General features: G+C 36.4%; 7 protein-coding genes and 1 pseudogene across 24 annotated transcripts; 4 read left to right on the forward strand and 4 right to left on the reverse strand.

Moving 5' to 3' along the window:
• The first annotated feature begins 867 nt into the window (after positions 1-867).
• FAM117B (family with sequence similarity 117 member B) lies at positions 868-106230 on the forward strand. Its single transcript, XM_053918949.1, has 8 exons — positions 868-1655; positions 31072-31223; positions 83726-83818; positions 84986-85099; positions 91803-91946; positions 93158-93383; positions 95642-95762; positions 102126-106230. The coding sequence occupies exons 1-8, from the start codon at positions 878-880 to the stop codon at positions 102442-102444; spliced, it is 1947 nt and encodes a 648-aa protein (XP_053774924.1). The 5' UTR covers positions 868-877; the 3' UTR covers positions 102445-106230.
• Positions 48975-52274, reverse strand: LOC112307990 (T-cell surface glycoprotein CD1a). 3 transcript variants are annotated; one of them, XM_053918951.2, is made up of 7 exons: positions 52050-52274; positions 51323-51586; positions 50601-50879; positions 50326-50384; positions 50106-50199; positions 49674-49767; positions 48975-49513 (listed from the first exon to the last, which is right to left on the reverse strand). In XM_053918951.2, exons 1-7 carry the CDS (start codon positions 52108-52110, stop codon positions 49471-49473), a joined length of 894 nt encoding a protein of 297 aa, XP_053774926.1. In that variant the 5' UTR covers positions 52111-52274; the 3' UTR covers positions 48975-49470. The 3 variants fall into 3 exon arrangements, with proteins under 3 accessions (XP_053774926.1, XP_053774925.1, XP_024419952.3); XM_053918950.2 differs by having other exon boundaries at positions 49674-49731; positions 50106-50384; XM_024564184.4 differs by having other exon boundaries at positions 50106-50384.
• A 5931-nt stretch (positions 106231-112161) lies between the features above and the next one.
• ICA1L (islet cell autoantigen 1 like) lies at positions 112162-158615 on the reverse strand. 2 transcript variants are annotated; one of them, XM_024564219.3, is made up of 13 exons: positions 158532-158615; positions 149252-149402; positions 143260-143428; positions 140160-140232; positions 135138-135261; positions 133831-134029; positions 133038-133163; positions 131564-131662; positions 130007-130092; positions 128286-128329; positions 121488-121742; positions 118326-118415; positions 112162-114843 (listed from the first exon to the last, which is right to left on the reverse strand). In XM_024564219.3, the coding sequence occupies exons 2-13, from the start codon at positions 149275-149277 to the stop codon at positions 114728-114730; spliced, it is 1407 nt and encodes a 468-aa protein (XP_024419987.2). In that variant the 5' UTR covers positions 149278-149402; positions 158532-158615; the 3' UTR covers positions 112162-114727. The 2 variants fall into 2 exon arrangements, with proteins under 2 accessions (XP_024419987.2, XP_045054228.2); XM_045198293.2 differs by having other exon boundaries at positions 143260-143442.
• Positions 158616-161285: 2670 nt separating this feature from the next.
• On the reverse strand, positions 161286-181596 carry WDR12 (WD repeat domain 12). 3 transcript variants are annotated; one of them, XM_045198207.3, is made up of 14 exons: positions 181163-181596; positions 179945-180060; positions 177351-177445; positions 174800-174894; positions 173441-173547; positions 172448-172563; positions 171700-171854; positions 170382-170427; positions 168820-168905; positions 164469-164609; positions 164245-164350; positions 163730-163862; positions 162570-162642; positions 161286-161727 (listed from the first exon to the last, which is right to left on the reverse strand). In XM_045198207.3, exons 2-14 carry the CDS (start codon positions 179983-179985, stop codon positions 161650-161652), a joined length of 1272 nt encoding a protein of 423 aa, XP_045054142.1. In that variant the 5' UTR covers positions 179986-180060; positions 181163-181596; the 3' UTR covers positions 161286-161649. The 3 variants fall into 3 exon arrangements, with proteins under 3 accessions (XP_045054142.1, XP_045054141.1, XP_024419637.1); XM_045198206.3 differs by lacking the exon at positions 181163-181596 and adding an exon at positions 180746-181032; XM_024563869.4 differs by lacking the exon at positions 181163-181596 and adding an exon at positions 180625-180694 and having other exon boundaries at positions 161287-161727.
• CARF (calcium responsive transcription factor) lies at positions 180774-231771 on the forward strand. Of its 5 annotated transcripts, XR_011650900.1 has the most exons (19): positions 180774-180856; positions 182448-182549; positions 185534-185700; positions 194560-194671; positions 195084-195311; positions 200383-200503; positions 201951-202080; positions 203228-203312; positions 207654-207843; positions 211243-211363; positions 214192-214335; positions 215918-216151; positions 218968-219130; positions 220268-220331; positions 223348-223478; positions 223843-224209; positions 226424-226602; positions 228690-228726; positions 230346-231771. XR_011650900.1 is itself a non-coding variant. In XM_071220687.1 (17 exons), the coding sequence occupies exons 4-17, from the start codon at positions 194603-194605 to the stop codon at positions 226528-226530; spliced, it is 2154 nt and encodes a 717-aa protein (XP_071076788.1). In that variant the 5' UTR covers positions 180774-180856; positions 182448-182549; positions 185534-185700; positions 194560-194602; the 3' UTR covers positions 226531-226890. The 5 variants fall into 5 exon arrangements, 2 of the variants coding, with proteins under 2 accessions (XP_071076788.1, XP_071076789.1); XR_011650899.1 differs by lacking the exon at positions 230346-231771 and having other exon boundaries at positions 227470-229890; XR_011650901.1 differs by lacking the exons at positions 228690-228726; positions 230346-231771 and having other exon boundaries at positions 224060-224209; positions 226424-226890.
• An 18164-nt stretch (positions 231772-249935) lies between these two features.
• On the forward strand, positions 249936-409143 carry NBEAL1 (neurobeachin like 1). 8 transcript variants are annotated; one of them, XM_045197990.3, is made up of 56 exons: positions 249936-250003; positions 251120-251393; positions 275638-275729; positions 280688-280849; positions 290669-290750; positions 291309-291436; positions 296694-296776; positions 297115-297200; positions 300898-301204; positions 302888-302994; positions 309684-309770; positions 311814-311897; positions 314728-314826; positions 314913-315493; positions 316296-316428; positions 317250-317369; positions 318351-318654; positions 321189-321274; positions 326640-326729; positions 328573-328741; positions 329166-329299; positions 329731-329890; positions 329979-330081; positions 330650-330806; positions 332349-332507; positions 334372-334531; positions 336968-337056; positions 339684-340259; positions 340606-340781; positions 341578-341731; positions 342240-342368; positions 348365-348670; positions 348759-348908; positions 350812-350969; positions 356828-356952; positions 358077-358203; positions 360932-361080; positions 361671-361804; positions 363689-363790; positions 365334-365429; positions 365832-365956; positions 368267-368407; positions 371364-371494; positions 375160-375269; positions 378525-378642; positions 379698-379795; positions 382296-382412; positions 386209-386298; positions 387705-387814; positions 389188-389360; positions 391139-391233; positions 393693-393809; positions 394426-394587; positions 395261-395409; positions 399152-399287; positions 402122-409143. In XM_045197990.3, the coding sequence occupies exons 2-56, from the start codon at positions 251343-251345 to the stop codon at positions 402221-402223; spliced, it is 8169 nt and encodes a 2722-aa protein (XP_045053925.2). In that variant the 5' UTR covers positions 249936-250003; positions 251120-251342; the 3' UTR covers positions 402224-409143. The 8 variants fall into 8 exon arrangements, with proteins under 8 accessions (XP_045053925.2, XP_071076790.1, XP_024419446.2 ...); XM_071220689.1 differs by lacking the exon at positions 249936-250003 and adding an exon at positions 250175-250227; XM_024563678.3 differs by lacking the exon at positions 249936-250003 and adding an exon at positions 250178-250297.
• LOC112307625 (transcription factor BTF3 pseudogene) lies at positions 278443-279280 on the reverse strand (annotated as a pseudogene). Its single transcript, XR_011650840.1, has one exon. The product of XR_011650840.1 is annotated as a transcription factor BTF3 pseudogene (transcript).
• Positions 409144-415691: 6548 nt separating the features above from the next.
• On the forward strand, positions 415692-478538 carry CYP20A1 (cytochrome P450 family 20 subfamily A member 1). Its single transcript, XM_024563971.4, has 13 exons — positions 415692-415883; positions 428586-428635; positions 429247-429413; positions 432345-432487; positions 439510-439677; positions 445996-446074; positions 449183-449298; positions 450114-450168; positions 456477-456597; positions 462447-462558; positions 467688-467752; positions 476582-476671; positions 476802-478538. The coding sequence occupies exons 1-13, from the start codon at positions 415812-415814 to the stop codon at positions 476950-476952; spliced, it is 1389 nt and encodes a 462-aa protein (XP_024419739.2). The 5' UTR covers positions 415692-415811; the 3' UTR covers positions 476953-478538.
• The last annotated feature ends 15051 nt before the right edge of the window (positions 478539-493589 follow it).

Raw genomic sequence — 493589 nt, forward strand, 5'->3', positions numbered from 1 at the left:
CTGTCTGCCTGAGTTCTTGCCCATAATAGAGACTTGTTTCCTCTGCTAGATAAATATATGAATGACTGATCCAGTTCTGTCTCAAATAATGACTGTGAAGATCAAATAAGGCCCTTCGTAAACCAGGGGTCTTCACAAACTTGTAGGGTAGCAAACATCTTACCAAGGGATCAGGGAACTGTGAAGTAGCTGATTAAAACGAATTCTTGATTACTTGAGATACAGGAGGGAAGTAATAGCATTTGATAATTTACAATAGAAAACAATTCTAACAAGCAATTTTAATCTGAGATTTGGCTCTTTGTAGACCTTTAAAAAAAAAGAGATGAGGTGTAAAATGCCAGTAAGATTAATTAAATTTCTTCTTCTTTGAGCTCTGCCCAAACATTGATGGAATTAGGACAGAACAAAAAGATCAAGAAAAAAGCCATGTACAGGCCTCTGTCAGTGAGAGGAAAGGAAATGAGTTATGAGAAAAGGACTTCAGCCACCTTTGGGGGTGGCTTTGGTTTGGGACATTCTTTTTGGCAATATTCCAGAATCTGAGTGCCCAGGGCTCCCTTCAGTGGAAGAGAAAGCCGCGCGTGGCCAGGCACGCGCGTACACGTACTCACGTGTGTGTACACACACACACACACACACACACACACTACACAAACACAAGGCCGATTTCCTCCGCTCCCCCTCCCCCCGGGGGGGCGGGTCTCCTCTTTAAAGAGCAGAAGGTGTCCGCGCAAAACCAAGCGCTCTAGGCCCCGGGGATCCGGGGCCAAGCAGCTTGCAGCCAATGGGCGCGGTGGAGCGGCTTGAGCGTGGCTGACGCTGTACCAATGGGCGTTCGCAGGGGGCGGGGGCAGCGGAGGAGACACTATTGTTGATGAGGAGAAGCGGCGGCGGCGGCTGCACCACCTCGTTGCTGCCAGCCGCGGTCCAGGCGGCTCCCGCACCCCGGATTCCGGCTTCGTCACCCCGTCGCGGGGGCCTTTCCTTTGGCCTCGAGAATCTTTCCCCTTTAACCCGACAACCTCACCGCCCCCAGTCTCAGACGCCCATTCACCGGGGAGGGTGGATCATGTCTCAGCGAGTGAGGCGCAATGGGTCCCCCACACCGGCCGGCTCCCTCGGGGGTGGTGCGGTCGCCATGGCTGGGGGAGCCGGGAGCCGCCTGCAGCCCATGAGGGCGACGGTTCCGTTCCAGCTGAAGCAGCAGCAACAACATGGCAGCCCCACGCGGAGCAGCGGCGGCGGCGGCAACAACAACGGCGGCTGCTGTGGTGGCGCCTCAGGCCCCTCTGGCGGCGGGGGCCCGCGCACAGCCTCGCGCAGCACAAGCCCCACACGCGGCAGCGGGAGTGCGGCCGCGCGCACCAGCCCCACGGTGGCCACGCAGACGGGCGCGTCAGCGACCTCCACGCGAGGCACCAGCCCCACGCGCGGCGCGGCGCCCGGGGCTCGCGGGAGCCCCCCGAGGCCGCAGCCCCCGCCGCCCCTGCTGGGCACTGTGTCGTCGCCTTCCTCGTCGCCCACCCACCTGTGGACTGGCGAGGTGAGCGCAGCCCCACCCCCCGCCCGAGTCCGGCACCCGAGGAGGTCCCCGGAGCAGGGCCGTTGCTCCCCTGAGAAGAGAAGCCCGAGCGCCCCCGTTTGCAAAGCAGGTACGTTCTGGGGGGCGTCTAGCAAGGGGAAGGTGACGCCGGGAAGGGGTCCGGGGTGCGCATTGCTACCGCGCGGGGACTGGGGCGCTGCCGCGGAGCCGGGGTGATTGGGGGCGGGGCCCGAGTGGTGCGGCCCCGCCTGCCCCGGGTTTGTCCTGTGCCGGATCCCTAGCTCCCCGCCCCCGCCTCATTCATCCTCTGCAGCTCTACACTTGTCCCGGCCGGTGGAGATGCGGCGGCTAAGCTGTGCTTGATTTGTGTTCATGATAAACCTGCGATTCTGGCTGCCCGCTGGTTACTACTCGTCATCCTCTGGTGGTGAGGCTCGGAGTGGTTTGTCACTTCGTTTTAGTGACATGGTTAATGTTAGTATAGCACATGTCTGCTGCTAAGTATTTTTCACAAAAACGGTTCCAGATTTGGGGCTGAATATGTCAACATAGCAGATTTGGATCTCTGAAGAGACGTGAGGCTGGGAGCCTTGTTAGCGTTTCCTAAGTCTTTGTAAGTGGGTAGCAAAAAGTGAAGTAAATTAAGCAAGGTATCCTTGGAAGTTTTATGGGCTTTGTCTGAGGGTCTGGGCGTATTTCTGATATATTAATTATGTATTTAGGATGTAAAACCATTATTTGTTAAAAAAAAAACTTCAAAATCCAAAGTTTGTTATTACTTTAGGGATCTAAAAATTGTTTTTTTCTATACCCTGAGATTTTTTCCAGGGAAATGTCCTGCATGGAGTTCTTGGGTTCCACTGGAGTCATTCATAAAAAGTTATTCAATAGAGGAATTCAAATTATGGAAATAGAAAGGGATAAGCTTTATCATCTGATTGCTTTCCTGTTAGAATGTAGTGAAGAAATATATGGGTGTTTTTTAACATATGTGTTAATACTGTGTTTTCCTTATCTAGGGAATTTGTGTTAAAATCTTTCAGGCAGAATGCCTGGGAATTTCAGGAAGTTTAGTACAGTACTTCCTAACTAAATAAAACAGTTGACGTGATTTCAAAGGTTGGTTCAGAAATGCAGGGAGTAGGATGAATTTTCTTACTATTTATTTTATTGGAGATTTTAGACAATGGGTACTTTTTGGGGGGATAGAATTGCCCTAAAAAATGATTAATGGTGTTTTCTAATTAGCGTGAGAGTGCTGTCTTAAACTTTTTGAAAATGCAAAATGATTTTTTAAAACTGATTTGTTTAAAGTAGTAGGACTTCCTCCCCTTCAAATAGGTATCACTTTCCTGAGCTTCTACTATACGGTGGGCGATTTACCTACAAGTTCTCATTTTAATTTTCAGCGTAGGTTTTAGAGAGGTTAAGTAACAAGTGTTAGAGTTGATATTTGAACTCTGCTAGGTTGTACTCCAAAACTGTATCTTTTACATTATATCAAGGTAACTTTATGATGTGTTAGATAGAACCTAGGAAATATATAGCACAAAATTGCATGTGCTTAGTTTTTGAAGTAACTCTTAGAGCTATCTGGTGAACATAGTTGATTGCTTCAGTTCACTTTCAACCTTCTGGAGCTGCATAGTGTGCCAGGGAAAAGGGAAGGAGAGCTGCTTAAGTGGGCAGTAGAGATAGAGGTAAGAAGAGGTGGTGACTGAACTCTGGTAATAGACTCTGGTGACTCTCTTAACTATTTGACCTTTGAGGCAGAGCAGCAGTCTGAGGAGGGCTGAGTTCAATTAAATATTGGCAATGTGTGGAGAAAGTTGTTCTTCTGATCTCTAGAAGGGCGCAATTTCCTGTATCTCAGGCTCCTGATGTGCCTATTCTTCATGTTTCCCAAAGCTCATTTCCCTCAGATCTATCATTCCCTAGAGTATTCATGCTGTAACATTAACCTTTCTCATTACACCCCCTCAAAAAAAAAAAATCTATTTTTTCTAATGAAGCATTCTCAGGTATGAAAAGAGATACCTCCTGTTAGTAAGTTACAGCTGAAGTGGATGTCTGATAACCTCCTTTCCAGGAATATATTCTTGTTTCACTCTAGTAAACTTTCATGCAGAGCAGGACAAACAATTTTCAGATTTCAAGTCTTCATAACACAGACTAGACCATTTGCTTTTTTTTTTTTTTCCCCTCAGACAAAAACTGGAAAGAAAAGGTAAAAGGAGTCTTTTAAATTTTTATTGTTGATTTTTTTTTTTTTAGAGAGAAACATCGACTTGTTCCACTCATTTATACATTCATGGGTTGCCTCTTGCATATGCCCTTGAATGGAGATCAAAATCATAACTATGGTGCATGAGGACGACACTAACCAACTACTGAGGTACCTGGCCAGGGCAAAAGGAGAGTCTTTTAGAATAAAGGGAGATTACCCCCAGTTTATAGCCTCAGTGAAAGGTAGAAATCTTTACTGGTAGAGGGGGAGTGTCTTCCTTACATAGTTTTGTTTACCTCATGTGACTCAAATTCCAGAGGCCATCTAGATCAGGCTGCCACTTTCTGGGTGTCTGTCTGTCAGATGAACTGGATGCCATAGCCTTTGTTAGGGATCCAGTATCTGAAAGCCCCTAAATCGAAGGTCTCAGGAACATAGAGGGTTTTTCCGGTTCTGCTGGATTCCTACCCAGTTGCTTTATTCCTCCAGAGTTAGAGCTAATCACTGGCTCTTCCGGATTTCCCCTTTTATTGAGTATAAGGCAGCAATTTTCAACCAGTGTGCTGTAAGAATTTTTAAAACATTCAGTACCTATTTAGTCAGGGGCACTGACCTCTTTTCCTTAGATTTTCAAATAAAAAATTGACAACAGCCAGTACAAGCGCCATTGGTGTGAATGAGTCAAAATTATACCCATTTTTGTTGGTCACATTTGCAAAAAAGTATATTTTTTGGTGTGCTGCAGAATTTTAATAATTAATGTGTACCATGAGATGAAAAGGGTTGAAAATTGCTGCTAGAAGGTAATCCAAGCACCCATCCCTGAGAGAGAAATTTTTTTTCAATTACGTGCAGTATTATTCTGTATTAGTTTCTGATGTATAGCAAAGTGGTTTGAAAATCATGTCCCACTGCTTCAAGTACTCACCTGGCCCCATACATAATTATCACAATATTATTGACTATGCTGTAATGTGTATCTCTTTAACTGTTCTGTCACTGCCAGTGTGTAGAGCTTCACCTTTTTCACCCAGCTCCCCAGCCCCCTTCTCTTCTGACAGTTCTCAGTCTGTTCTCTGTATCTATGAGTCTGTTTCTATTTTGTTTGTTTTCTTCTTTAGATTCCACATATAAGAGAAATCATATGGTACTTGTCTTTCTCTGATTTATTTTACTTCGCATAATACCCTTTAGGCCCATCCATTCTGTCACAAAGGTCAGATTTCTTTTTTTTTTTTCTGATGGTCAAGTAGTATTCCATTGTGTATATGTAACACAGCCTTTTTATCCACTCGTCTATTAGTGAGCTCTTGAATTGCTTCCATGGCTTGGCTATTGTAAATAATGCTGCAATGAATATAGGGGTGCATATATTATTTCAAATTAGTGTTGTGAAATTCTTTGGATATATTCTTAGAAGTGGAATCTCTGGGTCATAGGCAATTCCATTTTTAATTTTTTGAGGAAACTCCACACTTTTCGTAGTGGTTGTACTAATCTGCATTCCTACCAACAGTGTACTAGGGTTCCCTTTTCTCTACTTCCTCACCAACATTCGTTATTTGTTGTTTCATTGATGATTGCCATTCTGACAGGTTTGAAGTGGTATTATTGTGGTTTTGATTTGCATTTCTCTGATGATTAGTGAACCTGAGCATCTTTTCATGCGTCTGTTGGCCATCTGTATGTCTTCCTTGCAGAAGTGTCTATTCAGGTCTTCTGCCTACTTTTTAATTGGGTTGTTTGTTTTTCTGGTTTTAAGTTTGAATTTTTAATAAATTTTGGATATTAATCTCTCATCAGATGTATCATTGGCAAATATCTGCATCAAATGGAAACATCAACAAAACGAAAAGCCTACTGAAGGGGAGAAGATATTTGCCAATGATACACCTGACAGATATTTTAAACTTCCCACCTTCAGTGCCTGCCATTTCCATGGCAGTGTGGTTTGTCATTAGCAACTGAGACATGCTTAGAGAAGGTAACTTAGGCAACAGTGTTAACTGTAGATAAAAAGGTGAAGAAGGTGAGGTTTGTTTTTGTGCCTTTCTTCTTTTTACCTGATTTTATCTAACTCAATAAACTGTCAAATATATTATAAATGGAGAAGTGGCATAACATGGAGGTTAGGAGCATAGGCTTTGGGTAGATAGTCTGGGTTTAACGCCTGCATTCTGCCACTTAGAAGCTATGTGATACGGGGTAGTGAATAACTTTCTGACCCTTAACTTTCTCATCTGTATAAAAGGTAATGATGATACCTATATCTACTTCATATGGTGGTAAGGATTACATGAAAGAAAATTTAAAAATACTCAGCACTATACTTCATCATAAAAGTTATCTATTGTATATCATATTAGTTTTAGTGGATACAACATAAATTGCCAGTGTAGGCTTAGTTTTCATGGTTGTATGAAATTCCAATTGGAGAGAACATTGCCTGTATTCCCAGAGTGTGGTCTGGTTATCTTTATCAGAATCACTTAGGATCTTTGTTAAAATTCAGGTCTGGGCCCTAGTACAGACTTCAAAACCCCATTTCCACCCCACTGTGATTTTGCTGTACTCTAAATTAAAAAAAAAAGTTACTGGAAACACCAAAGGAAAATCTTTTGAAAACTCCTCATTAGAGAAAATGGCATTAGTACAGTATGTGTATCAGTGTATCTGATATGTAGATAGCAAGTGGTGTTTTTGTTCATTTTTTCCCTTTGTTGTGTATGAATTCAGTTGTTGATTGAGGGTGGGAGAAGTGGCAAGAACAGCAACAAGAGATGGAGGTCTCTGGGCTAATAATCAGGAGGAAGTAGGGTACTAGAATTTAATATTTGCAGAATATTAGAGTTGTACTTTCTAGTTCTTTGTGACATACAGAGTTTTAAGAATTTAGTATTTCTCTGACATTTAAAGAACTGCTAATTTTACACCTTGTTCAAGGGAGTCTGGTTTGTAATGTCAGTATTTTATAGTTGAAGATGAGGTAAAGTAGAAGCTTACTGTTAGTTCAACATCTTGGCTAGAAGATTTTATTTAATTAAGTTCAATTCTGTAAGCTTTGGTTACTGTGTTAGTCACTGTGAAGTACAAAGATGTAAAAGAAACAAGAACTCCAGAGACTCACAAAGCAGCCATGTAAGACTGGTACATAATATATACTATAACATGATAAGTGCTCTGAACTCATAGAGAAATGAATAATTCGTTAGGGAATGGGTATAGAAGTTCTATCAGAAGAGATGGCTTTTGCCCTGGCTGCTGTGGCTCAGTTGGTTGGAAAGTCTTCCTGTAAACTAAAAGGTGATAGGTTCGATTCTAGGTCAGGGAACACGCCTGGGTTGCAGGTTTGGTCCTCAGTTGGGGCGTATAGGAGAGGCAACCAATTGATGTTTCCCCCCCTTTCTCTCTGTCCCTTCCCTTCTCTCTAAAATTAATAAGCCTGTCCTTAGGTAAGGATTAAAAAAAAAAAAAAAAAGGATTGATGGCTTTTGATTTGGGTTGGAAAGAAAGGAACAGAACTTTACAGTTGGATCATAGAGGTGTGAAAAGATACATATCATATTCAGACCTATATGCCTTAAAATATAGGGTATAGAATGTTGGGGAGAAGGGAGGGAACAATGGGAAAAGTGAGTAGAAAAGTAAGTTTTCAGAATGGCTTTAAATAAAATATATTGCATTGCTCATAACTCTGGAGCCAGACTGCCAGGGTTCAAATATCGACACCACTTACTTAGTGTCTGTTTCACTTCAGGTAAATTCACTGTAACAGTAGAAAGGAGATACTAATAGTACTTAACAACAGAAGATTGTTAAAAGGATAAAATCCTTGTAATCTCTGTGTCAGTATAGGAATCTTACAGTATTAGCTATTTTCGTGTTATCTTCATTATCCTCATTACCTAATTGTTTAGGTATTAAAAGTTAATTCGTTATTAGTAGTATTTACATTCTTAAGAATGCATAGAATTTATAAATATTTAGGATGAGTAGAGTATGAATTTGAAATAGGAGAGACTGTGGAAGAGTAATTTACACAGGCGTTGAACACTTGAATTTAGGTGCTGTGGTAGTGGGAATGACAAGGATAAAGGGATTGAGGAGACTTTGATATGGTAACCTGCCGGATATTGAGATTGAGAAAGGGAGAGTTGATAATAGTTTGGGTAGTGGTACATAAACAACATAGTAGGGGATGCAAGTTTAGGATGAGAAAATGAGCTCAGTTCTAGACAAATTTAGTTTGTGCTCTCCAGAAATCCAAGTAATTTTTTAGATTATGGCAAGTGCAGCTTTAGAACTCAGGTGCAGTTTGAACTGGGTACAAAAAGTTGGGACATTTATTTTAGTAAATATTCATTTAACATGTACTGTATGCTAGGTGTTTGTGTGTGGGCAATACTTGAAATGACTAATCACTAGAATGGTTAAGATGATGGGGGCTGAGAATAGAACTCTGGCAGAAAATAAGCAAGAAAACTAGCTTTCCTTCTGGTGGAAAGGAAAGCTAGTGAAGAAGCCTGAGGGTGTGATAGGAGGCTAAAAGGTTGAAAAGTGTTCCGAAAGCCAAAAGAGATCGGATTTCAAGGAGGAGAGGGTAAAGATTTTCAAATTCTGTGAAGAGAACAAGTAGGCTGAGCCTGGAGAATAGCCTTGTGAATTTGGCATTTTGACCACTTGATGATTTCTGAGACAGAATAGTTTGAGTAGCTTGTTGGCTGCACAAATCAGATTGAAATGATGAGTGAAGAAGCAGGGGTAATGATTCTGAATTACTCTTACAGAGTATAAATTACTCTTATGTAACTGAAAGGAAGAAAAGTGACAAAATAGGAATTGCTGAGCTAAAGTTTATTTTTTTATTTATAGGATAGGGAAAACTTAAGCATGTGTTATAGGTTTTGGGATTTACAGAATGAAAGATGGCAAGTTGAAGAGAGGACAGAAATAGGAGATGGAACGAGTTCATGGAAAATGTGAGAGGCAGTGGGATCCAGTGCATGGTAGAGTCTGGAAATCTCAGACTACTAAGTTCACTTCTTTTTCTGAGGATGGAAAGGAGATAAAGGTGGGTTAAGATGATAACTCAGCAATAGAGGGAAGGAAGTTGAAGAAGTCAACCACTTCTATCTCCAAACTCCTTGAAGAAAAAGGAGCATATTTGTTTTATTTTTATTTTTTAAAGATATTGTTTTATTTCTTTTTAGACAGGGGGAGGGGAAGGAGGGAAAGAAACATCAATGTGTGGTTGCCTCTCGTGTGCTTCCAACTGGGGACCTGGCTTGCACCCCAGGTACATGCTCTGACTGGGAATCGAACCAGCAACTCTTTGGTTCACAGGCCGGCACTCAGTCCTCTGGGCCACACCAGCCAGGGCTTATTTTTTAATTTAAAATTTATTTTTATCGAAGTACATGTACATAATTTAAGATGCTTAAGATAGCACTAAAATTATAATCAAATCAAATGTTCCTCCAATGGCACCGATTAGCACCAATAGGAATCCCCATTTGGGGTGTGCTGAAGAAGGAAACTACTCAGTGCAAAACAGCTCAGTTCTAATATTCTGATACTGCACAGCTCTGAGGCTTACCCTGGGGCTAGGCCCCTGTCTTTCTGGCCTGACAGCTCTGCTCTTTTTTGGTCTGCTTTGCATTGTAACGGGAAGTCTTAGGTGTCTCAGTTCAGCCAGGAAAATGCAGTCTTCAGTCTTGGTGGAAAAGGAAAGTGTGCTTTGGGAGCTAGCAAGGAACTGGTTTGTGGAGACAGAAGTCCCTACCCTTTGTGCCTGATTGGCTGGTTCTTATGCAGATCAGGACTCCAAATTCTTGCAGTTTGCTTGGTCCAGGAGGCACTGTACTAATTGGTCGGAATGGAGTCACTCTGATTGGTCGGTGAAAAAGCTGATGAGGATGTAGCTGGGCACTCTAGTTGGATGGGAAAAGCCTTAGTCTTTGGTTGAAATAGGATTCCAGAAACTTCTTGAAAAGGGCTGCCTCAGATGGTAGGAACAGTACAGGCTGGCTGTTAAGGGTGGAGGCAGACAGGTCAGTGCAAGCTTCTCCTTGAAGTGCAGTTTACCTGAGACACCACTGTGTGTAAATAGCTGCTAGGCTCTGTTTTATTTTATTTTGTTATTATTTTTTAATTTGATCCCAATTAAATCACCAGAACCCTTCTTGGGTGGGTATCTTCTTTCTCAGGGACCCCACCTGCCACATCTCTCTCCATTCCCAACTCCTGGCCTCTAGAGATAACCAGTTTCATCTCTTAGGGGTTTCCTCTGGTATTTACCTACGTATATCTAAATAACATGCTGACACTGCTCGTTCAGGATTTTGTTTCAATTTTATGTATTTTATAGTGACTTCTTATTGTGGAAAATGTAGACTTAGCTCTCTTATCTTAATTCTCCACAATCCTCCCGTTATAGTTAGAGCACTCTTGGTTAAATCATTATTAATGTTTAAATTATTATGGCTATGTAAATTCTGTTTACAGCAGAACCTTGTGGTATGCTAAATTACATTTCCTTTCTTTGTAACTTTTCATTCTCTTTGAAGTTAAAATTGCCTTGTTTTTTTGCTTCATTTTCTACATACCTACCACAAATCCATCCCCAAACTTTTGGTAACAGAAACTTGCTTTTAAATATTTTTAAAGCACATCAGGGTTTTTTTTTTTTTTTTTCAGTTTTATTTATTTTTCTTGGAGATATCCGTTCTGGAGTCTTCTATCCTCGTATTCTAAACTGGCTCATTAGTCTCTAGGTCTGTTGCATAGCTATTGTTTTGAAACTTGACTGGGAATTCCTTCACTTCTTTCCTGTTTTGGATGCCCTTATCTCTGGATCTTGCTTTGCTGGAATATATATATATATATATAATATATATATAGTGTGTGTCTATATAATATATAGTACATGGGAGATATACAAGTATGTGTGTGTGTATGTGTGTGTATTTATTTATTTAAAGCCTAGAATGTTTGCAGATCTGTCTTTGTAGTTGATGGATAGACTAGATACAGAATTTTAGGTTAGGAATAATTTTATTGGAGATGGAAAGGGCTTAATCTTTTAGCTTCTACAATTGCTGTTGAAATTTCAGTCTGAAATTTCAGTTTGATCTAATTCTCACTTCTTTATATGTAATGGAGTATGTGTGTGTATCTGTGTGTTGTTTTCTTTATGGAAGTGTTAACTACCATTCTGAAATGATGATAGCCTTGGTGTAGGGCTGGTTTTTTCCTTCTTCTTTTTTCATGTTTGGTTTTTTGCCTCCCCATTCACTGTGCTAGTTATTCTGGATTTTTTTTTCTTGTGTTTCATTTTTTTTTTTATTGTTGTTCAAGTATAGTTGTCTGCTTTTTCTCCCTGCCACTACCCTCCCCCTTCCCCAGCCATCCCCACATCCCTCCCCTGTCTCCACCCTCCTTGATTTTGTCCACATGTCTTTAATAGTTCCTGAAAACCCTTCACCCTTTTCCCCCCATTGTCCCCTTCCACCTCCCCTCTGGCTACTGTCAGTTTGTTCCTTATTTCAGTGTCTCTGCTTATATTTTGCTTGCTTGTTTGTTTTGTTGATTAGGTTCCAGTTAAAGGTGAGATCATACGGTATTTGTCTTTCACAGCCTGGCTTATTTCACTGAGCATAATGCTGTCCAGTTCCATCCATGCTGTTGCAAAAGGATAGGAGCTCCTTCTTTCTTTCTGCTGCATAGTATTCCATCATGTAAATGTACCATAGTATTTTCATCCATTCATTTACTGATGGGCATTTAGGTTGCTTTCAGCCCTTGGTTATTGTAAATTGTGCTGCTGTGAACATTGGGGTGCATAGGTTCTTTTGGATTAGTTTTCAGGGTTCTTAGGATATAATCCCAGCAGTGGAATTGCCGGCTCAAAAGGCAGTTCCATGTGTAGTTTTTTGAGGAAATTCCATACTGTTTTCCACAGTGGCCTCACCAGTCTGCATTGCCACCAACAGTGCACTAGGGTTCCTTTTTCTCCACATCCTCTCCAACACTTGTTTGTTGATTTGTTCATGATGGCCATTCTGACCAGTGTGAAGTGGTATCACATTGTGGTTTTAATTTTCATCTCTCTGATGGCGAGCATCTTTTCATGTCTCTGGACCCTTTGTATGTCCTCCTTGGAGAAGTGTCTGTTCAAGTCCTTTGCCCATTTTTTAATTGGGTTTTTTTGTCTTCCTAGAGTGGAGTCGTGTGAGTTCTTTATGTATTTTGGAGGTCAAACCCTTGTCTGAGGTATCATTGGCAAATATGTTTTCCCATATAATTGGTTCTTTTTTCATTTTGCAGATGTTTTCTTTAGCCATGCAGAAGGTTTTTATTTTGATGAGGTCCCATTTGTTTATTCTTTTCTTTATGTTCCTTGCTTTAGGGGACATGTCTGTGAAGATGTTGCTGCGTAGAATGGCTGAGATTTTCCTGCCTATGTTCTCCTAGGACTTTTATGGTGTTACGACTTATATTTAAGTTTTTTAACCACCTTGAATTTATTTTTGTGTATGGTATAAGTTGGTGATTGAGTTTCATTTTTTTTGCATGTAGCTGTCCAGATCTCCCAACACCATTTGTTAAAGAGGCTATTTTTGCTCCATTTTATGCTCCTGCCCCCTTTGTCAAATATTAATTGACTGTAGAGACTTGGATTTATTTCTGGGCTCTCTGTTGTGTTCCATTGGTCTATGTGCCTGTTTTTATGCCAGTACCAGGCTGTTTTGATGTCAGTTATTGTGATCCCTCCTGCTTTGTTCTTCTTTCTCAAAATTGCTGCAGCTATTTGGGGTCATTTATAGTTCCATATAAGTTTTTTTTTAATGTGACAGTTTTATTATTTTACAGTGTGAATTCAGGATTGGGCAACTTACACAGTCAAATACACGGAGTCTCCCCTATATAAAAGCCTCTCCAACATGATATATCTGTAACTTACTATGCAGTTTCTTTTTAAAAAAATATTTTTTATTGATTATGATATTCCAGTTGTCCCATTTCCCCCCCTTCACTCCACTCCACCCTGCAAACCCCCTCCCACATTACCCCCCTATAGTTCATGTCTGTGGGTCCTACATATGAGTTCTTTGGCTTCTACATTTCCTATACTATTCTTACTCTCCCCCTGTCTATTTTCTACCTACCATTTATGCTACTTATTCTCTGTACCTCTCCCCCCTCTCTCCTCCTCCCACTCCCCTGTTGATAACCCTCCATGTGATCTCCATTTCTGTGGTTCTGTTCCTGTTCTAGTTGTTTGCTTAGTTTGCTTTTGTTTTTGTTTTAGGTGTGGTTGTTAATAACTGAGTTTGCTGTCATTTTTACTGTTCATATTTTTTATTTTCTTTTTCTTAGACAAATCCCTTTAACATTTCATATAATAAAGGCTTGGTGATGATGAACTCCTTTAACTTGACCTTATCTGAGAAGCACTTTATCTGCCCTTCCATTCTAAATGAAAGCTTTGCATGGATACAGTAATCTTGGATGTAGGCCCTTGCCTTTCATGACTTTGAATACTTCTTGCCAGTCCCTTCTTGCCTGTAAGGTCTCTGTTGAGAAATCAGCTGACAGTCTTATGGGAACCCCTTTGTAGGTAACTGTGTCCTTTTCTCTTGCTGCTTCTAAGATTCTGTCATTCTGTGTAATCTTGGCTAATAGAATTATGATGTGCCTTGGTGTGTTCCTCCTTGGGTCCAGCTTCTTTGGGACTCTCTGAGCTTCCTGGACTTCCTGGAAGTCTATTTCCTTTGCCAGACTGGGGAAATTCTCCTTCATTATTTGTTCAAATACGTTTTCAATTTTTTGTTCTTCCTCTTCTCCTTCTGGCACCCTTATAATTCGGATGTTGGAACGTTTAAAGATGTCCTGGAGGTTCCTAAGCCTCTCCTCATTTTTTTGAATTCTTTCTTCATTCTTTTCTGGTTGGGTGTTTCCTTCTTCCTTTTGATCCACACCATTGATTTGAGTTCCAGTTTCCTTCGCATCACTATTGGTTCCCTGTACATTTTCCTTTGTCTCTCTTAGCATAGCCTTCATTTTTTCATCTAATTTGAGACCAAATTCAACCAATTCTGTGGGCTTCCTGATTACCAGTGTTTTGAATTGTGCATCTGATATGATAGGTTGGCTATCTTTTCGTCATTTAGTTGAATTATTTTTGGAGCTTTGATCTGTTCTTTCATTTGGGCCATTTTTTTTTGTCTTGGCACACCTGTTAAGACATAAAGGGGTGGAGCCTTAGGTCTTCACCAGGGCGGGGCAACCCACTTTGCTGTGTTGTGATGCTGTGTGTGGGGGAGGGGTCCGATATGGAGCAATGACGCTTGCTCCACTCTCTGCCAGCTTTCACTCACTCCCTCCAGTACCCACAACCAAATTGGGCCCTTCTGGTGCTGCTTCCTGAGTGGGTGGGTTTGTGTACGTCTAGGACCCTGTGGGTCTCTCCAGTGAACTCTCCTGTGAGGTTGGGAGTTTCTCCCACTGACCCCTCAACCCCCACAGGTGTTTTCAGTCAGAGGCCTGAGTCTTTATTTCTGCATGCTGGAGCCCTGGGTTGCGTGGTCTGTCACCCAGTCCACTAGCTGCTGCCTCGCTGGTCAGCTGTGTCTTTGCCCACGCTAGTCCACAATCTGCCACCTTGCTGTGTCCGCCAGTCGCCGCCTTGCCAAGAGTCCTTTCTGCCCAGCTGCCCATCTCCCCCTCTCCCACTGGTCTGGATGAATGTTTCTTCTTTATCTCCTTGGTTTTCATACTTCCATACAGTTCGATTTCCTGTCAGTTCTTGTTTTTTGTTTTTAAATTGTTGTTGTCCTTCTTTTGGTTGTGCAAGGAGTAACAACCAAAGTAGTGTGTCTACCTATGCCTCCATCTTGGCCAGAAGTCCCTAACAATGCCCCATATAAATTTTTGAAGTATTTGTTCTATATCTGTGAAATATGCCATTGGTACTTTAATAAGTATTGTATTGAATCTATAGATTGCTTTGGGTAGTATGGACATTTTGATTATGTTAATTCTTCCAATCCATTATCACAGTATATGCTTCCATTTGTTTGTGTCTTCCTTAATTTCTTTCTTCAGTGTGTGTAGTTTTCTGAATACAGGTCTTTTACCTCCTTAGTTAAGTTTATTACTAGGTACTTTTATTTTTCTTGTTGCTATATCAAATGGGATTTTTTTCATGATTTCTGTTTCTGATATTTCATTGTTGGCATACAAAAATGCCTTTGATTTCTGAATATTGATTTTGTATCCCACTGTTTTGCCAAATTCATTTATTAGGTCAAGCAGTTTTTTGGTGTAGTCTATAGGATTTTCTATGTACACTATCATGTCATCTGCAAACAATGACAGTTTTGCTTTCTGCTTTCCAATTTGGATGCCTTTTATTTTATTTTTTTTCTTGTCTGATTGCTGTGGCTAGGACTTCCAATACTATGTTGAATAGAAGTGGTGAAAGTTGACAACCTTGTCTTGTTCCTGATCTTAGTGGTAAGGCTTTTAGTTTTTGCCCATTGGATATGAGGTTGGCTGTAGGTCTCTCATATATAGGCTTTACTAGGTTGAGGAATGATCCCTCTATTTCCACTTTGCTGAGTGGCTGTATCATAAATTGGTGTTACACCTTATCAAATGCTTTTTCCACATCTATTGATATGATCATATGATTCTTATGTTTCCTTTTGTTTATGTGAGGTATTATGTTTATTGATTTGTGAAGAGTGTATCATTCTTGCATCTCTGGGATGAATCCCACTTGATCATGGTATATGGTCCTTTTAATGTATTACTGGATGTGGTTTGCCATTGTTTTGTTGAGGATTTTAGCATCTATGTTCATCAGCGATATCAGCCTGAAGTTTTCTTTCTTAGTTGTATCTATCTGGTTTTGGGATTAGGATGGTGCTGGCTTCATAAAAAGAGTTTGGGAGTTTTCTCTCTTCTTGGATTTTTGGAATAGTCTGAAGGATAGGGGTTAGCTCTTCCTTAAATGTTTTGTAAAAGTTTCCTGTGAAACTGTCTGGTCCAAAGCTTTTGTGTGCCAGGAGTTTTTGGTTATTGCTTTGATTTTGTCAACTGTTATTGGTCTGTTCATGCTTTCTGCTTCTTCATTCAGTTTTGGAAGATTATATTTTTCTAGAATTTTGTCCATTTCGCCTAGGTTTTCAAACTTCTTGGCATATAGTTCTTTGTGGTATTTTCTTACAATCCTTTGTATTTCTGTGGTATCAATTTTAATCTCACCTCTTTCATTTCTGATTGTCTTTATTTGGGTCCTCTCTTTTTTTTTCTTGATTAGTCTGCTTAAAGGCTTATTGATTTTTTTTATTTTTTCAAAGAATCAGCTCCTGGGTTTATTGATCCTTAGAATTGTTCTTTTAGTCTTTATGTCCTTTAATTCTGCTCTGATCTTGATTATTTCCTTCCTTCTGTTTGCTCTGAGCTGTCTTTCTTGTTGTTTCTCCAGTTCTTTTAGATGTAGGGTTAGGTTGTTCATTTGAAATCTATCTTTTTTAGATAGGCCTGTATTGCTACAGGACTGACTTCACTGTGTCCCATAAGTTTTGGACTGTTGTGAGTTCATTTTCATTTGTTTCCAGAACCTGCAATATCTGTTGATATTTTGTTTGGAAGATCTATGACAGTGGGGTGTTAAAATCCCCTATTATAATAGTGTTGTTTATGTCTTTCTTGAAGTCCTCCAAGATTTTCCTTGTATATTTGGTTGTTCCTGTGTTGGGTGCATATATGTTTATAATGTTTATGTCTTCTAGATGGATTCTTCTCTTGAGTATTATGAAGTGTCCTGCTGGGTCTCTTTTTATGGCTCTTTTTTTGAAGTCTGTTTTGTCTGATATGAGTATTGCTGCGTGGTTGCCCCTCACACGCCCCCAATTGGGGACTTGGCAACTCAGGCATATGCCCTGGCTGGGAATTGAACCAGTGACACTTTGGTTCACAGGCCTGTGCTCAGTCTTCTGAGCTACACCAGCTAGGTGCTACCTGTCTTTGTAGGGTGATCTTCTATGGTAGGAATTTTGTGGGATTCAGTGGTGTGGTCTCTTTGATCTCTTTGTCCAGATGCTCTAGGTTTGCCCTTTTTTCTGTTTGTGTGGGTTCTCTTGTTCTTGGGTTTTTACCTTTTGGTGGTTCCTTTGTTGGTGGATTCTCTCCTCCAGCAGGTACACTAATATTCACAGCTCCCACCTAGTCTTGTCTATGATCATTGGCAGGGGGTAGGCAAAATGGATTAAGACAGTGGGAGAGTGTTCTATTGGATTTCGAGTACCGACAAGTAGAGAAGAGATAGGAGATCCTTTGGGAAAGTATAGCAATGACCATGATATTTCACTCAACTAGCCACTTTTTATAAAAAGTGAAAAGGAGATAAGACTCTTGTTAGAGGGGAGGAGGATTGTGAGCTGAATCCAGAAAATAGAGCGCTCGTGAAAGTTAGATGATGAGTTATAGTGAGAGTAAAGGATAGAAAGTAGGCGTAGTGTGCGACAGAATAGAGTTAACCACAACAGTAATAAAGCTCAGGAATAAAGTGAAATGGGCTAAGATCAGGGAGGGGTTCCGTATAGTATTTACAATTTCATGGTTAAGTGTTTGAAAAAATTCTTTCTGAGCAGCATGATTTGTCTTAAATATATAGGTCTAACAGAATTATTGAACACATATGTTGATTTCTTGACCTCGTTTATAGACCTATACATAAAAAGTGATACTTTTAAAAATAAGTAGAAAATGTATCTTTTTAAGGGGAAGCATGTACTTGGGTTTTTGTTTGCTGTACGAACAGTCATTTCTCGGTTTTACTTGAAATGAGAACATTCACACTTCATTTTCAAATGAAATGAAACATTTTTCCTTGTTCTTGATGCTTGTTAAGAAACTTTATTCATATAAGAAGTTGAAAATGCAGCAAATTACTCATTGCTTTCCTGTGAATAGCAAGATACTTTTCCTTTCATAGAAATTTAGAACTTGTGTTGGGCAGATCAGGAAATCTTAAGTTGAACTTTATGATCAGACTGCAGCTAAATTACCACTTACATATCCGCTTCCAGAATTTCATTGTAACCTGTTTTCTGCTTTTGCCTCCTTTTCTGTCCAATTTCCTTGTTGGTTATACCTTTTTATCCCTTCAATATCATTTTAATAGGAAGTCTTTGACACTCTTTCTGATAAAGGCTAGCATGCAGTGAAATTACCTATAGTTTATCCCCCCAAATCTACATTTTTAATTGACTCATTCTCTTTCAGTTGACTTTTTAAAATTTATTTTCAGAGTGGGGAAGGGAGGAAGAAAGAGAGGGAGAGAAACATTAATGTGTGAGAGAAATATCAATTTGCTGCCTCTTGCACGTGTCCAACTAGGGATCTGGCCCATAACTCAGGCATGTGCCTGTTGGGCAATTTAACCTGCAACCTTTCACTTTGCAGGCTGGCGCTCAATCCACTGAGCCACACCAGCCAGGGCTGACTCATTCTTCTTTATGAGCTAATGTAAAATTCTTTGGGAAGTAAACCTAAAGTTTATTTTGGCATTCTTGCCCTCAAGGATTTGATTCTGTAATTATAGATTTTAGGTTGCCCACCAGTATATATTGTCTTTCCCTCCCTCCTCTTCTCTTCCCTTTTCCTACCTACCTTCTTTTCTTCCTGTTCTTTCTATGCAGGTAATATATGCACATTATAAAAATTAAAAATGATAAAAAGAAAAAATACAATAACGGGTATCCTCCATATACCTTTAAATTCTTCTCACAGAAATCCAGTTAGCTGTCTTTTTTGTATTATGCCAGAGTTATTTTATTCATATACAAATATATGCATATGGGACTGCGCATACAGATTTATTAGGGACCATATGTTATTTCATCAAGTTTCTTTTGAACCTTTAGATCATTTCTAGTCTTTTGCCGTTAAATGGTGCTGTGATGAAAAGTCTTATGCACTTATTATGAGTTTCGCTGTAGAATAAATTCTTAGAAATGAAATTTCTTAGTCAAAGATGTACATTTTTATTTCTATTGTCAAATATATTTTCAAACTCAATGATCAGTTCATATTTGAATTGGAAAATCCTATTTCTTTTTTCCTATCTTTGTTTGGATTATTATTTCTTACTCCATTTTATCTCCACTATTACTTATTACTTATACCTCTTTACTATGCTGTTAGTTGTTGTGCTAGAGCAGTGCTATTCAAGAGAACTTTCTGCAGTAATAGAAATGTTCTGTTGTCTAATTGTTCATGTTAGAACCTCATATTAATATATAACTTATGTGTCACTTAATGATGGGGATATGTTCTGAGAAATTTGTTAGACAGTTTTGTCATGTGAGCATCATAGTATGCACTTACACAAACTTAGATGGTATAGCCTTCTACGCACCTAGACTTATATGGTATTACCACTGTTGTAAATGCAGCCCATTGTAAACCAAAATGCTGTTGCGCAGCACATGACTGTACCTTCATTTCCTGCCTTCTATCCTTTGTGCTATTGTTTGTCATATATTTTGCATCTCTGTTATAAAATCCTACAATGCATTGTTACTGTTTTTACTTTAGGTGGTTAATTATTAATTATCTTTTAAGGCAATTAAAAATGAGAAAAAAAATTTCTATTTACCCTCATTTTTACCACTTTCAGCACTGTTAATTTCTTTGTGGAAATAGAGTAGTGCAAATGAAAAAGGGCTTATTTGAGAAGCAAAGAATTGACAGGACTTGTTAACTGGATTTGAGGTATGAGGGGGTGAGAGAGCAAAACGATGGCTGAAATTCTGAACCTACTTGAGTGGTTGAGTTATAATGTAGTCATTAACTGGTTTCATAAATGCTGTTACATTCTGTATTTGTACAGAGTAGGCCATAGACTTTTGGAGCATAATGCACTAAAATTTTTAACTTTTCAAAAAATATAATAATGTGGAAAATTTGTAAGGTAATGAAAAAGTCTTTTTTTATGTTCCCTTCCAAATTGCCATTCTTAAAATTTGTAATTGTTATTTTACTTGCAACTCTACTGGGATTTACTGAGATCTATATAGTAGTTCCTGGATAACCATTTTACTTTGTTTTCCCATTGTGCATGTATAGTGCTATTTGTAAAGATGAGGACAAGTGATGTCTGTTTTAGAGCTCATGCTCATTCTGTGCAGAGCAGCTTATAAGGTGTTGAAAAGACATTATGGACTTGAGAACTAAAGAGAGAGACAATATGGATTTTTGCAGTATCCAGCGGTTAACACTAAAAAGAAGAAAATATATAATACTAAGAAGAGTTACTTAATGACAAAAGCCTATGGGACTCTTAAGTCAGAGCACTTTGTGTGCAGTCAGGAATTGTTTTGGGAGACATTTTTCATTTCTCTAGAAAGCAGTTGCCATTAATGCTATCCTTAAGAATTCTTGGAAAGTGTACTCCTGGAAATTGATTTAGTGTCACAGGAGTGATCCTTTCCTACTTAGAGGTGTTATGTCTTAATTGTATAAGGAAGATTTAGGACCCAAACTTTTGGAGAGTCTCCCTACCAGTTACACTTAAAAAACTGTATGGCCCACCCAGTACATCTATTTTAATTTCTTTGTTCCTCTCCCCCTTGAATGGGGATAGGGCGAACTTTAAGATTTAAATGAGATCTTAAGAAATTTTGTTCAGATGTATGAATGGATGGCTTCCTATTTAAAAAATACATATATATGAGTGTGAAGACCTGGCCCCATCCTTTGTCTTTTGTCTGTTTGTTCCCTGTAGGTTTGGAGACCTTGGGTAGCACTGGATTTTGCCGGTTTTGAGTACTGTTTTCTTGTCTTTTAATTGAGCTTGTTTTTGAAGATTATATTGCTAACTCACTTTTGAATATAGTGTCCTCAATAATTCTTAGAAGTTCTGGTGAAAGTCTCTATAATACTGGAAAGTTGCATATTTCCAGTAATGGTGATAAGCTTGTGATTCATCTGCATACTCTTCTCCGATAGCTTTTTGATTAATAGTATACTTCTGACTGCTAAGTCAACCAGTGTGCTAAGTCAACCAGGAATTTTTAAAACATGTAATACCCTGACTGTTTAGTTAGGGGCACTGACTTCTTTCCTTTAGATTGTCAGGTAATAAAATTGCAAGAACCAGCACAACAATCAATAGCTGTCTGGTGTGAATGAATCAAAATTATACCTTTTTTTTTTGGTCAGATTGGCAAAAAAGTATATTTTTGGTGTGCTGCAGAAATGTAGTAATTAGTTTATGTGTACCATGAGATAAAAACAGTTGAAAATTGCTGTTGTAAGCACTTTTAAAAATACTTGAAAGCGAAATAAAATTTTTAATGAATCCGAACCCTCAAATAGGGGATAAGAAAGTAATAATTACGTTTTTATGCTATAATGAGGTTGAATACTGTATGAAATTTATGAGCTTTGGCTTAATAATTCTCCTATTTAGTGAACATTTGTTTTCCTCCTTATAAATTACTTTAGTAAAAATATCTTTGTAAATGTATGTGTATGGGGAGCTGATACGAGTGTGCATATTTATGTATCCACTTTAGGAAAAAAAAAAACCCCAGGATTGAGAATACTTACTTAAGTTTTATTGAATTTAATGCTATATAGCATTACTTTCCAAAAAAGGATTGAATCAATTTACCTTGTCAGCAGAAAGGAGTGTCTACCTGTTGCTGTGAAGGCTTGTTAGGATTAGACTTTGTGCCTTTTCTTTAGCTTTACTAACTCAGTGGGTGAGATAGAGTTAAGCACATCATAGTTTTCATTCGTATTTTCTTACATATTTTCTGGGGTTGTAGTGAGTGTTTGAAATAATATATAGTGATGGGCAGTGGTAGGTTTACAGTTGTAATATAAATTATATAATTAATAAATAATATAAGAATAAACTTTCATGTACTTATAACTATAAATCTATTTTTCCTTTTTTTAATTTAAGTCTTTTTATATTGTTATTCTATTACAGTTGTTCCAATTTTTCCCGTTTGCCCTCTTCCACCCATCCCACCGCCCTGCTCCCGCAGTTAATTCCCCCACTGTTGTCCATTTCCGTGGGCCATTCATACATGTTCTTCTGTCTAGTCTCTTCCACTTCTTTCCACCACTATCCCCCTCCCTGGTAAATCTGTTTTTGCTGACCTCTGTATTTAATCACCTCATATAGAAGCCACATAATGCCATTTAATAAAAAAAAATAGATGTTACTAATAATAGGATTGAATTTTCTTAAATGCTCATTCACTGTTTATATGAAGTCTGTTAACTTTGTTGACTGACCATTCATTGAGGATGTAGCTAACTTTTTTAGCTGTTAACTGTTTTTTAAAAGTTTGTCTCATTTGGACAGGTGTGTATGATGTTGTCAGGTTCATTGAGGTATAATTTACATACACTAAAAATCATCCTTTTGATATACTTGTCTGAATTTTGACAAAGAACACAGTTATGTAACCACAACAACAACAAAGGTATAGAACATTTCTATCACTGTAAAGTTTCCTCATGCCTTTTTTAAGTCGTTTCCCTTCCTTACCTCTAGGCCATAGCAACCAATGATTTCTCTTTGGTTACTATAGTTTTATGTTTTTCAGAATATTATATAAATGAGTTCTACAGTACCTAGCTTCTTGGGTCTGGCTTTATTTACTTAGCATAATGCATTTGAGATTCGTACATGTTGTTGAGTGTACCAGTAGTTGATTCCTTTTTATTTCTGAATTGTATCCCAATATAAGGTATACACCATTTTGTTTATTCATTCACCAGCTGAAGAATATTTCGGGGTTTTCATTCCTGATACTGCAACTTTGTGTCTTCTCATTTTTTTTCTCAGTCAGTATGGCTACAGGTTTATCTTTTTTTTTTTGTTAAGATCTTACAAAAGAACCAGCTGTTGGTTTCATTTACCTTGTTATTTTTCTGTTTCATTGATTTCTTCTTCTGTTTTTATTGTTATTATCATTTTTAAAGTATATTTTATTGATTATGCTATTACAGTTGTCTCAATTTTTCCCCCTTTGCCCCCCTCCACCCAGCACCACCCTGCCCTCCAGCAATACCCAATCCTTAATTCATGTCTGTGGCTTGTACATGTAAGTTCTTTGGCTTCTCCATTTCCTATACTATTCTTAACCTGACCCTGCCTATTTTATACCTACCAGTTGTGCTTCTTGATCCTTGTACCTTTCCCCCCATTCTCCTCCTTCCCCCTCCCAGCTGATAACCCTCCAAATGATCTCCATGTCTATGATTCTGTTCCTGTTCTAGTTGTTTGCTTAGTTGTTTTTGGTTTTTAGATTGAATTGTTGATAGTTGTAAGTTTGTTGTCATTTTAATATTCACAGTTTTGATCTTTTTCTTAAATAAATCCCTTTAACATTTCATGTAATACTGGCTTGGTGATGATGAACTCCTTTAGCTTTACCTTGTTTGGGAAGCACTTTATCTGCCTTTCCATTATAAATGATAGTTTTGCTGGATAGAGTAATCTTGGTTGTAAGTCCTTGCTTTTCATCACTTTGAATACTTCTTGCCAGTCCCTTCTTGCCTGCAAGGTTTCTTTTGAGAAATCAGCTGATAGTCTTATGGGAACTCTTTTGTAGGTAACTCCCTGCTTTTCTCTTGCTACTTTTAAGATTCTCTCTTTATCTTTAACCTTTGACATTTTAATTATGATGTGTTGGACCCAAAGAGGTCCACACCAAGACACATCATAATTAAAATGTTTTTATTACTTTCTTTGTTCCACTTGCTGTGGGTTTAATTTGCTCTTTTTGTATTTCTTCAGCTGGAAACTTAAATTATTGATGAGATCTTTTTTTCTAATCGAAGTATTTAATGCTATACATTTTTCCCTAAGCAGTTGTTTACTACATCCTGAAAAGTATTATTTTAATTCAGTTCAAATTTTTTTCTAGTTTCCCTGATGCTTCTTTTTTGGCTCATTGGTTATTTGGAAGGGTTTGTTAGATTTCTAAATATTAGAGGGTTTCCCAGATAGCTTTCTTTTATTTGATTTCCATGTCAGAGAATATTCTGTGATTTCATTTGTTCTTATTTGTTAAGGTTTATTTTATGTCCCTGGATAAGATCTACCTTGATGAACGTTTCATATGCCCTGTATTTTTTACTGTCGTTGGGTGAGGTGGAGTATACTGTAAATGTCAATTAGGTAACATTGACTGATAAGGGTTTTCATGTCTTCCATAATCTTGCTGATTTTCTGTCTACTTGTTTTATCAGTTACTGAGAGAGGAATGTTGAATTCTCCTAAGATAATAGTGGATTTTCCCCCATTTTTGTTAGGTTTTCATTCATACATTTTGAAGCTATATTTTTTAAATGCAGAAACATTTAGAATTATGTCTTTTTGGGATTGGGTTTTTTATAATTATTCATTTTCCTTTTTCTCTGATAATTTTAATTTTATAATTGTTCTGAAGTCTTCTATAGTATTTTTATGGTCTATTATTTCCATTTTTCCATCCTATCTATATTTATCGGAGGGGGATTTTTGTAGACAGTATATAGTTAGGTCTTGTTATTTTTTCTTTTTTTAAAATTTAGTCTGTTGGTGATTCTTTTAATAACTGTGCTCAGATCATTTATATTTAGTGAAATTATTATGTTTGGATATAGGTCTGCTTTTTTTTATTATTCTCTGTTTTCCCTTCTACTTTTTTTCCACTCTCTCTTCTTGTCTATCTTGTTTTGGATGTCTTGAATGTTTTTTAGTAATCCATTTAAATTTGTATGTTGGCTTTTGGACTTATCTCTTTATACAGATATTTTGTTGGTTGCTAGGAGAATTACAGTACACATACATAACTTTTCATATACTTGTGAAAAGTAGAAATCATTTGCCTCCTTTTATGTTCTAATGCTCATATATATTAAATCTTTATACGTTAAAAACTGATGATAAATTTATGCTTGATAAAATTTGATATAATCAAAAGAAACTTCTATCTTGAGTGTAAACTTCACATTAAAAGCAACAGAAACAGAAGATAATTATGTTAGTAAAATGAATGTAACATTGAAAAATTCAGAAATAGTTTACTTATGGTCCTTAATAAATTAATAAAAATATCAGTTGACTCATACAGTTTGCACTGGAAGAATACTTTGTTGGTAAAAATTTAATAAGCGCTACACAGCTACAAACACACAATATAACATACCATACATGCACGCGCGCTCGCACTCTCTCTCTCTCTCACTCTCTCACTCTCTCTCGCTCACTCGCTCTCTCTCTCTCTCACATAATTTCTGATGAGGATGGGAGGGACAGAAGACTAGAAGAGTCAGACAGGCTCAAACTGCCACATCGGTTTTTAAAATATTGTGGCATTTCGGTCAAGGCAGCATCATAGGTAAGTAAATGGCTTGCCTCCTTGCATAACCACATCAAAATTACAACTAAATTATAGAACAACCATCACTCAGAACCATCAGAAATTGAGTTGAATGGAAGTCTGACAACTATGGATTTAAAGAAACCACATCCATCCAGACTGGTAGAAGGGGTGGAGACATGGAATGGGCTAGTAGCCCATCCATGTGTGGTGGATAGAAATTCAGGAGGGATCCCTGGCTGGTGTAGCTCAGTGAATTGAACATGGGCCTATGAACCAAAGGGTTGCCAGTTTGATTCCCAGTCAGGACACATGCCTGGGTTGCTGGCCAGGTCCCCAGCAGGGGGCACACGAGAGACAACCATACATTGATGTTTCTCTCCCTCTCTTTTTCCTTCCCTTCCCCTCTCTCTAAAAATAAACAAATAAAATCTTCAGGAAGGATATCTCAGGAACGAGGAATCCCAGCCTCACACCCAGCAGCGTTCCAGTGCCAGGAAGATAAGTCCCCACAACTGCTGGCTTCAAAAACCAGTGAGGATTGAGTCAGTGGAAGAAACTTGTAGAGCCCCAAACATTTAGGATGTCCAATTAAAAAAAATTCTGTTCTATAGTTATAAAGAGAGATTAGTAATAACAGTTCTCTTTTGACATAAGTATTTTTAAAAGAACATTATCTGTATGATTTTACTTACATGTGGATTCTAATGAACAAAATTAACAAGCAAAATAGAAACAGACTCACAGCTTTCAGAGGGGTGGAGGTGAGAGGGCTGGGTGAAAAAGGTGAAAAAGGTGAAGGGATTAAGCAAAAAAACACACACAAAACTCAGACAACAGTATGGTCATTGCAAGAGGGGAATTGGGGTTGGAGGAGGCAGGAGATGGTTAAGGGGGCATAAAGAGTGATGGAAAGAGAAATGACGGGGTGGTGAACACACAATACAATATACAGATGATGTATTACAGAATTGTACACTTTAAACCTATGTAATTTTATTAACCAACGTAATGCAAATAAATTCAATAGAAAATAAAAAGAATAAAACAACATTAAGTGTTGTATAGAGCAGTGGATTTGGGGTCCATTTTCTTCATCAGCAGAGAAAGAGGGAGGAAAGGAATATTTGAATTCATGCCTCATACATTGGATGCATGTCTACAAATTAGACTGTATTTCTTCTCATTTATGAAATGAGATACTCAGGCTCAGAGAGGTAAGTAATTTACTATTTCAGAGAGTTGCTAAATGCACAGTTTCAACTCATGTCTACTTAATTTTGAGGCCTATGTTTTAAAAATCTTTTAAAGTATTATGTAGTATAATTTAGCCAAAATTGAATATCCATTAAAAATGGGTATCATACCAATAAGCTTGGATGGTTTGAAAGAACATAAAAATAAAACATAATTTATACTAGAAGTTTCCCCCTTCTTGTTTCTAAGCACCTCTAAGATTGTCAGCTATAAGATTATGTTTTAGTCTTAAGGGAAGCACAGAGAATATATACACTCATAAATGAATGGACTGAGTGCTATGGGAAAATTGGTAGAACAGATTGGAAAAGGGGCATCTAAAGTAGAAATATTTTTCTACCTTTTAAACCAACATCTTGATTTGGTAAATAAATACTATGCTATAATGTTAGAAAGTTCAAAGCATAATTTCAGAAATAACAAACCAGCAGTAATTCTAAGAGAAAAAAATGTAATTGTTAAGAAATACAGGCGGGGAACCAAGATGGCGGTGTAGGTAGACACACTGCGCCTCCTCGCACAACCAGAGCTGACAGAGAATCGAACAGCAAGGGGGACCAACACCGAGAAAATAGAAAATAAACATTCATCCAGACTGGTAGGAGGGGCGGAGACGGGGACCGGGGTGGAGAGGACTCGAGTGGCTGTGGCGGGACTGAGACTGGCGGAGTGTGGGACAAATGGAGCAGGCAGTCTGAGCACTAGCAGACCCTGCGGCCCCACATTTGCACAGATAAACCCAGAGGGCCGGACTCAGAGTGGCGGAGAGTGGGGCTGGCAGAGTGGCAGGTAGTACCCTGCGGCACCACATTCGCCCACAGATAAACCGGACAAACGGCGGGCAGCGAAGCAGACCAGCTCGGGGAAATAAAGCCTCAAACCTCTGATTGAAAGCGCCCCTGGGGGTTGGGGCAGCAGCAGGAGAGACTCCCAGCCTCACAGGAGAGGTTGTTGGAGAGACCCACAGGGGCCTAGAGTGTGCACAGGCCCACTTACTCGGGAACCAGCACCAGAGTGGCCCAGTTTGATTGTGGGTATCAGAGTGAAAGATTGAAATCCGGAGGAGAGTGAGGCAGGCGCCATTGCCCCCACTCGGCCCCTCCCCCACGTACAGCGTCACAGCACAGCAACCAGCGTTACCCCGCCCAGGTGAACACCTAAGGCTCCGCCCCTTAAAGTAACAGACACGCCAAGACAAACAAACAAACAAAAAAATGGCCCAAATGACAGAACACTTCAAAGCTCCAGAAAAAATACAACTAAGCGACGAAGAGATAGCCAACCTATCGGATGCACAGTTCAAAGCACTGGTTATCGATGTGCTCACAGACTTGGTTGAATCTGTTCGAAAAACAGATGAAAAAATGAAGCCTATGCTAAGAGAAACAAAGGAAAATGTACAGGGAACCAATAGTGATGCGAAGGAAACTGGGACTCAAATCAATGGTATGGACCAGAAGGAAGAAAGGAACATCCAACCAGAAAAGAATGAAGAAACAAGAACTTGGAAAAATGAGGAGAGGCTTAGGAACCTCCAGGACATCTTGAAACGTTCCAACATCCGAATTATAGGGGTGCCAGAAGGAGAAGAGGAAGAACAAAAAATTGAAAACTTATTTGAACAAATAATGGAGAACTTCCCCGATCTGGCAAAGGAAATAGACTTCCGGGAAGTCCAGGAAGCTCAGAGAGTCCCAAAGAAGCTGGACCCAAGGAGGAACACAACAAGGCACATCATAATTACATTACCCAAGATTAAACGCAAGGACCTACATCCAAGATTACTGTATCCAGCAAAGCAATCATTTAGAAAGGAAGGGAAGATAAAGTGCTTCTCAGATAAGGTCAAGTTAAAGAAGCTCATCATCACCAAGCCCTTATTATATGAAATGTTAAAGGGAGTTACCTAAGAAAAAGAAGATCAAAAATAGTAACAGTAAAAATGACAGCAAACTCACAGTTATTAACGACCACACATAAAACAAAAACGAGAGTAAACTAGGCAAACAAGTAGAACATGAGGGTTGTCAATAAGGGAGTGGGAGGGGGAGAGGGGGGTAAAGGAACAGAGAATAAGTAGCATAGATGATAGGTGGAAAATAGACAGGGGGAGGGTAAAAATAGTGTAGGAAATGTAGAAGCCAAAGAACTTATAAGTATGACCCATGGACATGAACTATGGGGGGGGAATGTGGGAGGGAGGGGTTGGGCAGGATGGAGTGGAGTGGGGGGGGTAAATGGGACAACTGTAATAGCATAATCAATAAATATATTTAAAAAACACACTGTTTTTAAAAATATATTTTATTGATTATGCTATTACAGTTGTCCCATTTTTTTCTCACCTTTATTCCCCTCCACCAGCATTATTACCCCCACCCCTTAGATCATGTCTATGGATCATACATATAAGTTCTTTGACGTCCACATTTCTTGTACTGTTCTTAAACTCTCTCTATTTTGTATCTACCATTTATGCTTCTTCTTCCCTGTAACTTTTTTCTTCATTCTTCCCTCATCCTCTTCCCACTGATAACCCTCCATGTGATTTCCATTTCTGTGATTCTGTTCCTGTTCTAGTTGTTTGCTTAGTTTGTTTACGGTTTTTTTTATTTGTTTGTTTTGTTTTGTTTAGGTTCAGTTGTTGATAGCTGTGAGTTTGTTGTCATTTTACTGTTCATAGTTTTGGTCATCTTTTTCTTAGATAAGTCCCTTTAACATTTCGTGTAATAAGGGCTTTGGTGATGATGAACTCCTTTAATTTGACCTTATCTGGGGAGCACTTTATCTGTCCATCAATTCTAAGTGATAGCTTTGCTGGTAGAGTAATCTTGGATGTAGGTCCTTGCCTTTCATCACTTTGAATACTTCTTTCCCACCCCTTCTTGCCTGCAAGGTTTCTTTGGAGAATTCGGCTGATAGTCTTATGGGCACTCCTTTGTAGGTGACTGTCTCCTTTTCTCTTACTGCTTCTAAGATTCTCTCCTTATTTTTAATCTTGGGTAATGTAATTATGATGTGCCTTGGTGTGTGCTTCCTTGGGCCCCACTTCTTTGGAACTCTCTGAGCTTCCTGAACTTCCTGGAAGTCTATTTCCTTTGCCAGATAGGGGAAGTTCTCCTTCATTATTTGTTTAAATAAGTTTTCAATTTGTTGCTCTTCCTCTTTTCCCTCTGGCACCTCTATGTCAGATGTTGGAACATTAAAAGTTGTCCCTGAGGTTCCTAAGCCTCTTGTCATTTTTTTGAATTCTTCTTTATTCATTCTGTTCTGGTTGAATGTTTCTTTCTTTCTTCTGGTCCAAATTGTTGATTTGAGTCCTGGTTTCCTTCCATTCACTGTTGGTTCCCTGTACATTTTTCTTTATTTCACTTATCATAGCCTTCACTTTGTCCTCTATTTTGTGACCATAGTCTATCTTTTCTGTGAGCATCCTGATTAGCAGTGTTTTGAACTGTGCATCTGGTAGGTTGGCTATCTTTTCGTTGCTTAGTTTTATTTTTTCTGGAGCTCTGATCTGTTCTTTCATTTGGGCCATATTTCTTTGTCTGGGCCCACCTGTTATGTTGTACGTGGTGTAGCCTTAGGTATTTGTCAGGATGGGGCAACCCACATAGCTGTGTTGTGGCACTGTGTGTGGGTTAGGGGTTTAAAAGGGAACAATGCTACTTGCTCAGCTCTCTGCAGGTTTTCAGTTACCTCCCCAGCTACTCACAAGCAAATTGTGCCCTTCTGGTGCTGATTCCCAGGTGGATGGGTTTGTGTATGTTCCTAGAACACTGTGACTCTCTCCAACAAACTCTTCTGTGAGGCAGGGAGTTTCTCCCGCTGCCACAACCCCCACAGACTTATAGTCAGAGGTTTTGAGGCTTTATTTCCCGGTGCTGGAACCCTCTGGGTTGCGTGGTCTGTTTCACTCCCTAGTTGTTCCTCCTGGTTCATCTGCAAGCAATTGTGGGACTGCCTGGTCCACCAGCTGCCTCCTTGCTATGTGACCTCTCTGCCTCAGCTGCCTATGTCCTATGCCCCTCCTACTGGTCTGGATTAATGTTTCTTCTTTAACTCCTTAGTCATCGGACTTCCATACAGTTTGATTTTCTGGCAGTTAGGGGTTTTTTTCATTTTTAAATTTGTTGTTGTCCTTCTTTTGGTTGTGTGAGGAGGCAAAGTGTAACTACCAATGCCTCCATGTTGTCCAGAAGTCACTTGTGTTTGGAATTGTTTACTGTTTACTCTTCTTTGTTTATATAGCAGCCACTTCAGTCAAGATACTGAATAGTTCCTTATCACAGGGTCCTGTGTGTTGCCCTTTTATAACACCTGGCTGTCTTCGAGCACTTTATTTTTCCTCTCCTATTTCTAATCCCTGGCAACCAGTAATCTTTCCTCCATTTCTAAGATTTTGTCATTTCAAAAATGCTATATAAATGAAAGCATACATTTGAGATGGACTGTTTTTACTCAGTATAATTCCTTTGAGATTCATCCAAGTTTGTTTGAATCAACAGCTTATATTTCCTTTTTATTATTTATTTTTTTACATTTGTTAGAAAACCCCTGTGTAGCTTAAAACTTAGTTTCTGTTTTGTTTTCTTGTCTATCTATTTTTAAAATAAATATATTTGTCTTAAATCTAGGTGACAAAACACGACCACCTTCCTCAAGCCCCTCTACAATTATTCGCCGCACTTCCTCTCTGGATACACTTGCTGCTCCGTATCTTGCAGGGCAGTGGCCTCGTGATAGTCATGGGCAAGCTGCTCCGTGCATGAGAGACAAAGCTACACAGGTAGGTGTATTAAAGGTTTTATCCTGAAATGTTTTACACTGAAACTATTCCTTCCTTCCTTCCTTCCTTCCTTTCTTCCTTCCTTCCTTCCTTCCTTCCTTCCTTCCTTTCCTTTCCTTTCCTTTCCTTTCTTTCTCTCATTTATTTTTAGAGAGAGGGAAAGAAACATCAATGTGTGGTTGCCTCTTGTGTACCCCCTACTGGGGACCTGACCTGCAACCCAGGTATGTGCCCTGACTGGGAATCAAACCAGCGACCCTTTGCTTTGCAGTCTGGTTCTCAATTTATTGAGCCACACCAGCCAGGGTTGAAACCATTTCTTATAATATTATTAATCTAGTCTGTGATCAAAATTCTTAAAACTTTAGTGTGTATTGGAATAACCTGAGAAACTTATCAAAAGTGTGGATTCATTCCCAGCCCTGACATCCAGATATTTTGTAGTAGATTTTGGTTGAGGCTTGGGAATGTGCACTTTAAAACAGTTCCCAAAGTAATTCCCGTTCATGGGCATAATTTATGGACATACTTCTCCTGCTTATTCTTTATAGTTTAGAATATCACCATATTTTAATATGGAATTTGGACTTAAAAATTTGTAAGAGTAAGAATTACTTTACTTTCCACCTAATTTTCTACATCAGGTCCTTTTAATACTGTCATTTCATTATGATGTTGATTAGATGTTGTAGAAACTTAATTCTTGTTTATATCAATTAAACTATGGTAAAATTGGTTTTGTTATACGTCATTTCACTTAAAGTCACAGAACCTGTATGACATTAAGTGAATATGTAACTGCATTTTTGTGCCAAAAATCTTTATGTGTTCTTAGATGGGGATTACATTACTTTGCTAAGACTATAGATGTGAATATCCTAACAAAGGGACTCTGGAAGCAAAGACTTTTAGATTTATAATTTTTTTTTTTACTAAAGGATCTTAAATTATTTAGATCTGGCTTCTGTTTTGAGGAAGTTTAGGTCCAACGTCATGAAGCCAGTTGATGACTACATCTTACTTTGGTATAGTTTCTTCCATAGCATCCATTATTATGATTAATTAAATATTTGTGTAATTATTTATTTAATGTATCTTATACTCATTAGATGGCAAACTCATTAAAGCAGGAACTCTGTCTGTCTTGTTTATTTCTATATTTTCATCCCTGCGACTTGGTACTGTACTTGACATAATAAACACTGAAGCAGTATTTGCAAAGGAATGGGTGAGCAGAAGAACAATTCAAGCTTTATTGCTAGTGAAGGATGAAAGTCACTTAAAGAATTAAAAAATTCTTTGTACTGGTTGTTAAAAATCAACTAAGGTACATCTCCTTTTAGACCTAAAATTTATACACTGATGGTTGCTTGATCCCAGCACTTTAATAGAGACTGACTGTTTCTGTTGATTCCCTCATATATGTGTGCTAGTTAATTGAGTCAGGTTTTTAAAATTTGAGAAAATATATGTAACAGAATTTGCCATTTTGACCATTTTGAAGTATACAATTTAGTGGCATTAATTACAGTTAGAACATTGTGCAACCATCACCACTGTCTACTTCCAAACTTCTTTATTCCCCCAAATAGAGACCCTGTAACTCCCTGTCCTTTCTCCAGCCTCTGGTATCCACTATTCAACTTTCTGTTTCTATGAATTTGCCTATTCTAGATATTTATACAATATATTTGCCCTTGTGTATCTGGATCATTTTGCTTAGCATAATGTTTCAAGGTTGATTCATGTTGTAGCGTGTATTAGAACTTTGTCGTTTTTCATGGCTGAGTAGTAGTCCATTGTATGGAAACACCACATATTGTTTATTCATCTACCTGTTAATTCACACGTGGGTTGTTTACAAATTCTGGCTATTGTGAATTATGCTGAAATGAACATTGGTATACAGGTATCTGTTTGCATCCCTGCTTTCAGTTCATTTTGGTAAGTACCTAGGCGTGAAATTGCTGGGTCATACGTTTAGCTTTCAGAGAAACTGCCAAATTATTTTCCACAGCAGATGCACCATTTTACTGGGAAGGTATTATCTATGGGGCAACCCATTATCCCAATCCCGTCTGTACTATAGAGCATTATTAAACATTCTCCAATTTTTTGTGTGTGGGTTTTGCCCTTGGAATCTAAAGTACACATTGTTGGGTTAATCTTCTCCATTTATGGGTCATGGAAGTTTGAACAAACTTCCTCTCTAAAATATGAATATTTATTTTATTTATTCCAATTTTCTTTTCTTCCCCACATTATAATGTGTGTTCAAGTGTTATTCTTCTGCTTCCATGTATTCTTAAAAAATGTGGTATTATTTGATATGTACAATGTTCATTTCAACAAAAGGTATTGTACTGTATAATTCATTAATTAACAATTTATTCAGCATTCTTTTAAAGACCTTCTAAATTACTCTGTGTTTATTCTGTTATTCTACCTACTGCATAGAATTCCATAGTTTGCATCTACCTCATTTTACTTAGGTGTTCCCATACGGATGAACATCCAGCGTGCTTTCAACACCTCACTACCATTCAAATGCTATGGAAAACACCTTTATATATGTTTCTCATGGATTTGGGTATATATTTTCTATTTTGCATATTCAGAAGTGGGATCATAGGGTGAACATGTACATCATTAGACAAAATATTGCTACAAACTCTCCAAAATTACTTCACCACTATCAGTGCATGGGGATTCCCATCTCTCCCACAGCCCTGCAAATACTGAGCAATACTGTAGGTTTCTGATGTTGCTAATTTGATGGTGTAAACAGAGATCTTATATTAATTTGCATTGGTCTAATTACCAGTGAGTTTAAGTACAACTTTAATTGAAAGAATAGGTATTTATATGTGTGCTTCATTTATTGATCTGTTTAACTCAGCATTTTTTAAAGACCATCACATATTACTCTTTATAAATGTATGAGATATAAAAATACATTTTATTTTTAGCATTCCAAGTACGTCCCTCGATTTTCCACACATTAATTTTTTAATATATTTTATTGATTATGCTGTTACAGTTGTCCCATTTCCCCCCCCTCTATTCCTCTCCACCCTGCACACCCCCTCCCACCTACATTCCCCCCTTTAGTTCATGTCCATGGATCATACAGGTAAGTTCTTTGGCTTCTCCACTTCCTATACTATTCTTAACCTTCCCCTGTCTATTTTCTACCTACCATTTATGCTACTTATTCTCTCTAACTTTTCCCACCCCTTTCCCTCCCACTCCCCCCACTGATAACCCTCCATGTGATTTCCATTTCTGTGATTCTGTTCCTGTTCTAGTTGTTTGCTTACTTTGTTTCTTTGTTTTTTTAAGTTCAGTTGTTAATAGCTGTGTCTTTGTTGCCATTTCACTGTTCATATTTTTGATCTTCTTTTCCTTAGATATTTCCCTTTAACATTTCATATAAGGGCTGGGCGATGATGAACTCCTTGAACTTAACTTTATCTGGGAAGCACTTTATCTGCCCTTCTATTATAAATGATAGCTTTGCTGGATAGAGTAATCTGGGATGTAAGTCCTTGCCTTTCATCACTTTGAATACTTCTTTCCCACCCCTTCTTGCCTGCAAGGTTTCTTTGGAGAAATTAGTTGTCTAATGAGAACTCCTTTGTAGGTAACTCTCTCCTTTCCTCTTACTGCTTTTAAGATTCTCTCCTTATCTTTAATCTTGGGTAATGTAATTATGATGTGGCTTGATGTGTTCCTCCTTGGGTCCCACTTCTTTGGGACTCTCTGAGCTTCCTGTACTTCCTGGAAGTCTATTTCCTTTCCCAGATTGGGGAAGTTCTCCTTCCTTATTTGTTCAAGAAAGTTTTCAATTTGTTGCTCTTCCTCTTCTCCTTCTGGTACTCCTATAATTTGGATGTTGGGACGTTTAAAGATGTCCTGGAGGTTCCTAAGCCTCTCCTCATTTTTTTTTTTTGAATTCTTGTTTCTTCATTCTTTTCTGGTTGAATGTTTCTTTCTTCCTTCTGGTCCACACCGTTGATTTGAGTCCCAGTTTCCTTCCCACCACTATTGGTTCCCTGTACATGTACATTTTCCTTTATTTCACTTAGCATAGCCTTCATTTTTTCATCTAATTTGCGACCAAATTCAGCCAATTCTGTGAGCATCCTGATTACCAGTGTTTTGAACTGTGCATCTGATAGGTTGGCAATCTCTTTGTTGCTTAGTTATATTTTTTCTGGAGCTTTGATCAGTTCTTTCATTGGGGCCTTTTTTTTTTTTTTTTTTTTTTTTATCTCAGCGGGCCTGTTATGTAGTAAGGTTCAGAGCCTTAGTTGATTACCAGGGCGGGACAACCCACTTTACTGCATTGTGACGCTGTATTTGGGGGAAGGGTCTAGAGGGAACAATGGCACTTGCTCAGCTCTCTGCTGGATTTCAGTTACTTCCCCTGCTACCTACAAGCAGAGTGGGCCCATCTGGTGCTGATTCCTGGGTGGGTGGGCTTGCTGCCGCCTCAACCCCCACAGGTGTTTTCAGTCGGTGGTTTGAGGCTTTATTTCCCTGCACTGGAGCCCTGGGTTGAATAGTGGGTTTCCCTCCCCAGTTGTTCCTCCCGTTTTATCCGCACGTGAATGTGGGACTACCGGCTCCACAAGCCGCTGCCTCTGTCAGCTGCGGCCTTGCCCACCTTGGTCCTCTAGCCACCGCCTTGCAGTGAGTCTTCACTGCTGGGCTGCCTGTCTCTGCCTCTCCTAATGGTCTGGATGAATGTATTGTCTTTATCTCCTTGGTTGTCAGACTTCCAAACAGTTCGATTTTCTGTCAGTTCTGGTTGGTTTTTGTTTTTAAATTGTTGTTCTCCTTGTTTTGGTTGTGTGATGAAAGCACAGTGTTTCTACCTACGCCTCCATCTTGGCCGGAAGTTTAATTTTTTTTCGTAGAAGAGAAAGCCTTAACTTTATGAAGTAAAATTCAACAATTTTCACTCTTAATTTTATTTTTAGTCCATCAATTGTATACAGTTTGTGGTACAGTAGCAACAATGTGCAAAAGAGTAGAACAGTAGTTTGTGCTGTCCACCTCCAACCTGGACATGCCCATTCCTATCCTCAAAGAGGTGGAAAAACCAGAATCCCTGTCTGGTAGTATTTGACTTAGTGACGGGCCCCAGGGAGGGGCATAAATACATTTAGGGCTTACTGGTTAACTGGAACAGGTTTGTGTGCATGGAGAATGGGGGAAGAACCCAGCATAGACCATTTCTAAGTAAGACTCTAGAATTCTACAATAATTTGGAAATTTAGTTTGAGAACTAATTCTTCACTAATAGGTCATAAAGATATCTGACTATATTATATTCTACCAACTTTGGAGTATTTTGCATTCAGGACTTGTGAATAAACCTTCACTTTTCTCTTTCAAAAAGGGTATAGATATTTGTAATCATTTATTGTACCATGTAATAGTAAAAAATAAGTTCACTAATTTTCTTTAAAAAATCCAGCTAAAATTTCACTAGAAATTTACAGGTTATAGAGTAATGTACAGAGACATGTTTTTATAATAATAACTCATCCCATGCCACTCCAGTTAATAGAGACACTTTTGTAATTTTTAAGAGTTTTTAGAATTTCACTGTAGAATTCCTGTATATTCTTTCTTTAGCTAATATTTAGCTATTTTGTAGATTGTGTTTCTAAAATGACACCATTCATAATATTTGTTTGTTGCTTGTATAAAAATGGGATGTTTGCGTGGCTGGTGTAGCTCAGTGGGATGAACACGGGCATGTGAACCAAAGGGTTGCCAGTTCAATTCCCAGTCAGGGCATGTGCCTGGGTTGCAGGCCAGGTCCCCAGTTGGGGACGCGGGAGGGCAAGTACACACTGATGTTTCTCTCCCTCTCTTTCTCCTTTCCTTTTCTTCTCTCTAAAAATAAAATCTTTTTTTAAAAGGGGGTGTTGTTGATATTTTTAATATTTATTTTCTGTTTAGATATTGTACCTCACTAAATTTTGGGGTTACCTCTAATGGTTTGCTTTTTATTCTGTCAGTTTTTAAGGTAGAGATCATATTATCTGAAAAAGAAATTGCCTGTTTCCTTTAAATCCTTATAATTTTTATTTATATATCGATACCTAGAAAAGTTTATGAGCTCTCATTATTCTCAATATTTTTTTATTTTTATTTTTTGTATACAATCATATAATCTACAAATAATTACAATTATTTCTTTAATTTTTATTTCTTTTTCTCTTATTTTTGCTTTACTGGATTAGCTAAGACTTGGATTATTTTATTAAACAGTGAAGAATATAGTAGTTAGACATATTGTTTTTGATTGTCACTGGAATGCTTTTAGTACTTCAAAATTAAATATATCATATGTAGGCTGTATGACAACATATTGGAAGTTTCCTTCAATTCTGAGTTGGTAGTGTTTTTATCAGAATGTATGTTAAAATATATTGAATGCTTTTTTCTGTACCTCTGGAGGTGATTATATAGTTTTATTTTCAATTTTTTAAATTGATTAAGCTATTACAGTTGCCCCAGTTTTCTCTTTGCACCCTTCCTCCCAGTACTCCCTACTCCCTCTGACAATGCCCCATCCTTAGTTCATGTCCATGGGTAATTCGTATAAGTTTCTTTGGTAACTCTATTTCCTATGCTCGCTCTTAACATCCCTCTGCCTATTCTCTAACTACCAATCTGTACTTCTTAATCCCTTCATCTTTTCCCACATTCCTACAGACTCCCTTTCCCACTGGCCACCATCCCAATGTTTTCCATATCTATGATTCTGTTTTCTGTTCTGCCTGTTTACTTAGTTTTTTTAGATTCAATTGTTGATAGTTATGTATTTCTTGACATTTTAATTTGCATAGTTTTGATCTTCTTTTACTAAGTCTCTCTAACATTTCATATAATAATGGTTTGGTGATGATGAACTCCTTTAGCTTTACCTTATCTGGGGAGCATTTTATCAGCCGTTTGATTCTAAATGATAGCTTCACTGGATAGAGTAATCTAGGTTGTAGGTCCTTCCTTTTCATCACTTTGGTTTGTTGTTGTTGTATATTTAATCATTACTGTATTTTTTTCCCCATTGCCATTTAGTCCCCTTATCTCCCCTTCTTCAAAGCAATCACCACACTGTTGTCCATGTCCATAAGTGCATTCTTTTTTTGCTCAATCCCTCTACTATATGGTATTTGTCTATCTCTTACTGGCTTATTTCACTTAGCATAATGTCCTCTAGGTCTATCCATACTGTTATAAAGGGTAAAATGTTTTCTTTTTACAGCTGAGTAGAATTCCATTGTGTAAATGTCCCAGAGTTGTTTTATTCACTCATCTATTGACCGATAACTTGGGCTGCTTCCATATCTGGGTGATTGTAAATAATGCTGCAGTGAATATGGGGTGCTTATATTCTTTCAAATTAGTGCTTTGGGTTCCTTCTGATACATTCCCAGAGGTGGGATTGCTGGGTCGAAAGGCACATCCACTTTTAATTTTTTTGAGGTATCTCCATACTGCTTTCTACAGTGGCTGCACAAATCTACATTTCCACCAACAATGCAAAAGGGTTCCCTTTCTCCACATCCTGGCCAGTGCTTGTTGTTTGTTGACTTATTGATGATGACCATTCTGACAGATGTGAGATGGTATATCATTGTAGTTTGAATTTGCATTTCTCTGATGATTAGTGACGTTGAGCATCTTTTCATGTGTCTATTGGCCATCTGTATATTCTCTTTGGAGAAGTGTTTATTCAGGTCCTTTGTCCATTTTTTAAACAGCAGTTACTGGCATAAAAACAGACACATAGATCAATGGAAGAGAATAGAGAGCCCAGAAATAGACTGACACCTTTATAGTCAATATTCAACAGAGAAAGCAAGCATATTCAGTGGGCTAAAGACAGTTTATTCAATTAATGTTGTTGGGAAGATTGGATAGATACATGCAGAAAAATAAAACTAGATTGCCTTCTTATACCACACATAAGAATAAATTCCAAATGGATCAAGGACTTAAATGTTAGACCCAAAACCATAAAAATCTTAGAAAAAAACATAAGCAGCAAAATCTTAGACATTGCTTGTAGCATTTTTTTTATCAGCTATATCTTCCCAGGCAAAGGAAACAAAAGAAAAAAATTAAAAATGAGACTACATCAAATTAAAAAGTTTTTGTACAGTAAAGGAACCCATAAACTAAATAAAAAGAAATCCCACTGAATGGGAAAACATAGTCATTGGTATTATTTTTTTCTTTCTTCTTCTTAAAGCGAGCCCTTTAAACATTTCTTGCAATACTGGTTTGGTGGTAATGAACTCCTTCAGCTTTTTTGTAAGGGAAGCTCTTTATTTTGCCTTAATTTTTGAATGATAGCCTTGTTGAATAGTAATCTCAGTTGCAAGTCCTTGCTTTTCATTACTCTGAATATTTCAAGCCAGTCCTTTCTGGCCTGAAGTGTTTCTGTTGAGGAATCAGCTGACAGCCTTATGGGAGCTCCTTTGTAGGTAACTAACTGCTTTTCTCTTGCTGTTTTAAAGACTCTGTCTTTGTCTTTAATCTTTGACATTTTAATTATGATGTGTCTTGATGTGGACCTCTTTGGATTCATCTTGGTTGTGACTCTGTGCTTCCTGAACGTGTGTGACTTTTTTCTTCACCAGGTTAGAGAAATTTTCAGCCATTATTCTTCAAACAGGTTCTCTATCCCTTGCTCACTCTCTCCTTCTAGTACTCCTGTGATGTGGATGTTTTTATGCTTGATATTTTTTCAGGTTGCCTGCAACTCACAGACACTTCCACAGGCTGCAAGCCCAGTAGGTCTGGGTATCTGGGGTTGAAAAGATGGGCATAATGGGTCCCCTACTTGGGAGTAATGCAGTCAGGCATTCACTGAGAGGAAAGTAGCCTGTACTCCATAGCCACCACTCAATTTCTGCCAGAGTCTTCTAGTTCTCCTAGAAGAGGCGTGCTGTGGGTTTAGGTTGGGTGTAGCTAGCTTTCCCTTCTGCAGAACCAGCTTAGCTTGGCAAAGCCACTGGGCTCTGGAGGACAGATCAAAATAGTCTACCACTGGGGAAAATGCTGACCCAGCCTGCATTAATGGGCTAAGCACTTTGTCCTGGTCCCAGACAATAGCCTCCAAGGGACTCACACTCTGAATATCTCAGCTCTGAGCAACAATCCCTTCCCCTGGTGGAACTGAGCTCATTAGGGTGGGGTATCTGGGACTTGGAAGGGCAGATCCAAACAGACTCGCCCTGTGGGTGTTACTCACAGGCCTGTACATTGGGGGGGCGGTGAGCACTTCTTCTCAGGGTAGCACGGGCTGAGCTCGCAGGGGAGAAGGACTGTCTCCCTTGCGATGTAGCCATACAACCCAGCACCCACTTGTTTGATTCCTGGACAAAAGCTTCCCCAGGAGACGTGTTCCAAAATTCCTAGCTCTGTACAGCACTCTGATTCCTCTGCGCAGCTGAACTCAGCAGGACGAGGCTATCCAAGTGATCCAACAGGTTGGGTCAGGGGGTGCTAAGTGTACACTTGAGGTGGGGGAGTTGATCCTTTTTCCAAAGCCACAGAGTTTAGTCACTGAGACTCTGCCAAGAGCCTCTCCAGATAAAGAAGGCCCAAAATGTCACTGATGGGTGCAGCCAATAGACCACTACTAGGAACCCTACCACAGCAGAGAGGCCTTGCCAGCAGTCAGGGACCCGGCAGCACTCCCTAGGCTGTAACAGTAGGTTGTTCTTCCCTGGGAAGGTGGCATCTGGCTCTGTAGCAGACTCATTCGTCTCCCAGGCAGACTGAATCCCCATGGATTTTCACCACCAGATGCTATGCAGGCTCCTCCTCTTGTCTCTGTTACTCTGCGTTGGGGGGATCCCTGCATGGGGTTGAGACCCCATGCTCCTGGGGGAATGAAGTGTTTTGGTTATGATCTCTTTATTGAAGTTCTCACTGAGATCATTGAGCATCCCTACTACCAGTGTTTTGAACTCTGCATCTGGTAGTTTGCTTGTCTCCATTTTGGTTAGTTCCTTTTTTGGCATTCTCTTCTTTCATTTGGGACAGATACGATTTTCTTGTCCCCTCATTTTGGCTGCCTCTCTGTTTCTATATATTAGGTAGGAATCCTTTATCTCCCAGTTTTGGTAGAGTGGCCTTACATAGCAGGTGTCCCGTGGGGCTAAGTGGCACATTCTTTCTGTTCACCTCAGGTGCTCAAGGTGTGTCCTGTGTGGATCATATGTGCCCTCCTGTTGTATTTGAGCCTTGTTTGCTGTTGGCATATCAATGGGAAGGAATTGACCCTCAGCCTGAATGGTTTTGAGGACCGCCATGACTATTATGGAGAAGGTATTGTTCAAAGGCCTATTACCCTGTGGAGCAGGATTCACTTTAGTGGGACTCTGGTGTCCACCCAGTCTGCTTTTGAGTGTGTCATTTGTGGAACTGGTGCTCTGGTATGTGTGAAGTTGGGTACTGGATATGTTGATTCTTGGGCCTCTTGGGAGGTGCAGGCTAAGGACAGCCACCGCCTGTGCCTTGCTTGGGGCCACTGGTATGACCTATAAAGAGATTTGTTGGTGGTTGCCCCTTGTACTTGGGCATGGTGGTGCCTGAGAGAGGCCAAGCTGTGAGTCCTGGCTGCCACTAGTACCAAGTCTGGGTCCACTTCACAAGTGGTGCAGGGCACGTTGAGGCCAAATTCTGTATGTTTGGGGTTTGTGAACATTTGAGAGATTTTAGGAAAGTCTGCTGCATGAGGCAAGACAGGACATTTGTATGGTAAAGCCACTGTTAGAGTCTTGGTTCTGCCTACAAGTTGAGTGGGGTGGGATCTTAGGGAATCACCAGGGTAGAGTGAATGGTGTTAGCCAGGAGATAGATATGGTGCCTACCTGCATCTGCAGGGGGAGAGCTCAGCAAAGGAACAGTGGCCTCTGCCAGCATTTCTAAGAGAAAGCTGCACCTCTAGCCTTTGATGTAAAGACGGCCAATTTAGTACATTCTCATATAACTCTGGTACCTTTCTAGCTGCCACCCTAGCTTAGGAGCTCACAAAGTGAGTGAGTCTATAGCAGGTAAGTTTGTGCAGACCCTTTAAGAGGTGTGCTTGGGACTCCAGAAGCCCTCTATCCCACTCAGCCACAACCTCTGCTGGTTTTCACAGCCAGAAATTATGGGAACTTCTCTTCCTGACACTGAAACCCTGGGCTGGAGGACCTGATGTGGGACTGGGCCCCCTTGCTCCTCAGGAGGGAATTCTGCAGCCAGGATATCCTCTCTTCTGATTTTTAACTGTCACATGTGGGTGTGGGACCGCCCATTCTTCATCTTTGCCTCTCTCACCAGTCTTGATGTGGTTTCTTCTATATATTAGTTATAGGACTTCCGTTCAACTAGACTTCAGGCGGTACTCAGTGACGAATGTTCTGTAATTTAGTTGTAACTTCGATGTGGTCATGGGAGGATGTGAATACAGCGACTCCACCACCTTGACCCACATTTATCAATTTTTGTTTTGCTTTTTATTTTAACTTTTAGCATTTTAAAATTAATTTTCTACCATCTAATTTTTTAATTAATTTTCTTTTTTATAGCTTCCTCAATTAAAATCTTAGCTCATATGTTTTTAATCTGTCTTACTTATAAATAAATGCTTTTAAAGCTGTAAAATCCCCTATATGTGTCACTTTAGAATTATTTATGACCCCCTAGAAAAAATTTGTGCTTACCTATGTAAAAACAACGCATGGTAGTAAGATTGCAAAAACTAATCTTTAGTGACCATTGTTTTAAAATCTCAGATTATTTAAAATTAAACAAAAGCAGAAAGCAGAAGTGTGTGAGTGCAGATATGTACTTTTTTCATAGTCTATATCTGCAACCCCCTTCAGATACTGAGGCTGCATGTACAGATCACCACAGAAGATTCTTGAGGAGGATCTCAGTAATGGAAATTACTATCCCCTCAACTTGAGCCTACTGTGGCTGAAATAGTGTTTGTTTAGGAAACCAATAGGAATGTGCGTTAGGAGATAGGAAAACTTTATATTTATCCTATGTGGAGGTTGATAAAGCCCACCAATGGGAGGAAAAGTAATTTTTATAGAGAATAACTTGGTAACCAAAAAAGCTGGGCAAGAAAGGCCTGAAAGTTTTCTGAAGTTTGACTGTAAGTGATTAAATATCAAAAAAGGAACAAGCTTAGAAGAAGACATTATTTCTTGTATTTTAAATACCTGGAGACACAGCTACTTCTCATATATTTAGAACTTTCAATGAATATATTTGTGATACAAATAGTAAAAGCTGAATATGTAAGGAATTGATGGATGAATGAATGAATGAATGAACAAAAGAAACAAACTTGCTGTTTTAGGAGAAACTCCATGATAAATGCCTTGCATTTTGATTATTTTTAACTGTCACTGTGGCATCATTTTATGAATTATTATATGCTGGTGCTAGATTGTTTTTCTCTTCTCTTTGAGAACACTGAAAGTATGTATTTTTCTCTCCATTTAACTAAAGAAGACAAGAAAGATCAGAGACTATTTCCAGAGTTACTCATTTACTTAGCAGCAGAACCAGCACTTTGATTCCTTATTAGTGGTTTGTTAGAAATACATGAAAGAGTTCAGGAAAGGGATCGTTCCAGATGACATAGATAAAAAGCAAGACAGTGTGAGAGTTTAACAGAATGAAGACATTAAAAAAAAAAAAAAAAAAAAGGGTAAGAAACCAATTTCAAAGAATAAAGGAAATGGAGACTTCCGGCTAAGATGGAGGGGTAGGTAGACACACTTTGCCTTCTCGCATAACCAAAATAAGGACAACACATTAAACAAAAAAACAACAAAAAACCAAGAACACAGAAAATCGAACTGTGTGGAAGTCTCACAACCAAGGAGTTAAAGAAGAAACATTCATCCAGACTGGCAGGAGGGGCAGAGACAGGCAGCTGGGCAGAGAGGACTCATGCCAAGGCAGCAGCTGGAGGACTGGGGCAGGCAAGGTAGCGACTGGTGGACTGGGCAGTCCCATATTCTCATGCAGATGAACCGGGAGGAACAGCTAGAGAGCCAGATACACCACACGACCCAGGGTTCCAGTATGGGGAAATAAAGCCTCAAAATCTCTGATTGAAAATGCCTGTGGGGGTTGAGGCAGCAGCGGGAGAAACTGCCAGCCTCACAGGAGAGTTTGTTGGAGAGACCCACAGGGTCCTAGAATGTACACACTGGAATTCGCCCACCTGGGAATCAGCACCAGAAGGGCCCAATTTACTTGTGGGTAGCAAGGAAAGTGACTGAAAACTGGCAGAGAGCAGAGTAAGCGGCACTGTTCCCTCTCGGACCCCTCCCCCACATACAGCATCACAACGCAGCTACGTGGGTTGCCCCGCCCTGGTAAATACCTAAGTTTCCTCCCTTACTACATGACAGGCACACCCAAACAATCAATCAAAAAAAATGGCCCAAATGAAAGAACAGATCAAAGCTCCAGGAAAAAAAAAAAATACAACTAAGCGACAAAGAGATAGCCAACCTATCAGATAGGTTGTTCAAAACACTGGTTATAGGATGCTCTAGGAACCAAGAGTGATGGAAGGAAACCAGGACTCAAATCAAGGGTTTGGAGCAGAAGGAAGAAATAAACATTCAACCAGAACAGAATGAAGAAGCAAGAATTCAAAAAAATGAGGAGAGGCTGAGGAACCTCCAGGACATCTTTAAATGTTCCAACATCCATACTCTGGTTTCTCTTCAGATCATATAAATCTTTTGCCTTTTTAAATGTTCCAACATCCAAATCATAGGGGTGCCAGAAGGAGAAGAGGAAGAGCAACAAATTGAAAACTTTCTTGAACAAATAAGGAAGGAGTACTTCCCCAGTCTGGGAAAGGAAATAGACTTCCCAGGAAGTACAGGAAGCTCAGAGAGTCCCAAAGAAGTGGGACCCAAGGAGTAACACATCAAGGCACATCATAATTACATTACCCAAGATTTAAAATAAGGAGAGAATCTTAAAAGCAGTAAGAGGAAAGGAGAGAGTTACCTACAAAGGAGTTCCCATTACACTATCAGCTGATTTCTCAAAAGAAACCTTGCAGGCAAGAAGGGGCTGGAAAGAAGTATTCAAAGTGATGAAAGGCAAGGACTTACATCCAAGATTACTCTATCCAGCAAAGCTTTCATTTATAATAGAAGGGCAGATAAAGTGCTTCCCAGATAAAGTTAAGTTCAAGGAGTGCATCATCACCTAGCCCTTATATGAAATGTTAAAGAGACTTATCTAGGGAAAATAAGACCAAAATATGAACAGTGAAATGGCAACAAAGACACAGCTATTAACAACTGAACTTAAAAAAACAAAGAAACAAAGTAAGCAAACAACTAGAACAGGAACAGAATCACAGAAATGGAAATCACATGGAGGGTTATCAGTGGGGGGAGTGGGAGGGAAAGGGGTGGGAAAAGTTAGAGAGAATAAGTAACATAAATGGTAGGTAGAAAATAGACAGGGGAAGGTTAAGAATAGTATAGGAAGTGGAGAAGCCAAAGAACTTACCTGTATGATCCATGGACATGAACTAAAGGGGGGAATGTAGGTGGGAGGGGGTGTGCAGGGCGGAGAGGAATAGAGGGGGGAAACTGGGACAACTAATAGCATAATCAATAAAATATATTTAAGAAAAAGAATAAAGGGAAGAGAGGAGTGAAGAGAAATGTTGTAAGAGTAACAATTAGCTAAATCCCTTGAGGTTCATGTACATCTGAGAGGTTGTTTCTGTCACAAAGAAAAGAAAGAATCCCATTTGCTTAGCTAAAAGGATAAAGGGAATTTTGTGCTGACCTAGCTGAGAAGTCAGGGTCACTCAGGCTTTAATTAGAATTGAACTTGGACATTTCTGTGGGTCTTTTGTCTCTGCCTTTTTTAAAAAACATTTTGTTTCTGTTGTTTTCAGCTTTATTGAGGTATAATTGACAAATGAAAATTTTATATATTTAAAGTCTACAACTCCATGTTTTGATTTTTGTATGTGCTATGAAATGATCATGAAATTAAGTTAATTAGCATGTATATTACCTCACATAGTTACTTGTTTTATTCTTTGTGTTGAGAACACTTAAGTTCTACCCTCTTAACAGATTTCAAGTATATAATTTCTCTGCCTTGCATGTATAAATTTATCCTCAGCTTGCTTCTTTGGTGTTGAAAAAATAGCTTTAATTGTTTCAAGCTTTATACCTCACACCGTAACATCCAGGACAAGAAGGAGCATCTCTTTTTCCTACAAGCCATCACAAGAATCAGGCTTCATATAAACTATACCACCTTAGAGCAGATACCTAGTCCTGAACCATCACTCTGAGCTAGGATAAGTGGTATCTAGATGATGATTTGGCTTAAATTATAGGTTATCAGTCCACCCTTTAGCCTATCATGTTGTCAAGGCTATGACATACTTGAAAAATTAATTCATATTACCTGTCATAAAAATTAGTATTAACCATTCTCACTTTGAAATTCATTTTCTGTGTGACTTTAATTTGGGGTTAGGGGCATGTATTGGTGAATGTGAAAATTGATGCCTTTTCATACTTGCCTTAGGCTGATCAGGTTCAGAGTACAGACGAGAGTGGAGTCAATCAACCCAGAAAGCACATGGCTGCTATGCATGGGTGACAAGGTAGATTGGAATCTAGAGAAGCAACCAACCAGCCTAATTCAGGTAGGAAGATTGCAGCAGTCCCACAGTGTACTCTCCCTCATTCTGTTATTTTTTTCTTTCCCCCCACTCCCATCTCACTTTATTTTACAAAAATTTCAATATATGTAGCTGCTTCCACCTGCATTAGGTTCATATGGATGTTCTCCTTGTCCTGGTCCCCCTCTCTCAGCTCTCTATACAAAGTATTCCCTTTCCCCTAGTTCAACCCAAATAAGTTGCTGTACTAAGAAAGTAAGATAGATGCAACAATGAAAACAGTAGACTTGTGGAATCAAATGAGAAAGGCAAAATTTTCAAGCTCAGAAGACAGTGATGATCTTTCTCTCCCTTACTACTTTATATTCAGTTTGTCCTTGCTGCATAGCAAGTGCTTAAGAATTATTTTTGGAATTTAATTAATGAATTCTGAAGTAATCGAAGTCCAGTTATGGATATCTCAACTTACACTGCCATTTGTGCTGAGGTCGAACAAGGCGATGCTGTCCTTGTTTCGGTTCCCGAACTATAAACAAGTGTTCCTTTCGTGGTGTATTTAGTGCTCCATTTTTCCACATTTTTGTGCTTTTTGTTTGTAATTTCAGTGTTTAAAATATCCTTGAAGTATAGTGCTAAGGAGCTCTCTAGTGTTCCTAAGCACAAATAGACTGTAGTTCGCCTTACAGAAGAAATGCATGTATAGATAAACTTTGTTCAGGCATGAGTTACAGTGTTGTTGGCCATGAGTTCACTGTTAATAAATAAGCAATGCATTAAATGCAGAAAAAAAGAAGAGGAATTTGCTGATCTATATGTGGAGCTGCTCACAACATGCTAAAATAACATCTATGATGCTCTAACGAAGCTAGGGGTAGATGGAGAAAGGAGCTAGATTTGTGAATTCACTATATAATGAACATTTTTGTTTATTTAAGCATAATAGCACAGCTGTGTGGCTAAAAGTCAAAAATACTTGTAATTGTATTACCCATGGTCAGGAAGATGTTAAACACTCTTGGCTGGTGTTTATTATTTAAAAAACACTACATATAGCTCTGTCCAGTGTGGTTCAGTTGGTTGGATGTCACTCCACACAGCAAAAGGTCACTAGTTCAATTCCCATTCAGGGCACATACCTGAGTTGGGGATTTGGTCCTGGCTGGGGCACATATGAGAGGCAACTGATTGATGTTTCTCTCCCTCTCTTTTTCCTTCCCTTCCCCTCTTTCTAAAAATTAAGTAAATAAAATCTTTAAAGAAATACTGCATATAATAAATAATTTGAAATTATGTATACATTAAAGAAGGTCTCTTTAAGCAGAAACACACATAAAACAGAGCTGTGTATTAGTTGACAAAAATGTCCTGACCAGAGATTCACAGGAACTCTGTATTTTCCCTAGGAGCAATGGATCAGCATTTATTAACTTAGTGTTCACTGTATCTTCACAACAGCCATAACTAGTAAGAATGTTCTGTGTGTACACTCCTTGCTTTGGTCTCACTGCAATCCTGACTATCAATCAGCACTCTGTTCTCTTTTCTTCACCATCTTCTTTTTAAAAGCTTCTGTGACACTCTTGCACTGCTACCTCTCAGACTGTACCTTTTTCAGTGCTTCTCAAATTTTAATGTACCTAATGAATCATTTGCTGATTTGCTAAAGTGCAGTTATGATTCAGTAATTCTGAGGTGTGAGGTCCAAGAATATAGATTTCTAACAAGCTCCAAGGTGGTAACTCTGCTGTTCGTCCCTAATCCACAGTAAATAATGAGGACTGTATCCTGCCTTTCTCTTTCTTGGAGCAAAAATTTCACATAAATAGGTCTCTACAAGAATGGTTAGAAGAATGGTTAGAGGCAAAATTGTGTTTCTCCTCAGGGACACAGAGTCACTGAGGAACTAGTAAAGTGTGAAGACTTTTAACAAAAAGAGCATAAAATGCCTCAACTTGTACAAACATGTCAGGAAGATAAATAATAAGAAAAGACTATATATTTGACATAAACTTAACACAGGCTTTTATTGAAAGCATACTACATACAGTTAATATACTTTGTAAGTGATACAAACTTTAAAAAGACATAGACTTTTCTCTCAAGAAACTTAAAAATTGGAAGGGGAAAAGGGACCTACATAGCTGCACCAAAAGGGTTGAAAGTGAGAAGTAAACTCAGCAAAGTATGCTGCAAAATGTGGTGGGAGGTTAGACACTGCTTCCAATTGTCAACCAGGGAAAGCCCACGGAAAGAAGTGACATCTGAAATGGGCCTGAGATTCATTTATTTTCCAATATGTAGAGGTTACTAGGATCTCATTTTATCCAGTTAAAATATGAGTTTTAAAATCTCAACTGGGCCAGAAAGCAAATCCTGCAAAATTACATTTAGCTTATATTACTAACTGATCATTAAACAGATATAAGTAAACACCACCAAAGGTTGTACAAAAGAGAGTTGGAAGGATATGATCACCATGCTGCATTTGAATATGTCCTGAGTCCCTGGGCTGCTGGAATCTCATTCCAAAGGAAGAAGAGTGGGAGGAGGTTCACAGTGTGTCCTAATAAGAACAGAGATAAAAGTTACTGTGCATGAGGTGGAGTTGAGAATTGAAGAGTAAAAGGAAAGGGACTGGGGAAAGAATTGAGAGAGAAAAAAAATACGGGAAGACAAGTAGGGAGTGGATAAAAGAAAAGGAAAGATGGGTAAAAAAAACTCACCAGCGCTTTTTAAGCCAAAATGCAAGACCTGTCAGAAGTAGCACCAGGGGGACCATCACTGCCAAGATGATTAAGCCCTTGGAGTTAGGATGGTCTGTGGGTTTGGGTGCACACAAGGGTGTCATTTCAAATCTGCCCCTTGTTTACTACATTTCCCTCGTCTGCTTTTTAAAATTTGAATGTTCACCTCATTAATCTTTCTTCTGAAATGAGATTAGTTTCTTCTGTCATCCCTCTTCAGAGATGGATCTTTCATCTAACACTCAGTATCTTCCTACATCTGCAGGTCTCTTATTTTCAACTCTTTCATTTATCAAATTACGTTCATTCTTTGGGTTTGGAGTCTATAAATTCCAAATTTTTTATTTGGCTCTTTTGCTCTGCTTGGGCCATCTACTCCTATTCCCAGTGTGGACCACAGTTTTTTCTTACCCATATAGAGGATGATGTCCTGGCCTTCTAGACTGCTGTGTCTCACCCGGCAAGATAGGCCAGATGTCTTGGTGGCTTCCACATCCAAGAAAATCTGAAGATACCATGTCCCATCAGCATTGGGCAAGATATCACTTTGTTGAGAGCCCTGTTGTGCCTCTTCGCTTCCCATCCACATAACCGAAATTGGCTTTGGGTAGAAGCCAGAGACATGACATACCAGCAACAGATGGTTAGGACCAGGATTGGGGCCAGTGGACAGCCAGGCCTCTGGTTTTACTGCAGAAGACAGGAAAAATACTCAGATAAGGACTCTTAACACAGACTTGGAGGTTCATATCTTCATATCAGTTTACACAGACACATCTGTCCCACTCTGGGAATTCATCACGCATTATCCCTCTCCCTCTTGAGTCCTTATCCTAAACTTAAAGGGATGGTAGGAAGGTATAATTTTAGAATAGAAAATTCTTAGAGGAAGGATATGGGACTGACCTTTTCTCTGGAGATCTGCCTTCCCTGCATCAAGGGCACTTAAGAGATAACGTGGGCAGGTGTCACTGAGGATCCTGAGCATCATGTGCTTGGTGACAGTGTAGTGATTGATGAGTGTGCACATCTGCTGAGCTCTAGTTCCACCCTCTGGAGATGGCAACCATGTGTTGTTCTGGAGGCTCAGGAGCTCTGATCCTTGATAAGCAAGTCGCCAAAAGTCTAGCTTGACTTCCCCAGAGTGCAGCTCACAGCCTACTGTTGCTTGTATCTCAAAGGGATCTGGAGAAGAGGGATTGTAAATTAGAGGAAAGAGGGAGTTAAAAAAGATGAAATAAGTGGAAGCAAAAAAAGGAAGTAGAAGAGAGAAGTTTGAGGGATTTGAAGTAATGGAACAAAGTTTGGTTTGCTCAGAAGTTCAGAGAAAACATAATTGATGGTACTTAAAGGTGAAAAAAATGAATGACTTTTTTTTTGGAAATGGAAAGGAGCAAATTGTTAAAAGAAAATGGCATAAATGTTGAGAGCAAGAGAATAAGGAAGAACTTAGTGTGAGAGAATTATGTTTATAATAACTAGGGTGAATGAAATGAATTAGGTACAATGAATGTACAGATAGAGATTGCTAAGGAGATTGAATGCGGGAAAAAATCGGAATAAAAAACTCATTGTGACCACATACCCCACCCTGCATTGCACCACCTCATTTTGGTAATGGAACTTACATTCAAACATCCATTGGCTGGCATGGTTGTGAAGTATATGCAGGCATTGAGCGTAGAACCTTTGTAATACCTCTTCCACTTCTGTTATCTCCTTGTTGCTGAAGTTGCCCTTGGACCAAGGCCGTAGGAAAATAAAACCACCAGAGTTGCTCTTCCAGCTATAAGTCTGCAACTCACCCAACCAACCAGAGGCCCAAGTTTGTGCCCAGGAATGGTTGTATGAGTACGAAATAGAGATGGCTCTGAAGATCTGGTCCTGGAAGGCTATTTGGGGGGGGAGAAAAATAGAATAAGGGGAAAAAAGGCATTGGGAAGGAAAGAGAATGAAGAAAGAAAGGTGCCAGAGAGGGAAATCTCAGAATCTGGAGATAAGGGAAGCCATAGTTACCTCAGCAGACATCCACCTTCCCAGGGCCCCATGCTTTATATAAAGGGTGGGGCATAAGTAGATTTACAGTTGTTTGAAGGAAAAACAGTACAATAATTAATAAATAATAACACAAGAATAAACTGTTTCATATGCTCACAACTGTAAACCTACTTTTCCCCCACTTTGTGCAACCTTCAGAAAGCACAGGGTCCTAAAGTGATACTGAAGGGATACTCAGAATGGAACTATGTTGACATTCTCACTCTCCAGGTGTGTTCGAAGGACACCACACAGACACACACAGATACACACGCACACACCTTTTACTTCCAACTGTGCAGTTGCTATAGTTCTTACCATCTTCATTGTCACCACCTCTGAGGAGAATTGCTAGCAATGGAATTTGCAACAAGAGCATTACTTCACAGATGTTACTTCTTTCTCTCAGAAAAGTTTGTCTTTGATTCTGTTTTAAATAAACCTACCCCACAATACTTCTGTCTGACTTCCTCCTTCAACCAACAGACAAACCAACCACCACCACCCACGCCCCAGTAAAAAAAAAAAAGAAAAGAAAGAAAAAACCAACATATTACTTCCCTAAACCCTAGTCATCAGTTAGCCTCTCATTTCTCCTCCAGTTCTGACTCTCCTCTCTGGCTTTCAGCATCTTCCCCTTGGTATCAGCCTTCATTCTGTTCATCTTTCTCTAATTCAGCCTCTATGGAATAAGTCTTACGTGGTATTGAAAATTCTTCTCATTCATACAATAAATGAATAAAACTAAATGGCTTTCCAATTCCCATCTAATGTTCTTATATCCCTGCCCTTTTCTGTCACTCTTTCCTTCTCTTGCCAAATTTAAATAAATATTCTCCAAATATTCTTTTCTGTCTCTGAGCCACCCCACCTCATTCATATCTCTGACTTCTCATTGGTTGCTTTACTGAGTTTCAGAATCTTCTGTGATTGCCTCTGTAATAGTGTAAACTACTACTCCATTATTCTTAGGGAAGAACCAGTAACCATCACAGAGACAATAGGAACTGTGAAACACATCAAGAAAAATCTCTATTTGACTTGTATTGATGTATATTCATTTACATGAGAGTCACTTAGTGCCTGCCTCGATACACTCATCTTGCAACACTAATGAATATACAGTTGTCTACAATGCACTCATTTTGTTCAAGGAGCTTTTATTCTACTTAAGAAGAAAACACAAAAACCAAGAACTATAAATCTTGGTGTGCTGGGGTTTGTTATAAATACAGACTCTAGACAAAAACAAGCCTTCTTGAAACAATATTTTGTAAAGTGGCAACTCTTTAACTATTGCCCACTCAGAATCTCGACTTGAGTGGTATGCTCAGGGTATTAGGTCTATCTACCACTGTTGAACTGGATCCCCAACATCTAATAGAATGCCTGTTAAAGGTGCTCAATGAATAATTTTGAATGATTGAGTAATTTGGTTCAGGAATCCAGTTATTTTTTAATTATTCAGATTTTAATATATTTTTTTAAGGCACCAAAAGTCATTATTTCTGCTTCTACTTGGTGAAATGGGAATGTTAAACAGTTTTGTTTAGGAGTAAAATATATGCTAATAAGCAGGAAGTTTACACAAAGGCTCATGCTACAAATCTGTTACTCATATTTTAAAGCTGTGTAGGTCATAGTCAAAAAAGTTACAGTGTAGGTTGCATGTATCCAAGAGATACATTGTTTACTAGTATGTGCTGAAATGTGAAAAAAAAATTTTAAAACTGCAAATTTGCATTTATTATATTTATAAAAATACATGTTTTTTATTTTCAGTTATAATATAGAAATTATTAAGCAAATAAATATAAAAACAAAGAATAAAAGTTTTTTTTTCAAATAACGGAAACATTGATATTGCTTTTTTAAAAAAACAACCAAAAATGTCTTTAACATTAATTACTCAGAATCTTCACTAGCAAAACTATTATGATAAGCGACTCATTTTGGATGCATAGCACCTAACACATCTTTTTTTTTTCTGCTTGTTAAGAGGGCCATATCTATGTTGTCGTTAGAATTTCCTTCAATTTATGTTTGAAATGGATGAAGTTTAAGGTGTAAAGGCCTATGCACAGCTGTAGCGATTCCTGAACACCTTTTTATGTGTTCTGACACTGACTGCATTATGAGATTTCTAATAAATATGTTGTGCCTTATTTTCACATTGCTGTTCAGCATGTGAATAGTCTAAGCATTTATTTCTACAATATTCAAAATTGGGTAGACTATAACTATAGGCCATCTTCCGGTGTTTCTGGCCACATTTATATGTACCTATCATTTGGTCCACAGTGTCAACTACTGACTTAGTTTGGTTGTAACATTCTGTTTTTTAATGTTTTCTGTTTATTTTTTAATTTATTTTTTGAGCTGGGAAGTGAGGAAGAAAGAGAGGGAGAGAAATACCAATGTGTGGTTGCTTCTCACATGCCCCCAGCCAGGGACTCAGTCCACAACCCAGGCATGTTCCCTGATTGGGAATCGAACTGGCTCACCCTTTGGCTCACAGGCTGGCCACTCAATCCACTGAGCCACACCAGCCAGGGCTGGCTCTAATATTCTATTATGTCAGGCTTTTGTGAATCTAAATTTATGGCATCATCGAAACACATACTTGAAATTAAAATTGTGTTTTTCCACTTTTGGATATATGAGATACAAGTGTGCAATCTGCACCAAAAGCGAATAAGTTGGATTTTTCGGGCCTGTTTTTAGAAGACACAAATTCAGGGGGTAGTTGGGGTTTATTCTTATGAACAGTACCTACATATGAAAACTGCTTGTTTTTCAGGTCAGAAGTAAGATTTATATTGGTTAACCAGTTATCTGCTGTAATATTACATCCTGATGAGTAAATGGGTTCTGCAAGTCTTTGGATTACATCTGCTGGTTAATTACTAATCAAGTAAGGACCTTTGGGCTGCTCACTGGTGTATATTTCAAGATTTCCTTTGTAAAACACTTTTGAATAAACCATAGCAAAAATTTATATACTGTATTTCCTGGGCTTGGCTAGAATATACACCCACATGCCTCTAAATCCAGGTAATATTTCATCTGTTGTTAAATTCTGTCCCATTGAGTAATAACATAATCTACTAATTTTCTGCAAATGCTAAAAAAATGTCTCTCACGGCCACTAATTTATCTACTTTCAGGCATTCTAATCAGTTAAGTTTGTCATCAAACCTGATACAATTAGGAGTACATCTAAATGGAGATAAAGATACCATGTCTAAAACATACAATCCCACTACCATCAGTGGCCCATAAATCCTGCAAATCTAGCCAATAGCTGTGATGTAAACCAGCTAGATATAACAGGCCTAAGGATGCTTTTGATTTGGTTTTGTCTATTCATTTAGCATCTCTTTCTCATGAAAACCAAGATAAAATTGATGGATTTATTGGTATATAGTAAGATTAGATAAGGACTTCCAGCCCAGATGGAGGCTTAGGTAGATACACTGCCTCCTCCCACAACCAAAAGGACACCAAATATGCAACAAAAAATATCCAGAACTGCCATAAAATCGAACTGTATGGAAGTCCAACAACCAAGGAGTTAAAGAAGAAACGTTCATTCAGACTGGTAGGAGGGGTGGGAATGGGCAGCCAGGACAGAGAGGACACGTGGTAAGGTGGGCAGCTGGAGGACCTGGTGGGCAAGGCAGTGGCTGGTGAACCAGACGGTCCGAAATTTGTGCAAGGATGAACTGGGAGGAACAACTGGGTAGTGAAACACATGGCACAACCCAGGGTTCCAGAGCCGAAAAATAAAGCTTCAAAACCACTGACTGAAAAAACCTGTGGGCATTGTGGTGATGGAAGAAACTCCCAGCCTCACAAGAGAGTCTGTTGGAGAGACCCACAGGGTCCTGGAAGGTACACAAATCCACCGACCTGGGAATCAGCACCAGAAGGGCCCAATTTGCTTGTGGATAGCAGGGAAAGTGACTGAAAGCCAGCAGAGAGCTGAGCAAGCCGCATTGTTCACTCTCTGACCGTCCCCCATATACAGCACCACAACCTGGCCAAGTGGTTTGACCCACCCTGGCAAATACTTAAGGCTCCAACCCTTACAACATTAACAGAGTGCAGAGACAAAAAAAATATGCCCAAATGAAAGAACAGATCAAAGCTCCAGAAAAAATAAAACTAAGCGACAAAGAGATATAACCAATCTATCAGATGCAGAGTTCAAAACACTGGTATTCAGGATGCTCAAAGAAATGGTTGAGTATGGTTGCAAAGTAGAGTAAACAGTGAAGGCTAGGCAAAGTGAAATAAAGAATAATATAGAGGGAATCAACAGTGAATGGAAGGAAACCAGGATTCAAATCAAATGGTTTGGAGCAGAATGAAGAAATAAACATTCAACCACAACAGAATGAATAAAGAAGAATTCATAAAAATGGGGAGAGGCTTAGGAACCTCCAGGACAACTTTAAATCTTCAACATCTGAATTGTAAGGGTACCAGAAGAAGAGGAAGAGCAAGGTATTGAAAACTTACTTGAAAACATAATGAAGGAGAAATTCCCTAATCTGGCAAAGGAAATAGACATCCAGGAAGTTCAGGAAGCTCAGAGAATCCCAAAGAAGTTGGACCCAAGGTAGTACACACCAAGGCACATCATCATTAAGTTACCCAAGATTAAAAATAAGGAGAGAATCTTAAAAGTAGCAAGAGGAAAGGAGACAGTTACCTACAAAGGAGCGCCCATAAGACTATCAGCTGATTTCTCCCAAGAAATCTTGCAGGCAAGAAGGGGTTGGAAAGAAGTATTCAAAGTGATGAAAGGCAAGGACCTACATCCCAGATTACTCTATACAGCAAAGCTATCACTTAGAATGGAAGGGCAGATAAAGTGCTTCCTAGATAAAGTAAAGTTAAAGGAGTTCATTATCACCAAGCCCTTATTACATGAAATGTTAAAGGGACTTAACTAAGAAAAAGATTATCAAAACTGTGAACAGTAAAATGACAACAAACACAACTATCAACAACTGAACCTAAAAAAACAAAAACAAACTAAGCAAAGAACTAGAACAGGAACAGAACCACAGAAATGGAGATCACATGGAGGGTTATCAGTGGGGAGGGGGTGGGGGGAGAGTTGGTGGAAAAGGTACAGGGAATAAGAAGCATAAATGGCAGGTACAAAATAAACAGGGGAGGTTAAGAATAGTATAGGAAATGTAGAAGCCAAAGAACTTACCTGTATGATCCATGGACATGAACTAATGGGGCGGGGGGGAATAATACTAGTGGGAGGGGGGTGCAGTGTGGAGGGGAATAAAGGGGAGAAAAAAGTGGGAAACTGTAATAGCATAATCAATAAAATATATTTTAAAAGAATGAAAGAAATGAAAAGGAAGGAATGCGGCAGGAGGAAAACTTGGAAAGAAAAGAGCAGTAATCCCTTCCACCCAGAACGTACTTTCTTCCAAGGAACCGCAGTTGTGGATGCGGTAGGCTTTTTACATGGGGACAAGTTCTTCCAGCATTTTTACCTGCATATTCCAAGACAGTTGGGCTCGTCAGTCCTTTCAGCAGAACCTGCCTTAGGCACTTAACCTTTCATGGCTCAGGCACCCCAAGACAAGAAAAAAATGGCCCAAATGAAAGAACAGATCAAAGCTCCAGAAAAAATACAACTAAGTAATGAAGAGATAGCCAACATATCAGATGCACAGTTCAAAACACTGGTAATCAGGAAGCTCTCAGAATTGGTTGAATTTGGTCTCAAATTAGATGAAAAAATGAAGGCTATGCTGAGTGAAATAAAGGAAAATGTACAGGGAACCAACAGTGACAGGAAGGAAACTGGGACTCAAATCAACAGTGTGGACCAGAAGGAGGAAAGAAACTCCAACCAGAAAAGAATGAAGAAAAGAATTCAAAAAAAATGAGAAGAGGCTTAGGAACCTCCAGGACATCTTTAAACGTTCCAACATCCGAATTATAGGGGTACCAGAAGGAGGAGAGGAAGAGCAACAAATTGAAAACTTATTTGAACAAATAATGAAGGAGAACTTTCCCAATCTGGCAAAAGAAATAGACATCCAGGAAGTCCAGGAAGCTCAGTGTGTCCCAAAGAAGCTTACTCAAGGAAGCACACACCAAGACACATCATAATTACATTACCCAAGATTAAAGACAAGGAGAGAATCTTAAAAGCCACAAGAGAAAAGGACTCAGTTACCTACAAAGGAGTTCCCATTACACTGTCAGCTGATTTCTCGAAAGAAACCTTGCAGGCATTTTTACCTGCATATTCCAAGACAGTCGGGCTCTTCCATCCTTTCAGCAGAACCTGCCTTAGGCACTTAAGAAGGGGCTGGAAATAAGTATTCCAAGCCATGAAAGGCAAGGACCTACATCCAAGATTACTCTATCCAGCAAAGTTATCATTTATAATAGAAGGGCAGATAAAGTGCTTCCCAGATAAGGTTAAGTTCAAGGAGTTCATCATCACCCAGCCCTTATATGAAATGTTAAAGGGACATATCTAAGGAAAAGAAGATCAAAAATATGAACAGTGAAATGGCAAAAAAGACACAGCTATTAACAACTGAAGTTAAAAAAAACGAACAAAGTAAGCAAACAACTAGAACAGGAATAGAATCACAGAAATGGAAATCACATGGAGGGTTATCAGTGGGGGGAGTGGGAGGGAAAGGGATGGGAAAAGGTAGAGAGAATAAGTAGCATAAATGGTAGGTAGAAAATAGACAGGGGAAGGTTAAGAATAGTATAGGAAGTGGAGAAGCCAAAGTACTTACCTGTATGATCCATGAACATGAAGTAAAGGGGGGAATGTAGGTGGGAGGGGGTGTGTAGGGCAGAGGGGAATAGAGGGGGGGAAATGGGACAATTAATAGCATAATTAATAAGATACATTATTTTTTTTAAAAAAAGAAATGAAAAGTAAGCCACATCCGGAGGGTGATGAAGTCCTCTCGGGTGTGTTTGAAGGCTTTTTTTCCCCCCTGAAATCTTATATCATATGAAATAGATATAAATTTGTTTTACTTATAGAGAATAAGATTAGATAAAATCATTTGTGACAAAGTTGTGCCAAGTTTCTGTGGCTCTTTTGTATTTTTTCTTACTGGATTTTTTCTCCATTTTGATTCTTTATCCTATCTAAGAAAATACTCTTCATTCACATCTAATTCAACTTCCCTTTCTTCACTAGAAGTATCTTGCTCAGTATCCAAATCTTCTGAACACACTTCCACATAATCTTCATCTTCTAAAGCATTTTCACTTTTACATTTGACTCTTACTTAACATTCTCATCATCACACTTGAGTAACATTTGCTGAAGTTCTTCAACATCTCTTGGATTATTTTAAATCAGTATTTTTCCACTCATTTTCAATAGTAAAAAAACCACACAACACTGATTTCAAAGTTCATGGTGTTGGTGGGGTGGGGAAACTATACCAATAATAACTTCAGACTTGGCGGTATCTCTCAGATACAGTTTATTATCAAATATCACACGCCGTTACGAAACACGTGTTATAACCAAACTGACAGCTTAAATCTTATGACTTACTATTTCATTAGTCATATACAATGTGCATCTAGTCATGACCTTGACCCATCACCCAATGTATATAACAATATTTAAGAAAAGAGTTTGCGACCTACTCAGGGTTTAAAAAAAAATAGTGATAATTTGTGGAAAATAAAATCAGTAGAGTATTCTGGAGTTATTTGTCCAAGATTTCCTTCTTAATTGGCCCTGCTTTATTGTCCATGCTTTTCTCATCATAAGCTGGTCTTTGCTGGGCATGCTGACTCCTCTTTCACGCTGTTTATAATGGTTAAAAGGGTCTTAAAATTCTATTTTTCTTTGTAACTTGTAGATAAATAAATGAGCTTTGGCTATTATTTTGTTATTTCTTCATACAGAGTAAACAGAAATTATAAAGGGCCAATTTAAGAAAGGAAATATTTTGGGAAAAAGTTAAAATTATCTTAACCTTAAAAAGCCAAAATGAGAGGCAATAAGGGTTTATTTGGAATCACAGAATTGCAATTCCAGAAACTTAAATAGTGTCCTGATTGCAGGGTGAGGGCAAGGGAATTTTATGAGAAAAGAATGGGATAATTGCATGAATACAAAAAAGACATTTCTGTTGGTGCTAACAAGCCAAATCGCTTTTTGTTATTGTAGGGTTTCAGAACAGGACTCCCCAAAATGTGTGACTTTAGCATTTGAATTATTTTTAGTGGAAGTCAATTAAGACTTTTCAGGCTTATTAGAAACTTTTGCCTCTCCCTCAAAGAATTTAAAATAGGGGTCTAGCCCATAATAAGCTATCACCAGAAATAACTTTTCTTAAACTAAACTTCTCATTGCCCTGTAGTGACCTTTGAAGCCCCTATGTACCTTATCGCATCTTTACCTCATAGTCTGCCTCATATACCTCATTTTAACTGTGGTCCTTTACCTTGAGACTTTTATCATTCTCTGGCAGGCAGGAATTTAGGGGAGGTCTCAGGAGGGTTTGAGTAGAATGTTCTTCAGTTTTCCAGGTGTGGCCTGTCAGGGTGATGGTCTCCACTAATTGGTTAGTGACAGGGCAAAGGGTAGTCATTGGAGTTGGTTCTGGTATCACTCATCTGGTTTTGCAGCTTTTCTGGGCCTGGAGCTAAAACACAAGTGAGGCCTAGATTTTACCTCTGGGGAGGTGACATTTTGTATTTGGCTGTAAATTGCTAAGCCAGTTTGTTCAGCTCTCTGTCTCAGTTTCCCTATTCTACTTGCCAAGGAATTTTCCTTGTTTCTTACTGTCCTTTCTCAGCTGGAAGGAAGGTGGTTATATGCCTTTGAAGAATCTTAAAAAAGTGTTATTACTCTGGTATTTCAAAGTACTTTTAACCTAGGTGCACAGGAACAGTAGACAGGACTTAGGGCAAACATAAACCTTTTACTAAAGAAGTTATGTGCCTGGCGCATAAACGCTGTTCATGATTGTGCAGTTAGGAATTGATCAGATCATCCTGTGATGTTACTTTCCTTTGAACCACATTTTTGTTCATATGTTTTTGTTACTTTTTACAGGTTGAAGTGGGGGGAGAGTTCAAAATAAAGGGAAAGGTTTTGTATTTTAGTACCTTTAAAAGTGGTTTTTCTGAATCTCAGATATTCAACATAGCAATACTTTCACTGATTTGTACCCTAAAGCAAGGGACATAAAGGAAAGAGTAAACAAATGGGATCTCATCAAAATAAAAAGCTTCTGCACAGCTAAAGAAAACAGCATTAAAATGAAAAGAGAACCAACCGTATGGGGAAACATTATTTGCCAATGATACCTCAGACAAGGGTTTGATTTCCAAAGTATATAAAGAACTCACACGACTCCACTCTAGGAAGACAAAAAACCCAATTAAAAAATGGACAAAGGACCTGAAGAGACACTTCTCCAAGGAGGACATACAAAGCGCCCAGAGACATATGAAAAGATGCTCAGCATCACTAGCCATCAGAGAGATGCAAATTAAAACCACAATGAGATACCACCTCACACTGGTCATCATAAACAAAGAATGACCATCATAAACAAAGCAACAAACAACAAGTGTTGGAGAAGTTGTGGAGAAAAGGGAACACTAGTGCACTGTTGGTGGGAATGCAGACTGGTGCAACCACTATGGAAAACAGTATGGAATTTCCTCAGAAAACTAAAAATGGAACTGCCTTTTGACCCAGTGATTCCACTTCTAGGATTATATCCTAAGAACCCTGAAACACCAATCCAAAAGAACTTATGCACCCATATGTTCATGGCAGCACTATTTACAATAGCCAAGTGCAGGAAACAACCTAAGTGCCCATCAGGAAATGAATGGATCAAAAAACTCTGGTACATTTACACAGTGGAATTCTACAGAGCACGAAAAAAGAAGGAGCTCCTACCCTTTACAACAAACAGCATGGATGGAACTGGAGAGTATTATGCTAAGTGAAATAAGCCAGGCAGTGAAGGACAAATACCATATGATCTCACCTTTAACTGGAACCTAGTCAAGAAAATGTACAAGCAAGCAAAATATAACCAGACACTGAAATTGAGAACAGGCTGACAGTGACTAGAGGGCAGAGTGGAGGGGATAATGGGGGAAAAGGGTGAATGATTGACAGGAACAATTATAAAGGACACATGGGCAATAACAAGGGGGGGTGGGAAGGGGGTGGGGGGAAAGGCAGAAAACTGTACTCAAACAAAAATGAAAAAAAAATTTTAAGTGCTTTTTCTGCTTTTTAAGTATGAATCCCCACATATACATTTTGCACTAACCCCCCTTCCCCTAAATTATGTAGCTGCCAGTGATTATATTGAGTGCTTGGTGGGGAAAGCAAAGAAAGGTAGATTTATTTTGAGTAGAAAGAATAGAGTTAACTAAATAAGAAATGAAGTTCTGGACCAAAGTGTTGGTTACTGGTCAGAGAAATAAAAGATGCAGGAGGAGGAAGTAGAAAAGAGGAAGAGGGAGAGGAGAGGGACAGGAGGAGGAGAAGAAGCTGAAAGAGTGGAGGAAGGCAGAGTGCTGCAGAACCTTAAGTTTCTTCAGCTCAGCTTTTTTTGGCAGAAGTGATCCTTATCATTCCATGAAGCAACTGGTACTTGAGTCATGGTTTCATTGGAGATTTTGAGCTTTCTCAGCCAGCTCTCCACTCCTGAGTGTGCTCTTGGCTGTGGTGGATAAAGAATAAGATACGAAGGAGAAAAAAAAGGGGCTATCAGGAACTAGCTGAGGAATACTGAAAACTGGGAGAGCAAAACTGGAAGACAATTAAGATACAAAACGGGTGATCGAAGGTGATGCGGATTCTGGCCAACAGGATCCTGTGTTGTGGCAGCAATAGATAAATACACACGGACTACAGAAATCCTGTGGAGAAAAAGGGAGGGCATGGCCATTCTCTAAGTGAGAGAGGTTGAGAGGGCTAGAGAGAGCCCAAGAGAGAGTGCTAACCCCTGCCTGGACAGGCTTTTATTGCTTTTCTGGGCACATTACATCAAGGATGGTCCTCATTTACTATGCACAGGTTCACTGTAGGTGATTACCTTTTACAGACAACAAAAGACAGAATACTGCTAATTACTTCAAAGAGAAAGATGTTGCAGCTCAAGGGGGAAAGTGGTTGAACTGGTTACACTCCATACTTGGGTGGTTTAGCACAGACTTTAGTAAGTTAAGGATACTCAGTAAACATTGGCTGCCTCAATTCAGGGTGAGGGAGTTTTAGGAAAATCAAGTCTCATAGCAGCCTAGGTACAATGCAGGCCTGATTCCCCATGGGAGAACCTGTCCATGGGCGTGGGTCCTGCCTGCCGAACCTCGCACCCACTTGCTTTTCGAAGTGGGAGCTGGGCTACATTTCCCACGCATGGAATAGTTCCCTATAGGAAGGAAACCAGAACCAGTAGAGAAGTTGTCTCTTCAGGTCACTAAGAATCATGTATTCCCCAAAAAACCCCGAGGAGAGAACTTAGATAAATGTGATATATCCTGATTAGAACTCAACCAGGCAGGGTAACCAGCTACCCTAGGGAAGTCCATCATTTCTGCTATGTCTTTAGAACTCCCTGGAGATCCCTCCTTCTGATCCATTGGTGTTCAGGCTGCAAGCATACTCATGTTCTTTCTAACAGTTGTCATGTGGTGTTTTCTAAAACATCATCAGAGCTTTTGAATTCTTCTCTCAGTAAAGCTCTTCAGAACCCAAATGTAAGCTCCCCTCCCACACAATCTCACATACTCACCTGAATTCCCACTCTACACAAGCAGTAACCTCAACTTCCCTGCTAGAGGAATCCACTGCCTCTTATAATCCTGTACCTTTTTACAGAGCTACTTCTCTTTGTAAAAACATTTTTATTATTTATTTTTTTAATATTTTATTTATTTTTAGAGAGAGGGGAAGAGAGGTCAAAAGAGGGGGAGAGAAACATCAATGTGTGGTTGCTTCTTGTGCATCCCTTACTGGGAATCCAGCTGGCAACCCTTTGGTTCATAGGTCAGTACTCAATCCACTGAGCCACACCAGCCAGAGCACAGAGCTGCTTTTTCATCCCACTTGACTTAAAGCTTTTCTGTTCTCTTTCTGGCATCCATCATCCATTTGTGCATCTGATATGAGTGCTTCTTGCCTTTCACAGCAAATCTCTTATACTGAAAGGATGTTAGTGTACTGGGAAGCCTGAGGTAACCATTTGCTACAGTGTGTAAGCATAATGGGAAGATTTGTGGGGAAGGAAAAAGATTTTTATCAGCAGGGTCCCAAATTTGAGGGGCCTGGGAGCCTGCTTCCTTCCAGCCCTCCTCTTCTGCAAAGCACAGAAATGCCCGTGCTCCCAAAAAAGGCTAAAAACCAAATCAATGACTAGAAGTTCACCATTATTGCTTATCTGTCCTTTTGGAGCTTGAGATGGCTAGACAAACAGGTTTCCATCCTCAGGCTCACTCTCTCTGGTGTGTGTACACTTGTGGGTTTCAGCAAAACCATCGCTTCCTGCAGCTCTCTCTCTCCTGGGGTATGGGGTGTGCTGCCAATTCACTTTGGACAGTTATGCAGGGGAAGCTCCATCCGTGGGGCCCTGGTGCTCAAGGCTGCCTGTGCCGCTGGGGCAGAGGAACTTCCCCAGCTTATGCCTCCATGTGCTGTTCCCAGCCTCCACACACTGCTCTCAGGGCTAGAGAACGTGGTCCAGGACCGGTGAGGTGCACTGCACAGGGTCACAGTGTCCCAAGGGCTAGCACCTGGGAAGGAACATATCCCACCCAGGCTCTATGAGCTGGCTTTTGACTGTGTGAGGCCTAAGCCCCAAACAGGCTCAGCATCTACTGGTCCTGCAAGTTGTCCGGTGCTCTACTCCAACCGCAGTAAGGGGAAAGCCAAAAAGACCAAGAGAGCAAGCTTCTCCCTGGCTTCTGTTTTTAAAGCCCGTGCCCAAAACTCCCTGGGCGGTGGAAGTGTCCAGCCTTGCAACCAATGTGGGCCGATGTCGGCCATGTTTGTCTTTGTACATCTTTTAGCCACTATGTTCACAAGGGGGTAAGATCTCCAGTCACATGTAGGAGTACCAGGTCTCAGCCCAGGGTGGGGTGTGTCCTGTGCCCTGCTATAGCTTGCTGACCTCCATCATACACATGTATTTTGACCGTTTTGGCCCTGTGCAGTCTCAGTACAAGCTTCCTCCAACTGGGTCACACACTGTTTACTGTCGCCTCGGCAGCAGCCTTCTCCTGCAGTCCCTCCCCTCTCCTGGAAGGCACCTGATTCCAGCAAGTTGCTGCTTTAATTTACATCCCTTAGCATTCCCCAGCTCTCTCCCTTTGGGGGTCCCTCTGTAGAAATGCAGGTTCTTCCATTAATTTGCAGATCGTCTCTGTCCCTCCTCCTGCTGGGTCTGCTGAGCTGTTGTTTGCACAGGGCTGCTTTACACTTGCCCAAGGCGGCCTACTCTTGCCAGCCTTTCTTTCCGGGAGGGTAGGCTCTCACCTGCTACTGTTTCAATCCATTGCCTTGGGGTCTCTCCAGGCCCCTGTCTTCTCGCAGGTACAGTTTCTGTGCTACATTGGGGTTCCCCCCAATTGGGATCTCTCCTGTTCCCTAGCTATGTGGCCTGACTTACCCAGTTACATTAGGATTGAGAATCAAGATAAATTACTGGATGAGACACCTGCTAACCGGATGCAGTACCTGCTATCCGGATGCAGTGAACTGAAAAAACATATCAGCATTCTGGCCTTAGTTTTCTTATCTGTAAAATAACTGAGTTGAAAGAAATAAATGTTTTCTGATACTGTCACCTTTGGCTCTAGAATTCTATATGTCTTACTGGGCTCCCCTTTTTCCCATCCATGTGTTTTCTTCTTCCCACTCTGCTTTTCTCTCCCTTTTTTAAACTTTACTTTTCAGTTACAGTTTACATTCAGTATTATTTAGTATTAGTTTTAGGTGTACAGCATAGTGGTTAGAAAATCGTATCTTTACAAAGTGTTCCCTCTAATATTTTCAGTACTCACCTGTCACCATACATAGTTACTACAATATTATTGACTATATTCCTTATGTTGTACTTTATATTCCGATGACTATTTTGTAACTATCAATTTATACTTCTTAATCTCTTCACTTATTTCACCCATTCCCCCATTTCCTGCCCAACCCCCTCAACCATCAGTCTCTTCTATAACTTTCTTTCAATTTTCTTTGTCTAGTTTGTTGTACAGATTCCAGGTATAAATGAAATCAGGTGATGTTTTTCTTTCTCTGACTGACTTTTTTCATTTAGCACAATACCTTCTAGATCTACCCATGATGTCACAAATGGTAAGATTTCATTGTTTTTTATGGCCAAGTAATATTCCATTGTATCTGTGTACCACAAAATTTATATCCACTTGTCTATCGATGAGCAGTTGAGTTGTTTCCATATCTTGGTGCCTCCATATTTCTCACTTTTCCATGTCTGAGCAGTCAGTCATTCTCCCATTTAGCCTCCAGCACAGCTCCTAACCTCCTTTCTATTTTCTCATACTCCCTATTCATTCAATACAATCTCAGTCTTCCCTGACTCACTTTAAAACCTAAAGCATTGTTTCATTACATGATTCTTACATTCCTGTATATAATGTGTAAAACACAGTTACGGATTTATTTCTGAAACGATGGCACACAACATTACCTGAAAAGACATTGAGAACCCTGAGAAAGAACATACCTACTAAGAAGGGATTCTGGTGGCCCAACTGGGCTTATATTTTAAAAATAAACAAAAACCGGGGCATAGCAGCTATTTCTAAATAAGGGCCTTTCATGCAAACTGCACTTAAGGGAGAAGACTGCATTAAGCTGCCTGTCTCCTGTACTGAACCAAAATTTTGCACTTTGTTTCAGTCCTCTGAGCTAGCTCTTACGAAGAAGCTTTTAGAATTTTGTTTCACCTAATAGGACTCTATGACTTTGCCCATCCAATTGGAGATGAACAGCTGTAGCCCCATCAATATCTTCACCAACCAATCAGAATAGCTTCATTCTGACTAGTCAGAATAGTGCCTTTTGAACCAGTCAGACTTCAAAGATTTTCATTAGGACAGAGCAGTCAGGAACCAGGGCAGGGACTTCTGTCTACATTAGTCAGCTCCCCTGTGGCTCAGAGGAGCACACTTTCCCTTGCCAATGAAGGCTGAAGAGCATGTCCCCATCTGGACCTGAAACACTAAAGACATCTTGATGGAACACAGCAGAGCAGAGCAAGCCAGAAAAGTGCAGGGTGGAGCACACTGGATCAGGTTGAGCAGACTAGAGCAGAGCAGAGCTGTCTAGCTGAAGAGGGTTCTTGACCCAGGGTCTCTTCGTAGCCATGCTGTTTATATAGCTGTGCTGTATTACAATTGAGTGGTTTTGCACTGAATAAAGTTTAATTATTCACCGCATCCGAAATCTAGAATTCCTGTTGGTATTGATTTGGCACCAACAACCATCAATTGACAACATATAATACAAAGTCTCAGGCATACAAGATAAAAAATATATTTTAATTATTTTTAAATGCAGAGCTGCTTTCACAGCGAAGTCAAGGAACAAAACAATAAAGGGGAATCAAGAATCAAACAGGACCTGATATTTAGGTGTTCGAGCATTGTATGGGTTCCCTTCGGTTTGACTGTTGTGGTCACTGGGATCAGGAGATAAGACCCTGATACCAGGTAAACAAGGTGAAAGTTGCAACTCACTCTTCTACTACACACTCATCTCAGTAACAAGATAAAAAGAAAAAAATTCACGTAATTACATAGGGGAGGAAGTTTTTCTATCTTTCTATATTCACTGACTGCTGGCTTTTTTTCTTTATTTCCTTCCCACCTTCCCTCACTCTCTCCCTCTTTCTCTCCCTCTGTCCTTAAGAATTACTAATTACAAGTCTGAGATTAGAGTCCGAAAATATTTTACATGTGTGATCCTGAAATAACAAAGTTAAGGAGCTGCTGAATATGTAAAACAGAAATTAAGAGGTATGAAGACTAAAAAGATGACATAAACTGAATAGAAATTTCCTTAGAATATATAACACATGGACTTCAGCCAAGATGGAGGTGTAGTTAGATATACTGTGCCGCCTCGTACAACAAAAAGAAGGAAAACAGCCAATTTAAAAACAAAAAACAACCAGAACTGCCAGAAAATTGAACTGTATGGAAGTCCAACGGCTAAGGCATGAAAGAAGAAACATTCATCCAGACAGATAGGAGGGGTGGAGATGGCCAGCTGGGGCAGAAAAGACTTGTGGCAAGATGGTGGCTGGGGGACCAGCGCAGGCAGTACCACATTTGCATGTGGATAAACCAGGAGGAACACCTGGGGAGTGAGACAGACTAAGCAACCCAGGGATCCAGCAAGGGGAAATAAAGCCTCAAAACCTCTGATTGTAAATCTGTGTGGGTTGCGGTTGGGGCAGAAACTCCCAGCCTCACAGAAGAGTCCATTGGAGAGACCGACAGGGTCCTAGAAGGTACGCAAACCCACCGACCTGGGAATCAGCACCAGAAGGGCCCAATTTTCTTGTGGGTATCAGGGGAAGTGACTGAAAGCCGGCAGAGAGCCCAGCAAGTGGCATTGTTCCCTCTCGGACCGCTCCCCCATGTACCGCATCACAATGTAGCAACATGGGTAGCCCTGCCCTAGTGAATACTTAAGGCTCTGCTCTTTACTACATAACAGGCACATCGAGACAAAAGGCCCAAATGAAAAAACAGATCAAAGCTGCAGAAAAAATATAACTAAGTGATGAAGAGATAACCAACCTATCAGATGCACAGTTCAAAACACTGGTAATCAGGATGTTCCCAGAGATGGTTGAGTGTGGTTGCAAAATAGAGGAAAGAGCGATGGCTATGAAAAGTTAATTAAGGGAAAATTCACAAGGAACCAACAGTGATGGGAAGGAGACCAGGACTGAAATCAACGGTTTAGACATGAAGGAAGAAATAAACATTCAACCGGAACAGAGTGAAGAGTCAAGAATTCAAATAAATGAGAAGAGGCTTCATCATCACCAAGCCCTTATTACATGAAATGTTAAAGGAACTTACCATATTTTTCGGACTATAGGACGCGCTGGACCATAAGACACACCTAGGTTTTAGGGGAGGAAAATAGGAAAAAAAAATTTTGAAGCAAAAAATGTGGTAAAATATTTTATAACATTCTTTAAAGCAGAAATCCTTTTCTGCTTTGACATCTTTCGACAGTTACGGTAGATTCAGCAGGAGACTACAGTACACTATCATATCTTTCTACCACAAAATACAATAATGACAGAACTATCAGCACTGTGTCCTTCATAGTTAATGGGGTCACTGTAGCTGAGAACATCAGTGGATGATGCATTATTATGGTGAGATCTGCTGGAGGGCCACAGGTTCAACAAAACTCTTGTATGGGGACAGCAGTTTTGCACAATCTGTGTGGGTCTTCAGCTGTTGCCAAATTACAGCTCCCATCATCCCAACCTGTCCAAGCATGATGGGAGTTGTAGTTTTGCAACAGCTGCAGGGCCATATTGACAGGTCACCCTGCAGTGGAATTTACCTATGTTAATGTTAATGGGGGACACACCAGTCACGTGATGGAGTTGTGTTTGGGTGCCGCAGGCTTTCTTCTCATAACCTGCCTGCACCTTATGTATCCTCCTCCATAGCACTATAGTATGCCACACTGGGGACTCTGCTCCTGCCTCCCTTGCTGCTCACCACCAGTACACCTCCTCCTCTCAGCTCAGGGCCCGCAGTGTGGCCCTACTCCTGCCACTGCCAGCTTCCTGCAGTGGCAACCCTGCTCCTGCTTCCTGTGACCCCGCTCCACTGCCACCCCCCACCCCCACCAGTGAGCCAGGTAAGCTACATTTGGACTATAAGACGCACTCCCATTTCCTCCCAAATGGGGGTGCGTGTTATAGTCTGAAAATATGATATCTAAGAAGAATATCAAAAATATGAACAGTAATATGATAACAAACTGACAACTATCAATGACTGAACCTAAAAAAACAAAAACAAACTAAACAAACAACTGGAACAGGAACAATTACAGAAATGGATATCACATGGAGGGTTATCAGTAGGGAAGGGGTCGGGGGAGAATGGAGGAATAGGTACAAGGAATAAGAAGCATAAATAGTAGGTACAAAATAGATACAGGGAGGTTATGAACAGTATGGGAAATGCAGAAACCAAAGAACTTTTATATACTACACTTGGACATGAACTAAGGTGTGATGGGTGGAGCAGGGTGGAGGGGAATAAAGGGAGGCAAAATGGGGGAGAAGTGTAATAGCACAATCAATAAAATATCTTTAAAGAAATAAATTAATTAAAAAATAAGGTGGATCCAGTAGAAATGTTATCAACTGAGATAACATCTGACTACCTTGGCATTAATAAAATTTGTTAAGTGTTAAATATTAAATGTAAAATGCAGTGAACAGCTCTAGCTGGTATGGCTCAATGAATTGTTTGCTGTCCTGTGAACAAAAGGGTACCAGTTTGATTCCCAGTGTAGGGCACATGCCTAGGTAGTAGGCCAGTTCCCCAGTTGGGGCACATGAGAAGCAACCACACATTGCTGTTTCTCTCCCACTCTTTCTCCCTCTCTACCCCTCTCTAAAAATAAATAAATAGAATCTTTAAAAAATACAGTGAACAAAAATAAATATTAAAATAATTTGTTATTAAAATCCTCCCAGAAAGAAAACTTGTGTGACTCACAAAGCTTGCTGAATTCATACATTTAAAAGAGGAAATACCAATCTTACATTAAAATCTTTCAGAAAACAGAGAAGATATTTCTAATTTACTTTATAAGATCATCATATTTCTACCACTAAAAACTTACAAAAAATTACAAGAAAATAAAACTGTATATCAATATTTCTTATAAACATACATGTAAAATTCTTAACAAAATTTAATAGAATCCAGCGGTATATAAAAGTGTTATTATATGGGCTTCCGGCCAAGATGGAGGTGTAGGTAGACACTACACCTCCTCGCACAACCAAAAGAAGGACAACAACAATTTAAAAACAAAAATCAACCAGAACTGACAGAAAATCGAACTGCATGGAAGTCCCAACAACCAAGGAGATAAAGAAGAAACATTCATCCAGACCGGTAGGAGGGGCGGAGATGGAGGAGACTGGCCGCCAGGGTGGAGAGGACTCGAGGCAACATGGCTGGCGGATCCGAGAGGTAGTGGAATGTGGAACGAACGGGGCAGGCAGTGGGACAGCTAGCAGACCCCGCCCTCGGCCCCACATTTGCACCTAGATAAACCGGGAGGAACTCGGGGGAGCAAAACAGAACGCGCAACCCAGGGCTCCAGCATGGGGAAATAAAGCCTCAAACCTCTGACTGAAAATAACCCTGGGGGTTGAGGCGGCAGCAGGAGAAACTCCCAGCCTCACAGGAGAGTTTGCTGGAGAGACCCACAGGGACCTAGAGCATGCACAGGCCCACCCACTCGGGAACCAGCACCAGAGGGGCCCAGTTTGATTGTGGGTGGTGGAGGGAGTGGCTGAAATCCGGCAGAGAGTGGAGCAGGCGCCATTGCTCCCTCTCGACCCCTCCCCCACATACAGCATCACAGTGCAGAGAGGAGCGGTACCCTACCCTGGTGAACACCTAAGGCTCCACCCCTTTATGTCTTAACAGGCACACCAAGACAAAAAAAATGGTCCAAATGAAAGAATAGATCAAAGCTCCAGAGACAATTCAAGTAAGCATCAACGACCCACCCTATCAGATGCACAGTTCAAAACACTGGTAATCAGGAAGCTCACAGAATTGGTTGAATTTGGTCACAAATTAGATGAAAAACTGAAGGCTATGCTAAGTGAAACAAAGGAAAATGTACAGGGAACCAATACTGATGCGAAGGAAACTGGGACTCAAACCAAAGGTGTGGATCAGAAGGAAGAAAGAAAGATTCAACAAGAAAAGAATAAAGAAACAAGAATTCAAAATGAGGGGAGGCTTAGGAACCTCCAGGACATCTTTAAACGTTCCAACATCCGACTTATAGGGGTGCCAGAAGGAGAAGAGGAAGACTAAGAAATTGAAAACTTATTTGAACAAATAATGAAGGAGAACTTCCCTAATCTGGAAAAGGAAATAGACTTCCAGGAAGTCCAGGAAGCTCAGAGTGTCCCAAAGAAGCTGGACTCAAGGAGGAACACACCAAGGCACGTCATAATTACCCAAGATGAAACAGAAGGAGAGAATCTTAGAACCAGCAAAAGAAAAGGACAGAGTTACCTACAAAGGAGTTCCCATAAGACTGTCAGCTGATTTCTCCAAAGAGACCTTACAGGCAAGAAGGGGCTGGCAAGAAGTATTCCAAATCATGAAAGGCAAGGACCTACATCCAAGACTGCTCTATCCAGCAAAGCTATCATTTAGAATGGAAGGGCAGATAAAGTGCTTCTCAGATAAGGTCAAGTTAAAGGAGTTCATCATCACCAAGCCCTTATTACAGGAAATGTTAAAGGGATTTATGTAAGAAAAAGAAGATAAAAAATAGGAACAGTAAAAATGACAGCAAACTCACAGTTATTAACAACCACACCTAAAAGCAAACTAAGCAAACAACTAGAACAGGAAAGAATTACAGAAATGGAGATCACATGAAGGGTTATCAACAGGGGAGGGGGAGAAGGGGAAGGTAGAGAAAATAAGTAGCATAAATGGTAGGCAGAAAATAAGGGGAGGGTAAGAATAGTATAGGAAATGTAGAAGCTAAAGAACTTATAAGTATGACCCATAGACATGAACTATAGGGGGGTAATGTGGGAGGGAGGTGGTGGGCAGGATGGAGTGGAGTGAAGGGGGGGGAATGGGACAACTGTAATAGCATAATCAATAAATATATTTCCAAAAAAGTTATTATATGATAACTATGCGGGTTTATCCCATATAAGGAAGATTTACTGAAAATTTTAAAAGCATTATAATTCACCATGGTGTAACAGAGTAACAGAATAATCACATTTTTTCTCAATAGATAGAAATAAAACATATGAAACATTCAGCACCTCTTCATGTCAAAACTTCCAATGGAAGGGCACCTTCTCAGTTTTATTAAGGGCATGAAAATATACAGCTAACATCTTACTAAATGTTGACACTGCTTTTCTTGGAAGGTTGGGGGCAAGGCAAGGATATCTGTGCTCACCATTTGTATTCATCATTGTAGTGAAGGTTCCAATCTTACTAACAATATCTCATACACACACACATAGACACACACACACACACTTAAAGCCATGTGGAGTAGTTAAGGCAAGATGTGTATTGTTTGGGGAATGTATTGTAATTCCTTATCTCCTTTTGGGAGCAGCTTCTTGTCCTGTGACTACTACTTGACCTTTTCCTTCTTCACTTGTGCACTGATATGATGTACCTCCAGATCATATGTAGGTTTGTACAACCTGGACATGTGCTGCCTTTGTCTGGGACCTTTTATAAGGAGTCTGAGACAGGAGGAGGTGCATTCTCTCACACCAACCTGTCACCATGGGTGGGCTCCCCTGTAATGTGAGTAATAAACAGCACGTCCACATCTGTTAGTCCACCGGGTAGTTTTTTTCAGAATATCACAAACACTTAAGCAGCTCCCAGGTTTGGAGCTCCTGTGCTACAAGTCAGAAGGATTTAAACCAAGAAACTTAACTATGTTTATTTGTAAAGGACATGATAGAATATATAATATAACATTTACTCCTATACTATATGCTTTTCTCAGTTCAGAGCCTGCACAGTTATTACACAGTTTGCAAAGTTTTTTTGAGAACTAAATTAGCAATATAACAAACTAATCCAAGTCAAAGGTCAATGAGCTAAACTATTCTTGCTTTATTTAAATTATAAAATAAATATAAATAGCAGTAAACCAAAACAAAATACTTAGAGGATACAACTGCATATAGTCACATTTAGATCTGTACAAGTTAATCAGAGAAAACTGCACTTTTGTAGAAATGATGGCTACAAAAGATGACCTCCAAAAGCAAAACATTTACTGGTAAAGTTCAATATTTGATGTGTCAGTTAGTTTTTACCATGTATAATTTTTATATGTAAAAGAATTGACCCATCTGAATATACTTTTAATAAAATATAATTAAAGTTATATAGATAGAAATTATGTGGCTGGTTTTAGAATAATGAAATTAAATTTGTATACTGGAATCTACTTGGTATAATTTCTTATACATACTTTAATTTGGAGAGTTAAGTAACAAAAACCGGAGACACTAAGATTTTTAGATTACAAACGCAATATAGAGACTTCATGTGAGGGTAACTGTAACTATGTGGAAAACATCTGGGGTAAATATCCCAGAGTAATTTCCCACATCAATATAGTTTACTTGCAACGTACCATACTGAGTTTGTCTCATCTTCTTAAAGTGGTGGGCTGAGATAACGGTCCTAACAGACGAATAGCTGTTAACTGCAAGTGAACAGCTGCACATCAGGCACTGGGTTTTTAATTCACAATAGAGAGAAGGTGAGCAACATAGAATTTAATAGGAATTTCTCTTTAGACATCATTAAAGAGCTTTAACTAGATGCTTGTGAATGTCTGTATTTGACTCGGTATTACTGGGAGTTACATAGTTACTGACCTGGCCTATCAAAGATTTCCTGTGGAAAAAATAATTGATTCTGTGTATATATCTTTTGTTTGCTGGTTAAAACCTACTTGTATCAGTCACTTCTTCTGTCCTGCCTAGTAGCTTCTCAGTACACTTCCCCCACAGCCATTGCAAGGCAGCAAAACGTAACTTTGGCTGCACTGCATGTCCTTTGCATTGCTGTACTAAGGCTTTAACATGATGTCAGGACACTTCTGAGAAGCTGATTATCATTTGTGGGTGCTTAAAACTGCAAATGTGGAGGGAATTAACACCCCATCGGACAATCCTTGACTTTGAGGAAGGTGGGTCATTGAACATTTTTGTGCATGTATTTTGATAACATAAACATTTATTTCTCATAACACTATACATAGAAACAGAATTGCTGAGTCACGTGTGGTGTATATTTTTTACATTTAATAGATCCTGGCAAATGGGTTTTTGTAGTGGTTTTACTAATCTACCTTTGATCTTCTGTACAAACTCACTCATATTTGATATTATTAACCCTTTAATTTTAGCCATTCTTGTATGGGTGTAATGCATCTAATTGTTGTGGTTTATATTTTCCTAATGGTACTTAACATATGCCTATTAGCCACTTAGATACAGTGTTTTGTGAAGTACCACTTTAAGTTTTTATCTATTTGTGTGTGTGTGTGTGTGTGTGTGTGATGAGGGGAGGATGTCAGCCTTTTTCTTACCGATTTCAAGTTCTTTATAATGTTTGTATACTGGTGTTTTGTTGAATACATGTATTGTGAATATTTTCTATCAGTCTCTGGTTTACTTTTTACTTTCTTAATGTTGTATTATGATGGAAAGTATTTTTTTAACAGGATACAATTAATTAATATTGTTCTTTATGATTAGTTATTTTTCCTGTAAATTCTTTACTCCTTCTCCAAGGTCATGAAATATTCTCCTTCATATGTGGTACTCAGACTTCAGTGGGCATCAGCAGCATCTAGGAATTAAAGAAACAAAACAAAACAGATTTTTTGGACATACCCCAGAGTTTTTAGTTTTTTAGGTCAGGAGAGAGGTCCAAGAATTTGCATTTTTTACGGCTTTCATATGATGCTGATTCTGGTGGTCTGAGGATCACACTTTGAAAGGCACTTTATCTTTGAGAAGTTTACCTTTTACATAGATATATTGGATTGGCCAAAAAGTCCAATTAGCTTTTTTCCATAAAATAAATGATACATTTTTCATTTTCATTAATAACTTTATTAATTTGGATATTTTGAGCATGTTGGCTGTCTCATGTTACTGGCTTCTAGTGGGCAAAAGGCAAGGAGTGCTGCTAAACATCTTGTTGTGCATAAGACAGCCCCACAGCAAAGATTTATTTGGCCAAAATGTCAGTAGTACCAAGATACTTCGCTAACCACTTTTTACGTGTTCAATCAGTCACAGTATCTTCACCATGCACAGCACAAATCTTTTTGTGTGTGTTATGGGGAACCGGTCTGAATGGCAATAGTGAATATAGATCAGCCCTGATTTAGAAAACCAACAGGCGCAAGGCAGCACACAGGAGGAGCCAGGCCCACAGACCAGCTTTCCCATGAGGAACCAGGCCTGCTTATATCTAGACTGCTTTGAGGCTTGCTTTTGCTAAAACTCCCTCACCCTGAGTTAAGGCAGCAAATATTTCATGCATAACTTTGAAGTAACTTCCTAAAGTCTATTCTAAACCTTCCAAGGATGGAGTGTAACCAGTTCATCCATATTTTCCCTTGATTTGCAACATCCTTTTCTTTGTTATCCGTAAAAAGTAATCACCTAAAGCAAATCTGGGGATAATCAATAAGAACCTTCGTTGATGTAATGCTCCCAGAAAGCAATAAAAGCCCGTCCAGGCAAGGGTTGGGGTGCTCCCTCACTCAGAGAGTGGCCATGCCATCCCTTTTCTCCACAGGACTTCTGCAGTTCGTATGAATTTGTTCATCCACAACACTGCGGACACTGCTGGTTGGAGTCTGCATCAGTGTGTGTTTCAGTTGTTTCTACCTCTCTTGAAATACTACCTTGAATTAGTAAAGTGTAATACACTGAAAATGTTGCGTATCTTCTAACATTTTCAATATTAAGATGGCTGCACAAAAATTCACCAATTTCAATGTTTTTTTAAATGCATGCTGATATGAGAGCTGTCACAATACAATCTAACAAAATTGTTTCCAGTAAAGTTCAAGACAACTAAGCACAACTAAAGCCACTGTATAGAAAAAAAGAAACCAACTTTTCAGCCTACCCAATACAATGTGCCTGGACTTGATTTTTTTGTGTGCTATGAAATGGGGATAAAATATAATCTTTTTCAACATTAGTCAATTGATTAATAACAATGCTTTGCAATACCAATTAAGTTTTAATTTAAGTGTCTCTATATATACTGATCTGTTGCTGGACTCCTTATTTTGATCCATTCTTAAGTCTATCCTTTTGTCAATGTAATATAGTAAAGTAATGTTAGTTACTTTAGATTTAATAAATCTTGATAACCACTGGAGTAACTCTTCCTGCTATGGTTTTGTTTTTTTTTTCCTTCAAGTGCATCTTGTAGAGGAAGAAGAAAAATAAAATGTTTTTCTCTGGGCTCAATAAAGAAAAATCAGAATTATACGTTTTAGAAAACAGAGGTGTCAATTTAAATATAAATACTAGGGCACTAATTATTAATAAGAAAACAATACAGAAGTACAGAGTTTTTGGAATGGTCATTTTCTTTTTTTAAAATATATTTTATTGTTTATGCTATTACAGTTGTCCCATTTCACCCTCTTCACTCCATCCTGCACACCTCCTCCCTCCCACACTTCCTCACTTTAGTTCATGTCTGTGGGTCATACTTGTAAGTTCTTTGGCTTCTACATTTCCTATACTATTCTTACCCTCCCCCTGTCTACTTTCTGCCTACCATTTATGCTACTTATTCTCTGTACCTTTCCCCCTCTCTCCCCCTCCCCTGTTGATAACCCTTCATGTGATCTCCATTTCTGTAATTCTTTCCTGTTCTAGTTGTTTGCTTAGTTTGCTTTTAGGTGTGGTTGTTAATAACTGTGAGTTTGCTGTCATTTTTACTGTTCCTATTTTTTATCTTCTTTTTCTTACATAAATCCCTTTAACATTTCCTGTAATAAGGGCTTGGTGATGATGAACTCCTTTAACTTGACCTTTTCTGAGAAGCACTTTATCTGCCCTTCCATTCTAAATGAAAGCTTTGCTGGATAGAGCAGTCTTGGATGTAGGTCCTTGCCTTTCATGACTTGGAATACTACTTTCCAGCCCCTTCTTGCCTGTAAGGTCTCTTTGGAGAAATCAGCTGACAGTCTTGTGGGAACTCCTTTGTAGGTAACTGTGTCCTTTTCTTTTGTTGCTTCTAAGATTATCTCCTTCTGATTAATCTTGGGTAATGTAATTATGATGTGCCTTGGTGTGTTCCTCCTTGAGTCCAGCTTCTTTGGGACACTCTGAGCTTCCTGGACTTTCTGGAAGTCTGTATCCTTTTCCAGATTAGGGAAGTTCTCCTTCATTATTTGTTCAAATAAGTTTTCAATTTCTTAGTCTTCCTCTTCTCCTTCTGGTACCCTTATAAGTCGGATGTTGGAACATTTAAAGATGTCCTGGAGGTTCCTAAGCCTCTTCTCATTTTTTTTTTGAATTCTTGTTTCTTCATTCTTTTCTGGTTGTATGTTTCTTTCTTCCTTCTGATCCACACCTTTGGTTTGAGTCCCAGTTTCCTTCGCATCAGTATTGGTTCCCTGTACATTTTCCTTTGTTTCTCTTAGCATAGCCTTCAGTTTTTCATCTAATTTGTGACCAAATTCAACCGATTCTGTGAGCTTCCTGATTACCAGTGTTTTGAACTGTGCATCTGATAGGTCAGGTCTTTGCTGCCTAGTTGAATTATTTCTGGAGCTTTGATCTGTTCTTTCATTTGGACCTTTTTTTTTTTGTCTTGGTGTGCCTGTTAAGACATAAAGGGGTGGAGCCTTAGGTGTTCACCAGGGTGGGGTACCGCTCCTCTCTGCACTGTGATGCTGTATGTGGGGGAGGGGTCTGATAGGCAGCAATGGTGCTTGCTCCATTCTCTGCCAGTTTTCAGTCACTCCCTCCACTACCCACAATCAAATTGGGCCCTTCTGGTGCTGCTTCCTGAGTGGGTGAGTTTGTGTTCGTTCCAGGAGAGCCAAGAACTCTCCTGTGAGTCTGGGAGTTTCTCACCCTGTTGCCTCAACCCCTCCCCAGAGGTTTTCAATCAGAAGTTTGAGGCTATTATTTCCCTTTGCTGGAACTCTGGGTTGCACAGTGTGTCACCTGGTCCACCAGCTGCTGCCTTGCTGGCCAGCTGCAGCTTTGCCCACCCCACTCCACAATCCGCCACCTTGCTGGGTCCGCCACCCGCCTCATTGCTGCAAGTCCTCTCTGCCCAGCTGCACATCTCCGCCCCTCTACCAGTCTGGATGAATGGTTCTTCTTTATATCCTTGGTTGTTGGATTTCCATACAATTCGATTTTCTGTCAGTTCTGGTTGGTTTTGTTTTTAAATTATTGTTGTCCTTCTTTTGGTTGTGCGAGGAGGCACAGTGTCTGTACCTATGCCTCCATTTTGGCCAGTAGTCGGGGAATGGTCGTTTTCTATCTCTGAAGTCTACATATCTTTAAGACACCTGTGTTTAAAAAAAAATTGAAAGTCAAGAGGATTTTGAAAAGTAAAGAAGTAAATAAGATTTTGAAAAGTGAAAATATCCAGTGCATAGACTGAATTTGATCTCCATAAAATTTATATATTGAAGTACTAACCCCCAGTATCTCAGAATGTGACGGTATTTTGACATATGGCCTTTAAAAAGATAGTTAAAACCAGGCCCTTAGAATGCACCCCAATCCAATCTGAATGAAATCCTTATAAGAAAATATGTGGGCACACAGATACCAGGGATGGGTGTGCACAAAGGAGAGGTGATGTGAGCACACAGCACGCAGATGGCTGTCTGCAAGCCAAAGAGAGCGGACTCAGGAGAAACCAAACCTGCTAAAACTTTGCTTTTGTCCTGTAAAACCGTAAGAAATAAATTTCTATTATTTGAGTCACTCAGTCTGTGGGTAATTACGGCAACCTTATAAAACCAACATATCTGGTGTTGGCAAAATTTTCTTCTAGATGATTAGTCATTAAGCAAAGTAGGACAGCAAACAAATGTATTACAGGCATTGCAGGATAATAATTAAACAGGCAGCATTTGCAGAACATATTAGGGAAAAATCAAAGCCTTCTTAAAAATAGTTTTTGTAGAGAATGTTCTTAAGGAGAACTTTGTCTTGAGTAAACACATAGCAAAGAGTTTTCACCTTTCTATCTGATAATGAGAGTCTTGACAAAATAAATTAGAAAAAATATTAAATCCAATCGATATCAAAAGAGGCACCTGACAGGTTTCTGAATTTTTATCATTATCTAGTGACTGCTGCAACAGGTGAGAAATACTGAGCTGTATAATGAGTACATGTTCTCTGACTGTCCAAGAACTCTCATTAGTTTTTAAATGAGAAGTTAGGTTATATCTGACACACAGGTGTTGTATGTTGGTGCTCATTGTGTAGGTTTAGTTTTAATCCTCTTAGTATGTTTATAAATTTCTGAATTAAAAACCACTTGAATTATACTCATACAGTCCCATCGACTAGGTCTGACATAATTATTGCAACCAATATTCTGGTGCTCATATTGAGAAAGCTCATTTAAGTAGCACAAATATAGATAAAACAGACTTAATTGTGGCTCATTCGATCCCTGTACTTTCCCTCACATGAGAATTATCATTGTCTGCATATATGTTTTATTTACATGTTTATTTCCCTATAGTTTGACCTTCTATATTTCTGTCCTGTCTAATGTTAGTGTGTAATACAGTCCTTGGTATTTAATATATGTTGATTATCTTATCTGGGAAGCACTTTATCTGCCCTTCCATTGTAAATGATAGCTTTGCTGGATACAGTAATCTTGGATGTAGGTCCTTGCCTTTCATGGCTTGGAATACTTCTTTCCAGCCCCTTCTTGCCTGTAAGGTTTCTTTTGAGAAATCAGCTGATAGTGTAATGAGAACTCCTTTGTAGGTAACTGTGTCCTTTTCTCTTGATGCTTTTAAGATTCTCTCCTTATCTTTGATCTTGGGTAATGTAATTATGATGTGCCTTGGTGTGTTCCTCCTTGGGTCCAACTTCTTCGGGACTATCTGAGCTTCCTGGACTTCCTGGAAGTCTATTTCCTTTGCCAGATTAGGGAAGTTCTCCTTCATTATTTTTTCAAATAAGTGTTCAACTTCTTGCCCTTCCTCTTCTCCTTCTGGCACCCCTATGATTCAGATGTTGGGATGTTTAAAGATGTCCCGGAGTTCTCTCCTAAAGATGTTCCTAAGTCTCTCCTTATGTTTTGAATTTTTATTTCTTCATTTTTGTTCTGGTTGAATGTTTCTTTCTTCCTGCTAGTCCACACTGTTGATTTGAGTCCCAATTTCCTTCCCGTCACTAGTGGTTCCCTGTGAATTTTCCTTTAATTCACTTTTCATAGCCATTGCTCTTTCCTCTATTTTGCGACCACACTCAACCATTTCTGTTAACATCCTGATTACCAGGGTTTTGAACTGTCCATCTGATAGGTTGGTTATCTCTTCATCACTTAGTTATATTTTTTCTGGAGCTTTGATCTGTTCAGGACTGGTGCCCGATGAGTCTGCGTGTTCAGTGTGTCACTTGTGGAGGTGGCTGGGTAGTGCTTTCTCATGTTCTGAAGCTGTCCACCAGGTGTGCTGGCTCAGGGGCTACCTGGGGGAAACAGGCCAAAGTCAGCTGCTGCCTATGCCCTGCATGGGGCCATCCAGCATGAACTACAAAGTGTTCTGCAGATGGTTGCCTCTTGTGCTGGGCTTGGAGGTGCCTGCAAGGAGACAAGCTGCACTCCAAGACTGGCAGCTGCTAGTGTTGAGCTTGGGATGCTTAGCCAGAGGTTTAGGGCATGGGGAGTCCAGATGCTGCTTGTTTTGGGTTTTGGACCTTTGCGAAATTTTAGGAAAGTTCCTAGCATGGATCAATTCAGGCTGTTCATATGGAAACAACACTGGAATTGGTTTGGGGGACCCAGAAGTTTGTTGGGTCACAGTCTCAAGGAACACCAGGGCAGAGTAAACTGGTTTTAACTAGGTTGATGGAGACTCTGATATCGTGCCCACTGGCTCTGAGGGGATTGTGGGGTGGGGGAGTGTCTCAGCAAAGGAACAGTGGCCTATGCTAGCATGTCTCTCTGGGAGAAAGCTGCCCCTAAATCCATACAATTCAATTCTCCCATACGTCTCTATTGCTCCAGTGCTGGAGCTCAGAGTGAGTGGGTCAGGTAAGTGTGTGTGTGTGTGCGCCCTTCAAGAAAATTTCTGGGACTCCTGAAGCCCTCCATCTCACTCAGCCACAATCCCTACTCGTTTTCACAGCCAAGAGTTGCGGGGACTTCTCTTGCTGGCACTGGATCCCTAGACTTAGGAGCCTGGTGTGGGGCTAGGACTCCTCACTCCCTAGGGGGTACCTCCAGAGCTGAGATATCCCTCCCAATTTTTAACCTCCACATATGGGTGTGGGACTAGCCCATTCAACATCTCCACCCCTCCTACCACTCTCCATGCAGCTTCTTCTGTATATCCTTAGTCATAGGATCTGTGTTCAGCTAGACTTCAGGCTGTTCTCAATGATGGTGGTTCTGTAGTTTAGTTGTAATTTTCCTGTGGGAGGATGTGAGTAGTGAGTACCATATTTACCTACTCTGCCAGTTTGGCCAAAGCCTCCATATTCATTTTTTATAGTATTCTGTTGTAAAGATATACCAAATATATTTAGCCATTCCTGTATTTACATTCTTCTGATCTTTTACTTGTAAAAACAGTGCTACAGGGAATAATACCATTTTGTGGAAAAGATACACAGTTTGTGTATGAGCAAGATAATTTAGCAAAAGAGGAATCACTATGTCGTATATGGTAGGTGCATTTGTAACTGACAGCAGTTATTGAATCCCCTTCCAAAAAGGTTGTACTAACCAGCAGTGTAGGAGATTGCATTACTACCAAATCATCAGTGAAGTTGTAACTTGCATATCTCTTATTACGGGTGATGTTGAGTATATGTTCATGTATCAAGAACTCATATTTTTTTCTGATATACTGTTTTTAAATTTTGGATTTTGTATAACCACTAAGGATTTAACATTTTTGAGGCTATCCTCTGCAAATATTTTAAAGCAAGACAAGACATAGTATAGAGGTTACGATGAATGAACTCTGCAGTCTTAGGTTTATGTTTTGGCTTTTGCCACTTCCTGTGAGACTGTAGGGCAAGTTACCTAACCTCATTGTCACAGCTTCCTTATCTGTAAAACTTACAGAAAACTTTATGTATTAAATCAGATAATACAATGAAGACCATTTACTGTACTTTAATTAAACACCATGCCTATCACACAATAAGATAAGACTGTTAGCTATTGTTAGTTTTAATTTGTTCAATAAATATTATACTTACATAAAAATTAATAGTGATAAAAAGCAAGAATTAGGCTAAATATTTTAATTAACTGGAGCTGGAAGAATTGTGGGTAATTTGTGTTACTTCAGATATTTTCTAATATCTAATTCTTCTGCAGTGGGAATACCTTTTATAATAGAAAAGTATGGTATATTTTTTAGGAAGGGAATTTTTTTCAGGTTTCTTGAGATGTAGTTCACATACAGCACTGTGTAATTTTAAGGTGTACAGCATAATGACTTGATATACATGTACTGTGAAATGATTACCACAATAAATTTAGTTAATATCATTCATCACTCATATAGTTCTAAAATAATTTTTTCTTTGTGATCAGAACTTTTAGGATCTACTCTTAGCACCTTTCAAATATACCATACAGCAGTGGTAATTATAACTATCACGTTGTACATTACATCTCCAGTATTTACTTATCTCATGACTGTAAGTTTGTGCCTTTTCACCACCTTCATCCAATTCCTCCACAAATCTACCCCCTGACTCTGGTAACCACAAATCTGATCTCTCTTTCTGTGTTTGCTTTTTAGGTTCCTCATATAGTATTTGTCTTTTCTCTGTCTGACTTATTTCATTTAGAATAATGTCCTCAAGGTCCATCCTTAACTATTTTACTGAAATTCTCCTTCCCTCTTTTTTCCATTATAGACAGAGAGTGCATGGGCTGAAGAATACTCTGAAAAGAAGAAAGGGTCTCACAAGCGTTCAGCATCCTGGGGCAGTACAGATCAACTTAAGGAGGTCAGGAAAATGATTCCAAGAAAGTGGGTGTGGAAATTTGACCCCTGTGTTGGCTAGCTGGTTCCTTGAAATTGTGGGCAGCAGGAATTTGTTAGTTTCCATTGTGTGTGTGGGGCGAGTATTTTGTTATTGTTTTTGTTGTTGTTTTTAGTTTGTTTATTTGAGAAATTACAGAAAAACAGTTATAATTGGATAAAAATTTGAATGGAGAAATGTATACATTACTTACCTGAGAGTGTGTTTTCTGTCTTTAATACAAATATCAGATATATAAACTTGTAGTGCTGTCACAAGTTCACATTTACTATTTCTATATATAATGGTGATGTTCTTGCAATTGAATAATCCAGTATGAGCAAGTTGATTATGTCACTGTGCTGTGATTACCATTTTCTGTGCCTATAATTATAACATTTGCATTTTACATATAATGTAGAAATAAAACAAAAATTCGGTCCAGGAATAATATCAGATATTGATTAAAATATATTATTTAAAGATTGTATCTGTGAATGCATTTTGTTCAAATTGATTTTTAAACACTGCTTAAATTTTGGAGCTGTTGAAGTCAAGGTATTTGATAAAGAAATTAAATCTGAATAAAATGTGATTCATAGGGGCAATGAGAGTATAATTATCATCTTTTAATTCTTTATGAAAGCTGTGATTAATTTATTCTTTTTTTATTTTTTAAGTTTTATTTTTAGACGGGAAGGGAAGGAGAAAGAGAGGGAGAGAAGCATCAATGTGTGGTTGTCTCTCACATATCCCCAACTAGGGACCTGGCCTGCAACCCAGGCATGTTCCCTCACTGGGAATCCAATCAGTGACCCTTTGGTTTGCAGGCCAGCACTCAAATCTACTGAGCCACACCGGCCAGGGCTGTAATATAATTTATTCTAAATGCTGAAAACTTGGTTAGTACTTGGGAAGCGTGAAGGCTCAGAATGATATTGGAACATAATTTTGTTTCTCTTTAAAATATAAACTCATATGCACCCATGTATGTGTATATATGAAAATTGAGTGCACTAAATCAGATTTTGTGATATGGTTTAAAAAATTCAAAACCTTTTAAGGCTGAATTTTACTGGTTCTTATTAAGCTAGGATGTTCTATATAGTATGGATTACACTCTGATGTACTTGTTGATTTTCCCCTTTTTAGATTGCAAAATTACGCCAGCAACTGCAGAGAAGTAAACACAGCAGTCGGCATCACCGAGATAAAGAAAGACAGTCTCCATTCCATGGCAACCATTCGGCCATTAACCAGTGTCAGGTAGGGGCACAGATATTACAAAATCCAGACAAGGGATTTGTTGTTTTGCTGGTGATGTGTTATTTCATAGGTAACTACTGTATAGGATAAAATATGCAAAAGCACATTTGAAACTGATTAAATACTGAATCACAGCCTTCATTTTTTAAAAAAAAAAAACCCAAAATATTAAGTTGAGAAAGTGATATTTTTCTTAGGTGATCTGTGATATGACTTCTAGGAGACATAGCTAATTTTCCATAGTTTGATTTACCATATTTTTGTCTATCGATTTGGTATATTGGAGGCAGAATAATAGAGATAAGCACTGGGTGTGGAACCAGACCTTGGACAAATAACCTGTTCTAAGTCTCTGCTACCTCACTTGAAGACTGAGGATAGATAGTAATGATACCTCTATCGTAAAGTTACTTTTAGTAGGGGAAAAACCTTCAGCTAGTTTGATTCCTTAATAGAACTTTATGTACTACTCTTGATGGCTCATCCTGGAAGCATTTCTCTTTAACTGAATTGAAATTGGATAGGGTCCCTTCACAAGTAGAAAGCAAGGAAAAGTTTGCTAACCCATTTTATATGTATATAAAATATATACATATAAAATATATATAGGTTGATAACTTATGATGATTGTCAAGGATATGTGGATTGTTTTCAAGAGAAAGTATGGGTAGACATATATGTTTTTTCAAAACTAATTTTTTCCTAAAATATTGGTGCATGGGTCAAATTTGATCTCATAAATTTACAGTTTGGTTGTAATCTCCAATAGCTTATTTATATATAAGGTATTTAATTATAAATATGAATATACACTAATAACATTAAACAACGTAAACTGGAATTCTATCTGGAGAAATAGAAAATGTAAAATTGACAAAATAAATGAAAAATTTGTATACATTAATAATACCAACATTGGAATTTGCCAACCTTATACTCCATCTGATTTATCTATAAATACTTTATATGTATTTATAGATACATAAATACATCTCTTATCTAAAAGATAAGGCTGCTTTTTATTCCCAATCCATATTTTTACTTTGGGAGAATAGGATTTAAGATTGACTTTTATCGAATTAAGTGATGAGTTTTAGGAGTTTAAAAGTTTTTTTAAGTATATTTTATTGATTATGCTATTATAGTTGTCCCATTCCTTTTTCTCCCCTTAATCCCCCTCTGCCCAGTACCCCCATTCCCTTCAGCATCCGCCCCCTACCCCTTAGTTCACTTCCATCAGTTGTACATATAAGTACTTTGGCTTCTCCACTTCCTATACTATTCTTAACCTCCCCCAGTCTATTTTGTATCTACCATTTATGCTACTTACTCCCTGTACCTTTTCCTCCATTTCCCCACCCCCACCCCGCTGATAACCCTCCATGTGATCTCCACTTACGTGATTCTTTTCCTGTTCTAGTTGTTTACTTAGTTTGTTATTATTTTTTTATGTTCAGTCGTGGATGGTTGTTTTCATTTCACTGTTCATAGTTTTGATCTTTTTCCTAGATAAATCCCTTTAACATTTCATATAAGGGCTTGGTGATGATGAACTCTTTTTCTTTTAGCTTTACCTTATCTGGGAAGCACTTGATCTGCCCTTCCATTCTAAATGATAGCTTTGCTGGATAGAATAATCTTTGTTGTAGATCCTTGCCTTTCATGGCTTGGAATACTTCTTTCCAGCCCCTTCTTGCCTGTAAGTTTTGTTTTGAGAAATCAGATGATAATCTTATGGGGACTGTTTTGTAGGGAATGCTCTGCTTTTCTCTTTACTGCCTTTAAGGTTCTTTATCTTTAACCTTTGGCATTTTAATTATGATGTGTCTTGGTGTGGTCCTCTTTAGGTTGAACTTGTTTGGGATTCTCTGTACTTCCTGGACTTGTATGCCTGTTTCCTTCGCCAAATTAGGGAAGTTTTCTTTCATTATTTTTTTCAAATAAGTTTTCAGTTTCTTGCTTTTCCTCATCTTGTTCTGGCATCCCTATGATTCTGATGTTGGTACTTTTGGAGATGTGTCAGAGTCATCTTATTCTCTCCTTGTTTTTTTGAATTCTTTTTTTTTTTTTTTTTTCATTCTGTTCTGGTTGAATGTTTATTTCTTCCTTATGTTCCAAATAATTGATTTGAGTCCCAGTTTCCTTCCCTTCACTATTGGTTCCCTGTGGATTTTTCTTTATTTCACTTAGTGTAGCCTTCATTTCTTCCCTTATGCTTTAGCCGTACTCAGTGAGTTCTCTGAGCATCCTTATCACCAGTATTTTGAACTATGCCCCTGCTAGGTTGGCTATCTATTTCGTTTAGTTCTTTTTCTGGGGTTTTGTTCTTTCATTTGGGCCATATTTCCTTGTCTCCTCAATTTCTTATCCTCCCTGTGTTTGTTTCTGTGTACTAGGTAGAGCTGCTTTAACTCCCTGTCTTAGCACACCTGTTAAGTTGTATGGGGTGGGGCAACCCACTTCACCACTTTGTGGCTCTGCATGTGGGAGAAGGGTCGGAGAAGGGACAGTGTCACTGCCTGGCTGCTGGAGGCTTGTTTAGCACTTACTCCGTTTCCAATCACTTCACCCACTCCCCATGTTCTACTGGTGCCCTCCTACCTGTTGTCCTAGTGATGGTTCCCGAATGGGTGAGTTTGCGTAAGTTCTAGGACCTTGGGAGACATTTAAATGGACTTTCCCGAGATCCTAGCAGTTTGTCTAGCATCCCTATCCCCACTGGTTTTTACAGCCAGAAGTTATAAGGCTTACATCACTAGCACTGGAATCCTGGGCTTCAGGGTCTGGCCTGGGGCTGGGATCATTTACTCCCAAGGTATCCCTCCTGATTTTTATCTACCATTCATGAATGTGGGACCATCCATTCCACTGGCTGCTGCCTGGCCTCCCTGTTCTTCCCTTCCTACCCATTGGGATGAATATGGCTTCTTTAATTCCTCAGTTGTTGAACTTCCACACAGTTCAATTTTCTGGCAGTTCTGGGTTGTTTATTTTTGTTTTGCGGTTAGTTGTGATCCTGGGGGTTTTTCAAGGAGGTGAAGCATGTCTACCTATTCCTCCATCTTGACCGGAATTTCTCAATATTATTTTGTATTAGTTTCAGATGTACGCCTAGTGATTAGACAATCATATACTTTACAAAGTATCCCCCAATATGTCAGTAACTATCATACATAGTTATTACAATATTATTGACTATATTTCCTATGCTGTACTTTACATCCCCATGACTATTCTGTAACTGCCTCTTTGTATTTCTTTTTTAAAAAGATTTTGCTTATTTTTAGAGAGAGGAGAAGGGAGACAGAAAGAGAGGGAGAGAAACATCAGTGTGTGGTTGTCTCTCATGTACCCCCCGCTAGGGACCTAGCCCAGAACCCAGGCATGTGCCCTGACTGGGAATCAAACCAGTGACCCTTTGGTTCTCAGGGTGGTGCTCAATCCACTGAACCACACCAGCCAGAGCCAATTTGTATTTCTTAATCCCTTTACCCAGTCCCGCAGCGTCCCTCTCACTGGTACCTATTAGTCTGTTCTCTGTGTTTGAGTCTTTTTGTTTTTTTATTTTCTTTAGATTCTGTATATAAGTGAAGTCATACGGTTTTTGTCTTTCTGACTGACTTATCTCACTTAGCATAACAGCCTCTAGGTTCATCCATGCTTTTGCAAATAAATGGTAAAAATTTCATTCTTTTTATGACTGAGTAATATTCCATTGTATATATGTACCACCACTATGTTATCCACTCATCTATTGATGGGCACTTGGGTTGCTTCCATATTTTGGCTATTGCAAATAACCCTGCAGTGAACCTAGGGGTGCATATATTCTTTTGAATTAGTGTTTTGGGATTCTTCAGATACATACACAGAAGTGGAGTCACTGAGCCATAATATAATTCCATTTTTAATTTTTTGAGGAACCTCCATACTGTTTGCATAGTGACTGCACCAGTCTGCATTCTCACCAACAGTGCACAAGGGTTCCCTCTTCTCCACATCCTCACCAACACTTGTTTATGGATTTATTGATGATAGCCATTCTTAACAAGTGTGAGGTGATACCTCATTGTGATTTTAATTCGCATTTCTCTGATGATTAGTGGCATTGAGCATTTTTGTGTGTATGTCTGTTGGCCATTGGTATGTCCTCTTTGGAGAAGTGTCTGTTCGGGTCCTCTCCTCGTTTTTAGTTGAATCATGTATTTTGTTTGTGTTTTTGGTGTTGTGGCATGATTTCTTTATAAAATTGGGTATTAACTTCTTATCAGATTTATCATTGGCAAATATCTTCTTCCATTCAATAGGTTGTCCTTTTGCTTTGCTGGTGGGTTATTTTTTTCCCCCCTGTACAAAAATGTCTTAGTTTGATGTAATCCCATTTGTTTATTTTTTTTTGTTTATTTCCTTTGTCCAAGGGGATAATATCAGGAAAAATATATTTTTTAATGTTTTATTTATTTACTTTAGAGAAAGGGGAAGGGAGGAGGAATCGAGGGAAAGAAACAGCAGCGTGTGGTTGCCTCTTGCACACCCCAAACCGGGGAACTGATCTGCAACCCAGGCATGTGCCCTTATTGGGAATCCCACCTGCAACCCCTTTGTTCACGGGTTGGCTCTCAATCCACTGGCCATTTTTCCTGCCAGGGCAGGAAAAATACTATTAAGAGCAATGCTAGAGATTTTACTGCCCATTGTTTTCTTCTAGGACTTTCATGGTTTCAAGTCTTACATGAATAATATTTTAGTGAATAATGTAATAATATTTTTTTCAGGAAAGAAAAAAATCATTACATGGAAAATATAAGTAAATTTTACAGGTATCTTATTCTCATTTCAGTCTTGCTGTGACTATAGTTAACTGTGGCACTAGGGGACTTTAAAGTTATGTCTAAAATTTGTACTCTCTTAAAATCATAAAAGAATTTCTGAGACTGACATTCTTTTAGTACTTTCCTTTATCCCTGTTTCCTTTACAGTTACTCATAGATGTAAATAAACTTCTGAGAGTCTAACTCAGTTGGGATTTTGGCTTTCCCGTACTTTGCAATGTATAATGTGCACCATTTTGCCCAAATTTTTGAGGGAAAAATATGGATGCACATTGTACATGGGTAGTACTAATTCCGTATCTATATAAATGTTTGTAATTCTTTTATTTATGCTTATGTGTTAAAAGTATAACTCTAGAAAGCAATAACAATATCCGTATGCAAAGGGTACCCTGAAATACGATAAGTGGTTTTGTTTCTAAATATAAATAAATAAATAATAGAATTTTAAAAATTAAAATGGAAGGTTTTTTCCCCCCCCTGAAAGTTTGGTCCAAAAATGTGGGTGCACGTTATACATGGGAGAACATTATACACAGCAAAATATGGTAAGTTGTATTTTGTGTATACTGAGGAGCAGGTTTGATTGCTCACACTTTTTGTGAGGCCTATAAACTTCATTTTGATTTATTTTAGAGTTACTCATGTCATCTAGAAGTGATGTTTTTTCAATCTAGAGAAATAAATATTCCATGCAGCGATATTTCTACTGATATGTCCCCTAGAGTAAGGGGCATAAAGGAAAGAATAAACAGATGGGACTTCATCAAAATAAAAAGCTTCTGCACGACTAAAGACAACATCAGCAAAATGAAAAGGGAACCAACAGTATGGGAAAATATATTTTGCCAGTGATACCTCAGACAATAGTTTTATCTCAAAAATATATAAAGAACTCACATGACTCCACTCCAGGAAGATAAACTACCCAATTAAAAAATGGACAAAGGAGCTGAACAGACACTTCTAGAAGGAGGACATACAAAGGGCCCAGAGACATATGAAAGAATGCTCAGCATCACTAGCCATCAGAGAGATGCAAATTAAAACCATAATGAGATACCACTTCACACCAGTCAGAATGGCCATCATAAACAAATCAACAAACAATAAGTGCTGGTGAGGCTGTGGAGAAAAGGGAACCCTAGTGCACTGTTGGTGGGAATGCAGACCGATGCAGTCACTGTGGTAAACAATATGGAATTTCCTTTGAAAACTAAACATGGAACTGCCTTTTGACCCAGCAATTCCACTGCTGGGAATATACCCTAAGAATCCTGAAACACCAATTCAAAAGAACCTGTGCACCCATATATTCCTAGCAGCATAATTTACAATAGCCAAGTGCTGGAAGCAACCTAAGTGCCCATCAGTAAATGAGTGGATCAAAAGATTGTGTACATTTACACAGTGGAATACTACACACACACACAAAAAAGGAGCTTCTAGCCTTCGTGGTATAGCATGCATGGATGTGGAGAGCATTATGTTAAGTGAAGTAAGCCAGGCAGTGAAAGACAAATACTATGTGATCTCACCTATAAGTGAAACCTAATCAACGAAGCAAGCAAACAAAATGTAACCAGAGACATTAATATAAAGAACAAACTCACAGTAACCAGAGGGGTGGAGGGATGGGATAACTGGAGGGAAAAGGGGAAGGGTCATCAAGGAACATGGACAGACACAAAAAGGGGGTAGGATTGAGGGTGGGAGGAGGGAATGGGAGGGGCGGAGGGGAGTGGTGGTGGGGAAATGGAGACAACTATATTTGAACAACAATTTGAAAAATGCCATTAGAAAAAAGAGTGAGAGAGCAATAAAATGTGGTATTAAATCTCTCTTCTCCCCCTTTACCACTTATTCTCAAGGCTCCTGTTCAAAAGAGTACACTTATTCCAGTAATTCCAATCACCAAATCAACAGGCTCCCGGTTCCGGAACAGTGTGGAAGGATTGAATCAGGAGATTGAAATAATAATTAAAGAGACTGGGGAAAAGGAAGAACAACTTATAGTAAGTATCCTTATACATTAACTTTTCTGATTATTAAAAACATCACAATTTTGTTTTCCATATTTATTTAAGTGTCTTCTTGTTGACAGAGAATGAAAACTTTTCATTTCTTGAATCTCATAGAAACGATGTGACCTAAATTTGGACTCTTCAACAGAAACTATTTTTTGCTTATCTGTATTTACAAATCACTAGACAGGCATAGTATATTTCTAATTGCTATAACTCCATTTAACAAAAATTTAGCTTACTGATATGTTGGGGAGGGAGGCATATGACACCAGATCCTTTCTAAACATGAATCTACCTGTTTCTTATTGTTTGTCACTTAATATTTGGTTAACTATAACATCAGCTCTGCCTACCTATCACACATATAAGAATGTGCACTGTTCTTGTAACTATAATACACATAAGTGTGTAAGACTCAGTGAGAAAATTTTCCACTTATGTTTAAAACCATGACACAGTATATTAAAGCTTTTTTCATCAGTGAATGAAGAATCGAAGAGTTTGAAGTAGTATTTTTTGATATTTAAGATTAAAGGTTGATTTAGATTAGAGCAAACACAACTCCCCACACCCTCTCCTCCATACTGCATGATATAGGGACCTTTCCCTGATGTAATAAAGGTAAGTGAGCCAGAGATGAACATGGAGCTGGTTTCCCGGGTAAGTGTGCCCGACAAGCTTTTTTCAGATTGCTCTCCTATAATTAGCACTGTCGTGATTAACCTTTTCCTCATGCAGGAGGGTTTTGTTGAAAACACTCTTTCAGAAAGAGTTGGCAGGGGGAGAAGGTAATAGGGCCTTACATCAGGTATCGCTAGTTCCCACAATGGATAACATTTTCTTCTAATACAGAACCTAATGTTAAACCTAGATTTCTCACTTTACCATGGCCCTTATTTATAATGTTTAAGGTAATATTTAGCTCATGGTAAGTAATTCAGTGCAATTTATCATTCAGCAAGCTTTGACCACCTGTCAAGTGCCAGACCCATGCTGCTTGATTCTAGTGGGGCAGTGTGAGTAGACAGGGATGTCACTAATGGAGCAACACAAAGTCTTCTTTCTCATTAGACCTACTAAGTCAGGGATTTCTGATTTACGAGTCTTCTGGAACAATGGGAAGGTCAACACTAGGGACATTTCTGTGTGAATTTCAAAATCAGTTTTAAATATACATATATTTAAAAATTTTATAACAGCCACAAGATATTCCAGATGGCCATCGTGCACCTCCCCCCCTTGTACAGAGAAGTAGCAGCACACGAAGCATCGACACACAGACCCCCGGCGGGGCAGACAGGGGAAGCAACAACAGCAGCCGCTCTCAGTCTGTGTCCCCCACGTCATTCCTCACCATCTCCAATGAAGGTAGCGAAGAGAGCCCTTGTTCAGCTGATGACCTGCTTGTTGATCCCAGAGATAAAGGTACAGTGCAGGAGGAATTTGTTACCAGATGATAAGGGAATACCACGTATTTTATCTTTTATCCTGTTTATTTTCTAGCAAAACACACACATTTAAGGCTACTAACGTAATTACTCCAAGGTGTTTCAAAATATAGATTTAAAAAAATTGGAGTACAGCAGTGACCAGTATAGCTCAGTGGGTTGGGTGTCATTCCACAATGTGAAGGGTCGGCAGTTTGATTCTCGGTCAGGGCACATGGCTGGGTTGTGGACCAGATCCCTGATTGAGGGAGTGCAAGAGGCAACTGATTGATATTTTTCTCCCTCTCTTACTCCCTCCCTTTTCCCTCTCTCCAAAAATAAATTTAAAAAAAATTTTTTTAAATAGGAGTACAAAACAGTAGGATTTTACTGTAGTGTGCTCAGGTGATGGTCAAGTTGGGTGGGTTTATGGGCTTATTCTTTTTTTCCACCTGTTAATACAAGTTCCTTATTAGTGAGAAACTTCTTTTTGGTATAAATGAGATGAACATTTGTCCTGAAAAGCCATTTATTCTCTCTGTCTCCTTAATAGTCATGTTTTTATTGCCTATTATACTAAGTGAGAGTTTTTTAGGATCTATTTGTGATATTTTTAACAAGAACCAAGCTGATTTATATCAGTGCAAAGTGAGTATTCAAGGGAAACCTGCAGTAAAAGGTTGCAGGGCTACTTAGAGCATTAAACTACTTAAGCAACTTGAAAAACTTGGACACCTAAGCAGTTTGAATTACTAATTACTATTTAATTAATTTAATTACTAATATTCTTACCTTTTACAACAAGTAGGCCCTTTCATTTGTCTTTTTGAGGGCACTATTTTGTTAGTCTAATCCTAGTTACTGCGTGTGCTTCAGAGCAATAGCAGGATACTTATTTGTAAATTCTACAGCTCAGTTCAGTAGTCATTTATTTAGGACCTGATATTCACAGTGTATTGAACATCCTAAAAGGTTTCATCATTACAACTAGCCATTTCTACCAGTCACCTAAATTATTGAAACTATAGCAGGTCCAGAGAACATAAGATTTTCTGAAGAAGTCACTTCAGACTATGGGCCATTATAAAATGTTATTATTTGGACCTTTTCTGCCAGCTTCTAGGTTAAATAAAACACAGCTGTTCGAAGCCAATACTTCAGACCAGTTAAATCACGGTCCCTGGGAGTTGTAGGACATAAGCACTAGAGATGCTCCAGTGATTTCAGTGTGCATACAAGTTTGACACCCAGTTAAACACTTTGATTGGGCCAAGTGTTTCCTGTTAGGACTCTTGCATAATTAACTACTTCCTTTATTTATTGTGAGGATTAAAAAGGGCAGTGATTGCAAACCATTTAGCTCAGCTCCTGGTACTTGGTGCTCAATCTAGTGTACCCCCCAAAATTTTAAAAGCAATGGTTAGTAAAATCTGCCCTTTGATAGCATGTCATAAATTTTGTGTCCTGCTGTATTTGATTTTAAGAGCTTAGTGACTGACGAGCTTCTCTGATAAGAAAACAGCCACAGTGCTGTTCGGTGTGAGGAATTTGTAGCTTACCTAACACAGACTGAAAAGTCAGAACACATGTAACATATCAAGCTGTTTCAAGTTTATACAGTATAAACTGAGGACCTCAGTGCTGAACAGGAATACTAGAGTAAAAAGTTTTCCCTTTGATATGGTTACAATTTGGAAGGATTTCAGAAACTTTGAGCCAGACATTGAAGACAGTTTTGGAAAACTAGCAGAGAAGGATCTCTTAGGTATGGAGAAGTTGATAGGCAAAAGGCAGTCTTTGGCATACAGTGCATATATGGATCTGGCTACCTGGAGGAGAGACTGTAACCTGAGGAGCTAAGAAATCAAACAGAAATTCTGAAGGGTAGCGCAGGAGTGAATTATAAACAGCCAGTGAAGAACCATTTCAGTTACTTGTACTGAAGAGAATGGAAGTGCTATTGGAGTCTGTTTGCTCTGTACAGAATAAAAATAAATCAATGAGAGAGATCTAGGCTGTGGTAATTATAAGTGGAAAGGAAATAGAAATCTTTTATTTGTTTATGCATTTATTTAACAAAGATCTCCTCTTTGCCAGGAATTGTGTTAGATATTGGGATGATGTTGATGAGTACAACACTGTTTCTACCCTCAAGTAGTTTATGGTGTTGGGGGAGAGCAAGAACAATTAAATACAGTATGACTGTGCATTTACGTAGTAGTATTTCTTATTAATCCAACATGTCATTTATTGTAGAGAATGGGAACAACTCTCCTTTGCCCAAATACGCAACCTCACCAAAACCTAACAACAGCTATATGTTCAAAAGGGAACCCCCGGAGGGCTGCGAAAGGGTCAAAGTCTTTGAGGAATGCTCGTAAGTACCCCTACTCCCGCCCAAAAACCCAAAAGCTTTTATTATGAGAATTTTCACAGAAGTTGAATAATAGTAGTACAGTGATTGCCTATATAACCACCACTTAGGTTCTGTAATAACATTTTGTTGTATTTGCTTTGTCTGTGTGTGGCAGTGTTTTTGCTGAACTGTTTGAAAGTAAGTTGCAGACATCATAACACTTAACCTTAAAAACAATTTAATATTTGTTTCCTAAAAGTAACCACAGTACTCCTACATGACCACAGTACCATTATCACACCAAAGAAAATTAACAGTAATACTTAATATCAACTAATAACCATTCCTTATTCACATTTGCTCAGTTCTTTCCAACGTATCATCTGTGGCTGTTATTTTTGGACCTGTATACAGTCAACATCACACTTTGAATTTAGCATTCCATGTATTCAAGATAGACCATAGACCATAGTTCTCACCCAGTATGGTTTCCTTCTTCCAACGATCGAATTCCCTTTGGGGTTCTTTATTTATTTATTTTTTTAATCTACTCTTGGTCTTCAGTTCTTTAAACAGTTTTTTAAAATATTTTGTCTGCCACTATAGGAAACAGAGTTGTATTACTTTGCTGAATCATGTTACTGTGATGAAGATAGAAGTAGAATTTTAAAGTGGTGCTTTTGATGTGTGCTCTCCTATGCTCATATACTTCTGTTGTCTGGTATTAGTGACGTAGTTCAATTTTGCACTCAGAAGTTGCTCAGAAAATATTACAGCCTTGGGTTTTCTGTAGCTGTGACTTCTTGCTTTATAAGCGACGGCTACCGGGTTTTAAGTGTGTATGAGACTGAGCAAAATAGGTGATGAACATTATTTGGAAATGTGGTGATAGCACTTAGTCTTTACCTTCTAATCTCACTATGGCTGCTAGTCTAAGAGCCATTCTTGTGGCTTTTTCTCACTGTGAAACCCAAAATACAATGTGGATATTATCCAGTCTTGTCCATTTCACATAATTTATCTTTTTCCTCCTTTATGAACATCCTAGAAACATTTTGAAATGTTATCCTTTTTTTTAAATATGGTTTCCTTTTATTCCTTTTTGTGCCCCTCCTGTCTATGCTTCTTTTAGCCTAAATTCATAATAATTTGCCACACAAAGAGCATTGTATTTGAATTCCTTCAGTTTCTCTATGAGGAAATCCCAGCTGTCAGTCTCTTATCTGCTCCTGTGATAGTAATTGAAAACTGTTTTAGCAATTGCTTATTTAGTTTTTCACCATGTGAGTCTAAAAGCTTGACTGGTGCCAGCTAAGAGTTTATCTATTTTTTGGATCCCTGAAATTATCTGGGGTATTAGTTGAAACTGTGGATTCTCAGGCCCCACCCAGGCTTAAAGAGTAAATATGGAGATAGGACCTGGATTGCACATCTTTAACAACTACCTCATATGATTTTTATGCTGAGTTTCAAAATGCTGGCTTCAACTTTTTCATGAGAGTTCTTAAGAAATAGTTGTTCTATTAATTAAACATCAGATGGCCCAAATGGATCTTTTTGGAGTTGAGCTCTTTGATTTACTCATTGGTAGTTAAGATTTGCCTAAGTGCAGAGAAATGGTTGATTGACTTAAAAGCAATTTGAATTTCTTTTACCAGTGACTTTGAGTGAATATTTTTTGTGTGGCTTGGTATCCTGTGGTATCTGCCTTAGACTGTTACATTTGGAAATTTTCACAAGACTCAATATGTGAGATATAGATACAGATACATCCACCCCCACACACTGTTTGTATTTAAAGGAGGGAAGGATGCACAGGGCTGTGTGTTTGTGTGTGTATGGATGGATGGATAAATGTAGATAAACAAATAAAACATAAGGTCAACTCTAACATATGTTTTATGTCATATTCATCTGTTAATAGAAGGTAAATCTAAACTTTTTAAACTGTACATAGTTAATTAGAAACTTTACTAATACAAAGGATATGTAGCAGACAAAAACCATTCATTTTTAAAAATTTTCATTACGTTCCAAAAACAAATTAACAGCAATAACCCAAGAGTGGATTACTTAGAGGTAATTTTAATCTGTTATCAATAATACAAATAACCCGAAGTTTAAAAATTTTGCACTAGCTATGCCAAAGGTAGAACGTAACCTATTAGATTCAATGGCATTAAAGTAAAGGCTGATTATTGGTCCTAATTAAAAACTTTTTGCTTATTTAATCATTCTTTAAATAATACTTTTTTCTCTAAGTCTTACTTTTGATTTAAGGGAAGTAACTGACTTGAACTAGAGGTTGGAGTGAGTTGAGGGTTGATACTTGGTTTTTAGAAATGTATATTTATTTACCTGAAAGAAAATAGGTAGTTGGATTTGGTCCAGAAAGCCCAAGACCAGATTTTGCACTTTTTTTTCTGTTGCTACGTTCTGTGTGATACACACATACACGGTAGCCATGCCAGCTGCACTTGGTCCTTTTCAGTGAAGTCACACATGCTGTTTCCTGATCCCAGCTAATGAACTCAATCTTAGTTACTTAGATTCCTAGATATTATGACCTCTTTGCACTATACAGGTATTTTTTTAAATATTGCATGACCCATCCTTTCTTCCTTTCTCCCTCCCTCACGCCTTCCCATTGTAAATAATTTTGACTTACTGTTGTCTTTGCTGATAATTTATGCCTGAATTTAAAAAAGGGAAAAAATCTCATAAGCCTTCTAAAAATAATACCAAAATTCCTTGCATCATTATGAAAACCTGTAATTGTCCAGTCTGTTCATCCATTTTTCAGAAAGGCAGCTAGCAAACAGTTATCTCTATTTAGATATATAATCCTTTCAGAATAACTTTTTAAGAAAAAATAAAATTTTAAAACCATTTCTGAGTGCCCCCTCCCCCAGTAGTTATGGTTCTTAAGTTGAAAAGAAACTTGATATATTGGATTGGCCAAAAAGTTCGTTTAGTTTTTTTTCTATAAGATGGCTCTAGTTGTCTTTAACTTCATTTGAAACAGTTTTGTTAGATTGTATTGTGACAGCTGTCCTATCAGCGTGCTTTTTTTTTTAAATTCTCAAATAGGTTAATTTTTGTATAGCCATTTTAATATTGAGATGGAAGAAAATACACATTTTTGGCATATTATGCTTTATTATTTCAAGAAAGGTAATAATGCAACTGAAACGCAGACAAAGATTTGTGCAACATATGGAGAAGGTGCTGTGACTGATCAAATGTGTCAAAAGTGGTTTGCAAAGTTTCGTGCTGGAGATTCCTCACTGGGACAATGCTCCATGGTCAGGTAGACCAGTTGAAGTTGATAGAGATCAAATTGAGACATTAATTGAGGACATTCAACATTATACCATGTAGGAAATAGCCAACATACTCAAAATACCCAATTCAATAAAGTTATTGGTGAAAATAAAAAATGTGTCTTTTATTTTACAGAAAAAAACTGAACTTTTTGACAAACCCAATAATATTAGTACTTACAGCTTCTATTAGCATAAGTCTTACACCGCAAAGGTAGGTAGTGTGTTTCTTGGGTAATATGCTTCTAGAAGTTAAATGTGAGAAGTTAGGAATCATTCCTCTTAGTGGGTAGAGTAGTGACAAAAAGATGACACAAGGAGGGTTTTCTTAGTGCCTTTTACTCTTAATGTTCTGTCTCTTGATCTGGGTGCTAGTTAGATAAAGTTACTGTTTATATTATTTTGTATAAACATTTTCTTAAGTCTTTTCATGAAAGCAGCAAGGAAATTAAACTCTTGAGATTCTCTCATTAAAAATATCAGTCAAAAAGTTCATTGGTATTCAGAAATGTAAGGTTTCATCCTCAAGATCTATTAATAGCTACATGTATTAAGTAATTTTTAAGAAGATAACCTCAAACAAATTAATTTCCTAGGTTAAAAACCTAGGATTCATTTGGAGGAGAATATAAAAATTGATTAGCCTCCCCCACCCCCAGTATAAGAAAGTTATCTCTAATAATCTGTCTTTAAAAGAAAATTCAGGCCCTGGCTGGTATGGGTTAGTGGATTGAACATCAGCCTACTAACTGAAAGGTCACTGATTGACTTCTGGTCAGGGCACAGGCCTGAGTTACGGGCCAGGTCCCCAGTTGGGAGTGTGCAAGAGGCAGCCAGTCGGTGTTTCTCTCACACATTGATGTTTCTGTCTCTCTCTTTCCCCTTTCCCTCTCTCTAAAAATAAATAAATAAATAAAATTAAAAAAGAAAAAAGAAAAATCAGGCATATTTCACTTCCTATCTTCTTTAAGCAATTGAAAACCATACTCTCAGATAGTAAAAATAGAGGAGTTTGTCTTCTTATCAGCAATATACCCAAATACATCTGTGGGCCTAAAAGTACTTGACGAGTTAACTTTCTATTGTGTTCAAGAAAAAAATAGTATACAAATAAAGCAATTTAAATGATGTAATTTTTAAAAATGTTATAATATATTTGATGTAACCCAGTGTACCAAACATATTGTCATGTCAACATGTAATCAACATAAAAACATTATTCATGCAATATTTTACATCCCTTTTATTGTCCCAGGTTGTCAGAATCCGGTGTGTATTCCACACTCATGGCACGTAGCAATTTCGACAGGCCACATTTCCATGTTCAGTAGCCACACGGGGTTCATGACTCCCGTGATGGACTGTGCAGATCTGGGGCCTTCCAAGGCGAGGTCTAGGGCTAGTATCTGCATAGATCCCACGCAGGGCACTGAGGTTTGTCTCATTGAGTTCCTACAAGGCTGGGAGGTAGGGGATGTTCAACCAACCTCATAGCTGAGACAGCTGAGGCTCAGGGAGGTTAAGTGACTGGGCTGAAGTCACACAGTGGCTGGGACCAAGAGCTGCTGCTGCAGGCCTCTGCTGTCATAGCCCTCAGGTGGAGGTTCAGGCTGTGAGCAGATCAGCAAGGTGTCAGCTGGAACTGGGCCTGTCCATGTGAGCCTACTCCCTCATGTAATTTCTTATTCTTAAATTATTGTGTTTGTCAAAGCTATTGATAGGTAGTATTCCCTATTAATTGATAATATCTGCCCACTCAAAGTACTGTGTACATGAAACTATTTTTTCTTTTAGCACCCACTCCCCAGATCTGTTGTTTATTCATTCTTTAAAACCCAGCTGAGATGTGACTTCCATTGGAAGGCTTCTTCCTCCCACATTCTCCCTCTTCCTTTGTGCCACAGTTTATCCACACTCCCTTGTGCTACTTCTAAACCTTTTATACTATGTCTATGAGATCCTCTTGGAAGAGTTAACCTTTTTTGTGCAGTGGACACCTTTGGCAGCATGGTAATGCTTATGGATGCTTTAAATTAATCTAGAACCCTGAATAATGTTTTTCAAATGCATTAAACATATAGGATTACAAAGGAGACTAATTATATTGAAATATATTTCTGTCCTTAGTGCCTCCCTCTCTCCAATATCTGAATAGTTAGTCTATCCATTGTAGATTGTTTCATCTTTGGGTCCCCAGAATTTAGTGCAGACTTGGCACTCTAGGATTTTATTGTTTATTAGTAGAGATGAGTACCATACTTTTATAATATGATCATATTCCTTTTTTTTTAGCCTGAATCTTGTTTTATTTAAGTTCTCCCACCTCAATTTATTTTAAATTTTGTGGCATTTCCATGTTACTTCAGCAATGCATTTTTTAAATTTTTATTTTCAGGAGCACCTGGGGACAGGGCAGGATTTGGCTTGAATAAAAGTTTCAGAGCGAGGGATTGCCATTGGTTTTATTTTGATTTTACATTTCTATTACATTCCTCAGAAAACCATCATGGTTAACTCAAAGAATTGTTTCAGTCAAAGAGATTTTTAAGTGTACTTGAAGAGAAAATTTAGGCCTACCAAATTATAGTCATGCCATGGTGGAACTTAGCAAAAGATGAACTTTGTATGTCATTTCTTTGCCTTCTTCCTTCAAAATACTACAGACTCGGAAAATCATGGTAGTTGAAAATCATGGTAGTGGAACAAATTTTATCTTTAAACATTTAGAATTTCTTTTACTTTAGGAAATTCTTTATTCACACTGGCTGTCTCAGATCTGCGTCCAGATGCAGTGGTCATCAGCCTGAGCCCCCTGTGTGGTACACAGGGCTCGCCAGGGCACTGAAAACAGCAGTGTGAATGGTGCGTCTGGCATTCTGACATACAAATTTAGAATCATGTCTAATTCCACTTTGGTCTATAGCATTTGAAGCTTTTGACATAGCTTGAGTTTTGTATTCCTTTTATGTATCTATAAGTTATCTGTTTAAGAAAAGTAATAAAAGAACTTATCTCCAGTATTTGTAATTTAAAAGTATTGGGTTGTCTGTTTGATGTCTAGGCCAAAACAACTTCACGAAATCCCAGCCTTTTACTGTCCTGACAAAAACAAGGTGAATTTCATTCCTAAGAGCGGCTCTGCTTTCTGCCTCGTCAGCATCCTCAAGCCACTCCTTCCCACACCAGAGCTTACCCTCAAGGGCTCTGGCCACAGTCTGACAGTCACCACTGGTATGACAACCACTCTGCTGCAGCCTATCGCTGTGGCCTCCCTGTCTACAAACACAGAGCAAGACCGAGTCTCTCGAGGAACAAGTACAGTCATGCCATCGTCCTCTCTTCTCACACCACCAGAACCAATTGAAGAAGCTGAAGGGTAGGTCCCAGTGCTGCGTAGCCATTGTTCCCTCAGATCTCTTGACTGTGACGACATCATGAGCTCCCTGTTGGCTGTGACGTGCTCCACCTTTCCACAGTGACACGTCACGGTACAGCTTCTGGAAGGAAGCAGCCCTCCAGTGTCTTTGCTCACTATGAAGACCAGCCCTCAGTGCTTAGCCTGCTTTTTCCTAAAGTGCTGGTTGAAACAAAAAGGTCTCATTCTTACTTTTGGAGGGCTGATACCACGTTGTTTTTTTGTTTTCAAATTAAACTTCTTTATAAACAAAAACACAACAAAAAACTGACCCCTGCAAACATGATTCCTGGAGATGTGAATGATGCTGCAAGAACCATCTTTTATATGAAAATGACTATTTTATAATACCAATGTTACATTTTCTGAAACATAGCAAGCAGATGTTCAAAAGATTCTTTGGTGGCCTCTGTTTCTTGTTTCCTTTTCTAGATGTGTGCTTTTCTCAGCTGTTTTCAGCTTTGGGACCAAAGGGATTGTTGACATTTTCCCAGCAATCTTAATCTCATGACTATGTTTTTCTCCCAAACAAGAATTGATAGGTAAATGCATTGAACAAAGTATATGTGAAAAGAAATAAAAAGCAATATTAGTACATTATGTGATTTATGTTTTTTGATGTCAGAAGTTTGTGCTTTGGGTGAAATATTTGTAAAACTGCTGTTTTCTTCACTATTCCTGTACACATTTCACCATGTGGTCAGAAAAATTGTAGTCTGGAAACGAGTGCTTAATATGTTCTTACCATCATTGGAAGTTGTTAGTTTAAAAGTCAGTAAGCCAAAAGGAAGCTACCCAGTGTTGACTGCTAGCTAGGAGTAAGGGTCCCCTTTGGTTTTCTGCACAGTATTTGTTAGATGGTCTCCCTTTACCACAGGTGTTATTCTACCTTTAATCATCACTGTATCATAGTCCCAAGAGATCCTAAAATGACTGTGCATGGATTTCCTCCTTTGCTTTTGTGATGTTGTCTTGTGGATTTGGTCAGGGTTAGTAGTTTGCCAGGAGTATATTCCATTGAATAGCAATCTGTAGTCACAGAATCTTGCGACTGACATTTTCTTTATGGTAGTTGGCACTGAGATAATTACCTACAGGTTTTGCTAGTTGTCCCTCCAACATTCCACACAGTGGGGAAAGCAGGCAAAGGAGAGCTCTGAAGCATAAACAACAGGGACCTTTGAAAAATCCATCCAGTTTTGGATTTAGGCTCATCCTAATACAGCCAGCCGCTTCTAATATCACATGTCAACAGTATTTCATGTCTGGGTATGTGGTAGTAAAATTAAGGAGCAGCTCTTTTAAAAAAGGGAGTTTCAGGAAACTGTGTTGATAAAAAAAAACATCCTTCAAAAGTCTTCATATATTACCTTTTGATGCAATAATTTAATGTTCTCATACATATTAAAGGAAAAAATATGTATATGTTAAATACTTGTAAAAGGGATACAGTTCAGAGGGTTACTGTGTCAGTTTATCCAGCACATATCCCATCAGAGAAAACCTAGTGGTAGCAATAAGTCTTCTGAAAGGACTTCTTATACTCATGCACCTTTAAAACATCTAATAATAAAAAATATGCCCTGTTAAAGTTAAAATGGAGATGTATTTAAGGAAGTTAGATAAATTCAAACATAAAAGTCTTGTCAGGTTAGTTGGTGTGACTGATGAATTTTGGTATCTTTTTGTTGGAAACTAATTTACTTGGAATTAGTACCAGTACATTGTGGTTTCTAAATCAGTGAAAGCGCAGTTATTCAGAATCTAAACTTTCTGGTTGGTTTATTGAGAACCCAGATTTTTTGCCTTTGACTTCCATTTCACCACAGAGAACTGCTCTAACAGAAGTACATAAAAAGTAAAACTGAAATCAGATGAGTGAGTTTGAATGGTAGGAAGAGGAAGTTAAAAACAGGTTACAAAAAACCTCTGTTTTTAGATTACCTGAATTCTGTTAAATCCATGTTCTTTTCTTTGCTTCACACTTAACTTTCTTCTGTCTCCATCCCTGCAAGATACAACGGTATTTTACACCTAAAATGCCACTTTGTAAAGTTTTTCCTTTTACTGTTGTTCATGTTTGTCTAATTCACATTTTTCTGTAGAGTTTCATATATCCTTTATCTAAAGTAATTTAAAATAGGAATGGGAGAACAAGTTTAAGATCTATTATTCACATAGTCTTATAAATGGAACTTGTGATGTTTGGTTGTAAGGAGAATGTGAACTTGTAGGTAAATAAATTGTATGGCAACCAAGCATATACCTTGCGTTTGGGAGAAATAGAGCCTGAGATTTGAAGGGGAAAAAAGGTACGAACAACTCTAACTGCCAGTGCCAAAGGGCTAATATTTAAACATAGGAGCTTTATTGCAGTCTTGAAAAAATATTAACCATAGGTCCATTCAACTTTATTTAACCCTTAGTTCACAGTTCATTTTTTTAATGGGTCTCATTAGAATGCATAATAATTGTTTTCTAAAACTACATTCCATAATTATTGTTATTCTATAGAAAACTGTATAGGAAATAAATAAAATAGAATAACTTCAATGGGAATATAATTGAAATTGTTTAAATTTTAAATAAATTTATTTCCATTGCAGTAAAAGAAATAGGTGGTGCATAGATATATATATATCTATGCTCTTCTGTGGTTATTTACTTTGTCATTCTTAAGTTATTTTTTTTTTACCCTTAATTTCTTATAGTGGTTAAAACATAAATTTACTGGTTTTGATCATGACTAAGTCTGTCGCTTGTCGTGGCTTTTGTGAGCAATTATATTTTAAAAATACCTGTTTTGGGTTTTGTTGTTGTTGTTTTCTTAACATTGTGAGCATGGATGCCAAAATTATTTTTGATCTAGATTCTTCATTTGGTTTTAAAATATTTCTTACACTTACAACAAGCCAGATTGGCCTTTTAGAAGGTGCTGTTGCTGCCTGTGGAATAACTGGCAATAAGAAAGCCTTTTTGTTTTTAATGGTTAGCTTTTACTCGACTGTATAAAGAAATGGCAGATTTATAGCCTTGTGTATGTCCAAGATTAGGACTGGATTGTCAAGATTTTCTTTTGTTAAAGGAAATAAAAGAAAAATTGCCACTACTGAATTTAACTTTACCATTCTAAACTTAAGATTCATTTCTTAATGCTTGGAATTTTGATGTCTCAAAACCAGACCAGTGGAAGTGCTCAGTTTGCATTAAGCTAAGAATACCTAGCTCCGCACTTTAAGGTTTAAGTTTTACTCTGCCTAAATTACCGTATTTTTCAGACTATGAGACACATCAGACCATAAGACTTCCTACAGAGGCGACCCTGCTTCTGTCTCCTGTGACCCTGCTCCACCGCAGCCACCCTCCCCCGCATCCCACGAGCCAGGTACACTTCATTCGAACTATAAGACACACCCCCTTATTTCCCCCCCAGATGCGTCTTACAGTCTGAAAAATATGGTAATGATAAGCAGAGTAGCCCTGAACAATACTTTGTTTATACAATCCTGTTGAAGAATATAATTTATGTTTTTTTAAAGTCTGTGTTTTTCATCTCTGTTGAAGCTGTATAAATCTTTTCTAAAGGCAATTTTTAAAATTTTGTTTTTCTAAAAAATTCTCCCCAAAAACAGCATTTCCAATATGATAAATATTGTTACTATGTACTTATGTATTCCCTGTATCTGAACACTTGTTGCTGCCTCACAAGAAAATAGAACTTTTATGTTAAAAATAAAGTCTGTTTACTTGAGTTTTTTCCCTTGTACTTTTATGAATACTACCTCAAGTTCATATTTTCTTTCCATATACTTCTAGCCTGAATTAAATGATAAATAAAGTATTCTTTTTCACGAATTAATAGAAAAATGAGTGTGTTAAGTAGCAGGGTATATAATATTGTCAAGTTACTTCCTTGCTTCTCCCTTACTTGCTCTAGATTTAAGAGTACCTGATCTTTGTGGTAAAGGCTAAGCAAACATTAAATATAAGCAAGTTCAGAGAAGCATATATATATATATATTTACAAGTAATTCAGTACTTCACAGTTTTATGAGAATATAGCTGGGGCAGTCATTTAATTTCTTTCTGAAATACACTTAGGAGGGTTTTTTTTTCTTTTGTTTTGGCAATTCACTCTTGCTAAACCAGCCCAATCCTTCCTTTGTGACAGTGGGCTGGGGGCTGAAGAGTTTAGCCTCTTCGCACACAATACGACTAGTCAGATATGCTCCAAGGGACAAGTCAGATATGCTCCAAGGACTGAATGCCGTATAACAATACACTTAGAAAGCATGGGCAACTTTAAGTGAAGTTTAAAATGTCACCTAAAAAGTAGCTACCAAATTACTTTGTAAAAAAATTATTTTTGGTGGAAAAAGTTAACCAGAATTTGGGGATAACTAGTATGTGTGTGTATGTATATTTACATTATATTTAACATAGCATCAAATGCAGAGAATCTCAAAATGGCTCATTTTTCTCCCACTTTTTTTCCTCTTTTTCTTCCACCTTTAAAGAGGTTGAAAGGAATAAATTTAGATCTCAAGCTTGGTGTTCCCCTTTAAACCCATTTATTTGATTTTTGGGGGGGGGTTGATTCATTAGTGTTAAATATACAAAAAATAGTTTATGGCTGTAATGACCCTTTCAGTTGGTTTTCAGTAGTTGAGTATAAAATACTTACTGTATACTCTTCATAGCAGTGTTCTGGCATGTGCAGTAAGTCCTCACTTAACATCGCTGATGGCTCCTGCGACTTTAAATGAAATGACCTATAACAATACCAGTTTTACCACAGGCAAATTGATCCAAACAAGAGTTAAGTTCCTACAGCATCTCATCAATGTTATAATAAAATGATGTTTTCAAGGACCTCCTGTATATCAGAATCAGGTTGTTTTCTTGCTAAGATTAGGTATGCTTTTTAAATAACTTAAACTTCTAATAGAGCATGGTATGATAATACAAATAGCCTTTGTATCTCTTCTGTTTAGTGTTTTTGAAACTGTTTGGTTCTTGAAATGAATTAAATGGGTCCAGCCAAAATTTTTTAAATGAAGTAGAATAGGAAACAAGTTTATTCACATATATGGAGAGTAGTATTTGTGTGTTAAATTTTTGCTAGAGATAGTCTCGTGATGCATAACAACAGGCCATGTATATGATGGTGATCCCATAAGATGACGATGGAGCTGAAAAAGTCATGTCACCTAGTGACATCTTAGCCGTCCTAATGTCTCAGCACAATGCCATTAGTCGTGTTTGTGGTGATGTTTGTGTAAATAAGTCTGTGCTACCAGTTGTATAAAAGTTTAACACATAAAGTTATGTACAGTACAGTGATTGATAATGAAAAATGACAGTATTCCTGGTTTATGTATTTCTAATACTCATATTTTAGTGCACTTTCTACTTATAAAATGTTTTCTGGAAAACGGTACGCTATGTTACATGCACAGCCTCGAACATCTGTTTACTGAGTTTTGATTGCATCATTTTCTCATGCTTGGTTTAATCTCACATTCTTTATAAATTTGGTGCAACCTAAGTGTACAGTGTTTATAAAGTCTGCAGTAGTGTTCAGGAATTCTAGGCCTTCACATTCACTCACCACTCACTTGCTGACTCACCCAGAGCAACTTCAGTCCTTCCAGCTCCATTCATGGTAAGTGCCCTACATAGGGATAGTATTTTTTTAATCTTTTCTCATTTTTTACTGTACCTTTAAACGATGTTTAGATATGTTTAGATACATAAATACTTTCCATTATGCTATAATTGCCTACAGTATTCAGTACATTACCATGATGTATAGGTTTGTAGCCTAGGCGCCAGGCTATAACTGTATATAATCTAGGTGTGTAGTAGGTCCTAACATACAAGTTTGTGTAAGCATACACTATGATGTTTGCATGATGACAAAAATCGCCTAACAACACATTTCCCAGAATGTATCCCCATCATGAAGTGGCGCATGACTATATACATATTAAGTTATCAAATAAGATGTATTTCTTACTGTGTGGAATGTAAACACAATGGTTGAAAAGTGTTACAGAGCAAAATGGGATTTGGCCATCTGCCACTGTATACAACCATAAAATGGACTGGTGGGGAAGGCAAAAGGTTTTTATTAACAGGGTGCCCAATTTGGGAGAGCTGGGAGCTCCCCTGCCCCAAGCCATTCTCTTCTGTAAAACACAGAAATACCTGCTCCCCAAAAGACTGAAATCCAAATCCATGCCCAGAGAGCCGCGGCCCCCCTCCCCCGCCCTTTCTATCTATAATCCAAGGCTGCTACACAGATGGGTGTCTGTCTATCCATCCTAGGCTCTCTGGAGTGCACACTTGTGAGACCAGTGTCTCTATTACTTCAATGCAGCCAGTTGTGCAAGGGGCTCTGGCTCCTGTGCCCTGGGTCCAGGGCTGCTTGTATTCTTGGGGCCAAGGAAACATTCCTGGCCTTCACACCTGTGTGCTGCTTTCAGGGTGAGAGAGTAGGAGCAGTCCAGGACCTGTGCTGCGTGGCCTAGGTCCACAGTGCCCTGCTTGAGCCCGCTGCTGGCAAGCACAAGCCTGCCCCAGAGTGTGAGCAGGGTAACAAGTGGACACACACGTCCTGCGCAGGTCTCAGCCTGTGCAGGCTGGCTCCTCACCTGTGCAAGGGGAACGCAAAAAGGGAATGGCTTCTATGTGCCCTCCATTTTAAATATTTCCCCCCAAATCCTACGTGCTGCAGGAGGGTCCAATTTGTTAGCCAGTTCAGGCAGGCTAATGTCCACTGCACATCAGCCCACACGGTGTCCCTGCCCTCCTCCTGCTTCCATGATCCAGAGGCAGGTTAGGAGGGTTTTTTGGCTGCCCAGGTGCACCAAATCTCTGCCAGGAATGGGGCATCACCTAGTTAACATGGATGCTGCTTGGTTGTGGGGGCGGGGCCGGCTGGCTGGCTGGCAATATGCTAACTTGTTTACTGTTGCCTGAAGGTGTGGAAAGGCTGTCAAGGTTGCAGTTCAATCAGCACTTCCTGACACCTCCAGGGGGTCCCTCTGGGGAGTACAGGCTCTTGCACCTTCTGGGGTTCTCCTCTCTGCTCCCCCACGATCTGGCCAGACCTTTCTGTTACAAAAATACTGTTAGGTACAAGTTTTTTGTATGAGCCTTTGGGTTGGTCTGGTAGCAGATAAGAGACTGGAGTCTTTAAAACATTGTCTTTACATCCCTTTAATAAGTATCTTCAAACTTGTGGTTTTGTTAAAAAAAGAGAGGGAGAAAGAAAAAACCTTTCAACAGTTTGCATCTTGCTCAAACTGAGAATTTATCTCCATATACTTGACTTTGTTTGATTTTATACGTTAGCATAGATTAGTCCTGCTAAACATTATATTTTGTAGAAGACTATTAGGGAGGCTCTAATGCTTAAAAACCAGGAGGATAAGCATTCATCTCAATTCCATATATTAAGCAGTTATTTTTTAGATTATGGGGATGCTTCAGAGGAGATGCAGAAAAACCTTGGACTTAGGGCACAATTTGGGTACTAGTTCTGGTTCTGCCTCTTAATAGCCATGGGGTATTGAATAAAGAAGCCATCTCTTTTAACCTCAGCTTTCCTATTTATGTGATGAAGGAAATGTCGGTGACTGCGCTGTCAGTTATATAGGTACTGAACCTGAAAACAACCTAGCTCCCAAAACTGAAAGCAAACATGTATGTCCTTATTTTGTTAGGTAAGCCTCTTCATTCATTAGGAAAGCCAAAAGTTTTTGGTCATAGAAAATGTTCCATAGAATTCATTTTACCTTGTAAACTATAATATAGCCAAGGCTACTGAGCTGAAATCATAAAAATAGATAATGCTGATAGTTTACAAGTGGTAGACACTTTATATGTTACTGTCTACCACAATCTTTATAATAACCCTATGAAGACAGGTGCTGCTATTTTTACTACCATATAGGTGGATATAATTAGGGTTAGATTAGGTATTTTATCCATGGTAATATATCAGGGAAATGTTAAAGTCTGGCCTGGAACCAAGACTGACTACAGAACCCAAACTTAACCACAAAGCCTTACTGTTGTGTTCTCCTGTAACAGTGACACTAATAACAGAGGTTTTTAGGGTTGTTGCAAATTATGGGCCATTAGGCCATTGCCCTGTTTGTCCTTTGCGGACATCATTGCTGGCAGCTTGGTTCAGAAGGTGAATAAAAAGTAAGCTGGTGAGACACCAGTTCCTGACCAAGCAAGTTAGTGGCACAAATCCTCAAGCTTTCCGGGTTTTAATGTTGCCATAGCTATAAAAATTAAAGAGAAACATTTGGAGCACATCTTTTAGAGATGCAGAAATAGACTCCAATCATATTTTTGGTGTATTTTTTTTAACCTTTTTGAAGAAAAGACAAAAGTAATTTCGCCAGTCTCAATAACTTTGTATGCCCATTTCAGATGGAGAAAACAATAAAAACATCACTATTGCAATTTAAATTATATGCGAGCTCAAAGACAATATAAAATAAATAATGTTAACAGTAGCTATTCCTGGATTGTAGGACTGTGGATGATTTCTTTTTTTACTTTTTAGTATTTTTCAGACTTTTGGCAATTACTTTGGGAAAAAGGAACAAGGAAACAACTTTATTTAAAAACAATGTACTTTAAAATCTTACCTGTTAACACCATCCAGACCTTTATCTATATAGGCCTTTTATATTTACATTTTGGACATTGAATGGTTTATTTTTACACCACCAAGTTAAGAACCATGTCTCCACTTTAAATGCTAAGGACAGTTTTTACTGTACTCTTTTTTGGTACTGTCTCCCTGTACATGACACATAAAAGATGGAAGATACTGTATGTTGGGTTTATGGATCTATCCCATCTAGACCAACAAATATTTTTCATCCCATACTGTTACATAGGTTTTCTCTACTTAGTTGAACAACGTATGCATTGTATGTTTTAAATGCATTAATGCATTACTTTCAATACTGCTGAATTAATTGATATTTAAAAGTTTGTATTTCCTTCCTAGTTAAATTTCTCTATCAGAAAATTCTGGGGCTGCTTTATTGCTCAAGGTAAGGAAATGCACTGCAGTGGATCAATTCTGGCTTCTTTTTATTCCTGCCTTCAGGAAATCAGCTTAAACACTATGGCTTATATTTCATTGGTTACTGCTTCTGGGCCCAAATTTTTGACATTTGATAGTTTGTGTTTTGTTACCGAGAGTATTTATACAAAGAACACATACTCTGTTATTTCCCATATTGTACAGTGTCCCTTTTGTAAGAAGTAAATTAGAATCAGTATTAATTGCTCTGGTTTTATTTTCATTCGGGGGGGGGGGGCGGTGTATGTATGTGTGTGTGCATGTGTGCGTGTGTGTATATATATATATATTTTTTTTTTTCAATTCAAACTACCTTGTCACTACTACAGTCCTATGGTAATACCCAAGCTTTGAAATAGGGAAACAATAATTAGATTTGTATTGAGTACTTTAGGAAATAAAGCATTTTTTGTTTATGCCATCTTGTAATCTTTATTAAAAGAAGAAAAATAGAGCACATCCAAAGTTCATTTGTTCTTAGGCTGTAAGAGCACATTTATTTCCAGGTGGTCTACAAAGATAGTTATGTGAAATAAATATCCATAGTTGAAATATAAACTTTATATTGTACAAATACTGAAACCTATTTTGTTAAAATACAGTTTGTTTCTAACCATATCAGGGCTAAGTTTTACAGTTGATGAAAGATTTCAAAAAATATGAAGTTACACCTGTCTAATCTTAATATGCCCTGGTGTTCCTGTCTTTCTTGTAAAGTGGTTAGATACATTAGGCAAATTTTAGTTTTTGTCTAAGGTTAAATGCATTCTGATTTGGTATAAAAGGTAGAAGATAGGTATTTTTCCCCATTTAATATAAAAAGTAGCCATTTATTCTGAAAGAGTTGTCCTCAGCCTACCTGTGATTAAAGTTAATTTATTTCTGATTCAATCACTGATCTAGATTTAGACAAATAGTAACTGTTCTGTGTTGTTTGTTCTGTCCTTTCCTTTACTCCCTACTGAAAATGTGGCGGTTTTCTTTATTAGCAATCTAGGTATAATAACAGCCACATTTCTGTTTCTGGTCTCTAATAACTAGTCTTGGGAAAATATGAATGGTTACCTTAATTTTAATGACAAAGTTTTTAGTGTGCTCTTCAAAAATGGAGTTAAGACTTGCTAAAGTTACAACTAGACTTGCTAAAGCAGTTAATGTTGCATTTGGGTTAACTGGACAACTACATATTCTTGTGTTGAGAGAAAATGTTAGAGACACAAGAACTGAATAATAAAAATCCCTTGTATGATTTTTTATTTGTATGTTTGTTTTTGAGAACCTTTACTCATGGGAAATCGAGGGCAGTATCCCTTCACATAGTCTGAGATTCAGGCTTCTGGCTTGGAGGAGGAACTAGTGATTTTCCTCTGCGTTATGGTGTGTGTATATGCATGTGAAGGAGATAAATATATTTGAACTAATGTATTAGTGAAATAAATCAGTAAAATAAAAAGAACACAAACCAAAGACATAAAGTCAGCATTTTCTGGGGTACCCAAAGGTGACTGAATCTTGGCAGAACAAAGACAGTATTGCATTCTGGGGAATTTCACTGAATAAAAAAGAAGAGTTAAAAAATACTTCTTTCCGAATGGATAACCAAATAAAGAAATAGGACTAGGCATGTGAAAAGATTTTAAGGAAAGACTTAACTTTTCCCTGGGTCCATTTTTCTGACCCTCAGATAAGGTCTTTCCAGCCTATGCAGTACTTGGCCATAGTAGTGGTTTTTTCAAGAGCTCGTGAGCAATTCAGGCCAGACTCCTATGGATGAGAGGTAGGCCGCATTTTACCTACTCCAGTCCATACAATGACTCAGATATTACAAGCAGTTCTCTTGTAAATAATAAATAAGCTTCTTTAGAACTAAGCACATTGAAACTTCTGTGAACAATTAAGTTAAAATGTTTTCTTATGGGAATGCAGTGGTCTGGTTGACAAAAATAACACACCTGAGAACTGCCTCAACACTAAAAAGTGGGCAAGAAAAAAGACCAGGAGATTGAGTGATTGGTGTGTGTACACAGTGGCTGTTTTCATTAGCTTACATTAATTTGAATTAAATATCCTTCCCTCTAGTACTTAGATTCAGAACCCTCTAAGGGTTACAGCTTTTCCTTAGTAGTCAAATGGAGCTTTGGATGACGTCTCCCAATTAAAGGGGATAGTAGAAAAATAAGACACTTGTTGATTAGCTTTCTGTAACTCTGGCAGGAAGTATAGTGTTAAAACATGTCAAGAAATGTGTAAGTATGCAAATATGTATAAGGATAAGGTGTTTAGAATTTCTGCCCCATTCAGATAGAAGTTTCTAGGTAATTTCAGGAATGCTGTTGTCAGTTGCTTAGGGAGTGTCCTCCCCTTCTTTTCAGGAAGAATATGCATACTATATGTTATGGTTGCAATGTGTTTGGACATTCTTATGGTTTGTGATAAGGAAAGAGATTTTTCTATTTCTACAGAGGATGAACTAAACAAATAAATCTTCCTGCTATTTTCCCATGAAAATTTGATAGTAGATTGAGGGGTGTCCATGATTTTCTATGAAGGAAAAAAAGTAATACTACATTTTAGTCTCTAAGTGGAAAAAACAAGCACCAGGTTTTCTCTGTGATTTCATTAAAGCAGATTGAGTTCTCAAATCTTATTCTGCCTTTCTATTAAAGTCAAAACTGGTCTAGTTCTAGTGCTATTTTCCATAACAGAAAATTCTCCTTGCCACTCTTTTAGTTAAAAACCAACCCTAAATCACAACCTGGTTTACACAGTGTCTCTTATCCACATAAAGAATTTCTCAGCTAGCAAGGCAACTTACACATAAAAGGCTTTCCAAAGAAATAAGCCCAACTCATTGACAGAATTCTTACTGTTATTTCAAAATTAGTTTTGTTACCTATTTCAAACTAAATGGTTTCAAGTATTTCCTACATATCACAGATGCAAACCCAGGATATTAAAGAGAAGTCAATTTAAACGTGGTCTTTACCATCTGTCTAAAGTTGCCTGACAAGTGTTATATTCACAAACACAATGCTTTTGTGTGTGGACTACAATATAAACTCCTTTACATAAAGGCAGTATGTTGCAAAATTGATGTTTCAAGACCACTGATGAGACATCATAACTTCAGTCAAGCATTAAGAAGTTCATCATCTGAGTGTCCAATAGCATCTGGGTTTGAAAGTGGATCCATGTCTGCAAATAGACTGAACCAGGCTGATACGTCTTGGTTACCATTGTTGGGAGCTATTAAAAAAAACATACACTCATTAACGAGTCTCAGATTTTTGAAATCACATTACTGTGCCACTTTTATGATTTTAAAGTAAATGCTTGTTTTGAATCAAAAAAAGACAACTGACAAGAATAAACTATCAATTATATCTTCTTCGGGATAATTATGAAGAACTAATGCAGACACCAATACTTTGCTGAGGCTCTTATATCTAAGTGATTGCATGTTCCTCTGAGAAAAGACCTAATTAAAAGGCAAGCAGTAATGAAGTTTTCTGAGAATCACTAAGATAATTTATACAAGGCTCTCAGATGAGGTTCAAAATTAAAAGTAATCTTTGTTCCTACAAAGTAGGAACATTATATTGTAAACTTAGTACTTAAAAGTATTTATTATAAAAGCAATATTAAAATATCGACATATGGGGAAAAAAACACCTAACCCTATCACATTAACACGCCCAACAGTTATTTTGGTTTACAGTTGTTTCATTTGTCTTTTCCATGTGTACTTTACAAATTTTTAATATTTTTTAAAATTTTTTTCAATTATAGTTTACATACAATACTGTATTGCTTTCAGGTGTACAACATAGTGATTATACATTTATATAACTTATGAAGGGATCATCCCAATAAGTCTCATACCCATCTCACACCATACATACTTACGACAATATCACTGAATATATTCCCTATGCTGTACTTTAAATCCCTGTGACTATTTTTATATGACAAAGAGAAATTGAGAAAATCTCACTGATAATTGTATCAAAAGAATTAAATATCTAGGAATAAATTTAACCAAGGGGATAAAGGATCTATAGTCTGAAAACTAAAGCATTGATGAAATAAATTGAAGTCACAAATAAATGGAAGGATACACCGTGCTCATGATTGGAAGTATTCATATCGTTAAAAAGTCCATACTACCCAAAGTAGTCTACACATTGAATACAATTCCTATTAAAATACCAATGACATTCTTCTCAAAACTAGAATAACCCTAAAACGTATATGGAACCATAAAAGACCATGAATAGCCAAAGTAATTTTAAGAAAGAACAAGGTTTGAGGTGTCATACACCGATTTCAAACTATACTACAAAGCTATCATACTCAAAACAGTATGGTACTGGCACAAAAACAAATACAAATATCAATGGGACAGAATAAAGTGTCAAGAAATAAATCCTCATTATGTGGTCAACTAATACACAACTAAGGAGATAAAAATATACAATGGAGTAATAGTTTTTTTTTAACAAATAGTTTGGGAAAACTAGACAGATACGTGCAAAAAAATCAAAACTGGACCACTTTCTTACATGATATACAAAAATAAATTCAAAATGGTTTAAAGATTTAAATGTAAGGCCTGAAATATAGGTAGTAAATATTTTACATTAGTTTGAGTAATATTTTTTTGGATATGTCCTCTTGAACAAGGGGAACAAAAGCAAAAATAAACATATGGGGCATCATTAAACTCAATAGCTTCTGCCCAGTGAAGGAAACCACCACCAACAAAACACCTCCTGAATGGGAGAAGATATTCATTAATGATACATCCAATAAGGGTTTGATATCCAAAATATATAAGGAACTCACAACTCAATTAACAGCAACAAAGAAATCCAATTAAAAATGGACAGAGGACATGGAAAGTCATTTCTCCAAAGAAGACATACAGATGGCCAACAGACATGAAAAGGTGCTCAAGATCACTCATTATCAGGGAAATGCAAATCAGAACCACAAAGAGATCACCTTATACCAGTCAGAATGGCTATTACCAAAAAGTAAACAAACGTCTTGGAGAAGATGTGGAGAAAAGAGAACCTTTGTGCACTGTTGGAGTGGCTGCAAATTGGTGCGACCTCTGTGGGAAACAGTATTCCTCAAAAAACTTTAAAAACAGATATACCATATGACTTAGCAATTCCACTTCTGGTAGTGATCCAAAGAAAACAAAAACACTAATTCAAAAGATAAATGCGTGCCTGTGTTCATTGCAGGATTATTTACAATAGTCAAGATATGTGAGCAATCTAGGTGTCCATGAATAAAGATGTTATTTAGATATATACACACACAACAGTGGGATATTATGCAGACACAAAAAAGAATAAAATCTTGACATTTGTAACAATATAGATGGACCTAGAGGGTATTATGCTGAGTGAAATAAGCCAGAGAAAGGCAAACACCATATGGTTTCACCTGTATGTGGAATCTAAGGAAACATAAAACAAAACAAAAACAGACTCATAGAAATGGAGACCAAAAGGATTCTTACCGAAAGGAAGAGGTAGGTGGATGGATAAAAAAAGATGAAGAGGAATACAGTGAATAATACTGTGGTAAGTTTGCATGGTGACAGATGGTCACTAGAATAACTGGGGTGATCACACTCTAAGGTATAAAAATGTCAGTCCCTATATTGTATACCAAAAGCTACCATATACAACTATATATAAATTAAAAATTTGATAAAAATAAATGCAAGAAAGAATGAATACCTGACCTTAATCACATGGAGACCTCAGCTAAATTGAAGAAAGAAGCATTTTAGTAAAAAACAAGAAAGCATAATAGAGGGACTATATTCCATTAAAAAGTCTATATCCCAAAAAAATTTTAAAGCTGTATAAGTGCATGGGATTAAATAGCTAAAGAGATATGGCAAGTGAATACAATACCTACCCCTAGACCTGCTGTACCAGCGGGGGAGAGTGCTATAAATTCCCTAAAGTTTATAATCACACTGTGATTGTGCAAGTGAATATGTTCTCAGGAAACTAAAGTCTTTAGGGTTAAAGGGGCATGATGTATGTAAGTTACCCTCAACGGGTTGAGAAATAACACTGAGGCATAAAGCAAATGGGCCAAAACACTAACAATAGGTGAATCTGGGTAATAGGTATACAGATGTTTTTGTGGTATTTTCATTTATGCACAATTTCTGTACATTTGAAATTCCAGTTTTAAAAGTTTTAAAAAACATCAGTGACTAAGATTAATATGTATGTAAAGTTCTGCAAGACAGAGTGTGTCTATTTTCTATGTATACCTTACGTGGAAATTACAACATGGGCCAGCTCTGCAGACAACAGCGGGGTAAGTACTCAGTATGTTAGCGATGACTGTGTGCCAGGCCCTATGCTAGTGAGTGCAAGATTGCAGTATTTGTCACTAGGCATCTGGTAATCAGAGAGCATCTTCTATCCCCAGTGGTATTTTCCGTTGTAAACAACCCTTAGCACAAAATATAAAAGGTTAAACTACAGAATTTAGTTTACTATGACAAGCTTACAAATTTCTATTCAATGCTGTCTATGGTGACTGATAGCCAGGTACAGCTTTCATTCTAATTCATTGGTTATAAAGTATTTTTCTGGGTAGTATGAGGTGAAGACCAAAATGGTCCCTTTCTACATTTATCTGAATTTGATCGCTAATATGATGGCAAAGAATATAAGTAAATAACTTACATTTTGTTAATTTCTTTGGACTCTGTGAAGGCACTGGTTTGTTACCAATGTGTGAAAGGGGAAGTTCCAATCCCCCTTTGGAGGCCCAGCCTGGGGGGAGGGAAGTAATGAATTATCCACTGTTAATCAAGTAGGAAGTAGCATCAAGTAGCACCACAGAAACAAGAAAAGGTAAAAATATCTAATAAGTCTTCATACCAGGGTAGGGAAGATTCTAAAGTATAAAAGGTATAAAACACAATTTATCTGCAATCATGTATTTTATTCAAATCTAAACTTAGCCCCAGCTAGAGTTAAATTAGACTTCCCTACATTTCTCTAAGTGGTTTTGAAACACAGCCATGCACTACATAACGACAATTGAATCGACAACAGATCACATATGCAACAGTTGTCTCAACATTATAAAAGAGCTGAAAAATTCATGGTGCCTAATGCCATTGTAGCCGTGGTGATGCAACGCAATGCAGTGCAATGCAGTACGTGCCTGTGGTGACGCTGGTGTGAACACCACACTGCCAGATGTATGAAAGTACAGCACGCAGTGACAGTAGTGGGCGACACTGTCCGGGTTTGTGAAAGTGCACTCAGGTGTTTGCACAATGACAGAATCACCTAATGACACACTTCTCAGAACGTTTCCCCATCTTTAAGGGCCACATGACTGTAAGTATTACAAGTTTTAACAATTGCAAATGGATATGGTATAGAAAGAGAAGTCCTAAGGAGTCGGGAAGAGAGGAAATAGACCTAACAGAATCTTGAAGCCAACAATTATGTTTATACCCTTGGACTCAGTAATCCTAGTCCTAGAAATACAAGGAAATAACTGAAGGAAAAAGTGCATGAATGATTATTGTGGCATTATCTGTTAAATGAAAAAGTACAATAAGGAATTAAGTAGATTATGGTGGGTAGACATGACAAAATACTATGTAGTAATTTAAAAGATCATAATACTCCATTGGTACATAGGGAAATGTTTGCTGTAATATGAAATTATTTATGCTTTAATTAAATCTCAGTACTGGAAAGGAAGTTAGATTATCCTGCCTACTACCTTCCTTGTATGGGAGAGATCATTTGAAGCCCAAGAGATCATTTGTAGGATCATTTGGGATTCCTAGAACATAGATCTTTTAACTCTCAAGGCATCTCAGTTTCCTGATCTACATCACAGGAACAAAAGAAGTAAACATAAAGGAAAGACTAGCAGAATACAAGAGTCCTGTACTAGGAGGCAGGAAACCAGACTTTTGTCTTCTGATGACTTTCAATTAAACAAAACAAACACTGAACATCAGCTGCCTCAGCTATTACATGGAAATACCCCATCAGCCTGCAGGAAGAAGGGACCAGAGCAAAAGTTCTGAGCGGTGAAAAAATACTGTTGATCCCTGGCCGGGTAGCGCAGTTGGTTAGAGATTCATCCTGCTGTACCAGGCTGTGGGTTCAATCCCTAGTCAGGGAACATACAGGAGACAACCAATGAATGCATAGATGGGTGGAACAATGAATTAATGTTTCCCTCTCTCTCCCTCCTCCCCCTTCCACTCTCAAATCAATTAAAAATTTTAAAAGAAATATTGTTGAGATTGTATTGCCAGAAAGAGAAGAATCCAATGCTGCTAGGCATGTGGCAAGTTAAGGAGAAAGGGGTTCATAGAGGAGAATGAATCAGTTTGTAATTATGTGTAACAATTGGGCCAATGATAAGCCATATGAAAATTACTGTTTTCTAAATTTTTACAATAGCAAAACATTTGAATTATCCTAGAATACCTCTTTATCAAATAATACCATCCCTTCTCACTTTTAGGCTACGTAACAAACTCTTACTGAGTGATTGTTCAACTAATATGTATTTATCGAGCTAACTTTCTGCTACAAAGGTGAATCACCCCACAGAGCATGCATGCCCTTGAGATGCTTTCAGACTGCGTAAAATATAATGGTCCTGCAGATGAAGTATGAACATAAGTATTTTAATACAAAGTACAATGCATTAAGACACTATTAGGTACTGTGAGGCTTTTTCTCAAGAGTTAAGATCTACTAGGGGATAAAGATAGAGATATACGGCAAGATAAACTGATTATAACCATGAAAACAAACCACTATGAGGCCAGAGGAGGGAGAAACCACTTCCATTTGGCAGTACTGGGGACGTCTTCAAAAGTTGGCTGTCATGGAGCAAACCGTGGATTGGGAATCTAATACTCAGGCTCAAGCCCAAGTTCCAGTACTGAAATATCATAATTTAAAGAAGCGGCACAAGCAATGATGCCAGAGAGGGATCTGAAAATACTCAATATAGTTACAGGAAATGGTAGGTATTGTGAATTCATGTAGGAGATCAGGGTGGACATGCAGGCACAGGCAGGTTTTATCCTGGAGCCCATGATGCTTCATTTTTAAGTCATGTAAGCAGGGTGCTGACATCAGAATCTGCTTTTGGGAGAGAGAACTCTGGAGGATGCATAGAGGGTTTGGGAGGACTCTAGCAACAACCCAGGAAACCAAATGAGGCTCTAAGTGGCTTTGGTTGTGGAGGCAGAGAGGAAAAGTGGGAAATTTAAGACATGTTTTAGAAAGAAATTGATAGGACTTAATAACCAATATGGAAGTGGGGAGCAAAATGACTCCCAAGGTGCTGAGTTGAACACATGATGATAGAACAGTAGGTGAAGAGAAGGAATCCTTGATGTATAAACAGAGCAGATGACCCTTTCCTCGGGAAAATAGCCTGCCCCCAGCCTCCAGGGCTGTTCCTTTTTCCCTTGTGAACTCTGAACCCACAGAAGGAAAACACCAAATTTTACTTGGTGGAAGAATCCACCTGCCTGCCCTCTGTAGGGGTAACCTAGCAAGTCAAGAGTTTCAGACAAAACACTGATTTTCTGTGTAGAGAAGATACCTGGAAAAGTCAATGAAGAAAATGTGGGGTTTAGTGGAGGTGGCAAGAAAGCAGCCCTTGTTTCAGACTCCAGTGGTGACAGTATTTGTTGTTTTTCCAGTTGATTGTGTGACTACAGATTTCATCTAGTAGCACCGAAGATAATTAAAATCAAATCTTCTTGATTTTAGCATCCACACGTACAATGTTTTGTTTCACAAAGACAAAATAAGTCGTGGGTGTCCAAATGTTTCACAGACACTTACTGTTGAAAGCTCCAGCAGCATGAAGGCCAAGGTCAAAGAGGTGTGAAGGAAGGAATCGGGCAGATTGAGCCAGAGGCTCAGACCCCGCAGAAGGCTCCTGGGACCTGAGACTGGCATTGAGTCTCCCCAGGGCAGTCTGGCGTTCTCCGGTGAGTTCACTAGTACTCGAAAAACCAGGACTTAGGAGGTTGTTCAGAAACGAGAGTTCCTTCTCAAAACCATCTTCCAATGAATCTACAGGTAAATCTTTTGCAACTGTTGAGTGAAAATAAAAACAGGATGGCTTTTTTCTTTTTGAAGAAATGAAAGGATGTAGAGCAAATCAAATTTGTTTCACTGCTCTGATATTTTATTAACATAATTTTCTATAAGCAAACTAATTGGAAGTTTATGTGAAAATTATTTCTAATTAGATAGGCTATGGACCACAGTGGCCTCATTTCACAATGACTATATAATGGTTATGAATGTCTACACACAAAATAATTAAACAACCGCCTACGTAAGACAGGCTACAGGAGCTGCAAGGAGAAATACAAATTAATAACACGAGACTTTAATATTTCAGTAAAAAACACTCCACGAGGAGAAAAGAAATTTAAAAATCTCAACAGCATAATCAATAAGGTAGTTGTTTTGAATGTATACAAACCCTAATAGAAAATATATCTTCTCAAGCATACATTGAAAATTCACAAACATTAGTTATACTAAGGCACAAAAAAATCAGTGAATTTCTCAAAGTACAAATATTACAAACAACGTGCTCTGATTACGATGCACTGAAAAGAAATCATTTAAAAAATAAAACCAAAAGGCTCTTCCACCTGCAAATTTTAATACATTCTATTAACTCTTGTTTGAAAGGGAAATAGAATTTTTGAAAAATAATAATGAAGACATTTCATATTACAGGGTAAGACGAAAGTAGGTTTACGGTTCATACAGAAAACAAAACAATAATACAAGAATAAACTCTCATGTACTCACAACTGTAAACCACTTTTGCCCTACCCTGTATGATCCATGGGATACTTAAATATCAATGAACAGAGAAAAAACATGACCCTAAACACCTTTATTAAAAAGAAAAGGGGCTTCTAGCACAATAGAGTGAGGAGGTCTAGGGACCTGCTCACCAGTTTTTAAATAACTGGTGGAAATTATTTTTAAAACAACCATTTAAATTCTCTTTAAATTATTCTAAGAGCACACATCAAAGGAAAGAAACATTTATTCAAGAAAATCAATTAAAATTTGGTAAGAATGAGAGACTGGTATTTGAACTAAGAACCACTCTTTTCCTTCCCTCTCCCAATTCGGTAATTCCAATCCAGCCTAGTGCAGCCAAAAATATAGCACTCTGTCTCTCCCCAGGTCTGTGTCTAGAGTTTTCTTCCCAGGACGAGCAGGAGGAGGTCAGCATTTCATATTCTGCCCCAAGTCACCTCTTGCCAAGGCAAAGCCCTAGGGAGTGCAGTCAAGAGGTGGAAGCTGCCATTTGCCACTGAGATGCCAAGACTTCAGATGAAGACCTTGATTTGGCTTGCTGAGCACATGGGGGCCCTTATCACCTGACTTTGTTCATAAGGCGGTAGTTTTACCCAGCAGGAGGCAAACCAGAGACCAAAGACTACTGTCACCCTTCTCACTGCAGCTCCTAGAGTAAGGATGTCACTTGGAGAGAAACACTGTCCTACCCCCATATCAGCACTTTGCCTGGAGGGAGAAGCAAACTACCAAATAGCTCCTAATCTTTTCCCAAAGGAAAGAACTGCATTTGCAGCCGCGTTTGAAGAAATTCAAGCCCAAGGGTGCTCTCAGAAATAGTGGTGAAAGGCAACTGAGAGAAGACTGCTAGATTCCTTGGACAGTGAATTAGATTTATAGTAGCCAACTAGTTTGCCTGAAAGAGCCACCGAAAAAGCCAGCAGGGAAGAGCCTGCCTAGGATTAGAACATATCTCAACACTGACCGTGGGAACTATCCTGTCGAAGGAGTCCAATTATGATTGGTTTTGTCTGTAGAACAATTTAAGGTTCAGGGCATTCTTGAAAACAATAGAGCAAACAGGTGAAAATTAGTGGAGTTTAACAGCTGGGTGGTGTCAGGGAAAGAATGTGTCAGAATGAGCTCTTTCAAAGCCACTGTCATACCAAGGTGACTGGGTATAAACCCAGCCTGCAACCCATGAGGAGGTCCACTATTGGAGGAACAGATCCACTGAAATAATACAGCCTGTCACCAAGCAAATAATAACAAGCCCGAGAGGGGAGGACTAGTAGCTAAAGTTGCTAAAATATATTATCTAACATGTCCAGTTTCCAACAAGAAATAACAGGGCATGCAAAAAGAAAAAGTATGACCCATACAACGGCAAGAAGGAGGGCACCAGAAACTGCCTGTGAGAGTGACCAAGTACCAGATTTAACAGAGCTTTCAAAGTAGTCCTTGTAAACATTTCAAAGAACTAAAGGAAAGTAAGGAAGTGAGGTGACAGATGTATTAATTAACTAGATGGGGAGACTTTTCACAATGTATACATATATCATATCCACACAATATAGTACTTTGAGTACCTTACAATTTTATTTATCAATTACATCAATAAAGCTGGAAAAACTTTTAAAGGCACTATTTTAAAAAGTATAGAAAGTATTATGACAATGTTGCATCAAAGAGAGAACATCAATAAGGAGATAGAGATCACAAAAAGAACCAAACAAATACTGAAATTGAAATGTACAATAACAAATCAAAAATTCACTACAGTGAATCAACAATAGATCCAAACTAGCATGAAAAAGAATTAGCTAACTTCAAGATAGACTGGTAGAGATTAGCAATCCAAAAACGGGGGGGTGGGGGGATTGGATAAAGAGAAATGAACAGATCCTGGGAGAAATGGTGGGCCAACATCAAAGGTACCAGGACACACTGCCCTAGCCAGGTGGCTCAGTTCATTGGAGCATTGTTCTGTATGCCAAAGGGGTGCAGGTTTGCTTCCCAGTCAGATCACATACCTAGGTTGTGGGTTCAATCCCGGGTCAGGGCATGTACAGGAGGCAACCAAAGGATGTTTCTCTCTCACTTTGATTTCTCTCTCTCTCACTCACTCTCTCTCTCTCCCCCTTCCACTCTCTCTAAAATCAATAAACATATCCTCAGGTGAGGATTAGAAAAAAAAAGTAACAATATATATATAATAAGTCTCAAAAGTATGGGAGGGGGACTTTGAAGAAATAAGAGACAAAATGTCCCAATTTTGTTGAAAACATCAATCTACTCATCCAACAGACTTAACAAAACCCAAGGAGAATCAACACAAAGAGATCCTTAAATAGATATATCATAGACGAACTATTGAAACCCAAACTATTGAAAATCCCCACATTCATGGATTGGAAGGACCAATATTGTCCACATGGTAATTAACTCCAAACTGATGTATGAATTCAGGTTTTTTGTAGTAATTGACAAACTGATGATAAAATTTATATAGAAATGCAAAGGGATTAGAATAGCCAAAAAAATTTTTAAAGAAGAACAACGTTGTGGTACTTACACTACCTAATTTCAAAATTTATTATAAGGCCATGGTAATTAAAATAGTATGGAACAGAACTCAAAATACAGAAATACACCCTTACAGTTTTTGGTCACTTGATTTCAACAAAAATGCAGGAAAATTCAATGGAGAGAGGAGAATCCTTTTAACAAATGGTGCTGGAACAACTGGATATACATATGCAACAAACAAAAAACCCCTGAGATATCTCACATCATACACAACAATTAATTAAAAAAGATCATAATCCTACATGTAAGAGCTAAAATTACAATATTACTAGAAGAAAACTTGGAAGAAAAATCTTCGTGACCTTGGGTTAGGCAAAGTTCTTACATATGACAACAACAAAAAAAATCCAGAAAAAATGGTAAATTGGACTTCATAAATTTTTTAAACTATTTAATGGATACATGATGAAAAGAGTTACTGAGATGCATGGTGATAATAGTTGTATATCATTATGAATGTACTTAATGCCACTAAACAGTACCCTTAAAAATGGTTAAGAGGTAAATATTATGTGTATTTTACTATAGTAAAAAACTAGGGGAAGAGTAATGAACTACTGCTATATACAACAACAGTGAAGAATCTAACAAAACATTACACTTAATGAAAGACACAAAAAGCCAGACAAAAAAGGACTAGCTTTTGTATGATTTCATTTATATGAAATGTCCAGGAAAAGGAAATTTATAGGGATGGAAATGAGATTAGCGACTTCCTAGGGCAGGAAATGGGAGCAGGGACTAACAGGAAACAAGAATGAAAGAGTTTGAGGGGTAATGGAAATATTCTAATACAGGCTAGGCCGCAGCACCGTCTGGCCAGGGAGCACAGCCAGTATTCCTGCCTGACCAGAGGTGACTGTGAAGCCCAGCTAGTGACCCCACCTGCCCTCAGGGAACACACCACCTGACCAGAAGGGCCAGCCAGCACTTAACACAGCCAGTGGCCCCCCAACCGTCACCTCAGAGCATGGGTAGTAGCTTCACCCAACCAGAGACTATGACACATATAATTAAATTGTCAAAAGTCAAAGACAGAGGTTTGGAAGCAGCAAGAAAAAAGTGACTTGTCACACTTTTTCACACATAGTCTGATGAAGCCCTATCAGACTATGAGCAGACTTCTCAGGAGAAACTGCAGGCCAGAGGAGAGTAGGATGATACATTCAAAATATTGAAAGAAAAAAAAAACCTGTCAGCAAAGAATGGGAGTTCATCACCATTAGACCTGTCTTACAAGAAATGTTAAAGGGCATCTACAAACTGAAATGGAAGGAGGCTAATTAACCTCAGAAAAATACATGAATATGCACAACTCATGGGCAAACAATACATAGTCAAAGTCAGATTCTCTAATATTGTAATGATGGTGTGTAAATCACTTTCAACTCTAGTTTAAAAGTTAAAAACAAACATTGAAAACTGGATAATAATTTGTTATTGGATACACAAGATAAAAAAGATGTGAATTACAACATAAATAACAAAATGGGAGGGGGAGAGAAGTAAAAGTATAGAGTTTCTGTATGCTATTGAAGTTAAGCTTATCAGCATAAAATGGAATGTTATAAATATATTTTATGTAAGCCTCATAGTAACCACAAAGCAAAAAAAATGTATAATAGATACACAAAAAGTTGAAAGAAACAAAGCATACCACCACAAAAAGTCATCAAATCACAAAGGAAGACAGCCAGAGAAAAAAAAAGCAACACAGGAATTATAGAACAGTCAGAAAACAATACAAAAATGGCATTAATGCCCTTACCTATCAATAATTAAACAAATGGATTAAATTTTGCAATAAAAAGACAGCATGGCTGAATGGATAAAAAACAAACAAGATCCAATGATATGCTGTCTACAGGAGAATCAGTCATTTTAGCTTAAAGGATACCTATGGGCTAAAAATGAAGGGTTCAAAAAAAGATATTCCATGCAAATGGTAACCAAAAAAGAGCCAGGGTAGCTGTATCTACTATATTCACATACAAAGAATAAAACTAAACTATTTTATACCACTCACAAAAATTAATTTGAAATGGATTAAAGACTTAAATGTAATATCTAAAACCATAAAACTTCTAGAATAAAAATTGAAAAAAAAAGCTCCTTGATACTGGTCTTGGTAATGATTTTTTTTCAATACAATACTGGAAGTACAAGAAACAAATTCAAAAGTAAACAAGTGACACTACATCAAAGTAAACATCTTCTGCACGGATCTGAACAGCGAGGATTGATTTGTGCCCTCCTATATGAAATGGCTGCACAGAACATTAAAATTAAAAAAATTTTAAACCCTGCATAGCATAAACAAATCAATGAAATGTTATACTTAAAAACCTATAGAATGGGTAAAATATCCACCAACCATATATGTGATATGGAATTCACATCCAAAATATATAAGGAACTCATTCAATAGCAAACAACAACAACAAAACCCCAAATAATCTGATTTTAAAATGGGCAAATAACCTGAACGGACATTTTTTGTAAGATTGGTCAGAGGGTAGGTACAAAGAATTTCTGGGCTAATGTACAGCATGGTAACTATCAGGTAACAACACTGTACTGTATACTTGACAGTGGCTAAGAGAGTAAATCCTAAATGTTCTTTCCCCCCAAATAAGTATGGTAACTATGAGAGGTGAGGGATGGGCTACCTAATTTTACTGCGATAATCATTTTGCCACACACACGTGCACACACACAAAATCATCACATTGTACATCTTACACTTACACAGTGTTATATGCCAATTACAACTTCCAAAGCTAGAAAAAAAATAAAGGTAACTCAAGTGTTTGTACAGAAGAGACATAATATGACTTAAGGGGAAGGTTTCAGGGATTGGGTAAATAAGGTGAAGGGATTAAGAAGTACAAATAGGTAGTTAGAAAATAGGCAAGAGGATGTAAAGTACAGCATAGGAAATATAGTCAATAATATCAAGCTATGCATGGTGCCAGGTGGGTACTAGAAATAGCAGGGGCAGGGAACACTTTGTAAAGATATGACTGTAACCACTATGCTGTACACCTGAAACTAATATGAAATAATATTGAATGTAAACTAAAAAAAAAAAAGACCTTTAAAAAATTGAATAGATTTTAACATAATCTCTTTTTAAAAGCTGTGACAAACTGTTTTGACATGTAAAATGTGATAATTTTTACATGTTCTGTTCACATTTTAATGAATTTACCATCTTACCTGATTCACTTTCCAAGCTTCCTTCCTCATCTGACAAAACTAACCTGAAGTAAAAACCAAAACAATAATGCAAAGATTTTGGTTAAAATACATTTGGAACTCATATTCCACAGTTTTCTATATATTTTAAAAAATTTTTTAAACTGGTCCAGTGGATCTCTTAAAATCTCACTTAGACAAATTCTGCTTCTTCTTTAGATCTACGCAGACTGCGAACATAATCCTTCACCCTTTATTCATTCAGTAAAAATCTACTGAGCGTTGGCAAAGCACCAGGTACCGTGTTCAGCTTTGTAGGCACATGCTAGCACTGTATTACAGAGAACCTCTATCACCAAAGCTGCTGAGTGATATTTGCAAAAGAAGACACATTTGCCTAAAATATTTTCAACCAATACTAATTTTGAATATATCATCTAGCTGGTATAAAAGTTAAAAAGTGAGACAAAGATGCCTTGGCCGGGTTAGCTCAGTTGGTTAGAGCATCATCCCCTATGCAGGTTGCGGGTTCCATCTCCAGTCAGGGCACGTATATGAATCAACCAATGAACGCAGAAATAAGAAGAACAACCAATCAATGCTTCTCTCTCTCTCCCCCTTCTCTCTCTCTCTCTCAGAAAAGAAAGAAAAAAATGAGTCAAAGAAATTGAACTCAGGTTTAGTCACTATTCCTGGAATTTAGCCTCAAAATTCTAGCATTGAAAGTTGTTTTTAGTATGTTTTTTTAATAAAGCAATGCAGTATTTATTTGCAAATACAAAAACAGGCCTAAAAAGCAAACACATATTCATGACTTAAGAGTGAAATTTCCAATGACAGTATACAGACATGGTTTTTTAAACAACTTGAGTGGAAGTGAAGGTGAAGTGCTTTGGAATCTGTTCATTCAAAAGGTAGCTCTCATAATGCTGAAGATACAAGAGAAGATTTTGAATAAAAATTTCATGAAATGTGATCACGGAAAAAAATTACTAAATATGTTTAAAGTAATGATTTCAAATGTCAATGTAAAACTAAGTTTAATTTATAACTATACATTTGATTATTTAACCTACATCCTAAAACATATATATATATATGTAAGTTAGACCAAAAAAAAATGTGTCTGCATTTCCCCACAGAGAAAAGAAATGTTTATATTGCAGATCCCCTTCAACTCCACAATATATGGTTTATAATTGTTTGGGCCTTATTTCTGGGTTCGTTATTATACTCAGTGCAATCTGGTTAAAATGAGACATAAGTGGCAGCTCTGAAAGGAAAACAAAGGTGAGCTGTAATAAAAGGGAAACAGGCAACATGAAGGATGTGTACAGCAAGAGCCTCTGCTCTCGGGTGACCAGGCCTAGGCCCAACTGTGTTGTTTTGAAGATTGATTTTCAATAGCTTCTGTTCTCAAAGCTGCTAGCACCTGTCCCTTTCTTTTTCAAGCTGCCCCTTCTGGGATTCACTACATAGGATCTCTTACTACAAGGCTGTCTCCCCCTAAGCTACAGAATTTGTAGTTATCACCCCAATCTGTTCTGCACTCCAGTCATTGACTTTGCCTGCCATGTTAAAAATGGGAGGGGAAAAAATAAGACTTCAAAACAAATTTTTAATATTAATTGGAAGAATGACAGGAGTAAGTATTCATTAAGCCAGAGAAGATGCAACTCTTTCCAAATATACAATGATATCCAGGAGTTCCATACTATGATACATAACTTTTGCCTGCTTACTTATTGAGGTTTTCAGTGAGTGAATTGTTTTCTATTTGCTGTTCTTTGTGGTCTTCAGTAAGCTTGCTTGAAGTGTCTTGTAGTTGCTAAGGATAAGACATTCAGTGTTAAGGAAATGAAAAGAATCTATTCCTCTCTTTGTGCAAACAAAATGAGAATAAAAATTCTAAAGAACAAGGTAAAGTAGGACTAGTTCTGAAGTAGACAGTGAGAGATCTGGGAAGTGTATACTAATGTAATCTGAACTGAGCCCCGTGCCCTCGGAAACCACACACGCTGTAACGTGGGGTAGCCACAGCTTACAACTTGGTGATATTCCAAAGACTTACTGTGTGGAGCTAGCCTGTATTTTAAAAACAGCTCAAGATTTTTAACTTCAATTCTGAGCAAAAATTGGGTATTAAATTTGGCTAAATACATAGTATGCTATCCTGTGAAGTATTAATGTACAAAAATTGAAAAACAAAACATATACACAACAAAAAACAAAAACACTAATTCAAGGGTAACTATTAGACTGCAACATGCTATGTCAGAACATGACTTAAAAATCCACACTAATGCCCTAGCTAGTGTGGCTCAGTGGACTGAGTGCTGGCCTGTGAACCAAAAGGTCGCCAGTTCTATTCCCAGTCAGGGTACACGCCTGGGCTGTGGGCCAGGTCCCCAGCTGGGGGCCTGGGAGAGGCAGCTGATTGATGTGTTTCTCACACATCCATGTTTCTTTCTCTCTCTTTCTCCTTCTCTTCCCCTCTCTCTAAAAATAAATAAATAAAATCTTTAAAATAATCGATACTAAACCTCAGGAATGTACAGCTGCAAGACATGAATCCATCACAGGTACCACATCTAGCTTAAACAAGTCCAGCAACATTTTCAAGGTCTACTTGAAAATAAGGCAGAATGATAAGTTTGAAGGTACTGAAACCTCACCTGCCAGAACAATTACCACAGTGCGACTCTGCAGAATAAGCCATATGCAAAGAAGGTGCACAGGAAGATACACAAATGTTAAAAGCATTATAATTGTAGGCTGAGAGTACCTCTTATGTGTAGGCGTTACAGAAAGAGCTGATACAATGCAGCAGTCTTGTCAGCTGCAATCACACATATATTACGACCAAACTGGTATAATTTTTGTATCATGAATCACATCTAAAACATGAATGTGAAAGTAAAGCAAGGAAATTTTTCTTTCTAAAATTTTCATGTAGGTAGCGTGGTCATTTATTTAAACACATGACCACTTTCCATCATCGCCTGTTCCTCCTAAGTTTTTCCTTTCCATAACCTTTTATCTCTTTGGCACTTTTTCTTTTCACATTCTCCCCCTTTAATTAGCCCCCTACTATTAGTGTTGCTAATAGCAACACTAAAAAGGGAAGTACAGAAAAATGACTGGCTAAAGGACTGCAGATTCTCAGCTGAAGGAGTGTAAAAAAAAATCCCCCAATATTTTGTAAATTTGAAATTAGGCTTAGCAAAACAGAGTTTCAGTGTTATTTCCCAAATGAAGTGTAACGTATATCTAACAAGATAACATGGACAGGAATGTACCTTGGTAGCCACAAAGTCACATGGATGAGCGCCACTGTAGGCCCCATGGATTTGGGACATCGTTCGAGCTGTTTTCTCCCAGAATCCAAGCAGTGTTCTCTGCAGAAAAAAGAAAGGTGACATGACAGTTCTGCTTCCTCTCCACGATTTTTTCAGTGCTATTTCTCCTCACTACTGTAGCAGGTGAACAGCTGCCAAATAATAATCAGGAACTAAAATCAATTTCCAAGTTAGGGAAACCAGAAAGTGCTGGAAATAGTAGCTCTGCCTAAGAGTTGGCTCCTGTGTCTGCATGCGTGTGTGCTATCTGTATACAGTACTGGAATGTGCACTGGAGCCAGCTACAGAGTAGCTGCAGCCAAGAGTGAAACTGGTGGATTAGAACGCCTTCTGAGGAATCCAAGAGAGAAATGTTGAAAAGCACAAGAATACCATATTTGTATTAGGAGTACGTGTAAATCTTTATTTTGGTACCTACATATAGTCTTTTATTAATTGGAGAAATGTAATATGTACCACTAAATTTGGTCTTTCATTTAGGTTTTGAGAAACCCTTACCCCAAAAATGTGTTCTCAAGCTAATTCAATTAATGGAACAGTTCCCTTGCTGCTTAAAGGTTCCTGTTCAAAGTGAGGCGGACGAATGGAGAGAATAAAGGAGAACTGAACTAACAGCTATCAAGTGCATCTTTTCTTGATTCTTAAATTCCACAGTATTGAAATGAATTAGGTAGATTTTTTAGAAGCAGCAGTGAATGTCCATTTCTTTTAGTTTATTATTCTTATGTAAATGCAGTTTATTCTCCTATTTTGTCATTCACAAATACATGTTAAAATCAGTACCTGCCACTTACTAAGATATACTTTATTCATTGTATGCTATTTATGTGTGATCTGGGGTACTAATATAAGCACAAGTGAGACTTTTGAGGTTAAAGTGACGTGGATGGCAACCTTGGCAGAATTAAAAAAAAAACAAAACACACAACCTAGAATTAGAAACTGTAGGTTTTTAAGCCCAATATTGCCATTTACTTTAAATCTCTTAGGTTTCACTTTCCTCATCCATAAAAGGACAGAAAAAATTAAAAATGTTGGGGCCACAGCATCTTTGCTTCAAATGAAATTATATGGAGAAGTTCAAGTGGAGTAGCAGTAGGTAAACCAGGGCTCTAGGCCTTCAATCCTGCCTCCTCAACATTCCCCTCCTCAGCCCTACACGGTCTCTAGGTCTCTCTTTCCTACGACACCAAAGAGAATATTGTGAAGCTACCAGAGTAGATGGTCCCCCAGGTCTTTTATAGTCTAGAATTCTATAATTTTCTGATTGTCGTACCCTCGGTAAGTCAATTTTAGCAAATCAAAGGAATCTGATCAGTTATACATTTTTAAAAATATCTTTTAGACAACTTTTAAAAAGGAACCTCACTGCTCATCTTTATCACAAGGACATGCTGACTATGAAGGTGGGTACCTGGTAGGTAGTGAGTGAATGAGATAACATATTGCAGCGACTAGCTCCAAGTAAGTCTACTTTCTGACAAACATCCATCTTCAACTTGTCAAAAGAAGCTTTGCTATTTCTCACTTGGATCTGTACCTGCAACCACAAAAATGTTCAGATTATGAATACATCATAAAGATTCATGATACACAGTTTCAGACACATGACATTATAATAAAGAAGACTAATTCCCTTTCTTGGCATTATTACTTCATGATTAATGGTGAAGATTTGGGCTATTTTTAGTAATTATATGAACTCTTGAGTTATACGAGTCTGCCATTCTCCCAGATTGTGCATCACCTGAATAAAACCTCTTTCCTTTTTTTCACCAGCATCTGCTTCATGAGTTTGGCTTTTGAGGTGATAGACACCTGTATACCCATTTTTGTTCGGTTACAAAAGATCTCCAAGCAGCCAAGAATTTATACTATAACATTTTTTTAAAAGCAGTCTGCTCTGCCCTGGCTGGGTGGCTCAGTTGGTTGGGGCATTGTCCCATACACCAAAAGGGTGCAGGTTCAATTCCCAGTCACGGCACATACCTAGGATGCAGGTTCAATCCTAGTCAGGGAGCATACAGGAGGCAACCCATCAGTGTTTCTCACATCGATGTTCCTCTCTCTCTCTTTTTCCTCTCCCTCTAAAATCAATAAACATATCCTTGCGTGAAGATTTTAAAAAAATAGTCGATCTTAATTAAGTTATTCTGTACAAGTTCAACAGGTTTATGTATCAAGAAAAGGAGGATGTATTGTCATACTTTTCTGAACTTTTCCATTTGCTTTAAGGTGTCTGGGTCCAGTTCTTGGGACACATCTTTCATCCACAGCAGAGCTCCTCTGTACTCTGTGCGTGCCTGCTCCATCCGGTTAACTGTCATCAAGGTGTCAGAGACTGCCCTGTGACTGAATGTTGTTACTTCTTGCCTAAGTCGAGACAGGGGAGTATACAGGGCCAATCTAATGGTAGAGAGGTAAAACTCAGAGAGATGTACATCCCATTTTAAAAAAAGCAACAACAACAAAGATTTAAAACAACCGTAAAGGATATTTGCTATCAAAATAAGTCTATAAATAGGGAATTATTAACATGCCTAAGAGCTTTAGAAAGCAAATAAGGATCATATAGACAACTTTGAATTGTTAATAAAGATGTGTCTATATCTTTCCCTTATTTTAGAAAACATATCATTTTTGCAATATTTTGGATGTTAATCCACATATTAATTACTTTTCAAGTAAATGTGCCATTTAGAAAAGAGTTCCATAGGTGAAAGAGATCCTGTATTTATAAGGCATTATCCTATAAATAGAAAGCCTTTTATTTGACAAATTTAGGAAAAACCTGGGTATAGAAAAGCAGATGAAATACTAGAGGAACTAATGAGGATCAGATTCTTAGCAGCTGAGGATGAGAACAAAAAAACGGAGTTAGGAAACACCAGTTAAACTCAGCTCCTTTGGTCAGCTTTTCACTAAGGGTCTTGTATTGAGTGTCTCAACTGCCTTAAAGATGGACTTTGGCATTGATGTGGTGTTTCAGAAGAAAACTACTTAAGTTATCAGTGGTCATTACAGGTCTGATAAGGCCTGTCCTGAAAATGCAAAGATTTTTGGCTGTATTTAATAATTGTAGGAAACTCTTTGCAGCAGGTGTCTTTAAGATAAAAAAACCTGTAAAATGATAAACGCAAAGTATGTAATTGAGAAGAAAAAATTTCCTCTGCTGAAAAAGTTCAAATGTACTCGTAGATAGTACTGTAGTCAAAAAAGTGAAAAATATATATCTATACATAGTCAAATTTTAGCTATGCTACGCCTCTGTTACATTAAACTCCTTGATGAATTTAAACATAGGCCTAAGGTACATTTCTAGAAACTAAGCAACTGAGAATGTCAATTTTTAAATAATTATTTAAAATACAAAACAAATGAGTTAGGCATCAAAACAATTACATACTGCAATATATGTCTCTTTTAACCCTCTACTGGAATGATACACTTAGGTGCACATATCAAAACCATCATATTGACTACAAATTTAAGGATGATGCAAAACTATGTAAACCTTTGCTTGGCTGAGGAGCAGAGTGCCTTGCCGGTGGCAGCCATCATTCTGCCAGCTTGTGATGTATCTCGCTCTGCTTGAAGCTTTAAAAAGATCCCTAGTTCGTTTTCTTCCTCTGATATAACTAGGAAAAAATTACAGTAGAGTTGTTTCATTTTATCATTTCTTTAAAACACACATATAACTAAAATTCTCACAGAAACAATTATCTGTACACAAGAATTACTTGAGGATGGGGGGTTGGGAAGAAAACATTTTAAAAATACAATTTCTGAGCTCAATCTCCAAAGATTCTGATTTTTTAGTTCAGAGGATCTGTTTTTATTTTTTATTTATTTATGTTTGTTTATTTTAAAATGTATTTTATTGATTATGCTATTACAGTTGCCCCAATTTCCCCCCTTTATTCTTCTCCTCCAGGCACACCCCCTCCCGCACACATTCCCCCACCTTAGTTCATGTCCATGGGTCATACATATAAGTTCTTTGGCTTCTACATTTCCTACACTATTCTTAGCCTATTTTCTACCTACCATTTATGCTACTTATTCCCTGTACCTTTTCCCCCATTCCCCACCTCCCCTTCCCCCTGATCATGTAATCTCCATTTTGTGATTCTCTTCCTGTTCTAGTTGTATGCTTAGTTCATTTTTGTTTTTGTTTTAGGTTTGGTTATGGATACTTGTGAGTTTATGGTCATTTTACTGTTCATATTTTTGACCATCTTCTTTTTCTAAGATAAATCTTTTTAACATTTCATATAATAAGGGCTGGGTGATGATGAACTCCTTTAACTTGACCTTATCTGGGAAGCACTTTATCTGCCCTTCTATTATAAATGATAGCTTTGCTGGATAGAGTCGTCTTGGATGTAGGTCCTTGCCTTTCATGGCTTGGAATACTTCTTTCCAGCCCCTTCTTGCCTGCAAGGTCTCTTTTGAGAAATCAGTTGACAGTCTTATGGGAACTCCTTTGTAGGTAACTGTCTTGAAACTTTCCTCTTGCTGCTTTTAAGATTCTCTCCTTATCTTTAATCTTGGATAATGTAATTATGATGTGCCTTGGTGTGTGCTTCCTTGAGTCCAGCTTCTTTGGGACTCTTGAGCTACCTGGACTTCCTGGAAGTCTATTTCCTTTGCCAGATTAGGGAAGTTCTCTTACATCATTTTAAAAAATAAGTTTTCAATTTCTTGTGAGCATCCTGATTACCAGTGTTTTGAACTGTGCATCTGATAGGTTGGCTATCTCTTTGTCACTTAGTTGTATTTTTTCTGGAGCTTTGATATGTTCTTTCATTTGGGTTTTTTTTGGGGGGGTTGTTTGGTTTTTTTGGTCTCAGTACAGCTGTTATTAGTAAGGGGCGGAGCCTTAGGTATTCATTGGGGCAGGGCAATCATGTCACTGTGTTGTGGCGCTGTACGTGGGGGAGGGGCCCAAGAAGGAACAATGCCGCTTATTCAACTCTCTTCAGTCACTTCCTCCCCTACCCACGAGCAACTTGGACCTTTCCAGTGCTGATTTCCAGGTATGTGGGTTTGTGTACATTATAGGACTCTGTGGGTCTCTCCAATGAACTCTCCTGTGAGGCTGGGAGTTTCTCCTGCTCCTGCAACCCCCACAGGTTTTTTCACTCAAGGTTTTGCGGCCTTATTTCCCTACGCTGGAACCCTGGGTTGTGTGGTCTGTCTTGCTCCCCAGTTGTTCCTCCCAGTTTCTCTGCACACATATGTGGAACCACATGTTCCACCAGCTGCCATCTCGCTCAGTCTGCCAGACACCTCCTTGCCGTGAGTCCTGTCTGCCCACCTGCCCATCTCTGCCCCTCCTAACAGTCTGGATGAATGTTTCTTCTTTAACTCCTTGGTTGTCAGACTTTCATATAGTTCGATTTTCTGGCAGTTCTGGTTGCTTTTTGTTTTTAAATTGGTTGTTGTCCTTCTTTTGGTTGTGTGAAGAGGCACAGTGTATCTATCTATGCCTCCTATTTATTTTTTTAAATAAGTATTCCTGATGGTTTGGACACAGTGAATCCATGGAACTCACTTTGAGGAAAATTAATCTTTAGTTTAAAAAAACCAAAAGAACAAGTAATATCACAAATGATGCATTTTCAAATGTGCAGAGATGCATTTTAGGATTTGCCTCTTACAAAGTAGTCATTTCCTATTAAATTTAACTTATTCTTTTCTTTAAAGATTTTATTTATTTATTTTCAGAGAGGAGGAAGGGAGGGAGAAAGAGAGGGAGAGAAACACCGATGTGTGAGAGAAACATCAACTGGTTGCCTCTTGCCTGCCCTGAAATGGGGATCTGGCCCGCAACCCAAGCCTGTGCCCTGACAGGGAATCAAACTGGCAACCTTTCAGTTGGTAGGCTGGCACTCAATCCACTGAGCCACATCAGCCAGGGCTAAATTTACCTTATAATTGACTCTCATCCTGGCTCAGTTTCCTGCGCTCAGGACCCCAGACCCACAGATGTCCACAATTTTGCTGCTGGAATCCTAAAACTTGTTGTGCGGCCCCTTACTACTCAAAGTGTGGGCCACAAACCAGTGTCAGTCCTGAACCACTTGTTACCAGCCTGTGGCAAGTACCAAAACTAAGAAATGTTTTAGAAACTTTTACTAATATGACTAAGTATTTTATTTTTAAAAATATATCTTATTGATTATGCTATTACAGTTGTCCTAATTTTTCCCCCTTTTCCCCCCTCTGCCTGGTACACCCATTCCCTCCTGCAATCCCTGCCCCCTTAGTTCATATCCATGGGTCATGCATATAAGTTCTTTAAACTTCTCTATTTTCTATACTGTTCCTAACATCCTCTATTTTGTATCTACCAATTTGTACTTAATCACTGCACCTTTTCCCTTGTTCTCCCCTCCTCCCTCCCAATTGATAACCCTCCAAATGATTTCCATATCTATTTCTGCTTGTTTGCTTATTTTGTTTTTTAGATTCAATTATTGATAGTTGTGAATTTATTGCCATTTTAGTGTTCATAGTTTTGATCTTCTTTTTCTTAGATAAGTCCCTTTAACATTTCACATAATAATGGCTTGGTGATGATGAACTCCTTTAGCTTTACCTCATCTGGGAAGCACTTTATCTGCCCTTCTATTCTAAATGATAGCTTTGCTGGATAGAGTAATCAAGGTTGTAGATCCTTGCTTTTCATCACTTTGAATACTTCTTTTTTTTAAAGATTTATTTATTTATTTTTAGAGAGAAGGGAAGAGAGGAGAGGGAGAGAAACATGGATGTGAGAGAGAAACATCAATTGGTTGCCTCTTGTACACGCCCTGACCAGGGACGGAACCCACAGCCCAGGCATGACGGGGAATCCAACTGGTGACCTTTCGCTTTGTGGGACAATACCAAACCAACTGAGCCAGACAGATCGAGGCTGATTATAATGTTTTGAGATTAATTTACATTCCTCAGCAGAAAAATCATGAATTGAGCAAATATTTACTGATACAAACTACATGTTAAACATCATTTCTAGGCTTTGAGGACCCAGATATAAACAAAACAAACAAGTTCCTTTCCATAAGGAGAACATATTATAGTGGTGGTAAGAAAAATATTGACAAAATATATAAAATGTTGAATATTGTTAAGTAGTCAAGAAAGTTATGAGAAAGAGGAATATTTCATTTTAGATATGGGGGTCTCACTAAAAAGACGATATTTGATCAAAAACCTAAGGGAAGTTAGAGAGCCTGCTGTGAAGATATGCCTAACAGTAAGATCAATATGGCTACAGAGGAGAGAGTTTTAGGAAATGAATGGTAACCAGGTTCAGAGAGGTGGCCACGTGCAGTAGGCCATTGCAACTAAAGAAAGAGATCTGAAAGACAAATACCATATGATGTTCACCTTTAACAGGAACCTAATCAACAAAACAAACAAGCAAGCAAAATATAACTAAAGACACTGAAATTGAGAAAAGGCTGACAGTGACCAGAGGGGAGAAGGGAGGGAATTTCAGGGGAAAAGGGTGAAGGGTTTGTAGGAACAACTATAAAGGACACATGGACAATAATGGGGTGGGGTGGGGTGGTGGAAACGGGAGGGAGGTAGGGAGGGCTGGGGGTCAGGCTGAGGTGGGGGGAAAAGGCAGAGAACTGTACTTGAATAACAATAAAATTAGGAATGAATGAATGAATGAATAAATAAATAAATAAGAATTGATGCAAAAAAAAAGGAAAAGTTTAGTTCCAACTTGAAGAGGTCAAGAAGAGAGAAGAACCCAGCAAGCAAAGGCAGGATACTGAGAAGGAATGACCAGTAGGAAGAACTCCAGGAAAGTATGGCGACTGGAAGCCAAGCAAAGAGAAGGAGAGAATAATCAACTGTGTTAAGTATTGTGATGAATCAAGTAAGATAAAGATGGAGAATTGGTCACTGGGTTCACTCTTCATGATCATGACAAGAGCAATTTGGTGGAGTGATAGGGATGAACACTTAACTGGAGTGAGTACAAAAGAAAGTGGAAGGATAGGAATAAAGGCTGTGCACACAGCCCTGGCCAGGTAGTTCAGTTGGTTAGAATGTCGTCCCGACATGCCACAGTCGTGGGTTCCATCCCTGGTCCAGGCACATATAAGAATCAACCAATGAATGCATAAATAAGTAGAAAACCAAATTGTTTTTCTCTCTTTCTCTCTATAAAATCAATTTTTTAAAAAGACTGCACTTACAGAAAATTATGTCAAAATTTTCTGTTAAAGGAGCAGAGGAATGGCATGGTAACTACAAGGGCAAAGGGGGGGTCAGAGAGTTTTTAAGTGTTGGAAGCAAATCTAGTTAAGATTCTGGGCAATAAAACTGAACTTAGCAAAATGAATCTGTCAGAGGACACTGGGGACTTTGAAAATAGGTCACTGTAAATATTTATATGTTGTTATAAGAAACTACTCACAAAACAGTTCAATAAACTATTTTTATATTAAGCATTTCATTGAAATATTTACATTAAATGGGAATTATAGGACATATATCTATGATTTCATACCATTGAGTCTTAGCTGATATTTCTCAGCTATCTTCAGGAGTTCAGTGCATGTCTCTTGAATGGAGTGAAAAACCTTTGAAATATAAATTTTATTAGGACAATTTATAGAACCATAAACAAATGCAAAGTATCTGTTATAAGCACTTCAAAAGCAGAACATTTTCTTGTATGTATTATGTCTATTTTTTCCTGGACTGTGATGTACTTCAGTTTTGGTTTTATTTCTGATATAGAAAGCACATTTAGATTTCTCCCATGATGTTTGGAAAAAATCATGATAAATACATGGGAGCTAATAAAAATTTATAACTGTAGAGTTTGTCCTCTCGTCAGCTTCAAGCTGTCTAAATAGCAAAAGGGTAAATCAGACATAATCTGCATCAAGCATTGCCCCCCCCCCCCCACCGACGAAGAGTATAGATAACCTTAGACTCTGTTAACTCTGACTCTGGCTTTTCTCCAATATTGGCCTAAGCAAACGAGGTCAGTGAATTCACCATAAAAATTAAATAATATATTACAATATCAAAAATAAGTTACTTGTAAACATTTCCATGTAATTCCTGTGTTACTACTATTGCTAATAGCTAATAGAAAAATCAATTATCCAGTATACTCCCATTTTAAAGTAAGAACATGAAAATTTGAGATTAGAACACATACACATGAGGTAACTCTTCACACATATCTATAAATTTAAGTTTTCCCAGAGAATTGGCTGGTATAGGTTTCAAGGTTCAGGCCTTCTTCTAACAAACTCCTATGCTCAAGAATTGCTATGAAACTTTAGTTCAAAAAGACCTTGGCACTGTGATATATTAAGTCCTAATCCTTTGATTATCAAATAAACTTTTTGCCCTGGATGGTGTGGCTCAGTGGATTGAGCACTGGACTATGAACCAAGGGGTTGCCAGTTCCATTCCCAGTCAGGGCACATGCCTGGGTTGTGGGCCAGGTCCCCAGTAGGGGGCAATCGAGAGACAACCATACACTGATGTTTCTTTCCCTCTCTTTCCTCTTCCCTTCCCCTCTCTAAAAGTAAATTAATAAAATATTTAAAAATAAATACATAAATTTCACAATATCACCATTAAGCCTGATCATCCTATCTCTGAAACACTTTTGCTACTACTTTGATGTTTGATTAGGACTAAGGAAGACTGATAACAGACACTAAAATCTAAATGGAGAGCAACCATCAATTTTCCATGTAAGTTTATATATGTTTCAACTGAACTTGGTATGTGCACTTGGTAACTTAAAAAGCTGTTTTAAATCCATATGGAAGAAGATTAGAGAAGAATACAAAAAGTGATAGTAGTACTATGGGAAAGTGATTATGGTTCATTTTTTCCATGGTCCTTGAAAGATTAATATACTATTGCTATTAATTTTTACAATGAAAATATTTTTTTTAGTTTTAATGAGGTATAATTTCACAAATAAGATTTTATTTATATGTTTTTAAAAGATTTTATTTATTTGTTTTTAGAGAGCAGGGAAGGGAGGGAGGAAGAGAAAAAAATATCAATGTGCATTTAAAGTGTATAACATAATGATTGATACAAGCATACAAACAATGAAAATATTCCTCGTTCTTAAAAAAATAGTACAAATGTGGGAGAAAGTTCTTGGTTGATGTCATATATTTGTCTAATGAACAAGCATAACACTAAAATATAAAATATGTCACCCACAGATTGCCTAATGATGTAAAACAATACAAAAATATCTACTTCTGGAGAATATGGGTGGGCACAGTGAAGAGTTCCCTTAGTGTTAAAGCATAAAATACTTATTTTAAAATACTTAAAATAAAGTCCCTTTATTTTTCCAACATTGGTCACTGAATCCTAAGAGGAATACTTTTCAAATAATATATCTATTTCCATACGTTTTAGGGCAATGACACAGTTTACTTATGATGAATGAAAATACTTAGTAGATCAAGCCCTATTTAATTAGACCTTTATTTAAATTTTTTTTTTTACCCTCACCTGTCAACATTTTTCATTGCTTTTAGAGAGAGAGGAAGGGAGAGGGAAAGGGAGAGAGAAACATTGATATGAGAGAGAAATATTGATTGGTTGCCTCCCTAGGCGCCATAACCAGGGATCAAACCCTCAACCCAAGCATGTGCTGTGACTAGGAATCAAATATGCAACTCTTCAGTTTTGGGGATGATGCTCCAACCAACTGGGCCACACCAACCAGGGTGACCTTTATTTTTAAGAATCCCAACAAATGATTATATTTCGAGCATAACAGAGCAACTGCTTGGAAATATTTGTGCAAGTTATCTTAAATTAGTACATGTACATGTAATTAGTAAATCTGCATTTAAATATCCAGACCTTTGCCCGGGTCTAGTGGTTCAGTTTGTTGGAGCATCATCCCATACACCTAAAGATTGCAGGTTTGATCCCCAGTCAGAGTGTGTATGGGAGGCAACCAATTGATATTTCTCTCTCACATGGGTGAGAGAAATATCACTTCCCCTCACCTCCTCTCTCTCTAAAAATCAATAAACATGTACTTAGGTGGGGATTTAATTAATTAATTAATTAATTAAAATCCAGACCTTTCATTTATATATATGAGAACTTTCCTCTAATTAGCTTAATTACTTAAAAGTTTAAAGTTGTTTCATGGTAATTATTCCTTTTAATTAAAATGAAAAGTAGCCAAAAATGCATTACGAAATACTTCAATAACTCTATCTCTTAATAACTGAAAAAAATTCTAACTTATTTCTGTGAGATGTAAGGCTTCACATAAATGTGGTAAAACTATTATATATAATGAGTATATGGTATCAATTATAAATATAATTAATTCATTAACATTTAGCTTAAAAACTATACTACTTATGCCAGAGAAATTAATTCACGATTTATCTAATTTATGAACACTAGTTCTGTCAGTTCTCAATTTTTGAGAATTATGACCTCCTATCCAGAAGATCTAAGAGATGGATATATTCTATTATCAAATTTGCATTTATCCCAATAAGTTCTTCAGTTTAAAAACTTGTCATAATCCCCCTTGTGGTCCCAAATAATAACCACTAATATGAAAGACACAGAATCCTCACATTTACCTCAAGTTTAGCATCCAGCTCCGCATCAGATGCCACCACATGCTCATCCTCCTTCTTTCCTGTGGCTTTGATGAAGACCTGTTTAGTTCTCCAGTATTTTTTTTGCATTCTGCTGACCACTGACTGGTCATCTTCTGCTCTAGGCTGCCCAGAGGAATCCATGGAGTGACTATAAGGAACAGACTAAAATTAAAGTTATGCTAAGCGAAATAAGCCACCCAGAAAAGGACACATACCATATCATGTCACTGCTATGTGGAGTCTCATGAACACACTGAACTACCAAGCACACTAGAGCCAGACTCAGATAGATAGCAAGCTGACAGCTCTGGGGGGCAGGGGAAGTTAGTGGGGAGAGCGACTGAGCAAAAAGGAAAACGGACTCATGGACATTGACAACAGTGTGGTGATTGCTGGGGAGAAGGGGATATAAGGGGGATAAATGGTAATGGAAAAATACAATAAAAATATTTTCAAGAACAAATATCTGCTTGGCCAATATTTAATCTAATTAAAAACTTAATAAATGCTAAATAGTATGTCAATGTTAATAGCTAAACATGCTAATATTTGCCCTATATGATATACTGGTAATAATTAAACCTGCACAAGTAACAGGCAAAAAGATTAATTATACTTAATTTCAGTTAGGTGACAAAGGTAATAAAACTGTTAATGATTTTGCAGTAATGGTTGGAAATAATTTTATTTTATCTGACCAATTTCTATTTGTAGACATTTATTAGTTTCTAATTTTGCTTTTGTAATAATACTGCAAAATGAACATGTACACACATCTTTGCATACCACTATCATTTCCTTAGGAAAAGTTCCTGTAGTTATAACTGCTATGTCAAAAGAATATATATTTAATAAATACTCTCAGACATGCAAAGATTCAAATACACACTCTTTAAAAATCACTCAAAGAAATACTTTAGTATCCAAAAAATAAAATCTTAGGTATATGGGAGATGTGTTATAAAGAATAGAGATGGAAATTGCAACCTATAAACTTAAAAATTAATGTTGAAGTGATTGTTCTCAATAAGGTTAACATGACTATATAAGGTTAACATGACTATATATAAGGAAAGGGAAATGTGAAAAGTGTTCCTTAAGGAGAAGTAAAAAAATAATAATAATAGTTTTAAAAGCCCAAATTACTCTAATAAATGGAAGATAGGAACAAAGGGAAGTACTACAGTATGTGACTCATTCATCATTTCCAGGGGAATCAATAGATACTAACGTATTCTTAATGTTGGTAAAGAAATAGAGATTCATTTTCTTTTTATTTTAAAGTAACTACTAATTAAATAAAAATAGAATGTCTAATTTATAAATTACTAGGGGCTAAACAAGAAAAACACCAGAAGGGTGGGAAAAACAGGAGTAATGCAACATAAAAAAACAGTATAAACCCAGATGACACAATAAGAACAATTATACTACTTAGTATGATAAATGCAAACTTCCTCTTAAACTCAAAGAACCTCAAATCATAGAAAACAGAAAACTATATCCAATGGTATGCTGTTTGGGATCCACCTAAAATAACAAACAGCATTATGCTGTTATAATGCATTAGACACAACAAATAGCATTATACTGTTTTGACACATAGTCTTGAGGGAAAACTTGCAGTTCATTTTTCTGCTTCAATTTCTTTCCGCTTTTGGTTGCTCTTGACTTGCTTTTGTTTCGTCTCCCTGCCCCTAGATTGTTATTAGTGTGAGGGTCAGTCGAATTGTATGACAAAGTACTGATCTCTTCTACTTTGTTGACTGCAGACTTAGGCCCAATCAGTTACAAGAACAAAATCTAGGGAGTATCAGGAGAGAATGTCTCTTCCCTACTTCAACTTCCATGCTGCTGTACCTCAAACAGTACTCTCCTGGCCTCTTTCCACTCCCTCACCATCTCCTTCATGGGGGGACAGAGTAAGTTATCTGACTGGATTTGAGAGTAGTAGACTTAGTCTTCTTTTTCCTCTCTGGAAGCTATCCTACCTGCAGAGGGTGCACATTCCCTAGCAAGAGGAGGACGGTAGCTGGGGGATAAATCTGCAAAAAATGAGATTTGCACAATTTTGGGTTTTTGACTGAGGGCAGTGCTAAACCGATCTGCTTCCATGGTGGGTAGGTTGAGCAGAAAGCCAAATGGTGTGAGATATTAGATGATAGAGTTCAAGGTTAGAAACTACCAGAAATTTAGGAAAAATATTCTGGAAGGGAGGCAGCCAAAGAGGAGGAGCTCCCCAAAATCTACATACAAAGTCCTCCCAAGATCTGTGCTGATCATGAGGTGAAGGAGGGGACCCCAAGGGTCCTGGCAGAAAATCAGCCACTGAAAACTGAAGTAATACCTGATTTAAAAAACTATACTACAAGGCCACTGTAATCAAAACAGCCTGGTACTGGCATAAGAACAGGCACAAAGATCAATGGAACAGAATAGAGAGCCCAGAAATAAACCCATGTCTCCATGATCAATTAATATGTGACAAAGGGGGTACCAGTACACAATGGAGAAAAAATAGCCTCTTCAATAAATGGTGTTGGGAGAACTGGACTGGTACATGCAAAAAGAAAAAAAGAAACTTGACCACCAACTTATACCATACACGAGAATAAACTCAAAATGGTTAAAAGACCAGATAAGTCTTGAAGCCTAGTGAAATTATTAGGGACTACTGATAATAAAAGACAGACTATCAAGTCATGGATTGAGAACCTGCCCCTAAGGAAAAAGGACTCATGGACAACAATGAGGTGATTGCTGGGGGGAGGGGTTATAAGGGGACTAAATGGTAATGGAAAAAAATATAATAAAGATTAAATTTTAAAAAAGAGAGAACCTGCTCAAAGTGCTCTAAAGGATACATTATATAAACTATCAGCTGTAATATTAGGCTAGAATGACATCCAGGTTATAAACATGAACCCTTTCAGATAGGTAACCTTAATTGTTGTTTAGCCAAACATGGTTTGGTTACTGAGTTGTTACTGAGATACTAGAACCATTACAGGACTAGAGGAGTTAAAATTTACAAATATACTGAGACAGCAGAATAGTGCAGAACTAAATTAGCTGAAATTTCCACAGTCCCAATTAGAAAGTCAGTTTCAAGCACATATTAAATAAATGTCAGCTTTGTTCTAAGTGCTATACTCGGCATTGTAATCATACCAATAAGACATTGATACAATAAAATTAAATTAAATGCACACATGTGTTTATCTACAACAGAAAGACTATGGCAGTTACCACCATCCCATTATAGACTTGAAAATCTTATACTAAGCAGGTAAGTTGCCTGCAGAGAGGCTACCACATCAACCTATTATTCTCATAAAAGAACTAAAGCCTAATCATTTTTCAAAAAGAATTCAAAAGTATATGAAAGGTAAAGTCTTAGAGAGGACTTAAGATATTTAAAAGTTCCCGATAATCTTAGTACTACTACTTACTAACATAATTATATTATACTTGTAGTATCCTTGACAGTTTTAAAAACATTTTTACACATTTTATTTCCTTTGATCCTTATGATAACCCCGAAAGCTAGAAATGGCAGATTTTTTTTATTCCAGTTTTATAGAAGATACTGCTGAGGTTCTGTAAAATTAAGGTAAATTTCTCAAGGATACACATACATTAAGAACATCTTGATACTTAGCACACATACAGGTCTTCCGACTCCAAAGGCAGTGTTCTTTTTCATTTTCGAAGGTGGTAAAAATGTGATTAAAGTTGTCTTCTGTTTTATAGTCAGTTTACTTAAACATACAATATTAGTTTTCTAATTTTAACTCACAGGGGGTTTTTTGCGAATTATCCATCTTTTTTTTTCAATTTTTAAATTATTTTATTGTTGTTCAAGTACAGTTGTCTTCATTTTCTCCCCACCCCTCTACCCTACCCCAGCCAAACCCATAGGTTTTTAAGAATTAGGTACATAAAAAGGGTGTTACTTATAAGAATGAAAATAATAAGAAAAGTCATTAACAAAGTTAATGTCTACATTGCAAACCACATTTGAATTTCTAGTTAAAAGAAGATTTTTATGTAAGTCTATAATTTTAGTAGTCAGCATAATTTTAGTCTGTAAAGAAGAGGCTATATAAAGAAGACAAATTAGATCTTTTTCCCATCAAAATTATATGGTTTAGGATTATCATCTACTTTTCAGACTTTCTGACAATTTTAAGAATTTATTGGAAATATAATTAATTTACTTATACCACTTTAGTCATATTGTTTCATAAAGAATACAAGGTCTATCCAGAAGGTATCCAGCCACTATAATATGAAAAATAGAGACATTTATTGAAGAAAATAGAAGATACAAGAAACATTGTACATAGGACAATGATGCCTCAGTCCCCTTCACAGTAGGCACCTTGGGACCTCACACAGTTCTCCCAATGGCCAGCAGCTGCCCTGTAGTATTTTCCTTGAATCTCATCGACAGTTCAAATTCTCTCTGCTTTCAAAGGTGATTTTAGTTTTGGGAAAAGCCAGAAGTCACAGGGCAGCAAATCTGGGCTATAGAGGGGCTGAGTCACCTGGGTGATTTGACGTTTCACCAAAAAACTCTGCATGAGACATGATGCATGAGTTGGCATGTTGTGATGAAGCTGTCAATCACCGGTTGCTCATAGCTGCAGCCTTCTGAATCATCTGAATAATTTCCACAGAGAAATGTTCAAGCTTAACGCAAAATTCGATGCAGATTCGTTGCTCTACTCAGTCACTTTGAATGTGATAGCCACACAGTACACATGCTCATTCAACAGCATCTACCTCCCTCACTGAATACTAAAGTGCAATCATCATTGTTCATGCATGCACATTCCAGTCCACTCTTCTTGCCTGCCAGGTTACATCGATGTCAGGCAAACCATTATTATTATATTAACAATGGTTGGACTTTTTCCAGACAGACCTCATATATGAGTAGCATATAAAATAGATTATTAAAAAATAAGACTTGAAAAATGTTGAGGAAAATAAGTAAAACCATTCAAAATATAAACAGTGTATTAGGAACTTGACAGGTGTGACTCAGTGGGCTGCAAACCAAAAGGTTGCAGGTTCAATTCCCTATTAGGACACATGTCTGGGTTGCAGGCTCGGTCCCTGGTTGTGGGTGTGAGAGAGGCAACTGATCGATGTTTTTCTCTCACAACATCAGTGTTTCTCTCCCTCTTTCTTTCTCCCTCCCCTGCCTCTCTAAAAATAAATAAATACAATCTTTTTTTTTAAATCCTTTAAAAAGTTTAAAAAATGTATTGTGGAGAGGAAATGAACTAAAGAAAATATTATATTATCCTTTTGAAAGTGGCTGAAAAATGTATTTCAAATGTTTTTGATACTTGAAAGTAGCAAATACTAAATTCTTATGTTAAAATGATATTAAAACTAATTCCCCATGAAACTTTAGAATTATATTTCTGACTTTATTGCAAATTTCAGGCCAGTACCTCTCCTAATCCTCTGCCATACCCAATGTACCCAAGTGCAAAGTCAGTCATATTTTTAGGATCAAATGGGATAGTGTGCAAAATTGCTTTGAAAAATATAAAGTTGTATACAAGATATTATTTTTTAAATTGTATTACTTATAGCCTACAAATAAGTAAGAATGTATAGGATATAAATTTTAAAATCTAAGGCTCAATATTGAGAATAACCTGGAAGAGAAAGAACTGGCCCTTTCAAATACTAAAATACATTACAAGAGTGCCCTATTGAAAATGTGGATTAACCACGTACACTCACCAGACTTAAATAACAGTAAAGGTAAAAAGTAATCTAAAAACTAAAAGTATAGACAGAATAAGTATACTGAAGTATATTGACCCAAGCAAATGAAAGACTTCAATAGCTTTCTGAAGACAGCACATGAAATAGTAACCTAAGGAACTAATACAGAAATGCTAATAAGAAGTGAGTCATTACTCCTTGGAATATCTGAAAGACTCACCATTTGGAAGTGGAAGGAGGATTCATTGAAGTTTGTGTAAAGCTGGCTGGAACCTGAGACCCCTCCCAAATCTGTGTCACTCAATGGAGGTTGAAGAAATTGAATCAGGAAAGCTCTGGACTTGGCACACCAACACAGCAGAGGGCTTGGCCTGAAAACAAAATGATTAATTGAAAGTCTAATGTCTAGTTCTCTTTTGTTCACCAGTAGCAAAGCATTCACACACACACACACACACACACACACACACTATACCTACACTTCTCAGAAAAGACTGGAACATTCTTTTCTCTGAAAAATATTAAAAGCTCCAGAGAAAAGGAGTATGTCATTTGGACATTCTAAATAGTGATTTTTCAACCTTTTGCATCTCAGGGCATACATAAAGTAATTACTAATATTCTATTGCACACCAAAAAATATATTTTCTGTCAGTCTGACAAAAAAAATAGGTATAGTTTTGATTCATTCACACCAGATGGCTATAGTTGTGTTTGGCTGTTGTCATTTTCTTATTTGACTGTCTAAGGGAAAAGAGGTCAGTGTCCCTGAATAAATAGTCAGGTATTGTATGTTTTAAAATTTTTGCAGCACACAAGTTGAAATTTGCTGTTCTAAAAGGATGAATTCTTGCCCTGGATGGTGTGGCTCACTTGGTTGGAGCACTGTTCTATAATATCAATGCTCCAACCAAGCGTGGGTTCAACTCCTGGTCAGAGCATATGCCTGGGTTGCGGTTCGGTCCTGGTCAGGGGGCATACAAGATGCAACCAATCGATGTTACTCTCTCACATCCATGTTTCTCTCCTTCTCTCCCCCTTGGGTGAGGATAAAAAATAAATAAAAATAAAAATAAAGGGATGAATCCTTGCCTATTCACAGTAGAGCAAAACTCACCAGTAGACAAGCTCACTCATACACACAAAGCTTCCAATTAGCTTTTTATAGTCTTATATGAGACCCAAAGATCACCAGATATCTGAGGAAAGACTCCATCAAGAAAGACTTCTGAACTAAACCAACAAATAGAAGAAATAATAGTTGAAAGGAAAGAAAGACAATACAGGGAGCAAAACAAAACATAACCCTCTAACATCCTCAGAGGGATAAGTAAAGACACTGCTTCTGTGAGGGGAAAACACAGATTATTACTTAGAAAGCAATAAAAAAAAGAATAAGAAAGAACCTTTGGGCAAAAAATAGTATAGCTGACATTTAAAAATTTTCAATAAAAGAGTTGAAAAATAAAAAAAAAACATTCTCAGAAAGTAGAACCATAAAAAGGGTAAGAGAATAAGAGATGATCAAGGAAGTCCAATATTTGACTAAAGATTATTCTAAAGATTGCCTAAGGGAAGAAGTAATTGAAATTTTCCTATAACTGAAGGACACAAGTCTTTATATAAAAAGACCATGAAAGTTTTAAGAGAAAAAGATCACAAACAGAGTATTGGGAGTCAGAATAAAAGCAGATTTCTCAGATGGAAGACAAAACCCAGCCCAGAAGAGCAAAGAAAAGAAGGCACAAGATGACAGCTGCACAGAACAAGCTGCCCACATTCAAGTAGAAGATGAAAGAGTCTGGAAGGGAGATGTCCAGGAAACATAACTGATATGTTTGAGCACATAACTCACAATCATATAGCAGAAATGTTAGAACAATAAGAAAAAAATGGTATTCAGAAAATTAGTAAATTAAAAAACAAAGCCAATAGTAACTTCAATAAAAATGAAGAGATAGGATATTCAGAAAAAGAGGAATGGTTATAGGACACTATTGACTAGGTTGTTTCAATACTTAATAGTTCACAGTAACATAAACACTTGACTTAATAAAAACTGCAATATAGCTATTTGGGGAAGGACAAGTGGAGACAGTGGTGGAGAAGGATAGCTAGGTCTTCATTTACCACATGGAAAGTAAGTAGGTAATGCCTTTAATAAACCAAAGAGCAGCATATGAACATGATGTATAAGAAGAGCAGAAAATAAGAGGAAACAGAAGGCTTAAAGGTAGGTGCCACTGGAGATTGGAATTGGGACACGAATACTTTTGTACATTATAATTCTTCAATATTGGACTTTAAAAGTCATGTATATGTACAAATTTAATAAAATAATGGTAATTTTGAACAATCAACCCGAATATGAACCTTACTAATTAAAAGAGTGGTATACCAAAACAAATAGAGCAGTGAAACAAGTGAAAAAAAAATCCACAGAGACCGAAAGAATATAAAAGAATTTAGTTTATGATCAAATTATACTACAAATTACCACAAACTTGGTGGTTTAAAACAACAGGAATGTAGTCTTTCCCACTTCTGGAAGCCAGAAGTCTGAAATCAGGTGTTAGCAGGGCTGCGCTCTCTGGGAGGCTCTAGGGGAGAAAACTTCTTTCCCTCTTCCAGCTTCTGGTGGCTGCTGGTGGTCCTCGTCTAGTGGTGACGTAACTCCAATCTCTGCCTCTGTGTTCACTTCACCTCCTCCTCCTCCTCTGTGTATGTGTTTAATCTCCCTCTGCCTCCATCTAAAATGAGGACATCTGTGTTGGCATTTAGGACCCCCTCAGTTAATCCAGAATAATCTTATGTTAAGATCCTTACCTCAATTACACCTACAAAAACTTTACCTCATAACATTCACAGACTTTGGGAATTAGGACCTATTATCTTTGGGGGTCACATTCAACTCACTACAATCAATGCAGGATGTCAAATCAGTAGGAAAGGGCAATATTATTCCATATATATTATTGGGACAACTGTCTATTTGAAAAAAATGTTTGATTCTTTGTCAATGTAAAGATGGTTCAAAATTTAAATGTTAAAACCTTACATTACCATGTGAAAATATAGATGAATGTTTTATAATTTGGGGTCAAGAACCTTTCTAACATGGTACCAGGCATGAAAATCATGTAGATCATAGAAATTTTAAATTTATATAACAAAATTGACCATAAGCAAAATTTGAAAAGAAATAACTGGGTAAGATATGAGGAAGGAAATTTACTAATATTTTTAAGTTAGAGAATTCATAACTAGATAGTGAAAATACAAATTTACCAATTGAAAAATAAGGACAGCCCTGGCTGGTGTGGCTCAGTGGATTGAGTGCTGGCCTGCAAACCGATGGGTCGCCGGTTTGATTCCCAGTCAGGGCACCTGCCTGGGTTGTGGGCCAGGTCCCCAGTGGGGGGTGTGCGAGAGGCAACCACACATTGATGTTCTCTCGCTCTCTTTCTCCCTTCCACCCCCCCATCTAAAAATAAATGAAATCTTTTTTTTAAAAAAGGACAAAACAAGAATAGGCAATTCATACACACAAATATTCAAAAGTCCAATGAATACACAAAAATGTTATTTAATCTCTTTTGTAACTAAATATGTACCAATGCACAAATAAAAAAAATACTTTCATCTGTCAGATGAGTAATGATTAAAAATGTTAGCAGCTTATGGGGAAGATGAGGGAATGAGTACATGTTTGCATAATTCCTTCCCCTGACCAAAATTAGAGAAGAAAACTCCTGTGCACAATGGCTACATCTGTTAGCACTACTGCCAATGAATAAATGGCAGATATTTATGACATTTGCATCAAATGAAATTTGAAGCATAAAGATGATGTCCAGCCATGATTAGGTAGCTTAGTTGGTTAGAACGTCATCCCGATACGCCAAGGTTGAGGGTTTGATCCCTAGTCAGGACACACTCAAGAATCAACCAATGAATGCATAAATAAGTGGAAAAACAAATCGATGTTTCTCTCTCTCAAAAAATCAATAAATTTTTAAAAAGTTAAAGAGGTCTAAATCTGATATGCATCTCCTCTAATCTCAATATGGCAAATTGAGTGGGTCCTAACCTGGAAACATGAGCCCTTAAAGGCATAGCAGAGACTTAAGGAAGAAGTAGACAGCATTCCACTTGGTGGGCATCTCCCTATCACAGGTTAGCAGAGAAGACTACCCAAGAAGGGATTGTGATGTTTAAGGTGGGGAGTGCTTCTTTTCAACTCTTCTGGTTTTCATGAGGATGGATTTTCCATAAATATTCCCAGCCTCTTGCTCTTATTCCCTGAAGTAAGAAATCTGACTGATGAGTTTACCATTTACATTTCTTGACTGGATAGAGGTAATTTATCAAAAGTCTAAAAATTAGGGAATTTAATCCCTTTTTAAAAAACCTCTTAATCACCACTTGTGGCCTAATCAGTTTGAGGCAAAAGTCTCCTATAAATTGTCTTTTATGAAGACTCAAACTTTCCCTTGGGTGGGTGGTTCAAGATCTGAAGTATTAGACCACCACTGGTACCATACAAACATACCTTCCAACAGCTCTCTCAAGAATAAAGCTGATATTTTTATCACCATCTGCTTTGTTCCTCCAACTACAGCTAAATTGGTTCCAATCTCAGGAGGAAACAAAAAAGGCAATTAGTATTATATATTGGGTTCCCTAAGGTCTATGGTGGCCAGAATGTTTTTTATTTTCCCTGCCAAGAGGCAAGTCATGGTTGTAGAGAAACAGGAACAGCGGGCTGGTAGTCAACCTTGCACAGCCAACTAACATAGACTAGTAAGAGATACATGTTAGCATTGACCTGCCTCTGAAACCAATGACTAATACATGCTGTGTGAAACTGCTTAGAGAGAGACAGCATATAAAAACTGTCATCAAGCAGCCAACTAAAGAAGAGAGATCACAATAATGTATCCAGTCTCCTGTTCCAGCCTCTAAGGCAGTTATTCCAATGGCCCCTGGAAGGGGGTTTTCATGCATTTACACCACTGCATGAAAATAAAAAGGAGGGGCCATAATGTGAAAAAGAAAAATATATAAACATTTGAAGAACTACTTCATAAAATATTAAAGAAAAACTGCTCTGAATGCTGACATATAAAACATACCTCCATAAAACAGATATTTTAAAATAGCTGAAGGAAGCAAAAGATATTTTAAAAAGAGGGAATACACAAAACTGAAATCACATTAGAAACAACTCCAAGTAGAATAGATAATTCAGAAAACCAAGTTAATAACATGGGTGACAAGTCTGGGAAATCATTCAGAATGGACATTACACGATAAAGGTGCCTAGATTCAAACAAACTGTATAGACAGAACAAAGATGATAGATTTGGTAGAGAAACAACTGAGATCTAACATAGTAATATTCTTGAACAGAGAGAGACAAACACATAAAACAGCCAAAACATTCAAAGAGATAAAGCTAAAAATTGAAAGGGCTCATTATGTCCCAGGAAAAATTAATAGGGAATGATTAAGACTAACATATATTATGGAATGTTGCTGAATTTTAAGGACAAATAGAGAAGGCTATTACCATCTAGACAGAAGAAACAGGGCCACCTACAAATTAAATAATTTAGGCTGGCCTCAGACATCTCCTCAGCAACGGCAACATTAGATAATGGATAAAAGTGACTACTGTGTACAGTGCTAAGAGAAAGGGAATATTAAATGGAATTTTCTACTTAGCTAAAATATAATTGTAATGGATATAAAACTTTCCACTGTATGGATGTGATATAACTTATTTAACTAATCTATCATTGAGGAATGTTTAAACTGTTTCCAGAATTTTATTATTTCAAACCATGCTGCAATGAATAAACATATATGTATTATTTGCAAGTATACCTATAAGATAAGTTTCTGAAAGTATAATGGCTGAATCAAAAGACATATGCATTTTAACTTTTTTCATTTTGCTAAACTGGCCTCTGTAGAGATTTCACTGTTTTTTAAGCCCACCAGTAATGCAAGAAAGTGTGTGTTCACTAGGGCTGACCAACACACTGTGTTATTAAATTTTCTGATATTTTCCAACCTTATAGATAAAAATTATTTTTGGTAATGATTTGCAATTATCTTACCATATTTCATCAACTGAAGGCACCATCATTTGAAAGGGACATCATTATTTTATGTATCTTTATATAAGAGCTACAAAGTCAACCATGCTTTTAAATCATAAATTGTCAGATACAAAAAAGTGCAGATATCAGAAATGATTTCAGAGATGTGAAACTATGAATAGGTGCTTCTTAGGATCAATGAAATATGGTATTTGAGTAAGACTTACTGCCTAGAAAGGTTTTTAAGACATGCATGAATCAGCCCTGGTTGGTGTGGCTCAGTGGATTGAGTGTCGGCCTGCGAACCAAAGGGTCACTGGTTCAATTCCCAGTCAAGGCACATGCCTGGGTTGTGGGTCAGGTCCCCAGTAGGGAGTGTGTGAGAGGCAACTGGTTGATGTATCAATGTTCCTCTCCCTTTCTTTCCCCTCTCCCCTCTAAAAATAAATAAATAAAATCTTTCCCCCCAAGGGTAATTGGAACATTCACCAAAATAGATCATAAGCTAGACAGAAAAAAATCAATAAATGTAAATGTACTGAAATAATACAGAGTATGTTCAATGACAACAACATCAGTAATTTAGAATTCAATAACAATGCTCTATCTAGGAAATTCCCAAATATTTGGAAATGAACATTCACCAAAATAGATTATAAGCACGTAATTGGAACATTCACCAAAATAGATCATAAGCTAGACAGAAAAAAATCAATAAATGTAAATGTACTGAAATAATACAGAGTATGTTCAATGACAACAACATCAGTAATTTAGAATTCAATAACAATGCTCTATCTAGGAAATTCCCAAATATTTGGAAATAAAGTAACACATCTAAATAAATAATGGATCAAAGAAATTAGAGAAATTTTAAAATATTTTAAACTAAATGATAATGAAAACACCCAACTTTGTAGAGTGCAACTAAAGCATGCTTAGAAGAAAACTTACAGCTTTGAAATGCCTATATAAAAGGAAAAAGGTATAAAATCAATTATTTATACTTCTAACTTAAGAAGTGAGAAAATTAGACCCCAAGTAGAATAAATAAAATAAAAAATAAGTGTAGCAATCAGTGAATATCAGAAAACAGGCAAAAGGAGAGAAAATCAACAGTCAAAAGTTGGTTCATTTAAAAATTAACAAAATGATAACCTTCCAGCAAGACTGATCAAGCAAAAAAGAAAGAAAAATATGAATAAGCAATATCAGGTGGGAAGAAAGAGAATGGTAATGGTAGAAAAAAAATTTCACCCTTATTGGAAATGTTTTATTTCTTTAATCAAAAATATTTGAAAAAATATGACAAAGTTAGCAACAGTTAATGTTGCTATTGTAAATATATGTACTGTAGTAATTTAGTCTTTGTTTTAAAGTAATAACAATAATGATAATTGCCCTGACTGGAGTGGCTCAGTGGATTGAATGATGCCCTGGGAACCAAAGAGTTGCTGGTTCCATTCCCAGGGAGGGCACATGCCTGGGTTGTGGGCCAGGTCCCCAATAGGGGGTGTGCGAGAGGCAACCACACATTGATGTTTTTCACTCCCTTTCTCCTTCCCTTCCCCTCTCTCTAAAAATAATAAATAAAATCTTTTAAAAATATAAATAAAATAATGACAATAATGATAATAATAAGTTATATAGAAAGTGACTAACTTCTAATGGTTAATATTGGATCTAAGCAGAAGTTTGAAAAGTTTGACTTCAGAAAAAAGGAAAAACTTAAGAGGTGAATGAAAAACTGACAAAATAGGCAAATGCAAGAAGGGAATAAGGATATTATTAAATAACAAAACCAGTTCCCATGAGGAAATATTTACAGTTATACATATTTAAAAGTCACACACCTAATCTGTTACTGTTAGAGAATACAAAAAGATAAAATTTTAAAGAGCTACAGTGAGTACTAAAAAAGGTAAACTATAACAATAAATTTTAAATATAACATGTATCACAAAATGAAATCACAAGTTTGACAGTATAGTAGAACAAAACAATACACTACCTGTTTTATATCTGATATTTAATATTTTGTCCTAGTTCAGTCATTGGTATAAATTTTATTTTATTGTTTTATAATAAATGTTCGTAATAAAAACGTGGCTTTCAAGTTTTTCCATAGCCCGTTCTCAGCGTTTGCACTTTGGACTGGTTGATCTCTGAGCACTCATCTAACTAAAAAATTATGATGATTTGTCTGGAAATTATAATTACTTGTAATGAGAACAATGTCTTGCATGTAATCATTTCAATGGCTAGATATGCACTAATTTTGCACTATTAAGTACATACAGAAATTTCAAAGAATACTGGGTATGTCAGGCATAGGTAATATATATAAAAGGATTAAAAATTTGGCAAATAAAAATATTTACATAATATTAGATGATTATTTAGCCAACAAATGCATAATTAAGTCCTACTAAAGCCTGAGGCACTGTGGCTACGCCATAAATATTCATGTGAGGATGACTAAAGTAATATCACCTTACAGTACATTGTCTGAATCAGAACCAAATGAGGAAACCAAAAACCAGGGATAAATGTTCTCTTCCCAATAACTTATTTCACAGGGACCTATGGTTTATAACAGTTTTTCTGCTGTATGCATCATGATCATCTATTACATGAAAAACAATCCCACCCCTTCTACTGGCAAACCCACAGTATCGCGGTCTGGTTGCCAGGATGGATTTCCCTCCTCCCCCAACCCTATCCCCCCACCTTTCCCGGAGAGGCAGGCATCTGATCCATGACATCATTTGGGCACCTGCCCAAATGATCGGTGTTTCCACAGCGGGATCCGTGCGTGCGGCTGGATTCAAGGCCCCGGCCGCGGTATTCGTGCGTGGAACCCCACCCGAGCTCACGCACTCCGCTGTTCGCCTTAAACCGTACATTTACTTATGTTTTGTTTTTACCCACCGCTCGCCACTTGGTTTCTAAAGAAGACATTCCCATTTTAAAATAATGACATAAGAATAAGCACACCAAAAGGAGGTCAGCAGGAAAGCACCTAAAGACTGTGCGCCCTGGCCTCTAAGGGAAGGATCTTCACTTCGAGGGAAATCACTCAAACCAGCCTCAGGCTGCTGCGGACCCTCGCTACCCGCACGAGCCTGGGGGGGCGCTCCTGTCCGGGGAGGACCCAGCCACGCCAAACACACCCCCTGCCGGCTCTGCCCGGAGGATCTCGGGTCAGGAGCGAGGTCCACAGGGGCCAGGGACCCCGAGAGACAGTGTGTGCTTGGGGGCGCCTCCTGCCCCGTCTCCATCTTGGGGCGTCGCCATGGAAACCAGGGGCGCTGGGCCCAGGCGGCAGCGGAGGGTGCTTTCGGACACCGCCAGGGGCGAGGTGGCGCTGCAGCGGTGGGGGGAGATACTCACCACGACGCCAAAGCCCGACTGGCTGGTCCCCTGTCGCTGGGGTGGTGCCCTGCTGCGGGTAGTTCCCTCTCAGCACCCTACCCGCTGCAGCCCGCGAGCCAGGTGGTGCCGCCTCCGGGTCGCTGCCGCAGCCCCTGCCGTTCCACACCGGTGCGTGGAGGTGTCAGCAGGGGCGAAAGGCGGGAGATTTAAACCTAGCCACCTGGCGCAGCGGTGCGGCTGTCCGCGTCCACTGCCACCTCGCCCTCCGCTAGGTCGACGGGGTCCTGGCTCCCAGTGCGCGCTTCGCCGTTGAACAAATCCAGAATAGTCTCTGTTCCGCCTTTCCCGAACTCCTCTTAATGAAGTGACAGAGTGACAGGAACAGCACCAGGCCGGTCAGGGCGTCGGTAGAAGGACCTGTGCCAGACTGTGCGGGACATCTCTGAGGTGCAGGTACGTGGATGGAAGCCCTCCCTGCGCCGCCAGCCTCCCCCCCCCCTACCGCCCCCCTCGAAGCTGAAAGCTGAGCCCAGGCCCTTCCCGAATCCTCGGGAGCTTCTCAGTCCCGGTGCCAGGACGGGGGAGATGCTCACGTGCTATATTTAACTCTTGTTTTAAAGGTTTAAAGAAAGTTAAGTTAAAAACTGTTAATAACTGACTTTGAATGCGCAAAATTTATTGCCATATATGAGGCTTCAAGAGCAAAAGGTAAAGTTTGAGCCTAAAAACCTCATGGAAAAAAACATTGGAAATAGGCAAAAGAAGAACTACATTACTGGTGGAAAATAATTTAATTTCATACTGCTTTTTATTTATATTTATTTATTTATTTATTTATTTATTTATTTATTTAATGTTTTTAGGATTTCTTTGTTGTTAGTCTATTACAGTTGTCTGAATTTTTCCCCCTTTGGCCTCCTCTGCCCAGCCTACCCCCCTACCCACAGTCAGTCCCCACACCTTGTCCATGACCGTGGGCCATTTATAGGGGCTCTGTGACTAGTCCCTTCCCCTTCTTTCCACTGTTATTCCCCTTCCCGCTCCCTTCTTGCCACTGTCACTCTGTTCCATGTTTCCATGTCTCTGGCTCTCTTTTGCTCCTTAGTTTATTTTGTTCATTAGATCCCTCTTATAGCTGAGAACATACAGAATCTATCTTTTACCAAATGGCTTATTTCACTCCACATTATTACTCTCCAGTTCCATCCACGCTGTTGTGAAGGGTAGGAGCTCCTTTCTCTCTGCTGCGTAGAATTCCATTGTGTAAATGTACCATAGTTTTTTGATCTATTCATTTACTGATGGGCACTTAGGCTGTTTCTAGCACTTGGCTATTGTAAATCGTGCTGCTATGAACATTGGGGTGCATAGGGTCTTTTGGATTGGTGTTTCAGGATTCTTAGGATATAATCCCAGGAGTGGAATTGCTGGGTCAACAGGCAGTTCCATTTTAGTTTTCTGAGGAAATTCCATACTGTTTTCCACAGTGGCTGCACCAGTCTGCATTCCCACCAACAGTGCACTAGGGCCCCTTTTCTCCACATCCTCGCCGACCTTGTTTATTGATTTATGATGGCCATTCTGACTGGTGTGAGGTGGTATCTCCTTGTGATTTTAATTTGCATCTCTCTGATGGCTTGTGAAGCTGAGCAACTTTTCATATGTCCCTGGGCTCTCTGTATGTCCTCCTTGGAGAAGTGTCTGTTCAGATCCTTTGCCCATTTTTTAATTGGATTGTCTGTCTTCCTGGTGTTGAGTCATATGAGTTCTTTATATACTTTAGAGGTTAAACCCTTGCCTGATGTGTCATTGGCAAATATTTTATCCCATAGTCAGTCCCTCTTCATTTTAATAGGTCTCTTTAGTTGTGCAGATGCTTTAATTTGATGTAATCCCATTTATTTTTTCCTTTATTTCCCTGGCCCCAGGAGATATTGGCAAAAGTACTGCTATGTGGGATATCTAAAATTTTACTATGTTTTCATAGCTCAGATTTTTATGGTATCGCAACTTATATTTAAGTCTTTTATGCATTTTGAGTTTATTCTAGTGTATGGTGTAAGTTGGTGGTCTAGTTTTATTTTTTTGCATGTACGATTCTCCTAAAACCATTTGAATAGACTATTTTTATCCCATTGTATGCTTGTGCCCCCTTTGTCAAATATTAATTGACCATAAAGACACGGGTTTATTTCTGGGCTCTCCAGTCTGGTCCATTGATCTTTGTGCTTGTTCTTATGCCAGTACCAGGCTGTTTTTGATTACAGTGGTCTTGTAATACAGTTTGATATCAGGTATTGTGATCCCTTGTACCTTGTTCTTTCTCAAATTGCTGCAGCTATTTGGGGGTTGTTTATGGCTCCATATAAATTTTTGAAATGTTTGCTCTATATCTGTGAAATATGCCATTGGTACTTTAATAGGGATTGCATTGAATCTATAAATTGCTTTGGGTAGTATGGCCATTTTGATGTTAACTCTTCCAATCCATGAACATGATAAATGCTTCCATTTGTTGGTGTCTTCCTTAATTTCTTTCTTCAATGTTATGTAGTTTTCTGAGTACAGGTCTTTTTACCTCCTTGGTTAAGTTTATTCCTAGGTACTTCATTTTTCTTGTTGCTGTATCAAATGGGATTTTTTTCTGTTTCTGATATTTCATTGTTGGTGCACAAAAATGCCTTTGATTTCTGAATATTGACTTTGTATCCTGCTGTTTTGCCAAATTCACTTATTAGGTCTAGTAATTTTTTGGTGGAGTCTATAGAATTTTCAAAACACATTAATTTTTTTAGATGCTTTTTGAAACCACTAACTTTAAAGTTTCTCTGTCAGAAATGTAACAAACTGGACAAGCACTGTATTTTTAATAAATGCTTTTATACATTTCAAAAGCAAATCTTAATTCAAACCAATACCTTTAAAAAGAAATAAACTCAATTTAATTTCAAGAGCTTGCACAAGGTAGAGAATACAGGCCACATTTTATATTTTATAAATGCAAACTGTTATATAATAAATACAAAATAAAAAGATAGTAATAACTATTATCAAGGATGATCTGCATTGATGTAATGTGAATATTTTTTATCGATCACATTTATAGGAAGAATCTCTTGGTCAAACTTATTCACTTTCATGCCCCAACATGGGATGTGGTAGGTGAATATCTGTAGGAATACAATTTATTGTCTGCTCCTCCACTCAGAAGTAACTGCATAAAAGGAGAGAAAAAAAAAAAAACCACACAAACAGAAGACAGTTATTTCATATAATGGTAAACCTAATAATGGTGATTTTGATTACAGAGCAATTAAGATGAGCAGTTAACTTGCATTAAGAAATAATCACTTAAATGTACCGATACCTCAATTTTAATACTACATGATAATACAATATATTAAAACTTTTAAAGTGATCATTTAAATTTGATTAAGGTGTAATATGCTATTGTACTTTCTATGAAGCATTTCCTAAGAAATGTAATAAAAAGTCTGAAGTGTAATATATAGTTTTACTCATTTAAGAAAATTAAGTTTTTAAAGGACAGCACATTGTTTGCAGGTAAATGGATATTACAAATTATTCCAGTAAGCCCTAAGACCTATAGATTGGAAAAGAATTCTTAGGCAATAAGACCTTACGTATATACATAAACATTCAATTATAATTCTTTAAACACGTTTTAAGTCTAGGTTTATTACATAAGATTTTTCTAAACGGGAAATATCTTGATCTGTTTAGTCTAAAGTACCAAGTTTATGGACTTAAAACATTTCATTAAATGAAAAAAAAAGTTGCTTCAGAATTTTGTTAAAATACTCATGAGAAAAAAAAACTGTTGTCAAAATTTTCAAATTTTACTATACCTAGTATTAAAGAACAAATGTGTTTCTTCTTTGAATGAGATATGAGATTTTATGAATAATGTTAATGGAAACTTAGAATATAGAATTATAAATATCAGATGTATTAAAACTACTAACTCCGTAAACACAAACACCGTATTTAGTCTAATGTATTTTTTTCTTCACCAAATAAATTATAATGTCTTACCCCTGTGTCTGTCCAGTCTACACTCAGAACTTTGTCTTCATGAGCAGCCAAATCATAGAGAGGAGCCTTACAACTAAAAGATGAAAATGCTGACATGTTATATGCTTTTAATGGTATTAAAACAAACAAACAAACATATGAACAAAATCACCTATACTTTCCTGAAAACTTTAGAGTTCACCATCCTAGCCTCTTTAACACTTAGTATTAAAATTCTGGGTATTTAATTGACCGCCTCTCCTGATTTTCCTATATCATTAGCAAATGACCAAGATTTACTGCAACAAATATATTCAGGAAAAATGCTGTTTATTTATAAAAACTTATGTCTAGGTCCATTTTTACATTTCCTTGACTATTTCACTTTTACCCCCAAATCATGGTTTTATATACCCTTTATCTATCCATCTATATGCTGACAACTCCCAAATTTATGTATTAGCCAAACTTCTCCCCTGAGTTTGGTATATATATCCCAACTGGCTGATGGCAGACTGTCTTATGGGCACTACAAGTTTAAAACAACCAAAAGTTCTTGATTTCCCTTCATAAACTGCTTTTTCTACTCCTTCCCATTATAACAAGTGGCATCAATAATCATCACCCAATTGCTGAGTAGAAAATACAGGCATTATCCTAGATTCCTCTCTGTATGAGCCAATCCTGCCAAACAGCTATCTTCAAAATATACCTAAAATCCAACCAACCACTTATCTCTAATGCTACCCCCATAGTCCAAATCACCATTCTCTATCTCTTGAATTAGCCTCTCTGCTTTCATTCTTGCTCCCTTGCTCAAAAACCTCTAAAGCCTGCACACTTAGAATGACACCCAAATTCCTTACTGAGACCTACAAGGTCCTGCTCAATATAACCACTTCCTGCCTCATGTACTGCCATTCTCCTGATTACTCCATCAACACTGGCTCTCTTGCTATTTTGTCAATATGCACAGATTTTCCCCACCTTACCTACTTTCCCTCTGCTATGATCTGTGCAGGGCTCATACCTACACATTGTTTGATTCACTATTAGAATTCCACCTTCAAAGAGAGGCCTTCCCCAAAGATGTGTCCCTTTTGATATATTTATCATTTCATTTTTTCTGTATACAACAGGCAATTGATATATTTCTTTTGTGAATCATAAATAGGATTTACCTTCTTGTATCCCACAGCTTGACAATGTTATCTAAAGAACCTGAAATCAGCTGCTGTTCATGGGTAGGAGACCACTTTACTGCTGTGACCCAGCCAGTATGTGAGGTCAGGGACAGTGACACCAAAGAACCATCTGAACAAAATAAAAAAAGGTAACAATTATTGAATTTTAGAAGTAGGCAGAACAAATCTAAAAAAAAAAAAATATGTAGAGCCCTGGCTGGTGTGGCTCAGTGGACTGAGTGCCAGCTTGCAAACTGAAGGGTCGCTGGTTCAATTCCTAGTTCAACCCTGGCACATGCCTGGGCTGTGGGCCAGGTCCCCAGTAGGGGGTGTGTGAGAGGTAACCACACACTGCTTCTCTACCTCTCTTTCTCCCTCCCTTCCCCTCTTTAAATAAATAAATAAAATCTTTTTAAAAATGTAGAAAATTATCGTTTTATATGCATCTGTAGTGAGAAGAAAAAGTGATGGTATTTACATGTATTTTTCCTCCAGTGGTTTACATGACTCACCTTTAGTTCGGGGATCCCATAGTCTGATATGCCTATCTGTGCTTCCAGATGCTAAACGTTTACAAAGTGGAGAATAGGAAATACAATTAAATACTTTATTTCCTGTCTGTAAAAAAAAAAGGGAAAGGATAGTTAACCATAGTGGTTTAAAAAGTAATCACCTCTAGAAGCTTCTCACTGAAAAACTCAAAGTTAATCAGAGTACCACTGAATTTATGTCTTACCAAAGTTGACTTAAGACTGCCAGACTCCACATCCCACACTCTAATTGTGTGGTCCCAGGATGCACTGCAGATTTCTTCAGCATCTGACCATAGAACTGAGGAAATTGCTTCCTTGTGGCCAGAGAGAGTCACTATGGGTGTCTAGAAATGAAAGATACCCAAAAGGAAAAGCATTTTCAGTTCAGAGTAATTGAAACAGTAATAGAAGCTAGTACTTCTGAAGCCCATATTACAGATATTTTGTCATGTGCTTTGGCTTTCATATCCTGCCTGATTTCTTCTTTACCACAATCCTTCAAGACAGATACTTAATTTTGTAGATGGAGAGACTAAAGCTGAGAAAAATAACTTGCCCAAGATCATATAGCTTATAAAGGGCAGATTTAAATTCCAACTCAAATATTACTCCAAAGTTTGTAGTCTTTGCACTATATTCTACCACCTCCCCATCTATTCTACTTTTCATTTAAAAAAATATTTTACTTATTTATTTTTTAGAGAAAGGGGAAAGGAGGGAGAAAGAGGGGGAGAGAAACATCAATGTGTGGTTGTCTGTCACACACCCACAACTGGGGACCTGGCCAGCAACCCAGGCATGTGCCCTAGACTGGGAATTGAACCGGCAACCCTTTGGTTTATAGGCTGGCACTCAATCTAGAGAGTCACACTAGTCAGGGCTACTTTTCATTTTGAGGACTATTAATATTAACACTAACTTCTTTCAGTTGTCAAATATATTATATGTAGAAGATAACAGAAAAAGCTCTGGGTTACATCTAGGTTTGAGTCAAGGTGCTACCATTTTCTACATGACTCTTCCAAGTTAAATTAATCTAAATAGGTTATTCTTACCTCCTTTATTTCCCCAGCATCCAACCTGTAAATAAGGTCCATGGCTCATTAGCATTATAAAACCTCTACCCTCTTTCTCAAATTAAAATCCCCAAATTAGGTATAGTGTGTATCTTAAATATAAAGAACATGTGAAAGATAGAGAGGAAAAAAATTCTGAAATGAGACAGTCAGTTTAATTTTGTAACTTTGTTACATTTAGCCTCCTTCAATATTATTACCTCTTCTGTAATACCAGAGAGTTATACTGAATCAGAGATCAGCTAAGTTTTTTGGTATAGTCCAGAAAATACTTTTTTTAGCTTTTCCAGGTCACATATAATCTGTCTCATATTCTTGATTAGTCTTTAAAACCCCTTTAAAATCATTCTTAGTAGTACAAAAAAATAGGCCACAGCCAAATTGGCTGTTGGGTTATAGTTTGCTAACTCCTAGATCAAATGATCCCTAAGTTCTCTCTTTCCATCTCTAAAATTTTCCTGAATAAAGTAAGGGAACCTGATAAAAAAAGACTATCCACAAATTTGTATTGCAATTTTGTTTATGACTGTTAAACTAGAAACAACCCAAAGTAACCTTCACCTGGTGAATGATTAAATGAACTGTTGTATATCCATACAAAAGAGTACTCTACAGCTTTTAAAAGGAGTAAGTCATGATTTCCAAATACCTGAGTTTATCTAGATGCAAAGTCTGCATACTGTATGGTTCCATTTATATGATATTCTGGAAAAAGAAGTGACAGGAATGGAGGACAAATCAATGGTTGCAGGGGACAGAAGCAGAGGGAAAGGCTGACTATCAATGCACAAGAGTTTTAGGGGATGACAGACTGTTCTGTATCTTGATTATGTAGTTGCATATTCTTCACATTTATCAAAATTCAGAAGCTTTTTACCAAAGAGAGTAAATTTTTCTATACATAAATTTGTTTCTTTTTGAAGATAGAAAAGTTGCCCTGGCTGGGTGGCTCAGAAGGTTGGAGTGCTGTCCTGTACACCAAAAGGCTGGGTGTTAGATTCCTGGTCAGGGCACATGCCTAGGCTGCAAGTTTGATCCACAGTTGGGTCATGTACAGGAGGCAACCAATCAATGTTTCTCTCTCTTTCTCTCCCCTGACCCTTTCTTGTCTCTCGAAAATCAATAAACACATCCTGGGTATGGATTAAAAAAAAAATGAGATGATTAAAAAAAAAAAAAAAAAGATAGGAAAGTCAACTTTGGCACCGTTACTACAAACTCCAGTAAGATAGTACTGGAGTAAAAAAGCAATTTTGAGAGAAAAATGAGGAAAAAAACGTACTGTATGTTCATGTATGAAACAAATGACAAGTTAACTAATTAGCAGCACTCCACTCATATTAATACAAATCAGGTACCAGAAAGAGACAGAAAATTTTTGATATTTGTCTTATTTTAGTCTTGAAAATCCACCTTTCCCCCCCAAATTCTAGCACAATTTTTACTTCAAAGGATTCCAGCATAGTCTATGAGAAAGTGAATATATTGTGATTTCTCAAATAAAATGAACAATGGATGCAAGCTTATAAAAGTATCTATCTAAAAATAAGTTATCAGCAAGGTACTTAATGGGAGAAAATACTTATAATACATATATCCAACAAAGACTCTGAAACCCGAATACATAAAGAACTCCTACATAAAGAACAGATAAAGAATACATAAAGAACAAATCTGTAAGAAGATAGGCAACACTTTTAAAAAATGGGCTAAAAACACAAGCGGGCACTTCACAATTAGGAGTCAAAGGGCTGGGACTTAAATTCCACTACACGCCACCAGGAATAGACAAAATGATATACTAAGTTAAACATGTTATGTGGTAAAATAAAATCAGTTGGTATTAAAAAATTGACCAGTACTGGTAAGGACGTGGAGTAACACTAAATCTCATACCCTGGCAGTGAAAGTATAAACTGATACAGTTTGAAAAACTATTTGGCAGTATCTAACATTCAAAAACCTGAACATGTTCATACCCTGTGATCCAGCCATTCCACATATGCAGAATGACTGCACATGTACACCAAAAGACAAGTGTAAGAATTTTCTTAGCAACTTTATTTGTGGTGGCCAAAACTGGAAACCTAGATGTCTATCAAAAGAATGAATAAATTCTGGTATAGCTATGTAAAGGAATACTATACATTATTAAAATTCACTGATCTATACATTTAAACATATGCATGCCAAACTTCAATTAAAAAAAAGGTAGTCCTGGCTGTTTTGGCTCAGTGGATTGAGTGCTTGACCTGTGAACCAAAGGGTCATCAGTTCAATTCCTAGTCAGGTCACATGCTTGGGTTGCAGGCCAGATCCACAGTTCGGGGCACACGAGAGGCAACTACACATCAATGTTTCTCTCCCTCTCTTTCTCCCTCCCATCCCCTCTCTAAAAATAAATAAATAAAATATTTAAAAATAAAGTAAGTTTCCTTTCTTTAAAAATAAGTAGAAGAAAAGCTACCTTCTATGTGAAGAATGTTTATAATTCAAGAAATAAAAAAATAGAAATAATACTATAATCAAATATATTCTTCACAGGCTGATCAGGGATATGCATCAATAAATCACAACTGACACAATATCCAAACTGGCAAGACACTTAAAGTTCTAATTTGTCTTACCAGATGAAGTGATAAATAAGCTGAGTTGCTGCCAGATTGTTCCTCTTGCAATTCAGCAGTCCATGTTTAAAATGTATTATAGATCACTACTTTCAGTTGGAACCAGCAAGTGCTACTGTTCATTGCATTTTGTGAGTTTGATGAATCATTTATGATCACACTTTACTCTTTTCAATGATTTTTATAAGACATCTTATTAGTGATTATAAGAAATAATGTGTGCTTCATTTACTACACATTCATCACAGCTGTGAGAAAATGAATGGAAAATGTTTTTCTAAACCTGACTCAGTATTGTCCTTCACATTAAGTATATTAATGCAGGTCGGATCATATTATGACAAATACCTCCCTAACTTAACAGAATAAGAATATGGATGAAATTTCTCATTTTGATTTAATTGAATCTAGTTGCTAAATGACAGAATCAAAACCTCAATTCACCTCCTGGTTTCTAGTAATTTAGAAGATACCTTGAGCATCCCTCAGTGAGAATTACATCCTCAGAGTATGAGACAATCATGATTAAACAGGTAATGAGATGCTTCACTTTAGTGCAAGCTTTGGAAAAGATCCTACTTCAAAATATACCATGAGATTAAATGTAATAGCTAAATAATCAACCTACCAATTGGTAAGCCCAACTCAATGCTACTACAGTCAGTGACTCAGATAAATGCAGCTGGAGTATTTCTAATAAATAGTTACAAATCCACTGAAAGAGAGCTTAATTATGGCTGAAGCAGCAAAGAGAGACAAAGGGAAATTTAAACAGAAAAAATTATATTAAGTTACTGGGTATCTGTCAATACAGACTTAAGCCAAGTATAGCAGTTCTCACAAATACTTACCCTTGTTAGTCCCAATTGCTCTGTTTTCTGTTTCTTTCTTGGTCGATTTGTGGGTTCCTCCATTTCTTCTTCTTCATCTGTAGGGACTGAATCATAGAGAATTAGAGGTGATAATTTAAAAATTTATGGTAAACATTAATTGCAAACAGTCTCAAAGAATTTTTACATTTCTGAGTATACACTTTCTCCACATTATCTTAATTGGCTAGGGAATAGACAGATATTCCTACTTATTTTGGTTAAAGAAAATTATACATAAAAACAATACCTGTGTCACCAATCTTCCAAAAGGATAAAGTAAAAAGTACATTAAAATCCTAGAACTTAACCAGTTTGATATCTTGCTATGTCTAAGATTATTATAAATATTCATTACTTTACTGTATTTATGAAAATTGCTTACTAATAGTTGTAGGAGAGTTCTGACCGTACTGCATTTACATGAAGGTAATGCCACAAGATAAACACATTAAAAGGACATACATTCCAGCCATGTGTATTATTATTGTACTTTTTTAACAATGAATTTAAGTGTTTTATAGATATCTTTGATTTTTAAAAAATATTTGTTACACGTCATTTGGCCAGGTAGCAAACCCCAGATGGAAAACCACGTATTTCATGTTTTATAACTATATTTTATGAATCTTAAAGTTTTTTCCAAATTATACTATTAAGTGCCTTAAGGGTAACAACTTATATATACATATCTTATTTACCTAGAACTAGCAAAAAATAAAATATTCGATAATGGGGAAATTTTCTAAACAAACCACTTTCTGCTTCAAAACTGTTTAAGCTTTTTTGGAATATCTACTAAATGGATTATATATTTCCTGCCATCTTATACATAGTTATATCAAACTCTTTAAGCTTCTCCTGTTCCCCCAACTCTACTTTGTAAACTATATTTTGGGTATTATGCTGTAACATAGCAATTACCTCAGAAGTATCAGAGGTATTCTGATCTGTTTACCTGTACAATAAATAGTTCTAGACTACTACTTTTAAAATTTAAATAATCTGTGAGTTTTCCCCCATCTTTTCTCCTTTCAGGGTCTTCTTGTTCCTATGAAGGCACCTTCCTCTGAGAGTCCTCCTTCCCTCTCTTCCTCCTCCTCTACTTGTTCCTTCTAATCTATTGTTTTCAAAGTAAGAAGTTTGATAAAACTCTATTTAAAGTTTATTTGGTTTTATTTTTTTTAAAGCAAACCAGCTTAACGAAGAAAATTTCTCTAGTAGTAAAGTATATTGAAATTACTCAGAAGGTGTTTTTATTTCCAGGTTCCTGAATGAGGGAACTCAAGGCAGTTGTGTCCCACTGCACCAAACATGTTGCTGACACTTGCAGCCACTCAGTGACACTGTCCAGTAAGTAAAGGGATGATGGGGTACAAAAACATTTTGAAACACAGAGAAACACGCTAATTTTTCTCTACTATGCTCCTTTGTATCCTACAAAGCCCTGGTCCATTTTTATGGTAAAATACACGTTAAGAAGAACTCTTTCACTGAAATTCTTAAAATATCATTAATCAAAGGAAAAGAAGGATTTGATGTACCTGTAGACCAGATCTTCAGCATCTTATCCCAGGAGCCACTGCAAAACTAAACCGATATATATGAAGGGAAAAAGAGTTTATAATTATAATCCATGTTATCTGCCCTTTTTTTTCTATTTACCTTAAAACCTTCACTTTGCTCTGAAATCCTAACTACTATGGTATCATCTGCCTGACTTCCTAGTCTCCTGAAAGTTGTACCTTCAATTTCGAGCAACTGAAGAAGCTGCCATTCTTACCTAGCCCAGTGCCCTGGCGATGGTTGCTTAGATAAGGGTGGACAACTGACCTCCACTATGCCTACAGATTTTTATCCTTCAGGACTTTTTTTCTGAAAGCTTGTATTCCAAAGAGTGTAGTTAGTCTTTTTCCAGGGATAGCTGATACAAGATGTAAAACCTGAGAATACTGAAGGCCAGGTTTTACTGCCATGTGGAAAATGCCAGTTTAAGGTAAGAGAGAATAAAGTCAACTTGGGGAGACGAAAGGGAGGGGAGGTACCGGTCATATTCAAGCCTCCACTCCTTGGTTCCTGAGACCCAACTGCATCATCACCCTGCTCATAATGTGGTTGTTTATTTTGCCCTTGGATCTCATGATCTTTAAGATGAAAAAATTCCAGATGAGCTCCTGTCTTTTATAGCCAACAACGAAGTACAATTATTTACTTAAGTTTGGACTTGACGCCATGTAAACCTTCTTGATGGTTCAAATATGAACAATCATAAATCTTTAATATATTAACTGGCAAATAATGCTGAAGAAAAACTCATAAATTCAGAAGGTTTATTTAAATGTGGCATACGGAACTTTCAAATGGTAAGAGAGTTTGTCATCCTTCTTAAGTCAATGCAGTATGGCCTTCAGGTTTATTTCTTTTTAACTAATCTTTACTCATTTTGTCATGATAAAGAGATCAGCAAGAATAGTAAAACAACCTCTAGTAACACTAACGTTAGTGTATGCTACAGCTTATTAGTTGTTCAATTAGATATTTTCAACTAGTAACAGCACTGTGAGTAGCTGAAAGATTTAAAATGTCATTATTATTTAAGGTTACATAAATAAATAGCTTGTTTACCTGAATTCTTAAAACTTCTGCAGTTTAGATACAATTCTAAACCAGAGATACACTGATACTGAAGAAGTCAATTTTTGCATCTTTTATCATATGAGTTTTACTTTTTGGTTTGAAATCATATTCTTTAGTCACCAATTGTTATGAAAGTAGGCCAATCATAATGAATATATGCAGGAATTTTTTTTTTGCATCAATTCAAAGTCTAAACACAGTACTGCTAACACTACAGCTACTTACTTTAGTTCCTGTGCTATCAACAGCTATAGAATCCACACTTCCAGCGTGACCTCTGCAGCAGTGTAGGGCTTTCACTTTGTTTCTCTCTACATTCCACTCCCATAAGAGAATAGTCTGATCCATAGAGGCACTCAGTAGTAGGCAAGACAAGTTGTCTGAAGAAAGGAGAGCACAGTAAGAAACAAGTTAAATTTAAAATACACTGTGTTCTGAAACCAAAGAATTCAATACGTTGTTGAGGAAAAACATTAAAAAGATAAAAATATCAAAAGATCATTTTGTCCAGCTTTGAAAAAGAAGCTAACTTATGGTAAAAAATATTATGAAAGAAATGAGTTTAAGCCCTGGCTGGGTAGCTCAGTTGGTTAGAGTACTGTCCCAATATGCCAAGGTTGTGGGTTTGATCTCTGGTCAGGGCACATGTAAGAAACCACCAGTGAATACATAAATAAGTGGAATAACAAATCACTATTTCGCTCTCTCTTGTAAAAATTTTAAAAATGAAATGAGTTTAACACAATCTTTACTTGAAAATATATATTATCTGACATATTTTTAGTAAGGATTCACTTCCATTAACATGAATTGTTTATATAATCCTTTTCTTCTTGAACACTGCATTTTTCAAATATCTCACAATAACTGAGGCAGGAGACATTTCCTACCCTGTCCATATTCTATCCCAGCACTGAAAATGGCGTACTTCCAATCCCTATCCAGGATTCCTCAGTTTAGGGAGAGTCCTTACCTTTTTTCACCCAGGCCACATCTTTTACAACATCTGTATGTCCCACAATTGTCATTATTGACTTTCCTTCCAAGGACCATATCCGAGAAGTCTTATCATAAGAACCAGTCAAGATCCTGCAAGGAGGAAAAAAATCCTATGAAATACAAAAAGCAGCTTTTTCAAACCCTGAAATCAGTTATATTTCTAAGGTAAGGACAAAGTCAACCTTGAGGATAATTCTTTTAAACTCTCCTTTAATATGAAGATTAAGATTTCAAAACATACTAGAGTAGATCAGAAGGTGTTACATTCAGCTTTTCCTGACCTGCTAAAAATAAAACCGACAAATTCTACATTTCATTTTTACTATTGTAAATACAACTCTCGGGAAAGCTAAGTAAGTTGGCTGTACTCTGCATTTAACTAATGAAAACCATTAAATAGAAAAACAGTAAAACCACTTAAAATAAAACCAGTAAAAACATTAACTTTGTATAATAACCCCAGGGAGACATTCTGTGAATGTAAGCTACGACTATACACCACTCTTGAGGTGTTTTTTCACAAGTAAGGCCAGGGTGGGGTTTCCTCTGAGCCATATAAACTTCTTCATTCCAGTTTGCCCATTTTAACTCTAAAATAGCATGACCTGCATCTTCATCATATCAGGCCAGGAGATATATGACTATAAAAATAATTTTCCTCCTCTATGAAACAAATTATATCCTCGGTCTTAAAAGCAACATACTCAAATCATATAAATGCCCTGACATCTGACCTATCCAGAATACAAATCTCACTACATCTTCACGAAGAAAACAAAACTTACTCACAAATGTTTCTTCTTGACTTGCAGTAAATGTAAAGATCTTTGGTATGGTCACTGATACATATATCACGAATTACATTTATAGAGAACAGAGAATTCAGAGGAGAATATTCCCACCAGGCACTTATAAAGACTGATGGGGGTGGTATGAGAAGGATACAAGAACATTCATCTGGCAATACCATTCCTCTGCCCCTTTGATTGAACTGATCCAGTCATCATGGAATAAGCATTGTTCTGGCTGAGGTGCAGTATACTTCTCCACATATTCTAGTTCCACAACCTCTTCCTAGTCACAGAGAGAAACCAGAAATCAATCAGGCGGGGTAGTCTTAAAATGGTACATTATGAAGATACAGAACCCCAGTTTAATCATCTCTGGTATGTCTGCCCCCTTCATAACCCAAAAAATTTGGAGCCATACAAAAGGTGAAAAACTTTATTTGATCTGACAGTATGCTATAAGTAACATTAAGAAATGTTACTGATGTTGGAAATCTTACGCTAAAAGTGAGGAAAAAAGGAATATAAGAAAAATTAAATTATAAAATCACAAAAGCATATTGTTAAATGGGTACAGAGCTTCTGTTTAGGATGATGAGAAAGTTCTGAAAATGGATAGGGTGATGGTTGCATAACATTGTGAAGGTAGTTAATGCCACTGAATTGTATATTTAAAAATAGTTAAAATGATAAATTTTATGTATTGGGTTGGTCAAAAAGTTCAGTTTTCCCCCGTAAGATGGCTCTAATAGTGCTTAGTTGTCTTTAGCTTCATTCGAAGCAATTCTGTTATTGTATTGTGACAGCTGTCATATCAGCATGCATTTAGAAAAAACTTAACCAAAACTAGTGAATTTTTGTGTAACCATTTTAATGTTGAACATGGAAGAAAATAAGCAACATTTTCGGCATATTATGCTTTATTATTTCAAGAAAGGTAAAAATGCAACTGAAACACAAAAAAAAGATTTGTGCAGTGTATGAAGAAGATGCTGTAACTGATGCAATGTGTCAAAAGTGGTTTGCCAAGTTTTGTGCTGGAGATTTTTCACTGGATGATGCTCCACGGATGGGTAGACCAGTTGAAGATGACAGCAGTTAAGACACTGAGAACAATCAACATTATACCACATGGGAGAGAGCCAACATACTCCGAATACCCAAATCAGTAAAGTTATTGGTAAAAATGAAAAATGTGTCTTTTACAGAAAAAACCATATGCACTTTTTGGCCAACCCAATATAAAAGTAAACTTTGAAAATTAGAGGAAAGGGAGAAAAATCATTCTAAATCATAGTAATGTAACCTGTAAGTTGTTACATGTGCACAATCACTTTATACACCTTTATGCATAGTAAACACGTATTTGCTATTCCCTTTCTTGACAGTTCGCCACAAGTATGAAGGTATCTTTCCATATTCATTCTTCTGTTATAGTCTCAGAAGAGAGGCTACTGAAGATTCTGGCTGATTCTAAATGAAGTTTACCTACATTACCGGATAATAAGTAAAACAGAGCAGGTAGCATTTGAACTTACAGATGAGATGTTTTCCAGTTCCATATGTTTGACCAAGGGCATTCGCAGAAACTGGCCTTTGATAAGGAAGTCAAACTCCACATATTTGTGGACCTCTAAAGAAAATATATAATGAAATTATCACTCTTAGGACCTGAAGTGGTATTGACAGAGGTATGTAAGAGACCCCAAAACAAACAGATTCCTATTATCCCAGTGTGGCCTCTGAATTTCTCCATGGCATAATCAGGCCACGTGTCCCTGTATAATAGGTGATTTTAAAGAACAGAAATAGTTCATTCTGTTGGTAAAATTGTTCTGTTATTCTTGGTGGTATACTTATTTTGGTTTTTAAAAAACATTTTAGTCTGTGAAAATTTCAAACATATATAAAGTAGAAATAACATATGAATCTCCATTCCCATCGTGCACTTTGGCAATTACCAACTCACGGACAATCATCTATATTTCTCCCTCTACACACCCATTGCTTTATTTTAAAGCAAACTTCAGATATGGTATCATTTCATCTGTAAATCTTTAGTATGTACCTTTGTACTACAAAAATTTTTAAGGTCATGTTAAAATATTCTATAATTATTCCTTTGAGTATCAAATAGTCAATGTTCATGTTTCCTTATTTCATAAATATTTTTACAGTATAAGCTTTTTAGACTCAGCATCCAAAATACACAAATTATATTTGATTAATATATTTTATAGCAATAATCTTTAAGAGTCCTTATTTCCCTGGCCATTCATTTATCTGTTGAAGAAACTGGGTCATCTGTCTTTCAATATTTCTTACATCTGGTTTGGGTTGATTACATTTGTGAGGTGTCATTTAACATGTTCCTCTACCACCTATATATCCTATACACGAGGCAGACCTAAACAATTTTGATAAGATTTCAGATTTGCTCTTTTTATGATATTGCAATCACCTCTGGGCTTGGATGATGTCAGTATGATCCCACCCATCATGTTCCCTATCAACCTTTTACCTAATTAATGATTTTAGCAGCTACTGAAAATCACTACTTAAGTCCATTACTTCATTTGGAGTTACAATATGCTCAAAATTCTTTATTATTTTGCACTTATTACAGATAATCCTTCTAAAAGAACTCCCTCACTGACTATTTGGATTGTTACTTTTTAAAAATCTGAAATCTGCCCTTGGCCCATATGGTCTGGTTGGTTGGAGTGTCATCCCATGGACAGAAGGGTCATGTGTTCCATTCCCAGTAAAGGTACATACTTAGGTCCCTGATCTAGGTGCCTACAGGAGGCAACCAATCAATGTTTCTCTCCACCCCACTCCTCCCCATCTCTTCTCCTCTCCAGCATGCCCTCAGGTAAGGATAAGAAAAAAAAAAAAAATAGCCCTGGCCAGGTGGCTCAGTTGGTTGGAGCACCCTCCTTACACCAAAAGCTTCCAGGCTGGATTCCTGGTCAAGGCACATAACTAGGTTTTGTTTCCATCCCTGGTTGGGGTGCAAGTAGGAGGCAACCAATCGATGTTTCTCTCTGACATTGATTATTTCTCTCCCCCTCCCTTCCTCTCTCTCTAAAATCAATAAAAGTATATCCTCAGATGAGGGATCAAACCCTCGACCTAGGTATGTGCCCTGACCAGGAATCAAACCTGAAACCTTTCGGTGTATGGGACAATGCTCCAACCAACTGAGCCATCTTGGAAGGGCATGATTTTACTTTTAAAAAAACATCTTATTATAAAAAATTTTAAACATATGCAAAAATAGAGGATAAACTTTATAATAAACCTTCATATACCTATCATGCAACTCAAATTATCAATTTATGGCCAATCTTGTTTAATCAATATTTTTGTACAAACTGCTTATATTGATTTTATGGGCTAATAACTTATATTCACACTTAGCATATGTTTCCTATTTGTATCTTGATAAATGTTTTACTTGATACTCTTACATGTTTGTTTTATCCATTTTATGAATCCCAAATAGTTAAAAAATATCAGTATTAATGTTGGCATTTGTTAATCTGCTTCCCAACTCAGTCAGCCCTCTTCAACGCAGCCACAATGTTTTGATTACCTCTACATCACAAACATTACACTAAAATCTTTACTCCTAAATCTCAACAGTCTTAAAAACAGATTAAACTGAAATATTATTTCCCAAATATTTTTATATCAAAGCAGGAAAACCCACGTTACAATTTATAAATTCTACCATTATAAAATGTATACAGTATTATAACATAAGGCCAAAAAAGGAAATAACATTAAAATGTGATGGAATTGCCCTGGCTGGTGTATCTCAGTGGATTGGGCGTGGGCTGGGAACCAAAGGGTTGCCAGTTCAATTCCCAGTCAGGGCACATGCCTGGGTTTGCAGGTCAGGTTCCCAGTAGGGGGGTGCGCAAGAGGCAACCACACACTGATGTTTCTCTCCCTCTCCTCTCCTTCCCTTCCCCTCTCTAAAAATAAATAAATAAAATCTTAAAATAAAATAAAATGTGATGGAATTTATTGTAGCTAGTCATACTGTGCCCCGTCCTAACTTTTCAGAACATATATACTCACCATTTTTGGCCTCCAGCAATTTATTAATAATGTTACTAAGGTCAGCAATTTCAGAAGCTGCAGGGATTGAGAAGGGAACATCATCTACTGCATATCTATAAAAAAGAAATGACACATCAAGATTAAGTCCACAGATTATTTTAACAAATGTGCATTTATTCATTCAACAAACATTTACTCAGTATTGAATACATGTCATTTTGCTACATGGGGTTAACAAAATGAATTAAGATGTGGTCTGTGTTCTCTGAAAGGGTTAATATCTGGTACCCAAATACAATGAAACTATGTAAGAATGGTGTCATATACAACATATAAAATGGCAAAACAAAGAAGCCATAGGTCATTTCAGCTAGAGAAAAGGAGGATCAAAGAGCAGAGTCTGAAAGGATACAGAGTGAAACAGGGATAGATAAAAAGCAGGAGTGCAGGGAGAGCAGATAAACAATAGCTAAGAGTTATTAAATTGCCCACCCAGACTATTCCAGTAAGTGTGATAACTAGTGACCAAAGAAAAGACAGGTTAAGTGTCAGTGGGAATGTGGAGAAATTAAAACCTTATTCACTGTTGGTGGGAAATGTAAAATGGTGCAGCAGCTTTGGAAACATCTTGCAGCGCCTCAAAAAGTTAGTGGTGAACATGCACTTACATTTGACCCACCAACTCCACTCCTAAGTATATACCCTCATAAGAGAAATGAAAATATATGTACACACAAATACTTGTATACAAATGTTCACACCATCACTATTCATAATAGCTAAAAGGCAGAAACAACTCAAATGACCATCAACTGAACAATGGAAACAAAATGTGGTATTATCCATAGAATAGAATATTATTTGGCCACAAAAAGGAATGAAGTACTGATACATGCTACAACATGGAAGACTGGTCAAGCCAGTCACCAAAGACCACAAGTTATACAGTTCCACTTTAAGAGATGTCCAGAATACACAAATCTCTATAGAGACAGAAAGTAGATTAAACAATTGACTAGGGCTGGGGGAGTGGAAGGACTGGGTAGTGAAAAATGTTCTAAAATTTACTGTAGTGATGGTTGTATAGTCCTGCAAAACCAGTGAATTGAACACTTTAAATGCATGAATTCTGTTGTATGTGAAGTACATCTCAAAGTTTTTATCAAAAAAGTAAAAGGACAATTAATGAAACAAGAAATCTCCATAAGGCCAAATTTAAGGCTGCATTTGTGGGGAATGGAAGTTTCCAAAGATGTTAAGGTAGAATCTACAGGGCTGCAGTAAGCCTCTTTTTGCGACAATGGGGAGGGGGGAGAGGAGGAGCTTCAGAGCTTGTCAAAAAGTAAATTCTAAACAAGGAGGTCTGGGGTAGAGGCTGAGATTCTGCTTTTCCTAACAAGCTCCCAAGTTATGCTGATGATGATGGTTCTCAAACTACACTTTGAGTAGTAAGGCTATAGGTATATATTTATCATGCCAAAAGTAGTAAGCAGTTACTTAGGCTTTCAAAAAGGTAACAAAACATAGAAATTAAAATTTTTCATTCTTCCTTTCTTACTCACCATGTTGGTCAGTAAAATGGGGGTGGGGTAGGAGGAGTAGCATAATTCACATGCACATATTGAATATACATAGAATATATGTAAATTATATACTTATAGGTGAATAAAATGATTTTACCACTTCATTTGATCAGAACATATTACATATTTTTTGAGAATACACACAAACATACACACACACACACACACACACGACATGAGTTTATCTCAGGGGTTAAAATACAGTGGTCTATTTATTTCTTAAGACTTCACGTGAATCAATAATAATAAAAATTTCAATTAGAAAAGGTACAGTGGCTATACTATTGCATCACCACATTACTTGATAAGTGTTGAGACTTAAGTATATACATTCACGTACACTGATAATACAATTTATGCATGCTGAAGGCAACAATACGAGGAGTGACTATGATTTACCAGGTCAACTCATAAAACTACAAACACCCCATGAGGCAGAATGTAATTAGGTTTCAAATGAATGCTACAGACCTGGGGACTATTGTTGAAAATGTTTATACATTATGTGTACACACAGAGCTATATACCTCGTATATACAAATACGTATACCTGTATATGTACACACACACACACACAAATCTGTAACTGTTTTGACTTCATACTCCTATCAAAAAACAGTTCTACCAACCCCTTCTTCAGAGCTCCACTTTCTAGCCTAGTGTAGGAAATCACCGTCTACCATCGACTTAAGAAAATGAAGTCGTTTCAGAAACAAACACCACTAGCTGCCCGTAACGACTTGGTCCATTGTTCAATTACATAATGTGCTTCACTCAAAAAGCTAGCCTGAAGCCCTCCGGCTCCTCTGCATTCACAGCTTAAATTGTGTAGTCTGAAAAGTCCGACAGTTAGGGAGGTGATATTAGAGGTTGGACCCTGAGAAATCCTCTAGGTACCACTTCCGCTTGAGCGTAAAATAGGCCGAAAAAGAAAAAGAAGGGTTGTGTAAAAGTGAATACGGCAAAGACAGGGATCCACAACGTTATACCGAAGGGGTCCCTGATACGGGAGAGGAGGAGCTTACTTACTTCTTGTTGTCAGTGAAGAAGCGCGTCTGGAGCTGAGCCATCGCGGGAAGTAGGCACAAAACTCGCCTACAGAAACGTATGGGATAACAGACAACGCGCGCTCTGGTCCCTTCGGACTACAAAGAAAAGCAGCTCTAAATTAGACTGCACAGGGAAACAGAAACGGCAGTCCAGGGCTGGAATCCCTCCTTCTTCCCTCCGACCTCCCCAGTGCGAAGAGAACACGAGGTGGCACTTCCACAGACGCCCAGCCCACAAACATCAACTACCTACTCCTAGATTTAGGAATCATCGATTTGGAAAGCAACGTCTTAAAGATGGCGTGTCCCTTTAACCTTTCTGTTTCTTTTCATATGTTTAAGCCTGGGATCGAATACGAAAATACAGAAAGACCAATTTAAGCCTGATTTTTCTCTCGCTCTTCCTTTTTTTAAAATGTTAAAGTCTATCTTTAGACCCGATACTTGAAGCTCAGCTCCTAAATAATACAAGCCCCAGAAAGCAGCGCTTCTCGGACGCTATAAACACTGGGAACTGTAGTCTCTTTTGCCACGCTGTTTTCAGGATATCTTATCTGCATTAAACCATCCCGATTCCAGCCAGATATTCATTAAATTTCTTCTCTCTTCAGCTTTAACTTACGAACACCGTTCCGGGTTTATTTTATCACGCATACTCACAAGCAGAACCTCACTCTCCCGAGATTCTTCGTGGGGGGTCTCCCTTCTAGCTTCACGCTTTGAACCCACGGGAGAAGCGGGGGCGGGGGGGGGGGGATCCCGAATCAAAATGGGAACTAACAACGGTGGCCGACAGTGGTCTTATCTCAAGGAACCGCGCTGCGCGATCTCGGAGGGGATGCGCCTGCGCACTGTGCTGGTCTCCATGGCGGGGCCTCGGAGCCAAGACGAGGTTGAGTAGACTCGTTTTGAATTTTCTCCCCTCTGCTCCAGCACTTTGTGGACTTCCCTTATCTCCCTGTAGAGCTCTCGGCGGCAGCGGGACTAGGGTAGTCGGAGGTTTGGCAGCGCTGTCTGCGCCGACGGACCGGACGCTATCTCTCAACACCCCTTTATTCCTCTTGCCTCCTCCTCCTCCCATCACCTCCTGACCCGCCGGTCCCTAAGCAACCGCCCGCCGCCGGCCCCCGCCCCCAGCTGCAGTTGGGCCCTGGTGGCGCCGTCTGCACCCCGTCTCGGGTCCTTTCTGGGGCCTTACCTGACAAGGCCTATGCCTCTTTGCCCCCGACGGGGCTCGCGTGTCCCGGAGAGGCAGTCAGCAAAATGTGGAGGTTAGGTGTCTTGAGGAGGGTCGCTGAGCCCCGCGGCGGAGAAGGAGCTGGACCCCTTGGGCAGGGAAGCCCGGAGTGCGGTTTTTCGCGCTGCTCCGCATCTCTTTTTTTACGTTCCCTGCTCTTTAGGAGCCCCTTTGAATATTTAGAACAGGGAATGCGTACTCGCACACCACCTCCTCCGCTTTTTGACTTTTTGGGGTCTTGAAGTTACTCAAAGGCGTATGTCTTACTCTCGATGACCGACAATTATTGTAATTACGTTTAGTTGTTTTTCTGAGGGAGGATGGAGAGATGCTATCCAGATTTCAGAGTCATTTTTTAAGGCGTTCACCAAAAAAGCTCCAAGAGGGGGACTTCAAGAGACAGCAGTTTAGAATCAGGCAGAACTGGATTGCAAAATTTGTGGGCGGAGCGGTATGTGTACAGGTGAAGACAACTAAAGCTTTCCTTTTTTTTTTTTTTTTTTTTTTTAAACAAGTTGCTTAAAGATGTACTTTAATTAGGCAGACACCCGATATTTCAATCAACCATAGAATATGAGAAGTGATTTAAACAACTGTAAGCGAATACCAATCTTTTATCAGAGAGAAATGATGATGAGACTAGGACTATTTTCAATTTTTAGAACTCGTGTCCTGGACCCAAATGCCTGGGTTCCAGTACTGCCTCTCCTACCTACGGGGTGGGCAAAAGTAGGTTTACAGTTGTGAGTACATGAAACAGAGTTAATAAAGCTGTTGTGATAATCATTACCTGCATGTCTTTTTCCTTACTAACAATTGTAAACCTACTTTTGCCAGCCCCCTCTATTAACCTCTCTGTGCCACCGTTGGGTCAGTGTGAGAGTTAAATACCACCTAGTAGATGTTAGCTATTATTACTATTATTGTCATTTAGATGTCAATTAAACTGGCTTTGCCAGTGTGATCAAATAAGGAAGAATAGTCTCATGGTTAGAGGAATAAAATTATAAAACCTCTGTGCTGAAATCCTAAGAAAGGACTGGGCTGGCAAATAAAGGTGGTGGTCATTTAACCATGTGATTCATTGCAATGGTGAGAATTGCATTTATTAAGGAAGTTAGACCACATGAGGCTTTTAACGGTTGCCTAATTGAAGTCTTCCTATTTAATCCATATATATTTTTTAATTTGGTAGAAAGGGAAAGAAATTTGACAGTTAAAACTATATATATTTATTGATTTTTAGAGAAAAAGGAAAGGAGAGAGGAAAAAAAAATCGATGTGAGAGAGAAACGCGGATCCGTTGCCTCCGATACCTGCCCCTACCCTGGATCAGCCCGAAACCTAGGTATGTGCCCTGTCTGGGAATCAAGCCATGATCTTTCAGTTTAAGGGAGGACGCTCCAAACAACTGAGCCACATCAGTCAGGATGACTTTTGACAGCTTTAAACATCATTCTTCTTTAGTCATTAGTGATTTTTAAGTTACAGCAGTAAAATTGCCTGAATTAAATTTCATTGAATTTGAAATAAATCTTTATTTACTTAAGTTCTTTTTCAGGTAATTTAAAAATTATTTAAGTATCTCATTGGTCAGAATATCTTTTAAAAATATACAATCAGATTATTACATTTTTAACTAATTAATTTGAAATTTATCAAAATAAAAGATACAGTACCTGATAAGTCAATTTAAGTTGATCTTAATTCAAATTGAAAAATATCAGTAAGATACAGAACCTAAATGCTCAATATGATAAAACTCGATTGGCAATGCAGAAATGTTGAATTCAATAAAATACATTTTTCATTTGAATGAGAACTGAGTTAAGGAAAAACTAGTTAAGAAGTGTTCCAAATCCACAGTGACATGGCTTTAATTTTGGTGGTGTCTCCATGTGAAACCTAGGGTAGTTAGTACTTTTACTTTGCATGTTTTTAAGTTTACTTAGAATATTAACTGAAAGCTTTTGCTTCTTGATGATTTTCTACACAATTCATTTATTATGGTCCTCATGAAGGCACACTGTTATCTGCAGAGCAACAACTTGAAAAATATTTTTTCATTATAGGTTTCTTCTTCTTTTTTGGTATATGATGGTATGGTGTGGTGTGGTATAAGACTGTGCATGGGCTTTGCACCCCTAATTGTTCCAGGTTTTGGTTTTTTTCCCCTACTTCGTTTGAATCTGAGCTCTAATGCTCTCTGTGATGTTAAGGAAGTTACTTGACAACTTTGATTTTCTTATCTATAAATAGAGATGATAAGATCTACCTCAGTCATTGTGAGGATTATATGAAATAATTTGTGAAGTTTTCAAAGAGCAAAGAGATAAAAGAGGTGTGTATATACAGGGTAAGAAATGGGTAGAAACCAAGATTACAGGGAAATTTATAGGGAGGACAAACCTTACATAAAAGAGGCACTGAACACTAGTCTTAAATTTTTTTCACTGAAAAATAGACTATTGCTTCTATATAAATTTGCATACATTTAAAATTTTGGTGTTGATTTAGAATGCTATAACTTTCAAAACCCTTAAAAAGTAAATGGCAAACTGGAGAGCATTATGCTAAGTGAAATAAGCCAGGCGGTAAAGGACAAATATCATATGATCTCACCTTTAACTGGAACATAATCAACAAAAGAAAAAAGCAAACAAAATACCACCAGAGACATTGACGGGGGGAACTGTCTAGCAGTGGCCAGGGGGGAGTGAGGTGGGGACAGTGGGAAGAGGGGATTGCAGGAACTATTATAAAGGACACATGGACAAAATCGGGGGGGATGGTGGGGGTGGGGGAGGGAGGTGGGTTCAGCCAGGGTGGGGGGAGGGAAGGGGAGAAAAGGCATACAACTGTAATTGAATAACAATAAAAAAATAAATTAAAAAAAAAGTAAATGGCTGTATAAAATATTTGTGAACTAGTAGTCTTAATTTAATTTTGACACCACTGCTTCATATCCGTTTTGTATACATCATAAAAGGTACCTACCCTAAAAGATGTCATTTACCTACCCTGAAAGATGAAAGATTTTATTTTCTAAAGTACTTTTGAGCAGTATTTTTTTTTGATGCGGTTAATAAGACCTGATACTCATTTCGAGATCCTTTAAATCTTGAGACACTAATCAAGCACATAGAATTAAGAGAAACTCTTAAGACTAAACCTCAAGTGGCTTTATTCTTTAGCTCTTCTGTCTGGGGATTTAATCTCAGACTATTGGCTTTAATGGATAAATTTTACTACACAAAACTCTATAGGTAGAAAATGAAATAATCAGATGTTAAGAGAGGTCTTTAGAAATTGCAGCTGAGAATTGCCCCTAAATTTTTGAGCAAATAGAAATGCTGTTGAATAAAATCAAAACAGCAGTAGCCCAAGCATGGCCCAGGGAGATATGAGTGTCTACAACCTGAATAGGTTGTCTCTTGTCCTCTGCCATGTATTAAATATGGATACACAATAAAAAGGGGTTTTTCCCTATAAATAAAAATAAACTTCTAATTTAACACTTTTTTCCTAATATTTGCTTTCACTATAAGGTAAAATCCACTTTTTAAATGTTACATGAAACATTCTAAAAAGCAATTTGCCAGCAAAATTTAATGCCTTAGTGTGTGTTTTGAAGTCCAGTCATTAGCTGTCCAGGGGTGTCCAACCTGTGGCCTTTGGGCTGCATGTGGCCCAGGGTGGCTATGAATGTGGCCCAATACAAAATTGTAAATTTACTTAAAATTATGAGTTTTTTGTGTGATTATGTGTCACAATGTATTTAATGTGTGGCATAAGACAGCTCTCCTTCCAAGTGTATTGCAGAGATTCCAAAAGGTTGGACACCCCCGGTAGACCATACTATTTAATAGTTTCTCCTTTCTGGTTTCTTATCCAACCCCAACACTACTTGCTTAATAAGCTTGTCAAATCAATTCCAGGATTTTATAGTCAGTGAGGTTTGGGGAGGAGGCCTTTATTCTGAAACTTCTAAAAGATGCTCTATTAGTAAATGTTTTCATTGTGGAAAAAAAATGTAATTCACTGCAGAGGTCTTTGTTTCAGTAGCTCTAGAATGTGAGAATTGAAACAAAAAAACTTAGTCCAAATGTTTAACTTTAGATAAGAAAGGAGGTTAAGTCACCTACTTCGAGACAAGGGCAGTTATCTGTAAAGTTAGTTCTGGTCTTTTAGTTCCCTCAGCTGAGTCAACTGATGGTTCCATTATACCAGGCTTGTAATGGCTATATTGTAGTAAAACCTGCATAACAAAATCTAGTATTTTTCTTTATCTGTAGGAACATAAAATATACATTGAATATCTTCTCGTTACAGAAAAATATGCTGCTATGAAGATGTAATTACAGCTTTCACACAAATGAAGCTACTACTATCATGATTTTAGTGCTGCAGAAAGGAAGAACTTCAGTGGACAAGAGGGCATTTTGGCGGGTAGTAGAATGCTTAAGGCCTGGAATATAAACTCGAGCTACTGCCTGACGGTAATAATTTTATTTTATTTTATTTTTTTGAAAGCAATAGCTGTATAAAAGTTAATTATTGTCCATTACGAATTAAGGAAAAAGTCAAATTACACTTTGTATATAATACTTTGTTCTGTTTGTAGCTGCTTGTTGGAAAAGAACATTTTATACCTAGTTATTTAATATTAATATCTTACTCTTTTTTGAAATTATTTATTTATTTTTAGATAGGGGAAGGGAGGGAGAAAGAAAAGGAGAGAAACATCTATGTGTAGTTGCCTCTTGCACACCCCATACTGGGGACCTGGCCCACAACTCAGTCATGTGACCTCATAGGGGATCAAACCAGCGACCCTTTGGTTCACAGGCCGGCACTCAATCCACCGAGCCACACCAGCCAGGGCAATATCTTATTCTTAAAAAAAATACTTTGACATAGTAAAAGGCAATTCAAATTGGTAGAAGGATTAGGGAAGGAAGGAGTAATACTTTTCACTGCATTCAAATTATTTTGTAAAACGGTGTCTGTATCTTAAACATGTACTTTTAATCTCCAGTTCAGCAATGGGGTAGGTCAATAGTGGGTATCGAAACCCACTTGTGTGTATAGGAACTACTTTAAGTAGTACTTTCTAGGTGTAATCACAAAAGTATGAGTATATGATGTTTACCCATACTATAGTTGTAGTATATACTGAAAGAAAAATTTTGAGTTTTGAGTTTCCAAAAGACTTTAGAAAAATAAGTTACCTTTCTTCCATTGACAAAATTCCTAGTCTGGGCAAAGCTCTGAAGAAAGTAGTTTCTGCTTGGCACTCTTCCCCGTGTTGTCCTCCCCACCCCTTTGTTAGTGTACTTCCTGGGGCTCTCATCTGCCCCACATCTGCACTGTAGTATCCAGCTCAGTCAGGCCAGCTCAGTGCCTTTTCAGTGCTCTGAGCCTCCGCTCTACTTGCTTTGTCACTTCTAAATTAAACTTGTCAGGGTACTGTTTTACTTTAAAGGAAGAAAGCTATCCTTATGTAAATCATACAAGAAAATAAAGTACATATACAATATTTTCTTCAGTGCATATGTACTACCTTTATCTAATTCAAAAATATTATTTCCCCCAAATAAAACATTGTACCCAGTTGGCAGTTACTCCCTGTTCTCCCCACTCCCATGCCCTTGGCATTCACCAATCTGCTTTCTGTCTGTATGGATTTACCCGTTCTGGATGTTTTATCTAAATGGAACCATGTAATGTGTAACTTTTTTGTCTGGTTTCTATCACTTAGCCTAAGCCTTTTGAGGTTCATCTGTGTTGTAGCTTGTATCAGTATTTCTTTCCTTTTTATGGATGAATAATACTATTCCTTTATATGGATATACCACATACTGTTTATTCACTCATAAGCTGATGAACATTAGGGTTGTTTCCACTTAGGCCATTATGAATAGTGCTGCTATGAACATTTGTGTACAAGTTTATATTTGAACACATTTTCAATTTTGGGGGGTACATACCTAGGGTGGAACTGTTTTCATATGGTAATTCTGTTTTTCTTCTTAAGGAACTGCCAAAACGTTGTTCACAGCACCTGCAGCATTTTACATACCCAGCAGTGTGATGCATGAGGATTCCCTTTCTCCACATCCTTGCAATCCCTTATTTTCTTTTTTTTCAAATATAACCACCCTAGTGGGTATGAACTTATCTCATTGTTGTTTTGATTTTCATTTTGTTAATGACTAATGATCTTGAGCATCTTTGTATGTCTTTGTTGCCATTCAATTTGTATGTCTTCTTTGGAGAAATGTCTGTTCAACTCCTTTGCCCTTTTTCTTTAATACTCACCCAAGGACATGTTTCCATTGATTTGAGACAGGTGGGGGGTGGGAGAGAGAGAAACATCAATGTGAGAAAGAAACATCAATTGGTTGCCTCCAGTATGCACCCCAACTAGGATTGAACCCGCAACGTAGGTATGTGCCTTGACTGGAATCAAACTGGAAACCTTTCTGTGCATGGAATGATGCTCCAACCAACTGAGACAAAGTGGCCAGGGCCCTTTGCCCATTTTTTAATTAGGTTGTTTTGAGTTATTATTTTGTGGTTGAATGGTAGGAATTCTTTATATATTTTAGACCCTTCTCAGATGTTTGATTTGCAAATACCTTCTCCCATCTGCGTTTGTCATGATGTCCATTGCACAAATGTTTTTCTTCTGTTAATGTCCAATATGTCTATTTTTTCTTTTGGTACTTGTCCTTTTGGTGTCTTATTTAAGGAATCATAGTCAAATCCAGAGTCATAAAGACTTACCCTCATGTTTTCTTCTAAGAACCTTATGGTTTTAGCTCCTACATTTAAGTCTTTGATCCATTTTTGGTTATTTTTTTGTATATAGTGTAAGGTAAGGGTCCATCTTCATTCTTTTGTATGTGAATATTCAGTTGTCCCAGCACCATTTGTTGCAAGACTGTTCATTCCCCATTGAATGATTTTGGCACCCCTGTTGAAAATTATTTCACCATAGATGCATTTATTTTTGGACTCTCAATTCTATCCCATTGATCTACATGTCTCATCATATTACCAGTATTACATTGTTTTGAGTACTGTAGTTTTATAGTAAGTTTTAAAATTGGGAGAAAGAGTCTACCAACATTATTCTTTTTCAAGATTGTTTTGGCTATTCAGGTCCCGTGCAATTCCATCTGAATCTTTGGGTTGGCTTTTCTAAACTGAAAGAAAATGCAATTGATTGCTTCGGGTAGTATTGCCATTTTAATAATTTTCATGTCTTCTAGTTCCATGAGCACAGTATGTCTTTATATTCATTTAGGTCTTCTTTAATTTTTTTCCAGCAATATTTTGTAATTTCAGTGTATAACTCTTATATATCTCGTGGTTAAAGTCACTAGTATTTTATTGTTGATGCTATTTTAAATGGATTATTAAATTTATTATTGGATTGTTCATTGCTATTTTAGAGAAATATAACTTATTTGCCTGTTTATCTTGTATCCTGCAAGTTTGTAGAATTTGTTTAATCATTCTATTTTGTGGATTCTTTAGGATTTTCTGTGTGTAGGACTATGTCATCTGTGAATGGAGATAGTTGTACAGTTGTTCTTAGGATTCTCCTATTCTCCTTTTATTTATTTTTCTTTTTTCTTAATTTTATTGTTGTTCAAGTACAGTTTTCTGCCTTTTCCCCCCACCCCAGCCCAACACCCCAGCCCTCCCCCCTCCCTTCCCCCCCCATTATTGTCCATGTGTCCTTTATAATTGTTCCTACAAACCCTTCACCCTTTTTCCCTGAAATTCCCTCCCCTCTTCCCTCTGGTCACTGTCAGCCTGTTCTCAATTTTAGTGTCTTTGGTTATATTTTGCTTGTTTGTTTGTTTTGTTGATTAGGTTCCTGTTAAAGGTGAGGTCATATGGTATTTGTCTTTCATCACCTGGCTTATTTCACTTAGCACAATGCTTTCCAGTTTCATCCATGCTGTCGCAAAGGTTAGGAGCTCCTTCTTTCTTTCTGCTGCATAGAATTCCATTGTGTAATTGTACCGTAGTTTTTTGATCCACTCATTTACTGATGAGCAGGCACCTAGGTTGCTTCCAGCACTTGGCTATTGTAAATTGTGCTCCTATGAACATTGGGGTTCTTTGGATTGGTGTTTCAGGGTTCTTAGGATATAATCCTAGAAGTGGAATTGCCAGGTCAAAAGGCAGATCGATTTTTAGGTTTCTGAGGAAATTCCATACTGTTTTCACTGTGGTTGCACCAATCTGCATTCCCACCAACAGTGCACTAGAGTTCCCTTTTCTCCACAACCTCCCCAACACTTGTTGTTTGTTGCTTTCTTTATGATGGCCATTCTGACTGGTGTGAGGTGGTATCTCATCGTGGTTTTAATTTGCATCTCTCTGATAGCTAGTGATACTCTCATTATCCTTTTAATTTCTGCAAGGTTGGTGGTGATATCCTCATTTTTATTTCTGAGTTTAGTTATTTGCATCTTTTTCTTTTTTATTGCCACTCTAGCAAAAGGTTTGTCAATTTTGTCAACCTTTAAAGAATCAAGTTTTAGATTTGTTGGTACTCTATTGTTTTTCTATTCTTGAATTTGCTTATCTCCCCTCTATTTTTTTTACCTTCCTTTTGCTAGATTTCACTTAGTTTGCCCTTCTTTTTCCATTTTTTAAGTTATAAAGATGGAGATTTTGTAAAAATTAAGGCGTTATTGCTTTAAACTCCCCTCTGAGCAGTGTTTTCCCTGAATCACATAAGTTTTAATATATTGTCTCTTATCACCCCTCCTGAGTTATGTATATTTTATTTAGTTCTCTAGTATTTTATTCTATGTTTATAATGCACATATAAAAATTATAATAATGTTATTATTTATAAAGGCAGTGTTTATTTAGATTTTTTATAGAATTATTAATTTGCTTATTTTTCTAGAATCAGGACTTACATCTGGTATCATTTGTTTTCAATATTTCTAGAAATTTCTTTTATATAGGATCTGTAGATTATTAATTTTCAGTTTTTAAAAATCTTAAAGTGTCTTTCATCCTGTTTTGTGAAAAAAATAGTTTTGAATATATACAATTGTATATCAGCACTTTCTTTTTTATTATTCCTGTGACTTCTACCATTATTCTTTCTTTTGAGTAGTCTGTTGTATATCTAATGCCAATACTCTATAGCTGATCTTATTTCTCTGCTGCATTTTATTTTATTTTCTAAGTATATTTTATTGATTATGATATTACAGTTGCCTGGTGTTTTTCCCCTTTGCCCTTTTCTGCCCAGTACCCCCCTTCTCTCCAGCAACCCCCCTTCCTTAGTTCATGTCCTTGGGTCGAGCATATCAGTTCTTTGGCTTCTCCATTTCCTATACTATTCTTTTTTTCAAAATTTATTTTTAATTTTTATTTATTTTTAAAATATATTTATTGATTATGCTATTACAGTTGTCCCATTTCCCCCCTTTCACTCCACGCCATCCTGCCCACCTTCTCCCTCCCTTCCACATTCCCCCCCTTTCGTTCATGTCCGTGGGTCATACTTACAAGTTCTTTGGCTTCTACATTTCCAATTTCTTTGGCTTCTACTATTCTTACCGTCCCCCTGTCTATTTTCTACCTATCATTTATGCTACTTATTCTCTGTACCTTTCCCCCTCTCTCTCCCTCCCACTCCCCTATTGATAACCCTTCATGTGATCTCCATTTCTGTGATTCTGTTCCTGTTCTAGTTGTTTGCTTAGTTTGCTTTTGTTTTTGTTTTAGGTGTGGTTGTTAATAACTGTGAGTTTGCTGTCATTTTTACTGTTCCTATTTTTTATCTTCTTTTTCTTAGATAAATCCCTTTAACATTTCCTATAATAAGGGCTTGGTGATAATGAACTCTTTTAACTTGACCTTATCTGAGAAGCACTTTATCTTCCCTTTCATTCTAAATGATAGCTTTGCTGGATACAGTAATCTTGGATGTAGGTCCTTGCCTTTCATAACTTGGAATACTTCTTGCCAGCCCCTTCTTGCCTGTAAGGTCTCTTTTGAGAAATCAGCTGACAGTCTTATGGGCACTCCTTTGTAGGTAACTGTGTCCTTTTCTCTTGCTGGTTCTAAGATTCTCTCCTTCTGCTTAATCTTAGGTAATGTAATTATGATGTGCCTTGGTGTGTTCCTCCTTCGGTCCAGCTTCTTTGGGACTCTCTGGGCTTCCTGGACTTCCTGGAAGTCTATTTCCTTTCCCAGATTGGGGAAGTACTCCTTCATTATTTGTTCAAATAAGTTTTCAATTTTTTGTTCTTCCTCTTCTCCTTCTGGCACCCCTATAATTCGGATGTTGGAAGGTCTCAAGATGTCCTGGAGGTTCCTAAGCCTCTCCTCATTTTTCTGAATTCTTGTTTCTTCATTCTTTTCTGGTTGGATTTTCTTTCTTCCTTCTGGTCCACACTGTTGATATGAGTCCTGGTTTCTTTCACATCACTATTGGTTCCCTGTACATTTTCTTTTGTTTCTCTTAGCATAGCCTTCATTTTTTCATCTAATTTGCGACCAAATTCAACCAATTCTGCGAGCATCCTAATTACCTGTGTTTTGAACTGTGCATCTGATAGGTTGGCTATTTGTTTGCTGCTTAGTTGAATTTTTCCTGGAGTTTTGATCTGTTCTTTCATTTGGGCCTTTTTTTTTTTTTTTTTGTCTTGGCGCGTCTGTTCGGTAAAGGACCGGAGCCTTAGGTGCTCACCGGGGCAGGGTAATGCTGGTTGCTGGGCTGTGACGCTGTACGTGGGGGAGGGGCCGAAAGGGAGCAATGGTACTTGCTCCACTCTGCGGGATTTCAGTCACTCCCTCCGCTAGCCACAATCAAACTGGGTCCCTCTGGTGCTGATTCCCGAGTGGGTGGGCTTGTGCATGCTCTAGGCCCCTGTGGGTCTCTCCAACAACCTCTCCTGTGAGGCTGGGAATCTCTCCTGCTGCCGCCTCAACCCCCACGGGTGTTTTCAATCAGAGGTTTGAGACTTTATTTCCCCGTGCTGGAGCCCTGGGTTGCCTGGTCTGCTTCACTCCCCGACTGTTCCTCCCGGTTTATCTGTGCTCGAGTGTGGGGCCGCAGGGTATGCTAGTGGTAGCGCTGCATGCCCTGTTTGTCCCAGTCCCACAATCTGCCACAGCTCCGGGTCAGTGTCGAGTCTTCTGCCCCTGCTGCCCGTCTCTCCGCCCCTCCTATTGGTCTGGACGAATGTTTCTTCTTTATCTCCTTGGTGGTCGGACTTCCGTGCGGTTCGATTTTCTGTCAGTTCTGGTTGTTTTTTGTTTTTAAATTGTTGTTGTCCTTTTGGTTGTGCGAGGAGGCGCAGTGTGTCTACCTACGCCTCCATCTTGGTTTTTCTTCCATTTCCTATACTATTCTTAACATGCCCCTGTCTTTTGTACCTACCAATTATGCTTCTTAAATCCTCCCCCTTGCCCCTCCCCGCCGATAACCCTCCATGATCACAGTGTGTTATCATCTTAATGTTCATAGATTTGATCATCTTCTGTTTCTTAAATAAGTACCTTTAACATTTCATATAATAAGGGTTTGGTGATGATGAACTCCTTTAACTTTATCTGGGAAGCACTTTATCTGCCCTTCCATTCTAAATGATAGCTTTGCTGGATAGAGTAATATTGGTTGTAGATCCTTGCTTTCCATCACTTTGAATACTTCCTGCCAGTCCCTTCTTGCCTGCAAAGTTTGTTTTGAGAGATCAGCTAACAGTCTTATGGGAACTGCCCTGTATGTAACTAACTAACTTAGATTTTGTTTTAGATCAACTTCCTATTATTTGTTTTCTAGCAAGGGAGCCTTTTATTGTATCTAATCTTCAATATTGTCTTTAGTGGAACTATCTTTTTATTTTTTAAACCCCTTTTAAAAAATACTGTTCTTAAGTAATATATATAGTGTAAAAACTTCAAGACAAAACAGGAAGTTATAAAATTGCTCTCTTATAGCCCGAGAAGTAACTACAGGTTTTTGGAATTTATGTAATAAATTAGATTAGAATAACAAGTGATAATTTAAATTCTGAAAGGAGAGGCAGTTTTAAGATATTTCATAGTTATATATTAAAAACAAGAGTGATTTTATAGCCTATTACAATTATATTTGAGGTAGAAATAGTTTCAATATTTTGGAAGCACACAATGGCAGACCTTGTAGATTTTATGAAATGGTTAATTTTAGAAGTTTATATGTGTACATACTATCACAGAAAAATAACTTTTCAATGTATTCAAATATATATATTACTAAATAAGTGTAAAGTATAAGGTATAACTTTAAATTAGGGTTAAGGGTGATTGGAATTATTATGTATCCTGATTGTGACGGTGGTTACATAGAAATGTGTGTAGCAAAACACACAAAAAAGTTTAATGTAATGTATGTTAATTTGAAAAATAAAATTTTAAAAATTAAAAAAAATGTATGCTGTATTTTGAAAAATAAAGTGAAATGGGTAGGTTTTTCAAAGGCTGTATGAGATTTATTACATATATGTTCAGTGGTATTCTTCACCAGTTTCATTTTGGCCTTACTATAGTTTAAGACATAAAACTTTATTTTTGGATAATGCAGAATGCTATACTTACTACAATATAGTAGGCCAGGATTAGTAAACCTCAATAACATTGACATCTTTGTTATAGCAGTTGTCCTGTTCATTTTAAGATTTTTAGCAATACTCCCATTAGATGCCAGTAGCAACCCCCCCATGCCAGCCTACATTGTGACAACCAAAAATGTTTTCAGACATTGCTGAATATACTTCAGGGCAGAGGAGTGTGTGAGGAGATAAAATCGCCACAGTTGCAAATCACTGTATGAGTCCTTAATGGCTCACACTTTTGGAATACATGTTTCTTTATTTTCAAAGCTTATCAAGGAATTATTGAGTGGAATGATTGTATATTATGGCAACAGATCTGTATATATAATCTGCCTTTTGCTACAGCATGGATGGAACTGGAGACTATTATGCTAAGTGAAAAAGCTAGTCAGTGAAAGAAAAATACAGTATGATCTCACTTATAAGAGGAATCTAATGAACAAAATATACTAAAGAGCAAAACAGAACATGGAAACATGACAGACTGACAGCTGCCAGTGGGGAGAGAGTGGGGGACAATGGTGGAAAGGAGGCGGAGGGAACAAAGAACGTGCATGAGTGACAAGGACAACAGTGTGGGAGTTGACTGGGCAAGCAGGGGATAGGCTGGTGGGAGGAGGGCAAAGGGAAAATGGGACAGCTGTAATAGAATGAATAAAAATTTTAAAAATGTTAGGGGCTTTAGCTAATCAGCTATTTGAACTCTTTCAGCTATTAAGTAATAGAAGAAAATGGAATTGAATATGATATCAGCATGGAACAGCCTAATGATTCATTAACAGTCAATCATAATGATTCCGAAGATTCAAAAACAGATTCTCAGGTAATTTGAGGGAGGGAGTCAACTGGGAACTTTTTCCCATTCTGAAGGATTGCTATTTAACAACATTTTATGCTTAAGGAATATGTTATACTTAATGTATTCAAGAATTTTAACATTTTATTATCCATAGTTCTATCATATTTAATTATGTGTACTCATAAAATTTTATACACAAGAAAGTTTCTTATGTTGAATTATATTTTATAATTTCAGGTTGTATTTCCATGGACAGTTTTATTTTAATTAGGTTGAAATAAAATATAATAACTGACAACTCTTGCAAAGTGTAAAGTGGATAATTAACTGAAAAATGAATGAAATTTCATTTTTATTATAAATATTCTATTTTTTAAAAAGTTATGTTTATATTTTACAAACACCCAAATGATTTATTTATTATTATTTTGCAAAGCATCCAGCCTGTATGGACTCCAGGGATCCTTCCATTGAACAAAATAATTCTGGTAGAATTTTACCCGTCACTACTCGTGAAGCAGATAATTCACTCACATCACAGAATATACCAGGGCCCCTGACTCAAGCACAGACTCTTTCTACAGAGAAATTTCACCTAGTGGACCAAAATGGGCAACCTGTTCAATATGAACTTCAGTCATTGGGGGATTCCAGTGCACAAATGGTGAGTATATTTGTAAATAACCAGTTTTATGCTGTTACTAAATTGTATTAGCATATGGCCTTAATGTCTTTGTTATTGTTTTATTTTTCAGTGACAATTTACTTTCAGTATTATTTTGTATCTGCTTCCAGAGTACAGCATAGTGATTAGACAATCATTTACAAAGTGTTCCCCTGATATTTCCAGTACCCATCTAGCACCATACATAGTTATCGCAGTATTAATGACTATAGTCCCTATGCTGTACGTTACATCCCAGTGACTATTCTGTAACTACCAATTTGTACTTCCCAATCCCTTCACCTTCTTCACCCAGTCAATTTCTTTACACTACTGACTTACACTGGGATCAGCCCATTCTGCATCTATGCCCCTCCTACCAATATGGATGGATGTGGTTTCTTTAATTCTGTAGTTGTCAGACTTCCATTTAACTCCATTTCTGACTGTTCTAAGTGATGGTGGTTCTATATTTTAGTTATAATTTTGATGTGGTTGTACAAAGAGGTGAGCTATGTCTGCCTATGCTGCCATCTTCACCAGAAGCTCCCAAAAATTATTTTTTAAATCAGAACTTTGATTATAAATTATATAACAAGTAAGCAATCATTTTATGTAAAATTAATCCTTGTTTCTGTTGTTTCTAGTCTAGGGCATTACAGAGTTAATCTCTGTCCTTTTGTTCCCATATAATCCAGCTAAATTCTGGGGTTAAGAGTCATTGGTTGAGAGGTGGCCAAGTGTAGACAAGTGCTCTTTGTGTATGTTCAGGCTCATCAAATTTCTGGATCTACTTTAGGACTGAAATGCAAAGTAAGGGTAAGCTTCTGAAATCATACCGTATCACCAGCAGAGGTTAATATGCAATGAATAACTTAAGATGTGAACCAACTACATTTTAATATTTCATGTCCAGCATGAAATACTTCTGTAATTTCTCCTGTTATTTGACATTTACTCTATTTGATTTTTGAACATTTAGAAAGTCTGTATGTTCTGAGAGAAAGATCAAGCAGTTTAAATGTATGGAGTGTTGGGATTTTATACATAATATCTTTCCTAAAAGGGATGTTAAAGTTGTTTATTCATTTGACTCTAAAAGAGTTCTCTTTGTAATTGTATTAAACTTTCTATACAGAGACATTATACAGGTGATTTTACATTGTTTGGGGTAAGAGATGATACAGAGGGTCATTTAAAGCTATGAAATAGGAAACATGTGGCAATAAACATCGGAGTGTAAGAACGTATTTTTTTCAAAGAACCCAAGATCAAAAAGTGGTGATATTCAGGGAAACTTAGTGCAACTTTTTGGGGGTTTTGTTTGTTTTACTAGACTTTATTTTTTAAGAGCAGTTTTAAGTTCACAGTAGAATTGAGGATAAGATACCGAGATTTCCCATATATCCCTTCCCCTTCCCCTGTGCATGACCTTCCTTATTATCAACATTCCTCACCAAGTGTAGCTTGTTGAAAAAGCTGTTTTCTTTCCTTTTTCCCCCATTACCATGTAGTCCTCTTATACTCCTCTCCCCCCTGCAATCACCACACTGTTGTCCAGTCCATGCGCCCTTTTTCCTTTTTGCTCAAACCCCCCACCCTTAGCTGTCATCCTGCTTTCTATCTATGAGTCTCTCTCTATTTTGCTTGTTAGTTCAGTTTGTTCATTAGATTTCACATATTATTGAAATCACATGGTATTTGTGTTTTTCTGACTGGCTTATTTCACTTAGCATAATGTTCTCTAGGTCCATCCATACTGTTGCAATGGGTAAAGGTAAAATTTTCTTCTTTATTATGGCTGAGTAGTATTCCATTGTATAAATGTTTCATAGTTGTTTTATCCACTCGTCTACTGATGGACACTTGGGTTGCTTCCATATTTTTAACATAGAAGCTATCAAGGAGCTAGTAAAATTTCTGCAGTGGTTCACTATGAAATGAATGCAGAGGTTTTGGAGTGAAGTAGGGATGGTATTTTGAATTAATAGATAGTTGTACACAAAGAGACCCCTAATTATAAGACTATTCATTAGCCAAGCTTTTCTGATAATTTTCATGGTCTCAAGTAGGATGTATTGCAGCAGATGACTCTTCAAAACTATGTGTGTTTTCATAGCAAAGATTAAAGATAATTAGCTTTTTTGTTACAGGAAAAGTAACATTATCAAATTACATGAATTTAAAATAGTTTTTTAGGTACCAGGTAGAGTAAGCTAAGGAGAGAAAATAGAGAAGATTTTTGCTGTGCTTGGGACACAGTTTCAGATCAGTCTTAATTATGACATTTTCATATGATTGAGTAAATTATAAGTATACATGTTTTATTGAGATTTAAAAATACCCACCCACAGCACTTTTATTTTCTAAGAATTAATAAAATATTTTCACAGATATTTAATCTCCTTATAAGGAGTAAAGAATTTATTTTTATTTTTGAAAAACTTTAAATTATTGCTGACACTATTACAGATGTCCCCATTTTCCCCCCTTTTGCCTGCCCCTACCCAGCCCCTGCCCCCACCTTCCCTCCGGCCATCACAACACTGTTGTCTGTGTCTATGGGTTATGCCTATATGTTCTGTGGCTAATCCCTCCACCTTCCTACAGTCCAGTTCCCCTTCTCCCCTCCCTTCTGACAGCTATCAGTCCGTTCCCTGTATCCATGCCTCTGTTTCTATTTTGTTCCTCAGTTTATTTTGTTGGCTAGATTCCACATGTAAGTGAGGTCGTATGGTATTTGTGTTTCTCGGACTGGCTTATTTCACTTAGCATAATAACCTCCAGTTCCATCCATGCTGTTGCAAAAGGTAAGATTTCCCTCTTTTCACAGCCGTATACTATTCCATTGTGTAAATGTACCACAGCTTTTTTATCCACTCATATACTGATGGGTACTTTGTCTATTTCCAGATCTTTACTATTGTAAATAATGCTGCTATGAACATTGGGGTGCATATAATCTTTTGAATTGGTGTTTTGGGACTCTTAGGATATAATTCCAGAAGTGGGATTGTTGGGTGAAAAGCAGTTCCATTTTTAATTTTTTGAGGAAATTCCATACTGTTTTCCACAGTGGCTACACCAATCTGCATTCCCACCAACGGTACACTGTGTTTTCTCCACATCCTCACCAGCACTTGTTGTTTGTTGATTTACTGATGGTAGCCATTCTGGCAGGTGTGAGGTGATATCTCATCGTGGTTTTAATTTGGATTTCTCTGATGACTAGTGACATTGAAGATTTTTTCATATGACTGTTGGTCTGTATGTCCTCTTTGGAGAAGTGTCTCTTCAGGTCCTTTGTCCATTTTTTCATTGGATTGTTTGTCTTCCTGGTGTTGAGTTGTGTAAGTTCTTTATATATTTTGGAAATTGACCCCTTATCAGATGTATCACTGGCAAATATGCTTTCCTGTACAGTGGGTTCTTTTTTCATTTTGTTGATGGTTTCTTTTGCTGTTCAGAAGCCTTTTAGTTTGATGTTATCCTATTTGCTTATTTTTTTTGTTTCCCTTACCATCAACTTACGCCATACACACTCAAAATAGATAAAAGACTTAAATGAATGCCATGAAACCTTCAAAATCCTAGAAGAAAACATAGGTAGTAAAATCTCAGACATCTCTTGTAGCAATATTTTTGCCAATGTCTCCTAGAGCAAGGAATAAAGAATTTAAAACAATATTATTGCTCTTGCCTTTTAAAAGTCCAGGAGAACATTTTGTATTGCTTTGTTTTTGTCTTTTTTTAGCTTTAATAACATCATCAGGTATGAGAAGGCAGTACAGAGTAGTGATTAAAAGGAGTCAAACTACTTGGGTTTGAATTTCTAGCTCTGTGTTACCTTACATAAATTTTGTAACCTCCTTTTTATAGTTTTCTCATGTATAAAATGTATATACTTCATATACATGCAATGAGCATTAAATAAGGTAATATTAAGTCCTGCCACTTAGTACGCACTCAACAAATGTAAAGCAGTTATCATCTTCAGAGTTTCCAGTGCTTTGTCATGTTGAAGTGATGAGGTATGGCAACACGTTTTTATCTTAAGAAACTTGATAAACATTTGGGATAGGGAAACCACTCCTACTCTTAGTTTCTGGAAAATGTTTATGATTATATTTATTGAGGTGGGTTTTTATTAATTTAATTTTTTTCAAATGGCCCCCTTAAAAGAAGGAATGCAGTCTCTATCAGGCATGCATCAGCAATGCTTTCACTTTTTTATATAGCAAAAAGGAAGTCTGGGAAAGTGGAATGGAATGAATAAGGAGAGTTACTTGCGCTAGGCAGAGGTAAAATAATAAAATTGTGTCAGCAGAAAGTAGTATGTTAGGTAATAAAGTTTATAGGCTGTCCAAACAATCTGGAACTATAGGATAAACTTATTTCAAATAATTTATTAGTTGTATCTTAAAATGATAGGCTAAAATGTTTTTCTTAAACTTCAGATTCTTTTTTAGTTGACATTCTTCTAAATATCTGGCAATGGGTTCAGGTATTAAACTGAAAAGAAAGTATAATAAATATACTCTTTTCTCTATGTTTTTAGACTTTTGGGGACTCTGTAGTATTCCCTATGGACCAAGATAGGATATATATAAATGCAGAGATATAAAAACAAATACTGTTTAAGTAGATATCTAACAAGTTACTGTTTTTAAACTAATGAAATAACTTAAAATGTAGATGATTACCACACAAATAGGTCAAAAATGTATGGGTAATACAATAAATATAAAAAAGTTAATATATTCAGTTCAATCAGAGCCTTGTTCAGATTACTAAGTCATTAGGTCTCACCCCTGTGTAGTGACTGAGACCATAGGTGGTTAAGATCATAGGACATAAGGTCAAACTGCCTGTCTTAATCCTGATTCTACCACTTACCGGTTGTGAGACTGGAAAAAGTTTTTATGTACCTCAGTGTTTTCATCTATATAATGATTATTTCATCTATAATAGTATTGACCAAAGAGGTAGGCATGTCTTCAATAATTTAATTAATAACTCTGTTAAATTATTGTAGGCTTATGCATTTGATTTCTTTTTTAATGCTTCCAAGATGATTGTTGCCAGCTCATTAGAAAATGGACAGGTGCTTCGTGTAATTCCATCTACCCAGACAGGAATGGCACAAGTGATTATACCTCAAGGGCAGCTTGTGGATATGAATAGTCCTCGGGGTGAGTAATAATGGGACATAGGGGATTTTAGAATGTTTTAAATAAAGAAATGTATATTTAGGAAAATCATCTTATGAAAGTCAGTGCTAAAATTGATTTCTTTGGGCAAGATTGTGAGCTGAATAAGTAGAAAAAGTTTTATAGCCCAAATAAATTTCAAGTTCATTTTTCAACTCCTGTCTAGGTTAGCTGTCTATTCCATTTTGGAATTCTATGAAGCTGGTTGACTCTTGCTTCCTCTCAAATGACCAGTGAACATAAAATAAATTCTTCTTAATTATAATAACAGTAATAATAACAACAACAATAACAACAATATAGTGCTGATAGCTACTGGAGAAGATTTTACATTTGTATTTATATCAATGTTGTTGTTAGCCATGTGACTTAGTACTTTTTTTTTTAAGGGTACTTTTCATCCTCTTTGCTCTTTTCCTCTTTCTCTTGTTCTTTCAAATTCAGAAATGAGACTCATATTCCCAGTTTCTTTTTATTTTGTTTTTCTTTACCTATGTAATAATATCACTATTCTCTTCCTTTCCCTTCCCTTGCTTTTCCATCTATTTGAATCTCTTTTCTGACATCATAGCTATACTTTTTTTGTCACTTGTTCAGTTAATGATTTAGGGTAAATATTTTTACCTTGGTGTTATGATTCTTTGTTAATAGTCACTAAAATGTAAGAAAAAAAAACATAGTTTGAAGAAAACATTATAAACATGGTATAGAAATGAGAGTCAGTTTTACATTTTCCTATTATATTGTGAAACTCTTAATACATATAACAATTACTTCTACCACTCATATCTTAGCTGTTCAATATAAGTTCCACTACTATAAAGGACACATGGACAAAATCAAGGGGGAGGGTGGAGGTGGGGGAGGGAGGGGGGTTCAGCTGGAGTGGGGTGGAGGGATGGGGAGAAAAGGCACACAACTGTAATTGAATAACAATACAAAAATAAAATTAAAAAAAAATTCCTTAATGGAATTCCTTCTGAACTAAAGCAAAAAACCCCAAAAAACAAAAAAAACATTTCAGGGTCTTTCTGAGAAGATGGAATGTATTTGTCAATCATTTATTCAGGGACCTCCGTTAGCATGATTCTGTTGTATAATGCCTCTGTGTATATTTTCTCTAGCCCTTTACATGTCCCTATTTCACCACCATTTTACCCTTTTGCCACATAAATGAAATTGACCAATGACAAAAAAATATATATGAGTTCCAAAAACTTAATTACATTATTTCAGTAGTCAGTATCGTAATTGGAAAGTAAACAAGTTTATCAGAAAGATTCTCAATAAAGCATTGTAAGTTTGGTTATCTTTAGTTTCAGGGTATATCTTCCCTGTCCTATTTCAAATATGTAAATTATAGTTAGTTACATTCTCAGGGTCTTATTCAAGATAGTGATGTTGCTTTGTTCTTGTTATTGTTGTCAAGATGCCTCTGAAGAGAAACCCAGCAACAGAAACTTACCAACTGTGAGAGTGGATGCTTTAGCAGACAATAACAGTGCTTATATTCTTCATCCACAAGCATCCCTCACATTGCCCACGACGACAGTGACCAGGTGAGTCAGCAGGAAAGAGGAACTCATCTTTTGTTATCACCATGGAAATGTTTTTTAAGTTATCTAAAGCTGACTTACTATAGAAAAGATAAGAAATTCAGGAAATAGAATAAACTATCATCAAATATATATTTTAATGTCATCTTTGCAACAGGAGGCTACTCTAGAAAGTATAACTATCCAAAGTGCTGCTTTTCCTTAATGACACGTTCCTGTGGTATTTTGAAGCAACCTGAAAACATCTGACACTAACAGAGATTTTAGAATAAAGAAATACTCATTCTAGTTCCTAAAATTTTAAATGGTTTCATCACATTTTTGTGCATTTAATTCCTCTGTGGTAAAGTGTTTAAAATGTGTTTTGTTAACATTTATTTCAGCTTTTACTTTTGCCTTAAAATAACACTTTATACTAATTTAGGGAAATAAAGATAATGGTTTTTGTATTATTAATATTCTTTCTTTAAAATTTCATTTATTTTATTTTTAGAGACAGGGGACAGGAGGGAGGGAGGGAAACATTGGTGTGTGAGAGATACATCAATCATTTGCCTCCCACATGCCCCCAACTGGGGACAAGGCGTATAACCCAGGCATGTGCCCTGACTGGGAATAGAACTGGCATCCTTTCGGTTCTCACACTGATGCTCAATCCCCTGAGCCACACCAGCCAGGGCTCTATTATTAATATTCTTTTAATTGTTCTATGAAAATATTTTAAAATTTAATGCAATACTTATGACCTTTAGTCTTAGAACTTGACATAATATCATGCAATTCTTAACAAGTCATCTGAAGATGTTCTGTTAGCTCATTTTTTGATAAATGAAAATAATTATATAATGATAAGAATATAAAATAAGCTTTTAGAGAGAGAGATAAAATACTTGAATTTGTTGGAACTACAGGTAGTTGGAAGAGCTAACTTGGGCCTTTTCATTAGCAGTTAGTAAAATAGTCATGATTAAAGAAAATTATAATTAATATGCTTATCAGATCAATCTGTCATTATTATTACAATTTCTTAGTGATGATCTCAATCTTTTGTCTCTGACACTGGCAAAGAGAATAAAGCAGATGAATGTCATGTGTGTGTCTGTGTGTGTAACTTGTAATACATCTTTGTATCTATTTCTCCTTGTCCCAGAATGCTCGAAGAACCGTTTCTGGCCCCTCTCCAGCCACTTTCTTCTAACACACCTATGTGGGCCTGCCGTCTTAGGAGCTGTGAGGTGAGTTAAAAATAATCCTTACCTAGATTCACTTAATGAACTACAATTCATCCCAAAATGTCCCCTTTTGAATATAACTAACAGAGGCTGTATCTGTACTATTTTGTTTGTGTTTATTCTAAATCTGATCTCATCTAGTCTTTTATTTGTTAGAGATTGTGAGCTCTGTTAAAGCAGAGGTCATATAAATCATCTCACTTCACTATCATTTCTTCCCTTGTCTTCCATGAAACTGCCATCGTGTTTCCCTACTTTTTATCTTTTGACCATTCCTTCTTTCTTTGCTTGCACTTATTTATTCTCATATTCACAGTGGAAATTCTTCAGATTTCACTGTTTAACCTTTTTTTATTTCTCCACATTTTATCTTTTGGAGAGCTTATTAACTTTGTTGGCTTTCCACTATCACTTTTATAAAAATGATCCCCAAATCTATATCACCAATTTTTTCTTTTGTTTTTAAAAAATTTTTTGAATTTATTGGGGTGACTCTGGTCAATAAAATTATATAATTTTTCAGATGTACAATTCTATAATACCTTATCTGTATATTGTATTTTGTGTTCACCACCCGAAGTGAAGTCTCCTTCCATCACCATGTTCCCCCTTTACCTTCTTCTACTTCCCCCTACCCCCTTTCTCTCTGGTAATCTCCATTCTATTGTCTATGTCTGTGAATTATTAGCTTAATTGCTTCACCTTTTTCATCCAGTTTCTTAATCCCCCTTCCTCTGACAGTTATCACTTGTTCTATGTATCTATGAATCTTTTTTATTTTGTTTGCTAGTTTATTTTGTTCATTAGATTCCACATGTAAATGAAATCATATGGTACTTGTCTTTCTCTGATTGGCATATTTCACTTAGGATAATACTGTCCAGGTTCATCCATGCTGTCACAAAAGATAAGATTTCCTTCTTTTTAAAGGTGGAGTTGTATTGCATTGTGTAAATGTATCACAGCTTTTTTATCCACTCGTTTACTGATGGGCACTTGAGCTGCTTCCAGATCTTGGCTATTGTAAAGAATGCTGCAGTGAAGATAGGTATGCACATATTCCTCAAATTAGTGTTTCATGTTTCTTTGGACATATTCCGAGAAGTGGAATTACTAGGTCATTAGGCATATCCATTTTTAATTTTTGGAGGCAACTCCTTACTGCTTTCTGCAGTGGCTACACCAATCTGCATTCCCACCAACAGCGCAGGAAGGTTCCCTTTTCTCCCCATCGTCCCCAACACGTGTTGTTGGTTGATTTATTGATGATAGCCATTCTGGCAGGTGTGATGTGATATTTCATTGTGGTTTTTAAAACATTATTTATTTATTTTCTATCACCATTTATCCCCCCATACCCTTTTCAGCCTCTACCCATCCCCACCCCCATAATTACCATGCTGTTTTAATTTGCATTTCTCTGATGATTAGTGACATTGAGCACCTTTTCATATGTCTATTGGCATTTATGTGTCTTCTTTGGAGATTGGTACAGCCACTGTGAAAAACCTTGTGGAGGTTCCTCAAAAAATTAGAAATGGAACTGCCTTATGACCCAGTGATTCCACTTCTGGGCGTATATCTGAGGAAACCCAAAACACTCATTGTAAAGAATATATTACACCTCTATGTTCAGTGCAGCATTATTTACAATAGCCAGCTATGGAAATAACTCAAGTGCCCATCAATGGACAAGTGGAGGTATATATATGTACACACACACACACACACACACACACACACACACACTATGGAATATTACTCAGCCATGAAAAGGAATGAAATCTTACCGTTTGCAACAGCATGGATGGACCTAGAGGGTATTACGCTAAGTGAAATAAGCCAGTCAGAGAAAGACAAATATTATATGATTTCACTTATATATGTGAACTAAAAAACAATATAAATGAACAAACAAAACAGAAACAGACAAAGATATAGAGAAGAGACTGATGGTTGCCACAGGGGAGGGAGTTTGGGAGACTGGGTAAAAAAATGGTGAAAGAGATTGAGAAGTACAGATTGGTAGTACAAAATAGTCATGGGGATGCAAAGTACAGCATGGGAAATATAGTCAATATTATTGTAGTAACTATGTATGGTGCCAGGTGGGTACTAGAACTGTCAGGGGAAACACTTCATAAAGTATATGATTGTCTCACCACTATGCTGTATTCATGAAACTAATACAAAATAATATTGAATATAAACTATAATTGGGAAAAGTTTTTAAATAATTTAAAAGCAAAATACATAAAGTATATTAGCAAGATAGAACTTAAAAGTGGAGCTAAAGAATAAAGAAAATCAAGAACGGAGCCATAAAATGAAAGTGAGAAATGTGTATCTTAATGAACTATGTTCATGTCTCTGCGTATGTCTCTGTGTGTATGTGTGGACACACAGACACATGCCGAATGTCTATAATCTAAGCATCTACATTCAGGAGAAAAGTGGCTTCTGCAGTACAGGGAATGACTGAGCACAGGAATATGGAAGCTGACTGTTCAGCTGTTTCCACCCAGCCACCAACCCAGGACTCTCCTCATGCAGCTCTAGTCTGCTTTGCCCTCCCTCCACTGGAGCCCAGGGGTAAAACTGTAAAGTATCTGAAGATTCTGAAGGAAGGCAGGGGTAGGATTCACAATTTCAGTCCATGGGGGAAGATGAGATTCGGACTTTGCTGGGAGAGTGGACGGCAGAGAAAGAAGTAACATTCAAAAGGGGAAACCTAGTGAATTAGTACATTTTGTGTCTATTAGGTAAAAGTACTGTATTTTGCTGTGTATAATGTGCACCCACATTTTTGTATTCATTATACATTAGATTATTATACCCATTGTATGTAATCATTATACCCATGTGTAATGCGCATCCTTATTTTTTCCTCAAAGATTTGGGCAAAAAAAGTGTGCATTATACACAGTAAATATGGTAATAATGCTAATTTTCCTAAACTACCAAAAAAAATCCCATTATCTTTTTTTTAAAATTTTTATTGTTATTGAATTACAGTTGTATGCCTTTTCTCCCCATCCCTCCACCCCACCCCAGTCGAACCCACCTCCCTCCCCCACCTCACCCTCCCCTTTGATTTTGTCCATGTGTCCTTTATAGTAGTTCCTGTAATCCCCTCTCCTCACTGTCCCCTCCCCACTCCCCCCTGGCAATTGTTAGATTGTTCTTAACTTCAATGTCTCTGGTTATATTTTGTTTGCTTTTTTCTTGTGTTGATTATGTTTCAGTTAAAGGTGAGATCATATGGTATTTGTCCCTCACCGCCTAGTTTATTCACTTAGCATAATGCTCTCCAGTTTCATCCATGCTGTTGCAAAGGGTATAAGCTCCTTCTTTCTCTCTGCTGCATAGAATTCCATTGTGTAAATATACCATAGTTTTTTGATCCACTCATTTGCTGATGGGCACTTAGGTTGCTTCTAGTACTTGGCTATTGTAAATTGTGCTGCTATGGACATTGGGGTGCATAGGTTCTTTTGGATTGGTGTTTCAGGGTTCTTAGGATATAATCCCAGCAGCAGAATTGCTGGGTCAAAGGGCAGTTCCATTTTTAGTTTTCTGAGGAAATTCCATACTTTTTTCCACTGTGGCCTCACCAGTCTGCATTCCCACCAACAGTGCACTAGGGTTCCCTTTTCTCCGCATCCTCTCCAACATTTGTTTGTTGATTTGTTTATGTTGGCCACTCTGACCAGTGTGAGGTGGTACCTCATTGTGGGTTTAATTTGCATCTCTCTGATGACTAGTGCCATTATCTATTTTTGGTACTAAGGTCAGACAGGAATTTCTTTCAGACAAGGATCTTCATGAAAACAAGGTTGATGTAATGAACAAATTCTTTTACATCATTTTTATATGAGATACATTACAATTTTCATAGGTTTTCAAAATAGGTGGATGGTATCCTATCAAAATCAGTTTCAGTAAAGAATCCCCACAGGGAACCAGTACATTGTGGCTAGTTTTATTCTTATTTGGTTAGATATAGGGGTAGAATTTAAAGTATCTGGAAGAATGTATACATGATGTGTTCTTCAAGCTATCTTCCCTAAATGTTATTAGTCTCAAACAAGATTTTGATGAAGTCATTGTGACAATGAGTTTGACATTCTCAAACAAATACCTCGACAATATCTATTTGATGAAGCTGGTTGAATTCAGATCAGATCCACTGGTTGTAATAGACCATTGATCTGAGGGGAGAAATGACATTCTCTTTTGAGACCTAAGGACAATCACTTCATCTTGGACAATCACTTCATTAATTATTTTGTACAATGAAACATATTTGCTAATAATTTTGTTATTTAATTTTTATACATGCAGAAAATTGGAGATTCATACCGGGGCTACTGTGTAAGTGAGACTGAATTAGAAAGTGTTTTAACATTTCATAAACAGCAAACACATAGTGTCTGGGGGACTCGCCAATCTCCAAGCCCAGCCAAGCCAGCTACACGTTTGATGTGGAAATCCCAGTATGTCCCATATGATGGAATTCCATTTGTCAATGCAGGTACGTTTAAAAAAATATATTTTTAAAGGTTTAGCAGTAGCCATGATCCATTGTGAAACTGTGGTTTTCCTTAGGTGAATCATTTTCATTTTGGTAGATGATAACTAAATGTTAATTGACAAAATATATATTAGACTAAAATATAATAAACCAAATTTTATATTGTAAAATTACATTTATTGTATTAAATAAATCATGCTTCCTTTAGATATAATGCTGAAAGTAGAAAATAAAAATATTGAAATTCCAGGGAGAACTATTTAATACAAATTAAATAATAAGCAATTTTATTATTTTAAGTATGCATATCTCTTGGGTTTTGTTTTTGTTTTTTCATCCAATCTAGGTAGACTCTCCTTCTCTCTTGATTTGTCTTGTGGTACAAATTTGTGTCCATTTTATATAGCTTGTAATTCTTAAGTTACTTTATAGAATTTGTATATAATCAGGAATTATATAGAATTTTGATATTAGGGTTTTCAAGCATCAGGTGTATTATATACAGCATTCTCAAACACTGGTGTTTACTAGAGCAATAGAGTTTCAGAGAATTCAGAGAATTCCCAGAGAGTCACTCTAGGACTAGTCAGACCCCACAGAACCTAAAAATAAGTGATTTATTTCAGGATTATTCAGGTACTATTCAACTGGAAGAGTTGCAGCCTCATCCTGGACCTCTGAGGGTAAAGAGAGTAGAAGAAGATAAATGTAACTTCTTATGCTCAGGTTTATCAGTATACTATAAAAGAAATGGAACATTTTTCACCTCCCTAGTTCTAATCCCTTTCTTACCTCTTCACAAGCAGCCACTACATGAATTTGGTGTGTATCTTTCTAGTCTGTTTTTATATGTTACCATACATATTTGTATTTTTAATAATATATTTTGTTTATTGCATATTTGAAAATTATATAAATAGTAAACTGTAGACATTATTATATAAAATTTCACTCACCTCCAGTTAACTCAATTTCATTATGTAACAGTCCAGCATATGACCAAACCACAATTATTTTTCTATAAATAATCATTTAGGTTGTCTTCAACTTTTCAATATCACAAAGAATGCTATAGTCAGAGGCCAACAATATACATTTTCTGTTGAAAATACGTAATTAGTTTTTTTTTAACGTATATATGTTATGGTGGAATTACTGTGTTGTGAATCATGCCTATTTCATCTTTCTAAGATTCTTTCATATAGTTCACAGAAGTGGTTGTAGAGGTTCAAAGATCCCTTCTCTAAAATTTTTTGTCTAGATGTGTTTTAGAATTCTGAATTTTTGGACTGTAATAAGGTAATATTATAAAATACTTCTAGCATGTATTCTGTAGACAATAACATACGATCAAACAAGTAATATTTTATGGGTGGTCACACCAAGGAATAAATCAAGACTATAAATGGCCTTGTAAAGTTCAGGTCAGGTTTTACAGGTAAATGAATTCCAAAAATTTTTGTTTTTTGAGCTTTTTAGATTCAGAAATATACACAAAGAATTGATGACCTGTACCAATTTTTACTCCTTTCAGCAATGTATGAAAATTTCCCTTTCCCACATTCACTGTATGATTTAGCATTGTCATTCTTTTAAAAATCTTTATAAATATTTTCGTATATATATCAAAGTAGTAGTAATAATATTTGAAATCCTATGACTCCGTGTATCTATCATCCAGTTTCAGCAACTATCAGCATGTGGTCAGTATTGTCTCATCTATATCCCAGCCCACTTCCTCATTCCCCACTCCCATGATGATTTAACAGTCAATTCCAGATTATGTCACTTCATCTACAACTAAAGAGATACGGACTCTTCTGTCTCTGTCTGTCTGTCTCTCTCTGTATATGTATATGTGTAAATATATACAATATAATGAGAATTCCATTATCACACTTTAAAAGAATTAACAGTAATTTCTTTTTTCTTTTTTTTTAAATTTTTATTGTTATTCAATTACAGTTGTATGCCTTTTCTCCCCATCCCTCCACCCCACCCCAGCCGAACCCACATCCCTTCCCCAGCTCCACCCTCCCCCTTGATTTTGTCCCTGTGTCCTTTATAATAGTTCCTGTAATCCCCTCTCCTCACTGTCCCCTCCCCACTCCCCCCTGGCTATAGTTACATTGTTCTTAACTTCAATGTCTCTGGTTATATTTTGTTTGCTTTTTTTTCTTCTGTTGATTATGTTTCAGTTAAAGGTGAGATCATATGGTATTTGTCCCTCACCGTCTGGCTTATTTCACTTAGCATAACAGTAATTTCTTAATGTCAAAATGTCCAATGTTCACATTCTTCCACTTATCTCATAATTCTTTTTATGTAGGTTTGTTCAAATTCACATCCAAACAAAGTTCACAAATTATATTTGGTTAATATATCTCTTAACTCTATTTTCATCTAAAAATTTCTGTTCTATTTTCTTCAGGTAGTTTTTATGTAGAGTTTGCCATATTCTGCATTTTGCTGCTTCCAGCTCTGTCATGTAGTTTAACATGCTCTTTTAACTCCTCTCCTTCCTCTAAACTGTTAAATCTAAGAGGCTTGACTAAATGAAGATCTAATCTTCATAAAAGTATTTTTCAAGAATACCTCATAGGTTCTGTGTACTTCTTATTGCTATCTATGTGTAACACCTTTTATTGATGTTAAGATTGATCAGTGGAGTCAGTTGTAGAATGTGTCAATTATTTTTATTTTTGCCAATCTGAAGAGTGTGAGATAGTATTTTACTATTGTTTCAATTTGTATTTCCCTCTTTATAAGTGAGATTGAACAACTTTTTATTTTTTCATTTACTATCCCTTTTCTCTTTCTGAATTGTTTGTTCATAGCTGTTGCCCATTTTTCTGTTTGGTGGTTTCTTTATTTTTTAAAAAAATTATTTGTGGTTTTTTTATACTCTATATATTAATCTTTTGTTGTGTATTATAAAATACTGTTTTTCAAACTGCTATTTTCATTTTTATTTATGGTATTTTTAAAATACGAGTTTTACACTTTTTTGAATTAAAGATTTTATTTATTTATTTTTAGAGAGAGGGGAAGGGAGGGAGAAAGAGAGGGAGAGAAACATCAATGTATGAGAGAAACACTGATTGGTTGTCTATCACATGTGCCACAACCAGAGACCAGGCCACAACCCAGGCATGTGCCCTGACTGGGAATCAAACTGGCAACCTTTTGGTTTGCAGGACAATGCCCAGCCCACTGAGCCACACCCATCAGGGCTTGTTTGTACATTTTATTTTAGTAAGATTTATTGCTGTTTTCTTTTTGTAAAGTTGTTTAATGAAAATATAGATTTTGACATTGCCACCACCAAGTTATTTTTAATCTAGTATCCAGAACAAATGGATACTTGATTTAATACCAATAGTTGGTTTTGGCCCACAGGGAGTAGAGCCGTGGTAATGGAGTGTCAGTATGGGCCAAGGAGAAAAGGTTTCCAGTTAAAAAAAATCAATGAGCAGGAAAGCAGGTCTTGTCAACTCTACAAAGCCACTTGTCCAGCCCGGTAAGCTTTCTTTTATTTTCTTATTAAGTACTTATTTTTGAATAGCTAATATGCACGTTTTAAAGTTTAAGCAGCTCCAGAAAAACATACAGTGAAATCTGAGTTTCCTCTTACCCCTACTCCCTCTTTAAGGCAACAGCTCTTACTAGTTTCTTGAGTTACCCTCCATAGATATTCTGTGTATATGCATACACACACACACGTATATATTCTCCTTTACCCTCATAAATGTAAAAGATGTCAGTAAAGCTTATTAATATTTCCTTTTCTTACAGTTGAGGAAGTAGTGTACCTTTTTTCATGCTATGAATCCACATTGATTTATTTTCATTGTGAATGCCTATTTAGATTATTTACTGTACAGCTATTAAGCTTTATAGTAGTTTGAATGTAATAACATATACCACTCTACACTTTGTCTTTATTCATTCCAAATATATCTCAAAGCTGCCATATCTGTACATAAAATCACTCATTTCTTTTTTAAAATATTTTTTAAAATTTATTTTTAAAATTGAGATATAGTTGACATACAAGATACTAGTTTCATGGTTCCTTCTTATTAATAGCTTTATAATAGTCTATTTATGGATGAAATATAATTTACTTAATTTGGTCCATAATGATGGATATGTAGGCTTTATTTCTTTATTATTGCTGCAGTTAATATTGGGTTGGCCAAAAAGTCCGTTTAGTTTTTTCTGTAAAATAAAAGACACATTTTTCATTTTCACCAATAACTTTATTGATTTGGATATTTTGAGTATGTTGACTATTTCCTGCTATTGGCTTCTGGTGGGTAGAGGCCAGGGGTTCTGCTAAACACCTTCCAATGCCTAAGACAGCCCCACAGCAAAAAATTATTTGGCCAAAATGTCAATAGTACCAAGAAATTTTGCAAACCACTTTTGACACATTCAGTCAGTCACAGCGCCTTCTCCATACATGACACAAATCTTTTTTTTTTTTGAGTTTCAGTTGTGTTTTTAGCTTTCTTGAAATAATAAAGCATGATATGCTGAGAATTTGTGTATTTTCTTCCATCTTCAATATTAAAGTGGCTGCACACAAATTCACCAATTTTGATAAATTCTTTTAAAAATGAAGGCTGATAAGACAGCTATCACAATATAATTTAACAGAATTGTATCAAATGAATTAAAAACAATTAAGAATTACTGGAGCTATTGTATGGAAAAAACATACTACTAGAGCCATCGTATGGAAGAAACTAAATCAACTTTTTAGCCAACCCAATAAATTTGTACCTATTTATATGCTTGTGCAAGTATATCAATAGGATAAATTCCTTGAAATGTTATTGCTAGGGAAAAGGTTATATATTTTTTAAAATGTTGGCAAGTATTAGAAAGTTGCTTTTTACAGAGATTTTTCCAATTTTGGTCATAGCAGCAATGTATGAGACCAGCATAGTAAGTTTTAGATAGAATAGGACTATGGAGTTATTATTGCTGTGGGTGAGAATGAAAAATGTGAACCAATACAATATTTTTATAACATCCTATATAATATTCTTTTTTCAGACATTGAAAATGTTTTATATTATCAGGTCCAGTAAAATTTAAAAAAGATAATGTAAAGGTTGGATTTAGTTGATTTTTGAAACACTTTAACATCATATCTTACATCACAAACTTCAGCATTCTCAAGTTTTTAAGTCCAGTTCAGAAGGCTTTTCATGCTTAATCTGATCAAGTTAACTTTAGGTTGTATTTAAACTTGACTATGAAACAGTTTTCAACTGATTTTTACATATGGTAACAAAGCTAAAACTTTACATATGACTTGGGAGAAAATCTCTAAATGTGAAGGAACCATTTTATTCTCTATTATTCTATAAGTACTTTATGAGTATCTACTCTGTACCCTGCAACTACATTGGGTGCCATGGGAAAGGAGACGACTAAAAGAGGTGTAAGATTTTATTTAAACACGAGGAACTTAAAATGTTGTTGGGGTAGATCAGTAAACAAAAACTTTCAGAGAACATGATAGTATAGTATGGATTAGCTAATTGTCTTTAGAGAGAATATATCCATGCAAACTCATTAACAGGAAAGAAAATACTTAGCTAAGAAAGCCTGGATACTGAAGTTTAGATTGAATTTGGATAGACAGAGAATTAAAGGAAAGATACTGTAGGCGAGGAGAACTATATAAATGAAGACATGGCATGATTGTATATTTGGTATCAGAGGAGGAAGGATGATTCCTTCATTAAGATGATAAACTTCATAGGAAAAGTGATTTTATATTTGAAGTAATTGAAAGTAAGATTAGGTAAATAAGCTAGAATCACATGGAATGCCTTGAATGCTGCCAAGAAATTTTACTTGATTAAAGGACATATAGATTCTTTAGCAGAGCAGTGCATATGTGAAGAATTACTGTGGCATTGATATATTAAGTGGACTTTAGTATTGAGATTGGGTGTCTAGAGGCCCAGAAGGAGGCTATTAAAGTAACCCAGGTATGAGGTGTTTATGGTTTTCAGGAGAATGGAGAAGCGGCAAATCCAGAAAAAAATGCTAATATCCAGAAATGTTTAGATATTTTTACTGAAGTCATGATTATTATTAATTTGCTAAGTATTATGATGCACTGAGAATATGGCATGTCTTTTACATAATCCTCTGAATGCTTTCTAGATTAATGGAATTTTTTTCTAAATTTTAATGTTTCCAATAAAGTTCTGTTCAACTGTAATTGAGTAACAATAAAAATTAAAAAAAAAGTTCTGGTTGATAAATTAGGTTTTCTTAAGATTACAATATAATGAAAAAAATCTTTTTTTCCCTTATAAAAAGAATTTACATTAAAAAGGTACAAAAGTTTCCTGAATATAGAGTTCCTACAGACCCCAAAATTGATAAGAAAATAATCCGAATGGAGCAAGAGAAAGCCTTTAACATGCTAAAGAAGAACTTGGTAGATGCTGGTGGTGTTCTTAGGTAGGACATTTATATAGTTCTTTTATTTTATAAATTAATTAGCTCCATTTGCAATAATTTCTTCTGTAAGAAAAATTATAATTATGGTTTCTAATTATTTCATTTTAAGAAATTGTTTTTATAGGGTAAGGGTGGTATAAGGGGGTTAAATGATAATGAAAAAATACAGTGAAAAAAATTTTAAAAAAGAAATGGTTTTTATAAGGTGGATCTCTCACTAGTAGTTCCCTAGGTATTAAAATAATTTGCCACTGTATATAGGCCATTGAGTTTATCAGCCGGATGTCTTGGCTAAGTCTGACCAAAGAATTCTGTGTGCCATATGGAAGTTTTTTTCCAAAATGACAAATACATTCGTAGCAACACATTTCAGTATATATTTAGTACTTTGTTTCAGACATTTACTAGAAAACATACTTGCAGTCACCTGAATATTTTTTAACCCGTCTTTGATTACTTGTGGCAGCCAGAAATGAATTCAACCCCCTACATAAAATTTCATTTTATATCTTTTATACTACAGTTGTTGAAAATATTTTATTTAATTTTATTTTTTATTAAAGTTATTGGGGTGACATTGGTTACTAAGATTATATAGGTTTTAAGTGTAGCTTTCTGTGATACCTGATCTGTATTTTGCATTGTGTGCCCACCACCCAAAGTCAAATTGTCGTCCATCACCATATATTTGTCTTTCTAAGGTCTTAAATAAGAAGAAATACTAGCTTTTTTTCTTATTTTCTTTTATGTGTCAGTCCAAGTGAAGAATTCGCAATTGTATAATGGGGTTAAGAGTATGGACCATAGTTTGTGTGTGATCTTAAAAAAAACTTTCGTATAAATGAAAAATGAGTAGAGTCAGTAATTAGATCATTTAGTTTGGAGAACATTGAATCTAATTTTTGTGTAGGCTCCATTTCATGCAGTATCAGTCATTGCAAGCATCTTGTATAAATATATTAAAACAGTATCCTAGTAGATCAATTTATTTTCTTAGCATTGGTTTTTTTGCAGTGCCCTACTGTACAAGAGATCTGTATTTACCTTTTAGTTCATTGTCTCGCTCATTGGGATACCAGGAGCTGCAGGGCTCTAGAGACAGTTTGTTGGGCTCCTGTCAGAGAAGATTCTCCCACATAGTTCAATCTTGATACACTGAATTATCCCCTCTTTGGTTGGAAGGGTAATAGGTACAACACAGAAGTTGTAATCTGGTAACAAAGTGGTAGAAGAATGGGAAAATACACATTTCAAAAGATGATGTAAAAAGTCTCACTATTTTGAGGCGAAATTTACATAGTATGAGATTTAAAATACCATTTTCATATATACTTAAATCCTGTACCCTCCTTAATGTTCAGGCCATAGTAAAAAGTCTGTTGGAAAAAACAAAGATTTGTATCTAACTGGGTTTAAAGCCAATCTTAGAAGAGTTAAGCAGAGAAGATTTTGAATTTGTATTCAATACAATATGATATATAATTTTTTTCTTAAAAGGTTATTCCTTAATGAGTATTAACATAGGTAATTACGATTCTTGCCTTTGTCTAGTAATATAATTTTAAATATTTTCTCTTGTCAGGTGGTATGTACAGTTACCTACACAGCAAGCTCATCAATATCATGAATTAGAGACTCCTTCCCTCCCTTTGTCACCCTCCCCTTTTCCTGTGCCCTCTCTTGAAGAAGAGGAAACTACAGTTAGAGATGAGAATTGTACATTACCCTCACGTCTACATCCTCAAGTAGCACATAAGATTCAAGAATTAGTATCACAGGGAATAGAACACGTGTATGCAGTAAGGAAACAGCTAAGGTACAGTAGAAACAAATTGTTTTTCATTTTTGTTGCTTTAAATATCAACATTATAAACATTTTCTGGGATATATGCAATTAAAGTAGATAAGGAATATATATTAATTTATTAAAATCTTATTTATTGCCATGACAATGGGTTGGGCATCATCCTACAAACTGAAAGGTAGTTTGATTCCCAGTCAGAGCACATGCCGGGGTTCGGGACAGGTCCACCTTTGGGGGCATGCAAAACCCTCTTGCGGGTGTGTGAAAGGCAACTGATTGATGTTTCTCTCGCATATGGATGTTTCTCTCCCTCTCTTTCCCCCTCCCTTCCCTTCTCTCTAAAAATAAATAAATAAAATATTTTTTAAAATCTTAATATTAGCTGATCATTTTCCAGCAGATGCTTGGCAAGCCATGTAATGATTTAACTTACTCATTTAAGATATTCCATATTCAGGTTTGCCAAATTGAACTATTTCTAAATGGTATATGAATTGAATTATGTAATAGATACCTTTGCAGAAAAACATCTATGCAGAACCAAAGATTTTAAAACCTCTAGGCCAAGGTACTTATTAGAAGCTATTTGAAATACAATTAAATTTTGTTACAGTAGAAGAATGTATTTGTCTAATAAATAGTTCTTTGTCTAATGAAATTTCTTATATAGCAGTCTGGACTAATTTCATTGATCCTCAGGATATAATAATGAACTATTATTGTCATGTAGTCAGTGTGTGCCAGGTATTATGCTAAGCACCTTATACGCATGACCTCGTTATTCTTATGACTATAAAGTTCGTATATTTGTCCCTGACCTGCAGATGATAAAATGGAGACTCAGAGTGGTTAAATAACTAGTTTAAGAAGTAGAGGCAGAACTGAAATTTAAGTCTGACTCTACAGCCTGTGCTCGTTGCTGTTATTTCTGGGACCTAACTGACCTTGTTTGTACTGATTATTATATATATAGTCTAATCTGAATAACACAATGAGTATTTCCATGAATAATAATAATTATTATTATCATTATTATTTTAAACCTCACTCAAGGACATGCTTACTGATTTTATAGAGAGGAGGAAGGAGGGAGGGAAAGAGGGGGAGAGAAACATTGATTAGTTGCCTGTCATATGTGCCCTGACTGGGGACTGAACCTGCAACCTAGGCATGTGCCTGACTGGAAATTGAACCGACTTTTCAGTTTACAAGACATTGCTCCAAACAACTGAGCCACACTAGCTAGGGCTTCATGAATTATTTCTTAATTAGTACACAACTTTTTTATTTAGCAGATTTCTTAAACATTTTATATTTTCATTGAGACATTGTTAGACTAGAACCAGAATTTGGTAGAGCCATCCACTATTTACTGAACCTAAATCTTAAGAACAGGGGTATAAAAAATACAGCTCTGTTCTACAGTCTACTGAATGTAATGCTATATATATATAGTATATATAATCTATTTATATGTATATAACTTGATTGTTTCTTTTATGTATCCATTTTTATACAGTTATGTGGCAATACTGCCTTCTATTTCTATCTTTCATATACTTGTAAAGTGCAAGCAGATCATATTTTTCAAAAAAAAATTTAAGGTAAAATAAAATCTTTAATTTTTAAATTCATTCTTTTAAAAAAATCATTGTTTTATTACAGTTATCCCAATTTTCCCCCATTGCTCTCCCCTGCCTGAAAAATTTTTCTAATCCTCACCCAAGTATATGCTTTTATTGATTTAGAGAGAGAGGGAGGGAGGGAGAGAGACAGAGAGAGGAACATTGATATGAGAGAGTAATGTCAATCAGTTGCCTCCCATACGTGCTCCACCAGGGCTCAAACCCGCAACCACTTGGTATAGGGGATGACACTCCAGCCAACTAACTGACCCCCCCCCCCCCCGGCCCCCCGGCCCCGACCAGGGCAAGCAAATTATACTTTATATGATATTTATTGATGCCCTTTGGAAGGAATATAACAGTATTTATGCAGATAATCTGAGTGTAGGCCCAAGCTCTCTTACTTACTAGGTAGGCATATAATTTTAGGCAAATTACGTAACTTTGGCAGCACTCAGTTCTCTTGTCTGTAAAGTTCTCTTATCTGTGTCTTATCTAATTGTACTTCAAAGGATTATAGTAAGGCTTAAAGAAGATACTTGATATATAGTGCCTGACCTAGTAAGTGTTCAAAAACATACTTAAATTGAAAATAATGATTCCTTTGCCCTGGCTGGTGTGGCTCAGTTGGTTGGAGCATTGTCTGGTAACCAAAGGGTTGTGGGTTCAATCCCTGGTCCAGGCGAGTACCACCCTCTGTCCAGGCTCCTGCAATCTCTAGTCCGGAGTGTTCGGAAGGCAACTAATTGATGCTTCTCTCTTGTACTGATGTTTCTCTCTCTCCCTTCCTCTCTAAAAGCAATGAAAAAATGTCAGTTGAGAATAAAAAAAGGGAAAATAGTGATACTTTTAAATTCATAAAAATCTGAAGCTCACTCTAAGATACACAGTTGTTTAAACAATGTAAATACTACATTTCTTTATTTATTTTTTAAACTAATTAATTTATTTTTATTCAGTTACAATTGTCTGCATTTTCTCCCCGTCCCTCCACCCCACCCCATAAATACTACATTTCTTTAATCTGCATGAATTCTATGATTTAATGTATGGGAAAAAATTAAAAGCTGAAATATATAAACTACTTGTAAAGGTGTAAACCATGTTTACACAAATTAATGCTAAAAGAGAACCATCTTTCATGTGATCTAAAGTAAATTGCTAGATTTACTTATGTTTTATTCCATTTTATATTCTCCACAGAAAATTTGTGGAAAGGGAGCTGTTCAAACCTGATGAGGTACCTGAAAGACATAATTTATCCTTTTTTCCAACTGTAAATGACATAAAAAATCACATCCATGAAGTACAGAAATCCTTGAGAAATGGAGATAATGATTATAACTCAGAGATTATTCCAGCAACGGTATGTTTTAGTATAGAATCTTATCTTCTATTACTATTTGGACTAATAGGGATGGTTGCTATTAGGCCATATAAATAACTATGATATAAGAAAAGTAGGGGTATTTTTTCTTAAAATGTAAACACTATGAATTTTTAAATGATGATTTGACTAAATTTTTTAATTACCCTCACAAGAAAAACCAGTGAGTTTCTAACTCTGACTATAATAACAATGGTTATCTTTATTTAAAAATCAACATAGTTTATCTCTATAAAAAGTATATCTTATTCACTTAATAGGCATTTATTGGTTACATGCTGTTTATATCTTACTCTCCAAGTAGATGTGTACATTTAAGAATAATTTAGACTTAAATAAACAAAGTAGTAATGTTAGTTCTATGTACCATCTATGGATATTAGTGTTATCTCATACTGTGGTATTTTCCCCCTGAATATTCTGTGACAATTTTTCCTTATTTGAAGAGATTAATATAATTACCCAGAAACTACTAATCGTAATGCAGGCAGTGTTATGGCATTAAAATCTCAGCAGCAATATATTTTGCTTTCCACATTTTTACTATCAAATTCAGTAACTGAATAGATTTAGATATATATTATGCTAGAGCTATATTATTCTTTGCTTTCCAGAACTTTTTTTTTTTTTTAAGATTTTATTCATGCTTAGAGAGAGGAGAAGGGAGGGAGAAAGAAAGGGAGAGAAATATCAGTGTGTGGTTGCCTCTCGCATGCCCCCTGCTGGGGCCCTGGCCCACAACTCAAGCATGTGTCCTGACTGAGAATCAAACTGGCAACTCTCTGGTTCACAGGCCAGCACTCAGTCCACTGAGCCACACCAGCCAGGCCTATCCAGAACTCTTAATTATTCATTATCCAAATTCAGGAATGAAAATTGGTTTAGTAAGCAATGGTCCTTGCCACCTTCACTTGCTATCCAAAGTCTTGCTATCTGAACTTGGGAAGCTAATGCATTTGAATAGTGAAGTATACTTGTACATTGAGAATATGAACAAGTGAAGAGAGTAATTATAGAAAAAAAACACAATTATACTATGAAAATAAAATATGACAGTTGTATTGGTGTTTTAAAATATTTTCCAATATTTTACTGATGTGAATGTTCCCTTTTTAGCTCCAGTGGACTTCAGACAGTGGGAATATTCTCAGAGAGACTGTGACAGTTACATTTGCAGAAGGTAGGTTATCTTAAATACCTTTAAAATATAAAATCAAACAATGTTAAAATTGGAAGACATTTAAAATATTATCTAATCAAATTTTATGGATAAGAAAACCATGGTCCAAAGAGACAAGAGCAACTTTGTTAGGATTTAGCAAAATAATTCCAGCTATTTAAATTTCCTCTTATAATTAGCCTTTAAGCTTCTTTATGACTGAAATTTGAGTCTGATTACTAGCACAGTTTACTGTAAAGTAAAGCTACATCCAATAGTAATAACCCTAAGATACTGTGATCAGGAACTATTATTCCTTTTCTATTGTTTGCTTTTTCTCATATGTTCTTACTCCTAAAGCCCCATCTTATATCTCTCTTCTGGAAATGTCTTCTCTCCTCTTCTGCATGGCAAATTTCACTCACTGCTCAGACAACAATCTCTTTGGCTTTAAGTGCACTCTTAACTTCACCCCCTGTATAAAGTTAGGTATTCACTCTTTTGTATTTACCCCTTTATTTAACAGGGTATCCTTTTGTTTACACATCTGTATATTTCATTATGATTTGAGTTCCTCAGGGGCAATGATTATATTTTATTCAAATTAATATACCTAGTTTACAGCATAATGCTTGCTAAAAAGTTAATGCCTAAATAAATGCTTTAGAATAAATTTATCAATAACTACACACAATACAGTAATTTCTTTATTCTTCAGCTTATTAACCTTTGAGTCACTGCCTACAGAATAACTTTCAAATTTTTAGCATTATTCATTTGTTCTGCACATATTTCACTCACTGTGATAAATGCTGGGCATAAAAAAAAAACATAACTTTCTTCATTTAATGTTCAGGTTTAGCAAGAGAAAAAGACAGTAAACAAATATATTCTAATTAATTACTATTAGGAAAAGTGCCATGACATAGTTTTGCAAAATTGTATGGGAATAGCAAAATTGTGAAATTTAGTTCAGGGACTCGGAAAGTGACACTGGAAAAAGTGACTTTTAAACTAAGAACTGAAGAATAGGAATTTGCCGATCAAACGGATAGCATGTTCTAAGGCTAAGCAGGAAAGAGCTTGTCATATTCAAGGAACTTAGAGATAAGACTGGATGAGCAAAACAGGTTCAGGAGGCTCTTTCAGCTGTCCATTTGAAAGGTGACAGTGGTTTAATTACAGTGGTAGCATTTATATTAGAATTGGAAAGATTTATTTAAGAGTTACTGTAAAAGAAGAACTCTTTTTAGAGTTGTTTACTGACTGCCTTGGTTACTGACTAAATAGATACAAGAGGTAAAAGTGGGAATGATTTAGAGTAACTCCTGAATTTTTTCCACAAGCAACTGACTGATAGTGGCCTTTACTGAGCTCAGCAACACTGACATCAGAATAGGTATTGGTGGCCACAGGGCAGAGTAAAAAAGATCCTGAGGTCAGGTTTGGAAAGCTTGCATATCAGAGCCCATCAGAGTGGATTGGGAGGAAGCCATATGGGGTGGTTGAGGAGCGAATGGGAGGTGAATGAAGAAGTAGAGACAATGTGGACCACTTAAAAAAAAAAAATCCTTTAAAAAAGCCCTCACCAGAGGTTGTGTTTATTGATTTTAGGGAGAAAGGGAGGGAGGGAGGGGGGCGGGGGGAAGAGAAAGAGAAACATTGATGTGAGAGAGAAACATTGATCAGTTGCCTCCCACACCCCAAATGGGGATTGAACCTGTAACCTAGATATGTACTCTGACTGGGAATTGAATCTGCAACCTTTTGGTACAAGATGATGCTCCAGCCAACTGAGCCACACAGCCCCAGGGCAATGTGGACCACTTTTTCAAGAAGTTTACTACGAAGGGAGTTTGAGGTTGAGGGAAGACATAAGACAGGAGCAATCTGAGAAATAGATGAAGATGAGGGTACTCGATAGCTTTGGTGATAGGAAACTGAGGAGATTTCTATCTAATAGCTTCTCTTTTCTCTTTAAGTAAGAGTGCTAAGGAATGAGAGATCTCAGGAAGGGTGGCCAAGGGTTTAGGAAAATGGAGATTAGATATCATTCCTAAGATAAAGTAAGAGAAACATTGTAAGGTTGTCAGATATAGTTGACAGGTTAATGTTGATGATCATGGTATTAGTAGTAGCAATGAGTGTCTTCTTCAGTGGCATTTGGCTTCACATGTATAGGCAAGTGGAAGCCATTTTCATCCAGAGTCAGGATTTTACCAGGTAGGTATGATCAAGGACAGAGAGGCAAGAGAGGTTAAGATATTTGCAAGAGTGTGACTAAAATTACAAACTCAGGATGCTAAGCTAGATGGGGATAGAATTTTATTTTAAGAAATTGACTGGAGGTTTACATGAGGTTGAAGAACAATTGTAGTGGAGTACCTGAGCAAAATGCCTAGGAGCATAAGAGGTAGTGAGTAGAGAATGGGATGTTTGAATTAGAGATTTTAGATGTAGAATAGTCCACGGTATTACCATAGTAATAGTAGCAGAGTGAAATAGAAGGACAAGTAGCAATGAAGGAGCAAAGAAATGTGAGAGTGATGTTTAATCTTCTCAGTAGTCTTTTGAGGAAGATTTTCTTATTGTCCTCATTTTACAGATGAGGAAACTGAAATTTAAAAACTGGGTTAAATAGCATGTTGAAGGCTACAGAGAAAAGCCAGTGCTTAAATCCATCCTAGAGAAATTTAGGTGTAATCCAGAATCACGGCATGGAAAATGGACTTGATTACAGTTACAGATGTAGAGTCTTTCAATAAGAAAAAAATCATTTCGTACTCCATCCTAGATATACTGAATTAAATTTAGTAGAGGTTGAACCTAGGATTTTATATTTTTTTAGAGTTCCCTTAGCAATTCTGATTATATACCAAATTCTGGAAATAGTGGATAGATAACTTCTTAAAGTCTTTTCAAACATTTTACCTTATTTTTCATTCCAATTCTCATAGTTAGAGTTTTAATGAAGTGCAGTATCCTTGAAGCCAGAACGTTTTTTTTGTTTTAATAGTTTATTTTTTATATAATTTAGGAAATTCACCAGGAGAATCAACTACCACTAAAGAGGAAACAAATCGGAAAAGGAGTTCTTTGTCTCCAGAACCAGCCCACCTGCTTTCCTCACTTTCTTCATTTCAGCCAAAAATATTTACACAACTACAGGTAGAAATCCAATATAATAGCCAAATTTGAGGCCCCTTTCTTTCCTCTTCCATCTCCCCTCTTCCTCTCTTAGGAATCTTACAGAATTGTTAAAGAATTATAATAATGATCAAAGATATTTTCATCATTAATATCCTAACTTTTTATATCTTGATTTAACATAATAATTTAAACAACATGTTTCAAAAATGTTTGAATTGACTATGCATGCAATAAAATTTAGTTGTACTACTTTTCCTTTGGTTCTTGTTTCTATCCTCACTAAATATTTGTTACTAACTATACTCCTATATTTTATTCTGATTTTGTATCAATTTACATAGTAAATTCAAACATTTTGATGTAACTCTTTTTGGTTTAAAAGGGTTTACAATTGCAACCAAGATTTGCTTCTCCTGATGGATCACAGGCTCTGATATCAGTAAATAACCACCCCTCCTCCAGTCCTTCAAGACTTCTGGATTCAATAGGAAGTGCTATAATGAATAATAATTCTCTACAGCTTGGTCAAAGTGAGAGCCTTCAAACAGATACATGCCTAACCCAAAACAATATAGCCTCTACTGTGGATAACCTTTCAGGACCAGATCAAAGTCTGGCTGCAATGGATCAGCTGGTGGACGTTGGAGATGTTGAGGATGCAGAGAATCTGGAAGGAAGTGTTCATCGGATTCTGTTAGGAAATGGGCAGACCATTCCAATACAGATTATAGACAGCCACCCAACGCTTAGTAAGTTAAATTCAAGTTATGATTTTTTAAAAACTTTATGGGCCATCATCACTATTACACTATAGAAAAAAACTATCATGTCTACTCAGTGGGTTTATAATTTTTTTTTAATAAGTCAAGTAAAACTATGAGAAAAAGGAAAATGTTTACGTGCATAAAGTTTACTAACTTATAAACTTAATTTTTCCTCTATTGTAATTATTCATTCTGTACTACTTTTACATAGAAAAATCTGTGGCGATGTCAGATCAGAAAGATCATTTTAGAATGCATGAGAAAATGAAAGAAAAGGGAAACTAGTATAAAGATTGTTATAGAAAAATTAATACACACACAATGAAATTACAATGAAGTGGGCTGATACAAAGACTAAAAGAAAAATTTTAAGTTACTGACTTGTGTTGAGTTCCATGGAAAGTAAAAGGGAACTAGTAAGAATTGGGGACTTGAGTTTAATACATGACTTTGTTACTTACCTTTACTTTGTAACGAACCCACTCAACATAGTAACATATTGCTAACTACTACTTAACCTATGTCACTTCTTTCCCCACCAATTGCTCTGGATTGGGCACTTTTGTGGGAAAAGATTTGCAGTTTGCTTTAAAGAGCAAAATCTTCATAGAAATTATCCTTAGAACATATATCTTTCCTCATCTTTCTTCTGGATAAGGAAAAGTGTGAGACAGTTCCTTCCAGAAAAGATTCATTGTCTTTTAAACTTACTGGAAGTATTCCTTTTAGGAAAATTTATCCAGAGGGCTGTGGCAGTTGTCACTAGCGAGGAACTTTAGTAGAAGAGACAGAAAAGGAATATACTCAAATTAATCCTCACAACTCCATAAAATAGTTGATGGTGTCCCCATTCTACAGATGGGGAAACCAAGGCTCAAAGAGTTTAAATACCATATTTTTCGGACTATAAGACACAACCCTCCCAATTTGGGAGGAAAATGGGGGTGTATCTTATAGTCCGAATGTAGCTTACCTGGCTCGCTTGGGAGGGGGCAGCAGTGGAGTGGGGTTTTTTTCCTGTTTTCCTACTCTAAAACCTAGGTGCGTCTTATGGTCGGGTGCATCTTATAGTCCAAAAGATACAGTAATTGCCTAAAGATCACATATATTAAGTGGCAGACAACTAAGGAATTTAAATTCAGATCTATCTGCCTCTAAAGCTTTTTCTATTCTAGCATGCTTCTTCCCTCTGAATTGTGCCAAATTACTTTTGGGATCTCTACTTCAGATTGCTTTAAAGAAAACACTTTATGAATCTAAACATGCATGATTTATCAAGTTAGCTCATGATCTTAGGGTCCATTTCAGCAGAATATTTATTCTCAAGGTCATTTAAATCCACCCTCTACTGGTTTTCTCTTTGGGTTGGGCTAAACGCCAATACACCTATATGTGACAAGCTTTAGGTGTGCTTAACACACTACTCTGAGCAAATATAGCCCCTGTAACTTCAATTCCCTATAGCAACTGCAAATCTGACATTCCTGAGAAGGATAGAGAAAGATTTTATCTTAGATATTCCATCTGCCAGTTCACAATAGTGCTGCTGGTGTGCTACACTGAGATTAATTTGGTCGTAAGTTCTTTGAAATCAGAATGGTAAGTGCATTCAGAAATACTTTAGATAAGCAAACACATAGCTTGTGCAGAGCTATCATTTAAGATAATGGTATATTTTTCTAAAGTACTTAAGTAGTGAAGTTTCTTTAGGGAGGGGACATTTTTCTTAATATTTGACCACATGTGGAAACCACATAGGAATGGTAACACATCTGTGCTTTTGTGACACCTGTGTCTGCTATTTACAAAACAAATAATTTTTAAATAATGGGAGGCTTCCTGACTTTTATTCACACATGCTTTAAAGACAAGTATGTTTAAATATTAGTTATTCCTCTAATTTTATCAAATTATGGACTGTTTTTTGGTCAAAGTTTCTTTAGAGGAGAATAACTCTATAGTTTTCTTGTCCTTTTTTTTTTGTTGCTAGCAGCATACTGAAGGAATTTAATGTGAATGACTATTAAGATGTTAGAAGCACTAAATTCTCAAGTACATCAACTGCTTTTCTAAATTACTTGGTTCTTTTTTCCAAATGACTATTTTATGCTTTGCTTTTAAATTCATATAATTCTGAAGATCCCAGTGTTACAGTTTACATTAACCTTCATGGTTTTTCTTTTATGTTTGGTTTTAAAGTTGAAGAAAATCCAGAAGGTACCCTTTCTGTGAACCAAGTTAAGCAAGAACCCAAAGAACCAGCCTTGTCGATGGAAGCAAAAAAACATTTGGACTGTAAGAAATGATCTGCTACCTAAATTATTGAAGCTTTTCATAATCGTACAACTCTGCTGACTTCTGATGTCATAGAAAAGAAGGTGAATATTGTTACACTCGGCAGTGTGATAAGTGGACAGAAGACTGGTTCAATAAGCAACTTTGATTTAAAACTGATATATTTGTTACCAATTCCATATTTTTATCTTAAGAGATATTTTACACCTCTTATTTTATATAATTCCTATGCTTTTTGAGTGCCTGATAAGGCCAGTATTTCAAAAGATCATTTGAACTTATTCCATGGTAATATAGCCTGAACACAAATAGTTATCGAACTTATCTCCTGGACTACCCATTTTGGCTCTTAAAAAATGAAAAAAAAACAAACAAAAACCCCAAAACTGTGTATGTGTGTGTGTGATGACTTTTTTTTTCATTTCTAAAAGAACTTATTCCCTGTTTAAAGTTGTGAAAAAATTTTTTACATTGGCAGACAGATGAGAGAAGATTTGTAATCTGTCTCATTTGGAAAGATAAAACAATAGATTTTACTTCATAACACAAAGCCCAGCATTGATATCTGTGGAAACTGTGTAATTCCATTCTAGTTTCTTCCATTCTGATTTTTATACTTGTGACTACAAACCAATAGCGTACTAATGGTATGGTCATCTAGTAGAGATGTAAAGGATCTTGGTAAGTACTGAGAATTTTAACTCGAATTAATCAAACAACAGAAATAAATGTATATTGCATGGATTTATGCAGTATTGTAGTACAATTCTACTTATGGGTAGAAAAATGTAGAAATTGAGAGAATTCTGAAAGAATAATAAAATTTCAGGTTGTTTACAGATAATTTGGGGAATTTTTTGATATCAGGAGAGGATTTTTTTCCTGTTTTATATTGAAGATTCAGCCCTGGTTAGAAAAGAATTTGAGTTGTATTTATTTTTTTATGCCAGAGTTCTTACTGAAATGATGGTATTCGAATTTAGAGTACTTCAAGGTAAGTACTTACAGTTTAAAATTTAGTTTACATTAAAACTTTAAAACAACTGATGTGTTATATGTATTTGCTTGTTGAGTAAGTATATTTACTTCAAATACTGAATATAAGCTTCTGTTTTCTAGAAGTTTGGTAAACTAGAAACATCAGTTGTAACTGTTAAGAAATCAACTTGAAGACCTCCTTCCCACACCTACCCCCCCCAGAGACCATTTGTGGATATATTTAAAAGCAATAAGGATTTCAAATGGATTTTAATGTTTAATATTCAAAGCATGTGGAATATAATGCAAAATTTAACAATAATACTTTATACAAATATGAGGTTTTTTTGGCTTTTCTAAGTCTAATCTCCCATTCTAAATTCACTTTAATAGTTTCCAGTATACAATATATATCATTATAAAACACTGTTATATTAGAAGTGGGTGGAATTAAAAAATTCTTTGTCCTTTAGATTTATATCCTATTTAATATAAAATTTATTATTTAAACATTTAATGCAAAGTTAATATTCAGTTACAAATGTGATTTTTAATAAGACTTGCTTATCATTTTCCTAAGAATGAAAATATTTGCTGCTGGCGTTTATAGAGTTAGGCTGCCAAATCTGTTATGTTATGCTAAGTTAAACACAACTATTAATTACCTCAAACGCAGATTTCTCTTAGTCTGTGTATACTTAAAGGGAATAAGTCCAAATTAATTTATAGTTTAGTGTTGCATTGTAGGCACTATTTTTTCATTTGTTATTTCTAGTTTTTATGGAAACTTTTTAAAGATTTTATATAATAGACCATCACCTTTCATTAATGAAAATAATTGATTATTAAATATTTTACCAATTGAGCTATATTTCTTCGGAAACATTCCTTTATTTTTTGATGTTGAGTTGCTAAGGAGAAATGCTTGTTAAGATACAAACTTTAGTCAGTTTCGGATGAGGATGAGAGATGTCCAAGGATTCAGACTTTGACACTTGATCAAGAACAAAACATAGTTTAAAATTATTTCTTTCACATCATTCTCCATGAATATCTTTTCTGGTACTGGTTTGTTTGTTTTTTTAACATGAGCACAAAAATTTACCATGCATCCTCCCCATGGATGAAAAACAAACAAAAAAAAGCATGAAGGAAGTTTAAATCCCTAATTATATACTCTTTTGGTTTTTAGGTAGAAACTGGAACTATCAATATTTTCATATTTTCATGTAAGTATTTCAATGAGTAGGTCTTTAAAAATGGTTTGTAAATTAGTTTTTAAAAGTTCATTTGTCCTCTAAATGCATGTTCAGTCACAATGTATCAGTATTGTATTTTAAAGGTGCTTAGCATCACTTTTTAGAAAGTATGTTTACGTATTTTAAATATTTAGTTATTTTTAAAATACATAGGGTACTGAATACAAGTGCATAAAGTTTTCAGTATCTATATTCAGCATTCTCCTAACAGCTCTACAGCAAAGTCTGAGAAGTGCTCTTTTGTATCATGTGTTACAAGGTGTGGTATCTGTAGTAGTCAGTTGGACATTCAAAATAAGCACTTAGAAATTCATAATTACAGATGAGCTTGTTTCTTCATTGTAGTTTTTATGTTCCAAGTCTCCAAGTGAACTTTATATTTACTACAATGAATTATAGATAAACACAGCCATGTTGGACATTTTCCTCAGTACTAATATTCTGTGTAAGCAGTTAACATACTTAAAAGAAAAAGCTTGTAAGTCTTATACTATGTAAATATTTTCTAAAAGTCATGAAAGTGATAGAAATCAGATTTTGGGATCTGTCCCAGCATTGAAGTTTCTAATTTGGAGCCCTGCAAGCTTGTATTTCATCTTTATATTCTGTCAAAATGCCTACTTAATCATGTGAGTATGAGAAAGATGTCATTTAATTTGTACCAGGACTTTTTAAAAAGTTTTTAAAAGTGTGTGTGTATATATATATATACTATATATATATATATATATATATATGTATGTGTATATATATATATATATAGTAATTTAATGTATATAGTCCTTGTTATAATGTAATTTTTTCATTAAAATACAGTGTGTCCCCCCCCACCTTAAACTTGTTAGTTTTCTTTTTATACTTTCCTGGGGATAGTAGTGGTTTTGTTCATCTTGAAGATGCTGAATAAATACTCTAATATCTGAAAATTTTGACTGTACGTTTATGTTCAATTTAGAACCTGAAAGTTTTTAAGCATAACTACCAGTAACTCCTGTTATTGCATTTGGGGATATATATGCGTTTAGCACTCTCAACTCAGCCCACCTTCAACATTTTAAAACAATGTGTGAAGAAAGGTGTAAGTCAGTCTTTTCCCCCCACATTTTGGTACTGTGACATTTTCAAGTACAGCTTTATGTTAAAAGGAGGGATCATTAATTGTTTTGCTCTTTGCTTTTTTTTTTTTTTCCAAATTCCATTCTGCCTGTTTTTTGGGACCATTGAAAATCTTTCTTCCTCCAGAAGGGGGACTTATATTTACTCTACTCCATCAGCTGATTTAGGCTTTAGACATTTTATTTTATTTTATTTTTTTAAAGCATTACACAGCATTTATTTTATCATATTTGAAATACAAAACTATCCAACTATACTCAGTTAGTAGGTGTTACTTTGTTGTTATCAGGGACAAAGAAGAAAAGACAAACCATTCAAGAACTTCTTGTTAACAGTGTTACTTCATAGAGCAAAATGTATTTAGAATTCATGTGGTTTGGCCCTTCTGGAGGAAATGTTCAAGCAGAGAATTGTCAGTCACATAGCAGTGCGAGTTTGGAGAGAAAGGGATTCCTTTTTCATTCCTGCTTTAGTGCTGACCTCTTACTGGGTTAGAAAACCATTTCACCATCAGGATAAAAATCAAAGACCCTTTCTGAAGCAGAATGGAAAAGAAGATGATGACTCTGAGATGATGACTACACCTCCATAGAAGCCAGGTAATTTACCACTCAGCCCTTGGAATTCTCCTCCTGATGCTTTCTGCTGGCAATAATCATCTGGGATGGGGGGAGCAAAAATTATTTGGAAAATAATTTCTTATCTTCTCTTGATCTCATATTGAGTTAACAAGATTCTAATAGTTCTATTAAAGATGAGAATGACCTCAAGAAAAAATTCATCCAATACTGAACATAGTATTACTTGGCACAAAACAGTTCTGAGGAGTCCTGAGTTAAAGAACTCTGTACAGTCTCAAAGATTACTTTTATTATATAAAAGTGTTCCTCTAGATACACTTTGGGGAATGCTGCCCTAAACAATTAAAATTGACATGAGCATTCCTTTAAGAAGTATTGGACCTGATATTTGTCTTCTAGATTTCTTAGACATTTTAAATAGTATATTGTTTGGATATCTAAGTGTCTGCAGTTCCACTTAGTTAATGTAGTCACAATGGCAAAGCCTTAGTATTCTTTTGCCATATACGTGTTAGCTATGAATTCTATTGTTAAATAATAGAAATAGTTGTTGCTGAGTTAATTCTTAAAATTTCAGGAAAAAATCAGAATTAAAAAAAATCTCAGTTATTAATGGATCCTATACTGATTAATGAGAAAACTAAATACATTCCTTGGTTACTATGGAAAACCTTTGAGAATGTGATATAGGTATAAGAGTGCAGGAGAGATATTGTCTAGGGGTAAGAACTTACAACCAAATTCCTGGTTTTGATCTAATGTGTGGCATAACGACTATAGTCAACAGTTCTGTGTTATAAATTTCAAAAGTGTCAGACACTAGGTCTTAATTGTTCTCACCATGAAAAAATAATTTTGTGATGAGAGAGATGTTAGCCAGCACTATGATGGTAATCATATTGTAATACATAAATTATAAAATCAATATATTGTATACCTTAGCCCTGGCTGGGGAGCTCAGTTGGTTAGAGTGTCATCCTGATACACCAAGGTTGTGGGTTCGATCCCCAGCCGGCACGTACAAGAAACAGTCAATGAATGCATTAATTAAATGAAACAACAAATTGATCTCTCTCTCTCCCTCTTCTCTTTTTCTCAAATCAATAAATATATATATAGTACACCTTAAACCTAAATACTGTTATATGTTAATTATATGTTAAAAAAATGAATTCTAAAACCAGAGGAAAGAGTGGGAGGCAGATACCAGCAGTTTTTATTTTAAATATCTTTACTGAAGTATAATGGACATAAAATAAAATGCACATATTTAAACGTACAATTTGATGAGTTTTGATATATATATATATATATATATATATATATATATATACACATATATGCAACCATCACAGTTAAGATAATGAACATATCCATCACCCCCCAGAAGATTCCTAATGTTCCTTTGTAATCATCTCCACTTCTCCCTTCTTCCAAAGCCCACCCCACCATTGCCAAACACATGGATCTGCTTTTTGTCACTAAAGATCAATTTGTTTATAATTTTATAAAAATTAAATCATATAGTATGAATCTTTTTTATCTGACTTGTCACTCAGCATAGTTATTTTGAGATTTATCTATGTCACAGGATAAACAATTCATTCCATTTTATTTCTCAGTAGTATCCTATTGTACGACAGTACCATAATTTGTTTATTCATTCACCTGTTGGTGGGCATCTGGGTTGTTTACAATTTTTGGCTGTTACAAATAAAGTTGCTATGAATATTTGTGTAAAAGCCTTTGTATGGACATGTGCTTTCATTTCTATTGGGTAGATATCTAGGAGTGGAATGACTTGGTCATGCAAGTTCTGTCCAGAAAGTATCTAGCCATGTTAAAATGAAAAATCAACACATTTATTGAAGAAGATAGAAATATGAAAAACATTGTACATAGGACAATGACACCTCAGTCTCCTTCAAAGTAGGTACCTTGGGACCTCACACATTCTAATCGCCATCAGCTACCCTGTTGTATTTTCCTGAATCTCATCAACAGTCTGAAATCTCTTCCCTTTCAAAGGTGATTTTAGTTTTGGGAAAAGCCCGAAGTTGTGGGCTCCAAATATGGGCTGTAGGGGGGCTGAGTCACCTGGGTGATTTGACATTTTGCCAAAAACCTCTGCACGAGACTTGATGTATGAGCTGGCACGTTGTCGTACAGAATCTGCCAATCACCAGTTGCCCATAGCTGGGGCATTCTGAATCATCAGAATGGTTTCCATGGAGGAATGTTCAAGCTTAATGCAACATTTGATACAGATTTGTTGCTCTACTTGCTCAGTCATTTTGAAGATTTTTTAAAAAGATTTTACCTATTTATTTTTAGACAGTGGGGAAGGGAGAAAGAGAGGGAGAGAAACATCAATGTGTGGTTGCCTTTCGAGCTCCTGGCGCGCAACCCAGGCATTTGCCCTGACTGGGAATCAAACTGGCTACCCGTCTGTTCACAGGCCAGCACCCAGTTCACTGAGCCATACCAGCCAGGGCTGTTTGGGGTTGTTGTTTTCCTAAAGATTTTATTTATTTACTTTTAGAGAGAGGGGAAGGGAGAAAGAGAGGGAGAAAAATATCAATGCACTAGAGAAACATCGATAGGTTGCCTCTCACACACTGCCCATCCTGGCACTTGCCACAACCCAGGCATGTGCCCAGACAGGGAGTCAAACAGGCAACCTTTTGGTTTGTAGGAGGACACTCAGTCCACTGAGCAATACCAGTCAGGGCTGTTTGCTTGTTTTTGAACTACAAGATATGGCTGCTGTCAGTGCACTTTGAATCCCTTTTCTTCAGACACCAGCAGGTAAGAAGCAGCATCAGCATTCTTGCAGGGGTGAATGACACTTTCAGCAGGAGGAAGTAGGACTACATGTGGAACCCAGATGATCCTTTTGTGCACCCTTTTAGTACTCCCAACCCCTATTGTGACTGAATGGACACATTCAGTGATGTCAGCATAAGGACAATATGATGATTCAGACCCTTCCTTCAGGAGCTGACATTTGAGTCATACCTCCAGTAAGCCACCAGGACCTGATGAGGTGATAGCTGAGGGTGAGGGAAATTAGAATAGCTACTGGAAGAGGTAGGTCACGAGTACCAGTTGTAACTCCACAAAGACCAACTGCATTGGCGGAGGTCTCTCCTGAGTTACCTCTCAGGAAGACAGGCTCACAAAAACCATGGAAGACCTGCATCCTGTACCTGTGGGAAGAGAGAAATTTGTTCAGCTAATGGGTGGGCTATGGCAGCTGTGAAAATAAGCTACTCAGAGCTCTTGCTACAGGCGGAGTAATTGACTAATGGCTCAGCCTTTGTCCTCTGGATCTACCATGGTGCTTGTGCAGAAACTATTGCTTCTCACCAGCTGCTCCCAGCCAATGGCTGAACATGGCAAAAGTACTAAGACAGGCTCATTTCTATGAGGACTCTTTGATGGATGACTTTGACTTGAGATTTCCCCATCAGCTTTGCAGACTTTATCCAACACCAATCAGGTCTTCACATTAAAAAGTCAAATTAGACCTCCCAAATTGCATAAGCCTCTCATCGTTGACCTTCCCCCTTAGTGACACTGTTAAGATTTGTCAAGGTATTATTCTTCCTTACTGCATTCATCAGAAAACTTAGTTTTGCTTTATCAACAGCTTATTTTGATGATATTTTCAAGAAGAGAGCACTCACCAGATGCAAAGGACCCATCATTCAAAAAGCAGGGAGAAGAGTTTCACAGGTAGAAGGAGCAGTGAATGGAAGAGCCTTGAGGTGGAAAAAAGGTTAAAGGGCAGAAAGAAGGCAGTGTGGCGTAAGTTTACAGAGCAAGAGAAAAGATGATATCACATGAGGTCAGAGAGGTGCAGAAGGCTTAGAGCCCATAGTAATCATAGGATCAGTTTCATTCTATAAAGATTTTATTCGTTTTTAGAGAGGGGAAGGGAGGGAGAAAGAGGGAGAGAAACATCAATGTGTGGATGCCTCTCGTACACCCCCCACGGGGGGCCTGGCCCACAACCCAGGCATCTGCCCTGACTTGGAATCGAACCAGCAACCCTTTGGGTTCGCAGGCTGACACTCAATCCACTTAGCCACACTAGCCAGGGCCATTTTCATTCTAAATACAACAGAAACCATCAGAGGATTTTTAGAGGAGCAGCGATATACCTTGGTTTTTATGTTGTAGGAGAATGTATTGTAGAGGGACATAAATGGAAATGGGGAGCAAATTTAGGCAGTTATTGCAATTGCACAGGTGAGAGCTTAATGTAATTTGGAGCTAGAGTGATAAGTGATGCAGGAAACAAAGAGAAATGGACAAATTCAGGATATATTTTGGACGTAGAAATAGCAGGACTTGCTGATTGGTTGGCTGTTGGGGAGCAGGTGCAGGGATGGTGTTACGAAGGAAGGGGAGGAATGAAGAATTGACCCTACAGTTTTAGCTTAAGAGCAACTATATGAATGGTGGAGAGTTTTACTGAGTTGAGGAAAACTGATGGAGGGAATGGATTTGGAAGGGAAAAGCAACAGCTATCTTTTGGACCTGGCTAATTTTACTTCCAAATGGAAACAAGTAGGCATGTAGTGATACAAGTCTAGAGGTCAGAATTGGAGAGAAACGTCTCTGTGATTTATCAACATATGGATGGTATTTAAAACTAGGAAACAGACCTATCTGGGGAGAATAAGGCGTAGATAAGAGAAGAATGTTCAGAATCTAGCCCTGCGGCCCTCCAACATTTGTTTAGCTAGAGCAGGAAAAATGGCCAAATATTTAAAAAGAACACCAAGATTGCTTCAGACTGATCAACTAAGTCCACTTTGGAACCTGTGAGAAACTGTCAGGGTAGTAAGTATGTCAGATTAGGTGCTATCTGAAGCAATCTTTTCAGTCTCTCAATCAAAAAATAATACATATTCAGTGTTATAAACAGAGCTCTCTAAGAGGCGTTACAATATAAGGCAACTCCAGTCTAAATGTCCCTTAATATACCATATTTACATATAATACCCCTCTCCAAGTAAGGGGCATCAGATTTCTAAACTTGATTATAAAATATTTTGGGAAATTATTTCTGCTTTCTAGTCTTTTTTTAAAACTACCTCACACTGTCAATTTTTTCTTTTTAATACATTATTCAATTTTTGATTTAATAAATAATGTAACTTTTCACTTATTTTTCTTTTACCTAAAGTATGGTAAAGTGGCAGTATAAATTCTGGCTTTAAAAAGATGGCCAGAGCATCCTTGCAGTTGGCAGAAGGGGTGCTGCCCCATTCATGAATCGCTTAATAAGGCCAATTAGATCTCGACATTAAAAAAAAAGAAAAGATGACTAGAATTATGTAAATATATCAACTGTCTTAAAAGAGCCTCTCTTTAGATCTGATTAACATCTGAAAATAGATTGTAATGTTTATTAGTCTTATATTAATAAAAACCATGGGTATATTTAGACCTTCAAGAAGAACTTATCCAAGGTATATGGGCAAGACCAAAACAAAAACATTAGCTTGTAGTAACTGTAAAACAATTGTGGCTTTCAAAGTGAGACTTCTAAATCAATTGCATAATAGTGATTGTTTATTCATGAGGTCTTTATTTCCGTGGAAACACTGAAGTCATTTTAATTTTTAATTACACTAGAGTTTCCAGTTCCATAGATTTTAACTCTGTAGTAGTAAGCACAGAAGCTAGTGCTTTACTCACTTCTAGTTTAAAAAATATAAAGGAGGATAAAGGTAGTTTAAAATGATCAAGGATTTCATGTAGCTGTAATTGGTTATTTCTGATTTCACCTAAACCTGCTCTGCAATTTTATCTCCAATTAATTCTATTTTTGTCTATACCCTTTGGTTAAAAGTATTTTACAGGAGGTAAATTATAACAGAAAACTCAGCAATGGGTGCTGGCCAGATAAGTAGTTTGTAAGATACGTGAAATTGCTGTGAAATAGTAGGAGCAAGAACTAGTTCTGCCACTTACTTAGCTGAGTGATATTGGGTGAGTCACTTTATTTCGCTGGTCCTCAGTTTCTTCATCTGCAACCTGAGAGAGAGAGGATGAGTGATAGAATACAGTGGTTCTTTGAAATATCTTGCCTCTGTAGAGCCCATGACTTGTGGAAACTACCCACTTGGGCCCCAGTGTTGATAATACTTCTAATTATGTGGAAAATCTGTCAGCAGGGACTGGATGCAGACTAGCAATAAAAAGCTTTTTAATGGAACAATTTGTTCACTATATGGGTCTGATGCAGATTTTGTAGTTAGTAAATCTTTCATTTCCTTTCTCATTCTGTATCATTACATTTCCTGACACATAAGTTTTGCAGGTTCTGTTCCTATTTGACCATGGTAATTTTCAGTATGCATAGGGCATAGGGAAAGGAACTGATATTATTTGAATATCTACTATATAGTATACATTGTGTTTTTACATAATTATCTCTCAATCTTTATAGCAGTCCTATAAGCTTCAATTACTGTTTTTATTTTACAAAAGAGAAATTGAAACTTGAAGGAGAAAATTCTGTAAAGTGCCAGCCAACATTTGAAGGTACAATTTGAAATATTACTTTGAACTTTTAGTGTACATTGAAATTAGCTTCTTTCTGTGTATATTTGTTAATTGTATTTATCAGTAGTTCCCTACCGGTTTGGCTTAGACTCCTGAGGGGTTGTACATTGATCAGAGGGATCTGAGAATCTAGCATTTTCTTTTCTTTTTTTTTTTTTTTTTAAGAGAGACAGGGGAAGGGTAGGAGAAAGAGGGAGAGAAACATCAATGTGTGGTTGCCTCTTATGCGCCCCCTACTGGGGTCCTGGCCCCAAACCCAGGCATGTTCCCTGACCGGGAATTGAACTGTGACCCTTTGGTTCGCAGACCAGCACTCAGTCCATTGAGCCACACCAGCCAGGGCTAGCATTGACTTTAACCAAATAATATGACTTGCATATATGTATATAAAATTATTTGCCCAACTGCATTAATAAAAGTATGTAGTAATTTTAAAGTATTACTAAGTTCATGGCATTTACTTTATTCAAAGAGTTTCTAAATCAAAAAAAATGTTTTGATATGTAGAAGGAATAGTTTTGGAAATCATTGATTTTAATAATTAGCTCAGGGAGATTTTTATACTTTAGGTGCTTGGTTTTCAGTTTTTCTGTTTTGTGATGATGAGTTAGCTACTCTCCCTGGCCTCAGGCTGTATAATTGGATAACAGCTGATGGTCAATAAAGTTAATTCTAACCCTAAAATTCTAATCCAGACCTCCTCAAGTTTACTAATATTCTGGAACTAATCCATCATATTTGTACAAACCATTAAACTAGAATAGATGGAAGAGAGTTATACTTTATCAGGGGTATCAAAATAAATAATAGTGGATTATAAGTTTGTTTTTACTTTCAATTTTATTTTGTATTGGTTTCAGGTATACAGCTTAGTAGTTAGACAATCATATACTTTACATAGTGTTCCCCTCGATATTTCCTGTACCCCAACTGGCACCGTACATAGTTATCACAATATTACTGACTATATTCCCCATGCTTTACTTACATACCCATAACTATTTTGTAACTACCAATTTATACTTCATAATCTCTTCACCTCTTTCACCCAGTCCCCCCTCCTCTCTGCTAACCACCAGTTTGCTCTCTGTGTCTAGATCATAACATTTTTAGACCTAAAACACACCTTGGAAATCAGATCCTGTGCTTTAAAAAAAGAAACATATCAGTGAATTTGGCTCAGAGAGGGTAAAAATTTTTCCAGAGTCATATAGTTAATGTCAAATTTAGAGCTATAACCCAGGTGCACTTTAAAATGTTCAGTGCATTATCCACTAAATTAAAATATTTTTATTGCATTGAGTCAGGCAGATGACAGGTAGTAGGGTAGGAGGAAGGTTAGGGGATGCAGTGATTGAGGAAAAAGGACTCATGGACATGGACAACACTGTGGTGATTGCTGGGGGAAGGGGGTGTAAGGGAATTAAATGGCAATGGAAAAAATACAATAAAGATAAAAACAAAATAAATAAAATAGTCACTCAGGTTAGCATTTTATGGGATATTAAAAATATCTATATAATATATATGTAAATATATGTATGTGTAAAATAAACTAGGAATCCAAAATTGAAATCACAGAAAACTTGAAGGTCACAGAGAGGTTGATTTGTGATAAAGTGGTATCACACGGGTGAGCAGCATGGAGTCGTTTGTTTAACAACAGTAATTGTGGGTCATGAACTTTAACAGGAAGTCAGCTACTTGTTAAAAAAAATTTCAGTATAGAAGTATCTTTTCTTTTTTTTCCTTTTCTCAACTCTCAATGTTACGGAAGTTTGAGAAACATTTATACTTGAAACACTAGAGTATTTTACTGAAAAGAAGGGCAAAATTATTTAGATCAATGAATATGAATCAAGTAGTTAAAATTTCATAGGTATAAAACAAACGAATAAGATAGTATTTTGTGAAATATATCAGCACTTACTATATTTACATAATAATATAGTTACTAAATGTATTACGGAATTTATTATAAAAATTTACTCTAGACTGTGATTTTCTACATTAATTTTCTACATAAAATTTCTGTGATAGAACCCAATATAAGTGTTATTTTCCTATTTTATAGCTGAGAACACTAAATTGCAGGGAATAAACGGCATGCTTATTACAGGTTAAATCATTTGGAACTGAAGTTATATAGACATAGTCACTTAAAGTAGTCTTCTGATACTTAGCTGAGTAATCTTAAAATTCGACGTTAGATAAGTCACAACCATTAAATCTTAGAATTCTCAAATTTCTTTACTTTCCCTAGCTTTGCAGTATTTCTGCTCATAATGCAAGCCTGAAAGCATTTATTTTAAAGAGAAAATTAGCAGAACAACTGAATCACTTGTTATGAAAGAGGAATTATATTCACTTGTGAAGAACTGTATGTACTTTGTACATAGGTACAAAGTTAAACACACAGTGAATGACGTTTAATCACTTGTTTTTTTTAATAATTGTACATGTAATGTACAATATAAGCTTTAGTGTTTCAAAAAGTCATTTTAGCCCTGGCTGGATGGCTTGGTTGGAGTGTCACCCTGTACACCAAAAGATTGTAGGTTTGATTCCCGGTCAGGGCATATGCCTAGGTTGTGGTTTGATCCCTGTTCCGGGTGTGTGTGGGAAGCAACAGATCGATGTTTGTCTCTCACACTGATGTTTCTCTCTCTCTCCCTTCTTTTATCTCTAAAATCAACAGAATATATCCTTGGGTGAAGATTTTTTTTTAAAAGTCATTTAAAAGGAAGAATTACATAATGACTTGCTACCTAGCAACATGTACTTTTCTTTTTAATTTGCCTGCTCTACCCTTACGCAAGCTATGCATTATTTGGACTATCAGCAATGATGGAAAGTAAAGGTGTTATTCATTTCACATATATTTACTTAACCTAGCTCCAAAATATAATGATGCATAATATTTATTGAGTGCCAGATGCTTTTTATTTATCAGTTAATCCTCACAACTGACCTGGGTATTATTATCTCAATTTTATGGAAGAAAAACAAACTCAGAGAGATTATATACCTTACCCACAATCATATAACTAGGAAACCAAGAATCAAAGGTCTAAAACCAAGATTTTTTTTACTCCAAAGTCTGTGTTATAACCACATTAAAAATTTTTTTATTTATTGATGGGAGAAAGAGAGAAAGAGAGAGAGAAGAGAAACATTAACATTGATTTGTTTTTCCACTTATTTATGCATTCATTGGCTAATTCTTGTGTGTGCCCTGACTGGGGATCGAACCCACAACCTTGGCATATCTGAATGATGCTCTAACCAACTGAGCTACCTCTCCAAGGCTTGTGTTATAACCAGATTTGACTCTAAATTAAACAATTCATGAACTATCAAAATTACCATAAGGAAAGTATGCTACCTGCCAATGTAAAGAATTCTCATGTATAAATGAAAAGGTGATCCTTCAGATAAGGTACTTTAGAATATGTATTAATATATTAATGTGGTAACCATATTTATTCCAAAGTCGTAGTAACACTTTATTTTATTTTCAACCACCTTGACCTTTGAAACCCCTTGTAAAAATATTTAATGTTATATAGTTGTAATAAATAGAAGCAAAATCTTTAAGGAACATTGGCCCTGAGATACTACCTTAGATTTTGTATACCAATAGTTCAGAGGAAATCTAAATTAAAAAGCAAGCATTACATTCCGTAGTTCATATACACTCAGAGCACTTTATATTTCAGATCTTCTCTAGTTTGCCAAGAGTTTATATTTAGAATGGATGTTGAATCTTGTCACATACTGCATCTACTGAAATGATTATGTGGTCTTTCTGCCTCAGTCTGTTAAATTGGTGAAATACATAGATTGATGTCCAAGTATGTACAGATATGTACATGTGGTATATATGTGGTACCTATATTCTGGTACACATATGCATAGTTTCTGCAGTTCATATACAAAATAGTGGTTGGTGGGTTATTGGATATTCACATCTTTAGCTTTACCAGATAGTGCCAAACTGATTTCCAAACTGATTATACCAATGTATACTGTCACTAACAATTCCAGTTATTTCATATCTTTAACAATACTTTTTATTGCCAGACTTCCTAATTTTTGCAAAGATAGCAAGTATGTAGTGGTTTTTAATTGTGGTTTTAATTTTGTGTTTCCTTAATTACAACTGAGTTTGAATACTTTTTAGTATTTGTTCATCATTTGTATTTCCCTAACTGTGAACGGCCATTTCAAATATTTTCCCCATTTACAAATTTTTAGATAGTTTACTTATTTACTGGAATTCTTCATATATTCCAAAAAAGAGTATTTTATCAATATATGCATTGCAAATATTTTTTCCCATTCCAGGGAAAATATTATCTCACTCTCTTTCTATGGTGCTTTTGAGGAACAGGTTTTCTTAAGCCTAATGAAGTTATATCAATTTCCCCCCTCATGACTAGTGCTTTTTGTTTCTTGTTTAAGAAACCACTGTGAGAAAGCCTAAAGTAGCCCATGCAGATAGACTAAATGTAAAGGCTCCAGGTTGGTATGATATCGACATTTCAGCGGAAGTCGGGAGCCAACAGCCAGCACCAACTTTCAGACGTGGAAATGAAGATGTCTCCAGATTGTCTCAGTCCTCAGCCACGGATTCACTCCTATCCTTTGAGTCTCCCTGCGGAGACTCCAGACACTGTGAGGCAGAGATAAGCCATCCCTTCTTTGGTCTGTCCAAATTCCTGGTGCAGAGAAGGTTTGAGCACAATAAAATGTTTATTTTATACCACTAAGTTTTGAGGTAGTATGTTACACAAGAATTCTGGAATAAGAAGACTTATAGGAACCTTTTAGGAGAATGTTATGTAGATACAAGTTAATAGTTTTTAGTCTCTGGAAGTATTGGTATTATAAGAGAATCTAACAAACCAAGCCCAACCATCCCTATGATAGTGGGAGTCAGGTAGTGCAGCAGACTGCAACTTTTCCCCTTCCTCCTCCCAGATTTATTTTTCCCTAGTACTAAACTGGCATAGGAATTTCTCCATGTACGAAATAATATTTTCCAGTATCCTCTCCAGCTGGATTCAGCCATTGACTGAAGTCCAGCCCGTGGAATATGAGAAGTGATGTGCAACGTCTACATCACTTACTTAACAGGACATGGCGCTTCATTTCCCTCTCTCTCCCTTCCTGTGAGCTGGTTGCACAAGTCAGCATCCTAGGGGTTGGAAGAACAATGAGAAGGAGAGAATGGGGGTCTTCAAATCTCACTGTGGAACTGAGCTGCCCTACCACCTGCATAGCTTACCTACTCTTAGGTTGTTACAAGAGAAAGATTTAAAATCTTGTCTTATTTAATCCACTGTATTTCATGGTATCTCTGTTACATTAGTTTAATTCACTCCTTAATTTATACAGGTGGTTAAGAACAGGAATGGAGAGATAGAGAGATAACAGGATTCCTAGGGAGGTGAGAATTCTACCCCTGAACCACCAGTGCTCCAACAGGATTCCTAGGGGCACAGCCTAGGAAGTGGGCAAGGTTGGCAATGACCAAAACATCACGTTAAAGCAAAAGCTGTGAAAAGGGGAGGATAAGGAACCTAAAGAGAAAAGGAAGTTGCTGGTTATGTTATCTATATGCTGACTGAGCTGATCAGTTACTGGGCACTCAGGTATCTACAATTTACAATCGCTTCCATAGCTTCTATTATTTTTAATAACTGTTGCAACTGACTGATGAGAAATAAAATTTATAATGCATAAAATACTACACAAAATGTCTAATTTGGCTTTTAGAATTTCTTGCCTTTTTACCATAATCTAGTCAAGTGGAATAACTGCTTAAGGTTTTTAATGGGACTGAATGGGTAACTACAAACAATAAGAAAATATAATTAGGAAAATTAGAAAATGTGGCTTTTGTGATGCCACTTCTATCTGTAAAATTATAAACTGAGGATATATCCCTTACAGGGACTGCTGATTTCTCATTTGGAAACTTAAAAACCACAAAACAAAACAAAACAAAACAAAACACTAAATTGAACAAAATTGTCTTTAATCATCTATTTTCCCTCTTAATTTGTACTGAAACAAGCTTTTGTTTTATGCATACTTATTTCTTTAGGGCACTATTTTCCACAGCTGGGAACCATAATCTTCTTGATCTACTAATTTGTTTCATCATGATGAGTCATGTGATAAACAAAAGCTAATGATCTTTTTGGCAGGAAGTAAATATGAGAATGGAATACTCAGTAAGCAAAGATCTACCCCCTTTTATTAAATCCATTATAATAAAAAAGGAAAAGTGAAATGATTTTTTAAAGAAATGTCTTTGAAAGACTGTGAAGCACTTTTTGTTTTAATCATTGTTGAGTTGACTGCCTTTATTATGTATCATAGTGTCCATACAACTAGGAACTCTCTGACCTGAGATCTGTTTTTCTAAGTGTTTCCTACTTGATTATTGTTACAGTTTTGGTGTTAAATGAAAAAGGCCCTGTGAGTCACAGTTACAGTGGTTTACCACTGGAGCTTTAGATCTCATAACCTTATTTCCAAATAAGCTGATAATTATTAACCCACCTTATCAAACATAAAAACTAAAACCAATAAATCAAATGAATATACAAGTTAAGAATATCATTCAAAAAACTGGAAACAATGCCAAATATGGTTACTAGGAATGCTAATGTCAGAAATATGAGGGGGGACCCCCAAAAACCAGAATTGTTTTCTAGAGGGCGGGCCCCTTTAGTATAGGCTTCTCCCACTAGGTGAGTGATCTAGGAACCCATCTGTATCAGTGTACTAGCTGGTGTTTTTGTGAGAGGCTGCATTGGGTTTCAGTGATTTTTTTCTTTGAAGACTCAAACATGTTTACCCATTTCTTGGGTGATTTACCAGCACACCTGCCCACACTGTGCTGAGTGTTCAGCAGTTTTTGACCAAAAAACAGCATGACTCCTATGCTCCACCCTCCCTGTTCAACAGTCTCTCCCCGAGAGATTTTTTTTTGTTTGTTTCCCTGGATGAAAAAAGTCCTCAAAGGGAAATATTTTGCCGGTGTGAAAGAGGAGAAGCAAAAAACAGCAAAAGTACTAAAAGGCATCAAAATCTACAAGTTCAAAAACTGTTCTGAGCAGTGGAAAAAACATCTTGATAGGTGTATTGCATCAAGTGGAGAATACTTTGAAGGTGACTGAAGTTTAAACATATAGAAAAAATATACCAATTTTTTACAAATAAATTGTTTTTTAGGGTCCCCAAATGTGTAAAATGTGGGGAAGAGATGCGTGGTGGTACAATAGACATGGGGTGGAGATTACACAAAAGTTTATTTTTTTCTTTTTAATTCTTATAGTACTATATTGCTCTAAGAAAGAACTATTCTTGTTACGTAACAAGTAAAGATATTAACACAACATGAATTTGAATTAGAGCAATTGAAGTTCATGAAAACTGCTCTCTTAGAATAAGAAATCTCTCCCAGTCTCAAAATTTTCTTTTCTTCACAGGAAATAAGAATTTAAAAAGAAAAATGCTAATTTTTAAATTAAAATTTTCTGTAATTTCCTTTTTCTTTTTGATTAAAGAATTTTTCCCTATTGTAGACTGTAGAAGTCTTAACTTTCAATTAACTTCTCAGGCACTGTAGAAAGTTCATTATATATGAAAGCAAAGTGGTTTCCTTTCATGTTTCAACTGAATTTTAATTACTATATTTTGTATGCTGTGGGGAATGTATGATTACATGTTGCCTTGGGAAAGATATCAAAGGTCTAGAACAATAAATATAGTTTTAATCTTGTCATGTCCCTACTTAAAACCCCCTAATTTTGTACAGAATGAAATCTAAATCATTGAGTCAGCAATCAGGCCTAGTTGCAAACTATATCTTCCCAACCTCATCTCCTTCCTTCTTCCACCTCAGCTAGACTGCTTATATTCTCCTCAAAATTTGGAGGAGAATTTCCTGAGGAGTTAAGCCTTTACCTAATTTGCCTCTTCTTTCTGGACACCCAGATTTTAACATCTCTTCAAGATCTTACTCAGGTACGACTCTGTACCGGAAGCCTGCCTTAACCATAGTAATTATTTGGTGGTTGTCTCCTACAACATTCCCCACTGAATATACCTTTAGCTCTTTACAAATTCTGTATATTGTTTCTATTCTTTTTTCAGTCTAATACTTCAGATCTGCCTTTTTAGTCCTGACTGCTAAAGAGGTTTTTAGAGAGATGGGTATCCAAGTAGAAAGTACATGGGCGTCAAGTTCACATATGGCTAATTTGTGTGAATCTTGCCTTTCCTTCTGCTAGCCAGCCTTGTGACCTTGTGCCAGTTTCTTAAACTTTCTGAACCATATTATCTAATCTGTAAAATGAGAAGAATACAATCTGCCTCGCAATGTTAGTTAGAGACTTAGAGATAAAAGATGTAAAGCAAACCCCGACTGGTGTGGCTCAGTGGACTGAGTGCCGACCTGTGGACTGAAAGGTTGCTGGTTCAATTCCCAGTCAGGGCACATGCCTGGTTTGTGGGCCAGGTCTCCAGTTGGGGGGCGTGCAAGAAGCAACCGATTGCTGTTTCTCTCACACATCGGTGTTTCTCTCCCTCTCTTTTTCCCTTCCCTTCTCTCTAAAATAAATAAATAAAATACTTTTAAAAAAAAACCGTGTAAAGTACATAGTACTATGTACATAGTAGGTGCTCAACAAGTGATGATGTGCATGGTTGATTTTCAGTCTCCATTCTAGTGACAGCCACCGATAGGCAGCCCTCTCTTGAGTTAATTTGCACTTTTAAAACAAGATCACATTCTTGAAGTTCTCATTGCAGTAAGTAAATTGGATTCACCTTGCTTGTCATGGGAGTCCTGACGAACATTTTTATGGGATTAGAAAATCCTGAGAACCAGAGGTTCTCAGGTGGGGGCAGTTTTGCTCCTAGTTTGCCACCAGGATATTCTGCCTTGCCTGACGACATTTTTGGTTGCCACAACTGGAAGATACTATTGACTTTTACAGAGTAGATGCCAGGGATGCTGCTAAACATTCTACAACACACAGAACAACTCCCCCAAACAAAACATTCTCCAGTCCAAAATGCTAATAAGCTGAGGTTGAGAAATGCTGCTCTACATTCATCCTGTAGACTTAAAAAAGGCCGCACAATATAGTGGTTTTTTTTTTTTTTTTTTTTTTTAAAGCCTAGGCTTAAGGAGTCTTGGGTTATAGTTCCAGTTCTGTTAACAACAAGCAATGCAGTACAGGGCAAGTCAACTCCTCTAGACCTTGATGTAATTTTTAAATAAATTATCATTTAACTTGTTCCTGTATCCTCTGTGTTTCCTATAATTCAAATTATCTCTGGAGCTGCACTGTCTAGTACAGTAACCTCATGTGACTATTTAAATTAAAGAAAACTAAAATTCATTTCTCAGTTGCAGAAATCACATCTAAATTGTTCAATAACTACATATGGCTAGTGGTTACTATACTGAACTCATAAAACCAAAGCTTATTCCCTCTCCTGGGAGCTGTCAGAAGCCTCAGCAGAGGAAGACTGTTGGCATCTAGCTGAAACCCAGATGCCATCAGCAGAATTTGACAGACTCAAGAAGGGGCTGAGGCCCACACTCTCTTACTCTGCGAGGCTAATGAAGACATTGGAAGAGAACAGCTTAAAGATAGGACTTTGAGGAGGGTCACATGGGAAACTGATGAGAGTGGTGAGAGCTAAGGGAATTGGCATTGTCCAGTAGACACGCCTTAATTAATCCTACATGGAATATTGTGCTTGTTTCTTTTTATGTGGTATAAGAAAAGGAATTAACTGAATAAAGACATGACACCTAACTCCCCCTCCCCAACTCTCTGTAATCTTTGGGAGACTTGAAATCTTCAGCATAAGAACTGCTTAGTCCTTTGCTGTAATCCAGTGTGTATTTCATCTGAGAGAAAATGGAAAGGAGATATTAGAACGGGATAATCCTTGTTCACAGAAGCTTAATGGTTACCAGCCTATCCCACTATTAGAATCATTAGATGGAAAAGAAAATTAACTAGCAGGTTCCTCAGAGACAATGTAGATAAGTTCCCTGACTTTCTCCTCTTTAGTGCATAGCTAGAGACCTCCTGTGGGACAGAAAGGATGGACCTGCCACACAGGTTACATGCATTCGTCTTTTGTGAGTTAACTAGGGTAGGTCAGAGCACTGGAGTTTTCTTACTGGTGACAAAGCTGAGGCCTTATCCTGTGATGTGGGCATGAAAAATAAAATACTGCCATTCTCCGTGTCCCAACAGGAACATCCACGTGTCACACCAGATGATGTGTTTATCTCTTTCTAGATGTAACTGCAATGATGTCATGTTTGAAGATTCAATGCCTACATGTAGCCATTGATTTGGTTTTGTTTCACAAACTATATCTCTTTAATATCTTTGCCACTAGACATAAAGGGGAAGGAAGGTGAAGAAAATGGGAGTAGATGGATGTAAATATATCAGTACCACTCCAAAGCCAAATTCATCTTGTATAACAGTGGGAATCTTAATACTCAAAGTGTGGACTGTGGATCAGCAGCATTGGCATTAGCTGGGAGCTTGATAGAACTCTGACCCATGAATCCCAGAACTACTGAATCAAAATCAGCATGTTACCAAGATTCCTGGATGATTGACGTGCACCTGAAATTTTCTGAGGGGAACATTGAGAAACAGTGTGTACAACAATACTATCATCTTTGTTTATGAACAACACATTTTTGCTATCATTTACAAATTGGTCACATTTATATTTTATAGTGTTATTCTTATGATGAGTCCAACATGGTGTAAACTGTTTGTAGTGGGAGCAAAATCGGAGGTTGAATAGTACAGATATGTAGTGAAAGAGGTAATTTATTTCTTTCATTATACAGTCTTTGAATATTTATTGAGCTCCTATTGTGTTTAAGACATTATTCAAAGACCTGAAGATATAGCCATGAATAAAATCCCTGTTTTCATAACATTTTATTCTTAACATTTTATTAGGGGGGAACGCATAATAAACAAAGAAGTCATGTCACCTGGCAAGTGCTACAGAGAAAAATAAAGGGGAAAAAAGGCATACCATTTTTTAATGAAGGGTCAGGGAATGAATGCTTCATGGATATCTTAGTCTATTTAGACTGCTATAAAAAAATACCACACTGGATTGTTTCTAAACAGAAATTAATTTTCACAGCCCTGGAGATGGGAAGTCTGAGATTAGAGTGCTAGCAAGGCTAGATGAATGCCCTCTTCCAACTCCCAGACTTCTCCTTGTGTACTCACAGGCAGAGAGGGCTAGTGTGTTCTCAGTGAGATCTGTTTCATAAAAGCAATAATCCCATTCATGAGAGCTCCTCCCTCAAGACCTAAATATCTTGCAAAGATCTCCATCCCCTAATACCACCATCTCAGGGGTTTGGATGTCAACACATGAAATTTGGAGTACCGAATCTTCCAGGCTGCAGCAATAGACAAGGGGATTCTTGAACAGAGACTTGAAGATTGTGTGTGGACATCAGGGGAAAGGGCATTTCAGGTTGAGGGGCAGTTTATTTGAAATCCCTGAGAGTGGAGTGTGCTTTGTGTATATGAGGAGCAGCAAGGAAGCCATGTGTCTGGAATGAAATGAGGGAAGGCCAGGATACTAGAGAAGTTAGAGAGGAGAGTGTGGAAGTAAAGCAAGGGTCCTTGCTGGCCATTTCAAGTAGGATGGGAAGCCCCATTGGAAAGGTTTCTATGTTAAAAGATCACTTTTGTTGCAATGTTGAAAATCATCCACAGGTGGGGAGTGTGCATGGGTGAAGCAGAAAGAAAAATTGGAAGGCTTTACAATAAACCAGAAAAGATTTAGAAGTTATAGTTTAAAGTATTAGATTGAATGTGAAGTATATGTGATAGATGGCAAGGATAGTCTCTAGGTCTTGCACTGACCAGCTGGAAGAATGGTACTGCTGAGTGCCATAAATGGGATTCCTCACCCTCCTCCTGAGGTTTTCACATGCCTGCTAGACAATCAAGGAGAGATGGCGAAAAGTCATGATTTGCAAACTACTCTAAATGACTCTCAACTGTGTCATCTTGGAGTGAAGTAGCTATTAATAGTAAAGGCATGGGCATGGCTGCGTCCCAACAATCTTTACAACACTGAAACTTGAATTTCACCTAATTTTCACATATCATGAATTATTTTGATTTTTGTTAAGTAAGTTGTCTGAGAAACCTAAATATCTACTCTCTGGCTTTTTACAGTTTGCTGACTGCTGGTGTATATGGAGCAAGATGGGACAAGTTGATAATTTGGAGAGACTGGCGACGGTATGTATGTGCGGTTTCGTTACACTAGTTTCCTTTTGTATGCTTGACATCATTCACAACAAACTTTTAAAAATGCGTAGTTGTACCAAAGGCGATTAACCTTCTGGGTCTTCCTCTCCCCCTTTAAAAAAACCTCCTGTCTACATGTCGCAAATGCAGCCATTTCCCTTTTCTTTTCCTGAAAAAGCAAAACCGTTTGTGAAACCTTTAATAGTGGTTAATACAAGCCTTTTGGACTTAACACTCAACGAGGCATAAACACGTTTAAGGAAAAGGATTTTTTTGCGAGGGTATGTAGGGCGGTTTTCTGTTTTCACAGTGCTATATATTATCAGAACCAGGCCCACTTTTATAACAAGAACTGCTAACAAAATACACAGTAGCTCTGTGTACTGTTCCCCGCCCTCCGATGATTCCCGGAAATGACGCCATCAGCCGAACGCTGCGTCTGACGGACCCCAGTAGTGCCCGAGCGCGAACGTCAGCATGCCCGCCCCCCCCCCCGCCCCGCCCCGCCCCGGCCCGCCACTCTTCGTACACGTCTGGGACTAGGGGCAGAACAGAGAGCCCTGGCTGGCGCCAGCAGCTGACTTGTTAGAAGCAGGAGAAAATGAGACTGCGCAAGTATGCTGGGGCGGGGCTTCAGGTCACCCCGCCCCATAACAGCAGGAGCGACCAATGAACAGTGAGGGCCCTCAGGCAGGATAAATTTTCAAAGGACGGAATGATTAGCTGAGGGGACAGCCCCGCCCCTGGCTGGTCTCGGCCGTCGGGCCCCGCCTCCCTCTCCCGCCCGCCCCCTAGCTGCGTGGTGACACCGAGCGACTCGGGGCGAGTCGGGGCTTCGGGCTGGTTAGGGGGTGAGGGAATCAAGTTAGATTCCGTGCGGCGGCGGGGCGACCCCCTAATTTGAGCGCGGTGAGGGGGAGCGGGTGGTAGGGAAGAGGGGTTTGCGTGGCAGAAGTGGGAGGGCCCCGGGTGCTGGGTGGTAAGCGCGGTGTAGAATGAGGGGCGGCAGTGAGGGGGCGAGGTTTACTCGGGTGTGTCCGGGTGCGGTGGGACGGGCGTGGATAGCGGGTGGGAGACGAAGAGCAATGATTGCCCCATTTCCAAAGCTTTTCTTGGCAGCTTGGCACACCTTAAGTTTGCCTCTGTTTTGGTTGTCTGGGATGCGAGGGGGAAATTTAAAGATCTCCGAAAACGCTTGGAGGCTTTCCCGGGGTATTTTTCTTGCGACTGCGAGCACTCTCTTTTCTTTCTTGATGGGAAGAGGCAGGGAGGCCAGGTGGGCAGGTTGGTTTTCACTCTCCGAGGAGTGTTAAACAAGCAAACCAGGAATTCCTCACCCTCCATCCCCCGCCCTGCCCTGCAACGCAACTGCGAACACTCCCAAGTTGAAGCTGCAGACTAGAAAATTCTAAGGGATTCTGTATGTCAGAAATAAGTGTGCTTTTTCTTTTTTTCTTTTTAACATCGTGTTGCTGTTTATTATCAGTGGACGCATTTTTGGTTATGAGCACGCCCTAAAAGATTCTGACTTTTCATGTTAAAATGCTTTTGGGTGTAATGTTTTTCCTGAACTACAAGTTTCTGTGAAATCTTATCTAACAAGCGTAAATAAAAGCTTATTAGCCTGTTTGTGGGAAGTGAAGTAGATAAATATCTAGTTCTGATAAAATCTAAAATTTTTATTACGACCTCTTTTTCTGGCAAATACCTGCATATTTTACTCTTTCACAGGTTTATATAATTGCCCAACTATCACTGATGAAGATAAGTTGGAGTAACTGCTGAAACTGAATTTTATTGACCAGAAGTCCATTTGTTTCACATCTTTTTGTTTTCCCTACTGCTTTGAGCTTTACTCTAACAGCTGAAGAACTTGGAAAATCAAATGAACATGCTGTGGTCTTGAACATAATTTTTTTTTTGAGGAAAAATTAAACTTGGAGTGAAAGCCAGAATGGCATCCAGAGAGAGGCTCTTTGAACTTTGGATGCTTTATTGTACAAAGGTAACTGCTTGCTTTTTTATTTCTAAGTTTGAAAATACTTTGTTATAAAATTTTGTGACTGGCCTTATACTCACCTTATTTAATGAGTAATAGTGTATTTATTGATAGCAATGACCCAGAATTTAAAAACACAGGATTTGCAGTTTTCCATTTTTTTCTGGTTTCAACACACACATGCACAATATTGGCATATTATTAAAAACTGTAGGGTGTGATTTTTTATTTGATATTTATCTTCAGTTATCCCAAAATTATGTAAGTAAAATTATTACCTTAAGTGAACAATAAAATATTCTAATATTTTTTTTGTGCTTTTCTTTTTCTCCCACAAGTGGGAGGATAGAGATATTTTCACAAGAAGGGCATTAGGCATTTTTTTATGGTTAACCTTTTAAATGGCATAAAAAAAGGTTAGTGATGATATAAAAAAGGTTATTGAGGTGATTACTGTAACCTTGCCATGATGTTAGCACTTTGTGAGCCTCAGAACAGTTCTGTGAGATGGGTATTGTAATGATCCCTTTTCACTGTTGCAGAGAATAGCGGGGCTAGTCAGTAGCAGAACTGTGCGGGAAACTCTGATTCAAGTCCATGGTCTTATCCATTATGACTTCTTAATATTTTTTATTTTGTTATTCAAAAATAATTTTCTTTCTTTACCTTTCTGTGAATTTTTACATGTTAGCTTTAGTTTTTGGTGGTTGTTGGAAAAGAGTACTACTAAAAAAATCTTTTTCAAGCGAGGAGCTATGTTACTAATTTGAAGATATTAGCAAGGGTCAGAGAAACATCTTTATAATCTACTTAAGTTACTTCAGGTGTGTGGTGAAGTTTTCAAGTCTCAGCTTCCATTTCTGCATTACCCTTTCTGGTTCCTTTTTTATACTTTCAGCTCTTTAAAGAACAAGTTATTCTTTAACAAATAACCTCAGTTATTTGTAATATTAAATTTTAGAAGTCACACTGGAATGTTCTTTGATTTTTCTGGTTTGGTATTTCTTACAATTAAGGAAGGATGTATACTTTGAAATCTTTAATATGGATTTTTAAAATAGCTTTTAGTCTTCTGTAATTTAATGCCAGAAATGTCTTTTTAAAAATAGACCACTCTTCCAATAAAAAAAGAATCCAAATCACCAGACACTTTTGAAAATAGTCACTAACATGTTAGTCAAAAATTACAACGCATTTTAGTATGAATGCCTAATAGTTAAGAATACATCAAACTTACTAGGTTTTACTGTTTTCTGGGTGACAAAAAGTAGATGGGGTTATATTGTCTAATTAATAAGTTATGTTGTTTCTAGGTTGAGTTCATGTTTTATTTAAGTGACACTGTTTTATTGAAAAGATAGTATGGTTCATTGCCATACACAAGATTTTATTCTTAATGACATTTAATGTAAATGTGAATCCTTCTGTTCATTGAAATCTAAGTAAATAGTGAGGGCCCTTCATAGTCAGATTTTGAAGGCTATTCTTGGACAGGAGATAAGTCCCATTTTATGTGTAAGATTTAAATCACTTGTGCATTTAAAATTAAAAATTATTTTCAACTGTTTCCAAAAAATTGTTATTTAATATAATGATTTTATGTTTCACCTGTTCCTGAGTATGCTGCTTGTAAGCTGGACAACAACTTTCCCACAAACACCTTGAATTCAAGTAGCTTTCATAGATATGTCATAGATTTAACACATCTCCCTAGTGAGGATGATTACCAAACACTCAGTTCTCTATGCTTTCTCTCTAGGTTTATTGCCCTCACTCTAGCATACAGCCCTTCAAGCTACCTGACTTTTTTCCTTTTCACCTGACTGACTTTTAAGACCTTTTTTATACCTTTGATGGACTTTCAGACTTCAGGACTACTTAGATCTTCTTTTAATTTAGCTCCAACTTGGACTCGCAATTGTGGAGTCTAGTTTTGGCTCTGCTGGTGTTTTGTTTTGTGACCTTGAGCAAGACTTACCTCTTTGGGTCTCAATTTTCTCACTTGTCAAGTAGTAATAATGTGTATGTACAGGGAGAATGTTTGTCTAATTCACCATTAAGATTTTAGTGCATTTGTTTTGACCTCTGAAGGACATGGAGTTCTTTTGTCCTTATTTTATGGATGGTCGTGCAGAACCCTTTAGTTCATCTTTCTTTTTTAAACTTTATTATGGAAAATTTCAAGGAGGCACAAATAGAGAAGATACTACAATGAACTCTTTTGTGTCTGTCACCCTACTTCAATAATTACCAATTAATCTTCAGTAATGTTTCATCTATAACCCTACAGTACACCATCTCTACCCCTGAATTATTTTGAAGCAAGTTCTGGACAGCATATGGTCATATCCATAAAGATTTAAAAATATATCTATAAGTAATAATATCTTAAAAACATAATTGCAATATGGCAGTTCTTTAAATCATCAAATATCTAGTCGGTGTTCAGACTTTCCTGGTAGTACCATAAATGCTTTTTTTTTTTTTTTTTTTTGCTGTTTGACTCTGTATTTAAACAAAGCACCTATTTTGTTGAAAATATGTTAAGTTTTTAATCTGTGTTGCTCTTCACCACACTTTTTATTCCTTTTATATGTTGAAGAAACAAGGTTTTAACATTATAGAGTTTTTCTCAGTCTGGGTTTTGCTGGTTGAATTCCCTTGATGTAAATTATTTGCTCCTCTCCACTGGTGGCTGCAAACTTGGAATATCTAGAGGCTTGATTGGTCACATTCTCTTCCGTGTGGTGAGGCTAGAATATCTTGGGAGTGTCTCGGCTGTCAGTGGGTTTTGCCTATATGCATTAATTATTTCATTAGGAGTCTGCAAAACTTGATATCCAATTCTATCATTTCTTTATACATTTCTTTATATATTAGTAGAACATATATAGAGAAATGTCCCTTCATCAGTTATTTGATGACAGTTCTTTTATTTTTTTAATTTTTTTTTAATTTTTGGAAAGAGGAGAAGGGAGGGAGAAAGAAGAAGAGAAACATCGATCTGTTGCCTCTTGCGTGCCCCCAGCTGGGTACCCAGCCTGCAACCCAGGCATGTTCCCTGACTGGGAATTGAACTGCAACCCTTTGGTTCACAAACTGGCACTCAATCCATGGAGCCACACCAGCCAGGGCTTGATGACAGTTCTTAAAGGGAAGGCAGGCTGAATAAATGTTTGGTTTTCTCTTTGTTTTTACAGTGACTTGATTTAGTAGCATCCTTCCAAGATGACCATTTTTTCTTGATTATGATGAAAATTTAAACATTGTCTACTATTTTGCTGCCCTAGTTGGTATGCTATTCATACCAAACATTGCACACACACCTTATTAAAGAAGATGACTTTGAAGATTTTTGGAGGTCATCTTCAGGGCATTAAGGTTAAGACATACTCCTTATTTGTCACAGTGCTAACCTCTGCATAGGTATTCTGCACTGTATTAGCAATGGATCAGTATTAAGGTACCATCACCCTGTTTGTATGTAATGTGATGTTGTAAAAGTGGCTGTTGAGCATTATACAACTTTCATAGGGACCTGGCTGGTGTGGCTCAGTGGATTGAGTGCCGGCCTGTGAATTCAATGATTGCTGGTTTAATTCCTGGTTGGGGCACATGCCTGGGTTGTGGGCCATGTCCCCATTTGGGGGTTTGCAAGAGGCAACGTATTGATGTATCTCTTGAACATAGATATTTCTCTCCCTCTCTTCCTCCCTTCCCCTCTCTCTAAAAATAAATAAATGAAATCTTAAAAAAGTTAAAATAAAAGGTTAGTAGGTATGTGACATAGGGAGGACTGTGTTAGAAGTAACCCTTGGGTAATATTGTTCAGTTAAAGGAATACAAATATGTCTTCTATCTATTTGGGTACATTTTGAAAGCATATATATTATGATTAAAGTAGTTTAAATAGAACTAAAATAAATTACTGGTTTCAATTTTTTACAAATGGATATCTACATATTAAACTCAGTAATTTGGGTGAAAAAAATTGCAGTTTTTTTTAAAGCAAAGACTAATTTCATAATGGAAGTGGCTTTGAGTTATTGTTGGCTGGTATCTATGTTATTTTCATGTTGGTGCATTTAGGCTGAAGACATTTCTAAACAACTTTTCTTTCAATCCTGAGGATAAATTTTTTTAAAACTGATTTTAGAGAGGAATGCAGAGAGGGAGAGAAAGAGAAAAAGAAAGAAAGAAGAAAGAGAGAAAGAAAATAAAGATCCATCAATTGGTTGTGTCTTGTAGGGGCCCTGACCAGGGATAGAACCCACAACCATTTGGCATTCAGGAGAAAGCTCCCTCCCACTGACCTACCTGACCAGGCTGCAGTTTGTTTTTTAACCAAACTATTTAGGTCTAACTTTTCATTTTCTCCTAGGTGTAAGATTTAATTGCATTGTTAGAAACATTCATCTTAAAAAAAAAAAAAAGAAACATTCATCTTCTGGTAGGTTATTTGTTAAATGCATATAATTATCATTACATAATATAGGCAGGACAATTTTGTATCACCCAACATTCGTGCTCTCTACAGATTCTTTCACCAGTGTATGAGAGTAATTCAAATTATGTAGTCTGAACTTTTCTTGCCTCTAAATAGTCATCCCCACCCATGGTCAAGGATTTTATTAACAATGCATTTCATAAAGTTCTTGTAAGTTAAACATTAATTTGAACACATTTAATATATCTGGATTCTGGTTAAGTAGTTAACTACTTCTTGTCTGAGCATATTTTTCTTAAGTGTAGAAGTTAAATTGATTTACTTTTAATATCTAAAGATTTTAGTTTGTGTTCTCTGTATTAGGCATGTAATTATTTGTATCTTTTGACATTGATTCACTTAATTTGTTTGTGATAGGGAGAAGGTGCTGAGAACAATTTTGGTCTCATGAAACTTTCTAGAATTTATCTGTTGCATAGAATAAGACATATATGTATCATAAAGTCCCTATCCCAACTGCTGTCTTTGAATAGGAATAAGAGTATATTTGTGTTTGACATTTAGCCTTTTGGTAGTGCTGCAGTTGGTCACCATAATATGCAGAAGAGAAACTGAGCCTTGAGAGGCTTATCAAATTCTTTGATAAGATTAAGTTATTTTTGTTCTTGTGGAAAGTATCAAATGTATTAACTCAGTAAAAAGATACAAAGTAACTCAAAAGCATGACATTTTAAAATGTGGCAATGTGGGTGGAAATTCATAGTTAATTTTTGTCATTAGCTGGTTTATTTTTTGGTAATTCAGTTTACACAGAAAATATTTGTGATGCTACAGAATTAGAGCCAAGATTAGTCCACATCTGCTTCTGATCTTAAGGACCTAAAAACAGGTCACCAAATTTATATTTTCAGTTTTCTCACCTGTCAAATGGAAAAAAAAATAACTATTATGCATATTTTTCAAAGTTGTTGAGAAATAAATGAATTGATTGTATTTAAATACACCATAAGTGTAAGAATATAAAACTGTAGTCTTTTTATATGTAATCTTTATTACTATTTTAGAAATACATATGTGAGCATGAAAGTGTATCAGAATTACTTCCATTTTGCCTTTACATTGTGTAATTATATAGAGGGCAATATTTTGTTGTCTTTTTATCAGTGGTGATGAGGCTGTGCTCATGAAAGTCTTAATTTTTAATCTGTATTTTTGTTTACAAGCATAGTGCTTAATTATCCTAATGATTTGAGGGTTTTTTTTCCCCTCTGAAACAAGTTTGTTTTGGACCTTGATGATGCTCCGTTTCCTGCTGTTGCCCTTTGTCCTGCTAAATCTGGAATATGACTGAAATAGATAGTTTTGCAGTGAGCTCAGAGTGAATTTCCTTTTCAGAATAAAAGTTTTATTTCATAAAGAAAATGGATTATAGAGGTGTTTCATTCAGTTAAAAAGGCAAGTACCTCTTTATATACATAGACTTGGAAAAAATGGAATAGATACTCTTTTGAGAAAATTATAATTTATTTGTCAATTTTGGTTATAACCCTAAATGTAACTTTTTGTAAGATACACTGATATATATCAAACCTTAAAATTTAACCCACATTTAGTAAGTGTTCAGTATATGCAGAGTGTAGAAATGGCTCTTAATTTTCTGTGACTTAATCATGACTTTGTATGTAAGGAAAGTAGTGTTTGACTTTAAGTAAAACAAACCAAAATCATTAGCAGTTCAGTTGTAGTGGTTACCAATTACATCTTCATTTTAGGAAGTTAGATGTAAAAGCAAGAAATGAGTATTTTATATCTATAGACATGGGAGTAGCTTTTAAGAAAGAAATACTACCTTTGTGGTTTGACTTGAGCTTATGCACTATGAAAAGTTAAGAGGCATGAAAATTTCTTATTCTTTCCTTTTGAATATCAATTTTAGATTTTCCTCGTTGAGGTAGAATTGATAGCACTTAAATGTGTAGATGTGAAACAAGAGAGAAAAGGAACAGTCTTAAAATAATTTTCAGAGGTTTTTTTGGAAACTAGCGCTTGGTCATTCCATCGCCAAATTAGCTAGCACAGGTTCACTAGGTTTGCAGGTAAACACGTGAGTTCACAATGCCTGTGGGACACCTAGGTAGAGATAGAGCCTGGAGTCCAGAAGGGACTATGCTAGAAATAAAGATTTGAGAATTAATCATATTATCAATTATTAATGAATTATATCAGAGTAAGAAAGAGAAGAGGGTCAAAGTGAGGGAGTCCTGGAAAACATTTTCATTTAAGAAGAGTATTAGAAGAAGATGAGCTTATAAGGAGTTTGAAAGAGAAGAGCCAGGGGTGAGTGGTTGCTTCAGAAATCAGGGATGTTATAAAGAAGAGTCAGTAGTGTAAAATTAAACAAAGCAGTGAAGAAAAGCATTATGGTTTATGTATTAAGTTTGTCAGTTAAGAGATTATTGGAGGCTTTAGCAAAGTAGTTCTAAAAAGAGTGGGGGAAAAAGATGTTATACAAGTTCCCATTTTATTAATTTTTAAATTAAATTCTATGGACTTTATTGCCAGATTGCTACTAAACTGTTTAAATGTTTGTTCTTGATTTTTGTATTTATCTGACCACGTACCTTTATTGGTCTGTGTACCACACTTTGTGTGGTACGACTTGACAACATCTGAAAATTTTTAGATCTCCCAGAATCCATCTGTAATTTGCACAATACCACTGTACAAATTGAAGTTACTGATAATTGCTTGGTACCAAAAGCATATGTGATCACTGAAATTGAGCAATAGTACTAATTACAAGGTAGTTGGCTCTAATATGCTTAAATTAATTAAAAAAATGCAAATATTAATGCAAACTTTTAAAATTCTTATGTGGAATTTATGCACTTGGAAAATATTTCTCATTACCCCCAGTATTGTTGCACCCCAGTTTCAGAAACAGAAGCCTGAATTAATATCTAACTGCTGCAACTTTCCCTTTCTGCAGCTTACTTTTCCCTTTGCAAAATTACATGGCAAATTTACTACAAAGGAGTGAAAAATTGGAACCAAGAATCCAATCTACTACAGTCATATTTCTTGGTTACAGTTATTCATATTTCTCCCATATGCAATGTCTATTTCATGTCTATCTTAAGAACTCCAAAGTATCATCCAATTATGATATCTGTCTTAATCCCAAGATCTGGTGATATATATCAGGTCCAGTTGTGATTCTAGTCATACTGAGACCTGTGACCTCAGAAGACACTTGATAATGTGGTCCCCACAAACCCAACATACAGTGGTGAAATGGATATGAATGCCATAATAAAGACTCTTAAAAAAGAGGAGAATAGGAGGTGCTTTGTGGGCATTGATCCATAGTGATTCTGAAAACTGGGCAAGTGTTGCCTGGTCCCCACTACCCCCAGAGAAGGAATGTTCCATTATTTATTTGAGGCTGGTTCTGTTTCTTGGGAATAGCTGTACAGGCCACTGTTAGCTACATGCTCTTGGAGAGTCTAACTTTTTTTTTAACTACACCTGAAATGGGCATTGGAGACTATGTATGTTCTTGTGACTCAACAACTCCCTTATCTGTCTTCTTGCATGTAGAAAGTTCCCTACAGAAAGTGGAGACTCCTCTTCTGCCACCAGTTACTATCTCTTGTCTACCTATATTGTCTAAAAACTCCAACATGACATTCTATAGTATTTGAAATAAGAGACATACTTGTCTTGCTCCTCACTTTAGCGGGAAAAAGACTGGAGTTTCCTATTAGGTTATCTTCAGACTTTGGGGCTGAGAAATGTATCTATATATAAAAAACCCTTTAACTCATAGATCAGTATATGTTAGATAAGTGGTAGGTATTTTATTTCCTTATTCATTTTTTCTTAAGTATACTGATGACATTGCTAATATTTCATGGTTGCCACTTAGAATATATTGACAACTACCAAGAATAGTTTTTTGTGTGTATATGTTAAGGTGTGTATAATTAGACTATTCTTATGCTTCAGAAAAATACTAAGTGTAATTGAAAAGAATCATTACTTACTTTAATTACTGGTATTTAGTAGTTGCCATTTTAAGTCTCCATTATAAGAATCATCATTATGGATTTTAAGTAGGTCCAGTTGGAAGTCAGATACTGCACTTAATCATGAATAGTCCTTCATTTTTAAGAATGTAAAGTGCTTATAGTTAGTTTAGCATTTTCTAGTGTCTGAGTATAAGTATTAGGGCTGCCTAGCTTGCCTTTTCTCTGTGTATACTTAGAGGCTTTGACAAAACATTTCATTGTGTGCAAATAGAATTCATTTTATGCTCTGGCCATTGTGGTTCAGTTGGTTAGAATGTCATCCCGTGGCTGAAGGGTTTTGGGTTTGATTCTCAGTCAGGGCCCATGCCTAAATTGCTTGTGGGTTTAATCCCTGGTCTGGGTGTGAAAGGGAGGCAGGCAATTGAGGTTTCTCTCTTAAATTGCTATTTTTTCTCTCTCTCCCTCTCTCTAAAAGGTGGTGAGATGTCCTCAGGTGAGGATTAAAACAATTTTTTTAAAGTTCATTTTTTGTGATAATTTGATTTTGGTTATTCAGAATCTATTAAGAAGTAAGGAACTATGTGAAATGATTAAAGTCTTCCATAACTGTAAATGAGCTTCATTGAAGATGTCAGAATTTAGTCCAGAGTTAGCAGCATTGGTTTCCTCATCTCCCTCTGAACTTTTATGAAAACAAATGGAATTCATGTTACAATGTATCCTTAAGGGAAATGGGGATTCTATTCTTAAATATACTTTATATAAACCAGTGCTGTCTTTTAAAATAGTGAAAGTAACTTACTCTTGTATATGTCTAAGGAATATAAACATTTTCTTTTAATTTCTGTCTGTGAGTTAGATTTGGACTGGTAGAGTTATCTACCCTCAGGTTGAATCAGAGCATTAACTGATCCATGCATCTCACACAAAAGTCATTCAAGCATTTCAAAACAGGTTGCCTCTGTAAAAAATGTAGTTTTGTTTGATGCATTTAACTACTATATAATCTTCTATGACATTGAATATTTGAATAGTAGGAAAGATACGTACTATTTTTTTTTCTCTTAACTTAAAAAAAAATTTATTTTGATTATACAATTACAGTTGTTCCAACTTTTCCCCCGTTGCTCCCCTCCATCTGATATCCCCAGGCCCTCCAGCAATCCACCTGTTTTGTTTACGTCCATGAGTTATGCCTATACATTCTATGCCCTCTCCATTTCATGTTATTCTTAATATCAACCTGTCTATTTTGTACCTACCATTTTTTTACTTCTTAATCCCTGCACCTTTTCTCCCATTCTCACCCTCCCCTTCACAACTCATAAGTCTCCAAATGATCTATGATTCTATTCCTGTTCTGCTTGTTTGCTTAGTGTGCTTTTTAGATTCAGTTGTTGATAGCTTTGAATTTATTGCCATTTTCATGTTCATAGTTTAGATTATCTTTTTCTTATATAATTCCCTTAACATTTCATATACTAATGATGTAGTGATGATGAACTCCTTTAGTTATTCCTAGTCTTGAAAGCACTTTATCTGTCATTCAATTCTAAATGATATTGCTGGATAGAGTAATCTAGGTTGTAGGTCCTTGCTTTTCATCATTTTGAATACATCTTACCAGTCCCTTCTAGCCGGCAAAGTGTCTTTTGAGAAATCAGCTGACAGTCTTTTTTTTTTTTTTTTTTTTTTAAGATTTTATGTATTTATTTTTAGAGAGAGAGGAAGGGAGGGAGAAAAAGAGAAGGAAACATCAATGTTGGGTGTCTCTTGCATTCCCCCTGCTGGGGGCCTGGCCTTCAACCCAGAAATGTGCCCAGACTGGGAATCGAACCAGTGACCCTTTGGTTTGTAGGCTGGCACTCAATCTACTGAACCACACCAGCCAGACCTGAATGTGGTTTCTTTAATTCCTTAGTTGTTGGACTTGCATGCAGCTAGATTTTCTGACGGTCCTGAATGATATTTATTCTGTAGTTTAGCTGTAGTTTTGCTGTGATTGTGTGAGGAGGCAAGCCATGTGTACCCACTCCTCCATCTTGACTGGCAGTCCTCTCTTCTCCAATATTTTTTCAAATTGCAACTTAATGCCTTAATTCATGATGTATGAATTGACCATACCATACTCTCATTGTTTTGAAGTTTCTTTTACTTTTACAAGGAATTTGTCAGATTATCTTGTCTTCATATGCATTGATTGGCATATGGTAGATAATTTCTTTCTGCCTGAATTTGAGTTTAAACTATTTGAGGGTATCTCATTCTCAATTTTGTAAAGTGCTTAGCTGTTGCCTTGCAAGAAGTTGTGATCAATTCTACAATAATGAATATTTGCATCATTAATGTCATTATACATTGCTGCTCTGTTTTCATGCCTTTTATGTATATACAATAACTTCATTTTATTGCCTAATCATAGTGTAATTACATTTTGAAGAGCAATTAAACTCAACATGTTGTACCAACTCTGCATGTAAATCTAGCAGAAGAACATCAGTAATGCCTATTATCAAATTTGCACAGGCAGTGACAAGTATGTCCTATCAGCAGCCTCTCTGAGAGCTGCTGAAACCTGCATTTTAATTTCTAAGATGCCTAAATGTAAAAACACATATCTTAGAATCAGATCAATATTATATAAAAGTGACCTGGCAGTTTTTAAAAGAAATAAAATGTCTAGAAATAGAAAATAATCCAATAGTGATAATTGAAAATCATATCAGACAATGAGAATTGGATGAGAGATCACAAGAATTCTTAAAATATATCCCAGGAAGTCAAAGAGATGGAAAGTATTGAAGGCAGGTTAAGAGATAATGGAGAATAGTGTGAAAAGGTTTGACACATGTTTTATTGGACTGGAGAGGAGAGGAAAAAATGAAACATGTTAATGTTTGAGACAGTATAGAGAGAGCTTTTCAGGATGAAAGTCCAGTGAATTTCAAGAACAATAATAAAATTCCAAAATAAGACACATCATTGTAAAACAATAGTGTTTTTTGCAGAAAACCAAAGAGACTGAAAATCTTAAAAGCTGCCAGAAGAGGAAAAAGTATCTTCCAAGGGATGACAGATTAATAGCCTACCTTTCAGTAATAATGGTGAAAGGGAAAAGATAGTAGATTGACATCTTTAAAGAAGAAATTCACCAGTCTGTAATTTCTAACCAAGTGACATTCTTTTCAAAGAGGAAAATGAAATTAAGCCATTTTCAGCAAAACAAAAATAGTTCAATTCACCAGGAAAATATAACAGTTTTAAATTTGTGTGTACATTGTAACAATCAGAAAATAAAGCAAGCATTGACAGACCTACAGAGAAATGAACATAATCTTAGTTGGTTTATAAAAAATTTAACATGTTTTAGTAGTTTTTAAGAAATGCACTTTCCTGAGGAATTGATAGAGTGAATAGACAAATTCGGTAAAGATATAGAATATTTAAGCCACAGGATTGACAAATTTAATGTAAGGCATTTATGTAGACACCATACCCAATATACACTCAAGTACACATAAAGTTACAATAATGATGATGTAACAGACCTCAAGGCAAGTTTTAACAAATTTCAAATGATTGAAATAATAGAGTATGTTTTCTGATGAGTATGTAGTTAAGGGAGAAATTGATAGTAAAAGGTGTTTTAAAATGTTTGGAAGCCATGAAATACACTTTTAAGTAAAAGAAAATTAGAAATTTTTTGGAACTGAATGATAAATATACTTAATTGTAGAACTTGGGGGGGGCAGTTATAGAATTACTTGTGAAAATGGCTTTAAGTGAGAAAAAAGAAAAAAGACTAAAAGTTATTAATGAACTGGTTGTTTGTAGTAGCCAGCCTTCAAGATCCCTACCTTCTGGTATTCCCATTGTACCAGGGCTTGTCTGTGACCAATAGAATTTGGCAAAAGTGATGGTATGTCATTTCCAAAATAAGAAGAGACACTGTTGTTTTCATCTCAGTTACTCCTTTTTTAACCTTGGATCATTTGCTCTGGGGGAAGCCAGCTGCTATGTTGTGAGCAGCGCTATGGAGCCCATGTTGTAAAGAAGTGAAACCTTGCCAACTACCATGTGAATGAAGTTGAAAATAGTTCCTCCGGGCGAATCAGGCTTTGCTATGACGGCAGCTTTAGTTGACATCTTCATTATTGGCTCACGAGAAATTGTGAGCCAGGACCACACATCTAAGCTGCTTTTGAATTCCTGACCCTAAAAAACTGTAAGATAATAATTGTTGTTTAAGCTCTTAATTTAATTAGTTTAATTTGTTTGCAGGAATAGAGTATTAATATATCCATTTCAAGAAGACTAAAAGAACAAACCCAAGGAAAGTAAAGGAAATGTATGAGTTTTTTCCTCTAATGTGAAAATCCTTAAATTTATCATGTTTATTTTTCAGTTATTGTAGGAAATATATAAGAAAGTTGACATAATGAGGAATATGTTTAATATTGATAAATCATATAACATTTTGGGGTAAATGGCATAAACACAATCTGTATCTAGATATAATTTTGAGAATCTGGAAGATTGAGAGTAAATTAATAGCCCTTTTCTCTGCAAATCTTTCTAGTAGTCATGGTTGGTATCATTAGGAAATTATAATGTTTATTAGAGAAATTAATCAAAATACTGGATCTAGGAAATACTGATCAGTAGCTTACAATATCACAAAAGAGAAAACCAGATATATACCTTTTGAAGGACCTATATAACAATACCTATGTACTATTTTTTGTGAAAAGAACCTAAATCTTATAGTCCCTAGATCTACTAATTCATAGGAAATACAGAAGGCTGAGGAACATACTAAGTGACGTAAGGATATATAGTCAGCAAAATCCCTAATATAGAAATACCACACCACAAATGATGTAGTGTCTTCAACACATAGTTTAGGGCGAAAAAAGAAATGTAATAGCTTTAAAAAGACTTAAAGGATATACCAACCAATTATCATTTATGGACTTTATTTGGGACCTGATCTTATCAAAGGCATTTATAAGTGAATCAGGAAAGTGTGAACACTGATATTAAGGAACTGCTGATTTTTTTTTAGATGTGATAATATTGTCATATGTTAAAAGATACCTTTTAGGGATATATATTGAAATACCTGTGGATGAAATGATATGATATCCCAATTGAGGGTAGGGATATATGTGAAAGAAGATTGATTATGCATGATTTGATCATTATTAGAACTGAGTCATTATACCATTCTCTCTAATTTTATGTATGTTTTAAATTTTATCATTAATAAAATGCTTTTAGAAAGAGTAGAAATCAGTGGATTAATGAACATATGGGAAGGATCAACCAAATAAAAAGTTGGTTCTTTGATAAAACTAATGAAATTGAGTCAGGAAGATAAGGTGGTTATATTTATTTTGGAAAGCTCATATATGTCCACCCCTTCTAATGCCACCCACAAGGCATATTTCATCTCAAATATAATATATTATTTAAAATCTCATTTAACTCTGCTTAATAAGGGCATCTGAAACTTGATTAATCACAGCCATCTTTTCTTTTTTAAAACTTTCAAATCAGCCCTGGCTCGTGTGGCTCACAGGATGGTCTACCTGTGAACCAAAGGGTCGCTGGTTCAATTCCCAGTCAGGGCACATGCCTGGGTTGAGGGCCAGGTCCACAGTAGGAGGTGCTTGAGAGGCAACCATACATGATGTTTCTTTCCCTCTGTTTTTCTCTCCCTTCCCCTCTCTAAAAATAAATTTAAAAAATCTTTATTTTTAAATATATTTTATTGATTATGCCATTACAGTTCTCCCATTTTTCTCCCTTTATTCCCCTGTACCCTACCTCCCACCTGCATTTCCCCCCCTTAGTTCATGTCCATGCGACATACATATAAGTTCTTTGGCTTCTTCATTTCTCATACAATTCTTAATCTCCCCTTGTCTACTTTGGACCTACCATTTATGCTTCTTATTCCCTGTACCTTTTCTCCGGTTCTCTCCCCTCCACCTTCCCACTAACCCTTGATGTGATCTCCATTTCTGTGATTCTGTTCTTGTTCTAGTTTGGTTGGTTTTTGTTTTTTTAGGTTTGATTGTTGATAGTTTTGAGTTTGTTGTCATTTTATTGTTCATATTTTTGATCATCTTCTTTTTCTTAGATAAGTCCCTTTAATATTTTATATAATAGGGGCTTGTGATGACGAACTCCTTGAACTTGACCTTATCTGGGAAGCACTTTATCTGCCCTTCCATTCTAAATGATAGCTTTGCTGGATAGAGTAATCTTGGTTGTAGGTCCTTGCCTTTTATGACTTTGAATACTTCTTTCCTGCCCCTTCTTGCCTACAAGGTTTCTTTTGAGAAATCAGCTGATAGTCTTATGGACACTCCTTGTAGAAAACTCTCTACTTTGCTCTTGCTGCTTTTAAGATTCTCTCCTTATCTTTAATCTTGGATAATATAATTATGCTGTGCCTTAGTGAGTGCTTCCTTGGGTCCAACTTCTTTGGGACTCTCTGAGCTTTCTAGACTTCTCGGAAGTCTGTTTCCTTTGTGAGATTAGGGAAGTTCTCCTGCATTATTTTTTCAAATAAGTTTTCAATTTCTTGCTCTTCCTCTTCTCCTCTGGCACCCCTATGATTCCAAGGTTGGAACGTTTAAAGTTGTCCTGGAGGTTCCTAAGCCTCTCCTCAGTTTTTTGAATTCTTTCTTCTTCATTCTGTTCTGGTTGAATGTTTATTTCTTCCTTCTGCTCCAAATCATTGATGTGAGTCCCAGTTTCCTTCTTGTCACTGTTGGTTCCCTGTGCATATTCCTTTATTTCACTTTTCATAGCCTTCACTTTTTCCTCTATTTTGTGACCATACTCAACCTTTTCTGTGAGCATCCTGATTACCAGTGTTTTGAACTGTGCATCTGATAGGTTGGGTGTCTCTTCGTTGCTTAGTTATATTTTTTTCTGAAGCTTTGATCTGTTCTTTCATTTGGGCCATATTTTTTTTTGTCTTGGTGCACCTGTTACATTGTAAGGAGTGGAGCCTTAGATTTGCCAGGGCAGGGCAACCCACATGGCTGTGTTGTGGCGCTTTATGTGGAGAGGGGTCTGAGAGGGAACAGTGCCACTTGCTCAGCTCTCGGCTTTCAGTCACTTCCACCGCTACCCACAATCAAACTGGGACCTCTGGTGCTGAATCCTGTGTGGGTGGGTTTGTGTATGTTCTAGGACCCTGTGCGTCTCTCTAGTGTACTCTCCTGTGGGGCTGGGAATTTCTTAGGCTGCCGCAACACTCACAGGTTTTTTCAGTCATGTTTTGAAGCTTTATTCCTGCACTGGAACCCTGCACTGGAACCTCTCTCTTCCCACTTGTTCCTCCTGGTGTATCTGCACACAAATATGGGAACACCTAGTCCTCCTGCCACTGCCTTGTCGTGAGTCCTCTCTGCCCCAGCTGCCCATCTCTGCCCCTCCTAACAGTCTTCTGGATGAATGTGTCATCTTTAACTCCTTGGTTGTTGAACTTCCATACAGTTTGATTTTCTGTCACTTCTGGTTGTTTTTTGTTTTTAAATTTGTTGTTGTCCTCCATTTGGTAGTGTGAGGAGAGAAAGTATATCTACTTACGCCTCCATCTTGGCCGGAAGTCTCAGGAGTCTAAATAAATAAAACCTTTAAAGGAGAATTTTTTTCAAATCATGTATTCTAATCCAAATGAACAGTGTGCCTCAGTACTTGCTTAGAAAATGCTGGCTTCTCTAATCTTATACATAATTCTATGTATCTGTCCCGCTCTTTCTGTCATTTCTGCAGTGGAACAATACCAAATATTGTACATTTTTGAACATATATTGTCTCTCTGTCTGGAATTCCTCTCTTCTCTCCTCCCTCCTTGAGGATATCCACTTATAATCTATGAAAACTTTTGAGTGCTTCTGCTACTCAATTACCTCCTACCTTGACAGAGTCAATAACTCCCTTCTTTGTATTGTTTTAAAACTGGTAACACTATTTTATTTCTCATGCTGTTTTGCATTTATTTGTTTATGCCTCTTAAAAACTTATTGTTCAATTGTGGTTATGGACCTACAATATTATATTAATTTAGGTGTACAGCATAGTGATTAGACATTTATATAAATGATCAATCTGATAAGTCTAATGCTCATATGTCACCATTCATAGTCATTGCAATGTTATTGACTATACTCCTGATGCTATACTTTACACTCCTGTGAAGACTTTAATAACTGGCTCTTGGAAGTAATGCTGAAGTGAACATAGGGGGAGCATGGGGTGCATATATCCTTTTGAATTAGTGTTTTGGATTTCTTCAGATAATTGCTGAGGAGTGGAATCGCTCACAGTCATGTGGTAGTTCTATTTTTAAATTTTGAGGAACCTCCATACTGTCTTCCATAGTGGCTACACCAAGTTACAATCTTATGTCTATCTTTTCTATGGAAAAAAAAAGGGCGTTGTGAGGCAAGGTTATGTGTGTGTTTTTTTAAATTTTAAGGTATAACTGACATAAGATTGTTTTATTTGTCCTCATATCCAGAGAGTCTGGCACTGTCCTTTGCATATACTTCTTAAATGTTTTTTTTAAAGTAACCAGGTTCTCTCAGAAAAACTTGAGGGCTAGCCTTAAAGACTAATCACCATTAATAATAATTTCTATGGGGGGCATTTAATCTTTATTTGGTAGAATGTTAGAAAATACATTATGAATACAGGGTAGGGCAAAAGTTGGTTTACAGTTGTATGTGAAAGTTTATTTTTGTATTATTATTTATTCATTATTAAATTATTTTCCATATAAACAACTACAAAGCTATTTTGCCCTACTCTGTATAACTCACTTAAATGAACTTTTAAAATCCAACTCATATGTAAGTTGGGAGCTGCCCAACTTATGGTTGAAATATGTATATTTTGTAAAAGTTCATAGTTCTAAAACTTGAAGGAATACGAGAACCCAAATATTGTGAAGAGGAAGTAAGGTGTTTCCCCTATTCTTACCTGTAACTACCTTTAAGAACTAGGTGAAATTGTATGGATTCCTTAATCCCATTACCTGCTAAAGCCTCCCTGCAGGGGAATGGATGTTACGAGAAGATAAAAACCTCTTGTGTTTTAATATAATTTAAATAATCCCATTTGACCAGTGGTCACTGTATTGGACAGCACATCTCCAAGTGTTGGATTTAATTTTATGGTAATGGGGAGTCATGGCAGGTATTTGAACAGGAGAGATGACATAATTGCATTTTAATTTAACAAATCCCATTAGTAGCTATGTATAGGTGGGAGAAATTGAAGCTACTGAGACCAGTAGGAAGCTACATAACAGCTCAAATGACAGAGTATATTTATCTTATACAATGGCAGATGATTGGATGAATATTTGAGTGCAAAATCAATAAAGTTGATTTTGTAATTTCATAATTGCTTATTTTATTACATTGGACCGTGACCAATTTAATAACAAAGTCTGTATCTTAATAATGGTAGCCAACATGTTTTGAGCATTTGCTAAATGTCGGGCCTTAAATTTATTATTTATATTGTGTAGTGCTCTCAGCCCTATGAGGTAGGAAATATTATCTTCATTTTACAGATGAAAAACAGAGTGGCAGAGATAGTAAATGCAAAAAGATTTGAAAAGAAAAGAATACTTGGGGTCATGTGGCAAACGGGATCATGAAATATTTAAATGTGTTTATGTATAGCATGGAACATTTTGTTTTGTGGGAGCTTCCTAATTTTGGCACATAGTAGGTTATAAAAATAATACTAGTTAATATTTATTGAGCATATACTGTGTGTTAGGCGTTATGTTCTAAGTCTTTGACATATTTCAGGTGACTTAATTTTCACCAGAGCCCTGTAAAGAAAGGGACTACCATTATCCTCATTCTTACAGAAGAAGAAACTGATGTGCAGCCAGTCATAGGGTGACTTGTTCAAGAAAGTGACAGAGCAGGGATTTAGGGCCCACATAATTTGGCCCCAGTGCTCCTGCAGTACTTACTAAATTCATGTGTTGTGTTAATTAACTTTGTACACTTGTGGAGATAGATCATCCTGTGGTGTTTTCAATATACTAAACAACTCTTAATCGTGAAAGTGACCAAGCTTGAGATTCACTTAATGTTTCTGGGTGTGTGCAGATCTTCCTTTTTATGCCTTTGGCAGTAAAGTATAGATCCTTAAAGGCTTTACTCAGGCTGTGTGGAATGTGGATGATTTTTGTGTTAAATTGTTTTTGGCTTCAAATTTATTGATTCTGATTAAATTTTCCTCTTTTTGCCCACTGAACTCCATTTTGTTCCTGTTCATGGTTCACAGACAGGTTAGTGCATTGGGAAGAGTACAGTAGGATTCATATATCCTTTCAGTTAAAACCAGTACTATTGATTATTAACTACGTGACTGTGGACAAGTTGCATATCCTTAGAACTTCCCTATTCTGACTTTTAAAATGGGGGAGAGGAAACCTCTGGATAGTTGTAAGAAATAAATTGGATGACATATATACATATATGTATATGTACTTTAATGTTTGCTCTAGTACTTAGCATATGGCAGATGCTCAAAAAACTAACTGCTTTACTTCTCACTAAATGAAACATTTACAAATTTAAGTACCATTTCTTTCCTTATAGTTGCTCAACTTCCTAGGAGAACCCTGTACTTGTTAAACACTTGGTAGTTCTCACCTTTAGACTTTGAACCGGATACTGTAGAGTTCCTAAATAAACTATGAGGGAGAAAAGCATTAATTCTTTATGGCATTATGAGACTATTTTGTTTCTAACTTTTACTAAGAGAGGCTCCTCTGCTTTATTAAAAAGGAACAACGATAAGGAAAATTCCAGCTACTTGTATTTATGGAGCCCTATCTTGAGTGGATAAATGAATGAATGAATGAATGAACGAATGAAGGACATGCTAGCTGGAAATGAAAAACAAGTAATGAAATCCTTGAGAAAATTTCTCATGAGTTCTTTTTCTGAAATGTTTCCATCTTATTTCTCAGTGATGGTGTAGATAGTGGCAATTTTTGATCTGATTTTGGAACAGAATATTAATAGAAAAACAAATACACAAAAGGTCAGCAGTCTGCATATTCTGAGAACATTCTTTTAGGAATTCAGATTTGTAGAGTAATGCTTTTATTTTAGGGAAATAACTAATGACTAAGTAACTGACTCCTGACTATCATTTTGAAATTGAATAACGAAATGTTCAGGAGGTGAAGGAAACAAATTTGAACATCATTTTTAATGATGTAGTTATATTTAAATAGACATTTTTCTGATGAATATTTTTTCAAATCAGCTTTGAGATGTAACTTACCGCAAATGCACAGATTATAAGTGTCAAATTTGATGAGTTTTGATACAAGCACACATTAATGTAGCTACTACCCTAATCAAAAAAATAGAAAATTTCTGTCACCGAGGAAAGTACCCTTCTTTGTGCCTCTTTTTAGTGTTCTGAAAGACAGCCAGTGGTCTAATTTCTGTAACCCTGCTCTAGAACTTTTTTTTTAAAGATTTTATTTATTTATTTTTTGAGAGAGGGAGGGAGGGAAAAGGAGAGGGAGAGAGACGATGTGTGGTTGCCTCTCATGTGGCCCCCACTAGGGACCCAGCCTGCAACCCAGGCATGTGCCCTGACTGGGAATTGAACCAGAGACCCTTTGGTTTGCAGCCCGTGCTCAATCCACTGAGCTACATACACCAGCCAGGCTAGAACTTTGTATAAATGAAATTATACAGTGTATCTACTTGAATGCCTGTCATTTTTTTGCTGAACATACTTTTAAAATTTTTTTGTTTTATCAATAGTTCATTCATTATTAGGGAATAGCATTCCACTGTGTGAATATAGCACAGTTTTTTTCACTTAACCTGTTGATGGATTTGTGGTTTGTTTATAGATTTGGGCTATTAAAAATAATTCTATGACCATTTTTTAGAACACTATGAATATTTTATTTTTTTCTTACTGAATTTACTGGGGTAATGTTGGTTAATAAAATTATATAGGTTTCAGGTATATAGGTCTATAATAAAACACCTGTATACTGTATTTTGTGTTCAACACTCCAAATCTTCCATCTCCTACCACTTATCCCCTACCTACCCTCTTCTACCTCCTCCCACCCCCATTTCTCTGTGGTAATCATCATACTGTTGTCTGTGTCTTCAGTTTTTTTTTTTTCCTTAATCCCTTCACCTTATTCACCTATCCCATAACCCTCCTTGCCTCTGACAGCTGTCAGTCTTGTCTTTATGAGTCTGTTTATGTTTTCTTTGTTATTTTATTTTGTTCATTAGATTCTATATATGAGTGAAATCATATGGTCTTGTCTTTTTCTCTGACTGGCTTATTTCACTTAGCATAAAGTCCATCCATGCTGTCCCAAGTGGTAAGATTTCCTTCTTTTTTTTACTGTTGAATAGTATTCCATTGTGTAAATGTATCACAGCTTTTTAATCCTCTCATCTACTGATGGACACTTGGGCTGCTTCCAAATCTTGGCTATTGTAAATATGCTGCAGTGAACATAGGGGTGCATGTATCCTTTCAAATCAGAATTTTGTGATTCTTTGGATATATTCCCAGACGTGGAATCATTGTGTTTTAGCAATTCCATTTTTAATTTTTTGAGGTAACTGCATACTGCTTTCCACAAAGGCTGCACCAATCTGCATTCCCACCAACAATGTGAAAGGGTTCCCTTTCTCTACATCCTCCTCAGTGCTTGCTGTTGATTGTTGATGATGGCCATTCTGACAGGTGTGAGGTGATAGCTCATTGTGGTTTTAATTTGCATTTCTCTAATGAATAAGGACATCTTTTCATATGTCTATTGGCCATCTCTGTGTCCTCTTTAGAGCAGTGTCTTTTTGGGTCCTTTGCCCATTTTTTAACTGGATTCTTTTTTTCGTGTTGAGTTGTATGGTTTTTTTTTTTTTTACAAATTTTGGATATTAACCACTTATCAGATGTATTAGTGAACATGTTCTCCCATTCAGTGGGTTGTCTTTTTATTTTGTTGATGGTCTTCTTTGCTGTGCAAAAACTTTTTAGTTTGATGTAGTGCCATTTATTTATTTTTTCTTTTGTTTTCCTTGCCCCGGGCGATATAACGGAAAAAATATTGTTATGAGAAATGTCTGAGATTTTACTGCCTATGTTTTCTTCTAGGATTTTTATGGTTTCAAGTCTAACATTCCATGAACATTTTTGTACAAGTGTTTGTGGATATGTTTTCACTTCTCTCAGGAGAAAATGAATAGGCCATGTGGTAAATGTAAATGTCAAATTATTTTCCAAGTGATTATACTATTTTATACTCCCACCAGAAATGTGAGTTCCAGTAGCTCTACATCTTTACTTATACTTGATACGGTTAGTCTCTCTAATTTTAGCCATTCTAGTGGTTAATAAATGATGCTTTATTTGATTTCAGTTTGCATTTCTCCAAATAACTAATGATGTTGAGCATGCTTTTGTGAACTATTTAGCTGTTTAGCCCTTTTGTAAAGCGTTTTGAGTCTTTCGCCCATTTTTAAATTGAATTATTGGTTTGTAAATTCTTGATGTAAGTTCTTTGTCAGATATATGTACTGAGAATATTTTCAGCTGATATATGGCCTTTTAATTTTTTTCCAAGATTTTATTTATTTATTTTTAGAGGAGAAAGGAGGGAGGAAGAGAGGGACAAAAACATCAGTGTGTGGTTGCCTCTCGCACACCCCCTATTGGGGACCTGGCCCACAACCCAGTCATGTTCCCTGACTGGGAATCGAAATGGCAACTCTTTGGTTTGCAGTCCCACGCTCAATCCACTGAGCTGTACCAGCCAGGGTGGCCTTTTAATTTTCTTAAAGATGTCTTTTGATGAGTAAAAGTTTTTTTTTTTATTTTGATTAAAACCATTACAATTTTTTTCTTCTTTTTTTATGGTTTGTGATTTTGTGTCCCAGATAAAAAATGTTTTGTCTACCCCAAGGTTATAAAAGTATTCTCTTATATTTTGTTTTAGGTGATTTTAGTTTTCATTTTTATGTTTAGGGTAATGATACATTTTCAATTTGATTTTACTTGTGTATTTTATGTTTCTCATTAATTCATTTAACAAGTATTTATTGAGTACCAGGTGAGTGCTAGGCACTATTTTTAGGTACTTGGTATCCATTAGTAAGCAAAAAGAGGTTACTCACGGTGAGCCCTAGATAGCTCCTATACTGTGAAACCTACATTTTAGGGGAAATGACAGACAAATTAATAAATAAGTAAATTATAGAGTATGTTAGAAGGTGAGAAAGAAACATGAAGCGGGGCAACAGAATGGGGCAAGGTAAAGGTGAGTAAGAAGGTTTGCAGTTTGCCCTGGCTGGTGTGGCTCAGTGGATTGAGCGCAGACCTGTGAACCAAAGGGTCGCTGGTGCGATTCCCAGTCAGGGTACATGCCTGGGTTGTGGGCCAGGTCCCCAGTGGGGGGTGTGCGAGAGGCAACCACACATTGATGTTTCTCTCCCTATCTTTCTCCCTTCCTTCCCCTCTCCAAAAATAAAAAAATAAAATCTTTTAAAATTTTTAAAAAAAGGTTTGCAATTTTAAGAAAGGGTGGTAAAATTGGTTTCATTGAAAATGTCATTTAAAGAGTGACTTGAGGAAAATGAGGGAGTTAGCCATTCAGCTACATGAGGGAAAAGTGTTCTGGGAAGAAAAAACAACCATTACAAAGGCCTTACTTAAGGTGAGGGCACGGCTGGCCTGTCCCTGTAACAGCCAGCAAGCCAGTGCAGTATAGGGCAATAATGGATAAGGTTTCAGAGGGAGAGGAGGGCAAATTTTTAAGAGTCTTATGGGATATTAAGACTGTAACTCTTTGTGTGAGTGATACAAAAAACCATTTGAAGGTTCGCTATACAGTAGAACCTTCATTCTTAAACTTAATTTGTTCTAGAAAACTGTTGGAGAACCGATTTGTTCAAAAACAGAATCTCCTTTGTTTGCCACATGAAAGATGCATGACTGATCAGACAGGTATAAGCATGAAAGGATTGTCAGGTAGAGAATTGAGACCTGAAGTTTGTTAGACAACTGAGACATTAAAAAAAAATTATTTATTTTAGAGAGAGGGGAAGGGAGGGAGAAACAGGGAGAGAAACATCCATCAATTGCCTCTTGTACGCACCCCAACCAAGACTCATCCAGCAACCCAGGGATGTGCCTGGACTCGGAATCCAACCAGCAACCTTTAGCCTTGTGGGATGAAGCCTAACCAACTGAGCCACACCAGTCAGGGCAACTGAGCGTTTTTGTTTGTTTGTTTGGTTGTTTTTTTTTAATGAACAATCTGGTCAAGAACCAAATCGTTCGAGAATGGAGGTTTGACTGTACTTAGAACATATGTCTTCCCGAGTATCACTTCGAGATTTCGTTTTATTTCTTTAAAAAAAAAATTTTATTTATTTAGAGAGAATAGAGCAAGAAAGGGACAGAGATATTGATGTGTGAGAGATACATTGATTGGTTGCCTCTCGCACACTCCCTACTGGGGACCTGGCCTGCAACCCAGATGTACACCCTGACTGGGAATCGAACCGGCACCCCTTCAGTTCCCAGGCTGGCACTCAGTCCACTGAGCCACACTGGCCAGGGCTCATTTCTTCTTTAGATTTATCCAGTTATATTTGCTTAATAGGAGTAAAAACTCCCCCCCCTCACAGATAGCCTTAATACTCAAATGTTTTTCTTATTTCAGAAAGATCCAGATTACCTGAAGTTATGGTTGGACAATTTTGTTTCCAGCTATGAACAATTCTTAGATGTTGACTTTGAAAAGCTGCCTACCAGGTATGTAGAAACACTTAATAATCTTACCATTGGGTGAGTTTGTTAATTTTTGGCACAGAGACTTACTGGTGACATATACAAGGAGAGCAGTTATGTGACACACATGATACTCTATATTATATAACCCCACTCTCATGATAGATACTGCTAAATGATCACAGCAGTCTTTTTTTCTTTTTGCTGATACTAGACTTGGCTTCTAGAAGCCCCTTTTCCATTTTGGTCAGCCCCTGGCAACTGGGTGTCCTGCAGTTCACTTCAAGTCTGACATGACACTACCTGGAGTTAGTGCCAGAACCTGCAACTTAAGGGCAAAGTACTGCATTAGACAACTTTTACTTCAAATACTGTTTGCAAGTCTTAGGAGCTTTGCACACTTCTTACCAATTAGCTGTAAATTTGGGAGTTCTCACAAATTCCTCAGGTTCAGCAATTTGCTAGAACAACTCACAGAACTCACTGAAAGCACTGTACTTGTGGTTATGGTTTTATCATAAAGGATTCATGTAGGACAGGGCCTGGAAAGGTTTTGATGCAGGGCTTCCATACTCCAGCCCTATGGAGTCAGGGCATGTTGCTCTCCCTAAACATCAATGTGTTCAAATAAGGCAACTCTGAGCTTTGGGTGTCCAGAGTTTTATTGGGTCCTATTACCTCATTGACCATATGGTTGAACTCAGTCACCAGGTTCTCTCTCCCAGAAAGTAGGGGGGGAGGAGGGTCTTTCGGATGAGGCCAGCTTCACGCAGAACTGTCTAAGGGCCCATCGTGAGCCACTTAATTTGCATAAAATTTCTTTATTATACCACAGGCATTTAAGTTGAAACTTACATCTCTTCCTGGCCATAGAGTAGGGCCTTAGAAGAACATCTGAGAGGAGGTGAAGTATTTATGTTTCTAAAAGCTAGATTTGAACATCAATAAATGGGAAATGCAAATCTTACGGCCAAGTGCAAGTACAAATCTTTTCTCCCATTCTTCTTCCTACCACCATTTCCCAACTCTCACCATTCCCAGGTCTACTTCTCAGAACAAGTTGTATCTCAAGCCATCTTGAAGATCTGCTACTTGTAAGTCAGGTGACAGAGGTCAGGTTGGCTGGGTTAAAAAGCTGGAGAAATGAGTAGACACTTCAGCTACAAAAGAAACCCCATGTAGAGAGCATGTGTTGACAGGGGAAGGGACAAATGGGTGGTGTTCGATGATGAGAGAGAATATCTGGAGAATTAGAAATCTTCAAGGAGGAAAGCATTTGCAGTTTGGGGATGGAGGTAGGCAGTAAGAGGATAGGCACAGATGGGTCGTATCTTGAGAATCAAGTAGGAGGCCAGATTGTGAAGTGCCAGGTGTACACTGTTAATGGACTTCGATTTTTTTTGTTATGGAAGTCTCTACTAAAGAATTTCCTGCCCAAGAGTGTCATAATCAAGTTGTTTTTAAAGTTGCTTTGGTGACATTTGGAGGTTGGATTGAAAAGGGTTGAGACTGAAGGCAAGAAGCCCAGATAAGAGGTGATTGTAATAATTCAGAGAAAGAACTTAGTAGAGCTTTTAACCAAAGCCTTGAACTGAAGAAAGGATGTGGTTATGCTCCAAAAGCAGTAGTGCTTCTTTATTTATAAATACAGTTTCAGAGTTCTTCTTCATTAGATTATGAGTATTTGTAACAGGTTTATACAGTATTAAGTCTTTAACTCAAAATAAGATTATATGTTATTGATTTTCTACTCATAAAGTATTGTTGTAGTTTGTTTTTAGAAGTGCTTCTTAAATAATTTACAGCTCATTTCAAATCATGATGAGCCTAAGAGATTTTTATGGAGTTAAGATGTGGGCCTTTGAATAGTTGGGATTTTCTAAGTGGCACTTGTTACCATCTTTACATTATTAATGTCTCTTTTGGGGGGGTATCATTTCTAAAAACATTATGTAAACATATATTGCCACTACTATATTAAAAGTAAGTGAAAGCATGCCAGGAGCATTGTTTTATTTGTGATTTTGTTGGCTTATTTAAAATTGTATTTCATATCTTTGTCAGAAAACTGATAAATTTAGATTTTACTAGTAGTAAACTTAAAATTTTTCAAGTGAATGCTATGTCCAAGATGTGTGAAATTAATTTAGTCAGCCTTAAAAATAAGAAAATCTCATATAATGATTTAAAGTAGACTGAATTTATGGAATTTACAAGTTAGAGAATTCATAATACAAGGCAAGGATTGCTTTTACCAGAATTTAAAGCCTTGAAATTTAAGCTGGACTTCTTTCTGTGATAGGTTGAGACAACAGTTATCATATCTTTACTACTGACATTCAGTAGCCAAACAGAAGAGTGAAACAGGTTTCTAGAACAGATTTGGGAAATTTCAGCAAAAAGTAGCATAGAATTTTGGGCAATAAAGTCCTAGAGGTGGGAAAATGCTTCTACATTCTTAAATCCTCATCATATTAAGAACATGGCTAAAAATTTTAACTTTGCCTATACATCATGTTCTAACCAAGGCCTAGTTTTATAATGAGATTAGGAAAAAAAAATCAAGCATAGTTTTCTCTTTTAAAAGCTATTTCTTTTTCTGTCTAGTAAGATAAGCGTGTGCAGATAGAGAATGGGACACCTGAAGATGAAAGGAACTAATCCTTTAAGTAACTAGGATTGAATATTAAACATGATGTTGTCTTTCTTGTTTATGTTTTTGGAAAAGTGAGGAGGAATAGTTCAGCTTAATTTTGAAAATAAGTTATGTTTAAATCTTTATTATTTTGAAGTTACTCTGGTTATTCTGATCACCTCTATTTTAGCTTTCAGGCAAGAAAAAAGTATATATAAAAATGAGGCTTTTCTGGTACCATCTATAAATAAGAATGAAAGATTCCACAGCTACAAGCGAAGCAATGCCGAGACTTATTGTTATTTTTTTTAACCTTGGTTTCAAACCTTATTCCCAGGCTTTTTCAGCTTAATTAGCTGTAAAAAATGATTTGTGTAGAAGCAAAAATTTAAAAGAGCTGCAGTGTCCAAGGGGCTAGGGCTTAAAAATATTAGAGATCTAGATTTTATCAGATCCATAAACAAAATTTGTAAAAGCAGTCATAATATACAATAGCAGCTCTGAGTAACTTCTTCAAGTTTATCTTCACAAGTTGACTCAATTCAGTTTGCTTTATTCTTGGAAGCCTCATCAAAATTCTCCACAAGATCTGGAACTTCATCATCATCCTCTCTTGTAGGAAGTAGTGCTTTTTCATCCACAGATTGTTTGGGCAGAGCTTCAGTGAGTCTCCTTAAACTAGTCAGACTGTCTGCACCAAGTTGATTTAAGATGCTGGGTAGCATTGCTGTCAGCGGCTTTGTCTCAGCGTGGCCTGTAATGGTGAAAGTGTTCGCTGCCAGAGATGCCTGAACTTCAGGGTTGTTAAAGTGGATCACTGTTCCTTGGTTTGTGAACATATATACCTCCTCAATACCAGAGATACTGTTTACCCCTAACTTCACTAAAATGATACATGTATCTTCGTAACATGGTTATAGAATTTGACAATCTTGGTAATGTGCCCTGTGATTTATTTTCTGTGTAATTTAATTAAAGTCAGGTGTTTATTTTATAAAACACTTTACATTGCACTGTGATTCAAAAAGAGGCTAATAATAAGTATCATATATTTTTATGTGACTACTAGTAATATGCTTTAAATTTTTCTGTCCACAGTGATCAGAGTAGCCTTTTACTTGGTATAAGAATAGTAATACTTTATACTAAGCATTATTGGCAGATAGACAATTATAAGGTATAATTGTTATTTAACAGTAGGAGTTTTTTTAGTGTGCTCCTTTGAGATTGGGCATTTTTCTGAATAGAGATAGGGAAAAAAGCGACTTATGAAAAGATTCTTAGGCTTTAGTGATGGTACAAAATATTGAAAATATATTACATGTTTTGGAGTTTTTTACATATTTCAAAGTTGAAAATGCACATTGACTTTCTGGTTTCAGAGCCCTGTGAAATAAGGCAGATGACACTATAGTTTTATAGACTAGGGAACTTTAGAGATTAAATGAAGTGCTTCATGTTTCAGAGGTGGAACTTAGTATGCAGGTCTTATGACTTAGAATCTAGGGATTTTTTATTTTAAGAGACACACAGAGGAGCCAGTCACACCTCGTGTTGGCTTTTGCCCTTGAAGAACAATATAGTCTTCTTAAAATTTTTTAAAAAAATTTATTTATTTTTTAGAGAGGTAGGAAGGGAGAAAGAGAGAAGCCTTGATTTGCTATTCCACCCATTCATGCATTCATTGGTTGGTGCCTGACCAGTGATGGAACCCACAACCTTCATGTATCAGGACAGATCTCTAATCAGCTGAGCTACCTGGCCAGGGCTAACAATATCATCTTCTTATACAGAAACCAGTTGTCAAAAATATTGAAATACTACTTAAAAAACATCTACTGATGCTTATACTTGAGGTTCTACATTCACCTCTTTTATCTTTTTGCTTTTCTTTTGCTGATTATCTTCTCTCCCTCTTCTGATCACATGGCTTGGGTAACCTGTAGGTAGGTGAATATTGTTTAGTATAGGTACTTCATTTCTATTTGCTTGTTATTATTTTTTTTAGAAATGGTATGCACACACAGATATATTACATTTCTAAATAGAAAATGAACTAATTTATGTTCTAAACATTTTCTCTAAAAATAGCAAAATTTAAAATATAAAAAGCCTCTCTGTCTTTTTCTCTTTCAGTAAGCCTCCTCTGAAGTAAGACTAACCTCTCTTAAAATCTTATAAAGTGTCACTTGTCATATGGTGGTGTCTTGCAGAGAAGAAGGCACAGAATATCTGGAATAAAAGAGCTGCTTTAGGATTTGAGCTGAATATGCAATTCCTCTAACGTGTGAAATGTTTTCTTCCTATATGTAAACACACTTCTTATTTTGTTCCCCTTATGTTGTAGGGTAGATGATGTGCCTCCAGGAATATCTCTGCTTCCTGACAATATTCTGCAGGTTCTGAGGATCCAGCTACTACACTGTGTTCAGAAAATGGCAGATGGGTTAGAGGAACAACAGCAAGCCTTATCAGTTTTGCTTGTCAAATTCTTCATTATTCTTTGCAGGTATCTGGTACAAATAAACTAGTTATTTGTTTTAAGTAAATATTACCAAAATGGTAATGCATTTATTGATTGTTATTGGTATTTTTTTCCATACAGAGTGTTAAAGAATGAGTGCACCTTTTGCAATAGGCTTGTTTTTTGTCATTATATTGGAAAGCCTTTTAGTTACTATACCTAGTTACAGAGAAATTCAGCCAAGATTTTTAAAAAATTGCTTTAGAGTAAAGACAGTGACAGGAGTTTTCCTAACCAAGAGTTTATTGCACTGCTGTTTTCTGTGTGGTACTCACCTATAGACATATATTCATTTTTAGTACTGTGCGTTATCATTTTTGAAATGCGTTGTTCTACTATTTTATTTTACAACTGTTCTGAGAAAGTATAATTGTTCTATAGCTTATATTTTCCAGATTTATAAATAATTAGGTCTGTGGTACTTAAATTTTGATATGCCTAAGTAGCAACTGGGAAACTTAATAGAAATATGGAGCTTGAACCTTACTGAATTTCTGATATAAGAGCGTTCAGGCATTTTGATTTTTCACAAATTCCAAGTTAACCTGCATATCAGAATTTAAGAACTGTTGAGTTGGGCCATCACATATCTCTTAAAAATCTGTTTTTTTATTTTTATTTTTAAATATTTACTGTTTATGCTATTATAGTTGTCCCAACTTTCCCCCTTTGCCCCCCTCCACCCAACCTGCCCCCCACTTCCATAGTCAATCACCATACTGTTGTCCATGTCCATGGGTCCTTCATATGTTCTTTGAATACTCCCTTCACCTTTCAATCAGTCCCCTCCTCTCCCCTCCCGTCTTAGAGCTGTCAGTCTGTTCCATGGTTGTATGTCTCTGGTTCTGTTTTCACCATTAGTTTATTTTGTTAGATTCCTCTTATAAGTGAGATCATACGGTATTTATCTTTCACCGACTGGCTTATTTCACTTAGCATAATAGTCTCCAGTTCCATCCATGCTGTCGCAAAAGGTAGGAATTACTTCTTTCTTTCTGCTGTGTAGTCATTGTGTAAATGTACCACAGGTTTTTTTTATTCTACTACAGTTGTCCCAGTTTTTCCCTGTTTGTCCTCCTTTGCCCAGCCCACCCCCCACTTCCACAGTCAGTCCCCACATCTTGTCCGTGTCCATGGGTCATTCATACATGTTCTTTGATCCCTTCCCCTTCTTTCCACCATTTTCTCTTCCTCCTGCCACTCTGGCTGCTGTCAGTCTGTTTCATGTTTCCATGTTTCTGGTTCTATTTTGCTCTATTAGCAAAATAGAGCAAATCTATTAGATTCCTTTTATAGGTGAGATCATACAATGTTTGTCTTTCACTGCCTGGCTTATTTCACTTAGCATAGTAGTTTCCAGTTCCATCCACACTGTCACAAATGGTAGGAATTTCTTCTATCCTTTTGCTGCATAGTATTCCATTGTGTTGATGTACCACAGGGTTTTATACACTCATCTACTGATGGGCACTTAGGCTGTTTCCAAATCTTGGCTATTGTAAATAGTGCTGCTCTGAATATAAGGGTGCACATGTTCTTTTGAATTGGTGTTTTGGGATTCTTAGGATATATTTCCAGGAGTGGAATCACTGGGTCAAGAGGCAGTTCCATTTTCAGTTTTTTGAGGAAATTCCATCCTGTTATCCACAGTCGCTGCACTATTCTGCATTCCCACCAATAGTGCACTAGAATTCTCTCTTCTCCACATCCTTGCCAGCACTTACTGTTTGTTGCTATATTAATGATGGCCGTTTTGGGAGGTATGAGGTGGTATCTCATTGTGGTTTTAATTTGCATCTCTCTGATGACTAGTCATGTCGAGCATCCTTTCATATGTCTTTGGGCCCTCTTGTATGTCTTCTTTGGAGAAGTGTCTGTTGATGTCCTTCACCCATTTTTTAATTGGATTGTTTGCCTTCCTGGTGTTGAGTTGTATAAACTCTTCAAATATTTTGGAGATTAAACCCTCGTCCAATGTGTCATTGGCAAATACGTTCTCTCATGCGGTTCCCTTTTTATTTTGATGATGGTTTCTTTAGCTATGCAGAAGCTTTTTAATTTGGTGTAGTCCCATTTCTTTATATTTTCTTTATTCTCCCTGCTCTAGGGGATGTATTTGCAAAAATATTGCTGTGTGAGATTCCTGAAGTTTTACCACCTATATTTTCCCCTAGGATTTTTATGGTATCACGACTTAGATTTAAGTCTTTTATCCATTTTGAGTTTATTCTGGTGTATGGTGTAAGATGGTGGTCTGGTTTAATTTTTTGGCATGTACCAGTCCAGTTCTCCCAAAACCATTTATTGAAGAGACTTTGTTCCATTGTATTATGCTCTTGCCTTCTTTGTCAAATATCAGTTGACCATAAAGACATTTATTTCTACGCTCTCTATTCTGTTCTATTGACCTGTGTGTCTGTTCTTAAAAATCTGTTTGAAGGCATTTCCTGTTGTATATACTATTTATTTCATAAATATTTTATAGTAATTAGTAGACAAATAGAAACTTAATTTACGTATTATTTACCTTTTACTTAATTGTTCCTTGCTTTTGATTGCAGGGATCATAGAAAGGTTAAGCAAAAATTGTTAAAACATTTCTCCCCTAATTTAGACTCTCTAAGAACCTTAGGCATGTTTCTGAATTTGTGCTTTTTTTTTTTGTCTTTAAAATTTAAAATAATAATACAAAAATTATAAGGATTGAGGGAGAAGAATTTACTCAGGTGGTAATGCACATGTTGGCCGCTGTGATAGTGGATTTGCTATATTTTCTCCTGTTAACTGCATAGTACAGTTATTGAATTAAAAAATCCTGTACATAAGTAACTTTTAAATCTAATATATTTAGCTCGTGGTAATAGAGGGGAAGCACTGGATATTTCAACACATTTTTTGGTTGATTTTTTTTTTTGGTAGGAGATAATCTCTGATGATAAATTTAATGTTCAATAGCTGGTAGTCACTGACACTTGGTGATACTAAAGAAAGTAGACTGGTTTTTCATCAGTTTTATTATTGTCTTTAAATTCACTACAGAAATTCACTAATTGCCTGAATTCAGGGCAAACTGCTTTAAGTTTCTTACCCTTGGTATGGAACTATTTTTTACTGAAGTATAACATGCATAAAGTGGTCAGATCACAAAGGTACAGCTAAATAAATAATAAATTGAAAACACTCATCATCACTCAAGATCACGAAATAGGACATTATTGGTACCCCAGAAGCCCATTCTGTGCCCTCTCTTAATACTACCCCTCACCACTCTCCAAAGTTAACTATTATTCTGACGTTTAATACTATCAATTAATTTTGTCTGATTTTTAACTTTATATAAAAGGAATTGATTAAATAGTTTTGATTAAATTCTTTTATGTCTGGCTTTTTCCTCTTTTTTTTCTTTTTTACTTTTTTGGTTTTTGCTTAACCTTTTCTGTATTGTTTATTTTGATTTTCAGACTTGTGTTGCTTTCTGAACTGAATAGTTATTTTTGACTGAGTGCTTTGTATTGCTTTAGAAAAATTGTAGAGATAATTTCAGGCCTAAGATGATACTACCTCTCTTCAGAGATGACTTATTTTAGCTTTTGGAACACTCAGATCCCCCAGTACAGTCAGTGATTGAGATTTGTACTTCAGTCTCTATGAATGCTGATCCATTTTCTTTTCACCCTTCCTGAGTATTGTTTTGGGATCTCAAACCAAAGCCTTAGAAAGTATCTTTTTTGGGTTCCGGATTCCAGTTTTTATCCCCTTTCAGCACTGTGGGACTCTGAAAATCACTCATCACATTTTTGTTGTTTCATCTACTTCTGTCTGAAAAGGCAGAAATCATGAGGACAAAAATAGACCTAAATACAGTGTCTTATCTTTATGGGTTAACTTTTCCATCATCTTGGCATTGCAATTTTTCACTGCCTTGTTATTTTTTTGATACCTTTAAGTCTTTTTAAAAAAAATGTTTTGTCCATCTTGTTTTTAGAGGGAAGATAGGTCCCACTCTCCCATTATTGAAGTGTTGCAGAGGTTTTTCTCCCTCACCAGATGCTTGTGGCATTTCAATAAAGAAATAAGTCATATTTCTTTATGACTTATTTTTTCTCCTTATATAGTTTTTCACTTTTTTTATTGAGGTAAAATACACGTAACATAAAACTTAACAATCCTAACCATTTTTCAGTGTTCTTAAATACATACAAGTTGTTATGCAACTATTACCACTAAACATACTCATAATCTTTTTCATCTTGAAGAACAGAAACTCTATACCCATTAAACAATGATTCTCTATTCTCCCCTTGCCCAGTCCCTAGCAACTAACATTCCACTTTCTGTCTCTATGATTTTGACCTATAGGTGAAATCATATAGTATTTGTCTTTTGGATACTGGCTTATTTAACTTAGTATAATGTTCTCAAGGTTCATCCATGTCGTAGCATATTATAGAATGTCCTTTCTTTTAAAAGCCAATTAACATTCCACTGTATGTATATTCCACATTTTGCTTGTCCATTTGTTCTTGGATGGCATTTGGGTTGCTTCCATGTTTTAGGTATTATGAATAATGCTACTATGAACAGGGTCTTTAACCCTGCTTTTCATTCTTTTGGTTATATATTCAGAAGTGGAATTGCTGGATCATGTGATAATTCTAGTTTTATTTTTTGAGGAACTGCTATACTGTTTTCCATAGTGGTGGCTGCACCATTTTACATTCCCATCAGCAATGCACAGCGGTTACAATTTCTTCACATTTTTGTTGTTTTCTGTTGTTTGGTTAATAGCCATTCTAATGGATATGAGGTGGTATATCATTGTAGTTTTGATTTGCATTTCCCTAATGATTAATGATGTTTAGTGACCTGTTATAATCATATATTTTCTTTGGAGAAATGTGTGTTTAAGCCTTTTGCCCAGTTTTGAATTGGGTTATTTTTCAGTGTTTTAGGAGTTTCTTTATATATTCTGGATATCAGACATATGATTTGCAAATATTTTTTCCCATTCTGTGGGTTGCCTATTTGATAGTGTCTTTTGATGCACAAAAATTTAAAATTTTCATGAAGTCCAGTTTGTCTTTTTTGTTGTTGTTGTTTCCTATACCTCTGGTGTTACATCCAAGATATCATTACCAAGTCTAATGTCATAAAGCTTTCATCCTGTTTTCTTCTAAGACTTTTATTGTTTTAGGTCTTACACTTAGGTCCTTGATCCATTTGGAATTAGTTTTTGTATAAGGTGTAAAATAAGGGTATGACTTCATTCTTTGCATTTGAATATCCAGTTTTTCCAGCACCATTTTTGTAAAGACTGCCTTTCCCCATTGAATGATCTTGTCACCCTTGTCAAAAATTCTTTGACCACATAAGTGAGCATTTACTTCTAGGCTCTCTGTTCTACACCATTGGTCTACATGTCTGTCTTATATGCTAGTACCATAGTGTTTTGATTATTGTTGCTTTGTACTAAGATAAAATCAGGAAGTGTGAGACCGCCATTTGGTTGTTTTTTATTTTTATTTTTTCAGGATTACTTTGGCTGTTTGGGGTCCCGTGGGATTCCTTATAAATTTTAGGATGGATTTTTTTTTTCTGTTTCTGCAAAGAACATCATTGGGATTTTGATTGGGATTGCATTGAATCTGTAGATCACTTTCATTAATATTGACATGTTAATAATAGTAAGTCTTCCAATCATGAACAATACATTTTTATTTATTTATGTTTTCTTTAATTTCTTTTAGCAGTGTTTTTTGGTTTTCATTGTACAAGTCTTTTACTACTTTGGTTATTCCTAAGTATTTAATTCCTTTTGATGATAATGTAAATGGATTTCTTTTCATGATTTCCTTTTCAGATTATTCCTTGTGTTATACGAATGCAATTAACTTTTATGTGTTGACTTTATATCCTACTACTTTGCTGAACTCATTTACTAGTTCCTTTGTTTTGTTTTTTAAAAAAATTATGTTTTATTGATTATGCTATTACAGTTGTCCTGATTACACCTACTAGTTCTAATAATTTTTTTGGGTGTGTGTGTGGAATTTTTAGAGTTTTCTACTTATAGTATGATTATGTAATTTGCAGACAGATAATTTTACTTCTTCCTTTCCAATTCAGATGCTTTTTATTCCTTCCTTCCCTCCCTTCCTTCCTTTTTTGGGGGGGGGGGGCCTAATTGTTTTGGCTAGAACTACCCTACTGGGGAAGTTCTATGTTGAATAGAACTATGTTGAATAGAAGTGGTAAAAGTAACCATCCTTGCCTTGTTCCTGTTCTTAGAGGAAAAACTTTCAGTCTTCACCATTGAGTATGATGTTTGCTGTGAATTTTTTGTATATGGTTTTTATTATGTCGAGATCATTTCCATGCTGACCCTTTAAATTCCCTGGAATTTACTTCAGCAGAGGGAGGGGGACTTGGCACCAACAGTAGGGATAGGTGCAACAACAATGGCTGCCCCGCCTCTTTGTTTGAACCTCAGTGATAAAAAGCAGCAATCAATGAAAGAGCACAAACCACTATGTTTGGAGGATAAGGTCCTTTTTGCCCATGCTGGTTCTTTTAAGTTGTTAGCAGATTGTTCCAGGAATGTCTGCATAGCTGCCTCTGTCATGGCTGTGTTGGGGGCTGGGTAATTACTACCTCTGCTGTTAGCTAAAGGTGACCAAAATTAACCAACATTAACTGCAATTTACTGTCCAAGTCTTCCTCTGATTGTTATGAACCTTGAGTAGACTCTAGAGTTCCAAATAGCTACAGCAGACCAATTCTACAAGTGCAGTTGTTTTCTAGATGTGGAGACAGATTCCTGTTGCTTTCTACTCCACCATTTTCCCAGAATCCTCTGCATGGTTTTTGAATTGTACCTCTCCTTTATTCTGTTTTCTCAAAGATGTCATGCCAATCTGACTTCTTATATTAAGAAATCTATTCAGTTTTTTCTGATTTTTTAGCATATACTGGATTTTAAGATACAAGATATTTTTCAATGTCACAATGTCTCAGAACAGAAAATTAAGCGTTTTTTTATTATACCAAGAAAAAGAGTGGTGATGTTACATATAGGAAATGTTAGCATTTTCTGTGTCTTACCTCAGTCTTTAAAAATGGAATAAAAATGAGGGTCATATATTAATTAATACCAAGCATTATCAACCTACTGCCTTATTTTTTTTATTTTTCAAACTGTATTTTATTGATTGTACTGTTACAGTTGTCCCAATTTTTCCCCCTTTGTTCCTCTCCATATGGTACCCCTATTCCCTCCAGCAGTCCTCCCCTTAGTCCATGTCCATGGCTCATGCATGTAAGTTCTTTGGCTACTCCATTTCCTATACTGTTCTTACCATCCATCCCCCTGTCAATTTTGTACTTACCAATTTGTACTTCTTAATCCCTAAACCCTTTTCCTCATTCTTCCCCTTTTCCCCTCCAACTGATAACCCTCCAAATGATCTCCATATCTATGATTCTGTTCCTATTCGTGTTTGCTTAGTTTGTTTTTTAGATACAGTTTTTGATAGTTGTGAATTTATTGCCATTTTCATGTTCATAGTTTTGATCTTCTTTTTCTTAGGTAAGTCCCTTTACATTTCCTATAATACTGGCTTGGTGATGATGAACTCCTTTACTTCTGCCTTGCCTGGGAATCACTTTATTTGCCCTTCCATTCTAAATGATAGCTTTGCTGGATAGAGTAATCTAGTTTTGTAGGTCCTTGCTTTTCATCACTTTGAATACTTCTTGCCAGTCCCTTCTTGCCTGCAAAATTTCTTTTGAGAAATCAGCTGACAGTATTTTAGGAACTCCTTTGTAGGTAACTCTGCTTTTCTCTTGCTGCTGTTAAGATTCTCTCTTTAATTAACTTTTGGCATTTTAATTTTGATGTGTTTTGGTGTGGTCCTCTTTGGGTCCATCTTCTTTGGGACTCTCCATGCTTCCTGGACTTACTTGTCTATTTCCTTCACCAAATTTGGGAAGTTTTCTTTCATTGTTTTTTCAGATAAGTTTTCAATTTCTTCCTCTTCCTCCTCTTCTTCTGGCACCCTTATGATTTGAATTGTTGATATGTTTGAAGATGTACCAGAGGGTCCTTAAGCCTATCCTCATTTTCTGAATTCTTTTTTCTTCTTGCTGTTCTGATGAATGTTTTTTTCTTCCTTATGTTCCAAGTCGTTGATTTGATTCTTGGCTTCGTCCCTTCCACTGTTGGTTCCCTGTAGATTCTTCACTATTTCACTTAACATAACCTTCATTTTTGCCTGGGTCCTTTATATGCCGTTGAAGTACCCAATGAGTTCCTTGAGCATCCTGATAACCAGTGTTTTGAACTCTGCATCTGCTAGGTTGCTTATCTCCATTTTGTTTAGGTCTTTTTCTGGAGTTTTGTTCTGCTCTTTCATTTGGGCCATATTTCTTTGTCTCCTCATTTTGTCAGCCTCCCTGTATTTGTTTCTGTGTATTAGGTAGAGCTACTTTGACTCCCTGACTTAGTAGCATGGCCTATTATAGAAAAGCTCACCTGTAAGTTGTGTGGGATGGAGCCTTAGGTAATTGCCAGGGTGGGGCAACTTGTGTCACTGCTCTGTGGCTCTGTGTGGGAGAAGGCTCAGAGAGGAGACAGTGCTGCTGCCTGGTCTCTGGAGTTTTGCCTGGGAGGAATCTGTCTCCCAGCACGCACCCTGTTGCCAGTCACTTCAGTTACTCCCCGAATTCCACTGGTTCCCTTCCAGCTGTTGCCCTGGTGCTGAATCCCTGAGGGGTGAGTCTGTAAGTCCTAAATCCATTGCTTGCTCTTTTTGAGGAGTCTCCTGATAATCCCGCCATTTCTTCTGCCACCCCAAACCCCACTGGTTTTTATAGCCAGAAGTAATGGGGACTTATCTTCCTGGTGCTAGAAGCCTGGGTTGGGTGGTCTGGTCTGGGGCTGGGATCCCTCACACTTGACGTGTCCCTTAGAATTTTTATTTACCACCTGTGGTTGTGGTATCGCCTGTTCTGCATCTTGCACCTTTCTGTGCCACTCTGTGTCTCCATGACTCTCCACCTCTCTTGTGCCTCTCCATGGCTCTCCACCTCTCTGCATCTCTTCGCCTACCTCTGCTCCTCCTGCCTCTCTGGATGAATGTGGTTTCTTTAACTTCTTGGTTGTTGGACTTCCATACAGCTTGATTTTCTGATGTTTCTGGATGATATTTGTTTTGTAGTCTAGTTGTAATTTTTGCTGTAGTTGTGTGAGGAGGTGAGGCTTGTTTACCTATGCCTCCATCTTGACCGGAAGTCTTGACTCAGTGCGTTAAACAAGAAATGTACTATTCCCTCATGTCTAAAAAAATAATTATAATTTCAAAAAAGGTAATTATAATTTCAAAAAGTGAAAACTATAAAACTGCATGCATATTACAATGACTATAATATGTACAAAACCTAAACTAAGAATATACAGTGGGGAAAAAAAACACTGAAAAGAAATAATTCACAATGTATATAGTTGCTAATGTTTGCCTTGTAAGAATATTTATGATATTTTTCCTTTTTTGTTTATTTCATAAATTTTTTTCTATAATGTTAATCAGCATGTACCTCTTAAATATTTATTTGTTTATAGTAGTTAAATGCCGCTTGAGGTGTGTATCAGTCTCAATGAGAAAGCGGTTATAACTGTATTGATTTTAAGCTTTAATAAATGTATTTATATTTCATATGCCAACATGTTTTCAAAATCCAACCTGAGTACATGAACATATATTTTTCTCACTATTCACATGTAACAAATATGTGTTTCTTTCCTCTCAGAAATCTATCTAATGTGGAAGAAATTGGCACTTGCTCTTACATTAATCATATCATCACGATGACAACACTTTATGTCCAGCAAGTAGGTGTGAATTAATATATTCTTTTTTGCTGCTTTACTGAGAGTAACTAGGTTTTACTTTTGCCAGTAGTATAGTTAGTAAAGTTAAATATTTTCAGAGCACATAATAATAGAGAATAGAATTAAAATTATCATTGGTACAATATGTTTAGGGCATCTTATACATATTATCTAAAAGTAGAAAAACATTTATTAATTTACTTTATTTTAATTAAAAAATTAAAATGTTTTATAAATGACTTTTTAAAGTCACACGATTTGTCATTTTATGCATTTATTTATCAAACATCTCTTGTTGAACACATAGTCTTTTTTTGGAACGATCTTTGGTTATTTATTGGAAACCCTTTCTAGGAAATTAATAAAATTTGAGAGGTTATATTCAGTCCATCTAATTAATTGACTATCTTTAGATTCAAATGGAACTTAGGCTTTTACTTAAAGATGATTTGTTATTATATGATGAATGAAACGTAGTTCTTTAATGATGTAGGTAAGGATGTTGTACAATTTAATATTTTTAACTGGATATAATTTTATGATTAATTTTATTCTCAGTTAAAAAGCAAAAAAAAAGAAAAGGAATTGGCAGATCAGACATCTATTGAAGAATTTGTGATCCATGCATTGGCATTTTGTGAAAGTTTATATGATCCATATCGGAATTGGAGACACAGAATTTCAGGGTATGTCTTGTAAATCACAGTTTTCATTTTAATCTTAATGTCATAATATATACAATTCTTCAAATCAAGTCTTATTTTCTATGAAAGCATTTGGTAAGATGTGTTTAAGACAACCCCTATCTCTGTCTCTGAGGTAGAGAACTATATTTGAGGTAATGAATTCATGATAAATGCCACTTCCAGAGAATCAATTTACCCTGAACTTTTAGTTGTAATACAATTAAATGCTAATAATCAGATAGGAAAATTTCAAAGCACAGTAAATATTTTTCAAGGAAAGGTCTCTGTTTTTAAACCATATTTCATAATTTGAAAATGAGTTGTAAGAATATTTTATCCATTTATTTTTATTTGTGGAGTTGTGTCAGTCAGGGTCTAGTCAGGAAAACAGAAACCGTACTATAATTTTATTTAAAAAGAGAGAATACAGGGTGGGGCAAAAGTAAGTTTACAGTTGTGAATATGTGAAACAGTTTATTTTTATTTCTTAATTTATTATTTATTACTATATTTTCATTTTTATTTAATAATTTATTTATTGTATTTTTTATAACTAGTCATGAACAACTGTAAACCTACTTTTGCCTAACCCTGTATGATACAAGGACATTGTTTAATAGGTATTAAAGAGCTTAAAAAGCTTAGGGGACACTGATGTAATACAAACACAGTGGCTTCTGAAAGCAGCTACTACTTCCCTGGGGCTTTGGGAACAAAGGGAAGAGACACAAGTTATCAGAAAATGGATGTTTCAACCCTGCAGTGCTGGGGCTTGGACCTCTGAGGAAGGAGTATTGCTTAGACAGTGTGGGTATTGCTGCGTAGCCATGAAGAGTCTAGTTCTGAGATTGCCAAAAATAAGCTGAAGATAGGAACCAACTGTGAATGCTACAGTTCAGAACTCCTGGCTGGTAAAAAATAAAGAATAAGGAATCAATTCATTTTTTGCTCTATCAATCTTCTGGACTCCGTTTAGTACTCACTATTGGCAAAACCAACAGTACAGTGGCTGGAAAAGGAGAAATAGAGATTGCAGAGCGCCTGTCCCAGAATCACAAAGCAGATAGAATATGGGATGATGGATTTGGAGGTTAGTGACAATAGCATAATTATCAGTACAGAGCTCAAAGAGAAGAGTTTTAATCTCATGTGTCTTTTTTTAACCTGTGGGCACAAAATGGGAAGATTTGTATCGTCATCCACAATGAGACCTCTTTTTCAGATGTCCCAAATCTGCTATATTTTCAATCTCAAGATTTTTTCATTTTCATACTCAATTTAACCTGACTCCCCTATAAACCATTCCCACTTCCTATAACATTTCATTACTGAAATATTTGGTTTTTATAGACTCTCAGGGTTTTTAGGATAATATACCCTCACTTTGAATAGCCAGCATTAGATGATAGTGAAAATTTACAATAGAACGTTTACATAGATTACATGGTAATAATTGTATGATCTATATAGTGATATTTAAATAACACATCCTTTAGTTAAAGCAAGAAGTAAGAAGTAGAATACTGTGAACACATTCTCCAGCTGTTAAATTTAATAATCCTATCTGCTTATTTATACATTTACTTTTCTTTATGCCTTGAGAGAAATTGTCTTTATTATTTAGGGTTCTCGATGGCAATAAAGCCATTAGGGGGGTATGTTTAGAAAGAGTTTATTATAAGCCACTGCCTCATCTGATAATAGAGGCTTGCAATCCAAATCTTTCATGTGGATTGGCAGGCTTGTGCCCCAAGAAAGTCAGTGGTCAGTTATAGTCTGAAGGCTGGTCGGTAGAGAGCTGATGTTCCAGTCGCAGTCCAAAAGCAGTCAGGCTGGACACCCGGACCTGTTCATGCAGATGAAGTCAGAAGGCAGCTTACTGGTATAGAGACCAGTCTTTTTCTTTACTCAGACTTTTTAACTGATTGGATGAGGCACTTTCTGGAGGGCAATCTCCTTTTCCCAGAGTTCACCAGTTTAAAGGTTAATCTCATCCAAAACTCCCTCCAGGACTACACAAGTTTTGATAAGGACCATTATTTTTCCATGGTTTAAAAATGTTTCCCCACAGATTACAAATTTGTTGCAAAGGAAAAATTAATAATTATTTTGTATAGTACTGATAGTATGTTGACTGGATGATCAAAATTAACATCAATGAGAAGCAGATGGACATTTTGTGCCTCCAGCTGTGACAAGTCAATGAAGGACACATCATTACTCATATAGTATTCGAGCCAGTTCTGCATAATCTGCATCTAATTACCTGGAAACATCAAGCAAACCCAAAATGAAGAACAGTTAATGAATTAAAAGGGTGGGGACTGTTTTTTAAAAGTGTCATAAAAAAAGGTGGTGGAAATGTTTCAGATTAAAGGAAGCTAGAGAGACATGACAGCTTAATGCAATACCTGACTCTGGACAGGAAGCTGTACCGGGGGTTAGGGGGATAATATAGAGGACACTATTGGGTCAGTTGACAAAACTGGATTGTGAATGGTAGATTAAATAAATGTATTAATGTTAGATGTACTGAAATTTATAACTACACTGTGCTTTTACTTAAGAAAATATTCCTGTTTTTAGGAAGTGTTCACTAAGGGCCAGAATATTCATGATTTCCCCTTAAGTGTTCTGAAAAATACTATATGTCTGAACATCCCCTCTGTGTGGGGAGAGAGGGAGCAAATGGTAAAGCGTTTGGGATAACATTTTAACAATAAACCTGGGTAAACTGCATTTGAAGTTCTTTGTATTATTTTTATACTTGAAATTTTTGCAAGAGTTTGAGCTTTATCCAGATAAAAAGTTTAAAATTAAGAAAATAGTTATATCCTAGGCACGATGTAAGCACTAAAAAGGAAACAGAAAAATTGACCAGGGGACATGAGCTTAGAAAACAGATGCAGACAAATGTTTGCAGTGCTCTCAGAAACCTGTTGATATGTATTAGCATCTGTTAAATGTCAGATGCTATGATAATGGAGCAACCAAGTATGCTGTGTTCCAAAAATGGTACAAGACTAAGTTCATTTTTAGCTGCTCTATCTTAACCTATTGAAAGCATGCAGTGCAAACTACTTATGCTTTATTTTATTTTACCTTAATTTTATTTTTATTTTCACCTGAGGACATACTTACTGATTTTAGAGAGGGAGGGAGGGTGAAAGAGGGGGAGAGATACATACATCCATGCAGGAGAGAAACAGATTCGTTGACTCTCGTATGCTCCCCAACTGGGGACCAAACCCACAACCTAGGTATGTGCCCTGACCAAGAATTGAACCCGTGATGTTTCAGTTTATAGGCTGGTGCTCTAAACAGCTGAGCCACACCAACCAGGGTTACTTATGCTTTATTGTTTGTGTTATGTATAATAATTTTTTCCTCTTTATTTATGTTAGGATATTAAATGTTCTCACATTAATAATAGAAATTATGTTTATATGTTATATCTAATACAGGGCTTTTTTATTATTATTTTTAATTGAATTTATTGAGGTGACATTGGTTTGCAGAACCATACAGGTTTCAAGCGAACAACTCAATAAAATGTCATCTGCACCCTGTATTGTGTTTCTATCGCCCCAAGCAAAGTCTTTTGTTTCCCCATTCCCTAGTACCTTTGCCTACCTCCACCTAGCCCCTACCCCCTTTTCCCTCTGGCTATTACCACATTATTGTCTATGTTTATGTGTTATATATATATGTTTTTTCGCTAATCCTTTCATCTTTCATCCCCTTCCCTCTGACAGCTCAGTCTGTTCCATTAATACAGGGCCTTTAGAATGAGTCATTAATCACAAATCGCAGGAGTACATTTTCATTATGTTAAGTGAGAATGTTTATTGTTGTTTGTAGCACAGGATGTTTGGGTAGGATATATCTAATCTGTTAATACTATAATTGATATAAGTGCAAAAGGTAAGTCTCATGGGAAAATGTCACTAAAATATACATAAATTTCATTCTTTTAAAATTAATTTTTCTATCACATGACTGAATTTTTAAAGGCACGACTATATTTTTTATTTGAAATTCCAGTAATATTGTATTGTAAAGACATAAAATCTTTGATAATGGCTTTAATAAATAGGAAGACTTAATAGTATTCTAGGATGTTATGTTTGACATTATAATAAATACAGACAGTATGGTAATTCTTGTGCATTGTATGCAGTAGAAATGGTCATAGATTTGGAAAGCATTCAGTATCAAATGGTATCTGATAGGATTTCTAGTGAATGTGGGTATTAGATCTGGATCATAGAACTCTTTATCCTGTCATTACTGAGCCCAGCTGTGCCTATCCTGTTTGGCTTGTTCTATGGTCAATTGGCTTTTCTTTCTAGCTTTGAATAATTATAAGGAAATTAATTTCAATATCACAATTATAGTTATTAAGACATTTTAATTCACTACTTTATCAGTAGATCACATTTAGATGTATGGAATTTCTGTGTGGTACTTCCTCAAGTATTTTTCATTTTTGTTGGCTTTATCTAACAACATTAAGAGCTTTTCAGAGCATGAAAAAGTGCCTGTAATTTTTTTTTTAATTTTCAGCAGTCTGTTGGATGTATCATTATAACAGTAACCTTTCTTCTCCAATTCCTCACACCACCATATCCATCTGAGAGACTCATTTTGTGGTGAATTGAAATGTAGTTGGTGAAAGTACATGCTAGTTGTGTTGGCCTTAGGAAAGTCTGTGGAAATATTTCAGCCACCAAAACTACTGGAATTGTCATTAAAAACAAAATTTATCTCAGCCCATATTGAAGCTGTATCCTTAAGATGGAAGAGGCCAGTAGTATGGACTCTGTGTTCAGATAAAATTTCAGACATTGGCACAGAGTAGCCTGATTTCTGATGAATGTCAATGACACTGTAGTAATAAACTATTACCTTAGGTATCAAATTAGCAGTACTGCTGAACAAGTTCCTTTACAGATTGGAAATTTTAAATAACTAGTTCCTTTTTCTTTTTCTAGTTTGGAGGTTTAACCTGGCTGCTATGTTTCACCATTAAGCATTTTAAAATTTTTTGCTTACTTCAGAAGCAGAAATCTTTTCAATGGTGAACATTTAAGTTATTGGCTAGACTTCTTCTTTAAGATTATATCAGTCCTGGAGATGTATTATTCAGTACAAAAATTGAAAGTAAAATATTAAATTTATTTTATAATATTTTTATAATTGTGCTATCTCTACTTGTCCATGATATAATTTGGTATTAACTTCTTTTTGATGATAGACGAATCCTTAGTACGGTGGAAAAGAGCAGACAGAAATATAAACCAGCGTCTCTCACTGTGGAGTTTGTCCCTTTCTTTTATCGTAAGTAACAGCTCTAATTTCTCTTACTTTGATTTTGATGTTACTTAGTAGCCCTGGGACTTCCCATTTGCTCACTCATAAATGGGGGCAAAATCTCATCCTCATATGGAATATTATGAGAATTAAATGAGATGGCGTAAAATATCTAAAATACTATCTGATAGGTGGTTTCTCTTTTCCTTTCTGGTGAAAAAATACATATCAACCTTGCCTTTTAACAGATCTTAGCCTGTTCACAAATAGTTCTTACTGTTTCAGTGTCAGACATTCCTTAGATGTAAATAATACTGTGAAAGAGAAATCTTGTTTATTTGTTTATTTGTGTATTATATTCACAGAGTGTTTTCAGGAAAGTGAACATCTCAAGGAAAGCCTTAAGTGTTGCTTATTGCATCTCTTTGGAGCCATTATAGCCGGTGGGCAGGTGAGGAAAGTGTTGAATGTTAATGTACAAAACAAAAGTTAACAGTGCAAAAAGCTTTCCATGGATTATTTAATGTATTTATTTCTTTTCATAATTTAATGAAACATGCAGATATTTTTCTAAGTTTATATCTTGTTTAAAACTAATTTGTTGACTTCTTTGTTAACTTCCTAGAAACCTAAATAATAATCTTAGCACTAAAAATGAAATTAATGCATAACTAGATTTAACAATTTTTGGTCTTGTAAGTTCTTACTTGAGTTGACTTTTCAGCTACTGGTTCTTTCTTTGGAGTATAGAGGATAGTCAGCCCTCTTAGTCCACTTGATGAAATCAAGCTCTAGCAGTTTGATTTCCTGAGGTATATGAATTTAGTCACTCTTATGTTGACTTATAATTACTAAATGCATATAAACAAGGTTTTTAACAAACCCTTAAGAAAAGTATTCTTTATTTTGTAATGTTCATTTTTTTTTTTAAGTTGAGCATCTTAAAAGCTATCTGTGGTAAACTTCTGAGTATAATTACTAGTTGAAACAGGATTATAGTTCAAAAAGAACATTCTGCCTATTTTCTTTATGCGCACAGTTTAGAATACAGGTTTCTAAAACTTTTTGTATCACATACCCCTTTGGGAGCCCTTATCAGCATGTTTTTGAATGCCTATAGTAAAATACATACGATCACAAAGGAAACTTATTTTTACTAAAATATAGTTACTAAAATATTAATAAATTTATAACAAAGTAATATGTGCTTTATAATACAATAAATAAAAAGATATACCAGCAAGTCTAGTAACTAATGAGAATTTCAAAGAAGAGATAAGGATAAATGAGTTTTAAGACACTGCTACAACTGTAAGAAAATTTATATGATTCTATTTATATGATTACAAAAATCACAGGTACAGCTAATAATATTACTTGGGTTTCCTCATGGGCTACCTTTCCTTTGCCTCTTCACTCTAGTAAAAGAGTGGGAGTCTCTTTGTAGTAGGAGGACTGGTGACCAACATTGTATTTTTGAACTTGTTGCTTTATCACCTACCTTTATTAGCTGATATCTTTTATTTGTTTCAGTATCTCCCAAAGTCCATCATGTCTTCACTATTATACTAAAAATAAGAATTAATAAGTGTATATGAATAAAATTGGAAACAACATTGCTTTTGACTAATGGAGAAGCTGGTTTGATCCCATTCCCTTTTTGAACACACAGAGACTTTTTGTTAGTGCCCAAGGGTAATCAGGACCTGAGAGACCTCCAGTAATTAAAACTGAAAGAAATCCTGCAGATACTAAAAAAGGGCAACTTACTATTTTATGTACTTAAAATACTCAAAATCCTTATAATTAAGTTATAGCTAAAGTAACTGCTGTGTTGAAGTCAGAAGGTTGGTGGTTGATGATAGCATCAGCGAAAGGGTATTTAGATGAATTGAATATCTATAGACATAAGAATGGCCTTGTCATAAAGAGCAGAAAAACTGAAGTCTGATGACTATTCTCCCTTCCCAAAGCATCCTGCCTGGGCTTACCATTGGTGTATTTGTTCTGTTTTGTGTTATGTTAAGAGTAAGGGTCTTGGAGCCAGATTGATTTAGGTTTAGATCCCATATCCATCTATAAGTAGTTGTGTGACCTTGGATAAACTATTTATGTGTGTTTTAGTTTCTTTATTTATAATATAGAAATAGTAATATGTATAGGGTAGTCATAAGGACCTAATAATATATAATATATGTAAAATATTTAACAAAGTTCATGTGCTTATAAGTACTAAGTAAATCACAGGTATGTTAATTCAATTTACATGATTTCCTGTAGATACCAGTAAGTACTAAAATTATAACAGCTTAAATTAGATGTTCACTTTTTTCTCTCATTAAAGAAAGAAAACAACAGTAAACAGTCCAGAGTTAATCTGGTGGATCTAGGATCCTCAGGTATTCAGGTTCCTTCTAAACGTCAGTCTATTTTTACTTACTATTTCTTGTGCTTCAAGATAACTTCTAGAGTTCTGGCTCTCTTGTCTGCATTTTAGGCACAAAGATGGAGAGGGAGATGAAGACACATGGCTATCTTTAAATGAGATACTGAAAAGCTGACATTTGATGTCTTTTTATCTCATCTGCTAAACTCTATCAGATAATTGCAAATATATCCGTATAAAAAAATTGATAAAACTTGCTTCCTCAGACTCCTTAGCAGCAAGGGAGGCTAGGAAATGTAATCTTTATTCCTGATAGCTATGTATACAGCAGAATACCAGGGATTCTATTCATAAGGAAATGGAGGAAAATGGAAGTTGGGTGGGGCATCAGCCATTTTTTCCATAATGGTACTTGTTATTATTGATATTATTTATTAGGTTGATGATAACAAGTCCTAATAGCTTCATTGCTGTTACTTGCAGATGATTTTCCATAACTGTATTCATATTTATTATATATCAATTTAATAATTAAGGGCAACATATATTGTTTGTTTCTAAATTTAATGAATCATCTCCAGTAAAGTTACGAGTTACTTAGACTTTCAGAAATGTTTGTTGATTCAGAGCCACTCCAGTCTCCAATCCACTTATATATCTATATCGTTTAAGATGGATTTGCTATAAACAACAGAACCTGAGAGAGGCTTAATCAAATCAAGTTTTCTTTTTATAATTCTTACATAAGAAGTCCAGATGTAGGCAGTTTTGGGGTGGTGTAGCAGCTCAAAAATACCAACAAGGACTATGGTCCTTTAATATTTTTGTTCTGCTTTCTATTTTATTTTTATTTATTTATTTATTTCTAATCCTCACCTGAGGACATTTCTTTCATTGCTTTTGGAGAGAGAGAGAAACATCAATGTGAGAGAGAAACATTGATTGATTGCCTCCTGGATGTGCCTGGACCAGGGGTTGAACCTGTAACCTAGGTATGTGACCTGACCGGAATAGAACTCACAACCTTTTGGTTACCAGATGGTGCTCCAACTAACTGAGCCACACTGGCCAGGGCTGGCCTCCTTACTTTAATTCCTGAGTTTATTTCCTTGTGATATAAAGGTGCCTCCAGGTCCCATGCCTGCATTTCAGGCAGGGAATAGGTGAAAAGGCCAAGAGCAGAGGGCCTCTTTTCTTTTTATTTGTGAAGTGGTAGCTTCTTCATAGTCTGCTGGCATATACCCTTGACCAAAATTATGTCACATGGCTATTCCTAGATGCAAGGGTGTGTGGTGAGTTTTCTATGTGGGGAGATTGCTATCTAAATAAAATTAGAATTCTGTTAGTGAGGAAATGAAGACAGGTAAAATACTGGCAGTGTCAAAGTATCTGATTAAATTTTTTTTATATGTTGATTTACTAAAATAAAAAGTCTGAAGATTTGTTAAGTTCCTTTTTTTTTAAGCCATTAAAAAAAAAATCCTACCCTGAAGATATGTGTATTGATTTTAGAGAGAGAAGAAGGGGGAGGCCAGAGAGAGAGGGAGAGAGAGAGAGAGAGAGAGACATTGATGTGAGAGGGAAACATGGGACTGATGCCTCCTGCACGCGCCCCAACCTGGGATTCAACCTGCACCCTTTATGTGTATGGGACAACTGTCTAACCAACTGGACTACCTGGCCAGGGCTTTTTTATTTTTTTCTCCAAACATACAAAACTTCAGATTTTGGGGTTTTATTTTTGTTATTTGTCATGTTTCAGAAGAATGCTTTGCAAGCAATTTCTCCAGCCACCATGGAAGTTCTTATGAGAGTTTTGGCAGATTGTGAATCCTGGGAGGAGAGAAATCCTGACGAAGTGGGTAGGAAGGTAGAACTGACTCTGAAGTGCCTTACGGAAGTGGTGCATATTCTTCTCACTAGCAGCTCTGACCAGCGTCAAGTGGAAACCAGCACTATTCTGGAGAACTATTTTAAATTGCTAAATTCAGATCACTCAGCTTTACCAAAACAAAGGAGGTCCAGAGAGTGGGAAAGCTGGTTCATAGCTCTACAGATAAAAATGCTGAGTAAGTATTGCATAAAGTTTATTATACTTGGTTTTCTCTGAGTCCTTTTTTTACTTTTATATTTTCCACTTCATTTGAAATACAAAGCCATTGTATAGAAAGTACTGATTCTTTAGTTCAGATATTGTGTGACTATTTAAATTTTGATTTCAAGTTTATTAATAGGGAAATTTGTGTATACACCTTTGTTTAACAGTGACAGAATGGAGTCTCAATATTCTTTTTTGAAAGTGTTATTTACTAAAAGCATCAATGTTAAAAAGCTATGGTTTTGAAATTCTAGGATAAGTAAATTTTCAGAAAGTGCTATTTGTAGTTTCTAACCTATAGCAAGAGTCACATACAATCAATTTTGTATATACTTCTATAACATCTCTGTAGACTACTTCAACATCTGTCTTTCCTCTAAAGGACCTGTTTTTTGTTTTGTTTTCTTTAGAACCTGTGCCTGTGTGTATGTGTGTGTTTGTCTTGTTTCTCTTTGTGTTGGTTATTATGTGTCATTCTGTGCTTATTTATCCCTCTCTGTAAGCTCCTTCACCAATATGTGATTTCTTATTGTATTCCTGTGTTAGATTGATAGATAAAAATAGTACTAATTGAGAGTTCCTTTTTATAGAATTAAAATGTTTTTTTATTACTGTTAAACTAGGAAATTCAGATAAGTAAAAAGAAAACAAAAGTTTTTTATATCCTATCATCCAGGCATAACCAGCATTAATGGTTTGTTGTGTAGCTCTACAGACTTAAAAATGCTTATGTGGGTGGGTATGTGGCATCCAATTTAAAAGTATTGGATATTAAAATCTTGGTGAAACTTAATGAGCCACTACAGTAGTGATTCTGTTGGGAAATAAGATCCATATTATATGTATTTTATTCTTTTAATTTAAAAAAAATTGTTGATTTGAGGGAGAGAGAAAAAAATCATTGATTTGTTGCTCTACTTATTTATGCATTCATTGGTTGTTTCTTGTATATGTCCTGATGTGGGGGATTGAGACCAGAACCTTGGTGTATTGGGACTATGCTCTAACCAACCGAACTACCTGGCCAGGGCCGCGTCTGTTCTTTTATATGCTCTAACATGTTGTGTTTTATAATTATTAAACATCGTACGTTTATAAGGAAGCTTGAGGCTATATTGAATGAACTTTTTGTTGGAAACTATATATATTACCTATACCAAATGTTCTTTTACTTCTGAATGGGTGTATTCCTTCAATACCCTTCAGTATTCCTTCAGGAAAAAAGAGCAAAGCATCATTCACAAATGGATTAACTGAGTTTCTTTTTCATAATGGCCATATGTTAGTTAATATACATAAATGACACTTGCCAAATGAGGTTGCCAAATATAACCACATGTTGCTTAATAACAGCAAGTTGGAACCTCAATTGGTTAATACTTGAGCATTGTTATGGAAGAGCAATTAAGTAAACTCTGGGAAATATATATCACTCATATAAAAAATTAAATATTTTTAATAATAAAGTATAGAAATGTTTACTTTTCTTATCAAGTAAGAAGTACAGATTTTTTTCCTACTACCCACCCCTATTATCTACTAATTTATATCTGTTATCTGAAAAGCCTAAATTTAAAATATGGCATGAGTAAATGTTTCTATGATCCAAAATTTTCTACCTTGTAAATGGGTGGTTTTATTTTTATTTTCCTAGATACCATCACCGCCATGTTCGACTGCACAGATAGGCCTGTTCTTCAGGCTATTTTTCTTAACAGTAATTGCTTTGAACATCTCATACGACTGCTACAGAATTGCAAGGTATTTTTCTATTACTATTCTTTGATTTGTAAGAAGTTGTTATTTTATGTTTTGATTCAAGTTTGAGCATATGATCACCATTTTTTGTTGTGGTAAAACACACATGTAAAATGTACTGCCATACCATTTTTAAGTGTATAGTATACATTACTAAGTACATTCACATTCACGTAGTTGTGTGACCATTGCTACCATTCGTTCCCCATATTTCTTTTCATCTGATGAAAGTGAAAGTTTATACCCATTAAATAACTCCACATTTTCCCTTCTCCTCAGCAACCACCATTCTACTTTCTGCATGATTTTGACTATTTTATGTACCTCATATAAGTGGAATCATACAGTGGTTTCGTGTGTGTGTCTTATTTTATTTAGCATAATGTCCTCAAGAGTCATCCATGTTGTATCAGATAGCAGAATTTCTTCCTTTTTAAGGCCAAATAATATGTGCATGTGTGTACCACATACCACATGCTGATTAAATGCATACCACATTTAATTTATTCATTCATCTGCCTATGGACCCTTATGTTGATTTTACCTTTTGACTATCCTGGGTAATATTGCCATGAATATGCATATACAAATATCTCTTTGTGACCTTGCTTTTAATTCTTTTGGGTGTATATCCAGAAGTGGGATTGTGGGATCATACAGCAATTCAATTTTTAATTTTTTGAGGAACCACCATAGTGTTTTCCATGGTGGCTGCACCATTTTACATTCCTACCAATAGCGCACACGGTACAAGGGCTCCAGTTTCTCCACATCCTCATCAAAAGTTGTTACTTTCTTCTTTTTAAAATAAAAATTTTTTTTTTGATAATTGTTACTGTAATGGTTGTGAGGTGGTATCTCATGTTTTAATTTCCTTTTTTCTAATGATTAGTGATAGCATCTTTTCATGCACTTTTTGGTCATTTATCTTATTTGGAGAAATGTCTGTTCAAGGCTTTTGCTCATTTTTAAATTGGATTGTTCATTTATTTTGTTGTTGAGTTTTAAAGTATTTTTTTCCTTGGGCATTGTTAAAATTTGGTGAGAGCATCTGATGCATATAATTTTGTACTTTTGTTTCATTTAAGATTATTTCATTAGTATTTTTGTTACGTCTTTAATATCGGCATGATATCGAGTGGATGTGCCATAATGTGCTTAACTATCCCCTAATGATAAATAATTAATTTGTCTCCAGTTTTTTTGTCATTATATAACTTTCAAGTTTCATCAAATAGAATTTTATTCCTATCAGAATTAGTATGTCAAAGAGCATAAATGTTTTTTTAAGGTTAGGGAACATTGTATTACTATTAAAACCACTTAAATAATTGGAAATGTAGAAAAATAGAAATATTGTTCTTGATATATACTGTCCATTTACTAATTATTTTTCACTAATTTATACTTTTAGCAGATTTATTTGTGAGTATATAACTAATATCTCTGATCATTATATATTTCCATAAATTTAAGATGGTATCAGAAATATTTTAGAGAGCTTCTGGAGAAGCCTTTGAAAATGAAAGTACTTCAAAGAGCTTTTACCTTTCTATTTGAGGTATTCCTTTCATGGAGTCCCTGCTGAAAAATAACGTGTTTATTCTGATTCTTTGAGAATACTTCAGAATAAGGATTTTAATACCAGCTCCTTGAATTTTTCCATACTGTTAGGAGGAATATCCCTGAAAGCATTTATGTAACCATGATGCTTAACTAACAGTAAAATAGTAAAGAATATATTAAGTAATAGTAGTGAATATCTATGAAGTCAATGTAAGTACCTCTGGAGACTTAATGCCTTCCCTCACCTTTTAAAAATCTTTTATTCTTGGGAAAGAAATTTTGGACAATGAAAGCAGCATAAGAGAAATGTTTAGAAAACCTTTTGTTGTAAAAAAGTCATTTGGCTTTTTGGCTATAAAGGCAACTTCAATGATAAAGACAGAATCTCACATGTGTAGAGAACCCGCCAATTGCACATTATAGAAGGGTACATCATAAAATGTAGTAAAAACTATATTAGTGTGTACTTACTACATTTCATAAGTATGTGACTTTCTTCAATATATGAGACTTGTATAATTTTAAAAATATGTCATGGTCAACATCTTTTAAAAAAATTTGTTTGAAATATGTCATGGTGGGTAGATAATATTTGCTCTTTCTGTCATGGGATAGTCCAAAGTTTCTTATAATTTAGGTCCGGAAATTTGCTGACAGTCTTAGCATTTTAAAATTTAATTATTTGATACCAGTTACCACATTTTGTTTTGAAACAGGAAATGCTAGAGAAGAAATAAACCCATTTCGGAAGGGAAACCCAGGCTTTGGGACCTGGCCTTCCCTGCTGGCAGTGGTCATCTCCATTTCCAGAATATGCTAGTCAGAATCACTGTAGATTCATTATCAAACGTTAGTCATTAAGTCTTATAAAAAAGGGGGAATCTTTGAAATAAATTGCCCAACTCTTTTATTATACAAATGAGAAATATGTCCTAAGAGATTTATTTAATGATCAGCTCAAGATTAATACCAATACATGATGGAGGTAGGGTTTCTTATCCAGGTATGTCTTCAGACCTTAAGTTTATTGATACATATAGTTTTGTAAGTGTATTAGTGGTCACTGTTTAGTCTTTAGGAAAATATGTTTTTTGTGATTTAAATATAGGAGAATTACAAGTTTCATTGATAAATACACATATTTGATGGAGATAGGTGATATGATTCCTGAATATATAAAAATGTATGAAATCTTGTGAAAACTTCAAGTTTCTAAGTGTATTACAAGATACTACTACAAATGTCTGATTGATTTCTGTTAGTAAGGAATGACTCATTCTAGTTTATAATAATAGAGAATAAAAACATTTGTTATTTAAGTATTCAGACCTATTGGAAACATTGTCAAATAAAGCTTTAAGTGTCATAAATAATTTATGAATTACCTGGAAAACTATAGGTTGACTGCTGCAGTTTCTGTGCTTTTTGTGTGTGTGAGATTCACCAGCCAGTTTAAGTAATGCATTAATGTCCTTAAGTATTTGTGTAAAGACTTCAGGGCTTGTCAAAATGAGTGTCATCATACTATAAAGTACTTACAATACAATTCCATGGAATCATTTGTTTAAATTTTATGATAGGTATAATGCATTTTAAAACACCTAATCAACAAAACAAACAAGCAAGCAAAATAATGACAGTTACCAGAGGGTAGGTGGGTAGGGGATAAGGGGGGAAAGAAGGGAAAGGGTCAAGTTAAGGAACTTGTATAAAGGACCCATGACAAAGACTGGGGTGGGGGGCTAGGATTGGATTTTTTCCTCCACATCTACCCCTTAAAATCAACTACAACAAAAATTTATCATTCCTACTAAGACGGTCTTAGTAGGAATGAGAATTTGTGAAAGGAGCAACTAAAGGATGTTCTATCAGAAAGAGAGTTGGGAGTGGATAGAATGGTATACTTACTTTGGGAGTCATACCTGCCTGGATGTGATCTTGAGCAAGATTTTTTTTTTTAATAGGACTTTGTTTAAATATTAGAGGAATATACAATCAAAATTAATATAATGGAGGAAAAAAGAATTATGAAAGAATTATGTAATCTTTTTACAAAGCATATTTATAATCTTTAAAATTTAAAATTGTGGCAAAATATACATAACAATATTTGTGTATATATTTTTAATGTTAATATATTTTGTTACTACTGAATATTTTTGTATGCTGCTTTAAAATGGTGTGATATCAAGAGTATGCCCATACCAAACGAGTCTTCCCTTCTCCAAAATATGTCATCATATATTTTTCTTTTTTAAAAAAATTTTATTTTTTAATTATTTTGTTGTTCAATTACAGTTGTCTGCATTTACCTCCCACCAGTCCCCCGACCCCAGCCATCCCCACCTCCCTCTCCTGCTTCCACACCCCCCACCACCTTAGTTTTGTCCATGTGTCCTTTATAGTTCCTGAAAACCATTCCCCCTTTTCCCCACATTATCCCCTCCCACCTCCCCTCTGGTTACTGTCAGTTTGTTCTCAATTTCAGTGTCTCTGGTTATATTTTGCTTGCTTGATTGTTTTGTTGATTAGGTTCCAGTTAAAGGTGAGATCATATGGTATTTGCCCTCACCTCCTGGCTTATTTCACTTAGCATAATGCTTTCCAGTTCCATCCATGCTGTCACAAAGGGTAGGAGTTCCTTCTTTCTTTCTGCTGCGTAGTATTCCATTATGTAAATTTACCATAGTTTTTGATCCATTTATTTACTGATGGGCACTTAGGTTGCTTCCAGCACTTGGCTATTGTAAATTTTGCTGCTATGAACATTGGGGTGCATAGGTTCTTTTGGATTGGTGATTCAGAGTTCTTAGGATATAATCCCAGCAGTGGAATTGTCTTGTCATCAATTTTCCAAAACACTGTTTTTTAATGACTGATGGAGGAGCTGAGGGACCAATTTCCCTACCTGAGTAAAAGCTACTTAATCATCATGATGCCACTGGCTCCCTCACCACAGCTACCCGGGATGGTGGGATCCTGCTCATCTCTGGGACAGGCTGCAACTGCCTGTCCCAAATAAACAAATATTTCAATCCAGTAGTTCTCAAAGTGTGAGGTTTCCAAGATCATTTTAGGGAGTCTGCAAAGTCAAATCTTAATATTTCTCTTTGAGGCTAGATTTTCTTCATAAATATTAACCAAATAGCATTATCATAATGATCTGAATGAAATAGCAGGTATGAGAGTTCATCTGTTTTCTATTAAGTCAGACGTTTAAAAAGTTGTAAAAATAGCCCTGGCTGGTGTAACTCAGTGGATTGAGCGTGGGCCTGCTAACCAAAGCGTTGCTGGTTTGATTCCCAGTCAGGGCACATGCCTAAGTTGCAGGCCAGATCCCCAGTGGGGGGCGCACAAGAGGTAACCACACATTGATGTTTCTCTCCCTCTTTCTCCTCCTCTTCCCCTCTGTCTAAAAATAAATAATTAAAATCTTAAAAAGAAAGTTAAAAAAAAAGTTGTAAAAATATAGAAGCAGTGCCATTCTCACAAAGGTATATTTTGGAAAATAACAGTTATTTTTCATAAAAATGTTATGTCAACATATAATGGGTTTTATTTTTGAATGAATAAACATTTTTAATGTCTTGATTTTAATTTCTGACATGGTAAATATTGATAGATATAATCCACATAACTGTTCTTTGGGACTCTTGCAATAATTTTTAAGTGGTTAAGGGGTCCTGAGATCAGGAAGTTTGAGGATTTCTCTTTCAAGCTATGGATGAACTGTAATTTATTTAACTATTCTGTTGTTGGGTATTTGGGTGGTTTCTTACTTTTTACTATTATATAATAAAAGGCTGATGTAAACATCTCTTCTAAAATTTCGGCGTTAAGTTTCTGTTTCTTAGGGTAGATTTATAGAAATAAAGATAATAATTTAAAGAATAAGAACTTTTAAAAAGATTCTTGATACAGATTGCTTTCTGGAAAGACTTTACTCATTTTTGCTTTCATCAGTTTTGAGCAGTCAGTATCCCTTAAACTAGATAGCATGGAATACTACTATTTAAAAAAAATTATCTGATAATTATAATACTAGTTTTCATTTATTGAACCCTTATTTTGTGCCAGATACTGTGCTAATAATCTAGCTTGGATTATCTCATTTAATCTGCCTTCCTATTTCATGAGATAATAATCTTTTGCTTTTTGAGAAAACAACATTGGAGAAGTGGTTTTTTTTTTTAATTAGATAGCTAATAAATAGTAGAACCAAGATTCACATCCAGATTTCTAATTCCCAAGTTTATATTGTGAACACTGATTTATTTTTAGATTAAGCTTTACTTACCACATCATACTAAATACCTTTATCTACTTTACATTGCATTATTTCAGCACATTACTTGACTTCTCTCATTTCTGAAATGATAGAATTTCCAAAGAACTTTATTCTTAGGGTGCTCTTGATAAATCCCTTATAAATCTAACTTTCTCCTTTCACTCTCATTTGAAGTCTTTTTTACCCAGACTGTGACTGAAATGTTTTGGGGTGCTGAGTTTATATACTTAAATACTTGATTCCTTTTTAGTACACAAACTAATATAACTTACACTCAACTCTTGATAATGTTGATTTGTGTTTGGAAAAAATCTGTTTTAATAAAATGTGTGGTCAGATAAATTTGGAAAATGCTGCACACTGACTTCCCTTGTCAAACTACATATTAGCATATTTGAGACTTCAAAAAGTATTTCTGGAAAGAACCCAAGACCCTTTTTAAAGTTAGTTGAATAGCATTTCACAAACATACGTGGCTACAGAATCCTCAGTGTGCATTATTACTATAGTTTAGTCTATCTCAATAGCACATTTCCTTTTCTGTGAAACATTCTCTCTGCTGATTCTTTAGGAATTTAGGCATACTATTTAATTACTGCTGTTTCTTATTTTAGTTCTTTGAGTTCCAAGAGCGAATAAATAATAATTATAGTATATGAACTTAATATTTGTTATCAAAAAAATGAATAGTTGAATGTCAATTTAAAAGTGGTATACTTCATAAGTGGATTCTTGGATTTATTTTCAAGAGACATGGAAACCCATTTAAATTTCATTTCTGCTTATAGGTAACAGGTTAATGTTTTTTCTCCATTATTCTTGTCTCTGTTTTTAACAGCTGTTTTTAAATGCTAACAATAAGGTGGCAGACAAGAACGAGAAAGACCTTGCCAACAAATTACTGACAGAAATAAATGAGGACCAGGTATCTACAAAGCCTGCATCTTGTTTCAGCTGAAGTCCAGAATCAGTCAGTGGGAGCAACTATTCCTGTACTTTTCTTCTTTTGTCTTAAAATACACAAACGTTATCTAATTCTAACCTTCATAAAATACTTTTGAAAATTGTTAAAAGCAATTTTAATTATTTTATCTAAAAGATCAATAGATTAAAATTGTGGTGGTTGATAGAAATGATCAACAGTGTTCCATTTGTGTATGTGTGCATTCTTTTCAGTGTGAGGAGATACAAAGTACAGGAATGGGATCCCAGTATCAGTGCTGTCCACTTGGCGGTGATTTCATATTTTTGGGGCTTCTTTTCCTAAGCATTGTGGTGTATTGGGACTTTAGGGCTTGTGAATATGTATGGTCAGTTTTAATATCTTGATTCTTTGCTTCTTGATTTCAAATAATGATTATAATTCAGTGGACAACCTGAATCTTGGAGGAAGGGAAGAAGATGCTGAACTCTTTGAGTCTTAATTTAGAATAAAACTTAACTTTTTTCTTTTCTAAATATTCAACTCTATATGGGGATAGGTAGTAATATATAATTTATGTTGCTTTTTGTAATAAATAGGTAATTTAGTTTGGATAGACCACCTACAAAATTGCTTTGTTTTTTTATTTCCAAAAATGTTTGTTTTCACATTTTGATGAGCTTACATGATGGCATAATTAACATTATCTTGATGTTCAGGTTTATAAATAGAGCTATAGTATAGAAAGAGACATGATAATCTTTTTTCTATTTTGGATGTGCAACATCAATTTTCAGAGTACTGTTTTAGATATCTCTAATTATTAGTCCCTTTTAAGGCCTACCTATAGATTCATAAAATAGTTATAATAGTCTTCTTAGAGGTTTATGTTAGTATTTCTAATTTTAGGTTCTGTGATGCCTAGTCCTCTTAAAGTCTAGGAAAGATCTTATTTGTATGAAATTCTGTATGCAGAATGTTTAATGCATATTGTTTGTTACTTACGTTATACTTATTTTATGTAATATTTAATAAACAAAGAACATGAACAAAAACCAAGATAGCAATTTAAATAACTTGCCTGAAAGTGGTAGTGCTTGGCTTAAAACAACAAAGATCAAATCAGTCCCCTTTTATTCAAATCTTTTTTAGTGGTAAGGAGAAGAAAATCCTATTTGTGGAGTGACTGCCTTCAAGTCATACTAATATATTCCCAAAAGCAAATTTTTGCGACCATTAGTTTTTTACAACTTTCTAGTCCTTATGCTACAGTTTCATGGTTAACTAAGCTTAATGATATAAGAGGCATGTTCAGTTTTTTCAGTATTGTTGAGGTTATATTTGTTTTGTTTTCATATTTGCTATAAATACACTGACCTGATATTTAACCTTTTTTTTTATGTTGAAGATTAAACAAATAGACAAAACTGTTTTTTTTTTTACAACTTTTAGCATTAAAGGTTACCTTCTCAAACACATGACATTGCTCATAGATGCATCTTTCATTTTCTGCTTCAAATTCTGCATATTATGTAAAAGTAGATAGACTTTATTGTTTGCAAGTATGATTAATTGATTGGTATATGCACATATACCATTTCAGGGTTTGGAAACTAAGTAGACAAGACTATTTTAAACATTTTATTATACATGCTAATAAAATATAAAGGTAGGACATTCATGTGTATTTTTAAGGAATATTAAAACATAATAGAATTTCCAGTGATAGACCTCCCTCCCTTCCTCTTGAGATTGTCCATTTAAAAAAAAAGCATGGATTAAGCTTGGTGTTTTGTGGTTTTCTTTTCCCCAAAATTGTAATGTAATGAGTGAATGTATCCATATTCTTCTTGACTTGTGGCTTATTTTCTGTCAAGTAGGCAACTTTTCTTGCAGGTTATAGTGTTTTCAGAAATCCATTTCATTGGAAGAGGAATGTATTGCATGTTAAGTAATTATTTTTTCAGGTTTTCAGAAACAAAGGTTTCCTAACTAACAGATCTTGACTACTTTTGTTAATTTCTTGTTTTTTTCCCCCTCTGGTAGGCATTTCAAGGACAGTTGGATTGTTTGGCTGTATCAACCATTCAGGCTTTGACAGCAGTAATGAACAAATCTCCAGCTGCTAAGGTGAAACATATATCCCCAATCTCCAAAATGTTATTTTAGATGTACAGTCATCTCTCGGTACCCATCAACTTCAGAACTCATCAAACCTTGTGCTCGTCACATTTTGATGAGTAAAAAATGTTTCAGCATTTGGTGCTTGCTCAGGACTCATCACACTTGTTAGAACTTGTATGAGCCACAACATTGCCCCACAAGAGTAAATGCTTCATCATTAGGTACTCGCCAGTTGTGGCACTCATCATGAGTTCTGGAACAAATTAACGATGAGTACCCAGGTACCACTGTACCAGTTTTTATTATGTAATTCCCGAAGTCATGTATGAAAATGTATAATATATATGGTTTCACGCCTGAAATGAAATACCATATTTTGCCGTGTATAACGTATACCTTTTTGCCCAAATTTTTGTGGGAAAAATAAGGATGCGCTTTATACATGGGAAGTACCTGAAATACCTTGTATCTGTTCTTGTGTTTTGTAATTATTTGTTACATAAAATTTCTTGCCCCATAATATGTTCAAAAATAAATACTAAAATTCCTTTATAATACAAAAACAAGGATATAAATATAAATAAATAATTGAATTAAAGAATTAGAACAAAAGATTTTTTTCCTGAAAATTTGGGCCAAAAACGTGGGCGCTTATTATACATGTCAAAATATGATAGTTCACAAAATATCTTAGTATAGGAATCATTTTTCTGATAATTTTAAAGACCGATGCCTGTTGGCACTACTTTGGGATTAAGACATTGATGACTAAACTGCAGGCGTGTAAGGATTTATAGCAGGGGTGTCCAACCTTTTGGCATCTCTGGGCCACAGTGGAAGAAGTAGAGTTGTCTTGGGCCACACATTAAATACACAAACACTAATGAAAACTGATAAGCAAAAAAAAAAAAGCCCGTGCATAATTTTCATGATATCCGCCACCACAGACAAGGAAAAAAGTCCTCACAAAATAACCCTAATTATGCAGCGGCCCTTTCAGTAATCTTTTAAAATCATCGAGCAGGTCCAAAAGTTTGTGATTGCTAGTATAGAGAATGTTCGTATCTCAGTAATAAAACTTAGTATGAAACTTAGTAATCTAAGTAATGTTTTGAGTAAATTTCTGACTTTGGTTTGGGCCTCATTCATAGCCATCCTGGGCCGCATATGGCCTGTGGGCCACAGGTTGGACACCCTGACAGTAAACACACGGGAACAGAGCACTGGTGTTGAAATGATTATTTTAAGTGATTCTATGATGGTGTGTTTAAAGAATTAAATTTTATATCCTAGCTTTTCTTCATTAATAATCACTCTCACTATTTGGTCAGTTTATAACTGCTGAGAACATGAACATTTTTGATATGTCAACAGCTCTACCAGTTGGGGACTTGTTTTTTCATATGGCCATGGAAAATCCTCTGCTTTGGTTGCAGTCAGGATTTTCTTTCCCTTCTCATTTCTTTCACAACCACTGGCTCTGTCCTGCTGTCCACTGACACTGATTTTGTGCTAGTAGTTTCCTCATTGAGTAGTATTGGGGATTAGTGAGAATATCTGTATAAAGGGGTAAGCGTAGTGCCAGGCACATGGTAAATGCTTAAAATAGTACTACTATTAACATTTACCTTTTTATCCATGACCTCTACTATGTTTCATGCCTTAATTATCTTTCTGGTACCAGAGATGAATGAATTACTCCTTGCTTCCTAAGCCAAGCTGTTAGTTGTATTCCACTCTTTGTTGATATTTGTTAGGAAATGAACTTTTGCCGTATATTGTTGCTGCATATAACTCTTGGTTAGATTTCTGCTAAATAGGCCTTTACAACTGTTAACAGGCTGACTTGAGAATGTATCTAATCTTCATTTAAAACAGTTTCTATAAGGATAAAGATCATTTTAAGTTCTAAGTAATTTGGCTTCTGAGTATAAAGGATTGCTTATACTGTATTATGAAATTCAAACCTTAAATGGTGTTCAAAGCATTTTGCAGCATCAGTTTTTTATAGTTTATAATGCCTTGCATGGTTAAAAATTTAAAATATTATTTAAATAAAAAGATTGTTTAAAACATACCTTTGTAAAAGATTTTCTTTCTATTCTTGGTTCACAATCAACTAGTTCCCTTTCTCAGAGACAACCAGTCTTACTCATTTTGTTTAAATATTTTGATTTTATAATGAGTGTGTATAGTTCTGCCTCCTTTACTGGACCAGTTTAGTGTTGCTAGGTTTTTTGGTTGTCTGCATATTTTACCTAATGGTTTTGTGTCTCACTATTTCAAAAATATGTGATTAGATCTTACTAAAGTGATCTTTGTGCTCTAGCATATTCAGACCAGTTAGATACAAAGAGTCAAAAGAAAATGACCCAGGTTGGTGGTTTTTTTTTTTTTTTTTTTTTTTGCCACTACTCAAAATTGCCAGGACTCATTACATTAGTCCTTTGAGACTGCTATCTGACTCCTGTTATTCCCAGATTCTCCTTATTTTTTCTCCATTTTTGTTTTAACTTAATGTAATACTGCTCTAATTATAAATCAAGTGAAGAAAGTAAAGAAAGTGTCATGTGACCTAGCCTATAAAATAATTTAAATATGCAACTATTGCTAGTTTTGTTTATTGTATATTTTAGTAGGTTATTATAAATTGTATGTCAAGGTATATGGAGTTCATTTTAAGATGAAGATATGTGGTTTGAGAAAACAGAAATGTTGAACTTATAATCCTTAATATTGATTAGCTTAAATGGACGTTATACAACATTTAAAAATATTTTCCAGCAAATCTGGTCTTTGAAAATGTGCTTTGATATGTTGATTTTCTCTCCCCTAGGAAGTATTTAAAGAAAGAATTGGTTATACACATATGTTTGAAGTATTAAAATCCCTGGGTCAGCCATCACTGGAACTACTTAAAGAACTTATGAATATGGTGAGTCTTTTTAGCTTTGTTAGAAATTCTGTTATTTCCCTATTAAAAATGGTAACTAACTTTTTATCTCTTACGTTGTTTTACAGGCTGTAGAGGGTGACCACACTTCAGTTGGGATTTTGGGCATTAGTAATGTCCAGCCTCTCTTAATTCTTATCCAGTGGCTTCCTGAGCTAGAATCCCAAGACCTACAGATCTTCATCTCTGATTGGCTGAAAAGAATTTGTTGTATTAATAGGCAGAGTCGAACTACTTGTGTCAATGCAAACATGGGAATTAGAATCATTGAAACCCTTGATTCCCATCCTGCCCTCCATCGAACTTGTGCTGAGAACCTGATTGCTCTCCATGGTTCCTTGGGGAGTCAGTCAGTGAGCTCAGAAGAAATCCGTCGACTACTAAGATTGCTGAGAGTGGATGCATCTGAGTGTTTTCACCCTTATACTACTCCCGTGACTCGAGCAATCCTGACAATGGCCCGGAAACAAAGTCTAGAGAGTGCACTGCAGTATTTCAATTTGTCCCATAGTATGGCAGGAATTTCTGTGCCTTCCATACAGAAATGGCCAGGATCTGCCTTTTCCTTCAGTGCTTGGTTTTGCTTAGATCAGGATCAGTTGACGCTTGGCAATGCTAACAAAGGAGGAAAAAGAAAACAGTTGTACAGGTACTGGTACATGTTATAAAATATAACTGAATACTGTCATAGGGTATATGCTGTGATTCTTAAAAAGGAAAAAGCTTTTCCAAGCATTTAGTTTTTACTTTATTTATTTTAATTTCTCAGGTAACTTTAATGAAAGTAGCAGCAATCCTTTTCCCCCCGCAGTGATATACAAATGGTTGAGCTCAAAAGCAGAAATGCAGCTCAAGGATCTAGTTTTCATATGTACAAGTTATGTGCCCAGTTTAATTATAGATGCTTTGTTGCTTTCATAATAATTGTATATCTCAAATATTTTGCTAATTCTGAGTTTAATTTGGAAACAAGTCTCATCTTAAAAATATTGTAAAAATGGAGAACAAAGGAATAATAAACTTGAAATTGAATCTCTCTGCCCCATTGGAGGTGCTAAATAATTGTATGAAGGACCAGAAACCTATGTATGTACATCCAAAATTAGTCACTTCAGTAGTAAGTTTTAATATACTTTTGATTTTTAAGGTCTCTATTCATCTTTTCTGAATCTTACTTAGGCAAATTTTTAAGATTTGAAAGTTTATAGCTTTACTATAATTTACTAATGGAATTCCACTTGTAAGACTATCTTTTATAATTTAATGAACTCTTAATGCCCAAAAAAGATTTAAAAATCATCTTTGAACCAAAGTAGGACTGATGTGTGGCAATAGAATGTAGGCCACAATGTCTTAGATATAAATATTTATGATGACCTTTATGGTTTTGTGTGCTTCAGATAAACTGAATAACTGACTTCAAAAGATTTGATAATATGTATTTTTGTTAGCTTTTTTACAGGAAGTGGCATGGGTTTTGAAGCTTTTATTACCCATTCAGGTATGTTGGTTGTGGCAGTGTGCACGAAAAGAGAATATGCAACAGTTATGCTTCCTGACCACAGTTTCTGTGATTCTCTCTGGGTAAGGCTTTAGGGCATCTCATTAAACTTCTTGATTCTTTCCTTTAAAAAGCACTCATTTGCCCTGATAGGTGTAGCTCAGTTGGTCGGACATCGTCTCACAAAGGGAATGGATGGTGATTCGATTCCTGGTCAGGGCACATGCCTAGGTTGCATGTTTGGTGCCAGGTTGGGATATGTACTACAAGAGGCAACGAATCGATGTTTCTTTTTCACATCTATACTTCTCTCCGTCTCTTTCTCCCTCCCTTCTTCTCTCTCTAAAAATAAATAAATCTTAAATAAAAACCGCACATTTGTTGAATGTCTATCAGGTGTTATCTGCTTTTCGAGTCGATTAATTTTTACTTAGTATTCATGTTTAAGTTTGCCTGTAAGGAGGTTAATACCATTTATCATTATTATTGTAAATTTAGCAGTAATCATTTTTCTGCTAAAAATTAAAATATGATTTCTTTCAAGTGTTCTAGAATTAAATTTGATTTTGAATTCAAGTTTAAAATGAGAATGTAAGTTGTTAAAAACTTCATTTCTGTTGCTTTTCTTAAAATATGAAATGGTTCTCATTAGAAAAAAATTGATTCTAAAGACTACTTATAGACTTGGAAAATATACTGTTGTGTGTAGATTTTCTAGAATAGTCATGTTTTTATAATACTACAGGAAAAAATGTTACTTGAAGATCATCATTTTACTCAACATTTAGTTATGCTTAATGTGCTGCTTTCACACAGACTAGTTATGGAGTAATATTCTGAAAAGATTGTCATTCCAAGAACTTAATATGATTTTTCTCCTTTTAAACACGTTTTACTTTGCCAGCACAACATAACCATTGTTCACATGCCTGGAAAAAGGCCCTTTGGGCAGAGCCTTGTCTACATCTACGACAACGGGCAGCAGAAGGCCTCTGCCCCACTCCGGTTTCCTGCAATGAATGAAGTGAGCACAGCTACCTTACTACTCATAGGACCAGTTCATTGAGAACTCTTGAAAAAAGTTTTGGTTTAGTGTAGAAAGTTCTCCTTGTTCTAACTACGTGCCCATAATTTTTAATGTTTTCTCTATATTAAGATACAGTAAGTTAACTCAGTAACTGATTAAGTTAGCCTGTCATCATCAGTTGAAATCAGACAACTTGTAATAAAGAAAAACAATTCAGGGAATAAACAAATGTAATTAAAGGCTTAGAAGAAAAGACTTAAAACAGCCAAAGGGAAACCAAAGAAATTGAATAAAGCAGAGCAAAAGATCCTTTAATAAACTTTCCAAGTATAGGAACAGTTACAAATTGTTATTATGGACTTGTTTCCTTTTCCATTGAATTTGAAACAACAATGAAGAAACTTTAAATCATTACATTGTATTGTAGTTAGGTATAAGATATAATTTATTTTCTAGGGTGACTCTTAAAGAACATTAGTGTAAAAGTTCTGTGAGAGTATTTGGATAATTTTGAAAGGACCTTTTGTGAAGGTAATAGGATGGGTTAGATTACTTCCCAAATCCTAGGATTCTGGTAATTTCTTGTTGATATTTATCTCAATGACCATTTCAGGGTAATCTATAATTAGCATTATTATACTGATGTTTAATTCTCTGTTTATAAATTTGAAGGGGGAAAAGGAGTTTTCTCTATTTAAGAATATAGTAAAGTTCTTAAAATTTTTTTGTTAATATATACTCATTAAAAATTTAAAATTTGATAAAGGATATAAAGTGAGTTATAAAAGTAATGTATCCAAGTCAGGTAGGCGGAAGGTAATGTCTGTAATGTTAGCTTGTGTGTGCACATGCACATACATGTCACAATCTAGCAAATGTACGTAGTTGCTTAATTTTATGAACTGTTTCATTTTAAATGCCATGATAGGAATTTAATTAAAATTGTGTGGTTTGTTTTGTTTGTTTCTTAATTTTTAGCCTTTTATTTCATGCTGCATTGGTTCAGCTGGGCAAAGAACCACCACTCCTCCACCATCCCAAATCCCAGATCCACCTTTTTCTTCTCCCATTACCCCTCATCGGACATCCTTTGGTGGAATTCTGTCATCAGCCTCCTGGGGAGCAACAATTGAAAAATCAAAATTGATTACCAAATTGATATCAGCAGGAACCCAGGACAGTGAATGGGGATGTCCCACATCTCTGGAGGGCCAACTAGGGTCTGTTATCATCTTCTATGAAGCACTACAACCTCCCCAGGTGAAGGCATTATATTTAGCAGGTGAGTATATTTACATTCATATAGTTTAATTCAACTTAGTTTTTTTCTGTTGCCTAAGCATGAAAAGTGGTTTTTTTTTTTTAATTCTCATCTGAGGACATGCTTATTGACTTTTAGAGGGAGAGGGAGGGAGGGAGAGAAACATTGATCAGTTGCCTCTTGTACCTGCCCCGATCAGGGACTGAGCCTACAACCGTCTGGTTTGTGGGACGACACTCCAACAAACTGACCAAACCGTCCAGGGCTGAAAAGTGTATTTATTTTAGTTGAAACTTAAAGGGAATCCCCCACCACTACACACCATACTTTTTTCCCTCTTGGCATTATTGAGATGTTACTGACCATATATGTATGTTTAAGGTATACAAAAGTGATGATTTGATACATATATGTATTGCAAAATGATTGCCATAATAGTTAACACCTCCATCCCCTCACATAATTACCAGTTTTATATGTGTTAATAATATTTAAGATCTACTTTATTTTTTCCTTTTTATCGAATTTATTTGGGTGGCACTGGTCACCCCAATAACAAAATTATAACAGGGTTCAGGTATACAATTCCACAACACATCATCTGTACACTGTATTGTGTGTTCACCACCCCAAGATAAGTCTCTTTCCATCATCATTAATCCCCCCATACCCTCTTCCACCTCTCTGAGATCTACTTTCTTAACAACTTTTAAGTGTGTTATACAGTATTACTAATTATAGCACACCATACTCTTTTTGGTAGGCCAAATAGAGCAAAACTTTGGGAAATATTTTAAACGTCATCCATAAAACTGCCTACTGTTAGTTCATTAGGACTGCCATAACAAAATACCACACATTGCATGATTTAAATACTATTTTATTACAATTCTGGAAGCTAGAATTTCAAGATCAATTGTCTGTCAGGCTTGATTTCAGGTGAGGCCTCCATTCCTGGCTGGTAGGTGGCTGCCATGTAGGCCATGTCCCCACATGGAGTCTCTGTCTGTGTGCAGAGAAAGTATTTCTGGTGTCTTTTCCTCTTATAAGGGGCCCTGTTGGACTAGGGCCTGACCCTCAGGACCTCAGTTAATCTTAATTACCTCTTTAAAGGCCTTTTCTCCAAATATAGTCACATTGGGGATTATACCTTCAACATATGAATTTTGAGAGTATGCAATTCAGTCCATAATGCTTTTGACAGATTTTAATAAAATGAGGAAACAAAATATAAGCCTGTCTTCATAAGAAATTACATGGCTGGTTCTAAAATCATGAGTTTTATTTCAAAACTTGTCATTTTAATAATTCGTGTGTTAATATACCTGAAGAATTCATGAAGGCAGTGACTTCATGATTTAGATAAAATTATGAGCTGTTTTTCTTTTGGCTTTTTCTTTTGGCTATGATTTAAAATATGCAGAGATTATTATTGGATCATAATTATTTAAAAAATTGTACCTATTTTTCATAGATTATTCAGGAGTTAAGCCTTTAAGTAGTCATGTATATTAACTCTTATTATAGAATAGCTTGTTATTTGTCAAAATTTCTTTTTTAGATTACATGGGAGTTTTGAGATGAATGAGAATGTCCAAACGTTCAAAGTGTAGAACTTTTCCATTACTTTAAAACTCACCAAAATATTTGAAGTTGAGCTTTATAATCCAAAAAATTCCAAATTAATAAGTCACATAATAAATTACATAATAAATTAATGTAATCATCACAGCTGTGTAGTTTGGATTTTGTTCTTACAATTGTTTCCACTTACAATTCTACTCTTGTAAATAATAATTATTTGTTATATAGTGCTCATAATGATCGTTTTAATGGCTGCATAATAATTGGATTCATAATTTATAATTTACCTGATTGTTTATCATATTTAAGATTGATGCAAACTTCAAATATTAAATATGAACTATTGTACTTACTGTTTTTTCTTATTTTGATATTTATTTATGATAAACTTCCAGGATGAAATTTAAAATGTTGAATATTTGTATGACTTTCAAAATATGTTACCCAGTCAGCTTCCAAAAGGGATATACCAGTTGACAGTCCCTACCAGTAATACATAAGTATACCAGGTTCATCACGGCCTCATTAAGGTGGAATGGTCAATACAGTTTCCTCCATTTTTGATATAAAATTGAACCAGTTTTAATTGTATTTCTTTGATTTTTTTTTTTAAGTCAAGAAGTTTTTCCTACTCATTTTTATTTCATTTCTGTGATACATATTCACATCATTGATTGTATTGCTGTTTTGTCATATAAATTTTAATTGGTTTGCATTAGATAAATTAATAGATACTTTGTTATATTTAATACTAGTTTTATAAATTTCCTTTCTGTAGTGGAGATTGATTCATCCCCCCAACTTTTCTAGGTATTGGATGAACTGGAAGTGTTACAAAAATAAAGGACATTTTGGCTAGTGTGTTTTAGGAGCTTCAAAGAGCTCAACTTTAAATTTTGTTCTGATTACACAGAACCAAAGAGGCCGTATCTATTCACTGATATGTGTGTATGTGTATAAATAATTTTCAGGTCCAAACTGCTTAAGCCCTTGGAAATTTCAAGAGTCTGACATGGCCGACCTGTCTGGTAACGTCCTTCTTCACTACACTGCAAAGGTCAGAGTAAATGCATGGAATGTTCATTTAGTTGTAACTATGCTATCTATGAAGTAGAATTCCTTTTTAAATTTTGTCATTTCAGTGGGTAATTGAGAAGGAAGGGTTTGGATTGCCATTAAAAATTACTACTTTTTAAAGGAAGTTGAGAAGCATTAAAAATAAAGGTATGCCTCTCAACTACGGTTCAAATGTGATCATTAGGCATCCCAATAGTATGAATGGGAACAACTGTAGTGGGAATTTGTACTAAAGAATTGACTTCAGTTAATGAAACTGTTTAAACGTTTTTCTCCTACTTTTGGGGGAGGAGAGAGAAAACAGAATTTGCTCAGCATTTGCTTTGTAACTTTTTAAATACGTTAGTCTGAAAAAAAAAAAAGAAACATTTACTTAGAAGGAGAAAAAGAGACTACCTATGCTTAGTCCTTTTTCCTTGGACAAAAAAGATCAACAAGGACTGAGGGAAAGAAGATCAAAGGTAAAACTGGGAAGAAGAAAAGGGAGAAAAGGCATAAACAAATTGTATCAATTGCTTTCATTATATTCAATTTGACATTGACATAGAGAATGCTTTTGCTGTGTGAGATTATACATTGTAGATTTTTTTTTTTTAGTTTAGCCTGCTAGTGTATGGCCATTATTTATTACATTGAACACTCATTTGTTATATCTAGTCTAATAAAATTTACTTATTGTTATTTTCCCATAACTTCTTATTTTGATTAATTTCAAAGTAGAGAGAAGTTGAAAGAATGGTAAGGTGAAATCCTGTATACTGTTCACCTAAATTTCCCAATTATTACATTTTGCCACAGTTTTCCTTACCTGTCTTTCTCAAATCATTTGTGGAAGCAGATTGACGTAGATATCAAGACACTTTAATCCTTTTTCCCCATATAATCATTAACCTATCTAAAAAAATTATCAATAATTCAAATAGTGTATAACCCATATTCAAATTTTCCTAGTTTTCCTTAAAATACTTGCTTAGTGTTTGAGTTTGCTGTCATTTTTACTGTTCATATTTTTTATCTTCTTTTTCTTAGATAAGTCCCTTTAACATGTCATATAATAAGGGCTTGGTGATGATGAACTCCTTGAACTTGACCTTATCTGAGAAGCACTTTATCTGCCCTTCCATTCTAAATGATAGCTTTGCTGGATACAGTATTCTTGGATGTAGGTCCTTGCCTTTCATGACTTGGAATACTTCTTTCCAGCCCCTTCTTGCCTGTAAGGTCTCTTGAGAAATCAGCTGACAGTCTTATGGGAACTCCTTTGTAGGTAACTGTGTTCTCATCTCTTGCTGCTTCTAAGATTCTCTCCTTCTGTTTAATCTTAGGTAAGGTAATTATGATGTGTCTTGGTGTGTTCCTCCTTAGGTCCAGCTTCTTTGGGACTCTCTGAGCTTCCTGGAAGTCTATTTCCTTTGCCAGATTAGGGAAGTTCTCCTTCATTATTTGTTCAAATAAGTTTTCAATTTTTTGTTCTTCCTCTTCTCCTTCTGGCACCCCTATAATTCGGATGTTGGAAGGTTTCAAGATGTCCTGGAGGTTCCTAAGCCTCTCCTCATTTTTCTGATTTCTTGTTGCTTCATTCTTTTCTGGTTGGATGTTTCTTTCTTCCTTCTGCTCCAAACCATTGATTTGAGTCCCAGTTTCCTTCCCATCACTATTGATTCCCTGTACATTTTCCTTTGTTTCTCTTAGCGTAGCCTTCATTTTTTCATCTAATATGTGACCAAATTCAACCAGTTCTGTGAGCATCCTAATTACCAGTGTTTTGAACTGTGCATCTGATAGGTTGGCTATCTCTTCGTTGCTTAGCTGTATTATTTCTGGAGCTTTGATCTGTTCTTTTATTTGGGCCTTTTTTTTTTGTCTTGGCGCGCCTGTTATGTAAAGGGGCGGGGCCTTAGGTGCTCACCGGGGCGGGGAAATGCTGGTTGCTGAGCTGTGATGCTGTACGTGGGGAAGGGACAGAGAGGCAGCAATGGCACTTGCTCCACTCTGTGCGGGATTTCAGTCACTCTCTCCGCTACCCACAATCACACTGGGCCCCTCTAGTGCTGATTCCCGAGTGGGTGGGCTTGTGCATGCTCTAGGCCCCTGTGGGTCTCTCCAGCAAACTCTCCTGTGAGGCTGGGAGTTTCTCCTGCTGCCTCCTCAACCCCCATGGGTGTTTTCAGTCAGAGGTTTGAGGCTTTATTTCCCTGAGCTGGAGCCCTGGGTTGCGAAGTCTGTTTCGCCTCCCCACCGTTCCTCCCGGTTTATCTATGTGAGAATGTGGGGCCCCGGGGTCTGCTAGCAGTCACACTGCCTGCCCCGTTCGCCCCACAATCCGCCAGTCTCTGGGTCCAGCTGCATTGCCTCGAGTCCTGTCTCTGCCCCTCCTACCGGTCTGGATGAATGTTTCTTCTTTATCTCCTTGGTTGTCGGACTTCCTGCGGTTCGATTTTCTGTTAGTTCTGGTTGTTTGTTTTTAAATTGTTATTTTCCTTCTTTTGGTTGTGTGAGGAGGCACAGTGTGTCTACCTACGCCTCCATCTTGGCCGGAACTCTCCTAAAATACTTGCTTAGTCTTTTAAAAATTTAAACCTGGAGGCCCTGGTTGGGTGGCTCAGTTCATTGGAGCATCATCCCGTACACCAAAAAAGGTTGCAGGTTTGACTCTGATCAGGGCATATACATAGGTTTCAGGTTCAGTACCTGGTCGAGGCACATATAGGAGGCAACTGATGAATGTTTCTCTCTCTGTTTCTCTCTCACCACCCCCTCCTACTCCCTCTATTCATCCTCCCTTCCTCTCTCTCTAAAATCAGTAAACATATCCTTGGGTGAGGATTTTAAAAAATTACTTTAAAAAATTTAACCCTGGATCCATTTGAGGTTCATGTGTTGCATTGGTTATAGTGTCTCTGAGTCTCTTATTTTTTTTTTGTTTCCCATTTAACTTTTTTCCAAAGATACATGTTTGTTCACCAAACTAGATTTAAGTCATTTCTTGTCAGAGGCTATATCTTATGCTTATTTGCATTACAACTATCTAGTACAGGTAGATAGGGAATAATTAGACTTAATCTCATCTAATGTATTTGGTATATTATATATCTAGACATGTGATGGCTAACTGGGTTTTTTTGATATTATAGTTGTCATATTTTTTTTCAAAGTAATTTTGAAGAATTAAAGGTTGAATTTTTACTATTGGAAGTAAAATTTCTCTCATACTAAAAATATAGCCATTATTCTTTTCTTCAAACCAAAACATGTCAAGTATATGCAGTAAAACAGTTTATTGGAGGAATGTTTCTTAAATATGGTGATATGGCATGCTACATGGATTTTCTGGTTACATGAGTTTGGAGGGATGTTGCATTTTGTATATCTCTCTTGGAGACTGATGATATGCTTGATAAATTCTGCTATAAAAACACTAATTTACTTTTGTTTTATCCTACTTTTTCACCAATTATTTGAACATAAAACACATTTTGTATTTTGTCTCAGTAATAAATGCTAGTTTGGGAAAAGCTGCTATAGAGGATTTTTGACAGTCAGCAGTTTGTTATTTTTATACTCATTTTTAGGAGGTGTTTAACCATCTGTTTGCTTAAAATTTGAGTGTCTTCTCTGTGCCAAGAATTGTCTGAACTTTTAGGATACAAAGATGAATCAATTAAAGCCCATGGCTTTATCAGAAGCTTAAAATGTAAAGTTACATTAATGTGTAAAAAAATTAAGTGCAATGCTTTATATGTATTATTTCATTTAATCTTCACAAAAGTTCTGAGGGGGCATGTGGTATTATCTGTATCTTTTCTAAACTCTAGTTTTCTGTGACTGAGTAAAGATAAGTAACTTGTCTAGCCTTCTATTCTAGTGAATGGCCAGCCGGTTTAATTCATATCCTTAGCCATTATATAATATGTCTGTGCTGGGATTATGTACAAAATACAGTGCAGGTACAAAGGAACAGCAGTTTGTTTTTCCAGGAGGTTAGATATCGTAGAAAACATGGTTTGGTTTGTGTTTTAAAATGCAAAGTTGAGAAGGGATGTGGAAGGCACAGCAAGCAGCACCTACAAAGGCATAGAACATAAAACTATGTTCTGCATGTATTTGGGTATAGTGTATGAAGCAGGAAGAGATGATGGCAGAAAATGAGATTAGAGGGCAAATGGAGGCCCTATCATAGCAAACCTGTAGTAGGCTAAATAGTAGGCATTGGGTAGGATTTTTAAGCAGAAGAGTAATTCAAAGTTTGCATTTTAGAAAAAGGTCTCATGTTGCAATGTGGAAGTCAAATTGGAGGTATAGGAGACTGGAGGCAGTCATATCATTATGAAATTGGGTCATAGGTACACAGGTACTGAAAGTAAGGTAGTAATGGGAGAAAGACATTTCTGTCTCTGACACTAATGCAGTGTACACTGAGTTAATGTAAACTCAATTTACATTTGTCTTCCTAAAGCAATTTTTCTCAGTTGCCTTAAGAGGGAAGTAACAGCTGCATCATCTGTGTTGACATTTGTAGTTTTCTTTTTTGAGTAGGGATTAGATTTTATGGATGCTTCATTACCTGCAAATTCACAGATTGAATGTGAAGTTACCTGCTTTAGAATCCTGTATGAAGTTGACAAATTACTTCAACAATTTCTAGAGTTTCAGACTAAGCTCTTAATCTGAATATAACTAGAATCAGTCAGTAACATGAGGGAAAATAGTGTCTTATGCATGTGATTGGATTTTCATATTGTAATATATTGTTCTGTGACTTCTATATCATACTTTAGTCACACTTAAAAAAAAATTCCTCACCCAAGAGAAATATCAATGTGGTAGAGAAATATCAATCGGTTATCTACCATATGTACCCTGACTGGGAATTGAACACACAACCTTTTCTGTGTACAGGATGATGTTCCAACCAACTGAGCCACCCAGCCAGGGCTTTAGTCACACTTTTTTGTGGGCTATGAAATTGTGCGTAGGGAAGTACTAATGGGAATAAAACAATGAATTTTTTAAAAAGTCAAGAAAATCTTCTTGCATACATTGGTTTAAAAGAGGAAAAATTTAAAACTTTGTGGTTGGTGAATGGTTCTAGCAGTAGTTCAACTACCAGATAATAAGCAGCAGTGACCTGCATTTGATGAATGAGTACTTTAGAATCTAGCCCTTGATTCTTTTAAGAAATAATCAGAGAATAGTAATACTAAACTTAATGTTGTAGGCATCTTATTAAATGTGCTATATCTTTTTAAAATTATGGTGAAATGTTCCATCTGTAATTAAAGTTATGTTTTGTCTTTATTGCACTTAGCTGTTTGACTTGTTTTTTGTTTGCTTTTTATACTTAGGCCTGCAAAAATTCAATCTGTCTTGATTTGTCTACTAACTGTTTGCATGGAAGGTTAACAGGAAACAAAGTAGTGAACTGGGACATTAAGGTAAGTTAATGATACACAGCAGGCAACACATTATGTAAGTTTACCGATCCTTTACAGTGGTTTACCATTTGATCACCATCAGATTGATCTGAGTAATGTCACCATTAAAAAGTTTGCAGGCAAGATATACAGTTTGAAGGATGAACAAATAAGTAGTGAATGAATGATTTGCCAGAAATTTACTTTTTAAACATACTATCAAATTTTTAGGAGAAAAATACGAGGGGGGACCAAAAAAAACCCAAACAAACTGGAATTGTCTTCTGGAGGGCAGACACCTTGTAGTTTGGGTTTCCACACTACATGAGTGTTCTAAGAACCCATCTGTATCAGTGTACCAGCTGGCGTTGTTGTGATAGGCTGCATTTGGCTTCCTATCACAACAGTGAATTTATTTCAAAGACTCTTTCAATATGTTTGCCCATTTCATGATGTATGATTTACAAGTGCACCTGCCCACACCATACTGAACGTTCAGGAGTTTTTGACCAAAAATGGCACGACCCCTGTGCTCCACCCTCCCTATTCACCGAACCTTGCCCCAAGGGACTTTTTTGTGTGTCCCCAGTGAAAATCCTCAGAGGGAAACATTTTGTTGATGTGGAAGAGGTGAAACAAAAAACAGCAGAGCACCAAAAGGCATCAAAATCAGTGAATTCAAAAACTATTTTGAGCAGTGGAAAAAAAGTTTTGATACATCAGATGGAGAGTAGTTTGAAGGTGACTGAAGTGTAAACATGTAAGAATAATACACAGATTTTTATAAATACTGATTTCTTGGGGGGTCCTCCCTTGTATACTGTCTTAGTTGCACCTCCTGTTAATGTATTTAATCCCTAAAACTATGTGGCAGGTTTCAACCCCTTCTAGTTACTTAACATCAGTTGAATTTACTTATTCTTTCAGTGGAACAAATCATTAGAAGAATTCTTCGTGTGTAAAAATGAGTCAGTTAATATTAATCTCATGTTATTTGTGTGGTATAAATCTATCTTTGACTTGAAGAGAACACTTTTTATCTGTTAGGGTAATAAGATTTATGATGTGTTTACCAATTTATAAGTTAACTTTTGCTGTCACTTGTAAGATTGGTTTTATAGGCTTGTAAATATGGAGAGGTTGTGTACAAACTTAAGCTAGGTCTACATGGCAGTTCAGAACATCTTAGCAGTTCATAATAGCTAATGTTATGTAGGCTCACTATATGTCAGGCACCAAGCACTTTTAGTATATTAGCTTGCTTAATTCTTGTAACAACTTTACTAAATGGGAATTAGTATCCCTAATGATATTTCCTTTAGAGATAAGGAAACTGAAGCAGAGGAATTAGTAACATGTCAAAGGATATTGAATATATTTTGTTAAGCTATCCAAAATAGTCACTTTGATCTGTGGTTGAAGCTACCGACTCCACCTTTTTTGTTAACTAAAATGAGAAGAGTCAATCATATTTCTCCTGCCAAATACATTGTTTTTTCCCCCATGACTTACTCTCCTAATTGCCTAATTGCCTTGTGACAGTTTCCTCTTACATCATTAGTGTTACATTATAAAGTCGACTTACAGAGTCATGTTTAGATTGCCTGTGTTTGGAATTCCTGAACTTTGGAAAACAGAGGTGCATTAAAAAATGGTATGGCTTATTCTCTGTTGAGGATTGATTATGGTGACTGTGGAGGCTGCTCTTCACAGCATGTTTCCATGCAAGAGTTCCTTCAGCTTAGACTGTACCATACAGTGCCTAAAGATTTAGTGAATTATAACTTTATACATACTGTGTAGATATTAAATGACAAAATTGCCCTTGTTTTAAAGATGAAAAAATTGTCAATTTCTTTTTCAGGACATCATAAACTGCATAGGTGGATTAAATGTACTCTTTCCTCTATTGGAACAAATTAGCCATATTAGAGAAGGACAGATTCCTGAAGGAGTGAATGAAGGAACAGTTTCTGAATTGTTAACACCTGTAGAAGGAGATCGGGTGGTATCTACCCCCACAAAGACATCAGGTACTAAGATGAAATTAAAACAATTTGAGAGTTAATTGAAAAATAGATTAAAATATCTTGATACCATTAGGAAGAAACTTAACCATTTGTAGATGAAGTAGCCCATCCCTAATTTACTAATGCAGTTCAGAAAATTTATCTGGTCAAAAACTTAAGATGTTGGTTTTACTCTTATCCTTAGTTTGTGCTCTTAGTGAAAATATGACATTATTAAATTTACGGTAGAGAAAATATTTACATGTGCATATAAGTATACAACATGGAATTGCTGATTTCTCTGATATTTTTGTTCTGCAAGTGACCTTTGGAGGCATATTTCTTACCCAGATTCTTCGTATGTTACAATATTCATTATGATGTAGAAAATGATATAAAAGTGATTAGAGTAATCATAATAATTAATGACATGTTCACAATTCCACAGAGTCAAGACTAGAGAGAAGTTTAGTTGCAACATTTATCTTGATTGTGAAACACTTTATTCAAAGACATCCTATTAACCAGGACAATCTTATTCACTCCCATGGAGTTGCCACTCTTGGTGCCCTACTTCAGAAGGTGAGCTAGTCTAACATAAGAAGTGGCTGATGATTTTAATTAGCAGGTAGTGTTGGGGTTTTTCTTCCTCATAAGTAAGTATTTTTTAAAGAACCACGCTATTACACTATTATAGCTTGTTGTATTGGTGGATATAATTTACTTCATAAGTAGATTTAGGAACTATTGAATCATCTTATGCAAGAATTACTTATCTTGTGTAACAGGACCTTGTTTGTTAGCTTTGTTATTTGGGATATTTGATCAATTTATAACATTAGGAAAATATATTCTAGCATTACTTCAGAAAAATTAATGTTTTAAGTTGTTTACATTTTTCTAATCAAGAGTCTTATATTTAGTAGATGTTCTAAATAAATTGTTTGAAATTATAGCTTAATAACCATTATTTAAATTGAATTTTATGGAACCCTTTTCTGTTTGGATTTTAGGTGCCAAACACCTTGATGGATGTTAATGTATTGATGGCAATTCAATTACTAATTGAACAGGTATCATTAGAGAAAAATACGCAACTCCTGCAACAAATGTATCAGTATTTGCTCTTTGACTTCCGTATTTGGAACCGTGGAGATTTTCCCTTTCGAATTGGTGAGAGCGGGTTGTTAGATATAAATTTATAACTACATAGATGACTTTATTTTAGGTATGTTATTTAAGAGTGAACTTTCTGTTTTAGGTCATATACAGTATCTTTCCACCATTATCAAAGACAGCAGGAGAGTTTTCCGAAAGAAGTATGGTGTACAGTTTCTCCTAGATTCACTTAGGATTTATTATGGGTATGATGTCCTTACTCCTCAGTTTGCTGTTTTCTGCCTGCTACTTGATTGGAATGTCTAGACTGTTTATTTTTCCAGCAGGATAGTGTGGAGGTCAAATGGATGAACAGGGGATCATATACTTAGAGTTTGATCCTATGTCTCATTAATTAACCCTAGACAAGTCACTTAACTTTTTTGTGCTTAGGTTTTCTGTTCTGGAACAAGGAGATAAAACTGAGACACTCCATGGTTGTGTTGATCATTAGATGAAGTGAGTTAATAATGTATAGAGCACTTTGAACGGTGTCTGCCACATAGTGAGTGTTACATAAGTATAAGGTATAAATTTGTATCTTTATCATTGAAACTCCTAACTTCAAAAGGTTTCCTATTTAGAAAAAGCAGCAAAAGATACCATGAATTTTTATTTTAAAATTGTTTTGAGGTAACATTGGTTAATAACATTATATTATAAATTCTAATAATTACATGGAAACATCTTTTTTAATTATGATATTTTATATAACAAGCACACAAATATAAAAATTTTAAATATCAATTCTTGCTCTTTTACTTTCTCTTTCAGAACTGACTGTAAATATAGTGAGCTGTCTCTAGATGATATCCGAACAATGAGGACTTCTTTGTATGGCCTAATTAAATACTTTCTGTGCAAAGGTGGAACTCATGAAGAGATACAAAGTATTATGGGTTACATAGCTGCTATTAATGAAGAAGAACAGGTATTAGGCCAAAGATAATGTAATTTTTTAACATTGAAGTTGCTATATCATCTTCTTTTATACTTAATGCGTGTATAATAAACATATTTGAAGAATAAGATGTTTATAGTGCCACATACAAGATTACTCCGTTAAAGAAATAAATTTTATCTCCCAATGGAAAGTTTAATAAAGTAGATGGCAGTATAATAAAATATTTTAATGAAGTAGAAAGGATGTGGAAATAGTTCCTTTATCTGGCAATTCTGAGCCTATTTTCATAGGTCACATAATGTATATTGACGTATCGTCAGAGTTACTGGGCAAATTTCTTGTAAGGACCGCATGCTAACCAATTGCGCCACTGGAGTTCCTGCAGATTTCTAACATGAATTTGAACATAACATGGGTTTCTAAAGGTTTTGCATAAAATAAATTGTAAATGTATTTGTATTTTTAAGTAGTTTTATATACATTATTAACAGCTCAGAACTAGTCTGTAACACAGTGGTTCTCAGTGTATAGTTTCTGACCAGCCTTACCTGGGAACTCTTTAGAAGTGAAAATACTATGCTGAATCAACCCCTCCAGATGATTGCGGTACATGGTAGAATTTGAGAAACACTGGTATAGAATACAGACTAGGAATTACTCTTCCCACTTGTACATTTGGAAATACATGTTCAGAAATACTAGGTGACAACTTAAAAAGTCACACAGCTGATAAACCTGGGACTAGAAAAACTGAGTATATTTACTGCTGTTTCTGTGCTCTTTTTGTGTATCACTCTTAACACCAAATTTGAGCAGCCTTAATTTACATTGACTCAAATACTTTTCCCTGTATCATGAAATATTTATTGTTTACTCCATAATTACATGACTTTATAATTTGTATTACATAGATAACTTTGGCAATTTCCATGTAATGTTGGACTACATCAAAAGCTTCTCATTGTTTAGAATAATGAGTAGCCATTTTATTTTATGATAGCTCTATTGTCACCTGCAATGAATCGTTGTCAATGATATTTTCTTGGTCACTTTAAAGAATTATTGAAAATGTAACTATATATATCTATCTATATATCTATCTATAGCTATTTATATTAGCCATTGTAGGTTTATAATGATGAATCAATTACCATTTTTACTTTTAGCCTAATGGAGACAGGGGTGAATAAGAGAGGTTTATAAATAATTATGTAACAAAGAAGAGTATGATAACGTCTATAAAAGAGATACAAAGTCCTATGAGGTTTTCATAGGACAGTATTACATATTGAGAGGAGACCAGGAAAGAGATGGCTTTTCATATGGACAAAGCAGCATAGGTGTGGTTCAACAGGTACATATGGTAGTGTGAAGATACGCAAAAGGAAACGGAATAAACCAAAAGCGTGCTGGAGTGAAAGGTGAGGTTCAGAAGACATCAGATAGTTCAGTTAAGCTAGAATATTAGGGTATGTAGGATTTAGTTAAATAACTGTTTGTGATTTATGATTTTATTTGGCTTCTATATATGAGTGTAGTTATTTGTTTTGTGTTATTTAATCTTAAAAGCTCTTTGGAATTTTGGATATACTCTTTAGTCTCCTGCGTACCAGCCCAACTAGAGGTCAGCTTTTCTTACTGCTCTTTGAACCAGGAAATGCTGACATACTTTATGCCTTGCTCTTAAATCAGAAGTACTCCGACAGACTAAGAGAAATCATTTTTAAGGTAAAAACATTTTTTAAATGTCTTTATATTTTGGGGCAGTTACGGTGGATGAATTTACTTGGAGTATATACATTCTATGAATGTAAATTCTTTTTTCATATCTACTTCTAATTTTAAGTTGTCACATTTGTTTTAATATATATTTTTCATGTTTTTGTTAGCATATTTAAAAGCTAATTATATTGTAATCTTATCAGTTATTCCAGTGGAAAATGTACTTTGTCATACTATCCTCAATGTAAAACCTCTCATCTCCATTTTGACCTATTGTGAGTCTACATAGGAGATCGTAACTAACCTTATGTAGCACTCATTGTTTGTCAGGAACTTGAAATAACTTTATTAAGTGGATATTAATTCATCCCCATTTTACAGATGAGGAAACTGAGGCAGAAGAGTTTGTAACTTAAAGGATATGAAACACATTTTATTTATTAAAAAAATTTTTTAATTGCTTTATTGGGAGATAGCTAGAGGAAAATAGAGATGGAAGAAGCTAGAGATAGAGCGAGGAAAATAGAAACATTGATTTATTGTTCCATGTATGTATGCATTCATTGGCTGATTTTTGTACATGCCCTAATGGGAGATGGAATCTGCAACCTTGGTATATTGGGCTGACGTTCCAACCAATTGAGCTACCCAGCCAGGTCTAGAACATATTTTAAACTATCCAGACTATGCCAAACTCTGAACCTTGGCTGAAGCCACCTGCTCCACCTTTTTTGTTAACTGAAAGCAGTGGAGTCAGTCATATTTTCGCTACTGAATACGTTTTTTTTTTTTTTAATGATTCTCCTGTTCATTATGCTTAATTGCCTTATAACAATTGTTTCCTCTTACATCATTAGTGTTACAATATAAAGTCTTCTTATGGGGTCATATTTGGATTGCCTGTGTTTGAAATCCCTAAACTTTCGAAAACAAAGGTGAACTAAAACTGGTCTGACAGTTTCTTGTGATTGGTTATGGTGACCCATTAGGCTACTCTTTGAAGCCTCTGCCCATACAAGTGTTCCTTTATGGAGATTCAATGTTATTTCTTCAAAAATGGCCTTGGAGGGATTGTTCCTGATACCATTTTCAAGAATACCCTTTCCACATAGGATTTCAGTATCTCACTTTGAAAAATATTTCTGTCACTCCAAGAAGTATGGGACTAATTTATTTGCCCATTTTAGCATATGGGTGGGTTGCTTCATAAATGTTTGTTATTAAAAATTATTTTGATAACTGTTACATAAATGGATTACTACATTGATTTAGAAGTATCTTTGTTCTTTTACAGAACACACCTTTGTTCCTCTTACAAGCTACAGGGTTTATTTCCATCTATGCCTTAGCCATTAAAAGATAGTTTAAATTAATTCCTTTCATCTGCCAAGAAATACATGTAAACTAGAATTTTTAAAAAAGATTTTATCTTCAGAGAAAGAGGAAGTAGGGAGAAAGAGAAGGACAGAAACATCGATGTATGAGGGAAACATCAATCAGTTGCCTCCCATACAGGTCCAAACCTGCACCCCAGGCATGTGCCCCGACCGGGAATAAACTGGTGAACTTTCACTTTGCAGGATGATGCCCACCCAACGGAGCCACTCCGATCTGTGTATAAACTAAATTTTTAACATACTAATTATTCTAATACAGATGTGTTTTAGTCCAATTTATTTTTAAAATCATTTTTGAATGATAGTATGATATGGAGCTCTCTTCCCTATTAGTGCTGGTTCTTCCTCTTTTATATCTCAGGAATAAAATAATGCTTCAAAAAGCCTATTAAATCAATATTTTAATTCAGTATTAACCTAAGTGACAAACTGTTCTTAGTTCTCTATTGAGACGACTATATTGTCGTGACCAGGTTATGGAGCAAATGTTGAAATGCACAAATGTTTATGAACGAAGTAAACAACGTATTCGACTCAGAGAAGTTGGCTACTCAGGATTGGGACTCCTTCTAAATGAAGCACCTGTTAATACATCTCTCATTAAAAACCTCACCAATCAGATTATAAATACAGGTATGATTAAGGCTGATGATATTGATGACTTTTAAGAAATGTTCTTCGTAGTAACGTACTTCTCTGTGACGGTTCTCAGTTATTTTTTTTCCTGAAGTTCTTTTTCCCTCCTTCCTCAGGTTGCTTTTTAAATAATCTGTTATTTGATAAACGAGGCTTTCCTTGGGTGCTGTTTCTTATTTACCTTTTTTTTTCTTCCTAGGACATAACATAGGGCCTTACTTGGTAGGTCTTTGATTAATGCTTATTGACTGAGGGATTAGTAAATAGATAATTGAATGTCTACTTTAAGAAAAGGGCACTAGAGAAAATACGTACTAAATACTTTATCTTTTTTTTTTATGGAGCCTAAATTCTTAAAGGTAAAATAAAAACTAATTTCAGATTTTTTTATAAACCTTTTTTTAGTACATACTAAAAACTGTAAAATTTATATCATGTTAGGAGTTCAAAAGGTAACATAAGATCTTTGTTTTGCGTGGTTTACCATCTTGTTGATAAGACAGAGCATGTACTTAAAAAGATAAAGTATAAGAACTAAGTAGTACGGATAGTATGTTTATGTAATCAAAAGGAAAGAATAATTATTTATAGTTTACTCAGAAGATGTTAAGCATTCTAATTCTATTGTTTGATAAAATTTAAATATGTCTCTAATTTCTATTTAAAAAATACAGTTGTTTCAGCATTTATATAAATATTACCAACAATTCTTTCTTTGAGAAAAAAACTTGAGAAAGAAGAAGAAAACTGGAGGCATCAAACTTACTGATTTTAAACTATAATACAAAGCCATAAAAATCAAAACAGTGTGCCATAAGTATAAACACAGACACATAGACCAATGGAATAGAATCAAGAATCCAGAAATAAACCTATGCATATACGAGTAACTAATATTTGACAAGGGATCTAATAATAGACAGTGGGGAAAAGATAGTCTTATCAATAAATGATGTCCAGAAAAGTGATTATCCACATACAGGAGAATGACAATGGACCCCTCCCTACCTTCTACCACTCACAAAAATTAACCCAAGTGGATTAAAGGTTTAAATGTAAGACCTAAGCTATAAAATTACTAGAAAAAATATAGGGGAAATCTCCTTGAGATAGGTCATGACAGTGATATTTTGGATATGATACCAAAAGCACCAGCAAAAAAAGTCAAAAGAAGTGGGACTATAGTACACAAGAGCTTCTACACAGCAAAAGAAACCATCAACAAAATAAAAAGGCAAACTACAGAGGGAGAAAAACTATTTGCAAGTGAAAATCTGATAAAGGGTTAATATTAAAAATATATAAGGAAATCAAACAACAACAAAAAAATCCAATTAAAAAATGAACAAAGAACCTGAACAGATATTTTTCCGAAGATGACATACAAATGGCTAACAGGTACATGAAAAGATGCTGAACATCCTTAATTATCAGTGAAATGCAAGTTAAGGCCAGGAGATAGCACTTCACACTTTTTAAGATGACAGTTATCAAAAAGATGAGAGATAAGTCCTGGTGAAGATGTGGAGGAAAGGGAACCCCTGTGCACTGTTGGTGCTGATATACATTGGTGCAGCCACTGTGGTAAATGGTATGGAGATTCTTCAAAAAATTAAAAATGGAACTACCATATAATTCAGCAATCCCACTTCTGGGTATATATCCAAAAGAAATGAAATTACTGTCTTTAAGAGATCCACACACCCATGTTCATCGCACCATTATTCACGATAGCCAAGACGTGGAAACAACCTAAGTGTCCATTGACAAATGAATGGGTAAAGAAGACATGGTCTGTATAAATATATACAATGGAATATTAGCCATATAAGGGAAGGAAATCTTGCCATTTGTGACAACATGGAAAAGTTTTGAAAGCATTCTGCTAAGTGAAATAAGTCAGAGGACAAATACTATATGATCTCACTTATGTGTGAGATCCAAAAAAAATCAGTTCATAGAAACAGTAGATTGGTGGTTATTAGGGCTGAAGGAGTGGACAAAATGGGTAAAATTGGCCAAAAGGTACAAACTTTCAGGTATAGATGAGTAAGTTCTGAGTACCTATTATACAGCATGGTAACTATGTTAACATTATTGTATTGTGTAATTGAGAGATACTAAGAGAGCAGATCTTAAATGTTTTCACTACAAAAAGTAATGTTAACTATGTGAGTTGATGGAGGTGTTAACTAACCTTATTGTGGTAATCATTTCACAATATATTCAAATCATCATGTTATATTACTTCAACTTATACAATGTTTTATATCAATTATAATTTAATAAAGCTGGAAAAGAAGGGCATCTATTGACAGCAAAAAAAAAAGTAAAAAAAAAATGAAGCAATTATTTCAGCATTTATATAACTATTGCCTACAGTTCCTTCTTTGGTTATCTCTGGAATTTAAATTTTTTTTTTCCCCACCACAGATACTGCAGTTAATTTCAAAGATCTGTTATCTGTGGTATATATATCTCACAGAACATATATAAATGTCCGGGTGGTCATCTGCAGAAAGGTTAGTAAACTTTTAAGATACACTTTAAAAATAGCAGTGTCATTATACTCTGAATGTCTTTTAGATTGAGTATTTGTACCAGACATGTTTTAATATTTATTTTATAGATGACATAATTTTATAGTTTCATTTTTTGAGATTAATTTTCATGTACTCAAAGTCAGCATTTAAATTTGTTTTTGTTACTACTACCTAGATGGGCTTCTGGAAATACATACACCCTTTCTATAGTCAAAAATCTATTACCAGAGAATAGTTTCTTTATTAAGAACTTCCAATGATTATGACTGTTTATAATTCATTTACTGTATTTTTGAGTTTCTGAATCTTTCGAACTTCATGGGAAGAATTTTCTATAATTTGTTTATGACTATTCTAACAATGATTTGTCTTCAGTGCACTCATTTAACCTTGAACTAAGTCAGCAATTAGTTTTCTTCTATGATTCTTTCTGATTATGACCTTCTCTCTATTCCACTGGGACCACTGACCTGTCTAGTATTTAATTTGCTTCTTTGCTTTTTTCCTAAAAAAATTTTACTTCCTGATTATGTCACTATTTTTCCATCAGTAAATGTGGATATATATTTTTCTCTTTAATGGCTGCATAGTTTTTTATCTTTGGGCTATTTTAGAAAGTATTAGCTAGTTTCTTATTGATGGATGTTTAGGTTGTTTTTCCTCTTTTTCATGTTAATAAACTTCTATTAAGTATATTTTTTGCATATCTTTTTACCTCTTTGTGTTAATATATCTGTGAGACATACTCCCTTAAATGGAATTCCTGTGTCAAAGTGTATTTACAATTTACATTTTGATGGATTTTGCCATATTGTCCTTGAAGCCGGTCATGCAAATTGATCCTTTCCTTTCAGTATGCAGTTAGGAATAGCTATCAACGCAGCCTAGTGTTTATCCAAGAAAAGCTTAATCTGGAAGAAAAAAGAATTGGTATACTGCACCTATAGAATAATGGTAGCTCACTGATTGATAGCATTAAGAAAGAAACTTAACATGTCATTGTGCCTCATTACTTTCTATATCAGCATCAGTGTACATTAGAACTGTGAATATCGAAGTCCCTATCTGATGTGGACACCATCCCGCAGTGTCCACGGTGTTGTGGCTGAGATGAGACAAATTCACATGGACTACCAAGTCCTGTGGAGGAAAAGGGACAGCACGACCACTCTCTCAAGGGGAGAGCTCCTCAGAGCACCTCGGCCACTCCCTCAAGAGGAGAGTGCCACGACCCTTGCCTTGACAGGCTTTCATTGGGTTTAATTTGCATAGGAATACAGGGCATATACCTAAAGCTCATCAATCACTGTCAGGCAGAAATGATCAAATAATAGATAACATTAAAAGAACTGTGAGGGCTTATTTAGAGTCAGGGTCAGATAGCGAAAGGGCCATAAAACTTTGGGGAAACATACTCATTTCATGCTTGGACTCTTATCATTTAAACTGAGGGTATTAGCAAAGTACTTTCATAGGATTTTATGCATTCTTTCTTAGGCCTGATCACCCTGGGGAACCTGCCCTTTCCAGCACACGGCTGCACTGCCCTCCGGCATTGTTTCAAGCTTAAGTCAGGGAGGGGAAGTAAGGCAGCCAAGAGATTAGGAGACTTCTTGCAGACAGAATGAGGACTCAGGCTATGTCAAAGCCGAGGGGCAAGGGTCCATCACCCCTTTTTTCTATAGCCCCCTAAGTCCTTCCCTGAGGGCCCCTTTGCAACCATGCCTGTCTTAGGTTGTCCCTCCCTTGAGGAATCTTACCCGTCATCATGGGACTGGGTTGCAGGCCAGGTCCCCAGTTGGAGGAATCTCCCTCTCTTTCTCCTTCCCTTCCTTTCTCTAAAAATAAATTAATTAATTAAAAAACCAAATTAAAAAATGAAGTCAGTTGGATATTGGAGGTCATACACATTGCTATGACAGTGTCTAATTTTAATTTCTCGTTCTAGTTAAATAGTTTCCATTTTATTGGAATTAGTTTTTTTGGAATTAAAGTTTCATTTTTTTTTTATACAATATAGAGTGAATGAAAAAAATGTTTTTGCAAAAACAACCATTAATTTTGCCAGGAAAAACATGAGATGGGAAAACATTATTCTCGGGGCACTTAGCACTTAAGTTCTATCAAAGCGTCTTATGTGTCTTTTCTACTCTCCTAACCCTAGTACCAGACCTGTGCCTGCCACATAGTAGGTGTTCAGTGTTAGCTAAACAAATGAGATGGGCTCATGGGAAGTTTTTAGTTAAGAGGATATAACTTTATTATGTTTTAAATATACCTTCATTCATTTATAGTTTCTCTCTGACCAAATTAAATTAATAACATGAGGGTGTTGACATGTGGAGGGCTGTTAATCTTTTTTCTTTTATCTCCCAGCAAATTTTTTAGTACATCCCCATTCCATAATGAAATAAGTGGATCAGTTACAAGCATAATGTCTACCCTCCAAATAGTTTCTAATCCAGTTATAAACATAATCTTTTGAAAGTATACCTTCTGAAAGTTTCTCATTAAGTCACTTCATCATTAAAATAACTGAAAAATTGTCTTTGATGTAAAGTACTGTGTATGTTTTGACAAACTTTGTGTTCTTAATTTCTTTACAGATTCTACAGATTCTACAGTCCCAGCCAGATGCAGCACATCAAATATCTCAACAAGTGGGTTGGCAAGACACTTTAGTTAGGCTTTTTTTTAAAGCAAATTTTGAAAATGGAAATACTCTTCATAAGCACAATAGGACTATTTTAATGAAAGACAATGATAAAAATATATCAGCTGAAGATATTAAGAGGAACTTTGATGAAAAGACAGATGATGAAAAAATCAACTCTTTTGCCTCAGCTGATGTGCCTTCAGATCCCTGGAGTTTGGAGGATAGACACTCTCTAGATTCAAACACACCATTTTTTCAAGAAGATAGCTCTGTGGGAGAATTGTCTTTCAAATCAGAGAATCAGGAAGAATTCTGGCATAATAACCCTTCACGTTTAAGTTTAGATCTCAGTGGAATTGATTCATGTGAACTGAGCGATAGTGGAAGTCAAATGCCAGACAGCTTGCCTAGCACACCATCCCCAATAGAGTCTACTAAATCATTTTCTGTGCAATCTGACAAAGAAAGCAGCATCACAAATGACATGGGCTTTAGTGATGACTTCTCTTTACTTGAAAGCCAGGAGGTAAAGTACCTTATTTATCCAAATGCTGATTTTATTTATAGATGGCTGTTGTATACTTCTAATTCTTAGAAATGTGTAATTGTAACGATTTCATTTTATATTCATTTCTAAGTCTCAAGATTTGAGATATCAGAAGCCTATGTCATTAAATTATGCATGTCTTGACAAGAAAGCCAGTGTATTATTCATCCTTGTATCTCTCTAGGACTTACTAGTGAAGTTCCAGGTTCACTTAGACACTTTAATAATAATATGTTGAAGGACTATAGTCAGCGTATGTGATCTTACGTGCTTCAATTATCATCCCTTCCCTCCAGTAATTTAATATTACTTTGTATTTTTATAGAGTTGTGAGGAGGAGCTTCTTCATTTACTGACAAATATTTTGAACTATGTAATGTGTAAAGGACTAGAAAAGTCTGATGAAGATACTTGGATTGAACGGGGACAAGTGTTTGCGGCACTAACTAAATCAGGAATATCCAGTGAGCTACTTCGACCATCAGATGAAATAAAACGAATGTAAGTATTTGGTTGGTGACTTCCCCTCTCTCCTTGGAGTGTGCAGAAGCATAAAATATTTTATTGAACATTTATCTAGTATTCAGTGGATGTAGAGAAAAGGGGAAACTTTGTTTTCAGCTCCTTTTCTATCACCATTCTCTTGGGATCTAGAGAGAAGTCCAAAAACTAGCTTTAATGTGAAGAGACTTAAATCTTAAATTAATTTGGGTTTTAAGTCATTATACATTCCTTGTTGCTTAAATTGTTTTCTGCAATATCTGAGTGTTTGGTGCTTGTGTTCTATGGTCTTGTCCAAATTTGAGTGTTTCCATGTTAAGGGAAGGTAGTAGTGTTTTCATGAAAATTACTTCTCTAAAGCATTGAGTTCCCTGCTTATGATAGAACACTAACAGTAGCACACTAGGGGAGAATTACTTCTTTATTTTCCACAGAGCTTGACCCACAATAAGACATAATAAGGCTTTCTTTTCTAACTTTTTTGATTTCAGCTTTAAAGAAACTTCTGAGTATTTCATGGAGACTTGAATGTGAATTATTTTCATGGCTTTTTAATAGTCAAGTGAACAGGTCACTTTTACTTTGCAGTGTAGTGTTAGGTGTATTAAAAATAGATATTCCAAAGATTAAAAAGTTGCTTCATTTTTATTAAATTCTTCCCAGATGTTTTATGATGCCTGCCAGAACTAGTGTACCTCTGGAGATTCAGTCTTATTAAATAATAACTGGGTTTTTTAATATCCTACTATTTTTCTAAGTTTAAAAAGGTTTTAAGAGAACTTTATTTTATACTTAGTTTGCTGCAGAAGATGTTAGAATGGGCAGTCGCAGAAAATAGAGAAGCAAAAACTAATCCAGTAACTGCTGAAAATGCCTTCCGACTCATGCTGATCATACAGGACTTTCTGCAGTCAGAGGGACTAGCTAATTCAAACACATGGACCGAGAAGGTGCAGTAATATGTCTTTGAAATTATTTCTTTGATAATTAAAGACTTATTTAAACAAACAAATTTGCCCTGGCTTGGTGTGGTTCAGTGGGTTGAGTGTTGGCCTGCGAAGCAAAGGGTCGCCAGTTTGATTCCCAGTCAGGGTACATGCCTGGGTTGTGGGTGAGGTCCTCAGTAGGGGGCATGCGAGAGGCAACCACACATTGATGTTTCTCTCCCGCTCTTTCTCCCTTCCCATCCAAAAATAAATAAAATCTTAAAAAATAACCAAATTTTGTATCCCCCCTTTTCAGAGTATTAATATTTCATCAGATGCAATAAACCATGGATAAGATGTGATAGTCACAGATTTTATTAGCTTGTTACTAAGATAAGTCTTTTGGCTTTTACTGACTGTACATTGAACTAGGTTTGGAATGTTTATACTTGGTAGTAGTGTTGGGGGAAAATCGTCATCAGTAGATTAAAGAACTGAATGTTTTTCTTTTCAAATTTTTTCCTTGCAATAGCTTTTAGAGGATATGATGCTGCTCTTCGACTCTCTATCAGTTTGGTATTCTGAAAGTCCAGTATGGGTAAAACTGTCTCAAATTCAAATCCAGTTGCTTCTAGGATTTATTGGAAAGGGTAATTTACAGGTTTGTCAATTTTTTTTCATTGTCTTCTATGTTTGCAAGCAATATAGGAATTATTTGTGTGATAACTAAATGATAATATGTTTTTAGTATTTTAACTTTTTGTTAGTTCCAGTAATATTTATGACTTCATTTTAGGTTCAGTTCTGTGAGATTATAAAGAAGCTTGACAGTCAGCTAATTATTTCTTCTTGTTTTTTATTACTCAGTATAATTTAAAAATTTCCTTTAAAGTGTTTATACATAGCTTATAGTAGAAGGCATTGCTCATATTTATATTTAGTGCAGCTAGGAGCTATCCTGCTTACAAAGACTATACATGTGCAGTTTAAGGCTTACACTTCAGGAAAACTAGTTTTTAAGTAGTTCATTTCCAAATCATATCCTATTAGTTTACTACTCCAGTAATACAGTTGTACATTCTATTTAATATTTTTTCATTCATCAAACACCTACTGAATATCTACTAAGTATTAGCATTGTGCAGTGTGTCCAAAATAAAGAAACAAAATATGGACCCAAGGAATATTTATTATTTGTATTTTAAATTAAAATTTTAAAAGGTTGGTAAAGGTCCATATGAATGTTAGTTTGTCATCTTTGTATTTACATTGGATGCTTGTGATAACCTGGGTTGGATTAGTCATGACATGTATCCCATAACTTTTTTCCTGACCCTTTTTCTTTCCTTTTGATATTAGGATTTTAAGTACTTGAAGTTAAGGAGGTCTGGGTAAAGATGGTTTTTGATATACATAAACTTGGTATAGTATTGATAAGAACATGAGATTAAAAATGTAAAGGTTGCTCTATTTTAAAAAGGCCAGATTTTTCAATAGATATATTTTTCTAATCGTAAAAGTAACACAAGCTCTTGTGGAAAATACACAAAAGATAAAGAAGAAAAAATATATAACTTATCCTCTCATGGCCTAAAAGAAAATAACTATTTTAGTATTTTTTCTATGGATGTATTTTTTCAGATGATTGAAATATCAATATTTTGATAAATTTGTATTTTTTCTTAAAATTATATCAAACTCATGTCCCCACACTACTAACTTTTTAAAGATAGTTTTTTTCATAGTCATAAGAGCAGCACATATTCATTGTAAAAACATGGAAATTGCAAAAACGCTAAACCAGAAAAAGGAACTTTGTGATGTATGCATGGTGGAAGTTTGAATGGTACATACAGCCTTTTAAATGCACTTTGAAAATATATGAAGTAGGAACTGTAAAAAATTATTACACTCTTAATTTAGGAATTCTGCTCTGAAACTATACCCTAAGATAGTAGTCTGAAATATCAACAGTCTTTGTACACATAGATAGTCATTGTAGTAGTATTTTTTCCTCTACCTAGAAGTAGAATGAAAATAGCTTTTTTGACTTTTCAGTAATATTAACCTGATGACTGTTAAAGCAGTTGCACCCAGCATGCTGTGTGGTTATTCACTTTACCTATTGGACTCCATTTTGTCCCACTCACAGTCACTGTCTGTTTTTCTCCTTGATGAAATTTCACCAAATAAAATGTTTAAATTGTTCAACATTAATTATCCAATGTCTGTCCCATAGTAGAGCTCTATAAATACGTGTTAAATAAATGAGTATAGGTAGATACACTTTGCCTCCTTGTAAAAACCAAATTTTTAAACAACAAATTTAAAAACAAAAAATAACCAGAACTGCCAGAAAATCTAACTGTATGGAAGTCCTACAACCAACAAGTTAAAGAAACATTCATATAGACTGGTAGGAGGGGCAGAGACAGGCACCTGGGGTGGGAGGACTCGTGGCAAGGAGGCAGCTGGAGGACCTGGCTGGGCAAGGCAGCTGCTGGCAGACTGGGCAGTCCCACATTTGTGTTGTGGGTAAACCAGGAAGAAGAACTGGTGAGTGAGACAAATGGCACAACCCAAGGTTCCAGCCCTGGGGAAATAAAGCCTCAAAACCTCTGACTGTAAAGAACTGTGAGGGTTGTAGCAGTGAGCGCTGGCTGGAGAAACTCCCAGCCTCACAGGAGAGCTCGTTGGAGAAACCCACAGGGTCCTAGAATGTACACAAACCCACCCACCCAGGAATCAGCACCAGAAGGGCCCAATTTGCTTGTGGGTAGTGGGGGAAGTGACTGAAAGCTGGCTGAGCTGAGAAAGTGGCATTGTTCCCTCTCAGACTCCTCCCCACATACAGTGCCACAGCGCAGTGATGTGGGTTGCCCCGCCCTGGTGAATACCTAAGGCTCTGCCCCTTACTATGTAATAGGTGTACCAAGACAAAGAAATATGGCCCAAATGAAAGGACAGATCAAAGCTCTAGAAATAGAATTAAGCAATGAAGAGATAGCAAACCTCTCAGATGCAGAGTTCAAAACAGTGGTAATCAGGATGCTCACAGAATTGGTTGAATACGGTTGCAAAATGGAGGAAGAAGTGAAGACTCTGCAAAGTGAAATAAAGGAAAATGTACAGGGAACCAAGAGAGAAGGAAGGAAACCAGGACTCAAATCAACGGTTTGGACCAGAAGGAAGAAATAAACATCCAACCAGTACAGAAATAAGAAACAAGAATTCAAAAAAATGAGGAGAGGCTTAGGAACCCACAGACAACTTTAAACTTTTCAACGTCTGAATCATAGAGGTACCAGAAGGAGAAGAGGAAGACCAAGAAATTGAAAACTTATTTGAAAAAATAATGAAAGAGAACTACCCTCATCTGGCAAAGGAAATAGACTTCTGGGGAAAGTCCAGGTAACTCAGGGAATCCCAAAGAAGTTGGACTCAAGGAAGCACACACCAAGGCACATCATAATTAAATTATTTACAGTTAAAGATAAGGAGAGACTCTTAAAAGCAGCAAGAGAAAAAGAGCGTTACCTACAAAGAAGTTTCCATTAGACTGTCAGCTGATTTCTCAAACCTTGAAGGAAAGTAGGGGCTAGAAAGTATTCAAAGTGATGAAAGTCAAGGACCTACATCTGAGATTACTCTATCCAGGCAGATAAAGTGCTTCCCAGATAAGGTCAAGTTAAAGGAATTCATCATCACCAAGCCCTTATTATATGAAACGTTAAGGGGACTTATCTAAGAAAAAGAAGATAAAAAATATGAGCAGTAAAATGATAACAAACAACTGTCAACAACTGAATGAAAAAAAATAAACTAGAACAGGAACAGAATCACAGAAATAGAGATCACATGGAGGGTTATCAGCAGGGAGGCTGAGGAGGGAGAATGGGGGAAAAGGTACAGGGAATAAGAAGCACAAATGGTAGATACAAAATATACGGGGAGGTTAAAAATAGTGTGGGAAATGGAGAAGCCAAAGAACTTATATGTACGACTCAAGGACATGAACTGAGGTGGGGGAATGCTGGTCGGTGGAGTGGAGCAGGACAGAGGGGAATAAAGGGGAGAAAAAAATGGGACAACTGTAATAGCATAATCAATAAAATATATTTTAAAAAATGAGTACAGCACCTACAGATAAGACTGGTCCTATCTACCAGAAGTTAGTGATTTAAATCATTTCCCACTAACCAGTTAATTTCATTCTTTCAGAAATGAAAGATTATGTCTCTGAGGTCATGCATGTTAAAGGCTAGGAAAGGAATCTCTTCCCTTAAAGGAGTTTTGATAGAGCTGCCTGCAAAATGAATGTGGCTAACAAACTTCTCTTGCATGGCACATACATATTAGCTAATTGCCAGCAGTTAAGTATTAGGAAATTTTACATAAAATACCAAGATTTCTAGCTTGTCTCTAAAGTGAGACTGAGTGGTTCTTTAGAAATGCTGCATTTATTTAGATGAAATATATGGTCTCTGATTTGTCTGGGTCTCTATTGTCCCAGTTGTCTTAGTTCAGCCACTGATGGAGGAGCTTTTTCTAAATCTTTGTAGGGCATTTCCCATAGTAATTATATCAGAAATAGGGAAGTAGGGCATCAGTATTTTTTGTACTTTCTCAGGTGACTTTAAGGCAGTACTCTTTATGATGAGGAGATTACGTGTATGTAGTGCGTGTTCATATTCAAAATTAAGGCAGTGGTCAACTAAATTATTTTGTAAATTTATTCAAAGTCTCCTTATACTTTTAAATAAATTTATAAACTAATATTTATTTTATACCATCATATTAAGTTAAAAGCAAAGCACTGAATATTCTACTTTTTATACAAGCTGTATTTTAAAAAACACATAACATAAAATCCTAGAATATTAGCACTGGCATTTTCTCATTGATGGAAAAATACGTGACTTTCCCCCTTGCATTTGTTGGCTTCTATTGGAATTAATCTGCTTAAGTCAGATCCAAAGATTAAAATGAAGATGTTTAGAGAAAATCTGAGTAGGATAGAGAAGCTTCATTAGTAGAAGTTAAAGTTAAAAGTAGGAAAGTAAAAATTTTGAGCCTTCTTAGAGATTGTTTCCTCAGATGCTGTTCGCTTCTTTTCAGCTTGCTTGGACAGAGTGCCTGAGGTCTCTTCTTGACTTGAAAGATCTGTATACACAGGTCAGACCAGCTTTAGGCACAGATGCATTCTTGAAGTGATGTCAGGTTCTAATACTTTGTGTTTTTTTTCCTTGCTTTTTTAAATTTTGAAAGTAATAAGATTCAGAATTAGGATTTAGGATTAAGGGAGAAGGAGACACTTTATATCATCTGTCCCAATATGGTTTTAAGTCTTAGATCTTAATTGTAGACAAAAGGAGTTCCTTTTGTGACCTCATTTACCTTTCTATTTTGAGGTTTAAGGTCAAAGTTTAATAGTAATACCAAGTATTCCTTTGAATGGATTTGTACCGGGAATATGTATTTTCCTTGGGAACTTCAAGGATAATTAGATTTCTGATCAAGGACTTGGCTTCCTGTGTACGCGTTCTTTACGTATCAGAATGCTTTGATTCTAGGTAACGGAAGCATCAAGTTCAACTGACGTCTTAAGACTCATTGGCTCATGTAATTGAAAATTTCATAGTTAAGATGAGTTTAAGGCATGATGGTTCTTGCAGCACTGCTCTCCAGCCAGTGGCAAGTTGTCTTAAACTTGGCTGCTCTTATTGTCACAAAATGACTGCCAACAGCTATAGGGGCTACATGCTGCCTTATTCATATCCAGAGAAGGAGAGTCCTTCTTCCTACAGTCACTGTTGGTAAGACAGTTCTTCATGGATCTCTGCATATCTTGTGAATAGAGATGCTGGATGCTTTGTATGGTCTCTCTGAGGATGTATGTGCACAACTTTGGAAGACACAGATCATGTCTTCCCTCCAGAGCAAAAGGCAGGTTTTGTTTACTCTCCAGCATAATAAAGATGCTTCCTCCCTCCCAGGCAAAGTTTAGGCACACTTACTGCCCCATATAAAAGATTTGGGTTCCCTGTGCTCAGGCTTCCTCTCCTATAATGCAACCACCGTGTGTGCAGGCATCATCTAGTCCTGTTTATTTGTCACCGTGGGAATTGCTGTATGGGGACCAATGTAAACACTGACATTCTGGCTATTGCTAGTACTGTAGATCTTTGTTTCCAACCCAGGAGTCCAATGTCTTCTGCCAGTATCTGTGAAACTATGGTACGCTAACTTTTTAGCTTGGAGGAGAGATGAATTCTGAGACCCTTCATATTCTTTAACAGTTAGTATGTAAAAGTTCTGAATTTGCTCTGATAAGGCTATCCCTGAATGAATCTCTGTGACAGACAATGATGTGAATTGATTGAACTAGTCACTGTAGCTAGGGTTTGGATATTCTGTTTGGCTTTTGACCCTTAGGACCTATTGTTAAAACTAGAGATGGCATCATCCCCCCATCCTTGCAGACTTTAAGAGGAGCCAAATAGATGTTGGGTGATTAATTATGTAGTACAATGTTACTGCATATTCCAGATTAAACATGTGATACATTTATAATTTCTTAAACTTCAAGAAGAGTGAAAAAACTTTTGCTATCACTAAGTGTCTACTTTATTCTGCTTTCTCACCTGTTTTCTCCAGGTTTGTGCATTGGCATCAGCTAAGCTAAACACCCTTCTGCAGACCAAAGTGATTGAAAATCAGGAAGAAGCATGTTATATTTTAGGGAAGCTAGAACATGTTCTAAGTCAATCCATCAAGGAACAGACGGAAATCTACTCATTTCTGATTCCCCTTGTCCGTACCCTGGTTTCCAAAATTTATGAACTTCTCTTCATGAACTTGCACCTGCCTTCTTTACCTTTTACCAATGGTAGTTCCTCATTTTTTGAAGATTTTCAAGAATATTGCAGTTCAAATGAATGGCAAGTTTACATTGAAAAATATGTAAGTTTTACATCTTTTGAGTGAGATTTTTCTACTGTTACTATTTTATAGAAGTATATATTAAATTTTATATATATTTTTTTATAAGATTATACCTTATATGAAGCAGTATGAAACCCATACATTTTATGATGGTCATGAGAACATGGCACTTTATTGGAAGAATTGTTATGAAGCCTTAATGGTGAATATGCATAGAAGAGACCGGGAAGGAGGAGAAAGCAAACTCAAGTTTCAGGTAAAAATTGTTAAGTGCTTTTGGTATCTAGTTTTTTATGTTGATTTCAAGCATTTAATATTCAAATGAGAGTAATAACAAGTCTGAATTTTGAAAACAGGTAGTATTTCTGACTGAAAATATTCAGAATTGAAAGAAAAGTGTTGAATAACAAAAATTAAAAATTTAATATCAAAATGTTCTGTATGTTCTGATTATGTAAAAAGTCTTCTAAGCTGATAGGTTTCTCTAAGGAGTCTGGGTATAAATCAGTGCTTAGAGAGAAATGTATAGCATGAAATATTTATATTAGAAAAGAAAAAAGGCCTCAATAATTTAAGTTTCACCTGAATAAACTAGAAAAAAGAAAGTAATCTAACTTAGTTTCTAAATCAATGACATTAAAAGCAGAAAAATAATAGAGAAAAATCAATGAAACTAAAATCTAGTTACTTAAAATCAGTAAAATTGATAAATTTCTAGCCAGATTGACAAAACAAAAAAAGAAAAGTAAAATATTAGTAATACCTGGAATGAACGGGGAAGTATCACCACTGACTTCACAAATGTCAACATAGTAATAAAAGACTACTACCAACCAATCTATGAAATAAATGACATAAATAAAATGAATCAAGTTCTTGACAAATACAAATTTTCAAAACTAATTCAGTAATAAGTAGATAAACTGGATATTTCTCTGTCTGTTAAAGAAATGGAATTTAATGTAATAAAAACCTTCCAAAAGGGCAAACTTCAGACACAGTTTGTTTCACTGGCAAATTTTATCAAACATTTAATAGAGAAATTTCACCAATTCCTCACAATTTCTTCAGAAAATAGAAAAGTGAGATCACTTGAATTTATTATATGAGGGCAATACTACCCTCATGTTCAAATAACGCAAAATAGTACAAGAAAACCGCAGACCAAGATCCCTCAGGAACATAGGTGCAAACCAAGTCCAGCAATATATGAAAAAATAATATATCGCAACCAGGTAGAGTTTATCTTGGGAACACAAGGCTGATTCAACACTTGATAATCAATATATATAATGGGCCACATTAGTAAACTTTTCAATTAAAAAATACATGATCACATTAATAGAGAAAAATATTTGACAAAACTCAACATCCATTTATGATCAAAGCTTTCAGCAAACCAGAAATAAAGGGGAATCTCTACAAAAAGCCTACAGTGAACTTGGTATTTAAAGATGTAAAACTGAGTGCTTTCCTATAGAATAGAGAAGGTAGAGAACTAGGTAGGAATGTCTACTCTCACCACTCCTAGTTACTATTGTTCTATAAGTGCTAGCAAATGCAATAACAGAAAAAGAAATAAAAGACATTTACATTAAGAAGGAAGAAATCAAATTATTTGCAGACAACATGATTATCTGTGTAGAAAATTCTGAGGAATCTTACCAAAAATTTCCTATTGTTGAGTTCAGCAAGATTGCAGGACTCAAGATCAGTACACAAAATTTAATCATGTTTCTGCATGTTAAGCAATGAAAAATTGGAAACTGAAATTTAAAAAAATACTATTTAGAGTATCTTAAAAAAAATGAAATACTTAGTTATCAATTTAACAAAATATGTACATGATTGGTATGCTAAAAACTACAAAATGCTGATGAAACAAATTAAAGAAGACCAAATAAAAATACATGTTTATTTCATAACATAGACTCTTTGTTGGTTAGTTATTAAGTTTTAAAAAAATATAAATGGATTATGGCTAGAATCATATTGTGCTTCATTAAAGAAAATGATTCTAGTAGAGTAAACATCCTGTTGATTACCAGCTTCTTTCTTTCACTGTATGATTTTATTGGGTCACATTTTTTAAGTTACGGCATTGAAATTTACCTGTAAAAATATGATTCAATATTATTTATTGCTTTTTTTTTTTTTAGGAATTTTTTGTGGAGCCATTTAATCGAAAAGCACGCCAAGAGAACTTGAGGTATAATAATATGCTTAAACAACTTAGCAGTCAACAGTTAGCCACTCTGAGACGCTGGAAGGCAATACGGGTTTATCTTACATGTGAAAGGGGACCCTGGGCTGAAAGGTATGAGTATATCATTTATTAAATAACCTTTTTTCTTTAGTTCTAGTCTAGAACTTTTTAAGCCAATGGCTTCTCCAATCCAATTTAAAAAATGTTCAATTTAAAAAATGAGGGAGCCCTGGCCAGGTAGTTCAGCTGGTTAGAACATCACCCTAATATGCTAAAGCTAAGGGTTCGATTCCCAGTAAGGGCACATACAAGAAGCAACCAATGGATGCATAAATAAGTGGAACAACAAATAGATGTTTCTCTCTCTCTTTCTCAAATCACTAAGTAAAAATTAAAAAAGAAAAGAATGTGGATTGGGGATATACATTTGTTTTTTTAAAAAATGAATTATGAAGTTATATGTCCTTTCTCTGCGTGCATTAGAATTAGGCTTATAGTTTTTAAAGACCTAGAAAATGTTAACACAGTCATATTAAATTTTAAAAAGATTCAAAATCTACAGGGTATCTTCAAGGTATGTAAAATACAGAGGTTAAGACCAGAAACAGTCACACTCAACTGTTACCACTGATGACCTTTGGAAAACAAGCAAAAATGGAGCAAAGAAATTGCTGGCAGGGATTGCAGTCACAAGTCACATACTCATTGGCTACATAATTATATTAGAAAGCATATGAATTTCAAAATCCAAGTTAAAATAGAGACTGAGTTTCTTATATATTTTGGATATTAGTCACTTATCAGATATATCATTTGCAAATACCTTCTCTCCATTAAGTAGGTGGTCTTTTTGTTTTGTTGGTTTCTTAAGCTGTGCAGAACTTTAGTTTGATATAATCCCATTTGTTCATTTTTGCTTTTGTTTCCCTTGCCTGAGGAGATGTACCTAAAAAGATATTGCTAAGAGCAGTGTCAAAGAGTTTACTGTCTATGTTTTTTTCTAGCTCTTACAATTAAGCTCTTTACAGCTCTTACATTTCAGCTCTTACATTTAAGTCTTTAATCCATTTAGAATTCATTTTCACTTATGGTGTAAGAAAGTGGTCCAATTTCATTTTTTTTTTGCATGTATCTGCCCAGCTTTCCCAACACTACTTATTGAACAGACTGTCCCCATTGTATATTCTTGCCTCCTTTGTCCTAGGTTGACTGTATAAGTGAAAATTTACTTCTGGACTGTTTATTCTATTCCCTTGATCTATATATCTTTTTACATCAGTACTATACTGTTTTGTTACTGTAGTTTTATAATATAACTTGAAATCAGGGAGAGTGATACCTTCCACTTTGTTCTTTCTCAAAATTTCTTTCACTATTTTGGGTATTGTGGTTTCATATAAATTTTAGGATTTGTTCTAATTATGAGAAGAATGTCATTGGTCTCTCTCTCTCTCTCTCTCTCTCTCTCTTTTTTAAAGAAAGAAGGGAAGGAAGGGAGAAAGAGAGGGAGAGAAACATCAATGTATGGTTGCCTCTCATATGCCCTATCTGGGGACCTGGCCCACAACCAGGCCTGTGCCCGGACTGGGAATCAAAGTGGCAACTCTTTGGTTCACAGGCCTGCACTCAATCCACTGAGTCATACCAGTGGATTTAATATTGCTGGTATTAAATACCACGGCTGGTATTTAATAGGTATTGCATTGAATTTGTGTATTGTTTTAAATATGCAATACTTAAAATATTATAAGGAGCTCATACAACTTAACACCAAGAAACCCAAATGCTCCAATTAAAAAATGGGCAGAGGACCTGAATAGATATTTCTCTAAAGAGGGCATATAAATGGCTAACAGACATATGAAAAGATGCTCAATATCACTGATCATCTGGAGAAGTGCAAATTAAAACCACAATGAGGTATCATCTCACACTTGTTAAAGTGGCTCTCATCAGTAAATCAAATATAGCAAGTACCGATGAGGATGTGGAGAAAAGAGAAGCATTGTATACTGTTGGTGGATTGTAAATTAATACAGCCACAATGGAAAATGGTAGGATATTCCCCCAAAACATTAAAAATAGAGCTGCCGTATAGTCCGGCAATTCCACTGTAGGATTTTATCCAAAACCCCCCAAAAACATTGATTTGAAAAGATTGCATGCACCTGTATGTTCACTGCAGTGTTTTTGGTATTGTAATATCAAAAATATGGAAGCAAACTAGATGTCCATCACTAGATGAATGGATAAAGAAGATGTGGTGTGTGTGTGTGTATATATATAAAATGGAATATTATTCAGCAATGAAAGAATGAAATGTTGCCAACTGTGACAGTGTGGATGTACCTAGAGGGTATTATGCTAAATGAAATAAGTCGTGTAAAGAATGACAAATACTGTGATTTCACTTATGGGAATCTAAAAAGAGCAGAACAAATTAATAAAACAAAATAAAAACAGATAAATAGAGAAGAGAAGCTAATGATTGACAGAGGGTATGTGGGCTGGGGAATGGGAATGAAAGTTATGGAAGGACAAAAAAATTAAAAAATAAAATTTAAGAAGAAAGGAAATTACTGTCTTGCACAGTGAAACACAAAGGAATTCCTCACAGATGGATCAGATGAATGACAAGATCTTATTTGTTTGCAGAATAAGTGAAGTGCTCTTTTTATCACATTCAGGTTTTCCTTTAAAAATACTTATTTACTGCACATTCTGAGAATCCATTAGAGAACAGGTGGCACTATAACCATGGTAGAGATAAGGTTATAAATGTAACCTGAATGTGGTGCTCCATTTTATTTGCATATCAATCGTGAGGTATTTTCAGACGTCCCAGGCTATTCTCAGAACTAGTTTACATATATGTCTCTGGACCTGTTTTTTGGGGAGGGGACAGTGAAGGAGGTATGTGAATTATAATTTGGAACTTTTGCTGAGTCTTCTGGAAAGCCGAGTTCAGGTACTACCAAGGGGAATGATGATTCTATCTCACAACAGGCCTCAGATTATTTTTGGGTTTTGGGAGTTCCATCAAAGATGCCAGCTACAGGGAACCTTGTTATTTTTGTCTCTAGCACCATTTCCTTCTCCTGGTACTAAAGCCCCTCCTTTTTGTGAGGAACCCACTTTGATGTGGCCCCTCCCAACTCACCTTATCACAAAGGTGCCAGAGGCTCAAGTTAACCAATTACTCTTCCCTGAGACTTTACTGCTGGTGCTGTCAGGGAAGGTTGTGTCTTTTGGGATCACTAAGCTAACAGAATGTGAGTCTTGGGCTGTGGCTGGCGATCTTATCCCTGGTGGTATTACTGAAGCCTCTGGATCCATCCAGACCAAATACACTCCTAGACTTGCAAGTTATGAGAGCTTGTATATGTCTTATGTGCTTATAAGCAATTTGAGCTTTGTTTCCTTACAACCAAAAATGTAAAATTGACCCTGTACCTGAAAGGGTGATTTCAGATGAAATATTGAATGAAATTTCCCCAGTGCAAAATTTATCAGAGCTGTCCTCTGGTCCTGGTGCTGAAGAAGAAAACATGTGGCCTGCATCTGAGCTCTAGCATAAGAAAGTGAAGGTCCCGGTGGCAGCAGCCACTGGGATCTCTAGCTGCCATGAGAAGCATGTCAACTGGCTGTGTGGCTTCAGGAGAATAAAGAACCAGGCCAACTAATTGACACAACTCATTGACAGAATAAAGAACCAGGCCAACTCATTGACAGCAGCATGGAGTCAGTCTTGCTAGTAAGGTGGAGCCCGGGGCAAAAGTCTCACAGTAAGTAAGAAGCATCAATCTGAAAAGTAAGCAGTTAGCATCAGTCTGAAAGGAGAAATCTAGGCACAGGATCTGCAGATGACAGTTTTTGTCCCTAAGAAAGAAGACTGAAAAAAGTAGGACCCCAACATTAGAGCAAATGAGCTACTGAAGTCAGAGCTCCTGGGTCTAAGACCCCACTCTGACGTTTTTAAACTACATGACCTTAGGGAAGTAGCCATTTTCAGCCTCAGTTCTGTCACATACAAATGGGGATATTTATGAAAATGATAATTAAGACACATACCTGAATTGGTTTTTATATCTACCACTAGAGTTCTTTGTTTTCTGAGTTGTGTGGGTTTTGTGTAGGTTATATCTTCCAAACTCTGCTCCTTAAGAGCCAAGATTGTTGTACTTCCCTCTTTATCCCTCCTCAAAAACAAAACAAAAATTATAAAAATTAATTTTATTTATTGATTGTCTTTTGTAAATTATAACTGATATTTTTGAGCTTTATATGTATATATTTTTGACCATGGATATATTTCCTTTCCTTTTACCCTGTGATAGTTTGTTTTGAATCAGTTTACTTCTGTCTTCCTGACACTACCTCTTTGCTCTAGAGTTAGTGATGCTTTGTGCTTGAATATTTTACATTTTTTTACTTGATTCTAAGTAATGTCACAAAATGTTGTATTATGATATATGTATATATTTTATAGTCCTTTTTTATTGTAAAATACATACAATATAAAATTTTAATTACTAAAAATGTACACTTGAGTGGCATTCAGTATACTTATCATGTTGTATATTCTCACCACTGTCCAGCTTTAGAATGTTTTCATCACATCAAAAAGAAACTGTGGACCCTTTAAACTGTCACTGCCTATTATCCCTTCCCCCAGCCCCAGGCAACCATCAGTCTGCTTTCTGACTATGGATTTGCCTGTTTTGAATATTTTACATAAATGAAATCATATAATATGTAGCCTTTTGTGTCTGGATTCTTTCACTTAGCATAATGTTTTCATTATATTGTAGTTTGTATCAGTACTTCTTTCTTTTTTATAGCCAAATAATATTCCATTGTATAGTTATACCATATTTTGTCTATTCATCAATTAATGGGTTGTTTTCCTTGTGAACAATGGGACGTTTCTGAACAAGTGTTTGTTTCAATACCTGTTTTAATTCTCTTGGGTCAAACCTATGAGCAGATTTGTTGGGTCATATGATCACTCTATGATTAACTTACTGAGGAATTGCCAGACTTTTTCTCACAGCAGCTGCACTGTTTCGCATTTCCATGAGCAATACTTGAGGGTTCCAATTCTCTACCACTTTACTAGTACTTGTCATCCTAGTGGTTGTGATATCTTTTGATGTTGTTACATTCACCTAGTGACTAATGACACCGAGCATCTTTTCGTATACTTGTTGGCCAGTTGTATGTGTCTTCTTTGGAGAAATGTCTGTTCAAGTCCTTTGCCTATTTTGATATTGGATTGCTTGACTTTTTGTGCTTGAGTTGTAAGAGTTCTCTTTATATTCAAAATAACAGACCCTCATTAGATACATTATTTCTAAATGTGTAGACTGTCTTTTCACTTTCTTGATAGTGGCCTTTAGTGCACAAAAGTTTTGAATTTTGAAGTCCAATATGTCTGTTTCTTTCTTTTGTTGCTTGTGTTTTTGACGTCACATCTGCCAAACCATTCCCAACTCTAAGGTCTTAAAGATTTACCCCATCTTTTTTCTAAGAGTTTTAACTCATACTTAGATCTTTGATTCATTTGCAGTTGTTATCTTTATTTATAGTCAAATTATTTTATTTTGAAAACTGTATTTGGAATAAAATCTTATAGCTGGTTAAAAACTTCCATATAACAGTGAAAGAGTTAAAAGATGTCAAATTATACATCTGAAGATTAATTTCAGACCTTATTTCTGCTACCTATAAACTACATGGCCTTTTAGGTAAAAAAAAAATTAGCCTGTCTTAGATACCTCATGTATAAACTGTAGCTATGCATACTGACATTGGTTTTCTCAGAATTGTTTTTGAGTCAAATGAGTTAATGAATGTGAATTTTTATAAAATGGTGTTTAACACATGTAAAATACCTATACTTTATTCTATGTCAGTCTTTGCAACTTTAAGCCAAATAATTGTATTCTTTTACTCATGAATATTCATAGGAAACAAAATCCAACTCACTGGAAACTAGCTAATGTAGAAAATTATTCCCGTATGAGACTTAAATTGGTACCAAATTATAACTTCAAAATCCATGAGGAAGCTAGTGCTTTGAGAGATAATCTCGGTGAGTTCCAATGGCTATGTATTTGTAGAAGATAATAAGGGTATTGGTGGGGTTGGTTGTTTTTATTTTTTCAAAATTATTTACTCATGGACATTGAGGTTGGGAACAGTCTAGCAGTGGCCAGGGGGGGATGGGGTGGGGACAGTGGGAAGAGGGGATTGCAGGAACAATAAAGGACACATGGACAAAATCGGGGGGGCTGGTGGAGGGGGGAGGGAGGTGGGTTCAGCTGGGGTGGGGGGAGGGAAGGGGAGAAAAGGCATACAACTGTAATTGAATAACAATAAAAATTTTAAAAAAATTATTTACTCATGAAGGAAGGGTGACATTTTAGAACTGACATTTAAACAGTTGTATATGTTAAATGTTGTTACCTTTGGCCTAAATCTACTTTGACTTTCTATTTCAATTAATTGTAATTTTTCAAACAACATAATTTAAAACCATAAAGTTATACTGTCATTCAAGTGAAATGTGTTGTCTCTAATATTCATTATGGTACAATGAAACAATGGTCCTTTCCCCTTAGTTCTGCTTATTACCAAGACTGAGACTGATGTTAAATATATCTAGAATTCTTAGTAACTCTAGGCCTTTCTTTTACAGCATGTTCTTACAGAACTCGAGATACTTAGTATCTTAGGGGGGGCAATGTCTTTTTCTAGGAAAAAGTGCTTTAAAATACAGTCTAGCAGTGATTTGAAACAGATTTAAAAGAATTTCTACAATTCTTTAGGAAGCCATTCTTTCCTAACCATCTGACCTGGGGTTTCTCCCTTTTTTGAAGAGAGGTCTGTAAAAAACTGAAAATATTGATTGTTAAGAGTCATTGGCTAGTTATGTGTATACTAAATTGTAGTTACAATACATAGCCACCTGTGTTCCGATGGACATTGTGTTCTCTTGGGTTCAGTGACTTAAGTTACAGGTGAAATTAGTACTAGCTTTTAACTTTTTAAAAGTTGCACTAATATGTTGGTCAATAGAATTGATGCCATAAAATCAGGAGAGCTAAGTACCTTCTTGTAATACACATTATCATCTAATTAACAGTCAGAAATTACAAAAGAGGTATAATATGATTTTTTTACTTTGTGTTTAATAAATATTTTGTTTTTAAACAGGTGTCCAACACTCACAGCCTTCCAGTGATTCATTGCTTTTGGAAGTAGTGAAACAAGTAAAAGTTAGTGATATGGAAGAGGATAAGTTAGACCTTTCTGAAGAGGAAATAACAGCCAGAGTAAATATGTATGTATATGTACTTGAAAGAATTTAAAATTATTTTGTTCTGACGTATGGGATTGTCAATTTGAGGAAGATACTTTCTTGAAATTTTAATACATTTCCAGGGTCTAACAGCTAATGCTGTATCAGCTATTAGGAGTGTATCAGTGTTAACTGAGATTATTGAGGAAGGCTTCTTAGAACTGGTGTAACTTGAAGCTGGACCATGAATTTAGAAAGTATTTGATTTGAATGATAATGAGACCATTACAACACATTTATGATACATATGATTTATGTTTAGATGGAAAGTGCAGCGTAAAATATAACTCTTAACCAAAAGTTAGAAATTATAAAGATAAAAGCAGAAATTCATGAAGAAGAAAAACAAAAAAAGAAATCTAAAGCTAGTTATAAGAAAAAAGATAAGAAAATAATAAACCTCTAGCTAGACTAGGTAGGAGAGAAAGAAAAACAACATAAATTACCAGAAAGAGAAGATAATGCTACAAATATTAAAATGATTAAAAAAAAATACTAATGATAACTTTATGCCAATAAATTTGAGAACTTACATGAAATGGATAAATTCTTAAAAGATACAAATGACCAAATCTCACTTAGGAAGAAATATATAATTTGGGGGATGATGCCCAACCAAGTGAGCCATACCATTCAGGGCAGAAATATATAATTTGAATAGCCTATGAGGTCTGTCTAGAAAGTATCTAGCCATGTAATATGGAAAATGTAGACATTTATTGAAGAAATAGATACAAGATACAGAAGACATTGTATATAGGACAATAATGCCTCAGCCCCCTTCAAAGTAGATACCTTGGGACCTCACACAGTTCTCCCAAACTCCATCAGCTGCATTGTCGTATTTTTTTGAATCTCATCGATGGTCTGAAATCTCTTCCCTTTCAAATGTGATTTTAGTTTTGGGAAAAGCCAGAAATCGCAGGGTGCCAAATCTGGGTTGTAGGGGGACTGAGTCACCTGGGTCATTTGATGTTTCACTAAAAAACTCCACATGAGATGTGATGCATGAGCCCTCATGTTGTCTTGATGAAGCTGCCAATCTCCGGTTGCCCGTAGCTGCAGCCTTCTGAATCATCCAAATAGTTTTCATGGAGGAATATTCAAGCTTAATGCAAAATTTGATGCAGATTTGTTGCTCTACTTAGTCATTTTGAAAGAGCATACAGTACACATGCTCACTCAATGGCATCTACTGCCCCCACTGACTAGTACAGTGAAGTCGTCATTGTTCACGCGTGTGCATTCCAGTCCACTCTCCTTGGCTGCCAAGGAGGTTACATCAATGTCTTGCAAACTGTTCTTCTTATATTAACAGTGGTTGAACTTTTTCTAGACAGACCTTGTATGTCTAATTTTGGATTTGTAGTTTAAAAACTTCCTCTAAGCAAATATATTTTCATTTCCTCATCTTTCCTTTATGCTAATATCATAAATATTAAGACTTTATATATTTTAAGCCCAACAGTACAGTTTTGTAGTTACTGTTATACATAATTGTATTTAAATCAATTAAAAGAAGAAAAGAGAAAACTAAATAACTATATGTTTTTTACATTTGCCTACATAATTACTATACTTCTACACTTTATTTCTTTGTATACATTCAAATTGTCATCTGGTGTCATTTCCTTTCAGCCTGAAGGACTTCATTAATATTTCTTGTAAGGAAGTTCTGATAACCACAAATTCTCTCAGTCTGTGTTATCTGTAAAGGTCTTTATTTTGCCTTCATTTTTGGCTACTTTAAAAAAAATTGAGATAGAGTTTTTGAAAAATGAGAGTCCCATAACAAAATTTACTATTTTAACTGTTTTAAATTGTAATAACACTTAGACTATTAACACTGTTAGGTCCCTTATTTCTCTACTTCATAGTAAATACTGGAATTTCACTGTTTAAGAAAACATTCATAGTTTTTAATTTTTTTAAAGTTTATCTTAAAGGTTGCAATATTTCAGGTACATAAAGACTCCTCATGAAAATCCATTGGAAACAAAATTAGACTTAGCCATTGCTCTCCTGGAAATGAGACAGATGTGAAATATCTAGGACCAGTGAGCAGGTAGCTTGAAGGGTGTACTTCTGTGAATGGTAGGAGTCCCCATTTCTATACTCGGCAGTAAAGAGTCACTTCCCAGTTACACCCTTGAATAAATATAAATTATATCAGTCATGCAAATTAAGATGACTTCACTTTAAGTAAGGTATGGGATGAACAGTGCTCAGTACTGTCTACTTTCTTGTCGGGGGGCCGCTATGATGATGATGCTCTGTGATGCAGAGTTTGACTTGTTTTCGAAAAGTCTCATTTTACAATTTAAGAATCAGTCATAATTAGTACTTCTAATAATAATTTATGAAACCATTAATAATGTAATTCTTCATTTACAAATTCATATATTCCCTGGATCAGTTCAAGTCTCCTAAATGTAACTAAATGACATGACCATTATTGCTGCATGTTTGAAAGGACCTCTGGCAGTATTGTTAAAGACTCACTATATTTTGTTTTTTGAAACTGAGTTATTGGGTAATAAAAATATTTGGACAATATTTAAGTAATTTAATGTGCAGTGGAATATGTTTTTTATTTAATTTAAATACTCTTGGATATTTTATACACATGAGATTTACATTTGAATATGATATTCTTTTCCATTTAAACAAAATACATTTTTAGGTGTTTGGTTGGTTTTTGTTTTTACAGTGATGAGAAGAAAGAACAGGATCAAAAAGAAAAATTGGTGTTGTCAGTAGACTGTGAACTTGTTACAATAATTGACATAATTCCTGGCAGATTAGAAATCACTACTCAACACATTTACTTCTGTGATGGCAGCATTGAAAAAGAGGATGGTGAGGAGTTCTGGGGGAATAATTTCTGTTGTTCAATAGTTAAGTATCCAGTTCATCAATCATTAATATGAAAAAAAAAGTAAGATAGGTTTGTGGAATTGTAATGTGTCATGTAAAAGGAGAAATGGAAAGTCAGTGTGGGGTTAAATTTATATTCAACAATGTACTGAAGGAATGCTTTTTTAAAAAATTAATGTTTTCAAAAGATTTGGTTGAGGGGATTGCTTAAATTTAAGATATAAAATGCCATCTTAATTTTATTTGAATGTCCACTTATTCCTGTAGGTTTCTAATCCTTTATGTGAAAATGAAAAGGTGCTTAAATCTAAGATGTCAACATAGAGATAAATGTTTCCATGGTTTAGAATTATTCTTTATCCCAATGGAAAGGAAATATAGTAGCTATGGAATTTTTAAATAGTTTTAAGAGAAACAATTTAAACTTCCAATAAATTTAACAAATGGATTTTTATATAGAAATTGAATTTCTTTTTCCTACGTGCTACTTTTGTCAGGAACTAGGAGGTATTTTCTGCATAGCATGAGTAACTTTATAGAGTCGTAGTCACAAGATTTCTTCTTTTTTTAAGGAGTAGGCTTTGATTTCAAATGGCCTCATTCTCAAGTTCGAGAGATTCACCTGAGGCGTTACAACTTAAGGAGGTCAGCACTTGAGATTTTCCATGTTGACCAATCCAACTACTTTCTCAATTTCAAAAAAGAGGTATGTGACACACGACCTTTCTGGGAGCCCCAAAGTATTGGCTTGAGATTATTTTCCAGTTAGTGAGCTATAATGAAATTTTGGATTCTATTCTTTTATCAAGTCAGAATATTAGGGGAAAATGTAAATAGAGGGTTGGGCAAAAGTAGATTTACAGTTCCTATGGAAAATAATAATAATATAATAATGTTTCTTGTACTTAAAATTGTAAATCTACTTTTTTGCCCCATCCTATACTTGGAGGCTAAGTAGTATGTGAATTTTGTTGGAATTTATGTTTAAATGTTTAGAGAGTGCTTGTTTTCAGTTTTTATATATGGATAGGTAGTAGAATATTGAGTGTTAGCCAATAGGTACCTCACAGTATCCAATTGTGAAATAATATGCAATATATATATTAAATGATTGGATTTATGAGATTAGGTTGGGTTCACTTCAACAATAATAGGGCATGTATTTCATATGGAGTAGAATGTAAGTGGTTAATAGATTACCACTGAAACCAGGTTCCTTGGGTCCAAGTATTAGCTCCACCATTAGCTGTGTAACCTTTGATACATTGTTTGCTCGCCATCCTTCCTTACCTCTGCCATTCACTTGGAGTCACACTTGCATCCATCACATTCTGACATCTGTCCCTACCTTGCTTAGCTCTCTGTCCTTTTCACAGGCATCTCCCTGCAGATACCTGTGAAATAATAGTAAAATTATTTTATGTTCAAGTCTGTCTTGGCACTGCTTCTCAGGTGACCTGGATTAGCACAAAAACTATATTCCTGTTCTTTTGTGGGATTGAGGATTATTATAGATGATTTGATTCAGACACTTAAAGAGCATTTTTTTGTTTTTGCAAAAGAATACTTTTTTACTCTTAAAAATCAGTTGTCTGCCCTGACTGGTGTGGCTCAGTGTATTGAGCACTGGCCTATGACAAAGGGTCGCTGGTTCAATTCCCAGTGAGGGCACATGCCTGGGTTGTGGGCCAGGTCCCCAATAGGGTGCGCACAATAGGCAACCACACATTGATGTTTCTCTCCCATTCTTTCTCCTTCTCTTCCCCTCTTTCTAAAAATAAATAAAATCTTTAAAAATCAATTTTCCATATAGGAAAAAACAAAGCATGTATTTATTAGAAAGCTATATCATCTGATTACACCAAGTGTGTTCCTATTGAATACTATACATTTGTATAATTTTATAGTTTTAAAGTACATTCGTATATAGTATCTAATCTTCATAACAGCCTTCAGATTAGATAGAGAAAATTTCATTATTCCTTTTTTATAGATGAAGAAACTAAAATTCAAAGACGGATTTTATTTATATTTGTATAGCTCTGAATAATTTACAAATCTATTAAGAGTAGAGATGATTATGCTTAATGTACAAGTGAGACTCAGTAAATTAATTGATTTGCCAAGATGATTAGTAAATGACAACTAAATTTGCAGTACACTTGAATTAGTTTTCTGATTCAGCGTCTGATGATCATTCCATTATACATTATAACTTTCTCAAAAAATACATGTATTGACTTCACTGAGCCTAGAGAAGTTAAAACCATAATCCTCTATTTATTTGAGATGTTCAGTGGAGGCAAATCCATAGATAGAGAAAGTAGATTGGTGGTGGTTAGGGAAATAGGAGAGAGTGGGAATTGGGGAGCCATAGTGAGTAAACTTGCCTCTGGGGAGGATGACAAGGTTTCAGTTAGATAATGTTGATGGTTGCACAATTCAGAATACACAGAAAAGCCCACTGAATTTTGTACACTTAAATGGTAAATTTTATGGTATGGGAATTACCTCAATAAAGCTATTATAAAAGCCATAATCCTAGTTTGTGTTGATCAATTTTTAAACTATGAAATGCTGTTTTTTATAGGTTAGAAACAAAGTATATAGCAGGCTATTGTCATTTCACTCTCCAAATAGTTATGGAACCAAATCACCACAGGAGTTATTCAAAGCATCAGGATTGACACAGGTAGGAGGTTTTAACAGTCAATGTTTCGGTGTTCATTTTATATCTCAGAGTTTTGCTTAAAGGTAAAACTTTCTTCTGATTATTTTGATTATTATAACTGCTATTCTTCCAGTTAGATTGACATTTTGAATTACCTTTGAATCTTTGTTTCCCTCACACATACAGTGCCCATCTTCCAGTTCCCATATCATTCAGTTTATGGGCATATCTTATGAATTCCTCTTTTCCACTAATTTTCTCTTTTTAAAAAATGATATGAGTTTTTTCTTAATTAAAATAACCTGTGCACAAGGTCAAAAATGAGAAAATACAAAAGACATGATGGACAAAAGGTTTAAAAAAGGGTCATTTCTTCTGGAAGCCAAAGTTAACTGATGCTCTTATTTATTGTACCCTCACTTGTATCCCAACAGCTTTTTAAATTTGTATTGCCAAGGAAAGGCTATTGCTTTGAGAACTGTTAGTAGTTTCCTAATTAGGTTCTTTGGCCTTGGCTTTCTCCTTCCTCCTGTGTATGCATTAACCTATTTTTTAAAATTTAATTTTTCAATTACAGTTGACATTCAGTATTATTTTTATATAAGTTTCAGATATACAGCAGAGTGCTTAAACAATTATGTAATTTACAAAGTGAGTCCCCCCATTAATTCTAGTACCAACCTGTTACCATACATAATTACAATATTATTGACTCTTTTCTCTATGCTGTACTTTAAACATAATCTGAAGAGTTGCTCTTGTTCAAAAAGCCATCAGCAGTTCTTTTCTATTGCTTATAGAATAAGCTCTCTTTAATGAAATACGTTCCCTGTTTTCTGTGGAATAAACTTTATTCGTTAAAGTACTGATTCTTTAATTTGACACTCAAGAATAATTATAATAGGGCTTTTAATAAAATCTATATACATAATTTCTCACCATTTCCTATCAAGTACATCTCTTGCTTAAGGTACACAGTAAACTTAAATTTGAATGTTAAACTGTCAGCAAAATTCTCTAGCATACCCACACTGTGTAATTAGCAGGCTATATGCAAGAAGGTGATTAAAAGAAAAAAATGACTGTCTTTCTTTAGAAAATCTTGTATCCAGTGTAACAAAATCCTTCTACCATTGCTCTGTAAAAGATAATGTTTATATGAAATTTGTAGATCATTTTAGTAAACTAAGATACTTTTTTTTAAAATATGTGCACTTACGAAAATTTCATTTAAAAACAAAGTTATCAAAGTTGGACAGTCCCCCTAGAATTAAAAATTTTAAGACAGCCAATAAAATATTTCATTGAAGTGAAGTATTCTTATGCAGATCTCTTAGAATGTAGTATAAAATTTTTGTGGAAGTTTCTGTTCTGTTTCTAAAGACCAGTTTTTAAAAGGAAGTGAATTTAGGAAAAGTGCATTGATTTTATGTCCCTGTTAAACTTGTTTAAAAGCCCCATTCCTTTTATCAGATAGATGAGAAAGGTTATGTTAGTAATCAGTAATAGTTACTGGTTTCTAAGAGAGATAGTTAACTTTGCTTTTCTTTTCTGTGTCATCTAGAAGTGGGTGAATAGAGAGATATCAAATTTTGACTACCTCATTCAAATAAATACAATGGCAGGGCGAACCTATAATGACCTTGCACAGTATCCTGTGGTAAGTTTCATATAATTCTCATAAATACATAATTGCCTTCCAGTTGTAGAATATATAAAAATTATGCAATGATAGTTATTTTTTATTTTTAAAAGGATATAAAATTTGTTTTTGGCTTTCTGTATATTTTCTACCCCGCTATTTCAAGAAGAAATATAAACATGAAAAATAATTAAAAAATAAAACCTTTTTTCTTTTGCTTCATTGAAAATATTCCATTGTAATTATAGGGAATAATGCTTCTAGTTATTGAAATAATGATGAATAAACATTCGCAACAGAGAAAATTATTTTTAAAGACTGTTTCCTTTTTGTCTTTAGATAAGCATTTGATAATAATTAGATAGGGAGATAGTAGCTTCTCTCGGAAGGGATGTCTAAATTGTATATTGTGTGTTTTAGTTTCCCTGGATTTTACAAGACTATATTTCAGAAGAGTTGGACTTGAATAACCCATCTGTTTTTCGAGATCTTTCCAAACCAATTGGAGTAGTTAATGATAAAAATGCCAAAGCTGTGCGAGAAAAGTAAGAGTCTTTTATCATTTTGAAAGATACCTGCTGCTTGTTTGAATTTATGATGTTTTCTGTGGCCAACCAAGTGTTACTCTATTTAAATGCACAACTATTTTTGATAATCAGTCTGATAATTCCTCCACTAAGTTTTCTTGAAAATATAAAAGTTGTCCTTTACATGTCCTAATTATAGTCTATTTCCCATCTTTGCCAAATTTAAGTTAATATTGCTTAGAATTTTTTTACCTTGTAATAAGTATGTGCAAAAAGATAATAAGTTCTTGAAATTTTTCTGCTTAAGTATTGTAGACTTAACCTATAATCTAACATGTAAAAATAATCCATCTAAGATAATATTTTAGTAGATATAAAATTAATAATAACTGTTATTCACAGGTAATATGAATGAAGAAGAGTGGAATGTGTGGAAATTTAAAATGTCATTTTGATAAGGAAAAGTTTTATAGTTCTATATATTTATGATCTACCCTGTAAACATCTCATAATTTGTTTTTCAAAGCCAAGTGCTGACAAGTAAAAGAATAATTTTCATTTCCCTTTTTCTCCAAGTGAATTTGCAGATGGCTTGTCAGTTATGGCTTCTAGTAATAAGGACAAAGAACTGTTTTGTCAGTAAACTCACCTGTAGATTTATTTGGGAGTAGGTGGTACATTATTCTTTGTTTTTCTTTTTTCTTTTCTTTTCTTTTTTTTTTTTTTTCACAAGTCTTCCCTGGGACTTTTTGTAGTGTTTAATATTTGATTTGATTTACTAGTGGAATTTAGTCAAACATTTTTTTCTGACAATACTAAAAGGTTTATTTTTTTTGAATTGAATTTATTGGGGCGAGATTGGTTCACAACATCATACAGATTTCAAGTGTACAATGAAACTCGGCAAAACATCATCCACAGATTGTATTGTGTGCCCATCGCCCCCAGCAAAGTCTCATTCTGTCCCCATTTATTCCCCCTTTGCCCACTTCCAATATCCCCACACCCCTTTTCCCTCTGGCTATCACCACTGTTGTCTTTGTCTATGTATTATATATGTGTGTGACTCTCTTGCTTAATCCTTTCACCTTCTTTCATCCAGCCCTTCAGCCCCCTTCCTCTAACAGGTGTTAGTCTGTTCCATGTATCCATGCCTCTGTTCCTATTTTGTCAGTTTCTTTTGTTCAATATATTCCACATGTAAGTGAGATCATGTTTGTCTTTGTCAACTGGCTAAAAGGTTTTTTTTAAACACTGTCACAAGTAATACTTATTGTATAAATAATTTGTTGATAATCAAAGGTACAGGTTGTTTTAAATTTCAATAATGTATTTTTTACATTGATACAGATGACTTTGACCTGAAAGCCTTTTATTCCCAATATTAATGATTTTTATATAAAAGAAATTGACTTCAGCTTGAAGAACTGATTAGTATTTTGGTCTAAAAATGTCAGTGTTTATTACTTAAAAAAAAATGTTCACTTGTGTTCAAATTTTATACCTACTAATTCAGATGTCACCATGCAAACCACTATTTAACATAGTCACACCTCTAAGTATCAGTGATGGTACTTGCAGAATCACTATATGATTGAGCCCTTCTTTCATTCAATATTTCCTTCCTCCATCTTTTACCTTTAGATTATCAGGAGTTCATTTCCACATTTCTTGACTCATCCACCATATGTTTTTTCTATTACCTTGGCCACAATAGAACCTCTAATTATTACATTGCTTACAACAACAAAAATATAGAAACAACCTAAATATCTGAAAGTAAGAAGTAGTTACATATTTTAATATGTCTATACATGTACCTGTTACAATACCACATACTATTAAAAAATAGGTTATTTAGTCATTTGGAAAGATGTTAATAGAAGACAGTAAATGATAAGTTGAAATAGTATATTATGTATAGCACTTTTGTGTTAAAATATAGATGTGTATTATTTTATACATTAAAGATTGACTAATTAATATTCACCAAAATATTAATGTAATAGCTGACTTAAAAGTTTTTTCTCACTTTTTTTTTTTGGTTCTTTGTGTTTTCTAATTTATCAACAGTGAACATGTATATTATTACATAATACAAACCTGTTCCAGAATCCAGTGTTACTGATATTTTGTTTTCCAGAAAAAAGTATTACTGAATAAAAATTTTTTTCATTTATTTACATGGTGTGATGTTATGAATACATTAATCATGAAATGTATTAAAAAGGACTTCTTAAAAACTATTTTCAGCAATGCAATACAAGCTTTTGTCTTCCTAATTTAATTTTACTATTGTGGTTACCAAACTTTAGTTTCTTTTTGTAGATACGAAAATTTTGAGGATCCTATGGGAACTATTGATAAATTTCATTATGGTACTCACTATTCAAATTCTGCCGGGGTTATGCACTATCTTATCCGTATAGAACCATTCACTACCCTCCACATCCAGCTTCAAAGTGGAAGGTATGTTTTGGATAAATACACTATTTTCTTAAGACTATATGTTAGTGTTTAAAACTCTTTGCCTTCATGTCATTTACTGTATAACAGAGCCATGTCTTTTTTATTTTCCTTTATTAGGTTTTGATAGCCTCTAGATAAACAGCCAAACTAGTTTGAGGATAGGTCAAAGTGACTTATACAAATGAATTTTTTAAAAGATTTTATTTAATAACTTTGGAGAGAGGGGAAGGGAGGGAGAAAGAGGACAGAAATATTGATATGAGAGAGTAACACAGATTGGTTGCTTCTCTTAAGTCCCCCAACTAGGGACTGAACCCACAACCCATGTATGTGCCGGGACCAGGAATTGAACTGGCGACCTCTCACTTTGGGGGGAGATGCCCTACCAACTGAGCCACACCAGGCAGGGCCACAAATGGTTTTAAGGAGAATTCCTTTTTACTGTTGCCCAGTGTACCTTTGTGATTCTTACTGGTTTTAGCAACTCACCATGGATTTAAAGTTAGAACTGATTTAGAGCTAGATCCAAGACATCTACCATATCTAACCAATGCCTATGTAGTCTTCCTAAAAATATTTATTAATCAAAAGGAATAAAAAGGAGGAATGAGGGCTTTCATATTATGTGTAGCAGCTCAAACAGGTCTGTGATGTCATTATTTGATATCTGTCAATATTAAAACTTACCTGTCTTACAGATTTTCCTAATGATCCTAAAGAAGAATTTGTTTATGAATCCTCCATTTCTCAGTGTATCCTGCAGATAGTTCTCTACTGTTTCATGTTTAGTCTCCACGTTGGCTTATTCTTTAACATTACCATTTGCCTTTCCTACACAATTAAGAGCTATGTAACCATTGCCTATTCTGTTGTCTTTATGCTTTTTATTTTATTTATTTATTTTTTTATCCTCACCTATGTATATGCTGACTGATTGCAGAGGGAAGGGAAAGGATGGGGAGGGAAAGGGAGAGAAACATCGACTGGTTGCCTTTCATATGTGCCCCAAACAGGACTGAACCCACAACCTAGGATTGTGTCCCGACCAGGAACCAATCCTGTGACCCTTCAGTTTATGGGACAATGTTCCAACCAACTGAGCCACACCAGCCAGGGCTACATGTAGTTTTTATCTCTCAAAATTAGCATGGGTCCTTATTCCTGATTTTAGAACATTAAGCTGGTTTCCAAGAAGAGACTCTGTCCTCAGGATCACTGTACATCTCCAAATGTTACATTTACCACGACAGCAAGTAATATCCCCTCCAATAAAGTATAACTGGGTTTTTTTCAGCTTTTAATGATTTTATGAATAAATTATTTTTACAGAGCTTGAAAAATAAATTGTTTGTGCTTCATAGAACATTAAGAAAGTGAAAAGACAGCCCATTCAGTGGGAGAAAATATTTGCAAATTGTATATCTGATAAGAGACTTGTAACTGGAATATATAAAAAACCCTTACAACACAATAGTAAAAAGACAAATGACCCCATTAACTACTGGACACAAAGGATCTGAAGAGACATTTTACCAAAGAAGATATACAGATGTCCAATATCTATGAAAAGATGCACAACATCATTTGCCATCAGGGAAATTTAAATCTAAACTAAATTGAGATACCTCTTCACATCCACCAGGATTGCTATAATCAAGAGAGATAATACCTAACGTCAATGAGCATGCTGAGAAATTGGAACCCTTATGTACTGTTTTCCACAGGCTGCATCATGGAAAACAGCCTGAGAGTTCTTCAAAGGGTTAAACATGGAATTACCATGTGACCTAGTAATTCCACTCCTAAATATATGCCCAAGATAATTGAAAACATGTTCATGAAGAAACTTCTACACAAATATGTATAGCAGCATGATATGTAATAGCCAAAAACTGGAAACACCCAAACGTCTATCAACTGATTAGGAATAAATAAAATATATATCCATATAATGGAATCTTATTTGGTCATGAGTGCAGGCTGCAAACCAAAGGGCTGCTGGTTCGATTCCCAGTCAGGGCACATAACCTTGGTTGCGGGTCAGGTCCCCAGTAGGGGCCATATGAGAGGCGACCACACATTGATGTTTCTCTCCCTCTCTTACTTCCTCCCTTCCCTTCTCTCTAAAAATAAATAAATAAAATCTTAAAAAAAATAGAGTTAAGATAATAGTATATGCAAGTAAAATACAGGAGTTTTAACCACAGAGCCATTTCTCTCAGTCACCCTCTGGTTTTTAGTGGGAGAGTTTGTAAAGATATTTTTGTATCAAGGGTTAAGTCAGCAGCATTTTTATAGATCTGCTAACCACATATATTAATACTATACTTTGATATTTAAACTCTGATTTAAAAATATCCAAAAAACATTTATTCACTTTCTATAATAAATTTTACTGAGCAAAATTTTACTGCCATTTTTCAAAGGGATTAAGAAGTACAAGTGAGTAGTTACATAATAGACACGGGGATGTCAAGTACAGCATGAGGAGTGTAGTCAGTGATGGTGTGGTGAGTACGCACGGTGCCAGGCAGGCACTCAGAGCAGGGGGAGCACTTCACAGGGTATGTGACTGACCAGTAAGCTTGTATACCTGAAACTGGTACAAAATACTATTGAATGTAAACTGTAATTTTTTTTAAAGTACTATATTTAAGGTGTCTTAGGCTTTTATTTAGGTTTATATTTAATTACTTAAAAATTTTCTCCAGTGTTACTTGGTTTTCAACTGTTTTAACTAAAATGATACTAGTAGTTAAAAGGATGGTATTTACTTCCTGACAACAGAGTATGAAAGATAGTATAAGGAGGAGAACAAATTGTGTGTTTAGACATTAAATAGAAATATTAAGAAAAGAGAAACTAATCATTAGGAAACTTGAGTTTAAAGGTTTGTTTCATGCGTGTTGTCACTTTCATTCAGCATTCACTTTTCTCTTTCAATCTCCATGTGCAGGTTTGATTGTGCAGATCGGCAATTCCATTCCATCCCTGCCACCTGGCAGACTCTCATGGACAGTCCAAATGATGTGAAGGAACTTATTCCTGAATTCTTCTATTTCCCAGAGTTTTTGGAAAATCAAAATCGTAAGATATAGAAGATTAAAAATTTGACTCAACTGGTCCCAGTGGAAGAGCCTGAAAAATATCTTTCAGGACATTTTTGTGATGCCCTACAGATTATTTAAGATTCATTCTGTCTGTGTATTACTCAGTGGCAGGGCTTCTCAATGCCCAGGTACTCATCTCACCTTCCAGGGAAGTGCCACAGTGAAGTAAGATAAATGAGCAAGATGTGAATTGGTGACAGAATTTGCAAAGTACTGCATTTACGAGAGAAGCAAAAATGACCCTACGCCATTTCAGCCATATAGCCACTTAGGTTAAAAGTGTTTGAGTTAGATGATGATTGAGGCCAGGGATCAGCAAACTACAGGTCCATGGGCCGAATCTGTAGGCAGATGTATGTGTTTTATTGGAACACAGCCAGTCAATTCATTTACGTACAGACTATGGCTGCTTCACAGTATAACAGCAGATGTGAGTATTCACGACAGAGGCCACGGGGATCACAAAGCCAAAAATATTTATTATTTGACCCTTTATTTAAAAAGTTTGCTGACTCCTGATTTAAAGCAGAAGACAGGAGGTAGATTGAACTTAATGATGGCATAAGGTACCATAGTATTTGAAAAATCATGTTTTTGAAGGAGAGAATCATGAAGCTAAATACAGTCTTTAAAAAGATCCAAATACTTTTTCTATGAAGTAGTGTTTGATTTAGTTTAAGTGCAGATAAGGAAATTGGCAAGGTTGTTAACTACTGGTGTTCTTTAGGGAAATTTCACAGTGTCAACGGGCCATTACCAACTTCTTTTTTCCTCCCCTAACATGTCATGTTAATGTTGGACCTTTTGCTTGCTCAGTAGAATTATTTTTCAGGCCGGAGAGAACATATTCATGGCCTTGTATCCTTTGTCCAGGCACACTGGACCAGGCTGTGGGAGGCAGGGCATCTGATTCTCTAGTAAGGCAGTTAGAATTTGTCCCTTTCAGAAAATCAAGTGATTCTATTGACTGAGTCTGATCCTAGACTCTCAGTCAGTCATACAACTGGAGTCTCCTAAAGCAGGATATCTGGGATAGGTGGATTGAGCAGACTAAATCTGGATGCAGAATTTAAGGTACTCTCAGCTCAACAATTTCTGACATTCCCTAGGGCCAGTTGCTGTCTTGTACTATCGTTCTGGTGGCCTCCATTTTTAACTGTACGTTGCCTCTTTGAAATGAAGTAGGTGAGAGAAAGCAAAGTGTGCTAGTTAGAATGCCAACAAATACTAATTAATATTAGCATTATATTAATTAGTAAAATAGATACTGATTTAAAACACCTCAAAATCGTGTGAGCAAGAAGATTTTAGTATTTTCCCTCATAAAACCTTGAGGTATGGTAGTTTCAGGTGGTTTAACAATATTGTCCAAGTTCTCTCTGTATTTTCACTCTGCCATTCTAAGTGTTTGGCTTTGTCTTTGGATAGTTCCTCTCATGGTTACAAATGGCTAATTCAGTACTAGGTGTCATAGGCAGATATCTTGGTGTCTTAGAAAGAAGTGAGAATGTTGATTCTTTTGTTACTACTTAAGAGTGAGAAACCCTCTCTCATAACTTCCCCTGATTCCCCAGGGCTGGGTCATAGCCCAGCCTCCACACTAGTCACCTGCAACAAGCATGAATTACAGGGTGGGATAGACAACTTGAGTAAAGTCAAGGTTCTGCTGCAAAGCATGGGATGGCTATCAGGTGGCCGACAAACAATATCTGCTACACAGTGGTTGAGCTAACAAAGCTACAGACCCTGTGCTGTCATTCTGTGATTTTAAACCTCCTACTTTGAGTCACACTGATATTTTAAGGCAGTTCTTTTTATGAAGGTCTTTTGTGTTAACACTTTTCCCTTCCCACACTGTGTGAACAAGAAAGCTTCATCTTTGGGTTTTAACTATCTTAGCAAATCTTTATGATGTCAGTATCTACTTAGAATAGTGGTATATGTCAATAAATATATTGTTCTTCCATAAGGCAAGCATAAATCTTAAAGTGAGTTTAAGGTATGAATAATCCAAAAAGCTCTAAGGAGTTATATTTTGTAAATTAACCACTAAAGGACTATGTATGTTAAGTATTTTTTAATTTAAAAAGAATACTTAATCTTGAATTTTTGTTCATATTAAGTTTTTGGTCATAGCTATAGTTTCCCTCTCTTTTCTCAACAAAAATATCTATTATTAATTTGATTTACCTTTCAGTAGCCAATTTAAAACTATTGGGCCTTGGCTGGTGAGGCTCAGTGGATCGAGCCCCAGCCTGCAGACCAAAGGGTCACCAGTATGATTCCCAGTCAGGGCACATGCCTGGGTTTCAGGCCAGGACCCCAGTAGGTGGCACATGAGAGGCAACCACACACTGATGTTTCTCTTCCTCTCTTTCTCCTTCCCTTCCACTCTGTCTAAAAACAAATAAATAAAGATCTTAAAAAAATAAAAATTGGGTTTGCCAAAAAGTTTGTTTGGTTTTTTCTGTAAGGTAGTTTTAGTAGCACTTAGTTGTCTTTAACTTCATTTGAAACAATGTTGTTAGATTGTATTGTGACATCTGTCATATCAGTGTGCATTTTCTAAAACTTTTCAAAATTAGTAGATTTTTGTGTAGCCATTTTAATATTAAGGATGGAAGAAAATATGCAACACTCTCAGCATGTTATGCTTTATTATTTCAAGAAAGGTAAAACTGCAACAAATGCAAAAAAAAATTTGTATCATGTGTGAAGAAGTTGTTGTATCTGATCGAATGTGTCAAAAGTGGTTTGTGAAGTTTCTTGCTGGAGATTTCTCATTGGGTGATGCTTCATGGTTGGGTGGACCAGTTAAAGTTGATAGTGATCAAATTGAGACATTAATTGAGAACAATCAACCTTATATCACACAGGAGATAGCCAACATACTCAAAATATCTAAATCAATTAAGTTACTGGTAAAAATGAAAAATACATCTTTTATTTTATGGAAAAAGACATACAGACTTTGGCCAATCCAATATTATATTTTCATTTACCTTTTTAATCAACTGATAAATGTATTCTAATATATAAGAATTATTTTTACCTATTCAGTAAATTTAATCCTCACCTGAGGATATTTTTTTTAATTGATTTTAGAGAGAGGGAGAGAGAGAAACATCTCTCGGCTGCTTCCCTATACACCCCAACCCAGCAATCTAACCCACAACCTTTTGGTATAAGGACGAGGCTCCAACCAACTGAAACACCTGGCAAGGTCAGGGTGGTTCTGTAAATTTAGATCAAGAAAGGAACTTGAGCTCTGGCTGGGTGGCTAAGTTGGTGGAGCATCATCCTGTACACCAAAAGGTTGCAGTTTTGATCCCCAGTCGGCACATACCTAGGTTGCGGGTTCAGGTTGTACTGAGTATGGGGAGGCAACCCCATAAGAGACTCAAAAATGATGTCTCTCCGTCACATTGATTTTTTTCCCCTGTTCTCTCTATTGAAAAACAATAATACATATCCTTGTGTGGGGTTTTTTTTTAAAAAAAAAAAAAAAGGAACTTGATTCTCACGTTTCACTCATGAAGAACAATGCTTTCAGGTTTGCTAAAGAATGTGCCCTGATATTTGTTCTACTTGATTTATTTAAATCTAAAATGACTTGATACATTTATCTTTTACATGTCTTAGAATTTAACTTGGGTCGTCTACAAGTTTCTAAAGAACAAGTAAATGATGTCATTCTCCCCAAATGGGCCAAGTCAGCTGAAGATTTCATCTATAAACATAGGAAAGCTCTGGTAAGACTTTTGTGTTTAGTTATTAGAGAGCTTAAGATAAAAATGTATGTGTTTTTCAGAGGATGAAATTAAGTATATCTGACTATTATTTTTCTAGATTAATTTGTAATCTCATATATGATGTTTTAGAAAGTGTAATGTAGTGATTCATTTCGAGGTAATGAATCTTCGGATATCAGGAAAGTATAGTAAAGTTCTATGGATATATAGCAAAAGAATTTCAGTTCTATAAGGACTCTGCCTGTTGTATGTGAAACTATTTCAGTCACCTGGCAGGGTGTAGTTTGATGTTTTGTAGTTTATACATTTGTTTCAAATCTAATATTCGGATAAGTGCACTTTTGTTTTTTCTTAAGGATTTCAGTATGTTTTTACTAAAGACAGCTAAACCCTAAATGCCACTGAAAGAATATTACTAGCTTTTAACTAAATTTTCAGTTTGGAATTGAAGAATTAGGTTAATGTTGATATTGTATCGCAATATTTTTATCTTGCAGGTAATGTGTTTTTTTCCTCTATAGTAGCCCACTTAGTTTTCTATATAAACTGAAATGTTGCAGACTCTAAAACTGATTAGGCCGATACTTGGAAACATTCCTTGTCATTAGTATATAGTTTGTCAAATTTACAATATTCAGGGTCAGATTATAATATTTATAAACCATGATCCTATTAATGAATAAAGCAACTCCCAAACATCATCTGTTTCTTATAGCTAACCAGGAACTTCTCAGATGCTTTTCTCTGTATTACCTATGGCATGCAGGGGGTGTCTGGGATTTCAGGAGAGCATGCTCCTTATTAATAAGATGTTGGAAGTCTGTGTTTCAGATAGTAACTTCCGTGTAACAAACTATAGTCAAGCCTTACTTCTCGAATGGCTCCCATTTCAAACCGTTTGGTTCTTGACCATATTGTTAATGGAAAAAATGTCTCAGTTGTTGAACAAAACTTCGGTTCTCGGCATGACAACCCTTTCATGCTGATACTGGTATCATCAGTTATGCATCCCTTAGGTGACAAACAAAGGAGATTCAGTTTTTGAACAGATCACTCCTTCCATAGCCTTCTGGAACGAATTATGTTTGAGAACCAAAGTTCCACTGTATTCCAAAATGTAGTGGCTTTGAACTATAGCCATTTTATGATCTGTCACAGTTCTGTGAGGTGACTGGTCTCAGTTGAATAATTCTCCTGGTCTTGCTTGAGGTTCTCATGCCCTTGGAGTCATATGGAGACAGCTAAGGCTAGAGTCATGTTGGCTTCACTGAGACACTGACCTGCTGGACTTTTCTCCCTCTCCATACAGTCTCAGGATATCTCCTCTTCGTGTGGTCTCTCCACCTGCGTAGCCAGGCTTTTACATGGCAGCTCAGGGCTCCCCAAGAGTGCAAAAGTGGAAGCTTCCACACTTTCTCATGGCTATTTTATAAATAAAATTAAAAAATAAAATAAAATTTCTTGTAATGGAAAGAGTGTCTTTGACAAAGAGGGTCCATGAGTGTTTTTGTCAGCCTCTTTCTTAACCATAGTAACTTGGAAGCCAAAGGTCTGTCTCCTTTTTTGAATAGTTTCTGTCTCTTTCAGTCTGAACTAATAGTTTCTTATAAAATTTTATGGGTTTCTTATGCATCCAGTCTATTGGACAAAAACCTTCCATATTAATTTACAGAACAGCCCCGTATCTCTTTTGGGCTGAGTGGGAGGCTACTGTGGGAAAATGCCCTTAAGATTGTTGTTAAAAAACAAAATTCAGTTCAGTAAATTTGAAGATCTAACTGGCTTTATTCAATGATTCATGATTCATACAGCATGCCATATACCATATAGAAAGGAGCTTCCAGATATTGTACAAAATGGAAGGGTCTATAGGCAGAAGGGGACACAAAAAGGAAGTCTGACACAGAGTGGATTGTTTCAGGCAGGTCACCTTCCTTTGGAGGAAAGGCAGGGGTCTGTGATGCAAATTACCTCACTAGTGCTGATTGGGTAATTCTAGATTGGTTACAGTTCATATCCCTGGGATAGACTGAAATTGCAATGAGGTTAGCTATTAAGACTTGGTTTGCACAAGTGACTCCATTTTTGCATTCTTTTTTTTTCTTTAACATTCTTAAGATATGCTCTGTTGTCTTGAGTGTTTCTGTGAGGTAAAAGGGTCCCAACAGATTGTTTGACAGCCACACTCCTAAACAAAACTTTTGCCTGAGGCCATATTTTACTGGTGACACTGGTTTGATTTTTTTTTTTTTTTTAACACAAGGAGTTTATTTCAAGAGGCATCCCAACGAGGAGATGGGGGCCCAAATCTGCCTTCCCAATCCAGGGCATTCAGGGCCAGTTGAAGGATTTAGAGGGGACAGGTATGTGGGGGTGCTGTGGGGCAAGTTTGACTTTGGAGGACCTTGGAACTTGGCCATTTACTGGTTTGATTTTTGATTGACTTGGGCTATTTGCGAGTTTGGGAGTGTGTACTTTTTAGTCATCCTGGAAATAAATAATTTTATTTCGAACCCAGCAAGACCTGGCACCTTTATATATTTTTAAAAGTATGCTTAAAACTCAAACAGTTATTTTTTTCCCTAACTCATTTTATTCCTCCAACACTTTATCACAGGCAACTAAAAAGAAGCCAATTAGCACTTAAAAATATTCTGCCTGGAAATCTCCATCTCCAGATCCATGAGTTCATTATTTACTCGTTCTGTTTTTTTGTGTAACTAACTAAACATGAGTCCCCTTTCCTCTTGTCTCTAATAACAATTTCCTTACTGTCTTTTAAGCCATCTTGGAGGCTCCAGGAAGTCGTCCGAGCCTCTGCCTGGCCCCAGTCTACCTCTTGGTGGGATGGGGTGAGGGAATAATTTGCAGAATCTTTCATCTACCCATTGTGTTTCCTTGACTTGGATTTCAAAACAATTATTTCAGTGGAAATTTTGCAACAAAGATGCATTCCAGAGCTATCATTAATATTTGGGCTATTAGAAAATGTGGGTTCTTTTTCAACCATTAGTTAATAGATGCATATGTAGTAAGTATTAATAAATATGATGCCTACGTTGTACAAGATAGAATATAGTCAATATATGTAGTCCATGATGAATAAATAACATGATTTTGAGATAATTTTATTTACAGTGGTAAGATTTTGTGTGGAAATGCTTACTTTGCTCTTACTTTTTTTAAAGAACCCATCTCTATATCATAATTAGAAGGTATCTCCTTATTAATTATTACTTATTTGTTCTTTTCTAGGAGTCTGAATATGTTTCTGCTCATCTTCATGAATGGATAGATCTGATTTTTGGCTATAAACAGAGGGGGCCAGCTGCAGTGGAGGCACTCAATGTTTTCTATTACTGTAGTTATGAAGGTATAAGCCCATAGACTTTTTTTTCCATTATACTGATAGAAAATATTATTTAATGAGTTTATAATGTGTTTTGGACATAAGTATTTAATATGTGAAACTACATTTAAAAATAGTTTTAGTGATCTTTTCTATTTGAAAGAGACCTATTTTTGTAAAAAAAAAAAAGTAGTTGTGAGAATATATATAAAAATCTAATTAAAAATTCAATTATTGGTGGCATATAAGTTTTTGATCACTGGCCATATGTGTCCAATTCAGTCAGGCCCTACATTAAATATTTGGTATTAAAATTTTAGTAGATTTTGAAAGAAGACCTTTAGAATTACAAATAACAATTCTTTAAATGCTAAAGATGACATTTTAATGTTTAGTAGCTCAGGATCAAGAACAATTTTGAAAGCTTTGAAAGTCCTAAGAAGCAGTTCTTTTCTAATCCTTCAGTTGTAAAGATTGTGAATAGTATGAAGTTATATGAATTTTAGCAGAGCCCACGTGACTTTTTGTAAATAGACAAGTATGTTTTCCTTCTATAAAAGTTTGTTAGGAGGTGTAGTATGCATGGTGGTTACAGGCATAGACTTTGGAATCACACCAACCTACTTTGGCCAATTACTAGACATGTAAGGATTCATATTAGGTATGGCTGAGTATAATTATTTACCTCTAATAATACCTTTCCTAGCATTTATTAGATAAACAGTAATTTATGGCAGTATTTTCGTGTGGTTCTTACTCTTGTTTTAGCTTGACTCTCATGCGGAAAACAATTAGGTATTCTCTGAGTAGAGTTTATATTTTTCTAGAAGAAACTTACAGACTGCCTGTTAAGTTTGTTTAAAATATTTTAGTTATATGTAGTAGATAAAATTTTTACACACTTAATTTTGATGTGTTACTATTTAAAAAAAATTACCTCTTTAAAATGTTCTTATAAATTAAAGAATGCAATGATATTGTAATGAAAGTATACTAATCTGTCTCTGATATAGCAATCAGTTGTTTGGCTTGCTGATTTATTTTTCACTGTATAATGAGTTGACTACTGCTGATTTTAGGAGCTGTGGATCTGGATGCCTTAACAGATGAAAAGGAAAGAAAAGCTTTAGAAGGGATGATTAATAATTTTGGGCAAACACCTTGTCAACTGTTAAAGGTAAATCATAAAAGTTATTGATTATTTGATAAGTCTAGAATATAATTGCTGTGGAATAGTACCAGTATTTCCAAGGATTTTAATGATTTAAAACCTTATTTCAGAATTATTTAGATTTGGGAATAATATCCTGTCACTTAATAAAAAATAGATTTAAATGATTATTTCTGTCCTGAAATAACAAAATATTGCAGTCAGAAATGCACATATACAATTACTCTTTTTAATAGCTTATTTTTTATTGTATTTTTTCCATTACCATTATCCCCCTTATACTATGTCTTCCACCTCTAGCCACTCATCCCCTCCCCTACAGTCACCACACTGTTGTCCCTGTCCATGAGCCCTTTTTCTTTTTTGTTTGATCCCTCTACTCCCTACCCCTTTCCCAGAGCTGTCAACCTGCTCTCCATTTATTAGTCTGTCTCTATTTTGGTTGTTAGTTCAGTTTGTTCATTAGGTTCCACATGTGTGTGAAATCATATGGTATTTGTCTTTCTCTGACTTGCTTATTTCACTTAGCATGATGATCTTCAGGTCTACCCATGCTGTCCCAAAGGGTAAAATTTTCTTTTTTTTACAGCCGAGTAGTATTTCACAGTGTAAATGTCCCATAGTTGTTTTATCTACTCATCTACTGATGGACAATTGGGTTGCTTCCATATCTTGGTGATTATAAATAATGCTGCAATGAACGTAGGGGTGCTTGATGTTTTTTGGAATTAATGTTTCGGGCTCTTTAGATAAATTCCCAGAAGTGGAATCACTGGGTCATACGGCCACTCCATTTTTAATGCCACTACCTGTGTTCTGACTAGGGCTTCCCAACATAAGCTACAAAGCCACGTGCAGTTGGCTGCTACCTCTACTGAGTTTGGAGGTGCCTAAACAAGTCAGAGCTGTGAGCCTAGGCTAGCTGCTGCGAGTTCCAGGCCTGAGGCCACTTAGTGATAGACATGGGGCATGCTGAGGCCAGATGCTGCTTGCATGAGCGAATTTAGGAAAATCTAAAGCGTGAGCTAAGACAAGCCATTCATATGGAAAAGCCCCTGGAAAAATCTAGGGTGGTGGAGCTTCAGGGAATCACAAGGGTGGGGCATAGAGTATGAGCCAGGTTGATGGAGTCTCACACACTGCACCTGTCTGTCTGCTATGTGGAAGGTGGGCTCAAAAAAGGAAAAATAGCTTCTTCCAGCACTTCTCTTTGGGACAGAGCTCCCCAGTTCTTGCCTTGATGCCAGACACTTCATTTCCTTTTTGTATGCCTCTTGTGCCTTTAAATATGCTGTTCCCACACTGGTGCTCAGGGGGAATGAGTCCAAGGAAATCCCAGCACAGGCCCTTTAAGAGAACTGCCTGGGGCTCTAGAAGTTTGTGTCTTCCATAGCCTCAATGTCTGCTGGTTTTTACAGTCAAAAGTTAAGGGGACTTATTTTTCTGGCACTGGAACCCTGGGCTGGGGTTGCCTAGTATGGGGACCCTTGCTCCCAAGATATCCCTCCTGATTTTTATCTGCCACATGTTGGTGTGAGACCTGCCCATTCTGCATCTCCACCCCTTTTACCAGTCTTGATGTGGTTTGTTCTTTAATTCTGTATTTGTAGGACTTCATTCAGCTTTAGTTTTAGTGGTTATGAATGATGTTTGTTTTGTAGTTTAGTTGTAATTATGATGTGGTTGTGTGAGAAGGTGAGCTTGTTTACCATGCTGCCATCTTGAACAGAAGTCCAGATAGAAGAATCCCTTTTAGGTAAAATTCTGTTCTACATTTTAACAGTACATTTGCAATGTTAACTTGATTTGTTGTTTTGTTTTTATTTATAAAGATAATACTGTTCTATGTCTCTGGCATTAAAGTTAAGGAATAATAATTTATTTGAAAAAATTCAGCCATATCTCTAATTTGATTCTGTTAATACTGGCATTTTTATCTTATTTCAGGAATTAAAGATTCACCCATATTATAACTTTTGACTTTGAAAAATAGTATATTTAATTTTACCAAGCACTTATTAAGTTTCTACTAAGATGCTTTAAGATATTTAAGATATTATTCTAGGTGTTTAAGATATTATTCTAGGAAAATCCATGAATGAATAAGACTTGTTTTCTTCCTTTAAGATACCTATTTCCTGATAGGAAAACAGAGACCATAAATAGTACTATATGTAATCCAACATAGAAAGAAGTTAAGTGCTAAATAAAATATTAAAGCAATGTGCTCAGGAAAAATAGTATGAGAGTAACTGTTACTCACTTAGATATTTAGGAAGATACCAGTAAGAAAAAATTTAAAATAGAAATAGGGTTTCTCTAGAAATGAAGATGGTAGGAACTCTGCTGAGAGAATAGTCAGAGCAATAGTGCATGATATGTAAGCCATTGTAGCTAGAGCCCAGTATATATGGAGGAATATATATATATATATTGTGTGTGTATATATATATATATGGTGGGAGATATTATAATATGAAATTATTACTTTTCAATTATTTTAAAGGAACCACACCCTCCTAGATTATCAGCAGAGGAAGCAGTACAGAAGCAGACCAGAACTGAGACTTCAACCCTAAACCTATTTCAGCACCTCCCTGAACTCAAGTCATTTTTTATAGAGGTAATATCCAACTTGGTAATAGCAAAAAGTCTCTCTCTCTCTGTCTCTCTGAATTCTATACACTTTAGGGTTTCTTTTATTCTACAATATGGGGGTGGATTATAATACTTAATCCAAAATAGTAAATAATTACCTGTTCTGAGATTTTTAAAACAATCTTATTGAAAGCTTTTATTTGCTACTGAGTGGCTTTCTTTCTTCTGTTTCACATTTAATAAATTTTATTTAAATTGCTTTTTGTGACAGTTGAAATGATGTGTAGGAGTCTGAAATAACTCAATTGTAATGTTTACTTATGTATAAAATGTGGCCCAATAAGTCATATTATTAATTGCTAATATCAGGAGTATGCAGGTAAAACAAAGATAGTTAATGCTGGAATTGAAAGAGTTCCTTGTGTCCTGGCTGAGTAGGTCAGTTGGTTAGAGTGTTGTCCCTATATATCAAGATTGCAGGTTCAATCTCTGGTCAGGGCATATATAAGAATCATCTATGATGAATGCGTAGGTAACTGGAACAACAAATCAATGTGTGTATGTGTGTTTCTCGCAAATCAATAAAAAACAATTTTTTAAAAAGAGAGTACCTTCCAGATCCATCCATGCTGTTGTGAGGGGTAGGAGTTCCTTTCTTTCTGCTGCATAGTATTCCATTGTGTAAATGTACCATGGTTGGTTTTTTTATATGATTTTTTTTTTACATTTTTTTTTATTGATGTTTGAATGCAGTCGTCTCCATTTTCCCACCACCACTTTTCCCCACCCTACCTACGCCTTCCTCCCACCCTCTATCCCATCCCCCCTTGGTTCATCCATGGGTCCCTCATTCATGTTCATTGACATCTCTTTCCCTTCTTTCCCATGTTATTTTCTTCTCCCCTCCCCTCTGTTAGTTTGTTGTCGATTTCAATGTCTCTAGTTATATTTTGCCTGCCAGTTTGTTTTGTCAATTAGGTTCCACTTATAGGTGAGATCATCTGGTATTTGTCTTTCACGCCTGGCTTACTTTACTTAGCATAATACTTTCCAGTTCCATCCATGCTGTTGTGAAGGGTAGGAGCTCCTCCTTTCTTTCTCCTGCATAGTATTCCATTGTGTAAGTGTACCATAGTTTTTGATCCATTCATTTACTGATGGGCACCTAGGTTGCTCCCATCACTTGGCTATTGTAAATTGTGCTGCTATGAACATCTGGAGAGCATTATACTAAGTGAAATAAGCCAGGCGGTGAAAGACAAATACCAGATGATCTCACCTGTAAGTGGAACCTAATTAACAAAACAAACAAGCAAGCAAAATATAACCAGAGACATTGAAATAAAGAACAAACTGATAGTAACCAGAGGCGGGGGAGGGGATAATGGAGGGAAAAGGGGGAAGGGTTGTCAAGGAACGTGTATAAAGGACCCATGGACAAAGTCAAAGTGGGTAGGATCGAGGGTGGGAGGTGGGGATGGACTGGGGTTGGGGGAAGTGAGTTATGGGGGGAAAATGGAGACAACTGTACTTGAACAATTAAAAAAAGAGACCACCTTCCAATTTAAGTGTTTAAATATACATACTGAATTACTTTGAATAATTCAGAATGTGTATATGAAATGCATTTATACCTTTAAATTTGGCTAGGACAGATAATAGTCACTCTTGGCAAAAAAGTTATTAAGAATAGCTTGAAGATACACATAGAAAAAGCATTAACTCTCATGCAATACAGCAGAGGTTGGTAAACTTTTTCTTAAAGGGTCACATAGTAAACATTTTGGATTTTGTGGTCAAAGACAAAATCAAGGATACTATTAGGTGTTTGTGTGTGTATATGTATTTGCATATTTATATAATAACTATTTAAAAATGTAAAACCATTCTTAGCTTACCTACAAAACCAGGTAGTAGGCTGGATTTGTTCTACAGGTCTAGTTTGTCAAATTCTACATTAGGGAGAGCATGATTGTAATATGTTTCTTAGGTTCAATATCATGGGAAATCTTTATAGAATTTTTCATAATTTACTATATGATTTTTAATAAAGTGTATGAATTATAGCTTTAATTTAAATATGTTTTCACATGTTTGTGAAAACAGTTCAAAATTAATTTTTGTCACTCCTTTCCTGGATGCACATTACTTGAAATAGTTATTTAATGTTTAACTGTACAAAGTTCTACAGAACTGGTTGTTTTTCAAAAGTATCTCAGTCATTTGCCTGGAACAAATAGGAAAAAAAAGCTTGGAAATGATAACTAATTTCTAGGATGTGTTCGGGTTTCCAAGACCACCCCCAGGTTTGGTGGTTTTCCAGAAGAACTCACAGATTCAACATTTGGTTGTATTCACAGCTAAGGTTTATTTCAGTGAGACCACAGAAAGCAACATCAGCAAAGGCAAAGGAATATGGGGCAAAGTCTGGGGAAACCAGGTGAAAGAGTCTTCTCCTAGTGGCATCACATAGGACATGCTTAATTCTTCCAGTAATAAAATGGGAAACTATGTTTTTGTCTGCCAGAGAATCTCATTAGAGAGACGCAGTACCCAAGGTTTTTTATTAGAGGTTGGTCACATAGGTACCCTCTGTATACCATGCCAAAATTTCAGGCTCTCAGAAGAAAAACAGGTGTTATGCATAAACCATATTCTTTGTACAGAGAGTCTAGGCATAATGAGCCACTCTTATCATTGAAAACAAATTTTAAATCAGTGTAAGGAACTCTTTGCCCATCGAGTTACCAGATGGCAGAAAAGGGCCAACCTTGCAGTCTGGCCTTTCCGTGGAGAGCTACCTCAGTCCTGCTATGTTAACTCTTTAATGCACGTAGGGCAACCCATAACACCCTGTTTAACCTATAACCTGATGGGCATGTAATACTACATTTATTATGTAATGCTGGTACAATTATTTTCATCATGTCTAATCATTTATGACTTCATGTGGTTTATAATTCATTATTTAGTTCATATAAAGCTCTTAGAATAGCACCTGGCACGTAATATGTACCCAATAGTGAGTTATTGTCACATCGAGAGCCTTAGTTCCCATCGTTGTTCTCCTTCACATTGTAATAAGATAATGGCAGGTGTTTAGATGTTTTCTGAGGGCTATCTTTATCTTGTGGTCCTATTTAGGCTTTCAGGGACTGCCTTGGTAAATGGAATAGATACTTTGTTCAAAGGTAGACCCAGAAGGATATTTCTTTAAAATATAACCAGTTTTCCCACTTGATTTATTTGAGAAGTATACCCTAATATGGTCTATATTTTTTCTACTTATGTTCATGCCAGTATGGCTAGTGAAAGGGAAAGGTCCTATTAAATAATTGATGCTCTTTGAAATTTACCATATTTTTCGGATCATAAAGCATACTACCTAGGTTTTAGAGGAGGAAAATAGGAAAAAAAAATTTGAAGCAAAAAATGTGGTAAAATATTTAATAACATCCTTTAAAGCAGAAATCCTGTAGCGAGCCAGGTAAGCCACATTGGGACTATAAGACGCACCCCCCCTTTCCTCCCAAATTTGGGAGGGGGTGCATCTTGTAGTCCGAAAAATACGGTACGTCGCTTTTTAGTAGCAGAATAGTGTAATACAAGAAGGTGATGGGTTTAAGAAGTTTCAAATGTGCCATTCAAACACGGCATATAATTTCTTTCTTACATTTTAATTTAACAGTGATATGTTTTGACAGAGTAAAATGCTGTGTCACAGGGTTCATTCTAATTTAAAGAAACAGAAGTTTTGAATAGTTTGTGTTTAATAAAAATAAGCAGAATCAGCCACTAAACTTCTCTCTTTTATTTTATAGGGAATTAGTGATGGTATTCCACTAATAAAGGCCATTGTCCCCAAAAATCAATCTCGTTCTTTTATGTCTCAAGGCAGTCCTGAGTTACTGGTAAGTTGATTATCCCTTTTTCACACTGCCACATATATAACAACTTACAAAAAATTGAGAAAATAAAAAATATTCAAAGCTTTTTTAAAAAATAGAGAAAAATTTTATAGAATTAGACCAAGAACAAAAATGTATTTTTCATTTATACAGCTTTTATTTTAAGTAGTTACTGTAATTTTAAAGTTTATCTGGAATAATAAATAGGTGAAAATACAAGGAAATTTTGTACAGGAAAAATAAGATATAACATCTTATTAGGCGCTAGCCAATGTGGCTCAAGCCTGGATTGCAGGTTTGGTCCCCTGGGGCCTCTGTGGAGGGCAGCCAATCGATGTTTATTTCTCACATTGATGTTTCTCACTTTTTTGTTCTCCTTCCTTTACCTTCTCTCTCAAATCAAAAATAAAGTATTTTTAAAAACCATCTTATTACATATTAAATTTATACAGCAGGAATAATTATGAAAATGAGAAGTAATACAGAATTGATTACGGTTTACATGCAGGGCATGCATGTGAGCGCTTTACATGAATTTTGTCATGTAATCTATCTAAATATCCTGTGAGATATGCAATATTATTATTTCTCTTCTACAGTTGAGAAATTTTAAAACTCAAAAGTAACTTGCTCATAGTCACAGAGCTAGCAAGTAAAGGATCTGGGACCCTGGCACATGGACCAAAACTAGGTCTGTCTTATTCCAGTTTTGTCACTTAGAAATCATAGAAATGGAGTCTAGCAGAGTGAACAGTAGAGATTCCAGAATTAGACCTTTTTTCTAATTAGGCATATGTGTGTTTACTCGGAAAAAAGAAGGTCGAGAAAGACATAAAAATAATAACAGTACTTTTTGAGTGGTAGAATTCTTGTGATTTTTCAGATTTAATGCCTATATTTTTAAAAAGTGTCCAGTTTTTCTTTTTGGTAATCTACTTTTATAATCATAGGGTAGAAATCTTTTCATTTTTAAAAGAAAATATTCACTGTAACTGAACAACAATAATTAAAAATAAATAGAAAATGTTCACTGTGACTGTCACTTAGAAGGGAGAGCTTAACAATTCATCATAAGTTCTACTCATTCATGTTCTAAATGATATAGATCAAACTTTATGATAAGGCTTGGCTCTTTCTTACTTCTGACTGCCAACTAATAGATGTTAATAAACTGCGAGATTATGAGGAGAAGAATCTCACTAAAGAAAGATACACTGGACAACTTTTCTTTAAATAAAACAAAGAGCTTTTTTCATTTAAATTATTTAGTCTTTTTTAATAAGTTTTATGTTTTAAGCACACAGTCCTTCATTTTCCCTAAATGATAAATGCTAACATGTGAGCATTTGATTATTATGTGTTGCTTTGTTTAATCTTTCATTTAATTTTCATCTTCATATTTTTTCTAGGTAACAGTAAGCCTGAATTATGTTATTGGAACCCATGGATGGTTACCTTATGACAGAAACATTTCTAATTACTTTACATTCATCAAGGATCAAACTGTGACAAATCCAAAGTAAGTAAATGACCATTTAAAGCAAATGTAGTGCAGTACCTTATTGCCAAGAAAAACAGGAAGGTTGATTGGTTTCATTTTGAAAGTAATATTGTAGACATCCAGATTTTCTTTCCTTTCTCCTTTCCTCCTTCTGCCTTTTCTTTCTTCCCTCCCTTGTTTCCTCTTTCATTTTTTTTCTTCCATTCCCTTGACTCAATACTGGTTTACAGAGAAAACAATTTCTATCATACCATTATGGAAGGAAAAATTATTAGAAATAGTTTTAGGCTTAATTGTATTTTTATTATACAATATTTACAAAATATGTTTATTAATTTTAGAGAAAGAGAGAAACATTGATTGATTGCTTCCCACATGCACAGTGACCAGGAATTGAACCCCCAGCTTTCTGGTGTATGGGACGATGCTCCAACCAACTGAGCCACACCAGCCAGGGCTTGTTATACAGTATTATCTACAAATAAGACTCAGTGTGTTTTATCAAATAAGACTTTATTATTTTCCTTAGTTATCTTTTAAACTGTCCAAAGGTTACATTCTAAGTTCAGGTGATGATTCCCTTACTCTTGAGTTGTTTTAGCTGTATTAAGGGCGATATCTTTTCCTTCTTATCCCACATTGTGCTTTGCTCAAAGCATACCTTCAGCAAATTAATAATAAAGTTTAGAGCTGAAGTGTCAGAATTGGTTCTCATTTTCTGTAACACACACTGAAGTACAATCACTTTTTGTGTCTTTCTGCAGAATTTAGACTGGCTAAGTGCACAGGTGTTTCAGTGGGAAGCGGATAAAACCCATATGCTTTCTTTGGTTGGAATGGAAAATGATCTTCATGAGTATTGTCAGATACACATTTGTCTGCCTGTGTAGTAGATCCCTAGTTTCAGTTAATTCACGACTTTCCTGGTCCTGGTATATACTTCTTGTCTTTATACAGGGGTGGGTAAGAGTAGGTTTACAGTTGTCAGTATGCAAAACACAGTTTATTCTTGCATTATTGTTTATTTATTATTACTTATGTATTAACAGCTGTAAGCTCACTTTTGCCCACTGTATGCTTTGAGGCTGCTATTTACAGAATTGACAGTCTTACTAATTGGCTTTGAAAAGCAAGATTTAAATTTTTTCACACCTTCACCAATCTCAGTTAATCTTAGTTTCTTAATGCATAACCCTTGATGCTTCGTTATATAAAATTTTATTTCATGAAAAATAGGAGTAAATATGTATTTTCTGAAAGTATCATTTGTTAGGAGACATTTCAAATTTAAAGTTGAACAGACTTATTTTTCATTTCTTTTTTAGAGACATTAAAAATAGTTATCTAAATGTTCTTTCAAGGAAAAGTCTAATATTTATTTGTGTTTACAGAACTCAGCGTAGTCTGAATGGTCCTTTTGCTCCAGGGCTGGAGATCACTGCTAAACTATTTATAGTATCACATGATGCGAAGTTGCTTTTCAGTGCTGGACATTGGGATAATAGCATTCAAGTGATGTCACTTACAAAAGGCAAAATTATTTCACACAATATCAGACACATGGGTAAGCATTAACTTTTTTTCCTCCCCAAACACAAAAATTTCTGTTTTTTCTAACTATAAAAGTAATACATATTCCTTAGAAAAAAATATTACATTTTACTGTTAAGGATGAGTAAACTTTTTGATAGAACAGTGTTATGAATATTGTATGCTTTATTTAAGAGTGTCTAGTATATTTTGGGTATATTAAATACAATATAAATTAAATACAGCTTTATAGTATTTTAAAGATGTTAGACTAAGTCTTTTTTAAAAAATTGGTTGATAGAAGTGAGAATCTTAAGACAAAATGTTTTTTAAAATGTGTTATAATTGATTAATACATAAACTGCCTTATTATATGTTAATGGTGAAACATGGAAGAAGTGAAATTGTTGAATATTTTTTAACCTGGTATTTCTTAGTGTCTCAGTTTTCAGTATGAAATGAGTAGATTTTTCCTCAATAAACATAATAGGAAAGGGAATGGAGCCTGCCACTACTTCTGTACCAGTAGCTTCTAAGATGCCACTTAGCTCAGGCTTTTACAATTTAGGAAAAATGTATTTTACATTGTAAATTTATGGTGTAATTTTGTAGGTCACATATTGTATAGGATTGCAGTTCCCAGTGGGAGTAAGGTGAATGGGAATGAGAGAGCAGAGAAGTGTATCAAAATTTACTGGGCCTTTGTTTCAAGCTACTAGACCTCCTGCCAATATTCTGGCTGGCATTCCCCAGCCCTGTGTCTACACTTCACCCTCGAAGGCTGCAGGGGAGCTTTGTCCCACAGAGCTCCTTCGGCTGCCACAGAGGAGAATAAGTCTACGAACACATGATCTGCCTGGGGAGGAAAGGCTGACCAGGCTCTCAGAGGAGAAAGGTCTTGAGCATCTCTTTCAATGGGCTTTTATTGAGTTTAGCTTGCATAGGGATGCATCTCAAAGAAAGGAGGTATGGTTTACAGAAAGCATTTCTGGGATCAGGGGGTCCTTTTTGAGTCAGGGTCAGGTAGACACAGTGATGCCAATTGGCTGTAAAACCTTGGGAAACAAACTTATTTTATGCTTGGTCCCTTAACATTTACATTGAGGACATTCTTAGCAAAGCAGGTTTCACAGGACTTTATGCATTCTTTCTTAGGCCTGATTGCCCCCCTGTTCCGGCATAGGGCTGCACCTCCCTTCGGCATTGTTTCAGGCCTGAATTGGGCAGGGGGGAGGGGGGGGAGCAAGGTAGCCAAGAGATTAGGAGACTTTTTACAGATAGAATGAAGACTCAGGCTATGATAAAGCCAAGGGGTGAAGGTCTTTTGTCCCTCATCCACAATCCCCTAAGTCCTTCCCTGATGCCCTCTTTGTGACTATGCCTGTCTTAGGTTGTTTCTTCCTTGAGGAATCTTACCTGTCATTGACTATCCAGCCATCCTCCAGGGGCCAAGCAGGGTGAAGTAGAGGGGGCAGAGGCTGTACCCCTGCTGGGAGTATAAGTTGTCTCCTTAGTGACTTATGGTCCCAAGGTTCCCTAGCCATGGGGCATTTTTGCCTGTCGGTGGGGTTACAGCTCCTGAAACCAGGCAGGATGGTTCCCAACAGAAGGGTGGCTTCAAAGAAAATTCTTTTACATGATTTTAATACTGCTGCTTCTCTGAGTCACTCTTTCTCAATGCTTTTGCAATGCCAGTGCAGTGTTTCTCCATTAAAATAACTGGTTTAGTAATAGTTTGAGCATAAAATAAAATTGCTCTTTGTTCCAGCCAAACCAAGTCTTTTTTTTTTTAACTTATTTTTTTCCTTACAGATATTGTGACTTGTTTAGCTACCGATTACTGTGGAATACATTTGATTTCTGGTTCCAGAGATACTACATGTATGATATGGCAAATAACACAACAGGTAGTTATGCATTTAAATACTCAACTTCAATCAGAGATTTACCCTGGGAATACTGTTGAGATGTTGGTGAATTGTTCTCATGCGTTGAATGATTATTTGACCTCCTTTGTATTCTTTTACTCCCCATTCTGCCCTGTCCTAAATCACCACATTTGCCCTAGGTTTATTGACTGATTCTTGACCTTTTATCCTATTACTTTCCAGAAACTCCTCTTTGTTAACCTCTTCTGGGAAAACAATTATTTTTCTTATCCTTTTAACATAATATTCCTATTTTCCTTTCAGTAAGACTACTAGAAATCATAGATTTATAATTTTCATCAACCTTACTGTACTGTCATAATAATGCTGGTTCAAGGAAGTATCTTTTTTGTTTATAGCTTCTGGATTTTTTACTTTGTTATACTTCTCATTATAATATTTTTATTACTGTTTTGGTGAGATTTTTAAAATCATTTTTGTTTTTAACTGATTATCACTACTATTGAAACAAGCTTGCAATTTCTGTACAGTTATTTTGTAACTAATTGTTTTACCAAATCCTCTTACCTAGCTCTCATAATTTTTGGTATTTCTTGGCTTTTTTGAAAATAAGATCATATGAAAATAAAGGATTTTTTAAAAATATTTTCCAATAAACTAATTATTTCATTTTCTTGTCCTATTATGTTATTATCTAATGTAATAAGGTAAGAAAATTATAGTTAGCTTTCCTGTCTTAGGTCTGATTTTGATGAAGTGACTTTACTATATGCCACTTAGTATACTGTGTGCTGTTGGGTTTCACTTGTTGTGATTTTTAATATTTAAGTAGTTACCTTCTTTTTACGTTTTTTCCTTTGGTAACTTTTTAGTTTTAATAAAATTTCAATTTACAGAAAAGTTAAAAAAAAAAGTATATTTTTGCTATCCATTTTTTTATCCTAATCCCTGTTCTCTCTCTTTTCCTTCCCCTGTCCTACCATCTTATTTTTTTCTGAACAGTTTTAAAGTTGGAGACATCATATTCCTTTACCCCTAAATACTTTAGTGTGTATTTTCTAAGAACTAAGACACTCTTAATACATAACCACAGTGTAGTTATCAAAATGAGAACACTTAGCATTTATACAATACCATTATCTAGTCCATAGTCCATGTTCTAATTTTGTAAGTAGTCAGTCCCAGTCATGTCCTTTGTGGCTGTTTTTTCCCAGTTTCTCTTCCTTTTTTTATTTACAGTTTTCCTCTTACTTTTTCTTAATGTAATGTATTATTTTGAGACATGTCTTAGGTTGAACTATCCTTGAATTCTTATAATAAACCTATATATTTTGTGATGTATTGTTATATTTTACTGTAGGATTTTATTTACTGGTGCTTTAATTATTTCTCTAGTTGTGAGCAAAATCTGTTCTTGTTTTTTCTCTGCCATGTTTAATATTGGGATATACAACCTTTATAAAATGAATTTGAGAAGTGTCCATCTTTCTCTGTAACTTCAATTGCTTAAATAATACAGGAATGACCTGATTTTTAAAAATTAGATAGAGTACACTAAGCACTCAGACACCCTGACAGGAAGACAAATGTGTCCCAGGTAATAGCGTAGAGGGGACTTCATCCACATCATGTAGTGCCGGTAGAAGACGTGGACAGAGTTATCCGGGATGATCATAACACACATACTGTGGTAACTACTCAAGCATTCTATATCACAGGAAGTGATACTCGTGTGCAGACAAGGCATGTCAAAAGCAGATGAAGACATCTTCTGAAAAGAAACAACTCAAGTACAGGGGAATTCCTGCAACAGTATTATAGTATTAGAGGGACATAATAAGAATACTGATTCAGTAAAATAGGACCTCAAAAATGAAATTATAAAATGCATTTTAGGATGAAAAGGGAGATTGTAGAAGAATGAAACTGAGATTCAGACCAATGCCATTACAAATAGTAAGTCCAAAGCTAAACAGTAAGGGACAAATTTGATGTGGCTAAAAATAAAATTATTAGCATGGAAGATAGAATTACTATAGTAATCAAAGTGAATACAAATGTAAAAACAAAATTATTAAAGCAATTAGAAAAAGAATGACTGCTATAGAACTCAGACAAGTCAGCATAAAGATAATTGATGTCCCTGAAGTTGACGTACTCCAATAAATGAAAAAGACAAAGCATTCAGAAATGTAATGCAAAATGTTTCTTCAAAGTGAGGGGAGAATAAATCTCTAGATGAAAAGGGCAAACAAATACCTGTTACAATTAATCCAAAATAGTCAACTTTGAAACTACTCAGATTAAGTTTTTTAGCTACCAAAGATTGAGACGACAAGAATGAGTATTTTGAACAGAATCAGTGGTAAGAACTAGATGCAGTTATCAGTTTGTAATTAGACAGTTTAAATACAGCAAATATTTTAATAGAAATAGCCTACAAGAAAGTTACCTTTGCTTTTCTGTTTTAATACTAGGGAGGTGTTCCTGTGGGCTTAGCATCTAAACCCTTTCAGATTCTGTACGGACACACTGATGAGGTATTGAGTGTTGGCATCAGCACTGAGCTTGACATGGCAGTATCAGGATCAAGGGTAAGATTTCTCCTTTAAGAAGTGCTATTTTGCCTTGGCTGGTGTGGCTCAGTTGGTTGAAGCATCCTTTTGTAAACTGAGAGATCATGGGTTCAATTCCTGTCAGGGCACATTACATATGTTGCAGGTTTGGTTCCCCATAGGGGCATGTGCAGGAGGCAACCAATCAATGTTCCTCTCTCCCTGTCTGACCGCCCCGCCCCCCCAAAGTCAATAAGCATATTCTTGGGTGAGGATTTTAAAAATGCCCTTTTTTTCTGTAAATTTAAAAGCAATGTTTATATTTTTTGGTAGGGGAATTGGTAAAAGTATAGAAATTTTGTACTATGTGTAAGACTTTGCAAAAGTAGAAAACTGCAGGAAGCACAAACTTAAAAAGACAAATATATTTTGGGAATTTACTTGTCTTATTAGTTAAGAGTAACAGGACATTTTATGAAATAAAATACTATTGGAAATTTCAAGATTTGAATTTTTCCTGAGGTACATGTGTTCATGGTAGAATAATCATTTTCTCAGAAACTTTCCTACATTTCTTTTTCCATCCCACTGGTTTTTTTTATTTTGGTGTTTTTTTTCTTTGTCTTTTTCATTTTCTAATATTTTCTATGTGTAGGATGGCACTGTGATTATACATACTATTCAGAAAGGTCAGTACATGAGGACTTTACGACCGCCTTGTGAGAGTTCTCTGCTCCTGACCATTCCCAGTTTGGCTATATCTTGGGAAGGACATATTGTCATCTACTCCAGCATTGAAGAAAAGACCACCCTGAAGGTATCTTAACAGTTACATGCAATAGAGCTAGATTATAAACTCGTCTTTTCCTTCCCAAATTATATATAAAGCACTTTGAGGAAGAAAAGAAAACCATGTTTGAAAAAGGATATTTTTCTTTCATCATTTGATTTGTTAAGTTTTTTACCGTTACCTTACCCTATCACGGTCTTGGCTTCATGTTTGTATTTTTTTTTAAGGATTTCTATTGACCTATATAATATATGATTTCAATAATAATTTCTGATTATGTGGGGCCTCATAAGCTTAAGTGGAAATTACAACCAAATTAAATTCTTTTTGCACAAGGTAGGGTATACATAAACAAGCCATGAATTTTTTATGTTTATTTTTCTTTTCAGTGATAACTTTTTAAAAATTAAGAGAATCTAAGGCTCTTACTTGTTTTAAGAATGTAGAAGGGTTTTTTTGGACTGGATGAGATGTTAATTCTTTTGGAGGAGTAAGTTCTTATTTAATATTTATTTGCTTGGCAATCTTATATGAAATGACTTCAGTAATACTGCTTACACAATTTCTCTTTAACTGTAACCAAGTGTTTATTCCAGCATTTTAAACCCATTATCACTGTTATAGTCATCGTTTTAATTAAAAGTATTGAAACTGAGTTCTAAATTGAGATCATTAAGTTTCTTTCATCTAATCTTTGCAGGATAAGAATGCATTGCATCTGTTTTCTGTAAATGGAAAGTATCTAGGGTCTCAAGTCTTAAAGGAACAAGTATCAGATATATGCATAATTGGAGAACACATTGTCATGGGCAGTTTACAAGGGTTCCTGTCCATAAGAGATCTCCACAGGTAAATAGTAAGAATTATTGAAGTAACACTTTAAAACGATGGTAGTACTTTCAGCCCTGGCTGGTGTGGCTCCATGGATTGGGTACTGGCCTGTGAACCACAGGGTCGCCGGCTCGATTCCTAGTAAGGGCACATGCCTGGTTTGCGGGACTAGGTCCCCAATTGGGGGTATGTGAGAGGCAACCACACATTGATTTTTCTCTTCTTCTTTCTCCCTCCCTTCTCCTCTCTCTAAAAATAAATAAATAAAATCTTAAATAAATAAATAAGTAAATGTGGTAGTACTTTCAACCTAGAGTAAAAATCGGCAATCTAAGGTTTCTAATCTTTTGGTTTATCATTTATTATGACCATGTCTTTTTTGGCAACTGTGGAAAAAATGGGGAAGCTAATGTATTCCTGGGTTAATAAATGAAATACAGATGTAAATCTTTAAATGTAGAAAAGTTTATGCTATGTATATTTTACCCCAATTAAAAAAAAAGTTTTTAAGTTCAGGAAGTGCTAGCCCTGGATTATAGATTTCAAAATTATTCCAATTATAGTTTGAATTTTTACAAACTAAAGTTAGGGTTTTAAAAATATTTTTTAATTGTGGTAAAACAAACTAAAAATTTTAAGGCAAATGGATCTGTTTATAATTGAGTGTACTATATGCATAAAATTGGTGGAGAATCTTGTTACTTAATGCAGTGAAGGAGAAGGATGTCACCAATGTTCGAATAGTAGATATGTTTCATGTTTCCTATATGCCTGCCCACATTCCTTTTTCTCTTTATAAAAAATTGATTGTGGCTTATTTATATTCCTCAAATTATCTTGGCCTTTCCAAAACCCTTTTTTATAAAATATTTCCTGATCCAAGATGTTCTACGTTACTGCATTCAATAAGAATCTCTTCTATACCAGCACCTCCTTTCTACTTTTGTTGTTTTCTTCTCTATTTTATCTTTCTTCTTTGGTAGAGCATTGAGACATGATTCCAATCATATTGATCCAACATTTTGTTTTACAACCCTAATTTCAGGGTATTGTTCAGAAAATCCCAAATTAGAGAAATCAATGGGATATTTTAGCAGATTAGTGTAGAACATATTATTTGCATCATAGGATTTTTTATTCCCTAATTATAAAATCTGTGAGCATTTTTCCTAATGATATACTATATTCCATATCATATTTTAAATATACAGGGTCTGGCACAAATAATATCCCTTTTTACTACAAAATCTTAAGCATGTAATTCTGTAATATAACAATATCACACTCAAGCACACCATATGATGTTTTAGGTGAAAAGTTCAAATAAAACTATAAATTATTACACCTATATTATTACCCTACCAACCATACTCAAGCAGGTATTACTTCTGCCAGACCCTGTATATTATTTTATATTCTGTTTATATGTTTTACATGTTGCATCTTTTTAGAATTATATTTTATTGATTATGCTATTACTGTTGTCCCAATTTTTTCCACTATTGCTCCTTTCTACCCAGACCCAGTCATCTCCCTTAGGCGATCCCCACACCTTTGTCCATGTCCATGGATCATTGCATATATGTTCTTTGCTTACTCTCTTCCCTATGCTGTACTTTACATCCTCATGACTATTCTGTAACTACCAATTTGTGATTCTTAATCCCTTCACCTTTTTCATCATTCACTCCCCGACACCCTTCCCATCTGGCAACCAACCATCAAATCATTCTCTTTATCTATGATTATATTTCTGTTCTGCTTATTTATTTGTTTTATACATTCAATTGTTAATAGATATGTATTTATTGTGATTTCATTCTCGTATTTTTTTCTTCTTCTTAAAGAAGACCTTTTTAACATTTCACAGACTACTGGTTTGGTGATGGTGAACTCCTTTAGCTTTCCTTGTCCTTGTCCGGGAAGCTCTTCATCTGTCCTTTTTTTTTAAGTGTATTTTGTCGATTATGCTGTTACTGTTGTCCCTTTTTTTTTCTCCCTTTATCCCCCTCTGCCATGCACTGCCCTCCCACGAGCATTCCTCCACACCTTAGTTCATGTCCATGGGTTGTACATAAAAGTTCTTTGACTTCTCCTTTCCTATACTGTTCTTAACCTCTCCTTGTCTATTTTGAACCTACCATTTATGCTTCTTATCCCTGTACCTTTTCCCCTGCTCTCTCCCCTCCCCGCTGATAACCCTCCATGTGATCTCCATTTCTGTGATTCTCTTCCTGTTCTAGTTGTTTGCTTACTTTGTTTTTGTTTTTTTAGGTTTGGTTGTTGATAGTTGTGAGTTTGTTGTCGTTATACTGTTCATAGTTTATCTTCTTTTCCTTAGATAAGTCCCTTTAACATTTCATATAATACGGGCTTGGTGATGATGAACTCCTTTAACGTGACCTTATCTGGAAAGCACTTTACCTGCCTTTCCATTCTAAATGAAAGCTTTGCTGGATAGAGTAATCTTGGATGGAGGTCCTTGCCTTTGATGACTTGGAATACTTCTTTCCAGCTCCTTCTTGTCTGTGAGGTTTCTTTTGAGAAATCAGCTGGTTGTCTTATGGGAACTCCTTTGTAGGTAACTGTCTCCTTTTCTCTTGCTGCTTTTAAGATTCTCTCCGTATCTTTAATCTTGGGTAATGTAATTATGATGTGTCTTGGTGTGTTCCTCCTTGGATCCAACTTTTTTGGGACTCTGAGCTACCTGGGCTTCCTGGAAGTCTTATTTCCTTTGCCAGATGAGGGAAGTTCTCCTTCATTATGATTTCAAATAAGTTTTCAATTTCTTGCTCTTCCTCTTCTCCTTCTGGCACCCCTATGATTTGGATGTTGGAATGTTTAAAGTTGTCCTGGAGGTTCCTAAGCCTCTCCTCATTTTTTTTGAATTCTTGTTTCTTCATTCTTTTCTGGTTGAATATTTATTTCTTCCTTCTGCTCCAAACCGTTGATTTGAGTCCCAGTTTCCTTCCCATCACTGTTGGTTCCGTGTGCCTTTTCCTTTATTTCACTTTTCATAGCCTTCACTTCTTCCTCTATTTTGTGACCATACTCAACCATTTCTGTGAGCGTCCTGATTACCAGAGTTTTGAACTGTGCATCTGATAGGTTGACTATCTCTTCATCACTTAGTCATATTTTTTTCTGGAGCTTTGATCTTGTCTTTCATTTGGGCCATATTATTTTGTCTCGGTGCACCTGTTATGTAGTAAGGGGTGGGGCCTTATGTATTCGCCAGAGCAGGGCAACCCACATGGCTGTGTTGTGGCTCTGTATGTGGAGGAAGGGTCTGAGAGGGAACAGTGCCACTTGCTCTGCTCTCTGTCAGCTTTCAGTCATTTCCGCAGCTATCCACAAGCAAATTGGGCCCTTCTGGTGCTGATTCCCAGGTGGATGGGTTTGTGTACCTTCTAGGACCCTGTGGGTCTCTCCAACGAACTCTCCTGTGAGGCTGGGAGTTTGTCCTGCTGCTGCAACCCCCACAGGATTTTACAGCCAGTGTTTTGAGGGTTCAGTTTCCTGTGCTTGCTCCCCACTTGTTTGTTCCTCCCAGTTTATCTGCACTCAAATGTGGGACCACCCAGTCTGCCAGCTGCTGCCTCACCCACCCCAGTCCTCTGGCACATGGACTTCTGAAGCTAAATCCCACATCTGTAAAATTAGAATGCAGTACTTGATTTTCCTTAAGTTAACTTCAGGTATAAGATTCTAAGAATCTATTATATGTCCATTAATTATGTGTGTGTTTTTTCTCTTCTAGTTTGAATCTCAGCATCACCCCATTAGCTATGCGATTGCCTATCCATTGTGTTTGTGTAACCAAAGAATACAGCCATATTCTTGTAGGATTAGAAGATGGAAAATTGATTGTAGTAGGTGTTGGCAAGCCAGCAGAGGTAAAACCTAGTGAAGAATTTCATTTCCCGTACTGTGTGGTATTCCTTTGGTTCTCCTTTGCTCCTACTGAATCAAGAATATCTGTTATGGATAAACAGATTTTAAAAATTTGATGTTTCAAAGGACAATAAAGTCAGTATTCAAGAATGATGCCAGTATTTATCATTGAAAGCTCACATATGGCAGTTTCCATCTGTCACTCTGTGTGAATAAGAATGGTCTTCTATTTTCTCTTTCCAAAGCTAGATTCGAGACCACTTCTTGGATTTTTAGTATATAAAAGCCTTTATAAAAAATAAAATATGGGGCCTGTCTCTGTACCAGCAGGACAAGACCCTGAAGAATTTCAACCAGCCCCACCATCTCCCATCTTCCTCTATACACACCTGTGGCCATAGAACTGAGATGTTTAATAAAAGCAATTTTTAAAAAATGAAATGTTGACTCAAACAATAAAGCTACTTTATTTTTTATATTAACTTTATTTATAATCATCTCAAATTAGATTTGAAAATGTCTGTTAACAGGAAAATAAATAAATTTAGGATAATTGTACAATGTAATATTTCCCACCAATAAAAGGAAGAAATTTCTGAAACATACAACATAAATTTAAAATTTAGTATGCTTATTGAAAGACAGAAGACATAAGAGCACATACTGAATGATTCCATTTATATGAAGTTCAAGAACATGCAAAGCTGACCTGTATAAAACTGTATTTTAACAAATACCAAACATGATTGTATATCAGTTTTCCTCTTATAAAAGCATCATTTTTTATTTGGAACTACAAATATTCCATATAATGTACTAATTCTCAATGAATTTCCTATAGTCACTGAATTCATTTGCCAGCAGTTTATCAGTTACTAAATATTCCAATATAATTCTAACACTGTTCTTAAGAAAACTTAATAGCAGCTACTCCAAGTAATTTAGTGATTATTCTAGAAAATTTATTGTTAAACCACATCAAATTAAGCACTGTGAATTTTTATTAATATAATTGGTCTTTTCTGAGAAATCTAAAATGTGATATCTGGCCCTGGCTGGTGTGGCTGAGTAGATTGAGTGCTGGCCTGAGAACTGACAGGTCACCAGTTCAATTCCCAGTCATGGCACATGCCTGGGTTGCAGGCCAGGTCCCTGGTTGGGGGCGTGTGAGAGGCAACCAGTGGATGTCTCTCTCACATACGGATGTTTCGCTCCCTCTCTTCCCCGCTCTTGAAAAATAAATAAAATCTTTAAAAAATTATTAAAAAAATAAATTTCCCAGATAAATAGTTCCCTCCTGTCCTCTGCTAATAAGATTACTTAAAGAACTCTGCTCAGACTTGACTCTTTTGAGTATGCTTCACTTTTGGTGGTTTATTCAAGTGCCTTTTAAATTTGTCAGTTTTTTATTTTACCGAACTTTTAAAAATGAAATGACTCTCTTCTTTTAAAAATTGATTGGGGAAAAGGTGCCAAAGCAACTTCATTTTATAGGTCTAAATCAATGTTGCCTAATATTTACCAAGTAAGTTTTTGTCCTTGTTGAAAGATTTATATAGTCTGCAACACAATAATATGAATTATGTGTAGATGTTGAAAAAAAGTATTTTTATCTTTTTATATTTTTGTATCAGTTGAATTATAGATCTACTTTAGTAAATAATCAAATTTAATATTTTGAATCTTGCTATATGACTGTAGAAATTAAATAGATCATTTATGGAAAAATTCTTTTTTAAGATCTATTTTTATCTAAAAGGTCAAAATCTTGATTAATGTATATTTTTAAAACATGCATCAGTTTTATATCTTATACTGTCAGTATGAAATGCATATTTATAAATTAGATGGTAAAGTAGTAATAGATGAATGGAAATATATTTTTGGAAATACATTTGGAAACAAAAATGCAAAATAAGCTTGCCACAGGGTCTTTGCATTAGGCTTGTGTTTTATCACTCCAATAAACATGCCTAAGAAAATTAGCCATTTAAAAAGGATGGCAGACAAAGCATCATTTAAAAGTAGATTGCATTTGGGAAAGTAATTCCAACAAATCATATAATTAGATTGAAAAATGTTTTTGACTATGGCCATACCACCCTGAACGCGCCTGATCTTGTCTGATCTCAGAAGCTAAGCAGGGTCAGGCCTGGTTAGTACTTGGATGGGAGAAATGTTTTCCATGTGGGTTTTTTTTCCCCCTACCTAGAAGTGTAAGCATTTTTAGAGGGATAGTTATTCATTGATTCAGTTAATAATATTTATATGCTGAGAAATGGGCTAAGTGGTACAAATCTAATGGTAGACAAAATGTTATTCTTACCATCAAAGAATTTATGCTATTCTTGTTTTCTAAATTAGTTTTTATCATTTTTATTGTAAATAATTTTTGAAATTTTCATATCAAATATTAAAAATTTATTTTCATTGAAACATGTTACTTCTTATCTTTGTGGTTGGCATTAATAGTACTTCATACAAGAGGAGAAAATCCCCAAACCTTTGTATCTTCTTAGTTAGATAAAATATAATCTGAAGAGATCATTTTAATGAAGTAAAAAAAAAATTTTAATATATAAAGTAAGGGAGTTGGGTAATTTTGGCATAACTGGGTCACTTAAAAATTGACACATTGGCATTAGACCATTCTCAGCTAAATGACATTCAATGTAGAGAATTTCTTTCTTCTGTTATTATTAATGAAGAATCATTAAAGTGATTCTGCTAACCAAACTTACATTTTCTGCATTTTCCTAAATTAATGTCATCTTATCAATTTTATTTATTCTTTCTTTTCTTCCTTAATAACATTTTTCTGGTTTATTTTAAACAGATGCGTTCAGGTCAACTTTCTCGAAAATTTTGGGGATCTAGCAAGCGGCTCAGCCAGATTTCATCTGGAGAAACTGAATATAATACTCAGGATTCCAAGTGATTGTTATTTCTGTCTTCTGTCATGGGTAACTGAAAACTTGGTTTACTGTTTTGTCACTTTAACCACATCTCTCAACAATCTGAAATCTTCCAGGACTTTTATCCCTGAAAAGCACTTAGGGATTACCAGAGTTTGGTGTGATACGTGTATACAAATGTAGATTGTATTACTATTCACTTGAAAAGTTTCCCATTAACATAATTGAATTCAATCTTTTTAATTAATTCTTGGTCTGTGCTGAGATTTGAGAAAATACATTTAATTAGATTTAGTGACCCATTTCTAATGATCATTAGATCCATTTTTAAAAATGAACTTCTAAAAGTGAAGAAAATAGATTTGATATTCTTATTATCCTGAACAGCAGTATTTAAGGTATACCTAAAAAAAGAGAACAGATAATAAGACAGTTGAGAGACATGGCTCTTAATATGTTCTTTAGTTAATCATTTTCCTATTTACTGACCACCATATGTTTTAAAAAATCAATTTACTTGTAAAACTCCTGATTGTTGCATACTTGGATTTTCAAAACTCAGTATAAATTGCAAGTTTTCACAGTAAGTTGAAAATAAGACTGTTAAAACTACACTTTGCCTCATTCCAATACTACTTAGCACATTACTAGTGAAAATGTATTGAAAGGTACAATATAATGATAAATGTTGAGTAAGAATAAGAGAAACTAGAGATACAAAATGCTGATTGTGATTTTGACGGTTGGGTCCTTTCTGTAGCATTTGCAGCACAATTTATATCTCCAAAGTGCAAACTTTCTTGACTTTTTCTTTACTAAGCAAATACTCTGTTTTCTCTTGGTAATGAGAAGACTTAGCAGTGATACCCAAATATATTACGTTTTTCAGTAGGACTTCCATGTGAAAGATGAATGAATAGAAAGACATGTGTAACTTAAACTAGCCATTTAGATATACTAATTTTTAAAACCACATTTCTTTTTCATGTTATGTATAACTTTGAGGATTACTATTAATTATATTGTACATAGCTAAATGTTACTTTGTGCTTTGTTATTCAAGATTATATAGTAAAAGTAAGACAAATTTATTTTGGAATTCAGAAAGCGTGTTAAACCTAGCGATTTTATAAGGTCATTTTTTGAGTTTGGTCAGAGAGCTTTTACAACTACAGATGTTCTTAATTTGAGATTCCATGTTTTTTGTGGTATGTATGAATCTCCTGAAATTGTATGAAGATTCTGTTAATTGCATTTTTTTAAAGGAATGAATGGTTGCATGGCTTTCTTAAAGGGGTCTTTGATCAGGAAAAAAGAATATTTTCTACATTAATAGCTTCTTAAAATAATATTCTTTTTCACACCCCACAAATCATAGATTCCTTATGTCCAATTGTCATCTCAATTGGACCTTGGAAAAATTTTCCCTTGGCAAATCATCTCTCCTATTGCCCACATTATCTACTACCCTTTTCTTTATAACCCTGTGAGTGGGTACAACTTATAAGTAGTAAAGGATTCTGTATAGGGAAGTCTTTTTCAATAGATTTGATTTCAGTCTGGACTAATAAAAGGTTATATATTAGAATAATTTTCCTCCAAATGACTTTAAATCCTCTCTTTTTTATTCAGTAAAAAACTGTTATGTTTTAGGTAAATAACATTGAAATAAATTGGTACAGCAACTGTAAAATAGAACATATGTAAATGTGAAGATTTCCTTTTTGAGAACTTAAGAAATTTGTGGTGAAAATGTCTCAAAACAAGTCAATAGAGATAATTATGATTTTTTGAGATTTATTGCTTCCATTAGTTTATTTGATACTATTTTAATTTTTACCTTACATTTTTAGAAGGTTTCAAGTTGGCAGAACTAACAGTATTTTTGATATTTTAAATATAGACTTGTAAAAAAAAACCCTTTCTAAATCAAAACTGCAAAATTTTCTTTTACTTATTTATCCAGATATTTTGGTACAAGGATGCCTTCTTTATTTTTAAGGTCACTTAATATGGTTTTAGAAATTATTTTGGATGCTTACAAGTTACAAAAAGTTTAACTTAGATTACTGAGGGAAAATTCCTACGTATGTGGTGTTTTACTTTGCTGCTTTTTAGATGGAGGAACTGAAGAAGTAGTTAGTATTCATTTAAAGCACAAGTAGACAGCTTTGTTCACAGTAACATAGATACTCTACACTAACAGTAGATGTGCAGAGTGGTGTAATTATACCTTTTATTACTCTGTCCAAAAAGTAAAAACCCAAAATACAGAATTTTAAGGAAAATCTTAGAATACTGGCAACAGTCTAGAGGAACAGAACTTAAAGTTTATCTATTAAATAGCAAATGTAGTGGGACTATTAGCTGAATAATATATTTCTCTTTAAACAGTTTAGCCCACTGAATTAAAAATCACTAGATAAAATCACTGGAAAGATATACTTTGGGAGATTCTGGTGTATTGAGATGCTATCCCTAGAAATTATTTCTATATTGTAATGACATTATTAGAATAGAATAACAGGTGGATATTTTAGTTAATGAATATTCTTAACTTGGCTGCTATAAAGTCTTTGCAGAACTTTTCATTTGCTTTTGTTTCTTGACACTGGTGATGATGGAAATAAAAATCTCAGCTTCCTGTTGATGAGGAGAGATTTATAATAAGATGATTTTAGTCAAGCATGAAAACCTACAATAGCTGTCCTCACTTAGAGAATAAAGAAGCTTTGTAAGCCTTTTTTCAGCTGTCCCCAGTCAGTATTCTGTCATTTTCTTAGTTAAAATTGGAGGACAGAAGATAAAATATATCCTGGCATGAAAATTAGGAAAGTACATGACAATGAAGTTTGGCTAGATGGTTTAAAATATTTTAAGTTTGTGAAGCTCATGTCAGCTATGAATGTTTCTATCTATTTTCTTTAGGTCAGAGTGCTTTTTTTAAGGATATATGCTTTTCTAGGAGAGAAAATGCCAAGCATTCACTTGTCATTAGTAAGGAATATCAGTAAGGCTTTTTTTCTATGTAGGTAATATAAAATTATTCTTAAGAACTATTGTTGAAAATCAGCTTTATGCTTCTGAAGGAATAAGTGTGCCTTCATATTTAATTAGAATTTAGACTTGAAAGTTGAATCTTAACCTAAGATTTTTTATATTTTGGATAGGAATAGGCAAAGAAAATTTTTAACTTGAATAACAGATTTTTATTTAATGATAGACTCATGATCTTTGCCTTTCAGTATATTTTATATTATTATTAAAGAAATCACTAATGGAAATATTTTAATTGAATATAAAGAGGTTAGCTCCTTTTATATATTTATATTTTAAAAATGAGTAGCATTGTTTTATTACCTTTCCAAGGAAAAGATGCAAGTTCATGGACAATATTATATAAATATTAAATAATATAGTATGTAATAGCATGGGGGGTGAAGGTTGGTCTTGTCAAATACATCATTAAACTTCCATAAATAAGTTCTTAAACTTGTCTTTAGGATATGGATTTTGAGTGATATAAGACAGGAAATACATTCTTTTTCTTTTCTAAATCTAATCTGTTTTCCTTTATTAGCCAGACACATAGCTTGCCCTAAGTACTGTTTGTCATCAGCTGAAACTGTTCTCTGCCAGTAGGTGACCAGTCTCTCAGAAAAAATTAATTCTTAATATTTTTTTGCCTAATTCATTTATCATATATACTCAACATTTGATTTGTTTTAAACGTGACCGCATATGTAACATTGTTCTGGAGAGTTTTCCTTCATCAGAGTCCTGATGATACTCTCTCTGGTGACATTAGGCAATGACAACATTGTTACCAGTCATCATTTCAATATGATTAAAATGTTGGCTACAGCCTTACTTCTTTAATTTGAATCTAGCATTTTCTAGGCCAGTTTTTCTTAATTGAGATTGCAGATCAGATTTACTAAAGTTCTATGAATATACAGAGGTCAAGGCGGTACTCTGGATGACTTTACTAGATGTTGTTGATATAAAATGAATTATGTCTCAGGATTATTATATTAAATCTTAAACTATTTTACCCTGTAGGAATTCATTCATTTTTATAAATCAGATTTAATATTCACAGGTTTATTTGAAAATAGTTTTTATCATTATCTGGGAGATATTTTATCTAAAATTTTCTTGAAATGGGTTCTTTGTGTTTCATGCTATAGAAACACCTAAATTTCCTTTTCAGTTGCATTATCATCATAAACCTTCTTCAGACCTTTCATATTTGAAACTTGTAACTAATACTTGCCCTCAGTGTATGTTTGCTTTTTAATCCTAGTGACTGTCAGTGAATATTTGCATATTGAATTTGGTAACAATTTTAAAAGTATTAGTAAAAAGCACAGGTAACAAAATGCTAGACTTAAAAATAAAAATAGCGCTCTGTAATCTTGAAGCTCTAATCAATAGAATTTTCCTAATTAAAAAGTACTGGATAAAGCCCTTCTGCTTATGATGACTTTGGTAAGTATAGCTCCGGTATGGAAATAATCTTCAATTTTTCATCTGCAAAGTCCTAGTATTACAAAAAATAAAGCATTAACATTTAAGACATTTAGGCCTATATTGGAAATGATTCAATTTTCTACATTAATAATATCAGGCCATCCTTAATTATAGGATTTAAGTTACTTTCTTCAATATAAGAACCTTGTGTAAAAGTGACTGTGTTATCAAATACTTTTCTGGTACATTGCAGTAAATCTTCAGACACATCTTCTGGCATTATCTCAGTGACATTTGTCATATGTGGGTGATTTCTAAATATATTACAGGATTTTGATTTAGAAAGCTAATAGCTTTAGTGAAAAAAGACAGACATAACTGTATTTCCTTTGCCTTAGTGCCTATAATCTTAGTGCCACTGAACTTCAGGGGAAAGAACAAGTAGAAAGTCACTAATTCAAGATGTTGCAAATATTATCGTAATAATAGTAACAATCACAACACAGTCTGGTCACTGAAAGAATTGACCATTCATTTTTCACAGTTGAATGTTAATGGAGTTTTAATGGAGTGTGTTCACTTATAATATAGTTGTCTCATTTTAATTTATAACTATATTTGAGTGTACAAAGTGATTATCTATTTGTAATACTGTTTCAATGTCATGTTATATTTTGACAATAGGAAAACAAGTTAGGATTTAGGTAAGATTGGATAAAATTATATTTTATTGATTAAAATGTAACTTTTTAAAAAAAAGAAGTCAATCTAATTGGACCTATTAAAATTTTATTTGGAAATAACATAGTTCAGTTTAATATGTATTAAAATTAGAGATTCTCTGGTAGCCAGTGTGCTAATTAATGTTAAAATGCTATTTTGACGTTCTTTCTCTTGGAAACATTTTCCCATATTCAGTAAGCTATGTGTTTTAAGATTTACTGGGCTCAACCTACAAATTCAACAGGTACTTCTTTTGCACTTTGAAGGAAAAAAAAACTATTGGTGATAGACATTACTTTGTTCTTCAGAATGCTAAAATTATATAACAAACACTTTAGTAACTTGTTTTGGTAAGGAGATACCACTTGTCAGACTTAACTGAAAAGAATCTCAACCTCTTAAGTTTCTTATAGAGGGATTAAAGAGAATAACTTTATTTCTTCCTTTGGGATTTTGATTCCTTTTTTGGGGGGTAACTTTTATATTATTTAGTTATAGTAGTTTCTATACTTCTCCCCAAATTATGGTATATTACAGTAGATCTTACTGTTAAAAATCCTTTATATTTTAGACTGTTTTTCCTTTTTCTGTTTTTTACTGCTTTCTGTGATTCATAAATACCATAACCAAATTTTTTTGTGGCTAGTGTTAGTTTTATAGTTAGCCTTACATAACGAAAATTGTTAAGACAACCATATGGCTGTTACGTTCTCCTCAGAAACTCCTAACAGATATGGCTTTTCTTTCCCCAACTATTTGCTTGTAAAGACTTGGAGGAAAAATTTGCTGAAAGTAATCAGAGAGCTAGCCAGACAGTCATCTTCTGTCAGATGCATTGTTGTAGACGTGCATCCATTAAGACAGAAGAATATCATACAAATGATTTGTCTTTTATGTCAGCTTTTTGGGGATGTGACGGTGACTTGAATATATATGTTTATCTATACACACACATGCACATAATCATTTCAGAGGAGGATAGCTGAAAATTTGGAATTACATGTTAAAAACTTGCAAATTGTGCTGCTACTTAAATATTTAATTGAAGAAGTTATATAGTTATCAAACATTCTTTCTCATTTTTTCTACTGGAATGGACCATGGAAAAAAATATTAAGCTTTATTTATATCTAATTATTGACGGTGCAGACTGTGACTCAGTGAATATTTGTATGCCAAAAAAGGTTTTGAAGTTGAGAAAGATTTAAACTATAAACATGTGTAAATAATTTTGATTAATATTCTCATTATAATGAAGTTACTGTTAATTTGGTGCAATACATTCTTCCCTTCTTCACCCTTTTACAATTAAATATATAAGATGTATGTTTTGTTTTGTTATATCGAGTGCTGTTTTAAAATTTTTCAATGTGTGTACATGAGCTAATATTTTATTTGTTTCTGTATAGCATGATTGAACATAATAATTGAAAATTTTGCACTTTTTTAGTCCTTTTGAAAGTTGTATTTTAAAGTTTTTAAGAATGTACATTTATTTTGTACATAATAAATTTGCTTTGTACATGAAAATGGTTTTTGATCAAATTTAAAAATGATGTTACTTTCTTCAGTTGATTTTTAAATTCTCCATTCGTAGAGTCTGATTACATCTCGACCTTGGCTAAGTTAAGGAATTGAATACAGTATTTGTTAAGCAGTAAATTGATCACTGCTTCTTTCTCTTATGAGCAGAATTTCTTCTGTAGTCCCGTGTGTTTTAAAATAAAGGAACAGATCTTATTCAAGGAACTCAGCACTTCGATTATCTTTCACAAAAGCGAAATCTGTACTTCCCTGTCAAGGGGTAACCTTTTAATAAGAGAGGCAAAATAAATTTCTTTGAAGTAAATGCTTACCTCTGCTATAAAGTAATTAACTGATAGATGGTATTGATCGTAACGTTAGATATTTTGCCTTGTCTTCCTTTAAGGTACATTGCATTTAAAAGTGATTATATATGTCCCTGTTGCTGCTCTATATTACCACAGATTTAGTGGCTAAAACAACATAAATTTACTCTTAAAATTCTGGAAGTCAGAAATTTGAAATCAGTTTCACTGGGCTAAAGTCAAAGTGTCATTAGGGATGATTTCTTCTGGATGCTCTGTGAGGATAATTCATTTCCTTATCTTTTTCAGTTTCTAGTGGTGGTGTTCCTTGGCTTACGGCTGCCACCTTCAGACCGTATCACTTTAATCTCTGCTTCCACCATCCCATTGCCTTCTCTGCCTCTGACTCCTCCTGTGTCCCTCTTACTAAGCCTATTGTGATTATATTGGGCCCACATGGAATTATCCAGGTTTATCTTCCCATCTCAAGATCTTTAGCTTAACTACTACTCTGTAAAGTTTATTTTACCATGTAAGGTAACATTCACCATGTAAGGATATGTACACATTTGGGTGCCTTATTAAGCCTAACATAGTAGTGAATGTGAAAAGCCAATAATGTATACCAGTTATGCATTATTTTCTCTTTTGCTACCTGAGCCAAATTATTCTCATACCAAATGATATAACTAGCTAGTATCACTTTACAATTAAGGTTCACAGATCTTATGCAGTAAAATTGCATGGAGGTTTGAAATGGGAATATGTGTTTTATGAAACATTGTGCTTTTAACTAGTAAGCCAGTAAGTTAACCAGCATGAAAAGGTGTTTGTTAAAGGAAAATATGAGTTCTGTCAGTACCCAGTAGGGTATTTTAAAATATACTAAATATTTTAATTCTGCATCTTTGGAATCTTAAATTCAAGTTAAATAAAAAAGTGATCAACTATAAGGAGCTTTTACCACTTGGCATTTGCCACAGTTGATTCTGTTTCTCCAGATCTTTGAAAAGACTCTTCTGTAAGGATAACAGATTGAATATAAAAGTACTGTATTTAGTTTTGCTTCATATTAAAATTCTGTCAGAACAACAATGAAGACACAAGCCTACAAGGACAAAAGCATAAACCTACAAGAATAGGGAAAATAGAAAAGATAAGCATATTGGAAGGTGGAAAATTAATGGGTGAATGGTAAAACAGATCCAAAATGGATGAATCTGGATTTACAGGGTGCCTAAGATAATGATGGTTACCTATATTTGAATTTCTCTTCATGTCCTCTGAAAAACTGTACATAAGAATACAGCCTGAAAAAATATCCCATAACTTTAAGATATCTAGAAGACAGATAACACTACAAACTTCAAATTACTTAGGAATATAAAAAACAAATGTCAGTGGAGCTATCTCAAAGTTTTTATAGTAAGCCTTTGTGGAAAGCAAGGAAAGTCCAGGAAAATTGAGAAAGAGTAGTTGAATAGATAACTTAACATTGAACCAAAAAGAAAAAAGACTTCCAGAAAGAGAAAGCCCATCCTACATGCAAAAATATTGAAAAAGAGTTTGGGTGGATCAGAGTGCTACATATCTAGAAATGGACTTAGTGTGCAGCGTTCATGCGGCAATCTCAGAAGGCATTGCTGCTTGAGAAGAGAGTAAAAGTGCAGTCACTTTGGAGACTGGGTGGTGAGGGAGAAAAGAAGAGTGGGGCAAATCTAGAATTTAAAATTCTGCAGGCAATAGAAATAGTGAAAGACATATAATCCTACCCCTCACCCCCGCAAGACAAAATACAAAAAAAACTACAGTCTGTTATCATGAGCAAAGACACAAAAATCCTTAAGAGAATATTAACAGGTCAATTCTCACAATATGTAGAAAGGATAATGCATGATGACCAAATGTGGTGCATCCTATAAGATTTTTAAGAATTTAAGATTGGGTTAATATTTAAAAGTCAGTACATATAATTTACCATATTAACAGAAGGAAAGCCATATAGTCATCTTAATATATGCAGTCAGATCAATTGACAGTCATCTGTTCAAGATACAAAGTTCTCAGCAAACTAGATATAAAAGGGAACTTCCTTAATGTAATGAAGGGTATTTAAGAATAACCTGTAGCTAACATAATATATAATGGTACAAGACTGAACTATTTCTTCCTAAGATAAGGAGTATGACAAGGATACTTATTCTCACTACTATTGTAGGTCCTAGCTAGTACAATAAGGCAAAACCAAAAAACATACGTATTGGAAAAGAAACAAAAGTGTCCTTTATTGTAGTTATGTGTATGTAGAAAATCCTAAGATACCTACACACACACACACACACACACACACTACTGGAACTAAAAAATGAGCCTAGCATAGTCACAGGCTTCAAGATCAGTATACAAAAAGTTATAGTTCTACTCCGGCCAGGTAGCTCAGTTGGTTGTCATATCATCCAAATACATCAAGGCTGTGGGTTCGATGCCCAGTCAGGGTACACACAAGAATCAACCAATGAGTGGAACAACAAATCGATGTTTTCTCTCCCCTCCCCTCCTTTCCCTTCCCCCTCTCTATCTAAAAATCAATAATTTTTAAAAAAGCTATAGTTTATATACTAGTAATGATTCAAAATGAGTAAATATAATATTTACAGGACATGCACACTGAAAACTACAAAATATTGTTGAGAAGATTTGAAGAAATTGAAAAGCTGATTCTAAACTTTATATGGAAATGTAAAGGCTCTAGACTAGCCCAAACAATTTGAAAAGAAAACCAGAGTTGGAAGGCTCAAACTCTGATTTTAAGACTTGCTATAGAGCTATAGTAATCCAGATATAAGGAGAGACATGTAGCTCTGTGGAAGAAAATAGAAGCCCTTTAGATACATCCATCCATACGTCGTGAACTGATTGTCTACAAACGTGCCAAAATAATTCAACAGTAAAAACGGTAGTCTTTTCAACAAATGATGCTAGAACTCATCCACATGGAGAAAACTGATCTCTCACCTTCACCTTACAAACTGACCCGAAGTGACGTATAGACCTAAATGTGAAATCTACTATTGTAAAACCTACAAACTTCTAGAAGAAATCACAAGAATTCATTTCACAGTCTTACATCACAGCCGAAGAGCCCGAATTTAGGAAAGTTGAATCTTGTATAATGGGCTGCAAACAAACCTGTCTGACCTTTGCCCTGGAGGGAGCTGTTTTTATTTTGATAAATAAGCAAACTTTCCTTCTGTTCTGGAGAGAGATTCTCTTCCAAGGTTTGCTGTACAAAATCCTTTTAAAGGATGTCTGGAACAAAATGCCAATTAATACCTTGTAAGAGACTCCGTTTCCCACTGCTGCCTATCATCAGTTTTGTCTTGTTGGACCACCAAGTCTTAAGGACCACAAAGTAGACAGAGGCAAGTATGAGGAAGTAGGCCAGATGCCCAAGGTATCAACCACTGTTACACCAGTGCTGTTTCCTTCGCTAACATGTTTGGTTTTGTGGGTGATCCTGTATGATCAGGTAGAGGAGGAGAAAAAAGCCTACATGTGATTTACAAATGGGATGGCTCAGTAAGTGTGTAAAGCTAAAAATGGGTAGGAGCTGAACTGAAGCCTTATTTATGGGCAGTCTTCAAAGACGGTGGCAAGGGAAAAACCATTTCAATGGGCAGATCTCTGGTGGTACACCATGTCATTCACTAGGGTAAAAAAAGCAGCTCAGGGTGAGAATGTACATGGAATTATGGGCAGTGGTGAAAGGTCTGGTCGAATGGTCAGGGACATGAGTGGAAAAAAACAAATCGGGGACAAAACGGTCTGGTATACAGATGAACAAACATATGGGAGTAGGAAGTATGGTAATCTTTTAGTTATAGACTAACAGCCAACAGAGAATACCCACCATGAAAGAGGCACTGAACAGTCAAGTGGACAGGTCAATCCAGTTTATGTCGGGCAGTCCTTGCACTGGCCACTCGAGGGCTGGAACAGTGGACTACATGGACTCAACAGCATTAACGCACCACTTACCAAAGCAGCTTCTAGCTACTCCCAACACTAAATGTCCAACTTACCATTGACAAAAAGCAATACTTAGCATTGATACAGCATCATTCCACAAGACCAATGGGCAACTTGCTGGAATGTTGGCTATTTCGGGCCCCTTTTATTCTGGAAGGGCTAGGGTTCATTCTCATAAGAATAGATATGTATTTTCTGTGGGTTTGCCTTTCTGTCTACACGGCCTCAGCCAGCATCACTATCTTAAGGGCTCTGGAGTGTTTGATTCACAGGCAAGGTATCCCACATAACATCACATCAGACCAAGTATCCACTTTATAGTAAATAGGTGTTGGAGGAAGCCCATGACAACGGGATCCACTGATCATGTGACATGTATCATCCACAAGCTGCCATCCTGATAGAGCACTGGACTAGTTTGGTGAAACATCAGGTTAGAGGCAATTACTCTATAAGGATGAGGTTCCTATCCTTACGGATTTACTATTCTCATTAAATCAAAGCCTTTTACATGCTTTCATGGCTCTGATTAGAATAATACACAGATTTGGGAGTGGAAGCAGAAGCAGTACCTCTCTGACTTTCACTCCTAACGATCCACTGGTCAACTTTGTGCTTCTCATTTCCACAAACTGAGCTCTTTGTGATTACAGGTCCTAGTCCCCAAAGGGGCACAGATGACACAGCAAGAGTTCCAGCTCTTCACAAAGAGTTTATATATTTTTAAAAATGGTTGATGATACAGTCATGATATTACTATTGAATTTAAATTCATTTCTATACATTTAAAAGATTTCAGAATGAATATTTACAATGAGACATTATTTTATTATTATAAGAAATCTAATCCTTTAAAGTGAAGATAAAAATTTTAGATATCAATACAAAAATATGTGAAAGGATATACATACATGTGGTTTTTCAAAAATCCTTTTAAGAATCACTTAGGCAAAAGTTTGAAGAACATAAGAGAAGGTTGTGTAGTTTAAAACACTGCCTTTGCTCCACCTCTGTAATTTCTCTTTTTTGCAGACCCCCAAATTCAAGTCTCAGGTTTTTTAGGACTAAAAGGGTCAATTTAGGACTGGGAAATTAATACCTTGGGAAATACCATACTCAAAAGGGAAATGAGTCCAGATATTCTGGAGGATTGGTGCTTAGGGCTAGGGTTACTATTATGTTGAAACATTATGAATTTAAAAATCTGAGATTTACTGTTTTGAAAACCTATTTGGAACATGTTTTTGATAGGAAATGTCTTCAAAATTGCAAAGAAGAGATTGAAAAATGAACTTTTGAAATACATCTGTATTCAGACAACTGGAGTTCAAAGAATTTCTGCAGAAGTAAATCTCAGCAACGTTTTGTTTCGTTTGCTGTAGATGCCAAAAAATTTGCCATTTTCAATGTCATCTTTCATGTATAGTCAAAAAATAAGTAAATTATGCCCTGGCTGGTGTGCCTTAGTGGACTGAGCACTGGCCTGCAGACTGGTTCGGGTTGCTGGTTCGGTTCCCAATCAGAGCACATGCCTGCGTGGCAGGCGGGGCCCCCGGTTGGGGGCATGTGAGAGGCAACTGGTGGATGTCTCTCTGACACATTGATGTTTCTCACCTTCTCTTTCTCCAACCCTTCCATCTCTCTCAAAATAAATAAAATCTTTAAAAAAATAAGCAAATTATCATAGAAGCTCTAAATTGTAATCTGGAATGATTTATTTTGCTTAATTACTGCTCCTTCCACCCCCTTTGGTCACTTTATATTATTAAAGCTATAAAATCTATCAACACTTGGACGCTTTCACCAAATGGAGCAGCAGTGAATAGCAGGCTTTGCCTTACATTATCCATGTCAAAACTCACGTGAAATAGAGGAAGAGGGATCCTAGGTTAGAACAACTAATCTAAATGCTAAAGTAGATACCCCTTTTTCGTAAGGGCGGGGCCAAACAAAATATTGTCACGGATGTACGTTTCCTACCACTTCAAATTCTTTTGCGAAACAGGAACCTCTAAAGGTGCTTTACTCTGACTCGTCCCTATTCAGGTTACCTTAGATCAGTAGCTCTCACTGCGTTTTAACAGCTTTGTTAAAACACGGATAGCTGGGAACCTCTCCTTCCCCACTGTCTGATTCTGTAAGTCCGGGGTGGGATGGAGAATCCGCATATCTAGAGCATTCCCCGGCAATGCTGCTGCTACTAGTCCCGGGACCACACCATGCTAATCATTGTTTTAGAGGCTTTAATCTTAAAGCCGCTGCAAAAAGTGTTGGTCAGGGTACAACTGTGACAACTTCTTAAGTTTCTTAGAAGCCTGGCCTCTGCTCTCCCCAGCAACTCAGTGCCCAAGTCCTGGCCGTGTCCTGAAGTCTAGTCCCCGCCTCTCCTCGGCAGTGCATTGCTCTTCCCGCCTGCCCGGCCGGGCCTTGGCCACGCCCCCCGAGACCCATTCGCTCGCGGGTCCTGCGGGGCGCCTCGCCCAGCGGCTCCTTCCTCAGGTCCAGCCAGGCCCAGCCCGAGCTGTGGATCCGAGAAGTGGCTCCCGGGCAGAACACCATGTTGGACTTCGCGATCTTCGCCATTACCTTCTTGCTGGCGTTGGTGGCGGCAGTGCTCTACCTCTACCCGGTAACCGCCCACTCGGCCCTCTGGGGGTCTGACCGCCGCCCCAGGCCCCGTGGGCCCCACAGCCACGTCTTTCTACCCGCAGCGGGCCTCCGGGGGCGGGCCTGAGGGGATGGTTCCAGGTCCTGCTCCCGCCCCGGAGCCGGGACTGCGCTCGCAGGACGTGCTGGGCACCCCGAGCGAGCAACCCGCGCTGGGAGAGCGGCTGGTGGCTCAGCTGCGCGGGCGCAAGGACCCTGGGGAGCCCGGGAAAAGCCTCGTGGCCGGGGGAGGGCTGAGGGCTGGTCCTCCGGTCCGGCCTCCTTGCGCCCCGTTACAGGGCGCGTCTCAAGTACTTTGAGTGGCTGTTTGGCAGTAACTGCCAAACCCAAACTTCATTTTCTGGGGTGTCTGGGAGGGAACTCCTGGGTGTGCCATTCCTTAGTCCTTCCCCGAGGATTCTCCCAGCAGTGTGTGTGTGTGTGTGTGTGTGTGTGTGTGCGCGCGCGCGCGCGCTCCCTCCCTTAACACCTGTCTTTTGACCTGTCATTACCCAAGTCCCAAGTCCTGAAGGCCCAGCCTGGGTCTTGCTCCTCATAGGGTCTCAGAGACAGATTGGGCCGTGGAATGAGCACTGTGGTGGGTTATGTTTGAGCTTCACTTGGCCACTCTTTTTCTCTGAATCTCATGCTAGCCTTCTTTCTCTACTTGCCTCTGTCAACTTCGCAGTGCAATTCTGAAAACGTGCTCTACAAAGCAAGGGGTGGTTTGATAGAAAAAGCTGTGAAGTAGCTGAACAGCACCAAGTGCATCACTGAGAATGACGGAACACCTTAAACATTTCAGATCCGGTACATAGATTAGACTGGAATGTTGCAACTGCGCACTTTGGAATTTCCGGTATATCTTACTTTCTGAGAATCTATATTTAGAGGCTCCAGGTCTTGAGTTTTTGATAGTCTTTATATGAGGCTATACTTCGATTAGTTAATAGGAGTAATACTATTTATTTTTTCAACCAAATGTGCACCAGACAGGGCTTTATGTGCTGGGGATGCCGCAGTGAGCACCTACACAGAAACTTCTTGACTTACAGAATTTTGTGTTTTAGTGAGGGGAAACAATATAAAGAAATAACGTATGTTATATATTAGTGTTAAGTATTACACAGAACAGTAAAGTTGGGGGTAGTAGGATTATTATTTTTTAGTAGATGTTCGAGAGATAAGGAGACATTTGAGTGAAAACCTGAAGGGGATGAAGGAGCAGGCCCTTCAAGCATCTGGGAAAGCTGTGCAGGCAAGGAGAAGAGCAAGTACAAACCTTGCATGTGTTCAGAAAAAGAAGGGGACCGGTGTGGCTGGAGTGAAGAGACTAGTTAAGAAAGATAATGTCCCAGTTATGGGGATGAAGGGCAGACTGTAGTTGCAGGCCATCTTATGGGTGGCTTTTACTCTGAGGTCAGAAGCCACGGAAGGGTTTCAACAGAAGAGTGACATTTTACATTTCAGAGAGTTCAAATAGAATTTTGTTAGTTAAATTTTAAAAGATTCATTTTGGCTGCTATGTTAAAAATAGATTTGTGGACCTGAGGCAAGGGTGGGAGCTGGAAGAGTAGTTAAGAGGCTATGATAATAAGTTTGGTGAGAGATGGTGTTGGCGTGGGCCAGGGTAGCAGAGTTGGTGAGACCTGGTGTATTGTGAAGATAAAGCCAATGGGATTTCCCAATGGATTGTATTTGAAATGTGAGAAAGAGGCGTCAAGGAAAACACATTTTTTTTAGCCTGAGTAGCTGGAAGGATGGATTAACTCCAGGGAAATCAGGGTTTTGTTGTTTGTTTTGTTTAGTTTTACTTGGTGGAAGGTAGTGGGGATTCATAGAGATCAGGAGTCTGGTTTTGGATAGGCTAGATATAAGGTGCCTGTTAGATAGCAAGGTGGAGACGCTGAATAGATAGATAACTGGGTATATAAGTCTTGAGTTTAAGAAAAAGTCCAGGCTGGCAATGTTTACTTGGGAGCTGTAGGTGTATAAATGGTAGTTACCACCAGGCTAGTTGCGATTTCCCGGGGAGTAAAGATGCAGGAGAGAAGAGGTCCAAGGACAAGCTCTGGACTCTCCAATATTTAGAGGTTGAGGAGAGGAAAAAGAGCCAACAAAGGAGACACAGCCAGATAAATAGAAGGAAGCCAAGAGTTTTAAATGGAAGCCAGTAATCAGCTAAGTTATGTTGCAGATATGTCTTGTAAGTTAACACCTGACAATTTAGTAGCATTGATTATTTTTTTTTTTTTTTTTTTTTTAATATATTTATTGATTATGCTATTACAGTTGTCCCATTCCCCCCCCACTCCACTCCATCCTGCCCACCCCCCTCCCTCCCACGTTCCCCCCCCATAGTTCATGTCCATGGGTCATACTTATAAGTTCTTTGGCTTCTACATTTCCTACACTATTTTTACCCTCCCCCTGTCTATTTTCCACCTATCATCTATGCTACTTATTCTCTGTACCTTTACCCCCCTCTCCCCCTCCCACTCCCTTATTGACAACCCTCATGTTCTAGTTGTTTGCCTAGTTTGCTCTCGTTTTTGTTTTATGTGTGGTCGTTAATAACTGTGAGTTTGCTGTCATTTTTACTGTTCCTATTTTTGATCTTCTTTTTCTTAGGTAACTCCCTTTAACATTTCATATAATAAGGGCTTGGTGATGATGAGCCTCTTCAACTTGACCGTATCTGAGAAGCACTTTATCCTCCCTTCCATTCTAAATGATAGCTTTGCTGGATACAGTAATCTTGGATGTAGGTCCTTGCGTTTAATCTTGGGTAATGTAATTATGGTGTGCCTTGTTGTGTTCCTCCTTGGGTCCAGCTTCTTTGGGACTCTCTGAGCTTCCTGGACTTCCCGGAAGTCTATTTCCTTTGCCAGATCGGGGAAGTTCTCCATTATTTGTTCAAATAAGTTTTCAATTTTTTGTTCTTCCTCTTCTCCTTCTGGCACCCCTGTAATTCGGATGTTGGAACGTTTCAAGGTGTCCTGGAGGTTCCTAAGCCTCTCCTCATTTTTCCAAGTTCTTGTTTCTTCATTCTTTTCTGGTTGGATGTTTGTTTCTTCCTTCTGGTCCATACCATTGATTTGAGTCCCAGTTTCCTTCTCATCACTATTGGTTCCCTGTACATTTTCCTTTGTTTCTCTTAGCATAGGCTTCATTTTTTCATCTGTTTTTCGAATAGATTCAACCAAGTCTGTGAGCATATTGATAACCAGTGCTTTGAACTGTGCATCCGATAGGTTGGCTATCTCTTCGTCGCTTAGTTGTATTTTTTCTGAAGCTTTGAAGGGTTCTGTCATTTGGGCCATTTTTTTGTTTGTTTGTTTGTCTTGGCGCCTCTGTTACTTTAAGGGGCGGAGCCTTAGGTGTTCACCGGGGCGGGGTAATGCTGGTCACAGCGCTGTGACGCTGTACGTGGGGGCGGGGCCGAGAGGGAGCAATGGCGCCCGCTTCACTCTCCTCCGGATTTCAGTCTTTCACTCCGCTACCCACAATCAAACTGGGCCCCTCTGGTGCTGGTTCCCGAGTAAGTGGGCCTGTGCACACTCTAGGCCCCTGTGGGTCTCTCCAACAACCTCTCCTGTGAGGCTGGGAGTCTCTCCTGCTGCTGCCCCAACCCCCAGGGGCGCTTTCAATCAGAGGTTTGAGGCTTTTATTTCCCCGAGCTGGAGCCCTGGGTTGCGCAGCGGTCTGCTTCTCTGCCCGCCGTTCGTCCGGTTTATCTGTGGGCGAATGTGGTGCCGCAAGGTGCTACCTGCCACTCTGCCTGCCCCACTCTCCGCCACTCTGAGTCCGGCCCTCTGGGTTTATCTGTGCAAATGTGGGACCGCAGGGTCTGCTAGTGCTCGGACTGCCTGCGCCATTTGTCCCACACTCCGCCAGTCTCAGTCCCGCCACAGCCACGCGAGTCCTCTCCACCCCAGTGCCGTCTCCGCCCCTCCTACCAGTCTGGATGAATGATTATTTTCTGTTTCCTTGGTGTTGGTCCCCCTTGCCGTTCGATTCTCTGTCAGTTCTGGTTGTGCGAGGAGGCGCAGTGTGTCTACCTACGCCGCCATCTTGGTTCTCAGTAGCATTGATTATTTAAAGAAGAGCAATTTCAGTGGAATAGTGGGGATGATAAACCTTCATGGAGTGAATTTAGGGATATCAAGTATAGACAACTCTTCAGAGTTTTTCTGGAAAGGGGGGTGGTAAGTGATGAGGGAAGTGAGGTAAATGGAATTTTTTAAGGTGGGAGAAATTACATTATGTTACTATGCTGGTGAGGATTGTCAAATCATGAGGGAAAATTGATGATGTAAGAACAGAAGAGAGAAATGTTGAATCAATTTTCTTCACTAGGCAGGATGGGGTGGGATCTAGTGTGGGTTTTGGAGGTATGGGGGTACACTCCATGTGGAGCATAGAGAGTTCACCCATGGTGACAGGAGGGAAGGTGGAATGTACGGGCACAACTGTAGGCAGATAGATGGCTAGCTATATGTGGAGGTAATCTCCTGATTGCTTTTATTTTTTCAATAAAATAGAAACAAGATGATCAGTTATTGGTTAGGTCAGGGGATTTGAGGAAGAGAGAGAAGGAGTGAAATAGTCATCTAGATTAGGAAAGCAACAGACTAGGGAAATGTGTCATTTCTGGGTAGCTCACTTGAAGTTCATGAAATTAAAATGAGACTAGTCAATGTGGCTGTGTTTCTTCCCAGCTGGTTTTTTTTTTTTTCAGCTGTGTGGGTTCAGAGGCAGTTAGCAGAACATTGGATTTAATCAAAATTAGGTGTTTTGCTAAGTGACTGTGACAAAAGGATACAGAGTGAAGGAGTTAAGGGCGTACACAAAGGAGTGGTCATAATGACTGGTTAGAGTGGGAAATGAGTACATGAGCCAGAGTGTTAAAAGTCCTTTGGGGTAAAAGTAGTTTTGGGAATCAAGATATTAAAAATAGTGAGAAGAGCCCTGGCAGGGCAGCTCAGTTGGTTCGAGTGTCCTCCTGCTACGCTAAGGTTGTGCGTTTGATGCCCAGTCAGGGCACATACAAGAATCAACCAGTAAATGCATAAGTGGAACAACAAATAGATGTTTCTCTCTCTCTAAAGTCAATAAATAAAAAAAAATTTAAATAGTAAGGAGAAAAGATAGATGCTGGGAGATTCAGATGCTTGATGTTAAAATTCTGGAGATGTTGAAGTTATTGGTGATGTTAAGATTTACTGTATGACCATGGAATTAGTGACAGAAGTAGGAGGGAGGTTTGTGTGGGAGAGAGATGGTTCAGGAAAGAGGATAAACCTGTAAGGATAGGAATCTGGGGGATGAGGGAAGACTTGGGAATGGTAATCCTGGGCCTCATGTGGAATCTAATGTAAGTAAGGAAAAAAGTCATATTATGATTCTGGATGGTCTCAAGGCAGATGGTAGTGGTAAGGCTACAATTATCAGGGAGGTTGAAGATTTGCTGGGCCATGCCAGGTGCATACCAGATTTGGGATCTCTCTCATCATTGTAGCTATTTGGGAGATGTGGCTGTAGTAAAGTGCAGGAGGGCCTTTTACCTGGCGTTCTGGAGCTCATACTTCATTTCTGGTAACGAAATGTGAGGGTTGGTGTAGAAGTCATGTTATCCAGAGTACCCAGCCTTCTGAGGCTCCGTCTTTATGCCTGTTGACGGAACTGTGGAAGCCAGTATTAGGGTGGTAGGGAGGGATTGTGTTTATATTTGCACATCGTAACAACTTATTCTCTTTTGCCCATCGGTAGTTTTTTCCAAATATTTCAACGTATCAGCATAAAACTATTCCATGAAATTCTCCCAATATTTAAAGACATCAGTTGTATGTTCTGTCCTGTGAAGATACCCTTTCTGGACCCCTTCATTATCTTTCCCTAGTCAGTACTGGTTACCAACCATCTCATTGGGCTGCATAGCTCTTGTTCTTTTATTATTATTATTATTTTAAATATATTTTATTGGGTACGCTATTACAGTTGTCCCATTTCCCCCCCTTTATTCCCCTCCACCCTGTGCACCCCCTCCCACCCACATTCCCCGCCTTTAGTTCATGTCCATGGATCATATATATAAGTTCTTTGGCTTCTACATTTCCTATACTATTCTTAGCCTCCCCTTGTCTATCTTCTACCTACCATTTATGCTACTTATTCTCTGTACCTTTTCCCCCTCTCTCCCCACCCACTCCCCTGCTGATAACCCTTCATGTGATCTCCATTTCTGTGGTTCTGTTCCTGTTCTAGTTGTTTGCTTACTTTGTTTTTGTTTTTGTTTTAGGATCGGTTGTTAATAACTGTGAGTTTCTTGTCATTTTACTGTTCATATTTTTTTATCTTCTTTTTCTTAGATAAGTCCCTTTAACATTTCATATAATAAGGGCTTGGTGATAATGAACTCTTTTAACTGGACCTTATCTGAGAAGCACTTTATCTGCCCTTCCATTCTAAGTGATAGCTTTGCTGCATAGAGTAATCTTAGGTATAGGTCCTTGCCTTTCATGACTGCAAATACTTCTTTCCAGCCCCTTCTTGCCTGCAAGGTTTCTTTTGAGATACCACCTGACAGTCTTATGGGCACTCCTTTGTAGGTAACTGTTACCTACAGTTAAGATTGCTGCTGTTAAGATTCTCTCCTTATCTTTAATCTTGGCTAATGTAATTATGATGTGCCTTGGTGTGTTCCTCCTTGGATCCAACTTCTTTGGGACTCTGAGCTTCCTGGACTTCCTGGAAGTCTATTTCCTCTGCCAGATTGGGGAAGTTCACTTTCATCATGTTTTCAAATAAGTTTTCAATTTCTTGCTCTTCCTCTTCGCCTTCTGGTACCCTTATGATTTGGATGCTGGAACATTTAAAGTTCTCCTGGAGGTTCCTAAGCCTCTCCTCATTTTTTTGAATTTTTGTTTCTTCATTCTGTTCTCGTTGAATGTTTCTTTCTTCCTTCTGCTCCAAATCGTTGATTTGAGTCTCAGTTTCCTTCCTGTCACTCTTGGTTCCCTGTACATTTTCCTTTATTTCACTTAGCATAGCCTTCATTTCTTCATCTAATTTGCAACCATATTCGACCATTTCCGTGAGCATTCTGATTACCAGTGTTTTGAACTGTGCATCTGATAGGTTGGCTATCTCTTCATTGCTTAGTTGTATTTTTTCTGGAGCTTTGATCTATTCTTCCATTTGGGCCATTTTTTGGTCTTGGCATGCCTCTTACATAGTAAGGGGTGGAGCTTTAGGTGTTCACCAGGGCAGGGGAACCCACGTCACTGTGTTGTGGCGCTCTATGTGGGGGAGGGATCCGAGAAGGAACAGTGCCACTTGCTATGCTCTCTGCCGGTTTTCAGTCACTTCCTCCACTAGCCACAATCAAATTGGGCCCTTCTGGTGCTGCTTCCCGGGTACGTGGGCTTGTGTAGGTTCTAGGCCCCTGTGGATCTCTCCTTGAACTCTCCTATGAGAATTTCTCCCACCACCTCAACCCCCACAGGTGTTTTCAGTCAGAGGTTTGAGGCTTTATTTCCCCACGCTGGAACCCTGGGTTGTGTGGTCTGTCTCACTCCCCAGTTGTTCCTCCTGGTTTATCTGCACAAATGTGGGACTGCCTGCCCGGGTCTTCCAGCTGCCTCCTTGCCACAAGTCCTCTCCACCCAGCTGCCCATCTCCGCCCCTGCTACTGGTTTGGATGAATGTTTCTTTTTTAACTCCTTGGTTGTTGGACTTCCATACAGTTCGATTTTCTGGCAGTTCTGGTTGTTTTTTTAAATTTGTTGTCATTCTTTTGGTTGTGTGAGGTGGCACAGTGTGTCTACCTACGCCTCCATCTTGGCCTCCATTCTCTCTCATGCTCTCTCTCTGTATTTTTACTTATTTTATTTCCTGCAGAGCACCATTTTCCAATAGCTTCCTTAAAAAGTGTGCATGGAAAATACATTTTATGAGACCTTGATTGTTTGAAAATCTTTTGTTCTAGCTTCACACTTGAATAATAATTAGGCTTGGTATAAATTCTAGGCTTGAAATAATCTTCCCTTAGAATTATAGGGCCTCCCCCTCCCCAGACTGTTGTTCTTGAATCTGGAATCAAGGTCTTCTTCCAGAAGGATGGTAATCACAGGAATGGAGAAAGACACCTAGGTATGTGTCTAAAGATTCTTTATACCAACCTTGACTCTTTTTGTTTTAGTCCTTACCAAGTGCATGTTTATTGATTTGAGAGAGAGAGAGAGAGAGAGAGAGAGAGAGAGAGAGAGAGAGAGAGAGAGACATCAATTGGTTGCCTCCCTCATGCACCTAGGGATCAAACCTGCAACCTAGGTATGTGCCCTGACCTGGGATTGAGCCCATAACCTTTTGAGTAATCCAGGCCAGGGCCTGACTTTTTACTAACTGTTAAAGTCTTGTGTCTTATCATGCTTTTCTGGTTAAGGAATGCAATCAGGTTGCTTCTTGCAGGAATCCTCTGTCCACCCCCAGATGTGGCCTCACAACTATCTCAATAATCACTGTTCCAACAGCTTAACCCTTTCAAAAAATTGGTTGGATTTTCATCTACTGTTGTCTCCTCTTTCATTCTCTTTACCCTTACTTTCTTCTTTTTTATTTCTTCACTTTTATTTTAGTGGGATTTTAGGAGCAAGAGATAACAGATGAATGTTATCAAGCTACCATGTTTAAAGAGAAATCAAGAAATGTGTTTTCAGCCATTAATAATTTCATCCTAGAAAATTAAAACAGGATGTTTTATGCCACTGACTTTATCTTTTTCAAGTTACGGGATTCTTTCCATCCTTTCCCCCACTATTTATTATATTAAACTGGAAAAACATTCATTATTGGTGAGACTGTAGAACTAAATTATGCATTGTAGGTTTCATAGTTATCTGTTAAATGCAAGTTATGCGTGCTATTCTAGATAGCATTTTTGTAGTAATTAGCAGAAATTATAAAATTCCTCAGTTCTACCTAGATTTCTCTTTTGGCGTACATACCCCAAAGGAGAACAAAACAAAAGTTACACAAAGCTTTTTATAGCACAACTTATAATAATGAAAAATAACGAAGGAACATACATGATAGCACATAATTTAGGCTTTAAATGTTCAAATAAACAAATAAGATTCCTTTATTTATATAATGTTAAGTAGACTATGCCAAATAGATACACTCTGATTAGTACTAGTCAAAATCATTAAGAAAATTCAGAATTGATTCTGGAATTGAATACTTTATTTTTTCTATAAATGTTTATTTACAAATTATTTTGTTCAAAATTTTATTTATTTATTTTTAGAAAAAGAGGAAGGGAGGGAGAAAGAGAGGGAGAGAAATATCAATGTGAGAGAGAAACTTCAATCAGTTGCCTCTTGCACGTGCCCTGGCCATGGACCAAACCCAGAGCCCAGGCATGTGCCCTGACTGGGAATCAGACCAGCTACCTTTAGCTTCGCAGAATGACCCCCAAACAACTGAGCACACTGGTCAGGGCTAAAAATTATTTTATAAAAGTCTTATATAAAAGTTACATGCACTTTGGTCCAGATAGTGGCATAGGTAAACACGTCTCACCTCCTTGCACAGTGACATAAAAATTACAACTAGAATGTAGAATGACCTACACTGAGAATGGTCAGAAATCTAGTTGAATGGAAGTCTGACAACTACAGAATTAAAGAAACCACATCCATCCAGACTGATAGGAGGTGTGGAGATGCTGATTGGGCTGGTCCCATATCCACACATGTGGTGGTTAAAAATTTGGGAGGGATATCTGGTGAGTTAGGAGCCCCATTCCCACAATAGGCACCCCAGACCAAGTTTCCAGTGCCAGGAAGATAAGTCTCCGTACTTCAGGCTGCAAAAACCAGTGGGGACTAAGTCAGCGGAAGAAACTCCTGAAGTCTGGAGCAGTTTCCCTTAAAGAACCCACAAATGGACTTACTCAGACACTCCCTCTGAGCTCCAGCACTGGGGTAGCAGCTTGAAAGGCACCAGTGGCATACAAGGAGGAACTGAAGTTTCCGGCATCAGGGAAGGAACTGGGGGACAGCTTTCTCACAGACAGAAAGTTAGGCAGGTGCCTTTTTCTGAACCCTCCTCCCACAGAGCCACAGAGCCAGCAGGCAGGTACCATATCTGAGACTCCATCAACCTGGCTAACACTGTATGCCTCACCCTGGAGATCCCCTGAGACTCTGTTCCACCCAACTTACAGGCCCAACCAGCCTGTTCACCATGACTTTTCCATGTGAATGGCCGGCCTTGGCTCAAGCTTCAAAACTTCCTAAATCCCCTCAAAAGCCAAGTGGCTCGGGCCTAGCACTAGCAGCAGCCAGCCTAGATTCACAGCTTGGCTTCGCTTGGGAATCTCCAAGCCCAGCACAAATAGCAGCCATCTCAGATTGCTTTATACCTCATGCAGAGTGGTCCCAGGCAGAACACGGGAAGGGGCTGATCTTGGTCTGCACCACCCAGGAAACCCCAGAGCCTGTGCACCCAGTGGACAGCTACAGACTACCAGGGAGCTCCACCATTCTGCCCCTGCACAGCTGAACATCCACAGAGGCTGGAAGTTGGTAATTAGTGTTCACAGCCAGTCCTTGCCACTGACTGGCCCGAGTAAATCCCTCCCATTGACCTGCCAAAAGCAATCAAGGCTCAACTACAAGAGGAGGGTGTACTCAGCCCACACAAAGGGCACATCTTCAGTAGTCAGCTTGGGCGATGGGGAGGTTGTGCCACTGGACCCTACAGGACATCTACTAGATTAGGTCACGCTACCAGGACAGGGAGTCTAGAAACAAACACAGGGAGGTTTCCAAAATGAGGAGACAAAGAAACATGGCTCAAATGAAAGAACAGATCAAAACTCCAGAAGAAGAACTAAACAAAATGGAGATAAGCAATCTATCAGATGGCAAATTCAAAACACTGTTTATAAGGATGCTCAATGAACTTAGTGAGGGCCTCAACGGCATAAAAAAGATCCAGTCAGAAATGAAGGATACACTAATTGAAAGAACAATTTACAAGGAAACAACAGTAGAGTGGATGAAGCTGAGAATCAAATCAATGATTTGGAAAAATAAGCAAGCAAAAAACAACCAATCAGAACAACAAGAAGAAAAGAGAATCCAAAAAAAATGAGGACAGTGTAAGGAGCCTCTGGGACAACTTTAAATATTCAAACATTTGCATCATAGGGGGTACCAGAAGGAGAAGAGAAAGAGCAAGAAATTTGAAATCTATTTGAAAAAAAATCTATTTGAAAGAAAACTTCCCTAATTTGGTGAAGGGGATAGATGTACAAATCCAGGAAGCAAGAGAGTCCCAAACAAGATGGATGCAAAGAGGCCCAATCCAAGACACAGCATAATTAAAATGCCAAAGGTTAAAGATAAAGAGAGAATATTAAAAGCAGCAAGAGAAAAGTACTTAGTTACCTAAAGGGGAGTTCCTATAAGACTGTCAGCTGATTTCTCAAAAGAAACTTTGCAGGCAAGATATGTTCCAAGTCATGAAAAGCAGAGACCTACAGCCAAGATTGCTCTACCCAGCAAAGCTATCATTTAGAATTGGAGAGCAGATAAAGAGCTTCCCAGATAAGAAAAAACTAAAGGAGTTCATCATCCCCAAACTATTATATGAAATGTTAAAAGAACTTATTTAAGAAAAAGAACATCAAAACTCCTATCTATCAAAAATTGAATCTAAAAAAACAAATGAGAACAGAGACAGAATTATGGATATAGAGAGTGTTTTGATGATTGCCACTTGGGAGGGGGGTGTGGGGAATGGGTGAAGAGGTGAGGGGATTTACAGGTACAAACAGGTAGTTACAGAATAGCTATGGGGATGTAAAGCACAGTACAGGAAATGGAGTAGCTAAAGAAGTTATTTATACTCATGACCCACGGACATGAACAATGGTGAGGGGATTGCTCAAGGGAGTGGGGGTTGTTGGGTGGAGGGTGGCAAAGGAGGAAAAATTGAGATAACTATAATAGCATAATCAATGAAATATAATTTAAAAAATAGCTAACAAAAGTTATATGCTTAATCAAAAATAATACTGACCCCAAACACACCAACCGTAAGCCTGCTACAAACTTACAGAAATTCCCCAAACTTCTTCCCAGTTCATTTCTTAAAGTCCGTCATTTGAACAATTTGTTATGAATTATTTTGCTGTTTATTTCTGTACCAGACACCTCCATGACTGTATGACCCTGACAATAATAACTATTAAAGCAAAAAGTGAATATCATGTTGTGTTTTGGTAACTTCTTTGACTAGAAAGAGGAGAACTATTTTAGGAATGAAAGTATTATAAGCATGACATTGATTTATTGTTTAAGCCAAGCCAGATGGGACCATATATAGACATTGAATAAAGAAAACTGTGCTTGACTGTGTATTAATTTATGTGGAATGTATGTTAAATTCTTCAAACACCTTAGTTTAATTGACACAGAGGAGGAATATTAAGATAATTCTTTTAAATACAAAGAACCCAGTTTTTGTATTTAACAGAAATAATATCTGAGATTTAACCTAATTGGGAAGCCGCCATTGAAGGTTCTGCAGATGTCATGGCAAAACACACCTGACTTACATGATGTTGATAATTCATTGTCCTAAATAAACTATTTTAAAATTGTTCCTTAAGGCTTCCAGACAAGCTGCAGGAATTCCGGGGATTACTCCAACTGAAGAAAAGTGAGTAATTATTTTTTTTTAGAATCAAATACAGTCAACTCTTAATTCTTGCTGTTGAAAGTAAAGCAAATTTTTAGATTAATCAGTTTATTTAATTCCTTTATTTACTCTTAACTTGCCTTTTGGCATACAACACAAACTTCATTAAGAACAGAAAGGAAGGCTGTACAAATCAAAACCTTCATTTGCTTTCATGTCCCCTAGCCAGAGAAAGTTGAAAATAGTCAGGATTAAGATAGAAGGAACAAAGAAAAAATTTGCCATAGACGATCTAATGTTTTTCATCAGCCTATGGTGATGTTCATTGCTGTCTCAGAATGAGGTGCTGCAAAAACTGGGATGTTTTCCAATGTCTTAGTCAGATGTTTCTTGTGTACCTTTCTTATTTTTTTTGAAGTGTTGTGAACTCTCAAAATAGCAGACAAATCCATATCTAAATATATCTATAGAAAACAAGATGTCAAATATAATTGAGTTTGGGGTTTTGCAGTATTTGAAATTCGTGTACCTTTGGTCTCGTGTCTTGACACAGTTAATTCATAATTAATTGTTGCTCTTCTGATTGTTCCAAGTTAAATTGATTATTTTGTCAAATGTTGTTCTTCTCTCAGAGATGGTAATCTTCCAGATATTGTGAACAGCGGAAGTTTGCACGAGTTCCTGGTTAATTTGCATGAGAGACATGGGCCTGTAGTCTCTTTCTGGTTTGGCAGGCGCCTTGTGGTTAGTTTGGGCACTGTTGATGTACTGAAGCAGCATATCAACCCCAATCAGACTTGTAAGTTTAATTTTCTTTCTAATTAGCTGATCCTTATCTTTAAAGAAGAAATGTCTATAAAGAACTACATTGTTCTCAGATAGGAATAGCAACATTTATTGAGTGCTCTATACTATGTACTTCATTTAAGAAACAGTATTGTAAAATGATTATTTTTTCATATATAAGAAGGGAGACTCCCACAAAACCAGAATTTATTTATAAAAAATTGTGCATTTATTCATGTTAAAACTTCAGTCACCTTCAAAGTACTCTCCATTTGACACAATAACCTACTGAGATGTTTTTTCCACTGCTCAAAACAGTTTTTGAACTCATCCATTTTGATCCTTTTAGTGCTCCTGCCCATTTTGTTTCACCTCTTCCACATCAACAAAATGTTTCCCTTTGAGGAGTTTTTTCATCTGGGGATACCAAAAAAGGTCACTTGGGGTGAGATCGGGTGAAGCAGGGCGTGGGGCACGGTCAGGCTGTTTTTGCTCAAAAACTGCTGAACAGTCTGGGCAGGTGCACTCCTAAACCGCCCATCATGAAATGTTGGAAGAGTCTTCAAAAAAAATTCACTGAAGCCGAGTGTAGCTTCTCACAGCAACGCCAGCTGGTACACTGGTACAGATGGTTTCCTAGAACACTCCCCTAGCAGGGGAAGCCTATACCAGAAGGGACCCACCCTCCAGAAGATAATTCAGGTTTTTTGGGGGTCCCCCTTCCTGTGTGTGTGTGTGTATTAAAAATCCCAAAGTAAAATTTTTGAGAGAACCTGAAAAAATAATTCCAGTATACATGTGGAAGAGTAAATATACATGAGCAGCCAAGAAACGTCTAGAAAAGAACATTAGTGAGGGGAATACCTCTACCATCAGATAGAACAGTATATTATAAAGCTAGATTAATTTAAAGAATCTTGTACCGTGATAGTACTAGATAGACTAACGGAATCGAGTAAATAGTCCAGTAGATAAACCAAGTGTGTATGATAAAGATAGCATTTTATGATAAAGGGGAAAGCTAATTAAGTAGGATTGGGAAAAGTGGTTATCTATTTGGGAAAAAATTTGAATCCCTGCCTTATTCTTTATATCAAAATAAATTGCAAATGGTTAAAATATAGTGTCATAAAAGTAACAGAAGAAAACATAGTTAAATATTAAATTTCTGAGGGGAGTGTTGACAAACCCTTTCTCACTATGACATGAGATCTAGGAGCCATCAAGCACAAGATGGATAAATCTGTCTACATAAAAATGAAAAACTTTAGTACAATAGAAATACCTTGAAAAAGGATGAAAAAGAGAAAAATGGGAAAATGTTGGCTACTCATTACTATACATGTATGTTAATTATGACTACATATTTGTAAAATAAAAAGTTGTGAAAAAGTTTAAAAGAAATGGAAAACTTTTCCCACCTATATATTTATAAAGTAAATAAAAAGTAATAAAAAACAAAATTCAACTGTAGATAAATGGGTAAAAACAAGACAATTAACAAAGAAGAAACATAAATTTCTAATAAGCAAATGAAAACATTTCAACCTCACTAATGATCAGTGGTATGTGAAATAAAAATGAGATTTTCCCTGTCTGACTAAAGAGATGAAAAATATTGACAAAACTCATTGTTGATGGGGGAATGGAGAAACATGGAATATAAATGTTTTACAGACTTTCTGGAGAGGACGTTGGCAGTGATATTTGACTTCACAATAATAATCTTCAGGAATTTATCATGAATTGATAATCACTTAAATAAGACCTATTAGCATTATTTATAATATAAATAAGAAGCAAATAAATACATATCAATAGACATGATTATACTTATCAAGCATAAAAGAATACTTGTAATACTACTTTTAGGTCTTAATATAATCATACGTATTTATTTTATTTGTCAAATACTTGTATAGCAATTACTATGTGCCAGCACTGTTGTTATGAACCTTTATAAATATTAAATCATTTAATCCTCAGAACAACTTGTGAAGTAGGTATTGTTTATTCCCATTTAACAGAAGACAAAATTGAGGTTAAGAGGTTAAGTATTTGTCCAAGGTCATACCACTAATTAGTGATGGAGCGGAGACTTGAAGCTAGGCAGTCTGGCCTGAATTGGTGCTCGATTTCCAGGACAGAAAAATGGCTCTGTCAGGAAATACATGTTTAACAGTGAGAATCTCTGTGGTGAGATTTAGATGTATTGTACTTTCTTCATTTTATTTTACTGTGTTTTGTTTACCATGGGAATGTATTTTTGTATGTGTGTGAAAACAAAGTCATTAAGGAAACACTTCAAATAATGAATAAAAGAGAATTAAAAAAAAATTTTAAATTACTTTATTGTTGTTCAATTACAGTTGTATGCATTTTATCCCCACCCCTCTACCCAACCCCAGCCAAACCCACCTCCCTCCCCTGCTTCCACCCTCCTCTTTGGTTTTGTCCATGTGTCCTTTACAGTAGTTCCTGAAAACCCTTATCCCCACTATCCCTTCCCCCCTCCCCTTTGGCTATTGTTAGATTGTTCTTAACTTCAGTGTCTCTGGTTATATTTTGTTTGCTTTTTTCTTCTGTTGATTATGTTCCAGTTAAAGGTAACTCTAATACTTGATGATTATACAGCATCATCAATTTTTCTTTAAAATCAATTGAATGAGCTGTTTTTATAAAGTCAACAATATTGTCATGTAGGAAGAAAATTTATGCAAGTATTGTTTGTAGTGAGATTCCCAGTCAGGATATTGTATTCTTGCCAATTTTTATTGCCTCTTGAACTTTTCGTATTTAGGAGAGACATTTAAGGGAGTTGTGAAAAAAAAAGTTGCTTTCAGTTACAATTCCATACTTCCCTGATCTCTATGTCCTTTTGCTGGAGATTTTTTTTTTTTGAGTGATTACTTTGACTTAAAAATGCTTAATTTGTCTGTTTCAGCGGACCCTTTTGAAACCATGCTAAAGTCATTATTAAGGTATCAATCTGGTGGTGGGAATGTGAGTGAAAACTGCACGAGAAAAAAATTGTATGAAAATGGTGTGACAAATTCTCTGAAGAGTAACTTTGCTCTCCTGTTAAAGGTAAGGTGATAAGTAGTTTGGCCTGGAGTTCTGCAGTGCAGATAAGAGTATATTTTTTGACTATTTTGTGTCTTGCCTTTGCTACTCTTTCCTCACCTGTCTTTCTAAGCTGATCTTTATTCTCCTAAAATTGTATAACAAAGCAAACTAGAACAAGAAAACAAAAAACTTAACACTCAGACTCCTGTATAAATTAAAATTATGGGAGTGGAGAGGACCTGAAAAAATTTTCTAGATCAGTAAATTTGTCCTTTGTTTTTGGGCCAGACTCGGAACCACTGTTTCCTAGAACTTAGTCTGAGCTCGCCTGAAACGCTCACCTGCAACACTCTCCTGTTGAAAATGTAGATTGCTTAGATTCCATTTGGATGAACTGGGTCACTGGGAGGGGGACCTGACATTTTTAACAAGCTCCACGAATGATTTACAAATTTGAAAATAATACTGATTAATACCATTCCCTTTTTGTCCCTAAAGAACCTTAGTTGAGCCGTGTGCTTTCTGACAGTTCTCTGTGTCCCCATGGGATTGTTCCAAACCTTCACTCTTAATGCAGTATTACTAGTCCTACCCACCCTTTTTGCTTGCTCTACATGTCCTTGCCTTCTGCTTTGCTGAGACTAGAGAGTCCCTCATATGTGAACTCTCTCATTGTCCTATTCCCCCACCAAAAAACTGTCCATCTCAGTGCTTGTTCATTTCATGTTAAATCTTAAAGAATCCTTCTTTCCAAAGCTAATCCATCCACTTGTGCCCTTTAAATATATTATGATTTACGGTACGATATGTGCTTGCTTTAGTAAACATGGAAAATCTAACAGTATAAAGAAATCATCCATAATTTCCCTAAAGACATACATATGGTTGAGACCATACTGTATGTACAGTTTTATATACTTTTCATATTAATACATATTATAAACATTTTACTTTGTCATTAAAAGTTTTCAAGAATAACTAAAATCAGGCTTTTTTTCTGATAGTCTTTTTACAAAATATAGAAAAATTTAGAAAAGTCCTAAGGAAAAATAACATTTTTAATATTATTTATTACCCAGTGAAAATCATGTTCAAATATCAAAATATTTTTATATCATTCCAGCCTTTTCAGTGCACAATAGAATTTTAATCAGTGTCTTATGATATGGGTAGTTTTAGACTACATTTTTCACTTATCATTATATTATTAGCATTTTTATAACAGAAAGTATTCTTTGAAAATTACATTTGAAGAGAAGTCTCTAATGTCAATTTTATCTCCTAAATATCTTTCAAATTGGTCTTCTATCCACCAGCAATGCCATCATCTTACTGTAAGCTTCCCTCATCTTACTTGATTGCTTGTTTCTCCACCTTCTCTGTCTCAGTTTCTCTGCATTGTTTGTTTTCTGTTTATTGCGGGGATTCTTAAACTTATTTTATGACATGTACCCCTGGGAATCTTGGTGAAACCATGGACTCCTTCTGAAACGCTCACCTGCATTTAATATGTGTAACTACAAAGGAGACCAAGAAAGTTATCAAAATATTATTTTTAAAAAATTTGTAATAATGTAATATATTATATATGTAATATATGTAATGTAACACATTAAATAGCAAGATCTAGCAATGCTTTCAGAACTTCCATGATTTTAAAATAATGATGTTATGAGGGACAAAACTGTTTTTTTTAGATTTTTGTAATGACTTTAATATGATATGAAAGGGCCTATATTCATAATTGAAGGAAATGCTAAATTTTATTTAGAAGTTTGTGAAAAATATTTTTTTGCCCCTTTGGTGTCTGTGGACTTGAAGTTAAGAACACCTGAGAATAGATAGTTTTAAATTGTAGTTCTTATTTTATCACTCCCTTGATCAAAAACTTTCACTGGCTTCCCTGTGCTCCTGGGACAAACTGCAAGTGTACGAGTCGTCTTCAAGACCATGTATGATTTATTTAGCCTGCCTACTTCTCCAGCCATGTGTCCCACATTCTGTACTCTAGGTGCACTGGTTTCTTTAGTCCTGTACTGCACCTTGTTCTGTCCAATCTCAAGGCTTCTATATTCTATTCCCATTGCATTAATGGTCTTCCCTAGCCATCCGCTCATTTAGGTAATGCATGTTCATTCTTAGCTCTTCGTTTAAATGTCACTTCCCCAGGGAAGCCATCTCTGATCCTCTCACTGTTCCTTTAGATGCTGTCTCCACAAGCTTCACATGCTTTTCCTTCATGACACTTCCCAGTTTGTAATTATATTTTGTCTAATTCTTTGATCGTTTGTCTCCTAAATTGTATGTACCATGGAGGGGCTCTTCTATTTTGACTGCTACTGTACACTTGGCTCTTGGTGTAAAATAGGCCTTCAGTAACTACTTATTAAGTCAGTGAATGAATACTGATCAACTTTAAAGTTCCTTCATGCATTGTCTCTTACCTCTATGGCTCTGTTCTTGCTAATTTCTCCCTGGAAACATTTTTTTCCCACCTAACTCCTGCTAACTCCTACTCCAGTCCCCAGTTTAGTTATATTCCTTTCCCCATGCACCCTTTCTAAACTACCATAACAACCTGGATATGCTTACATAACAAAATTAAATAGATTTTCTTATCTCTCTTCCTTCTTAGATTCTGTTTTCCTTCCCAGATTCTGTTTTCCTTACCCTTTTCTGTAATCTGTATACTTTAAACAAAGCTATTTATTTGTTGTATGTTTAATGTAGCTCACTGGGGAATAGATTATTGTATAATGTACACTATTAAGCTTGGGCAAGAAGCTTTAGATCTTGCTTCTGTCATTTAGTATCTGTATGATCCTTTATGTATTATGTGGCCTTTGTGAGCTTTCATTTCCTTATCATGAATTGAGGATAATAATATCGACATTACAGATTTGCTGTGAGGATTATATGAGATACTGATGTAAAATGCCTAACAACAGGTCTTAGAATACAGTAACTACTCAAGAAATACCTTTCTTTCTCCTTTGCCTGAGAGATTTTCCGGCCATTTGTTTCCTGCATTTTCCACGCACATTCTTCTGTTCCTTTAACCTTTCTTCTTGCTTATATTTTTCCAGCTCCTCTGAAACTGCACCTTCATATTAATGTTTGCAACTTGGCTACTTCATTCCTTCTTTCATGAGGGCTTTATAGTTGACAGGCCTATAACTGTCTCATTTGGAGAGTTACATAGAAGTCCTTTCTAGTGTGTAGAGAGCAAACCCACTTTCACTCAGGAGTGAACACCCCCCACTTACTCTCTCATGATACAGAGTAATTTTTAAAATCATGAAAAATTTAAAGAAACAAAAATAGAAGAGTGTAATGACCATCCATGTCTTTGTCACCAAACTTTAACAGTTATCAAATTAGACTCAATTTTATTTTATCTGTGCCCCTACTTATTGAAGTACTTCCCCTGTCCTCTCTCTTGGTTATTTTAAAGCAAACTCTAGACATCATACCAATGAGGACATGCTTCTTAAAGTGCTGAACAGTGTTCAGCGTATAATAGCTACTTGGTCAATTTTATTTTTTTCCTTCTTCTATAACTTTGTTCATTCTTCCTAAAAGTGTTCTGACTGCACATTTAAAGCAGTTTTGTAACTTTTTTGAGCCATAGAATACCTGATAGCTCTTAAGAGGATGTCATGTTAACTATTATTCCACAGTATCCACTTTTTAAAAATTTCATTTGGTAAATGGTTAATGCCATGTTTTCCTTATCGGAATTCTATTTGAAACTCACACTTTCCATTTCAGACTTCAGACTTGCTTGCTGAGTCTACCGGGAGCATTAACTGGCTCCTCTCTGCATAGTTTTGCTTCTGAAAACAGACCAGACAAGGCCTTTAAACATGGCTGGCTGCTGCTTTCTCCCTCCTTTTCAGTTCCAATTTTAACTTATAGCCATCATTTAGAGGGCCATCAGGAGACTTGCATACCAAATTCCCACCCTCTCACTGTTAGCATTCATGTTTTGTATCTCAAGTTTTTACATTGGCCATGCTCACCCCATGTTCTCTGGGTCTCTCAGGCTGCCTGCTTGGTTGTCATAACTGTGCCTGCCACCCTCATTGTCCTCTCTGGAAGCAGTTAGTTTGCCTGTTTCTGAGCATTCACCAGTCAAAATCTTCCTTTCTGTTTTGTTAAAGCACATTAAATTTGTTAGTAAGAATCTTTTTGTATTTAGTTATATGTCTCCAGGGAATTTTGCCCATTTCTCTTTGCTTTGCTGTAATGCCTTTTTCTTTTCAGCACTGTTTATTGTTAAAAGTCTTAATTATTCTTTCTTCTCTGCTTCAAAGTAAGTAATTCTAACTTCTTTAATCTTTTATCATAGACTCTATTTTCTAAACTTTCTATTTTTTTGTTGTTGTTCTGTACTCCATTTTTCTTCTCCTGCCTTATCAAATGCAAATTAAGATGGAAAATTATTTCCCATTTTTCATGTTTTTGTCTTCATATTTTCAAACTTTGGTCCAGACTGGGTCCATATGTGAGAAATGTGTTTCAGATTTTTATTGTAAATCCCATAGCACAAGCCAGTGGTTACTTAGCTCTTAAGCATTAGTCAGAAATACCAATTAAATGTTTAATCAGAGAGCAGCTGATTGAAGAGTACTGCTCTCTCTCTACCAGTGGTATTTGTTAAGAGAATTCCAACTTCTTTACCAGAGTTGTCACTCCAAATTAAGTTGTATATTTCATACTGACACACTAAACCTTTTAGCTGTTTTTTTGGTTTTTTGGTCCAGACCTAAGTTCTGTGTTCTGACTCTTCTCTAATCCTCTCAGACCTCATCCTATGTGCTCTGACTTCTTCCTGTCCTGACCGTCTCTGCTCCAAGGCTGAGTGTGAACCTCCAGTTTTATTCTGTGAGTGTCACTTCTTTCTCTGTGCTTCAAGCAAATATTTTCCTGTGACTTTGGGTCTCAATTCTGATTTAACAAGTATTTGTGGATTTTAGAATTTATGACTATCCTTTTAATTGACATCTTAGTAATAATATTAATAGCCAAAATTATTGAGTTCATTGGGTTTTTTTTTTTTTAGATTTTATTTATTTTTAGACAGAGGGGAAAGGAGTGAGAAAGAAAGAGAGGGAGAGACACATCAATGTGTGGCTGCCTCCTGTGTGCCCCGCACTGGGGAACCTGGCCTGCAACCCAGGCATGTGCCTTAACTGGGAATCGAACCAGCGACCCCCTGATTCACAGGAGCTCAATCCACTGAGCCACACCAGCCAGGGCTGAGTTCATTGGTTTAATGGTTCAATAAGCTCATTTAATCTTCCATATATATAAAATAAAGGGTCAGCATTGACATGTGGTACTTGTCATAAACCCAAACAAATGGGTCAACACAAAGGTTATAAATCATGAGGGTGTAGTTTTTTCACATGGGTTGGGCCTGATAGTTTAGGATTAGACATTCAGGAGTAGACTGAGTGATGAAGAAAGTAGGGTGTGACGATTGCGTATCTAAGTGGATGAACATTGACACCCAGTTAACTTCCCATCTGTGCACACAGCTGAGATGGTTTCAGGTGACGTGCTTTTCCTAGAATTGTTTTGAAGCAAAAATCCCGTACTTACTAAGAAATATAATATTTTCTAAAGCAAATGAACTGTGATGTTTGAAAAAGGAAATCTTATGGGTTTATCTTATATCTATTAATATGTTTTATTATTTCTTTTATAAGAAAGCTTTCTTCCCCAGTGTTTGCCTTTCCAATTGGAGCTTCTGTCATTAGCTATATGTCATATTTGTATGGGCTCTTCTGTTTTCACCTAAAAACAGCATGGTTTGTTTCCAAAATCTTTTTTTACTTTTTAGTGTAAAGGAAGCTATGTGATCTCAATAATAACTACTGAATTCTAACTTTTTAAAGTACATGGAATTATTTCATTAGTAATATGAAAGTTATTTTTAACTATATAGTTATGTTCTATTTTAATTATTATTTTCCTATTTTCTTTATACTTCATCTAAGTCTCAAAGAGTTCTTTTAAAATATATTACAAAAAATAAAAAATAAAATGTATTACCCGGCTCAATTCATTTATCTTGATACTATAGACTCATGAAAACTTCCCTTTCCCTTCTTCCAAAAACAGTATTATATTCCACATAGTTCACTTTAATTAGGTGTAAACCTATGTCATGCATATCTTTTCATTTTGAATATTTATCCGTTTCTCAGAAAACTGATTTTAATCCTTTATATTGTGACAAAGTTTTCATGGGGATGCTATAGGAAAAGAGCTTAAATTTGAGTTCCTAACCTGAAAGGGGCTTTATATCTATCACCGCACAAAGCCAATACCACCTTATGTGACATGCATATAATTATCCCAGTCACAGCAACAGTGTGAGGTAGGAGATGTTGTTCCCATTGAACTGTTGAGACATCTGAACATTGGAAAAATTAAGCAAATTGGTCAAAGTCACATTACTTCTAAGTGAGAGCCAGAAATAAAACCAAGGTTTTTCTGACTCCAAAGCTCTGATCTTCTTCCTATGCATTGTTTTTATTCCACAAGGGATTTAATAAATACTTGAATTAAGACGTGACAAAGAGACTCTGAGAATTTTCTGTTATGGGAGTGTGACTAGGACTTTTACATATTCATGTATTTGTTGATTGTTTACTATATATGACAGATACTCTGTGGTGCGCCTTTATTATTTTTAATCAGATACTAAGATTTTAGTCTCTTAATTTTCATTATTTTTAAGGTGTTACCAGCCTTTGAACTTTTAAATTATATATTTTGTTGTTGTGATGGTGGTGGCAGTTCTATTCTGTTTTGCAGATCAACCCTTGGGACAGAATCTTAATCTAAACCACTGAGCATGTAATTTTAATTTTAGGTGGAGCCGGGGTTAGCCTGACAGATTAACTAATCATCTGAATGCTTACTTGGTTAGAGTTGAGCTGTGTACTCTGTGAAATGAACCTACTTGATGAATTTTTCTAAGATTTGCGAGAGGAAACAGTAAATCATTGTGATTTTCCATTCTCTTTCAGCTTTCAGAAGAGTTATTAGATAAATGGCTCTCCTACCCAGAGTCCCAGCACGTACCCCTTTGCCAGCACATGCTTGGTTTTGCTATGAAGTCTGTTACACAGATGGTAATGGGCAGTACGTTTGAAGATGAGCAGGAAATCATTCGCTTCCAGAAGAATCACGGCACAGTAAGTCTAGAGCCAAATTTAAATTATTCTTTCATCAAATTGAATAGTTAAATAATGTAGATTTTGCATCTCAAGAATAAGGTATAAGATTTTATAGTATAGAATTTCCTTGTTTGGGGATAAAAACAATAATGTAAACAAAGATAATTGTATTTGTTTTTTAATTTAAGAATTACTTTTTGCTCGCAATTACTTTTTGAAATTTAAAAATCAGGTAACTAAAGAAATTTTCTTTTAATGTTTACTAACTATATAATAAAATAATACTGAATTCTAGAATAGAGGGAAAAACTGTATTTAATATAACTATACTATGTCTTATATGGAAAGAAGTTAAAGCCCTGAGCACTAAAATGTAATGAGATGAGTATGATTTGAAGAAAGGCTAATTCACTTTAAAATTGATTTACTGGTTGCTCTTTCTAAATCCACATATAGAATTGATTTTTCTCTGTTTGAAAAAATATATTTTTTTTATTAAAGTGTAGTTGACATACAATATTATATTATTTCATGTACAACATAGTGAATTAACATTTATATACTTGCAGGAGTGTCCAACCTGCAGCCTTTTGGGCTGCATGCAGCCTAGGATGGTTGTGGCCCATCACAAAGTCATAAATTTACTTAAAACATTATGAGCTTTTTTTGTTTCTGTTGGTGTTTGTGTATTTAATGTGTGGCCCAAGACAAATCTTCTTCTTCCATTGTGACCCAGAGACGCCAAAAAGTTGGACACCCCTGCCAGTGCAATCATCACAATAAGTCTAGTAACCATCTGCCACTGTGCAAAGTTACGACGATATTATTGACATGTTCCCTGTGCTGTACACTGCATCCCTGTGGCTTATTTATTTTATAACTGGAAGTTAGTACCTCCTATTCACCTTCACCTTTTCACCCATCCTCCCACCCACTTCTCCAGCAACCATCAGCTTGATATCTGTATCTATGGGTCTGTTTTGCTCTGTTTTGCCTATTTGTTTGTTTTGCTTATTTTTTGGATTCTACATGTAAGTGAAATCATGTATTTGTCTTTCTCTCTCTCACCTATTTCACTTAGCAAAATACCCTCTAGAGGTCCATTCATGTTGTTGCAAATTCTTTTTTATTGCTGAGTAATATTCCATTGTATATCTATACTGCATCTTCTTTTTCGTTCATCTACTGACAGACACTTAGGTTGCTTCCATATCTTAGCTATTATAAATAATGCTACATCGAACTTGGGAGTGCATATATCTTTTTTCTTTTTTTTTAACTTACTGATTTTAGAAAAAGAGAAACAGGGAGGAAGGGAGAGAGAGGGAGAGAGAGAGAGAGAGAGGGAGAGAGAAATGTCAATTTTGTTGTTCTACATATTTATTCTACTTATTTATTCATTCATGATTGATTCTTATATGTGCCCTGACTGGGGATCAAACCTGCAACCTTGGTATATCAGGACAATGCTCTAACCAATCGAGTTACCCATTGGGGCCTGTATATCTTTTATAATTTTCTCATTTTCTCATTCTCTTCTTCTGATTTTCTTCAGATAAATACAGGTCATATGGCAACCCTGTTTTTTATTTTTTGAGGAATCTCCATACAGTTTTCTATAGTGGCTGCACCAATTTACAATCTCCCCAGCAGTGCACAAGGGTTCCCTTTTCTCCACATCCTCACTAACACTTTATTTGTTGACATTTTGATAATAGCCATTCTGATGGGAATGAGATGGTATCTCGTTGCGGTTTTGATTTGCATTTCCCTGATGATTATGATGTTGAGCATCTTTTCGTACATCTGGTGGCCATCTGTACGGCAGTCATCATTGAACTAGAATAAATAATCTCTTTTATCAAACTCAACATTAAATTAATTTATTTGGTTCAAATTATACTCAGGTCATTTATAGCATATTGGATATCTGAGAGATTATTCCTTACTGTTTTCAAATCTATAAAACTGGTTAAATAATCAAGATAGTGTATTTAAAACAATAATCACTAGTCACTGTGTTTAACACCTTGTCACTATTTAGTGTTGCACTTTTTCCATTAAAATTGTTTTATTACTTTTGTTTGAAGATTAAAAAATACACTTTTTTAATAAAACATTCCAGAGCATAAGACTAGAAGTGGGAAAACCACTCTAAATTTCACTTTCTAGATAAACTACTCTGTGTACCCAGGCAAAGTAAATTAGTTAAGGAATTCCTAAAATGTTTTCATATTTTAATGAAGAATGAATTTTTGACTCAGTTGTTTTTATCTAATTTTTTTTAATTGGAGCTGTTATTTTTTTTAAATGTTTATTTTATTGATTCTAGAGAGAGGGGGAGGGAGGGAGAAAGAGAGAGAGAAGAAACATCGGTTGCCTCTTGCATGTAACCAGACCGGACCATACCCGCAACACTGGCTTGTACCCTAACTAGGAATTGAACCTGCGACCTTTCAGTTTGCAGGATGATGCCCAACCAACTGAGTCACACCAGCCAGGGCCGTGTGATTTTTTTCATATTGACTAGAAAATATTTTTAAAAAGAGACCTCCACTGTTATTTCTAGGATTTTCTTCTAACCCGTTCTGCATGTTTTTGTACTGGTATAATTTCAAAGTAGAAGTAATTTCAAACTTACTGAAAAGTTGCAACTAGTACAAAGAACTACAATGTATCATTTATCCAGGTTCACCAGTGGTTTACATTTTGCCATATTTGTGATTGCCATTATCTATTTATTTATCTATTCATTCCTCCCCCTTACCAGAACCATTCGAGTGTCAAGTAGCCATTTTGCTTCTTTCTTCCTAAATTCTTTAGGCTGGATTTCCTAAAGACAAGGGTATTCTCTTCTATAGGGAAAACATAGTTTTCAAACTTGGGAAATTTAACATTCATATTGTACCAATACTATTAACCACAGCCCATATTCAAATTTCTTCACTTTGGTGGCCAAACCTTTTTCATGTGAAACAGTTCCTCAATTTTTTCTTTGTTTTCTTTGACCTTGACACTTTTTAAAAAATACAGGCCAATTATGATGTTGAATGTTCCTCAATTTGGATTTGAGCAGATTCAAATTATGTTTTTTAGAAGGAATCTGGTATTTTTTAACATTACTAGAAGTTGTCAAAGTAAAGTTTTTAGACTATAAACATGAATTGAAGTCTTCCTCAAGTGATCTTTTAATGTCTGAGACACATTAAAAGGGATTTATGTCACAAGGAATAATAACCAATTGACTGAGCAGTTAGGAGATGTCATCAGTTGTAAGAAGCGTACCAATTTCACCGATGTTAGGGTGTGGGGAAATGTGTGCTTCACGTTCGGGTGCATACTGTTTCTCCAAACACATGGTCCCCGTTGTTTTCTCACCAACATCAGTGTGCTCTTTCTTTGTGCTTTTGACATTTAGAATTATTTGTCCTTTAAATATTTGCCTACCTAATCATTCAAAAATGATATTTCATGATTAAAGTTTATAATTTATTGTTCATGAAGTTAAACATTATTTAATATTTTTGTTGAAAACTTGTGTTTCTTCTTTTGTGGGATGCTTTCTCATATACTGTGCTCATATTTCTACTGATATGTTTCTTTTTCTTACTAATCTGCAAGAGCTCTTTGTTCTTTTCTCAGTTTTCTTTTGCTTTTATTTATAGTGCTTTTAAAAAGTCTTTATCTTTTAAGTAACTTTTAGGTTTATAATAAAATTGAGAGGCAGGTACAGAGATTTCCCATATACCCTTTGCTTCTACACATGCATAGACTCCCCCATTATCAACGTCACTCGTCAGAACGGTACATTTTTTGGCAGCGGTGAACCTATATTGACATATCACAACCCCCCGAAGTTTACCTAAGGATTTACCCGCAGTGTTGTATATTAATGGATTTTGACAAACGTATAATGACATTTATCCATTATTATGTCATGCAGAGTATTCTCACTTCCTTAAAAAATCCTCTGTGCTCTGCCTCTTCATCTTTCCCCTCCTCTCCCAACTTCTGGCAACCACTGATCTTTTTATTGTATCCATACTTTTGCCTTTTCCAGAATGTCATATAGTTGGAATTATACAGTATGTAGCCTTCTCAGATTGACTTCTTTCACTTAGAAATAGGCATTTAATCTTCCTCCTTGTTTTTTCATGGCTTTGTGGCTCATTTCTTTTAGCCTAGAATACTATTCCATTGTCTGGGTGCACCACAGTTTATCCATTTACCTACTAAAGGACATTTTGGTGTTTCCAGGTTTTGGCAATCATGAATAAAGCTGCTATAAGCATCTGTGTGCAGGTTTTGTGTGGACATGTTTCCAACTCCTTTGGGTAAATACTAAAGGTTGGGATTGCTAGATTATATAGGAAGAGTATGTTTAGTTTTATAACAAACTGTTTTTGAGGATTCTATTGATATATCCTGTAGCTCAGAGATTGTTTCTAAGCTGTGACCAGTGTACTGAGTCTAGCAAAGGGATTCTTCATTTCTGTTACAGTGTTTTTGATCTCTAGCACTTCTCTTCAGTTCTTTCTTAGGATTTCCATCTCTCTGCTTACATTGACTATCTTGTCTTGCATGCTGTATACTTCAGCCTTTACCAGAGGGTCTTTTAGAGCATTTAGGATATTATCCTTTAGAGCCCTTAGCATATTAATCATAGTTATTTTAAATTCCTGGTCTGATGATTCCAACCAACATCCCTGCCATATGTTGTTCTGATGCTTGTTCTGTTTGTTCAAATTGTGTTTTTGCCATATATATACATATTTTTATTTATTTATTTATTTTTTGGTAGCTAGACACAATATACTGGTTAAAAGACACTTGTGTAAATAGGACTTTGGTGGGGTGTGGGGAAAGGGAAAGCATTCCATAGTTCTATGATTAGGTTTTAACTTAGTCTTTTAGTGAGCCTGTTCCTCTGTGCTGTGAACTTCACAAGTGTTTTTCAGTTTTTTCTCCCCCTTTAGGTAGAACAGGATGGCCATAGTGGGCTGGAGTTTGGTATTTCCCTTCTCCCACTTGGAAGCTTAGATCTGACTGGAGTTGGATATTCCCCTTCTCCAGGTCAGTTAGGCTCTTGATAATACTGCAGTAGGTTAGGCTAAGTAGTTTCATAAGAGAATAGGTCTTATTAAGACGAATGGAGTACTCTGGCTTATTTCAAATTTGGTTCCTTACTCAGTCCCCCTGCTGGGATCCCAAGGATGTTTTTACCAGCATTTACTGTGGGAACCTGACCAAGCTTCTAGAGGTAAATCTCACAATATTTTGAGGGCCTCCCATGACTAGGTCTCCCTGGAGATTTTAACTCTCAGAGTTGTGTATATCGAACCTCAAGCAGTTTGTCGATTACAGTTCAGGTTTTCCTACCTTTGCATTGGTTCCTGAGGTGGTTTCTACTTATGATTCTGTTTGAGTAAGATGTGACTCCCAGTTTTCGTTTGTCTCCCCAATCTTGGAGGCCTCAGTTTGCCCTTTCCGTGTCTTAGGGATCCAAGAAGAGTTGTTGATTTTTCAGTCTGTTCAGCTTTTGGTTGGTGGGATGGAGTAGCTAAATGAACTCTTTCATTATAAAGTTTTGCTCTGTTCTCTGTGTCATGCTTAGAAAACTCATTCCTCACTTTAAGGGTATTCCTAATGTAAAAATGTACTGTGTATCTTTATAATGCTTTTAATAGTTTAATTTTTTACATTTGAATAATCTGTGAGGTATATCTTTGTAAGATTATGGTTGAGAACTCCCTAACTCTATTAATAATTTTAAAAATATTTAGCACTGATTAATATAAGTGGTGTGTTTTTTCCCCCTAAGTTCTTTAAGAACTTTTGAATTATAAACAAGTTGAAGTTTTTTCAGAAGCTAACTAACCAATTGTGAAATAATTGGAAGCCTATCCTGTTGTTTACTATCTTCAAATTTTACACTACTTTTCAACCTTTTTCTGGATCTCAGTCTTATCAATATCCCAGGTGAAGTAAAAGTTGGAATTCCCAATGAATTTCCCTATGGTAACATTATAATAAAAAATTGAGAATTGACTTTATTGCCACGTTCTTTTCCTCCCCATTCCTACACCTTTTAAAGAAATGGAACTTTTGACTTTTCAATTATAATTAATTCGAAGGTGTTTTGACTGAAGTTGTTAAAATATATTTGCTCTATTTTCAGAGATCATGGAGTAAATGATTATGTAGCTAATTTAAAAGGGAGAGCTTAATTATCAGTTTGGTTAGTCAGATAGGAGTTTCTTAATTATTAGCTTAGATTGCTTGGGATTATTTAGAAAATCTCCTTATTAGATAATAGATATGTCTTCCTATTTTCAGGTTTGGTCTGAGATTGGAAAAGGCTTTCTAGATGGATCACTTGATAAAAGTACAACTCGGAAAAATCAATATGAAGATGGTAAGTTTTGACACTCTTAGTTTTTAATAAGGACAAAAAGCTATGTGCTCTATTTTGTCATGTATTTGTTTCTCTCTTTATGTTTTTTTCTACATTTCCTATAATGAAAGTCTTCTTAAACAAAAGAGGACAAGGCAGTGAATTAGTAAATGAAACTCTAGCACACTGCAGAATGAGAATGCTGTAGAGTTGGTGTAGCCTGCAGGATTACTGGGAAGTATAAGGGTACAGTCCTGGGAAAGCAATTTGATGACCTGTGTTAAGAATCATAAACTAAATGATGGATGAAGTGATCCAGAAGAAAAATATTCCTTGAATATTTCTGTTCCTACTATTTCTGCAAGTAGAAAACCAGAAACAGTCTAAATGTCCAACAACATAGGAACTGCTAAGGAAATAATATCAACGTGAGTCAATATTTTGTAGATATTTATAAAAAATGTAGCAACATAAAAAATTCTTACCAAACATTGAGTGAAAATATTTTCAAAAGTGTTTGGCATTGGTTACAACTTTGTAAACTGTACACAGAAAAATAGCGATTTTAGTTTAAGATGGCTTCCCAATTATTCTCTCCCTTTTTATTTTATTCTATATATTTGTCAGTAATTTAATGAATGTAATGCTTTAATACCTTTATTCGGAGCTGCTTCATTTTCTTTTCTGGAAGTAGGCTGGGTAAATTAAAATACATAAAGTACATTGAAATAATGAATTATTTCTCATATATAATAGTATTGCTTCCCAGGATTCTCTTCCTTAATTATTTCAACAAATATTTATTGGGGCACATATGTGCTAGTCACCCTTCTTGGTATAGAAGGCAACAATCCTGTCCTCATGGGGCACACCATTCTGGTGATTCCCTTGATGTCCAGTATAAGTCCAGCAAAGCCAATTTAACTGACACATTTTATGCTATCTGTTTTTTTGTTACTATTCTGACTATCTTTTCTTTAAAGATTTCATTTATTTACTTTTAGAGATTGGGGAAGGGAGGGAGAAAGAGAAGGAGAGAAACATTCATTGGTTGCCTCTTGCACTCACCCAACCAGGGACATGGCCTGCAACCTAGGCATGTGCCCTGACTAGGAATTGAACCGTCAACTTTTCAGTTTGCAGGCCAGTACTCATTCTACTGAGCCACACCAGACAGGGCCCATTCTGATTATCTTGATGTATGCATTTAGACTAATTCCTTTAATAACAAATGTATTTCACAAAAATTGGTTCAATTACTATGAATGAAAATTAGTAATTTATTATTTTTGATTTTAAATAAAACTGTAAAACAAATCAAACAAAAATTCCTGCTTTCGTGGCAGCACATTCTAGTGGGAAGAGGCAGACAATAATCTAAATAAGTAAACTGAATAATATGTTAAAATATGAAAAGTGCTGTGGAGAAAATTAAATCAAGAGGGGGAGTAGGGGGTGCTAGAATTGGGGAGGTCACAGTTTTAAATAAGGTTATTAGAAATGGCCTCACCAAGATTAGGTGACTTTTGAGCGAATACTTCCAAGAGATAAGGCAACCAGTCAATGCAGAGCATGTGGATGTGCTCACGTCCAAAGGAGGAATATTCCATGTAGAGGAAAAGTAATTGCAAAGTCCTTGAGGTGGGATTCTCCCTGGTGTATTTGAAATATAACAGGGTATGGCTAGAGTAAAGTGAGTCAGAGAGGAATAGAAGGAGACGAGGCCAGAAAGATCGGGGAGAGGGACAGATTTTGTCTGGTTTATAGATCGTTGTATGAATAGGTTGTTACTATGAGATAGGAAGCCACTGGGAGGTTTTGAACAAAGCTATGATCTGAGTTATGTTTTCAAAGGATCACTGTGGCTGCTGTGATAGATCATAGGTGTCCAGAGCAGAAGTGGGAAGACTACTTACAGAGCCATTACAGTGAACCAAGCAAGAGAAATAATGTGGTATGGACTAGGTGACAGGCAACAGAAAATATAGAACGAAAAAAAAGTAGAGTAAAATAATTCTGTATTTTGAAGATAGAACCACCAACATTCGCTGACAGATTAGATGTGTGGTATAAGAGAGAATGAGGCCCAAGGTTCTATACCTGAGTAATTGGAAAATAAAGTTTTGGGGAAGTAATATGGGACAGACTAGGAAGATCCAATTTGGGGGAGACAGATTAGGAGTTCACTATTGGATATGTATGTTTAATATGCTTCAGACATCCAAGTGGAGATGCTGAGATGGTTATAAAATATATGAGTCTGGAGTTCAGGGGAAAGAGGTCCTGGCTGGACATAATAAACTTGGGAGTATTAACTACATAAAATGTATTTAAAGCCTTGAGACTGGTGGTCACCAATCTAATGAATGTAAGTAGAAAAAGAGAAGAGGTCCAAACACTGAGTCCTGACATTGGACCTTCTTCTATTGTGAAAAAATTCTAAAGGTGAGAGGGCATCAAGAAAGGATACTGCGAATGAACAGGTAGTAATGTGGGGGGAAAGTGGAGTCAGAAGTGTGGTCAGAGTGTGGGATTCTGGAAGCTAAATGAGAAAGTGTTTTCTGGAGAGTCAGTGATCAACATCATCAAATGCTGTAATAGGTCAAGTAAGATGGGGACTGAGAAATGATCTTTGGATAATTTTATTGATTGTTGGATATCAGTTATTTATTCTGTATCTTTTAAATTTCAGAAATTTACTTTTCTGCTTATTTCACATCTGTTTCTGTCCCTAAATGAGTGATGCCTGATTTCAGAGAAGAGTGAAGTTAAGAGCACAAAATTTAGAAGGAAGGTGGATAATATCAGGGGGGAGTTAATGTGTGTGGAGGCCTGTAAGGGCTGGTATTGTTCTACTTCTTGGCCTGGGTGGTGACATTATAGGTGTTTGCTTTACAATTAATTCTTAGACTGTGCATATATATATATGTCTTATGTACTTTTTTGTACATATGCAGAAGTTAGTAAAAAGAAGGAAAAGAAAGTACATGAGTTTAAACATAAATTTGCTTTTTGAAAAATTGTTGAAAATTTTATTCTGCAGTGGTAGCATTGTACAGAAATATTTTAAAAGTTTAATTTTTACACATGCTTATATTCTAAAATCTTTTTTTGTTTTTCTACTCTAAGCCCTTATGCAACTGGAATCTATTTTGAAGAAAATCATAAATGAACGAAAAGGAAGGAACTTCAGTCAATATATTTTCATTGACTCCTTAGTACAGGGGAACCTTAATGACCAACAGGTAAAATAATTGTTAAGTATTTATCAAATAAAAGATAATCACACATATATAGTGTGTTTTTTATTAATTTAACCCAAAATTCCTCCAAAATTCAATGGCTTTCTTTTCTTTAATGTACATTATTCATGAACAATGTGAATATTTAGTCTCCTGTTATTTAGCTCTTTGAAGCAGCTGTATATTATTTAGTATTTGGGTCAGCAAATATTGAGCCCAAATTCTCTGATCATAAAATAGGAGGACTTCTGTAAGTCTTTATGGACTAAGCTGCTCCGCCCGTGTGACGAGGCGTGGCAGCATGGCTTTTTCCAGTGTGTGTCTATTACCCCCAGCACACCACCGTGTGGTGTTGTCAGGCAAAGGACAGGAGTAAAACTGTTACTGCCACACCCTTTTATAGCAGGATTCCTCAGCCCCATTCTACACGTGAGAGTCTTTGTAGACAGAAGTGGTTTCCTGGTGTGGGTGTGAGTGCAGAAATTGAATCAGGCTCCAAGGACAGTGAGTGGCAGGCTCTTCTCCACTGTTCCTGAGGCTTCATTGCTGCACCAGGCCAAGCCAGAAAGAGAGGACTGAGCCAGTTTGCAAAAATGTATCATGAGTCAGTAATATTACTGATAAATATTTACCAAAGGAAAAAAGGCAATATAATATTTAGTTGGTGTTTACATTATATAGATTTTTTAAAGTGAAACTAAGAAATAATATACGTTTTTCCCTTTCCTTGACTCTTAATTCTATACTCTAGGTTATTTTAGTAGGGGATACAGGCCACCTTGCATTTCATACTTTCTAAACTTAATTTTGTTTTCTAGATCCTAGAAGACAGCATGATATTTTCTCTGGCCAGTTGCATAATAACTGCAAAATGTAAGTATAACTTGATTCCTTCTTGAGAAAGAGTATAAAATATAGTAAGGTAAAGCTATTCTGAAATAAAGGAAACACAGTTTGTAAGAACTCTTTATAATTTCCCTTCCCTCTTTTTTATTCTTGTTTGAAAGGCTTCATTCACACAGGTACCTTTTTCTTTTTTTAACCCCAGGTGTTCTATGTCACCTCTGAACATTGCCATAAAATTTTTGACACAATTTATGGATTGTGAATTCCAGTTAGTGCTTTTAAAATGAACTGCTATTGACACCTTTCCAACCGAGCAATGAGATTTTCAGTTGCCTGCTGAGACATTTCACTTTGACTCCAATTCAGTCCCTATTATTAAGGTCTACCAACAGAAGAGATAGGACACAGAGATCATGATTTAAAAGAACTCTTTTGTAGGTATTGAAGGTGATTTTTATTTAAAAATCTAAAATATGTGATATGTTTCTTAATTTCCTTACTGGTTTTTAGTTTAGCAGAGTTACCATTCATTCATACAGTACTTACAGAAATTGATGTGTATCTATAAAAATATACTAAAAAAATGCTAAAGGAAGTATTAAAACATCAGTTTAAAATCTAAAAAATTTATGTTCACTTGAAGGATTTCATTTACAAATATTTCTGTTGCAGGATATTTTCTTAAAAACAATAACTATGAATGTAAAATTTCCATAAATTTTTCTTGTTGTAAAATTTTTTTTGAAGACTTATTTATTTAATTTTAGAGGGAGGGGAAGGGAAGAAGAAAGAGAGGGAGAGAAACACCAATGTGCAAGAGATACATCGATCAGTTGCCTTTCACATGTCCCCAGCAGGGGACCTGGACCATAACCCAGGCATGTGCCCTGACTGGGAATCGAACCAGTGACCTTTCATTTCGCAGGCCAGTGCTCAACCCACTGAGCCACACCAGCCAGGGCTTATTGTAAAATTTTTGACAGAGATGTCCAGATATTATAAATTAAATGAAATTTCAGTAAACATGTGCCAAATATAATGTATTGAACCTTTTTAAAAAAATGCTTAACTTGTTTTAAAAGTTTATTACATGAAAATGTATTTTTGCTAAAGACCTTCAAAAAATCCAAATCAGTTGTGCTCTAGATAACACAAAAGATAACCGTTTTCCAAGGTTGAGTCAATATTTTAATCTAATTTGCTGTTTTCAGGGGAAATTTTCAGAGTAGTATTATTCTTTGCATATTGATTGGTTACTTTTTGTCATCCCTGAAGTTTTTGAGAGGTAAGATAGGTGGGAAACCTTAATTAAAATTCCTCCTCCACTGCTTATTAGCCTTGAACAAGGTACTTACCTCTGCATTTTCTCCTTTTCTAAAATAAGAATTTAGCTGAAGATAACCTCCATGGAATCTTCCAACAGTAAAATTATGTCTTGGTTTAGTAGTGTAATTAAAGAATGTTCAGTGGCTTAAAATAACAATTGAAAGCTACCCCCAGTTATACTTTATTTTTAATAGAGTTCTACAAAAGAACCAATGTTTGAGATTTTTCAAAATATATTTTATTGATTATGCTATTACAGTTGTTCCATTTCCCCCTCCCCCTTTATTCCCCCCTGCCCTGCACCCCCCTTCCACCAGCATTGCCCCTCTTAGTTCATGTCCATGGGTCCTACATATAAGTTCTTTGGTTTCTTCATTTCCTATACTATTCTTAACGTCCCCCTGTCTATTTTGTACCTATCATTTGTGCTTCCTATTCCCCTGTACCTTTCCCCCCATTATCCTCCCTCCTCTTCCTCTCTGATAACTCCCAATGTGATCTCCATTTCTGTAAATCTGTTCCTGTTCTAGTTTTTGGTATTTTTAGGTTTGTTTGTTGCTAGTTGTGAGTTTGTTGTCATTTTACTGTTCATAGTTTTGATCATCTTCTTTTTCTTAGATAAGTCCCTTTAACAGGCTTGGTGATGATGAACTCCTTTAACTTGACCTTATCTGGAAAGCACTTTACCTGCCCTTCCATTCTAAATGATAGCTTTGCTGGATAGAGTAGTCTTGGATGTAGGTCCTTGCCTTTCATCACTTTGAATACTTCTTTCCAGCCCCTTCTTGCCTGAAAGGTTTCTTTTGAGAAATCAGCTGATAGTTTTATGGGCACTCCTTTGTAGGTACCTGTCTCCTTTTCTCTTGCTACTTTTAAGATTCTCTCATTATTTTTAATCTTGGGTATGTAATTATGATGTGCCTTGGTGTGTTCCTCCTTGGATCCAACTTCTTTGGGACTCTATGAGCTTCCTGGACTTCCTGGAAGTCTGTTTCCTTTGCCAGATTAGGGAAGTTCTCCTTCCTTATGTTTTCAAATAAGTTTTCAATTTCTTGCTCTTCCTCTTCTCCTTCTGGCACCCCTATGATTCGGATGTTGTAACATGTAAAGTTGTCCTGGAGGTTCCTAAGCCTCTTCTCATTTTTTTGAATTCTTGTTTCTTCATTCTGTTCTGGTTGTTTATTTCTTCCTTCTGCTCCAAACCGTTGATTTGAGTCCTGGTTTCCTTCCTGTCACTGTTGGTTCCCTGTACATTTTCCTTTATTTCACTTTTCATAGCCTTCACTTCTTCCTCTATTTTGTGACTGTACTCAACCATTTCTGTGAGCATCCTGATTACCAGAGTTTTGAACTGTGCATCTGATAGGTTGGCTATCTTTTCGTTGCTTTGTTGTATTTTTTCTGGAGCTTTGATCTTTTCTTTCATTTGGGCCATATTTTTTTGTCTGGGCACACCTATTATGTTGTAAGTGGTGGAGCCTTAGATATTTGGCAGGGTGGGGCCACCCATGTTGCTGCGTTGTGGCGCTGTATGTGGGGGAGGGGTCTGAGAGGGAACAATGCTGCTTGCTTGGCTCTTGGCTGGCTTTCGGTCACTTCTCCTGCTACCCATTAGCAAACTGGGCCCTTCTGGTGCTGATTCCCAGATGGGTGGTTTTGTGTACATTCTAGGATCCTGTGAGTCTCTCAAACGAACTCTCCTGTGAGACTGGGAGTCTGTCCCTCTGCTGCAACTCCCACAGGTCTTTAGTGCCAGAGGTTTTGAGGCTTTATTTCCCCCACACTAGAACCCTGAGCTGCACAGTCTGTCTTGCTCCCATGTTGTTCCTCCCAGTTATCTACCTGCAAATGTGGGACCTCCCAGTCTGCCAGCCATTACCTTGCTCGTTCAGTCTGCTAGCTACTGCCTTGCTGCACATTCTCTCCACCCTGGCTGCCCGTCTCCACCCCTCCTACCTGTATGAATGAATGTTTCTTCTTTAACTCCTCGGTTGTTGGACCTCCATACAGTTTGATTTTCTGGCAGTTCTGGTTATTTTTTGTTTTTAAATTTGTTGTTGTCCTTCGTTTGGTCATTCAAGGAGGCAAAGTGTATCTACCTATGCCTCCATCTTGATTGGAAGTTCCCAGTGTTTGAGATTATTAAGCTTACTGTTCATTAATTTTAAGTGATTATTTGGTCAAGCAGGTATACAAGTGCCTACTGTATTCAAATCTCTGTGCTCCATCTTTCAGTATTGTATACATTGCATATATATACATTTGTACACTCTCTGTACGAGTTTTCCTGTCACTTGTTTTTTTTTCTTTTTTAAATCATTTTTTTCAGTTAAAGTTGACATACATTATTATATTAGTTTCAGGTATACATCCCAGTGATTAGACATTACCTAACTTACTAAGTGATTGTTTTGATAAATCTTACACCCATCTGATACCATACATAGTTATTAGGATATTATTGACTATATTTCCTATGTTGTTCTTTACATCCCCCATGACTATTCTGAAACAACCAATTGTTGTTCTTAATCCCTTCTACTTTTTCATCTATCCCCCAACCCCTCTTCCTTTTGGCAGTTGTCAAAATGTTCTCTATCTGTGAGTCTGTTTCTGTTTTACTTGTTCATTTAACAAAAATTCTGCAGTTCACTCAAAAGCCATAATAAAGAAACATGTAGGGAAAAGTGCAGGACAGGTAGTTACTCATCATGTGCCTTTTTTGAACTCTAGATGTCAGTAAATTATCAAAATAATTGAGGACCAGGAGCTATTGATTGTATTAATAGTATTTAGTGCAGACAGTGAATTATATGTTTAGGAATTGGATAATGTGTGAGTTAGGCAAAGAGTAAAAAAATTTAACTTTGAGCCCTGAATGGTGTGGCTCAATGGATTGAGTGCCGGACTACAAAACAAAGGGTCTCTGGTTCGATTCCCAGTCAGGGCACATGCGTGGGTTGCAGGCCAGGTCCCCAGTAGGGGATGCATGAGAAGCAACCACACATTGATGTTTCTGTCCTCTTTCTCCTTCCCTTCCTCTCTCTCTAAAAATAAATAAATAAATATTTAAAAATATCCTATCTGTGAAATTGTCAAGAAAGAAAAAAATATTAACTTTGGGACAAATTTATGTCAACCCTTATTAGCTCAGGAAAGACATTATAAGCAGAGGTAGAAATTAGTAAACATACTTTTAAAAGTACTTGACATAGAAAAACTAGCTGCAGATAGTCATCTCAAGCATAATCTAGGGAAAGAGGTACTACTGTATTTTGCCATGTATAATGTGCTCACGTATATACTGTGCACCCATAATTTTGGCCCAAAGTTTCAGGAAAAAATCTTTTGTTTTAATTTTATTTTAAAGATTAGAGGGATGGGGAGGAAATGCAGACAATTGTAACTGAATAAAATTTTTTTTTAAGATTATATTTATTTATTTATTTTTTTTAGAGAGAGGGGAAGGGAGGGAGAAAGAGAGGGACAGAAACATCAGTGTGTAGTTAACTCTCACACTCCCCCTATTGAGGAGCTGGCCTGCAACCCAGACATATGCCCTGACTGGGAATCGAAACAGAGACCCTTTTGTTTGCACGCTTGCACTCAATCCACTGAGCCATACCAGCCAGAGCTTGTTTTAATTTTAATGCAATTATTTATCATATTCATAAATAAAACTGATTATCGTATTTCAGGGTATTATTTTGCATATAAATATCGTTATTGCTTTCTAGAGTTACATTTTTAACATATAAGCATAAATAAAAGAATTAAAAACATTTATATTGATATGGAATTTGTACTACCCATGTATAATGTGCATCCTTATTTTTCCCTCAAAAATTTGGGCCAAAAAGGGCGCATGATACATGGCAAAATATGGTATATATCTGGATGATTTAATTCTTTGAATAGTTGCAATTCCAGTGGATTACTAAGGATTACTGAAGGATTACTAACTACTCTATTTTCCTTATTTTAAGCTCATCGTGTAATTTTCTTACCTTTCCATTTCCATAGTGAATATAATCCATAAGCAATTTTAAACAAAAGTAAACCATAAGCTGGTGACTTTCTAATTTTGGTATTTATCAAAATAAAGGTGGTATTTGTTATAAGTACAGATGCTTGGATCCTAACCTAAACCTAATAAATCAGAATCTCTGGATGTGAGGTTGTTCCATCAACCAACTTCCAGGTGATTTTTGAGAACCACTGTCCTAAGCAATAACCAGTTCCAGTCCTTGAGCCAGTGTATCTACCATTACAAGCAAAACTGTAAAACATTGATTTGCAGGTGAATCTCCTGCTACTTTGATTTCTATGAATCATTTCCTTAGGGCTCCTCAGTGAATTGATAAATCAGGTTGAGTGAACTAGACAATCCATCAAAGTTACCAACATTTAACATTCCCCCAGATGTGAAGTATATTTATTATCATTACTATTTTACCCAGGTATAATGCATTAAGTGGCTTCATTAACTTGTCATTTTAAGAAAAATCTTCGAGCCCTGGCCAGGTGGCTCAGTTGGTTGGAGTGCTGTCCTGTACACCAAAAGGTTGTGATTTGATCCTCGGTCAGGGCACATACTTAGGTTGAGGGTTGATCCCTGGTTGGGCTGTGTATGGGAGGCAATTGATCAATGTTTTTCTCTCACATCAATGTTTCTCTCTTCCTTCCTCTCTCTGTAAAAAATATGAACATATCCTCATGTGAGGATTAAGAAAGAGAGAGGAAGAGCAAGGGAAGGGGGGGAGGGATAGAGAAATCAAGGAAGGAAGGAATCTTCCAGACTGTACCATCTCTTTTGGGGGGTATTCTGTAAATATTTTTGTTCTCTTCAATGAAATACAAATCCTGTGAACAACTTTGTTTTATTTTTTGGTAGCATTTATCTTCTGTATCAGAAAAAAGGGAAAAAGAAAACATAAGTTTTTTTCTTGTTCTGTATCCAAACTATGAATTAGCTATTTTCATTGTTATTAATATAAACTTTCACTTAGTGTGCACCTGGGCAATCTGTTTTTTAACCACCTCTGAAGAAGTGCAGAAAAAACTATATGAAGAGATAGATCAAGTTTTTGGGAAGGGTCCCGTTACCCCAGAGAAAATTGAGAAGCTCAGGTAAGAATACAAGGAAAGGAAGAGGAAATCATTAAAAGGTAAATTTGAACTGGTTTGACTATGTAATTTAAAGCTAATGCTAATATCTAGGAAAGCTATACATCTATATAGGACTTAAAACATTTACATAAGATTTTAATAGATAACTTAATTTACTTTTTAGAACCATATGGTAGTTCTGGGAAAGCTTTACATTAGCCTGTATAAAACAGTATCAGTGATGCCACATAAGTAGAACATTTATACCTTGTTGGTGGGAATGGAAAGTGGTATAGTCCTGTAGGAAAACAGTGTGGCAGGAACGTATCAAGTTAAACATACACTTACCATATGAAATTCTATTCCCAGCAATTCTATTCCTAGACATTCACCCAAGAGAAATAAAAAAAATGGCCACACAAACCTGTATACAGATGTTCACAGCAATATTATTTCTAATAGTAAAAAACTGGAAGCAGTCCAGGTGTTTATCAACTGGTGAATAAACAAATTGTGTTATAGTAATAAAAAAGTAACAATATTTTAAAGTTTGGCTGGGGTGGGGTAGAGAGGTGCAGAGAAAATGCAGACAACTGTAATTGAACAACAATAAAATAATTTAAAAATTGGAAAAAATGCCCCATATGAATACATTATTTTTATGATTAAATAAAATGAATTAAATTTTGAAAAAAAAAATAAATAAAAGTAAGTCTGGGCCCTGGCCTGGTAGTTCAGTTGATTAGAGGAAGGGTCACCAGCCCCCAGGCCATGAGCAAAGCTCGCCTGAGCTCGGCCTCCTGTCTCCCCCCACCTCCCACCCCATCTTCTACGAAACTGGTCCCTGGTGCCAAAAAGGTAGAGGTCTACTGGATTAGAGCATTTTTCCGATATGCCAAAATTCATAGGTTCAATCTGGTCAGGGCACTTACAAGAATCAACCAATGAATGCATAAATAAGTGGAACAATAAATCAGTGTTTCTCTCTCTTTCTCCCTTCCTCTCTCTCTCTGAAATAATAAATTTAAAAAAGGAAGTCTAAATGTTTCACTTGTCAAACATCTAATTTCTAAAGCAGAGAAATTGATTGTTGGGATACTTTACTGTCTTAGACTGATGAGAAGTTTAGATAAAGTAAAACCTAATGTTGCCTTTTCAGGCTAATGTTTGACAGTATGAGAAGTGGATTCCATCAGATTAAGAACAGCCTGACAGATACTATGTCAGTAAGCTTTTGTCCTTCTGAGGACACAGCATTGAAGTTAACCGAACCTTGCATCAGTGATAAGTCTTGGTCATCGAGGTGGCCACTGTCTTGGGCTGGCCTCTGCAGATAATTCTCACCCTCTGCATGAGTCATGGACTGCATTTCTTTACTGGGTTTTATTACTATGAAGAAAAATTTATTTCTACCACATGATTTGACATTAAAAATTAGAGCCCTGGCTGTGTAGCTCAGCTGGTTAGAGCGTCATCTAGATACACCAAGGTTGCAGGTTTGATCCCCAGTCAAGGCACAAACAAGCAGCAACCAATGAATGTGTAAATAAGTGAAACAACAAATCGATGTTTCTCTCTCTCCCCCTCACCCTCTCTGTCTAAAATTAATCAATAAAAATATTTTTTAATTAAAATTAAACATTTTTTTTTTAAAGAACCAAAGCCACAATAAAAAACCCCATTGTGTTGTGTATCTATCATTTTTATGCTCGGGACCTGTTTTACTGTTTTTGGAACTATTACAAGACTTCTGATAAACATGCTGAATGTTGAGGAAACAGACTCTTGGCAAATGTGGAAAACCAGTTACAGAAAACATCTGTGCCAGAGCTCGAGAAACATCGGGAGGCACAGAGAAGCTTGTCCTCTCCCTTCTCTAACTGCCAAAAACATAGATGGAGGAGTTGCCTTGAAGAAATATATGACTTCCATTGTTGTCTTTATTTTTATATTTCTAGGCAAAAGACCATAAAATAATACTTTTCAGTTAAATCTACTTATAATGTTGAGAACAACATAGAATTACTTTTCTTAACTGATGTAAGGAAAGTAATATTTTTAAAATAAAAAATAAAGTAGTATCAACACACACAACAGCATGGAAAATCTCATGGAAAATAAAGATTGCCTACACTATGATTTCATTTAGATGAAATTATAGAAAAGGCAAAACTGTTGTGATGGAAAGTGGATCAGTGCCTCTCTGGGGCAAGGAATGTGGAGGGGGTCAAGTGCAAAGGGGCACGAGTAAAGGTTTGGGATGAGGGAATGTTCTTGTTCTATGCCTTGCTTGTAGTTGTGGTTACACAATTGTATGTAATTACTAAAATTTATCAAAATATACAGCTAAAATAAGAGAATTTGTAAAGATTTCACATATATGTTAAATCAGAAACTAACATAATACTACTGTATGTCAACTATAATTGGAAACTAAAAAATTATTTTGAAATACAGATGACTTTTTAAAGATTTTATTTATTTTTAGAGAGAGGGGAAGGACGGGAGAAAGAGAGGGAGAGAAACATCAATGTGTGGTTGCCTCTTGCATGCCCCCTAACTGTGGACCTGGCCCGCAACCCAGGCACATGCCCTGACTGGGAATCGAACCAGTGACTCTTTGGTTCACAGGCTGGCACTCAATCCACTGAGCCACACCAGCCAGGGCTAAAATATAGATGACTTTTTATATGTAAGTAGTATTTGAAAAGAGTTTTTAAAATAGCAGCTGTGACTACTTAGCAAATTGGAGTCTCAGACTGGGTAACAAGCAGCCCCAGTTTGGAGCATCTTTCAACTGTAGAAATGAAGATAGGGATATAGCCATTGGCAAAAACTTGAAGCCATGGGTTTCACGGGGAGGCTTCTGTTGCAAATTTTTCAAAATGTTGGAAGTGTTGTTTATTATATTAATATAACTACCTTTAATTTTAAAGTAATACATAGTTCTTTGAAATTTTTATAATGCAGAATTGTATGAAGTAGAAGGTGTAGAAGGTACATTATTTGGTCTTCAAAAAAAATTTTTTAATGCACACCCAAGAATGTGTGTATTGATTTTAGAGAAAGAGGAAGCGAGAGAAAGAGAGAGAGAAAGATCAATGTGAGAAAGAGAAATTGATCAGTTGCCTCCCCTATGCACCCTGACCAGGGATCAAACCCACAACCTAGATATGTGCCCTGACCAGGGATCGATCCCACAACCTTTTGGTGTACAGACAATGTTCCAACCAAATGAGCCACCCGGCCAGAGCAGAAGGTACATTATTTGTACATGTACCCTTAGGGATGAAAATTGTTAACTATTTTACTACTTTTCCAGATTTTTTCTGGGCATATACACAAAAATTTTTTCTGGGCATAAACAAAAATTTTCAAAACATTAACAAATAAATATGTAACATATCTTTCCTGTAAATTCCATTTTTTCTCTAAGTATTTTATGGACAGAATTCTTGTGTGTAATAACTCTACCACAACCAGTCAATGATCTAGTTCTGTTGATTCTACTTTCTAAACAACTTTTAGTCGGAAGTTTATTTTAGTTCTTTCCGTTGTGCCAATTTTATTCAGACCACAATCAGCTTGTCTGGGATATTTCAACAGTTTTGCATCTTGCTCCCTTCCAATCCATTCTCCAAATTGCTACTGGAGCCTGTTACTGCACACTGTAATCACTTCGGGTGCTTTAAAAATACAGATAACCTGGGAGCAATCCCAAACCAACAATTTCTAGCATCAGGGGTTTTCAAAAGCTGCCCAGATGATTCTAATATGTAGCCAAAGTTGAGAATCTCTGTGCTGGAGTAATCTTTATATATCTGGGAGTCACATCTGATTAGATGACTTCCCAATTTAAAATCCTTCAGTGACTTCTGGTTGCCATTAAGATAAAATTTAAGCTAACATAGCTTATGAGGCATTTCAACAGCTAAGCTTTGCATTCCTCTCCTATTTTATTTCTTATTACTCTTGCCTGTTCATGCCCTTGGATTCAGCTATACTGAAATTCTTTTCTTTCTTCAAACACTCTTTTATATCTTCTGACTTTTGCATACTGTTTCTTTGTCTAGATTCTCTTTTCCTCCCTTGTTTTCTGCAGGTGTCAGTCTAAGTGTTTATTTTTCTGCATAGTTCTTTCTCTAGTTAGGTGCTCCTTCCATGTGTTCCCTACTAGTTCCCTGAACTTTCCTTATCATAACAGTTACTGTGCTTTGGTAATTGTTCATCCTTGATGTTCTTGCTTTTCTCCCTTCCCCGGTCAACTAGACTTTGACTTCCTTTGAGGGCATCTATCTTGTTTATTGCTGTAGCTGAGTATCTAACACAGTGCTCCTAATGTAGTACACACCCAATAAATATTTGTTCAGTGAGTAAAGGAAGGATGTTTCCTCTTTGGTTTTTGTTGTTTTTAGATATTATAAACAATCAGCATTCCTATGCTTACATCTTTGCTAACATTTCTGCTGTATTTTGCCATGTATAATGCACTCTTTTGGCTGAATTTTTTAGGGAAAAATAAGGATGAGCATTATACGTGGGTATGATTACATACCATGGGTATAATAATGGATATAATAATCCTGTGTATAATGTGCACAAAACATGGGTGTGTATTATACATGGGAGCACATTATATACACCAAAATACAGTAATTGTTCCTATTAATAAATGATAAGGTTATTATTTAAGGATATACGCAATAGTATAATTCCTCATTTTTTTAATCTGTAAAATTAAAATAGTAAGATCTATGAGGTTCTTTTAAGGATTAAAAAAGATACTGCATAGAAACTAACAGAACTGGCTCAAGGCAAGATTTCAATACATTTTAGTTTTATTCTTCTCATTGAGATGCACACTTAATATTCTTATACTGTAAATTGCCAAATTACCCTTCAGAAAGATTATACCAATTTATACTTTTACCAATCAACTATGAATGTCTTTTTCCCCATTTTTAAAAAATATTTTTTTAATTTAATTTTAGAAAGGGGAAGGGAGGGAAAAAGAGAGGGAGAGAAACGTCCACCTGTGGTTGCCTGTCAAGCGCCCCCTACTGGGCACCTGGCCCACAACCTGGGCATGTGCCCTGACTGGGAATCAAACCAGCAACCCTTTGCTTTGCAGGCTGGAGTTCCATCCACTGAGCCACACCAGGCAGGGCTTTTCCCCCATTTTTTATTAGTATTGTCTGTTGTCATTCTTTTTCATCTTTCCTGATCTGGCAAGTAAAAACAATGCTTTGGTTGGCAATCTTTCCATTGTTAGTGAGGTTGAGTATCATTTCATATGTTCGTAGGCCATTTGTATTATTTTGTTAATTGCTTTTTTCTCTGTCCATATATCTATTGGGGTGTTTGATTATTTTAATTATAGATTTTTAAAGAGCTTTGCTAAATTAAAGATATATTTACTGGAAATATTTTTACTAGTTATTTTTGAATTTTATATATAATGGTCGCAAAATATATTTTTAAAAATTCTATAATCAGATTATCTGTAGTTTTCTTTATGTTTTTGATCATTCTGTCAATGTTTATATAATTTTTGATTAGAAGAGTCCTTTATTAAAAATTTTACTAAATCCCATATTAAAAATAAAGGACTTTTCTACTCAAAAATTATAAAACTGTTGTTTTGAGTTATCTTCTGGTACTTTTAAGGATGTTTTTGTTTGTTTAAATATTTACCCACCTGGACTTAATATACTTCTAATATAGAACATATCTTCAAACAAGAAAGAATTATCATGTGACTATTTCAAATTAGGAAGGCTATGAAAGTTGTTGAATGACATTTTGCAATGTATGTACCTTTCCAACTGCTTCTCCCAAAGTAAATCTTCAAATAAAATTTTTTTAAACAGATATTGTCGGCAGGTGCTTTGTGAAACTGTTCGAACTGCCAAACTGACTCCGGTTTCTGCCCGGCTTCAAGTAATTGAAGGAAAGATTGACAAATTTATTATTCCCAGAGAGGTAGGAAACATTTAATATACTTAACTCATTCAGTTATTTTCTTCAACTCATTTAGTCTGTATTTTTAAATTTTATTATTTAAAGTGTCCAATAATTGCTACCTATTATTAAACCAAAGACACAATCATTTTATTTTATTTTACTTTATTTTATTTTTATTTTTAAATATATTTTATTGATTATGCTATTAGAGTTGTCCCATTTTATACTCCCCTTTATTCCCCTCTACTCTGTACCGCCCTCCCACCAGCATTTCCCCCCTTAGTTCATGTCCATGGTTCGTACATATAAGTTCTTTGGCTTCTCCATTTCCCATACTATTCTTAACCTTGCCGTGTCTATTTTGTACCTACCCGTTATGCTTCTTATTCCCTTTACCTTTTCCCTACTTCTTTCCCCTCTCTCTCCCTGCTGATAACCCTCCATGTGATCTCTATTTCTGTGATTTTGTTCCTGTTCTAGTTTTTGGTATTTTTAGGTTTGTGTGTTGCTAGTTGTGAGTTTGTTGTCATTTTACTGTTCATAGTTTTGATCTTCTTCTTTTTCTTAGATAAGTCCCTTTAACATTTCCTATAATAAGGGCTTGGTGATGATGAACTCCTTTAACGTGACCTTATCTGGAAAGCACTTTACCTGCCCTTCCATTCTAAATGATAGCTTTGCTGGATAGAGTAATCTTGGATGTAGTTCCTTGCCTTTCATCACTTTGAATACTTCTTTCTAGCCCCTTCTTGCCTGCAAGGTTTCTTTTGAGAAATCAGCTGATAGTTTTATGGGAACTCCTTGTAGGCAACTGTCTCCTTTTCTCTTGCTGCTTTTAAGATTTTCTCCTTATCTTTAATCTTGGGTATGTAATTATGGTGTGCTTTGGTGTATTCCTCCTTGGGTCCAACTTCTTTGGGACTCTCTGAGCTTCCTGGACTTGCTGGAAGTCTGTTTCCTTTGCCAGATTAGGGAAGTTCTCCTTCCTTATGTTTTCAAATAAGTTTTCAATTTCTTGCTCTTCCTCTTCTTCTGGCACCCCTATGATTTGGATGTTGTAATATTTAAAGTTGTCCTGGAGGTTCCTAAGCCTCTCCTCGTTTTTTTTAATTCTTTCTTCATTCTCTGCCAGCTGAATGTTTATTTCTTCTTTCTGTTCCAAATCTTGATTTGAGTCCTGGTTTCCTTCCTGTCACTGTTGGTTCCCTGTATATTTTCCTTTATTTCACTTTTCATAGCCTTCACTTTTTCCTCTATTTTGCAACCATACTCAACCTTTTATGTGAACATCCTGATTACCAGTTTTTGAACTCTGCATCTGATATGTTGGGCATCTCTTTGTCGCTTAGTTGTATTTTTTCTAGAGCTTTGATCTGTTCTTTCATTTGGGCCATATTTTTTTGTATGGGCACACCTGTTATGTAGTAAGGGGTGGAGCCTTAGGTATTTGCCAGGGCGGGGCAACCCATGAGAATGTGCTATGGTCCTGTATGTGGGGGAGGGGTCCAAGAGGGAACAATGCTGCTTGCTCAGCTTTCCACTGCCTTTCAGTCACTTCCCCAGCTACCCAGAAGCAAATTGGGCCCTTCTGGTGCTCATTCCTGGGTGGGTAGTTTTGTGTATGTTCTAGGACCCTGTGGGTCTCTCCAGTGAACTCTCCTCTGAGGCTGGGAGTTTCTCCTGCTGCCTCAACCCCCACAAATATTTTTCACTCAATGGTTTCCCCGCACTGGAACCCTGGGTTGCATGGTCTGTCTCATTCCCTAGTTGTTCCTCTCAGTTTATCTGCACACAAATGTGGGACTACCCGCTCCACCAGCCACAGCCTTGCCCACTCTGCCAGCTGCCCCCTTGCCCGCCCTCATCCTACAGCCGCAGCCTTGTGGTGAGGCCTCTCCACCCCAGCTGCCTGTCTCCATCCCTCCTACAAGTCTGGGCGAGTGTTTCTTCTTTAAATCCTTGATTGTCGGACTTCCATATAGGTATATTTTTTGGCAGTTCTGGTTATTTTTTGTTTTAAATTTGTTGTTGTCCTTCTTTTGGTTGTGTGAGGAGGCAAAGGAAGACACAATTATTTTAAATGACAAAATAATATATGAGGTCTGTCCAAAAGTATCCAGCCATGTAATATGAAAAATAAGAGACATTTATTGAAGAAGATACAAGAAACATTGTACATAGGACAATGATGCCTCAGTCCCCTTCAGAGTAGGCACCTTGGGACCTCACACAGTTCTCCCAATCTCCATCACCTGCCCTGTTGTATTTTCCTGAATCTCACTGGTGGTCTGAAGTCTCTTCCCCTTTCAAAGGTGATTTAGTTTTGGGAAAACCAGAAGTTGCAAGGCACCAGATCTGGGGTGTTGTGGGGCTGAGTCACCGGGGTGATCTCATGTTTCTCAAAAAAACTCTGCACAAGACATGATACATGTGCAGGTGTGTTTTCATGATGAAGCTGCCAATCTCCAGTTGCCTACAGTTGCGGCCTTCTGAATCATCCAAATAGTTTCCTTGGAGGAATGTTCAAGCTTAATGCAAAATTTGATGCAGATTTGTTTCTCTACTTGCTCAATTATTTTGAATGTGATTGCCACACAGTACACGTGCTCACTCATTAGCGTCTGCTGCCCCCACTGACTAGTACAGTGAAGTCATTCATCACTGTTCATTCATACACATTCCAGTCCACTCTCCTTGGCTGCCAGGTTACATCAGTGTTGCACAAACCATTCTTGTTACCATATTTTGCCATGTATAATGTGCACCCATGTTTTTGGCCCAAACTTTCAAGAAAAAAATCTTTCATTTTAATTTTTTAATTCAATTATTTATTTATTTATATTTAGAAACAAAACCAATTATTTTATTCCAGGGTATTATTTTGCATGTGGATATCATTATTGCTTTCTAGAGTTACACTTTTAACACATAAGCCTAAATAAAAGAATTATAAATATTTATATAGATATGGAATTAATACTATCCATGTATAATGTGCATTCTTATTTTTCCCTCAAAAATTTGGGCAAAAAAGTGCACGTAATACACGGCAAAATACGGTATATTAACAGCGGCTGGACTTTTTCCAGACATACTTCTTATGCTTGTTTTAATGTTCAATATAAAGGAAAGCTTCCTTTCCCATGGGTAATGCTCTTAATAATTTCATGTGGCACTGGCTGGTGTGGCTTAGTGGATTGAGTGCTGGCCTGTAAACCAAAACATCACAGGTTCGATTCCTGGTCAGGGCACATGCCTGAGTTGTGGCGCAGGTCCCCAGTTGGTCCTTCAAGAGGCAACCAATTGATGTATCTCTTTCACCCATTGATATTTTTCTCCCTTTCTTTCTCCCTCCTTTCCCATTTCTCTAAAATAAATAAATAAAATCTTTAAAAAAATAGTTCAGTGTGTATTCTTATAGATCTTTTTGTGTGTATATTACTTTGTGTTTCTATTTGCATGTATGTATTTTTAAAACTGAATATGTAGGTGAAGATTACTCTTTATATATTATTCTTTAATTTTCTTCTTTTATTGAGTATATCATGGCTACTAGTACGACTGGCACTTGATACAGATCCAACTTACTATTTTTAATGGATGCATAGTATTCCATGTGTTGGCGTTGGCGTTGGCGAGAACGGCACCAGGTGTTAGACTGGTGGGGTCAGACTGGACCTTGGTGCGGCAACCTCCGTAGTTGAGTTCTGGCTAGGAAAGAATTCAGAGCTAAGACTCAAAGTATAAGAGAAGGTTTATTTAGAAAGTCACAGAGATAGAAGTGTTTCACAGAAGGTTATGGAGGCAAAAGAAGGGTCTTTGGAGCTTAGGAGAGGGGAAGATAAAGGTAATGTGCCTGGGTGGGGTGAGGGGTGGGAAGGCTCATGGTTTCTCCTGGGAGAGAGAGTGGGTTGGATCCCCTCCTAAGGGCTTTTAAGGGTGGAGATTTTAGGGGAGGTATCAGCTTTCCAGATATGTCCTTTCAGGGTTGTGGTCTCCATGATTGGTTGGCACCAAGGCAGGGGGTCATTAGTCAATGCAGCTGGTCCTGAGGTCAGCTGTGGGGTAACTTGTCTGGTTTTGCTGCTTTTGGGGGGCCTGGTGCTGAAACACAACTGAGACCTACATGTATTTGCTGCAGGTCAGAACCTCCTAGTCCTGAGGCTTACTGCTCACAGGCTGCTCTCCAGCCCTCTCGTTCCCCCTCTAAAGGAGTCTAACCTGCATGACTAGCACCATGCTACGGGAGAAAAGGTCAGGGGAGGGTCTGAACTTAATGACCAGTGATATGCTAGGGGAGGAAAGGTCAGTTTCTGGGTACCAGGGGCTTTCCACCTGGGTGACCTTCTGCACCTGGCCTATCGTTCTTGCTCTGCTCGTGTCTGTCTAACTGCCTTCCACACGTGTACCATAATTATTTAAGCAGTCCTCAAAAATGGAAATTAGATTGATGTTTTTTATTACAAATTATATACTTGTACTGGTATTGGATAGGGCCTTAGAAATGGAGTTTTTGGGTCAAAGTGCCTATATATGTTAAATTTAAATTGCCATCTGAAAACCATTTTTTATTTTTATCAGTAATGTGTGAGAAAAGTTTTTCTCTTCATAGCCTGACCACCTCTAGCTTTATGAATCTTACATATTTTGTGAATTTTATATAAAATTGTCTTATGATTTTAATTTGCAATTCCTTAATCATTAGAGAAATTGAGCAGCTTTTTGTATATGTATTAACAGTTTGTATTTCTTCTTTTGTGAATTATCTGCTTATAACTCACTATTCTTTCCAGTGACCTTATAGGTCTTTTTACGCATATGTCAGTTACATGGCAAATATTTTTTCTTGGTATTATTTACTCTTACTGGTGTTTATGGTATGTTTCGTTTGTTTTGACTGGATGTCGTTTTTAAAATTTTTGTATAGTTTAGTCTGCTATTACTTTATGGCTTTTGTGACATGCTTACGGATGCCTTCCCCACTATAAGATTACCAAAATAATAGCCTCTGTATTCTTTTATTATTTTATATTTTTATTTTGTATTTATTATTTTTATTAAATGAGCATTTAGGATGAGCTGGCTTTTGGGGAGTCATTTGGTTTCTCTGAGGCCTTCACTAACTAGAGTGTTTTTTTTTCTTGCAGACCCTTGTTCTTTATGCTCTTGGCGTGGTACTTCAGGACCCTAGTACTTGGCCATCACCATACAAGTATGAAATATCTGTCACTGTCTTTGTGATTATTGATTTTTGTGTGTTTTATGTTTTGCATTCTTTTTCTAAGTATTGAGGAGAAAGTTTAATATGTGTCAATGATACATTTGTATCTTCCGTTTATATCTTCTCCTCACTGCTCTTCTTATGAATCTGCTGTCTGCTACTCTTTGTCTCTCCTATTACTGCTTCTATCCTAAGATCTATTTAACTACCTGATCTCTACAACTACTTATTAATTTCAATGGAATTTTGGAATTCTTTTTTTTTTCATTAGGTAGATATCGCTTATATAGTTTCTTTGTTTTCCTACTATTGGTTTCAATTATTAAGTGCTTTAATCAAATTCAGACAATAGGTTTTGTGTATATAAGTGTTAAGTGTGAGAATGGCAAGGAGGGCAAAAATTGAAGAACAGAGCTGCTTTTGTTTGCCTCCTAGGTAAGCAGCTAGTAAAATCTTAGGGAAAGGGATTAAGATGTACTGCCCTGGAAGAAGGTTATGCATTGAGTTGATTAAGGGTAAAACAGCTATGTGTAATGCAGCAGGGCAGGGCTGGTGGCATGGTTGAGGTACTAGAAACCTATTTCTGGAGGATAAGGATGGGACATATTAAGTGTGCCTGTCATTTTAGTTTTTAATATTGTAATATTAAAGGAAGTCTATTCATAAATGCAATAGCAATCCTTAAAATATGCTATAAGTAAATATTGAGTAAATTAATATTCCGAGTAGCTTTTATAGCAAAAATAAAGATATGCATTTGTGGATCAGAAAATCTGGTTGCAAACTGAAACATCTGAAAAGAATGTATGTTAAAATGTGGAAATCATTTTTAGGAATCAAATGTAATCACATTTAGAAAGTGTTCGTAATCATGTTGTATGACACGGAAAAGCTTTCTGAAGTTAGGTACCCCCTTCCCCATCCCTGTTGGAAGGTCTAGAGATTCATTCTCATCAGCACCTTGAGATGATCCTGAGAGACAATTCACACTAACAAAAATGGACATAGGACTGAGGTAGACCTTGTGGAGACAACTAGTTACAGTTTAAATATATTTGTCACACAGAGGAGAATGAAGACATTGACTTTTACTAAACTTAATGCTCCTGAGGGCAATGTAGATATTGCATAACTTTTTTTGGCTGAGTAGTATTCTCTTGTATGGATATACCAGAGTTTGTTCAACCTTTCACCCACTGAAGGGCATGTGGGTTGTTTCTAGGATTTTACTATTAGGAATGAAATTTCTATGATTATTCATGTGCAGACTTTGTGTGAACACAGGGTCTCATTTCTTTGGGAAAAATGCCCAAGAGTAAAATTGTTGGGTTACATAATTAGCACATGTTTAGTTTTGCTGGAGACTGATAGGCTATTTTTCAGAGATTCTCATCAGTTACATTTGAGACATTCAATTTCTCTGCAGCCTCAATAACATTAACTATTATCACTATTTTTTAAAATTTTAGTTCCTATATGTATGTGGTGACATTTTATTGTGGTTTTTATAAGTTTTCTTTTTGAGTAAATAACTGACATTAACTTATTTTCCCTATAGACATTTGTCTAGATATGATTTATTTACAAAAATGCATTGAAATACATTATTACTGTTACAATATTGGCATTATTTCAGAGCATAAAACCCTGGGTCAAATTCTATGATTTAAAGGGATACAAATGTAAATATTACTCTATACCAAATGAAGACATATCAACTTTAAAAAACCAAACTAGCCCTGGCTGGTGTGGCTCAGTGGGTTGAACACCAGCCTGTGAACCAAAGGGTCACTGGTTCAGTTCCCAGTCAGGGCACATGCCTGGATTGTGGACCAGGTTGCCGGTGGGGGGCGCATGAGAGGCAACCACTCATTGATGTTTCTCTCCATCTGTTTCTCCCTTCCTCCCCACTGTCTAAAAATAATAAATAAAATCTTTAAAAGAAAGAAACTAACTAAAAATTCTGAACTGAAAAGAATGAAGGCAAACATCAAAAACCTTAGTATGGACTGGGACAAGGTGATGACATAGCAGACTCCTGAATCTCTTCCCACAGACACACTGAATGTACAGCTATGCATGAGCAATTCCTTCTTAGAGAAATCCAGGAAGTAGCTGAGTGACTTCTACACAGTGGGCGAATGAGAAAATACCCTCATTGAAATAAGTAGGAAAGGCTAAAACAAACCCTTGCCAGAAATCCCACCCTACCACAGTGCCATACAACTAGCAACCTTCAATTCCCAGCTTTTTCCTGAGGAGAAGGGTTTGGACTATACATTTAGTGCCCAAACTTTGAAGACCCTCACCTCTAAGAGATGGGCTCCCAAAACACCTGGCTCTGAAAGCCATCTGGGCTTGTGTGCGAGTGCCAGAGGACTGTAGCAAACAGAGCAGCAGTTCTTAGTGAAGGCACGATGAAAGCACTTACCGAGCTGTCCCCCAGGGTTCAGTGCAGAGAGAAAAGGTGAAAACATCCATCTCCCAGCCTTTCTTTCCCTCGAAGAAGGTTGACTGCATACTTTACAAGCTGCTGTCTGAGAGTCCAGCTTCTAATTAGCACACATCTAATTACTGGCTGTGATCCTCTCCTGAACTCGAAGGAGCCAGTGGGCAGCTTCTTCCTCTGGCCCACTCCAACAGCAAAACTGAGTTGCCAGCATCTCCTTTGTGTGCACATCTAGTTCCCCAGCTTTTACAGCTGCCATCTGAGGGTCATGCCCCAAATCACCTAGCTCTGATGCCATTGTGTTCATGAATCTCACCGGACTATTGCAAACAAAGAAGCAGAGTTAACAAGCACACAGGTACTTGCAAGTGTCTCGCCCCCAAGGTTCCTGCAGAGAGGGAACAGGCGAAAATGGCCATCTCCCCAGTTTTCCTCTGGAAGAGATTGGACTGCATACCTCACAAGCTGCTGGCTGAGGGTCTGGCCTCTAATCACTACACATCTAGGTGCTAACTATGATCTTCCTTCATGCTTGAAATAGCTGGTGGACACGTCTGCTGCCTTCTTGCTCCAACAATAAAGCCAACTTGCCAATATCTCCCAAGAAGGAGCTTGTCCACACATCTAGCAGTTCAGCTTTTATGGATAGGCCTCCATTACTAGCTAGTTAACCAGTGGGACTTGGTATTCACAAGTCCCACAAGACCATAGCAAACAAAGAAGCCATTTTTAAATGGGCACAGGCGCGTCCCTGCGGCTATACCCTGGGTCCCACACAGAGAAAACAGACAAAAATTCCTAAATCCGTTTCTCCTTGGAAGAAGTTTGACTACATACTTTCTCAGCTGCTGCCTGATGGTCCAGAATGAGTCTGCATCTAGGTGCTGACTGTGGCCCTCTCCTTTTAGACACAGGCAGGACTCGGCATACCCTCAGCTACTGGGAGCTCCTACAAAATGAAGACAGCAACTTCAATAATCACAGATGTATGACAGGCAATCAGGAGCTCAGGCTGCACTAAATAATTAGATTTATCTCCTTCACAAGACTTCTGTCAAGACTGGAAGAGGTGGCTCTTTTATTTAATGTGAAGAAGTCAACACAGAAAGCCATCCAAAATGAAGAAACAAGGGAATATGTTCCAAACAAAAGAGCAAGATAAATCCTCCGAAACTGATCTTAAGGAAATGGATATAAGTGATTTACACAATAGAGAATTCAATATAACAATCATAAGGATGCTCACAGAGGTCAGCGGAGCAATCCATGAACAAAGTGAGAATTTCAACAAAGAGATAGAGAATATTAAAAAATACCAAACAGTTTGCTTTCTCTGATGACTGGTGACATTGAGCATCTTTTGATATGTCTACTGGCCATCTGTATGTCCTGTTTGGAGAAATGTCTATTCAGGTCCACTGACCATTTTTTAAATTGGATTATTTGGGGGGCTTTGGGGGGAGGTGTTATATTGTATGAATTCTTTGTAAACTTTGGATATTAACCCTTTATCAGATGTATCATTGGTGAATATCTTCTTCCATTCACTATGTTGTCTTTTTGTTCTTTTGATGGTTTTCCTTCGCTTTCAAAAACTTTTTAGTTTGATGTAGTCTCATTTGTTTGTTTTTTCTTTTTTCTCTTACCCAAGGAGATATTTCAGAAAAAAATATTGCTAAGAGAAATTTCAGAGATTTTGCTGACTATGTTTTCTTCTAGGAGTATTATGGTTTTGAGTCTTTCATTTGTCTTTAATGTATGGTATAAGAAGGTGATCTAGTTTCATTTTCTTGCATGTATCTGTCCAATTTACCCAACACCATTTATTCAATAGAATATCTTTACCCCATTGCATGTTCTTGCCTCCTTTGTCAAATATTAATTGACCATATAGGTGTGGGTTTATTTCTGGGCTCTCTCTTCTGTTCCATTGAGCAATATGTCTAATTTTTTATGCCAGTACCATGCTTTTTCGATTACAGTGGCCTTGTAGTATAGTTTGATATCAGGCATTGTGATCCCTCCTAGTTTGTTCTTCTTTTTCAAGATTGCTGAGGCAATTTGGGGTTGTTTTGGGTTCCATATAAATTTTTGAAATATTTGTTCTAGATCTGTGAAATATGTCATTGGTATTTTAATAGGGATTGTGTTGAATCTGTAGATTGCTTTAGATAGTATGGACATTTTAATGATGTTAATTCTTCCAATCCATGTACGCAGTATATACTTCCATTTATTTGTATCTTCCTCTTCATTCTTTTTGAGTCCTTTTTCATTTTGTTGCTCTGTCTGGGAGTTTTTTTCTACCTTGTCCCTTAGCTTGCTGATTCCATCATCTACCTCATCTAGCCTGCTTTTAATTCCTTCTAATGTACCCTTCATTTCAGATATTACATTCTTCATTTCCTCCTGGCTCTTATAGATCATTTCTATGTCCTTTTTCATGATGGTGTAGTTCTGAGTCAGTTCCTTGTAGTTTTCACTGAGCTCCTTGAACATCCTCATAGCCATTATTTTTGAGTTCAATGTCTGATAGTTTTCTTGCCTCAATTTCATTTAGCACTCTTTCTGGGGATTCCTCCTTCCTTTTTGATTGGGAGTTGTTTCTTTGTCTCCCCATTTTAGGTGACTCTTTTTTTTTTCTTTCTTTTTTTTAAAAATTTTTTATTGTTATTCAATTACAGTTGTGTGCCTTTTCTCCCCATTAGGTGACTCTTATTTGTTTCTGCATAGTAGATCAATATGCCTTAACTTCTTGTCTTCGTGGTGTGACCTTCTGTGGTGGGAGACTTGCAGGACTCGGTGATGCAGACTCCTTGATCTCCTTAGCTGGACGCCCTTAGAATGTCCCTTATGCCATTTCTATGGTCTCTAGTTTTAATTGGGTTTGGTTGTTGTTGGGCTGTTCATTGGTGGTTCTTCCTTCTGGCTGGCTGACTGAGAATCACACCGCCCACCACATCTTGAATGCTGTTGTATAGGTGCTGCTAGAACAAAACCAAACAACCCAGGAAACAAACCCACACCCGCAAAAATAACCCCCACCCACAATCACACTATTAACAGCAAATGAGCAAATTCTAATAAAGGTGTAAAAAGATTAAGACTATTATAAGAAAGGAAAAATGGATATGACATGACTAACAAAGAAAAACGATTTTGAGGAAATATAATAAGAGTAGGGAATAGAAATAAGGCAAAGAAGGAAAGAAAATAAAAAGTAAGAAAAGGGAAGAGTATAGTATGAGGTTTAAACAAAAATTTAGAAAATATGTAGTGCAAAAACCAGGAACCAAATTGGAGCCACCTCAGTAATATCAACAACAAATGAGCAAAGATTAATATAGGTGGAATGGGAGTAAGAAGGAAAAAAGGAAGAAAGAAAAGCTTACGAGATGTCTAGAGGAAAGAAAAGTGATTTTGAGAGGATAGAGGGAGAAGAAATATTAAGAGTAAGGAATGAAAACAGGCTAAGACAGGAAAAAATTAAAATTTAAAACAAAAAATAAAAAGAAAGGGCAGAAGGAAGGCAAAATGGATTTGGAGACTGGAATGATAAAATTTGAGATTTGAAATACAAAAATAGTGAAGATCTAGAAATAAAATTAAAGAAGTGCAACAACAACCACCATATCCACAACCAAGAAGCAAAGATTGATAAAGGTGGAGAGAGAATAAGGGTATTTGAAAACTGGGATAAAGAATATGAGATGACTAATGACAAGAAAAATTAAGGCTGGAGTGAGGAGAAATAGTAAGTGCAGAATAGAAACAATTTGTAGCAAGAGAAAAAATTTAAATCAAAAATAAGAAGAGGAAGGAAGAAGGTAAAATAGAGTAAGAGAAGGGAGGAAGAATATATGAGATTTGAATTAAAGTAAAACATAAAATCTTGTGAAATAATAGGCACAAACTTGAAGGAAAAGGAATGTTAAAAAGCTATGCAGGAGAGAAAATAATGCAAATAAAGAAGACCGTGGTGGAATTCATCTCAGTAGAATCCAGTGTTTACCATTGTCTTCTCTTTCTGGATCCACCTCTGTTAATGTCAGATGGTGTCCCAGTCTGGCCCTAGGCATCCTTCAGATTCCACAGTCTGTGGTTGTGTCCTTCAGATTTGGTTGGTTACCACTGTTCTGCCTTGTCAGCATTCCTTCATTTAATGACCCAAGAGGACTACCAGTACCTCCTCCACTTGCCTCCAGAGAGGGCCTCAGGTGCGATCAGGCGGGTGGGAACCCTGAGTCACCCCTGGGGCACCCTGTTCAGTCTTCAGGGAAGATGGTGGGAGTGTTCCCCTGTTCTCTTGCCACAATCTTGGTCTGTCCCAGATTCTTTCCAATAACATATGGTTTCTGGTGAATTAGCTGTCCATTTCCTGTGAGGGACCAATCTGTGTAAAAAGGGCTTCTCTTTCCTGCTTGAGGCTGGCAGCAGCTCTGTCTAGGTGCAGAGGCTGGGTGGGGCCCTGAACACCCCTTGTTGCACCTGTCTCTAATCTCTGCTCTGTGGTTTCAGTGGATCAGGGCCCAAGGAACAGCTCTTAGTGTCCGGTAAAAAGGGCCCTTTCAGAGCTTTTTCTTCTTTCCCCTTTGGAAATGCACCCAGCAGGGGCCTCCTGGGCCTGGCCTCACTGATCTGTAGAGCCTATAATCCCACAGGTGGCTGTTGAGTTTGCCTGTCTGTGAGGGGACCTGCCTGACTGCAGACAATCTCAGGCGTTCAGCTCCTGGCCTTCCATTCCCCAGCCTGTTCCTCACCCACAGGAGACTTGGGCCCAGACTCTCCCCTCTGTACAGTCACCTGCACACGAGCCATGCTGGGTTGGGTCCCACAGTCCCTCCAGCGTGACTCTATGACTCTATCCCTCTGAGTTTTTTGTTTTCAGAGCCCTGTGCACACACACCTGCATGTAATCTCCGGGTCCCTGCCGAGTCTCAAGTCTTCCGTCAGCTACTCTTTTAAAACAGTTCCTGTGTGGCCCCCCATGCCGCAGCACCTATCCCTGGGGAACCTGTTCTCCATGTGCTCCCCCTTCCCCCAAATCACAAAGTCTCTCTCAGTCAGTGTTGGCCACAGCCTGCCAGAGCCTCCGACAGTTTCAGGTAAGGCTTCTCTCTGGATCTCTCCCGGCTGGCACTGGGAAGAGTCCCACAGCAATAGTATAATACAGGGTGGTGGCAGGGTGCTCTTCTCGCTCCCTCCAGTGATTCTCAGCTTTGGGTGAGCCTGCTCCCGCTGTGCTGTTTTTGCATCCAGCACCTCCTCGGCCACTCTGCCCCCAGAGCTCATGGCTCCTGAGCCAATCTGCAGCTGCCCTGAACCTGCGCAGCCAAAAGAGCTGGGTTCCACAGTGGCAGGGGTAGTTGCTCTGCTAGAAAAGCCAGGGCCTCCTGCTCACAAGTGCCCTGCAGGCGGCCAAGCTAATGCCCGCTCATGCACATTCCCTGGACTCTTGTCCACGTACACACTCACACTTGCTCTCACTCACCCTCTGCTGGTTCTTCAAGTTGATTGCTCTGTGATTTAGCTGTAAGACCAGTCCAGGTCTGAGAGCAAGTGGATGGTGCTTCCAGCTACTCTGTAGCCATCTTGGATCCCCTTGTATTTTATTTCTGATTTCATTTATTAGGGTCCTCTCTCTTCTTTTCTTGATGAGTCTGGTTAAATGTTTATCAATTTTGTTTATCTTTTCAAAGAAACATTTGTCTTGAAGATGAAATTTTATGCTCCATAGTGGGTGGTTTGTTTTGTTTTAATATATCCATTTTTTCCTGCAATTTTTTACAGAACGAAATTCTGTACAATAAAAAATTTTGTTTCTTCATTTCTGTCACTTATTAGCAGATCTGGATGTAATGTAATTGATGAGTATAATTTTAAGTCAGGTGTCTTCAATTTTAGGAAATAAATTTAATTGATGAGGCAATGTAGAATGCCATGCATATTGATCAGATGGTCTCATGTAACTGATATTTTGAATAGTCTTAAATTTAAATATTTATTACGTGATTTTGTATGATTTATCTTTATATCTCATATAACAATGTAAAAACTTAAAATTTTTTTTTCATTGCTAGTTGCAGAGAAATGTATTTTGCATCTATTAGTTAGAATAATTAAATAAGCAGAAAGAGACTATATATGTTGAATAGTTTGGAAACATATAATGGGTAAAATTTAAATGTAATGCGACAGCAGTTTCTATTTTCAGTAGATTTTAAACTTTATTGCATTCCTGTGTTCTTACAGTGTAAATAAGTAAATTGCCAGTGGAGCTCTATTGTGATTAGCCCTGAAACTTCTTTTTCTCATAAATTAAATCTACTGAGGTGACTTTTTAAAAAATTAAATACCAGTCTTCTTTTTAGGTTTGATCCAGATCGATTTGATGATGAGTCGATAAGGAAAACTTTCTCCTTGCTTGGATTCTCAGGCACACAGGAATGCCCAGAGTTGAGGTGAGATGATAGAGTAAAGTGAAGGGAAGGTGTCAGACTTTTCTAATAAAGTTAATGAGAAATGAGCAGTCTGTATAATTTAAGTGTGATTGTTAATCTTTAGTAACTAGTCAACTCTCTTCCTGACTAGGTTTGCATATATGGTGACCACAGTACTGCTGAGTGTATTGGTGAGGAGACTGCGCCTACTTCCTGTGGACGGACAAGTTATTGAAACTAAGTATGAACTGGTAACATCCGCCAAAGAAGAAGCGTGGATCACTGTCTCAAAGAGAGATTAAAATGTTATACATTTAACTTCGTTGAGGAAAATGGCCATTTAGGAAATCTATACTGAATCCTTTTACAAACCAAACTGTGTAATGTTAACACATATTAGTACTTTATTAAATAAATTTGGACTTTTGTATATTAGATTTTCTTAATGCATGATGTACATTTGTCTTATCTCTTTCTATGCCATCCTTTGTATATACTTTTCTTAGTTTATCTCTAAAATTAATATTCTTGAAAAGAAATTATTTTACAGAATTTGGAGAACATGGTTTTCTTAGTGTTCATAAAAAACAAAAGCCTATTCATTTTCATACTTCCAATAAATCACCTTAAAGTGAGGGAAAAATGATTTTTCATAATTGTATTTCTTGGATTAATATTTTTATTCTCTGAGTATAAATTAATTTGTGTCTAATCATTGCTCTTGGGTTACATAATTCATTGGGTAGCCTGTCTTGTATTTGCTATTTTTATGCCTCCCCAGACAATAGGGTTCATTTCATGAATTGTACAAGTTTTATCATGTTGAAATGTTCCAATCATTTGGAAAATAATACAGTTGGTTTTTAATACCAAAGTGAGAAAATAAAATTGAGGCTTGTTGGTTCTTCTGTTTTGCTGCAAATCTTATTAGCACTAAATTATTCCACTAATTCTCATTGTGGAAAAAAGAGAATTCCTAAATTTATTTATTATTTCATGTAGTTAACATAAGGAATTTATTATTTTTTAAAATATTTTACTTATTTTTAGAGAGAGGGGAAGGGAGGGAGAAAAAGATGGAGAGAAACATCAATGTATGGTTGACTCTACCCCCTACTGGGGACCTGGCCCAGAACCCAGGCATGTGCCCTCACTGGGAATCAAACCGGTGACCCTTTGGTTCTCAGGCTGGCACTCAATCCACTGAGCCACACCGGCCAGGGCTGAATTTATTATTAAGAAATGAGAGAGCACTAACCAAAACAACAACAAGAAAAAAAGCCCAAATTAAAAAGAAAACAAAGATGGGTGAAAATAATGGCAAAATATTTGACAGAAAGGTTTAATAACCTTACTATGTATAAAGAGCTCATACAAATTGGTAAGAAAACATACAATTGATAAATGAATAAAAGACGTGAATAGCAGCTTTTACAGGAGGACATAAGTAGTAAACTTTTAGAAAAATGGTTAATCTCACTAGTAAGCAAAAAAATATTGGAGCTATTTCAAAATATTCTAAGTATCTTATAACATTCATACTTTAGTGCTGATAAGTTTTGTATTGAATACTTTTCTATTGAAGTGCTGTATTTTAGTTCACTTTTTTTGGTTGTGCTGTTCTTAAAGACTTCTTCTTTAAAAACACATTTCTTAAAGACTACAGGTGAAGGACATACGCCAAGTACAGGTAAAGAGGAAAGGGAGAAAAATGAGAAATGTTGCAAGTGAGCTTATTTTTGAAACTGCTGAATGTAATTTGTAAATTTAATTTCAAGAATGTACCCTAGTTCTTAATTATTCTTTTATGATGTGTTTGTGGTTAACGAGCTAACATTTTTGACCTAGTTATGAGTGTTTAACTTAGAATTTAATTAGATGAAGGCTTTATTTTTGACAAAAATATTTAACTTATGGAATAATTTATATTCAGAAACGTTAAGTCAAATGTATTCATAGTTCCTAGCATTGTGTTGTTTCTAAAAAAGTATGTTTCAAAATAAATTGTTAAATATATTCCCACGCACATATCATTTTCTCTGGTTTTGTGGATGTAGCCCATCTTCCTTTGTTATCCAAGTGCCTTAATTGGTTTGGGAATTGGCAGCAAAAGTTGAGAGTAGGCAATTGATACGTAAACCAAGTGTCAGTAAAATCAGGTGAGTTCAGTGGAATTTCACAGTACCTGAGACCTTGTCCGCAGTCATCAAGGCAGAAACAGGCAGCCGAGCCAGAGTTGGCACATTGCCAACAAGTGAGGCCGTCCGTGTATAGTTCTACAGTGATTGGAATTGAGGAAAACAGAGGCTGGAAGAATCATCTCAATAAACACATTTTATTCATAGTTACATGACTAACTTAAAACATTAAAAGATCATCTTCAAAAAGATTTAAAAAATAAAATACTATTAATTATGTATAAACTAAGTTGTTCATTCCCTGTTATTCTTACTTGGCCCTGCCCTTTGTGTTTATCAAATGACTGATATTTTAGTAGTCGCGGTGTCACTGATGGTTTCTAGCATAACTCCAGCAGGGCTCTTAAGTTTTGTAGCTTTTGGGGTTTTTTAAAAACTATTTGTTCACTGATTGTGATGTGCATTCTTTTTGATAGTTAGTTCAGCAGTTTATTGTTAAAAACATCAGCACAACACATTTTTATGGAATGAAAAGGCTTTTCCACACAGGCTCACAAAACTCAAGACCAAATTAATTCTATACATGTGTTTGGGAAAAATGAAAACCTCATATGGTGTTTATTTGGCCCACAAATGTGCAGTTTCATTTATATATATATATATATAGATGCTATTTTATTTATAGATCCTATGTCAAAATGTTTTCTTTATCTTAAGATAGTTTATATTTTAAAAACAAACATTCTGTTTTTTATTATGAAAATTATATAGGTTTGTTGTAGAAAAATCTAGAAAATAATAGAAATACAAAAGTAGCAAACTCAGTCAATGATAGTCCCACTAACTTCAAGTAGTGGGAAAGTTAAGTTTTGAGATAAATCCTTCTACTCTCTTTTGTATCCACATATTTCTATAGACACACTATATATACTGTTCTCTTCATTTAGTATATTATGAACAATAGCATTTTCTACAACTGGAACATTAGTATTCTTCTCACGCAGAAAGTAAGCACAGATTTTTGGCATTCTTTTCTCTCTTTCCCTTCACAGCTATTCTTTTTATTCTTTTCAACTTTAAAAATATCCTTATTTCTCCATCTGTGCTTATAAAAGTTATATATTTGTACATCTAAGTTGCTGAAGTTATAGAACAATGTAAAATGAACAATTAAAAAAAGAAATTACTATCCTAAAGAAAATCTTCTGTATCATTAATTTCAAATTGAGATGGCATTTCAACTTTTAAGAGGAAATCTTAATCATCTTTTTTATTGTTTCTGGATTCTGGGGCAAACAGATTAAGATTCTTCCCTGAAGACATCTTTATTTTTTTCCTCCAGATCCATTAAAAGCACTGTTAACCTATAAAACTTTTCCCCATGTGATTATATTGACAGATTGAAAACCACTTAAAAACACAATTCTACCATGTGTAAGACTGAGGACATGACCAGTAGCATCAAGGAGTGGTGTAGCAGCTGTGAGAAGATAGCTGTGAGAAATGGGCACTATTTCCAAGGGCGGGTTTTGTATAATGTCAACAAATTGATACCAGTGAGCTTATTTTTCTTCTCAGCCAGTCCTCTGCCTGTTTCCTAAGTTGCTAAAACCAATGATTGAGGTAGAAGGGGAGGAGTTGGGGAGGAGGATATGACAAAGCAGTTACTGTTACTACAAAAGTCAGAGGAAATCAGCACAGCCAAAAGGGCTTAATAATACAATGTTGTTTTGAACTGTTGTGAGTGTCCTGCAGTGATAAAAAGGAGTGAGACTGAAACTTGCAGTAATAGTTAAGCTGAAAGTAGAATAAGGGACTGGAAAGGGCATTAGTTACAAACCAAGTATATACTTTATATACCTACCTCATTTAGTCCTAAGAGTGTAACAGTAGGTTCAGTGTCAGACTAAAATAGTTTTTCATTCCTGCTAGAAAAAATACTGTAATTGAAGATAAGTAGATGTTAACAAACAGCGAGTAAAAGATCTAAACTTCAAATTATCTTAATATCTTCATTGGGGTTTTTTGGTATGTTTGTTCTTATTTTTTTTTAATATATTTATTGATGATGCTATTACAGTTGTCCCATTTCCCCCCCCACGCCACTCCATCCTGCCCACCCCCCCTCCCTCCCACATTTCCCCCCCCATAGTTCATGTCCATGGGTCATACTTATAAGTTCTTTGGCTTCTACATTTCCTACACTATTTTTACCCTCCCCCTGTCTATTTTCCACTTATCATCTATGCTACTTATTCTCTGTACCTTTACCCCCCTCTCCCCCTCCCACTCCCTTATTGACAACCCTCATGTTCTAGTTGTTTGCCTAGTTTGCTCTCGTTTTTGTTTTATGTGTGGTCGTTAATAACTGTGAGTTTGCTGTCATTTTTACTGTTCCTATTTTTGATCTTCTTTTTCTTAGGTAACTCCCTTTAACATTTCATATAATAAGGGCTTGGTGATGATGAGCTTCTTTAACTTGACCTTATCTGAGAAGCACTTTATCTTCCCTTCCATTCCAAATGATAGCTTTGCTGGATATAGTAATCTTGGATGTAGGTCCTTGCGTTTAATCTTGGGTAATGTAATTATGATGTGCCTTGTTGTGTTCCTCCTTGGGTCCAGCTTCTTTGGGACTCTCTGAGCTTCCTGGACTTCCTGGAAGTCTATTTCCTTTGCCAGATCGGGGAAGTTCATTATTTGTTCAAATAAGTTTTCAATTTTTTGTTCTTCCTCTTCTCCTTCTGGCACCCCTATAATTCGGATGTTGGAACGTTTCAAGGTGTCCTGGAGGTTCCTAAGCCTCTCCTCATTTTTCCAAGTTCTTGTTTCTTCATTCTTTTCTGGTTGGATGTTTGTTTCTTCCTTCTGGTCCATACCATTGATTTGAGTCCCAGTTTCCTTCTCATCACTATTGGTTCCCTGTACATTTTCCTTTGTTTCTCTTAGCATAGGCTTCATTTTTTCATCTGTTTTTCGAACAGATTCAACCAAGTCTGTGAGCATATTGATAACCAGTGCTTTGAACTGTGCATCCGATAGATTGGCTATCTCTTCGTCGCTTAGTTGTATTTTTTCAGGAGCTTTGAAGTGTTCTGTCATTTGGGCCATTTTTTTTTTTTGTCTTGGTGCGTCTATTACTTTAAGGGGCGGAGCCTTAGGTGTTCACCGGGGCGGGGTAACGCTGGTCGCTGCGCTGTGACGCTGTACGTGGGGGAGGGGCCGAGTGGGAGCAATGGCGTCCGCCTCACTCTGGTCCGGATTTCAATCTTCCACTCCGATACCCACAATCAAACTGGGCCACTCTGGTGCTGGTTCCCGAGTAAGTGGGCCTGTGCACACTCTAGGCCCCTGTGGGTCTCTCCAACAACCTCTCCTGTGAGGCTGGGAGTCTCTCCTGCCGCCCCAACCCCCAGGGGCGCTTTCAATCAGAGGTTTGAGGCTTTATTTCCCCGAGCTGGAGCCCTGGGTTGCGCAGCGGTCTGCTTCGTTGCCCGCCGTTCGTCAGGTTTATCTGTGGGCGAATGTGGTGCTGCAGGGTGCTACCCGCCACTCTGCCAGCCCCACTCTCCACCACTCTGAGTCCGGCCCTCTGGGTTTATTTGTGCAAATGTGGGGCCGCAGGGTCTGCTAGTGCTCGGACTGCCTGCGCCATTTGTCCCACACTCCGCCAGTCTCAGTCCCGCCACAGCCACGCGAGTCCTCTCCACCCCGGTGCCCGTCTCTGCCCCTCCTACCAGTCTGGATGAATGATTATTTTCTGTTTCCTTGGTGTCAGTCCCCCTTGCTGTTCGATTCTCTGTCAGTTCTGGTTGTGCGAGGAGGCGCAGTGTGTCTACCTACGCCGCCATCTTGGTTCCCTCCTGTTTGTTCTTATTTAAAAGGGAATCAAACAGTAGTTTCAAATGATATACTGTTCATAATAGCTAAAGAAAATGATTAATAGTATTGTAACAGCAGTATTAAAAGAAGTCATTAAAAAGTGAACTAATGCTGCCAACTCAACCAACTATACAACTGTTTAAATTTTTTCCTGTTTACACATACATATTTTTACCTATTGCACTTATAACAATATGGTTACTTTTCACCTAATGAATTTTAAACATTTTCTTTTGTTAGTCTTTTGTAAGGGCTTCAGGGAACAGATGTTTTTGGGGGGTGTGAATAGACTTTTAAAATAGAAATCAATTTAATGTTTGATTTACAGAGTTTTATGACACTGAATGAATGGATAATTGTAAAATTTGAATTGGGAGCCATTTTGTAAAACATCCAGGCAATAAACAAAGGGAAGGAAATGATATTCCTTTCTCTAGTTGCACTCTCCAATTAATAGGTTTATAGTTTGGTGGCTGTCTTTCTAGAGATTGGGAATGGATCTTGTTGGAGCATGTGATAAAATGCGATGAGCAAATAAGTTACAAATATATCCTGTTGAGTAATTACAAAAGACCCACACATTTAGTTACATTTAAAATACTTGCAGACCTGGCTGGTGTGATTCAGTGGATTGAACACTGGCCTGCGAACCAAAAGGTCGCTGGTTCGATTCCCAGTAAGGGCACATGCCTGGGTTGTGGGCCAGGTCCCCAGTGGGGGGCATTTGAGAGACAACCAATAGATGTTTCTCTCCCTCTCCTTCTCCCTTCCTTTTCCTCTCTCTAGAAAATAAAGAAAGTCTTTAAAATAAAATAAAATACTTGCAAATTTTTGTTTGAATTTTTAACACATGATAATAATGAATGAAACTGTGCTACCTCACCATTGTAACTACATCATAGATAAAATTGTAAAGTGCCTGTCTCCAAAAGGGCAATAAAAAATTTTGAATAAATGAATGTAAATGAATGAAATCTTTATTGAGGTTTTCTGTGCATGTAGAATAAAGTAAAGGAAATTACCGAAGTTACTAAATAGTTGAAAGATTTCCAGGTAGCCAGACTACCTCTAATGCTAATAATATTTTGTGACATGCCAAGTACCTCATTACTGGAAATATTTAAGAAGATGTGTGGATGCCTTTCAGTGATGCCTGTATTAGGTGTGAACATAGGTTTGTAATAGCCAATACTTGTATAAAATATCAGCCAAAACAGTTGGTAATAAGTACTCCTTTGTTCCTTCTGTGTCATGAGATCATTATTAGACCAGGAAAAGTTTAAGGACCTGAGTCTTTTTATTACGTTAGTGAGAGTATTATTTCCCAAATTGTCTCATGGAAAACTATCCTGTGGGTACTCTGAGATAAAGATTCCTGGGTCATACTCCTTCATGCTCAGATTCTCCATACTGAGTTCTTTCTCATATATAATACATATTAATACAGCGGACGTGCTCAGAAGTTTTTAACACATGATAATAAGGAATGAAACTGTGCTGCCTCACCATTGTAACTATATATCATAGATAAAATTGTAAAGTGCCTGTCTCCAAAAGGGCAATAAATCATTTTTTGGTTCTTTAAATAATTAATAGGTTCTTTTACTCTAAAGAACCTATTTTACCTTGGTTTAACACTTAATGTTCCAAATGTATTTAATGAAAGTATCCCCTTTTTCAGGCATACCTATTACCCTATAAAACCTGTGTCTCATAGAAGTAATGTTCTAGAGCAGCGATTTTCAGCCCGTGTGCTGCAAGAAGTTTTAAACCATGCAGTAACTGGCTAGTCAGGGGCACTGGCCTCTTTACCATTAGACTGTCAAATAAAAGGCAACAGCCAACACAACAATAGCTATCCAGGGTGAATGAATCAAAATTATACCTATTTTTGGTCAGATTGGCAAAGCAATACATGTTTTGGTGTGCCTCAGAGTTTTAGTAATTAGTTTATATATGCCACCGATGAAAAAGATTGAAAATCACTGGTCTAAAACACAAGACGTACCATCCACATCTTCTGTGCTTCACCAGGAGGGAGAACCAAAAATTTGCATGTCCTGAAGCTTAATAGCACTCAGAGCTCTCTCAGTCCCAGGTTTGGAAGCAGCTCAAGGACCCTTTAGGTTGACGGCCATAAAGGAAGGACTGGTAGTTGACTGCACGACAAAGAACACAAAGGCTTCTGTTACAGGCTGTAGTGGGGGAAGAAGCAGAAGAACAATTATTTTTGTTATTTTTAGTGTATGAGCAAGAGAGTTAAACTAGGTATCTTATCAAGGATAACTGTCAACGTTGATGGTAAGGAGAAATATTGGAGAACTTTCAGAGCGAGAAGAAATAAAAGAATTGGTTTGCTATGTTAAAGAGCAATATTTATTACTGTCACTTGTATGAATTGTTTAATGATATGGCAGTACTAGGTGTTCTCAACTTTTATGTTTTGTTCTTTGTGTTGGCAAGGTCATCAGCTAACAGATAACTGATTTTTAAAGCTTAAAAAGACCATGTAAAGATTATATGGCATGGCCTGCTAGCTATCTAAAGATTTAGAGAAGCCTAGGACTTCTGGGAGTAGTAATGTTATTAGGCTTTCCCTTTGATTTTTCTCATATCCTTCTGAAAATATGTGTTTAAGTCTATGCTGCTATTATATTCATAGAATTTTGTTAAGCTTTCAAGAAGATATAAATTCAGAAGGAATTGGGAAGTTTAAAAAATATATATATGTATATATTCTTGATACAGAACCTTTGAGGGAGATGCAAATGTGTTTTGAATGTTAAATTTACTTAGATTTAAAAATACATAACTTCAAGCAAAGTTGCCATGACAACCTTCCTTAATGTGTGTATAAATTTCATGTCTGTCTCTGAGGTTTTCATCTTTCCCAGTACAGAGTTTAATCACAAGAATTGGGCACTGTGGTATATTCATATTTCTATCCGCATGGTGCCCTGTTGGAATTATATAATTTTGGAAAATGCACATAAAGCAGTCGGTCAGCTCTATAGCACAGTGATTCCACCAAGATAAATTCTCTTTGTTTTCTCCATGATCAGAAAGTGATCTGATTTCAAACCCAAGATGAAATTTTAGATAGAAGTAGAACCATGAGTTTGTTCTGAGTTTGTGTTTTTTCTTATTCAGAGGAATTACAGGGGGGCCATAGGAAATTGGGGAAATTCTAGGTCAAATCTCTCGGTCAGCCCCCAAACTGATCCAGCCTCCCTGGGATCATCTAAAACTAATCTGTAGATCATCTAATATAATGTAAAACTAATCTACTGTGCACAGTGGCCTGAACTCCAATCCAGCAACACTAGAGAGAGTATTACCAGACCTCTTCTTTCACCCCACTTCAGATACCCTTGTCTACCAAGCTCTGGTTTGCATATCAGGGGCCAGGATTTGGGAGAGCCAAAGCTTACAATGAAGGAACTCTCATCCTCAATTACGGAAATATGAATTTATTTAGCAATGGAATAAGGAGGTAGTCACTGGTACCTTTTAGTAACAATACCTGTGACTTTTACTTAAGACCATGGGTGCCTAAAATTTTGAGATGCTTGTTAAAATGCGGTGTTTGTGTTTTATATTTCAGTTCCTCTGTGGTGCAGTTTTTGTTATTTTTATTTAATATATTTTATTGATTATGCTATTAGAGTTGTCCCATTTGTCCCCCCTTTATTCCCCTCTGCCCTGCACCCCCCCCACCTGCATTCCTCCCCATTAGTTTATGTCCATGGGTTGTACATATAAGTTCTTTGCCTCTATATTTCCTATACTATTCTTAATCTCCCTTGTTTATTTTGTACCAACCATTTATGCTTATTCCCTGTAACTTTTACCCCATTCTCCCTCCTCCACCTCCCCACCAATAACCCTCCAAGTGATCGCCATTTCTGTGATTCTGTTCCTGTTCTAGTTGTTTGCTTAGTTTGTTTTTGTTTTTATTGTTTTTTAGGTTTCAGTTGTTGATAGTTGTGAGTTTGTTGTCATTTTACTGTTCATAGTTTTGATCATATTCTTTTTCTTAAATAAGTCCCTTTAACATTTCATATAATAAGGGTTTGGTGATGATGAACTCCTTTAACTTGACCTTATCTGGGAAGCACTTTATCTGCCCTTCCATTCTAAATGATAGCTTTGCTGGATAGAGTAGTCTTGGATGTAGGTCCTTGCCTTTCATGACTTTGAATACTTCTTTCCAACTTCTTCTTGCCTGTAAGATTTCTTTTGAGAAATCAGCTGATAGCTGTATGGGGTCTCCTTTGTAGGTAACTTTGTAGGTTTTCTCTTGCTGCTTTTAAGATTCTCTCCTTATCTTTAGTCTCGGGGTAATGTGATTTTGTTGTGCCTTGGTATATGCTTCCTTGGGTCCAACTTCTTTGGGACTCTCTGAGCTTCCTGGAAGTCTGTTTCCTTTGCCAGATTAGGGAAGTTCTCCTTCATTATTTTTTCAAATAAGTTTTCAATTTCTTGCTCTTCCTCTTCTCCTTCTGGCACCCCCGTGATTTGGATCCCCTGTTGTTCCTCCCGGTTTACCCACATGCAAATGTGGGACTTCCCAGTCTGACAGCTACTGCCTTTCGGCACATTCTCTCCACCCCTCCTACTGGTCTGGATGAATGTTTCTTCTTTAACTCCTTTGATGTTAGAATTCCACGTGGTTTGATTTTCTGGTGGTTCTGGTTATTTTTTGTTTTTAAATTTGTTGTTGTCCTTTTGACTGTGTGAAGAGGCAAAGTGTATCTACCTATGTCTCCATCTTGGCGGGAAGTCTCATGATGCCAATTATTTATACTTGATACCTTCAACTGCACTGGGGTGCAGTTTTTAAGAAATTAATGTTTTATAATAACTTAAGAATCCCTGAAGACAGTTAATTAACTAAGGTGAGGTCTGAAGCATGATCAATTAATGTGTTGGCTTTGGTTTACTTTAGTTTTAATAGATTTTGGAATACTATGTTACATTTAAGAGAACCCATGGATATTTTCTAATCCAATCCCCTTATATAAGTGAAATTTATACTGGAAGACTTTATTTTGTATGGGAACTTGCTCAGGTTCATACAGTTCTTTTTTTTTTTTTAACTTGTTCTGAATGTGATTTCCTTTTGATTTCATCTTATTCTCTAGAGGAAGAATTTAAAACAAAGAAAGGGCCCCCTAAGTTAAAAAAAAAAAAAAAAAACACCACACACACAAAAAAAACCCTGGCTAAATTAGTATACTATGTTATTGGTAACTGAGAGAAATAGGATAATAGTCTCCTAAAAACAAGCACTTGAAAAAAGATGTCCCATAGACTATAATATGAGGTGTATAAATGTTTTTGAGGTTTTTGGTGGAGGCACAATCAGTGCTGACTACATAATTTGTGGAGCCCAGTGCAAAGTGAAAATGTGGGTCGTTGGCCACAGCCGCCAACTCCCTGCTAATGTAGTCCTATTGCTGCCCTTGGAAGAACACAGCAGTGGTCACCTGCACGGGTGGGGAGAGGAAGGCCGGCTGGGGCATAGGGAGCAAGGAGCTGGTCACTGAGAAACTGTGTGCAAGGCAAGCAAATAGGCTCTAAGCCGCTAGTGTACGCTCCATGGACCTGCTGGACTTCACTTACAAAACACAAACTCAAAACTAAAATTTTGAAGAATTTACTATGTTGTCCTCAAAGCATTAATCCCCTGGCATAGGGCCCTTCTGAGCAGTGGGGCTCCGTGGGACTGCACTGGTTGCAACCCAGGAAGCTGTCTTTTGGATACATCTTACCTTACTTGGTATTATGACTTGGTGGTTTTGAGGGCTATATTTCCTGGCAATGTTTTATTTATGGTTTATCATTTAGTTGTTTAAACCTCTCTAGGATATCTTAAAATTATTTATAAGATAGTAAGTAGATACCAAACTTTTTTTAAAAATAAAAGCTATTTCATAGCACACAGATTTATTAAAGTTGCAAAAGTGTTCTAGTACATTCAAAATCTTAGACCCTATTTCACTGATGGGACTCTTACTTTCCTGTATTTTAATCCTAATTCCTACAAATTTTTCTGCTAGAAGGTAAAATGGTATTTTTCCCGGAAATATCATCATAAAATCTTATGAAATATTTCAGTGATATGAGTCATTTTCTTATTCATCTGGGTAGACATTTAGCTAATAGAAGTAGCTAACAGAAATCTGTGAGAAATATATTGTTAATTCCTGTGGAGGAGGAAGGGAGAAATCCTACTGATGTATTTTTAAGTGTAGTTAAATTCAGTGTTCCCTGCCATTTTAAAATAACCAGAATTATTCTCTTGTGCTTCTTTCTTTCCAAGACGCTACATAAAATTACTTTGACAAAGAAAATCATGAATCTTTTTTTCTGTTAACCTCTCCTACGTTCCATTTCATGAACATAGCAACGAGTATCCTTATTCTTATCAACCTTGTATTTAATATACAAGCGAAACTTATTACCATGCACTATGGGGTTTAGTTAGCAATCTTGTCCAAGTGTAACCTTTTTGCAATTTAACTGAAAGTGGCAAGAAACAGATTGTTATTTTTTTAAAAAAAGGATGGCAGGCCCTGAAGGGTGGCTTGGTTGCTTGGAGCATTCTCCTGTACACCAAAAGGTTGCAAGTTTGATCCCCGGTCAGGCCGTGTGTCTAGGTTGTGCTTCCATCTCTGGTCAGGGCACTTATGGGAGGCAACCAGCTGATGTTTCTCCCTCCCTCTTTCCCCCTTCTCCTCTCTCTAAAATCAATAGACATATTCTTGGGTGTGGATTGGGTTTTTTAAAAAGTTGGCAGCTTTGGAAATTATGTGTGCTGTAGGTAAGTTAATATTCAGCATATAAATTCTAGTGGTATTAATGCACACTCAGAAAAACTGGTGCATTTCAAACTTTTAGTAATTCATGTTATTAAATGAAGGTCAGTATGGTTTTCAGTAATGAAAATCCAGTTAAAACATTTTGAGGCTTGAAGTTTTATAAAATCTTTAAAATAATTTAAAACAAAAGTAGCTGAGTTTAGAAATCCAGTTTTTGTGAACTGATTGGTGACCTGTCTGCGGTGAGGAAACCATTATCTGTTTTATTCATTAGTTCCGAAATTCAGTGTATTTTGGAGGGAGGAATGTGTAAAGCCAATTTTAGTAGGAACTAAAGAATTGAATTATGATTCTTCAAAATCATATGCCTTTCAAGATAAATGTCTACCCCATCGTTATACCTATACACATTGATATATTATCATGAATAATTTCAGGTTTATATTGTTCACTCTCATGGTTTAATGGAAAAATTTGTTTCTTTTTATTTTCAAGAAGGGGAGCTATGTTGTTATCTCTCACAGGAAACTATTACTTATTACTAAATACTTTAATATAATTCCTCCAGGTTTTATCTTGGGTATATGATATTTCCTCTCTTCATAACAGTAATTTCTTCTTGAAGAGTGATTTTTATTGGATATTGGATAGTATAAAGGGATTATTGTTCATTTTGTTGGATGTGGTAACAATATTATGCTTATGGAGCAAAAATGTCATTTTTTAGAGATATGTCCAAAAATATTTAGGGGTTAAATGTCATGATTAGTATAATTTTCCTTAAAAATCTGTAGCATAAGCATAATATGAGAAAATAAGGTAAAATAGAAGCTATTGTTGCACATAATCAATGAGTATTTTGTGTATTCATTATATCATTGTTCATACTGTATGTTTGTAATTTCCATAATAAAGAGACTAAAACATTAACTTATTTCCTAAAAATGGGTATTCATATAGCTACACAGCATGGAATGCTCTATTGTACAAAAAACCTTTTTTAAAAAATAGTTTGTTACATTTTTAGCCATTAAATAAATATCCCTAAAATTGAAATCAAAGTTTATATCATTCAAACTGAAACCAAAGTTTCAGATGATAAAACTTGTCTAAAAATATAAATCTTAGATTCCAGCTATTTATCTTTTCTTTTAATCCTCGTCCAAGTATAACTGATTTCAGAGAGACAGAGAGAGAGAGAGACAGAGACAGAGAGAGAGAGAGAGAGAGACAGAGAGAGACATCAGTCAGCTGCCTCCCAATGCACCTGACCCACTGGAGATCCAACCTAGGTATGTGCCCTGACCTGGAATGGAAACCGCAACCTTTCGGTGCGCAGGACCAGTCTGCAATCACCTGAGCCATCCAGCCAGGGCTCCAGGCATTTATCTTTTGGTCAGAGATAGAACACTTTTGTTTTTCAAAGACTTAGTGTGTTCTAACTATATGCACTTGATATTTAAATTTCCTGATTGTCTTAAATCTGACTAATACCCAGAAATGTGTATAAATACTATAAAATATTAATCACTGATAATTATTTTTCTTGTTTGGAGTGAGAATGGGAAGCCACTTAACCATTTGTTTGAATAAAAAGCTCTGCTTGCATTTCTCCTGAGTACTGTATGGTATTTCTAATAGGGAACTTAACTGTGCAAAAAGGAGTTCTTTTAAATTTCATGGAAATATATATTCACATACATATTCATTCATTGAAATATATTTTATGTGTATATAAAATTATATACATATGTATCCATTTTGGTATTACCTGATAAAATCATGTAGCAGCCAGAAAACTAGTTTTGAAATTCTCAAGGTAAAAAGCAAAGCAGTCCAAAGTATCTCAATGAAGAAGGAAGATATTTAACAGTTTCTTATTTAATGTTTCTAAGCATTTAATCTAAAGTCAGGAAAAGAGATGACTATTACAGGAACTGCCATTGTGTGGGTATCAAACAGCTGGTGTTATTCTTCAGGTGCCATAGATGCTATTTGTTCTCTAAAAACTTTTTCTGAAGTATGATAAAATACAGTAACAAATACTAGTTGAACCTCTTGCCAGTGTTACGGATACTAAAACTAGCAGCTGATACCATTTCAAGGACAGACTGAACATCTGGGGGCAAAGAGTTAATGATGCAAACAGTGCTAGTAATTAGAATGTCAATGGAGCACAGGAAGAATGTGAGGGGAAAGTCTGGAGTGGACGAGTATGTTTTCTATGTGTTGTAAGGCAAGCAATGTAAACAGTTCAGTTAAGCGACATTTATTTCCCTAGCGCCCATACTATCAGGCATTGTATTATGTACTTTACCTTACTTTTCTCATGGAGTTACCAGGATGATATACAACAGGGGAATTCCACAGACATAGTGCATCTTTATTTCAGAAGAACTTGACATTTTCTCTCCAGTCTGTGACAATGATGATGAAATCTGTGATAGGTGTGAGTCTAAGGTACAATCACAACTGGCCAAATTTAAGGTACTGGTATATTGAGAGTGGCTCTTAACAACTGGGTGAGGCTTACCTTGACTTATTCAACATTCTTACTCAAGTTTGGGACAAAGCCAAAGTGTCATTTATTGGAAATAAATATAAAGAATTGCAATTACACTTTAAAAAATAAACTGTACTTGGCATGACAGCTAATATATAAAAAAACTAGGAGGTTTTAATGTTTACTTTGAATCAAGCTGATGGTAAAATTGCTTTAAAAAGTCATCTGGGGCAGCATTAATGAAAGTATTCTCTCTGATTTTGGGAGATAATAGTCTCACTGGACTCTTAGAAAAATAATCCATGTTCACTTTATAAAATTAGGATGAGTAAAACCAAAAAGCTCTGCAATCTCACCACTCAGATTGCCTGTATTCTTAGAGCTCTTTTAGCTGTCTTCCTTTTTGCTTAAATTGTCTCCTCGGCAGCAGAAGTATTTATGTCCTGGGGTCCTTAGGTTCTGCTGAGTATTAAAGCTCCTTTTCGCAGAGATTCCCAGCTTCCAGAATTGGAATCATGGACCTTCAGAGCCAGAGAGGCAGTTTCATCTGCATCACCTGGACACTCCTTAGAACAATAAATTGGACTAGACCATCTGAATGAGAATATCTGGGGGTGGGACCTAACAATCTGTATTTTCACAAGCCCTCCAGATAATTCCGATCCACACTGAAGTTTGAGAACTGACCTGTTGAATGCTTTGATATTTCAGATAAGGAAGTTAAGATCAAAATAGGATGTCACAAATTGATTTGAGAAAGTACAATGCTGGAATCCTCACACAGTGATTCCTAGGATGACAAATCATCCCTCAGGGAGATGTGTTTATTGGGGGTAATTGTTAAGCAGTATTTGAAAGAATGCTAGGTGTGAATAGTGTAATGGGAGAAGAGCCCACCGTTTAACTCACCGGTAGGCTTCTTGCAAATCAACAGTAGCCCTTTGATACATTGGACTTTAGTCTAAACAAAAGTTTGCTTGATCTGATCTGTTTTATTCACTTGATCGTAAGTGTCTTACTCCCCGAGGCAAGTTTATGTGCCGTATAAGTAACAACTACCCCATTCTATCACTGCTGATCTCTAATTAATCTCTGGACAGTGACCTGCAGCATTCTTCTTTTTTTTTTTTTTAACAAGCTCATCACACTTAAGTTTGAGAATCACTAATATAGATGTTTAAAGTGGTTAAGAGCAAAACTGGTTGGACTGGACCAACATTTTCAATGTCTTTTTATTTAGGTTCCACAGTGAAGACAAAACAATTTGCTATATGCTTATCATAAAGTCAATGTAATAACATCAGAGATCGCTCCAGAAATCTGTAATGGAACATTGAAAGGATTTCTTTTTGGAGAAAGTATAATATAGTTTCCTTATCATCTGGGAAAAGGGGTGGGGCGCAGAATCACTGTAGGAGGAACTAGAGATCACAAAAGCAAGAACAAGAGTTGAAATAATGGATCCTGTTCTAAACTACAAATGTAGCCAACTTTAACTATCGCGGTACAGAAAAGCTCACAGACTGTAACTCAGCGGTTGTCAGGGATATTAGTTGTTTAAGATTACATTGTGTGGAATAGGCAGATTTAGG

This window comes from Desmodus rotundus, chromosome 2, assembly GCF_022682495.2.
Source record: "Desmodus rotundus isolate HL8 chromosome 2, HLdesRot8A.1, whole genome shotgun sequence".
NCBI lineage: Eukaryota > Metazoa > Chordata > Mammalia > Chiroptera > Phyllostomidae > Desmodus > Desmodus rotundus.

Excerpts from the sequence above, each read along its gene's own strand:
- FAM117B (XM_053918949.1), top strand. The coding sequence starts at position 878 with ATGAGGAGAAGCGGCGGCGGCGGCTGCACCACCTCGTTGCTGCCAGCC. Across the intron at positions 1,656-31,071 it reads CGCCCCCGTTTGCAAAGCAG|GTGACAAAACACGACCACCT; the intron begins GTACGTTCTGGG and ends TCTTAAATCTAG. Across the intron at positions 95,763-102,125 it reads AAAGTCTTTGAGGAATGCTC|GCCAAAACAACTTCACGAAA; the intron begins GTAAGTACCCCT and ends TTTGATGTCTAG.
- LOC112307990 (XM_024564184.4), bottom strand. The coding sequence starts at position 52,110 with ATGCTCTTGTTGCAAATTCCATTGCTAGCAATTCTCCTCAGAGGTGGT. Across the intron at positions 50,385-50,600 it reads GGCAGATCTCCAGAGAAAAG|TAAAACCAGAGGCCTGGCTG; the intron begins GTCAGTCCCATA and ends TGTCTTCTGCAG. Across the intron at positions 49,768-50,105 it reads GGACATCATCCTCTATATGG|ACCATCCTAACTCCAAGGGC; the intron begins GTAAGAAAAAAC and ends CCAAACCCACAG.
- ICA1L (XM_024564219.3), bottom strand. The coding sequence starts at position 149,277 with ATGAATCCTCCTTCCACTTCCAAATG. Across the intron at positions 140,233-143,259 it reads AGCTGGATGCTAAACTTGAG|GTTTTTCACTCCATTCAAGA; the intron begins GTAAATGTGAGG and ends TATATTTCAAAG. Across the intron at positions 128,330-130,006 it reads CTCACTGAAAACCTCAATAA|GTTAGTTTTGTCAGATGAGG; the intron begins GTAAGCAGGCAA and ends TTTTTACTTCAG.
- WDR12 (XM_045198207.3), bottom strand. The coding sequence starts at position 179,985 with ATGGCTCAGCTCCAGACGCGCTTCTTCACTGACAACAAGAA. Across the intron at positions 177,446-179,944 it reads TTCTTCACTGACAACAAGAA|ATATGCAGTAGATGATGTTC; the intron begins GTAAGTAAGCTC and ends TCTTTTTTATAG. Across the intron at positions 168,906-170,381 it reads GCTGAAGATCTGGTCTACAG|TCCCTACAGATGAAGAAGAA; the intron begins GTACATCAAATC and ends TCTATGATTCAG.
- CARF (XM_071220687.1), top strand. The coding sequence starts at position 194,603 with ATGGAACAGCCTAATGATTCATTAACAGTCAATCATAATGATTCCGAA. Across the intron at positions 195,312-200,382 it reads GGGATTCCAGTGCACAAATG|ATGATTGTTGCCAGCTCATT; the intron begins GTGAGTATATTT and ends AATGCTTCCAAG. Across the intron at positions 224,210-226,423 it reads AGACAGCCACCCAACGCTTA|TTGAAGAAAATCCAGAAGGT; the intron begins GTAAGTTAAATT and ends TTGGTTTTAAAG.
- NBEAL1 (XM_045197990.3), top strand. The coding sequence starts at position 251,343 with ATGGCATCCAGAGAGAGGCTCTTTGAACTTTGGATGCTTTATTGTACA. Across the intron at positions 301,205-302,887 it reads TCTACAGATAAAAATGCTGA|ATACCATCACCGCCATGTTC; the intron begins GTAAGTATTGCA and ends TTATTTTCCTAG. Across the intron at positions 302,995-309,683 it reads GACTGCTACAGAATTGCAAG|CTGTTTTTAAATGCTAACAA; the intron begins GTATTTTTCTAT and ends TGTTTTTAACAG.
- CYP20A1 (XM_024563971.4), top strand. The coding sequence starts at position 415,812 with ATGTTGGACTTCGCGATCTTCGCCATTACCTTCTTGCTGGCGTTGGTG. Across the intron at positions 415,884-428,585 it reads CAGTGCTCTACCTCTACCCG|GCTTCCAGACAAGCTGCAGG; the intron begins GTAACCGCCCAC and ends TTGTTCCTTAAG. Across the intron at positions 456,598-462,446 it reads GAGAAAATTGAGAAGCTCAG|ATATTGTCGGCAGGTGCTTT; the intron begins GTAAGAATACAA and ends TTTTTTAAACAG.